The sequence below is a fragment of the Chionomys nivalis genome, chromosome 3 (assembly GCF_950005125.1).
Source record: "Chionomys nivalis chromosome 3, mChiNiv1.1, whole genome shotgun sequence".
NCBI lineage: Eukaryota > Metazoa > Chordata > Mammalia > Rodentia > Cricetidae > Chionomys > Chionomys nivalis.
The window spans coordinates 72442385-72990352 of record NC_080088.1 but is presented as its reverse complement, the minus strand read 5'-3'; the positions used below and the strand labels follow the sequence as shown (position 1 = coordinate 72990352).

Here is a 547968-nt window from a genome sequence, read left to right as displayed (position 1 = left end):
CTCCCGGGCCTAGGACTCCTGTGGTCACTGGGCACTGTTGTGGCCTTGTCAAGCCAGCTTGAGAAGCAAATTCTGTTTCCTGGCCTCCAAGCTCAGGCCCTTGGAGCTGTTCCAAGGCTTTAGCGGGTGAGAAGCGGCAAGCAAGTGAGCATGGGGCCCAGACTGGCAGGGGCTAGCCTTGGAGCTCCTCCCTGAGTCCAGCCCCTACTCCTACCCTGCACCAGGTGCCAAAAAGGCAGGGCTTCCAGCTCCCAGAAAGAAAAAAAAAAAAGAGGGGCTTGTGGTGGAGTGTGAGTGATGGAGAACCCTAGGTCAGACCTCACTGAGGAGAGCCGGCTAACAGCCACCTCCCACCGCTTGCTTTCAGCTCTCCTGTCCATTTTCTCTCCACAAAGTTGACCTGTTTTCACAGAACAAAGTAGCCTAGAAGCTTGTGACAGACATCTGCAATACTGAAGAGCTCACCTGAGCTCAATCTAAAAAGTATAATTTCCATTTTCTTTTCTTTTCCCAGAAGCTAGCTTTTCCTTGGTCCTTAAGAAGACAGTTCTTCTAATAGGTTTTGGTGGGGGTCTCGAGGCAGAATGGACAGGCCTAAACCCAGGCACTGTGTTCCGTACTTTGGGATTTCACAAAACAGAGTCCTGACCACCTCGCTGTGGGTGGCAAAGCTCGCACGGTAACACACATAGAGCTTAGAAAACAGGTAATGTAGAAGACACTGCACGAACAGCACAGTGAATGCACAGACTGCCTACGCACGCCCAAGGACAAAACAATTGCAAGGTTTGTCGCTTGAGCCAGGCAGTGGTGGCGAATGCCTTTAATCCCAGCACTCGGGAAGCAGAGGCAGGGAGATCGCCATGATTTCCTGGCAAGTCTGGTAGACCAGACTTGGTCTACAAAGTGAGTTCCTGAACAGCAAGAGCAGTTACATAGAGAAACCCTGTCTGGGACTGGAGAGATGGCTCAGGGGTTAAGAGCACTGCCTATTCTTCCAGAAATCCTGAGTTCAACACCCAGCAACTACATGGTGGCTCACAACCATCTATAATGAGATCTGATACCTTCTTCTGGCATGAAGGCATGCATGCAGATAGAACACTGTATACATAATTCATAAATAAGTCTTTTTTTTTAAAGTTACTTTAGAAACTCTGTCTGGAAAAACCAAAACCAAACTAAACAAACAAACAAAACAGAAAAAAAAAGTTTGTTGCTTGAAATACAGCCGAAAAATTTCCTTTTAAACTCCTGAGACAGCGGGGAGGGGGGCTGCAACGGCAACCATGCCTTTAACTAATCCCAGCACTTGGGGTGGGGATAGGGGGGTAGGGCAGGGGCTGAGACAGTATTTTCTTAAATTGTACAGACCGTCCTGGAACTTGTAATCTTCCTGCCTCAACCTTTGGAGTAGGCAGAATTACAGGCATGCACCACCATGCCCCGTGTCATACTAGACTTCTGTTTGTGTGTGCATACACTCACCTGTGCAGGCGTGTACGGAGGCCAGAAGTATGTCTTCTGTAGACACCTCACCTTATTTCCGGAAACAGACTCACGGCCCCTGGAGCTTGAGCTTGGGCTCGACTGGCTGGCTCTTGGGTCCTAAGATCTGCCCATCTCTGCCACCCAGCTGCAGATACAGATGCATGCTACCACATCGAGTAAAGACATGCATGCCTATGGGAACTCAGGAGCTCATGCTCCCTCAGTGGGTGCTTCGCTCATTGAACAGGTGCCCAGCCCGGAGTCCTAGACTTCTTATATATATTCATCACCACGGCAACCCCGCAAGGATGACTTTACTGTCTTATCTTACAGGTGAGGAGAGTGAGTTCAAAGCAGAAATTTTTCTGATGTCGCATGTCTGGTAAGAGTTAGAGCCTGGATTTGAACTCTTGAGATTCTGATCCTGACTAAGATGAGTGACTTAGGGAGGTGGCTCAGAAGGTCTGCGGGAGGAGGTGAGAGACAGTCTCAGCGTGGGAGGACTGGGGCACTGTTCAGTTAGACACCAGGGCTCCTCCACACGGAGATCTGTGCCAGGAGCCCCAGTGCTATGTGTGAGGGAGGAATGAAGGAGCTGAAACAATGCCAGCTGGGCCAGCCCGGCCCGGCCCCCACCTGAGAGCTCCGGAAATGACACACCTGAGCTGTGACGCAGGTTGTTGGGCCAGGCAACTCCTCCCAGGGGGAGGGGTCTGAGGATGGCTGCCTTTAGCTCCCTGGCAGGAGAGAGGCCAGACTTTCAGGCTGCTTTCTAAGCTTACCTCACAGTGCAGTGTAGTAGGTACCCAGGTCTCTGGGGTCTGGGCTCTGGTCCTACTGTGTGCTTCTAGACAACCTACTAAGGGCCTCTGGGCTTCCTCCTTGCTTATAAATGAGAAATTGTTTTCCTGCCTGTCTTCTGGATGAAAGTCTTGAGGAATGGCATCTCTCATCCCTGGGGGTTTAACACTGGGTCAGGATGAAGTCTCTGGGAAGAGGCGGGAGTGTGTACTCTGCATGGTGTGTCTGTGAGAAGTGTCAGGTAGCGTGAAACAGCACCCTGGGGGCAGTCTGTAATTTATTTTCACAAGTGTAGCTGTTCCAGAGGACAGCTTTCTCTGCACACGCATGCATCCCAAGTGCAGCCTCAGCTCCTAGGGACGGGACAGAGAAGGTGTCGAGGCAGGGCACCATGGTAGTGGATAGTGATGGGCCTCTTCTGTGGATACAGCTGTGCTGGGCTCTAGCGTCATCTGCCCCTGGTCCAGGTGGATAACTAAGGCTCCAAGGCCAGCAAAGCTCCAGCTCGGTCAGGCTCGGTAGGGAGACACAGCGATGGTAGCAGCAGGCCATAAGAGCCGTGTTTGGTGTTTGGGGCTGCCAGGGAAGAGCAGCGTAGGGCTCCAGCAAGTGTCACTCTGAAACTTGCTCTGGGTTACCCTTCTCCTACACCAGCCTTGACTTGGCAGGAAGGAGACAGGGGGAGGGGTAGGCAGAACTTTGCAGTGGGGGAGGCAGGAATTCTGTTGGAAATCATTCAAATGAGGCTATGAAACCAAAACCCTGTCTCAGAACAAATTGGCCAGATTTGGCCTGGAGCCGGGGTGCAAACGGAGTGGAGGAGGTTGTTGGGCCCCAGCTGAGGCGGGGAGGAGCTGAGCAGAAAGAAGGCCAGTGTGTGGCCCCCGGAGCTTAGGCTTTGGAAGAGATGAGTAAAAGGGACAGTTATCCCTGGTTCCCCTTCTGGCCACCTGTGAGAAGCTGCCTGTCTGGCAGAGGATGGGGAAGCCACCTATCTGGCCTTACCTGGAAGGTGGCCTGGGCTATCCCTGATGCCCTCTAAGACTGGTGTGACTCTCCACATCTCTTTCCTTGTCCCTGTTCCTGCTCTCTGCTCCCCAAAGTTCCCCACTTTACCAAGAAGTCAAGTTTTTCTGTTTGCCTTTAAGAGTAGTTGGCCAGAGACCGGGTTGGGAGAAGTCCCCATCTGATGCCTTAGAGATGCCAAGTGGGGGTAGGGGAGGTTCTCATTCTTGTGCTGCAGGGGCTTTAATGCCACTCACTGGGGCACAGTTGCCAGGACCTGGCACTCCTGAATGCCTAGAGACAGCACAGGGCAGAAATGGGGAAGGGGGTGGTCACTGGGCCAGGGCAGAGCAGGTGTGAAGGAAAACAAGACCTTTAGACACTCCTCAAAGGAACGTCTGTGTGAGGGGGTAACCTTGGAGAGATTACCCAGGTTCACGCTGCCTAGAGAGGGGTGACAGGGTGGCTAGGAACAGACTAAGAGGCCAGTGACAAGGGCCAGGACAGTAGGTCCCCATCTTCTGTCAGAGGCCTGTTCAGCTGCCACACTGTGAGTCCGAGACTCTTCTAAGGGAAGACATGGTTCTTTGCCACGCGAGCCCCAGCTCTCTTCTCCTGGATCTAGGACCAAGACACAGCCTCGGAAGCAGGCAGAGCAGGACTTGAAACCAGCCACTATGTACTGCCCTCCCAACGATCCTATCCGGGGGCCACCCTGGGGGTCTGCTGACATCCTGCTCTGCAAACACTACCTGTCACTCAGGGTTCTGCTCCCAGTCCATGGCAAGCCCTCCAGCCTTGTGTCTCAACCTATAAGGGATCGCTCTCCTTTCTGAGCCACTATCCATCAGAGAAGGGCTTCCTCCCTTTCTCCCCCACTGCAGGAGTCCACCGCCTCCACAGCCCCTTTCGCGCCAGCAGAGACTTCCAGAATCCTTTCTGCTTTTCTCTCCTTATGACCCTCAAGGGTTTCTCTGACCTTCCCCTCAGCGTGGGTCTCAGTCTTGTTCACTTCTGCGCTACCCAAGATAGTTCCCAGGATTCTCTCTGCCTTCCCAAAGTCTTCTGTGTAGTTCCCAACCAAGCTCCTAACAGGAATTTCTCAAGGAATGAGAAGGGACCCTCTTGACTCCTGATGGGTGGGACCTTACTTCTGGCCCTTCCTTTGGGATCAGGCTGGCTTTAGATCTCTCCCTCCAACCCTTGCTTTTAACTGAGGAGGGCCACAGGGGTGGCGAGAGAGTTGGAGAGGAATGGGAGGGGTAGGAGAGAGGGGGGAACCAGTTCCATGTTGTTCTTGGCTTGGAGCCCCCAGCCCCAGGGAAATCCTGACTCTGTGGAAAACTGAGCGGGCAGTCAGGCAGGGGAGGAGTTGGGGGAAGAAGAGGAGGAGGTCCAGGGCTCAGGGTGAGGTGAGGACTCCTTTCATAAATCAATCCCGCCAGCCTCAGGCCTGACAAGAACCAGAGACCCAAGATCCCTTGGGGAGTCAGGGCTGGGGGAAGGGACACAGACCCTGGATGGGCAGTAGAGGAGGGAGGGCTGAGGACAGCACCCTGCCCCCACCCCTACAACAGGTGTGTGTGATGGGGAGGGTCTCAGAAAACAACATCATGACTACCAGAGGAACTGGGGTGGCTGTGACAGATTGACAGGGGAGGGGCCCCAGGGTCTGCCACTCAAAACACTTTTATTGCCCCAATCCAGGCCTGGCTGGACGACTGAGGCCTTGACGTTAAGTTATTTCACCTTTCCAGGCTTCGGTCTCCTGAGAGGGAGAAGCTGCAGTCTGTGGAACTTGTGAGGGTGGAATGGCTGTTTCCAGAGGCTGAATCCTGCTTTCCTAGCCTGACACCCTTTGTAGCTTTCTCTATCCTGGCCAGAGAAAGGATCCTTGTCTAGAGCTAGTGGGTCAAAGATTAAGAGTCTAGACTCCACCACTTGGTAAACATGGCCTTGTGGGATGCCATAGTCCCTCAGATTCACAGTTTAGGACTGTGAGGGGGCATCAAACGCCTCTTTGGCAGAACTGTCTGGTCAATGAGATATTGTATGTGGAGCGCTGGCACTACACATGCCCAGTGTAAGATCATTGTCTTGGCCGGGCAGTGGTGGCGCACGCTTTAATTGCAGCACTCGGGAGGCAGAGGCAGGCAGGTCTCTGTGAGTTCAAGGTCAGCCTGGTCTACAACAGCTAGTTCCAGGACAGGCACCAAAACTACAGAGAAACCCTGTTTCGAAAAACCAAAAAAAAAAAAAAAAAAAGATCATTGTCTTCAGGGGCCTGTCGTTCAGATGTCTGCAGGCCTCAGCCTTCTGAAAGGGGTTTCTCTCCTTTAATACTCAATCATCCATGAGAATCCAGCAGCTACAGCTTCCAGATCAGCATTGTGGGAAACCATTGCACCCCATTCTGCAGTGTTCCCCACCACTCTTAAGTGACCCATGAGTCTCCTGTCCCCATGTGTCAGACCATAGCCCATGTCTCCACTTGGCCGCTATACCACTGGGAGAGAGCAACTCTGGATTGAGCTTTGGACATTATTACCAAGGTGTTGCAAATCAACACAATGCATGCTTGGATATGTGCTGTCCTAAGCAGCCACTGGCCTAGCCTCTCAGGCCCCTATCCTATGGAACTCACTATGTAGACCATGCTGGCCTCAAAAGCACAGAGATGAGCCTGCCTCTGCTTTCCAAGTGCTGGGATTGAAGGTGTGCAACATCACACCTGACATAAGATCCCATTCTTGCTCCCCTCACTTTGTCCCACCACAGCCCTGTGGTGATTGACAAAGTCACTCAGTACCACCTTGCAATGTCCTTGTTAGGTCCAGGTCTCACTCAGTTTCAATCATATTCTCTTTCTTTCTTTCTTCCTTCCTTCCTTCCTTCCTTCCTTCCTTCCTTCCTTCCTTCCTTCCTTCCTTCCTTCCTTCCTTCCTTCCTTCCTGTTTTTTGTTTGTTTTGTGAGACAGGATTTCTCTGTGTAACAGTCTTGGCTGTCATAGACCAGGCTGGCCTGGAACTCACTGAGATCCACCTGCCTCTGCCTCTCAAGTGCTGGGATTAAAGGTGTGTGCGACCACCGCCCAGCCAATCATACTCTTAATAAGGGTATACTGAGATAACCCATCAGAAACAGGGCCCATTTTTGAAGTATATACTGATACTGTTCCCCTGAGAGAATGTCAAAGCACAGTCATGCATTTAGTCCCTAGATAATAATGTTTTCTTATAACTATGTTATATACAATGACTTTCTAGGAAACTATGATCAGTTCATCTCCTGCCCTACGGTTCCCCTCCCTTGGCAGGCTTCCCTTCTTCTCCAGCTTCCAGGACTCTTTCCTCATGGAAAATCCTTGGTGAGGGGTGTGGGTGTGATTAGTGGGTGGGCAGACACTGGCCTTGGCTACTGTAGGTCTTTGAGTTTGAACAAACCTACTGGGTTGTGTTAGGGTTTCTGTTGCTGTGAAAAGATACCATGAACACAGCAACTCTTATAAAGGAAAACATTTAATCAGGTGTCTTACATTTTCAGAGGCTTAGTCCATTGCTATCACGGTGGGACATGGCAGTGTGCAGGCAGACACGGTGCTGGAGAAGGAGCTGAGAGTTCTATATCTTGATCCACAGGCAACAGGAAGTGAACTGAGACACTGCGAGTGGCTTGAGCATATATGAGACCTCAAAGGCCACCTCCAGAGTGGCACACTTCCTCCAATAGGCCATACCTACTCCAACAAAACCACGCCTCCTAATAGAGCTACTCCCTGTGAGCTTATGGGGTCAATACATTCAAACTACCACATGGGTCAAGCCAGTTTAGCCAGACAGAGCCAGCAGAGGCCTGATCTAACCTCTTTCAAATACTCATAAACTATTGCTAGATCCTTTTTCCGAAGACCACTGACCTTTGGGACTTTATAACCTGCTGCAGTCCCAAGGGTGCATGGGACAACAGAATCGGACCCCCCCCCCCATTGCTGGCTGACCCTCATGTAGGGCAGACTGCTGTGGTTTGAAGGCACAGGCCTCTTAGTGGTTGTGGGCATGTGAGAAGACTAGAGGAAGGGTGAACTGATGGGTGTGGAAGGAGCGCTTGCCGGAGTTTGTCTTGTCGAAGCACGGGGTAGCAGTGCCGGCCATTTGGTCCTGCTTGCTAAATCTCACATTATCTCGGGTTGCCCCAGGTCTGTGACTCCCCCGGCCACCTCAGGGCTAGAGACACCCACTCTCAAACAGCAAGGTCCTTCTGCAACCTCCACAACAGGTGTGCTTCCAGACTGGTCACCCCTGGGAATGGGCACCCATGGCCTGTCAAGGCAGCTCCCTCCAGGGTGGGCAGCTGAGATGGCTGAGAGAAGTTCAAAGTGGAGAAGAGCCAGCCAGCATTTCTTTCTGATCCCTCTGTGGCAGTGAAGAGGGGTCAGAGAGCACAGCTGTGGCTAGACATCCATGAGGGCGGGCGGTGGGCAGGGCTGCCTGCTTTGGGTGAGGCCCAGGCTTCTGGAAAAGAGGCTACAGACAGCCTAGGAGACAAAGGCCAGGGTTTGAATCACCGCCTCACGTCGCTAACTCACTGTGTGGCCTTTTGCAGGTCCTCCCTCCTCCAGCATCAGTTTCCACAGCTGTACACGCAGAAGGATAGACTTGAGGACATCTAGGGATCTTCCCCTGGTGACAGCCACTCTTCCGCATGTCTTGATATCTGGCCCTGGTCTGCAGGGGCTGGGCTGACTACATAGAATGAGCCTTGTGTGGGGCGGGACAAGATCCCCTTTCATTTCTCCAGCCTTGGCAGGAGTCACAGCGCCCCCCCTCCCACCAAGGTCAAAGGGACACTGACCTGGGGGCAGAACTGCCTTTAACAGTTGGGGTCAGGAGCTGGCATTTTGAGCTGCAGCAGTGCCATGTGCTTTGTGTCCCTCGCAGTGACTGAAAGTCTCTGTTCCTTAGCAGCAGCCTTGACAGGGCCCCACTAGCCTTGGTGTCACACAGATCTGCTAAGGAATTCAGACCTGCCACCTACAAACTAAGGGACCTTAGGCAAGTCATTGGCCCTCTTTCTCTGGTGTTTAGTGACCCTAATGTGTGCCCTGCAGGGCCACAGGGAGCAAAGGGCCTGCCTGCAGTGCATGCTCCTCTGCTGATCAATATCAGAGAGGACTTCCCAGCAGAGGTGCCAAAAGCTGGGATAAGTCTGAACCCGCCCCTGTGGTCACCGCTCTGTCTCTCTTCCTGCTTGTCTGTTGTGGCATTGGAGGCTTTTTAACTCCAAGCTCTAAAATCTGGACAATTTAACATAACCAAACTAACCCTCCGCTTGCTCTATCTGTGCCGAGAGAGGAAAATCACCTGGGTCAATGGGTTCCAGGTGTGCTCTGTGCCCTGCCTTCTGTGCCCTGTGGTGACCGTGACTATGACATTGCCCCACTGCCTGGGATGGCTCAGTGAAGCCAGACCTCCCTTCCAGCCTTTGCCAACTGTAGAGCTGGATCAGGCCATACCCGGAATGGTGGGACAGATAATAGCCATGGGCCCCGAGGGCCTGTGGTTCAAAACCAGGAGATGTCATCCTTATACACAGCAGCACACAGGGGAGGGCCCCAGACTACTCCTGCCTTGACCTCAAGAGGGGGGAGCTCTCCAGACAATTTTCACAGAGGCAGGTCCATAAAACTTACTTAGTGGGAGGCCAACTGTGTGAGTGGCCCCAGGAACCAGGTGGGAGCCCAGAGGGCACCAATGAGGTTCCTTTTATTACCATTATATATATATTAATTATTGTGTGACAGCCATTGCTTACTAAGTGGCCTGTGGGCCTTGTGTATGATCATGATGGCACCTCAGGGGTTGCCTCAGCCCCTTTTTTTTTTTTTTTTTGAAATGATTGCCATTATTAATTTTAGCCACTGCACTCTCGGTAATACAGTGTTATTGTACAACACAATACAGTGTTATTGCTATAACTTCTTAAGAGCCTACTAACTACCAGTGTTATACCAGGGTGTAATTACAAGCATATTATCTTTATATTTGGCTAAGTCTGCCTTCCTGCAGACTGTAAACTCCCAGAAGGCAGTTGACTGCATCTAGTTTCCTGCATGGAGTTGTGGGGATCCCATGCAACTTTGGTGACTGCATTTATGAATGAACAATGGAAACTCAGTCAGTAGAGAGGCACAGAGAGATGAGCAGGGACTATAGATGGTGGTTGGGAAAGGGGACAGTATGAAATGTCTTTGGAGTCTGTGTGGAGCTGAGCTGGGAGGATACATCCGGCAGTGGAGAGAGAACATCCTCTGGGAAAGCAGGGCAATTCTGGGACAGAGCAGCTGGGCAAGGGGGAGCTGCGCCACCTGCCCCAGGAAATCTGAGGGTGTCTGTGGGTCCAGGTTTATCTTGAATCCTAAGACCCTCATAACCAAGAAGGGTCACCAGCTACCTGCACACACACACACTCCAAAGGGGTATTCTGGAAAGACATTAATATTTGGGTCATTTGGGGGAAGGGGTGGGGCAAGGATCTGGTTTCTAAAGTATGGGACGCATCTTTCCTAGCTTGCATCCCCTTTGTCTCTGCACTAACTCCCAAATGCCACTCCTCGGTCCCATATTCTGGGAGTGTGGAAAGGGAAGTTTCTGGACACGGCTGGTCCTAGAACCTTGGGCCCAGTTAGCTTCTTCAAGTTAGCTCCCTTATCTATACAAAGGAGGTGATAACCCTACCTTGGGGTGTTGTTGAAGGCGACCTTAAGATCCCACCACTGTGAGCCTGGGCTCTTATTCCTGCCCTCACTCATTAGCTGTGTGGTGTGGGGGTGGGACTAACTTCCCGGGTCTGTCACACAAGAAGGGTGTTCCTATCTTCTTGAAGGCCCCATCCAGCTCCAACTTGCTTGATTCTATTCTGAGAAGACAGCCCCACCTCCGGGGAGGGGGGAACATGAACATTCTTTTAGCTGCGATTCAACTCAGGCACATGTTGCCCAGCCCCATCCTTCGTATTTAGCCCGTAACTGTTGCCACGATGGGCACGCCCTTGGCACCATGCTCTCCTCCCTGCCCCTTGAGCCCGGGCCACAGGTGGGTGGCTCTGTTCTTGTGATGCCTGGGGGGGGGGAGGGTGGAAGGAGAAAACAGGAAGATAGAAGAGAAGAGGGAAGGGCAGAGGGACTGGAGGAGTTGAAAGCAGAGGTGATGCCCTTGAGTAGATAGTTCAGCGCCGCCCAATCCAAGCGAGTGTTCTGAGACAAATGTTTTATTAACTTATTGGGACTCTGCTTCCTCTTTATAAACTAATAGTGATAAGGATTGTAAAAGCATTCGATTACTGTGAGGGTTAATTGAGAGGATACTTGTCAAGTGCCTGGCTTACGTATAGTTCTCTGGGAGACAGACACCACACCCCCTTCTTCTGTTCCGTGAAAGCCCTGTGGGGGCGCTTTGACGACTTTCGGTGACCCGTTAAAGGCAGCTGGACCAGCTCACCGGGGTGACAGTCTGAGTCCTGGGCCGGGAGCCCTAGCCTGGGAGCCCGGCGTGTCCACCGGCCCTCCCTCCTCGCTCCCAGCCGCCCTCGGCGGTGCACAAGCGCCTTTGATCTGCAGCTTCAGTGGGATTAGGAGTCCGCGAGTCGGGCTCCCCGTGTCCCCGCACCTCGCCGCCTGCTCTCAGGCCGGTGGCCTGGCTCCGCCGCCGGTGGTCCCCGCCGCGCCTCCGGGCAGGCCACTAGGATTCTCCCGCGGGGCGGGAGTGGAGGCCCCGGCGGGAAACGTCCTCCTGGACATTTTGGCCGGGGACTCTGTGTAAAGTGTTTAAAAAGAAAAACTCTCCGGAGGAGGACGTAACCTTTTCTTAACATCTGGGGCTCAATTAGCTAATGACAGCAAAGCCTTCTCCGGTGTCGCTGACCCCTGGGCAGCAGCCCGGCTCCCCCACCCCCGGTATTTATACAGCTGCGGCCTCTCGCTGGGACGGGAGGCAGGGGGCTTGGCTGGGTTATCTCGGCGGAGATCCGCCGCCCACCCCAAAAAACGAGAAAGAAAAGACTTAGCACGCCGTCCCACCGCTGGGCCCCTCAGCTCTCCTGGGCGTCGCTCCCTCTCCTTCTCGATCCTTCGCACCCCCACCCCACGCGCTCTCTCCTCAATTTTCCCCTTCCCCTTTTGCTCCCTTCTTCCTTTCTGCTGCGGCCCTCTACCCGCTTCTCTGCTCCCTCTCTTCCGGGCTCTCCCGTCTGAGTTTCGGCCTGAATTCTCCACTCCTCCACACTGTCCCCCTTGGTCCTCTCTCCTCCTTCACTGCCCTTCCCGGCAAGCCTGTGTGCTCGTCGCCTTTCTCCCTTCTTTCTGTCTCTCCTCTCTCCCCAGAGGCCTCCCCTTGCTCTCTGGCCCTCTGAATGGCTCCCTTGTTTCCCCCGCTGGGTTCCTGTCCTTCCATGTCATTTTAGTGGTTCCTCGCCACCTTTGTCTCCCTGCCGCACCTTCTGAATGCCTCTCTGTCTCTCCTGGGGAGGTGCCTCCTACCCTGGCTACCAGGCATCTACCCCAGGGCACAGTCCTAGTGCCGGGCCACTTGTGGGCCAAAGCATCCTGCCCAAGCCTGAGTCAGGCAAGCCCTATGGCTGGACACTTAGAGAGCTGATTAGGTCTTAAGAGTGGAATGTTTGGAAGAGTGACATTTGTCCCAGTTCTGGGTTTAAGGGCTGTGTTAGAGGCTCTCCTGGTTATAGCCAGAGGGGATCTGGGGGCTTATGATGACACTCATTGACTCCAGCTGCTGGAATCTCACTTTCCCTGCCTGGGCCCCCAGGCCCCTAACTCCCCCGCCACAACCTCCCTATTTTGAACCCAGGGACAGTTAAAATTTTCCGTCATTTCCTCGTTTCCTTCAGCACAGTTAAAGCAGGTTGTAGGCTTTTTTTGTTCTTTTTTTTTTTTTCATTGCCAATACCAAAAAGAAAGTGGTAAGTAGACCTCATCAAACAGCCATACCCAAAGGCAGTTCGGAGTTCGGAAGGAGAGCACAGAATTTAAAACGCAATGGGCTGGTTCTATCATTAACGCTATTGTTTCTGGAAGTCTGCAATCTTGGGGCATCACTTTAAAGGCCTCAGTTCCCTCTATAAAATGGGTCTGATCGCAATTAAGCGACAACAAACCACATTGCTTGTAAAATGGCACGCATCGGAAACCGGTCTTTTCATTGGAGTTTTGTTTCCTGGGAAAATCTTGGAGTTTGGAATTTTTTTCCCCCTCCGGAATACAGTTGTGTTTCAAAATTTTTCATCTCACTCTTTAAAGCATATTAAGTTCCCTCATCCCTCCTCTACGAAAGGGTGAGGGCTTCAAGTTCTTTTCACAGTAAAGGGCAGACACAAGCAACGTTGTTAGGCAGTGGGAACTGCTCCAGAGTTTCCGAAGCCCTTTGGATGAGGATGCGAAGGCACCGCGGTGTGCTTTGAGGGTCTAGTGGATCTTCAGGAAAACCAGCCAGGCAAACAAACAAGGCAATACTGTTGCCCAGATTCGCACGTGGAAAAACAGAAAGGCGGCGTTGTCTAAGGACCACCGACGTCTCTAAAGAAATGGCACGGTGATCTGGATCCGTTCTCGGGCCGTTTGTGCTAATGGTACGGAAGAGAGAATTTTCTTGGAAAGCTTTGGTAGCTAGTTAGATACGGGTTAGTGGAAGGCGCTGATGTCACTACCACTTGACCCTGAGTTGGTTTGGGTTGGTTCATGAAATAGGGGTCAGCTATGACATCGGCTGTTACCCCAGTGCCCTCTGGATTGGAGAGTTCAGAGATGACTTAATTCGCGGGAAGATGCTCACACTAGCTCGCTTCCAGCCGCCCCGGACGCAGCAGGGGTCGACTGGGCTCCTCCCAGGACCCCTCCCCAAGGTCCCGCCTGGACGCGCGCGCGAGAGGTGGTAGCGGAAGAAGTGGTAGCGGAAGAAACCAGAGCTCTGGCGCCGGCGCCGGGGCGGTCGAGTCGGGGTCAGGCCTCTGGGAGCTTGGCTGCCTCTTGCCAAGGTCAATCAAGCCGCCCTATACTCAGGAGCGCTGCGAGCGCCGGGCAGTCAACCCAGCCCGGGAGGGTGCCCCGCGCCCGGGCGAGCATTTCCCGCGCCTCCCGGCAGGTGCTCGAACCCTTCGCGGGCGAGGAGAGGGTGCCCAGGCTGAGGCCAAGGCCTGGCAGTAGGCGCGGGCGTGGGAGCCGCCGGGGCGGAAAGAATCCCACCTAGGGATGTTTTATGCTAATAAGCACCTGGCTGGGCTGTGAGCAGAAGGACCAAGACCAGGGGGTGGAAGAAGTTCCGGAGAGCCGGAAACTTCCGGAAGCTCCTGATGCCACGATAAAAGGCAATTCTACTGCTCGTTTGCTGGGTGGCCTTGGGGAAGTTACTTGGGGACGTCGTGAAGCTTCGGTTTCCTTCTCTAAAGAGAGAATGAATATGGGTCAGGTTTCTTAACAAGCTCAGACACTCTGCCAGCAAAAAGATGGACCTTCTGACCTTCGGCGTTCTGGAGGACAACGATGGGGTCCGGAAGTGGGAGGTGTGTGTCACAGAGCAGAGTCCTGGGGGATGCAGAGGCTCCAGTCAGGGGAGCCAGGGCCGTATTCCCAAGGGGCTTCACCATTGTGGCCAGAGTGGGGGTGGAGGGACAGACGATGAGGGAGAGGGAGGCTGAATAAAGATCTCCAGATTGATGGCCATAAGTTAGAAGGATGTGGCTTGGCGGTAAAGGCTCATGGGAAATGGTGTGGGGACAGAGTAGAGAAGTTGTGTGTGTGTGTGTTATGCTGGGACCCACCTAAACTTAGATGTTGGGGGGAATTACGGGTTCAAATACAGGAAAGGAGATAACCAATGATGTCCATCAGGTCCCGAAGAAGGACACTGGGAGCACCTGCAGGAAGGAACAGAAGAGGCCAGTTAGGGTGGTGAGGGGTGAGGGAGGAGACAAAGGTGAGAGCTGAGATGCTTCGTGACTGCCAGTGACTGCCCTCATCTCAATTCCCTGTTGCTCAGAGTGGGAAGTGGGAATGAATCTGGGAAGACACCTCCTGGGAGAGGGTAGGTGAAGGTCTACCGCAGGAATACAGGCCCAGCTGGGTTGTAGGACTTGGAACGCAAAGTGAAACTCAGACTTCTGAGGAGACGGAAAAGAGTTACATTTACCAAGATGGGCTTGTGTCTTTCTGAACACTGACAAGTCAAATTCCCAACGTGCATTATGGTTTGAGTTCTTTCTCTGTGTGTGTGAGTGTGTGCGTGTTTGTGCGAGTGTGTCATGGGTATGTGTGTGTTCAAAGGTAGATATCAAATGTCCTCATTTGCTCTCCATCCACACTGAAGCAGGGTTTCTCACTGAGAAAACTTAGAGCTCCCAGTTTTGGCTAGTCTGGCTAGCTAGCTTGCTCTGGGGTCCCTTTGTCTGTGCCTTCTGTGTGCTGGGTTACAGGAAGGCCATCATCCTCACTTGACTTTCACGTGGGTTCTGGGGATCCAGTCTGCTTACCCATCTTGTGAATTGGTTTGTCAGTTCAGACAGTGTTTCTCCACTAGACTGCTTTCAGTGTTCCCAAGTTCTCAGAATATGTTTTAAATTTGGGTTGAAATATCAACAGTATTAAATATTTTGACAGTTATAAAGACAAAACTTTCTGCAGTTAGCTATTAACTCTTCCCTCCCCACTCCACCCATCTCCAGGGTGCCCTGTAGTCCAGACTGGCCTTGAACTCCTGACCCCCTTACCTCCACCTCCCTTACAGTGGGGAATTGCAGGCATGTGCCCTTATTCCTGATTTGGTTTCACTCAAACTTTTTCTTCGACTAGAATTTCAGCCTAAGGTTGCTGCACTGTGATTCTCTTAAAGGTCTTTTATTACATGGGCTTGGGAGACATTAGGCAGAGGTAAGCTCTGTTTTTGGGGGCCTCTCCAACCCTTGGTGTCAGGATGGTCAAAGTGCCAGGAGCGTAGAGATCAGACCCCAGGTTGCTGCAAGCCTCAAGTTCTTCAGGGGTGAAATTCCCTCACTCTTCACCACTTTGGATCTTTCTTCCAGGCCTGTGCAGCTGCTGGGGTGAGTGGGGATAGCCATTAACCTATATGGGAAGTGAAGCACTAAGCAGAGTGACTTCTGGCAGAGACTTCTGAAGCAGAGGAAGTGAGGACCTCTGGGGACCTTGTGTGTCTTGGGAGCACTCTCTGGCCGTGAGCTGGGCATTTAGGGCAAGGATGCTGGTCCAACAGGCAGACTTTAAGGTGAAGCAAGAGTGAGCTTGGCAAATGAGTCAGGGTAGGAGGTCGGCTTCGATGGGTGAACCTTGTGCTGAGGCGCCTCACAAGCCTCACAGCGCGTCTTGGCCCACTCTTGAAGGACGAGGGATCCATCATGTCGCCGGTATGATTAGAGGCCTCCTGAAAAGCGTACCACCACTTGAGGCCCTGAACGCTGAGTTCCCAGCCTCAGGAATGTTTTCAGGAGTCCAGCCCAAGTAGGCCTTCCCTTCCAGCTTCCTCCCACCACACATTCTGTGTGGGCTCCCTCAGCCCACATCTCTCCAGCCTGCTGGGCTCCTAGGCATCAGGCTCCCAGCCTGGGTATCATTTTAATTCTTTCCATTTAATGAATCAGCCATATCTTTGCAGGTAGGAGAGGTCTGTAGTTCACCATTCAAGTTTCTAGTCCGTGGGCTTTGGTAACAGAAGCCGGAATGGACCCTAGGAAACAGTGTAAAAGCTAGACCTGGCAAAAGTCTGCCTCTGAGTTTAACTCGTACAGCTTCCTGGCTGGGGGCACGGCTGAGAATCAACAACCTTCAACTAATGGGCAATAGGTCCAAGTCACAGGCACCAACAGTCTGCCCTGCTTAGGTTCTGGAACCTTTTTTCCTCAGCTATGGGTGCTCTGTCTGCTCTTGGGCTTCTCAGCCTCTAACTACCTCCCTATTCTTGATGTCTATTATTCACTATGGAGCATTTTGTCATAGCAACAGAAAACAGATGAAGTCACCATGTCTAGTCTAGGTTCAGTGGCTGTTCCCACGATTGCCACAACCATCGAGTCAGATTTCCACTTCTCCTCCTCCTCTTCTTTCTTTTTCGTTTTTCGAGACAGGATTTCTCTGTGTGACTTTGGAGCCTGGACTCGCTCTATAGATCAGGCTGGCCTTGAACTCACAGAGATCCAGCTGCCTCTGCTTCCCGAGTGCTGGGATTTAAGGTGTGCACCAGCCAGATTCCCACTCCTGCACTGTCTCTGTCTTCAGCACATTGCCCCTGGCATCTCCACTCCAGGCATCTCTCTCAACTGTCTCTGCATCTTATCCTACCACAACCTCCATCTCTGTCAGCATCACCACCTTCATCGCCGGAGCCCTAGGCCTCACACCGTCACTACTGTCACTACCCAGCCACTGCCATCTCCATCTCCATCTCCCTCTTGCCTCCTTGACCCCTTAGTTGTAAAACCAGCACAGTCACCCACCCACCCTTGCCTCTGCCCGTTTCCATTCACGGACTCGCTCTTCCGAGAACGTTATCAGTTGCTTTTTGAATTGGTCCTTCAGCCTCTGTTCATTTACCCAACCTTAGAAGGGCCAACTCTAGATCCTGTTGCCCTGGTTTTTCCTCTGAGACTTCCCGTGGACGGTGAAATTAAATGCCTTGCTCTTTAAGTTAAGGAAGATTATGTGCCTCTTGCCGTTGCTGATTTACCAGGCCCATCATTCTGTCCTAGAAGGAAATTGGATTACTCTGACAGAATGTGTTCTTTGGAAGGCAGTCCTGGTTATTACCTAATGCCTTATGACCTAGTGTTTGTAGATTGATTTTTTTGACGACGTGTCCCAGTAGTTTTCTATTATAGCTGCTCAGTTGATAGGCCCAGTACTTCCCGAGGCATCTGCTTTCTCCTAGGGTTAAAGAGAGGCGGGGATGGGCTGCCTGAGCCTCTCTGTCTCCAGGCCCCTCACCAGTTCTCCATAAATCCCCCTCTGAGTGGGAGCTAGTGATTTAACTCCAAGAAGAGCCAATTCCTTAAGTACCTAAGCGTGTAAGTCATCGGGGCCTGTGGATGTGCACACACAAGTTCTTTCCATGTCCTCTTGGCGTCCTGCCCTCTCATGATTGCACGTGGTGCCTCTCAGTTTTCAGATCACAGCTGACCTCTTTAGGTGAGGGGAAAAAAACCAGAAGCCTGTTCTTTGTAGTGTCGTTGCTCATAGACTCTGTCTCTCACCTGCTCGACGTGATCCTGCCTCACCTGTCCCCTTTCTTGGCTTGTGACAGTCAGAAAATGCCTTTCATAGTCTCTCGCAGTCTGTACAGGGCCCATCTCATTCCTTTCTCTGAGGGACTCTTCTGATTCTGTCTCCGCTGCCCTTTGCTGCTCCCTGTGTGGCCCCTCCTTTGTGACCGGGCCTCCTTCCCAGCTTCTTAGGGATGTCCTTTATCATTCTATTCTCCCGGAAGCCTTCTGCGGGCTCCCTCAGTGTGTTACTCCCCTGGAGAGTTGGTCCCTTCTCCTAACTGGGTTGCCTCGTGAGGAATTGTCCTGTTCAACATGGGACTTGTACTGTGTGCTTTGTCTTGGTCCCCAGAGCCAGCTGCACAAGGCTTCTGCAAAGCCAGTGTCTGTGCCCTGGTGGCTGTTGTTCCTTCCCTGTAGGTGACAGCTTTTCCCAGTCCTCCTTCTCATTGGCCAGTGCTTTTACTATGGGTGTCCGACTTGGTCAGCACCTTCCTCCAGGTCCTGGCTCAGGAACAAAGAGGAGCATCTGCGTCTGACCTGCACAGTACAGCGTTTTCCCAGGTCCCCCACATTCCCGTGTCACCTGCTGTCATCTCAACACTTGTGTGTTCACAGAAGGCTTTCTTCATTCAGCTTGGTCAACCCGAGAAGTGGCTTGGGACCTAGACCTACCCTTTCCTCGTGGCTGTAGCAGTGAGAACTCTAGAAACCCTTCCTGGCTACCCATTTTCTCCTCTTCCCCAGGACCCCCCTACCATCTGTATTAGTTACTTTTCTTATTGCTCTGACCAAATGCCTGACGAGAACCCAGGTAAAGAGGGCTGGAGAGAGGGCTCAGGGGTTAAGAGCACTGGCTGCTTTTGCTGAGGATCCAGGTTTAGTTCTCAGCACCCACATGCAGCAAGTTCCAGAGGATCTCACAGTCTCTTTTGACTTCTGTGGGCACCAGGCACAGATGTGGTGCAAGGACAACAGGCAAGCAAAACATTCATAGACATAAAATAAAATTAAAAAATATAAAGATAAATAAAAGAAGCAATTTAGAGGCAGAAAAGTTCATCTGGACTTGCGGTTTGAGGGTCCAGCCCATCGTGGCAGGGAAAGCAGGATAGCGGGAGCGGGAGGCAGCTGGTCACAGTGTGTGTGCAATCAGGAAGTAGAGAGCAGACAGGGAGTAGGGACAGGCTACAAATCCTCAAGGCCCATTCTGGGAGCTCCACCCCCTTTATCAAGGCTCCACCTCCTTCACTGAGGCTCCACCTACTTCATTAAGGCTTCGCTTCCATTGAAGCTCCACTCCTAAAGGTTTCACACCTTACCACAACAACTTCTGTACTCTGTATTAATTCCTTTCTTCTTTTTTCTTTCTTATATACCTCTGGCTGGGGTCTAACTATGTAGCTCTGGCTGGCCAAGAACTTACTAACTTTATTATGTCTAGAACAACTAAAAACTAGAGAGCACCAAAAATGCTAAAATAAGTCAGGCATTGGTGGCACACATCTTTAATCCCAGCACTCTGGAGGTAGTGGCAGGCGGATCTCTGAGATCCTGGTCTACAAGAGTGAGTTCCAGGACAGCTGGGGCTACACAGTAAAATCCTGTCTTAAAAAAATAAAACAAATGAACAAACAAAAATTAAAATAGTTTTTAAAACCATGAATAATCCTGTTTACCTTGTTGATATTTTCATATATTTCTTCCCAGGTGTGTGTAATTCATTTTTATTTTTCATGCATGCACCTGAGGGGGGCATATGTGTTTGTGTGTCTTTGCATGTCTGTGGGCACGTGTGTGTGGCTGTGCACATAGAGACCAGAGGTTGATGGCAGGCGTCTTCCTCAAATGTCGTCCACTCTATTTATTGGAGCAGGCATGGCGTGCTGCCAATTCAGCTAGTCCAGTTGGCCAGCTTTCTCAGGGAATCACCCATTTCTGTCACTGCCACACTGAGATGACAGAATACAGATTCCCATGATCCTCAGTGTCCTGGGTAGGTGGGGCTTTGGGAATCACAGTATTCTGAGAGTCGGGACGCGTGAGTTTAAATGCAGCTTCTTTCACCCACTTTGTGGGTCTTCCATCTCTCCTCATGTCTTTCTGAGCCCTGGTCTTTTGGACGTAGTTGAAGAATTTCATACAATAGTTCACTCTTCTTGACTGTCCCCAGCCTCGATGACCACACCCTTCAGCCTGTCACCTCCACATCTGAACTTTCCTCCCTGGTCTCTGGAATGGTGCTTTTCTTCCGACCATCATTAAGAAGTTGGTTCTCCTGGGCACGCCGGCCTTGGCTCTTTCATCCCTGCCTCTTCCCACCTCACTACAATTTGCTATTCTCTTTACGAGATCCACATATTCAAAAGCCCGAAGAATGCTTCGATCAGAAACTCTGAGCTCAGTTCTCCTCTTGGGTTGCACCGACAGTAGTTGCTGCTCACTAGCCAAGGCTGAAGCCAGGGCCATCCTCTCTGTACCCCAACCATCTCCCTCGGGCTGTGTGCTCCTCTGAGGCTCTACCTGCAGCTTTTGTCATGGGTCCCCCCTTCAGAGTCTCCTCCCATCTACCCACCGTAACACTTTTTAAGGTTCAAGGTATAATTTACATCCAGTAAATGCACGTCTTCTAAGTGTACATCTTGGTGGATTTTAGTAAGTATGTTAGACCTGCAGAACCATCACTCTCAAGAAGTCTCCACATTCCTTAGAATTCCTCAGCCCCCTCCCATGGACCATCTCGACTCTTCCCCGGGTTACTCCTCTCTTCTCCAGAGATCCTCATGAAATTTGTGGAAGCATAAATTTTGGATTCTTTCTCTTATCGGGATGATCCTGAGAGTCCCGCGCCTGTCACCGTAGCCATTTAAGTCTCTAATGAAGCCATTCTCCCGTGAAAAACCTTTCACTAGCTCTTCCATTATCTGCACGATCTGGCCTCCTCGCAGAGGCTGCCCACCCGCCGGCCTTAACCTTCGTGCATACCGAACTGCTTGCTCACCTGCATGAACACACGGGCTTCTGGTGGATGGGCGCTGCTGCCAAAGGACTCTCCCATCTCTCAGGCTCTTTGCCTGGCTCACTCCTACTCACTTGACAGAGGATCTGAGAGGCGGCCAAAGCGTCAACTCATCTCCCAAGCCTATACTCACTGTTCAAGCCACCTGGCCACAGCCTTTGCTGACTGCACGCCTCAGCACGACACCTACGCATCTCGCATTATTTCTTCTTCTGCTGTCTGTCTGGCCTTCCTTAACCCTTTGGCCATGCTCAGAGGGATAGAAAGATTTATTGTATTTCCAGAAGTTCTTCTTGTGGAAGTCACTCTGGTCATCTACCCAGGGGCCATTTTCTGGAGTAATCTTTGCTAAGAGAGCCTGACCTTATTAGAGCTGGGAGTCTTTGTTGGTGTTTGTTGGGGGACATGTCAAGTTCTGGCCACAGATGTGGGGAACACATAAAGGGGGCATCTGTGATGGCTTCTTCCTGCCAAGGACTGAGCAGCAAACCCCTCTTGTGCCCAAGTATTTCCTCTAGTTTGGGGCCGCGATTGCCTGAGGGTGTGGTTTGGATTGATAGCAGTTACTTTATGACCAGGAGGCAAAGGTCAAATATGAGTAATCACCGACCCAGAACTAGTACTAATGAGAAACCTAAGCAAGTCCCTAACCTTTCAGCTTCCTCTTCAGTGAGGTAAATGGGTTCTACTGTTTGAGACACTATGACAATCTGCCTCGTTGGCTTGACTCGATTAGAATCGCCTGGGAGACCGATGGGGCGTTCCTCTAGGTGTGTGTGTGCAAGCGTTCGCAGAGTTGATTAACGGAGTGGGAACAACCCATTCTGATGACAGGCAACACCGTATAAGCATGGGGGCCCAGATACAGTGAAAGGGAGAAAGGAGAAAGCCAGTTAAGTGTCTTTTCTCTGCTTCCAGGCCCACCATGAGGTGAACTGCTCAATGCGGTGAAATCATACCCACCAGTGGCCAGCACCTTCTGAGAGGTGAGCAAGCTGGAGGACATCTGCACTGCCCTAGGCCAAAGCATTTATCTGCTCACCTTGCAGACCTGCGCCTATGTTTGGAACCAAAGGTATTTTTCACTGATAAATTTTGTGAGTCAATTTTTTTACTTCTGTTTTTAAGACGGGGTCTCGCTGTGTCAACCTCTGGAAATCACAGAGATCCGCCTGCCTCTGCCTCTGGAGTTCTGGGATGAAAGGTGTGCACAACCACACCTGTTGAGTGTAAACTTTTATTTTGAGGATGTTATAGAATCTTCATTTGTGTAGGCGGCATGTTTGTGTAGAAATAGGTGCACATCCATGTGTCTCTGTGGAGGCTAGAGATGTGACAACCTTAAGTGTTGTTTCTTAGGTGCTGTCCGCCTTGGTTTTTAGGTGGGGTCTCTCATTGGCCTAGAACACTGAGAGGGGTAGGCTGGCTGACCAATGAGCACCAGGGCCGCCCCTGCCTCCCCACCTCAGTGTATGGATTAGAAGTGTCTTCTGCTGTGTCCACCTTCCTAACTGGGTTCTGAGATTGAACTCATGTTTGTACAACAAGCACTTGACTCACTGTGCCATCTCCCCAGCCCCCTGAGCCTGTGCCTGTAATGAGACCACTGAATCTCCATGACAGTCCAGAACTCAAGCCACCATAGCACATCCCTCCTGTGTGGTCCCAGGAATCGTCTCCCTCATTGTCCCTTGGCCTTCTTGACCATCCTCTAACAACGACCACAGACACCTTCCTCTGGGCTCCCAGATATCCTGTCAGTCTGTCCACTCCTTCTGCCCCTCCATTCACCGAGACTGGAAGGAACCAGTTTCAGATCGTAAATGGAACTTTTTCAGCAACCCACAAGAAGCTATTGAAAATAAATTTTATACAGGGGACTGGAGAAAGACGCTCAGTGCTGAAGAGCTCTTGCTGCTTTTGCAGAGGACCGGGATCGGCTTCTATCACCCACATGGTGGCTCACAACCATCAGTGACGCCAGTTCCTGGGAATCTTATGCCTTCTGTTCTCTGTATGCACTGGCACACATATGGTACATATAAGCGTGCAGGCTCACAAATATACACATACATTAAAAATATTGAAAAAGAAAACCACAGAAAGTCTATAGAAAAATAAGAAGCCAGATAATCAAAATCCTTGATCAAGATTCCACAGAGCAGTTGGGATTTGGGAGGTAGAGGCAGGAGGATCAAGAACTCAGGGTCATCAGCTACATAGCAACTTCCAGGTCATTCTGAGTCACATGTTCAGACTCTGTATGGTGAAAAAGAAGGTCACCCAGAAATAAAAACTCAGCCTGGTCTTCTCAAGCTCCCCTGGCCTCTGTTAACCTTAAAGATGGCAAGAGGGAGAGTGTGGGGGCAGCCGGCTGCTCAGGTAAGCAGCTGGAAGACACCACTCTCATCTCCAACAGGCGATGGAGCCAGGTGAAACCGCTGTCACCAAGGACAGCTCTTCTCGGAGCTCTAGGACAGGACCTTTGCCAGGGCTGCAGGACTCCTCTGAGGACAGCTATGGCGCCAGGGTTTATGACTTTGGTCAAACCTTCTGGGAACAGAGCTGATTTGGAGAAGTCCAGCCTTCTCTCCTCACAGGCTGTATTTCTTCAGCTCCCTCCCCCTCCTTTCCCATTCAGTCTCTAGCAAATCTTATCCTGTCTTGGGTTCTGGCTCTTTATGGGCCCTGATCTAATGTCTTTGGCATTTATTAATCATTTGTTTGTTTGTTTGTTTAACGTGGGTTTTTAAAACAGACTCTTGCTCTTTGCCTCATGATCCTTTTGCCTCAGCTCCTGAGCACTGTAGGCGTCTGCCGTCACACTCGGCCAGTCCGTACACAGTATCAGCTCTGCGAGAGAAAAAAAGTGCTAGAGGTTGAGCCCAGGGTCTCACAGGCTAGGTAAGCATTCTGCCTCTGAATGAACTATATGTATCCGTAGTGTATGCTTGACTTACAAAACCTAAATCAATAGAAACAGCCTACAGGCTCCTCAGGAGCTATATCCGATCTCTCTTCCCAGCCAGGTCCTGCACATCTTGTCCCAGGGTCTAGCTGATTAGAGGCCATTACAGAAAAACCCCAACTGATCAAAATGCAGAAAGCAAGTGAACCTGGGGTGCCCAGCCCCAGTTGATCATCTACAACGCAACTCAGGGAACATCACTGGGAAGGGGCAGAAATGTGAGTGTGTGTGTGTGTGTGTGTGTGTATCTGTGTATACATATGGCATGAATCTGAGAGGAAGGGCAGATATATTGGAGAGTAAGTGGTTTGAATAGGTATAGCCCCCATCAGCTCATGTGTTGGAATGCTTGACCCATAGGGAGTAGCACTCTTAGGAGGTGTGACCTTGTTGGAGTAGATGTGGCCTTGTCAGAAGAAGTGTGTCACTGTGGGGTCAGTTTTGAGGTTTCACATATGCTCAAGCCATGCCCTGTGTGGCACACAGTGTCTCCTTCTGCTGCCTAAGGATCAAGATGTAGAACTCTCAGCTCCTTCTCCAGCACCATATCTGACTGCATGCTGCCTTGCTTCTTACCATGACAATAAAGGACTAAACCTCTGAAACTGTAAGCCAGCCCCAATTAAATGTTTTCCTTTATAAGAGTTGCCATAGTCATGGTGTCTCTTCACAGCAATAGAAACCTCTATCTTATAGAGGGACTGGAGGAAGGAAAGGGAAGAGAGATATGATGCAATTAAATTTTTTTTTTTTTTTTTTTTTTTTTTTTTTTGAGACAGGGTTTCTCTGTGGTTTTGGAGCCTGTCCTGGAACTAGCTCTTGTAGACCAGGCTGGTCTCGAACTCACAGAGATTCACCTGCCTCTGCCTCCCAAGTGCTGGGATTAAAGGCGTGCGCCACCACCGCCCGGCCGCAATTAAATTTTAATATCAAAAAAACAGAAACAATTAGTCTGACAGGCTGACTGTAAAGTATTGGGCACATGCTGGGTTCTTTTTCCTTTCTTCTCAGTATGGTGTAACAGTGGACATGCTGTGAGGCCATTCCTGTCCCCAGTGAGCACAGGACAGAATACCCTGTGACTAGGTCAACTTGGGTCAGTCCAGAACCTGAAAGTCAGAGGGTCAGAGGGCACACATCTCATACCAGTGTGCCCACAAATATCCATAAACAGATGCATGAAATGAGGTGATGCCAGGCCAGGATCTGGGGTAACACGTACTTCAGCTATGAAGGATGAGGGTGAGACACTATGAAGAACAGAAGCCTTAGACGATCCCAGCCCCTGAATTCACCTTCACTAGCCTCGCTCCAGCCTGGAGATAATGGCCAGCCTAGCCAAGCCAAGTCCAGTGCTGGAAGATGTAGCTCTCTGCTCGTTCTTGCTGTCCACTGTGTAGTAGTTGGGCTCACTCCTGTCCACAGTATCTCTGGAATGTAGGTGGAGTTTTCTGTCCCACCAGCCACTCCTCAAGTAACCACACTGAGACTTAAAATTAGAAATGCTCGGCTGATAGCTTAGGCTTATCTTTTGCTAGCTCTTAATAACTTGAATCAACCCACTTCTTTTTATCTCTGTGCTTCCCCAATTTCATTTACCTCATCTATGAACTTCCCATGGGGCTTCTTTTGCCTTTGACTTGCGACTCCTCCCTTCTTCCCAGTATCCTTTGAGCCTGATTTTCCTGCCAAACTTCCCCAGCTATTGGCCAGTCAGCTTCTTTATTAAACAATCAGAGCCATACATATTTATAGTGTACAAATATTGTTCCATAGCCCTGGAAGACTCCCCTTCCCTACTTCTCTTTATTCAGGTCATCTTGGTCTCTCAGGGCTGAATTCTAATCCTGCCTCTTTCAAAGTCCTCCCTGGTTTCCCAGTTCACAGAGCCCCTTCCTTCCTCTGAATTCATTTAGTGTTGCCTGGAGAGTTCTTGTTATGGCATCTGGCCTTTGTCGGTGTGTTCTAATGTGTGTTTGACCTGGTGTGACGATGTGAAGGACAATATGGGTGTCCTGAGCTGGCTACTAAGGCACCTTAGCCTTAGGCGGAGGGACAGGAGACCACTTGACAGTGGCTTTATGAAGAGGTTCCCATTGCTTCCACATAGGGAAGGAGGCTGGAACAGGCAGCAGCTTCTCAGAGTGGACTTTGAGTCCAGGCAGGTGGTTTTCCTGGTTTTGTTTTCCTCATAAAATGGAGATAAGGTGTTGTCTGGGTTTCAGTCCTCCCACCAGGTCCCATAGCCGTTTAGCCTCAAAGATATCACAAAGAGGTCTACATTAATCATAAACTGATTGGCCCATTAGCTCAGGCTTCTTATTAACTCTTATAACTTATATTAACCCATTATTCTTATTTATGTTAGCCACATGGCTCGGTACCTTTTCCAGCGGGGTATGTCACATCTTCCTTCTTCTGTGTCTGGGCAAGACTGGGGAGGAATGGGCTTCCTTCTTCCCAGAATTCTCCTGTTCTCATTGACCTGCCTCTACTTCCTGTCTGGTCGTCCTGCCTATACTTCCTGCCTGGCTACTGGCCAATCAGCGTTTATTTAAAACATAGTTGACAGAATATAGACAATTATCCTGCACCAATAAGGGACTGGGGATTTGCGTAGCTCACCTGGTAGAGTGCTTGCCTAATGCACAAGATGTTGGGTTCAGTCCCTCCATCTCACAATCTGGTCATGGTGGCACATGCCTGTGATGTCAGAACTCAGGAGGTGAAAGCAGAAGGATCAGAAAGGCGAGGCTACTGTTATGTCAAGCTGGATGCTATCCTAGGATACATGAAGCCTAGTTTCAAACAAACAACAAATTCCCCCATCCTCACCCCCTCAAAAGAATACCTGAAAGGATCCTATGGCTGAGGACACCAAGCACTGTGGTTGCAGGACATAGGAAGGTCAAGCTGGGACTGAACTGGAAGTTGCTTCCCTGATGGCAAGTTTTCAAAGCATTGGCAGGTACTACATAGGCCATTGGGGGTGGGGGGTGGGCGGCAGTCATCAATGGTCTTACCCAACCATTAATACTGAGAGCTACAGCACCAACCTGCCAAGCAAGATTTGTCTACTGGTGCAATAGTGGTTTGGCTGTTATAGGGGCCACCAACCATGTTCTGATTGGATCTGAGGCCCAACCAATCCACAGGAAATCATGTCTGGTACAGTAAATCTAGCCAAGAGTCCTCGCTTGACTGGGGAGGCCCTAGGGACAAAACTACCATTTCTGGCCTGCTAAACGAACAGGATGCCAAATGCCTTCTAATTATTCATATTTATGTTCATACATAGGTTAGTGCTGTTCTCAGTCTGAGGCAGAGCAGCTTCTCTTCGCAGTGGGTTCTGGTTAATACAGGGACACCTAACTGTGTGCTCAGCTCTAGACATAACCCCACTCCAAGGCTCAGAGAGCACAATGAAAAAGGAGGTGGAAGAGCTATGCCCGTAAACCTGACTGACCTGCACACAGGTGACCATGCTCATTTTCTCACAACGTAAAATATACATCAAATCACATGACATGCTGTAAATATAGAAAGCATTCATTGTTAATTAAATGTAGGTAAAGCTGGCCAGAAAGTAGCAAGGAAAGATAGACTTTTAAAATGAATATTGTAGAGGCAGCTGGTTATCTTTGCTGAAAAATAAGTAAATTTAGATTCCTGCTTTACTCCATCCACTGAGAATGAAATGTAAAACGTAAAACTATCAAAGCATTAAAAGAAAACATAGAAGAATTGGTTTATAAATTTTGGGTAGAAAAGGCTTTTGTTTTGTTTTTTGAGACAGGATTTCTCCGCGTAGTCCTGCCTGGCTGACCTTGAACTCACAGAGATTTGCCTGCCTCTGCCTCCTGAGTGCTGGGATTAAAGGTGTGCAGCACCACTGCCAGCAAGCCTTCTTTTTCTTCTTCTTCTCCTTCCTCCTCCCCCCCCCCTCCTCCTCTTCTTCTTCCTCTGTTCAAGGTCAGTCTGGTCTATGACATAGTGAGACCCCATCTCAAGACAAACACACACACACACACACAAAAACCAAGCAGTGAACAGCAGTTCTGCTGAGGTGAAGGAGACGTGAGACTTCAAACTGTGTTTGCACACTAGGCATGGTGTCGTGCCCTCTAATCCAGTAGGCAGGAGCCAAGCAGGAGGATCCTGAGTTCAAGGTCATCCTTGGCTAGAGGGTGAGTTCAAACCAGCCTGAGTTACAGGAGACCTGTCTCAAAAACCCCAAACCAGGCAGTGCACACTGAGTTTGCATAAATGTTGATGATGTTCCAGGAGTCTGCTGGAAAACCAGCAATCCTGAGGGAGAGGAGGGGGACTGACTGGGAATTCAGGGGTCTTTCTCTGAGCTACTCCACTGCTTTCTTCAGCGAGCATGTCTACATACATGTACCACTTGTGGGTGACACAGTCTAAACATCTGGAACAGTCTGCGCGACCCATGTCCATCGTGTGTTCCCATTCCCCAGCCCTAACACCGCTGCTATCTGTGGCTTCTGCTTGAGATCCCAGGCCCAGTTCTGATGGGTTATATCTCTGATCTCTGAACTTCCCCGTTATAAAGCTCTCAGTCTGGGTTTTGGAAACCTGCTACATATCCTGGGTCAGAAATAATCACAGCCCTGAGAGAGCACAAGGCCAAGGAAATATGAGCTTAAGAAAAGACATTTGGAGAAAGCAGGATGGGTTTCCTGGAGGAAGTGACCTTTGAACTGGGGCTTGGAAGATGGATATTTATTTATTTATTTGGGTTCTTGAGACAGGGTTTCACTGTGTAGCCTTGGCTGTCCAGAAACTCACTATTTAGACTAGGCTGGCCTCAAACTCATGGGGATCCTCCTGCTTCTGTCTCCAAGTGCTGGGATTAAAAATGTGCATCACTACACCTGGTCAGAAAGATGGATAATTTTTGTCTCAATCTTCCTCCCATCACAGAAAGTTTAAATAACACAGAAAAAGCAACTGGCCACCTGAAGCCCCCTCAGCCTCACCAACTTCTATAAAACACCTTCAGTTTTGTCCCTAGTCACGTATCTTACACCTATGCCCCAAATGCTCATTGGATTGTTGTTGTTGTTGTTTGTGTGTGTGTGATGTAGGTATGGAGGTGTGTGTGTGTGTATGTGTGATGTGGGTATGGAGATGTGTGTGTTTTTCCACGGCATGCGTGGAGTCAGAGAACGGTTCTTCAGAGTTGATTTGCCGCCTCTGCCTTAAGTTGGTTCTGGGGAGCCGGGCGGTGGTGGCGCACGCCTTTAATCCCAGCACTCGGGAGGCAGAGGCAGGCAGATCTCTGTGAGCTCGAGACCAGCCTGGTATACAAGAGCTTTGGAGCCTGTTCCAGGACAGGCTCCAAAGCCACAGAGAAACCCTGTTTTGAAAAACAAACAAACAAAAAAAAAAAGTTGGTTCTGGGGTTGTCGGGCTCATGTTCTTCAAGCAGGTCCTGCACTCAGTGCTGTGTACACTGAGCCATTCCAAAGGCTCTATTTTTTTTATATATTTATTTACTTATTATGTATACAATATTCTGTCTGCATGTATGCCTGCAGGCCAGAGGAGGGCACCAGACCTCATTGCAGATGGTTGCGAGCCATGTGGTTGCTGGGAATTGAACTCAGGACCTTTGGAAGAGCAGGCAATGCTCTTAACCTCTGAGCCATCTCTCCAGCCCCTTGTTTTTGTTTTTGACATTATGGTAATGTGAGGTGTGGGTGAGCCAGTCCAGAAGTTGTGAGCATGGGAGAGCTGTCCCTGTTACTCATCTGTCATGTGGCAGCAGGGGCCCTGGTGAGATGCTCCCCCACCCCCACCTGCCCACCAATGCCTAAGGCAGGTGGGAGAGCTAGCTATAGCCCTGAAGTCAAAAGGGGGGGGGGGGTTCCCTGCCCTTCTTCTTTCCTCCTTCTTTTTTTTTTAAAAAAACATTTAGTATACAGTGTTCTGCCTACATGTGTGCCTGCAGACCAGAAGAGGGCACTAGATCTCTTTACGAGATGGTTGTGAGCCACCATGTGGTTGCTGGGAATTGAACTCAGGACCTCTGGAAGAGCAGCCAATGCTCTTAATAGCTGAGCCATCTCTCCAGCTCCCTTCCTTCCTTCATTCCTCTTTTCTTCCTTCATTTTTGCTCAGTTTACTAGATCTTTCAAACTAGGACATTAAAGGCTTTTACATTTTTAAAGTATTATAATTATGATTGTTATCATGGGTGGGGACAGAGTACTATGGCACAAGTCTGGAGGTCAGAGGACAACTTTTGGGAGTCGGTTCTCTCCTTCTGGGGGATCGGGGAGGCACTCGCGTTGTCAGGTCTGTGTGAAGACCCATGCTTTACCAGTTGGGCAGTCTCAATGGCCCAGGAGTTGTTTTTGTTGTTTAGGGTTCCTCCATGAGGAGAAAGTATCACTTGGTATCATCTCTCTCTTCTTCCTGCCCTGAATGCAGCGCAATGCCTGGAGCTGCAGTGGTCCCATTAAGGCCGCAAACTCATACATCATGAGGACATAGCATCAGCACACAGGGCTGTCAGCAAGGAAAGAGCATCTGGACCCTTGCTAGCATCCCTTGAGCAGCTGAGTCAGCCCCACCCACTGCCTACCTCTGTTTTGCTATGTGGGAGCAATGAACCCTTATGACCTAAAACCGTGTTGGGTTTTCTGTCACTTGCCAGTCTAACGTCACATGCTTCCTCACACATTCAGGCTGCGTCTCCATGTGCTGGCTCACTCACACAAACCTGGAACTCAGATTCCTGTCCTGTTGGTTGGGAGTTTAAGGCCATCTCCTGGGACTGGTGCTTGGACTGCTGCAGCCCAGCTGTCCACTACCTGCCCACCACAGCGGGAGTCTCTTCCCGCTCACTCACAGACACCGCTTGATCTCAGGTGCACTCCAGTTCTGAGCCAGGCCGGGCCCTTGCATTCAGGAGACTCCAGTCACTGCCCATCTCGTCACAGTGCTGGGGACTGGACCAGGGCCTTGTACACTCCAGGCAAGCACCCTACCACTGAGCCGTGTGATTGACCCTTGGTAGTTTCGGGACAGGTCACACTGTATAGCCCACGCTGGGCTTCAGCTTCCTGAGTGCTGACATACTCCACTTTGAACTAAGCGAATCTTAGGCCCAAAGCTCAACTCATTTCTGGCTCTCTCCCTCACTAGTTGTCAGGCATGGTTAAATACCATCTGTCGTAGCGCAGTGTCTTCAGGATCAATCACTGTTGACCAGGGTCACCAGCAAAGCTCAGCATCATGAATCTGGTAACACATGCATGCCTGCTTAATGTCTCTGGACAGTGAACTTGTATCCAGGGTGACAGGATACAAGGAACCAGAATCCTCCATGTGGCCCACATCTCTTAAGCTTCCTTTGAGAGGTCCCACAGCCCCATGGCCACTTCTGTGGAGGCCTGAAACTGGCCACTCAGGACAGAAGTGATAGCAGAATTACCTTCAGTAGGCAGCTTGGGTTTGCCACAGCCCATAATGAAGCAAAGAGGAGGCTGGTTTCTGGCTCTGGGCTGAGGGCCTGTTGATGCTGACAGCATTGTCCCCAGGCTCTAGGGTGGAGATGAAATCCCCAGAGGCCATGGTGTGGCTAGAATGAGGTCAGCTGCTCACTGCCCTCCCAGTAAGTCTGCAGTGCAGGAGGGGCGCTGGACCAAGTCTCTCCTGCGCATCCTGGATGATATCATGAAGACCACTTACTCTGACCAAAATGAGACCATAACTCCTTTAATGCTTTTTTTCCCTTGGCAAACAAACAAACTTCTTTAAAAGTTTTTGCCAAGGAATAAGAAGAAAAATCTCTGGAGGGTTAATGAATCATCTGAATTGAAAGAACAAAAACTGGCAGGTGGTGGTGGTGGCCAGGTGGAGGTATGGGCCTTTAATCTCAGCATTCCTGAGGCAGAGGCAGGAGAATCTCTGAGTTCGAGGACAGCCTGGTCTACAGACAGAGTTCCAGGACAAGCAGGGCTACACATAGAAATCCTGTCTCAAAAAAAAAAAAAAAAAAAGAAAAAGAAAGAAAGAAAGAAAGAAAGAAAGAAAAGAAAAGAAAAAAGAAAAGGAAAGAAAAGAAAAAACAAAAATCTAAACAACAGATTGTTCTGGTCTGAGGGTTTGAAGGGAGAGAAGTTTCTTTCCATACTAATTGACCTTGCCTTTGGCCCAAGGGCAGGGGTACAGGGGAACAGAGGGAAAGGGAGCTGAGGAGTGTGTGTGGGGGGAGTTGAGGAGGACAAGTGAGGGGAGTAGCGGGGGAAGAGTCAAGTGCAGGGGAAAAAGGGAGTTGAGTGCAGGGAGGAAGAAGCTGAAGAGTGCAGGGGGGGAAGGGAGTTGAGGTAGTCCACCTGAGGAGTTACTTCCTAGGATGAATGGTCCCAAGGTGGCAGCTTTTCAGTGTGAAAGCAAGCCCAAAACACAAAGAGCAAGGCACTAGGCTGTTTACCTGCTCTAATCCCAGATCTCCCAAGGAATCACTTGTTAGGTCTCCAACCTGCCACAGGTGGCTGAGGAGCCTATTCAACATATCAAAGCGGATGCTGGCCACCAGGTTCTCCCTGCTGCCCTCAGTTTCCACCTGTTAGGGCCCTCGGGCTGGCTGCCCTGCCCCGCCCCCTATCCTAAACTTCTCCAGCCCAGGGGCTGGGCCACCCTTCCCTATATAACCAACCAGTTTGGTTACCTGGCCCTTTCCTCTCTACTCCTCAGGCTTCCTCACTGCTGCACCTTGATCCCTCTCTTACCTCCCACTTCCCCTCTCCACCTCTCCTCACAGGGCTCAGGGTCATGTCCACTCTGGACTCTCCCAGATGTCCCCATCCCTCCTCTGGCTATGCTCTTCCACACATCTATAGCAAACTTTCTCCTCCACCATGCCTAGGAGCAGTCACATCCCTTCCCTTTTAATTTCTGGTTTTCGTTCATCACCCACCTGGGGTTGTCTTCTTGTTCCGTTCAGAGATTGATCTACAATAGTCATGCTGTAGACTTCAGATGACTGAGTTCATTAAGCATGTGTCTTGCATACTTAAAAGAACCAAAGAGAGGCAGGCGGTGGTGGCACATGCCTTTAATCCCAGCACTCGGGAGGCAGGGACAGGCAGATCTCTGTGAGTTTGAGGCCAGCCTGGTCTATAAGAGCTAGTTCCAGGACAGGCTCCAAAGTTACAGAGAAACCCTGTCTCGAAAAACCAAAAAAAAGAAAAAAAGAAAGAATTGAAGAAATTGTTCAGTGGCTAAGAGCACTGGCTGCTCTTCCAGAGGACCCAGGTTCAAGTCCCAGCACCCACATGGCAGTTCATAACCATCCATGACTTTAATTCCAGGGGATCTGACTCTTTTGGTCTCCAAGAGCACCAAGCACTCATGTGATACACAGACATACACGCAGGCAAAACACCTAAACATATAAAGTTAAAAAGAATTAATAATAGAAGTTGCAGAAAAAATGGCAGAACATCAAGTCAAGCACTTGGACATCTACCAGAAATGGTGCGTGAATTGACACAACCCTGCTGGAGTTCCCAGTTACAGAGCCTGGGCAGAGAGATCTTCCCAGAGATGAAGCTGAAGCTTCAGGCTTCTCATTCCCAGCTCAGGCATTCTTTTTCTGTTTGTTTTTGTTTTTTGAGACAGGGCTTCTCTGTAGCTTTGGAGCCTGTCCTGGAACTTGCTCTATAGACCAAGCTGGCCTTGAACTCACAGAGATCCACCTGTCTCTGCCTCCCGAGTACTGGGATTAAAGGCAGGCGCCACCACTGCCAGGTCAGCTGAGGCATTTCCATGGCAGGGGTTAAACACTAACCTCTGACACAGTTCTCAAGGGTTTCAATGTCCTTGGGCTGTTCTTTATTCTTCCTTCCTGCTACAGGACCAGGAACTAGCCTGTCCAATCCAAGACAGGGAGTCTTGGAGGATTCTTGAACGCTCCTGAGTCAGAGACAAGGGCCCACCTTGGTCCCAGGTCTGTTTGCAACAACACAGACAGTACACAGCAATAGACTAACGTAATTTATATGACCCTGTGTAGGCACAGCATCCCCTTTATCTGCAGCCTACAGAGCAGGTGTGAGCGTAGGAGCCCTTCTCAGGGTAGCATAGCAAGGGGGCTCTGATGGGTCCACCATCCCAGAATAAGGCTGGAATCCTCTGTGAACCTGTTCATCCTCACCCCTGCCTCAAGGGACATGCTCCTGGTGTCACCTCATTGCCAGCCTCCATCATTCACCAGCCTTACCAGGAAAGCCCTTGTGTCCTATTTCTGACTTGGTCCTTCCTCTAGGGGAGGAGCTGCCAGAAGCAAAGACCTGTATTATGAGATCTGTATTTTGTTTATGCCATCTTAAGTTCACAAGTAAGATATTCATTCACGCCAGGCGTTGGTGGCGCATGCCTTTAATCCCAGCACTCGGGAGGCAGAGGCAGGCGGATCTCTGTGAGTTCGAGACCAGCCTGGTCTACAAGAGCTAGTTCCAGGACAGGCTCCAAAACCACAGAGAAACCCTGTCTCGAAAAACCAAAAAAAAAAAAAAAAAAAAAAAAAAAAAAAAAGATATTCATTCACCTTTGCAGGGCAAGGACCTAGGAAATTAGCCTAGTGAGACCTTGCAGGCCCCAGGCTTCAGAAGCAATTAGCATTTCCTTTGTTAGTTAACAATCACGGACCCTCAGTATTTCCTTGCTAGGGAAGTCTACAGACCTGAATTTCAGCAGACCTGACACCCTCCCCTCCCTCTTGCTATTATAACAGCTTCTGAGAATTAGTAAAGCACGGCTTGATCAGAAATCCTGTTTTGCCGTCGTTCCTCGTGTCTCTTGCCCTTCCATTCCTCTCTTGTCAGGGATCCCCGTTTATATCCCGCTGGCCGGGATAAAGAGCAGCCAGGGGAAGCTGCAAAGTGTCATCCTGTGTCTTCCTCTGTGCTCTCCACCAAGGCTGCCCATCTAGCTGGCATCCATTTCCTTCCCTTTAACACCAACCTAGTGATGGGCCTATCAAAGTTGCAATAGGTAGCATCCATGCAAGGAAGCTACCAAGAGTGGCATTAGTTTTAAAGACACAGTCCCTCTCTGAACCCAGAGCTTGCCCATTCTGCGAGGCCGGCTAGTTGGCCATCAAACCCAAGGGATCCTCCCATCTCTGCCTCCCCAGTGTTAGTTTCTGCCCTCGCAACAGTAGCCTGCTCTAAGCAAGAGCAGAAGGAAAGAGAGGGGCGTGAAAGACTTGCCTTTTAAAAGGGGATATAGCGCATGCGCATAGGGAGAGTGCTCTATTTAATGGCTGCAGCAGCTACAGTGTCGCATCTTGGCTGCTACTTGTCCTACTAGGTCTCCGAGAGCAGGCCAGTGTAAACGCCTGAACGCTAAACCCAGGCCTGGATTATAGGTGTGTTCCTGCACCCGAACCTTTAAGTGTCTCCTGTGGGATCAAACGCAGCTCCTCGTGCTGGCATAGCAGGCACTTTGCCCACTGAGCATTTCCTGAGCCCAGAAAAGGAACTCTTACTCTCACTGGCCTTCAGTAGCCCTGGGACTGACTTCTGGTGGGGCGGTTCATGCTGTTCCTTGGCAGCTGGACCAATCTCCATGGTGACTCTCCTCTACCGCAGTGCGACTCACACCCAGGAGACAGGACAGTTCTGCTTTTCTGAAGTTGCCCGCCGGACAGTGTTCACGGCCACCTCGGCCACCTCCAGAGCTGCCGTAGGTGACAGTTCCCAGCTGCCCCAGCCCCACCAGACAGTCCTGTGAGTGGGTCCTTCTCACTACTCCTTTGCCTTGCTGGCTTCCAGGGGCCGGGAGCCCAAGAATGATGCTTTCTGGCATGGACTTCGGCAATGACAGCCACGAGGCACACGTGCAGGAAAGTTCCAGTCCCTCCCTCCCCCCATTGTCTGCACTGGCTCCAGAGGCCATAGTTAGGTAGGGAGATTGGTCATCCTCAGTCTTGTCTAGCTTCTCAGCCAAGGCTGTCTCTTCCAGCCTGTTGGTTATGGGAATGAGGCGGTGCCTTAATATCTTCATTTCTCCCATTTTTAATCGGCAAAGCTGGGAGAACCAGCAGGCAAGGGCAGGGAGAGGTGAAAGGCCACGGGCCTACTGTACAAGCCACCAAGTTACCTCTTAACAAGCCATGGCGAAAACAAATTATCTTTGTTGTTCTTGGGAAATCTGCATGTCCTTACGCATGTAATTGGCATGTGTGCCTCGTGCTGGCAGTTCAGGTGAACAGGCCACAGCTACTTCGTGCCAGACCACCTATAATTAAAACCAAAACAGGATCTAGGTTGCTCTTGGGTACAGGCCACCTCCAACTCAATTTGACCCTCATACAGTGGCCTGGGGTCTCTGGGGCCCTTGGAGACAAGAGGAAGCGGGGAGAAGGCAGGCAGTCCAGCCTTCTTCACATCCTGCCCTGGCTTACTGAAGCTGACCCAGAGGCCTGCCTTTGAAACAGTTTTCTGGTAGCTGGGGCACATCAGGAGCTGGGGTCCAGGCCCTCAGACCTTCTGGGAGAAGTAGCAGTCTGTCTTCCCGCTTGGTGCAGGAGCTGGGACTATTACATTGAACTATGAGCAGAGCGTATTGCCACACTCGTGCCGTCCGTGGAACCATAACCCTCTGAAAACACACTCCAGCAGATGGGACACTCAAGCTCTGAGGTGGTTAAGGACCTTGCCCAAAGCCACATCATACTTGTCTCCAAACCCTGTTCTGGACTCATCCCTGGACTCAGGTTCCGTGTGAAGCCTCCTGTCCCCCACACTATTAAGAGATACCACCCTGACATCACACACAAGATGGAAGCTTCCTTGGTCACAGAGGACAGGAAGGACTACTGGCTTGTTCCTGCCCCGTGCAGCTGTCTGTGCCCAGCTTCCTGTGAAGATCAGGATAAAATGTGCGGTGCACAGGGGCAACACAGAAACATGCACTCTGTGCCCTAACGTCTTGAATTGCGTGGCAAGCAGATGGGATAATTGATTTGACGGAATAATCTACTCAAAGGCCTTCCTGAGGCATCAGTGATAACAGTAATTAGGTGGAATGTCTTTCCCCAAACATACATTTTCAAGGAAACTGAGGCACGCGTGCACGGCCAGCAGTCACGTGGAAGGGAGGTGACAAACCCTAGCATACACACACCTGCAGCAGCCTGGGGCGGGGGCGGGGTGGGGGTATGGACTTCCTCTGTGATCTTTAGCTTGCTCTGCACCAGGGAAGCCCGGTGACAGCAGGTGAACACCCAGAGTGACACAGCTCTTCTTAGTAGAAGAAGTAAAGACTGGGTCAAGTGTCGGCACCCTCAGCAGGCAGGCCAGAGCCAAGGCGAGGGCCGATGGAAGAGTGGCACTGGGTTTAGAAGAAGCAGCCGTCTGGACCAGTGTGCAAAATGTTGCTTCTAGCCTGAAGAGCACAGAGAGCCTGGGTTTTCATCAGTTTCTTAGTGAAAAGGAAACTGGAAATTAATATTAAAATCCCACCGAGCAGTGTCCATAGTTTCCACATGCAATCATGCTTGGCTTAGTGAGTAGTAAAATGTTTATAATTTTCTTTCCAAGGTTGGGTTTAGTCATTCTCAATGAACCATTTAGTTGGCCTCATAAAGCCCCGAATTAAAGGTCTCCTGTAGGTGATGTTGTAGATAGATGAGTACCTGGACCTTGTGGATGCTGCTGGCTGCTGATGTCAAGGCTGGGGGTGCAGATTTGGAAAATCCCAGGAGGAAAACATCCTCCCACATAGCTGTTGTGATAGGGAGAGGGTGCTGTGCTCCACTTGAGCACCCGTTGGGCAGATCAAAGTGTAGTCTGAGGGCCTCCTGTGGCATCAGCAGCAACAGTAATTAGATAGCGTGCCTTTTCCCAAATGGGCATTTTCAGGAAACTGAAGCATGGCTGCACCTCCAGCAGTCTCCTGGAGGGGAGGCGACAAACCCAGCACTTACATATGTGCAGCATGCAGCGGCATCTGGGGACATCCATTGTGGCGGTTAGCTTGGTCTGCGCTGCAGAGCATCCTGGTGGGCAGGCAGCACACGCCGTGAAGTCTAGATGCTCTGAGGCTGAAACAAGGGCTGCAGGACCAAAAGGATCCTGACTGATGTAGCCGCTCAGAGGCTGGGCGCTTTAGTCATACAGTATCAGGAAAAAAGGAGGAAAGGGAGGAGGTGGAGCTCGGTGTGGAGTCCTGGCCTGTGAGAGCTCCTGATTCAACCTAGTCCTGAAAATAAACAGACTGCTTCTTCAGACTTGGGCATGATGGCGGCACGTGGTTGCAACTCCAGGACTTGGGAGGCTGAGGCAGGAGGATTAATGCAATTTGAGTATAGACCGCATTTGACACTAACTATCAAAGACCAAAGAAACAGTTGGGCGGTGGTGGTGCGCGCCTTTAATCCTAGCACTCAGGAAGCAGAGGCAGGTGGATCTCTGTGAGTTCGAGGCCAGCCTGGTCTGCAGAGGGAATTCCAGGACAGCCAGGGCTACACAGAGAAGCCCTGTCTCAGAAAAAGAAAACAAAACAAATAAACAAAAGAAACAAATAAAAATAACAATCTGTTAGTGTTTGCTGTCTGCTGAAGCTAGAAACAAGCAAGGCTGAAGTTTGCCCTCTATCTCCTGGCACGATCTCACCCTGACCACTCACTCACACATGGCCACACATTGTCACAAAGGCACCATAGTGCACATAGTCACAGAGAAGCACATTTGTATTCCTGTCCATTTATAGACACACATTTCTTTGTGTGCGCATGCTTCCTCATATATGCACAGACAAATGCCCACACGTTCATGACTATTCAGAAGCAGGATAGTGAGATGGCTTGGCAGGTAAAGGCACTTGCTGTCAAGTCTGATGCCCTGAGTTCAATCCCATCCCTAAAAGCACGTGGAAAAGGGGAATTGACTGACCCCCCCCCCGCAACACACCACTATGGCCACACTATGGCAGGTATCTACCCACCATGCATACTAAATAAATAAATAAAATATAATAACAATAAAAGAAGTGACCACACACTGAGGCATGGTGGACATGATCACAACATAGCCCACAGCAATGAGACACATATTAGCACACACATAGACGGTACAGTCTGGTGTAAGACACACAGACACTCATCTTCAGACACATCTTCTTTCTTTGATTGTCCTTCAGATTGGGCCCTGCCCACAGCACAGCACAGCACAGCACAGCACAGCACAGGTCTTTCACCCTGCCCCTGCCCTCTTGTCCTCCCCCTCCTGCCTCTGATGCACCAAAGGCCTTTACAAGCGCACGAACTCACAATCTCCTATCACAAGAGGACCAGTCCACCTCAATCCTCCCCCAGTCACTTCTGTGCCACTTCAGCCTGCCCCCGCTTCTGCCGTCAAACCAGCTTTGGTCTTGCAGACACCCTGTATCTGTCTGTCTCCTGCATCCACCAACAACTTGAGCTATGGCAAGTGGGAGAGGGTGTGAGGCCTGATGGAAGCTGTTATTCTTAGCCTTGTCGCTGAACACTTCCCCTCCCCAACTTTGTCTCGGCCTGCCTAACATCCTCCCCAGAGCCAGAGGCCAGCTGATCCCTCCTCTGTGGAGTGGAGTTGGGGAGGAGGGATGGAGGGAGGGTGAGGGGGCGGGAGGAGGTTGCAGAGACTTCGAAGGAGCAGAAAATGGGATTTATTCCCGTCCCCCTCCTGATCTGCATCCAGTGCTCAGAGAGCAGCTGCCTGGGAACTTGGGGGAGGAAGGAATTTGCAATGGAAATGCTTGCTGGTCTGAAGCACTTGGTGCCAGTACCTATCCAGTTTTTGTGTGTCTTTCTCCCTCCCCCCCACCCATCCCTTCCTTCTTGGTAAGGTACTAGGGTCTGACCCTACGGCTCCCTGAATGGTAAGCAAGTGATCAATCACTGACCTATGCCCCCACCCCTTGTTACCTTGTGACACAGGATTCAACTGTGTTCTTTAGACTAGTCTTGAACTCGTTCTATAACCCAGGCCGGCCTTGAACTTGAGGACGTCTTTCCTCAGCCTCCCCGAAGCTGGCTTCTGAGCTTGCCCACCAGGCTCTGTCTTTCACCATTTTCTCTTATTTCTTGCTTTGGATCAGAAACCGTACATGGGAGAGACGGGCTCATTTCTGTCTCTGAAATCATTAAATCCTAGGCCTCTGGTCAAGCTGATTCTCAGGCCTCCCTCCCTACTAGGACAGGAGCGAGGAACTGCCCCAGGAAGCTGCCTGGTATTCTGGCCCAACTGCCTGGAATTTTTCTCTTCCTGCTTCAGACCACCTCCCCCACCCCATGTCTTCTCTGCCCCCACCTTCTGGCCAGTTCACCTTTCTCTGAAGATGCTCATTCAATGTGTCATCATTGTCATCGTGTGTCCATCCACGCCCCCTCCCCCCACACCTCCTCTCCCAGGGCCAGTCTGAGTCAAGACCCTCCAGGAGGTGACACGTAACACACCCTGGCTCCCCCACTGCCTCATCCAGGGCACATCTATGTCCCTAAAGGCCCTGAAAGGCCTCTCCCCTTCATCTGAGTAAGTTCAGGCCCTGTCAGGAGTCCTCCGACCCTCATGGGGACTGCTTTCAATTTCCTTCTCGTTCTTAGTACTGACACAATCTCAATCTCCCTTGACCGCTTGCCTGGTAATACCCTTAAATTAGCATGCTGGCAGTTGGTAGAGGACTTGCCTAACATTCACAAGGCCCTGGGTCCATCTCCAGCACTGCCCAAACCAGGTGTGGTGACCATGCCACCTGTGATGATATAGAGGTGGGAGAATGGGAAGCTCAAGGTCATTCATCCTAAGACCCTGCAAAAAACGCAACAAATAACGATAAAATTGTGAGCAGACATTGCTGTGTCCAGCACTTGGGTTACACTTTTAGGAAGAAAGTTAGATCATTTTAGGAAGATCTGCTTCTGTTGATATGTGTAATCATTCATGCCTGTGTGATAGTTCCTAATCTTCTCTGGTATTGTTGAATTACGTGGAGAAAGAGCTCTACATAATCACCTTGCCAGGCATGGTGGACACCTATAATCCCAGTACTCAAGAGGTAGAGGCTGGAAACTCAGAAATTCAATGTTGTTTTCAGCTATGCTACATAAGAGTTCCAGGCCAGCATGGCCTACGTGAAGCTGTCGGAGGTAGGGATGCTACCATAAAACTGGTGGGGGAGGTGCCTATATAAATAAGTATTCTTTTTAGAAAAACAAGAACTACCCCAGATGCCTCTCATGTGACTTGAGAAATCTCTGGTACGTAGGAAGATTGTTGCTTTATCAAGACAGACATGCTTCAGAATTTCAGCTTGAAATGAGTAAATTAGGCACCTGGCTTTTCCTCTCTAACAAGCTTACACGCCCCCCCCCCCCCCCCCCCGCAGGATCCAGGGTGGCCCCAACGGAAGCCAAGATTAGGCCTGGGACAGAGACCTGAAGCAGAGGAGAGCCACACAACGGGAGACCCAAGCCCTGTTTTGGAAGCCCAGTGGCTAGTGGCGGCAGAAGCGAACCCAAACAAGGAGCCTCCTCCTCTGGGAGGAGAGCCGCTTGACGGACCTGCCATCAACTAGGACAATGAATGACCCTGCATCTGGGTCCAAGTTTCAGGAAGATTCTCCAGGACCCTGCCAGTCCATCCCATTGACCTATCTCCCAACACATGACAGCCCATTGGAAGGTCTTGCAGCCTAGCTTAGATGTGTCTTACTTCATGCCTGGCTCACTCAACTCTTTGCGAGATTAAAACACATGCATGTACACACACACACACACACACACACACACTGCTGAATCTGAAATGCCACACAGCACTCAGACAAAGACCCCTTTCTGTGGAGTTCCACCCCCTCCCACACCTCTCTCCTTTCCCCAGCCCCCCTTCCTTACTGCAGGCTAAATTGGCAGTGGGAAGGGTTTTGAGTCAACAAATGGAGTAGGCTGGGGAAGGGAGCCCTGAAGGGGATTCCTGTCTGGGAAACATTTGCTGACAGCAGTTACTGTGACCAAGAGGGCCTGCACCAGCCCAGCAGACAGCCCCTGCCTGCCCCCTGCCTCTCCTAATTGCAGCTCCCCCTCGCCCCACTCCTGTTCTGTCATTTACACACTAAACAAGCTATGGACACCTGCCATGTGTCCAGCACCTGCCTGCCATTGCTCTGTTTACTCTTTCAATCCATCCTCACGAGGACCGAGTAAGTTACCATTACCGTCCCTCCTAACAAAAGAGGAAACTGAAAGCCATCGACTGAAGTGACAAAAAGCAGAGCTGGAGTCTGAGCCGTGGTGGAGGGGTGCAGTCCCAGCTACGCAGGAGGCTGGGTTCAAGCCCAGCCTAGGCCTGAGACCTTGCCTCAAAAGTTACAAAAGCCAAGCCAACCAGCTCCTTAAAAGCTCAGGTTTGTCCAGCTGTGCAGACTCTGCTGAGCATTGGGAAGCCAGGACCATGCGATGAACTTCTCAAAAGGAGAGACTTCCCTATCTTAGAAATAAAAACAAAGCATTTAAAACATGTATTTACCTTTATTTTAGGTGTGTGAGTTTCGCTCACACGTATGTCTGTACACTGCGTGCGTGTCTGGGGGCTGTGGAGGCCGAAAGAGGGCATCAGCTCTCCTGAAGCTGGAGTTACAGTTCTGAGCCACCGTGTGGAGGCCGCTACGCTGGTAAAGGCCAAGCTCTCTCCAGCCCACAAAGGAGCAGAAACTTTGAACCCAGTGCCTGTGTACAGTCAGGGCTGCCCGTACACTTGCACCGTGAGCAATTGGCCTTGGAAGGCAGGGAAAGTTTCAGAGGAGGCTTGGGGAGAGAGGGCTTCTCGGGTTGGAAGCATCTGGACCTGGATTCTGCACCCCTACTGTGTGTCTGTTGTGTGTCAGTACCTACAGTGTGTCCGTTCCATGTGAAGACCGCCGGAAACAAAGATCTCTGATTTAGTTGAGATGGAGTCACCATGTGCTTCAGATTCCACGTGGCAGAGGGTCCCCAAGTGGAAAAGCAAAACAATACGGCTTCTCTAGGACGCCAAAAGATGCCATGACCTTGGGATAGAGAAGGAGTTCTCTTGTTCTTGTTGTTTTGTTTTTCGAGGTTTTCTCTGTGTGGCCCCCGCTGTCCTGAATTTACTCTTTAGACCAGGCTGGCCTAGACCTCCAGAGATCTGCCTGCCTCTGCCTCCCAGGGCTTGGGATTAAAGGCGTGCGCCACCACCACCCTGCAGAGAAGTTCTTAAGACATAGAAGAACATACAGTAAAATTAAGAAAATTAAGTAAAATTAAGAAGAAAATGGCACCAAGAGGGTAAGAGGAAGTCACCAGGGAAAGGACTTGCTGTGCGCGCAGTCAATGAAAAGACAATCTTCAGAGCAAGCTAAGAGTCTGATGAGCACATGTGACAGAGATGGACAGTTTAATGGGTGAGGGTGGCGTGGGGGCAGCAGATGGTCTCAGAAATCCAAATGGCCGGCAGATACACCAGAAGACAGGTGAGTATGTTAGGACTCAAACTCCAGTGAGCTTCTGTGACCAGCACCCTAGGCAGATCAGCAAAAATGAAAAAAAAAAAAAAAACCGGAGAAAACCGAGTACTGGGGAAGACGTGGGAAGAACGCAAGCGCCTCTTTGCAAGCAGCTGTGGGCACTAAGGTGGTGCTGCCAGGCACACAGACCCTGGACACAGGTGCACTAAGGTGGTGCTGCCGGGCACACAGACCCTGGACACAGGTGCACTAAGGTGGTGCTGCCGGGCACACAGACCCTGGACACAGGTGCACTAAGGTGGTGCTGCCGGGCACACAGACCCTGGACACAGGTGCACTAAGGTGGTGCTGCCGGGCACACAGACCCTGGACACAGGTGCACTAAGGTGGTGCTGCCGGGCACACAGACCCTGGACACAGGTGCACTAAGGTGGTGCTGCCGGGCACACAGACCCTGGACACAGGTGCACTAAGGTGGTGCTGCCGGGCACACAGACCCTGGACACAGGTGCACTAAGGTGGTGCTGCCGGGCACACAGACCCTGGACACAGGTGCACTAAGGTGGTGCTGCCGGGCACACAGACCCTGGACACAGGTGCACTAAGATGGTGCTGCCGGGCACACAGACCCTGGACACAGGTGCACTAAAGCACAGGAATTCTCTGGACAGGCATCGTTTGTGGAGGTTACAACTGAAGCTGACAAATACCCAAGAGGCACAGATTGGGGGAACTAAAAATGTGGCACCCAAGGGAGGAGTGTGGCTTATTCTGTTAGAGGGGCTAGGATGCCTGGTGACATCTACACAGCGGAGGGGGAGGAAGGCTTATAAGGATGTCCAAGAAGCAGGCAAGGGCAGGAAGGGGTAGATAGAGGAACAGATGTTGACGATGTGGCCACATGAACCACCAAAGAACTGTCTGACTCAAGTCCCAAAGTGGCGGGTGATAGTTGGAAGAACAGGTGGACAGAGGGGTCAGGTGGACCCTCTTGCAGGAGGTAGAAAGGTCTGGAAAGGAGTATAGTGTGGGAGTATAGAGAGATGGGGCAGGCTAGAAGGACAGCTCTGACACACTGCCCACAAGATGTGACATTTGGGGATGGGAAGAGGACAGGAAGGCGACTTCCTAGCGTCTGGCTTGGGAACAAGGGAGGGGAATGTCATAGCCAAGTGTAGCAGCACAGAGAGGAGGACATAGCTAAGAGGCCTAGCTGGGACATGACGCTTTGGAGGGCCCATGGGACAGACAGGCCAGCGTGCAGGACACCAGGATGTAGCGCTTTGACTTGAACCCACACATCAGATAGACTGGAGCAAGAAGCTAAACTGTATGTGTGTGTCCAGGTGTGCTATATGGCATGGGTCTGAAATTCCAGCACTCAAGGGACTGAGGCAGCAAGATCTTGAGTGCAAGACCAACCTGGGCTATATAGCTTGTCACACACATATATATGTGTGTGTGTATAATATTTATATATTTTAACAAGGTATATATAATATATATGTATACACACACACATATAAAAGGAGCAGTAGTCCATGGGTGTCCATGGGTACATGAGAATATTTTGGAGAGGAGAGCAAAACAAAAAAAATCAAGACCCAGGCCTGGGAGCCTGACAGACTCAATGAGAAGAAACGGATGCAAGAGTGGCCTATGAAGAGAGACCTGGAGGGGCTAAGGCCCAGGCTGAGACAAGGTCTGAGGTCGGAGGGTCAGTAGCTCAGAGGAAATGAGGCTCCCAATAGGAAGGGTGGGGCTACACAGAGGGGGCAAGGGCACTTCTGGCCTCAGGTTCTCTATTTCCCTTACCAATTAGAGGTGAGATAGGGGGCCACCCGGAAGCTGAAGGGGTAGAAGGTTTAGAACAGAAGCCGACCACTGGGGCCCGGAGGCCAGGCTGAAGTCAGGGACCATAAATCTGGGGTGGTACCAGTTTGCACGGTTGGTTGATTTTCCTGTGCTTTCCAGTAGCCTGGAAATCGTGATGGGGAAAGCAGATGACTGGTCCTCCAGGGCTGGGAAAGGCAGGGCACGGGGCCGTGGGAATGGAGGTGCCAGATCACAGCACATGGCTGAAGGAGAAAGGAGAGCCAGGGAAGAAGGACATCTTGGCAGGGTCTGAAGCCGGCACTCGGTTCCGTAGCTGAATAAGAGAGAATGGGAGAGATCTGTGAATGGAGGCTGGTTCCATGAAAAGAAGGGAAGTGAGCTTTGGCCCACATGGGTGATGCTGGTATTTAAGACTGTATAGGCGTCCCGTGCGGGTGACAGCACATTCCTGTAATCCCACACTTGCAGGAGGCTGAGGCAGGAGATTAGGGAGTCTGAGCCAACCTGGGCTACACAACGAGACCCTAGCTCTAAAAAGAAAACAAAAGAAAAAGAACCCAATGTTACCCAATTAACGCAAAGATCTTTAAAAAAAAAAAAAGATTCATTTTTAGTTGTGTGAATACAAGTGCATTTGTGCACATGAATGCAGGGCCCAAGGGGGCCAGAAGAGGGTCTCAGATCCCCTAGAACTGGAGTTATAGTTGTGAGTTGCCTGATGTGGGTGCTGGGAACTGAACTCTGGTCCTCTATAGAGGTGTTACATGCTTTTAACTGCTGAGACATGCCGTCAGCCTCAGCAAACAGGTCTTATAGGAGACGCTAGGTAATCTGTGGGTGGCTGAGAGGGAGAGGAGATCTCTGGAGGTTGGAGGCACAGAAGATAGGCTTAAGGAATTAGGGATGCCCTGGGTTCGTGCAAGTTCCCAGGATGACGGTAGGAGGTGAAAGTTGGCAGGACCTGTCACCAGGTCCTCATGGCCAGGGGTTCTCCGTGGATAGTCCCTGTCACTATGGTCATGGGTGCTGTGGCTGGAGAATTGGAATCTGGAGATTTGATCTTCAGTGGTGTGGTAGAGAAGTGGAAGGAACTGAGGCAGAAGGCTGACACTACCACCTGGCTGGCTTTGGTCTCCTGCAGATGCCTCTGAGCATCTTCCTTGCCTTGCCTTGAGCCTGAGAGGCACCAGGCAAAGCATGTCCAGGACTCCCCTGGCAGGAACATGATAGCTGTGGTCTCACAGGTCCTGGGAAATGGGTTGTGGACACAGGACTATAGGACCACAAAAGAGTGGGGCCATTCTGTCCCTCCTCTGCCCTTTCCACATCTCCCTGGGGCACACAACCCTTTCTTATCCTGCAAGCTGCCTGCGGAAAGTTAGAGTAAGCCAGAGATGTTGGTGATTGTGACAGCAGGTGAGGAAGGCTGGCGGAGTCTCACTCGTCCCCAGCACACTCAGTCTGAATGCCTTCGCAGCTTTCACGGTCCAGCCAGGGACTTCACACCCCTTCCACTCCCGCTTATTTATATCAATTACTCTGATAAGACAAAGAGTTTCAGTCCTTCCATTCATTATTTTTTCCCCACCAGTCTTCAAAGATTTTTGCTCCTTCCATTCATTATTTTTCCCCCACCAGTCTTCCAAGTGGTTTCTTGGGGTCTGTAAGATTTTATCTTAGAGCAAGGACTCTGAAGAAGGTCTGGGAATAACACAAAGGATCCCACAAATGGAGTGGCTCCTACTCTGGTTAGTAAGGTCAGTGGATCCTGATGGATGCATGCATCTCTAGGTTGAGAACTTTTCAAGGGAGGACCAATGGTCTTGGGAAGGACAAGAGGGGACTGAGGGGTGTAGGGGTGCCAGAAGCTTCCAGAGAGACTTTGAAGACATTTGGCCAGTCCAGGGTTCTGACATAATGGGTGGATGGAGGTGGGCTAGGACCTTGAGAGTTTTAGAAAACTCGGGTACTTCTGTGTTGCAGATCTTCCCTGCCAGCAGCTCCCAAATAAACACACTGAGGCTTATATTAGTTTTAAATGCTTGACTAATAGCTCAGGCTCATTACTAACTAACTCTTACATTTAAGTTAACCCATATTTCTTCTCTGTGCTCTGCCACATGGCTTTTCTCACTATGGCATGTTGCTTCTCCCTGCATCTGCCAGAGACTCCTTAGCTCTGGCCTTCTTTCTCCCAACATTCTCAGTTTGGTTCTCTCGCCTAGCCTTTTCTGTTCAGCTATGGGCCAGTCAGTTTCTTTATTAAACCAATCCAAGTGACAAATCTTCAGAGTGTACAAAAGGATTGTGCCACGGCACTTCTAAGTGAGCAGGACTTTGAGGAACTTGGTAACGTGCATAGTGGGGCTAATACAGCTTGAGCACCAAGCAGTCTGCCATGTGATATGATATACCCATACTGACCACTGGGAACTTTCCAGCCAGGCCTGGCCTGCTCCTTTGCCCTAAAGTGCCTCAGCCAGGTCCTTGTGGGGCAGCTGTACCAGTCTCCTTACCTATAAAGCAGAGCTCACGTGAACAAATGGTTTAGTGGTCCCTGCTCCCTGGCTGCCATCACGCCCTCAGCATAGGTCACCAAGTGCATTTGCACACAGCTGCCGCTGGTCACACTCAGCTTCACTGCACTGGGCTTGCATTCCTGCTGGCTTGCTGAATGCCTGGCCTCAGCTAGGGGGTCTGTCACAGGGTGCTGACAGAGGTTGTGACCATGCACAGGAGGGATGGCCTGGTGGAGGCTGGGGTTCTGAGGAGTGGGGTGGCTGAGAGCACCTGTGACCATTAGGAAGGCTTTTATGAGCCTCCTGCAATAGGCAGCTTCCTCCCCCAGGTCTGCAGTACATTGGGGCTTCCTGTTTGCTCCAGAGCAGATGGAGCTGGAATCTCTCAGTACCTATTCCCATTCATAAACCACAGCCTATCCTGGGTGCTGGAGCCACCATTCTAATTAGAGTAGTGTGTGTGTGTGTGTGTGCACGCTTGTGTGTGTAAGTGTGCATGTGTGTGTATGCACATGCATGCGTGTGTGTGTATACGCACACCTGTGTGCGTGCTCAAAGTGGGAAGAAGAGCTGTGAGTGTGCAGAGAACACGTACTACTAGGAAGACAGGGAGGAGCTGAGATTGTCACTTGCCCAGTTGACTCAATACACCTGCGTGCAGGGCCCACTTGCCCTCAGGCCCTCGTTCACAGTGCCAGCCCAGAGTTCATCCCAGGGTAAAGCCTCAAACAATTCCGACCCTACTTGTGAAGGAAGGCTGGGCATGGGAGAGGGCAAGGGTACCTCCCCACCTGGGGCCCAGCGGGAAAACTGCAGCAGTCACTTAGAGAGCTCACAGAGGACACTGTGTCCCTGCCTCACGCTGTTTGCTCCCCTTCCTTTGCCAGGAAGCTCCCACCGCTACCCAGTGAGCCTTGTCTTGCCAGGGCCCTTGGGGGAGGAGGGTTGTATCTTCAAGGGCTCCTTCTCCTTTCTCTGGAGCAGAGAAAGCCAGTCCTTCATCTTCCCATGTTCCTTCACTTGCTGGAACTGCCTTCCCCTTCCAAGTTGTGGCTGAGGGTACCCATGGATGTATCTTACCATTCTTCTTCTCGGCCTTCTCTTACCGCCCCGCCCCCCCCCCCCGCCCCGGCCCCGCCCCGCCCCTGGCCCCGGCCCTAACCCCGGCCCAGGTTTCGACCCCCAGCACCTCTCCAAGAGTTCTACGCTGACCCAATAGAGTATTTTAGGAAGAGTTCCAAGCAGTCAGGAGGGTGGTCACCCTAGGCTACTGAGTTCATGGCCAGCCTGGATACAGAGAAACCCTGCCCCAAAACAACAATAATAAAAGGGTGGGGTGGGGGGCTGGGCATTTGGCTCTGGGAGACCTGAGTTTGCGGCTCACTGCGCTTCCCTGGGACTGAGATCCTGGGCTGATCTGTTATGCTGAGTCTGGAGCGAGGGACACAAGGAGAAAGCTGTCTAGGAGGGGGACTGTGCCAATGCCCGGCTATTATCACAGCGGGCTCTTCTTTTAACTAACTGGCACTATCTCCATTTGACAGATAGGGACGGAGCTCTGGAGAAACTCGACCCTTCATTGGTCTGGCGGCTTTGGCCTAGATTCCTGCCTGCCGGTACTCACTGCCCAGCCCTTCGCACTGAGGCCCCGCCTACCCCGGAGCTCCCTCCCTCCCCCACCCCACTCCACTCCCGCGTGCGCCCCGCCCGGTCTTTTATCGCCGCGGGTACTGTTTGTTTTCCTAACACCTTCACAATTACCGGAGAGTCTGCAAACAGCAGAGCGGCTGTGACGTCCTGCGGTGTGAGCCGGAGCTCCGTTCCCCGGAAGGATGCCCAAGCAGTTCTCACCTGCCTCAGAGAAGGAGCCTGGCACAGGCGCCGACTGAAGGAGCTGTGAAGGAGGCCGGGAGGGGATGCTGAAACAGGCCAGGCAGAGATGCTTCTCGTTAACATCTCTCCATAAAAGCCCCCGAGTTCCTACATCCAGCTGGTGTCTGAATGGGGCTGATTATAAAACGGGGAGGCCTGGAGGCGGAGGGTAGCTGTGTGGCCAGTGGGCTTTATAAGGAGGTTTTATGGACTCAGCTGAGAGATGTGGTGATGAGAAGCCAAACTTTAAACATCCTCCTAAAGTTCACTTTCCCTCCCCTGGGGCTTCTAGCTGAACAGGATAGAGAAGGCCTGTGGAGGAGCCAGGGGAGGGGTGGTAAGGGGGCATGAGCCACACATACCCAGAAGAAGCAGGCAGAAATCACAGCGGGAAGGCTGTAAGTTAGACAGGAGGAAGGACTTCCCTCTGGTCTGGGGCATTGGGAGCGATGATATGGGATAGGGGAAATGGACTGACTTATTCCCCTTATCATTGACCCCTAAGAGGTCATTTTCACTTTCAGCAGACTTGGCTGATGGGAGGAGCTGAGGTTAGGACCAGGAGCTGGAAGCCTGCATCAGAGATCGGCACCAGCCAGGTCCTCTCTGGACTGAGATGGGAATGTTTCCCTCCCTGGACTGTGTGGGGGAAGAGAGGACAGAGGTGGTCTGGCCCACAGGACAGAAGCAGAGAGAAGAGTAAGGACAGTAACCAAAGGCTGGGCGCCCGCATGCCTGCTCCCCATGGTAGGACCCTGTGGGCGTGCTAGCTCTCATTTCACTGCTGTGAGCTTGGCTTGGTCCCAGGAAGAGACTGTCTGGCTTAGCTGTGGCTCCCCAGCTAGATATTGGTCCCAGGATTCTGATTTGAGTCCACGACAGTCCCCAGAGAACCAGGCTGGACCCATGTGGATGAAGTCTGATAACTGAGGCTACTCTGAGCCCTGAGGTCTTGCTGCCCCAGTGAGCCTGTCCCCTGGGAGTACACTCTGGGGAACAGAGATACAGGATGAGTGGGGGTCTTTGGCGTAAGAGCTGCGAGGGTGCCCTCCCGGTGCCTTGACTCATCTGTTGAAGCCTCATTCCAGTAAGATCCAGCTGAGGATCCAGGTCCTGCTGATGGGACATCACAAGGGGAAACAACCCCAGGATGCCCTCTTTGGCTGCTCCCTGCATAGTTGAAGAGACAGGAGGGAGGAACCCGCAGAGCCCTCTACAGGGTGAGCTTGGTCCAGCCGCTTCAGAATTCACAGTAGGAAAACAAACAAGCAAACAAAACAAACAAACAAAAACAGGCAAAGGAGAAAACACCGAGTCCCTGCCACAGGCCTTGACTCTACTTCACCCTCGGAGAACTGGGCTCACTTTCCGAGGACAGGAATAAAGGTCAGATAGGAAGCAGGCCCAGAGAGTGTGTAAAGTGCCGGCAGCCACAGAGCCGGTGGGGCTAGGGAAAGAATGTAGTGATCTGCCCCTCTAACCGGAGGTTTTCTGCTATGAGGAGGCAAGCCCTGGGGGTGGGGTGGGGGATGAGAGACTTGCTTAGAGGAGTAGGGGCGCATAGAGCCTTTGCTTTCCAGAGCTGCCGGCAGGAATGGGGCAGAGGCAGGATGTATATATACTGCCAGGTGGAGGAGCTTGCGAAGCCCTAGAAAATCTGCAGGCCCAGAGATGCCTCCTACGAGAATCCTGAAGAACGGAATGGCAGAGGCGCTGATGGACCTGGCCTTCAACACGCAGCCTCCCAAGGTCCCTGGAGCTTGGGGGTCGGCACCCGGAAACTTCCGAAGGGTGTCCATTAGGGGCTACATAGACTCAAGGAGTGCGGCAGGGACCCCCAGTGCTGGAGTCCTGGCGCGTCCACCATTCACCGGTGGATGACACAGAACCCAACCCTCTCAGAAGCGACTGTTCAAGCCAGTACTCCGTACGCTGTGGGACCTGTTCCAGCCCCTTTGTCTTCTGTCATGCACACAGCCAGTGTGTAAGAGCCAGTGTAGGATCCACCAGGAGGGCATCCTCCACACACCGACACACACTTGACTGTCCTAGCTCAGCTCGGCTGCTTTTCCTTGGGGTCACCCACTAACCCAGACTCAGTGCTGTACAGGTGTGGGGAGTACGGGATGGCCCCGAGACACGAAGATCGCCGTGGGGAGGAGGCACAGGAAGTCTCCGGTGCTGGGGTGCAAGATACACATTCAGTGCCCAATAAAGGTTGCTGGATGCAGGGGACGAGTTCCACAGTGGGGCCAGTGGACACAGGGGCCACTTAGGATGGCTGGGGGAGCCCTCAGAGAGCTGAGCAGAAGCACACACTGGTCATTTGATAATGGCTTATTAGCCATTTTAATTGTTGAAAATAAAGGTATTTGGCTAAGAGTCAAACTTCTAGCAAAGGCAGAAGCTGATGGCTGGGATGGTTGTAACGGGCGCTGGAATATACTATGCCGAAGGATCTCCACCCCCATCCCTGTAGACTATTCAGAGAGCATTCGAGGCATCTAACAGATTACAGCAATGATGTGTCATGGGAAGGAAGAACTGAGCTAGCCTCTGCCCCTGTCAGTGTGCAGGAACCAACCTGCCCATGGTCGACCTGACCCCCACGCCTGGCCGAAGGCTGCCTGTGCATCTCAGCTGAGGTGTGGGTGCCAGGGCCTCAAGGGGGTATGTCTTCCTGAGCCTGAAGAGGGGGCACTGGCTGATGCTGGCCGCCAAGGGCTTGTGCAGAGAGCTGGGCAAAGGAGCAGGCTGGAGCCTGGCAGCTGAGGGGCTCTGAGGAGCCTTGTGCCCACCATGCAGCTGGGTACTGCTGCATAGCCAGCAGGTGGCCAGCACCTAGAGATGCAGCTCTAGGCCCTGGCAACTTGGGCAAGGAAAACAGGAACAGGCAATATGCAGAAGCCAAGGCCTGAGGCTGCAGGAGTGGCATACAGGCCCACCTGGCCTGTCTTCGGGAGCAGGCACGGGCAGCTCCAGCTCTGTCATTCACCTGTAATTAGGTAGAGTGCTTGCTTTAGTTTAGTTCAGCCGTAGCCGACTCTTCCTGCGATCTGGCCACTCATGAGAAATTCAAAAATGCCCTTGTTATAAGGATTCTACCGAGGACTGTCCAGTAACTGGCTCTATCAAGAAACATCCAAGTGTCTAGGCAGACCTTTCCCAGAAGGGGAAATAGTGCCTTGCTGATTGTGAACTGGCCACGATGCTGATCCCACTGTAAGGACCTGGGAGAACACTGCTTTCTTCTCTAGGGGGCAGGGAGAATGAACTTGAACATCTGTCCAGAAGCTGAGAAGCCATCTGGGCGATCCAAGGCTTCCTCAGGGAATTTGCAGAACCTGCTTTGAGTTCTTTGAAGATCCAGTGTGTCTAGGCCCTTACCCATCGGGGAATGGTAGCAACGTCAGGTAGAGGTAAGCGCCGAGGTGGATGAGGGGAGAGACGCAAGCGCATTTCCAGTTCTCTGGGCTTTCTTGGGAGGGAAAGGGCCAGAGGAGGGGTTCGTGTGCTTCTTGGTTTGAGGCAGGGCACTGTTGCGATTATGCTGGCCACACAGCATCTGAATGAAACTCGATGCAAGAAGAGTACGGGGTTCTGCCCAATGTAAAAACTATTAAGGTGGGAAGATTCCACTGACCTGGAAACCTCACGGTGCCCTGAGCTGTGCCCACAGAGCGTAAGGTCACCTCATGTCACCAGTGGCCAGCCTGTCTTGGGATGATTGTGTAGACAACGGATTCTGTCAGCAGCAGTGCCTTCTCATCCCTTCCTGGCGTGGGCCCAAATACTTTAGGTTATTATAACAGGCCAAGTCTCACGGGGAGATTTGCTTCATTCCCACCGCTTGGACAGGCAAAGCCTTCACTGTAGCCAGCGGCGGCCGGCACAGTGGCTAACTCGCTCCTATAGGCTGAAACACGCCTTGGCTTGTTCCTGTTCCGTCTCCCCTCGTACAGAGCTTTCTACAAACCTCCTGCAAACCTCTGCCCCACTATCGATTATCACATTTCATGAGGTTAGGTATCGAGGGACTCGTGGTGCTCACTTGACTTGGCACAGGTGAGGGAGGGCGTGACTCAGCCCCCCTCCCCCAATTTTTACCTCCTTCCAGTCCTGGTGGCCTCTCTCTGTCCTGACCCCTGGAAGCCACCCTTCTTCCTCCCCTTCTTCCTCCGAGGCTTACGGTATACTTCACTAACAGGCCCCTTCATTCTGGGACGAAGGGCCTTTTCCCGTCAGCCCCAGGGCGTGGCCCAGAGAAACCCGGATGTATCTTTGCCTCCCTTACGGTGGGGCCTGCAGCCCTTGTGGACCCCGAATCAAGCAGCCTGTTTATTCTTTTCGCTCTCACTCCACTAATGGTTTCTCTGAAAAGCTCCGGGCCTCCAGGCTGCGGCGTCAGCAGCTCTGGGTGGCCCAGCGCCCACTTCCTCCAGGTACACAAGAGCTGAAAATCCGGGTCCCACCCATGTACCCACATACCCTGGCCTGGTCCTCCCCTCACATCGCAGCCATTACAATCTCAACCCGCAAATTTCCATCCCATCAAAGCTGACTCTAGCTTTCTGGGATCCCCCTAGTGATGGTCTGGCGGGATCCCTGTGTTCTGTGACAAGACTTTTCCCGGGGAGATGCAGCACACACTTCTGCTCACCCCCAGAAAGAACTCGCACGGCAGACCAAAGTCCAACCATGAGTGTTCTTGGGGTTACTTACAGGAATATAGATGAGGGGTTACGTACAGAAGCAGAAACAATTCAAAGACTGCTGTGTCACCGAAGCCCACCCCAGCATGGGTGACAGCTCACAGAAACCAGGAACGTGGAGCACGCGGTGGCACAGCCTGCAGGCAGCTCAACAGGTCGGAGGCTGTCCTTTCCACGCGACTCAGTTGATCTATCTAAACGTCATCTGGCATCTTGGCTGATTTCTGCTTCTTTCAGGTCTGGTCCCAGTCTTCTTTGCAGCTCAGCGCTCTTGTGGAGGGTGGGGGGGTCGGGTGGGGGGACGGACACGGGCCGGAACAGGAGGGGGGCCCACAACACACACTGGACAATCCACTCTCAGCTTTTATGGCTCACTCTGGCAGGGAGGGGCCTAGTGAATCTGGTCAGTTTCAGAGAGTTCCTGAAGCTATTTTGAGTTATTTATCTTCCTGTTTAAAGAGCTTCCCTGAAGAATGGAATGTTTCCATCTTGGAGGAGACTGTTCCACAAAGCTGCCCTGAGAATGGTTTCCTACCTCCTGCAGAAGGAGCTCAGCTCCCCTTCCTAGCCTGTCTTACCCCTGGTGCCTGACTGCCCTCTGAGGGAACAGAAGGTCTGTCTCGGATTCATGAACTCTTTTAGCCAAGCTGACCAGTGTACCTATTTTGCCTGGGGACAAATCCTCAGCTGCCTGGTTTATAACAGGGTGAGAAAAAAGTACAGCAGTCAAAAAACGTGAGACAAAGGGTTTCATGTGTGAGAAGCAGAGGAAACCTGGACAAAAGAGAAGCCCAGGATCATCAGGACTCTGCCATGGGGCCTGTGCATATGCTGGAGACCATGTTGGGTCCCAGTGCACTGGAAAACAAAGATGGGGTTACGGATGAACCAGCTGTGCTTCCTTCCTGTGGTCCTAGAATTACCCTCACCTGGAAGGGACAAACAAACATGGAAAGATCCAGGCTCCTTTTTTTCCTAACCATGATGAGAATCAGATTCCTGAGAATTCCCTTAATTCTGAGGTTCCCTTTGGCAATAAGCCTCCTTAATTGTTCTGAAACTCACATGGCTGTTTAAGACAAAATTATAACATTGTATGTGGGTTTTATAATTTATGTAGATGTAATACATATGATATTCACAGCATGAAGGAAGGGGGCAGGGAGCAATGGACATCTGTGGTTACAAAGTTTCTACATTTTACTTGAAATAGTAACTCTAAGTGGACTGTGAAAAGTTAAGGATGCATTGTAATCCCTGAGGCAATCATTAAAGAATTAATGCAGAGAGGTATAGCTACAAACCCAATAGATAAATTTAAATGGAATTTTAAAATTCCAAAAGAAGGCAGGGAAGGAAGGATAAAGAAATAAAAAACAGAGGGGCAAAATAAAACTAAATTCAACCATATCAATAATTACATTAAATGTTAATGGACTAAACATTCCAATTAAAAGGCAGAGATTGTCAGATGAGATTTTTTTTAAAAGACTTAATTATTTGCAGTCTACAGGAGATGTAATTCAAATCTAAACACACAAGTTGAAATGACAGAGGAAAACAATCATATATATGCAACCAATAAAGCATTTCAAATGCATGCAGCAAAAATGGACAGATTTAAACAAAAAGATAGACAATTCCATAATTAGAGTTAGGGGTCGTTAGTAAGATCAGGATTCACTGTCATTTGTCCTGATTCACTGTGAGGATTAATGTGTTTAGGAACTCATTTCTGTGGACTGTGGGTTGCCGGCTGATAAGACATTTCAAGAACTGACATGGTTCCAGGTGATTTTCACCCCTCCAAATCAGGGGATTTTAAAAATTATTATCCTTATTTTCTGTGTATGTGAGAGTGCAGGCATGTGTGTGTGTGTTGGTGCCTGAGGAAGCTAAAGGAATGTGTCAGAGTCTCTGGAACTGGAGGTTACTTAATGAGCTGCCCAATATAGATGATGGGAACCGACCCAGGGTCTTCTTGAAGAGCAGCAAGTGCTCTTAACCACTGGGCCATCTCTCCAGCCCCTAGATTATTTTTTACTGTTTCTGACTAAGCCATTGAAACTGTTTCCTGTTGGGTGCTGGTAATGTTCACATGGCAATGGCCTCTTCTATCAGCTATCCCCGAACTGGAATAATCCTAAAGTACTAGCGAGCGACAACAAGGAGGCCAAAGCAGCCACGTTTGCTTCATTATTAGCCCCTCATGGCCCTTTCACAGCACACCTGAGGCGGTGGCTCTGGGGTCAAAGACCACAGCAAGAGTCAAGCTGTGCCCTCAGTTGTCACCACGGTTTATTTGGTTCACAGAAGCAAGAGGCAGCCAGTCCTTTCCAGGCTTGTCATGCATCACTGTCAGAGGAACCCTTGTTAGAGCAGACAGCTGGGCCCTGTGCCCAGCGTTTCTGACTCAGCAGCTCTGAGGTGGGATATGATGCCACCCGTCTGGGGGCGCACTGAAGAGTCCCTGAAACGAGCAGGGGGAAGGCCAAGGGAGCGCAGAGGAGGAAAGTCTTACTTGACAGTGTCAACTGTCAGCCTGGAGGGAAGGGTGAGGGGTGTGGCCGGAGAGTAGAGAAGACTGGTTGGGTTAGCTGCAACACAAATCAGGAAGAGCTTCCTCACTTAGAAGGAAGAACCCAGGCGCCACAGAAGTTCAAATCCCATATGATCTACAGTTATGTATTTTGTGTATCAAATGTGGTTGGGGGAGGGGCACGTGTTACAGTGCAGGACGGAACAGAGGGCAACGTGGGGAAAGTGGTTCTCTCCTCCCACCAGGTGTATTCTGGGAACTGAATTCAGCCGGCTTGGCTCCACGGGCCTTTTCCTGTTGAGCCATCTGGTTAACCCCAGCTGTGGCTGTGTAAAAGATTGCCTAAACACTTGGGCCTCATTTCCCCAACCTGTGAAATGGCTCTCCAGTGAGAGTGCGGGGAGCGAGCACATGCCACAGGGCATGCTCAGTGGGGGCCGCGAGCGCAGCCGGCAGAGCGCAGTGCCGAGGACCCAGGCTCCAAGTGGGCTTAGGTGGGTTAAGACAGCACGTCAAGCCGAGTTCAGGACAGCGTTTTCTGAACGTCTTTCTGAGCATATGAGAAAGTTCCACGGCCCTTCTCAAACTCTTCCCCCGCCTGAGTCAGGCTGTTCACTGGCCGGCTCCAGGCCTTCGAGCCCCCATCAAACTCAAAGCCAGGCCGCGGCTGCTGCAGCAAGCCAAGCAGCTCAGCCTTATCAGGCACCGTCCAAGAGCACAAATGGCAGCCGCTTTGAATTTTTCAAGCAAGCAAGCAAAGGGGATTTAGTTCATCTGCATTAAGGAAAGAGAATTCATCGCCATCCCACTCCACCCCCGTGTTCTGAGATAAAATGGTTCATTTCAATGAAAACTGAAACCCGGAGATGAATCCTTGCTGCAGTCTCTTGGGCTATGAGTTAGATGGTAAGTGAGGAGTGTTCAGGCCAGGGCAGCAGGCCTTTTCCTCTCGCTCTTCTGGGGCCTCTGTGTCGGCAACTCTCAGGCATATAGGTGCTGGGTGTGTGTGTCCAGAAGTTGCAGCTTCTCACTTTTAAGCAGTCTGTCTTTTTTTCTGGGCTCCCACCTCTCCCTCAATCAGATACACTCAGGTTCATATTCCCTCCTGCCTAGCCACCATTAAAGCTTTGGATTTGTATGATTGTGCCCACGGAGGCCATTAGAATAGATAAAGATGGCGTTGCAAAATAGGAGGCATTCCTAGAGTTAGAACTTCCCCTGGCAGTTCTTGACCCTGAATCTTGTCCACAGCTAGTTCAAATGCTGGCTTTCCAGTACTGTCTTGGCCAAGCGCTGCCATGCCCCCTTGCTCTTTGTGTGGTTTGATGAAAAACTAGGCAAAAGTCAGGCCTGGCCATCTTGGTGAAGCCTTGTTCGTGGTTGGAAACCATGAGTAAAGTTTGAAAACTAGCTGAAGAAAATCCTGCTTAGGGAAGCGAGTTTTCCAGCAGGGGGAATAAAGGCCAACTGGCAAGGCCCAACGAAACAATCAGACAGCCTCTGGGCTGTTCACCTCGGGGATCGCCCACCCTTCCCCAGCCCTCCTGAAGCATGGGAAACCAAGAGCTACTCACATTAAGGTGATTGTCTAAGAAGACTCAATGGAGACTTTGAAGCCAAATTCCTGTGCAGTTCCCTCTGCTATCCAGATTCCCTCACCCCGCCTCCTCCGACTCCTCCATCCAAAAGCAGTTAACATTATGTATCTGCTCCCCAAGGGTTGTTGGCCCTGGCAGATGTTTGTGGCAGAACCCTGGTACTGGTCCAAGGCTTAGACCTTCTGGGCCCTGTGTGGGGCAGAACAACTTAAAGGTGTAGGTGGATTTATCTCATCGGCCAAGTATTGCCGAGTGAGTGTCTGTGTGGAACAAAAGGACTGTGAACTCCTGCACTTAAGTCTTGTAAACCAGTCCCCCAGCTTTCCCAGCCTCCTGTGTGCGCTGGTTCTTTGCTTCCTGGAAAACTGAGGTGGCAGCTACAGATAGAAGGGGGCAGGGCCGGACCAGGTGGAACCAGGCTTCCGAAGCCTCACATCTCCCCATTCCCCAGCTGCAGCGGCAAATTGACTTCTGTCTTCTTTGACCCAAAGCTCCCCTGTTTCCCCTCTGGTCTTGGGTCTCCACAGGGCAGCCTTCTTAAAGGGCATATCCAGGCCTGCCGATGGCCTGCGGTTCACACAGGTAAACAGCCGTGGGGCTGCAGGAGCCTGAGGAGACTACAAGAGAAAGCTGTGTTTAGCCTTCCTCCTCCATCATCCCCAATCTTTTGGGGTTTTTTGGAGACAGTCTCACTGTATGGGTCTGGTTGGCCTAGAACTCACAGAGATCTGCCTTCCTCTGCCTCAGGTGCTGTATCAAAGCTGGGTGCTGTGTGGTCTCTGGAGTTTTGAGGACTGACCAGGGGGTATCCAGGAATGCAATAGGTCAAGGGGCCGGGGAGCGGGATAAGAATATATCCCACTTCCCCCAAGTTCTTTCCAACTCCTTGGGATCCCGTGTAGCCAAGCTGCCTCTGAGAGTCCACAGGCTTGGTTTTAGTTTGAGTTCCAGCTCAAAAGTCTGTTTTCTGATTTTGCATCATTTTGGCCAGGTCTTTGCAGAATGTAGGGAAAATGCTACCAGCTTTCTGTACCAGGACACTGGCCTACACACACACACACACACACACACACACACACACACACACACACAGAGAGAGAGAGAGAGAGAGAGAGAGAGAGAGAGAGAGAGAGAGAGAGAGAGAGAGGAAATAACCTGGCCTCCCAGTGCTAAGCCTGAGCCTTTGGTGATTTGGGGCAGGAAGGTGTCGACTCAACATCCTGTTTAAATTTGGCACTCGTCAAGGTTTTTAACAGGGGTTATGACCCACCCTCCTCCCTTTCCCAGGCCTTTCTTACATATCCCTCTAATCAGTTTTAGCTTTGACTCTAATTCTGTTCTTTAGCTCGGAGTTCGGGCCCTGGCCCAGCTGAGGGAGGAGCAGTGTGATTTCTCTGAGCCCGGAGACCCAGATGGCAATTGGGGATCGGAAGGTGGGAAGAAGAAAGGAGAAAAGAACAGAGGGAGAGGACAGCAAAACCGAGACAAAAATGGGACGGAGGTGTGTGTGCAGTGTTGTGCTGTAACCTTGTACGTGTGTGCTCGGGCTAGCGGTGGCACAGGAGGCTCCGAGGACGCGCAGCAGTGAAGGGGAAAGGCCTCATTACACCCGGGCTCGGCTGCCACGGATCTGAGTCCCCTGCTGGCCATCTGAGCAGAGGCTCTGCCTAGCAAGCACCCAGTCCCTGTGACTCCCGGGTGGAGAAGCCCACATTCCTGCTCAGCAAAGGCCCCTTTAATCAAGGCTCCAGACCCTTCCTGCAGCCGCCTGGGGGGGGACTGTAACGCTAAACACATTAGTGTGTGAGATTGAAAGGTAACACATTCTCATGGAAGCCCTCGGAACAATGGGCCTCAGGTCTGGGTTTCATTTGGAGGAACTGTGTGGTGGGAATTTCTCTAATCAAATAAAAGAAAATGAAAAACTCTATCGTTCGCAAACTTTAATGCTCTTAATTGCATTAATTTGAAAAACACAAAGTCTTTCTGAGTATGGTGTTGGAGTTTGATAGGAATGGAAGCTCATGGCTTGACTGGGGCAGAAGGCCGGCTCTTGCGGCAGCAGTCGGTGTGGCCAAGACTTGAAGGATACTCTGGCAGAGACTCAAATGATAGGTTAGCCTCTGTCCCCGCCACGGCCCCTCCCAGTCCTGGTATTTCCGGGACCTTATGGTGGCTGAAGAGGCCTGACAGCCCCATCAGGCCACTTGGCCTGGACCTGCTGCTGTCACTCACTCAGGAAGGGGGAGGGCGGACCCTCTGCTCTGTCAGCACCTACAGCCTGGTCCCAGCTGCTCTTCTTGAAGCATGCCCCACCCTGGATGCCTCCAGAAGCCCAGACCTCAGACTGTCCTTCATAGCCGTTTGGCCATGCTAGGCCTCCTTGACCCGGAACTCTGTCTCCACAATTGATGGAAGAAGAAGAAAAAAAGCCACAGGGCTAGTCTATCAAAGTGGAGTGGGAGCACCTGCAGCTTGAGGGGTGGGAGCACCTAGAGCTTGAGGGGTGAGAACACCTGGAGCTTGAGGGGTGGGAGCACCTGGAGCTTGAGGGTTGTGGGAGCACCTGGAGCTTGAGGGGTGGGAGCACCTGGAGCTTGAGGGTTGTGGGAGCGCCCAGCCTTCCTTATCTGAGCCCTAGGTGCCTTCATCCCATTTCTCACTCAGGGTTAAGGGGTTGTCCAGGGGCACAGAACTCACGGAGCCTGTAATGCAGTTGTGGGTTGCCTGATCTAGCTGCTAGACTGAGCAGGTTCTCTGCAAGAATGGTACAATCTCTCTCTCTCTCTCTCTCTCTCTCTCTCTCTCTCTCTCTTGGTTTTTTGAGACAGAGTTTCTCTGTAGCTTTGGAGCCTGTCCTGGAATCCATTCTGTAGACCAGGCTGGCCTCGAACTCACAGAGATCCACCTGTCACTGCTTCCTGAGTGCTAGGATTAAAGGTGTACACCACCACCGCCTGGCAGAATGGTACAAGCTCTTAACCAGGGAACTATCTCTCCAGGCCTCCACCCCCTACCCCTCACCCCCCACTCCTCAGCCCTATGTTCCTCCTTGTTCTTTAGCTTGTAGTAAATTTACCTCTTAAGTGTTTTTGAAACCCTGTGAGGTCTGACTGAGAACTGACTGCCCTGAGGCTCAGAAGCAGGATTAGTCCTATGCCCCAGACAACCAAGACCCTGAGACATTGGCTGACACACAGTAGCAGAATCAGGACTAACATGCCAGCATCTGCCATGTGTCAGGTTCTTTGCGCCTGCGGAGCGCCCACTTCCATCAATACCCAAGTTTCTTGGCCACAGGTGGAATCCTCCCCTGCAGCATACTGCCTCCCAAAGACCAGGATGGGAAGCCAGGAGCTTCCAGAGCTCTTCTCAGAGTCTTTCTCTGTGAAGAATGCTGTCAGCCGTCAGCCAACACCACTTACTCAGAGCTCTGGGCGTGGACTAATGAGGGACACAGTCCTTGCCCAGACAGAATGGAGGCTTTTCATGAGGACAGATATGCAGCCCTCGAAGGGAGTGGGGGAGGGAGGCCCAATTATATCTTGAAGGAGCCATGTGACTCCAAGTAAGTGAGACACCTTTTTCGGCCTCAGTTTCTCCCCTTGTCTGGGAGGAACTAGAGGTGCAGGGCTTGCTACTGGGATCTGTGACGTCTGAGAGTGGCACAGGGTAGCTGTGCCCGGACAGCTGCGGTCCTGGCAAAGGTGACGAGCTCACCTTATCCTCCAACGCAGCTGCCTGCTTAGAACTCAGTGTGCAAAGCGCAGGAGGGGAGCTCATGGAGGGGGGCGGCGGCCTGGGCGAAGATGATTTACAAAAGCACATTGTGTTTAGGTTTGCAGGCCTAATGGAGCACTGGGAATGGGCACATGCTCTCCCCAAGCCGGCAGATGCTGTTTTTAAGAACTTGTGTGTGTGGGGGGAATCCTGGGGGGATTTCATGACCCCATCACTGGGAGTAGAATCTCGGGGGGATCTCATGACCCCCATCACTGGGGGTAGAATGGGGGGATCTCATGACCCCATCACTGGGGGTTGAATGGGGGGGATCTCATGACCCCATCACTGGGGGTTGAATGGGGGGGGGATCTCATAACCCCGTTACTCCTGTGACCTGGTTTGATGCTCTCATCCAATCCACACAGAGAAAATATCTCCACAACTCACACACCAGCTCGTGTCTTTGTGACACTGCCCATCACACAGCAACCCAGAGCAGTGTAACTAAGGTCACGTGGTGGGAAACCAAGGAGCCCAGACTTAGTTCAGCTCAGTGGTGCTGTCCAGCCTCCCAGGCCACCCGCCTCACTTTCACTGGAGAAACACAAAAGGCGGAACTGGTGATTGAATTTCAGTACCAAGGGAACCGGGAGAGAAGGACCTCAAACAAAAAAGGTTGCAAACCCAACACCGGTGTGCCTCCGTTTAAGCAAATCCAGTATATCCAAATCTAAAAATAGCTCGTTCTTTGGAATGCTTTCCCATATGAATCCATTCCCATATGAGAAAGACTCACTGGCTCTTTTCTTCAAGAAGCCAACTCCATTAGTGCATTAAAATACGACTCAAGTTGCCAAATGTGATTTCATATGCAATCCCTCTCCCCGCCCCCAACATACTTCTCACCCTTGATCCCTAAGGAATACTCCGCCTTGAATAAAGAGAGGTTCGCCTGCAGGGGGTGGGGGGCCGCTAACCAACATGGCAAACACATGTCCTGGATTTTCTGAGACCGGCTCACTTTCTAATATTAGGTTTCCATTGTCCCAGGAGAACTCTTGGAACTCTCAGGCCTTGGGGACCGACACTCTGGACCGTACGATGGTCACCAGGAGAGGACACTGGTCTCTCAGGACCCCTTTTCCAACATGGCAGGGCTTAGGAGCGGGCCAGGCTGGAGACCCGGGTGACAGTAGAGAGGGTAGGCACTTCTATGATTGGGGAGCGGCGTGGGGTGGGAGGGATGTTGGACACAAGGTGAGTCAACTGCGAAAGGCAGTGCCCCCCGCCCCGCCACCCCCAGCCTGGGTTCCTGGGATCGATTAGAAGCAAGCCATGTGAAACAGACATGCTCCCTGCACCGGTGCTCCTCGGGGAAGGGAGTGGGCGGATCCCTGGAAGGTGGCCAGGGAAGAGCAGCTCCATGATTAAAGGGTAGGAGACCAGGACTAGTTACTTATGCATTCGTCTCTTGGTCTTACCTCTCCCCACCCCACACCCCACTACCCAGCAACTCAGACCCACAGCCCAGCCCTAGACCCCACATGGGGTCCCGGGACAGTAGAAGAAGGCTATATGTGGGACACCCGTCACCTTAGTGTGCCAGCGCGAATGTAAACACTCCGGCACCGTGGAACTTTCTAGAAGCCCCACCGGATACAGGTCACTAGCCCCGCCTTCCAGGTGGGGGACACTGAATTGCAGTTCTTTGCTTACCGGTGGCCAAGTGGATGAGAACCTCATCGCATCCCAAACAGGATGGTGGAGGAAGACTGGAGCCAGACGGTGAGGGTGGAGAGATCTGACAGAGTGCTTCCTCCGCCTGTTTCCCTGGGGCTGTTTGTGTGTGAAGTGGTAGTTCTCAGAACAGCACTAATAAAGAGGTTGGTGCTGTTTATTGAGCATTTATGGAGCAGCTGCTACACACACACACACACACCAATTACTTCCCAATCTATTGTGATCCATTTTACAGATGGGGAAACAGACTTGCCTAGGGCAAGTGTTAGGCACAACACTTAAACGAGGAGGATTTCCACCTGGCTTTACTCTGTCTTCAAAGTCCATGGCCCCAGTATTTCCTCTGCCCCATGCAATGTCACATGTGCTGGCTAGAGCCAGTCCTCTGTGGGAGGGAATTCTGGGAAGTGTCTCTAGGGTCAACCTGAAAGTGTTCTTAGAGTCTAAGAGGTGTAAGGCGCAGGCTACTGAGGGTTAGCTGTTTTCCTGTGCTGCATGATCCCCCTCCACTTTGAAGCCTATCTATCCACCTCTTCTATTAGTCTTCCCTGGTCTCACCCTAACTGAGCCTCCCTCTTCGAACTCTCTGGCTGCCCTTTGTGTAGCAGATCGGACCCAAGCATCTCCTGTTTATGTGGTTCAAATGTCTGTGGGGGAGAGACTGAGTGGTGGTGAAGGAGGGGATTGCAAGCCCTGATCTGAAACTTCGCCTGGCCTTCATTACCCTTCTGGCCAGTTCTGAGTTGTTCCTTTATGTATGGAGGTTTGCACCCTCCAGCCTTGAGCACCATAAATAATCACCTCACTGTTGGCCGCTTGTGGTCCCACTATGGTGTCATAGAAAAAAATGAGGGGTCCCTCAGGCCTATGGTTTCATGACCTCTTGGTCTGGTGGGGAGTCTGAGATCAGCTCTTCTTTTTGGACCTGGACTGGCCACTGGGTTTTCCACTGGGCTCAGGAAGGACCTTTGTCCCTAAGAAACAGGCTAGATAGAGACACAGCTGAGCAAAGAGACCACTGTCTGCTTAGGCAGTGACTGTGTGCTTGAAGGATGAACAGCATGCAAGGAGGAACCTGGGAGGAACAGAGGCTTGAGTGAAGATTGATAGAGGACAGTCTCCAAGGGAGGCAGGGAAGAGTCATGTCTGAATGAGGATGGAGAGGAAGAGAGTCAGGGACCAGGACTGTTGGAACTGTATCCCTGGTTTCTGATGATGGCATACCCTGTTACTATTTGACTTTTGGGAGAAAAAAAGAAAAGTCTGTCTTTCTTAGGAATCTCAACTCAAGAGCCATCCAAACCCTAGCAAGGATCAGCAAGAAAATAGCTGGCAAAGGGAACCAATAAGACTATGGGGGTGGGGGGGATACTCAATCACACCGGGGACCAGAAGGATCAGGATAAGATGAGCATGGTGAAGTGAGAAAGTTTTAAGAGTGAGGAGAAAAGACTGGAAAGAAATATACCAGAACGCTAACAGTGGCTGGCACTGGTGGTGCGTGCTGAGCGAGGGTCTCGGGCTTGCCCATCTTCCCGCAAGAAACATTATTTGATAATGCAGGCATACAACAGTCAGAGCTGGCTAAAACGGAAGCTGCCGGTGACCTTGCAGGAGCAGATTGAGCTAGTTGTTCTGGAAGCCAGATTGCAGGGCATTAAGAAAGTGGCAGGGGGTGCGGAGCAGAAGAGAGCGAACATTCAGAGAGGGCTGGCAGGAAATGGAAGGACAGAGATGGCACCTGGAAGGCCACAGGCTGAGCACAGATCTTTTTTTGACCAAGCATGGGAGAGACTTTGAAAGTGACGCCGTTTCTGAGCGTAGACAGCAAGCTCTTATAATGAACGTGTGTATCTTGTCTAGATTGAAGAGAGAGAAAATTTATTGGGATTTTTGGGATGTTTATATTCTTTGTGAGAACCACAAAGGCAAGAATTCTTGAAACTAGGAGGGTTCTGGGAAATCGCTTTGCAGATCCAGGGTGAGTATGTGTGTGGGTTGCTAAACCAAGGAGAAAGAGCAGGCGACGAAGAAGCTAGAAAATAGGATTGGAGCTTGATGCCGAACCTCCAGAATTCCAGTTACTCAAGAAGCTGAGGCAGGGGGATTACTTGAGCCCAGGAATTGGAGGACAACCTGTGCAACATAGCATTACTCCATTTTAAAAGAGAGAGAGAGAAAGCACCTGACTCGAGAGCTGGAAACTGGGCTTGGGTCTTCTGGAAAAGCTTTAGGTGGTCTTATTCACTAAGCCAACTCTTCAGTTGTATTTTTGCCACAATTTAAAAATAAGTAGGTGAAAATATACTCCCCACCAAGGGAAGGGGAAGAGCAAAGACTCCAGAGGGCAGGACATCACCAGGTGTTCATGGGGTTGGCTTTGGGCCAATGAGGAGGCGAGCGCTGTGGGAACAGTGGACAGAGGTGGAAGATGCTGGAAGAGAGGGGTCCTCTAGAGCACTTCCTGCTGTGGCTGGAAGAGGCTGCACTCCACTCCGCTAGTCCTTTGTTCATGGAGGGTTAATGGCACTTTGGTGCCAGTGGGGCCATCAGCACCTTTGTGTGAATTAGGGAATAAGCTTTACTTACCCATTCCTTCCTGGGCAGGTATGGACTCAGGGTTGTAAGGCTCAGATAGGCTCTCCAAAGGGGGGGAGGGGATTTCAACTCCTACCTGGCCAGTTGGTGGGGTGCCTCTACCTCCTAAGGAATTTTCTGAATGGTACTCATCACCCCTGGAGAGGCATTGTGCTTCACCTCCACCCCCAACCCATGTGCAAAGTTTCTGAGTTCTAGAATATCTATCCTCTGCCCCGAAGCAGCTGTTTCTAGAGTTGAGTGAGCAGAGGCATTTCAGTGCACAGCCTGGCCCTAAACCTTGTGTATTTTACTTCTGCCAAATTCTAAGGCCAGGGGACGCAGGGCTGAAAACATGGTAGGAATAATTGAGGTCAGGTCTTGACATTCCAGTCAAGGAGCCAAGGGCATGGTGAGGAATTACCATGTGGCTGTGGTTGGCTTGTTCTCTGGGAATGGAGGGAGCCTGGTCTGGCTAAGGAAACAGCCAGAGACCAGCAGTCTCATGTAAGGTGCTAAGGAAGCCTTCCCTGGAGTGATTGGTTGGCACCCAGGGCAGGGAAGCCTCTCTATATGCACTGGGTGTACAGAGCACTAAGATCAAGGCTGACTCTCTCTGTACTCCCCTGGGGTAAATCCTGTAAGTTTTTAAAAGCGTTTTCATTTACACAACATAACCATACGTATTTATGAGGTCCAGAGTGATATTCGAGTGCTTGTCTTCAGCCTGGGAGAGTCAGATCACTTCACATGTTGTTTGCCGTTTCTTCCCCTTGGGATCATTTAAAGCCCTGTCTACTATCTCCTCCAAAATGTACAATTATTTGTTATCAATCATGAGCTTTAAGTTTTGATCAGAGGCTGTCTGGTTTGTCACTGCTTCTGGTACATTCGGCCTGCTTGACTGTGAGCATAAGACAATGAACTTGGGGTCATCGGAGAACTTGGGTAATGGTTTGGGGGACTGAGCAGAGTTCAAAATCCAACTCTACAAATTGCAAGCTCTAGTCCCTGGATTAGTCTCAAGTCTCTTTATCTGTGAGATGAGCTCAATGACGCCATCCCCATAAGGAACAAACATGGCAATAGATGGGAAACACCGGGGAGTGTCACACAAGCGTGTTGTGGGATATGTGAACATGATGAAGGTGTATGGCCGTGACTGGTCTAGTAAAAAGCTGAGTGGCCAATAGCTGGGCAGGGAGGGTACGCCAGACTTCCGGGCAGAGGGAAATGCTGGGAGGAAGAAAGGCAAAGTCATAAGCCAAGCATGGAGGAAAAAGGATGGGCAGTATACAGAGTAAAGGTAGATGAACCACGTAAAAGAACATCGATTAAAAGATGTGGGTTAATTTAAGTTATAAGAACTAGTTAGGATAAAGCCTAAGCTAAGGCCGAGCTCTCAAAATTAATAATAAATCTCCATGTTATCTATTGTGAGCCCCAATCCATCGACAGAGGTGTCTTAGTTGTTTTATTGTTTGTGTGATAAGACATCATGCCCAAGGAACTTATAGAAGAGTTTACTTGAGGCTTACAGTTTCACAGGGTTAGAGTCCATGACCATCATGGTGGGCAGCAGGGAGACATGGCCCTGGAGCAGCAGCTGAGAACTAATATCTAGAGCCACAAACATGAGGCAGGCAGAGTGAGTTCAGTGGAGATGACGGGAGTCGTTTGAAACCTCAAAGCCGCCTCCAATGATATACTTCCTCCAAGACCACACTTTTTTATTTTTTGAGGAATTCCCACTTCTAAAGTCCCCATAGTCTTTCAGCATTTCAACATAGTTTCAAAGTCCAAAATCTTTCCTGAGACTCAAGGAAATCTCTTGATTGTAACTTCCTGTAAATTCAAAGTCAAAAAGCAAATTATGTTCTCCCAACATACAGCAGCACAGAACATACATTTCCATCCTGAACAGAAGAGAGACATAGTGAGAATAAGCATGACTGAACCTAGTATGTTAAACCCCAAGTCCTGTAGTTCTGTGTCCGATATCAGAGGGCTTGGAGGACTCCTCCCTTCCAGCTTTGCCGAACACAACACACTTCTCTCTATTGGGCTGGTTCTACTTCCTGTATTCAGTTGTCGCTGGCAGATATCCCAGGACTCCGGCATCTTCAATGACCTGGGGTCTCTAACACAACCCAGGCTCCGTTTTCACAGCTTCACTGGGCTCTCAGAGCCTGGATGCAGGGATTCTTCTGCCACAGTCCTGGCCTTGGCAGCTTTCTTTAGCTGCAGAGGAACATTGCACAATCCCTCAGTCCCACAGATGTCAAGGCTCTAAAGCTAGAACTATCCGGACAATGTTGACAAGGTTGGTTGTCCGGTTGATATGGAACTCTACCCCACCTTGAATTACATTTGCCTAAGTTTTCCTTGTAGTTGTCTTTTAGGTGCAGAAAATTCTTCAGGCATTACCTTTTCACAGGTTGGAGGTTTAGCTGGTGGGGAGTGGGTCTTGCTATGAGGGCACCCCTCCCTTTATTCCATTTCTGATCAGGCCTCTCCTTATCTCTTTTAGCCCAAGCCGTGGCTTCAACATTACGTTTCCTAGTATTCTTTTTCTCCTCAAACTGTACATTTTGTATCTCTTTCTGCCTCATTTTCTCCTTTGCATTGTAGAGCTACACAAGAGTGATTCCTAAAAACCACACAGCAGAGTCAATATTATGCTAACTTGAAATCTCCTCAGCCAAGGAAATATTTTTCAATTTGGTCTCAGGAAAATTCTCAGGACAAGAGCAGAAAGTAGCCACATATTTTGCCAAAATATCTTGAGTGGCCTCTAGCCCACTTGCTAATATTGTTCCTATCTGAAACCTCTGGGTGGCCTATACCCTGCTTAGAATGTTCAAGCTCTTTTCTAGTCCAAAGTCTCAAGGACATCTAGAAGAAGAAGGAGGAGAAGGAGGAGAAAGAAGAAGAAGAAGAAGAAGAAGAAGAAGAAGAAGAAGAGGAGGAGGAGGAGGAGGAGGAGGAGGAGGAGGAGGAGGAGGAGGAAGAAAGAAAGAAAGAAAGAAAGAAAGAAAAGAAAGAAAGAAAGAAAGAAAGAAAGAAAGAAAGAAGAAAAACAAAAACAAAAAACAAAAAATAAACTGCATAGTCAGGCCTGTCCCCACTCCTGGTACCAACTCCATCTTCCCTCTCCCAAGCTACACCATTGCCAAAGCAACTTATAGAAGAAAGAGTCTATTTGGGGCTTACAGTTTCACAGGATTAGAGTCCATGACCATCTTGGTGGGCAGCAAGGCAGACACGCCCTGGAGCAGTAGCTGAGAGCTTACGTTTTGATCCACAAGCATGAGGTAGTAGGATATTTTTGAAATGTCAGAACTGGCCTGCAGTGGTAGACCTCCTCCAACAAGGGCACACCTCCTAATCCATTCCAAGCAGTTTCACCATCAAGGGACTGAGTATTCAAACATATGAGCCTATGTGGGCCATTCTCCTTTAGATCACCATGGGAGCTGAGACACCAGTGTCAAGATGGAGTACAGTGTGTGAGGTGAGAGACTAGTGACCAAGTGGAGTACAGTGTTGGGGGAAGAGGGACTATTGGAAAGTTGGGGTACAGTGTATGGCGGTCTGGGACCATTGACAGGTACAGTGTGTGCAAGCGGGAGACGAATGACAAGGTGGAGTTCTATGAGGTGAGGTGTTCCAGGATGGCTCTCAGTGGTTCTCGTAGATTTAGACCTGACCCTGGATGTCTTCTGTACAGGTGGGACCTCCAGTGTCCCACAGTTGCCATTATGATTTCACAGAGTCGCTGGTGTTTTACTCTTTAGACGAGGCTGGAAGAGGAAGGGTGGGAATCTGGCTGCATCCACCTTTTCCAGGCATAACCTCTCACTTCCAGCCAAGGAGAGAGGCTAGCCTGGAGGGAGCGCTTCCCCTCCACATGGGGATGGGGATATGCATGGGAGGCAGGAGAGGAGCTGGGTGGGCTCTGTTGAGCTGGGTTGCGTTGGACCAGACCAGCCCTGGACGGCCCTGGAGGGACCAGCCAGTGGGCGGGAGGATGCTGTTTATTTGACTAGGATGTATATTTAAAAGTCTCAGTTACAATGGGCCCCCAGCACTGTTTTTTAACAAGCTGCAGCTGTCTAGTCCCTCATTAGCTTTCCTGACATCTCCTCCTGGCTGGTCCTGGGGGAGCTGCCCCCAAACTCCTCCATTGTGGGTCAGGGTCCTGAAAGTCTCACTTCTTGCTCTTGGCCCCTAAGCCATGATGAATGGGGCTCCTACCCCATGCTGACAAATGCTTTCCTGGAACCAGTTCTTGTTTGTTTAGGACAAACCACAAATTACTCTGAGGAAAGTTTAAGTCACCTGCCACCAAACTGTACCTCTGCTTCTGAATTCTAGGAAAGGACACATCAGGGCACCAGGCAGTTTTAGGCATTCTGGACAGAGTAGAATCTCTGGAGACCATGGGGCCTTCATGTCTTTGACAGTGGATGGAAAAGAACTAATCATCTCTGTAGGCATGGGGAACAGCTGGAATCATGGGAAAGTAGGGCTTTGACTGTGTGGCATCTGTCACTGTCGTTTCTGTGTGAGTCTCAGCTCAGGTTCTGCTGCTCCTAGCCTTGGATCTGTCCCACACAGAATACACTGGTTGTTAGCACAGCGGCTCTCAACCCTGGCTGCAGGAAATGGGCACCTGAAAAGCGCTTTTAAGAAAAACAGAGCCAGTTGAGTTCCCACACCTCCATTTTATCACTAAAGCCCTCAAGTGGTTGTAATATGTATCCAGGTCTGAGAGTCATGGATTTGGGTAGTTCCCAAAGTCTTTCTGATTCTGTGGCTCATTAATCTGCCTTCAAAATGCCTGGGTCCCTAGAAACACCTCCAGGAAGTGGCTTTGAGTCGATTTCTAGGCCCCTGACATTTCTCTACTAGGGACTCCTTCCTAAGCAGATCCACCTGAGCACAGCCGGCATAGCCTCTGGACATGGCAGGCAGAGCCTCTGGACACGGCAGGCAGAGCCTCTAGACACGGCAGGCAGAGCCTCTGGACACGGCAGGCAGAGCCCCGGGCACGGCAGGCAGAGCCCCGAGCACGACAGGCAGAGCCCCGAGCACGGCAGGCAGAGCTCCTGGGCACGGCAGGCAGAGCCCCTGGGCACGGCAGGCAGAGCCCCGAGCACGGCAGGCAGAGCTCCGGGCACGGCAGGCAGAGCCCCTGGGCACGGCAGGCAGAGCCCCTGGGCACGGCAGGCAGAGCCCCGGGCACGGCAGGCAGAGCCCCGGGCACGGCAGGCAGAGCCCCGGGCACGGCAGGCAGAGCCCCTGGGCACGGCAGGCAGAGCCCCTGGGCACGGCAGGCAGAGCCCCGGGCACGGCAGGCAGAGCCCATGGGCACGGCAGGCAGAGCCCCTGGCACACCTGGTCCAATTTGTTTGGATAGCAAAACTTGGGACTAGTACGATAAAATATCAATCAATCAATCAATCAATCATCAATTATTGAGACAGGATTTCTCTGTGTAGCCCTGGTTGTCCTGGAATTTACTCTGTACACCAGCTGGCCTCAAACTCAGAGATCCTCCTGGCTCTGCTTCCCGAGTGCTGGGATTAAAGGTGTGTGCCACCACTGCCTGGCTGAGAGTGTTCTTACTACATATGACTAGTTGAGGACTAAATAAAACAAGAGAAAAATTACAACTGCTCTCTGTTTCTCCAATTAGTTTGTGAGCCTTTTATGGGCAGAAACCAGGTCTTTTTTTTCTGATATCCTTACTGATAAATAACTGTGTGTGTACACATGGGCACGTGTGTGTGTATGTGTCTGTGTGTCTATGTGTGTGTACATGTGTGTGTCTGCTTGTGTGTGTCTGCTTGTGTGTGTATGTGTGTGTGGTGTGTATGTCTGTGTGTGTGTCTGTGTGTGTAGTATGTCTGTGTGTATGTGGTGTGTGTATGTGTGTGTGGTGTGTCTGTGTGTTTCTGTGTGTAAGTGTGTGGTGTGTGTCTGTGTGTATGTGTGTGTCTGTGTATATATCTGTGTGTATGTGTGTGTGGTGTGTATGTTTGTGTGTGGGGGTGTGTTGTGTGTGTCTGTGTGTGTATTATGTGTGTGGTGTGTGTGTGTCTGTGTGTATGTGTGTGTGGTGTATGTGTGTGTGGTGTATGTGTGTCTGTGTGTATGTGTCTGTGTGTGTGTGTGTCTGTGTATGTATATGTGTGTGCGTGCTTGGATATATAGAGGTACAGAATCCTATCCCTTGTCTTTGGTTCTAATCACTGTTTTTGGCTGTGGGTCATTTAGGCTGCCACCACTTGGTCTCCACTATGAATAGTGGAGAGCAGTGGCTGAGGGAGGCATTTGGGTAGTCAGAGAGTGTGTTAGTCTTCGGATCATGGGGAGAGCTGTTAATACTGAAAAAGCACCTGAGGCTGGGCCTGGCTACCGAGCTGTGCACAGGGCGGCCAGATCCCAAGCTCATTATATTTTACTGTGTTTCTCAGCTCTGTGGCCCATCGCACAGTGTGACTGGGGAGGCTTCATCCTCAAAAGTCTTTTGTCCAAAAAGATCATTTTTGTTAAAGGAAGAACGTGTTCCATAAGCACCAAGTGGGAGGAATGGGGAGGAATGGGGCTCGGCACTGGGTGAGGTTAGGTTGGGTATTCTGCTCCTCTAAGTCCCACCCAGCTGCCCTTCACTGCACTCTGACCCATGCAGCCCCTCCGCATGGCTGAGTGAGGCTGAGCATACAGAGGTTGGAGGCCAACTCTTTCTTCCAAGACCTCACTGGATAACACTGTTGGGAAAGGAGCCAAGGGCTCTGAGGACGCAAAGGAAAAAATGCCCAACCAGGTGAAGACAGTGGGGTGGCTCTGGAGCAGGAGTGACCAGACTTAGTGGGAGTTTCTCAGCCGGAGTTCTTAGATTATCGGAGAATCTGCCCTGCAGACAGACAGGCTTAGGACTCCGGAGTATGGCAGGTGACGTGCTCCCAGAAGGATCTGCATACCATCCGCAAGGAAAGGAGGTGACGCAAGAGCACGCGGGAAATGGCTAAGGGTCAAGTGAGCCTGGAACCCAGCTTATTTGGGGAAAGAAGAAGATGTAGCCAGATAGGAGGACGGAAGCTGAAGTGCCCTTTGTCAGAATAGTTTGAAATAATTCCCCCAGGAAGCAGTGATCTGTGTCAGCCCTTTTCCTTGGGTGCTCATTTCCCAGGTTGGAGGGAGATCTGGTGCCGATTACCACGTTTTGGGGCATTAGGCAACGCAACAATAAAATCTGGGTCACTGCAGCACAAAGTCCCCTTTATTTTGACAAGTGTAGTTTTTACTCTGAAGTGTTATCATAAATAATTAAATTAAGCCAGCAAATGGCTTGTAGTGCGCTTTGCTGCAGTAACAAAGTCGCCATAACCCCAGACACGGAACCACTCCTTTGGGGGAATTCTCTGCTTAGAAACATTTGGGGAATTTTCAGCACTGGAGACTATTTGGATTAGCCAAGGTGAGGAGGTGGGGCAGGAGCTTCATTCCGTTCAGTGTTCGCCATCCGGCTGGGTCTCACCCCGTATTTGACCTGCAACTGTTGAACTATCAAGGGGACCACTCCTCTCTGCAGGCTGCCCTGGGTGAACGAGGCTTAGGGTCTCCATCAGGCACTAGGGCATCCATAAACAGGCTCTTCTGGTCTTGGGTTTGCAGGGGCTCTCAAGACTGACAGGCAGCCCCACTCACCTGCTGCTTTCTTCCTTTTAGGGACAAGGAAACTGAGTCCCAGGAAAGTGAAGTGGTTTGTTGGCTGGTAGATGGGTAGAAGCATAGGACAGGGAGTAGAGAAGACTCTAAGATGCAAAGGGAAAACTCCCCGCCCCTCCCCTCCCTCACAGCCTGAAACAGGGTCTCACTATGAAAGTCCTGACTGTCCTGGAACTTACTATGTAGACCAGGCTAGCCTCAAGCTCACAGAGATCCACCTGTCTCTGCCTCCCAAGTGCTGGGATTAAAAGTGTGCACCTCTATGCCCAGCAGTGAGCAAATTCTTAAGAAGAGATCCAGAAGAATAGTCCTCAGAGTCCCAGCCAGACTTCTGCCATGACACCTGGGTAGTTCCTAAATGAATCAAGTGAGATTGACCACTTTCTTGTGGAAAGGAAAAAAGAAAGATGCTGTAGAGAAAATCCAGAGGCAGAATAGGCTGGTCCAAAGCAGGGGGGAGGTTCCAACCCTTGAGGTGATGGAATGACTGACTGTAGCCCATTGTCCTAATCACCCTTGCCCAGCTGAACACCTGTGTTCCTTATCTCCCCAGAGTCCTAAGACAAGGAAGAAGCTGGTGGCTCATTTTTAAGAAGCCTCTCGGGTCCAAAGGGCTTCCCTCAGGGACAATCCAACTCCTAAAGATAGTTCACCCAGTTAGAATGTCATAATCCTGGCTCCTGCAAGGGAGTCAGGATCTCTCTGAGATATCCCTTCAGGGCAGATACCCATTGGAATGAAAGTGTGACCTACGAGACCCCACTTTCAAGCGTTCCTCCCCAGCCCTCGGTTGTTTTTCCTATCACCTTTAGCGGAAAGCAAAGCATGCTTTTCTAACTTCTCCAAACTCCGGACTATATAAATGATAGAGATAGAAGCTGGAACAGAAATCACCCTCCAGGAAAATGGAGCCATATCAGAGATCTCCCAGGAGAGGCTGCCACTGCTCCAGCCCACGCATTGCTGCTCAGAGGGCTAGTGGCTCAGGTGTTTGGGAGTAAGGTGAACTTTTGCCTAAGGCTGTCAGACCTCTTGGAGAAGACCCCCCCCCCCCCGACACCCAGAGGAGAGCTCAGCCAACTCCTCAGAAACCTCCACATAGTCTGTGGGTTCCTCCCACAAATCTGTGGGGTTCTAGGCCACTTCTTTGCTCTGGGATCAAGAAAGGAATAGAGTAGAAAAAAAATTACTATCAACCACCCCAAACTACAAACTAGACTGGGCTCTCTCTGAACCCCAAACCTGCACCCTGTGGTACCTTGCCATGCTCAAACCTCATCTAAAGTCTCTCTTCTTCAGGCAGATTAGTATCCAATTTATTTCTGTGCCCAGTTCTGCACACAGTAGGTGTTCATGACGGCTTGAACAGAGCAGGGCTCCAAGACCAGGCCTGATGTCCTTGCCAGGGAGATTGCACTTGGCCTAGAGAAGGGTGAGGGTGGGGATCGGAAAGTTCAGGAGGTCAGGCGATCAGAGCTGCACAGTTTTTCCTGTGTCACAGCCGGATCTCATCTCCTACTGGCAGGTCTGTGACTATTGCATTCCCTCCCTGACGGGCACTGTGGGATGTGTGTGGCCAGGTTGGGAGGAGGGGACTTTAAACTAGCAGCCCATAGCCCCAGTCAGAGCCCAAACTCTCGTCCTTCCCTCTTTAGGCAGAGGCAGCTCGCTGGACCGTGTGACAAGGAGCCAGCCGAATTCATTTAGCAAAAGCGGATTTGGTGCTCTGCCCCGCAAGCACTCCCCGAGACGAGCAGATAGCGCCTGGGCGCCCCTCCCGTTCTCTCTCCCTCGAGGGTCTTTCACCCCCTAATCCACTGAGTGGGGAGTGGTCACGTGGGCCGCCAGCTCTCGACAGGAAGCTGTCGGCACCGCTGGCTCCCAGGGCCAGCTCCTTCACCGCCGCGAAGGCAGGCTGCCTTCCCCCAGCCCCGCTCCTTGAAACCCAACCCCTCTTTCCAGCTGCAACTCCAAAGAGCCTGGGGCCTGGCCCTCCCCGGGGACCCTGCAGCCTGCAGATCTCACGGTCAGGGAATTTTCCCTGTGCGGTGTTCCAGGCGGGCAGAGCCTTCAGAACAAAGGGCAGAGAGAGCACGCAGGCTGTCTTCCCCTTCTCCCTTCTCTTCCACCCGCCCCTCAGCGGGGGAAAGGAAAACCGGTAAAAAGCCGCCCCCCACTCCGATCTGGGGCCAATAAATGCTTGGAGGACAGAAACCAGCCTTCCTGAAGAAGCAGCACCCTGGAGGAACAGGGTCTAGATCGTTCTGGAGCAGCTTTTCTTTCTTCCAGCTCTGCTCCCTAAGAAAACTGACCTGCACTCTCCCTGGCTGCACTGTCTAACATCCTAAAGTCTACCCGTGGCTGGAGGCGGGGTCATAGTCTGGGGCTTCAGGGAGTCAGACTGAGCTGGTTTCAGTACCCAAGGGAAAGGCTATTTATAAAAGAACAATCCAATCGGGGGCTTGGTGTTGCTCCTTAAGAACTCAGCCAATCCCTTGTTGCTGGGTTAACACTATAATAAAACAACGGAGCGGAAGGGGTCTTCTGCACCAAGCATGGCCTCAAACCTTGAACCCATCATTTTCTGGCAGCCTGACTGGTACAGCTCTCGGGATGCCCTGAGCGCCTTGGCACTGACAGGGTGCCTTACAATAATCTTTCTGAGTTGTTTGTTTTTTTGTTTTTTTGTCATGCCTAACTCTATTCACTCAGCAAACACTGAACCTACTATGTGCTGGGTACTATGTACAGGCCCTTACTGGAAGCTGAGCACACTGGGACTCCCTCCAAGGGTCACATCAGCTCACGGGGGAGTCTGGAAAACAGAAATGTTTAAAGATAGGGACCAGCTGTAATGACCTCATTAACTTTCTGGGAATAGGACTGCTCCAGTGACTTTTTAAAGTCCTAGAAAACAGTGAAGGGAGCCAGCCCTTCCTCTGTGATCCTGCCTGAACTATTTATTTGCCTAGCAAACCGTTTCTTCATAGATAGTGTAAAAGGAAAGGTTTCAGACCAGCCGGAGGCAGAATTTTCCCCAAATACAGCGTGAGTGGGGTCTGAATTAATTAGGGCTTTCTGTAGCTTAATGTATAAACCTGGGCTCAGGAAATTTGGCCTTTAAAGCAGGTGCCCTTTCAAATGAGTGGGTTTCATGTAACTATTTTAACATCAGCTTCATTACCCTTTATGGGCCGAGGGAGTGGTGGGGGAGCAGAGGAAGGGGTCTGGTGTGACTGCCTCTGAGAGAGAAGCGAGAACCATAAAACAGCCTCAGGGTCCCCACAGCTCTCTTCCCACCAGAACTGGGGATGACTTGTCCACCTACCCGGTGAGGGGAACTCACACTTGCAGACCCCACTTACATGACCTCTGGTCTCAGGTGAGGCCAGGGGCCAACACTCCCAGGACCCCTCGCCCCAGCCCTGGCAGGGTTTCCTTCTTGGGTCTTCACTATTCTGGGATGTTTGGTTCTAGCTTGCAGGCAGCCTCTGAACTGCTCAGCCTGAACCACTGCAAGACATTCTCAAGAACCCGTGGTTACTCCATGCTGCCACTTGGCTAACCTGAAGCCCTTCGGTCCTTCCCAGCTCTTTTTATGGTCTGTCCAGCCATGTACCAGATCAGCTATCCTCTTGGTTCAGTATGACAGACACTAGACACTTAGAGCTATTCTCAGTTGAGATATGTTGTGTGAAATACATACCAAGGTTTGCAGATTTGGTATGAAAAAGTAATGTAAAGTAGCTGTTAATTTTTATATTGTCTGCAACGGTAGCACTTAGGGTCTAAGGCAGAAGGATCTACAGGCTAGTAAGCTCAATTCAAAAACTCAAAATGAAGTATATGTGCGTTTGTGTGTGCATCTTACATGTTAAAGTGGTAATGTTATGGATAAAATGGCCTAAATAAAATACATTGTTTATAATAAATTGCTTGTTTCTTTTCACTTTTTTTTTCTTTTAATGCAGCAGCTCTATAATGTGGTTCCCACTGGGAGCTTGCATTGTCTTTCTATTAGATGCTGTGCTTTGGACTCTGTGCAGTACAGTGAGCCTGGGCTGGGGGCTCCATGCACACAGTGAGCCTGGGCTGGGGGTTCCATGCACACAGTGAGCCTGGGCTGGGGGTTCCATGCACAGAGTGAGCCTGGGCTGGGGGCTCCATGCACACAGTGAGCCTGGGCTGGGGGTTCCATGCACACAGTGAGCCTGGGCTGGGGGTTCCATGCACAGAGTGAGCCTGGGCTGGGGGCTCCATGCACACAGTGAACCTGGGCTGGGGGCTCCATGCACACGGTGAGCCTGGGCTGAGGGCTCCCTTTCAGTAACACTCCTGTGTCACCTTGCAAACTGGAGAACCAGAAGAGCTGGGAGTTAAAGCCAGTCAACACAGGTGAGTGTCCTTCCCTTTCTCTCAAATCACATTTCAAAACATTTACTCACACAATATTTCTTGAGCCTGGGGACAGCATGTCGCCTGGGTAGGTTTAAAAATGTTCCCATGCCCAGGCTCCTTCAGGTCAGGGTAGGCCTGGGCACTAGCAAACCTTACACAGGCACAGCTGGGTGAGGAAACTCACTGCTCTCGAAGTGCTGCCCACCCTCACCGTTCAGGACTCTCAATGCGGCTTCTTTAGTCGTGCACAGTTCTTGTGCCACTTTAGAGAGAGCCTCAGTTTCTGAAAGCTGACCAAAGCATGGTGCTCAATACTTCCCTGGACTCCTCACCGCAGCTTATGAGGATGAGGAAGCTGGGCTGAGGAGAGTCAGGGAGGAGCTCACCCCAGGTCTGACTCCAGAGTGAGAGCCACTGCTCGCCACACCAGGTGGTGCTGGCTTGAAATTCTTGAGCAAATGGAATATAAACTCCTAGCAAATGGAATATAAACAAGATGGATCCCTCCTGTTTGCAGTGGTCTCCAATCCAGTCAGCAGGCTTAGTGAGTAGTGAGCAAGCCTTGGGGGACCTGGGCGTAAGATCGCTGAGCAGGGTGGTCAGCAGGACAGGCTCCCTGAGGATGGAGACTATTCAGGGATGACCAGGACAGCCTGAGTCTGCCTCCCCAGTTTTCACACAGATGCAGAATGGTTCTCTGAAGGACAGCGGGCAGATGGTAAAGTCAGCTCCGCAGCTTCTAGCCTAACATTCTCTCACAGCCAGGGTCTCCTGACAGTTTGCTGGACGAGCTCTGCTGGCTTCCCAGGCCTGCAGGACCAAGAAGGCAAGTGGATATGCTTCCGGGGCTCCTGGGTGGGTGGAACTTGCCTCAGCCCCACATTAATTGTGCTTCCCCCACTCACAGGCTTCTCTGCTGATCTACTGCAACCAAGAGTTGCCTGGATTTTCCGGACCAGCTCTGAGTCCGGGTGATTTTCTTCTTGTCAAAATAGGTGGTGTTGAATGCCTGTTATCCCACCAGTTAGGGGGCCTCTGAGATAAGGGGACCACACAGGACCCCACCTCAAAACAGAACAGAAGAGCGGTTTGTTCTAGTTTGGCAAACGAGATTCAGTGTTGCACTCGCAAAGACTTAATCAAGTGCGAATGTTCTTAATGGGGACTGTTTCTCCCCTGCCATGGTGGAGTGGCACCATCCGGATTCTAAAATGGGGAGCTGCGGGTGTAGCTCAGGTGGTGGTTGGCTTAGCACATTCAAGGTCCTGGGCTCACGCCCCAGCATCTCTGAAGTCAGAGGTGGTGGTGCACGCGTGTAAACCCGGCACTCAGGAGGTGGAGGCCAGAGGACCAGAAACTCAAAGTCATCCTAGGCTATGTAGTGAGTTTCAGACCATCGTGGGCCACAATGAGGCCCTGTCTCAAATCAATCAATCAATCAGTCAATCAAAGGAATGGGCACTCTGGACCCGCATTTCAGAAGCAGTAGAATTATTGCAGTTATTAAAACAGTTTTTAAAATAAAGAAGGAGGGGAGAGAGAAAGAAGTAGGAGACAAGGGAGGGACGTGAGAATGTTACCAGGGCGCCTTTAATCCCAGCACTTGGGAGGCAGCGGTATGTAGATCTCCATGAGTTTGAGGCCAGCCTGGTCTACAGAGTGAGTTCCAGGACAGCCAGGGCTATGCAGAGAAACCCTGTCTTGAAAAACAAAAAGAATTAATTGATTAACTAATCAAGTGTGGGAGGTGCCCTGTCACCCATGGATGACAAAGGACACTTGTGGGGTTAGGTCTCTGTCCGCCATGTGTGCCCAGAGACAGAACTCAGGTTTGGCAACTGGTCATTGTATCCTCTGATCATCTTGCCAAAATTCTTTTTCTATTTGCCCATTTTTCTATACTGACTTTTGCAATATATACATTTAAAAAAAATCCTAAGTTCCTCTGGTGTCTCTTCTAACAAAACTCACAAGGTTTGACCGTATCCCATGTTCTGAGACAGTCCGACTCTCCTTGTGCCCAGTTCTTTACTGGGAGATGACGAGAACAGAGGGGCCAGCTCCATGGATCGGCTGGCAGGTTCGCAGTGCCAGTCCTGTGGTGATGACTCAGGCTTCCCCCACAGCCAGTCTGGCACTGCCTCCTCCTTACCCCTAAGCTTTGCTCTGGGACAGACTTCTTTAAACTCAGAGACAGGCCCCTGTCGCTCTACATGCAGCAAAAGGGAGGTGGGAAGCCTCTGCTGCAGATGCCATAACCCCTGTGGGCCCCGACTCCAGAGCACACCCTTGACACGTCTTTAGGGGCCAAGACTCTGTGGTGTTCAGGACTGGCAGGTGTCCAGAACTGCAGAGCCATGGATGCCCAGAGTAAACATGCTTTTCCTTTGTGGTTCCCTCTTCTTTTGGGGGTGGTCAATGACTCCATCTCGAAGCTACCCAGTCTAATCTGCCAAGTGGGCTGGTCCCTAAATAGAGCTGACAAAATGGTAGAGTGGTTCTAAGCTTTGGACCTGGTCAGACCCTGGTTCGGGTCTTGTCCAATTTTGCTACTTAGTAAATTAGGACAGTGGAGAAAGTCACATCAGATGGTGTCCTATCCAAGAAAGAGCTTAGTAACCCGTCTCACAGGGCCGTGACAAGGCGCACACGAAAGGCAACAGTTGCGCAGAGCCTTGCACAGGCTCAACAAACAATACCTGCTCCGGGGGCTTTGGTCTCCTTGGCCCCCTGTCCAGGCTCTTGGGGCAGAGGAAAACCCTGGACTCTACTTTAAGAGCTGGCCTCTTTTGGGAGAGCCACGTGACTCAGGCCAGCTACTCAGCCATTCCTACTTTTCTAGATTTTGTGTGTCCTTGGCTCTAGGGATGTGTTACATTTTCACCATTGAGACCAAGTATCTTAGGGAAACAAGAAAGGAAGGAATTATTCAGTTTATGGTGTCAGAAGGTTTAGCCCATAGTCTCTTGTCCCCATGTGCTTGGGAAGAACTTCATGGTGAGACTATATGGCACTAGAGATCTATGCGTGTCCAACTAGGAAGCAGAAAGGACAGGAAGCAGTCCTGGATGATACGCCTCAAGAACCCACCCCCAATGACCCACTTCCTCTAGCTAAAGCTTCCACAACCTCCCAGAACGGAGGCACTACCTGAAGACCAAGGGTTCAAGACCTGCCTCTGAGGGACGTTTTCTCTTCCCTCAGGAGTGGGGGGCATCCTTCCCTGGGGAGGAGGACTCATCCTTTCCTGGGTGAGGGCTGTGATACTGTCCCATGGTGTTTCTCTGAAGTACACACTGGCAGCCAGTGTCCTGCCAGGGTAAAATGGCTATCGTTCCAGACTCAGTGGTGATCATAGGAATTGTCTGTAGCACGCCACATTTCCGAATGCACATTCTCACGCCTACGTGACAAATGAGACGGTAAATGATGCCACAATGCCAGCGGCTAACCCTTGTCCCCTAACACCGAATCCTGAAATTAAGTTCGGGGGCGCGGGAGTGTGGCTCAGTGGTGGGATGCTTGCCCAGCATGTGGGAAGTCCTCCTGGGCTCCATCTTCGCAACAAAATAAAATAAAATCACCTTAGCACAGGAAGGTAGGTGTGGTGTGGCCCAGCTGCGTGGAACCCCTGGTGCCCTCTGCACGAAGCCCCGTACACACCTCAAGGCAGTTTCTCCTGATTCTTTCAGTGGAGAAAGTGAGCGGTCGAGAAAAAGAGAAGCAGGTGGTTTTCGTGCGCACTGGTGTCAGTTGGAGAGGCCTTGGCGCCAAGGGAGTTGATTCAAGAGTGTGGAGCTTCCCTGGTTCCACACCCGCACCGTTAGGCAGCTTTCCGCAGGACACGACCCAGTGCACTCCAAAAGTCGGCCTCAACCTTTGGAACAAAAAAACAAGCCCCCACCCCCCCACCCTGCCTCATATCTCTCTTTGTAGGCCAGCCACGGAGAGAAGAGAAACCTCGGAAGGGCTTTCCAGGAAGCAAGATGCCACTCCCAGCCACTAACACTCATGGGCACACGAAGGGAACTCCCTCTTCTGCCGAGTCTGAGCCGAGGGTCCTTGTTGGCTCCCTGATGGAATGGGTGGTACAGGAGCCGGCTGACACAGGAGCAGGCTGGCTAAGGCCAGAGGTGCTGACAGCCCCTAGCACACTTCTCCACGGTCCTGCCTCTGAGGGAAGTGGCTGGAGGCTGCCTGCTCGGAAGGAGGGGTGGGAGTATGGGGACAAACCCAATGCTGAAAACTTGTTTCTAGAGCCTTTGATATTGGAATGGCAGCAGCGGGGGTGCGGTGGGGTGGGCTTACCGGCCCTTCCCTTGCCTAGAGACCAGCTGTGCAGAGGCACTACTTTCAGCACAAATACCCAGCACAGCCAGCCAACTTCCTGATGGGAAACCCTAGCCCCAGGTCCCATGGGCTCTGGGGTGCAACCAGCAGACGCTCAGACAAGGTCCTGACTGAAACCGTGCACAGCTCTCGGCCCTCTGCTTCCTATCCTGCATTACTCTAGTCACGAAATGAAACGTTCCGGGCACCTTTAATACCAGCACTCGGGAGGCAGAGACAGGCAGATCTCTGTAAGTTCGAGACCAGCCTGGTCTATAGAGTGGGCTCCAGGACAGTCCCCAAAGTTACAGAGAAACCCTGTCTTGAAAAACAATCAAAACAAACAAAAATAAATAAATAAATAAACAAAAACAAAATTAAATGTGTCTTTCCAGGGAGTAGTCGTGGACTGTCTACAGTTAGTCAGGTACTGCTCAAGGCGTCACATGGATGTTGCCTCCTTGGTTACAACAGGAGAGGTTGCTATGTAGGCAATGAGCATATCAGACTTGCCGCTGATAACAGTAGCTCCTCAAACACTGTTTTCATGGGGGGAAATGGATTTGACTTGTATGTTTTACAGGGAAACTTCCAGATGCCTCAGTCTGAGCCAGGCCTGTGGCAGCCATGTCCACAATGAAGATAACTTAAGACTGTTCATCAATAATTCACAGTGTTTTTCTGTCCCATTGCTTTTCCCACCAAGAATGCCTTCTGAAAAGCCAGGCGATGGTACAACAGACTTTTAATCCCAGCACCCGGGAGGCAGAGGCAGGCGGATCTCTGTGAGTTTGAGGCCAGCCTGGTCTACAAGAGCGAGTTCCAGGACAGCTAGGGCTGTTACACAGAGAAACCCTGTCTTGAAAAACCAAAAAAAGAATGCCTTTTTAGAGGCCTGTTACTTGGACCAGAAGGGCAGAAATTCTAGGACCAGCTATGGACTGGCTGGCCACTGGAGACCCTGGCAAGCATCCCTGCCAGCCAGGGTCTCTGGGCTGTGGGTCCCAGAAGGAGCTGCCAACAGAGTGCAGGGTTTCAGGGAGGGCCGTTGGTGCCAGTGGGGAAGCAGGAGCTGGCTGGCCAGAGGCCTTCTTCACGGCTCAGTGCCGCGCAGCTCTCGCTTTTATGAGCTCTGTGAGATTTAGATCACTCGGTATTAGCCACAGGTTTTGGGGGTCACAGCAGAGGTTAGAAAGAGTTCTTTCTCCATGAATCACACTTCCCCAAGATGTAAAACCCCTGAGAGGAGTTGGTTTGCTTTATAGAGTTGGCAACAGGGAGGGGGACAGCAAAAGCTCATGGTGAGCTCTCCTGGAGAAACTTCTGGAAGGCTGGACAAAGGAATTTGTGGGTAGGAGAGGAGCCAGAAGACAAAGATTCTCTGGGACAAGTTAGGTTGACTGGAGCTGGCAAGCGGACTGCCACGACACTTACAGATACTACTGGCCTAGAGCGCAAGGCTTGTGTGGGACGTGAACCACGGTCACATGTGGAATTCTGCCTTTCCTTGTTCCTCCCTGGATTGAGCTTGTTGTCTTGTCAATGACATCTGCAGAATTCTCTCGGTGGTCTCGGAATAGCAATGTGTTATCAATGCCCAGGTCTGTCCACTTCACAGTTACACCAGAGGAGACCCAGGTCTTCGTGGCTTTTGCTTTCCAACCGAGCACATCGTAAGTAGCCGACAAATGCTTATGGACCGAGTAAACAAAGGCTGACAGAGTTCTTTCAGTACTGCTGGAGACTGTCGCGGCCAGAACCAAGCATTACGGGCCAAGAAAAGCTTAAATTCCTTTAAAGAAAATGTGCAATAAAGACATGCCCTCCTGAAGACTTAGGTGGCCAGGTTCTACTTTAGGAAGTCACCTTGGTGGGGTTTGTTCTCACTTGCCAGCCCTTCTGTCAGCTCCAGAAGAAGTCCACAGTCCTGGCAGGGCAAGAAACGCTCCTGCTGGTCTTCAGAATGATGGTATCATGAGGGTTCGGTGCACTGGGGAGGGAGGCGCTCCCTTCACCAGAGAAGCAGGCTTCACTGAGGAGTGTCGGGACAGGGCTGAACAGGGCTGACCTGGGAATGGCCCTATGGGCAACTCCTAAATTGGGTTCTTGAACAGAGCAAGGGTAGTTGCCTACTCTGAGGTCACACAGGTAGTAATAGACCTAATAACTCCATTTCTCAGCTCTTTCTGCACTTGAGTCAAACCATTATTTATATATTTATATGTGCATTGGTGGCTTTGGTGTTTTGCCTGTATGTATCTCTGTGAAGGTGCTGTATCCCCTGGCACTGGAGTTACAGGCAGTTATGAACCGCCATATGGATTCCGAGAATTGAACCTGAGTCCTCTGGAAGAACAATGTCAGCGAGTATTTGGGTCATGGGTGAGGAGGACTCAGGTGTGACTGTTGGTTCATTCTTGGGCCACCCTCGTGGCTGGCCTGGGCCTCTCAGCCCAGCTTCTTCCCCAAGTAATTTGCATGCTCCACTGAGCTCCTGCCAGTCCCCGGACGAGGCCTGGTGTAAATTATGACCCCAAGCCTTTGCACCCCAGGCTCTTGACTGACCATTCTAGCCTCTGAGCTGTCCCAAAGCCTGAGGGCTTCAGTTCTTTCAGGGCTAGCCAACCCTCCTTCTTTGCCTGAGGATCAATAGAGTTCCCGCCACCTGCAACTATTGTCTATGTAGTCTTCTCTGCCGGGGCGTGCAGACATCACCCCTGTCCTGGGCTCCCCCACCATCATGCTGCCTATCCCTACCCGCTGGGCTAAAATGTCCATTTGATGATGTCCCGTAGCAACTCGGTTCAACTCCTCTATCTGGCCGCTCTGAGTTCCTTTAACAGCCTTCTTCTTACTTTGCTCATCTGTAGAATGGCAGCAATGTCAGGCACCTCTGGGAGGCACACCAGTGTGAGCAGACACCCCAGCCTGCGTGTGTGCCTTGGCTGTGAAGAGAAGGGGGAGTGCAAGCTACAGCTTCCCACAGCTCAGCACCATTTCTGGGAGCCCAGGAAGAGCACACCATGTCCTCTTTCCAGCCAGGAGATGGGGGGGATTGTAAAAACGGGCTGCTCAACTCTGTCCTGTGGCTGGAGAGTCGTCTGCCCTGTCTCCTCTCTGTCTCCCCAGCCCTAATCTGAGCCCCGCACCCCTGCCATCACCCAAGTGCTGGTCAACACTTGGCATCATTCTTGCTGGACCCCAACAGACCTTCAAGTGAAAAGTATGCAGAGCCCTCCAGGCAGGTTGTGCGGTGGCTGAGGCTCCAAAAGCCCTTGCTTGAACCCCACTTCCTCCCCAGCCTTCTGGGTGCTTCAGAATGCCCTGTATGGAGTCCCTGGGAAAGAGGACACTTGCCTTATGCTCAGTGCGCCCAGGCTTGTTCTTCCCACAACCCAGCCCTGGCTGGAGCAGCCCTGTGGCCAGCTGGTGGCGCCACCCAGCCCCTGCCTCAGGCTGCCAAGGTTGGCAGCCTCATGGCCACGCTGCACAACTCTGAGCCTCTCTCTCCTCCTCAGTTTATTCCTTCCAGATACACAGTTGCTGCTTTTTATTTGGCTCCCTTTTCTGTGTTATGGCATTTGGGTTGTTTTTCCATCCCTCCCAACCCCCGCGGCAGATTCCTAAGAAGAAGTTTTTGGAGCAGGGCTTTCAGCACATCTGCTCTCTGGCTGTGGCATTCCAGGAGGATCCTGTCAGGGGTCCCAGGTCTCAGGGCTTGATATGCCGGGCTGCCGAGCCTATGGGCAGGGGCCTGTACCTTTGGTTGTGAGACCTGCAGTGAGCATGCTCACCACAGCAGCCAGAGCCAGGCCTCATGGGCCTGAAGGTTGCCAGAGCCCCAGTGCGGCTGTTTGCCAAGTTCCTGGCCCTGCTGGCTGTGGCTACTGGCTCTTAGTTAATATATGTGTAAGGCAGACTCTGAGCACAGAAGACACCAAGGCCCTCCCCAAACCCTGTCTCAGTCTTCTTATTGGTGGGACATTGTGTGTGGCGGGTACTGGAGTCAGGACAGACTTGTGTCCTAGAGAGCGTGCGGAGCGTCAGGAGTTCTGAGACCTTTAGGTTCCATCCCTGACTTTGCCACCAGTCCGTCACAGGGCTATTTTCAGAGTTAGAGAAGTGAAATGTGAGAAAGTGCTTCCTGGCACACAGTAAATGCTCAATAAATGTTTAACTGCCGTGTGTAAGGAAGGTGGGGAATCTCAGCGTGGGGCGGGGCTTCTTGGACTCTGGTGTGTGGGAACTGTTGAGAGTGCTGGGTTCTGGACCTCACCACAGGCGTCATGATTCAGCATGCCTGGGGGGGCTTGGGAGTTGACATTTGAACCCGGAGTCCTTAGCGATATTGACATACTGGCCCAGAGTCTGATATGGAGACATCAGAGTTATTGTTGTTGTTGGTGGTGGTGGTGTGTGCACGCACGTGTGTGTGGTCTGAAGGAAGGCGGAAGTTGTATGAATAACTAGGACTGGGAAGGACTGAGTGGTTTCCTGGGCTCTGGCATATCCTTCAGTATGGCTGTACAAACAGACTAGAGATCTAAAGGGTAGAGTGGTATAAGGCCAAGGGGTGGGCAGGAGCTACTCCAGGCATTGCTTGGGCATGGATGACAATAAAGATTGGTTCAAACTTTTTTTTTTCTCTGAGACAGGGTTTCTCTGTAACTTTGAAGCCCATCCCGGAACTTGCTCTGTAGACCGGGCTAGCCTCACATTCACAGAGATCCACCCATCTCTGCCTCCAAAGTGCTGGTATTAAAGGTGTGCACCACCACTGCCTGGCCTTTCTTTCTTTCTTTCTTTCTTTCTTTCTTTCTTTCTTTCTTTCTTTCTTTCTTTCTTTTTTAAATAAAGGGTCTTACTATATATCTCTGGCTGTCCTGGAACACACAGTGTAGACCAAGCTGGCCTAGACCAGGTTGGCTACAAACCTGAAAAGATCCATCTGCCTCTGCCTTCTGGGTGATGGGATTAAAGGCGTGCACCACCACTACCCGGCTGATTTGTTCAGACTTTAAGAAATTGACGGGGCACAGTTCAGCCGAGTGGTCTGGGCTGAAGCAGCATGGTTTCCAAGCGGAGGACCTGATAGATGGCAAGGACAGTACACATTGGCAACTAGCTCACGGCCAGAAAGGCAGAGGTCTTTGCCCTGAGGTCAGCAGCAGAATCAGGATCTGGAAGAAACCGCGACCACTCCCAGACAGCAGCTGTGCCAGTCCCCAAAGCACCCGCTCAAAGCCTGACTTAGGCAGATTCAGGGCTTGGGAGCCGACTCTGTAAATGTAGCCAAGCAGGAGCTGGGAATCACTTGGTTTGTTTTTTTCTCTGCTTTCGCTCTCAGTAAGGATCTTTTAGAAACTTTCTTTGTTTTGACTGAGCCAAAGAAAGAAGGAAGCATGCTGTGTGAGGGTTGGGAGAAGGGCTGGTGGGCCACTCGCCTGCTTGGAAGGAAAAAAGACCACCACAGGATTAATGGCACCAGGTCACCCCCAGTGGGGACGGCTCTGAGAGTGCCTGTCAGGCAGGTTAGGTCTACAGGCGAGCACAGGCACAGTGCATGGAGTGGTCCATGGGTGCAGATAAGTGTCTCTCTGTGTGCATTCACTTAGTCCTCTTAACAAAGGGGCATTTACTGAGCGTGTACTTTATCCCGGGCCCTAGTGGCTTGGGATACACACATGAAGAAAATGAAAACCCCAGGGCCTTACAATCTGCAGAGATTTCACAACCTCGGGAGATGGACATGTGTTTGCACACATGAGTCCACTGTGCACACGTACACACCAGATCGAGAGCGTGAGCATGAATCATCTTCCAGCCAGGTGATCGTAAGCAAAGTATTTGCTGAGCTTCAGGAGTCCATAAAACAATCTCTCATTCCCACAGCACTTGCTAGGCTAAACGTGCAGACAGGCAGATGTCTCCAAGCAAAGTGCCTGGCTATGTCCACTGCCAAACGACGAGTCCTCTTCGGGTTTCCTTTACAGTTGGAGGGGACACTGCTCTGTGTTTGTGTAAGGTGCCACGTGTGTCCACGGGAAGGATATGTGTGCTGTTCTCCAGTGAGAACTTCCCCGCCTCAGGATATAGTGTGTGCAATTGTAATATCTGAGGTCTGATTAAAGGTTCCTGTCAAGCAAAGCAAAGACTAATGAAGGAAGCGAAAGGCTAGATACCTGGACTCCTTGGAGTGGACCCATGTAAGCCCTGACAGGCCTTGTAAGTCCTGGCTGCGATGAAACTCCGTGGCTTCCAGTTCTGTTTTTCATTCCCTCAGATAACCTCTGACCACCTGTCTGTTGACACCTACCTAAGACAACTCAGCCTCTCTTGCCTGGTCCCACAATGCCCTGGCCATGCTGCTTCCTTCGAGACCTTCTCCTACCCTGCCCCCCAGATTGTAGAAATAGATCTAGAAAGTGGTCCAGGACCAGCCCCCCAATAGGCAGGGAGCAGAACCCCACTGCTTGGTGAGCACCCTGGTATCCCCAAGACCCTTGCTTTCAATAGCAGCAAAGAGAATGGAACTTTCCTGTGTTCTACGCTCTCCCTACATCAGAGGCATGCATGGTTTGGGTTATGCCCCTGGTAGGATGACTGAGCATCCCCCAGTCCTTGATATCCCTCCTGTCTTTTCACTGATGTCCTACTGAGCAAGTGAGTCCATGTGCCTAAAACTCTAGCCAGCTCCTTGCGTTCAGCTAGCTTGCTCTGAGAATCGCTCTTACGGTTAATATAACTGCCACATCATTGCCATCACCCTGGCTAGAGAATACTGGGCTGGACCTCCACTCCCCGTCTCATTTCCTACAATTAACCAATTATCAAACCATTTCTAGATATTTGCCCCCAACAGCCCTTTCCCACCTCCACTTCTGCGGCCATAGTTACCTTGGTAAGGCTGTCACACCTTTCCTCTGGACCCTGACAAGATCTCCACTTGACATCCCAACCTCCAGCCCATCCAGCAGCTCCCATTTCCCTATAGCACCATCAAGTGCCCAGTGCTCTCTTCCTTCACGGCCTCCCAGTGCTCTCTCCAGTCACAGACGTGAGGCTCAATCATAAGGGGTATCCGAATTGTTTCCAGGACACTGAGCACCCCTGCGCCCTAACTTTAGTAGATGAAGTTGTTTCTCTTGCCTGGAATCCCTTTCCCTCATCCCAGGCTTTTATCTAAATTCTGTCTTTAAGCGGATATCAGCCCTGGCTGAACTGCATCCTGTGACTTCTTCTGACTTTGGCACTGAGAACCACTTAGGACGAAGAGCCGCTCAAAGTTGCTAGCCATCTTTAGAGGTACGTTGTTTTGGTAAAATCATCACAAGCCGATGACTGAATAGTCACTGTTGGCCTCAACAGATGCTAACTGCTGTGGTTTTGCAAAGCACACAGCCATGCCTGGGGAGAGGACACTGCCTTCCCTTCTCTTTCCCTTCCCCAGAATTTGAGAGCTGGGGAGGGCCGGGGCCGGAGTCTGCCTCCATGAAAATGGTGTTTTCTGCTGCAGTGAGTTGCTGTAAGGGATATCCAGCAGAGACATGTGACCTTCCTGAAGAGGTGGGAGGGACCTGTGGCATACTGTGACATGGGGAGGGGGTGTTGAGAATACTGTGTCCATCTCTGTAAAGAACCTAACATGTCTTTGAAGCCCTTGATTTGGGCGCCAAAATCCTAGAAGAGCTATGTGGTGCCAACAGGGAGTCATCAAGCATGGATGCTGGACACGCCCAAGTGGTCCCAGCAGGATCCCTTGATGGTCCTCCATGAACCCAACTCAGAACTGCAGCACAAGATGACTCTGTGGCAGTACACAAGCTGCCTCATTTGGAGGCTCAGAAAAATGAAGGAATCACAGGCATTCTATCTAGTCCCAGCCCTTGGGAGGAGAGAAGTAGATTAGGAGTTCAAGATCATCCTTAGGTATATACATGCTTGCATCTGGGCTAGGTTACATGAGATCCTGACTTAGAAACTTGTTGGGGGCTGCAGACCCCTGGCCCCTTGACTTTCTTTGCCTGCCTCAGACCCTTTGCCTGTTGGAATGAACTGAACAAAACAACTTGTTAACCTGTGCCTGCAGCTGCTCCGAACACGAGACCCTGATGGCAGGGGAGTGGGTTCTGGTGAGGCCTGCAGCTGAAAGATCCCAAGAGCTGGGTATGTCTATCAGTTAAGGATCCCTATATAAGCTTCCCTGGAGCACAATGAACTTAGCATTCTTGTATCAAGGATGACCCGTGCCCCCGTGTCTCTGTCTGTGTGCGTGTGTTTTTAGATCTCCAGGCCTGGTTCCCAGCTCGAGTACCAACCTGTAGTGGCATAGGCACTACAGGTGGAGGCCCCCAGTGTGATGGGGAACCAGGGAAGGCTGAGAGATCGCCCCCAGGAATAGTGAGAGTGGATTGAAGATGGGTATCTGTCTTTGTGTAAAAAGAGTTAATTTTTTTTGTTTGTTTGTTTTGTTTTGTTTTTGTTTTTCGAGACAGGGTTTCTCTGTGGTTTTGGAGCCTGTCCTGGAACTAGCTCTTGTAGACCAGGCTGGTCTCGAACTCACAGAGATCCACCTGCCTCTGCCTCCCAAGTGCTGGGATTAAAGGCGTGCGCCACCACTGTTAAGTTTTTAAAGAGACAGAGTACAGACGGCCCGATTAAAAGGAGAAAAGTTGGAATGTGTAGAGATGTGTGTGATTGTGTTATTGTGTTGTCTTTTGGTTTTTTGACTGGAGAAAGACATTTGATTCTGGAAACTGCTAAGAAAGATATCTTGACTTTAAAATACGGGTCTAGGGATTTGTTGCTTTGCAAAAGAGGTTCTGCTTTTGTTTCCACAGAGAATGAGAATCTGTGGATTCATTCTAGATTAATGTGGTTTGATAGACCAAGACCCCCCCAAAGTGTCACCATAAAAAAAACCCCAAAGATACTTCATCCAATAAACAGAAGGAAGTAGTGTACAGAGAAACGACGCCCAAATTCCCTAAATGATTGTTTACTGGAGGAAGTGGGGCTTGGGAGCCTGTCCGCCATTATGGGCCTGAGGAGCAGAGGGAGCTTGGGCCTCTTCTGTGATTCCTAAGCGAGAGCCCACTTCCCAGAGTCCTTGCGGGTGGAGAGGCAGTGGCTGGAGCCAAGCTTTGCAAGGGCAGCCAACTGCTGTAAGTGCTCATGGAGAGGCCCAGAAGATGATGGCGGTCTCTAGCTCGCATAGCCCAAGAGTCTGCAGCACAAGAGGCAGGCTTTCCTGCAGAACCCGAGGAGCATGCAGGGCAATTGCAGAAGGTCCCCGAGCCTGCCTGCCGCCGTGGCCTGTTGTGGTGGCGTATGCCGGAAGGATTTGCTGAAAGAGGCAGAAGCAGGAGGATCAGTTAAGGAGGCAGGAGACTATCTGGCAGTTTGTGTTTTGTTTTTGCTGAATTTCCCTTCTTTTTGTGTTAAATGTTGGCCCAGTAGTACGGTTTATGGCCAGAGCACATTATTCATTATGGTGAAGGGGACCATGATCACTTTACAAGAATCTTAGCAAGGATTCTCAGGAAGTATCATTTCCGGAATGCAGCCCAATGTGGTGTACTGTTTACCTTCACGGGATGGTATCTCAGTGGACTTCGTGCCTGCTTAAATTTTGGACCCTTGGCTGTGCAAGATTCTACCTTTTTTAATAACACAGTAAGATGGAAAACCAGAGCCAAAATAGGGCTTCTCATGCGGCTGTCTGTGGCTAATTATACCTTGAATGTTTCTGCCCTTAACTGTTCTCAAGTTTTGTGTCATTTGAACAGCTGTTGGGCTAACGAGATGACTGCCGCTGTGGCCTGGGTTTTGGGTTTGGTGCCTGTTCCAGTGAGTCTACTGGTGCTGAGCCGTCGCGGCTGAGACTTCCGGTTCCAGGCTTGGTGCCTGTTCCAGCGAGTCAACTGGTGCTGAGCCATCCTGGCAGAAGACTTCGGGATCACCCAGACAGCCGGAATTGCCACCAGTCAGACAACTGCTGTGGCTAGCACTGTCGATCCTCTAGCCAGACGGGTTGCCACTGCCTTAGAGATCCAGAATTCCCTATATAACTTTTGCCAGGGTATTTTTCGGTTTGACCTATAGACCCCCTTCTATAAGAACAGCCAGAGCATACGGTTGGCTGCTCCCTTTCCTTTCATTGTTTGTGCCACGCCCATGCCAGCCCAGCCACTCCCATACGGCCTAGGCTTACTGAACAGCTGGCCTTAGGAACTCCTGTAACTGGACCGAACCGTTATTTGCCCAAGAAAGTTGGCTTCCTCTGAGGGCAGTATGGGTTAGCAGGCTACAGAAAGACCAGTAGCCAGAGATGGGTAAGACAGGAGCCTGTCATGAGTTTCTGCAACCCAAGACAGGCCTGGTCTAATTATATAGAAAAGAGGAAGCTGTTGGGGGCTTCAGACCCCCGGCCCCTCGACTTTCTTTGCCTGCCTCAGACCCTTTGCCTGCTGGAGTGAACTGAGCAAAACAACTCTTTACCTGTGCCTACAGCTGCTCCAAGCACGAGACCCTGATGGCAGGGGAGTGGGTTCTGGTGAGGCCTACAGCTGAAAGATCCCAAGTGCTGGGGCATGGCTATCAGTTAAGGATCCCTATATAAGCTTCCCTGGAGCACGATAAACTTGTATCAAGGATGACCTGTGTCCCCAGCTCTCTGTCTGTCTATGTGTGCGTGTTTTTAAGTCTCCAGCTTAGTTCCTGGCTCGCATACCCCAAACCAAACCCCGATGATAAACCTCAAGAAATCTTGAGGGAATAAATATTCCATGACACGATGCTGTGAATTTGGAGCTCACAATTAATACAAGTCAAGGGCTAGAGAGGTGAACAGCAGTAAAGAGCATTTGTTGCTCTTGAAGGAGACCTGGGTTTGATTTCCAGTACCCACATGGCAGCTCACAATGGACTCCACAGCTCATAACCCTGACTCCAGTTCCAGGGGATCTGATGCCCTCTTCTGGCCTCTGAGGGCACTGCACACATGTGGTACACATACATGTAGGTAAAACACTCAAACACATAAAATTAAAGATAAATAAATCTAAACAAACAAACCAAAACCAAACCCCACAGGTCATTTATACTCCAGGCAAGTGAAAACAAAGTATGCTGTACATAGAAAGCCACCATATGCTGCTAACCATGGCTGCTTCCCTGTGTTATCAGTAGAGATAATCACACACACACACACACAAACACACACACTGCCACCGCTACACCCCTTTTTTGTATTTTTATTAAAAAAATTTCTTGGGCTGGAGAGATGGATCAGTGGTTAAGAGCACCGCCTGCTCTTCCAAAGGTCCTGAGTTCAATTCCCAGCAACTACATGGTGGCTCACAACCATCTGTAATGAGGTCTGTGCCCTCTTCTGGCCTGCAGGCACAGTACTGAGAATACTGTGTACATAATAAATAAATAAACCTTAAAAAAAAAATTTCTCCACCATTAAGCATCCAGACAGCCCAAGACCACAGAGAGTATTTTATCTTCCCTTCTTCTCCAGGCTCAGCAGCTGTGCCCCGCCCAAGGCAAGTCCTGCAGAAGCTCTGGGGTCCAAGGCTGGGCCTGCAATCAGTGCAGATAGACACATGTCAGCCTTGTCACTCCTTAGCTAGGAAACCTCTCCTGCTCACCCCTCCCACTGACTCTGCCTGCTGGAGTTATGTTTCCCAACACACCTGGCCTTCAGGCTTGGCATTTCCTCTACCAGCCTCCCCCCAACACACACACACACACACACACACACACACACACACACACACACCTGTAGTAAGCTTCTGGGCTCCCTGTGTCACTGTGAATCAAATGCCAGGGCTCAGTGAGGACTCCTCGGGCAGAGGTCTCGGAGACCCGCACATCTTCCAGCACTCCCCGAGTTCTTCCTGCGTCTCCCCCTACAATGAGGTCACTGTCCTGCATGCTGTGTGAGCCTGATTCTCCTCGCTCTAGCACACGAGCCCCAGGACAAGGATGTTTATCCATTTCGCCCTCTGTTGTAATCTCATCACCTGTGTGTACGCTGGCCATCGAAAAGTGGCTCAACACATATCTGTTGAGTGAGTGATACACGTCCTAACAGTATTTACCTTGTAGAAGATATGGTGGGAGGAGCTTTGGTAGCTGCCTTCTGACGTCTAGTCTTCCAGGTGTTCTCAGGCAGGTAGCACTGTCTGTGTCAAAGACATGACACCCCAAAGTGGGAGAAATTTAAAAACCCAGTTGAGGCCAACTTGTTGTCCACGAGCAAAGCGGGGTTGGGGAATGTAAATATCCAAGGGGCCAAAGGTCTGCCTTCTACTTTGGTTTCAGGTGTGGCTCAGGTAGCGGATGCTTCTCCCCCACAACACTGACACAAGGGTCTGGAGGTATCTCAGGGGCGTCAACCCTCAAAAGTGGGCTTCCCTCTCGATCAAAGTCGTCAGCCAGAGAAGCCAACTTGCTGGGTACCTCGTCACTCCACACTGCTTCAGTCCCCCAGACCAGTCCAGATGCTCAAGCTGTACCTTGCTAAGTTGCCAAGGCATTAGACTTGAGTGTTGGGAGAATGGTAGAAACAGGCTTTCCTGTGGTTTTCTTAATGGGATCTTAACGTTGACAGTGTGGAATCTGCCTCACAGGGCAGATTCTCATGTGGATCTCATGTGGATGCATGAGACCACGTGGTTCTCATTCTCAGCACCATGCCTGGCACACAGGCTTGGCGAAGGCTAGCTGCTATAGTTATTGACTGGGAGGTGGCCGACGTCTGATTTCAGGGGGTAGACTGGAGTGCGGGGTATGGATTTCACTGACCCTACTTCAATCATCCACTAAACTGTTTCCTGGATCAGCACTGAGAATGGGATTCCTTGTTCAAGGTCACATGGCCATGACTTCTAAAAGGCCTTGATCAGGAGACTTCAGGATACCCAACTTCCTTATTATGCCTGTTTCTGCCGGGAGGTAATTGTTGCCATCTTTGCCGGGCTGCACAATTTGAGGTATAATTTACATAAGTATCAATTGCCACCATGACCAAGGCATGAAAAATAATTACCTCAAGAGGAAACTGGGGTTGGGCCTATGAACTGAGGCCTGACTCGTATGAGCTACAGATGAGCTGCCACCTTTGGAGCCCTGTGTGCCTGCTTGCTGGATCTCGGGACAGCTGCAGTCAACCCGAGGCTGCTTCCAAACACCTGTGACACAAGTTCCTGTACGTCACGAATGCTGACTCTCGCGCCAAAATACCTGAAGAGCCGGGTGTTGCACCACCTCTGGAAGCCCAACGCCGAGGAAGAGTTTGAGGCAAGCAAACTCCAGGCTAGGCCGGGTCTCTGTGGGCTGGCATACTTACCTGGCATGCCGAGGGTACTGGGTTCAGTCACCAGCAACACTAAATAAATGCCTGTTAAGAGTTCTTAGGCGGGCTATCTTCCCATCGTCCAATGTGAAAGTCACTGGTTTCTGTTTCCTCCACCGGCTTTGCTTCCTGGTTGCACTTGGCAGGCCTTTCTTCCCACTCATGTGAATGACCACAAACAACGGGTTTCAGCCCTTTCTGTGACCAGGATCTGCTGCGCACATGGACCCAGGGGCCATCTCTTAGTCCTTCTGAAAAGCTGATGATGGCATCTGTGACATGGGAGGCCTTGCATCCTGAGGCAAGGGTACAAGTTCTGCCTGTTTCTACTACTATCTGGAAACAACACTGGGAACCACATTTGCTGGTCACAGACATTACTACTGACCAACGGCATGAGAGACTGATTTCGGGCTTACTAGAAATGGGAGACCAAAGACTGAGGAAACATGGCCAATGCAGGTAAAGCTAACCTGAGCAAAACTCCATATTCCATGTGTAATCAACACACTGAGAACACTGGAAGTATCCACAGCTGGGACTGAAGCTCACCAACACTACCCCAACTTCACTTTGCCTGCTTTTACCCTTGTTGTAATTACCTTAGCGACAGAGTCCTCGTCTGTATCTCCAGAAACACTGCAGTGTTTGAAGACAGACGAGTCTGGTGACAGACACCCTAAGACGAAAATGTGTATAATAATGCAAAGGGCAAAAACTCTTGACTAAGACCTCAACTCTAATCCTGTTCTGTCAGGCTACCTGTGAGGGCTTTGTGGTCTCCGCATGTGTGTGCTTGGTGAAGCGGAAGGTCCTATCTTCCCTTAAAGACGGGTACACATGTGGAAAGCAGAAAAGAGCTGGCTATGTGGGGACTTGAGTACGGGCTATTACTGCCATTGGTGCATCTGAAATGGAGATATTTAGTGATGCTTTGCAGTGCACTTGCAAAGAGCAGTGGGAAAGGCCTTTGGCCTGTAACACATCTAATGCATGGTCCTTTTCTGTTAGCCTTGTCTCTGCCATGTCTTTACACGTTTGACCTTGAGCAAAGCCATTTTGTCACCAGTAAAATTCAGGCTGCTTTTACTCTACCTCGGTCCTTTAGAGACTGAGAGGCAACTGACTGACTTGTTCTTGGAGATGTGGCAACCGAAATCACACACGGTATCCTGACGGGATATCCAGGGATGGGGACACTGGGCTAGAATAAGACACCCTGGAGTGGGCGCAAGAGACTTGGGCTCTGCCTGGGCACTTCAACCAAGTGACTGCAGGCAAAACCAAGTAATCTGACCCTTTCAGCTCATGCTTCTGACCTCTGCCTGGGAGAAAGCGTTGCTCCTGAAAGGCAAAGGCATTCTTCCCATTTTAATTAACTTAGTACCCAGCAAGGTCATCTCCACGTGAATTACAAACTACTCAGGGCCCATTTTTAATCATTAGCAAACTGCCTACTGACAAATTTTATTCTGACCTGAATTAGATTCACTGGATCCCTGAGCTTGTGTCCTAAAATGCGTGCCTTGACAACCTTAGCATACTTAATGTTATCTGAACGTAACGGGTAGCAGAAAAATTGTGATAAACAGAAAACAGCTTTTCTATTATGGTCTAAGGACACAGTTCCCTGATGCGCATCTCTAGTGGGTCCCCCTCCTTTCAGGTTCTCTGCTTGTACTTTGAAGGTAGGTGGTCCTTCCCAGAGGCCAGGGGCTAATCTTCACGGGGTCTACATGTCTCCTCTAAGTGGGAAAGAAGCGGAGAGAGCAGGGAACAAAAGCACAGGGCTGCCTGGGCTGGGGACAGATCCTGGAGGAAAGCTTCTCGGCAGGAAAAGATAACGTGTCCCCACTATCTATATAACATTTCAGGCATTATTTGGCCTCTGAAGGCTTTGGTAGAAGAGGGACCCTTCCAGAGGTTGAGTGAAGGAAGGTAGCGAGGGCCAAACTGATCACGGTCACAATCATTGTGCTCTAAACCCATTGCTCCCCTGAAGTATTGTGTCATTGAGAATGATCAGTGCTCTCATAACATTTTTTGTACCAGCGCAACTCCTCCATCTACTTCTTTCCCACCTTCCCCTTGCCTCCTCCAAAGTCTGAGGGGATTTACTAGGGGTAACCTCAGGGACGCCTCACTCAACACCTCCGCTAGATCACACGTCCCTGAATAGCCTTTCATTGTATTGTAATTTCCGGTTTATTTACTCTTCCCGCCAAACATAGGGCGCATTCTATTCCCGAATGCCTGAAACTGGGCAGCACGACACATAAGATGTTCAACAAGTTTATTCAGTGTACCAGGGTATGCTTCTCGTTTACTGCATTTTAATTTTTTTCTAGATCACTATAACAGTTAAGCAAATAGAAATACATACCAGTCCTTTTTTAAATAAAACACAAAAAAAGTATCAAATACGGTTTTTCCCCAGGTACCAGATCAACCTGCTGGGTTCCTTCAAGTCATCAAGGACCAGCATTACAGCGCTGCATAATGCATTCAGGATCACAGAATAAAATGCAATGCATTTTAAAACATTTTACAAAATGAACAAACCTCTACAATAAAATTCTATAGGAAAAAAGAATTACCTCATTTAGAAACAGCAATTTAATATCTTAAAAGTAACAAAACCTAGCAAGATACAAGATCTAAAAACTGAAGTTTCACAATTTTCTCAGAAATGACACCTATCAAGCCCTCATTGGCCTTCCTCCCGACCTCACCAGTACTAAAGGGTGGCGCTAGTACTGGCCCTAAATAGGCATGGCTCTGGCTCTGTGGACTCTACTGAAGCCCAGCCACGAACCCAGGGCTTTCATCTTGGTGATTTCCATGTTGCTGTGGGGACTCCACGAGCATTCGTATTCCGATGAATTGGTGTGAGGAACCTGTACTAAGGTACAGCTGCTGAACCAAACCTTCCATAATAGCCTTCTCGGGGAACCAAAGAGAATTCTTTGATGGAAGCACACCCCAGAACTGAGCCTCCCCGGTGCTATTATTACCTTTCATGCAGATAAGACCCATGATTATCACTAAGAGACCTAATCTGGGGCCATCTCTTCCCAGATCCTCCTACAAGCCCTCAACAGGTTTTAATCTGTACGTCAAGATGTGTGATGCTTTGCCGTGAAGCTGTTAAAGCTGGGAAGCAAAAACGTACCGCGATGTTCTGCGGCTCTTGAGGCGATCTTCCGGTGCAGAGCCTTCACATCACCGATAACATGTTTCACCGTCTGGGAAGCGTGTGATGAGTCACCAGCAGAAACTGCACCGAATAGGCGGCCGTCCGATCAGTTGGCGTTGCGAGGCGGCCGGGGCCTGGGCTCGCCGTCTTGGCCATCCTGCTCGCCCTCGGCGGGAGGAGGCAGGGCTGTCCCACTCTCAGGCTTCTGCCACAAGCCTTGGGGCAGGCGGTGCCCGGCGAGCCACCCCAGAGACTGCGCGAACAGGCCAGGGAAGTACGGCGGCGGGAGCACCCAGAGGTCACGGCGAGCTCCACGCTCGCCCACGGCCGCGCAGCCGCAGTCCGTGCTCGCCGCTTCCGGCCTCCGCGGCAAAGATGGCGTCCGGGGACCGCGCGCAGCTGTCCCGCAGGCGCAGGTGCAGGCGCCCAGGGAGAGTGTGCCTGAGCCTCGGGGTAAACGCTGTAAGCTGTCACTCAGGGTAGGGGAGCTTCTCTGTGTGAGACCTAGCACGGAGTTCGAGCACATTCTTCTCGTAAATGCTTACATCAGCTGCAGAGGCTTACGTGCGGCGTGCTTAGAGACACGTTGGGGATGGTAAATTAGAGAAGGGCCTCCGAGTGCACGCTAGGGCCATTAAAATTTATCAGGACACATGGGGAAAGACTGCAGTCTTTGTCTGCGGCCTCTGTGGCATGTGGAGAGGATGCCTATTACAGGGCGGAAGAGGATCTTGGAGGCAGTCCCGAAATACTGGCCAGCGGTTAATTGCAAGGTGAGGACAGCACACTCTGCGGTGATGAGCGATACACCGAGGAAGCACATACCACGCTGACTGGCTCGAGGAACGGAAACATTTCCCCCAATCAGAACTACTCTTATTTCTCCCCTTGGTGACCTCTCACTCTCGGCGTCTCCCACTTGATGTCCCTCTTCCTCCCCACTCTGAAAATTCCCGCTCCTACCATGTTTTCAGATCCTACCCACGGTTAGGGGCTAAGCTTCAACATCGCCTTTCCAAAGTCTTCCTTGGAGGTCATGCATAGAATTTATTTGCTGTTGCATCTGAGTCACCACAGCAATTATGTTTATTTACCATCCAGGTACTCGATATTCACTGTTATTTCTGAATCACCATAGCAATTATGTGTATTTAGTATCCATGCGCTAGGTTTTGTTGTAAAAGCATTTCCCCTATATTCGTTTGAGTCTCATTAAAGAACTGCTGCTATCACCGACATTTTACAGACGGTCGTATTTTTCCTGTGGCATTTGCTATTTGCTAACCATATAATCTTGGACAAGTTTAACTAAAACTCTTTGCTCTTCGGCTGCATTATTGATAAAAATGGGTATGGTGGCGCCTTTAATCCCAGCACTCTGGAGGCAGAGGCAGGAGGGTCTCTGTGAATTTGAGGCTAGCTTGGTCTACAAAGCCAGAGCTATTAGAGAAATACTGTCTCAACAAAACCAAACCAAAAACAAACCAAAAACAACAATAGAATTCAAATCTAGCCTGGGTTACATAGCATGACCCTGTCTCGAAACAAAACAAAAACTTTGAAAAATATATACCCATTAATATCATATGACTTATAAAAACTTAAGTGTGTGAATGAGGCAGGAAGATGTTTATTATAATCTAGCTTGGGGCCATTGCTAGTTAGCATTGTGCCAAACGTTTTATGTACAATATAATTTAGTCCTCCCAAATCCCTATTAGCAAAGTATTATTATCCTCATTTTACAAATGGGAAAACAGTCACAGAGAGGTTAAATTACCTGCCTCAAACCACTCATCTGTTATGTGCTAGACTGGAAATGCAAACCCAGATCTCAGAGCCTTTCCGTGTTCATGATCGCCAGCTGGACTGTCCTGCTGGTACCCTCCTTTTAAGAAGACAGCGCTGAAGACAGAACGATGCACCTGTTCCAGCGAGACTGGTCAAGGGGGAGTCTCTGAGGAAAGGAGTGCGCAGACAGGATGATGGGGAGCTTTGTAAGGGACAAATTAACAATAATTTAGATGGCTTTAAAAATACTAACAATACTTATTTCAAGTGAGCTATTATTTTTTATTAAAGTATCAGCTACTTTAAATCTACTTTCTTCAGAGCTTCTCAAGGTTCCCCCCATCCCATCTTCCAGGCTAATGTATAGCTTCACTGTTAGTGCTACCCTTGCCGTAGATTTTTTAAAAATTTATCCCTTGAGGATTTCACACTCATATACAATGGAATACGGTCATACCCACGTCCCATTTACTCCGTCCATCTCCTGGATCTCCTCAAAACACCACCCTTCCTGTTTAATTTCTTCCTCTTCCCCTTTCCCTCCTCTTCCTTCTAAATAACCACCAAGTTCAATTAGTACTTCCATATGTGCATGGACATGGGGTTAGCCCCTAGCACCCCAAAAGAAGAGTGATACCCCCACAGCCGCTAGCTAACAATTATCAATAGCACCTCAGGGCCTCTTGAGTACCGGCCCCCTATCCATGCTGGAATTGTGCTTGACTTGGTCCTGTGCTGGTAACCACAGGTGCTGTCAGTTCCTGAGTGAGTGTACCATTGTTGCTGAAATTCCTTACCTGCAGGGGAGACATAAAGTCCAGTCTTCCTCCTAAGATCTCAATAATGAACCAAGGTACAGTTCCACTAAAGTAAGTGCTGGAAAGCCATGGGTTTATTAGGCTCATACACAGAGCAATGGGTGGCCTTACTGTGCTGGAAGATCTGCACATGACAGCATATGGAGCGATCCTGTCTCCACACAACCAAAACCAACCGTCCAACCTCAAAAAAAAAAAAAAAAAACCACCAAAAAACAAACAAACAAAAAAACAGTTAGTTACCCCACAACAGTCATTCGACCACTGGCCACCGGTGGGCACACCTCGTCCATCAGGTTAGGATTATAGCAGGATCTGGTGCTAGGTAAAACCATTGATGTCTTTCCCCCCAACAGGCTGCATAGCACCTCCCAGCAATGGGTAAGCTGGTCAGCAAGGAGGACATTTGATATTGATTTTATGTCCTGCAGCTCAGTGTGTTGTGTCTTCAGCAATAGGATCTTACCATGTTGCTATGAAGGACAACTAAGAGCAAGGCAATAGCTTGAGGGTTTTTGTTGCTGTTGTTGTTGTTTTGTTTGTTTGATTTTGAGACCTCTAGGGCCTCCCTGACTCCTCAGAGGTGCAACTCCTAGGGAGTTATCCCATACCTCTTGCGCCATGATTTTTATTTAATAACCCATGGATTCTGGGAGCAACATTGTCCATCCATGCAGGGTACTTATATTCAAACACATTTCTAAAAATGTATTTTGAGGGGCTGGAGAGATGGCTCAGTGGTTAAGAGCACTGACTGCTTTTCCTGAGGTCCTGAGTTCAATTCCCAGCAGCCACTTGGTGGTTCACAACCTTCTGTAAAGAGATCTCTGACCTGCAGGCATACATGCAGGTCAAATACTGTATACATAATAAATAAATAAAAATTATATTAGAAAAGTATTTTGAAATCAGCTTCCTTACTAGTAGGGTCCCACAAAGGTCTTCCAATCCTTAATTGTGGTTAACTCCTCTCTTTCCACACGCAGCCCTGTCCCAGTTCAAACAGTTCAAACCTTAACCTCCAGTGTCCCCTGCCATCTTCTTTCATATCACATGTGTTCTACTGTCCCCTCCAATTATAATTCTTAGCTGGTTGTGAGACAGTAGCGTTCCACATGGCTTTTTCATACCCGTTTCCTTTGGGTTACCCCTCCCCTTTCCCTGATCCTCTCCCTGCCTAAGCCTTTCCATTCCCCAGTCTTCCACATCTCCCTCTCTCCCTTAAAGCAAATGTCCCTTTCTCGTTTCCTGGCTTCCACTTATGCTCTGAGTTAAACACACAGAACAGATGAGTTGAAGCTGGGATCAGCCTATGAGAGAGAATGCGCAGCGTCTGTCTTCCCGGGCCTTGGTGACCTCACTCAGTATAATTTTTTCCAGCTCCATCCACTTACAAGAAAATTTTATGATTTCGTTTTTCAATACTTACTTTTTGAACAAGAACAAACTGCTGACATTACATGGGTGAACCCGACAGACACTACACTAAACGAAAGATACAAAAGATACCGATGCTCGGGTTCCATGTTTTCAAGGAGATAGCTACGGTAGGATTCTGTGTATACGAGGCAGAGTAAACTAATCTATGTGGTATCATTAGGACAGTGGGGACTGGGGGTGGGTCTGACTGGAGAGGGGTGGCAGGAACTTCCTGGGTAGATTAAATGCCTCTGTAATTTCAGTATAGGAATACATTGCTTCCAAATTGCCAAACTGTATTGACTACCAGTGCATTTCACAGTTTACAGATTACACTCCAGAATCATAAAAACAAAGACTCTCATAAGTTAAATGGATAGGCCTTCAGATGTAGGAGTTGGAGGGGGCAAGATGGGGGCATAGACTTGATTTTATCCTTGCCAGTCCCTAGACACTACAATGTTGTACCGAGGGACAGAAGCAGCAAATTTTTCCCAGTTCTTAATGTATCTACTGTGTCCTGGAAACTTTTCAAACAATCCTTATCTGAGCTGTGGAAAGAGAGGAAGGGGTTTTCTCTTTGGCAGGGGGCATGGCAAAGCAAGCACTTTGGTGACTGTAGATCAGAATCTTGAGGGCCCTTCATAACCCTTGGTTCTTAGCACATGAGGAGGGGTAAGGGTTACAGTGGAAACAAAGACTTGCGGGGTTAAGGCTCCCGGAATGCCTGGCACTTTGTGGAGGTGTGGGAAAGGCGGGACAGTGTACTGACCAGGTTCTTAGCCATCATCCCGTGACCCTTGCATAGACATTGCACCCGGGACCAGTGTGTCCTCATCACTGGGCTGGGTGACTCTTGCCTTGTCCACCCCACAGGGTTATTTTGAGGTTCAAATAAGATTGTGAAGATACTTTTTTTTTTAAAGAGACGTGATAGAAAAATCCCAGTAATGAATGTGTAACTGACCTCTCATACAGACATTTCGGAATGAGTTTACACATTCCTGTTTCAAAAAAAAAAAAATGTCTGGCCAAGAAAGATTAAACAATGAAATGTCAAGTACAGACACTGCATCGGGGCCAGTGAACACTTTGGGGGTGAGCCAGGCTTTTTTTTGTTGGATGCCTCCTAAACTCGGGCACGGGAGTCCCAAGCCTTTACTTCATATGGGTGCTAAGAGATGTGCTGGCCCTGCAACTGAGTGGGCCCCGCTGCAGCGGTGCCTGTGTCTCCCCTGCTCCCCCTGATAGTCTTGACAGCCATGCAGCAGCCCCAGCTCAAATAAAGGCGAGAAAGAGCTTTGTCTGTCCCCAGAGCCCAAGGCAGAAAGAAGCCCAGTGCTGTCAGAGTGCATGGGCAAAGCATTAGTCTTCAGGCCTGGTCGCGGGGCTGGGATTGAGACAGGATGGCCAGGCGAATGATTCGATCTGACTTGGGTAATGAAAATTGTTTGTTGCTGTTTGAAGAGCAATTGTGTAAGCAACAGTACTTCTGTGTTTGGCTGCCTGTGACTCAGCGCCCGACTGTAACATAACCCCAAACTCAGAGGAGGTACAGACTGTGGGCAGTGGAGGAGGGGAGGGAAGAGCTGCAGGGGCAGAAGGCCCCTTCTCGTTCGCCCTTTTTTCCCTCCTCGCTGTCCCAGTCCCTCTCCAAACTTCTAAGGAGAGTTGGCGAGAAGGCCTTTGCCACCTGGACACAATGAGACCTAGTTCAAGGGACAGGCTAGAAACTGGCGAGGAGCCAGAGCCCCGGTTTGAATGGCTGTTGCCGAGGGGCTGCCAACAGTCCATCTCAACCCCCAAGAGGCTGACCCAGGAGGGGGTGGGGCCACCCCCCACCTCGGAGGCACAACTCACGCCATTTGTGGGCCAGGCCGTGATCAGAATGTGCAGAGCACGGTGGCTTTGAGTGCTGAGCGGGGCCTCTCCCCTCTGCTGGCTGTGGGTTCCCTTGGATTAGAGCCTGCTCCTGGAGTCCCTTTGTTGGCTGCTTGTTATTCCGCATGCACCGAGCGCCACGCATTCATCTTTATTAGTTCTAATTGCTTCCCCATTCTAATGGGATCTTGATATTCCCATACAATTGAAAGGGAATGTATTCATTAAAATAATTCTTCTAACTGCCGCTTCCAGCTGCTTCCCTAAAGTGACATTGTCTCTCCGAACAGGCTGCCCAAGCCTCTTGTTAAGACTCTAGTCAAAAGCCAACTTTGGGCAGCAAACTTTCCTCGCAGGAGTTTCCAGACACCAGAGAGAGGGTGCTTTTTAATCGGCTCACACAGAAGTTGGAGGCCAGCTGGTGTAATTGGGGGCGCTGGTCCTTGTGGATGAGAGAAGGGCTTGCCTCCAGCTCGGCCTCCTGCAACAATGACCCTTTCTGCATAACGGCTCATTTGGAGAGGGCTCCCCACCCCACACCCCCCCGCCACCCCTCCCTGCTCACATCATGTATGTGAAGCTTTTGTTTATGCCACAAGCAGTTACTAGGTGTGTTCTAAGCACAGACTAAGGAGCTGTGGGAAGTAGGGAGGCGGAGCTGCACTCTGGAGGTGTTTATGGTCTTGGTGGGTGGCTCCCAGCCAGCTTCTCCAGAGCCCCACTGTCAAAGGAAGGGCTGAGAACACTCTCAGTATTCAAAGAGAAAAGAGAGCTCAGTGGGTAAATGCGTGAATCTGAGTTCAGATCCCCAATATCCATGTAAAAACAAGGGGCAGCAGAGACTGGCAGGTCCCAGGTGACTTGTTGGCCAGCCTTTGTGGTTGAAGCCGGGAGGCAGAGGATGGTAGAGGAAGACACCTAAAGCTGACCTCGGGCCTCCACACGCACATGCAAAGGCAAGTGTACCTGCATATATGTGCACACACACGCATACATCACACACTGAACTGACCAATTCATCTTTAAAAGTTTGATTTTTGCTTTATGTATTTGTATGTTTGTGGGAGGGTGGACTTCAGTCCCCAAAAGGGAACTTCAGATCACCTGGAGCTAGAGTTACTGGCAGTGATGAGTGGCCCAAAGTGGGTGCTAGAACCTGGAAGAGCAGGAAGCACTCTGATCCAGTAGGCCATCTCTACAGCCGCCTCCCCCCCAATTAATTCATTTTTTTTTAGGGAATGAAACATTAATAAAGGATGCTATTGTTTAAGGTATATCTCAAGACCAGACATGGTGGTGCTTGCCTTTAATCTCAGCATTCAGAAGGCAAGAGGCAGGTGGGTTTCTGCGAGTTCCAGGCCAGCCTGGTTTACATAGCAAGTTCTGGGACAGTCAGAGCTACACAGTAGAAAAACTCTGTCTCAAAACAACAAACAAATAAAAAACAAAAAGTAGAGACATAAGTTTATTGCATAATATCCAAATCATGAGATTGTAGGTAAATACAATAAACTACTGAGACCTGCGGAGACACTGATCTACGGAAGGAAATTGGCAGTTACGGGAGAAGTGGCCAAGTGAACACGTGTAAAGCTTCCGTGGTGTGCAGAATGCAATAGGAGCTGGGAGAAGAGCGAAGGAGCCTGGGTTAGGCACTGAGCCACCTGAACCTTATGCCATTCCTGTAACAACCCTTCCAGGAGTTTAGAGGTACAATGGGGAAGCTAGGTAACCGTGTCTGGTGTGAAGAACCGAGTCAGGATATGAACACCAGGCTTCTGCTTCCAAAGCACAGGCATAGCGTGGAAGCTGGTCCTTTGGTCCCCCTCAAGGCCTTTGGGATAGTGGGTTGGTTGTCACCAAGTAGAAAGTGTCCCCGCAGGACTGGGAGGAAAATGGATGTCAGGAATGGCCAGTGATGAGTGATAGGAAAAACCCAGGAAGCATTGTGAGGGTCAACCCATAAAAAGCCTTGCTTGTCAGATCTTGAGTTTTGCCCCAGTTGTCTCTGTCTCCCAAGAGGATACTTTTTTTTAAAATATTTATTTATTTATTATGTATACAATATTCTGTCTGTGTGTATGCCTGCAGGCCAGAAGAGGGCACCAGACCTCATTACAGATGGTTGTGAGCCACCATGTGGTTGCTGGGAATTGAACTCAGGACCTTTGGAAGAGCAGGCAATGCTCTTAACCTCTGAGCCATCTCTCCAGCCCTCCCAAGAAGATACTTAAAGCCTCTGCACAAACACAGTTTTCCTTCAAAAGCATCAATTTTCCTTGAGGTGAATAATTAAACAACTTCATATAAAAGAAATTCAGACATGCTGTGCAACACACTGTGCATGTCTTAGAGATTCGCAGGGCTTTCTAAGAGAAAGCAGGGTTTCCGAGAGAGCAAGGGCCTGCAGGCAGGTGCGTCGGGCTGCTCAGCCCCCTGTGAGAACAGAAGACATTTCTTTCTTTCGTCCGCTGTTTGGTGGACGTCAGTGGTAGAGTTAGAGAAATACTCTGTTTTTGGACAATATGTTTTGATTCCAGGAATAAACAATTAGCTGTATTTCCAGGAGGGCGCTGGGGCTTGGAGAGTGAGCTGGACAGGGCACGGATGGAGGGCGAGAGGCCAGTTTGGAGATTGTTGCTATTAAATCCTTAGTAACAATGCAGACCCTGAGGATTGGAATGGACTTCAGGGCTCAACCTGGTCCTGGACTTTTTGCAGGGGGCCTTTCCTGGAGCTGCCTTTCCTCCATGTTTTTTATTTATTTGTGTGGAAAGGGGATTCATGAAGGGGAAATCTCATGATAGAGGCCAGAGGCCAGTTGTTCACAGTTGATTCCCTCCTTCTACCACGTGGGTCCAAGAATCAGCTCACTAGGCTAGGTGGCAGTCACCCTCCCCTCTGAGCCTTCACACTGGCTAACACCCCCGCCCACCCCCAGCTTCCCTTTAACAGGTTTGGTGTAAGAGTAGGGTGGCCAAGCAGGCTGTAGCAGAAGGTGCCAGGGGAATACCCAGGGAAGAAATGGTTTTTTTTTTGGGGGGGGGGGATTGAGGCAGGATTTCCCTGTAGCTTTGAAGCCTGTCCTGGAACTATCTCTTGTAGACTAGGTTGACCTTGAACTCACAGAGATCCACCTGCCTCTGCCTCTTGAGTGCTGGGATTAAAGGTGTGCTCCACCATGGCCCAGCAAGGAACGGGTTCTTCTAGACACCCTTTGCTGCCTTTGGTCACTCACTACCATGCTTTCCTTGAACCACTTCTTGGTCCAATGATCTGTAACCTACCTGCTGTGAGGCGAATGCTAAATGACCCATTCTTAGGAAGCTTGCCCTGACTCAGCATCAGGCTTTTCATGTACAGGTACTTGTGTTGTGTTCAGCTGGAAACAGATGCTAGCCAGTTTCCCGGCTGCCCCAACCAGAATAATCACACAGAAACTCTATTAATTACAACATTTTTTAAAAATATTTATTTATTTATTATGTATACAATATTCTGTCTGTGTGTATGCCTGCAGGTCAGAAGAGGGCACCAGACCTCATTACAGATGGTTGTGAGCCACCATGTGGTTGCTGGGAATTGAACTCAGGACCTTTGGAAGAGCAGGCAGTGCTCTTAACCTCTGAGCCATCTCTCCAGCCCCAATTACAACATTTCTTGACCTATGAGCTCAGGATTCTTTTTTTTTTTTTTTAAATATTTATTTATTATGTGTACAACATTCCTTCCATGTATGCTTGCAGGCCGGAAGAGGGCACCAGATCTCATTACAGATGGCTGTGAGCCACCATGTGGTTGCTGGGAATTGAACTCAGGACCTCAGGAAGAGCAGTCAGTGTTCTCAACCTCTGAGCCATCTCTCCAGCCCCCGAGCTCAGGATTCTTATTAATTCACTCTTACTTCTTACATTAACCCATTTCTATTAATCAGTATATCACCACGAGGCTGTGGCCTACCCATAAGATTCTGGCATCTCTCTTCTTCAGAAGCTACATGGCATCTCCCAGACTCTGCCTACTCTCTCCCTCTATCTCTGTTCAGATTTCCCACCTGGCTTTACTCTGCTAAGCCATTGGCTAAAGGAGCTTTATTCATCAACCAATAAAAGCAACACATATACAGAAGGACCTCCCACAACATTCAGCATGGCAGTTGACACCCTGGCATTCAGGGCTACTTAAGGAAACTAAAAAAAGACTAAGGATGGGCAAATGGTTTAGAATGTTTCTTGAGGGATCTGTTTAATTTTTTTTCTTTGTTTTTTCCAGACAGGGTTTCTCTGTGTAGCCTGGGATTAAAAGCATTTACCACCACTGCCCAGCTTCAAAAAAAAAAAAAATTTTAAACACCATATTGTTTATTATTGAGAACAGAGATACTTCTGTTGTAAAAGGAAGGAAGGAAGGAAGGAAGGAAGGAAGGAAGGAAGGAAGGAAGGAAGGAAAGAAGGAAGACAGATGGAGGCACATGTACAGAGAATGGATACTTGGGAGCATACGCTCTGAAATCTTCTTAGTATACACATTTATATTTTTGAAAGTAGCCATCTTCTATATGTTGCTTTGTATATGTATATCTGTATATCTTCACATGTCCTGAACCACAGTAACAAATTTTGCTTTAGAAGGTAATTGTGAAAAATAATAACCGTGAGGCTTATTTAAGGAAAGTTTTTCTTTACGCAGTAGTTACAGAAACAAATGTAGATCAGGTTGCGGTGGTGGCACACGCCTTTAATGCCAGCACGTGGGAGGCAGAGGCAGGCAGATCTCTGTGTTCAAGCCAACCTGGTCTACAGAATGAGTTCCAGGACAGCCAGCGCTACACAGAGAATCCCTGTCTTGAAAAATCAGTGCAATCATCTCAGAAAAAGTAGAAAATATAAATTAATAATTAAAATGAAGTAACTATAAATCTTACCAACTAGAGATGAGCACTATTAATATTTTCTGGTTTATCTTTCTGAAGTTTGCTATTGCTCAATAGATATGAGAACCACACAAATATGATATTTTAACTTTTTTCATGTGGAATTCACTCTGTAGACCAGGCTGGCCTCAAACTCCCAGCGATCTACCTGCCTCTGCCTCCTGAGTGCTAGAATTAAAGGCGTGTGCCTCCACCCTAGGCTGCATTTGTATCTGTGATTTAGTTGAAGGTTAGCCTTTTGTACTTTTTTGAAATATTGGTCCAGGTTTTTTTCCAGTTAGCCAAGCTCCATTTGTTTAAAAATCTGCCTTGCCTCTTAGGTTTGATATGTATGAAACAGGGGGGTCACACCTGTGTTCGGGTTCTTTGGGGCTCTCTCTTCTATGCCATTGCTCTGTCACTCTCCCCCATCGTGTTTGGTCGCTGTGTCCTGTTGAGTGATGTATCACAATTTATTTGACTAGTTAAGTCTTATTTAACATTCAACTTCCAGGTTTTCAGTATTCAAAAGAGAAAGAAAGAAAGAAAGGAGAAAAGCCCCCAGTGACTGTTTCGAGCTCGCAAACATGTAGTGCATCAAATCTGTCCATGGGACACATTTTCATATGTAGAATTACGAGATCAAAAGTGTGGGCCTTCTTGGGCTCTTCTCATAAGAGTCAAAATATCTTTCAGAAAGAATGTAGTGATTCCCCTGCCTCCACCGGTGTGAGAGAGCGCCCATTTCCCTTCCCAGCGCTCCCCCACCCGCGTGAGAGGGCGCCCATTTCCCTCCCCAGCATTATCATTCTTTTTAATCATTGCCAATCTGATCAGCAAAGCAAAAAAGAGTCCCTCATTGCTGTTTTAATTTGCCTTTCTTTGAATGCTAGTGAGGTTGAGTATTTTTTCAATTTATGCTGGTTTTTGATGTACATAAGTTTTTAATTTTTTATGTAGTCAAATCTATCAATCTTTTCCTCTATGGTTTCTACTTTTGTTGACATGTTTAGAAAGTCCTTCCCCATCCCAAGATTATAAAATATTCACTTATATTTTCCTCTAGCACCTTGATGGTTTCATTTCCGCCTTTAGCCATCTGGTATCCATTTCGATGAATGGTGTGGGCTGGGAAATAACTTGTATTATTTATTTATTTCCCAAATGGATGCCCAGTTCTTTCATCACGGTTAGAAAAGCACGTATTTGTATGTGTGTATGCTCATGTGCACGTGTGTACCGTAGCTGTTCTTAAAGCAAATATCCTGAGCAGATGGACACGGAGGATAATACAGTGCCAGGCACTAGGTCATGAAGCACGTCAGTAATTGCACACAACAGATACGGCACATTCAAACACATGTGATTGCTGAGCTAAACTAACAGGTTTTCAGGTCACATGGACCCATATTTGACATTTAAACCTCAGATTTGGGCCCTCCATGCTAAAGCAGGAGGATTAGGAGTTTGGGGCCAGTTTGGGATATACATTGAACCCCTGTTTGAAAACCACAAGTTCTGGCTTTAAAGCTTGCTGCTGGTTCAAATCTGAGAGCTCCTCCTTGAGTCTTAGTCCCTGCATCTGTAAAATGGGCTAATGTGTCTGTCAGAGGCATGTGATAAAAATCAAGTGACGTTGTCTTGGTAGCACCTGTCTACACATGCCTTACACATCACGGACAGTGTGTGCTACTCAGTTGAGACACTACAGCCCTCGCTGTCCTGACTCTCCTTGAGTGATTTCCTCCGGCCTTACTGTAATTAGGATATACGTGTGTGCGGCGGGGGGGGGGGGGGGGGGTCTGGATGCTCTGTTCACTTTTTCTGGGCTTTCTACCTTTACCTTGTAATCAGACGTGATGTGTTGTGGCCTGCTGAGTTTTGCTCATACCATCAGCAATCTCTCTCTCTCCCTCTGAATATATATATATATGCCTTCCAATCTCACAGCAACTGGAGCGCTAGAGCTCTGGATTATTCAAAGTGTGTTTAAATGAAAGGTAGCCGAGATCTGAATGCGAAGCCGAGGTCCAATCCTATTGTAATCAAGTGACCCTTGGCCCTGGCACATATCAGAATCTCCTGGGGAACTTTAAATTATACCTGTGCCCTGGCCTGGCCTAAGCCAATTACACCCAAATCCCTAGCAGTGGGACCAAGTGTGGATGTTTAAATACTTGGCAGGACTTAAAGCCACCCGTGAACACTCTGGTTTGGTGAGCTTGATTCGCTATAGAGAGATCTGCCCCTCTGGGTCTCTTCTGAAGTATGCCCCAAGTTGGCCTGTGCAGAGCAGCCGGCTGGTGGAGGTGTCAGGGAGGCCATGGCTGTTGCTGTCTTTGCTGAAAGAAGCAGCTCCATTTACCTCTGAAAGGCGCGTTCCTGTGCACATTAGGAAGCGCCGGTTCCTCTTCAAAAGCCACAATCCCAGGCACCTCCACGATGCAGTTCTTCCCGCCTCCAGGGTTTTGCCGAGACCACTTTGGTGTTGACTCCCTTGAGAATGAGCCATGATGAGAAGTGACCCAGAGAAGATGTCTTCAGGGTTCCTGCTTTGTTTCTGCACTTGCTCTTTCTCTTGGCCCCGTCCCAACCCCACAGACATGTCAAAAACCTGCTTTGTGCCCAGCCTCACCTGATACATGGTTGGAGCCACTTGCTCCCAAACACAGGCTTGCCCACATCAAATGTTGGTGAACCACCTTGTCTCTGGACAAAATGGACCTCAAATCTTCCATAAGATTGACTTTTATATTTCTGTCAAGGGGGTTCAATCCATGAGCCTCAGACTCCTTCCCCGTGTCTTTCCTGCTTCATCTAAGACTACAGCCTTCCTAGTTTGCTATCTAGGGCAAAGTCACCTACTTTTTCCTAGAGACTAAGTCTGCCTCCACCAAGCAAAGCAGAGAAAGGAGAATGGGTGCTAGAGACACGGCGGGATTTCTCGCCCCACAAAACATCCCAGCCCATCCCACAAAACACACAGCTAAGAGCCTGGTCCACTCTTTCTTTACAGCTGCTGGGGCAAACAAAAGAGCAGAAAACCGAAAGACAAATCCAGTCTTATCAGATCTCCTGAAGAAGTCAAGGGGAAGTCTCCACTTCCAGAACTGCCCTGCCAAGGTTGGGACTGCCCCTGTGTGGTCAGGACAGCGGCAGCCAGGCCTGGCAGCAGGAACTAGCACTTTGAAGTTCAGATGCACCCACTGTAGAAAGGAATCAAGTGGCAGAGGCTGGAACTCCCTGCGGTGCTGGCGTTGGAATTCATTTCCCTGTCAAGTATGTGCCCTTTTCCGGGGTGACTAGAAATGATTGCTCCTTTTGGTGGGAAATAAGATCTGAGACTGAAGGAAGATTTAGTTGATTATTGGGGTGCATACCAGCTGACCTCTCAACCCAGTGCCTTGACTGGTCCTGTCAGAGACACACTTTATTTCCACAGAAGACAATGCTTTTCTTCAGATACATTCAGAGGAGATGCCAGATATTCCACCGACGAGACATAGCTGGTGGTGGGGATTTGTTTTGTTTTGTTTTTCGAGACAGGGTTTCTCTGTAGCTTTGGAGCCTGTCCTGGAACTAGCTCTGTAGACCAAGCTGGCCTCGAACTCACAGAGATTCACCTGCCTCTGCCTCCCGAGTGCTGGGATTAAAGGCGTGGGCCACCACGGCCCGGCCGTGGTGTGGATTTATAGTTGAACCAAGGTGAACAAACGGGACGGACTTGTAAAGAGTGCTGTTGATTCTCCCGCTAAAGAGGTCAGTAACTGTCCAGGGGAGTACTAGAGGATCTGTCCGTTGCTCATGCGATGCTTTTTGTATGTATGGAGGACCGGGGTTCCATCTCAGTTTTGCAGCCAGGGAGCTCTCAGACACACTGTTTTGTTGCTAGCTTCTCCCTCCCCCTCTTCCAGACATCTCACATGAGGCTATGGCCGTTGCCTGTGGTGCCAAGCCAATAAAAATGTAGCAGGATACAACCCAGAGCCGGAACTTGGAGTGATGTGCTGATGGAGTTCCTAATGCCGACTGCGCTGTGTTCCTGAGGCTGTGTGACTCTCACCCTACCTTTCTTAGTAGCCTACCCATGGAAAACGTCCTGAGCGCTCCGCTGTGCTGATTATAGAGGAGGCAGTACTGCCCCCTAGAGGCAGTTTGGGAGCGTGCGGCATATTTATGTTTGTGGCTGGCTGAGGTGCCACTTGGAAGGAGGGAGGAGAGAGGGGACATAAACGCGGCAGTCTTGAGCTGGCTGTAGTGGCGCATACTTTTAATTCCAGCATTCTTGGGAGACAGAAGCAGGAGGCTCTCTTTGAGTTTGAGGGCAGACTGGTCTACCTCGGGAATTCTTGGCCACCCAAGGCTGCATAGTAAGACCCTGTCTCCAAAAAAACAAACGAAGTAAAAGAGCCAGTCTTGTCTTACACTTCATATGACAGCGCAGTACCACACAGTTTCAGTAAGTGGAAAGCCTCTTTCTATTGGAAGTGCCTTGAACCTAATTCTGTTTTGTATATAAACACAACATACTTTTCATAGTTTTTGAGAACATAATTTTTGTGATTGGAGCTAGGTTACAAAACTAGAGAGCACGGCATTTTGTCTTTACCAGGGGTTACTCACCACTTCAGAAAACAGTCTTTGAGTTAGCCAAACAGCACACCTCTATTCCTTCATGTGCATAGACGAGTAGTAAGTTAGCTATCTTTACAGATATACAGTGTTTATTTCATCTTGTTTCAGAACATCAAATACAAAGACTCAGACAATTGACCTTGCTTCACTTCTTCCATCCGAATATCTTGATCGTAGGAAGGAATAGCCTTCCAACCTGGTAGCACTGATGAATTTTTTGGTAGACTCGTGCTTACTCATTGACTATGGTACGTATATGTGTATTTTTCAGTCTGTTATTTTCCTTTAGTTTCCTGTCTTCCAGCTGTGATACTATATTGATTTGAAAGCATATGTTATGGTACCTATGTATTTCATTCTGAAGAGTGGAGATGCTCTCATGAACAGTTCTGTATAAAGGCTCACTGGTCTGGCATGGTTGGGGCACACTTCTCTGGGCGACCTCTTGGAGAAGATTTTGTCTCATGCATTTTTACAACTCCCTGAGCTGGCCTTATTGTTACCAGCGTTTTTTGAAGGAGAAAACAGTCTCAATGGTGTGGTCACTTGCTTGAGCTTCCACATCTAGGTAAGAGTGAAGCTGGTACTCTAGAACCTTCCTGCCACACTGTTTCCCACCTCCATATATGCCTATTGTGCTGGCTACTTTTATGCCAGCTTGACACAAACCAGAGTCATTTTGGAAGAGAAAACCTCAATTGAGAAAATGCCAAGCTGGAAAGATGACTCAGCAGTTAAGAGCACTGACTGCTCTTCCAGAGGACCCTGGTTCAATTCCCAGCACCTATATGGCAGCTCACAACTGTCTGTAATTCCAAGATCTGACACCCTCACACAGATATACATGTAGGCAAAATGCCAATGCACATAAAATAAACATAAGTAAGTTATTTGAGAGAGAGAAAATGCTTTCACTATACTGGCCTGTGGTAAACACTCTTGATTGATGAGCTGTGTAGGAGGGCCTGGCTCACTTCTGGGCTGTTAGTCCTGGGTACCATAAGAAAGCAGGCTGAGCAAGCTACGACAGCAAGCAGTGCTCCTCCATGGCCTCTGCTTCAGTTCCTGCCTCCAATTCCTGCTTGAGTTCCTACCCTAACTTCCTTCAGTGATGGACCGAGATATAGAACTGTAAGCAAAGTAAACCCTTTTCTCCCCAACTGCTTTTGATCATGGTGCTCTATCACATCAATAGAAACCTAAATAAGACACCTGTATGTCCATCTTCCAAGACCTGCCAGGTCTCTCCCCTCCTACAGGGTTCCTACAGGGTTCCTAGGGAACACAGCTTGGAAAGATGGAAATAGCCATTTTCCTTTGGAGAGAATTTCAGTAGACTATATCAGAGAGACGTTCTCCGCACAGAGCAGACCGCAGATACATTTAGCTGTGTGGCTGCAGTGCTGGCTCCTTTGGGATGGCTCCTGGGCTTTCGGTCCTTTGCTTCAACAAATGAGTGTGCTTGCTAGGAAGGAAGCTCAAGGGGAGCCCTCCCGCTGTCTCCCACTAGCTAAGGACAGTGGCCTCTTCTCTCCGGGAAGTAGAGCTCTTGAAAAAGAAACTACATGCCCCTAGATGACAGGCTTTCTCTAGGCTTGCTCTATGACCAGAGTCCCTGCTCTGGAAACACCAGTTCCTACCACAATCACAGGAGGAGGCAGCAGTGTGCCTCCTGGGTCTTCCCATGAGCAGCTAGCTACCTCTGCTTCCTTTTGGGGCACTACTGCTCCAGGCCCCAGGTCCCTTGTCCTCTCCTGGTGTTTTCTTTTGCTGCTCATCATTTCACAGGCAAATGAAGTCCAGCTGAGGATAGAGTGCAGCAAAGCCGGCAGAGCAGGGCTCCACAGGCTGCTTCAGAGAGCGGAGGGCCCATCCATCCAGGCTCCGATTTCATCTCTCGCCACTCTGAACAATCTGCTGTAGTAACAGGTTCCCTTCCTTGGATTTCTCTGCCTGTAGGTCTGCAATAATTTCATTTTGTATCACAAGGAGATGCTGAGGTAGCTCCTGCTTGTTTGAAGAAGTTGGGTAGTCATGGCAACCCACAGGGCGGAGTGGGGGCTTCTTAACATCCTATCCTCTTTGCTGTCAGATTACAGAGAAAGTGGCTTCAGAGTTTGCCTCGTTAAGATGTAGTGGGCACAGATTTTGGGGACGATTCTCAGACTGGCCACGGCACACTGCATTTCCTACATCCTCCGAGGCTTCTTGAGACTTTCGGATCTTTTCTATTAAGAGAACTGGGAGTGTGTGTGTGTGTGTGTGTGTGTGTGTGTGTGTGTGTGTGGTTCCCATGGGGGTGGGGGCTCTGCATGCCTGCCAAGGGCCAGGGCAAGCCTGTCTCTGGCTCCGATTGTGGGATTCTAGGAGCCCACACAACATCTGTCTGGGAAGATACTGGAGAAAATAAGGTGAACACATTTAACCTAGATACCCCTCAACTGAGCTGCATCCCTTGCTCGGGTGATATGGGGCTCCTGCTCTAGCAGCAGCTAACCCCCCTACCTCCCAGTTCAGCTCCTACAGAAGATACTCGGTCTTGCTAATGGTACCCACATGTCAACTCTGATCTTTCCCATATCCTGTCATTCCTTCCAATTCTCTGCAATGAATACTCGTATTAATGATAACTACCATGTGTAGGACATTTGTTGTGAGGACAAACTCCCATGTATCACCTAATAGTCACCAACAACCTTGCATGGCACACACCATTAATTTCATCTTGCAGAAGAGGGAACTAGAGACCCTAAAAGTTTTCCTGCTGGATCAGTCAGCAGAGCTGTTTCATTCCAGGACACAGTTCATTCTGGCAGCCAGAAGACTGCCTCCATTCCCCTTGCATGGCCTCTGCCTGACAGCTTCCCTGCTTCCATCCAGCCGGCACCTGGCCATGGATGATCTTCGCTCCCACAGCTCTCTCTCTTTGCTGCCCTGCTAGCCTGTATTGAAGATGCAGGGGCCGTGGCTATTGCTTCCTCATGCCCTCTACTGGGTCTCGTATAGACAGTGCATATGGCAGCTGCCCTGGCTAGTTGTATGTTGACTTGACACAAACTAAAGTCATTGGAGAGAAGGGAGACTCAATTGAGAAAAATGTCTCCCTAAGACTGGGTTGTAGGCAAACCCATAGGGCATTTTTTTTAATTACTGACTGATATGGAGGGCCCAGCCCATTGTGATATGGTGGTGCCATCCCTGGGATGGTAGTCCTGGGTCCTGTAAGAAAGCAGGCTGAGCAAGCCAGTGAGCAACCCTCTTCCATGGCCTCTGCAACAGCTCCTGCCTCCAGGTCCTTTGAGTCCCTTTCCTGACTTCCTCCAATGGTGGGCCATGATGTGGCAATGTAAACCAAATAAGCCCTTTCCTCCCCAAACTGCTGTGGTCTTGGTGGTTTTAATCACAGCAATAGTAAACCTAAGACAGACAATCACTTGTTTGCTTACTGAGCCAATGCAAGTATCTTCTCCCCTCTTCTTCCTCCCTCAGCCCTGTCTTCCCAGGCTCTCCCAGCTGGAGTCACTGCTGTCCTTCACCACCAGACCTGGCTCACCTGGCTTCTGAGTCAACACTCTGCATGCAGGAGGGGTCTGTCAGCATGCAGGGCAGCTTGTGGGGGGTTTCTGTGTACCCCTGGCTTGGCTGCTGTTACTTCTGAGAGAAAGAAATGTTTGTGTTGCTGGAGCTCTTCAATCAGGAGAGTAGGAGGTGAGCCCTGGGCTTCATTTAGTCTCGGGCTCCTCATGGTTCCACCTAGGCCATGGGTGGCATTGCCTAAGCACCCCCTGGATGGGACTCTGCGCATGTCCTCCCATTGAATTATCGCAGCCGCCCTGAAAGGCTGCTGTCAATCCCTGCGCTGGACAGGTGAGGGGACTGAGGTTTGAGGGACTCACAGATAGGCAGTGGTGGGGAAGAGTTCCAACCGGGTTTCTGTGTTGTCACAGCCTTTGCGGTTTTTGGATCAGGCTTCTTCCACGCGCTTCTGGGGATGCTTCTGAAGCCCACCCCAGGGTGAGTTAGAGTGGGTCTAGCTGTATGGGCATGCATACACCCCAGAGAGACTCACACTGTGGTTGAAGATGGGAGTCGAGCTCATCTGAGTCCGAATGCCTTCTGCCAGGGGCCTGCGTCTGGCAGCCCTCGACCCCAGTCTACTCCACCCGGATCCAGCCGCCTGCAGCCACACTCTGCCCTCCTGCCCCTGATCTGTCCTGAACCCCACTGGGTTTCTCAGATGGCCCAACAGGCTTCAGTTCCTCTGCCTGGCTTCCTGAGGCTTTGCAGAGCTGTGGCAGCAGCAAATAGAAGCCTCATCCCTACAACTGAGTCTCCCTTCCCAGCTCATCCCAATCTGGGGCAGAATCTTGCCCCATTTTGCCCCAAAGGAACTTGCTCTGTAGACCAGGCTGGCCTTGAACAAAGATCCACTTGCCTCTGCCCCCTGGCTGGGATTAAAGGCATTCCTGTGCCACCTCCACTAGGCTTGTGATTCTCTGTTTTACAGCAAACCTCCCTCCTCCCCGTCGCTTTCCAGTGTCCCTGGGCTCTTTGAAGCCTCTTGCATAGGAGGTAGAGTTTCCCAGTATACTCTTTTTAAACCATGGGTTCTGGGGCTCTGAAGTCGGGTTCTTATGTTTGTATATTAAGTCCTCTGACTGAGTTATCTCTAACCCTTCCTTATGATCTTTTTACACCATGAGGGACACACAGGGTAAAATGGGGGCGGGCTGCCAGTAGCCTAAGGAGCGAATGACATGTTTCAAGGGCTGTACTTAGATTCAGCCCATGGGATATCTGTCCTGTCAAGAACTCTTCGGTAAGCCCTGGAAATAAAGATATAGCTTTAACAGGGGGATAAAATGTGCCGGGTACCGCCGTAGGCAGGCTGCATGTCACCTCTGTTCTGCTAAAATGGCAACCACTGTCCCTGTTTTAAACTAGGGCCAAGGCTCAGAAAGGTTCAGTGTACTCAGTGCTTTGTCTGTTGGGACTTCTAACACTGTGACAGCCCAAGGGGTTCCTAGTCCAGTCCCCTGCAAGTGCAGCCTCCTGGGGAGCTGTCCCATTACACACCCTCCCTGGATGGCCTAGCCCCGCTCCACCCTCCAGCTCTTGGAAGCCTCAGTCACCTTATCCCTGCTCTTTCCCCATGGATAAACCTGAAGGGGAAAGGGTGTGAGCGGCCACCAGGGCTCTTCGCTAGGGACCTGCATTTATTCCTTGCTCTGTGCCCCCAGAACATCCTCTGCTTCGTGAACTAGGAAATCCATGTTGTCTTTTTCAAGATGATCTTATCCTTATACTGAGATCTCTCGGCACCCCAGACACCCCTGCGTCCGCTGTGTGCTGTGTGTTGTGGGGTGCTAGACTTGGCTTAGTCCAGCTCCCCATTTCTAGGCCATGACCCAAGGCCTCACCTAGAAAATGGGCAGCAGTGGGACTTGAACCCAGCTCCCTACCTCTCCCCAGTACTTGTCCCACATTGATGAGGCCCCGTCTTTTTGGTTCTGGAGAAGAGCCTGGCCGCTCCTCCCTGAGGCTCACAGGCTGTCTGAGGACTGCTCTTCTCCCCACCTTCCGGCTTCTCTGGGGGAGGGAGCGAGCTCATTGCCATCTACATATTTTCAGCGGAGTTATATTTTGCATAAAGTAAACTTAGCGAACAGAGAGAGAGCTACGCAGAGAGTATATTTGGCTTTGAAGCATCAGCCTGACAGGCGTTTCCTATTCGCTGTCTCAGAGCCGCCCAGCTCCCAGTTTTGCTTAAGTGGCATAATTCTCCTGCAGTGGCGACAGCTCATTCATTAGTCATCCCAGAAGCCAGATACAAAATCCTCTTCCCTGAGCCAACCCCACCAACCAGCTCCACAGCCAGCCTGCGGGCTGGGCAGCGAGACTGCAACTTGGTCGGCCAGGCCCAGGTCAGCGAGAGTCACCCGTCTGAGGCTCTGGGGGGAGGGGGAAGCCGGCATTACCGTCTTTCCTTCCTTCTGGTATAGGAAGTGATTGTCTCCTCCCACTAGTAGAGGCTCTCCTGGTCCACGGGGGATGGGGGGCACCTTCCCCTCCCGCCTCCCTCCTGAGTCATTACCACACAGTGTGGAGCCTCGGTAGAGACGCGGCTTTGTTTTGCTTCTGTTTTTCTAGCTGGAAGCTTAGTCGCCCCGTCTCAGAACAAACAGTGAAATGTGTTCTGGCTTGTGTCTCTCACCAATCTCGCCCCGGCCTTCATTGGCACGTGTGATCCCCTTTAACACTTGCCCAGAGAGACCTGATGTCCGCATTTTGCGGGTGAGAGTATTGCAGACAGGAGACATGATCAGTCAAACGTCCCCCCCCACCAGTTCCAGTTCAAGCCTGTCACTCCCCAAAGGCACCTCTGTCCTCTGCCAGAGAGTCCTCTTTTCTTACTTAGGCAAAAGGAAGCATGGGTCCATACCCCAGGCTCCCAGAGCAGGGACTGCAAAGCCACCAGCCACAAAGCAGGAAGGCTTGCCGCCCCGAGAGGGAGATTATTAAAGACATTCTGAGTGCCAGCTGAGGGAGCTGGTAGGCCAGGAGCTGGGTTGGCCCAGTCTCAGAGCCTAGCTCTGCCGTAGGCCAGAGTGAGAAGACTCCATGACAGCCACACAGTGAGAGGCGGGGCCAAGAGTGTGGAGAGGCCACAGTGCAGGCAGAGCTTGCCATTGGTGACCACAGCTGACAGTTAGTCAGCCTCTCTGGAAGCCTAACTTTAGCCTCAAGAGGACCAGCATATTCTCAGGAAGGGAGGGGTGGGCAATGAGGAGTGGGGGAGGAGAGATGCAAATTAGATGCAAATGATACAGTACCGAAGCTAGGCGTGTGAACCTTAGATCCCTGCTTGACTGCTGCCTTCCTTGAACTAGCGCTTGGGCTGATCTCAGCCACCCTGCAACATGATCTCCCACGGCCCCCTTCATTCTTCCGCACCATCTCAAGCTATTGGGGTTGTTCCGTTTTCAACTGTATTTTTATTAATGTGCATGTATGTGTCTGTATGTGTGCATGCGCCACATGTGTTCTGGCGCCCACAGCGTCCAGAAGAGGATGTTGGAGTCCCTGGAACTGGAGACAGAAGGTTCTGAGCCACCAACATGGGTGCTGGGAACCAAACCCCGGTCCTCTGGAAGTGTAGCAAGTATGTTTAACTGTGGGACTGACTTTCCAGACTGTCCAACTACTAATTTTTCCTGAATACACAGAGCTCTTTCTACCAACTCTTCCATGTGCATTTTCTCTGCATTTGCTTCATCTCTTTCACTTTCAGCCTTCTCTAGCAAACTCCTATTTACCCTTCAAAACCCATCTTTCTCCTTCTGTATCCCTGATCACTGGTCTATAACTCCAGCAAACCGTTGATCTAGGGTACCATCTAGGTTCCTGCCATATTCTGTCTCTGGATTCCCAGAACCTAATGAAAGTCTCAGCATAAAGCACCAGATCAAGCTAGGAGGCGGTGGTGCATGTCTTTAATCCTAGCACTCGGGATGTAGAGGCAGGTGGATCTCTATGAGTTCGAGGCCAGCATGAAAGTGAAAGCATGTGTGGAAAAGCCTGGAAGGAGAAGCCAGAGCCTCCTCTGGCTCCCCGACTTTATCAACAAACAGTTACAGACACCATTGTTATTTCTCAGTGAATCAAACAGACACAGGTACCCAGGAAGACCCTGGAGTCTGCATCACGGCCTGCACTCTGCCCTGGGGTCTCCCGCCTCCATATTTTTGCATACAGATGTGAGTTCCATTGGATGCCTCCGGGCTCCAGTTAAAAGCAAACTCAAGTCTCCTTCTCTGACAGCTGAGGGACCACAGCAGAGACCTGAGAGGAAGAGGTGTGTCTGGTCAGAACTCAGCACCGACCCTCACTTCACCCTCACCTGGATCCTCAGGGGACAGAGCTCCGGTATTGTGAACTCCCACCCTGTGGTCTGGATGCTTGCCCTGCAATCCCCTTTCCTCCCCAAGCCCTGTCCTCTGCTGTGTCTGAGGGGGCTGGAAGCTGCCGCCTGCTGCAGAGAGGATTTTAAGAGCTGAGGGGGACAGTGTAAGAACCATCCTCCCCAGCTTCTAGAGAAGGGTTCTCCTCCTGTGGGGCTTGACCCCTTCGAGGGTTGCATATCAGGTATCCTCCATATCGGACATTTCCATCCCTATTCATAACAGTAGCAAAATTACAGTTATGAAGTAGCAATGGAATAATTCTGGGGGTCACTGCAACATGAGAAACTGTATTAAAGGGTCACATTAGGAAGGCTGAGAACCACTGCCCTAGAGACTTCTCAGACCAGGAGGGCAGGGCAGGACCGGCCCTCGCATGGGATCCCCACAGAGAGGGGCCCACCAGGTCCAGGTTCTTGCTCCCTCCCTGACTCTTTGGAAGGATTTGCCATCTCCCCAGCACTGGGGTCACAGCGCCCAGTAATCTGCTCCTTCCACCTCTTGCCTGACTCAAAACTGGACACCTACTTCTACCCATTAGTGAAGCCCCCCCCTCCCCCCCGGCTGCCAGAGAGCTGGGAATAACTAGGCCTTGAAATGGAGGGATCCCGGCTGGCAGGTCCCGACAGGCCTCAGAATGCAGACAGTGAATCACCTCGTGCTGCCTGCTGGACAGAGCAGTAATGACAATAATAACAGAGCCCACTGTCATTAGCTCCCACCCTGCCTCCCAGGGCTGTATCTCTGTCCATCTCAGAGTCCTCAGGGCCGGGGAGGGGCCAGAGGCAGAGACTGAGGGAAGCTCAGTCTAGCACACTCACTGAACTCCACAGAGAGCTTGGCCTTGCCTCCTGACGCACCCAGCTGTCAAGGGAGTTGGTGGTCCTGAGCACGGTTGAGGGGGACAAAGACCCACCTTTCCTGACTTCTCAGAGCCCTCCTCCAACCCTTACTTTGCTGGTCACAGCCCCTCAAGGCAGGGGTGACTACTGTCCCTGCTTCAGAGCCAAGCAATCTGAGGTTCAGGCAATGAGGAAGCATAACCGCGGGACAGGACACCCCGGTGGTGTGACCACCTTCTCAGTGCTCGGAGGGCAGGCCTTCCGCAGTCTGGGGCCTTTGGGTAGGGCAGATGCTCTGCAGCCCAGGATCCTCAGGTCTCACTCCAGCCTAGCTCTCTGGCCTACCCATTAGGGCTCCTCCCCAGCTCCCCGAGGCCAGCTTTCGTTTTCATCCTTGAGCAGCCGTGGAAAAGTCAGGGCTCCACACTTTAATTTGGGGGTCTCGGTAATTATCTGGCATCCACCGCCCACTCAACTCAACCCACTAGTTATTATAATAACAACAATAATAATTTGGAGACATGATGGCAATGATCACGCTCTTCCCCGCCCATGGGCACGGCCTCACCCATTCTTTTTATACCCAAATCCTGTGAGACTGGGTTGGGGGAACACAGGTTTCTGGTCAGTTCTGGTAGACATGCCCCTTGTCCTCTAAGTGAGCCAGCTCCAATCCTCTATGTCCCCTTTCTCCTCTTTGCAAAATGGGCTAGACGTCCTGCAAGATGAAAAGCTGGCAGATAGGAAAAGATTAGGAGCTCGAGGCCTAAGGAGATCCTGCCTCAGATATTAAGCCTGAACCGGATGATTCTCTTTGTAACTTCAAGTCTGACTGGGGCTTTTCCTCTTGCACAGCCTGTGGTCAATGTGTCCTGTCTGACCTGTCCCTGCGCACCACGGCAGAGCCTCCCCAGCGACGGTTCTCCGAGCAAGGTGATGGCTGAACGGGATCTAGCTGGGTTCAGGGTGCAATGGGCACCCCCTTCAGCCCTTAGCGCCAGCAGCTGTTGCTGCCAAGCCCTGCAGTCAGAGAAAGTGGTTCTGCTGCCTGAGCCTAGTATAAATGCTTTTACGAGTCCTTTTACTAATTTGGGCTAATATGTGGAGAAGCCAGGACGACAGTTACAACCAAGGAGAGACACAGACCCCACGTCTCCCTGGAACAAACATAGGCTGCCCTCTTGTGCACTCGGGCTGCTCGGAGCTACAGAGGAAGGAGGGGGAGTCGGCCACCCTGACAGTGGGGAGGGTCACTCTGTGTCTGGAGCCAGCAGAGTCTGTCCCTGTGATTTCTGCAGTTCATGTTTGTTTGTTTGCTGCCTCTGGGCTCTTGACTCTACGACTAGAGCTACTGCTGCAGAGTGGGTTAAGAGCAAAGACCTTGAACCATCTGTCTTCAGCCATTATAGACGGCTATTGGATGTAACAAGCACATTTACAACATGATGTTCCCACAGTGTTCCGACTGCTTCCCAAAGGCTAATTTATTTAATCCTTGAACATGTCTATAATTATCCCGACCCTGTAGGCTAGCAAAGTGGAGACCAGAGAGGTTAAGTGACTTGTTCAAGGTCACACAGCTAACAAGCTAACAAAGCCAGGATTTGGATTCAGGCTGTTATCCCTAGGACCTGTGTCCTTTATCTGAAATTTTGTTTTATTTTTGTATGTGTCGATGTTTGAGTGCATGCACACGTGTGTGCACATGTTTATATTCAAGTGTGGGTGCCGAAGGTTGCTATCCAATGTTTTTTTAATCACTCTCCACCTTAACTTTTTGAGATAGGACCTCTCTTGGAAACCAGAACTTACTGATACAACCAGGTCGGCCGGCCCTCGAGACCCAGGGACCCACTGTCTCCCTCCCCAACTCACTATTGTGCCTAATTTCTTTTTAATTAAAAAAAATTTTATACCAGGCGATGGTGGCACATGCCTTTAATCCCTGAACTCAGGAGGCAGAGACAGGAGGATCTCTGTGAGTTCGAGGCCAGCCTGGTCTACAAGAACTAGTTCCTGGACAGGAACCAAAGCCACAGAGAAACCCTGTCTCAAAAAACAAATCAAAACAAACAAACAAAAAATTTAAACCTCCTTAGTTCTTTTATGGCCTGCACCTATCAGAATTCTAGATTCCTGCATGTTCCTGCTCCCACATTCTTGTACACAGCTGGGTCATGTGGATGCCACCATGTTAGATCCAGAAATGCTAAAAACACTGTCTGTTTCACTCCCTCCATGGGGACATCACATCACCAGCCTCACGCCCCTGTATGATTGCTGAGCATGTCACACACCTGTATACACCGAGCCTCACGCCCCCGTGATTGCTGAGTGTGTGTCACACTCCTGGCACACCGAGACTCATGCCCCTGTATTGCTGAGTGTGTGTCACACTCCTGGCAGACAGAGACTCACTCCCCCGTGGTTGCTGAGTGTGTGACACACTCCTGCACACACCGAGCCTCACTCCCCTGTGATCGCTGAGTGTGTGGTACACTCCTGCACACATTGATCTTTTCTTTTTATTTTCTTTTTTATTTTTGGTTTTTCGAGACAGGGTTTCTCTGTAGCTTTGGTGCCTTTCCCGGAACTAGTCTTGTAGACCAGGCTGGCCTCGAACTCCCAGAGATCCACCTGCTTCTGCCTCCCGAGTGCTGGGATTAAAGGCGTGTGCCACCACTACCCGGCTTCTTTTTATTTATTATTTTATTTTACACACACTGATCTTGCAGTCTCTGAGATCCATTGTCCAGACACTGAAACACCCGCTGTATTGTTAGGGTTTGAGTCCGGCAGCAGGAGTTCCTATTTGCTGGTAGTCAATCATCTTGCTAATTTCATTTCCTTGTTCCACCCTAAGGATGGTTTGAAACCTTGCTCTGTGACCCTACCTAAGGGTTTTCTACATATATTATTTATTTTTTTCGAGACAGGATTTCTCTATGTAGCCCTGGCTGTCCTAAAACTCACTCTGTAGACCAGGCTAGCCTCCCAAGTGCCGAATTAAAGGTGTGTGTCACCACCGCCCAGTTCTACAAAAAGTTTTATCGTCCAAAATCTTCATTTATTTTGCCATGCTAGGGATGGTACCAGGGGTCTCACGCCTGGAGCTACACTTCAGCCCCTAGCATGTGCCATCTGTGTGCCCTTGTAGCTTATCAGAATTTGTACAGCTAGATGGGTAAAGATAAATGGACTCCCAAGGGAACTTTCTGCTGGGACTGATAAGAGCAGGGGAGGGCTAGGCTTTCCGGGATGCAAGTGGCTGGGTAGCCAGGTGAAGACCCACACAGCGTCACCTGTGCGTCAGTACCTGCGGCCCATGACGAGGCAGGAAGGCAAATATTGATAGTGTTTGGGGTCACCAGAGTCCATTGTTTTCGGTGCCGCCCCAGTGACAATGACCCAGGAGGGAACAGAGAACCTCACGAAAAAGCAGCAGCCCCCATTGTGATGAGGTATCAGGACCCCAGGCAGGAGCACGGCCGGCTAATCACGGAGCCTGGAGCCTCCCAGAAGCAAGAAAAAGGTCCCTGGGAGCCAAGGCTGTGGGGGAGAGCCACGCCAGAGCTACTTCGAGCCGCGTGCGCGCCTGGGGACTTGAAAATGCTTTTTCTTCTGGTGCCACCTTCCCTGCTCTCAATCCTCAGAGGTCACAGGCATCTGAAAGTCAAAAGAACCAAGCAGGCTGGGGTCACTGAGCCTCACAGCTGGTGGTCTTCCTTTATCTCACAGGGCCAGTAAATCAGTTAGTTCTAGTTCGGTGTCTCAGTCACGCTGTCACCGCGGCAGCACACAGAGTGTAGTTTTATCTAAGATCGGCCCATACTCTCCTCCTTCTCTCCTTGTGCCAGCTCGCAGCCATTCTTCTCTCTGTCCCAGTACCCAGGCAACAAGTTCTGATGCCGTCTGGGGTACCCCAATCCCTGAGTGGGATTCAGCTGCAGGGACTGAGGTGATTTTGGTGCCCAGAGGGCGGGGTCATTCTTAGATTTCTAAGACAGTTGTGAACCGAGCTGAAAGCAGACACCACGTTGGGTAAAGAGGAGGGAGAGGCCCTGGGACAAAGTCGTAGCCTATGTCTGAAGCCCTGGCGCCATGGAGTCATGGGCCCTAGCTGTCAAACACCAGCTCCCTCTAGCTGTACTGGGTGGGCTCTGCCTGTGGAGATGGCCCCAGCTCTGGGACTCCCTAGCTTCACACCCTAGTCTTGAAATCCGAGCATCTCAGAGAGTACCTCATGCCGGTCACCACCAAGATCTGCCTCTTCATCTTCCAGACTGAATGTAAGACCTCTCTTCCCACAAAAGGCCTATGGCCATGATAGAGACACTGTAGCCACAAAAGGCCAGTGGTCGTGGTCAGAGACACTTGCCACAAAAAGGCCATGATGGAGACACTATTGTCACAACCATGGTCATGGTCAGAGACACTCTTGCCACCTGCTGGACTTCAGAGAGCTGGTGGGAAGACCTGCACTAATACAAACAGAATACCAACCTTAAAACACGTACCTAGACCCAGTAAGATGATGTCAGCGGGGACTGGGGAGATGGCTCAGAGGTTAAGAAGAGCATAGGTTGATCTTCCAGAGGTCCTGAGTTTGATTCCCAGCAACTACATGGTGGCTCACAACCATCTATAATGAGGTCTGGTGCTCTCTTCTGGACTGAAGGCATGCATACAAACAGAACACTGTATGCATAAAAATGTTGAAAAACAATTATGGTCAGGGGTGGTGGCGCACACCTTTAATCCCAGCACTGGGAGGCAGAGGCAGGTGGATCTCTGAGTTCAAGACCAGCCTAGTCTACAGAGCGAGTTCCAAGACAGGCTCCAAAGCCACACTGTCTCAAAAAACAAAATAAGTAAATAAAAATTAAAAATAAAAAGATGAAATCAGTAGATAAAGCTACATGCCCCACAAACATATGACTGGAGTTCCATCCTCAGAATCTACATAGACGTAAAGGAGAGAGCCTGACTCCTGAAGTTAACCTCTTACCTCCACGTGTATGCCATGACACATGCACCCACTCCCCTCCAAATAATACAATTTAAAAGCACTGTACAGATCTAACAGTCCTGCTCACTCGGTTCATTGGACCCTGTTTGACTGTCATTACAAAGACATTGTCTCAGTCACTGTTGTAGTGCTGTGGAGAGACACCATGACCAAGGCAACTCTTATAAAGGAAAACATTTAATTGAGGCTGGAAACATTTAAGGGCACTGGAGTAGCAGCCGAGGGTTACATCCTGGTCCATAGACAAAGAGAGACAGAGACAGAGAGAGAGAAAAACAGAAACACTCACTTGGGCTTTGAAACCTCAAAGCCCAGTCCCAGTGATATACTTCCCCTAATAAGGCCACACCTACTAATCCTTCTAATCCTTCCAAACTGTCCTTCCTGGTGACTAAGCATTCAAATACATGAGCCTGTGAGCAGCCATTCTCATTCAAACCACCACAGATGTGAAAGCAAGCAGACCTTCGCCTCTGAGAATTCTATTTTGTAGTTTCCATTAAGGTGGCAGAAGTCTAACCTGAGGCAGGCCTTAGCTAAATGGCAAAGGCCGTAGCTCTTATTTTAATTATTAGTTTCTATTCTGTCTGTGCATTTATTAGTTTGATACAGGGTCTCATGTAATCCAGGCTTCGACCCACTGTGTAGCTGAGAATGACCTTGAACTACTCCGGACTCCATGTCTCCACCTCCCAAGTGTGGGCTTACCAGTGTGAGTTGCTGCACCCAGCTAGTATTTCCTTTTCTTCAGCAATTTATTATTTGGCATCATCTGATCCATTCAGGCCTGGACTTATGGGCTCATGTTAACTATTTTTATTCTACCTTTTTGAGACAGAATCTTGTTTTGCTGTTCTGGTGGGCATAAACTTGCTACACAGAATGTTGCCGGGTATTTGTTTGCACTGACACTCAAAAGCTGCGCATAAAGATTACCCTGAGAGCTAGGTGGTGGTGGTACATGCCTTTAATCCCAGCACTCGGGAGGCAGAGGCAGGTGGATGGATTTCTGTGAGTTCGAGGCCAGCCTGGCCTACCAAGTGATTTCCAGGACAGACTACAAAGCTACAGAGAAACTCTGTCTCCAAAACAAAACAAAACAAAACAAAAAATAGATTACCTTGAATTAGGAGGTGGAGTTAGCAATTGGCTGGCCAGAATTGACCAGAATTAGCCATAGAGATTTTGGAGAATCCAGATTTGGGGGTGGGAGGGCACAGGAAGATATAGGGAGGAGTTTAGACAGATTCTCAGCCCTTTCAATCTGGGAAGTGTGGAGAGAAGGTCAGCTGATAGTGCCGTTGTCATTCTTTGCGTCTACCAGGGTTTTACCTCAATATCTGATGATGTGGGATTCCCCTCTGTATGCTGTGATTACCATTAATGAATAAAGAAAACTGGCTTGGCCTGATAGGGTAGAATAGAGGTAGGTGGGGAAAACTAAACTGAATGCTTGGAAGAAAAAAGGATGGAGTCAGAGAGAAGTCATGTAGCCCCCACCGGAGCCAGATGGAACTTTACCCAGTAAGCCACAGCCACGTGGCAAGACACAGATTACTAGAAATGAGTTAAATTAAAATGAAAGAGTTAGCAAAAAAGCTAGAGCTAATGGGCCAAGCAATGATTTAAATAATATCATTTCTGTGTGATTATTTCGGGGCTGAGTGGCCAGAACGACCAAGCGGCCTTATTACAACAAACATCTGACTCCTGAGTTTTTATTAATATTAGAACAATATACAAAAATGCTTCATAGGCCAAGCTGACCTCAAACTTGTGTAATCCTCCTGCCTTGGCCTCCTGCATGCTGAGATTACAGAAGGCTACCAACCACCACACCCAGTCTGCACTTTAATTTGCAGAGTTGAATTATTTATCTTATATTTTCCCTAATCCTACTAATTTTTCACAAAATCGAAGTGACTGCAAATTCTCAATTGCTGAGAAAATCCAAGGTGAGTGGGTATCTGAGATGCTGCAGGGCCTGTTTCTGTGATGAACCTCAGGTGGAAGGAGGCGCCATTGCCTTCTGTATGCTGCCTCAGGAAGCAGAGGCAGATGGGAAGAAGCCCTTGGGCCCCCAACCCTGCCAGAATCACTCAGAAGGTGTTTTGTCTTCCTGAAATGCAAGGCCCCAAAACAGAAGAGAGCTAACTCTTCAGCTGCCTTCGCTTGTGCTGGAACCTCATAACTCTCCAGAAAGCCTCTGGCCCTTTCCCGTCTTGCCTTGGCTCTGTTTCCTTCTTTGCTGAGGGTCCCATTTGTCAGAGCAGAAGGGAATTACATCAGACAGTTCTGAATCAGACAAAACAAAAATAACTGGACAACCTTCTTAGGGAAAAGCAATGTAGATTCTCTCTCTCTCTCTCTCTCTCTCTCTCTCTCTCTCTCTCTCTCTCCACTTCTGACTTATTAGGCGGAGCCCAGTAAGTCAGGAGAGGATGGCCAGGATTTCAAAATATAGAAAAGGGACTAGCACTGTGAACAGCCGTGGGAGGGGGATGGGCAGCGGAGACAGGGATGGGTGGACTGGGTGGTGCTTCCACTCCCCCTGCAGGTGGGAGAGGCGGAAGCCCAGCAGCCCCAGCCGGCTGAGTGTGCAGGGTGCGGGGAGCACAGGTGAATGCAATTGGGGAATTAGGTAAAATTGGCCATGACCAAAAAAAAAAAAAGTCAGGAAAGGTGATCGAGGCAGAGCAAGGAGAACTCCAGGACATATGAAGAATAATAACTGGGGCCAGGTAATGATAAGCACAAACAGAACGTTGACCGAGACCCTCGGGATCCAGCAGGAAGTGAAGCGCAGCCCTTGTGGTCCAGACCATAGAGTCTAGGGCAGCTGTTCTCAAAGGGTGGAGACCCCTGCAGGGGTTACATATCAGATATCCAGCACATCAGATACTTACATTGCAATTCGGAACAGTAGCAAAATTAGTTATAAAGTAGCAACGAAATAATTTTATGTGTGTGGGTGGGTCACCACAGTATGAACTATATTAAAGGGTCGAAACGTTAGGAAGGTTGAGAACCGATGGCCTAGAGTGATAACTGCCAGACAGGCGGCTTACATGACCTGTCATCAGCCTGCCCTTGTCTCTTCTACAGCCGACGAGGCTGAGGTACAAAGAAGGCGAAACAGAACAGAGTGGTTGACTCTCCCACAGGGTGTTTAAACTTAGTTCGGACTCAGGGGCCCCTACTCCTAAGGGATACAATGTAAAGTTGCCCTTGGACAGGAGCAGGACCTGGCTCAGATGTTGAGAGGGATGACTGCAGGGGAATCTGGGGCACGGCTGTGTCCCAGAACACTGTTTCTCCATCACCCTCACCGTGGACCACCCCTCCCAAAGACGAAGGGTTCTGCCCCTGCTCTTCACATTCTGTGTATATCCTCAATGATGGCGGGGGCGGGGGTAGCTGTTTCAACTGATACAGTTAGGGCTCATCCTGGTAGAATGCTTGCCTAGTATGCAGGTGCTCAAAGTTAGAGAAACCATGCGTGGCTGTGTATATATATATTCATATATATTCAATCTTAGCACTGGGAAGACAGAGGAAGGAAGACTGAAGAAAAAAAAACCCAGGGTCGACTGAAAAAAAAAAAACAACCCAGGGTCATCTTTTGCTATAAAGTGAGCTCAATGCCAGCCTGTGTTACATGAGCCCCTGTTCTGCACCACCACCCCAAAATTAAAATGTTAGGGTTGGTAAGGTAGTTGTGCCTGTAACTTCAGCCTTCAGGAAGCTAAGGCAAGACAGAGAAGGCATGCTTCTGAGGTCAGCCTGAGCTGCATAATACGACTCTGTCTTGAAAACCATTTTTTTTCTTTTAATCTGAAAGGGATTTGGGTTACTTGACCCTTGCAATTTCTTTTTGTTCTAGAATCCTGTGTCTACTGGGGAAATCTATTTTATTATGGCCCACTGTGTCTGTCTACCAAGTACGTCTTCCAGACACGAGGCATGGCAGATACCGAGTAAGGCAAACTCCTCAGCCAAGGAGTGTTCCCACAATGATGTTTGTGACTCAGATTCCCTGAACATGCTTTTGTGGTTGGTCCCTGGCTGGAGAGAGGCTTCAGGGGTCACTGGGGAGCCAGCTAGTCCAGGCGGCAGGCTTTCTACTGTAAGGTACAGGAGAGTCAGAAGTTAGTTCAATGTCATTCTCAGCGCTTACATGGTACAGTCAAGTCCATCCTGGAAGACACAGTCTCAGAATGGGGGGCAGGGAGAAGCAGCAGCAGCAGTCTGAGTGTCTGAGGACATCAGAGGTGGAGGCATTGAGTCCCACCTCCCACTGGAGCCCCAGACTCAAAGCCAGGAGGGCAGGGACAGTTCAGGGGGTGCAGGGGACTCCATGTTAGTCTGATCTGAACGAGGGAAGAGGGGTGACTGAGCAAGGCGACAGGATCCTCACTGCTCACCTGGACCTGGCTCACCTTGCCCGTGGCTCGGGGACCGGCCAGCTTTCTAATGTGACCTTTGCTGACTGGAGGGTGCAGCTTGTCTGGAGCCGGAGCAGCCTGACTGATAAGCCTTCATTAAATTACACAGGAGAAACGGAGGTGGGAACTTCATGGCACGGACCTCTCCCCTCCGCTGGGGAACCTGCCTTCCCGGGTTTCACTTTTCAAAGGCTGAAATAGATCTGGAGATTTTGTGCATAATTAAAGGAGACTGTCACTTCAAGTCTTTTCAAAACCTTTTGGTTCAGCGCTCGGCGGGGCGAGCGCAGGGCTAGGCACCACCTGGCATGAATAGAGCTAACCTGGGATCTTGGGTCATTTCTAGACATCACAGTCAGAACAAAAAGAACTAATTTCAGAGGTCCCTCAGCCGTGCCCCTCCCACCGGTAACTGAGAACCTATGTAGTGACTTCTGGGTATTAAAGAGTACAGCACACAAGGTGACCCGCCACACCGAAGACCAGGTGCCAGTGCCAGCCAGCAAGCCATGTTATCTTATCGGCCAGCTTGATAGAACTCAGGAAAGTCGGGCCATAAGGAACAGATACTTGTAAGCCTGGCACCTTTCAGGCCACAGCAGATTAAACTCGGAATGGGAGAAAGGGCAGAGGTGGGTGTAACAATCCATTGGACTCCACCCACCTCATTAAGAACTCTTGGACTCCACCCACCTCATTAAGAACTCCTGGACTCCACCCACCTCATTAAGAACTCTTGGACTCCTCCCACCTCCTTAAGAACCTGTAGCTTGGCTTGGCTGCTCAACTGTGATCCTTGCTACTCAGGAGGCTGAGGCAGGAGGATCAAAAGGGTCTTCCTGGGATACAGAGTAAGTTGAAGGCCAATCTGGGCAACTTAATGAGAGACCCTGTCTCAAAATACAAAATGGGGATATAGTTAGGTGTTAGAGCACTTACCTAGCAAGCAGGAGGGGCTCAGGTTTACACTCTAGTGTCCAAGAAAACAGAACAAAAACCAGCTGGTAGCATGCTTGCCTAATACCATTGAAACTCTGGGTTCCACCCCCAACACCGCATAAAGCCAGATTTGCTTTGGCTTGTACATATAGGAGGAGCAGAACTTCACATAATTCTCAGCTACACAGCAAGTTCAAGGCCATTCTGGGCTACATGAGACCTGGTCTCAAAACAGCAAAAGCAAAGCCCTAAGTCTCCACGTTTACATGTTGACCAGGCTAGGAGTTACTTCATATCCCTCACCTCTCAAAGCCTGTGTTTGCCTGAAGGAAAGAGCTGTTTCATTGACAGAGGGTTCAAAGAGGCGAAGTTGCTGTTCTTTTGGAGACAAGGCTACGCATGCGCAAAAAATACAGCCTCAGTGGACTACGAATCCCAGTGGTACAATGGAAAGCCACGCATGCCAGGACATTTTCTCCCAGACACACCTGAGCTCCCCTTTAAAAACGGGGGGACACCTTAACCCACCCCTTTTTTCCCCCCTCTCTCCTTTTGTCTCTTCACCCCCATCCCTTACCTGTTGTCCCCATTAAAGTTTGTCCACGTGGGACCCCGCGTGTCTCGTCTCTCCTTCCCCAACTCCGCGTGTCTCGTCTCCCCTTCCCGAACACTCCGCATAAAAAATAATAACAGAAGTGACTTTGTTTGGCTAGGAAGAGGTCCTTGGACTGAAGTCTTCAGGCTCCACTATGTGTGTGTGCTCTCCACGGGCCAGTGGCGACCAACCGTTACCAAATTTCACCAGACTCTTTGATGGAGGTGGGTCTTGTGTTCATCTGTTGCTTTCATTGGTTAATTAATAAAGAAACTGCCTAGGCCCATTTGATAGGCCAACCCTTAGGTGGGTGGAGTAAACAGAACAGAATGCTGGGAGAAAGACGTCGAGTCAGGAGTCGCCATGATTCTCCCACTCCAGACAGACGCAGGTTAAGATCTTTCCTGGTAAGCCAGCTCGTGGTACTACACAAAATATTAAAAATGGGTTAGATCAAAATGTAAGAGCTAGCCAATAAGAGGCTGGAACTAATGGGTCAGGCAGTATTTAAAAGAATACAGTTTCCGTGTAATTATTTCGGGGCATAAGCTAGCCATGTGGGCGGCTGGGTGCCGGGGACGCAGCCCCGCCGCAGATATTACTACAACTCTTCTTTCAAAATGCAGCTCTCCAGAGGTCCCCTGTTTTGATCCCATTCATCTACGCTCAAGTCCTGCCCTCTTAAAAGAGAGTGAGCCAATAAACTGGCGGCAGAATTGGATAGGGGAAAGGGGGGGGCTATGAGATAGCCCTTGCCCCCAAATACGCGCAAGGTAGGGGGCATTTTGTGTGGTTTGAAAGTCATTCCTTGGTACCCCAAGTCATTCTGCTCATTCACACTCATCCAGAGAGGTGACTAATGCCAAGAAAGTGGGACCGTCCATGGCAAAGGTCAGTTGGTGGTGGTAGCAGAGTCTGGAGGAAGCTGCCTCCTTTCCAGGGGCCTGGGGAGGGTCACTTGGGGAGGGTCACCCTAGGTTCTCTGGGGTCTCGTCTCCTGAGATGGGAAGCCCTCAAGACTACCTCTCTCGGGCTTTACGAAAAGGCAGATGCCCTGAAAACCATGTCTGCACCACTGAGGGAAGAGAGCGGCTAAGATCAGGAAGCAGCCTGTGCAGGACCTGGAGGTGAGTGGAGCCCTCAGCTCTGGGCAGTGCTGCAGGACAAGCTGGGTGGGATGAGAGGACAAGATGGGAGACTGTGGTGATCAGCAGGGACCAGATCCCAGAAAGCCCAGGGAAGCCCAGTCAAGGCTTCCTTTGGAGCCAGTAAGGTGTAAGCAAGGAGAGTACCCTGACACTGTTCCGAGAGAGCCCACCACACACACACACACACACACACACACACGCACACACACGCACACACGCACACAACGTCTTCCTCAGACCCAGGCCGACCTGGTCTGGAGAGTACTGAACTGGCAAGAGACGTCCACCTGCACTAGGTGCGCCATGGGTGCTGGCTAGCTGCGTCTCTCTTCAGAGCGCTATGAGAAAGAACTCTTTTTTGTAGGTGAGTGAACTAGTCTCAGAGAGGTGGGGTGTTTTGCTCTGGGTCACACGGCTGGCAGTAGTAGCTAGCCTAGGACCCAGGCAGAGGTGTGCCGGGATTCTAGAGTTTCTGTTTTAGCCAACCAAGGTTGCTCTGCCCCCGAGGCGGCACTCATCTCAGGGCCTGGCCCATCAGCAGCACAGTTATGCTTGTCAGCCTCCTGCCCAGAGAATGGAGCAGCCATAGCTGACTGCAGGTAAATGCATGGGGAGCACCTCTAAACAAACTATGGAAGAGTCTGGAGAGGGCGGGAGGCTGTGGCCAGGTCTCAGTTCTGGTGCTAGTGACCAGCCCCATCCTCTTCTTTTTTTTTTTTTTTTTTTTTTTTTTTTTGAGACAGGGTTTCTCTGTGGTTTTGGAGCCTGTCCTGGAACTAGCTCTTGTAGACCAGGCTGGTCTCGAACTCACAAAGATCCGCCTGCCTCTGCCTCCCAAGTGCTGGGATTAAAGGCGTGCGCCACCACCGCCCGGCTCCCCATCCTCTTCTTATGTGGAAAGCTCTTTCTGTAGTCTTGGGTCTCCCAGAGCCATTTCCCAATCCCAGGGGAGCCAAGGAGTCACAGTTTCCTAAAGTAGAGACACCCACTACCTGTATCACCCTTGCATTTTCCGGAATGCAAGGGAAGCTGGGTGAGGAAGGGCTGGAGAGCACCCCAAAGCGACTGGGGTAGAGGAGTGTTCACTGAAGGCTGGGATGAAGGTGAACAGATTGTCTTCCCAGAGATCCTTGGATGGAGCAGTGATATTCGGCCACTCCCAGGCAGCTGTGGCACCGGGAAGCAACTTTGCTGAGAACTGGGCACCCTTGGGAAGCTCCTGGTACTTCCTGCACCCCAGAGAGCTACTAGGATCCTTAACCTTTCCTAGACCAGGTCCCCAGCCTTCCCTCAGCCCATCCATCCTTGCAGGACTGCTCTGAGCCTGGCTTGGTAAGTAGGCTGCCCTTTGGGCCAACCCCAGCTTGAAACACATCTGCGTCCCGCCAGCAGCAGCAAGCTAGCACCGTGCCCGGCTCCACCCCCTCCCTGAGGGCCACTAGCTGGCGAGGTTGTTTTGTCAGTGGGAAAGTAGGGTTGGCTGACACCTGCAGCCGAGTACGCTGATTAATTTATTCTGCATCCTTTTACATTACCTGGCTCCAGGGCCTCTGGCTTGACATGCAGATTTATGTAAAAGAGACCCAACATGCAAATGAGCCAGGCCCAGCGCTTGTTTTAGTAACAGGCAGGGCTGCTTCACTGGTTCCCCTGCCTCGCTGTTCTTCCCAAGGCCCAAGGTTCTCAGCACAGCGGCCCGGCCTTGGGGATCTTTACAACCCTGTGATGTCTCCAGCTTGGGCCCAGAGCCAGGCCTATGAGTACACAGCCTGGATGGAAATGGGTTAGGCATTCTTCGTCTCTAAAGAAAGTTCCCAGTTCAGTTACTTGTGGAGGGCATGGAGACAGCCGTAAACACACCTGTGGGAGAGACTTGCAGGGCTCTCCACACAAGATCAACACACAAGCAGAACAATGTAACGGGCAAAGCGCAGAGCCAAAAAAGTGAAAAACAGAAAGAGAGAGGCCGAGATCAGAAGACCGGGGACATGGAAAGAGATGAGGACACAGGGGGGATGCTGATGGAGGGGGTGGAGACCAAGAAAGGAACAGATTTCAGAGTCGGTGCGCTGCGGAGGAAGAGTGAGGATATAGCAACAGCCTGGCTGTAGGGAGGAGTTGGTGACGATGACAGCTTGATGCTGGGGAGTTGGGAAGGAGTTACTGGAGGAAGGGACAAACCAAATCTGCTACCCACTGGGGAGGACAGTAGGGCTTGGCTGCCCGCCGGTGGCATGGCTATCCATCTCAAGCACCGTTTAGTCTCTCCGCCTACCTACATTTGTATAATCTATGGACCCCATTCATGTGTACAAACCGCACAGGACCATGCCGGGCAGAAGAAAGCATCCTAGACTCTTGGACTCGGAGAGCGGACCTCCGGATCGTCTACACCTGTGGTTCTGTCTCTGCCTCAGAGGGTCCAGAGGAGAGAGCAGCTCCACATGCTTCTCCTCAGAGCCAGGATGCTCTTCCACATCTCAATGAGTCTGGCTGTCCGTGTTCTGCCCCACAGGAGACAACCAGTTAGGCAAGCAAACCACCAATTTCAGAGACAAAGAGGGACTTTCCTGTTCCACTGCTTATTCTCTGGGAAATTGACTTTGGGGAGGAAGGAACTCACTCCAAGTTCTGGGTGGGTGGTCTTGGAAATAGCTGGGAGGGAGCTGGGGAAGCTCCCAAGATTTTGAGATGTTCACACTACACCCCCACAAAATGAGCGCCAGAGAGATGACATGAAGGGTGTTTCTTAAAACCTAAGATGCCAGCACCGAAGGACCCTCAGACCCTCTGGGGTCCTCTAGTACCAGGATGGTGATGACTGGGTTGCTAAGTTGCTCTGCTCTGCTTCCAATCGCCTCCTGGCATTGGTAATGTTCCCAGAACCCACTTGAGGTACCCATGTAGGTGCTGGGCACAAGCTCAGCCTGTTGAAAAGTGGGTCATGTTTTCACTCTGCCACCAATGAGCCATGTGTGCACTGGCCCGCTGTGCACACATCCCCAGTGCCCTGGAAGACAGGGGCTCCACTTACGTTGCCTTTGCTATCTCCTCTCTCTGGGGAATGACGTGGGTCCCAGTGCAGAGCAGATAACAGCAATAAGCACCCTGGGCCCAGGGACCTCATCATGTGACCACCAGGATGGCACATGCTTTAGGATGCCAGCTCCAAAAGCCAGGTCACCTCTTACACACAAACACAAGTGAAGGCCCGCCCCTCAGTCGTGTTATATTGCCTGAGCCTGCTTCAGCCTCCTGGTTTGGGCAGTGGCTACTCATGGCAGGCTGGCCAGTCACAAGAGGCCCCTTTAGGATCGCTTTTAGCTCAGCATCTCCACCCTCCTGGAATGTCTCTTGTGAGTGTAGAGGATGGACAGCCGCAGAGCCTCTCCCTTGCAAAAATTTTGCTTACAGTGTCGGAAAACTCGCGGACTCCCTGAATTCCTTAGTCCAAGACAGACTGAATTATCTTTCTGGAATCTTCAGGCTTTGGGAAGTCAAGGTCCATGTGTGGAGGGCCAGGGCCACACCCACTTGGGTGGGCCATTCCAGGGCACTTTCGGCGGGAGGCCCTCTTTCCCTCTTCCTGGCTCAGTGGTTTCTTTCTAGACAGCTCTTTCTTCCAGGTTGAAACTCTGTGTTAAGCTGTTATAACCTTGCTTCATAGCCAGACTCAAGTGACACCTTGCCCAAAACTCCTTTCTTCTGCTTCTTGGAAGCTGGTTCTGAGCCCTCCTCAGTGGCCTTCTCCTCAGTTCCTAAACCTGGTTCAGATTGTGCTGTTAGCTGCGCTGAACTGAGCCCCAGATCTGAGGTGACAGCAACAGATAGGTAGACACAGTAGACCCCGAGAGCAAACGGCTAGTAAATCCTAGACCCTCACGGGTTAGAGGAGCCAGTGAGTAGTCTCCTTTCTCCAAAACCTGTGAGGGCAAGAGTGAGAGGGAGGGGCAAAGAACCGGAGGACTCTGCAGAGAGCTGACCCTGTTTGCCATTTTCTGAGCTGGTGGTCCAGGAAGCTGCGGACTCCCCACCCTGGGCACAGCTGGAGGCCCTGGAGGCCTCTGTGTAGGGGCAGTGATCGAAGTTTGGACTCTGGAGAGCCAGGGCAGGGAAGAGCATGGAAAGGTCCACATGGACGGCCCAGGACTCAGGGTGGGCCAGGGCTCAGTAGAGTGAGAGCTGCACTCCTCCCCACCCCCACCCCGGGCTAGACGGGGGGTCGAGCTAGCCCTGGGGTGGCCCCGGGGTTCCAAGTGTCTTTGGATGGAAAGCTGCTTAATCTCTCCCTGGAAATCAGAAGTTGGAACCCACACAGATGATTACAGGGCCAGAGGAGGGACTTAGGGGAAAGATGAAAAGAATTAAACTCAGCGAGGCAGGGAGCAGTCGGGGGAACTACGGCAGGTGGGGGCCGCGGAGGCTCACAGGGGCTGGGGCAGGTGGGGGCCGCAGAGGCTCACAGGGGCTGGGGCAGGTGGGGGCCGTGGAGGTTCACAGGGAGCAGACAGGGGGCTGGGGCAGGTGGGGGCAGCGGAGGCTCACAGGGAACAGACAGGGGGCTGGGGCAGGTGGGGGCAGCGGAGGCTCACAGGGGGCTGGGGCAGGTGGGGGCCGTGGAGGTTCACAGGGAGCAGACGGGGCTGGGGCAGGTGGGGGCCGCGGAGGCTCACAGGGGCTGGGGCAGGTGGGGGCCGGGGAGGTTCACAGGGAGCAGACAGGGGGCCCCGGTAGTTGAGGGCCGCGGAGGCTCACAGGGGACTGGGACAGGTCGGGGCAGCAGAGGCTCACAGGGAACAGACGGGGCTGGGGCAGGTGGGGGCAGTGGAGGCTCACAGGGGGCTGGGGCAGGTGGGGGCAGCGGAGGCTCACAGGGGGCTGGGGCAGGTGGGGGCAGCGGAGGCTCACAGGGAACAGACAGGGGGCTGGGGCAGGTGGGGGCAGCAGAGGCTCACAGGGAACAGACAGGGGGCTGGGGCAGGTGGGGGCAGTGGAGGCTCACAGGGGGCTGGGGCAGGTGGGGGCAGTGGAGGGGAGGTTCTTGCTGAGGTTTGAGTCCACGGGTGAAGGTCAGTCAGGCCTCTCACTTAGGGAGCCCTTCAGGAGTCAAATGTTGAGAGATCTGTGAGGGGAACAAGAAGCTAGCCACTGAGGTTGTCCTTGAGCCTCAGGGGACAAAGACCTGGGCTGAAGGACAAAGGCAGTCCTGGGTAATGGCTTTGTCTTGCTTCAAGTCTAGACTGGAGAGCTGGGACTGGAGGACAGCTGGGACTCTGGCAGAGAGGGTGGCAATTCCTCTTCTGTGCTGGGTCTTCTGGTCACACATGTGCACGCACATGCGGGCACACACACCACTCAGCTATGTTTGCTTGCTCATGTTCGCCCCCATCACACACACACACACACACACACACATCACACACACACACACTCCCTCTCTCTCTCTTAAATAACTTGCAGACGTATATTAGCAAAAACATTCCATCTGGGCTGGGATTTCTCTCATTGCTTTGAATTCCCCTGGGTCTTAACTTGAAAAAAAATAGGAAGAGGCAAAGATTTGACTAATGCTGGGTTAAGTTTTTTTTCTTACCCCTTTCTTTTTTGGTTTCTGACTGCCAAGAATTTATGTTTGTAAAAGGAAAAGAATTAACTGTGTTGATTAAGAGGCAGGCTCCCTGGACATGTTCTCTCTTAACCCTTTGATGCCCTCTCAGTGAAAGACACTCGGACTTTCTGGCCTGGGCTTTGATGTCCCTGGGCTGGAGGTCCGGAACCTTCCAATGGGAGCTGAGGTAAACTGGGGAGCTGAGGTAAACTGGCCCCGTGACACCCTTGTGTGAGTCTCAGAGCAGATGCTGAGTGAGTGGAGTCTGTCTACGTGCGTGGTACCTTGAGCTCCAGTGGAGGAGGGTGTGTGTGTGTGCACACACGCTCACGGACCTGTCTCTCACGTGGGGTGAGCTGGGCATCTCATGACCTGCTCGTGGTGAGGGAAAGCTCCGGTAAGGCACCTTGACCAATCACCTTGACCAAATTAGTGGGAACTGATTTGGCAGAGCAGGGATCTGATCGTAGGCAAGGGTGAAGCGGCTCCGGGGAGGAAGCAGGGTTCCTGATGTTACCCAGCTGTTACTGCTAGCACAGGGCTAACCTGAGCCATGGGTCAGTATCCTGACAACATGGTGGGGGCGGGTGGGAGGCGCTGGGAGTCTCAGAGATTTCCTCTTCCGGTCCAGCCTAAGCTCTACCCGAGTTTCCCCTCTATGTCCTCCTCGTGTCTCTGTCCCTTAGGAAGTGACAGGGCTGCACAATTCTATTAAGCGAGGCCTTGTCATCACAGAGGCTGAAGGTTTGGGCAGAGGGAGACTCTGGGCCGCAACTGAGGGGTCTGACTGGGGAGTGGAGCTGGGAGGAGAAAGAGGAGAAGAATTTGTTGCAAATTCTGAGCATTTTGCCTGTGTATCAAATTGTCCAGGACTTGTAATGTCTGAGCCCATGCTTGGCCTCCCTCGCACAAACTTCACAGGCCTCACCCCGCCTTTGGTTAGCCAACATATCCTTCAAGTCCCGGTGCTGCCTCCTCTGAACAGGTCCTCCTTACCCCTCCCACTCCACTGACCCGTGATTCTGGGAACATTGTCCTCATGGCGTAACCTTTAGACCTGCGCTCTGTCTTCTGCACTGGCCTCTGCACTGCTTGAGCATAAAGGCACCATCATCCCGAATGCCCAGTGCCTACTTCAATGCTTGGGACAGGTCTTGGCTTAGCCATGGCTCACTGAGTTAAATTGACGGTTCTCAGTTGCTGAAAGCAGTGAAGTCCCCCACAGTGGCACTCATCACAGGACCCCAAGATTATCTACACATGTACTTGATCACTCAATTTTCAGCCACCCAAGGCAAGAATTCTGCCAGAGCCCTGCACAGGGCCTAGTGCAGGCTAGGACAGAGAGTAAACATCCAGCCAACCTCAAATGGATGAAAGAAGACACAACAGACGATAAATATCCGCGGACAAACCGGAAGAACACTAACTATGGCTGGTGCCGATGTTAGGTGCTGGAGCACAGAGGAAAGGAAGTGCCATTAGAACAAGGTGGAGGGAGAGGGAAGCAGCAGCCGCTGGGCGCCTATGGTACCCATCACTGCCCTGAGCAGACAGCCCCTGCTGTACTTTGGCCTGTCTTTATCCTGGCAGGGGGGGCTGTTTACCTCATTTAGCATCATTTAGGATATTAAGGGAGATGCCAGCCCAGGTCTTTCCGCCCCGGAACCTGTGCCTTGCCCACAGCCCTGTGGGTTGGAAGCACTGGGTTTTAAGCAGGGCCCAGGCGAGAGGACTGAAGGTTCCCAAGGAGGATGAAGCTGACTCTCTCATTCTAGGAGCTTCCATAAACTGTCTGGTCAGGGAGTCAGGGGAACCCCACCACAGCACAGGCTGTGTTTCTGTGCAGGGAGACAGTGGGAGCCCGGCAGCCAGGATGGCCTCTTCAGGGCAGCCCTGCAGCCCAGTCTTGAAGGAGTAGGGATCTCCAAAGTGATGGGATTTTCCCACATCGATACATTTATTTCTTCAAGGAAGCTGTGGTAGGGCACCATCGTGAACCGCAGGTACAGGTGGGGGCAGAAGCCTAGACATGTTAGATGCCCGGCGCAAGGGGACATGGGTGACTGGTAACCGACCTGGGGTTGAACCCAGAAGTCTAGCTCCTGAGTTTGTGCCAAGACACCAGGGAGGGACAGTGTGGTAATGGAAGTGCCCTGATATGCAGAGGTGGGTGGAGTCAGTCTAGCCTGGTACCAGGGAGTATGATCCGGATCTGACTGAGGATGTGAGGGGTCAATGAAAGAAAAGACTTAACCCCACCACACACATATCACACACACATACTACAGATACACACACCACACATACACCACACACACACACCACACATACACACATGTACATACCATATATATCACATACACATACTACACACACCACACATAAACTTACACCACACACATATCACAAAGATACACACATCACAATATATACACACACACATATCACACACATACTACAGATACACACACCACATATACACCACACACACACCACACATACACACAATATATACATACACCATACACATCACACACACATACCACACACACACCACACACATATCACAAAGATACACACATCACAATATATACACCACACACATATCACACACACATACTACAGATACATACACCACACATACACCACACATACACATACACACAATACATACACATACCACACACATCACACACACATATACTACACACATACTACAGATATACCACACACATGCCACACATACACATACCACACATACATTATACACACATACTATAGATACACACACCACACATACCACACACACCACACACACCACATATGCTCACACGCACCACATATACTCACACCACACATACATATACCACACACATCACACACACATACTACAGATACACCACACACACATCACACACACACTATATACACACACCACACACACATATATACCATATATACACCACACACATATACACACCATACACGCATCTTCTACACACACACACAGTATGCTGGTGACTTTGGGAATCATTTGAGGCTGGGGAACACTTGAAGTGAGGTGACGAGGACCTTGATTCCAGGGGCCTTCGGGTTTGCTACCCCGTCTACCCTGTCCCAGTGGTCCCCAAGAGTGGCTCCCAGGCTTCTGGGCAGCTCCTACCTGTTTTTCTCCCACTGTGTGTTGTGCAGGGCATACAGACCCACATTAGCCCTCAGGACCTCCCCTGGCCTGGCACTATTCCTGCTGACTGCCTGCTGCCCTGTGGTCAGGGCAGCCCCTGTTGGTGGTAGCCTCTGGTCTCCACTCTTTCTCTGTACCAGTCCCTTTGGGATGGGAGCCACTCCTTTAGCTCAGCTCTGGCGTGGCCTCTTCCCATGCACTCACTTTGGTAGTCCTGGGTGCCACTGTTGCAGCCAACCTCGGCCTCCTTCCAGAAAGTTCGGGACACTTGGGAGGAGCACAACAACCACATATTGTGCTAGTTTCCTAAATTGGTTTTTGTTTTATGGTTTGTTTGTTTTTTAATTTTTGGGGGGGGGAGGGAGGTGAGTTATATTTCTTAATGCTAAGAGATATTTCAAAGCTATTTCTCAGAAATACTTTCTGTCCTGCTTTCAGACTTCGGGGACCTGTTTCCTAGGCTCCCTTACATCTTCTTTCATGATTACAGTAGAGCATCTCCCAGCCACTACCACTCAATCCCGTGCTTGACATCATGGCAAGACAGTCAGGTCTTCAACCAATCCTGTATTGGTGCAACGCCTCCTCAGTCCACGGGGACCGGGACTGCCCCCAGCCTCAGCCCTGAATGGCAGGCAGATCTGGACTATTAGACCCATTTCTCAGGTGAACAGAATGAGAGCGGCTTGGTGCCATCCACAGTCCCGTGGCTGGTGAGTCACTTGGCTACAGCGTTAGATTTCTAGGCAGGAGGATCAGGAGGGAGGCCAGGACCGGGAGGGGGCATGCTCGGGTGGATGCAGCCCAGTATTTGGAGGATTGAAGGGATGAGTGATCACAGCTCTTCTGCACCCCGAAAGCCCCACCCCAAGTCACGTGATTGTCCCTGCCTGGCATCCTGGCACCTTCCCTGCTGAGCAGGGTTGAATCACCTCTCCAGGGCGGTCTTCGCCAGGCCCATGGCTTTTCCTAGGATTTGACGTAAGGCCCGTTTTTCAGGTAGGCAGTATCTGTGGGTCCTTCTGGAGTCTGACCCATGTCTAAACAAGAGTAGGCGTTTGAAAATTACTCAAACACAGCGAACAGTGCTTGGCCTCTCGGCAGAGAGATGCAAGTCTGCAGCAAGAGGTGGGGGGCAATAGTGATGCCCAATTACACAACAATAGCAGCAATTATGGCCGGAAGTTTTGTAGCACCCACTTCCAAAGAGCTTCAAGCACGTTCAAGTTTATTAGATTATTTGACCTCGTAAAAGTCCCACAAATGGGTGGTGATGGTTATGATTACCATTTTATAGATTTGAACATCAAGGCCTAGAAAAATGTAAGTGATTTGCTGAAGGCCCTCTAGGTCTTCGTCTGCCTTGGCTTTTGAGGTCTGTAGGTGTTTTGAACGTAGGACTCCCTCTTGGGTGTCTACATTCCTGGGAGCTAAGGCGTGGATAGAGGAGGTGTCTGTCAGTAGACTCAGAGAATGTTCAAGCACAAGGTCACTCAGAGACAGTGAGTCAGGCATCTTTATTTTGAGGTAAGTTTCCTCTTTCACTTCCCCAAACAATTGCTGGGGAGTGAGCTCACTCCTTACCGATTATAAGATCACTAGCTCAGAGTCATGCACAGCGGCAGGTTGTGGTAGGAGCCATATGCGAAAGAGGTCAGCATTCCTGCCCTGGGATTATGCCCTTCTGGTCTACCAATCCCCCAACAAGGGTGTGGTCCTTGCTAGCCTGCTGTTGGTCCGACCTCTTCCTGGTGCCCTGACCCAGTTCTTTCCCCATGGCTGGCCTCCTAGGAGGTCTTCTCTATTTCCCAGCATCCCAGCAAAATCCCAGGAGCCTCAGTTAAACACAGCGGGGGGAGAGAGGGGGCTCACCCAGCCAGGTCTTGAACGTTCTTCCTACCCCTGGTTCCGCCCCTCACCTTCTCATGAAATCTTCAGCCAGCCTGGAGGACTGGCCCAGGCATGCCTCCTGTTTTCCCAACTCCACAGCTTACTGCCCTAGCATCCCTTGACCAGAAAAGCCACTCCCACGCTCCCTACCTGCTCAGTCTCTACCCATCTTTTAAAGCTATGGCAAATGTCCCTCTTGAAGCCTCCTGGGTTCCCCTTCCTAGGAAGTACGCAGGCTTCTATACACACAGCTTTCTTGTCATGTGGCAATGGTATAATGCATCAGATCACCACGGAGCTACAAAGGTCACAAGATTCTACATTGTTTATGTGCATGCGTGCGTGCGTGCGTGCATGCGTGTGTGTGTGTGTGTGTGTGTGTGTTGGGGAGGGGGGTTGAATGCCGGCATAGCAGAAAGGAATCGGTCACTTCCTGATTTCAAGTGTGTCAATTGTTTCCTTTGAGTGATGCTTTCGTGTCATTCCTGAAAGGCAGGACTCATGGCTTCTGATTTGTAGGTGAGAATCACTGAGGACAGACTGAGAGGGAGACCTCTGGGCAGGTTACCTGGGTGTTACTCACAGAGAAACTGCTGCCAGCTAAGGGACCAGCTGTTCCCAAGGAATGCATTGAAGCTTAGGTGGCCTTTCAAAGAGATTCCCCCTTAGAGACAACGGGATTGCAGCTGTTTATCCCTGGGAAGGGTGGCTGCCTTCATCCAAGGGCAGCTTGAAAGAGGTGGCAGCCACCCACACTGTCCTGCAGGTCAGAGGGCCACCTGCCTTCCTAGCACAGCTCTGCTCCCAAATAAGCTCGTCACCTGTCTGCCTCGACTCTAAAGCCCAGGATTCTGCCAGAGGCAGTGTGGCTTTTAATACCTCTTAGAGGTGACGGTTCTCACCATGGGCCAGCAGGCATCCTTGGGTATGAATGGAAAAATCCCACTCTAGAATGTCCCTGCAAAGAACAGTCTTCCCTTGTTCTGGAAGCTTCCAGACAGATCCAGCTGAGAGTGAGAGCACCGAGAAGCTGGGTCTAGAGCCTTTGGTACTGATGTGTCTGCTGCTGTCTGGTTCCTGTTACACTTTAAAAACTTTGGTGGAGGCTTGAAGGGTGACATGGAAAATACTGAAAACAAACGGACGAACAGGTGAGCATCAACGGTCCCAAAGGAGCCGCCCCAGCTGAGGAGCAGCCTGGAGACATGGCTAAAGTTCGCCTCTGGCTGTCAAGTGCTGAGAAAGCACCCTAGTCAGGGCTTTTCCTCGGGAAACAGAGCTGAGAGAGCCAGGTCTCCTGAACACAAGATGGAGGAAGGGGAGCGACAGTGAAGCCAGTCTTAGCCAGCTCTGTAATCACCCACAGCTAGTCAGTCACACGGGCAATGTGGAATCGGCGACTGTGAGTAAGGACCAACCACCTGCTCTGTGTCTTCACGTCCAAGATCTCCAGCCTTGGCTTCTCCTGGAAACAGAAGGATCTGGTCAGGCTGGGTCTCGTGGCCCCATCGCTGCCGCAGCTAAGAGTGAATCCCCTCATATTCGCTTAAGCCACCATGGGTTTCACTTAGACATAGTATTTCTGAGCCAAAAAAAAATGAAGCTCAAGAAACATGGGGGCTACATTTAAATATCTGGGGCTGGAGAGATGGCCCAGAGGTTAAGAGCATTGACTGCTCTTCCAGAGGTCCTGAGTTCAATTCCCAGCAATCACATGGCGGATCACAACCATCTATAATGAGATCCGGTAACATTGTATATATAATAAATAAATCTTTTTTTAAAAAAAGTATCTGAGTTTCCTCACACAGCTCCGGGATGCATGAGTAGACAGAGGTGAATGGAGAGGAGGTGTGTAATAAACGGTCTGTACACCTAACTAACACAGGTCAGTTCCTGGTCACACCTGTGTGTGCAACAGATGGCCAGCTGCCTCGGGTCCTTTGGAAACTTCCACAGGGCTGGATCAGAGGCGGCCCCAAAGTCCTGGCAATCACAGGATCTCTACCTCTGCCACTGACTAGCCTCCTCCCTTCAGGCGCCTCAGTACCACCGGATCTGAGCTGGGAAGTCACCGGCGGTGAGTTTCAGTGCACTTGTTTCTTTGGACTCTCCCAACATGATTCAGCTGAAAGATACTGGCAATAGTAGCGCGAGTCACCGGCAGCCTGGGTATTCTCGGTGTGTCCCTGGGTGTGGTCCAGGGTCTATCCTATATTGGTCCCTCTCTCTCACCCACATCTCCTTGTCTTCTACCCCTTCCTCTTCCACATCTATGGCAGAAAGACTCACAAGAATTGCCCGGGGAGGCTGAAACATTACAGATGCCCAAAGATCTTGATGCTTTGGTTTGAGATGTGACTCAGGGAAACTAGTGATTCTGTCAGGTAGCCAAGATTGAGAAGTGCCAGGATGAGGGTGTAGAGGAGGGAGCCTGCTGTGAGCCTCAGCCATCTGACAACTGGGAATCAGATATAGCAGCTGGATTTGGAGAAGTGCGGACCACACACGCCTTTTAGGAGTGGAGGAGGAAACGGGGGGGGGGGACTTTAAGAGTCAAAGAGGCCAGTCCTGTTGGGCATCCGGGTGACAATAGGGCTGGAAAGACACACTAGGTCATATTGAGGCTCCTGGACTGTTCCAGAGCACCACCTGTGGCTGTCAGGGAGACTCCACGGGGACAGACCAGCGTTGGGACCTGCTCTAGAGTGGATGTGGGCAGCTTGGCATCCAAGAACGGGATGGGGTGGGGAGCGCATGGTAAGCCATAATACCTCCTCTCAATGATGGCTGTTCATTAGAATGTGTGGGGGTCCCCAGGGAACCTCCCAGTCACACAGATCAACACAAGCTGTAATCATGGAATTGGTGGTGGGAACGGCAGCGCAGTAAGGTCTTCTCTGAAGTTGGCTCCCGGTTGGCATGGCACTCCGGAACAGCTGCCTTCTGCACATTCTCCACTCACTCTGTCTCCGCACGGTGCCACTGGTGGCTTCTCCACTCACGCGGTCTCCTCACGGTGCCATTGGCGCTGGCTTTCCTTCCTATGTGACCCCCACACTCTTCTTTTTAAATCATGTTGTTTTCGAAATTAGCAAACTTTAATTGTTAGCAAGAGCTGGGGTCTGCTCCTCGCATGGACAATATCATTAGATGTCGGAAAATAAACAAACTGGAAAAGTTTTAAGACATTTCCAAACCCTTTGTATCCCAGAGGGCGTCTGGAGCCTGGGGCAGGACAGGGTTCTACCGGCCTGGGTTTATACTGTGTTGATAACTTAACCCCTGCAGCTGCAAGGGGCCAAACTTTGACAGCAGGGCTGTTTTCACTAAACTTCCCAGGATCGCAAACTTGATTTGGGAGGCATTTGCGCTGATTTGCGCTAGGGTCTCCAGTGACTTCAGCAAGCTTCCTCTTCAGGCCGAGAGCATGCTGGGAAGGGGCCAGTGGCTCTGGAAGCCACAGCTGCTGTAAACCATGGCTGTCCTCCAGAGGGAGGGGCAGGGACGGCCAGTGGGTGCTGTGTGGGAACATTTCTTCCCATCTCTCTGAAATGTGACTCTAATGGGGTGATAATGAGGCTGTGGCCTTTAAGCTCCATTGAGGGTCTTTGCACGTTGTGATTTCACCTAGAGTGGGGCTCATTTTTGAAATGATTAAAAGTATTGATCCATAGGTCTGTGTGGCTCGAATCAGAATCCATTAGGCGCCTAGAGGTGAGGAATACACATTTCTCTCTGGTTCCGCAACAGATCCAGTCTTGCAGCTGGCTCTGGCCTGGTCTGGCCCCTCTGACCACATTGACTGTGGCACCCATAGGACCCACTTGCTGGGGGCTTCTCCCTCATGTTGGAGGAGGGAGGTTCTCTCTGATTTGTCTTGGGTCTACTTCTGTGTAGCTGGAGTGAGCACAGGGACTTCTCCACACAGAAACTGAAAATCTCTTTCTTTTTCTTTTCTTTTTTTTTTTTTAAATGATCATTGCTGTTGTGCCTGCATGTATGTCTGTGTGAGGGTGTCAGATCCCAGGAACTGGGGTTACAGGCAGCTGTGAGCTGCCATGTGGATGCTGGGAATTGAACCCAGGTCCTCCAGAAGGACGATCAGTGCTCTTAACAGCTGAGCCATCTTACCAGCCCCAGGAGGGGCCTACTGGTCAGTCTCCCTCTCCTGAGCTCTCCTCTCACAAGGCTAAGAGCTCCCATCCTAGCGGCTCACTGAGGCCTTCTGCCGACCTCCAGCTACAGCCGAGGGGTGTTCTATATCCCCAGTAGACGGAGAGCAGTGGACAAGGCTCAAGGAGGCTGGTGGGATGCTAATGTCACATGGAATGAAGCAGCCTGATCAGAGTCCCCTCCCTGTATCCTCATCCTGGGCAGCCACAGTCATGACACAGATACATCAGAGTAACTTCACTCAGATCAGAGTATCGAAGTCCATTATCGGGGTCACACGCACCGTCTCAGAGCTGCACAGGGGAATGTGGATTACCTCCAGTTTTTCCGCTTATCCTTTATAAGGCTGAGACCCTCTCCCATCACCTATACCAAGAGAATGGGCGTAAGGTCTCTCGAGCACAAGCACAGTTGGTATTCTGGGGTTCCCATGTGTACACTGCGTTATCATTCTAGGCTTCTCTGGGGGCCCTCAATAGTTTGTGAGATTTTCGAAGGCAAGGTTTTAATTCTACACTTTTTTTTTTTTTTTTTTTTTTTTTTTTTGCATTCTCGTCACCTAGCACAGGGCCTGTCTCATCAGGTGAAGGAAAAACGGTTCAAGGGGGCTGTCATTTGATTCCCAGAACAACTGCATAAGTCAACAGCACAGGAATATGAGCTCCGACTTCCTGAAAAGAAAGAAAGGAAGAAAGAAAGAAATGGCTCTTCCAGGGGGTAGGGGGAGAGCCTCGCTTTGAGGTCACCTAGCCTCTGGAGCTGGCGCCAGGGCCGTGGTGCAGTCTAGAGGCTCGGGAAGTCTCCAAAGTCATGGCTCCCTTTGCAGCTGCCTGGGGTACCTCCTACACAGGTGCTTCCAAGCAGTTCATACCAAGGTCCCTTTCATCCCTCCGGTGCCCTAGCCCAACGCCCAGGCTTTGAAGGAGTTGGCCTAGCAAATGAACTACAATTACGTAGTAATAATGATGCAATTTTCTCATTTTTTATTAATAAAAGACATATGGGACCTGCCACTCAGAGCTTTCCGTTGAGAGAGAGAGAATGCATTTCTCCCTCCAGGTTAACAGAATTCCACCCAGAGATGGATTCTTAAGGAACCGCCTTCCCAGACGGGGGGCTATCGCCTCAGCTCTGCTCCCCACTGCCCTTTCTACAGCCTCCACTGAGTGTGGCCTCCTTCCCTTAGCCTCTGAAATCAGAGTAATCCAGGTCATTTGCTGTCTGTCCCCGCGGGACTCGGCCGCCCCTGACTCTGGGGAAAGCATGGCTGAAGTGTGTCAGTTTCTCAGAGATGCGAGGGTGATGTATTCCAAGACCTGTCAGGAGGATGCTTAAACCTTCCCATAGGTCCTCCCTCTCTCCGGGTCCTTCCTTCCACTCCTGTCCCCACTCCTCTGTGCACATGCCTCGGGGCTTGTATGTGAGGGTCCCAGGGGATGCACGGGGCTACCCTCAGGACAAGCGCCATGACTGAAAGCAGGAAGCCTCGCAGCTCAGACCCAGACACATGCGGCCTTTCTGCCCACTGCTGGGCCTTGGCAGAGACCCGGGGCACTTTCTCTAGGGGCCTGCCTTCCGGTTCTACGGCAGCAAGGCCTTCCCCACAGGCCTTGAAGGAGGAGGGAAATGGAGCCTGTCTGCTTTCTCTCTCCCTGCACGAGAGCCCTCTGTGTGCCGGGCACTGTGTCCCTCTGTCCTCTGGGTACCTCCCTTGCTTTGCCCTTACTGTCCTCCAGAAGGTAACTGTCAAATGGGCAGAGGAAAGAGATGGGGGAGTAAGAACTAGGGAATGGAGGCAGGGATGGCCATGAAATAGAAAAACAGACTCGGAATGGTCGGGGAGCCCAAATGACACTTCTTCCCTTCTGCTAAGAACAGAACCGAACCAGCCTCTCCTCCCCTCTCTAGGCCCTTTGGCAGTCTGCTGCTTTTTGTCTCTGAGAGCCATCTCCCAACATGCAGCTCCTTAGCCACCCCAGGGTTGCTGCCCAAGTCAAGGTTCTTCAGTCCACAGAAGAAATCATCGTCCTGAGATGCCAGGCCAAGAGTCTGGAATGGGTAGGGCCTCCGGAGAGTGCAACCCCAGAGGCCCCTGGCCAAGTGCATCCCTGGCCTGCAGGCTGGCAGTTCTTCCCACGGAGAAAGGCAGGCCCTTCTTCTCCTGCATCCTCAGCATCTGCCGTTGAGCCCACTACACAGCATGCATTCAGTAACCAGAAGAGGACATGCCGTTTCTTGCCATGTTCTTACCCAAGATGGCCTTTGACTCCCCAGGAATGTGGGATTGAGAAGCAACTCCTGTCTGCTGAAGGCTTGTGACGGGCTCTGTCCTGGCAGACCCAGCCAGATCTCTTCAGCGGCAGCTGCACGGCCTGGGCTTGCAGGCTAGGCCTTCGTCCTAGCTGCACTTGTTCTGATTTCCCATTAACTTTCTTCTCCCATCCTGCTGGTCGGGGCTTGGGTGGTCTCCCGATTAAGCTTCAGAAGGACACATTCTGGGCCTTACTAGTGCCATTACTGACCTTCTGGAGTGTTCCTTTTCCGGCGTCTCCCATCAGCGTTAATGCTGTCTCTCTCCTCCCTATATTTTTCTGACCTTGCTCATCTGACTGTTCATGACCCCCCTCCTCTTTTGTTCCTTCAAGGGGACCCTCACTCCCTGCAATATGGCTTTCAGCCCTCCATGTTTTTCTTCAGATAAACTTGACTTTCTCTACATGTCTCAGCCAAACTTCACCCCCAGTATCCGGCTCTCTGTCCGGCTATCTTCATCTTGAGGTTCCGGATGCAGCTCATCCTTGGCCAGGCCCAGCCCTTCCACAGGCTGGTTAATTATCGTCTCTGGTTTTCTTCTCTTCTAGAAGACCACGGACAGTCTGAGGCCAGCGCTGATGACTTTGGCCTTAGTGCTGTGTCTCCGGCCCCCACATCGGCCCCTGTTATACCGTGGCCACTCAGGAGTATTTGCTGCAAAGCGACCGGCCTCGCTGACCGGCAGCACCTTCTGCGAGGGAGGGCCGGTTCCCTGTCTCCTCCCTGAAATCGTTCTCGACCAGAGCTGCACCAGCATTTCAGGTGTGGTGGACTCCACGGGGAGCTGGTGAGAGTTCTTTACCCACAGGGAAACCCTTGGACCAGATTGGGGGAAGGGGAAGAGGCCTTTGTATCCTAAATCTTCACGCACCGGCCTGGATTTGCATATGTTAATATGGAGAACTAGCTACAAAATGAGGAGCAGTGGGCCATGTGGGTGAGTGGAATTCCTCAGAGTATTTTTTTCAGATGTCTTAATTTACTCTCTTTGTTGTATTTCGACAAATCCAGGTGTTTGGACAGAGCTGGTCTTGGCCCCCACTCTTGTCTCCCCAAATCTCTGAAACCATAGCTCTCCCCAGACTGAGCTGTGTCCAGGAGGTGACCACGTCACCTTCTGCCATCACATGCCTGTCTGAAACACCACCAGTAAGATGGCATGGGGGAGGTTACCACAGACCAGAAAGCTCAGAGGTTGGGAGGGGATGTGCCTGAGGGGGTGGGGAGGAGAGGGCAAAATTCCAGAGACAAGAATCCTCTGTGGAGACAGCCCGCTGGGCTTTTAGCCCTCCATCTGGGTTCCACTAAAAACACATTTTGCGTGTTTCTGTTGTTCTTAAGTCTGGGTTTATTTCAAGGGGGGAAATTATAAAGAAACATTTCTCTCCTCATTTCTACAGCAGCCTGTGCTCGGTGGGTTGTCATCTGGCCTGCCCCTCCTGGAGGTGAAAAGAAGGGGTTGGCGTGAGTCCCAAGAGGCCCTAGGAACCAGAGGTTCCGCCTCGGCTTGCTGACAGGGATCCCAGACCCGCAGGTCTGACCCAGGCCCTTTCCCTACCTGCTGAGGCAACATCCAAGGCCAGAAGGGATCCTTGGTGGTTTGAGAGCAGGGGGGAAGGGCCTGGAAAACTGAGGTCAAGGAAAGCCACATGGAGCAGTTCCACCTGGTTCAGATCCACGTAGGAGCTGAGGGACAGCCTCCCCAGAGCCCTGAGAGCCTTCACGGCGCCATTTGTCAGTGTCCAGCCGAGGGAGGCTGGGCTTCGTCAGGTGAAAAGCCAGGGCTAACAGAGAGCCCCTTGTGAGGATTCAAGTTCCAATCCAGGCCGAGGAGCCACATCACCTGGAGGCCTCAGGCCTGAATTAGTTTGGACCTCGGAGACAAGAAGAGGTCACAGGAGCCTGGTGAAGAGGTCAGTAGTGCGTTAGTATGCAAAAAGACAATTACAAAACAGGTTGATTAGTGTTGCTGCAGAGGTCAGCTTAGGATAAAACGGATGTTGAGAAGAAAAGGAAGGGGGGGGCGACACTGTAGCTCCCGGGTAAGGAATCTAAAAAGAATTCCTTGCCTTTGACTTGGTGGTATATGCTTTGACATTAACAGAGTACCAGCATCAGAACCTGAAAGGCCATGTGCCATCTAGCCCAAAGTCCACATCATCCCCCAACTCCTCCGTTTCAATTTTATGAGCATGGGTGTGTGAGTGTTTTGCCTGCATGAATTATTTGTGCACCACATACATACATGCAGTTCCTGTGAGGGCCAGAAGAGGGCAATGGATTCATGGGAACTAGCATTCTAGATGGCTCTGAGTCACTATGTGGGCGCTAGGAATCAAACTCATGTTCTCTGGAAGAGCAGTCAACTCTCTTAACCACTGAGCCATCCCTTGGCCCCTCAAAGCCCTCAAGGAGTAAGTGAGGAAACTCAGGCTCAGAGAATGGAAGCTACTTGTCCTGGCCGCAGAGCAAGTCAGTGGATGGACTAGTCCTGTATCAGACATCCGTTTGTTCGGGTCTGGCCCACTTTGTGAAAGTGTGGGAATGGCCGGATCTGCATGAAGGGGTCTGAGAATCCCGGTAGACATGCCACTCACAGGCTCATATGTATGCGCTATGTGTACACTAGTCCCTGGATCCTGCCAGCAGAGACCATCAGTTCTCCCCACTAGCAGCAACCAGGCTTACTCCTCCTCACTGTTGGGCATGCAGACTTCAGGCCGAAAGCAGACTCAGGATGTAATGGTAGATGGGCCTGTCTTTGTACGGAGTTCGTGCCAGACACAAAGAGAGAACTCAGGCCCTAGATTCTGGCCTTTATTAGCTAGGGTAATTTTTGCAGAGTCCTCTCTGCCTCTGAGAAGGGACTCTGCAATGACTCAAGTGATCTTGCTTAGAAGAACGCGACTGCCCCCTGGTGGCCATGTCTGACATCGCCAACATCAGCTCCACCCCCTCCACTCAGTGCCTGGTCCAGCCATTCTATCAAAGATGTATTGAGGTTCCCTGCTGTGTATTGGGAAAACTGGGGAGTAGAGATTCCCTCTTGTTAAGTGGATGAACATTCTATAGTCAAGAATAGGTAAACAGCGGACTGTAAAATAGTGATATATAAAGCAAAACCAGGTTGATAAGTGCTATGGCCGAGGTTAGCCCAGGGTACAATAGACACTGAGAGAGAAAAAAAAAGGGTGAGGTTGCATTCCAGCTCCCAGATAAGGTATCTAAAAGGAATTCCTTGAATTGGCATAATGGAGTAGACCTTACAGTCCCAGCTATCCAGGAGGGTGAGGTAGGAGGAATCAACCAACCTGGACAATATAATAAGGCCTCATTAAAAAAAAAAAATCTAACACACCTTCAATTCCAGCACTTGAAAGACAGAAACAGGTGAGCCTCTGTGAGTTCAAGGCCAGCCTGGTCTACAAAGTAAGTTCCAGGACAGCGAGGGCTGCTACACAGAGAAACCCTGACTCAAAACACCTAGAAGAAAAAGGTCTCTAAGAGGTATGGGTTGATGTGTTTCAGGCACACCAGCCGACAATGAATAACGCAGTCCTTGTCTAAGGTCTGTGCTCACCAGAACATTGCATTTACACCTCATTGCTGGCCTCGCTCGAGGTGTCTGTAATTGTCCTCGCCTTAGACTTGAGCAGACAGAGGTTCTGAGAACCCAAACAACTTGCTCCAAGCTGCAATTTGGTAACAGGCTTCCCTTCAGTGACTGCAGATCCCCGCTGGGCCAGGCGGCCTTCTGGGAGGCAGACACACGAGGCTAGGATTCAGGTGGGAGTCGACCACTTCTGCCACAGACAGTTGGGGGCGTGGAGGACTGGCCAATAACGTGGCTCTCTCCCGTCCTCTAGGAAACAGAGCTCTCTTCTGAAGTTATAGAGCAGTGCCTGGTGAGCCCGACACGGCAGATACAAGCTAAGGACCCTTGGCTTGGTAGCTGTGACAGTCTCATCACAGCCTGGAGGGATGGGCATAGAGGACCAAGTTTCTTCCTGGCCACCGTCAGGAACACGGGTAGACCAGAGGTTGGAGCTCAGGGAAAACACTGAAAAACCCGAGCAGAGGTGAAGAGCTTTGGGGTTTGGGAGGCACTGGGCCCATCCTCCATCTCATCCGCACTGTCAAGTACAAGTCAGAGGTCCCCCTCTTAAAGAGGAATGAAAAATCTGGTGTAGCCAGGTGGCGATGGCACGCACCTTAGTCCCAGTTCTAGGGAGACAGTAGCAAGCTGATCTCCGGGTTCAAGACCAGCTGGTCTACAGAGTACATCCCATATGGCCAAGGCTACACAGAGAGACCCTGCTTTTTGCAGGGCAGGGAGAGAAAAATCTAGCGCAGTTATTTAGAAACAGGCAAGCATGAAGGACCCATGGCAGGATCCACAGCAGAGTATAAGTCCGGAAAATCACCCGCCACTGCCAGCCTCACAGATACGCAGGACCAAAGAGGAATGGGGGACCGTTTAGATGTCTTCTTCTTCTATCCCAGAGTCGGTTCCAATGAAACCCTGCAAATTCTTCCCCCAGATTCCCACAAGGACCCTGCTGTTCTGTGCTCAGGAATCCAGCTGTTTCCGGACTCTTCTTTCTCTTCTTCACATCCTCCCGTGGCATGGTGACCTCAGCATACTGGCCGCTCCCCCTCCCAGTGCTTCACTGTCACTAGGGGTCTCTTTGGGGAGGCTGGACTCCACGGACATCTTTGTGGGTGGGACTAGAGTGGTAACGGTGGCTGTGTACAGTATCTTGGTGGAAGAACAGTCAGGTGAGAGGGGGTGCTGATGTTTGCCTTTTACCTCTTCTGGGGTTTTAGGACTAAGTATTCTTTAGTAAAGTCACACTAGAAATCCCGGGCAGGGCTGTGTTCAAGGACAGAACTTCATGCAGGAAGTCCCTTAGACCAAGGCATGGCAAGAGGCAGGGCAGGCAGATCCACTGAGCTTTCATTTCCAGCCTGCACAGCCCAGCTCAGCGCTGATGGCCACTTGTCAGACTCCATCTTTCTCCTCTTCACTGCGTAACCCTCAGTGAGGTTGCGAAAGGGCCCAAGGTCACCAAGCCAGGAAGCAATAGCACCCACAAAAGGGCCTCCTGATGCTAGCATGCTTTCTTGCAAGGGCGTCTTTTGACTGTACTGACTCTGGATATGATGTGGAGACTGCCGTGAAAGAGATAAATGTTTAGGAAGCCAAAATCCAAAGCAGAGAAAGCAGGCATTTTGATGTATGCAGATTATGGCCTCTGTGGGGCCTTGTTTCTGGCTACTTCTGCCCATCCCGGGACACACTCCCTACCTCACATTCAGCTCTGCCCATGGTCTCTGAAACTGGGTTTCAAGGACCCTATCACTCCCCAGTATGCCAATGGCCCTCTTTCATTTTTCCCATTAAGCAGATTCAAAGAACCAACCAAGAATCTTGGCCACCATTAATTTCACAGCTTCCGTTATTGTGAACCCCCCCCTTTTTTTCTTTGCTTGAGCCATCTTAAAAAGCCCTTATGATTCCTTTAATCCCCGTTGGTAAAGCAATTTCATTCTTCTCTCTTTTAACCTCCTCTCTCCTGAATCCCCCCTCCTCCGGTAAGCTTTAAATAATGCAGCAAATTCTTGTTTCATTCCCGTTCTGTTTCCAGATGGATTTTCCTCCCCGGAACATCCCTGGGAATTATTTCTGTCAGACACTTCCCTGGGTGCCCCTTGGTCTTCACATCGACCTTCCAACCTCCCCACCCCCCCAGGACTGCAATCTGCTATTTTAATTACTGCTTCTCTCGTCACTCGTGAGGGTTCTCCTTTGTCACTCTTCCGCCTCACTTAGATGCCAGTCCTCTCTTCCAGTGCTGAGAATTCATTAAGACACCCAGATTCCTGCACATCTGTCCCTCCGTGCTGAATCATCTTAGTCTGTGAAGGATGCTGGTTTAGATGCCGGCTGGAGCAGAGGACCAGGGCTGTCCCTGTGCAGGCAGAGGCACTGCTGTAAGTAAGGGTCCCTGGGTCCACCTGACCGACTCCTGCAGCCCTGCGGCAGAGCCTTTCTGACACTGGACTGCACCCCCGGGGGCAGTCGGCCACCTGACTGCCTCCCTGGTCAGCTGACGGGGTCCCTGGGACCATCCGGGTCACCTGCAGGTGTTGCCCAGCTGTCTGCTGGACCTGTGGGCCGAGTCTGCTGCACGGAGGCTAAGGGGGAGTTAACTAGGAAGTCAATGAGGAACAGCTCGATGATGTACTCCTGCCAGAAGGCTGAGCTACTCAGTCCATAGAGGAATGACTTGAAAATTGTTACCCGTCCTGTTTGGGCTAACAAACCTGTCCCTCCTTTGTCCTTCGGATGGGTATGTAGGTCAGTAGGAGGCAAGGTCATTTGCTGTGAGAAGCTTAATCAGAAACACAGGATTCTTGAAATTCTTTAAGAACGAGTGCCCCACTTACAGCTGGCTGCCTCACCCAAGCAGGTCACATCATCCTTCTGATATGGGCTGTCACAGGACAATGTGCACAAAGGCCTGTGGGGACAATTCTGGTAGTATCACACAGATAAGAGACAGAGGCAAGGGGGAGGAGGGAGAGATAAATCATTTGGTTGTTCATTCATTTCCTGCCTCATTCTAAAAGAGATTTAAGGCAAGAGACAGAGCTGGAAAATGGACAAAAGGAAAAAGTATTCTGAGATTCTACAGTAAAAGATAAGGCAAGGGAAGGTCTCAAGCGGGAGAACAGACAGGAGGGCAGTTTGGAAAGCAAGGAGACCCGTCCCTGAGGAGGAAGAGGCAGAAGACACCTTCCAGGATGGAGATGAGGGCATCTGGAGAAGGGAGGGGCAGCTAGGGCTGCCCGTTTCTCACAGCGTTGCCGTCCAGCCTCAGGGGCTGCTGCCCAGGCATGATGTGATATTCTAAGAAGCCTGGGCTACCAGCTAGGATGGCAGGATACGAAGCCCAGAAATGATCCCCAAAATGTGGGTTCATTGAGCTCTGCGAGTAATTCCGACCCCTTGTTGCTGTCACTTTCATAGACAAAGGACTCGTTTCAGCGTCTTCTGCACCTCCTTTAATAGTATGAGGACAAGCCGGGCGGTGGTGGTGCACGCCTTTAATCCCAGCACTCGGGAGGCAGAGGCAGGCGGATCTCTGTGAGTTCGAGACCAGCCTGGTCTACAGAGTGAGTTCCAGGAAAGGCTCCAAAACCACAGAGAAACCCTGTCTCGAAAAACCAAAAAAAAAAAAAAAAAAAAAAAAAATAGTATGAGGGCAACAGCAATGCAAAGGAGCAGCTCGGGAAAGTCCACCTCCTCATCATAAACCTCCTCCCGAAAGACCAGGTTAAAAACCATGCTTTTGCCATGGGCAATCAATGCCTTCTTAACCGTATGGAAAATGTGAGCGCATGCCTGTAAGAAGAGCTTGCTCTTTCCTTTTTATTGCTCTCTAAAGGAGCAGTTAAGTTCCCATCACAGTTTGGGGGTGTCTCCAAGGCCCTCCTTCCAATGAGTTTACTGTGCCCATGTCTCGGCCGGACAGACGTCCCAGTGTGGCCGCTCCAGGAGAACTCTGCTGCTGGCGATAGCTCTGCGCAGTCACAAGCCTGCGAAGTGACAGGAATCTTAGCTGGAGTGGGTACCGGGAAGGCAGGAAGAAATTCCTCGGGAGAGGAGGGCAGAGATTAAAGTGGAGAGGGAGGTGGGGGAGCTTGGCTGTGGGGGATCTGGACTGTGTGGAAGGAGATGTGTGGGAGGAAGCAGAAAGGTGAGGGTGGAGGTGGAGAGGAGACTTTGGTGTCTAGAGGAAGAAGGGCGTGTGTTTCTGCACCAAGGAAGACTGGCGAGAAGTCAGAGTTCAGGGGTCGGGTAAGGGCTCTGGCCCAGCGTGAGAAGCAAGAGCTTGGACAATGCGTCTGGCTTAGAATGAAAGAGATAAATAAGAGAAACGGGAAGGACTTGGCGGTAGGAGCATGCCAGCCCCAGCCACGAAGGTTTGAAGGTTACATGGGGGGAAATGCGCCATACATAGCAAGACTGGCGGTCACTCTGTGTTCCTTGTGGACTCCTGGAAAGGGATCAGTGGCTTAGGCTAGTTACTACTGTCTAGCACAAGGGCAGTAGAGAGGTTTTCCAGGATAATCCCCCAGCCCCAGGAAATGGTAGACTGAGGCAGGGAGGGGTTAATGTGTTCTGAAATAAACTGGAGATTAATCCTCCCAGCTCTTAAGGCAGGGTGAAATGAGATAAATTATTCACATCAGTCAATGTAATAAGCAGGCTGCTGTGCAGCACCGGGCCTCTTCAGCTGCGTTTCACAAGTGGGGCCTCCTCGTAGTCCTCTTGTCTGACTGTTCTCGGAACATATGACTTAAAGTGGTATTTCAGGTCTCGATTTTATCTTCTGCAGAAATAAATTTGATCATACATTCGTTTCATGACATTCTGACATTTCCCATGTTCTTGCCTTCACGCAAACATGATTAGAAAGAAAAGGGGCTGGGAAATCAGGCGCAGCAGGAAGGTGAGCCGTTTTCCCAGGCTCACTCCTTCCAGTCTTCAGGGAAGAAGATTGGCTCTGCATACAGGCTACAGGAAGTCTGTCTGTTTGTGAGACACTCGTGATTAGCGGTGACCTGAGGGAATCAGATCCACCATTTAGAACTGGCCAGGGCTTCTCTCTTCCATGGACCAGGATGTCTGTGCAGAGGTGCCCACAGCCCTCCGGGGTGTCTGCAAAATGGATTACAATGAATGGGGCTTTTGTAGCCAAGAGCCTCCCACTCTTGGGCAGCCTTTCAATGGCCCCAGTCCATGGCAGTTAGCTCCCCCAGAACAATAGCTGCATTTCCGCTCTTCTTTACCAGGCGCTGACCCCCAGAAGGGTATGGATCTCCGACAGCAGGTTCCCGAGGAGGGTCTGCGGGCTCTGACTAACCGGTAGTGGAAATGTTCAGAAACTCAGACAAAAGAGGAGTAAACCAAGGCAGGACCGAGGGATGAGGGGGAGAAGCAGAAGGAAGGGATGGAGATTAGCCGGGAGATGGTGCATAAAAGAATGAAGCCAGAGGGAAGGCGGGGTCCCTGGAGAAAGGCGCTGAGGAGGAAGATGAGTGGAGCAGGTGACAGCTGGTAGGGAAAAAGGCTCTTTGAGAGAGAGAGGGTCGGGCCTCTCAGAAAGTGAAAGGAGACAGAAACACAGGACTAGGTAGAAAAGAAGGAAAACCAGGAAGAGTGTGGGAGGCAGAGCCCGTGCCCAGCGATGAGCTAAGCCAAGTGGAGGCTGTTGTCTTACACACACACACACACACACACACATCACTCCCATACCACTCACACACACACACACATCACTCCCATACCACTCACACAGCTCTACACATGGACATGCACACACACACATGCACGTGCGCGCACACACTCACACACACAGGCTTCTTACTACATTACTGTTTGTGAGACTTGGGGAACCCAAACTGCTTCCTTCTCTCCCCACCGGGGTTATTATTCTAGGTGTCCCCTGCCCTCCACTTCAGTTCTTGGGCTTAATTAAAAATATGAGTCAGATGGGGATTCTCAGGGTCTGCAAAAATGCTAACAAAGTGGTGGGCTCCTTGTGCTTCACAATAGGGTTTCAGTCCTCAGGGCAGCACATTCAGCATGCCCACTGAGGTCTGACGGTGGCTGGCCAGACATCACTCCTGTGGTTTGAGGCTGGCATAGAGGCACAGTCAGGCACAACAGGGGACTCGTTTTTAAAAACAGATTGGCAGGAAATTTACCCTGCGAGAACTTGGTTAGATGCAAGTTTCTTGGGGAGATTCAACAACGACCTTGGGGATTTCATATTTTTAAAAGAGGGGGCCATGGTTCGTCTATACATGTCATATAAGTGGGGGGGCTCTCTCTCTCTCATTTCTTGGTGGCTGGGAAAACAAGCAGACGGATTTTCCCCATCGACGTGTAAGTGTCGACGTCATGGCAGTACGGACTAATCGCTGCGCACGATGGAGGTAGAAACCCAGTCTGTTTCCAGAGGCTAGCCGGCGGACAGAGCTGTGGAGCCTCACACTCCAGGCCAAGCCGAAACTGCTGAGAGCTCAAGACGGCTTCTGTCTGCCCTGCCGCACGTGGACCCGCACGTGGACCCCCGCAGTCCCGCTCCTGGCTTCTTGAGCGATTTCATCAGCGGTTCCTTCTCAGACCTACTTAGCAGTAGATGATGAGCCTGGGTGTCAGCACAGGCCCTGGAATGCTGCCTGTCCACCACCACCAGTACGGAAGGCAGGCCCCCTGCCTGGACAATCCTTGGCAAAGCAGTCCTCCACAGTCCTGGTAGTCTGGAGGCGTGAAACCATCTCAGCCATGGGGGTGGAGCAACTTCTAGGCCACCGTGAAACAATGGCGCCGGAGCCACTGTTGAAAGCTTTTAAGAACGTACGTTTAATTACTTCTGTGTGTGGCTGCTATTGCTCCACGGTGCACGGGTGAAGGTCAGAGGACAATTTGTGGGAGCCAGTTCTCTCCTCTCACGGAGTAGGGAGGGCAGGCAGGTTGTTGGGCTTGACCGCCTGTGCCTTGACCCACTTAGCCAGCTCGACAGTCTGAACGCCTTACTCAGCCGTAGTGTCTGTTTAACTGGAATCAGTGTTTACCGACTGACATTTAAAGGCTGGCCCTCAGGTCCAGTTATCCAGTGTGTGACACTGACCAAGGACACCCACCATCTCGTTTTAAGTGCAGCCACAGGTGTCTGAGCCTGTGGGAGGGGCTCAAAGAGGGACGAGGCCCTGAGTGAGGGGACTTGGGTGGTACCAGCGGAGCAGCAGCGTGCACTCAGGACACCACTGAGTGTTCACTTGGCTGCAGGACCAGAACTTTCCACCACTACTCCCCTGCTAGAAACACCTTAGGAGGTAGGTTTGTCAGTGTTTGGGGGTACAGGTAAAGGCACACTACCCACTGTCCCCCCCCAGCAGCCTGAGAAGCGCCCCACTATTCTGACCAACCCAGGATGCGTGGCTGCAAAGAAGTTTGGGCGCAGCCGGTTTATGAGGCAGAACAGATTTTACTAAAGACGCTTTAATACTGGTTTAAGCACAAGTACTGGAAGAAAGAGAGGCGCTTAGAAATAAGTTACACCCAGCGTGGCCACGGACTCCTCCGGAGGGGCACAGTACGCGTTTTTATGTCACATGGAGGATTTTGGTGGTGTTTGAACTGACTATCCTATCATGAGGTACTTTCTGAGGGGCATCTCACAGGACCACAATCAATAAGGTAAAATCTAGCTCACGGGGTATAGGGTGAGAAGGTGGAATATCTTTAAGTAGTTTTGTCTGGGTAATTGGATTGATGCTTACAAAAGACCATAGACACCCATAGGTTTTAAGCCTGGGGCATTACTATTTTGATATAGTGTGTGTGTGTGTGTGTGTGTGTGTGTGTGTGTGTGTGTGTGTGAGAGAGAGAGAGAGAGAGAGAGAGAGCACGCGTGTACGTGTGAAAGGAATACTATGTGAATGTTGCCAACTGCGCAGGAGTTCTTCCTTCTCAGCTCGAGACACGGAGATGCTGGGCTCTTCTCCTTCCTCTCAGCCTCATGAAATCACTTCTGTCTTTTTGTCTGGCCTCGGGTTCTGTTATTCCCATGGCAAAGGATAAAGGACTGTCCCCTGGCCGGGCGGTGGTGGTGCACACCTTTAATTCCAGCACTTGGGAGGCAGAGGCAGGCGGATCTCTATGAGTTCGAGGCCAGCCTGGTTTACAAGAGCTAGTTCCAGGGCAGGCTCCAAAGCTACAGAGAAACCCTGTCTCGAAAAAACAAAACAACAAAAAAAAGGACTGTCCCCTGGGAGGATGAGGTGGGGGAGAAGAGCACAGAGTATGAGCCCCACAGCAGGCTTGGGAACATCCACACCTCAGTTTCTCTGGGGGCAGAATGACAGTCAGACAGCATGGAGGCTGAGCTTGGAGAAGCAGGCAGGAGGTCCCAGACCCCACGGATCCCAGAACTTCACGCTCTCAACATGGACCACGCAAAGATTTTAATAGTCTCAGATTCATTTTGTTTGCTTGGTCTTTTTGAGACAGTGTTTCTGTATAGTCCTGGCTGTCCTGGAACTCTCTCTGGAGACCAGGCTGGCCTGAAACTCGCAGAGATCCACCTGCCTTTGCTTCCTCAGTGCTGGGACTAAAGGGGTGAGCTACTGCCTGCCACCTGGTTCCATGCACTTTTAAGGTTTCACTGGCCACAGGAGTGATGGGGTCAGAGGGTAAAAGAGCGGTTAGAGGCTGCCCTGTAGAGAGCGTTCGGGCACCCAACACTGACCTGGGCAGTAAAGGGCCAGGGCAAGGCCTTGGTGATTAAAATATGGAGATGAGGGAGGGGGTGTCGAAGATGGGTCCTCAGAGCCTGCTGAGAGCTGCAGTGGGCAGAAAGGATAAGTTTGTTCCGGGTTAAGGTGAAGAACCTGGAAGCACATTTTTGGACATACAGCCTCAGGGATACCTGAGAGGCTCCTGCTCCACAGAGAGCAGCAGGCAACTGGATGTGCAGATCCAGACAGGCTGTTGGCCACAGGTCCATCTCCTCTACCCTGCCCCGCAGACAGGCCGTCACTGGGAGCACAATGGCAGGAAACATTAGCTGGTGGAACTGGAGTTGGCAAGGCGGAGGGTGATTAATGCAGAAGACATGAAGTCAGTATCGGATGGCAGTAACCCCAGACGCTGTTAGGCTCGGCAGAAAGCGATCAGAAGAGATGGCACGAAGGTGGTAATGGATGTTTAGCGTCTCCACTCCACCAGGAGGTGGGAAGCCTGAAGTCTGAGGAGATGAAAACTCAATAAAGGCATAGCTAATTTTTATTTTCAGTGCCAACCTTCAACTCGAGACAACGAGTTTTCAAGCTGTTACTTTATTCTCTGGTTTGTTGAGCACATACTGTGTGCTTAGAGCCTTTGTGTGGTCAGAGGATACAGTGATGACCAAAAAGTGTTCCTGTCCTTGAGGCCCTGATGAAAAACCAAAAATGTTTTAAGCAAACAAAAGAAAGAAAACACCCGCTCTCCAGGCATTTGTCAGTTTATGTAACATCCCCATGCGAGTCATAGAGGGAACCTCTGAGGGTTGAGGCACCATTTGTCCAGTGTACGGTTTTGCAAGTAGACTTGCCTACCCTTGCTCAGTCAAGCATCCCTCCTTCGAAGCTTTCGTGGTGGCCCTTTGCCGAACTGAGACAAGATGAGGGGGACAGGTGACAAGATGCAATTAGGAACAGGGTGGCCAGAGAAGTCCTGGGTTCAAATGACATTTGAATAAAGACTCAGAAGGGCTGAGTAAGCAAGCTGTATGGCAACCCGGGGCCAGATTTCCAGGCACGCTGCAGCCAGTGCCAACGGTTAAGACAAAAGTATGCCCATTGCATTTGAGGGACAGCAAGGAGGTCAGAGTGGCTGGCACAGGGAAGGACAGCTGCTGGGCCCAAGATACTGCCTAAGGACCATCACAAAGACAGACTTACACTCTGAATGAGACAAGAGGCCTTTGAAGGATTTTGATCGGAGGAGTGGCATGATTATACTTCATTTTCCATGAACACCTACTGGATTAAAAATGCAGTCTGGGAGGCCAGAGTGTAGCAGAGGAAGAAATGATCACACAAACACAACAGCAGCTCAGATGAGGGAGGTGGCGGTAGAGGCGAGCCATGGCCAGATTTGAGAGACCACACTCAAGGTCGACAGGAGTGGTGCACGGGTCACAAGTGTATGACAAAGGAAAGGGTGACTCTGGGGTTTCGGACCTGAGTCATAGAAGAATGGAGGTGCCATTCATCCGGAAACGGAAGACATAGAAAACCAAGGCGGTATGTCAGGTCCCCAGTTTTGATTTCAGCAATGACTTTTGGAGGTGTTGCTGGCCCTGGAACAGACCCAGAACACCGTGTCAACCTCAAGTTACAGAAGTCAGAATGGGAACTGAACAACGTCCTCACATCTTTCAGCGATCTGACTCCAGCGCTCACAATCTCCACCCTTCATTGCGTTCTCTCAGGAGATTCCTCCTTCACCAAGGAACTGAATGGAAACTAAATCACAATAGCCCGTGTCCTCAGTGCTGGAGACCAGCTCGTACAGGACCTGAAGGCGGGCCAACTGGTTCCAGGAGAGGAGCGAAGGAGAGGGCCATCCCCACTTGCACTCACGTCTTTCTCTCAAGTTCATGGCCAGATAAATCACCCGCTTCTCATAGAGACAGACAGACAAACACACATGCACACTTAAAACTGACTCATGAAAAACTCTAGACTTTCAACTTTTTTAGAAGATAATCCTAAGTCGAGGACGGTAGCCTACGTGGTCAGCTTTGCTGGACACATGCTGGCTGTGACTGTTCCCATCACTCACTGGCACCTGCCTGCAGCACTCTTTTTTTTTTTTTTTTAAGCTATCAGGCTCTTCCAGGTCTTGGGGTTTGCAACTCAGTTTCAGAGGGCCAAGTGTGCACACTGACAACTTTAATTCTTTCCCTGAAGGAGTCCAAGGCCCTTTGATGGATGTTAAACACCATAGGGTGGGCGAGAGCAAAAGGTAGGCTGGGCAAACACGGGAAAGCAATGGTTAGGCCACTGAGTCATGAGCAATTCCTCAAGAGTGGAACCGGAGGCTGCTCTTGCATTTCCCAGCTGCCCAGACCCGAATAATCACACAGAAACTATATTAATTACAACACTGTTTGGCCAATGGCTTAGCCATATTCTTAACTAGTTCTTACATATTAAATTAACCCATCTCTATTAATCTGAGTATCACCATGAGGCTGTGGCCTACCAGTAAGGTTCCTGCAGTGCCTTTCTCCTTCAGCAGCTACATGGTTTCTCTCTGATGCCATCTGCTTTCTCTGTATCTCTGTTTGGATTTCCTGCCTGGCTTTATTTTGCGCTGCCATAGGCTGAAGCTGTTTCTTTATTAACCAGTGGTAATAAAATATATCTACAGCATACAGAGGGGAATCCCACATCACTAGAGGGAGGCACTGGGTTGTACTTAATGGGTTTGAATTGAAAGAGAAGATTTACGTCTTCCAGTATGTTCTATCTGGTCTGCTGGTAAAGAAGAAGAAAACACACAAACACGAATCTAAGTCGCAGCTTCGTCTTTTGTCCCCTGTGTATCTCTGGCCATTGGCTTTGAGCCTCGTATTTCCCAGCTATAGAACAGGAGGGAGGAAAAGTGTCTCTGCACGTTTATCAGGGGAGGGCCTTTGGAGAGGAGAGAATTATTGGCACTAGTAGTCTAGGAAACACCCCCATGAGGAGCTGGGTTCCAAGAGCATCAGGCAGTAGAGGCATCACAAACTTCAAGGCAGCTGTGGCACCTCCTATCCTGGAACTTTTACCAGTGACACAAAACATATCAAGCTGCATATGGACTTAGCTTGCCTGCTTTTCCAGTGCAACCTTCAAAGAGAGGAGGGAGGAGGAGGGAGGGGGGAGGGGGAGGATGGGAGGAACAGAGAGAAAGAGGAGAAAGTGGGTGCTGGTAGTGGTGGTGGTGGTGAGACCCCTGAGTCAGATGCATTAGGGCAGTGGCCCAGCATGGGGTCCGACTGATGGCTTCTGGGTTTAGGTTGGGACACAGGGAACACAATCCCTTCTTCCTGCACACAGCACCACACTGACCTAGAATGGAGGCCTCACAGGCCTGGTTTCAGCCTCCCCCTCCCTTGTCTGCCCCCTGCTCCCTCCTGTCCCCTCCCCTGGCTGTTCCCAGCCTGCAATTCATCACAGCTCTGTGTTCATGCCCTTTGTGACCACATCTTTCTCCGGCAATACCTTTGCATTTTGAAGTTAAAACAATATTTTGCCCACTACATGGCAGCACTTGGAGCCTTTGCAGGGGCCGTTTACGTCTGCTGTTTTATTTGATCCTAACCAGGTTGCTGTCGCGTAGGCCGAGAAGGTATTATTAGCAGGAGTGATAGTCAAAATATTGAACAGCCCCTGTATTGCAAGTTCAACCAACTGGAATAGATACAGACCCTAGAGAGGCCCCAGAAGCCTCCTCCCTCCATTACTGCAGGAAGGTCGGGTGGGGGCAGGGCTGTTGGGAGGCGGACAGGGCTGTTGGGGGGCAGGGCTGTTGGGGGGCAGGGCTGTTGGGGAGGGGTCAGGGACAGTAGGACAGCTGAAGACGGGCTGGCTATTTACCGAGTGGTCTGGACGCATTTCTGCTTCTGAAGCATTAACTGTACCAAGCTCGCAGCAGACTGATAATCAGTTCAGTTGTGCCGATGTGGGGACTTAGGTCAGGACAGATTAGAAACCTGTCCAGAATGAGGAATGAGAAGAGAACCGGACGTCAAGGTCTGGACTCCTTGAGCAAGGCAAGGGCTGTGCCTATAGCTCTGCTCTCTCCACAGAACTGGAAACACTGACCGCACGTCTTTTTCACACTTCTGTCTCTGGCTCTCTTATCTGCTCGGTATCTCCTGTCTCACTTCCCAAATGTGTCCAGATCCTGTCTCTAAGTCCTCCGCTTTGACTTTTTCATCCATGTCCTCCCTGCTAGGATTCCCACACTGTCTCCTGTTCCCCAACTGGGAATGGCTTCCAGCCGCTCTTGAGGCCTTTGACTTTCTCCAGATGTCTGGCCTTCTGCCTCTCTGTGCTGTGCCCCAAAGCAATCTCACCTCCTCCCAAAGCTGCTCCTTCATGGCCTTAGTAGAGAGCTACCATTCCCAAGTTCCTAGATGGACGACTGCCTGCTGCAGAGCCCAGGACTGGGAGTCAGGTCTGTCCTTCAGACATGTGGGTCCCGGGGCTGAACTCAGGTTCTCAGGCATGAAGGCAAGCACCTTGACCTGCTGAGCCATCTCAGGGGCTAACATACATCATACGTGTATATTTTGTGTGTTATATAAAACATGTATATATCTGTCTTTATCTGTCTGTCTGTCCACCCGTCCATCCATCCATCCCTCTCTCTCTCTTCAGGTATTGACCCCATGACTGCATTGTTAGATTGTCATGTTACAGACACGGCCCATGTCTTCTCAGGATGATTCTGTTTATTTTATGTTTCACCTGAGGTCTTCAGACATTTCATGCAGCGTTAGTCCTCACTTCCAATGGCCAAGTTTGGGCTTTGGGGTTCTGTCTTCTTACACGGGTGGGGAGATAGACGAGGACCCGAAAGCTGATGTCATCTCATACCCTGCACTCTCAGGAGTTGGCCCACAAACATCTCACCCCTGAGATGTGTGCTTTGTCCCTCCTCTCATGGCTGCCCCCAACGATGTGATGTAGGTGCTTCAGTCACCTACCATTCCTTCCCTCCAATGCTTTCTCAGTTTTCGAAGTGTTCCCTGCACTTCCAGGGTAAATTATGGAACAGATCCTTGTCTTAGGGTCTGCTCCTGGGAAGACTAAGTTTTACAAACACACTTTCATATAACACCACATTCTCTCCACATCACAGGAGTATGCTTTTAGCTGAATCAATACTCAGAATTTGCATGATTACAACTTTGTTAATATTACTCTTAAACAACATAATAAAGTTGTTAAATTTCTACTTTATTTATTTTCAAGAGAGGGTGTTGCTCTCTTGTCCAGGTTGGTCTCAAACTCCTGGACTCAACTGTTCCTCCTGCCTCTCCAAGTAGATGGGTTATAAGCATGCATTACCATAAGTACCTACATTTCTTTATAAAAAGCATTTCCCCCCTGGAGATGATAGTATTGCAAAGTGAGTCATGTTGTCTACACTGTCTCTATTTCCTTAGAAACAGCACTGAAGTCTGAGGTCTTCCTTCTCCAGCAGGACCGGCTGCTTTCCTGGTTTATCACCGCAGCTGCTAGGCTGAGGCCCCCTCATTCGGAAACTTCGTTGGTCTCTGGCCTGTATTGTTTTTCTTTTTCCTAGGTCTCATGTCTTCATTTTGCTTATTTCTTCATATCGTTATAAGCACGGATATATCAGACAAAGTTTTTGAAATCTGGCATATCTGAAAACATTGTTCTTGTTTTATGGGTGGTGTAGAGACTCTGATCACTAGAGAATCCCAGATACAAAATAATATCTTTCAGAATTTAGAAGAAAATGCTATGCTATCTCTTAGCATTCCTTTTCACATTTATTTCACGTGTGTTTGCCTGTGAGCGTGTGTGTGTGTGTGTGTGTGTGTGTGTAGAAGTCAGAGGAACTGTAAGAGTTGGCAAGCTTCTCCTACCAGGTGAGTCCTAACATCAAACTCAGGTTGCCCAGCTTGTCAGCAAGCACCTTTACCTACTGAACCATTCCACCAGAACCAGAATTTCTTCTGTTTTGGTTTACTTTTGGGAGGGGTGCTTTTTGAGGCAGGGTTTCTCTGTGTACCTGGGCTGTCCTGGAACTGTGACCTCAAACTCACAGTCTGACCTTGAACTTGTCACTCACCTGCCTCAGCCTCCTCCTACAAACCCTACGGTGGGTTTGCTCCACGACAACTAGCTTGCTTTACTTTATAGTGTAATTTATTTTAATGATGTTTACTATTTTTACATGTATTGTTTTACTATTTTAAACATGAAAATATAAATTCCATATTTAAAATTTTTATGTATTTATGTCCCAAGATTTTTATTTTATGAATTCTGTACTTTACAATGTTACTGAAGTATATACTTGGATTTCTATAATTCACTAGTTTCAATTAATGATTTTTACTAAATTTACCATGTTATCCAATAATCACCACAAACCAGTTTTTAGAACATTTTCACCACCCAGTTAGATCCCATATGCCCATTCCAACATTTTTCCAATGTATTCTGAACCCTAATTCTTCGTAGGTGACCCAGCTTTTCTCCCTAAAAGGTCTGAGTATATGCTCTTTTTGTCTGATTCTGAAATATTACAATAATGTACGTTAATGTGATATGTTTTTCTTTTATTGTCCTAGAAAAAAGTTAAATTCTGTCTCTGCAAGAATTCCTCCAACACCCCACCTCTTGCTTCTGGAATCCTGTTTTGATGACCTTAATTAACTCTCTGGAATAATAGCCAAACATTCTTTTTCTCCTCAAACAAGGTCTTTGCATGCATGATTTTGATGGTTTTACTTTGTCTTCATTTACCTTCTAAACATAAACATATTCACATTTTAGCGATCCTGAGAGCCTTTCTTATTCTCTGACTTTTTTTTGCCTCCCTCATCTTGGTTCATGGGTACAACGGCTCCCTAGCTTTCTAGGGTATTAATTATGCTGTTCAGTATTTGGATTTTTCTGAATTGTTTCTACTTCCTTGCTTTCTCTCTCCCTCCCTCCCTCCCTCCATCCCACTTTCTCTCTCCTCCTGGGTCTTTGTGTTCTAGACTTTCCTCCTTTTCTCACTATTCATTTCAGATAATTCTTTAGTGAGACCTAAGGTGCTCAATGAAAGTATTCTCTTTCTGTGTATATCTGTGGGAGGGTGTGTGTGTGTAGATGTGTGAGGGGTGTGTGTATGGTGTGTGCAGAGATATGTGAGTGGTGTGTGTAGATCTGTATGAGTGGTGTGTGCGCATGTTTGTGTGGTGTGTGTAGATCTGTGTGAGTGGTGTGTGTGTAGATTTGTGTGAGTGGTGTGTATTCATGTGTGTTTGTGTGTGTGTGTAGATCTGTGTGAGTGATGTGTTTGCATGTGTGTGTGTATGCGCGTGCATGCGTGAGGAGCTGTCTGAGTGGTAGGCCACCGCTCAGGGCTATCACGTGGGAAGCCAGTGTTTTACTAGGGACTTCTCACCTATGGTGGTACCAATAGGTCTTTTTTTTTTTTTAGGCCAATGATACAGCAAGACTTTCCCTGGCCCTTTCCCCTTAGGAAGGATGGGTATCTACCTGCTCTCAGTAGGATACCTCAATCCGTCTGCTGTCCTCAGAGTCTTTCTCAAGTGCACAGCAGCTCACTTTCAGTCTCTCTAGTCCCTTGTGTTTATTTTGCGGAGAGAAATGGAGAAAGCCACCCAAATATTAGCCTGGGCTCAGGAGTGCAGGGCAGACTTTCATTTCATCTTTGTGTTCTCAGACCAACCCCATCCCATTAGCAACAGAGGCGTCAGTATGTCCATTTCTCAATTTCGTGGTTATTATTATTTTGGCTTTGCTTTTCATAACAAATCAACTCCTGTCTGAAAGCCTCTTTGAACCCCACCTGCCTGGCAGGTAGCTCTTTCTTCTCTTCAAGATCAGTTAATATTCATCCAGCTACTATCCTTTTTCCCAAAATTGTTTGACTTTTCCATTAGTCGCCATCTCTTCTCGTGTTTACAGTCCTTGTGGATTTGTGTTTTACTACCTTATCATTTTAGGGGCACAGCCAAGTGCATGTGTAACCTGTTGAGCTCAGTCCACAATTCATCTTTTCCTCTTTTTTTTGCATTTTTTAAAAGATTTATTTGTTTATTATGTATACAGTGTTTCTCCTGCATGTATGCCTGCAGGTCAGAAGAGGGCACCAGATCTCACTATAAATGGTTGTGAGCCACCATGGGGTTGCTGGGAATTCAGTCAGTGCTCTTAACTTCTGAGCCACCTCACCAGCCCCCTTGCCTCTGCCTGAGTGCTGGGATTAAAGGAGTGCCCACCATGCCCACCATGCCCACCGTGCCCACCGTGCCCGGCTTACAATTCACTTCTTGCCTCCACACCCTCAGACCTACTAAACATTGCCAAACTGGACTGCTTGTTATTCTCCAAATGAACCCCTCCCTTTCTGGTCCCCTTGCCTTTGATAATTTCTGGAATGTTCTCCTGAATGGATTCTTATCTATCCTTCAAGCCTAATTTTAAACTATTGTATCTACCTGTTTTGCCATTTTGTACCAACAGGAAAACTTCTGCCTTCTAATGAGTACCATAGACTCTGTCTCTCCTGTCACACGTTAAACGTCCATGCACCCATCACCTGCTGTGTAAGTGTCTTGAAGGAAAGCACACTAGCGTGATGTCTTTGAATCCCAATCCCTTTCCACCAATGGTTGATCAGTTTCTGTCCATAATGAGCTTTGAATACTTTGGTGAGTCCCTGGCGGCCACCGTAGTCTGTGTGTTTGCCAGTTTGCACATAGATGAAAGGGCAGTTTCTCTGGCTATAGCTCCACTGAGAAGCAATATATTCTGTATGTGGATTTGTAGAATAATAGAAACAGTAAAAATTACGCTTCTGCCCCTTGGTGCAAAGGCCTTTTAATCACATTGGTCTACAGCCCGCACAGTAACTCTGCAAGGCAGATGACTGGCTTCCACTTTCAGAGGAGGAACACAATACTCCACGGTGTTAAACAAACTTGCCAACGCCCCGGAGCCAGCAAGCCGCAGCTATGAACTCAAGCATTGGTCTCTGGTCCGAAAGTCTGTCTGCATGTGGTTTTGCTGCAGCTGCTTTCTGTGTTCATCCTAGTTCACCTGAGTGCTTAGCGTTTTCCTTCGCGTGCGTTCCTCTCACTGCTGTGGAAAAGGAGGGTCGTGGGGCTCACTTTCTCATTCCACAGCCTGTCCCAAAAGCTGAGGTCCCCAACTTGCTCTCTGGACCCGTATCTGTCCCTTATTGGGCATTTCTGCTTAGCTGAGAGCATGGTTATGCTTTAAAGACACCAGTTCTGAAGACAGTTCAAATCCTGCCTCTTTCACTTACAAGTGGGGTAAGTTAGCATCTCTGTATGTCTGTTCCTTCCTCTGCAGAACGGACTTAACAATAACAACAGATACATACGAGGTGGTGAGAGAATTAAGTACATGTCTGTACTTACTGCTCAGGTGTGTGGAGTACTTTGTAAGTGCTTTTGATTAGTTATCACATAACTAGTCCCATTTAATCTCTACCAATCCTGTGAGGCAACTTCTTATGCCAACTTTGCAGCCTATATTACAGGTAGAAATGGAGGTCTTCCTTGACTCTAAAGCCATGCCTTTATTCTATTCAGCCTGACAGATGCTATTTGTGGGCATTTCTCAGGCTTTTAAAATAGGGTAACGCTATGAAGAAGACAGTAGACTCTGTTGGGCTCCAGTATAAATTTAGAGAGAATGTGAGAGTGTCCTTACAGTGTATGGGTAGGAGCCGCTAGCCTGGGCTTCAGGGAGTCAAGGCACAGCCAGCACTGCTGCGTGGACTCCTACCCCCCACAATCCGTATCATTCCTCTCTTTTGTGGGTTGAGGTTTGGCTACCTTCAATTACCTTCCCAGGGCTCCTTGAACAGTCTCCAAGAGCCGGGTGCCATCTACTGAATGCCAGCACCATCTGGTGGCCATGGGCCATAACCCAAGCCTGTTGCTCCCCACTGCCACCCGGTGGCCATTAATGCCACAAAGTTTGCCTACATATTAAAAAAAAAATATCCTTGCCGGGCGATGGTGGCGTACGCCTTTAATCCCAGCACTTGGGAGGCAGAGGCAGGTGGATCTCTGTGAGTTCGAGACCAGCCTGGTCTACAGAACTAGTTCCAGGACAGGCTCCAAAGCCACAGAGAAACCCTGTCTCGAAAAACCAAAAAAAAAAAAAAAAAAAAAAAATCCTTGAAATTTTCACATACGCCATCCTTTTAGCAACCTAACGAGATGAGCAGAGCAAGCGAACAGGAAGTCGGTTTTCAGAGAGGTTAGGAGAATGGCATGGAGGGACACACTGTCATAGTCTGGTGTCACAGTCTTGCCGGAGTGTGTGTGTGTGTGTGTGGTGTGCATGTATGTGTCTGTGCACGCATGTGGGTTTCTCCTACCTGGCCATTTCAGTTAGTTTAGGCCTGAAGATCCCCCGACTCTGTCTCCTGAGGGATTTTACCAACACCCAGTTTGTACGTGGGCGACAGAGATCCAAACTCAGGCAAGTGTCTTATCCACTGAGCAATCTCTCCAGGCCCTTGACAGCCATTTCTCCAGGTGAGGCCCTACTGCGTTCAAGATGTATCACAGAGGTATGTCTACCTTATTATTTTTTTTAATATTTATTTATTTATTTATTATGTATACAATATTCTGTCTGTGTGCATGTCTGCAGGCCAGAAGAGGGCACCAGACCTCCTTACAGATGGTTGTAAGCCACCATGTGGTTGCCGGGAATTGAACTGCAGGACCTTTGGAAGAGCAGGCAATGCTCTTAACCACTGAGCCATCTCTCCAGCCCTGTCTACCTTATTTTTGAGGCAGGCTCTCTCACTAGCCTTGAACTCACCAAGCAGGACAGGCTGGCTGGCCAGAGAGCCTCAAACTGGAATTGTAGGCACATATCACCACGGGTGCAGCTTTTAAAAAATTGGGTTTTGGGACTGAATTCAAGCCCACATGCTTGAAAGACAGGTACTTTTCTGCCGGAGCCATCTTCGTGACTCAAGCCTTCAATTTTAGATGGGCCCACTGACCATCAGAATACTCCATTTCCCAGCCTATCTTGAAGCTAAATGTGGGCCAATAGCAAGCCAGCAGGCTTGGCGTGTAAAATTTTAGGAAGAGTCTTAGAAAGGAGCAGGCAGACCTTCCGCTGCTAACAGCTTCTGGAATGGTTTCTCGGGGGGGCTGGTAAGATGGATGGCTCAGGGGGTAGAGGTGTTTATGTGTGCAGACTGGCAGCCTGTACCCAAGAGATGGCAGAAGACCAACTCCCCGACAGCCACAACATCTGGGCACCTGCATTCACATAGGCTTTCACAAACACATACCAAATAAATAAACAAACCCAAATAAGACTGCAGAGACTCTGCTTTCTGGACAGCAGTCCTGTGTAATTGCCCTTTGAGTGTGGGCCGAGCTAGTGTTTTGGATGAACAGATGTAGCAGGAACAATGGGGGGAGTCACTTCCGAGACCAGCTTTCACGAGGCTCTGCCTTGTCTCACTCACGGTCTTGCTGGTTCTTTCTGCTTGCTAGGATGAAGCTGCCATGTAATGAATTGGTTTATGAAGACACCTGTGCCGTAAGGATCAGAGTGCACCTCTGTCCACCAGCTTGCAGCAAGCAGGGTGTCGCTAGAAACTGGGCGTCCTGGGAACAGAGGCTTACCACCTTGAGCAGCTGGGCTGACACCTCGGTTGCTGGCTTGTGAGAAAGCCTGAGTCAGAGGGCCCAGTCATGCCGCGGCGCTGCAGGGCAATGCCAGACTCTAGGTTTGACCTGCCACACGAGAACTGGCAATACACTTTGCTCTTGTCAACTAGAAAATAAATGTTTGGAATAGACTTCTTGAGCTACGGAATTGATTTCACAAAGGCCCTACACGAAAGGAGAGTGAACTTGAGGAGTTTGGGCCCAACCCGAGGGAACATTGCTATCATTTTGGACGTTTTCTTAGCTGACTGTAAGTTTTCATGTTTTTGTGTTAAAGAGGTAATGTGGTTTTTATGCAAATGAAGCCATCTCCAAGCAGAGTGGTGAGCCTGGTCAGGTTTACCTTTCGTGTCCATATTATGGTCCACCTTTACCTTGGCATTTTCCTTGTCTAACTCCCAATCCTCTACCACCCCTGCCTTTGAGCTTCAATGGCCCAGAGCTCCCTATTCCTGCCTCTTTCTGTCACCGAGTTCTGGCAGAGTTCAAAGGAGTAGGGGAGTATGGGTGGGGTGGGGGGAAAACCAGCAGATTTTTGAAATTTATTAGAAGGGAAAATTCTTGAAATACTCGAGCAACCTTAGTTTCGGGTAAGAGTCGAGGGCTGCAGCCTACTCTGTGCTGAGTGGAAGGGGAGTGAGGGATGTCCTAGAATCAATGGGAGAACGAGAAACACGAAGGCAGCTTGATACTGGGATCTAGACCCCCTTCCAGGGCAGCAGGAAGCCCTTCCTAACCAAAGCGCCTTATGCTTGTTATGCCAACAGTGTTCAGATATAAAATCTCATTCTTACTAAAACGCAGGAGGATTTGGCCTTTGGCGCTCCCATAGCTTATTTCTATTATGGGTCTGGTAAATATTGCATATTTTAGGGTTGTATTCCTGATTAGGTATCAGGAATTCTCATTCCTATGTGTTCTTGTCATCAAGCACGGTGTCTAGTACATCATAAGCATTCAATACACTGTTGAGTATGTTGTCAGGAAGAATTTTTATTATCTTAATCCTACTTCAGGAAGTCATACTCCCCCCCCCCCCCCACGAATACAGACCGCTACTGCAGAATTTGTTAATTGGCTTCATAAACATTCCTGGAATTCCAGCCGGGCGGTGGTGGCGCATGCCTTTAATCCCTGTATTTAGGAGGCAGAGGCAGCAGGATCTCTGTGAGTTCAAGGCCAGCCTGGTCTACAGAGCCAGTTCCAGGACAGCCAGAGGTGTACAGAGAAATTCTGTCTTCAAAAACAAAACAAAAATAGAGAGAGAGTGAGAGAGAGAGAGAGAGAGAGAGAGAGAGAGAGAGAGAGAGAGAGAGAGAAAGAGAGAGAGAGAAAGAGAGAGAGAGGGGGCATCAGATCCAATGGAACTGGAGTAGCAGGCAGTTGTGAGGTGCCATATGAGTGCTCGAAATCAAACCCAGGTCCTCTGCAAGAGCAGTAACTACTATTAACTGTTTAACTGTTTGGGTGGAAGCGTCATCCCAGCCCCTGGCATCCGTAGATACAAAGAGTCTGGAATGTTTGGGTGGAAGTTCCATCCCAAGTCTCTTCCCCTGGGAGTTGCCTTGTCCAGATTCTGCCCCCTAGAAAGCTGCCAAATGATGACCCATCCCCAGAGATACCACTCCCACAGGGTATTTAAACTGCCTTCCTGAGAACAAATGCCTGGTTTTCTGGTCTTTCCCATCTCCTCTCTGAGGGGCTGGAAAGCCATTTGGCATTGGTCTCCATTAAACCTGGACTTTTTCTAATTCGGTTTGTTCAGTCTAACTCGGATTATTACACCGGTTGGAGAGGCTTACCCAGTGCAGAAGCATCATCACTCCAGCCCTGACTCATTTATGCTGGACAGCGGTGGTGCTCATGTTTAATCCCAGCACTCGGGAGGCAGAAAGCAGGCAGACGGACCTCTGTGAGTTCAAGGACAACCTAGTCTATAGTTTGAATTCCAAGACTAGCTCCGTAGCTACTAAGAAACCTTGCCTCGAAAAACAAATAAACAAACAAAAAAACCAAACAACCACTCCTGGAATTCCTGTCCCATACTGGGTGGTTCTCGCTGCTGGCAGTGCCACAGTAAGTCAAGTCTCCGCTCCATTCCTCTATTGTGTTCCATGTTCCCTGGCTTCCTCTGCAGTAGGGCCAGGTGGCTGGTGTTAGCCCATAGGCTAAGCAGAATGAATACATCCCTCTTATAGTCCAAAGCAATTCACAGCTAGTGTGGGCTTTCTTCTTTTCTTCCTCTGTGGAGAACTCTGAGGCCCTGTGTTCTGAGACTGCCACCTGGTGGAATGGTCTGAGTCCCAGAGACCTGGATGGAGGAGGATGACTGTTCCCATCTTTTTTGTATTGACTGCTTAGACAGTCTCAAAGACACCTGAACAAAGCCCTGAGCAGGAGAGGAAGCGAGCCATATGGTTACTTTGGAGAATGTCCCAGGCAGAGAGAACACTCCAATGTTGTGTGTACTGGCTTGGCTACTTTATCAACAGTTTCACTTGTCGGGCCCACTTGGATGCTTGAATCAACTAAGAACCTGTGTACTTGGCTTTATTTATTCTTTTTATTTCAATAGAATTTCTTTTTTCTTTTTTTGACACAGGGTTTCTTTGTGTAGCCCTGGAACTTGTTCTGTAGACCAGGCTGGCCTCAAAAGAGATCCATCTGCCTCTGCCTCCAATTGACGGGATTAAAGGTGTCCGCTGTCACTGCCTGGCTTTTAAAGAGAAGTTCTTAAAAAGCAGTTTTAGGTTCACAGTGAGATTGCGAGGGTTCATAGACAGGCCGTGTACTTCCTGCCTGTGTCCCGTATATCCAGCCTCCCCCTTTCAAGAGCAGCACACTTGTTAGGACAGCACATCAGTATCACAAGTTTATAGCTTACAAAGGGCTCACTCTTGCTGTCTGCAATACGCCCTATACATATTACAAGTGTGTACTGGCATCTCGCTGCCATCTTAGCGTGAGTGATGTCACGCCCTCTGTGCTCCAGCCAGGACTGGACGTGCAGGACTCCTGATTTGCAGGCATCCTCTGCTTTCAGAGGCCAGGCAGTTTGCTGGAGATAGCTAACAGCGTACCAGTATCAAGGTCTCCATCCTTCCTGACTGCTGGGTGTCAAGGTGGTCAGCTCTTGCTGGTTTCCACAGCTCATGCACGGCTTTGCTCAGCCCTTCACACAATGTCTACTCAGTGACTATCTACTTACACCCTGTGTCCTGAAGGGTCAAGCTGGATAAATGCAGACTTTTTTCTATATCTCACCAACCCATAGGAGGCTGACTTTGACAAATAGTGTGTTCTAACTCAAAACATTCTCTGAATTCTAAAGAGAGTATAGTTCTTTCTGCTATAGTTTCCATAGGCTAGAAAATCATAATAATATAATATGTAGAAAACTTTAATACTTAAGTGGACATTACACTCCCCTTTCTTTTAAACCCTTGATGCCTATGTTTAGAGAACCATAAAAGAGACAAGCTTCCTATAACAATGTTTTTCAAACTGAATGTTGCTTGAATCTCTCATAAAGAGCACTCTCACAAGTTCTTCGAGTTGGCTTAAGATATCCTTCACAAAACTGTACACAACACATGCATGGATATACAAACACAAAACTAAGGAATGGACTCAGATTTATAGATTATGCATCTGTGAAAGCTAAAACGAATTTGTTAATTAAATACAAATAAAATGAAGAGAAATTCAAATCTGTCACACTGATTTAACAGCAGGAATGACACACTGCTGAAACCAAGAAGTCACCCTCCAAACCTCAGCACTGTCGAAGGCAACAGCATGGTCCACTCAGTGACCTGCTAGGTGATGGCTCAGTTCTCCCCCAGTCTCTGTCTGACCATGCTGGCTAGGTGTTGGGGGGGGCGGGTAATGCCTTTAATCCCAGCACTAGAGAGGCAGAGGCGGGAGGATCTCTGTGAGTTCAAGGACAGCCAGAGCTACACAAAGAAACTCACAAAACAAAACAAACAAACAAAAAACAATTTGACAATCTCTTGGTGTGACCACACCCTTTATTGTTAAGTGGTTCTGCTGTTCATCTGTCCTCAAGCCTCCCTGCTCTTTGCCCACCACACAGCCAAACATAGGCAGTGGAAGAACTACAAAGGGTTCAGACGTTTGGAAAGATTTCCTACCTCACGATCAATCCAACGCAAATTAAAATGAGATTGCATTTCATCTGTCAAATTGGCAAAGATTTTAAAGAAAGGTAAACGCTGGTGGGCTGGTGGGCACTCTTGAACACATACTGCGGGAACAAAATCTTTCTGACCTTTCGTGGGAAGCAATCTGGTGGACTTAGAGATTTTAAAACCTTTGAAGCAGTATAGTTTTCTATCCTAGGGAAATAATTTTAAGCTACTAGCAAAAGATTTCTGTATGAAGATATTTATGGAAATATGAAAGCAGTGAAAAATAGAAGCCCCCAAATGTCTAAGTAGTGGACTAAAGGAACTAAAGTACAGGCGTACTTTGGAGATACTGTGTTCTGGTTCCAGACTGCAGCTAAGCAAACATTGCAATAGTGAGCCACACCAACTTTCTGGTTTCTCAGTGGGTGTAAAAGTTACATTTACACTGCTCTGTAGTATAGTCAGTATTCGATCACATTATAAAAAGACAACATACACAGCCTCAATTAGGAATGCTTTATTGCTAAGAAATGCTAGCAATAAGGGTAACTGTAGTGGTCTGTCCTGTCCCTTCACGAGACAAGCCCCACCCACTCCCTCCCTGTCCACTGAGGCAAGCAGGTCTTCCTTGCACTTCCAGCCTGAGTTCCTTCCTTTCCGTGTCTCTCTCCCAAAGAGGCAGCTTCTGCCTCTCTCCCTTCTCCACACTCTTATCCTTCCCCCCTCTGTCTCTCTGTTTCTCTTTCTCTCTCACTCTGCCTCTCTCTCTGCTCTTCTCTCTTCTCTTTCTCTTCCATAACCCACTAAATGAATACCCAGGACAGCTAGGCCCATTACACAGTCATTATCAAACAAACAAACAAAAATGTATGGCCTTGTTTTTCAGTGTTGGGGATCAAACTGCAAATTAGGCAAACACCATGCAACACCCTCAACTCCACATAATATATTTCTTACTATTTATACAGGTTTTTAAAGTTACATTTACTATTTGTGTATATGTGATGCATATGTGCAAGATGCCACACTGCAGTGCACATGTGGAAGTTTGAGGACAATTCTTTCTACTGTGTGGGTCCCAGGGAACAAGCTCAGGTTGCCAGGTTTGGTGGCAAGAGATTTTACCCATTGAGCAATCTTCCAAATTCAATATTTCTTAAATGTTAAGACTTTCCTGGCATAGGGGATTAACAGCTAATCCCAGTAGTTGGGAGGTAGGTCAGGAGGACTACTGTGAGCTCAAGGCTAGCCTGAGTTAGAGTGAGACCCTGTCTCAAAACAAAAAAAACCTTGGGCTGGAGGGATGTGGCATCTGTGGTTAAGAGCACATGTTGCTCTTGCAGAGGGCCCAGGTTCTGTACCCAGCATCTACATGGTGGTTCACATCCATCTGCGTGGCCTCCAAAGGCATCTGACATGCACATGGTGCACACACATACACACAGGCAAACATTCGTATGCATAAAATAAAAATTAAAAAAGTCTTTAAGAATTCATGAGTCTGGGAAAGGGACTGGTGGGGAGGTTGGCTGGGAACAGTTAGAATGTATTCTACATATGCCAAAGAACAAATAAATAAAAGTGAAAAATAAAAATTTTACTGCTAATTCTCCTCCAAACCAAAATAAAATGATTAAAAAGTAATTATCCAAAGACAAAGACTTAATAAAAGTAGGCCCCAAAGAGAAATATGGGTAGTTTTTATTTTTAAACATTTCCTGGATTTTCCAAGCTTTCTATAACAAGCATCCACTATTTTTATTTTTCGCTAGGCAGCACTGGACAGGCAAGCACGTGACACTGTTCCTACTGGTCCACACTGCGAGCAAGGGCACAGGAAAGGTGGTTACACTGCAGGGGTTTCAGGGTAGATCCACCCAAAGTCGTAGCTTGCTTTCTGGAGTTACCCAGAACAGGTGCATTACTGTCATGATGAACTTTTTAAAATGGTAAACTAGGGGGCTGGAGAGATGGCTCAGAGGTTAAGAGAACTAACTTCTCTTCCAAAGGTCCTAGGTTCAATTCCCAGCACCCATACGACAGATCACAGCTGTCTGTAACTTGGAAATGTAAGGGCATAACTGCCACAGAGATATTTTGAAAAGGCTCACTAACAACCTTCCCAATTTTCATCTCTCATAACCCCACGCTCACTCGGGGCTCTGGTGTCACTAATCTCTCTACCCTGCTTTAGACAGGCTCCTGTCACAGTGCACATGCTTAGTCACGGCTGAAATGTGTTTCTGTGGGTGGCAATGTAAGATGTTTGAGAGTCACTGTGGGTACCCTGACGACATCAGGCCAGCACTGGTCCCTAAACTCACCCCGGGTTGTAACTAGTCCCACTTCCCCTCAGGCAGTCTCTTGGGCTCCTGTCTACATTAGTCCCATTTTCTAGCTAAGGTGTTGATTCTTTTCCTCCATCACGATCCTAGACACCCCTATAATTTCTTCATATCACTGTCATCAGCCTGCCAAATCCTCAGCCCCAAAGTACCGACAGGACAGTCCTTTTCTTTCCCACTTCTGGATCTGATCCAGGTGTCGAACCCAGGTGTAGGAGTGTAGTGAGCCTGTTTGATACTCAACTGATGTCAGCCATCCTGGGCGTTTTCTGTAACTCCTCCCAAGGCATCTTCCTCCACTCTCCCTCCTAATTTCTGGACCACAGACAGGTCCATCAAGCACACTGCCTGCCTGCTGGGGTTAATGACACAGGGTACCTGTAAAACACCAAGCTGTCCTGAAAGTTTTCATCTTTTTCCAGTAGCGAATTAGTAAAACCATGAAGATGCCTCTGTTTGATAATGTGACCCACCCTGTATTTTTGATGTTAAGATGAACTTTTTAAAATGGTAAACGAGGAGGCTGGAGAGATGGCTTGGTGGTTAAGAGAATTGACTGCTCTAAGAGTCTGGACGTGGGTTCAGTTCCCAGCACCCACATGGCAGATCACAGCTGTCTGTAACTCTAGGATCCAACACTATCACACAGACATACATACAGGCAAAACACTGATTAAAAAAAGATAAATTGAAAAAGAACAGTTTTTAGTATCCATGCTTATTTGCAAAAACAATGCTTCCTCTTTCCCCAATAACTATCCACTAAAACTGACAATTCTGGGTTCTGAGTTTGCCTTTTAATTAATTAATTAATTAAGAAAACTAATTAACAGATACTACCAAATCCAGTGAAATTAATTCCAACTCTATTCCCAACTCCCCATGCACCATCCATCCGTCCATCCGTCCGTCCATCCGGCAGTCCATAGAATCTGAGACAGGCCTCACTTTGTATCCTAGGTTAGCCTGAACTCACGGTGATCCTTCTGCCTCAAGCTCCTGCGTGCGAGAACCGCAGGCATAAGCCACGGTACCCGGTTTTGGGGTCAGTTTCTGGGAGGTCAGGTGAACTCACTGATCAGGGTTGAAAGGGACTTTCCTCTCCCCTCTGAGGACCTCTATTGACTAGTCTGTGTTCCTGCTCGGAGGCCCCAGCGGCGCCGGTGACAATCCTAAGCGACAGGCGGAGTCTCCCTTTAAGGAAGGCGTGGCGCACAGGCTCGCACCGCCCAGCGCCTGGCCTCGGTCGCAGAGAGAGCGGAAGCGCGCCGGCGAGCTGCAGAGACTGCGCGTGCGTGGGCTGCCCTCGCGGGGTCACGTGGGCCGGGGTCCCGACGAGGCGGATGCAGGTTCAGGTAACGCGTGTCCCCGAGCGGGGAGGGGCGGGGCGGCGCAACAGGAGTGCGCAGACCGGTCCTGCGCCTTGGTGGCTCCCGGAGACCCTGCGGTCACCGGGGGCTGGCCTGGGACTGGGTTTGCGAGGCTGCGGGACTGGCGCGCCCACCCGGCACCGCGGCTGGGAGGTGGATGCCGTCCCTCCCACGCCGCTCGGGATGGAGGCGCTCACCCCGTAGTACTGATGTGCTGCCTGTGGGGCCGGTTCCTCCTCGCCTCCTGCCAGTGTGCCCCAGCCCGAGGGCCGCAGGGTGGAAGTTGGGGGCACCCTTGTACCTTGGCTAGCTGTCCAGATGTGGCACTCGGGCACAGAAAGACGCAGCAATCCAGAGTTTGGGTGCACTAAGTGGGCGTGTTTCAAAGAAAGTAGGATTGTGCTGGTTTATCCAGAGTGGATACCGAGCCTTCTCTAAGTAGGCGGGGCTGTGTTGCCCGGATTGCTAGTGACTGAACTGCCCACTCTACTGCACCCCTCACCCCCAACCCAGCCCCCCAAAGCGCCAAGTAATGTAAGCACAGATGTTGCCTTGCGCTGCTAACTCTATTCCAGGTGTCTCTGTTTGGGAGAAAATTACACGTCGTGGTGTGTGGGTTTGTGTTACACTTCTGTGTTTGAAGTGCTTCCAATATAGACGAGGATGGGGGACCCATATGTGTTTAAGTCATGGGTTTGCTCATGTTGACATTTAAGCAGGAAAGTATGGAATCATCTGGCAATAGCTGACCCGGTTTGTAGAATACACAATAAAGATAAATGGAGTTTTGTTTGAACTGTTGGGCTTTGTATGGTTGAAGTGAGTGAGTTATGTGAGAAAATTCTTTACAGACCTCGAACAGAATGAGATGCTGATTATTTTCTTTAGAGGTTTCCTTTGTAATTGGACTGTTGGCAGCCGGTGAGTGCTTTCAGTCCCGCAGCATTTGGAGGACTGTTGGTGACTCTTAGCTTTACCCCACTATTCCGTCGACATTTTAGCCATGTGATGGAAGAAGTAAGGCCTTTGTGTGTGTGTGTGTGCACGGTGTGCACTCTCATGCCTGACTTTTTGTGACTGTGTGAGTGTTCATGTGTGTGTACGTGCATGTAGAAGCCAGAGGTTGACGTTGGAGCCTGGAACAGGTTTCCACCACCCTGGAGCTGAAATTACAAGCTGTTGTGAGCCACCTGGTTGGCCCGGGGATCACCTCTTACTGTGAGACCAGTATACTTTCGGAGCCATCTCTGGCTAGCTTTCGTCCAAATCGCGCAGCCATCTCTCTCATGCCCAGTGCATAGCTTGCTGATTCAGTTAGAAGTGCGAGCTAGTCAGCCTCAGGGATCCTCGTGTCTCCATCTCTCCAGCGCTGGCATTGCAGGCTCCTGCCACCATGTGCAGCTTTTAAATATAGGTCTTGGGGTATCAAACTCAGGCCCCCATATCTGTGCATCATATTACTGAGCCATTTTCCCAGACTTATCTTTTTTGTTTTTTGATAAAAGTTTAAATTTAGTTCTTTTTTTAAAAACTATTCATTTATTTATTATGTATACAATATTCTGTCTACATGACAGGAAAGGGCACCAGATCTCATTACAGATGGTTGTGAGCCACCAGATGGTTGCTGGGAATTGAACTCAGGACCTTTGGAAGAGCAGGCAATGCTCTTAATCGCTGAGCCATCTCTCCAGCCCTAAATTTAGTTCTTATTTTGTGTGTGCATGTGTGTCTTCCAAGGCATACATGTGGGAATCAGAGCATAACTTTGTGGGATTCTCTCCTCCCACCTTAATGTGGGAATCAGATTTAGGCTACTGGGCTTGCACAGGAGTGCTTTGCCCACTGAGGCATCTTGACGGCCTTCCACCCTGCTTTTGAGACCCCAGCCTGCTGTGTAGGCTGGGTTGACAGGTCACTTGGCCCCAGGGATCTGCCTATTACACCGCCCCAGTGCTGGGATTGCAGATGTGGGCCACAGTTGGCATGGCTTTTTCCTGTGAGTCTTGGGGACTTAATGACAGATGTCATCAAATCACCAAACTCAGGTCGTCACGCTTGCGTGGCAGACATTGTACTGACTGAACTATTCTCCCAATTCAGTGTGAACTACCTTTAACTTTTGATTTGTTTACTAGATTTCAAAGACCTTAGATGACATCTTTTCTTGACCCACAGTTCCCAGTCACCCTTGTGTATACTTATGAGGCCCGTCTGCTTCCCTTTAGATGGGACTGAGTTATCGTTTGGGCTGCTTCACTGCGTCTGGCATCGTAAGCACATTGTGGGTTTGAGTCAGCAGCTGTAGCCTATTCTGGACTCCTCACTGTTAATGACTTCTTAGGCTTACGTTGGTAACAATTATATTTTTCAAAGTTATGCTTCTTTCTATATCAGAAAATCAATTCAAATGCACTTAGACCAAAAGAGATTTATTAGTTTATGAACCTGGGACACAGTAGGGTGTCATTACACCACTGAATGAATGTACCTCTACCCCTTCACAAAGAACCTCCAAGGTCTCGGTCCTGAACTCATTCTGTTCTGTGAAAAACAGGCTCCTGGGGGCTGGAGAGATGGCTCAGTGGTTAAGAGCATTGCCTGCTCTTTCAAAGGTCCTGAGTTCAATTCCCAGCAACCACATGGTGGCTCACAACCATCTGTAAAGAGGTCTGGCGCCCTCTTCTGGCCTTCAGTCATACAGACAGAATATTGTATACATAATAAATAAATAAATATTAACAAAAAAAAAAAAAGAAAAACAGGCTCCTGAAAGCCCCTCTAAGCTGGTGTACCCCGGAGTTGAGAGAAAACTCTTGCCTACAGTATTTACATGTTCCTGGAAGGACCTTGATTCAGGCCAGATTGGAGACAGATGTCCTGTGCACACTTTTTTGGCTAGGTTCATGGGCACATGATTGATGGCACCACTAAAGTCACATGATTGGAGTGGCTTCCCGAACTGAGTACCTTTGAGGCATCCCAGGAAGACTAGCATGTGCTCTTAAGAACCACAGGACAGTGGTGGTGCAAGCCTTTAATTCCACTTCTCCAGAGGCAGAGGCAGGCGGATCTCTGTGAGTTCGAGGCCAGCCTGGTCTATAAGAGCAAGTGCCAGGGCAGGCTCCAAAGCTACAGAGAAACCCTGTCTCGAAAAAAAAAAAAAAAAGCAAGAATCGCAGTGCAGCTGGCTTTTGCTCCACGTTGGAGCAGAGTGCTGTTGATTCCTGTTGGCACAGATGAAGTCAGTTGCTGTCACATGGGCATGCATGAGCTGAGAGTGATCAAAGGGACAGCAGGTATCCATTTCCCAGTCCGCACTCCTGTGAAACCTAGTTGGATGGAGTACTCTGGCTGTGTGAATCATACCTTTTCTTATTTCTCTTTTCTGCAGTTAATGGTTGGGTTCCTTTAAATGAAAGAGGCACATTATACATTTCTTTATTTTCATGAATCAACCGAATAAATGAGGAAAAAAATCATAAAATCTCCGAGATCATAGAAGAGTTTGTGTCAAAATCTGAAAGGTCATTAAAAATCATTTTTAGATGAACAAAGCTTTCCTAGATGCAGGTGGGATGGTATGCCTTTGGAAACAGAATAGTATTGTAGTAACTTTCTGCTGCTGTGATGAACACCATGCCCAAAAGCAATTTGGGGATGGTAGGGTTTATTTGGGTTTACGTTTCCAGAGGGATTAAGAGTCCATCACCATTGTGGCATGGAAGTGTGGATTCATGGCTGCAGGAACAGCTGAGCTCACATCTTGACCTGTGAACAGGAAGTTGAGAGTAGAGAACCAGAATTGTTCAAGGATCCGAACCTTAGAAGCAGAACTCAGGGAACCTCAAATTGTAGCAGGAGTTGGAGGAGTCGGGCTGTGCCCATGGGAGTAGAGCCAGATGTAATTTGTCCTACTGTGGTGCAGATCTCTGTATACTCAGAGTCAAACGCTGTCCTTGAGACTTAACAGTCACAAGTTCAACACTGGTAACGTTGTTTGATGTTTTACTCCTTTACTCTTTTTGAGGGACCCACCACCCAGTTCCCAAATAAATACACGAAGACTTATTTTTAATTATAAATGCCTGGCCTTGGCTTGCTGCTAGCTGGCTTTTCTTAGTCATCCCCAACTACCTTTTGCCTCTGGATTTTTTCCTTTTCCTCTGTATCTTACTTTCACTCTTACTCCATGGCTGGCTCCTAGCACCCTCCTCTCCTTCTTCTCCCATTGCTCCTCTTTTGCCTTGATTCTCCTTCTGTTTATACTCTGCCTGCTAACCCTGACTATCCTTGCTCCTGCCTCGCTATTGGCCATTCTGCTCTTTATTAGACCACCAGATGTTTAAGAATCAGAGCTTCACAGAGTTAAACAAATGCAGCATAAACAAAAGTCACACACCTTAAAATAATATTCCCCAACACTGATACGTTCAATTTACAGAGCACATGTTATTCCTATCTTCCAATTCTTGTGTTAACCAGCAGATATTTATTAAATATCTATGTAAAATACAGGTTATTAAACCCAGAGATTTAGAAGAATGGCTTTATTTTTCTTGCGTAGTTGGAGAGAAAAGGTGTAGTCATATGGTAAGTTGACTGGTGAATCAGAAGAAGGAAGGTACTAAGACAGTGCTAAGGAAAACATGCCTTAAATAGGGTGTCACTGAGCATGCCTATAATCCTAGCACTTGAGATGCTAGCACTTGAGAGTGTAGCCTTACAGGAGCATGAGTTCAAGGCCGTCCTGGGCTCCTAATGAATTTGAAGTCAGTCTGGGCTTTATAGTAGAGAAGAGAGTGGAGCAAGGAAGAAAGTTCAAGAGAACAAACATACAAGAGCACAAAAGGGCAAGAGAGCAAGAGTGTGTGTGTGAGAGAGAGAGAGAGAGAGAGAGACAGAGAACGAGAAAGAACGAACAGCCTACAAGATTTAGAAGATGATTCAGGAAGAAAGGTAATGCCCAATGAATGAAAATGGACAAAGTAAAGAAACCAAAATAGCCGCTCCATGAGTGGGAAGAGAAAAAGTTTATTCTACTGTCAAGGCTGTCTCCCTGGAAACCATGAAGTGACAGGGGAATGATCTTTAGGGTTCAATGGGACTAGGAGAAAGGGGGCTTTTGAGCAGGGGATGGAGGGAGTCCACAGGCTATCATTGACCTTGACAAATAAATGGGTACCACAGGTGTATATTGAGGGAAGGGCCACAAGTTCCTCTTGCCAGAGATAGGAGAAAGACTCCCTTTGTAGCAAGCAGGAACTTCCTTCAAGCTCCTGGCGGATGGGGCTTTTGTCTAAATGTCTGACCTTGGGAAAAGGACTTTCTTGGAGGACAGGATGTTCTAATCTTTTGTTGATGATAAATAAAGGGGTGATGTCTCTTCTGTAACTACTCCTGCTGAACTGGGGTGGAGTTGTTAGGGCCCAGGAAGGCTAGAATGTTGGTCAAGAGGCTACCTGGACAATCACCCTAGGTTCTTCCTTGGCAATCTTGGTTTCGGTTCCTTTGTGGGCTGAGGTCCCAGGGCAGCATCAGTCTTTGGCTTCCAGGCCCAGAAGATCCAACAGACTTTCCTGTGGAGGAGTAAGCTGGGGGGGACCCATCTACCTTGTCTAGGGGAAGCTGGGTAATCAACTCTCCAGTGTCTTGCTTGTCCACAGTTTGGACAGGGACCCTGCTGTGGCTGACTTTGCCACATTTGAAGCAAGTTCAGGTGGATTTCATGTGTGCCCCATCATCTTCTTTGGGGAACATCTTAGGGCAGCACTTCTCTCTGTCTCAGGAAGCTTTCTCCATCTCTACCTGTTCTTCACTTCCCTTAACTCCTTAAATGCCATATTCAGCAGATCTGTGGGGAGTTTGAGGGCCCACAGCCAGTCAGGGAGAGAGGAAGTGAGAGTTGAGGACAGGCATGCCCTCTTGAGAATTTGGGTCTTGCTTTGTGTACTGGAGGAGGGCCTCAAGGAACTCTGCAGAATTTTCCCCTGGGTGACCTCTCTCAATTTATCAAAATTAATTACCTTATGAGAGGCCTTTTGGAAGCTAGCCAGGAGGCCAGTAACTATTTTGTCTCTGGCTACCCTGCTTGGGGACTGATCCTCAGCATTAACCTGGTAGTTCTGGTGGGGTTCTGGCTGGGAAACTGTCTGCCCTACTGGACAGGACTTGTCTGTGTGGCAGACCTCATCTGCGTGGACTTGAGCAACCTAGCAGACCCTCTTCCTCAGGGGCGAGGGCAGAGGGAGAATGGCATCGCGGACATGCCTGGGGAGGCTATAGGTTTGAGTAAGGCACCTGAGCTCTTTGGTGACCTTAGAAGAGTCAACAGAGAAAGAACCAAGGCACCCTTCTGTCTGAGAGAGGTCAGCCATAGAAAAAGGGACATGTATGTGGAGGGGGCCATTAGGACCCGGCACTTCCCAGAGCGGGCTGGGTAAAGGCCCTCAGTGCGGCACGCGGGTGATGAGGAGAGTATAGTTGGGGTCCAGTTAGGGTTGGCGGGGGAGTTGGCTGAGGGTACCAGAGAATTAGGTTGAAGAAGAGGGTTAGGCTGAGGACGCATCTGGGATGGGACCGAATCCTTTATATCTAAGTCAGAAAGAGTGGTTACAGAGAGATCTGGGTCCTGGTCAGCTTCGGGAGGGGATTTGGCTTTTGTCAGGAGAACCCAGTGAGCATGGCATGAGTTACAGAGGGAGGGATGTGAACGGAGAGTGAAGAAAGCCCACACGTGGTCTGTTTGCCCATGCACTGGCAGTGTTTGTCAGGATCAGTGAGGATTTGGTTGTCACATATGCCGTTGAAACTGTGTAGTTTGTATTGTGGCCAGGCTGTGCTGCAATAAAAAATGATGACATCATCAAGACTGAGGTGTGTTGAAACTTGAGTAGACAGAAAGTGGAGTTGAGGGGGTAGGTCTTGAGTGGGAAGAGCCCATGGTCAAAGAGTGACAGAGGTAGAAGGGGGGACTCCTTAGTTCTCTCCACAAAGGGAGCTGAGGTGACTGAGTGCAATGACAGGAGTTTCTATCTGGGGTGTCCCCACGCAGATTAGAGGGAAATGTCCCAAATCACAGAGGAGAGGCATCCTTCTCCACATGAAAGAGGTCCAGTAGGGTGAGAGGACGCTTCCTAGCACACCGGTGTGGCCTTCATAGTACAAGTAGACAAGCAGGAGCTCTGTAGCGCACCAGCCAGTAGAAGGGGACAGACAAGTGGTCAGAGCAGGCAGAGGAGAAAACAGCTAGAGAGGCGCACTGGGAGAGGCTTTGGAAAAGGGGGGAGTCCAGTAGAGAGAGAGGAGCATGTGTCTTAGTAGGGAGAATTGCCCATATGGTGTGGCCCCAAAAGGCATAGAAGGGAGATGCCCATGTGGTAGGCTCCCCAAAAAGGCCTAGAAAGGAGAGAGGACACTTACCAAGTAGGTGAGGAGAGACCAAGATGTGTAGAGCAGGAGGAGCAACTGGACTCCAGCATCTGGAACCAAATTGTTGGGGGGCAGAAGCCAGCACGGGCAAGTGATCCCCACCCAGGAGGGCAAAATTGGCATGTGGTTCAGCTAGGAGAGGCCCAGCCCCTTGGAAGGGGAGCTCACTTATGCCCCTCGCAGGTTTCGGGCTCTGGATGAAAGAAAATGGGTGCAGTAAAGTAACCAAAATAGCCACTCTCGGTGAAAAGAGAAAAGTTAATTCAAACTGTCAAGTCTGTCTGCCAGGAAAGCAAGGAGAAGCAGTGACAGGAGAGAGATTTCCAGGGTTAAAGGGGACCGAAAGAAAGGGAACTCCTGAGCTAGAGTGGGACCTGTGAGCAGGGGTGGAGGGAGCCCACTGGCTAGCACTGACCTTGAGAAGTTAATAGGCACCTAGGTTCCTCCAGCCTGAGAGAAGGAAAAGGACTGTCTTTGCAGCGAGCAGGAACTTTCTTCTAGCCCTGGAGGGAAGGGGGCTTTTGTCTAAATGTCTGACCTTGGGAAAAGGACTTTCTTGGGAGGGGGGGGGGAGGAGGTGGAACCAGATACCCAGGTCACATTGGGACAGCACACACAAGGAAGGAACTTTAGTATAGAAGAAAACAATGGGAAGAGGAGGGAGAGTGGAAGACATTTTGCCTCTGCAGCTTGGGATTGCAGGCCTGTATTTCTAGAACTCCTGGTGGTGTGGAGAAAGTCGGGAGTACCTGTGTACAGGCTCAGAATCTGGAGTTTTATCCTGTGGCCATTGGCAGGCTGCTAAAAGTGAGATGTTTCACTAGAGGAAGTTAGTAGAACATTAATATAAATTAACTCACAAGACAACAAAGCAAAGAAGGGAAAACACTAGGTTAAGAGGAGCAGAAGCAAGGCTGGCTAACATTGTTTCCTTACCAGGATTGCATGGTATTTGCTACAATATGTTAATGTTTACTATGGTACATTAACTAGTGAATCCAAAGAATGGAAGTTCCAAGGTAGTATTTAGGAAAACATTCCTTAAGCAAGGTGTCCCCGAGCATCTTATGAGGACTCTCAGAAGGGAAGAAAATTGGTGTGATCCAGGCTCCTGGGACTTAGAGGATGGTGTGAATGTTAACTACAGTCAGAACCTAGTCCAGTGCTGGCCACACTAGTTCTCAACCTGTGAGTCACAACCCCTTTGAGTTTGAATGACTCAGTCACAGGGATTGATAAGTATTGGATACCTGGCTACTGGGTTCCTCCACCAAGATAATAAGCCAAATCAAACTGAATTAATAAATCCAGATTTAATAAACGACAAAGCATAGCCCTGGGGGTGGGGGTGGGAGTGGGCTCTCAGGAAGCCAGGAGAGAGAACAGAGCACACGTGGCAAATCTATGGGCCAGGTCGTAAATAACCTGTAGGCAGTCTTGAGCGGTCCCAGGAGAGGAGCTGCCCATGGTGAGCTTTCTTGGGGCAGGGCTGGAATGGGAGGAGTGGGACTGGGTGGGGCTTCCCAACAGGTATCACCTAAGACCATTGGAAAACACAAATATTTACATCACAGTTCATAACAGTAGCAAAATTACAGTTATAACAACTAAAGTAGCATGAGGAAGACTGAGAACCATCGCCTCAGCTTTTAGTTGACTACAGTTATAATGGTACCTTTCTGTTTATATGGTATGTTTTGCCCTCTCTCTCTTTTAATTTATTAATTTTTATTTTGTGTACCCTGTTATTTTAGCTGCATGTCTGTGTAAGTGTTTAGGGTCCCCTGGAGCTGGAGTTGCAGACAGTTGTGAGCTGCCCTATAGATGCTGGGAATTGAACCTGGATCCTCTGGAAGAGCAGTCAGTATTCTTAACTGCTGAGCTATTTCTCCAGTCTCGACCCCCTCTTTTAAAAATGGTCCCTGGCTGTTAATTTTTGGGAATAACTTTAAAAGGAAATAACCTTGAGAATTACCAAGATGTTGGTCTTTCTTTTTGGTTTTTCAAGACAGGGTAGACAGGGTTTCTCTGTGTGACAGTCCTGGCTGTCCTGGAACTCGCTCTGTAGAACAGGGTGGTCACTCACTGAGTTTGCTATTTCAGAACCTTGAGGTGTGGCCAGAAGCAAACTAATTGAAGTTTGCTAACCATATTTACTTTGTATTGTTGCCGTACAAACCATGGCACATTGAGTGACTTAAAACAGTTCGCTTGTGATTTTAGTTCTGTAGTTCAAAGTCATAACATGTCTTACTAAGATCAGGATGTCAGGAGAGGCCTTTGGCTCTAGAACAATAGTTCTCAGCCTTCCTACCACTGAGACCCTTTAATACAGTTCTTCATGTTGTGCTGACCCCAACCATAAGATTATTTTTGTTGCTACTTCATAATTGTAATTTTGCTACTGTTATGAATTGTAATGTAAAGATCTGTGTTTTCCAATGGTCATTTGGCCATCAAAGGGGCCGTGACCCGTGGTTGAGAACCACTGCCCTAGGGTCTGTAGGAGAGGACCTGTTATGCTTGGGGCAGTCTGCGTTCTCTGACTCCTAACACCTTTGCTTCGTCCTCCGCGTCCGGAGTCATCCTGGCCTCTTCCTGACCCTGTTTCTGTTGTATAGTGCTTCCTTTGACTGTGACAGTTTTCCACCTCTAATCTTCTACTATTAAAGATCCATGATTATATTGGGGGGTACTCGGATAACCCAGAATAAGGTCTGCATCTCAAGGTCCTTTTTCTTTTTGGTTTTCGAGACAGGGTTTCTCTGTGCAACAACCCTGGCTATTCTGGAACTTGCTTTTTGTAGACCAGGCTGGCCTTGGACTCAACAGAGTTCACTACCTTAATTTTGAGACAAGGTCTCTCCCTGAACCCGGAGCATGCCAGTTCAGCTAGACCAGCTGTTCAGCAAGCCTAGGGATCCTGCTGCCCCCTTTTCCCAAGTCCCACAGGGTGGGCTCACAGGCATGTGTCAATGTACTCAGCTTTTCATGTGGGTGCTAGGGATCAAACTCGGGTCCTCATATTTTCAAAGCAAGCACTCTGCTGACTGAGCCGTCACCCCAGCCTCTTAATCCATCTCCGAATGGAGACAAGAGTAACGGGAGTAACTCTACACTAGTCACTCTAGTGACCTTTAAAAGATCAGCATGGTAACTTTTAAATCAGCCATATCTGCTCTAGTGAGAGTATTTGCTAACACAGAGAAAGAAAAGATGTAGCAAGTGTAAGTGACAAAGTGGTGAAGATGAGGGGATGTGACTTCATCAGTGAAATAGACAGTAGTGCTAAGTGGAATATGGGGCCAAGCAGGATGGGCTAGTGAAAGAGAATCTTCAGCAATAATTCAAGGTCTTGAGGGGTCTGATGACTTCCTGTTAGTCTCACACAGCTATTGACATTCACCACGTGACCAGACTGCTGCCAGAAGATATGTGTGATGTTTACAAAACTACTAAGCTCAATTTAGAGTCTTTAACTTTGAAGGTTTTGGAAATCTTGAGGAACTTGTAAATGATAACATATATTATTTCTTGAAAATGACTGTATCTAGGCATCACTCAGTGCCTCGTAATCAGTGTATCCTTTATTGCCATGGTGTCCCCGGAAGAGAGGAGCTGCATTCTTCTGTCAGGACTCCTAAGAGTCCCAGGAGGGGAGGGATGGAGGAAGTGGGGAAGAGAGAGGTAGGGTAGGTGTGGAGGAGGAGTATGTTGGCCTGCGTAGCCAAACTGCCCAAAGCTCTGGGCAGAGCTGATTGGAAAACTAGAACCGGAATCCCCCCCCATCTATACTTTTTGAAAGACTGATTTAATTCCCCTGGGGAGTGTGGGCCTGGAGTAAAGTCCTGCCGATAGGGGCAGGTTCCAAACCTGTATCTGGCCTTTCTGTTGTTTAACTCCCTCCGTGTAACAGAGGGTTACTCAGGCCTCTTCTCCTCAGTCCCCTTGATGTTTGGCGGCCTCCACAGAGAGCACCACTGGAGAACTCCTTCCAGAACAAGAGGTGCTGTTCTGGCAAAGCAATACAAACAACGCAGATGTTCACACGGTTCCACTTACAGATGTAGAAATAAAAGGGGTTCAGAGCGACCAGATTGCCCAACGTCACAGATAGGAACTGGTAAAGTCCAGATTGAAACCTGATGTGTGTGCACATGTGTGCATGGGCATGCAGAGGCCAGAGAACAGCTTAGCTCGTCCTCCTCAGCTCGTCCTCCTCAGGGTCTTTGTTTTTTAAAAAGTATTTCTCTATTTATTTTGTGTGGAGAAAGAGGGAGAGGGAGGAGGGAAGGGAGGGAGGGAGACGGGGAGAGAGGAGAGGGAGTGAGAACGATCAGTTCCCTGATGGAAGTGAGCACACCTTTGAGGAGTTGGCCTTCTTGTCTCTCCTGCCAAGTTCTCCCGGGCTAGGTGATTCTGTCCCTTCTCATCTCACTGTATCAGTTTGGAGGTTACACATGTGTGCCACCATATCTGGTTTTATAATTTAAGTATCATTTATTTATTGTTGGGGGCATGCATGCTCACATGTGTGGGGATCAGAGGACAGCCTGTGGGCGTCTGCTCTTTCGTTCTGTTCTGCTGTTGTTCTGGAAAGTGAACTCAGGTCATCAGGCTTATGTGGCAAGTGCATTTGCAGGCTGAAATGGTTCTGACATCTAGCTGCCCACTGTCTGTCTCTCTGTCTCCATCTGCCTTCTTTCTGTTTTCTCCTTCCATGTGGTTCTTCCCACTGTTTAAGAGGCTGCAGAAGTACCCAGCTCCAATTGGTGCATCTGTAACACAACTTCCTAAGATTCAGGGAACATTACAGAAGAGGCATAAGGATGGTAAGAACCAGGGGCTGGAGATGGCTCCTTGGTTAAAAGTACTTGCTGTTTTCGAGACCAGCCTGGTCTACAGAGCTAGTTCCAGGACAGGCTCCAAAGCCACAGAGAAACCCTGTCTCGAAAAACCAAAACCAAAACTAAAAAAAAGTACTTGCTGCTCTTAGAGAAAACCTGAGCTGTGTTCCTAGCATCCATATGGTGGCTCACAATCCGCTGCACCTCCAGTTCCAGGAGTTTAAATGCCCTCTTCTGGCCTGCGAGGGAACTGCATGTGCATGGTGTACAGATAAACATGTAGGCAAAATATACACATAAAATACAAATACATACATCTTAAAAAAACACACATAAGATACAAATATACATCTTAAAAATATACACATAAAATACAAATACATACATCTTAAAAAAACACACATAAGATACAAATATACATCTTAAAAATATACACATAAAATACAAATACATACATCTTTAAAAAAAGGTTTGTAAGTTCTAGAGGACCAGGATGCCTGTTGCGAGATTGTACCTTATAATATGGTAGGCATGCTAACTCTTGAAATAGTAACAGTGTGGTTGTCTGAACAAGACCCAAATACTGACCACAGCAGTGGACATGCCAATGGGGATAGGGGAAAGTCCACAAGGCTCCACCCACCCTAGATAAAGGACTATAGGCAGTCAGTTTTCTCCAGGCACGAGCCCTGGATACTTTGTGTCCTAAACACATGTACATATAAGTAACATTAAATGACTTAGTGGTGCGTGTGTGTGTGTGTGTGTGTGTGTGTGTACCCGAGGTCACAGATCCCAGAGTGGGTGCACAGGATGATGGGAGGAGATTATAAAGAAGTAACTTGTCCAGAGTTTTTGAAGGCAGGTTCGTGAGCATCACTGTTGCTGCTGCCTGTGTTGATAAGGAGTGGTGCATTAAGTACTGGATGTGATGTGTTCAGATGTGGCCAGGGAGAATGCCCTCAGCTATGTTCCTAGGAATGTTTTCATAGCATGTGTCTTGAAGAAAAAAACATTAGAGTTTGTTTCAAAGAAATTAGTCTGTGTTTGGAAATATTCCAGATGGGTTAGAAGAGTCAATTTCAGTTGTAAAAAGTCAGTTTTCATAAGTCCATATGTCTTACATGTACTAGCTATTCATTTCATTTCAATACCCTAATCATAGGTGCTAAAAATTGTCAGTGAGTTTGGGCATGTTGCTCTAAGATAAGTAAGCTTACTTGTGTTGTATTTTATTACTGTGTGTGTGTGTGTGTGTGTGTATGCATGCGCACTAGAAATAGAAGAAAAGATCTTGGACACACTAGATAAATTATCTTTACCACTGGCAGATGGTATTCTGAATCCATTTAAGTTAATTTTAAAAAGCTGAGTTTTCTAAGGGCTGGAGAGATGTTAGGAGTTAGGGGTGTAGTTAGGAGTGTTTCCTGTGCAATCGTGAAGAAGGGAGTTCAGCTCTCGGCACCCACATAACCACCAGGCGTATGGCACATGTTGTAACATAACAGTTATGTTTCCTTTCAGGGGAGTGGAGACAGGAGCCTCATGGGGTTTGCTGGTTTCCAGCCTATCTGGGAAAACTCAGACCCTGCCTCAAAGGAATAGATGGAGAGTCAGTCATCGAGGAGGACACCTGATGTGTCTTCAGGCCTCTGCTCACTCACACACACACACAGTGCATCTGTATGCATTTCTAGATTCTTCAGTATTTATTCTTCTCTAAAACAGCCATGTTTTCTGTGACTGGCTCTGTGTAATTATTTTATCCTACAGTCGTTGTTGCCGCCCCCTTTCAGTCGGCTCTTAGGTTTGAGAGTGTGGTATTCAATTACTGTCCTGGGTAGGTATGCTCAGCTGGCCCGGAGTTGATGACAGCCAAGCCAGCGTGTGTGCTATTGCCAGGGAAGCTGGAGAGCTATCCTGAGGTCCCAGAATAGAAGGGCATGATTATTTAGAAGCTTTTGATACCAGTTTTCCCTCTGGCTGTAGCTATATAAATCCGCTTTGATACTGTCTAGGACCTGCCACGTTTCATGCCACTGTTATTTGTCTCACGACTTGAGTGGGTGGAGGCTCCAGTCCTATACTCTCCAAGTCAGAGCTAAGTTTACCCCCTTTGTATTCTCATAGGAACCCTCCACCCGCGTGCTCCCCTGCGATCTATAGATGGCCACGTGGAGCCCAAGCAGGGATTTCTCTGAAATGTCGAGCTCTTGAGAGGAGGGTATCTAGACAACACCTACCTTCCCACCGAAGAGATCACCGCTGGATCACTGTAATCCAAGGCCAGAAGCAAGAAACATAATCGCTTGGATTGGTTGAGTACAGTTACTGGGCGCAAATATGGAAAATGAACCAGACCAGGAGAATTTGGAACAGAACCTGTGTGCCAGGACTACCGAGGAAGAGTTGAACAAGTCTTTCAGTCTCGAAGCTTCTCTTTCAAAATTCTCTTGCATAGATCTGGATAAGGAGCTGGAGTTCAAAAATGATCTGGTAAAAAAAAATCTGTCAAGTGATGGCTTTGAACAAAACTTGTGTTAGTGTGCTGTGTGACACAAATGCTCTGAACCTACTGTATTCGCAGCCTAGTGAGCAGGAGTCTGTTCTGGGTACGGGGTTCTGTCACTCTTCTTTGTGTAGTCAGTCCATTACCGTGTGTGGAGCGCTCTGGTGTTGTCCTGTGAGCTTCACACTGGTAATCCACGTCACAGATGGACACAGCGTGCAGCTGGGTTGAATGCCTTCTCAGGGTCACAGAGCTGATGTGGGTATTAGAACTCTACCTGGCACTTTATCTGCTTTCCTTCTTGACTGAGTAGTAATGTTTCTGTGACTCTGAGAGTGTTAATAACAACTTTTAGAAAAGCTAGTGGTCCCTCACCATGAGAGAAACAAGAAATTCTGCCATGCTTTGTTGTAATATGAGCTGCGGGGCTGCGTCCCCAGCACCTGGCTGCCCACATGGCTTTACCCAAAAATAATTACACGGAAACTGTATTCTTTTAATCACTCCCTGGCCTCTTATTGGCTAGCTCTTACATATTGATCTAACCCATTTCTAATATTCTGTGTAGTACCACGAGCTGGCTTACCAGGAAAGATCTTAACCTGCATCTGTCTGGAGTGGGAGAATCATGGCGACTCACTGACTTGGCTTCTTTCTCCCAGCATTCTGTTCTGTCTACTCCGCCCACCTAAGGGTTGGTCTATCAAATGGGCCTAGGCAGTTTCTTTATTAATTAACCAATGAAAGCAACAGATTAATACAAGACCCACCTCCATCAATGCTTTAGCATGTCATTTCAATCTCAAGTCTGAACTCAGCAAGGGGGAGGGCCTGGCATGAGACGTGGTTTTGTTATCCTAAGAAAGGAGGTACAAACGTCTTTCAACTTTCCAGAAAGGTCTAGGGCCGTCAGAGCAGCACAGGCAGGGTGTTCTTGGTCTTGAGAGTCGCTGGATGTGTGGATGGGAATTGCTGAGTTGAGAGATGATCTAGTAAGCTTGTCCTTTAACAGTGGTCCCGGTTATTAAAATATCGGACAGTTATAAGAGGAAAAGCCTTGTGAACCTTGATTTCTTCATTTAGATTGACGACAAGGAGTTTGATATTCCTCAAGTGGACACCCCTCCCACTCTGGAGAGCATACTTAACGAGGTAGGTAAATAGTGTTTGTCACTATCACTTTGTGGCATTGATTTTCGATACTTTTTGCGTTAGTTACACTGTATGTATTTGGATGTATATTGTTCAGTATGGTGGCCCCTAGTTACATGTGTCAACTTAAAATTTATGTTAATTACAAAATACTTGAGGTATTGTGCAAGGCCCTTTTCAGGAGCTCAGTAGCTGTGTGTGACTAGTGGCTACCACAGTGGCCAGCATAGACACAGTAGAAAACTGTTGGTCAGCGTTGGTCTAGATTTTGAACTTCTCAAGGGTAGAAACTACATCTTGCTCATCTTTTGTCTTTGTGCCCAGCTGATTTGCCATCGCTCTGGGGGCCTCTGAACAATTGTAATTCACATGAGATAAGGTACCAGTGATAGGCCAAGGAAGATGTTCTACACAAGTCTACCCTGGTGAGCCAGTGACTTTATTTGGCCTAATTTAAGAGAACACATGGCTCAAAAATAGTTATATCACTGAAAATTCCCATCTCAGCATCCCTCATGAAAGCTGTATTTCAGGAGTCCTAACTTTAGTTGGTCTATTAGTCAGGGGTCTCAAGTGATTAATAGAACTTATAGAATGAAATATGCACACACACACACCACACGCACACACACACATACCACACGCACACACACACATACCACACGCACACACACACGATTTATTAGAATGGCTGTGTCCAACTAGTCCAACAATGGCTATCTACCAATGGAAGGTAGTTGTTCTGTCAATTGTTGTTCAAGAATCCAATAGTTATTCTGTCCACAAGGCTTAACGTTTCAGCTGATCTTCAGTATATGCCAGAATCTTTAAGAAGTAGGCTCTAATGCCAGTGAAGGAATGGACATGTCATGGAGAGCAAGAACAAGCTTCCTTTGTCCATGTGCTTTATATAGGCTGCCACCAGAGGGTGTGGCTCAGATCTTCCCCATTTCAAAAGATCTGGATTAAATATGGGTCTTCTAATTTCAAATGATTCAATTAAGAAAAAAAATCCCTCACAGGTATACCCAGCCACTTGGGTTTTAATTAGTTTCAGATACAGTCAAGTTGGTAACTGAGAACAGCCGTCACAGTTGACTTTCTACTAACTATGTACAACTGTGAGGCAGGCTGACAGTGTATGTGGAGTCCAGCTACAGTGGTTTGAATGAAAGTAGCCCCGTAGGCTCCTGTATTTGAGTGCTTGGTCCTCAGTTGATGGAGCTGTTTGGGAAGGACTAGGAGGCGTGGCCTTGTTGGAGTCGGGGCATCACCGGGAGTTTGAAGCTTCAAAAGCTGCTGTCTGTCCTGGCGTCAGGGTCACAGACTCTGAGCCTCTGAAAATGTAAGCCCCCCCCCCCCCCCGATAAACTCCACGCAGTCGGCTTGACCGCAGTGTCTTAGCACAATAGAAAAGTCACTGAGATACTGGGACCTGGTGCAGTCCCTCGCTTCCCGCCCTAGAACTAGAGTCAGGGTTATCTCTGCTGTGATGGCAACGCCATGGCCATGTTACCCCCAGAGAAAGAGCTGTACTGCAGCGCTCCACTCCTGTCCTGTGGCTCGTACATGCTTTCTTCCCTCTCTTTTTTCTAAAATTTGATTTTATTGACCTATATATTTTTTGTCTGCTCCCCTCCCTGCCTCTCCCCTTCCCTTCTACCCTCTCCCATGGTCCCCATGCTCCCAATTTACTCAGGAGATCTTGTCTTTTTCTACTTCCCATGTAAGTTAGATCTGTGTATGTCTCTCTTAGGGTCCTCATTGTTGTCTAGGTTCTCTGGGATTGTGAATTGTGGGCTGGTTTTTCTTTGCTTTATGTTTAAAAGCCACTTATGAGTGAGTACATGTGATATTTGTCTTTCTGGGTCACCTCACTCAATATGATGTTTTCTAGATCTATCCATTTGCCCGCAAATTTCAAGATGTCATTATTTTTTTTCTTCTGTGTAGTACTCCATTGTGTAAATGTACCACATTTTCCTTATCCATTCTTCAGTTGAGGAGCATTTAGGTTGTTTCCAGGTTCTGACTATGACAAACAATATTGCTATGATCATAGTTGAGCACATGTCCTTGTGGCACGATTGAGCATCCTTTGAATATATACCCAAAAGTGGTATTACTGGGTCTTGGGGAAGGTTGTTTCCTAATTTTCTGAGAAATCGCCACACTGACATCCAAAGGGGCTGTACCAGCTTGCATTCCCTTTTCCCCACAACCTCTCCAGCATAAATTCTCATCAGTGTTTTTGATCTTGGCCATTCTTACAGGTGTAAGATGGAATCTCAAAGTTGTTTTGATTTGCATTTCTCTGATGACTAAGGATGTTGGGCATTTCCTTAAGTGTCTTTCAGCCACTTTAGATTTTCCTGTTGAGAGTGCTCTGTTTATGTCTGTACCCCATTTTTCAGTGGCTTTCTTCCCTCTCTTGCTCTGTTATCTGAGCTTTGGAAGGGTGACATGCATAAGTCTGTATTGATAACTGTACCGCTGCGCCACAACAGGCGCTGAATTTCATCTGTTTGGTTATTAGGAGTCTGTGGGTAACCATCTCCCATAGCAAACAAGCCTTCCTCTATAACCAAGGCTATGTATAGCAGAAGTTAGGCACAGTTGTTTAGAAGGCTGTCGACAGGCTTATTATACCCATTTAACAAAGTAATAGCAGTAGCCTGCCCCCAGCCTATGTGCTTTTCTCTGGTACAGGGTTTTTCCCACCTTGGCTTACAGTACAGAATGCGATTTTCCCTCTGGAGTGGCCTTTAAACTCATTCCCAAACCGCCTGGTTGTATCCATAGCAGCCATACCATTAATGTACCAGTGGACGGTTCTTTCAAATACTGTTGATAATGTAGCACACAGGATTAATAGCTAGCAGGACTGTCAGTGACAAGTGTTCCTCAGTGACCTGGATAGCAGCTTCTGGCACTACAAAAGCCAGACAGTGAGGGAGAGTCCCCGCCCAGGCCCTGCTCACTCTCCATGTACTAACAGAGCATGAGTATTTCCAGAAGTGGTCTTCCCTCTAGGGTGCTCCCCAAAGCTTTTGCTTCTATGGCTTGGGACAGTCTCAAGAATTTCTTTGACCAATAATTTGTAGGGAGGTAATCCATCCATGGCATGTCTGTTCCCACCCACACAGGATGCCTTTTCCCAACTGTCTTGTACAGTTCTAGGTACTGACCTAGCTGCAGCGATGGTGAATACAGAAACAAGACACACAAACAGAAAAGCCAGGATTAGGTGCGCTGCATGTGTCCTGATGGAGATGCAAAAGCAACAGCTGGGAAACTCAGCATGTTTATTTTTTTGCCTCTGAATTGAAGGGGCAGGTATACTGTAATCATCTGAACCAGGAGGAAGGCCTAGCTAATCTCAGGAGGGCTCTCTGCAGAAGTAGTCTCAGGCAATAAATATCCAAGAGGAAAAAGCTATGGGAGACATTTTCAGCATACACTGTCAGTATCCACAATAACCTGGAGAAGACTTTGTCATTTCCATGGGTTTGGGGCATTGGGATCCTTGACATGGCCATGCTCATGTGAACAATACTCATCCACTCAGGAATCTGTCCTCTCCTCACACATCCACTCAGGACCCCATCCTCTGCTCACACATCCACTCAGGACCCCATCCTCTTCTCATCCACTCAGGATCCCATCCTCTGCTCATCCACTCAGGACCCCATCCTCTGCTCATCCACTCAGGACCCCATCCTCTCCTCATCCACTCAGGACCCCATCCTCTGCTCATCCACTCAGGACCCCATCCTCTCCTCACAACTTTTTTTAAACTATTTTTTGAGCCACTGTTTTAGATCTGTAAGACAGTCGTTAGCATCATCCATTCATGTAATAAACTTTTTAATACATTTTTTAATTGATATTTATTGAGCTCTACATTTTTCTCTGCTCCCCTCCCTGCCTCTCCCGCCCCCCCACCCCCTTCAATCCTCCACCAAGGTCCCCACGCTCCCAATTTACTCAGGAGATCTTGTCTTTTTCTACTTTCTACTTCCCATGTAGATTAGATCTATGTAAGTCTCTCTTAGTGTCTACATTGTTGTCTAAATTCTCTAGGTTTGTGGTTTGTAGGCTGGCTTTCTTTGCTTTATGTTTAAAAACCACCTATGAGTGAGTACATGTGACAATTGCCTTTCTGTGTCTGGGTTACCTCACTCAATATGATGTTTTCTAGCTCCATCCATTTGCCTGCAAAATTCAAGCTGTTGTTACTTTTTTCTGCTGTGTAGTACTCCATTGTGTAAATGTACCACATTATTCCTATCCATTCTTCGAACGAGGGCCATTTAGATTGTTTCCAGGTTCTGGCTATGACAAACAAAGCTGCTATGAACATAGTTGAGCACATGTCCTTGTGGTATGATTGAGCATCCTTTGAGTATATGCCCAAAAGTTACGGTATCACTGGGTCTTAAGGAAGATTGTTTCCTTATTTTCTGAGAAATTGCCACACTGACATCCAAAGGGTTGTACCAGCTTGCATTCCCACCAGCGATGCAGGAGTGTTCCCTTTTCCACACAACCTCTCCAGCATAAGTTATCATCAGTGTTTTTGATCTTGGCCATTCTTACAGGTGTAAGATGGAATCTCAGAGTTGTTTTGATTTGCATTTCTCTGATGACTAAGGATGTTGAGCATTTCCTTAAGTGTCTTTCAGCTATTTTAGATTCCTCTGTTGAGAGTTCTTGTTTGGGTCTGTACTCCATTTTATTTTTATTAGATTATGTGATCTTTTGGTGTCCAATTTCTTGAGTTCTTTGTGTATTTTGGAGATCAGACCTCTGTCTGATGTGGGGTTGGTGAAGATCTTCTCCCATTCTGTAGGCTGTCGTTTTGTCTTGTTGACTGTGTCCTTTGCTTCTCAGTTTCAGGAGGTCCCATGTATTAATTGTTTCTCTCAGTGTCTGTGCTACTGGGGTTCTATTTAGGAAGTGGTCTCCTGTGCCAATGCGTTCAAGTGTACTTCCCACTTTCTCTTCTATAAGGTTCAGTGTGGCTGGCTTTGGTTGAGATCTTTGATCCATTTGGACTTGAGTCTTGTGCATGGTGATAGATAAGGGTCTATTTTCATTCTTCTACATGTTGATATCCAGTTATGCCAGCACCATTTGTTAAATATGCTTTCTTTTTTCCATTTGATATTTTTTTGCTTCTTTGTCAAAGATCAGGTGTTGGAAGATGTGTGGATTGATATCCGGGTCTTCTATTCGGTTCTATTGGTCCTCCTGTCTGTTCTTACGCCAATAAATAAAACTTCTTTTAGAGGTGAGGTCTCTCTCCAGTGGCTCGCTAGTTTTTCTTCTGAGCAAGAGTCAGTTGGTTTTGGGATTCTGGTTGTTAAGTAGATACTAAATAAAAAGTAAAAAATTAGCAAGGTCTGGTTCAGCATATAAAGATGTAGTTGCTTGCATAAAAAGAGAAATGTTGGCTGTGATGGCGCGTTGTGGGTATTGTCTTATCTAACTCTCTGTAGTCCAGAAGCATTTTGCATGCATCATTTCACCCCCTTACCCTGGGCACTGCTCTGGGGTCACAGTGCACCTTCCTACCTTCTAGTGAGCTCCCAGTGAAGATGGTTTCTGCTGCTCCACCCAGCCTGGGGACCAAGGCGGGGTGTCCTAGTTATCTTTCTATTGCTTTAATAAACACCGAAAGGAACACTATCGCCTCACGACCTCAGGACCAAGTTCTCAGCACAAAAGAGATTTATTTCCCCAGATGAACAGAGGATGGGGAGTAAGAGACAAAGACAGGAGGATGAGGGAGAGGGGCAGGGGTATTTGTCCCAGAGGGAGGACAAAGGACTGAATGTCTCTGGATAGAGAGGAGACAGACATGGCCCATAGGAAAATGGGGTTTATAAAAGGGAAAGGGAAACCCCATGTTAGGATGAGGTGCTTAGTTTTAATTGCGCATGCCAGTTAGGTGAACCAAAGGGGCTTTTGATTGCTGGACTTTAATACTTTGGTAGCTGGACCTTGGTCATCAGTCTCAGGGAGTAATAGACCTTGGGGGCTGGCTTTGGGAGTGTAATGTAATGGTTTTAGCAAGGCAGAGGGAATTCGGGGGAGAAGAACAAAGCCTGCCAGAGCCACATGTTTCAGACACTATGATGAAAGCCACTTGGGAGGAAGGGGTTATTTCAGCTTATGTGTTGTAGTCTGTCACTGAGGGAAGCCTGGGCAGTAACCCAGGGCAGGACCTGAAAACAGGAACTGGAGCAGAGACCACAGAGAATGCTGCTTACTGAGTTGCTCTTCAGGTTCATGGTCAGCTGCCTTTCTTCTACCTCCCAGTACAGCCTCTCTGAATTACAGGTTTGTTTATTTTCCTCTCTCTCTCCCTGCCTCTGTCTCTGCCTCTCTCCCTCCCTCTCTCTCCCTCTTTTCCCTTTTATTTTCTCCCCTCCTGTCTCTCCTTTTCTTCCCTTCCTCCGAGGGCCCACTGCATGCTGCATTCTCAGTCCTTTAACGTTTTGGAGACAGGAGGCTAGAGAGATGCCTCTTGATGCCTCTTAGCTCTGAGGGTCGCGCCTCTATCTGCATCATTTATACTTTTAGGGTTGTAGACAGCACCGCATGGTTTACCAGCTACTTTCTCTGTGAACACTATTGCTCTATTGATTGGCTTGAATTTCTAGTTTATGGTTTTCAGTGTCTTAGGGTCTTGTGCATTCTGGGCAAACACCCTACCTCTGAGCTATCTCCTTGACCTCTGTGTTTTTTTAAAATCAGTATGATGGTATAGTTACTTTGACTGTATTTAACTTTAAAAGTGTTTTGTAAGATCTGTGTTAAGACAAAACATTTTTAGATTTTACGTTGGTAGCATTGTACTCTGAAAGAATCTCTTGCAGTGAAATTTTTATTTATTAATTTGTTAATAAATATTTCTAACAGAGAATCTTTTCTTTAGAGGTAAGGAAAATAAGTTTAGCTGGTCTGGTTAGCATAGCTTAATTACATTGTCATTGAGCTGTCTTACTGAGTATGAAATAAAGCTACCTTAGTGGGTTCTGTACACAGCCTTACTTGCACATCTTTAAACACTGGCAACAAAAATAATGCTCCTGTGGGGCTGGAGAGATGTCTCAGCAGTCAGGAGCACTTGCTGCTCTGCAGAGGACCCAGGTTCAATTCCCAGCAGCCGTGCTGCTTCACAGCCACTCTTAACTGCGGTTCCAAGGAGTCCGATGCCCTCTTTGGACCTCCTTGGGCACCAGGCACCCAGATGGTGTGCATACATGTACGAGGGCAGAACACTCATACACATAAAATAAAAATAAATCGAGAACGATAATAAATTAAAAAAAAAATGTTCCCATGAAAGAGACTGTCATTCATCGTGAAAGCAGACATGGCACATTGTTCTTGTCCCCGAGGAACATGTGTGCTCACCAAGAAGGTAATACTGTTACCACCATGGGTATAATTTGGTGCCCACTGTGTTAGCGCTCTGTGGTCGATGATGGGATCAAATAGTGCCATATGGCAGCCTCTGTTCTTGAGAGAGAAATGAATGGAATTTGAAATTGGGCAGGTGTAGGGAACTCATTGTGAAGGCTTACCACAGGTTATTAAAGGAAATGATTAAAAAACCAAAAGGCAGCATAAACCCTTCCTCTAGAATATTTGTATGTGTATATTCTTTAATGTTCAGTTATAGCAACCTGAAGGGAGGTTGGGAGAAAAATGGACCTTGGCTGCTTTTAAAATGGAAAGATAAAATCTTCTGAGATGTCATGAACCCAAGACTTAGGACATGAAATAGCATTCCAGGCCTGACTGCCTTGGAGGTTCTAAATTGGAAATTCTTTAACCCAAACCTTTCTCTTCTGGTCACTTTCCTTCACTAAATTTGTTCTTTGACCTCATCATGACCTTGACTCTTGACCTTTCATAGTTTCCCAGTCTCAGAGTAATGTTGGGTTCACTTCAGTTCTGCTATGGGGAAGCCAGGAATATCGTGTGAACTTTTTGCAATGTGTGCACAGAAATGTGAACAAATCCTAAGTGTGCAGCAGGAGGCCCCTTCCCGACTGAACAGCCTGCAGAACAGGATGCAGAGGCAGACGTGCAGCCTGTCCCCGAAACTCCTCTTGGGCTTCAGTGCCCTGTCCTCAAGTAACTGTGATTCCAACTTTACTAGCGTCGCCTGCTGTGAACCTTGCATGCACAGGGAGTGTATGCACACACGCACGGCATACATACTTGTGTCTGACTTGTCTCCTCCAGCGCGCTGTTCCGAGGTTCTGTCACATTGTGTTCATCACTGCTACCCTGCATTTCTTTGAATGTCTCATCTCCACATCTGGGTGGTGACAGCTGAGGATGCGTTCATCCTGTCTCACATTTTTCTTGTGTGTGTCTCCTAGAATTGTGACGTGAGCGTGCACAGCTCAGCTTTGTGAACACTGCCGTGGGCTATCAGTGGTTGTTTTGTAAAGAGTCTTTCTCTGTCCCACCAGCCAGATCCCAAATAATGACACAGAGACTTAATATTAATTATGAGAGCGTGACCTTAGCTTAGGCTTCTCCCACTAGCTCTTATAACTTAAATTAACCCATTTATTTTAGTCTGCATTCTGTTGTGTGGCTCGTTCCATATGGTTCCTGCTGCTTCCTCCGAGTCTGGCTGGGGACTCCACCTTCTTCTTCCCAGAGTTCTTTCTCTCTCTGACCAGAAGTCCCACCTACACCCTCTGCCTAGCTGCTGACCATTCAGCTTTTTTTTTTTTTTTTTTTTTTTTTGGTTTTTCGAGACAGGGTTTCTCTGTGGTTTTGGAGCCTGTCCCAGAACTAGCTCTTGTAGACCAGGCTGACCATTCAGCTTTTTACTACAGCAATATATTTTCATACGGTGTACAAATATCCCACAACGTTGTTTTAATATATTCTTTAGAAGACATGTCTGAGACGTCAGGGTGTGAAATGTCTGGTTGTGTATACACCTGTTAACTGTTGGGTTTTTCTGTGTCCTTCTTTGGCCTTTTACACTTATTGAAAAGTAAATAGTGGTTTTTAATTTGAATTTCCCTGAATATCGATGGCCTTGGATGCCTCCAAGTAGATTTTGACCATTTGGATATCTCCTGTGAAAAGCCCCCCCCCCTTTTTTTAAAGATTTATTTATTTATGTATATTAGTGCTGTAACATCTGCATGCCAGAAGAGGGCATCAGATCCTGTAATAGATGATTGTGAGCCACCGTGTGGTTGCTGGGAGTTGAACTCAAGACTCCGGAAGAGCAGCCAGTGCTTTTAACTGCTGAGCCATCTCTTCAGCCCAGGAGTTCTTTATATATGCCATGCAACCTGCACCCCATCTGAGATATATTTATTAAAATCTCTTCTTTCATTCTGTGTCTCTTCACAGCACGGATGGCTTCATTTGATGCCCCGAGGTTATTAACATAGCTCAGCTCTTAGACTTTCCCATTGTGATTAGTTATTTTGTGTTTCCTCTGAGTAAGAAAATGTTACCAGTTCTGAGGCCAGGATCTTATTATCCTGTTTATTCCAAAATCTTTATTGTTTTTCCTTTCATATTTGAATCTGTAATTCGTCTATAATTTTTTGTTTGTATTAATATGAGGATCTGATATCATTTATCTACATTCAGTGGATTGAGACTTTAGATCTTAAGTCTGGGAATGTAGCTCAGTGGTAGAATACATGCCTAGCATGTTAGACCCTGGGTTTCATTACAGTAATGCATACACAGGCACACACACACACAGATGCACACACACAGAAAGCAAGGAGGGAAGGAGGAGAGAAGATGAGGGGAGAGGGAAGGAGAGGACCTGGGAAGCTGAAACAGAGGAGCAGCCGTCGGGAGTTCAGAGTCCTTCTCAGCGCATAGGGAGCTCAAGGCTAGCCTAGGCTGCCTGAGACCCTGCCTCAGAGTAAATATGGGGCTGGAGAGTTAGCTCAGTGGTTATGGACACTTGCTGTACTTGCAGAGGACCCAGGTTCGATTGCCAGCACCCACATGGTGGCTCAAAACCATCTGAATCTCCAGTTCCCGGGGATCTGATGCTGCCTTCTTGTCTGCAGAGAACGCACGCACAGGTTGCACAGACGTGCAGACAAAACACTCACACAGACGGACACACACAAGTCAGAAAACAAAACAAACGTAGGCCTTGACACCCAGTGCTGGAGGTGTCCCGGCTATGCTGTCATTGCTGAGACTGATGTCTCAGTTTTGGGTTTTCACATGCAGGGTTCAGGGGCACACACAAGTCTGCTAAACTTGATAAGAGTGTGGATTTTTCACAGTTGGGGGAAGCTGATAGCTTCACTGTGTAGAGGAGTTTAAATTCCTCCTGACTTCCTCCGCTCCCTTATTTCCTTCTTTTTCTTTCAGTTGTCCCGCAAGCCTGGCTTTTCTCAGGTGCTCTGTTAGATTTAATTATGTGTCCAGGCTCCTTAAGAAAATCAAATAAGGCTTTGATTGACTCTCTTGCTGTGACCTTTGCCCTGCAATTCTTCTTTCCCAATTATTTCCTTTTCCTGCAGCAGTTGCTGCAGTCCTTCACAGCTCTCGAGTAACTGTCTCCGTGCCAAGTACAAGCTCATTCTCAGCAGACTCATGTGTGGTGGAGAATTCTGGAATGTGGTGAAATTATAGACTAATGTTGATGTTGAAGACAGATTTCAGAGCCATTACCACATGGCACTTAAAGCTGTGGTCATGAAAAAGCTTCCTCAAATAGGGAGTGTCTGAGGAGCAGAAGAGAGCTCCAGATATTCCTGAGGTGGGCTGAGGAGAGGCTAGGAAGTGGCACTTGTGTTGGGAACCAAGGAGAGAGAGTGTTTGTCCGCAGGGAAGGCGAGGCACGGAGGACGAGGACGCACTAACTGCAGGAGGCAGTGGCTGGTACCTTCAGCAGCACTGGAGGCTCCGAGTGAGAGGAGAAGGCGGAGGCCATGAGCATAGGGCGTACCCTGGAGTAGGGATTGGGAGTGAGAGATGAGAGCTGCCAGGGAAGCGTTGTTTTTGGTTCAGAGGCAGCTGTACAAGCCAGCTCCTCACCTCTTTCCTCTGCCGTTTGTGGCTGAAGGGCAGGAGCCTACCAAGTCCCTCAAGGGTTGTCAAGATGGACACCTCAGAATCTTCTTTGACATTTCTTTTACCTTTCCACCTTTATTTATTTATTTATCTGTTATTATTATTAATTATTTTTCATTTTTTGAGACAGGGTTTCTCTGTAAATTTGAGCCTGTCCTGGAACCAGCTTTTGTAGACCTCGAACTCACAGAGATTCACTTGCCCCTGCCTCCTGAGTGCTGGGATTAAAGACATGCATTACCACTGCCTGGCTTCCTTTAAAGGATAACCAGGGACTGAATTTTAATTCAGTAATGCCTCCTTCCTCATGGCCTCCCTTGGCCTCTGTGGTCCTCAGCTGAACTCTGTTTTCCTTCCTTGGTAGACAGCCCTCTAACTGGTCCTTAACCTTCCTCTGCCACAGCCTCTTCCTACCCGCTTATTTCAGCCTGTGTCCCCATTTATCTTCCTAAAACACTGTTCCCATCTTGTCTCTGCTATTTAGAGGTCCCGATACCTTCCCTCCTGCCTGCTGGAGATAGTGTTCTAGTTATTAGTGAGTGCTGTTATGTACTAAGTCTTGTACCATGTACTCTAGGTACAGTGGCAGACAAGGCTGATGTAGGCTCTGCTGCTACCAAACAGTGCTTTTACAGATTGGACTCTTGCTCATCTTCCAGCCCAGCTTCAGTTTCTATCCATACACTCCTGCTATATTGCAGCTTCCTTTACCCAGTCCAGTCCATGTTACGAAGTCAAGGTTTCTGCACGTTTTCCACCTAGAATGACTTTCTTCTGTATACCTGTCATATTTTCATGGCAGCATTTGTTTTCTGCTAATTAGCCATTGCTCATCAGCTCACCAGTGAAGCATCTATACAGCCTTGGGTTTTCAAAATACCCTGCAGCCAGCGATGACCTGCATAACGGTTCCTGCTTCTTCCTGCTGTTTGAGAGGGCTTGACGGGAACTCTTTAGAGAGTGGTCTCTTTGTGGAGTCCTGCACCACGTGTCTCTGGGGACTGAGAATGCGTGGAAGAGAAGGACAAGCAGAAGCAGGCGCTGGGTGCTGTGATGCCAGCAGTGCCCGGCTCACCCGACTTGACCTTATGACTGTATCTTCTTTCACCTAGACCGATGATGAAGATGAGTCCTTTGTTCTCGAGGACCCTACCTTGCTAAACATCGACACCATTGATTCTCACTCTTATGACACCTCTTCTGTGGCGAGCTCAGACAGCGGCGACAGGGCCAACTTAAAGAGGTAAATATTCTCGTGTATCATACTTGTATATGGCCAAAATAGATGATTATTTAAAGTCTTTCTCTTTATGGCACAGTATAATTTGATTATTGAAAACCAGTGTCTTCATGCATGGTACAGTCTAGCTTGATGATTTAAAGTCACTGTCTTCATGGTATGGAGTGGCATTTCATTTGCATTTTAATAAAGAAAGCTTGCCTGAGGATCAGAAAAGTAAAACAGCCACACTGGTCAGCCTTACAGACCAGGCAGCAATGACACACACCTTTAATCCCAGCAGCCACACTTGCTTGCCATAGAAACCGGCAGTAGTGGTGCACACCCTTAATCTCAGAACTAGAGAGGATTATAAAACCAGTGGAGACAGCCCTCAGTCTCAGTCTCATTTTGAAATTCCTGGAGGCAGGATCACCACTTCGGACTGAGGTAGCGGTAAGAGCCAGTGGCTGGCTGTTTTGCTTTTCTGACCTTCAGGTTAAACCCCAATATCTGTCTTTGAGTTTTTATTAATCCTACTTCATTGGTATAGTCTAGTTTGGTTCTTTAAAGTCAGTGTCTTCATGGTGCAGTGTAATTAGCTGTAGGAGGGGGTATAGCTCAGCGGGGACACACTGTGGGGCTTGGCCCTCCTGGCCACCTGTGTTCCCTGCGCTCCCTCACACCTACTCTGCAAGGTCAGCTCCAGAACTCTTCATTTCCTTGGCGCAGGCTTAGAGGAGAGCATCGGGGATGGGGACAGGACAGTTCGAACCGTCAATAACCCCAGGCTCAGCTGCCTTTCACCTTCCACACTCTTGGGGAGAACATGGAAAGGAGAGGCGTGGAGAAAGGGTGCTGTAAATGCTTTACTGAGTCTTCGTGTGACCTGAATGCGGGCCAGGGAACCAGCGCTCTTCCGCTTAGGTCTTCCTCAGATTGCTGTCTTGGGACAGGGGTTCCCTGAAGGTGTGTTCAGCTCCTCATCACAGTGTCTTCCAAACAGACGCATAGTTTTGATGACCTGCATCCCCTGTTTACAAGTGAGGGTGTGCGCTTGTTGCCTATCAGGTGTGTCCAAGCTTTTGATAACTCTCACAGGTTCACATTTGAGAACCTGTAATTTAGTTAAAAGGAAAAAAATCACACACACACACACACACACACACGCGCGCGCGCGCGCGCGCGCGCGTCTTGCTTAACAAGTTCCTGATTTTGTGCTGAACTGTGTTCATAGTTCCCCTGGGCTGCCTGAGGCTCACCAGGCAGGAGTTGGATGGGACTGGTACGTGATAGTCAGAAGTCTTTGGTGTGCTCTCAGGCTGGGCACTGCCTGCCCGTTTGAGCCTCTCTCTGAACACTTTGACCCAGCCCACCCAGTCTATGCCCATTTGTCCTGGCTCTTCTCCACAGTGTGCCGAGGCAGATTAGACATCTCTTTTCTGGTAGCTGCGCCTCATCTCCCCCAGTAAACAGGGTCCGTTCTTCTCCATTTGCACATTTGTTGTAAGGAGGCCGCTTGTTCGTTTCCTGGCCGCCCAGACACAGAAACTGTATCAATTAAATCACTGCTTGGCTTATTAGCTCTAGCTTCTTATTGGCTAACTCTTACATATTAATTTAACCCATCTCCACTAATCTGTGCATCACCATAAGGTTGTGGCCTACCAGCAAAGTTTCAGCATGTTTATCTCCAGAGGCTCCATGGCTTCTCTCTGACTCCACCTTCTTCCTCCCAGCATTCAGTTTAGTTTTCCCTGCCTAGCTCTAATCTACCCTATCATAGGCCTAAGACAGTTTCTTTATTAACCAGTGGTATTCACAGCATACAGAGGGGAAACCCACATAAGACATTCCTATTTCTGGTCTGTGCTTTCGTATTTAGAAGCTAGGCTGTGGGATCCTCGTAGTAGGACCTGTGACTTCCTCATTTTGGGATCAGCAGAGCACATTTTTATTCAGAACGGGCATACCCTGATTAATGTTTGATAAATGTTTAAGGTGTCCTCGTTGACTGGTGCTGGAGAGTGTAAGTAGGAGCAGCAGAGTGAGTGACGAATGACGACAGACTGGGGAAGGGAGGGGGCAGAGGTCGTCAGGCAAGTGGGGTGGTGCAGATGCAGGGGCAGGAGTGGTGGTGGCAGGAGCCGTGGTCTACACAGATGTCCATCGGGAGAGCAGGAGGAGCCAATCCTGTGTCAGGTGGACAGGGAACATTTGGAGCAATGGAAGAAGAATGTTAGCTTATTTTCTTGCTTGAGACTCTCTGAGCCTCAAGTTAGAGCACATCTGAAGGTTGGTCTTTTAATAACAATTAATAGTTATATAATTACTGATAATAACAGCAGTGTTAGTTTCTACTTTTAACATGTATATTCTTCTCTCAGAGCTGTGGGGTCCTACCTTTCCATCCTTCTGCTAAGTATTTCCTCCTCCTCCTCCTCTCTCTCAGGAAGAAGAAGTTGCCTGATGCCTTCTCACTGCATGGGTCGGTTATGCGACATTCACTCCTGAAGGGAATATCTGCGCAGATCGTGTCTGCCGCTGTGAGTGTCTGTCCTTCCACAGCCGATGACCTCTAGTGGTTTGGTGAAGCAGGAGTGAGCACCAGCAAAGCCTGGCTCTCCTTATAGTTTTTCCCATTATTTTTGACTTGCGAGGCATGGCTGCACATCTTGACATAGGAGTCCTTGCGGCCGTGAGAGTAAAGGTCTGTGAGCATTGCGGTATGCGGAATGAAGTGTGGCAGCCAGCAAAGAGAAGCGCTGTCTGCCGTCTCCTTGCGTTCCTTTCCAGGGTAGTTGCCATCTTGTGAGTTTGGCTGAGGTGCATTGCTTGTTTTTAGCCACTTTATATAGATAGATGGTTGGTCAGGATTGTGACCAATTGATTTAAAATAATGGGCAAGTCTTTTTCATGTGCCCTTGTGAAAGAAGGTAAAGCCATGCCCTGACTTGGTGACCCAAAGGAAGCTGAGAGAGGGGAGAGGCGCCACTGTGAAGGGAGGCAGGCCTGATGAATAGGGCCGCTATGCATACAGTGGCTGCAATGGAATTTGTGACCTTTTTTTTAAACTGTCTTAGAACACTGGGTTAGGTGAAAAAGTAATATTTGGTAGTATTGAAGACCGTGGTCTCTCAGATACTCTCCCTTTGACCCCACAGCCCGTACCCGTTTAGTCTGTCGAGTCTTTTCTGTAGATGACAGGGATGACAATATACTGATGATGGCAGCAGGACCTCAGTATTGCTTTATGTTCTTTCCATGACGTTTAACATTTTACATATTTAATTTGAAAGTTATTTTTCAAGAGAACGAGGGGGTAAGACAGTAGGAGTCGTGACATCCAGTGTGTTAGAGAAAGCTCTTTTGCAGCCAGGAGGTGATGTGCATCCCGGGCAGCTGGCATGTCCTGACGCAGCTGATGCACACATCAGACAGGATGTTAGCTGCAGAGGTGGCCACGCAATGGAGCGTGGGCAGTGCCCTTCTGGCTTTCGGCAGAGAGAAACTCACATTTGCCAGAATGGAAACCACCTGTTGAGGATCACGTTTCCATGACATTTTTTGAATCTAATCCTTATGTAGGTGATGAAATTCATTCCTTTCGAAATCACGACGGACCAGAGCAGTCATTTGACCCACCTGTGCAGTTTAAAAAATATTTTGGATAATGGAGACTGAGCTAGCGCTCAGACACTGAGCACTGATTAGATAAACCTGCTCCTTAAAGGGGCTTCCTCCCTCTTGAGGATGAGGGGGCAACTCTAATGCATCCCAGAGTGTGTGCACTCTGCTCTCTCCGCATTCTTCCGGCTGAGTTGCTTTGGCATGTTCAGATAACGCTGCTCTTCCTGCACCAGGCATGATGCGGTGCTTTCCTAACCCTGGATCACCAGCTCGATTTAAGTTGCATGCTTTCCCCTGACGGTTGGTGTGTTAACATGTAAAGCTGGTTCTGTTTGGGGTATTATTCCTGAACAGCTGCTCACATGTGCCTTCAGCCTTGTGGACAGGGATGTTATCAGACCTGCTTGGACCTTGATCATCCTGACTTTGGAGTCCATGCATGAAAAACACTTAGGAAACATGAAACTTTTGAGTCTTATTGCTTAATTTTGGGATCCTTCTCAAAGTAATGTGACATATGACTAAATTTAAAATTAATTCAAATTAGGTTTTTAAAGGAATTTATCATCTTAAGGATGAACTTTAAGATATTATAGATGCCTCAGCACATGTTTTATTATTGTTTAAAAATATGTCCCCTGTGCTGGACTCTCTTGGGGGCTCACCCACACCTCATCCGAGTCATTAGTGGAGCAGCATAGGGATCTGTGTTCTATTAGCATCCCAGGGACGGTCACAGAGTGGCTCTCAAGAGCTGCGGCATCACCAGTTCCATAACTTCCTTAGTTACCTTTCCCTCCCTCCTCCTTTCCTCCATGTTTCTCTCCCTCCCTCCCTCCCTCCACCTTCCCTCCCTCCCTCCTCCTTCCCTCCATGGTTTCTCTCCCTCCTTCCCTCCTCCTTCCCTCCCTCCCTCCACCTTCCCTCCCTCCCTCCTCCTTCCCTCCATCATTTCTCTCCCTCCCTCCTCCCCCCTCCATGTTTCTCTCCCTCACCCCCCTGGCTTTGCTTTAGCTCCTTGCTCAGCTGTGCCACTTTTCTTCTCCTTGTGTGCTTCCCATTCATCTCCACTTCAAGAGTGCTTTCGCTTTTTAATTTGCATCCCAAATCGCAGGCTTCCTTATGGCATTTTCATGATACTTGCTTTCGGTTGACCCATCCCCTACAATCTTCTCCCTCATTTCCCTGCTCCACCACCAGGAAAATTCCAGTTTCGACGCTACAGTGTTTCTTTCCCCCATCTGTCATTTATACCTTTTGAAGTCAGATTGCTTCTACACTCATTTGAATGTAGTTTATGGTTTTCATCTGTGCCCTCATCCCTGCTTTCTTTGTGCAGAACAGAACACAAGTTGTACATCAAATATTTATATCAGGCCCTGTGTTCCTCTGCTTCCCCTTGACAGACAGGACGCAGGATGAAGATGATGTCCCAGCACTGCATTCCCACAAGCTGTTATAATTAAAGCTTAAACAGCCTAGAGAGACACCTTATACCATTCTTTGAATTAATTCTGTCTGCAGGACAGTGTGTTAGGATAAATAGAGCAGTACTTGCTGTTTTTCTGAACACGTAGAGATCATTGTCAGAACAGTTAGGTGACTTAATGTGTCACAGTTACTGGCAAGGAGCTGAACTGTACTTGGTGTCTGGCTTGTTTGAGACCGGACTCTTCCCTGACCAGCTTCCTTTAGTCACTGGAGTTAGTCCACTGGAGAGGGGCGTCCTACCAGAGGCGCAGTGCCTGCAGCGAGTTCCCTTGCCTTGAATCTTCCATTCTACCATTTTGATCCTGTGGGACTTCTAGTCTGTTTACACTATGAGAAACAAACTCCTTTCCTTCTTTAAATTTCCATTTCGAATCCGCACAGAAGTGTCTGTTCCCATTAGTAAAATAAAGCAGTCTTCTCTCAGGCTAATCTGCTTTGAGGGCTGTGGGTTTGTCATTCTTACTGAGGGGGAGGCGAAGGGTGCCCGCCCTTCCTCCTCAGCTGTTCAGGCCCAAGTGCACATAAAAAGAGGCTGCACGCTTACCTTCAATACCAGTATCTTTTCCAATTCTTCCCTTTTAAAATCTCTTTTAGGACAAAGTAGATGCTGGCTTACCCACAGCAATTGTAAGTATACCTTTAATCCCTCAAGGTAAGGTTTTTAATTTCACTGAGTTCTCAGGTTTACTATTAAAATATTGAGTGCTAGTATGATAAATTCTCAAGTCATTTTCCTTTTAGTAATCAAGTTTAAAACTTGCTCTTGCTGGATTTTGATTTTTCTGCTTTATTGTCTAGCTCCCTGGCTCTTGCTCGAGAGCAGGGAGTGGAGAAACAGACCTTTCCAGCATTTCCCTGTGAGCTGTGTCCCCTAGTCTATCCGGACTGGAGCAGTAGTGAGTGAGCTCACTCTGGTAATACACATTCCACAGCTACGGACCGCAGGGCCAAGCCCGTGGATAGTGTCTGGAGCGGCTGTGGCAAGCTAGAGAGGCTGGAAAGTGCATTAAGGACCTACCTTCTGGTTTTCCTCAGCCGCTCTGTGGCTGTCTCACTAGTCACTGGTGAGGAAGTGTGCTCAAGTGGCCCATTCTGGTTGCTCTTGCCTGCTGGTAATAAACTGGAGAAAAGTATTCTCATCCCTCCACATTGCTAGAAGGCCCTGCGTGAGCCATATAAGTACAGCTTCAGCTGGCCAGAGAGCGGGTTGGTGTTTAATTTTAAGTTGCTTTAAGTCAGTGGTTCTCAATCTTCCTAATACTGCAGCCCTCTAATGCAGTTCTTCATGTTGTGGTGACCCCAACCATAAAGTAATTTTCGTTGCTAATTCATAATTGTAATTTTGGTACTGTTATGGATTGTAATATAAATAGTCTTAGAGATAGAAGTTTGTCAAAGCAGTTGCGACCCAAGAACCACGGCTTTAAAGGAAGTGAAATGATATAGTTCATATATTGTACCAAATGTGTGATATTTTGATAACATTTCTCTTTAAATTTAGAGGAATTCTTAGACATAAAGACATCCTGGGCTTGCTTTCTGGATGAAATTCCTCATTTCGGTGGTCAACGTGCCTTCGGGTGCCGAGAGGAAGGCGGGGCAGCAAACCCACACTGATCGTCTTCCCTTTTGTTTCCAGGCGGTGTCCAGTCTCATAGCAGTGGGTACATCTCATGGATTGGCTTTAATATTTGGTAATCTTCTAAGAATTTTTTTCTTTTAAATATCGAGATTCCTTTTAGGTTTTATAATGCCCTTTAGTTATGTTTTATATGATAGACTTGATCTTTCAAGGACATAGCAAGGAAGCCATGAAGAAGTGGCAGTGGGTGTCGTGAAGTTGAAAGTGATGAACTCACGGCTGCACTTCCTACTCTCTGCACGTTTCCTTCCTTCCGTCTGCATGGGGAAGGTGTAGCTGCTGCACATCTGCTGTGCCGCACACCCGGGCGGGAGAACCTGCTTGTCAGCGTGTCTCCCTCTGGTTGGTGGTGGGGACAGGTATTCAGAAAGGGTTTCTGAGTCATCTCCATTATAAATCTTTCTAAACTGAAAATAAGTTAGCCTGTAATTACCTTGTTTTCTGAGTTAAGAGAGCATGAATAGTTTGATTATATGGTAGAAATTAGTTGCATTTTTTCATTTTTTTTCTCTGAGACTAATCAGTTTCATTAGTCTTTTGCTTTTGAATTCAGCATCAAGCAGACTGTTTTGATCTTTTTAAAAACGTGAAGCCCGTCAGGTAGTATTCTCAGCTCTTTGTGTGTGCGGGTGCTCGCTCTGGGGCTCAGAGCCTGCATATCTTAGATGGGAACTAGCAAGGGCTGCCCGGTAAGGGTTACTTGAGGGCGTTTTATTAGCAGAACCATAGTTTGATTTCTGTGAGTCTTATAGTTTTTACCATCCATGCAAATAACTAGTTCTTTCCCATTGTTACTGAACAATTTGACTTTCCATTTATAAATTTTCCATTATTCCAAAAGCTTTATTTGACATATAATTATATTACCTGGTCTTTTCAGAAGTGGTTGATTTAAATAATAGTTTTATTTCTTGAAGAAATAAACAAAAGTGTCGTTTCCCTAAGAGAACTTTAGAATTGAATCTTAAAATAGTATCTTTTTTTCCTGTATAATTGATATGTATCCATAGTAGGAAATGTACAAAACATAGATTGTGCAATGTGGAGAACATAAAATAACAAATTATAATATCTAGGACTAATCTTCATCATTTCTGTGTAGCCATCCATCCCTTTCCCCACATATGTGTATAGCTGTATGCATATTCCTAAGGAGGAACGTGATAATTCAGAGCCGCTTTTCATTCTTGTGGGCCCCTCCCCATGCATTTCTGTGTTCCTTTGAGATGTCTCACTGTGTAGTGTAGGCTTGCGCAGAACTTGCTCATAATATGGCCTGGATTGGCCACAGACTCGTGGCAGTCATCTTGCCCCAGCCTCCCAATGTTGAGAGTACAGGCATGGAGCATCATTTTAGCGGACATGCAATGTTCTTTCAAATGGATCCATGAAAATTTAATTAGCCTTTTGCTCAAGGAAGCCGCTTCAGCTGTTTCTAAACAGTAGTCATATGCAGCTTTATTTCTGTATTTTTTTGCATATGATCATTTTTAGAACAAATTCCTACATGTGGAATTGTCTGGGCTGGGACATGAACATAGCAGGTGGGGAGGGCCTTGTTTTCCTTTGAGGGGATAATTGCTATTAGATGATTAGATTTGGGGGAAGGGTCTCAGAGTCTTGTGTCCCACTGCTCTAGTTTTAAGTGTCTGAAGTGATTGACACGCACGGTCAGGTTCAGAATTAAACAGTGCTGGCTCCTAGATGTCTCCTGTTTTAAGCAGTTCTTTTCCCTGAGTGAAAATGAGGCAGAACAGCGAGAAGCAAAGGCGAGAAGAGGAGTAAAGGCGACTTAAGACAATCACGTTTGTCTGCCAGGAGAGTGTGTCAGTTTTTCCTTCCTGTGTAGCAGCGTCTGTTTCTTCAGCTCTGTGCAAACTCTCTCTGTTCCTCACCAAGAGGTTGGAAGAGTGCAAGAGTGTTTATAGCTGTGCAGAAAGTGTTGGCTACAGACTAGTGTGTTAACACGGCGGAGTGCGTTCACTCTTGGTGCTGTCTCCTTCCTTTCCTTGGACCTGCCTGCCGGTTTTCCAAAGCCCCCAGCAGTTTTCCTGTACAAGTGATGGAACAGTGATCTTTTCTAACAGCTCCATGGGAAAGAAAGTGTGGCAGAGTGGACGTTCTGAGGGAGAACCATAGTGTCTGACTTTGCATTGAGTTTTAATAGTACAGCTAAATTTTACTTGCTTATAGGCGACGGATGTTTGGACAGTGCTTTTGAACAAATACATTAAAATTTGTTAAAAAGCCTAGAAACAAATGGCAGACCCCGTGAAGTGTCTAGACTAGCTGTCTGGGTTAGATCTGGTCTTTAAAAAATATATTTGTTTATCCCAGAAACCTAGCAGGAAGGCTGACTTTGTTTGAGCTCTGATATGTTCTCTGGGAATCAGGTCTGAGTCATTAAAACACAAACCCCGCACTTCTGGAAGACTTGTGCAGTTCCAGAGTGCAACACCGAGCGTGTCTGGGTTCTCACCTCACACAGGGTCTCAATACAGGTGTCTCTCTCCCTTACACCTCCATTTCCCTTTGCCCTCAGTGTGTTCTGGTGATGTGTCTCTTTGAAATGGTTTTACTTCTGTTTAACTGAACATGGATTTTCTGCCTGTGCTATAATTTGAATGTTCTATGTTTTCGCTTTTCCCAGAACCAACACTTACGTGATTGTAACCACAAATGCTAGGACATCACTTACCACTTCAGCATCTGTCACTCCCGTAGATAGACGAAGCTCATCATTTATACCCTTCAGAGTTGGCCTACATTTCTCTCTGAACTTTTGAACTGATTTCTTTTTTTCTCCCTCTCTTTTGATCTTTTCTCCATGGATTCAAAAGGAAAAGGTATAGTAAATTTGGTATGCATAAATTGTTCTTTTTCTTTTGAGCTTTTTAACATTTAAAGAGAGTATTGTCAATTACACTTAATGTCATCATACAAAAGAAAAGTAAATAGCTACCTAAAAATTGGTTAAAACAGGCACTGTGGAAAATTAAAAATATATGCATGGTTTCAATGCTTAATTTTAGCTGAAAAAAAATGGAATTCTTTTAGGCAGTTTTCAGTACGTTCTGTTTCCTCCAGTCTTTTAATACAGCTCTGCGCTTTGTCTTTAAGTCTGGGTCTGCTAGTGGAGGTGACATTTTGTGTCATAAACTTTATCAATGATGAGTCACATAGAATTTCAGCACCTATAAGCTAACCATGAGTTCAGAATTCCAGATTCTAAGGAGACATTGTTTCAGTGTTTTGTTGTAATGTTACCTTGTTGATTCCCAGTTTCTGGATACTTTTGTAGACTAACTCCCCTTCTCAGGCTTTTCTGAAACCTCTGCCTTGTGCTCACAGCTACCACAGCTCTGTGCTCTGGACGTCAGTTCAAGCACACTAACATCACAGTGGCATGGGTGTCTGGGCATGCACACTGGCTCTTCCCGTAGTAGCAGTGTTCTAGAAGGTGGCCAGTCAGCGCGGGATTCAGGGTGCCCTGGTTAGGAAGCATCGTAGAAGGAGGAAGGTTTGGCTGTATGAGCCGCTCAGGTAAAAGCACACCACTATTTTGTATCAAACCTGACAAATGCTTTACAATGAGGTCTCCTTTTTAACTTTCCCTTGGCCCTAGAGCTTGTTACAGTGCGAGTAAAAACAGGGTGAGAAAGTAGCCTGGCATGCCGGCAGCTGGATCTGGGAGTTCTAGGATAGCCCGGGCTACACAGAGACACCAAGAGAAAATATAGCGATTGAGAGTGGTGACTGCTGAGAGGCAAGGTCAGACTCGTCTGCCCACAAGTCGGTCTGATTCCTTGTGGGTTCTGAAATGTGTTCAGCTTTAGGTTTTAAGCTGTGATCTGTGACTTTTCGTTGCTGCTTTCACATTGCTGTCCAGCCCAGCATGAGCTCCGCCCGAAGCAAAGGGTTGAGCCTTCCTTATCCAAATGCTTGGTGTCTGGAGTACTTCAGATTTGGAGTCTTTGCGATTTGGAATATCTGCATAGACTTTGCAGGTTGAACATCTCTGATCTGAAAATCTAAAATTTAAAATGTTTCAAAAACCTGAAGTGTTGCAATGTCAGTTTGATCAAGCTCAGGAAGGACTGGATTTACAATACTTTTGATTTAGTTTGGATTGGGAATGCTTACCCAGTACTAATAAAAATTAAGTGTAATTCACTGCAATGGCAGATAGCCTTTTTTTTTTTTTTGCTAAGACTAAGTATCATTTTGTATTTTTGGTTGCCCTGCGACTCACTCGAGTAGACCGAATTTGTCTTGAATTTGTGACAACTGCCTGTGCTTCCGGTGCTGGGTGTCGAGATTATTGGTCCCCTCGCCCAGGTTCTGTTCGTGATTCTGGACCTAGAGTCCTCTTAATTAACATCTAAACTATATTGCTGCTGCCGACACTAATTTCTTACATTCGTGTCACTTGATAATGCTCAGATTGTTCATAGACATTTTGTTGTTCAAATTTTAAACTCTGTGAAGCGTGCAGGAAAAGTGATGGTCTCATTTTATATTTCTTGACTGGTCACCTCCTTTATGACATCAACACTTTTAAAATATTAAGTCAACAGTGGTAGCCAGACATAATTTATGCTGCTTTGTATTTGAAAGTAGATGAATTTACTATGAATCTGATACTTTTTTTTTTCACTGCTAGACAGTGGAGGCTCCAGGATGCAGGGGAGCTAGCTTTCTTTTAAAGTTAACAGCTCAACAGGAGCCCGGGCAGAGTTCTCACCCTTGCTTGTCTTTCTGCTGTGTGCGTGCTTTTCCCTGTCCCTGTAACTACAAACTCAGTATTTAGAAGACGTTGTGCTATTTGATCCCAGCACTCTCCAGCTGTGCAGTTCCATACAGACTACAGGATGGTTAGCTCCGGTGGCACGTGGTTAGCTCCGGTGGCACGTGGTTAGCTCCGGTGGCACGTGGTTAGCTCCGGTGGCACGTGGTTAGCTCCATTGGCTCATGGTTAGCTCCATTGGCTCATGGTTAGCTCCAGTGGCACGTGGTTAGTTCCAGTGGCACGTGGTTAGTTCCAGTGGCACAGCAAGCCACTCTTCTTCCCATGGCGTAGCTGCCTCTGCTGCCTCTAGACAGGCTGCCCACAGCAGGCTTGGCATGCCATAACAGTGGGGTGTATAAACGCAGAGTAAAAGCTGAAGGCTAACTTCGTGGAGTCAGAGTAGATTATGTTTTGTATGTAGTCCGTCTGCTGCCACCATCTTTGCTACTTGAAAAATGCTGTGTATAAATATAACCGTAAGTTAGTTTTCAGTGGAGACCTGGTCATAGTCTAGGGACACTGAATTTGTCCTTTGTATATATCATTTTACTTTAGTAATCTATCCTCTCATTGAAGCAGTGAGGCGATGGGCTGTTCTCCACATTGCATAGATGAAGATGGGGGGGGGGTTAAGTGAAAGAAGGAAACAGCCCTAAAGTTGCCTCTGTGTATAGTTGCGGTGCCTGTAACTCTTTAGTAGAGGGGAAATTGAAAGCAAGACTTGACGGGCATGATACCTTATCGCGGACGCTATAAAAACAAGATAAAAACATGGGAAAAACCAAGGGAACAATTGAGAATCTTTTCACTGACATGAACTGTACAATATAAAGTTAGCATATATTGCAGGAGTGACCAAGGTTAGTAATTGAGTTTCTTTCTTCTCTTGGCTAGTTTTTATTATGTGGGAACTGTAGGCAGGGAGGCTTAGGCATTTCTGGCTTTTCTTTGGACAGGGCCTCATATAACCCAGATTGGCCCTGTACTTGTTATATAGCTGAGGACGGTCTGAACTCCTGATCCTCTTCCCTCTGCTTCCAAGTATTGGGGTCATAGGCAGGCACCATTACACCTGGGTGTGCATAGGTTTTTATGTTGCGGGAGCTCCTTCCGCTCCTTCAGCCAATAGCCGCTGAAATACCAGCCCACTGGTATTTCACACCTTTAATATGAGCACTTGGGAGGCAGAGGCAGGTGAATCTCTGTGAGTTCGTGCGAGTGGCCGCTTTTTTAAAGGGAGAGAGACCACGCCCCAGTAGGCTGGTATCTCAGTGGCTATTGGCTGAAGGAGTGGAAGGAGCTCCTGCAACATTTTTAGATAGATCTTTCCCTTGTCTTAAGTCATGTACTATCTATTTGATCAGATTTCCCTGTTTTCCTGCTTTCTCTGCCACATAAGAGTACTTAAACCAGGCAGTGGTGACTCATTCCTTTAATCTCAGCACTTGAGATAGGTGGATCTCTAAGTTCTAGGCCAGCCTGGTCTTTAGAGTGAATTCCAGGACAGCCAGGGCTTCATAGAGAAACCCTGTCTCAAAAAACCAAAAGCCAAAACAACTCAAAACTTAAATTGGGGTTTGTGTGTGCAAAGCAATTGCAAGTGTATTAGAGCATCAGGACCTGTAAAACATGGATCCCAAAACAAGCTTGCAGAAAGTCTCAGTGCCATTGGCCACCACTCTGTGCCTGAAAGGAGGAAGTCTGGACTTGGGGACTTGAGAGTTAGGTGAAATTTCATTATCAGTTCTTTGCTCTCTATGTGACTTAGATCGGTAGTACACACAGAATACCATTGCCCAGTTGTGGTCGGTTTGCTATCCAAGGTGTGGATAGTCCTCTAACTGTATGAGGTAGATCACGGAAAACCCAGCTGAGGGGAGTTTCAGAAGACAAAAGAAGCATAATATCCTAATTAGATGCAAGAAATTCTAGAATAAAAGGTTTTATTAATAAGGGTTAAATTAAAGTTAAAAACTGGGGGAGGCTAGCTTGAATATGTGTGTGAAAATTGTAATTATATGATTCTGGATGTGAGATAAAGGTAGGACTTTTAAAACATATGAGACCTTGTATATTTATGGGCTTATTTTCAAATATTTACCTTGGGAGTTTGAAATCTGCAAAAACTTTTAAGCCGTTGAGTATTTTCTGTGTGCCCGATGCAGTGCAGCCGCTGCAGTTAGTTTATGAACCCAGAGTTCTTCCTACGGGGTTCATATTAGATGGGAATGATACTTACCCAGCACTGCAGCTGTGCCTGAGAGCATCCTCCAGGCTCTTTGGTGACAGGCAGCTCTTACAGTAGTTAGGGCTATACTAGTGAGAGCCACGGGGATGACCATCGGGTGTTCCCAAGTGCTAAGTCACTCAGTCTTGGCCCTCAGAGAGCCGTGCCCGACAGAGGAGGAAAGCACGCATGGACTTCCCAGGAGTGATGGAAGCCCAGCAGGGCAGGGGCAGCTCCGGGCTCTGCACTTTGTTTGCTTTTGGTTCCTTGAAGCAGTTGACTTTTCTAGGCGTACTTTCTTATATTTAAAGATTATTAAGGGTCTATTTATGGTCTGAGTCTGCATGCAGTGCCTGTAGAGGCTGGAAGAGGGCAGCAGACCCCTGGGACTGGACAGCCACCCTGTGGGTGCTGTGAACCAAACCTGGTTCCTTTACAAGAGCAGCAAGTGCTCTTAGCCACTGAGCCATCCCCCCCGGCCCTCATTACATTTTTTTTTTCTATCTTCTTGTTTTCATGTAGGGATAATCACAAACTCTCTACAAAATGAGCTTTGTCTAGGAGAGGACCTAGGATAATTGTATTTAATTGTTAGGTAATAACATTTAATGAATACTTCCTACAAAAACTTAAAAAACAATTTTTAAGGTAATTTAAATATCTACTCCAAAATTTTGCTTTCACTATTCAGTTCATTCACTTGGTTAACCTTTTCTACATGGATAGCATAAATGTAAATTTAAACAAATTCTTTTTTTTTAAGTCTTTTTTTTTTTTAATTGGTTTTTCGAGGCACGGTTTCTCTGTGTAACAACCCCCTGCCTGTCCTGGAACTAGCTCTATAGACCAGGCTGGGCTCAAACTCACAAAGATCTGCCTGCCTCTGCCTCCTGAGTGCTGGGATTAAAGGCGTGCACCGCCACCGCCCGGCCCTTTAAGTCTATTTTTAATAACAAAACATGTTATTTTCTGCATATGGGTGTTTGTGCACTACATGTGTGCGGTGCTTGAGATCAGAAGGGGTAAGATCCCCGGGACTGGAGTTACAGACTCTCATGAGCTGCCATGTGGGTGCTGGGAACTGAACCTGGGCCCTGTGGAAGAGCAACTTGTGCCCTTAACCACCGAGCCAATTTTAAATTAGTACATTTTGAATTTTGAAGTTTAATCACTGCAGGAGATCAAGGGTGTAAGTGATTTGCATAGTGGGGTTTTATTTCCCTTGCTTCTAGAATTAGCTCTTCCTTTATTAGTCAGCACTGATCATGGCTTTGTCCTCAAGTAGCAGTTCTCAACGCTTTTGGGACTGAACTACCTTTTCACAGGGGTCTCCTAAGACCATCGGAAAGCATAGAAATTTACTTTATGATTCATAACAATAGCAAAATTATAGATACGAAGTAGCAGCAAAAATAGTTTTATGGTTGGGGGTCACCAGTGCCCTCCGTGGGGCTGGGAATGGCTCAGTGGGTCAGAGCACACCCACTGTGTGAGTAAGTGGGTGTGAGCTCAAGTCCCTAGCACCCATGTAGAAGCTGTGTGGCCAAGCCTGCCTCTAACTCAGGGTTGGAAGGTGGGGACAGGCGGATCGCAGGAACTTTGTGGACAATCAGCGTAGCTGAACAGTAACTTCAGGTTCAGTGAGAGCCCCGTCTCAAAATAAGGGGGAGAACGGTATTGAAGATGCTTAACATCCTCCCGTGGCATATGAATGTACGGGCATCTGTGGTCACAGACAGACACACACACATACACAAACAGACACACACTACAGACCCCACACACGCACACAGACACACCACAGGCCCTCTCCCCCACTGCACACAAAGAAGGTGGCATTCCCTCTATCCTAACATCTTAGAAATAGAAAAAAGGTTAATTGTAGGATGAGGCAGCTTCGAGATTGTTGGTCTGTTTAAGAAAATGTATTTTCTTAGGGGTTCCTGTTGTGTCACCTTCGGGTTTGGATCGTGTCTTCTTGTGGGCAGTAGTGTTTTATCTCAGGGTCCAATGCGCTTGCCTCTAGATCAGAATCAAGCCCTGCGCCTCTGTCTGGGCAGCACCAGTGTCGGAGGGCAGTATGGAGCCATCTCTGCCCTCAGCATCAACAACGACTGCTCGAGACTTCTCTGTGGCTTTGCTAAAGGACAGGTAAGGTGATGACTTCATTGACCCTCAAGGTGACGTTAAAGTGGAATCTAAATAGTTTTTAGGTAAATATCTTGAAGAACAAAATTCATGTTATGTGTTATGAAGTGATGTATCTAGAGGCAACATGCCTGTTAGTGCCAGCCTGGGCTCTGTTAGTCTGACCTTTGGCTTATTTAGATTTTTAAAATAATTGTTACAGACTGAACTAGACTTTGTAGCTTTCGTATTCTAATAGTGCTTATCTTGGTAGATGGCTTTTATAAAATATATCCTCTTACAGTAGTAGTACGTAATTGTGGTTGCTTTTATTTGTTTTTTGATGAGAGAGAGAGAGAGAGAGAGAGAGAGAGAGAGAGAGAGAGAGAGAGAGAGAGAGAACATCCGTGGTGTATGCACATGTGTAAAGTTCAGTCATCCTTAGTTATACTGGACTAGTGAGCCCCAGGATCTTCTTGTCTCCATCCCCAGAGCTGGAATCGCACAACACCTAGCTCCTCTTTTCTTTTCTTTCTTCTTTTTTGGGTTATTTAAGACAGGGTTTCTCTGTTGCTTTGGAGCCTGTCCTGGAAATAGCTCTTATAGACTAGAATGAACTCAAAGTTCACAGAGCTCTCCTGCCTCTGCCTTCTGAGTACTGGCATTAAAGGCATGCACCACCACTGCCTGGCTGCTTCGTTTTTCTTTAAGATTTATTTTTATCTGTCTGTCTGTCCATCTACCTTTTGTTTTCTTTTTCAAGACAGAGTTTCTCTGTATAGCCTTAGTTGTCCTGGAACTTGCTCTGTGGACCAGGCTAGCCTTGAACATACAGAGATCCACTTGCCTCTGCCTCCTGAGTGCTGGGATAAAAGGTGTGTGCCACCAACACGGAGTGTTCTATTTTATTTTAAACTGTGTGTGTGTTTTTCTGTGTGGGTATGTGAACACAAGCATAGGTGCCCACTGAGATTGGGGGCGTTGCCTCTCCTTGAGCCGTCGTGAGCTTTCTTTGTGGGTGCCAGGAAATGGACTCAGATCCTCTGCAAGAGAAGCAGTGATCTTTATGGCCGAGCCTGCTCTCTTGCTCCCTCCAGCCCTTGGGTTTTTATAGTTCTAGGAATTGAACTCGGGATCTTATGCTTACAAAGCAAGAATTTTGCCAACTGGCCATCTCCTCACCTCTTGTGGCTACTTTTAAAACCACTCTTCCCATCCCTGTGCTCTTGGGCAGTAGTTCTGACAGGCCCTTCTTTGTGGTGACAAGTCATGGTTTTTCTCCTTCCCTGATCTCTGCATCACAGCTGGCTTGCTATGACACCGTTTGTATGAGTGTTTAGTCAGTGCTCAACAGATTGACTTACCAGAAATGGCAAAATCGAAGTGTTAAATGGACCAGTCAGAGGGAGGCCGGTGAAGCTGACATAAAGGCCCAGGGCTCTAATGGAGTCTCAGCTAGTAGCTGTGTTTGAACTTGATGGCTTTTCCCTGCAATGTTTATAGACAAGGAATAGGTCATTTCAGCCAAAAGGCAGGATATGTAAGAGCAGAAAAGCAATCCATTTGTTTTTAAAGCCCTTGCCTGTCTTACAGATCACCATGTGGGATTTGGCCAGCGGGAAACTTCTCAGGTCAATATCAGATGCTCACCCTCCAGGGACAGCCATCTTGCACATCAAGGTGACAACGGCTTCTCCTCCTTGTGCTAACCATCTTTGTTACCACGCCTCTGTAGCCACATCGAACTTTTTGATAACCAGACATCCCTAAATTTATTTAACACGAAGCTGAATATGATTTGATGAATCCAATGATACTTTCTCAAGTTCAAAGCCAGAGATGGACTAGAGTGAAGATAATGGCTTTAGGTTGCACTGAAGTCTAGCAGCAAAAGGACCAACTTAATCTGATCCCATAGTAGGTGTTTGGCAGCCGAGAACCATGACACCCTTCTAAAAACTCATATGGAGATTTTAGACACTCTCTGTTCAGTTGGCCAAGATTTTATTGCTGAGGGGTGTATGGCTGCCCATTGTTGGGAAGTGCCTGAGACTCCAGGCACCAACTGTGGAAGAGCCAGGGTTTGGATTATATTTAGAAGTGAATCGTTTGGTTTATTTTCTTTCAAGTCTCTAAAGGAAAAGCATTAAGGTCGCTGTGGTGTTTTTTTTTTTTTTTTTGACTCTCAGGCTTGAAAAGCATAAAACTGACTTAGGTAACAGGCTTCATTTATAGTTCATGTGAAGCCTGCCTTTTCATGCTGGCAAGCCCACGTTCAGAAGCATAAAAGGTAAAGGACTATAGCAAGGGGATTCTAAACTCGGCTCTTCTAGATTTAATCATGTGCATACTTGGTTGCTTAGCTCTGCGACTCTCCCATCCACACACATGCTTTTTAAAGCCCGTAGCATCTGGAGTTTATATATCTGCATCTAGGTTAGTTACGGAAAGCCTTCTGTGACAGAACGGCATTGAAGCATTGAGGGACGATGAAAACAGCCAAGATGAGTTAGTCCTTCCTCTCTCAGAGCACAAAGCTGATTTATCTCGATCTCTTTTTCTAGAGCATGTGCCAACTGCTAATGTTACTGTTGTCTGTGCATGTTTTATTTCTCTTAATAGATTAAGATCTTTGAAAGCAGAATCTATCTGTCATTTATTTTTGTGTTCTGCCCATAGTAACTGCTCAGTAAATGTTTGCTTGAAGTAGTAATAGTCTGTTTGTAGCGGGGAAAAAGAAGAAGTTATTGGGTGAGATAATAAGAAACAGAGGAATTAAAGGCAGAGGAAAGAGAAGAACACAGCTGAGATTAAGACACAGTTCCAGGAGCTGTGTTGTTTGGGGATGATTTTGGGTTTGCAGTCACGGGCATGAGAGAAAGGAGGTGCAAGCTTCAGTGTTACTGGGGTCATGGACTAACATCTATTCATCTTTGAGTAATTAACTCATCGACCTCTGATGTCCTCAGCAGCGGTCCAGGCTCGAATCCTGTGTACTAGTGCATGCATATAATTCTCCAAACATTCTGGACCAGTTTTAAAAAGTCCATACACAAAAAGGAACGATGAAACAGAAACATGAGTGCTCTTCTCCTGTGTGGGAATGGACGTCTCATATTCTCCCCCATGGCAGCTGCTCACCTAGGCTTGGAGAGAAAGGGTGGGGACTTCTGTTGTGAGGGAGGTTCGAGGGAGTATTGTACAGTAATCGCCTCTTGTAGTGCAGCTATCTCTCAACAAGAGCGGCTCTTGCAGAATGATTCACTAACCGTCAGGCTTTGTGAGGCAAGTCCCTGGAAATGTTATAAATGCCACCATTCCCTTTGCACCCAGTAGCATTTACCATAACACACCGGAACTCAGGACTGCATCACTGTGAAAGCCATTGCTCTGAGTCTGCCAAGGTAGTTTGTAATGACTCTACTATGCCTTTCAAAATGGTTGGGGAGTGTAAGGCAGTGGTAGTGCATGCCTTTAATCCCATCCTGTCTCAAACAGCAACAACAACAACAACAAATCAGGAAGAGTCTCTTACTCAAACAAGTGTATTTCCCAATGATCCCAAGGATCTTACTGTGTATGTCCTTATAAAAAGCCTTCAACTTTACTGTATCTGCATGGTCCTGCTTACTTAATAACAAGTTATAAAACCTCAGTGTAATCACCAAGCCAGGAAATCAGGTTTTTATCGACTGAAGTTAGTTTTTTTTTCTTTTTTAAAAACATTATTTATTGTGTGTGTTTGTTGTGGGAGGGGCATATGGGATTCTGAGCGTGTGGAACTCGGAGGATGTCTTGTGGGAGTCAGGTCTCTGCTGTGAGTTCCAGGGATAGAATACATGAGAGGTCAGACTTGGTGACAGATGCCTTTGCCCTCTGAGACACTCAGCAACCTGCTTTGCTTTTTGAAAGATTCAGTTGTCTTAAAGGTACTGAGCTATTGTTATTATTGGAAATAAGAACAAATTTTGTACTTTTAAAGAGATGAACCAAGCCGGGGTTATTTCATATACTAAGTATGTATTTTGTTTTAAAAATTTTGTCCCCATGATCTTCTTAACACTTGTCTGGTTCTTTACAAGAAAATAAACTCAAATAAACTCCTTCTCTGATTAGTTTACAGATGACCCAACTCTTGCGATCTGCAACGACAGCGGAGGCTCTGTTTTTGAGCTAACATTTAAGTAAGAGACTAATGGACGCTTGTTGGGAAATGGAAAGATTAGCTGTTTAGTGGTTTAAGAATGAACATGGAGAGGCCTGGAAAGTCCAGGTGTTTGCAGAAAGGTTCTGGCTGTGCTATAGTTATCTGGGGCCCTTACAAGACACGTGGGAGGCTAGGCCTGGTCTCCGTGATTCTATCTCAGGTCTGAATTGGGATTCTAGACTCAGACTCCCCGGGAGACTTCACCATGCTCCCAGGTTAGAAACTATTTTGCGTAGTTCACTAATTTTAGTTTGGGCTCCAAGCCCATTGGGTTATTTATACCTGTAGTAGCCAGGTACAAAAGGGCTTTCTTGCCTTAGAATTGTCCTGTTTTACTTGTTAAATAGGAGTAAAAATTGTCTATCTATCTGGAAGAATACTTGTGAGGCTGGGGTTTAAGAAGTGCTGAGTACAACATATCATGTATATTTTGTTTCCATAAATTCTCAAGGTTGATGTCTGTTTGTTTCTTAGGTTTTTCATAGCATCTTAGATACTAGGCACAAAGTAATTGCTGAAACAGTATGAGTCATTTGTTCAGCTAGTGTTTATTGAGCATCTCCTGTATGCAGACATTCGTCTAGACACCAGAGTTAGTTCAGAACCAGTCAGAATCCCGACTCTTTACAGAATAGTTGGTGAGCATGGGGAGACAGGTACAGTTGAAAAATAAATGCCCTAACTTGGGTAGATTTGAATGGTGTGAAGAGATAGACCATTGCGCTGGCTTGCACCTGCTGTCACTCAGGGAGTCTTGGGTAGAAGGTGGCATGTGATAAGAAAGAGCTGAGTGATCAGAGTCAGCAAATGAAAATCAGTGGAAGTGGACAGACCTCCAAGCACAAGGCACGTATGGGGGTGCAGAGGGGCCAGCGTGGCTGGAGTATGGCTGCCAGGGATGACATAGCAGGAGAGGAATGGAGGCAAGAGCCAGCTCTGAGAGGGTTGAGACGTGGGGAGAGAGAGGTCAGCCAGTGGAGTGTCACTGCTAGAGGAGTGGCAGATGTGACCTGTGCAGTGAGGAGATGCTGCTGTGGGGGACGGGGGCTAGGAGTGGCTGCTGGTCAGGCTGGAGGTTCTCACTCCATTGATTGTGAAATCTTAACATTTTCAGGAGAGTGATGGGAGTGAGGACGTGTGAATCAAGGTGTCTGTTCAGCGGCTCCAAGGGTGAAGTTTGCTGCATTGAGCCCCTGCATTCTAAGCCCGAGTTGAAGGATCACCCCATCACACAGTTTTCACTATTGGCCATGGCATCTTTAACAAAGGTAGGTGCAGTTAGAAGACAGAACTTTTGGAGACGTTGAGCACAGTTTGAGAATTGCAAGGTAAACACTGAAAATAACATATATATTTTCTCCTGTAGATATTGGTCATTGGGTTGAAACCATCCCTGAAAGTGTGGATGACTTTTCCGTATGGACGGGTGAGCACGGCTCTGTTCTGTTGGCAAAAGGAAGGGCGAGTCAGGAGGATGGAGGGAGTGATGTACAGGGGGAATTCTGTGCAGTTGTCCAAAAATCCAGCTATAGAAGGGGAGTGAGCTCCCAAGGGCATCGGCTTAAGAAAACCGAGCAAGGTAAGGTGGCATTTAGGAGTCGTGCTAGGTTGTACTTTGTGTCTTTAATTTTTAAGCTTTTCTTTCATGAACAACATATCAGCTTGTTTCTAACCTTGTCCAACAGTCTCTGTATATTGCTGTCCTCATTCTTTGTAGCTATGCCTGCTCTCATGCATGATTTTCTTCGTTTCATTCACTGCGCTTTTGAGTCAGTAAGATGGGCACTGGATGTGACACTGATGGGCAAGGTGGTATATTGAATGCCTTGCCTCAGTGTCCAAGAACACTGTGTGACAGCTGTGCCGAGTGACAGCCGTGCTGTGTGATGGCCATGCTGAGTGACAGCTGTGCTGAGTGACTGCTGTGCCGAGTGACAGCTGTGCCGAGTGACAGCTGTGCTGAGTGACTGCTGTGCTGAGTGACAGCCGTGCCGGGTGACAGCTGTGCCGAGTGACAGCCGTGCTGTGTGATGGCCATGCTGAGTGACAGCTGTGCTGAGTGACTGCTGTGCTGAGTGACAGCTGTGCCGAGTGACTGCTGTGCTGAGTGACAGCTGTGCTGAGTGACTGCTGTGCTGTGTGACAGCCATGCCGGGTGACAGCTGTGCTGAGTGACTGCTGTGCTGAGTGACAGCTGTGTCGAGTGACAGCTGTGCTGAGTGACAGCTGTGCCGAGTGACAGCTGTGCTGAGTGACAGCTGTGCTGAGTGACAGCCGTGCCGGGTGACAGCTGTGCTGAGTGACTGTGCCAGGTAACAGCCATGCTGAGGCAGGGTTATGTTCCCTGTCTGCGTCTCTGACACGGCGAGTGAGTGTACCCCCTGTAAAGCCAGTATGAATTAGCAGGACGCATGCTTTCCATGGATTCTGTCTCTGATATGTGTTACTTTAGAAGTTGTTATTTTTCAGGAAGTACAGATGATTTTATGGGTTTTGCATCTGTGGATTTAAGCAGCCACACGTCATTATCAGAAAAGTTCAGGTCCATACTGAGCACAGACAAACATGCTTCCTTGTCATTATTTTCTAAATGATGCAGTGTAGCCCCTGTTCACATAGCATTTGTGTTGACTTGTAAAGTGTTCTGTAGAGGAGAGAATGTTCATAGGTTATATGTAAACATGGGGTAAACCTGGAGTAAATAAATTCCCTGCAGATATCCCTTTTCCCTTTCCTTTTGTTTTTGCTATTGTTTGTAAGAGAGTTGGGGTCTTCTTCAGAAGGACATTGATGAGATGCTGTTGTATTAGTCACTGTTATATTGCTGTGAAGAGACACCAATATCAAGGCAACTTATAAAAGAAAGCATTTAGGGCTGGAGAGATGGCTCAGAGGTTAAGAGCACTGGCTGCTCTTCCAAAGATCCTGAGTTCAATTCCCAGCAACCACATGGTGGCTCATAGCCATCTGTAATGAGATGTGGTGCCCTCTTCTGGCCTGCAAGTATACATGCAAGCAGAACACTGTATATGTAATAAATAATATATATATATATGTATATGTATATATGTATGTATGTATTTAAAGAAAGCATTTAATTAGGGCCTTGCTTACAGTTTTAGAGAGTGAGTGCCTGACTGTCATGGGGGAGTGTGGCCAAAGATAGGCAGGCATAGTGCTGAAGCTATAGCTGAGAGCTTTGCATCTGATCCCCAAGATAGAAGCAGTGGAAGATGGAGGGAAGGAGGGAGGGAGAGGGGAGAGAGAGACATGGGGTCTGGTGTGGGCTTTTGAAACCTCTAAACCCTCTTCCAGAGGAACACCTCCTCCAACAAGGCCACACCTCCCGATCCTTCCCAAACAGTTCCACCAAGTAGAGTCCAAGCATTCGAGTATGTGAGCCTGGGTGGGGGTGCAGTTCTCATCTAAACACCACAACCACGGAGAGCGAGGATGCAGAGCATGGCTAGACAGCAGCAGTGCAGACATGGTGGGAGATGGCGTCCTGTTGTCCTTCCAGATGGCAAGCTGGGAGAGAACATCACTAACATTTCTTAGGTTAGCTTTATTGACTCGCGGAGGTTTTTATCACGATGTTTACATCTTTTTGAATGTTTTATTGATGTTTTCATTTATGAACATTTTTAAAAAGATGTTTAAGGAGTTTTAATGAAATATCAGTTCTCTTCTCATCTAAATTCTACTTTTACCGTCTTACTGTATGGTTGTATTATATATCTGTGCATCTATCCATCTTTCTACCCACCAAGATATTTTAGTTTTTTTTTTTTTTATGGGTTTTGTAGTAAAATACGGAAACCAATACTTTCTGCTTCAGGCATTCATCATGTATATAATTAGCTGCATTTCGTATTTGTTTAGGTTTTGCTAGTGTGAATTCATATCCAATAAATATACAAATCTCGAGTGTACATTTGTTGAAGTTTCCTGATGAAGGCAACAAATGTGACTACCAACCAGGCACTTCCTGTGACACTTCCCACCCAGCCCCTGCCCGCTGGAAGCCTTGCGGGAAACTGGGGAGGGCTTTAGCAAAGCAATTATTCAGATGCTGCTTCTCAAACAGATTTTTTACTTTGTCCACTGTGATGAATATTTCCTGTCTCTCTTTTGACTTAGATGGATCCGTCCAGTGTTCCGCTGCTGGCCTGGCACTTTGTGGCCGTGAATAACTGTGTGAACCCCATGCTTGCCTTCTGCAGAGGAGATGTGGTTCATTTTCTCTTGGTAAGCTGCAGTGTGATGGTGTCTGCTGTCCCCAGATTTGCTGGCAATTTAAAGTTGTGTCAAAAAAAAAAAAAAAAACCTATGCCACTGTCATAAGTCTTTGGAGAGAGAGTATGTGAAGCCTGTTTGGTTTGTATATAAGGCTTTCATGTTAAAAATGGAAAAAACTCTCTTGGTTCCTTAATCGTTATGGTTTATTCCTTGATTCCTTCTCTTTCAGCTAACAAGTAATAAATGGTCTGTCCATATGTGTGAATTGCACATGTATGACTGCGAGCATGTCTGTAGAAATGCAGTCTGTGTGTTTATTTGTTAGAGAGCAAGTGCCGTTTGCACAGGAAGCTGAAGGAGGCATAGAACACTCTTTCCCACAGCTTATTGACTGTTTGAGTTACTGCTGGAGAGCATAGGTGAAGTGCTGAGCTGTTTGATGAGAGTTCAAGTTGTTGATCAGAGCACATAGGATGCCTATAGCGGCCTGTGAGTGTGGACTTCAGTCCCAGAGCTAAGCATGTGTCTGCAGTCAGACACTGGTCGTCTTCCTCAGTGAGGCAGGTACACCACTGTGCACCTCATTTCTCGGGCCAGAAACCTTTCAGGTCACTGCTCCCTTCAGTGTGCTCTGTCACAGTGTCTTGTTGACTCTCTCTCTATTGTCTTGATTTTTCTTCCTTTTGACCCCGTCATGGCTGATCACTTTCCCAGTGTAAACCACGTGCATGTTTGTCCTAGACTCTGCAGGGCGGGACTTCCCAGCTGGTCTCTTCACTCATGCCGACACCTCTGTCAGTAAAGCTCTGCTATCTGCCGCTTGCCCCAGTTCACAATCTGCCTTCTCTGCCTCCCTGACCCCGCTCTGCACTCCAGACTTTCCCTGTCACAATAATGAGCACACGCAAACTCTTGCCTAACTTTCTCCCCCACTAAGCTGACAACCGAGTCGAGAAGCTGGCTCTCCTGTTCAGCTGGCACTGGGATGGCACCTGTGTGTGAAGGATGGCTGGTAAATGCTTGTAGAACCAACGTGAGGGCAGGCGTGAAATTCAATATATGGGGTGGGTTTAGATCAGAGTAGGGAAAGCTTATGTACCAATAGGACTAGTTACCTATTTGGGTAAGTAAACTTTTAGTGGAACATAGTCATATTCATTCTTATTTGTTTATTTGTTTATTTATTTATTCATTTCTTTCTTTGTTTATTTGAGACAAACTCTCATGTAGCCCAAGACTGTCTCAAACTCATGCTGTAGCTAAGGTTGACCTCAGACTCCTGATTCTCTTGCCTTCTCAAGTGCCAGGATTATGGCCATGCACCACCATACCCAGCTCACATGTTGCCTCTTGCTGCTTTCTCACTGCAGTGGTAGAGTTAAGTAGGTCTCACAGACTATCCAGTCTACAGGTGTTAAAGTATATACCGTCCACCCCTTCACAGAAAAGTTTGACAGTTCTTGATGGGGCACCCCTGATCTAGTAGGATTGGCTTGGGTTGGTAATGGGGAGCTGTTAGAGATTCTGAGTCAATAAGATGGTAAAGATGTAGTTGAAATGCAGCTTTAGGATCAGTGTGGAAGTAGCACAAATAATAGATTCTCAAAGGTATGTGGTAGAGCCAGGGAATAGTCAGGAAAACTCTGTGTGACTTCACATCTCAGCATGCTGAGTTGGGAGTGACAGGGACCCGGGTGCTATACCGGGTGCCCAGTGAGCAGACAGCGGGGTGAGGAGCAGATGAGCATTTCAGGACAGAGAAGGCAGAGGATGAAAACCAAAGGGGCGCTTGTGTGTCTGCTGCCGTGCGTGTGCAGCCCAATACCTATGACTCCCAGTGCAAGGGGACGGATTTGTCTGGGCTCACATTCCAGAGGCTTTCGTCCTTGGGTCCGTTGACCAAGCAGATGCCGTAAGCCTGCTCTATCTCTCAGAGATCAGGCCTCAATCTCAGCTCCCTGAGACTAAACAAGCTGTTTCTGGGGAAGAGCCACGAACAAAGGACAGTCAATCTCCAATCCCCCACCAGCAAGAATGAGGTCTGGGGGCCTAAGCCATAAACAGCTCAAGATGATAACACAATAAGGACAAAGCCTGGGACCTGTCCAGGCTTGCCCCAAAATGGAAAACTGTAACTCTGATCAGCCTCTGACTAGTTCCAACCAATTAAAACGTACTAATATGATTGCCACTTGCTTAAGCCAGTTTAGGTAAGATGAGCTAACTGCCCTAGGAACGGCCATTCTGAGGAGTCTTCAGTCCACACGTCCCTCTCAGGGTCTTCTACATCTTACCTTTTTGTGCAGTGGTCGACCCCAGCATGCTGGAATAATAAACGCTCTTACTGATTGTATGTGTGGATGGTGGTGTGGGACTCCTCCAGGACCCTAACATGGGGAAGGTGCTGTGTTACAGTGGTGCACATAGTAGGGCAAAGGTGCCCAGTTCATGGTGTGGGGGGGAAGGGTACAGCTATAGCTACCTGACTTCCATCCAGGAAGCACTGTATCTTGAAGAAGCTACCCCCCCCCCCCCCCAGTGGTATCACAGGCCAGTAACCAAGTCCTTAGCACAGGGACTGTTGGTGGAGAAGTAGCTAAACCACAGCGTGTGATTTTGCTGGATGCTCACGAAAGGAAAAGGAGAAAGGAAAGGCAACAGGAAAGGTGTTTCTTGTAAAGACATGTAGAAGGGGAACAGAGCCCAGGGACATCAGACAGGAGGGACAAAGCCTCTGCGGCAGTGTCAGTTCTGAGGTAAGACAGTGCTAAGAATGACCAAGGAAGGCAGGCTGGAGAGATGAGCTCAGGACACAGTGGTTTGCTGGGTCCTTGTTAGACGTCTGATTGGTAGTGGGACGGGGTGGGACCTCCATGGCAGAATTTGGTGAAGTAGTGAGTTTCTAGGAGAGCAAAGTCACGCCACAACAGTGCTCGGCCATGCGGGGAAGAGTGTGGTAAATACTGTTTGTGAGAAGTAAGTCGGGGGAGATATGAGCGCAAAAGGAGGAAGCAGATCTGTAAGAAGAGCAACTGAGTCTGCTAGAAAGGGAGGAAGGCGCTGAGCAGGTAGGGTGGGGGCGGGACAGAGTTCTGTGGGGAGGGCTGGAGAGAGCCCTCGGGACTAAGCGGTGCAGGGCGGATCTTCCCAGTTCTGGACACTTGGTACCTGTGGCACATAGCTGTGTGGTGCTGCAGGTGTGAAATAGGAGTGAGTGACATGTGGGCAGAGCTCATGCTCTCACGGGCGGGTGACACGGTGAAGCTGACACACTTGAGGTCAGCATGCCAAGAGGTGGAACTGGAGAGAAGGAAGGAAGACTGGAAGAAAGACGTCTGTCTCACTACCATGGGTGCACAGGAAACTGTGGGGGAAGTGTAGCTAGTACCTCAGGTGCCAGGCGGGCCTGGGTGCCAACATTCTCTTCAGGTGGAGACCATGCAGCGACTGAGGTATCTTCATTTCTATAAAAATTTCTCAGTATTTTTGGAATCTCTGTACTGAATGGAAATCATACTCTAGGTGGAGTATAAATTTAAAGAAAATTCTTTCACGTAATGCTTGACATCTAGGCTCTCTTCGCTCTCCTTAGGTTAAGAGAGACGAGTCAGGCGCAATCCACGTCACCAAGCAGAAGCACCTTCACCTGTACTACGATCTGATCAACTTTACCGTGAGTATTATCTAAACCACGTGCTGTTGTTCCATCCCAGGAGTAGTAAAGCTTGCAGGGTTTCTGCCATTCGCCAGGCCCAGCAGGCACATGCTAACACACACCCAGTATGAAGTGCTGTGGTGTGCACGAAGTCTACTTTGGTGTGATGCCAGGTCCTTGTTGCCTTTTGTTCAAAGTCCTGCTGAGCATTGGCAGGGGAAGGTAGCGTTTTCTTGAGTGCTTTAATACCTAGAGGGGAGTCTGGGTTCAGAAGAGCCCAGGTCTCTGCAGAGTCGTGGTTACAATGCTTTGTGTGTGGATACATTTGCACCTGTGAGCTTCTCTTAAAGGATTTCGCTTGTGTTACCTGTTCTTTTCCTGTGCCTTAAAACTTTGCCAAATTTTAACCTTACTTCTCAGTCATCAGGGTGCCTTGGTTTAAAAAATGAGACTTTTTTCTGTGTCAGATTTTATGTTTTCTTTTTCAGTAGTGGGTTAATTTTGAAAATAGTGTGTTTTTTGTTTCAGCATTTACCGTTACTCGTTTTAGCATCTGATAGCTGATGTCTGGTGAAACATGGTATTTTATCATGAGTATAGCTGGCTTTAATTATAATGCAATGGCTCATTTATCCAGTAAAAAAGACTGAGGAAATTTTCCTTTTGATTCATTAACCTATACTTTTTTAAGAATATAGTTAGAAAGTCAGATCTTAAGATTGATGCACAAACTCAGTTGCATTTTCAGCCAAGTCTTCCTACGTTGCTTCATTTGGCCTCTAACTTTTGGGCTGAAATATCCGTCCTGCTTCAACTTCACACAGGCCAGGGCTTTAAGAGTGTCCTGCCATGCCTGGCCACACTGCTCCTGTAAGCTCACTCATCCTCTGTTAATCTAGAAATACAGGTTGAACATCCTGCTGTAGTTATCTTCCTACCGCTGTGACAAAGCCCCAGTTTCAGGGCGACTTCCAGAAGAAAGCTTCCAGTTTCAGAGTCCTGGTCATCATGGGGGGAGCAGCAGGCAGGCAGGAAGGGTGCTGGTGCAGTTGCTGCGGACTTACATCTGATCTATAATCGAGGCAGAGAGAGCTAACTGGGAATGGTGTGGAATTTTGAAACCTCAAAGCCCACCCCCAGTGACACACCTCCTAATCTTTCCCAAGAGTCCCACCAATTGGGGACCAAGCATTCAAACCTATGGACCCATGGGACCATTCTCTTTCCCACCGCCACACATCCCTAACCCGGAGATACAAAAGCCTAAGCTCTCCAGATCTAAAGCTCTGAGGATCAACATGGGAACTCCACACTTGGCATCATGGGGTTGTAATTGAAATACAGTCATGCCACGTGAGTAAGTCAGGGCTCCCTAGAGCCGTGAGTCTCAACTCGATGTTCACGACTCCTTTGGGGGTTGCTTATCAGATATTCTTTATAGTAGATATTTACATTATGATTCCTAACAGTAGCAAAATCACAGCTATGAAGCAACAATGAAATAATTTTATAGTTGGGGTCACCACATCATGAAGAACTGGATTAAGGGGTCACAGCAACAGGAAGGTTGAGAGCCACTGCTCTTGAGGAACAGAACTGATAGAATGAATATGAGAGAGTAATAAAGGGGATTTATTAGAACAGCTTACAGGCCATGGTCCAGCTAGTCCAATAATGGTGTCTACCAGCAGAGAGCCCAAGAGTCCAGGACCTGTTTAGTCCATGATACTGATGTCTTAGCTGCTCCTTTTTAAAAAAATGTGCATTATTTCTGTGCCAAGAATTGTCCTCTGATCATCTAGGTTTGTGAGATTTAAGTTGCTGTTTTGCTTCACTAATAAGAAAATTTGAAATAAAATTGTTATTGTACTAAGGTCATTTGTGCCAATATGCCTTTCAAAAAAAATACAACATTCTGCAATACATTTCCTAGTCAACCCTCCCTGTACCAGCAGAGCGTCATCTGACACGGTGACCTAGTACTGTTCTCTATGGGCCACCAGAGCTGCTCCTGCGTTAACTCCGTTGCTGTTTAAGTTACATGCACAAGGTCCTTAATGTCATGTTCTGAGTGGCCCAGCTCCCTTTTTTGCCATGAAAGGTCTGGCCTGGTCCTTACTTTTGCTTTGTTATGTGCTTGAATTGCAGTGGATAAACTCACGCACAGTTGTGCTTTTAGACAGCGTGGAGAAGTTGCACGTGATTGATCGGCAGACACAGGAGGAACTGGAGACAATGGAGATCTCAGAAGTCCAGCTGGTCTATAACAGCAGCCACTTCAAGTCCCTGGCCACTGGAGGAAATGTTAGCCAGGCTCTGGTGAGTGCCGCTCTTACCCAGCATCGCTCTGCTCACTGTGGTGGCTCTGTTGTTGTTTTAAACTACTATTTTGTTTGAAAAATAGGAGTACTAAGGTTTTTCTGCCTTGGTATGTTGAAGTGGGTATGGATGTGTTTGTAAGGGTTCAGAATTATGACCCCAAACAGTAATTCCTTACTTAATATCAAGGGTTAGGCTGGAGAGATAGACCAGGGATTAAGAGCACTTTCAGGGGACCTGGGTTCAATTCCCAACTCCCATTTGTCAGCCAACAGCATGCCTGTAACTCCAGTTCCAAAGGGATCTGACGCCCTCTTCTGACCACCACAGGTACTGCATGCACATGGCTGAACACCCATGACACATAAGATAAAAATAAATCTGAAAAAAGAAACCCAAAACAAACACAGGAGTTTTAGCTTTTATACTTCAGGGAAAAAAATTGAAACAATTTTTGTGAGACAGAATTTGTAAAGTCAAAGTGTTCAGGAATTGAGCTGGTAACAATAAGTCTAGGAGATTGAAGGGGAAAATAATTGGAGACAGGTAGCCTGTAGGGCTTTGGTAGCTGTCTCAGGGTTTCTGTTGCTGTGAAGAGACTCCATGACCATGGCAATAAATTTTTATAAAAGAAAACTTTTCATTAGGGCTGGCTTATAGTTTCAGAGGTTTAATCCAGTATTGTTGTGGCAGGAAGTGTCACAGTGTGTAGGCAGCCATGGTGCTGGAGAAGGAACTGAGAGTTCTATATCTTGACCCAGAGGCAGCAGAAGGAGACTGTGTGCTGGGTATAACGTGGGCATATAAGATCTCAAAGCCCTCTTCCACAGTGACACACTTCCTCCTACAAGGCCACGCCTCCTAATAGTGCCACTCTCTTTGGGCCAAGTGTAGGAGGAAGGCCTGCTTGTTTGTCCTGCTGCCCAGTTCCCAGCCACCCTGCTAGCTTAGCCCCAAAATAACCACACAGAAACTGTATTCATTAAATCACTGATTGGCCCATTAGCTCTAGCATCTTATTGGCTAACTCTTACATTAATTTAACCCATTTCTAGTAATCTGTGTATCACCATGTGGCAGTGGCTTACCGGCCATGTGGCAAAGATTCAACATGTCTGACTCTGGCAGCTCCATGGTATCTCTCTCTGCCTCTTCCTCTCAGCATTCTGTTTAGTTTTCCCTGCCTAGCTCTTTTCCCCCATAGCTCTGCTATAGGCCCAAAGCAGTTCCTTTATTAACCAATGAAAGCAACGCATAGACAGAAGGACCTCCTACTCCAGCCAAGCATTCAAACACATGAGTCACTGGGGGTCATTCCTAGTCAAATATTGCAGAAATATTTGGAAGATATGCCATCAGGTTGTCAAGGTGTGGTAGCTTGGGACATTAGGAGACAGAGATGGCTTGGAGAGGAAGGAAGAAGACACTTTAGGAGTCGAGCAGGAGCATAGAGGAGGAGGACCTGGCTCATATTGGTATTAGCGTTACTGTAGGAAGGCAGCTGCAGTAATGCCTTAAGCTATTCATATTGGCAGTGTGTAGTTAAGCATTGTGAACTGTGATCACGTGATTTCCTAAGCCATTTATCTTTAAGCCGGGAACAAGGACTGCTGTGAGCCATCTATGGGAAACGTCTTATACGAAGGGTAGTAGTGGTCATCTTCAGTGGTGTTGGCAGACAGTCTGTAGGTTTGCTTCAGTCTTTCTCCTGCCTTGTGACTTCAGAGCATGCACTATACGTGAAGGGTGTTCCAGCCACACAACACACAAAACAGGTCATGCAGCGAGCGCACTAAGGCAGCAGCAACCAGTGTCTCAAACATAGGCATTGCTTGGGGTAGGGTGGCAGTTAGGGGCTGGAGAGATGGCTCTGTGGCTAAGAGCACTGGCTGATCTTATAGGGCATCTGTGGTTTGAGTCACAGGACCCACATAGTGGCCCCCAAACACAACACAACTCCAGTTCCAGAGGATCCAGTGTGCTCTTCTGACCTCCTTGGGCAATAGGCATGCACAACAGTGCACTTTCGTTCATGCAGGCAGGATGTTCGCACACACAAAAATAAATGGATCTTAAAAAGGATACTATTAGATTTTAAACTTGCGCTGTTAGCCAGGATAGAGAATGGGGAATTAGATTTACTTTCCAACTTAAAATACCCCAAGCAAACAAACCCCAACAAAATCTGCTACTACTACTAATTAGGAATAAAGCAGACAGTTCTCTGGACACTGGGCAGCAGTAATGACGGATGGCAAATCCTAGACCTAGCAGGAAACAAATGACATGAACTTGTTAGTCCTCTGACTTTCTTGTGGCTTATGGGAGAGGAACACAGTAGACTTGGTGGACACTCACTGAGGAAACAGAGCTGAGGGTACAGGAAAAACAAGGTGGTTCGTGTCTGTGGACAGTGCTGGGACTCGCCTGGAGTGCTCCGCCTGGAGTGCTCCACCTGGAGTGCTCCGATGGACAGCTGTTCAGCATGTGTAAGGAAACTGCCAGAGGACAGGGAGGAGCCCTAGAGAGGCTGAGAGGGAATTATATGCAGGGCACCCACAGATTGTACTTCTGCTGATTTAGACCAGCTGGAATGGGCACTGGCCAGGGTCCTCAGGGCCATTGCACCTCAGTAGTTGCCCTCAAAGCAGAGAACCTGCTAGACTGGTAAACACTAACAAATGTTAAAAGCCCATGAGGCGGGATCAGACGGGGCGGGAGCAACAACTCAGTGGCAGGGCATTTCCCCAGCACCTCTGAGGCCCTGGGCCCAGTACTCAGAGGCCAGGGAGCAGAACAAACAAAACACAAGAATATCAATATGGAAATTCCTGAGCACCAAAATAAAGCTCACAGTGTTTGTGCCTTGAATAGAGATTACTCTGTATCCAAAGAGGGAAAAACAAGCACAGACTGGAAAGGGGGAACCAGTCAAGACCGCTCAGCTCTGACCCAGCTGAGGGTGAGCATACAAGGGTGCAACCATTTTTGTCCTTTTCTTTTGTATTAATTTTTAAAGTTAACATGACAATAATGGTTTCATCATGGTGTCCCGTACATAGATGCCGTTACGCTCTGTCCTCATTCCTCTCAGTTTCCACCCCTCCCCCGTCTCCAGCTGTTTTCCTTGCTTTCATGTTACATGTTGTCCTTCCCTCTGTTCTCCACCTGTCCTCTCAGAATCTCCTTTTTAGTTTCGTGACTTAGGAGCACGCACGCGCGCACACGAACACACACACACACATTTAAATTTAGGTTCTGCATATGAGAGAAACCACGCAGTTCTGATCCCATTGAGTCTGGCTTAGCTGACTTTGCACCCATTTTCCTGCAGATGCCATGGCTTCATTTTCCTTTATCACAACATAAAATCTCCTTGTGTCTGAACCGTGCTTTCCCCACCCGCCTGTTGGAGGACACCTAGGCGGGTTGTGTTCCTGCCTCTTTTCAGTACTGTGACAGCAAGCATGGACGTGCAGGTCTCAGTGTTGTGTATGTATTAGAATAGTCATAATCCATGTCTTCATAAAGTTGAGTGAAGACAAGACACTTTAAAAAGTGCGAATCAGATTCCCAGTGGTGAGCACTCGAGTGCTGGAGATGAAGGTGGAGCTGCTGGAGGAGATTGATGACAGGGTCGGGACTGCAGAGTGAAAAACGATGACCCTGATGTGGTGAGAGAAACCAAGACGAAAGCTGGAGAAACCCGAGGCCAGGACTAGGGCACGCAGAACAGTGAGGACACGGTGCTGGCTTCGGCCAGAGCAGGCCAGTCATGCAGATCACCAGACATCAACGGCATGAGCAGCTGCCCTGCTGTTCCCCAGGGAACACAGTATGCATGAGGGAGCTAGGAACTGTCCCCGTTTCAGAAGCCTGCTGTCCGTCACGCTCCCCGAGGACTGGCTTCCATAGTACCGGAAGGGGCCATCCAAACTGCTAAAGGAGGAAAGTGACCCTCCCCGCTGTGACCCCTGAATACAACAGTGGCCAGCAGGACAAGATACCCCTAAGAATACAGCTGTGGCCCTCATCTTGGTGACAACCAGCAGCTGTCTGATCCAAGACCCACTCAGTGAAAGGGAATCATTCCTGGTACTGAAAACCTAGTCAGCCGCCTGTGGCTCATGAAGCACACATCGCAGAGGAGAGCCTGCCACTGCCACCTCCTACACCACGTTCCACCTGTCATGATGCCCATAGAGGTGTAGCTGTCACCGGGAAGTAGCAGGTCACGATAGTTTGCGGTGCATTTACAAGTTAGCTTATTTCCTTCCTTTTGCACATCTTCTGAGAAAGGAAAGGCTCTTTACAGATGTGGGGAATGACTTCTCGAACTCAGTCTCTTCAGTCACTTCCACTCGCAATCAAGCAGCAGTTTTTTTTCTTATTTATAGGTTAAAACTGTATTGACCTAAAGTGTCTCTGCATTCAGCATGGTTGAACATTTTTTAAAATTTATTATGTGTGTGTATGCACCACAGTGTGTGTGGAGATCGGAGGGCAGCTCTGTGGAGTCAGGCTGCATCTTCCTCCCCTTCATGGGTGCTGGGGCTGGAACCCATGCCATTAGTCAGACCTGTGTGGGAGTGTTACTCTGCTGAGCCTCTCACAGGCCTTGTGAGTGACATTCTCAGTGAAATTTCCGGTATGTGTAATTTGACCTTGTTTGTGTGTTTGACAGGCTTTGGTTGGAGAGAAGGCTTGCTATCAATCCATCAGCAGCTATGGTGGTCAGATCTTCTATCTGGGGACAAAGGTAAGATCTTGTCATGCTGCTTTGTGTGTCATCTGTATAGCTGATGAAGGAGGTGGCTCGGAAGGACAGTGCATTGCAAAGTGAATTCTGACCAGCGTCAGTCCAAATCCTACAGTAGTTATATCGCCAAAGACTTAGTTATTAAACTTTTCCTTTTGATTTTAGATCTAGTTGTACTTTTGTGTAGGTGCTAAGAGGACACTTATTTTCTTGCTCTGGGGATGTGCTTTTATAGACTTCCTCAACATCTGTTTTAGTGTCCATATCTAGTTTCTTTTTTTTAAATAGAATTTTTATGTCTTGCATTGATCAACATATGCATTGCAAAGTGATTATCATAATAAGTGAATTCATATCCATCACCTTGTTTAGTTATCTTTGTGTGGGGGATGGGGACGCTTAAGTTCAGCTTCCTTAGTAAACTTAAGGTAGTGGTATCCAGTTCTTTTCCTGTTGCTGTGAGGACAAAAGCAGTGTAAGGGAGAAAGGGCTGATTTGGCTCACAGTTCATGGTATGTATCATGGCGTGGGGTCAGGGCAGCTGGAGCTTGCAGCAACTGGCCATGCTTTGTTCACAATCAGAGGGAGTGGGCAGTGGCTGCACACTGTGACTCGGTTCCTTTTCTCTTTTATACAGTCCAGGATCCCACGTGCAGTTAGGATGGGCCTTCCCACATCAGTTAATGTAATCAAGAGAGTCTCCTATCGGCCTGTTCAGAGGCCCATCTCTCATGACAGATACCACGGGCAGGCGGGACCTAATTATGTTCTTTGTTGATAATTAAAATGCTCCTTAACGTATATCAACTTAAGATACATTGAAGTGCATTGAGGTGTTTGACTTAGAATAATTGATGTTAGGGCAGTTTATTTTTCTTTCTTTTTTTTTTTTTAAATATTTATTTATTATGTATACAATATTCGGTCTGTGTGTATGCCTGAAGGCCAGAAGAGGGCACCAGACCTCATTACAGATGGTTGTGAGCCACCATGTGGTTGCTGGGAATTGAACTCAGGACCTTTGGAAGAACAGGCAATGCTCTTAACCTCTGAGCCATCTCTCCAGCCCCAGGCAGTTTATTTTTCAACATAAAATGGACAGTTTTCTTCATTGTTAAAATTCAAGCAGAATATCGCCAAGTTGGTGCAAGAAGTAAGCCTAGATGGTTTGTGTTTCCCTCGAGTGTTTGTTTTTTAACTCTGCAGTGCGGGTACTTGAGGACCCGCTAGTAAATTCCAGGGTGTATTTCCATCTGAGATGGGAAATGAGATGTGCGACTGCACCAGATGTGTCCGCGAGCGAATCTGCTAATGGTTGTCTTCATTTCCTGTTTCTAGTCTGTGTACGTGATGATGCTGAGGAGCTGGAGGGAGGTGAGTTCACAGGGGTCTCTGTGCGGCAGCTTCATGTTCCTGTTGGCTCTGTAGATGATAATTTGGACTTTTTTAATATCAGAAGAACATAGGAACCGTTTTTACTTTTAGGCGTTGATATGCTAAAACTGATGCTGTCAGAATTGGGTTCTTCACAGCTGTGACTGCTCTGCGGTCAGAACCCAGCACGAGGAAGAATGCTTTGTTCACTGCTGAGAGCTAGATGGGCATAGCTCTGTCTGTGTAGTGAGTCCTCATTTACAAGCGATAATCTGTTGTCTTAAGTTGTTAAAACGAAGAAGTGTAAAAAAATAATTGAGTTTGAGTTTATCCAAGATAACAGTGGCTTCATCAAGAGTTTACTCCCGGCCGGGTGGTGGTGGCGCACGCCTTTAATCCCAGTACTCGGGAGGCAGAGGCAGGCAGATCTCTGTGAGTTCGAGGCCAGCCTGGTCTACAAGAGCTAGTTCCAGGACAGGCACCAAAGCTACAGAGAAACCCTGTCTTGAAAAACCAAAAAAAAAAAAAAAAAAAAGAGTTTACTCCCATTTGAAATAGTCTAGAGACAGGCAGGCTGTAGCTAGAATGGGAGCTCCTTTGTCAGAAAATGCTGTCCCATGAAACTATCCTTGCGTTGGAACTCTGGTCTCAAGATCACCTTATCATCCACAGTAGTCACTAGAGGCTCCAACTATTATGTCTAAGGTCCCTGAAGGAGGACAGAGAAAATAAAGGCCAGCTGCACCTTTTAAAGATAATATCCATTTAGAAACACCAGACAACACTTCCACTTGTTGACCAAAGTTTAGTTGCATTGCCCCCAAAATATACAAGGGAATCTTAGAAATTATATTCAGGTGTATTGCTGTCTCTAGTGAACTCAGAGCTTGTTATTAAGTAGGGGGCAGGTGCCTACTGTGCTAAGCAACCAGCCGACTCTCCGGGGTAGTCTCGTTGTTCCATTTCTGTGTGGCTCTCCTGTCATCCGTCATACAAGCCCGCACAGTGCCCAGTGCTTTGCGTCGCCAGAGTCTTTTGCCGACTTGTGTAATGCTATGCTGAAGCACTGCTCATTCTCAAGCAGCCATTCTGTTAGGGTAGAACTGGAATTTCAATGGGCCGTCGGTCCACTGAAAGGGTCCGGCATGTCTCCTTTACTCATTTTAGAGAATGGATCATCTCCTGAAGCAGGATTGTCTTACAGAAGCCTTGGCTCTTGCGTGGTCTTTTCATGAAGGAAAGGCAAAAGCAGTCGTGGGTAAGTAAGTAAATGATGTGGGCTTGGAAGTGTCATTGTAAAGAGTCTTACTGTGAGACAAACGGGGAGCCCACTGATCGGTATTAGTCTAGTGGATCTCAGATAGTTCCATTATCCAGGACTTTGATATTAGGGCTGTTGTACTTGAATGTGTTGTTAGTGTGGTTTGTGGAGGGAAAACCAGAACCCAGGTTCCCTTCTGGAGCTGAGCTCTAATTTTTGTTTCCTGTTGGACTTTGTTTCTCTGAAGGACTCTCGGGGGATGTCAGTAAGAGGAAGGCTGTCGTCGCAGATCGGGTAAGCATCTCAGTGCTGTCTTCAACAGGGTGCAGTGCAGATTTGTTTTTCATATTTGCATATATCTTTGGGGATGATCAAGCAAATGGCTGTACTCGAGGAGAGAAGTGGGCCAGGCTCTAAGTCCCACGTGTGATCTGCAGTGCTGTGTCAGGTCTTACCACTGCCCTCCCCAAGCTGGTAAATCAGCACAACAGTTGGGAGAGCACCAAGGAGAAGGCACCCTGGAGGATCCAGACTCACGAATGGTCCGTTCTCTGCAGGGAGGATTACTGAGGCGCTCAACTCCAGGTTTTCATTTCCTGAGCAATATAATACCACTGAGGTCTGGAACATACATTTCTTAGGAAAGATTAGCAAATTAATGCTAGCCCTTCATCTGAGAGCATTAGGGAATATAGCCACTGAAATCCCAACTGTGTTTCTAATACAATGATAAAGCATAATTCAGTCTTAACCATGCATGTTAAATGTTGAACAAATGTAGCCGTACCCTTTGATTCTGACACAAAGCTATTTTTCCTACAGATGGTAGAGATCCTGTTCCATTATGCAGATCGGGCTCTGAAAAAGTGCCCAGACCAGGGGAAAATCCAGGTGATGGAGCAGCACTTTCAGGTATACGCGCCGGCCAGATGCAGCTTCTCTCACGCATCCCCTCGGCCTAGCAGACCTGGCTTCTAGGTTTGGCCCTTAAGCATACTTTAGAGTTGAGAGCCTAGTTTCAGCGTTTGCAGGGAAATCGTACAAGACTAAATTTTGAAGAAGTGTCTGGTAGATGGGAAGAGACAAGTGAACTGCTGCTCGCTGCTGTGTGAAGGGACACACCTGTGACTTGACACCTTACTGTGGCTGCCATTGCTGACGGCTCATATTTATATCAACTAGGGTTGTTACAGAGGGAGTGGGCTGCTAAGGTTTAAATTTAGTTCCCAAACACCTGTGACTCAAGATATACATACAAAGTAAAAATATCCATGTATATTCTAGCCTATAAAATATGCTAATGAAAGATGTTTAGATTATTTTAGAACTTAATGAAAATGCAAGCCGAGTAACAGCTTAAAGATTTGCATATGCATTATGTTGCTTTTCCTATTTCCAGTGATCTCCAGTTATATTTGTTCTAAGTCTGTTTACAACAAACCCCTATAGTGGCAGCTCTCTGTATTTTGTGGTGTGTGTGTGTGTGTGTGTGTGTCAAATCTAGGGCCTTTCACCTATGGGCAAATATTTCGTTATTTTTTAAAGATTTATTTATTTTATGAGTATGAATGTTTTGCCTGCATGTATGTATGTGTACAATGAGCCCATGGAAGTCAGAAGAAGGTGTTGACTCAAGAGGGAACCAGAGTTACAAGCGGTTGCCAGCCGCCATGTGTGTTCAGGGAATTGAACTCAGGTCCTCTGCGAGAACAACCAGTGGTCTTAATCACTGAGCCATAGGGCAAATCCTTTAGCACTGAATCACATTCCCTATCCAATCTCAAGTCTTCTTTAGGTAAATATTTGAGTATCAGGAATAGCAGACTTTCCTAAAAAGAGCTACGTGGTAAATTTTTGGCATTTTAAGTCACAAATGATTTCTGTCAGTTGTCTTATTGCTGTAAATCAAACTGAGAGCCTGGCACACACTCAGTACACACTGTACCCCTGAACTGCATGCGAATTCTCCACCTCTTTTGTATGTGCCATGGTGCATGTGTAGACTGCAGAAGACAGCGCCTAGTTCTCTCCACATGCTCGTCCATGGGTCGGCGCACCTCATTAGGCTTGGTGGCAGGTGCCTTTACCTGCTGACTCTTCTTCTTGGTCCCCATCGATTTTGTTTGTATGTTTGTTTGTTTTGATTCAGGGTTTCACAGTGTAGACCTGGCTAGGCTGGAACCTGCTGTATAGATCAGACTGGCATCAAAGAGGAGTGTTTGGTTTCCCAAACTGCGCTGTTGAGTGCAGATTCCATCGTTGCTTGGCTGGGGTCTTATTAAATTTGTCAATGGAGAAGGAGAAATGAGTTCAGATAGTTATGAAATAAGTAGCCTGAGGAGGAAACCACATAGCAAAAAAAAAAAAAAAAAAAAAAAAAAAAAAGAGAGAGAGAGAGAGAGAATGGCTTAGGAAGAATAGCTTGTATGCACTGGTGTTTTATGGGCAGTTGAGATGGCTCAGTGAGTACAAGCACTTGCAGTGGAAGCCTGACAACCTGAGTTTGGTTCCTAGATCCCATGGGTTCTGACTCCAAAAAGTTCTCATCTGACATCCACTTGTAAGCCATGGCACATGCTGTGCCCCCTATATTTTGTATACATATGTACACATACAATAATAAAAATATGCCATGGGGTGTAGATTGAAAAGACAGTTTTAATGTTTTTGTAAGAGCATATGTCACCGAGAGGTAGTGAGATGATATTCACTGAAAGTGTGTTTTGTTAAAAAGAATCATCCATTAGAGAAATATGGAAGAGAAGTGGGCAGAGACAGACGTATGTATTCACACATAACACAGTTCTGGGGACCAAGTGTTCAACACATGAACCAGTGGGTGACATTTTGTATTCAAACTATAACAGTTTGCAAATGACAGCATCTACAGACATGGAGAGAGGTATTTACCCAAAGTTAGATGCTAGAAGACTGCCAAGACTTCAGAGGAGAACAATACAGTTCAGATTTTGCCTTCTGAAAGTACTAAAGAGTTTAACCAGCCAGCCATCCAAGCAAACAAAACAACGATCATTGACAAAGATCCACTGAGCAAATACTGCATGAGCCAGACAGCTTGCAAAGTGTATGCCTTTGATTTCATTGAGATCTCACAGTTCCATGAAGTATAGGTATCATTTTTGTCCTCTTTTTATCCAAGGAAGCTTAGAGGTTAAGTTACTTCCTGACATAGTACTGCCACTGAGGTAGAGCCTGAACTCAGGTCTGAATCAGTCCCTGACTTCAGAGCCTGGTGCTTAGCAACCATTGTAGTGCTGTGTTCAGAGGAGCAGGAATGAATTAAGTATGGCTGGCTTTATACCCAGTAGAGCGCTGGTCTAGCAGGTACCAAGTCCTGGGTTTGAGCCATAGTGTTACATAAACTGGGTGAGGTAGCCCACACCTATAAACACAGCACACAGGAGGGGAGGCAATGATGAACCAGAAATTCAAGATAATCTTTGGCTGTGTAGCAAGTTCAGTGCAACAGGCTCCATGGGGCCATCTCAAAATTTAAAATAAAAATATAACTTAGTTTGGGTTTTTATTGCTGTGGAAAGAGACAATGACCACAGCAACTCTTACAAGGAAAACATTTAATTGAGGGGCTTGCTTACAGTTTCAGAGGTTCAGTCCATTGTCATCATGACGGAACATGGCAGCGTGTAGGCAGATGTGGTGTTGGAGCTGTGAGTGCTACATCTTGCAGGTAGCAGGAAGGTGACTGAAAGTCACACCGGGGAAGCTTGAGCAAGGGAAACCTCAGAGCCCGCCCCCACGGCAACAAGACCATGCCTTCTAATAGTGTCACTTCCTTTGGGGGCCATTTTCTTTCAGACCAGCACAAAATAATTCTAGTAGACATCTTCTGGTTTTTAAACAGCTAATGGACATCGTATGACAGACTCTATCACATCACAAAGCCTTTGTCTTAATCTATTTAGTGTTATGAAAAAAATCTAAAGCTAGTTACTTTATAAAGGCAAATAGATTCATTCAACTTACCTTTTTTCTTTATTCTTTTGCAGTTTGAGCGCATAGCACTGGTATCTGATTGACTTCAGGGAGGGCTTTGTAGTAAATGGCATTGTAAGCAGTAGGGTGTGTGTGATTGATTGTTGAGTTGTGCTCTTAGAACAGTGCTCCAAAGATTCTGGACTCATTTAAGCAATTTGCTCTCATGGGCTCCTGTGAGGAAAAAAATTATTTCTCTTAGAGACCTAATTAAGCTCGCACCAGACTGTATCTCCTAACGGCTCGACCATCGTTCCGCAGGCCTCCACCAGGGTCCAGGCTTGAGCAAGCACTTTGCAGACCGCATTAAAGCAGTGCATCGTCAATGCACATGAGCCATGAGATTCTGGGCAGAACTCTCCAGGGCAGGTGCGGTTGCTGCTCACCCTTGTAGCTGACATTGGGGCACAGAGAGGCAAGGTGAGCCATTCAGATCCCAGAGCTAGGAAACAGTGAAGTCAGCACTTGAATGTAAACATTTGGACTTCGGGATTTACATCTGGAGTGCTTCATTGCACAGTTGAACAAGACAGTTCTCACGAGCACAGAACATAGTTGGAAAAGTTCAGATGTCATGTGTTAGAGAAGTTAGATCTGGAGCCCAGTGCTTGTGACAGGTTTACCATCGGGAGCCCAGCATGTGTGACATGCACAGCTACAATGTAATTGCTTACATCTTAAGACCCAGTATTAGGACCCCAGGTATTCTAACTCTCAGGAACACTCTGGAGTCACGATTAATAATCTGTGAAGAGCTTTGGATCAGTGTGGATGCTTAAACACCCGTATACAAAGGAGATAGTTTGACCTGCTATTAAGTCTCTCTTAATGTTCTTTTGTAAATAATTTTTTTTTTCTGTACCGGCATTTTATTGCCCGGGTGAAACTGGGAGTTTTCAGTGAATATTTGACCACAGCACTTGATATCCAGCATCTGATCTCCTCGTTTCCTCTGAAAGAGCATTGATCCTCAGTTGCCCAGCTGCAGACTTCAGAATCCAAAACCAGACACCAAACTGCAGCTTTGTGTAGGTCCTATGCTCCTTTTCTACCAGTTTGTTGTCACTCCCGTAAATAATCTCCACATGTATGTATAGGTGTATGTAGTGTACATGTGTGTGCATACTTCATACCCCGTGTTTATTAGTAGTATAGATAAAGATTTAGTGATGAGTCTGTCAGAGATGGCACCAAGAGTCTATATTGAAAATGACCTAGATTCCGAAGCTCTAGCTAGATGGGCATTTAAAACTATTTTTTAAACTTAATATATATTCACCCCAGTACCCTCCTAACCGGTTACCCTACCTCTCCTATTGAGTTTCTTCTTCTAACAGTTCTCTGTTTTCATCTGCATAGGTGGGGGGTCAGTTACTGGAGAGAGTGCCTCCCCCTCCCTTAGCAACATTAACAGCTGATAGCCCTCCCTCAGCAATGTGTGTGTCCTCGTCTGTGAAGAAGTTTGGAAGGGTTCAGTCTGTTCAGTCCCCGGTAGGGCCCATGACCTCCTGAGCCGTGGGCTCCTGACCAGGTTTACAGCATTGGAAGTGACTTTCCTCCTCCGAGCAAGCCTGGCATCTAACGAGAAAGCAACTGGGTAATTCCTTCCAGCCACAGCACACAGGGTCCACACCGAGTTAAGACCAAAACACTCTTTTCTGTCTTCTGGCTCCCAAGTTCTTCCTGTCTCTTCATGGTGCCCACTGAACCTTGAAGGTGATGATGGAGATGCCTCACCTCGGGTTGGGCAGTCACTTGCTCTCAGCACTCGTCAGTTAGGAGTCTCTGTGTTAACTATGGTCCGCTGCATGGACAAGCTTCTCTGCCACGGCTGAGGTGAGAGAAGCACGTGTAAGAGGACCGCTGCGCATGTATGGATGACCTTTGGACTTGTCTGCAGCACACAGCATCCTCCTAGAGGGCTGTCTCATGTAGCCTTGTGGACTTGTCTGTATACACAGCGTCCTCCTAGAGGGCTGTCTCATGGCCTTGTGGACTTGTCTGTATACACAGCGTCCTATAGGGCTGTCTCATGTGGCCTTGTGGACTTGTCTGTATACACAGCGTCCTATAGGGCTGTCTCATGTGGCCTTGTGGACTTGTCTGCAGCACACAGCGTCCTAGAGGACTGAGTGGGGCGAGATCAGGGGAAGGTGCGGAATGTGGTGAAAGATTTCATGTAACTGAGTTGCAAGAGCCTGACTGAGCCCCGAGGATATTCAGTTCAAGGCTGTCCCTTTTGCTTCATGATTTTTGAGGCTAGTCTGGTGTCTAGAAGATGAGGGGGAGAAGTAGGAGCTTGCACATTTTAGTGTGAGATGAAGCCCTGCTGATGAAATAGCTCTTGGATGAATGCCTTTCTATTGTTAGATGTATTCAAATAAAGGGAGGATGACTTCTGACTAGGAGGGACATTGTCTTTTTAATTTTTATTTCATATTATGACATTTTCATACTAGGACCTGTATATATTAGTTTTGATTCTGTTCACCCTACTGCCATATCTCGTCTCCTTTTTCTTCTGCTCATCCCTTCTTTCTCCCCATCCCCGTCTACTTGCATGTCTTGTCTCTTGTCTTTTCTTTCTTTAACTTTGGATCTTCGACGAGTAGAGCCTGTAAACCCCTCCCCGCACCAGAGAGTAAACTGCCCATAAACCCGCAGGAAGAGGAAGACCCTCTCCTATGCTAGGACAGAATGTCGACGGGCCGGTCTTGTGCAGGTCTTGTGTAGGTAGTAGTAGCCGTGGAGAGCTCACAAGAGCAGTGGCCATGCCATGCTTAGAAGACAATGGCCCATGACACCCCCGCTTTCCTCTGGCCCTCACGTTCTTCCTGAGTCTCTTCTGTGATGTGCTTGGGAGCAGGTCGTGTAGATTCCCCGTTCAGGACTGACTGTTTGACATCACTTAGGTAAACTAAGAGTGTCTGCAGTAACCACCACTTATCTCTTACCAGGCCCAAGAGCAGCAGGAGCTTTGGCATCAGCGTGACTATGTAGAAGGAAGTTGATAAGCAGGTACGCCATGGTTAGTTAGCCGAACAGCAGAAGTGACTTCCTCACTGTACCAGATGTGAATTCCCTCTTGTAGAGCAGACCTCAACTCCACTAGAAAACAGCTGCTTTTCCCCGTAATCGCACCAGTGGGCACACCGTGACTGGCTGGCCCTAGTGTAACTGACCAGCTGAGTGAGACCATTGATGACAGTCCTCCCCCAGCAGCCTGCGTAGCACGTTCTAGCGCTATGAAATGCCGACAGGGAGGGAGCTTCCAGCTCAGTTTCAGCTTTGTTTCTTCATGTCCTGGACCAAAGCCCCTGGGAGTCTTGCACAGTAAGGTCTTCCTTCTAGTTCCCAAGGGCAATCGACAGCAGTAGCCATAGTCTCTGTTGTTTTGGGGACCCATGGGGCTTTTCTGGCCAACGACCCATAAGAGGAAGCTTGCCTCTAGCACTGAGATTCTTCCTTCCTTCCTTGCTTCCTGTCTGTGACTGTGTCGTCTATGTCTGTCTGCTTCTGCTTTGTCTTCTGTGTGTACACATGTGTGAGTGTGTGCTTGTGGAAGCTAGAGACGGATACTGGGGGTCCTCCTCAATTGTTCTCCACCTTAGTGGAGAGGAGACAGGGCCTCTCGCTGAGCCTGGAGGAGACCAACTGGGTAGCAGTCCCCGAGGTTTCACCTGTCATTTCTCCGGTGTGCTGGGTTACATATATGTTGCCATGCCCAGCTTTTACGTGGGTGCTGGGCATTAGACTCAGTTCTCTAGCTTGCACGGCAAACATTTTGCCAGTTTAGCTATCTCCCCAAACCCCTGGGATTTTCATATGATAGCTTTATGTTCTGAGACTGGCTTTCTCCCTCTATACATGGGACTTAGGAATAGTAGTTTTAAAAAGACTTCCTTTGCTGGGTGATCATTTGAGTTAGTGTCTAGTCTAGGTTTGCTGTACTTTAATCTTTAATCCTACTGCTTAGCAATATGAGGCAGAAAAGTCATAGGTGCAAGGCCAGCCTGCATTACTGAGTGAGACCTTGCCTCAAGAAAAACAAATTTTAAAAATAAAGCTATTATTGAAAACAGAAAAACTAGCCCAACTAGTTAAAATGTCAGTAGTGCTAATTGTGTTCTGCCAGCAGGTGGCGCCTCATGCCTGCTGCCAGCAACCTCACTTTTCTTTCAGAGTCAGTATGCAATGTTCAGGTTTCTACCTTCTTCTACCTGCCATTGGAATTTTGAAGGGGTTCTATTGAACCTGCAGAACACTTTTAGTATTGTAATATAGCCATCTCCATAATATTAATCCTGCCTACTCTGGAGCATGGCTGACTTCTTCAGTGCCTGGTGTCTCGTTCAGTTACATTGTGCAGGCGCTTACCTCTGTGACTGTGTTTCTTCCTCTCTTCTTCAATGGTGTATGAAGCAATTTTATTTTTTTTTTATTATTTTATTATCTTTCTCAGCAAATTTTTTATTGGTATGTGTAAAAACTGGTCTTGTGCTTTGATTTTGTCTCCTGCAACTTTATTGAAAGTATCATCCGATCTAGCAGTTTTCTGGTGGAGTTCATGAGATCCTTCAGGTACATCCAAACAGGGACAGTCTGACGTTTTTCCTTTCACATGTGTGTTCATCAGGGAAATTCTTTTGTGTTTTGTTGTGTTTGTGTGTATGACATGTATGTTCTTGTCTTGTTTTGCTGTCGGAAATACCTGCTTCTCAGGATGACGTTTTTCTTAGAATACCATTGGTTAATAAAGAAGCTACTTTGGGCCTATTGCAGCGCAGAATGGGGCAAGGTGGGAATTACAAGCAGATAGAGGAGGAGAGAGTAGGCAGAGTCAGGGAGATCCCATATAGCTGCCTGAGGAGAAAGACACTTGTGCTTGTGAGCCATTACTGGTAAACCATGAGCCTTGTAATAAAATATAAAATAATAGAATTGGATTAACTTAAGATGTAAGAGCTAGCTAGAAATATGCTTAAGCTATTGACCAAACAGTATTGCAATTAATATAGTTTCTGTGTGATTATTTGGGTCTGGGCAGCCAGGAAATGAATGAGCAGTCTCCGCCTACAATTGTTGAGGTAGGTTTTGCTATGTCTTAAGGTTTTGTTGGTGGTTCTGTTTGGGTGAATCAATGGCAGTTTTTTTTTTTCCTTCTCATTGGTTTGCTGGTTAATTGATTCCAGCCTTGTCATGTTCCATTATCTGTTTTCTTGTGAAATACATTCTCTCCTGAGTCCTTGTGGGCAGAATAATCTTCTTCTGCATAGAGCATCCCTTAAGAATTTTCTACAGTGTTGGCTCTGTTATCACGAACTGCCTCAGTTTGTTCTGGAAACACTCATTTCTCCGTCAGTTTTAAGAGAGAGCTTGGCTTCATGGAATGAACTCGGTTGGCAGTACTTTTCAGTACTTAGAATCGACAGGAGCCATGTTTTCCTGGCTTTCGGTGTCGGTGACAGATCTGATAGTGTTGCTGCCTTTGTGTGTGGTTGGAAGTTTTTCATTTATAGCTTTTAGTATTATTTCTCAGCTTTGCATTTTTGACATGCCGTGACTAGGTTCTTCTGTGGTCACATCTAAATGTCTTTGGGTTTGGATGTTTTTCCCTATCTCTGGGAAGTCTTTACTACTTTTTCACGTTGTGTTTGTATATGCTGTAAGACTTCATCTCATCGCCTTCTGCCTCATGGCTTTGTAGGTTGGGTCTTGGAAGCCTGGGTTGTGATTATTAATTGTGATTATTAATTGCCTTTTCTTTTTATACATCTCTATGTGCTGTTGTCTTGACATTGTCCCCATACCTGGAATTCATTTTGGGCTTGATCATGTCTCTGGTGATATTTTTTGCTGTTTAGTTCAGTTTGGTTTTGTTGGTTTTGAGACATGATCTCACTATGTAGTTCTGGCTGTCCTCAAACTTGCTCTATGAACCAGGATGGCTTGAATTCATAGAGTTCCATCTGCCTCTGCCTCTTGAGTGCTAGGGTTAAAGGTGTGTACCACCACCTTGAGTTTTTTAACAGTAACTTTTAATTTTTTATTGTTTATACATATAATTTATTTTGATGATACTTACCCCACCTCTCTCTCCTGTCTCCTTCTGCAACCCTGTTTCTTCCTAGTATACCCTTGCTTGTTTGATTTTGACTAGCCCACTGAGTTTAATCAGGGCTGTTTACACAGGCCTGGGTGTAGGGCATTTACTGGATTGTGGGGATGTACTACAGCCCACAGCCATAAGCTGCCAACAGGGCCTGAGATGGGGGTGGGACCTAATAGTCCTCCCCATCCACGCAGAAATGTTCTAATCTGTATCTAAAGTTTTTATGCAGATTCTTCTGTGTGGTTTATTCTTTGATTCCCCAAATTTCTGTTTGGTTCTTTTTAAGCATCTCAGTTTTCCTGATGAATTTTTCTTTGTTTCAAATTTTATCTTCAAAGTTTCTGCCTTGTTTTTTTTTTTTTTTTAAATATTTTATGTGCATGGGTGTTTTGCCTGCATGGATGTCTGTGTACCATGTGCATGAAGGTACCCAAAGAAGCCGAAAGAGGGTGTCAGATCCCTTGGAGCTGGGGTTACAGATGATTGTGAGCCACCATGTGGGTGCTTAGAATTGGACCCAGGACCAGGACCTCTGCAAGAGCAGCCAGTGCTCTCAGCTGCAAAGCCATCTCTCCAGTCTCGTTACTCATGCTTTTATTTATGTTGGTATCATTCTTGTCTTGATTCCAAATTAATTTTATAACTTACTTTCTTAGTATGAATTGATACTATTTTATTCATCTGCTTAGTAGCCCCCTATTTTTAGCTTTTCAGTCATCTCATTATCTTTTAGTACTGCGAAGTTGTCAGCCTATGGATGTGCCCCGTTTATTTGTTTGTTTGTCTATTTATTTATTTGTGTGTGTGTTCTTTTTTGAATATCTGTTGGATGTATGTATATTCTAATTTATAGTTTCTCTCTTTTCCTACTGTCTCTCTCTTTTTTTTTTTTTTAACATAGGTCATCCTGGCGAATTGTCCTCTTGGGTTTATGTTCGGGGAAAATCCAAGTGCAATAGCACATGCACTGGCTCGGTTGCAGTGTTATCGCAGGAGGACACACTTGTCACTTGTGTACCCTATGAAGTTCAAGACAGCAGCATTAGGATACTGGTTGGGGATTGCAGCCTGTAGTTCCTTTAGGACGAAGGTACCAGTATTCATGTAATAGTGTAAGGAAGGAATGAGAACGTGTAATGAGAAGGACATTAGAGAACACTGTACTCCCTTAGGAGCATTTTCGAGAAGGTCTGTGAGATCAGCATTCTAGAGCTATGTCTTCAAATTGCTGATCTCTGGGTTTTATATTGAGAGGTCATTTCATTAAGGATGGTAGCAAACATTGTTACCTCTGGCATTGGCTGTCACTGGGTAAATTAGGGTTAGCCTGAGGAGTTTGTGCTCTCCCAGATGGCAGGTTTACTTCCTGGCCTTTTATTTTTAGAACCACTGCATCTCCAAGTGTCATTTCGGGCCATTTTCCTCTTGTGTGTGGTGTGCTCTTTCAGGATGGAGATGCAAGTGTTTTTATTTCAGGAAACGTTATTGAATTCCCTGTTGAGCTACTGGCTGCGTCCCAGCGCTTTCGCTTTCTTTCTTGTTTGGGATTCCGGTCACGCACACACTGGTACTCCTTCTTTCTACTTTCTGCTTCCTCTTGTTCTCTTCCCCCTCTTCCTGCCTCTTCTATGTCCTCTATCCTAAACAGTGCAGCTGGCTCTCTCTGACACTAGGAAGACAAAGTCCTCAGTAGACACACCAGCGACTTCCCAGCCGTGGAATCATGCATGGGATGTCTTATTAATTCCCAGTGCTGTTAAACAGAAGTGTGTGCCCCCCCTTTTGTTTTAAAATCTGTATTGGTGGAGTAGAACTGATGAGGGATGGAAAATGCATCAATGTTACTTTCTAAGAACACTTTAAATGGAGTTCTCCTTTTCTTCTTTGCCTCTAATAGTTTTTAAAATAGATTCCAGAAACTGGTAAGCTTTAGGGTTTTACTATAGGCATTGGCAACCCCCAGTGGCACTCATTCTTGGCACGTTATCTCATGAGATGTTCAGATGTTTTATTTTCAGTACATCTTTAGGGGGGCTTTATGGGCAATGCTTACTCTTTCTTGGGGGAGCTTGGGAACCCGGTTCTTTCATGTGGCCTACACGCACCTTTTCCCAAAACCACTATGCTAATTTCTCGGCCTGGGCATTCCCATTCTAAGGAGGTAGTGACAGTCTGTTACCAGGGTCTTAGTGACAGTCTCAGAGTACAGTTTATCCCACCTGGCAATAACTCAGTAAAGAGTGCTGCCTGCTCTTCCAAAGATCCTGAGTTCAATTCCCAGCAGCCACATGGAGGCTCACAACCATCTGTGATGAGATCTGGTGCTCTCTTGAGGAAGAGACCTGGTCAGTCGTCCTCATCAACTTAGACCGTGAAACCCAACTGGACAAGTTCAACAGAACCGCCATACATGGGCTGCCCATGCCTGCTGCAGCATTGCCAGGGCATAGATTTCATTCATTTCAACCTTGAGGCACAGCCTCCCTGCTCATCTCCCTGGGCCAGGAGCTAGGTTTTCACCTTCAAATTTCCTTCTATTGAGGATGCAGGGTAGTTAAGAATCCCAGTTTTAGGTGTTTCCTCTGCTCACTGTAAGCTTCTTCATGGCATTGAAACACAGGCTCCTCTGTGACCAACAGACCAACAGCGCCACCTGGTTGACTTCTGGTGCCTCGCTTTGCTTCTCAGTCCTCTGCCGAAAGCTACTGAGTGCCAGTCTCAGCACTCCCTCAGGGTTCAGAGCAGGACTTCTACCACCAGCGAAGACTGGCTTGGGAACGGGATCTGAGGGGTAGAACTAGCTGACGACTCAGGCATGTTTACCTGCATGCTTCTGTGTTCCTTGGGGGAAGATGAGCATAAGGGCATAGGGCACAAGGGCATAGGGCACAAGGGCATAGGGCATAAGGGCATAAGGCCTTAGACATAAGGGCAGAGCGAGCATAAGGGTAAAGGCTTCAGGCATAGGGCATCAGGGTAAAAAAGGGATTAGGGAAAAGCATGAAGCACAAGGGTAAAAAGAAGGAGGATCTATCTCCACAAAGCTTTCAGTTTACGTGGGCACACAGACAAGCTAACAATCCCATAGGCGGCAACAGTAGTATCAAGTGTGCATTTTCACAGACCTGGCAAGGAGGTGCTTTACAGTTCAGAGCGGGCGTGGGTGTGAAGTTCCCCTGAGACTGGGAACACAGCCACAGTGGTAGCTACACTGACCTGTGGGCTTGACTTGCGTTAGCATCTAGCTGGTTGAGTTAAAAGGAATCTCTTCTGGGGACCTTGCTCCAGCAGGGTGCCCAGGTGAGAATTTTTCTCTGTGAAGCTAGTTTTAGCCTTTTCCTGTATAAACAGTTAATTTCCTGGGTTATGATCCTACGTTAGTTAAAACCAAGGTAAAGAAAGGGTAAAGACAGAATATTAGTAGCCTGTTAGGTCAGAGCAGAAGACAGTAGATCACACCTTATTACCTCTGTACGAGGCTCCTTTCTTATCAGTGACTGCTGTCAGTAAAGAAGGTGTGTGGGGGACCACTTCTGTGTAGATTTTGGCTACGAGAGCAAGGTCTTGTCTGAATCCTTTTCACACCATGGCTTCATGGTGTGCGGGAGATATCCAGTTGTATCCAGTTGCCCTACAGGAAAAGTCAGGTTGGTTCACTATAGAAGGGAGAAATGCCATGATTTCACATAATTTCTACAGAATGGACAGTGACCTATCCAAAGGACAGGTGCGTCCGCAGCTCTGCACAAAAGCGTTCTCCAGGTGGAGTGTGCGTCTACCCTGCGGATTAGTCCAGTAGATCTGCCAGCTGCACATTGACTGTATAGCCCTTGTGGGCTCCCATGTCCGTTCACTTCAGACCCATTTGTCTTTTCTTTTATGAAAGCCCGACTGTGTATTTTACTTATTTATGTAATTTTAAAAGATGTATTATGACTTAATTATATATTACACACACCCAGACACAAATACATGGACGTGGATGTGTCTGTGTCTGTGTGTGTCTGTGTCTGTGTCTGTGAGTGAGTGTAGATGCACATGGAGGTGGAAGGGTTGGATCCTTTGGAACTATTACCGGAAGTTTTCAGGCCAGCTAATATGGGTACTAGGGGCCCAACTTGGGTCCTTAACTGCTGAGGACCCTTATCAGTGTATTTTAAACGGTATCTTCAGATCTCTCCCCACCCCCAGCATTCCTAAGTAGTCCCACCCAGTTGTCTAGCCTGCAGTATTCTCTTCCAGAACATTGAGATCCTATGTAGCTCTAATGCTTAGTGACTCTGGGAGTTTAATTCCTGGTTTTAAACCTCACATGAGTGTATGTGTGAGCATTTAGGTACTGTGGCACGAGTCTGGACATCAGACGACAACCTGAAGGAGTCAGGCCCCTCATTCCACCATGTGGGTTTGATCCAGGACGTTAGGCCAGGTGACTGACAAGTGCTTTTACTGACGAGCCATCTGACCAGCCCACAGGTCCAATTTGCGAAGAGTCTAAATAAAGTTATAAATCTGGTCCTGAGGGATATTGACAAGGAAGGGGGACAGGCCAAGGACAGCCCCGTGATCACGTCAGGATTGCAGGCTCTTTTCAAATCTTCCCTCTGGCAAGAAGGCTTTCCCGCTGTGACCTGTGTCCAGTGTGGACTGTGTTCTGTGCGGTCCGCTAGCTCTGATGGGACTGCTTTTCTGCCTGGTTCTAGGTCTCTTGGATGTAGGTGTCCTGTACTGAGGATGAGAGTCGACAGCAAGCCCAGACTGTTAGTTTCCAGCTGTAATGAGCTGTTATTTGAAAAAGGCCACAATTATGAGTCGCCACCCACTTGATATGAGATTATACATGATGAATTCTGAAATATAAAACTGAGAAGTTAAGTCAACTATAAAGTTAGTTTAGAATGTAAGCAAAATCATAGGTAAATTTAAGTCACTTGAAGCACCATCAACACTAAATATATTTTCAATTTGATGTCTGTTATTTATTTTAATGTCATTGTAAACTCTATAAGCTTGTACTTAATAATGCTATAAATAGAAAATTTTACTATTTTCTCATGTTTATATTGAATTTAATTCACCCTCATCTTGCTTTACCCTCTTGCCCACTGCTGCCCTCTCCTTCTGTTACATAACTACAGTAAATACCCCAAAATGGATTTAAACATTTTTTGGCCAGGGGGCTGGAGATGACTCAGTAGTTAAGGGCACTGGCTGTTCTTCCAGAGGACCTGGGTTTGATTCCTCTAACTCACATGGCAGTTTACACGTGTCTGTAACTTCAGTGGATCCGATGCTTTCTTCTGGCATCTGTGGGCTGCATGCCTGTTGTGAACAGATACGCACACAGGCAAAACATCCATGAGTATAAAACAAAAATAAAGTCTTAAAAAAAAAATCCTCCTACCCTTGAATTGTGGGTGCAGGTTTGCTTGTGGATAGCCGGTCCAAAGTTGTATCATCCTAGGAGTCTCCCAGCGCCTAACGCCAACCTTTGCTTCCCCAGTGGCTGTGGGTCAGGGAGCTGATGCTCTCTCTTGTTATGTTTCAGGATACAGTGCCCGTCATTGTGGACTACTGTCTTCTGCTTCAACGAAAGTGAGTACCCATTGCCCGTCAGCATGAGTCTTTCCCGACCCAGGTAGTGTCTTGCATAGGAATTCTATAGATTTAGCTAGAATTTTTCTTAATTTGCACAACTTCATTCTCTCATTTTCAGACCCTTCATCCGATGAACTTTTCCCAAACAGAAGCTTGTGGTTTATCATCTGTGCTTGTGTGCTGCCGAAACAGAGGGGAAGGCATCACATAGGGTGATGCAACTCTTTTTTATTTTTTTAAAAACAATCTTTTTCTCATTTTACATAGCTAACCCGGTTCCCATTCCCACTCTGCTCCCCCCACTTTGCCCCCACTCCAGCCTCCCATCCACTTTTCATAGAGGGTAAGGCTTCCCAAGGGGAGTCAACAAAGTCTGACACATCACTTTGAGGCAGAATCGAGGCCCTCCCCCCTTATCTAGGCTGAGCAAGGGATCCCTCCAAAGTGGATGGGCTCCTAGTTGCCAGTTCAAACTCTAGGGATAAATCCTGGCCCCACTGCCAGTGGCCCCATAGACTGCCCAAGCCTCCAACTGTTGCCCACGTCCTGTGGGCCTAGTTTGGTCCTATGCAGGTTCCCCTGGTATCTGTCCAGGGTCAGTGAGCTCCCACAGGTCAGCTGTTTCGTTGGGTATCACCACCATGGTCTTGGCCCCTTTGCTCCTCCCTCTCTTGGACTGGAAGCTCGGCCCAGCGCTTAGCTGTGGATCTCTGCAGGGCCATACAACTCTTACGGCTGTTACTCACCGTAGTATTTCATGTCTTTCAAAAGAGGCTAGGTTCATTTTGCTAATTTACTTTTTTTTTCAGAGCCTTTTTATTTAACAACAAAGTCAGTGTAAAACTCTAGATTAGATTTTTTTTTTTTAGGTTTAAGAATTAACTTTATTAATTTCCAGCATGAGCCAGTTCATAGTCTTCGACACTCAACGCTCCTGGGTCCTTCGCATCAGTGTCTCTAACTGTAGCACCTTGTGAATGTGTAGGGCAATGGGCTGAGCATTGCTGTTCTGTTTTATAGACAATGCTCCATGGTAGCAAGTGACTAAGAGACTTGTCCGCTTCACACAGGCACTGTTGGGGCAAGGTGGGGTTCTCAGCGCAGGAGTCTAGCTCCTGTGCTCTTTGTCTTAGCCGGTAGCTAAGACCACTTGCTAAGGCTAAAGGTCTTGTGTGAGGATATAATTCATGCACAGCTATAACCCTACCAGCATTCATGTGACTTATGAATATACACGTCTGTTGGGAACCAGATTCCTGTGGAAGTGGAAGTGAAGGCTATTTAGGGACAGTCGTTTTCTATGTCTGACTTTGATTGAGTTGTAGAGAACCCTAGCTTCTGTGCCCTCATGGCTTAAATTGACCCCAGTGTTTTAGCTGTTGTCTGTGACATGTGCCCACAGCAGAGATATTGTTGACAGTGTTGTTTTGTACATTTTCCTCCTTATAAGTCAGTGCTGAGTGAGAAGTTTCTTCAGGTGTGAAGACCTGAGGAGTCTCGGCGCCATGACACTCTTTGGGCCCTCTACGTCCTCCTTTCCCGATCTAGTGTTATTTTACCCCATTTTCACACTCAGTTTCTTGCTAGTTATGTTTTTAATTTTTAAAATAACCTTAGTAGTTTTAGGTTTATATATTTTGTTTTGTTTAACTCTCATACTTAAGAGAGGCAATGCTAGCCTCATTTCCGGAGCAGGAAGCGTAGGTAAAGAGGCTTCCTAATGATGTTAGATACTGCGGTCAGCTTGACTCTTCACATTGAGAGAGTTCTGATCATAGAAGGACATGCATCTCATATAAATAAGTGTGGCCTGGTGCAGAGTGGCTCTTTAATACTTGACGATTGAATGACAGAGGTCACTTGTGCTCACTGTCTGGAATTCTGAGTGCTCTCATAGTGACACAAAGTTAAAATGACCCCAACAGTTGTAAATGAAGGACAAGATGGGGTAAAAAGTTTGCCAGAAACATTTCATGTTATTCCTAAAAATGTTTTGTAGATAAACATTTCTTATATGTATGCTTTGAAAAGAAAATATTCTCCGATCTGTCAGCTAGCGTGAGATCAGGGATTTCCCATTAAACCAGACCACATTAAGAGAAGCCGGAACTCTTCCCGTTCTCACGTTAGAATCCCATTATTACCCCTGGTTCCCACCAACCTCTCTCCAGCAGCCTTCTTTCTGATACCTCAGCGTGTTTTCTTCTGGGCTGTGCCAGGGTAAACAGTGTTTGTCACTGAGAGTCTCACGGAGGAATACCTGAGTCATGGTGTAATCTGGTACACAGAGGAATATCTGGTCCTTTCGCAGCCCTCCCTCTGTCCTCCTTGGCTCACGTGCAGAGATCCTCGTTGTCTGGTCTGATAGAAATGCTACAGTTTCCCGAGTCTCAAAAATAGACTCTCCGTCTAGCTTTTGCTGGGTGAGGGTCCCACGTGCCTTTGTTTTCTTTCGCTCCTGGTCTGGTCCTGGCCTGCTTTTTAAGGTCCAGCAACTGCAGGAGGGCCAGGGCAGCATCACCACCATGGCTCAAAGGCCTGAGGCTGAGCTGTTCTAGATTTAGCTTCTTCCCATCTGGCTTTCTTTTCAGTTGGACTACGATCCTGTCTAGTCCCGGGCTTAGGGGAAGGATAGAATAAGCTGTTTGATCAGCATTGATTCATTATTCCTAAGCCATCTATCTGGTAGGTTATTTCCATTTCAAACATGGTAATTAAAGTATTAGAGGTGAATATGTAGTGTTAAATCAGTACTAAATGCTAGAGGTTTTGTAACATTTTAGAGATGCCACAGATAATCAAGTCACCGTGGTAGTAGTTTAGGCTTGCTAGAGCAGAGGGAGGATGTGTCACTTTCCATCTCTGTAAACTGGTATTCTCTGAGAAGGACTCATGCCATTGAGATTCCCCCTAGGAGCAAATTGTGTACAGTGCAAATATCATTTTATTAGACTTAATGTCAGTTTTATCGCCCATGTGAAGTAATCATAATTGTAAAAATCGTGTAAAGATGGGTGCAGTATTGGATTATATTTCAGTAAAATGTAATGAAGCTGGCCACATTAGGCTTTTCATCACTGTGGATAGTATCCAAAGGGATTAAGCTCAATGACTTGATTGTATGGGAGCTGAGCCGGCAGTACTTCAGAAAGCCCAGTAGACACACAGTAGCCCTTGGATATCGGCTCTGGCTCGGTGTACTTAGTGTAGATAACCGGCAAGTCTGTTTCTTTGACGATGCCCACTTCTCTTTCCTCTCAGAATTTGCAGGTAATATCAAATAAGTTCTTCACGTTAAAAAAAAAAGTTATAAAACTGGTAATGTAAGATGAGTTTAACTTTTTTTTTTCATTTGCAGCAAAAAAAAAAAAAAGCTCTCTAAAGCATATCCGTTAATGTGAGTGTTAGTAAAAGTGACGCCACTAGAACCTTATCTGTTATTCATAATGGACTCTGTTATAGGAGGCGAAGCTGAAAATAGCACACAGCAGGCTGACGTTAGCCCTGCAGGAAATACGTCAGCACCCCAGAGAATAAAGACTGTGTGTGCCTTCCTCTCATCTCCTTCCTGATGAGAAACTGTGTGTGCCTTCCTCTCATTTCCCTGATGAGAAACTGTGTGTGCCTTCCTCTCATCTCCCTGATGAGAAACTGTGTATACCTTCCTCTCATCTCCTTCCTGATGAGAAACTGTGTGTGCCTTCCTCTCATCTCCTTCCTGATGAGAAACTGTATGTACCTTCCTCTCATCTCCTTCCTGATGAGAAACTGTGTGTACCTTCCTCTCATCTCCTTCCTGATGAGAAACTGTGTGTACCTTCCTCTCATCTCCTTCCTGATGAGAAACTGTGTGTACCTTCCTCTCATCTCCTTCCTGATGAGAAACTGTGTATACCTTCCTCTCATCTCCTTCCTGATGAGAAACTGTGTGTGCCTTCCTCTCATCTCCTTCCTGATGAGAAACTGTATGTACCTTCCTCTCATCTCCTTCCTGATGAGAAACTGTGTGTGCCTTCCTCTCATCTCCCTGATGAGAAACTGTGTGTGCCTTCTTCTCATCTCCTCCCTGATGAGAAACTGTGTACCTTTCATCTCCCTGATGAGAAACTGTGTGTGCCTTCCTCTCATCTCCTCCCTGATGAGAAACTGTGTACCTTTCATCTCTTTCCTGATGCTGAATAGATTTTCATGTTGTAGAATTCTGTTTCCTTTTTATTTGAGGTAGTGATATGGATATGTGTTCCTGAGCCTGGTTTTTCTTGTCCTTTGGTCCTAGCCCAAGTGGTCTAGCCTTAGTCTTGTCAACATTGTCCCTGCCCTTCACACAGAAGTGTCTCTGCTGTTTGCTGAACTTGTGGTTTTCCTGGGGAAGTGAAGGATCAGAAACGGAGATGAAGCTCATCTGTACCTCACTGGGAATGTTGAGGTGCCAGAAACGGGAGCAGGGTACATGGTCCTTTGACACTTTTCCTCCTCCATCGAGTCTTCCTGCTTAACCGCCCACTATCAGTGTTACTGCTCTCTGAAGCAGTTGGCCCACCATTGAACACAGGCCGTAGGCCAGAGAGCTGGGCTCGGATCCTCACTGGTATCTCCAGCGTGTTCTTCAGCAGGCAGCTGAACTTGGTCAGCTTCATTTGTTTTATACTTATTTATGTATTTATTTTAGTGGGGAGAACATGCTGCAGCCTGAGTGTGTAGGTAAGAGGAAAACTTGCAGAATTATTTCTCTCCTTCAACCCCGTGGGGCCTGAGATCAGATTGTCAGTCTTGGTGGCAAGCCCCTTACTCACTAACTCATCTTGCTGTCCCTGTTTGAGGCAGTTTTGTGTTTAGTCGAAGATGGCCTTGAACTGATAATCACCCGGCCTCAGCTCTCTGGGTGTTAGGATTACTGGAATGTATCACTGTGTTTGGCAACATTTTTTTCTAAAAGAATTGTTGGGAAGGGTTGCTTTGTGCAGTATTGCAATGTAAAGTTCGATGCAAACATTGTTAATGTTTCTATTAAACTGATGTAAATTGAAGTTTGGAAAAGATGTGACATACTTAGACTAAATTTAATAAATAAATTTGGAATAAATAGATAAATAAAATTTGGAATGTTCCTAAAACTACTATTTTTTTCTTTCTGTTATAGGGATCTTTTATTTAGCCAAATGTACGACAAATTAAGTGAAAACTCAGTGGCAAAAGGAGTGTTTTTGGAGTGCCTTGAGCCATATATTTTAAGTGATAAATTGGTGGGAATTACACCTCAGGTCATGAAAGACTTGATTGTTCATTTCCAAGACAAAAAACTAATGGATAGTGTGGAAGCCCTCATTGTACACATGGACATCACCAGCCTAGACATTCAGCAGGTGAGTTGACAGTCTGCCCACTTGAGTAAGCACTGTTCCTTCATTGATCATGTTTACCTGACCAGTAGGCCTCGATCTGCCTTCCACAGACCCCAGTTATGTGGGGTTCAGGCAGCTATGGCTGAGGGTGTATGTGGGGTTCAGGCAGCTGTGGCTGAGGGTGTATGTGGGGTTCAGGCAGCTGTGGCTGAGGGTGTATGTGGGGTTCAGGCAGCTGTGGCTGAGGATGTATGTGGGGTGCAGGCTGCTGTGGCTGAGGATGTATGTGGGGTTCAGGCAGCTGTGGCTGAGGGTGTATGTGGGGTTCAGGCAGCTGTGGCTGAGGGTGTTATCTAGAGTTCAGGCAGCTGTGGCTGAGGATGTATGTGGGGTTCAGGCTGCTGTGGCTGAGGGTGTATGTGGGGTTCAGGTAGCTGTGGCTGAGGGTGTATGTGGGGTTCAGGCTGTTGTGGCTGAGGATGTATGTGGGGTTCAGGCTGATGTGGCTGAGGATGTATGTGGGGTTCAGGCAGCTGTGGCTGAGGGTATATGTGGGGTTCAGGCAGCTGTGGCTGAGGATGTATGTGGGGTTCAGGCTGCTGTGGCTGAGGGTGTTATCTAGAGTTCAGGCAGCTGTGGCTGAGGGTGTATGTGGGGTTCAGGCTGCTGTGGCTGAGGGTGTTATCTAGAGTTCAGGCATCCTGGTTGTCAAGTGTCTCTTCATAAAGCATAAATTTAAGGAGAGAAGTTTGGCAATGAGCAGAAAGATAAGTAAACAAACCAGAGATTATTTGAAAATAAATGTTACATTACAGATCAAACAGGACAGTATAGTAGAGATAGGCTGCCTGAGGTTGGCTAACTATAGAAAATCTTTCTGACTGATGGAAGGTATTGGAAAACTAAGATGGTGGTGCATGTCTGTTATCCCAGGATTTGTGGTTGTGGAGGCAAAGCCAGGAGGATATAGGTTCATGTGGGCTACAGAGTAAGACCACAGCCAGTCTGGGATATGTAAGACTCTCTTTCAAAGAGAGAGAGAGAGAGAAGGCATTCAGACAGAGACAGAAGAAATCAATAACACATGCATTTTGGACAAGAAGATCGTTTTAGGTAAAAACCACTGTAAAGGGAGAAGAGGTTCTGCCTTGAGTGTTAAAATGAGAGGGGAAGAGGCAAGCAGGCCTGGAGCCTGGTGAAAAGAAGCAGAGCTCGCAGCACAAGGGAAAGTTGCCCATTGTGTTCTGAGTGCTGTACAGAAGTCATGAGGCTGTTTCAGCAGAACCACTGTGCTCCCAGGGAGACAGTGTGCTGGAGGACGTCAGCTTGCTCTGGTGTTTGCGAGACCATAAGTTGGCGTGAGGATGTGTGACTGAGGGAATGGGAGTCTGTGAAGATGTTGCGTTACGGACAGGGTGAGCAGTGGTCGCCTGGAGGTGGCTGGAGGGCAAACGGTCCGAGTCTGAGAGGCAGGGTTAGGAGTCTCGTTTGCCGTTTGTCTTGCGATAGCTGCTAGACATCTTGTGAAGATACTAGGCAGCTGGGTGGGCCAGAGGGAGGCTAGGGTAGAAGACGTGTCATTTACGGCAAGGAGACTGTAACTCAGGAGACAGGGCGGAAATCCTAGCAATACCTCTTGTTTTTCTTCTTATTCCTCTGCCAAGCTGTTCTCCTCCAGTCCTTTGGTCAGTGGTACGACACAGCCCTCAAGCGAAGAGAAGACAAGGACCTCATTCTGCTAGCCACCTGCCCTTTTCTAAACGTTCCCTCTCCTCTCTGTTCATCCACACCACATCCTTTTCCATGTAGTTTCCCATCCTCACTGTCTAATGCCCATGCAACCCGTCCTGTTCATTTTGTTTTATGGCTCACGTGCCAGGTGTCCTTGAGGTCCTAGCTTGTATGCTGTTCCAAATGACTTTGAATGCTGAAGACTGAGCCAAGTTCCTTTAGAATGTTTATTGTAATTGTAAACAATGGTGTGTGTTTGTGTGCCTTTAGCTGAATATCTTCCACAAGTCTTTTTATTATTTGTTTAATTTTTGAGATTATATCATTTTCCCCTTCCCTTTCCTTCCTCCAAACCCTCTCATATATCCCTCTTCATGAGTCTTAATCACACCATTTCATTGTCTTCTTTGATGTGTGTCCAAGCTGAGTGTATGTTCTAGGAAGGTAGAGCTCCAGGCTGGAATTTGTCTGTCACTTTATTCTAGTGCTGAAGAGATGGTTTGTAAATTTTTGAAGATCTGTTTTAGTTATTAAAAGTAAATTGAATGTTTAAAAGGGAAGGCTACAAAGAAACAAAGTTAGAGGTGAGTGCTATTAAAGTAGCTGTTATGCTTTTTGAACCACTATTGAACTTGCAGTAACATCCTTCCATTGGGTTTGAGGGTCTAAATTCCATTTTCCACCAGAGAAGAAGGAATAAGAAAGCTTAGGGAAGAGAAAGATCTTCAATCTCAGAGTCTGAAGGAAAATGGTTGGTGTGGTGGTGTCACATGGCTCAGGGGCCTCTTCTTTTATAGGTGGTTCTCATGTGTTGGGAAAATCGTCTGTATGACGCCATGATCTATGTCTACAACAGAGGCATGAACGAGTTCATTAGCCCGATGGAGGTAAGGTGCTTTCTAACGCAACGCATTTGACCTTATCTGGTGCCCCTCTGCTTTCCGTAAACTTGGAATAGTTATTTCATCTTTTCATTTTACAATTTTATACTGAATTCATTACTTTAAAAAATTAATTTTTTTGTTTTGTTTTCCAAGACAAGGTTTCTCTGTATAATAGCCCTAGCTATTCTGGAACTTGCTTTGTAGGTCAGGTTGATCTCAGCTCACTGAAATCCTCCTGCCTCTGCCTCCCAAGTGCCAGGATTAAAGGCATGTGCCTCCATGCCCTACTCTGAAGAATTAATTTTTTAAAATTACATTTATTTATTTTTTTGTGCACATGCACGCCTGTGTGTTTATGTGTGGTGTGGTTAGGCATGCGTGTGTGTCGGGGACGGTTGATTCTCATTCTTCTGCCACATGGGTCCTAGGGATTAAACTCGGGTTGCCAGGGCTCCTTCTGCACTGAGCCATCTCACTCACTGGCCCTCAGCTTGGGACTTTTAGGTGGTATTTGCTTTTTTAATTTCTTGTTGCTGATGGTTGAACTCAGGACCTCTGTGTGCTGTGTATTCTCTACCACAGAGCTACACCTTTAGCCTCAGGAGTCTTTAGTTGCATATGTGAATATTTAAATATCAGGGAACAGTAGACAGAAACAATGCCTACTGTTAACTTTAAGTTCTGTTCTGTTTTATGTAACTTTTCCAAAAGGTCTAAGAAATTCATATAATTGTGGTAAGGAATGAAGTGCTGGTGGGCACTGCTGTTTGAGTACCATTCTGTGAGGTCCTGAGAGTCATCAAGAGTCTGTGAGCTGCTATCTCTGATTTTGTGATTACAGAATGCCGAGCGAGGCTTTCCTGGTGCTGCTGTTGTCTCCCAGGACACCTTCCTGGGAGAATCTAGGAGCACAGAGGCTTTTGTCTCTGGATGGTGTAACCACAGATACATGTGGCTTTCTCAGTCCCTGCTTATTGCCGTAGTGGCAAAGGTACCCCGGGAGCCAGACGCTCACTTTAGTATTGTCTGGCCAGCAGTTGTTCAGGTGCTATTTGTCTGAGCACACCACCTTCGGTTTTGGTCACACCGTTTTCCCATGGTCAGTTTCTAACCCCGACTGTCGGTGATAATGAGACTCTGATCTTTGCTTTAATCGTGTCAACTGTCCCCTCAGTAAGGTTCATCCTTCCTTACATCAGAATGTTCTCACGTCATTTCAGGACCACCATTAGGAAGAATTAATGTGGTGTCCAGTTTTTCTCAGAATAATTCCTTAAAGCAAGTTCTAATTTGAGTCATTCATTCCACTTTGATAAAAAATGGTTGTTGAGGTAGGGATGGTAAGATGGCTCAGTGGGTAAAGGCTCTTGGCAACCTGACCTTGATCCCTGGAACCTACATGGTAGAAGGAGAGATCCAGTTTTCCCAGGTTCTCTTTTGACATGCCATGCTGCCATTCACCCCCACCCCCACCCCCACCCCCACACACACTTAGAAAATACGTTAATTAAAAAAATTGAACTGGCTGCTGGATTTTTATGTTGCTTTTGACAGTTTCATTTTATCTGCTTTTGTTCGTTTCCAGTCTGGTTTATGGTTCTAGCTTGCCGTGTCAGGTGGAACACGGCTTTGAGCTTGCCTCTCTTGTTCAGAGTAGTTTCTGCCTTGAATGGGTCTCGGCGGGGCAGCCTGGTATTTGCTACTGAGCGGTTTGGAGACGTGGGCAGTAGGCAGTGGGTTCATGGCGTGGTTCCCTTTTTCAGTGTGTAAGGCTTAGCTGTCTTAGTTCGGACGAGGTCTACATTAAAAGACAGTTTGTTTCTTTTGAAAATTGCTAGGTTTTCCAGGATGAAAGACTGAAATCTCCTCAGTGCTTCGTGTGGGCAGGAAAGTCCTCTCCTCTGCTAATTTAAGACCGAATGTGGAGGGGAGTGAAGGGGCCGTGGGGAAGGGACTGCAGTGCGCAGAGCGGAAAAGCATGACCATCCAGTGTGTGTCAGCATCAGCTAGCGGTTCATTCTTAGAGCTGACTGCTCACTAATGGTTAGTTCTATGAGTAGGCAGAGGTAAAGGCTGGCACACCCAAGGCCTTAACTGGAAGGGAAAGGGGCAGAGTTAGGGCTTCCAGAGGAGAGCTTTTTGCTTTGTTTCCCTTTAAATCATGTGAGTCTCTCTACATTGGCTAGCCTCTCATCCTGGGATTCTCCTGTCTCTACCACCTGAGTAGCTGGGATTAGCTGGAACTGTAGGTGTCTGCTCCAGTTTTTTGTGCTTCTTGATGCTAATGGACAGGTGAATGTGTCCTTCTTGGTGCTAACAATCAGTACAGTGGAGTCTCACTGGGTACACAAACCCTATGCCCATCAGTGGATGGCCAACACTAAACAAACTCAGTGGCAGCTTTTGAGATTTATTGTTTCATATGGCTTTGTTTGGGCATTTTTTTAACCTTACTGGTAATTTACTTGTATATTATGGTTTCTCATTTTGTATTCTTATGGCTGTGTGTGTGGGGGGGGGGGGGGAAATATGCTTTTTCTTCTACTTTTTAAAAAATCTGATTTGTTTTTATTTTCCTTTTTGTTTCTGCTTTGTTTGTTTGTTTTTGAGACAGGGTTTCTATGTATCTTTGAAGCCTGCCTTGGAACTAGCTCTTATAGACCAGGCTGACCTCAAACTCACAGAGATCCCCCTGCCTCTGCCTCCTGAGTGCTGGGATTAAAGGCGTGCGCCACCACCCGGCCTTTTCTCTTTGTTTCTAAAGAGAGAGAAAGAAGGTATGGAGTGGGAAGGCTCTCAGAGGAGTTTGGGGAAGGGAAATTGTGATCAGAATATATTGTATTAAAAGTTTCTATTTTCAATTAAAAAACAAAGTAAGGTGAATGAAAATAAGTTGTGTACAAAGCTTGTGAACCTGCCTTAATCGTGGCAAGCAGTTCTTGTGTTTGGTTACAATGACAAGTGCAGCAAGGGGCTTGAAGCAGTTGAATGTCCAGAGCCACCAGGGTGATTCTGTAGTCATTAGTCATTACCCTAGTGTGACGAAGGGAGCAAGAGAAACCACTTCGAGGGGCTGACTCTGTGTATCTCAGATAATAAATATTCATAAATGTCTTTGTTAAGAAGGTAGTTTCTCTCTAGTCAGGAATGTTGGGCATGGTGACTTATGCCTAGAATCCCTGTACTTAAAGCTGAGGCAGGAGGATTGCTATGAATTATAGGCCGTCCTGAGCTGCAGAGTAAGACTTTATCTCCAAAACCAGACAAGAATTCCTCTGGAAGACCCTGGCCATGATCTCTTTGGGTCTGTGGGTTGAGGTTGCATAGGTAATGTTGGGCTGCAGCTGTTGAGATGTCCCCCGTGGGCAGTGTCTTTACCACTCACTGGGACGGTGTCCTTCATCTGATTACTATTCTTTTGAATACTAAAGCTCTTTCTGAACTGGAGATGCTTTTTATATCAAAAACCACAACCTCGACAAAGACCTTCATGTAGCTGGGGTTTATTAAATTAGGGTGTGGCTTCAGCATTTCCCTGATGATTCTTTTGAATAGCTCTGTTCATAGCAAGTTTTGTATTAAGCACAACAGCAAATAACTCTATCAAAGAAAGGATTGATAACTTTAATGTTATTGATTATTTTCTAAAATATTGTGCTTTAAAATGATGATGATTTTTCTGTTTGAATTTAGAAACTGTTCAAAGTCATTGCCCCTCCTCTGAATGCAGGAAAAACTCTTACAGGTATGACTCTTTGTTACGTTGTGACTGACATATTTGATGGGGGCACATATGCTCCACAGTGCACATGTGGAGGTCAGCGGGCAGCTCTGCAGAGTCCTCTGCTTCTCCCCTTCCACCTTCACTTGGGTTTTCAGGTCAGACTCAGGCCACCAGGCTCAGACAACACGCGTTTTCACCCCACACCCAGCTGTCTTGCTGGCCCTCCCCCACCTTTCTTCTAGAGACAGGGTTTCTGTCTGAACCCGGAGTTGTCGGACTGGGTAGTGCTGGCAAGCCAGTTCTGGGGTGTGCGTGGCAGTGCTGAAGCTACAGTGTGCTTTTCTATGGTTGCTGGGGATCCAAGCTTAGGCTCTCATGCTTGCACAGCGAGCGCTTCACCACTGAACCATGCTGCCAGCCCCTCCTACATTTTATTCTGATATGGATTTCCTATTTCATTAGAAAAAGCGCATCATTATGTGTCTGCCTTTTGAACTGTAGTGAGATTTATTTTATGGCTGAGTGTCTGGTCTGTTTTAGAGGTGTTTCAAATACACCTGGGAACGTGTTGAAAGTATTCTGTTTGGTGGGATTTTCTGGTATTGGATTATGGTTTTGTGCAAGTCTTCCAGGTCCTGCCTGTCTTCTGTAATTGCTTTATTGAAAACTGGTACAGAGATCTTTACTGTTGTTTCATTGCTCTGTTTCATGCCTTAGTTCTTCCAGTTTTTATAGCTAACATTCAGAAAATGTTTATCATTTGTATGAATGACAGTTTCATGGGACATCTTCAAATTGCTTATATCTGTGATGATATTTAATGTTTCAAATTTAATGTAGCCTAACTCCTTTTGTGAAGTAATTCCTAAAGACTTGGTAACTGTTATCAGAATGCCTTTTGTTCATGGTAAATAACCTGGTAGCATTTTATATCAAAATTACTTTAGTTCAAATGGGAAAGTAGATTCCCGCCAGACTCTCCTAATTGCCATTTAGCTGAACTGAAGCAACAGTATAATTAATTTTTTATTGCTTTTCAAAAGTTTGTGAGCTGCATTGAAGGTTTTGACTCCATGTGGAAGTTGCTGTTTATGAAAATTGCTAAGTCACACAGTGCAAGCATTAGGAAGAAGCATTTGTACTTGGGAAACTCAGAAGACAAACCCGAGAAGGACTTTGCTTACTCAGAGGCCACCTACTCCACCAGGGGCAGGCACACCAGCTTCTGCTCAGGCCACCCAGAGATAAGCTACGGCCACCAAACTGTGCACAAAAAACCCATTCTCCACAGTTTAAAAACTGTGGTCTTCGTGCAATCAGAGAGAAATGTCAGTGCATCTCCCGCTAGGGCTCCTTTGCTGTTCTGTGGGTCTTTTCTGTCTCTCGCCAACAGTAACTGCACAGATTAGTGCTTCCCCTTTCACTCCTACCCACCCTTTCAGCCCTCTGGTGGCTGCTTTCATTAAGTCTGTGCAGGATCTACACTCTGTAGCCAGTGGTACAGTTCCAGGGGTTGACAGTGTCAGTGTGGTGATTTGAAAGAGCATGGCCCCCAAAGGGAGTGGCACTATTAGGAGGTGTGGCTTTGGCAGAGTAGGGGTGGTCTTTTTGGAGGAAGTGTGTCACTGTGGAGGCGGGCTTTGTAGTCTCATATGCTCAAGCCATGCCCAGTGGCTTAGACCACTTCCTGTTGCCTGTGGAAGATGTAGAGCTCTCAGCTCCCTCTCCAGCGCCATGTCTGCCTGCACACCACCATGTCCCACCATGTTAATAAGAGACTAAACCTCTGAACTGTAAGCTGCCACCTCATTGAAATGCTTTCCTTTCTAAGAGTTGCTGTGGTCATGGTGTCTCCTCACAGCGATAGAAGTCCTACCTAAGACCATCAGAACCTGTTGATCTTTATCTGGGTCCTTGTCCCCCTAGCGTCTTTGACCAGGAATCTCACGTGACATTTGTCCGTCTGTTGTTTTTTTTCTAGTTAACAAACTGGTAGATAGTAGGTGACAAGATCAGATATGGATTTCACACCTCTGATAAAGTGCTCATCATAGCCTAGGCACTAACGTGGTCCTGTGGTGCATGCCCTCTTCTGAGTTCATCTGAGGCAGCCCCGGACTAGGATGATGGTGTTCTCAGCCACCGTCAGCTCCTCACCACATTGTCCCCATCACCTTTCCTTCTGAAAATGCCACCCACAATCCTGTTGCCACTTTCTCATCAGGGACACAGAGTCTCGACCCAGTCATGGCAGACGGTGCATTTTAAGGTGATTGTTTTCTGCCTTCCTGCATTGTTTCAGTAGTTGTCTTGGTTCTTCCTGAGTCTTCAGATCTGGACGTCCAATAGTGTGGAGCTGACTCTGCTGGGACTTGTGAGGACCTCACTTCACGGTAACTGTCTACAATGGCAGAAGGTCATGGCCCTGAGACTGACTGCACCCAAGAATATCAGACCATGCCCCTCCCCTAATAGTGGTCAGGGAGACCTACTTGATTCTTTTGTTTAGGAGTTTTCAGTTTCCTGACAGGTTAGAGTTTTCCTTTGGCCTTCATGGGCAGAGCTTCAGCGTCGGCCTCTGGTCTTCCCTGGGTGTGTGCAGCTCTCAAGTGTGCTGTGCTGCTGGGATCCCAGGAGTACATTGGGTTTTTAAACCCTTGCAGATTCATCCTTCTTAGTCCTCAGTGATAGCAGTGCCTCAGGCAGCTGCGGCGGTTCTTCTCACAGTGCCCCAGGAGCAGTGCTCTCCTCTCGGAAGGGTGCTGGGTCTGGGTAAGAACGGTCGTGTGGAGGCTCTGGATTCTGCTGTTTCCCCCTGAGTAGTTCCTCGTTCGTTTTGTCGGGCAGCAGTAGTAAGAATGGCTCCTAAGGGAGCTGCCAGGTTGGTAGTGTGCTTGACCCTAGAGCCTAAGGGAGCTGCCAGGTTGGTAGTGTGCTTGGCCCTAGAGCCTAAGGGAGCTGCCAGGTTGGTAGTGTGCTTGGCCCCAGAGCCTCATGCAGACTAGGCCCGCATTCTTGGGGTTTCTGTCGGTCACTTAAGCTGGAGAAACTAGAAGTCTTCCTGAGTGTTTGTTGTCTCAGGTGTCACAGTGTACTTAATCCTAAGGGAAAGGCCTCAGGAGAAGAGAACGCTGAGTGTCCTCAGGTTGCTAGCATCTTCTTGCTCTCTGTAAATCCACATATTTGTGTATTAAGTGCCAGCTTGCAGGGATTTTTGTTTGTTTACAATGAAGGGGGCAGGAGTAATTTTGTTCAGTCTTAATCTGTTGTATTTAATTATAGCCCAAATCTTATATTATTGAAACAGGCTTGAAAGTTGACTTTTACACACGAATCTACCATAAATGGATGTGGAATATAGCACTGAAGAATCTAGATGGAGTTGTTGAGTTTTTATGACAAAACTCTAGAACACACTGGGAAGCCTTGAGTAGTGGAGAGTGAATTAGATTTTGTTTGCTTTCTCTGCACATCCACTGACCACCTGCTTGTGTGTCAGACCCTATGCTGGCTGCTTAGAGGCCAGATCACAGACTTCCCACTCCAGAGGAACTCCTGGGAAGGTATGGCAGAGAGGGGCATGCTAATTCATAGATTCAGCTCGCTAGGAATATACTACAGGTATACTCTTCCTGAGATTTCTAACAACAATTAAAGTATTTACAAAATCTTGTGCCAGCAAGATGATTCAGTGAGTAAAGGCTCTTGCTGCCAAGGCTGAATTCAAACCCCAGGCCCACACAGTGGAAGGAGAAAACTGACTCCAGCTCCCAGAGTTCTCTTCAAACCTACTGGCATGCACTTATGCATGCACACATGCGCTGAATCAGTCAATGAAGCTGAACTTGGTGCATCATGAGGTGATTGCTGTCATACGAGTTGGGGTTGATCAAATAACACCTTTAATTAAAGCAAAACATAACTATTCATCTGGTTTTGAGAAGTTCAGTTTTATTTGTAGGAACATCACGGAGTTTTCGTATTTTTGAAGATACTGATAAAGAGATTTTCTTCCTTGAATTATATCTAGGATTCGTGTTACAGAACCAGAAGTCCCAGCTCTTCATTAGCATTAACAGCTCCCTACACCCTTCCCTCTATAGTGTTCCAGGCACCTCACCTTATTGATGGTGGTCCATCGCGTGCATCCTTTACCCCTTAGGCTAAAAACTCATGGAGTTATCTTTTTTGTGTTCTAAAAGTCTCACCAAATCACAGAATCTCTTAAACATAGTTTAGAATAGGCTCTTTAGTCAAGGCTTGTTCTCTAAGCATTTGGAAACATGGCCTCCTGCACCCTGTGCAGTGTGGGTGGTAGGTATTCGTGTGACCAATGAGAACACACCATAACTGCATCTCAGTGGTAACTGGCCATGGTCTACATGTCGCCAGCTTTTCTCCTCTTCCCTGTCCCCAGGCTGTCAACAGCAATACGTAAGCGTCTACTTAACTCTGCACGTGTCTGCAGATACAATCTAATGGAATATTTAATACGTGGTGGTAATCGTCATCTCACGTTTATGTTATTTGGAAACATATTTACTTCCTGTTAAGGCCAACTTTAAGAGTTTTGCCCCACATAGATGTTACAGCTCTGAAAAGGTCGGAGAGAGACGTGCTCAGTGCTTTTCTTTCTGTTTCAGATGAGCAAGTTGTTATGGGCAACAAGCTCCTGGTGTACATCAGGTGAGAGTTCTGATGTGTCCGACTGTACCCCGACTCCCCGTGTCTGAGGTGGTATGACAATATCCTGTCTGTCTAGTGCTTTCCAATCTTTCAAAGCTATTTTACATAGAGCAGGTTCCATGTGTGGCAGTATCCGAAGCTTTTTGTGTTATTCCTGATAGATACTAACTCCCGACAGTGCCCGGCTAGTCCCCAGGAGGAATTCTCTGTTGGTGGCCAAGAGACCTCGCGTGTAGTGTATTCTGCTTTTTCCTCCAGAAGGTTTGGGTGATGTTACCCTGTTTTACAAATAAGGACAAGAGGTTTGCTTCAGTCACAGAGACATTAGTGACAGAGGTGAAACTGTACTGTTTATGTCCCTACTGTAGAGGAGGGTTCATCCAGCAGAGTATAAAGGCTCGGTCCTGGAGGAACTGGCCATGTGGCTGCTTGGCAGGAAGGCGGGGAGGCGGCCGATCCTCTCGGCATCATTTTAGCTCCTGTGGCATTGGAGGAGATGTTGGCCAGTTTCACACCTCTTAGATTGGTTCACTAGTAAGGACACAGCAACAGTTACCCGGCACTTTATTATCATATTCTAAACTCTAGAATATATGGTACCAAGTTGTTTCTGTTATTAAAAATCGATGACGGATTCTTAGAGGTGTAAAGTTTGTTCCTACCCCTCCCCCAAAAAGTTAATTAAGAGACATATGCAGATCTCCATAAATAATTAAGATCATAAATTTTTTTTTTTTTTAAAGAAATTCTGATTCAGAGGTGAAGCTCCAGGGCAAGTTCTTTCTCAGATGCAAACGCCACCAAAAAGGCAGTGGTTACCCGAGCTCATTCCCACAGCTCATTCCGGGTTTCACCCACTACCGTGAAAGCTCTAGTCTTAAAGTCTTGGAGGCTATCAGACCTCTAACAGGCAAGCTGTAGTTGAATGGTACCATTAGGTTCTTTCTCCATGTCAAGTCTGAGGTGTTTGATGGAGGGTTCCTATTGCTACTGCCCTTGAGCGCGGTACAGGAATGGAGGCCTCTGCTCAGGCACGGGATACAAGGTGCTGCTCCCCCATCACCCATGTTTTCTGACCTGTCATCTTTATATTTTTCCTTGAACTAGCACTTGAAAACATAAAAATTACGCATATTTATGGGTCACCATGTGGTGTTTAAGTGTTAGTACGGTTCTCTCTGGAAGCTTTCTGGTGAAACAGTTCAGAAGCCTTTGTAGAACATGGGCCTGCACCTTCAGACCTGACTCCTCAGTCTGAGTCAAGCCAGACTCCCTGCATCGCTCCCTGGAATGGAGAGTTAGGAGGCTGCACTGTGATTGACAGCTCTCAGGTTATGGCACCTGGCTCCACCGTGCTCCCTGCCAGGTCCCCCATGCGGTGCTGACTCAAGTGACAAGCTTCTCCCACTCTAAAAGACAAGTCCGACGTTGCTGTTGTTTGGGGGATTGGTCCAAAGTCCTCGGGGACCAGAGATGAAGACAGCCAGAGATGAAGCTGGCTGGCTGTAGCGGCTCCTCTGGCCTCCCCTCCTCATCCTGCTCATGGTAGCTCTTTCATTTTTATTCTCTCTCTCCCCTCTCTTCCATCCCCCTCTTCCCTCTCCCTCTTCCTCCCCCCCCTCCCTTTTCCTCCTCTCCTTCTCCCCCATCTCTCATTCTCTTAATGCAAGGCATCTCCAGAATTTAAAGGGAAGTCTCTCCTTCCCTTTAAGACCCCATCATGTTCAGATTTCCATATTTTATTGTTTCTGTCTAATGTTTTCTTCCCACCTTGAGGCCCCATCATGGCCTTGAGGAATTTTAATTACAATAAACCTGACTTGTGAGGGCAGTTTATGTGTCAGCTTCCTTTCTGAACCAATCACTGCAGCCTTCTTCTCTTTTGACCCTTTCTTCTGGCCTCTGGAAGTACACGTTGCCCTTATCTGGACTCAGCTCTGCAGAGCAGCAATGACCTGACTGTGACCCTGACCTGACCTGAGTCTGCGTCATGATGGAATTAGCGTCTCAGGGTTGAAGCTGTTACTTATGTGAAGTTATCCCCTTATGGGCCATCAGACCTCTTCTTCTTGTTTTCCAGCTGTTGCCTGGCAGGTCGTGCCTACCCCCTCGGTGACATCCCTGAAGATCTTGTTCCCTTGGTTAAAAACCAGGTGAGTATTATTATACAGTGTTTTTACTGTCTGGACCTCTTAAGATGACTGTCTCAGTTAGGGCTTTTCTTGTGGTAAACACCATCAATAAAACCAACTTGGAGAGGAAAGGGTTTGTTTCAGCTTATACAACACACTCCCTCTCTGAGGGAAGTCGAGACAGGAACTCAAACAGCAGGGACCTGGAGGCAGGAGCTGAAGCAGAGGCCATGGAGGGATGTTGCTTACTGGTTTGCTCAGCCTGCTTTCTCTTAGAACCCAGAACCACCAGCCCAGGGGGACTACAATGAACTGAACCTGCTATTTCAATCAGTAATTAAGAAAACGTCCTGTAGGCTTACCGACAGCCTGATCTTACAGAGGCATTTTTCTCAATTGGCTCTAGCTTGTGTCAAGTTGACATAAAGCTAGCCAGTGTAATGGCTGCAGACACACTGCAGTTAGACATTAAACATAACTCAGGAATTCCACTGTAAGGACAAGATTCTGCAGTGGTTAAGAGAAGATTTAAAAGAAACACTGTGGGACGCGGTGGCAGTTTCAAGTGACGCTCAGCCCACCTGTGTTCCCTCCACATGGATCCTTGCTCCGGTAAGATGGCAGCTGCCTGGAGATAATCGACAGTTGCTTCCAACCCGCAGGTGTTTGAGTTTCTGATTCGGCTGCACTCTGTAGAAGCGTCCTCTGAGGAAGAAGTCTATCCGTATGTTCGGACTTTACTACACTTTGACACAAGAGAGTTTCTGAACGTGTTGGCACTGGTAAGGGATACTGTGATTCTTAAAGTATTTCCAAATGATCAAAAATGCGTGTGTGTGTGTGTGTGTGTGTGTGTGTGAATGCATGTGTGAATTAGGAGAAGACCCCACCTAGTAGTAATGTTCCAGCAGGTGAGTAAGGAGTTGAAATGCAGCTCTTTCCTTCCTTGCATTTTTGTTGGGTTTCTTTGTATTTATAAAATGCTATAAAAATCAGGGTACTGTTTCCTATAATTATTTACTTTTATTTTATGTGCATTGGTGTTTTGCCTGCTTGCATGTCTGTGTGAGGGTGTCAGATCCTGGAGTCACAGACAGTTGTGTGCTACTATGTGGGTACTGGGAATTGAACCTGGGTCCTGTGGAAGAGCAGTCAGTGCTCTTAACTGCTGAGCCATCTCTCCAGCGCAACGTTTTTGTTTTTTAAAAAGCTTTTGGCTAGGTGGTACGACCTCTGATTCCATACGTTATGTCACTGGTGTTCACAGTACGGATGAGCTCTGAGGGAGACGTAATGAGTATGGCAGAGTTAACTGCAGTTGAGTGGACTGTGGAGTCCTGGCTGAAGGAGCCTTCATTTAGTTAGGGTAGTGGCTGGAGACGGCCAGGAGGAACGTGCTGTGGAGGTTCAACACCTGCTAAATCTCCATGCCTTTGATTAGCAGTTGAATAATACTTCATAGCAAATGGGACTCTCTGCATCTTGAGTGACATCTTGCTGTAGCAGCCTGGGATGAGCGAGGAAGGGGGAGGAAGAGAGAGAATATGTTCGTGTGTGTGTGTGTTTGTTTGTGTGTGTGCTTCATGTTCTAATGTCAGAAGATGGAACTGAGATATTTTCTCACCCATCCTCTTGTCCTCAGACAGGGCCATATTTAAGACATACTTCACATATTTAAGTATAGAAATATCTCTGGTTGAACTTTCCAGATTAATAAATGTTCCTGTGACCTCATATTTTATTTTTCTGTGTGAATAATTAACTCGATACTTCAGTGGCTGTCCTCCCTCCCTCCCTCCCTCCCTCCCTCCCTCCCTCCCTCCCTCCCTCCCTCCTTCCTTCCTTCCTTCCTTTGTAGTGGAGGAGAAAATTTATTATTGATGAGAAGGAGATGTAGTCAGAGGCAGGGACATCTGAGAGAGTCCAGAGTGGACTCTCCTCTGAGGGGAAGGGGACCAGGTGCAGCAGCCAGGAGGCCCAAAGGAGAGTAGATGAAAAGCTATTTTGTTCTCAGTAGTTGTTTTTAAAGCCTGCCATGTGCCAGGCAGAAATAGAAAGGGAAGGCATGCCAATCCGAGGAAAGAGAAGTTAGAGAAAATCTGTGGTCCATTTAAAGGCTAGCAGGTTCTTGAAAGAACTGATAGTCTTGAAAGCCCATGGCTGTGCAGATCCTTTTAAACTGTCCACGAGGACAACATGCAGTCTGTTTCCTTCATCAGAAACATAGCAACCATCATTTCTATGTTATTTAGCATTCCTCAGAACCAGGACTGCTAAGTGCAAACCAGCAGAAGATGCTCTGGGGTCTTTTCTCCTCCTGCTCAGTGTGCCCCATGTGACTCAGTTCCATTTCTTTGTGTGTAGTCCTGTGTGGACTTAGTGCTTTTGTAACATACTCCTTTCTTGTTGCCACCCAGAATCCGGTGTTTTTAAGTGCTGTGCTTGGCACTGTTTGGAGGATATGGTAACTCATTCTGGTAATTAGACTTAAAAATGTTGACCTTTCAGAAGCTGTGCCATAATTATTTTTCTTTATATTTTACATTTCTTATTATTAAAATACATTAAAAATTTTTTAAGTTATCATATTAAGTCTTTGGTTTCCTCATGGCATCTTCATACATACATTCACTATACTTTGTTTTCGTCCGCTCCTCTCCCCGTGATCCTCCTCCCAGCCAGTTCTTTCCCTTTCTCCAGTAAGTCCCCTCACATGTATCCTGTCACCTTCCTTGGTGGCCTCTTCCTCCTCCCATGACCCTCTTTCTAGATCATGTCCCACAGCATGGATTTGTAAATTCACACACACGCGCGCGCAGATCCACAGACACTGTAAACTAGGTTCTGCATGTGAAGAAAGCATGTAATGTTTATCTTTGTGAGTCTGGCTTATTTCCTTCACATAATGATTTCCAATTACATTCATTTTCCTTCAGATTTCCTAATTTCATTTTTCTTTATGGCTGTATAAAATTATGTTGTGTGTATGGTCCACATTTTCTCTATCCATTCATCTGTTGATGGGCACCAAAGCTGGCTCCATTTCCTGGCTATTGTGAATTGCACAGATGTAAACCATGATTATTTTAAAGTGCCTATCCCTGAAAACCCTTTTTCTTAATTGTAGAAATCATGAAAATAATTTTTCATGGCAGTAAATGGGCATTTCAGTTATTTCCAAGTACTAATCTGAGTAGTGACTAAGCCTGCGGCTTTGCACCCTTCTGTCCTAAGGACTTGGTTCCAGGTTGCCCAGTTCTGCAGGGGTTTCTGTGACCTCCACAGGCCTGCAGAGTGATGGTCAAAGGGAGGCAAGAAGGTTCAGTTCTGCACAGTTCAGTAGCTGGTGTTGGTTCAGACTTTAAAAATCTGAACCCAAGTGGTTTATCATAGGCATATTTAAGTGCAGAACAACTCGGTGAAAAATTTCCTGGTGATAATTAACTCAGTCTCATGTGTACAACAAATCAGACGTAAATCTCCTTGAGGAGCAAAGTAAGTTAAATAAAGATCGGACATGACTGCATTGAGATTCCATGAGTTGCCTTCTGTAACGAAAGGTTCTGTACAGAGATGAGGGAGAATTTAGTAATTTGTTTCCTTCTGAAAGTAGCAAATAACAATTACTTAACATTTTTCCATAAAGACATGTTGTATAGATTGAGAAAAACAGGTCTATGATAATGGTCTGGGGGAGGATCTGGTGTCTGGTGTGGTCTCCAGCCACAGACACAGAGCACGTCACCAGGCTAGAAAGCATGTCTGCCGCCAGCTTCCTTCCCTTAACGGACAACTCTGCGTGTTTAGCATCCCAGGTGCCCCTGGTGTTTATCTGTGACCGCTCTTCTGTAGCACTGCCTTGCTTCCTCAATCACTTCGGTTGTATAAGAACACTGTATATATCATATTCATTTTAAGGCCTAGAATGGCACGACATGTTAAATGCTGCAGTTTTCTGCTTAATTTCATAGAAATACGTTATCATAAATATAAGACATAACTGGGACTGGAGTGGGCCCAGTGGGTAAGAGCATGTATTGCTGTTCTAGAGGACCTGAGTTCAATTCCCAGCACCGTTGTCAGTGGCTCACAGCCACTTGTAGCTCCAGGGGCATCTAGCACCTCTGGCCTCTGTAGGCACCTGTACTTTTGTAGAGAACTCCCACTATCCCCGCCCCCCGTGTGTGTACTTATGTGTGTATATATAATTACATATAATTTAATTAATTATACAAGTTATATAATCATGCAATTAAAAATAGTAAAAGCAAATATTTAAAAATAAATCTGTTTTTTCTTTCAAGACAAGGTTTCTCTGTGTAGCCCTGGTTATCCTGGACCAGGCTAGCCTTGAACTCAGAAACTCACCTGTCTCTGCCTCATCAATGCTGGGATTAAAGACATGTGCCACTACCACGCAACAAAAACAAACCGTATTTGTGAATTTGCGTGGGCTTTACACTGCCATTTCTGTGGAAGGACAGCTGCTCTGCCCATGTTCCTGGACAGCTTGGCTGCTGTAATATAAGAAGCATCACCGATGAGTGGCCATTCTTTGTATTTGAAATATTTGGACTCACCATACGAGACTCCAGTTACTTTTGACCATGCTGGGGTGGATAACATTCTGAATGCGTATTTTCTCCACAAAATGTTTCTGAATTAAGGGAATTACTGGATATTACTGGATAGTATTCCTTAAAAATTAGAATACAAAGATTATCCTCATGTCTCAAATGCTTTAATAATCATTGAGGCATTTTATAAAAGAAAATAAATTCTATTGTTTCTTGCTAAAGGGGGGATTTAACAATTTGTTTCCTTCCAAAATTAGCAAAAAGCACTTATTTTCAATTTTGTCTTTCTCTCTTTTAGACCTTTGAAGATTTTAAAAATGACAAACAAGCTGTGGAATACCAGCAGCGCATTGTGGATATTTTACTGAAGGCAAGTATTCAAAGATTGCATGTCTTTCTATTGATTGATTCTGTATTAAGCGAATTGAACTTTTTATAGCAAGATTCGGAACAGTTTGTTCAGTGGAGTCATTTGTTGCAGTGCTAGCATTAGATTATGGTGTTTAGTCTTCAAGACGTGAATGAAATACTAGTGATTAATTGAAAAAGCTTACTGTGTCACACGGTTAGACTGAATGCTGGGGTACAGTGTATGAGCCTCTAGAAATGCTTATTGTGGTAATCACTTTATTAGTATGATTGTATGTAATAATAGAGACAGCTTTAAGAATTAATTAATGCCAAGAATCTCTGTCTCTTTCCAGCCTGCGTTGGTTACTATGGTGTTACCATGTTCTGCTGTGGCATTAAGATGATGGGTGACACTTAAAAATGATTTGAGGATTATCTCAATCCAGCTTCAGAGTCGGCAAAGACCTATTTTAGGCTCCGTGCTGTTGCTATGCGTGCGTGCAGAGACAGACGGGTTCTTGTCCTGTGTTGGCTCAGCTCTTCAGAAAGTTTCCATTAAAAGCTTAGCATTATCACTCTTCATCTGCCCATAAAATAGAGGTTTATTCCTTTTAGATTACTTTGGTTGAGAGGCCATAATTAAAATGTCCTCTAGTTATATGTAGCATAAACACTCTGCAGCTGTGATATTCTTGGTGATATACAGAGCACACACACAGTGTACACATCAGCTCAGTTCAGCTGTCTATTAGCCTTGTAAGACAGCAGTGGTGACCGTGAGAACAGAGTTTTTGAATTCTCAAAGCCAGTGAAATCCAGGTGGTTAGTATAAAGAATTTTCGTCTACATTCCCAGATAGTCTACCTATTTGTAGACCTGCCTTTCGTCTATCTGGTATTTTTCTGTGGCTCTCTGTTAGATCACTTGCAGTTAAATTGTACCTGAGAGATAACTCAAAGTGACATTAGTCTATTACCGAGATGTATTATTTTTTAAGCTGGAGATAGGCAATCTGATCCAATAGAGTGGCTTCAGAATCCCCAGGGATTGAGCTTGCTTTGTTTCTATTACACTTAGCACATGGGTTCTGTCTGGTTCAGTGTAGCTGTTCAGGGCCAGCTGTTCCCTGCAGCTAACAAGTCCGTGTCATCAAGACCCAGAAGAAACTGTGTCCTTAAGGAAGTGCCCTCGAAGTTGCGTACTATAAATCTGCTTATAGCACGTTATCCAGATCTTTGAGAGCTACTGAGAGAGACCAAAGCATTCTGGGTTACCATATGCTTAGCTAAAAATGAGAACTTGTGTTTATCGGTTAGGAGGGAAGAACAGATACTAGAGAATGTGTTAGTGCACTTTTACCATCAGACAGACCCGAGATTTTAATGAGAAAAGGGTTTATTTAGCTCACAGTGTTGGAAGTTGAAAGCATAAAATTGGGTAGCCTTGCCTGTCCAGCTTCTAGTAAAGGTCTCCTCGACTTTGTTACAACATGGCGAATGGCATCAAGTACCAGGGAATGTGAAGGAAGTCAAGCAGTCAGAGAGAGATTGTAGGGGTCAGGCGAGCTCCTTTTGTGACAGCTCAGCATTAATCTTGTCCCAGAGCAATGTCTGCCATGACCTAGGTTCTGCCTACTAGGCCCTGCCTATCAAAGATTTCACGTTTTTACAAGTGAGACCAAGCTTCCAGCTCGTATACCTTGGGGAACAAACTGTATCTAAACTATTGCCTAGTATATAGCAATTTTTGCTGTATCCATCCAAGTGGTTTACTATGACACCCAAGATCCTCTATATTTTATAGTCCCTGACTACTCTCTAGCTGGTTCCTTTCCTTCTCTGTCCCCCACCTCCACACACACGCTGTTCTACATGCTCCTCACCCATGCTGACTTACCGGAAGCCGCCAAGCTTCCGTGTTGGCATCACGGCTTATGTTCTTTCAGCGACTCCACGCCGCTTTCCGCCCTTTCTCTGTTAGACCCTGGACTGCCTTCTGTGTCATTTCACACCCTTCTCCGCAGGTTAGGGCACTTCAATATTCTCAAGAGATTTTGTGCTGCACTTGCATACTGCATTGGAATTGTTTACAAATTTTCCTGTCTCGACTTGAGCTTCCTGAAGATAGGCACTGAGGATTATTAGTAGTGGCACTTGCATATTAATTGCATTATTATGTTGTGCTGTATTTACTATATTCACCAAAGCCCGTTGTTGTAGGATGCCCAGAGCATGTGCTCTCCAGTGCCTGAAATCTAGTACCTATCTAGGAAACATTTATACATCGGTCAAGTTGGAATTTGAATTTGAAGTTACAGTAGTCTGGAAGTATGTTCCTGGTGCAGAGACTGGGGCTCCGAAACTCCCCGTGACGGCCAGCAAGCGGCTGTGCTTCCATGCTGTCCTCATACAGTTCACCTCGAATCAATAAGGCGTGAACATAGAGGCCACTGGTTTCTGGTGACAGTGTTGTACGTGTGCTGAAGTGTGCTTTGAGGGAGGTTTCGAGAGGACACGAACAAATGAATGGCAGGCTTCAGGTAGCTGAGGTTTTGGGCTGTGTGGTTGCAGAGAGGGAAACAACTCAGGAGACCAAGGGATGCCTAGGAAGGTTTTTAACGCCTTTGAAGTATTTTGGAGGAAAAATGAAATTATAAAATAGAATCAGACACTTGCTGAGTTGGCAAAGGAATCTGTTATGAGTTTGAACTGCTTTCTTAAAATGTTTGTGTAAAGTCAGGCAGTTGGGGCCTTACAGAGCAGAAGAAGGGCTGACTACAGAGAGGAGCACTAGTTGGGCCCTGAGATTGGAGTCCTAGACAAGGGCCCTTGGACACCAAGCAGGGTGATGACTGAGCCTGGGAACGTTCTCTGAAGATCGTGGCCTGGAACATGTGTTACATAGCTGACTGGCAACATCGATGTATTGGGAGTGTATGACTGGAGGTGTAGCTCAGGGCTGTGGTCTTGGTACTGTTACTTGGAGATGATAGTATACTTGAACAAGTGCCGACTGCCATCTTAAAGCAGGAGGGCAAAGGAAGGGGCGTGTTGGCCACCAAGTAAGAAGCTAAGTCAGACCTAGGCCCTGGGGGAGCATTTCATAGCAGCAAGATCTCACGTCTCTTTGTCTGAGTGGAGGGTAGCAGAAGGAACTTGGAAGTCTTACAATGAATATGCTGGGTTCTACACCTTCACTTGTGGTAAATTTACCCCAGTTAATCCAACTTGACAGCCCTCAACATCCAAGATCTTCAGTGACAAATGTCTGCATTCTTTCTTTGCTAATGGCAGGGTTATCTGCCCACTGATCATGCTCAAAGTGTGTCGCTCTGCGTTTTCCATACGCAGGAACACTTGTCCTGGCTGCTCTCTGCACTGAGCATGTGTTCCATCACTGCTGCTGCAGTGTGGGACCTTCCTCCCATGGGCCCGTGCAGCCCTCACACACTGGCCTCCTGACACTGTGTCCCCTTCTGTACACAGGATCAGTTCCCAGCACAGCCCTGATCGCAGCCCACCCCTTCCTTCCACCGTTTGTGTCCTATCTTCCAGATTAGCGAGGCTGTCATCTGATTTCTCCTCTCTCTGCTTCTGCGTCCCAGAAGAACGTGGGGTTTTTCCTGGCAGACAGCTGCTCCCAGTACCCACACCATTGTTCTCGCCTCTCTCCGTTGTTATTTCCAAAGGTTCTACTTAAAACTTCAGAGTTTTGCTTAGGAGCTGTTTCTCTCTCATTTTCTTGGAGATTCCTTCTGTAACCGTGAATCTAATGTACTGTTGTGTTGTGGGTCTTTTTTTTGTTTGTTTGTTTTTTAAAAAAAAAACATTAGGCTTCCACATTTTTTTGCGTTTACAATGATGTAATCTAACTATATGTTTATAATGATGCAATCTGACTATACGTTTATAGTGATGTAATCTGACTATACATTTATAATGATGTAATCTGACTATACATTTTAGGATGTTTATCTGACTCATCTTTCTTCTTAGTTCATAACTGCAAATGCTGCTTCTCAGTCCCCTTCTCCATTTAAGATAAGATCCCAGCCAGGGAGTGGTGGTGCCCATGGTGGGCAGGTCCCCCACTTCACTTAACACAATCAAGATAACCCTCATACACATACACACACAGGATGCCCGGAGGTCTGTGGCCTAGGTGATTCCAGATTCTGTCAAGTTGGCAATCTGTGCTTCCTATCACCCTGTCAAAGGACGCTGTCATAGCACCATGTGTACTGGGGAACATAGGACACGAGAGCAAAGTTAAACCAGAGGAATGACTGATTGGTAACACAAGCGGCCACCTCCAGGGCTGTCTGCAGACACGGCAGACAGCAGTTACCCCACAAAGGCAGCAGTAACTGCCTTCCTTCTGGGGTTCCATAGTGGCAGATAATCTTACTTTTAACCCCCAAAGCAGCATTCTTCTTTCCTTGTTGATAGGCAGATTTATAGTAAGGTTAGCAAAATGAAATGAAAATTATTTTAGTAGGCATCGCCAAGGATCCCAGAGAGAAGCGATCATTGTTTCTTTAAATTCTTCAGGAATGCAGTTCTCATTCGCTAGAAACATGACAAGGCCACCCTGGTGTTCCCTTGAGAATGTGCACGGAGCTGTGTTCCTTCTCAAGACGGTACTGAGCCCGGCTCCTGTACCACTCATAAAAGAATATTCTTAGCCGGCGGTGGTGGCTCACACCTTTAATCCCAGTACTTGGAAGGCAGAGGCAGGTGGATCTCTGTGAATTTGAGGCCAGCCTGGTCTACAAGAGCTAGTTCCAGGACAGGCTCCAAAGCTACAGAGAAACCCTGTCTCAAAAAACAAAAACCAAAACAAAACAAAAAAGAATATTCTTGTGAGTCTTCACTCATGAGGCTCCTGTGTGTGTGCGTGCGCTTGTGTGCATGCATGTGTGCCTGTGTGTGTACCAGTATGTGTGTGCGCCTGTGTGTTTTGATTCAAACTAGATGGAGTATTGCCTAAGTGATTCGTTTTGCTCACCAGGTTATGGTGGAGAATTCAGACTTTACTCCATCACAAGTGGGGTGTCTCTTCACGTTCCTTGCTCGGCAGCTTGCAAAGCCCGACAATACCTTGTTTGTGAACAGAACTCTCTTTGACCAAGTAAGTATCTACAGTGAGACCTGGGGCTGGTTTCTTCTGTTCTCAGGACTGTGTTTTAAGTTCAGGGTCTGAATTTGGGATGTGTGTTTTAATGATGTGTTCTGGGCAATATGATTCTGCCAGATGCCTAGTATTATGGAAGCATGGCTTATCAGTATTCTATTTGTTTACTCTAAGTTGCCTAGAATTTCTTGTTCTGAATTTGCTAACTTTGACTGATGGTAAGACCATATTGATGGTTTGGAGAAGAGATTACTTTGGAAAATCCTAGTCTCTTTATACGTGACTTTCCTCAGTCACAGTGTGAAAATCCCTCCCCTGCATGTCCACAGGGAGCACAAAGACTACCGTTGTCTGCAGAAGTCGGTGATAACTGTGCTGTGGGGAGCACTTCTCAGAGCCAGGAGAGCGCTGTATGTGTTACCAAGTCTGCCAGATGGTCTAAAATCAGTCTAAAAATCCTCATTTTTCAGAGAAATCTCAGAAAGGTTAAACAACTCGTCTAAAGCCAGACTCAGATTATTATTTTTTTCCAGCAGAAATCTTATTATATATGTTAGGATAGGATTCAGAGTCAAGCACCCCGACTAAAGTCTGTGCTTCCTCAAAGTGCAGTGCTTCCAATTATACTTCTCAACAGTAACGGAATGTGTGTACGCAGCCAGGCGGTGGTGGCACACACCTTTAATCCCAGCATGGGGAGGCAAAGGCAGTTTTTATTTCTTGAGTTTGAGGCCAGCCTGGTCTACAAAGTTAGTTCCAGGACAGCCAGGGTTACACAGAGAAACCCTGTCTTGAAAAACAAATTAATTAATAAAAAACAAAAATGCATATGGTACACACGCTAAATTGTAGGCCTCCTTGAAGCCTGTGCTGCACACAATTGCCATCAGCTGGGACAGCACTGCACAGGGCGGTGCTTGTCCCAGCTGAGCGAGAATTGCCGATACGGAAGGATAATTTTTACTGTTACCTTTGGCCAGGTCCTCGAGTTCCTCTGCAGCCCTGATGATGACTCCCGCCACTCTGAAAGGCAGCAGGTATGAGCGCAAGTACCCTTTGCTAGAGACTGGGAGGAAAAGTGTGTTTTAGTTACCTTTGCTCTTGCTTGATAAAATGCTCTAACCAAAGCCCTTGAGGGAGACAGAATTTCTTTTAGTTCATCGTGGCTGAGCAGTTTTCTCTGTAGGGGCTCGAGGCAGCTGACTACGTTAACGCACACTCCGGAAGCAGAGATGGACAAAAGCTCGCACTGAGCCAGCGCTTCCCTTTTCCTGCAGTCCAGGACCCAAGCACAGAAAATGGTGCTGCCCCCTGTAGGCTGACTCTTTCCTCTTTCCACTCCACAAACATCATCAATACAATCCCTCACAGTGTGGCCAGGGCTAACCTAGTCAAGATACACACCCCCAGGTGCACCTGGAGCCTTCCTGAATGGTCTCAGCTCCCGTCAGTCAGCACTCTCTCAGAGAGCCAGAAAGAGTTCTGCTGTAGTAGCTTCACTACACAACAGGGAGATGATTTGGACAGACTCGAGCTCACAGGCGGTGGCAGTCAATGTGGATAGGAAGACATGTGCAGAGCTTGGCCAGACAGCTCCAGCCCGACAGAGCGTCCTGCACCCAGCGTGTCCGCATTATGTAGTGCAGTCAGTGTTTGTTCTATCACTCTTCCTAAGGTTCTGTTCCGAACCACAAACTACAGGACTCTGAGTGTTGGCGCATTCAGTTCTGGGGGTACACTAAGGTGCTGCCGCACAGAGTGCTCCATCTGGGGACTAGAATCCACCTCCCCGCTCCCACACACCCCAGTTAATCACTGGGACAGGACTGGCTACCATTTCTTCTCACGCCACTTTCGCGAGAGGTCCTTCATAGCCTGTGCACTGAAACGGTGGGTACTAAGCCAGCCCACTTGAAATGGTAAGTATAAGTCACAGGGATTTAGAGTCATGGCTGTTGAGTGGCTTTCCTGAGTGTGGTGCACGGCCCGGACACGGGGACTCCGCGAAGAGTAGGCTGGCAACCACAAACTAACTGCTCTGCCGTCTCTCAGCCACCCGTGCAGACTGCCCGAGAACAAGGCCAGCGTTTGATTTCCTGTTAACTACACTGAGTACAAATAGCAGCGAGGGAACTTTTATTTTGTATATACCCGATGTCTACACCGTGAGGGCGGATCGCGGTGTGCTTGGTGTGAGCATATAACTGCCGAGAATAAAAGGCCTCGTTGACAGAAGGTGAATGAATGCGGTGTGTTTCCTTCTCAGCTTTGCTGTTAATGCTTATGCGGTCAAGTCTGAACATTAAAGCCAAACCTTGAAAAACAGCCACAGCACCTTAGCCACACTAATTACAGAGGTGCCCCATTCACATGGCTCTCCCTCCTCAGTCTCTGAAATACTGAAAATTGATAAAAAGTTGTTCAAGGTCAAATTCAGATTAGGACATGGCGACTTCCTTCCCTGCTAACCCAGGACCCCTTCCACCGTTGTCATGTATCAGATTTGGTCCATGCAGTGCGTCTCAGTGCTTTCCAGTGCTGTGCTCATAGTCGATAATTAGCTCCCCAAGTAGTTCTGATATGATGTTGCCATTTATGTAAATTTATGTAAATGAATAAGGTGAGAGCAAAACATGACTGCTCTGCCCAATCAGCATTTGTTGTTAAAATCATTTTCGTTTGGTTAGCAGACAAGATGAGGGTTTCCCCTGGACATGTCCTCTTTCTCTGTGCAGTCCTGTGCACTCATACCGGCACCTGTACACACCCTACCCATTACTCTCTTGTTACTCCTCACAGGGAACAGTTTTGAATAAAAAGTAGATAATGCCTTTTCCCCCTTTACAATGTAATGCCTACAGACAGACATACTTCAAAAAATTACATTTATTTACTTTGAGTGTGCGAGCATGAGCCGCAGTGTATATGTCCAAGGCAGCTTTGAGGATGAGGTCTCTCCTTCTACTGTGGAGGCCTGGGGTTGAGTGATCAAGTTGTCAGGCCAGGGGCAAGCCCCTTCACCTACTGCCAGCCAGCCAGTCACACTTTTTAGCTTAACTGCTTAACTAATATTTTTTCCACGTTCTTTACCAGGGACTAACAAACTATCTATGTCAAGGAACCAATGAATAAATATTTTAGCTTGTGTTGACCACAATGGGTCTGCCTTCTTTTGTTTGCTTGCTTGTTTTCACAACCCTTCAAAAGTAAGATTTTTTTAAACAACATTTTGATGATTTATAAGCATGTCACTATGGCTTATATAGTCTTCCAGTGTGTTGTTACAGTTACGGAACCGGAAGATGCCTAACTGCACACCTGTGTGCTACCACTCCCATTCATGCACACCTGTGTGTCAGTACCCCCTTTCATGCACACCTGTGTGTCAGTACCCCCTTTCATACACACCTGTGTATCAGTACCCCCATTCATGCACGCCTGTGCGTCAGTACCCCTTTCATGAACACCTGTGTGTCAGTGCCCCCTTTCATGCACGCCTATGTGTCAGTACCCCCTTTCATGCACGCCTGTGTGTCAGTACCCCCTTTCACGCACACCTGTGTGTCAGTACCCCCATTCATGCACGCCTGTGTGTCAGTACCCCCATTCATGCACGCCTGTGTGTCAGTACCCCCTTTCATGCACGCCTGTGTGTCAGTACCCCCTTTCATGCACACCTGTGTGCCGCTGCCCCATTCAGATGCAGCTGCATGGGAATAAACAGCCTCAAGAGCAGATAGAGAAGCAAAATTTGATGAAATAATGGGAAACGATGAGTTTTGAGTTTCATTACCTTTGTTTTTAACATACATAGTTATAAATTAGTTTAATTTAATTTTTAATAATACTGAATAACTTGCTCACAAAAATCTGTGATGATACTCTAATGAGTTGGTGAGATTGTCTTCAACTCATTGCATTATTTTATTCCAAACTGACACAGTGAATAGGTTTCTTTCCTTTTTTATTGCATATGACATTACATTCCAGTGCTCCAAACAGATTAAATTTGGGTCTTGAATATAAAATTCAGATCAGTTTTGTTTAACATCAAAATAATAAAAAGTTCTTGGTGAAGATTTCCTGGCACCCTGGCAAGGATCATGTTCGTCTGCATCCTGAGCTGGCATGCAGACCTAAAATCCTAACCGTACCCACCCTGGCAAGGGTCATGTTCGTCTGCATCCTGAGCTGGCGTACAGGCCTAAAATCCTAACCGTACCATTGTTCTGCTCATGCTCTGTCTCCGGCTACTATGGTAAAGTGATGTGAGCGCCAGTATTCTGGCTTTTATTGTTTTTGTTTTTTGTCTTTGTTTTCGAAATGAGGTCTTGTTGTAAAGCCCAGGCTGGTCTAGAATTTATGATCCTCCTGTCTCAGCATTCTGAGTGTTGGGATTATATGTGTGTGTTCTGACACTTGGATTAAAATGTCCCCCCCTTTTTTGAGGCGACTCTCATGTGGCCCAGGCTGGCCTTGAATTCACTATGTGGCTGAGCTGACCTTGAATTCCTGATCTTTTTGTGTGTGAGGATTGTGGGCTATAAAACTGCTTCAGAAAAACAACTCTGTAAATCACAGAAGACAGTCACTGCTTTCCGAAGAGTTCTTCAAGGTCAGAGTACTTCTAGAAAACAAATACTGTGTTTTAATGTTTACCCTAGAGTGATCTTCTAGATCCCCAGTAAAGGAACTGTGTTTGATTCCCAGCATCCGTGGGGATGCAGCACCCTCTTCTGGTATCCACAGGTTCCAAGCATACATACATGGTTCACATACATGCAGCAAAACACTCATACATATAAGTACAAACAAATAAAAACCAAACTTCTTAGAATGGTATATACAGGTTTTTAGAGGTTAGTGTGAGTGTGCAGGCTGTACCTGAAGAAGCTGTGGTATTCCTTCCATGTTTGAAAAGGAGAATCAGCACATGGTAGTGAACAAGGAAGACGGTCATGGGCTTGCATGGGTGAATGGACTCTCAGAGAGCAGTAAACCTCAGTGTTTCCTCGTTTGTTTCAAATCTTCAGGTCCTTTTAGAATTGCTGCAGGCTGGAGGCATAGTTCAATTTGAAGAGAGCCGGCTCATCCGCATGGCAGAAAAGGCTGAATTGTGAGCTATTTTGAACTTGTATATTAATTTTCCATAGTACCGTTAATTCTCTAACTTGAAACCTAGTTTATTTTACATTTCTGATATTTTAATTAAGAAAGGGCATAGGAATAACAGCCTCAGTAACAAAAACATAATCATGAGGTTTTTTGTTTGTTTTTATTTTTTGCCTTTCACATGAATTCTAAAAGTTAGCAAAATTTGAGAAATGTATAGCCTGAATTAGAAATGTGTATTTTATTTAATATGAAGGTGAACAAGCAGTCTTCTGGTATTTATTTATGTCTGGTGTTTTGAGGAAGGTTCTCACTGTGCAGCTCCAGGCTGTCCTGGAATGTGCACCGTATGACGTGTGTTTCTGTTGTTGCTGTCTCTGCCTCCCAAATGCTGGCACCATACACATGCCCAGCTTTAGATTTTTTAAAGTAATATACCTGTGGTATTTGTTGGATTATGACAGTTATATGCAATAGAAATGACATACAGTTTAGCATAATAAACAAGATGCAGTGTGTTAACACTCACCTAGTTTATTGTATTTAGTTTTGAACAAAGAAACAATATTGCAAATTATTGATACCTAGCACCAGCTATTTCTTTAGAAAATAGATAGCACACTGTCTCTTTAAGGCCTTTGTAAACAGCATTCAGCAGCATCTTCAGTCAGGAGGCAGGAGAGAGGCAAGCACTCCTCTTTCTTAGATACCTGATACCCATCACGTACCTTTGTCTGAAATACTTGGGACCAGATTCCAGAGGTTTTCAGCGTTCACGTGTTCATGTGATTTATTGTGTCCCTGATGTGAATTTCAAGTCTGAGACACCTTTGTATTTAACATTCTTAGACCTTTATTTGGCACTAAAAATGACATCATTCCCTTTTACACACGCTTGAGTAAAGTTCTGAATGTCAGAGGCACATCGCCACCTGCCTGTTTGGCAACTGAAGTTTGTCCTTTCTCCTTCCAGCTATCAAATCTGTGAATTCATGTATGAGCGAGCACACCAGTATGACAAAATCATTGACTGCTACCTGCATGACCCGTTGAGGGAGGTGAGTGTAAGGACGGCTGAGCCTGTATCTTAGCCTCCCCCACATTCTCGTTCCTCTAGCCACAGTCACTTGGTTTTTGTTGAGTTTCTGCTATAATTAAAACATGCAGTGTCTGAAGTTTGAGTATATAACTCTGTAATGGTGGTGAGCAATTGTAGAATTAAATATTGTGCTAGGGAATTGGGTGGTGTGTGCTTCTGGAGGGTAACAGGGGACTGTCTTACACCTAGCATGCAGAGAAGTCTTAGAAAAGTAGCGTGTAAACTGGCTTTTAGCATTACAGAAGCCACTCAAAGACGAGCTCTGAGATAGGGAGGAATGTACAGGGGAGTGCTCAGGGAGGAGTGCTTGGGGAGGAGTGCACGGGCAGGAGTGCAAGGGGAGGAGTGCATGGGGAGTAGTGTTCAAGGATGAGTGCTGGGGGGAGGAATGTTCAAGGAGGAGTCCTCAGGGAGGAATGCTCAGGGAGGCATGCATGGGGAGGAGTGTTCAAGGATGAGTGCTTGGGGAGGAGTGTTCAAGGATGAGTGCTCAGGGAGGAGTATTCAAGGATGAGTGCTCGGGGAGGAGTATTCAAGGAGTCCTCAGGGAGGAGTGTTCAAGGAGGAGTGCATGGGGAGGAGTACAAGGGGAGGAGTGGACATGAAGGTTCCAAAGCAGGGTGAAAAGGATATCTTCAGAGACTGGAGATCAGTGGGTGAAATGGGAATCAGTACAGATAGAGCATAGTTGACAAGGGCATTACCAAAAGCAAAAGTGTACTGTTCAGTTTGTCAGTGAGGTTAGCAAATTGAGACCTGATGTAGGTGGAATAGACTTAGAACTTCAGAGAGGCTACCCTATGGCTTTTGCGCTCATCCTTCCTCTTTAATGCCAGTTTCTATAAACTATCTCCACACCCAAATGGTTTTTCATCTAATAATAGATGTTTGTGGAGGCTGCTGTCGATAGCAACAGTCTTTGAGTTCTGCTTGAGTGAAGGGCTGAATGCATTGTTTTGTGCTCACAGGAAGACGTCTTCAATTATATCCACAACATCTTGTCTATTCCTGGCCACAGTGCTGAGGAGAAGCAGTCTGTGTGGCAGAAAGCAATGGATCACATGGAGGTACCCACTCCAAATCCTTAAGGACTGTTTTTGAGTTTCATGTTTATATAATGAATTTTAGCATTTTCATGCCTCTTTCTCCTCATTCCCCTCCTTCTGTCACTAGAACCCTTCTTCTCAAGTCCGCTTCATACTTTTAGTTAGGGTTTCTGTTGTTGTGAAGAGACAACAGGCTGCTTGTTGGTTCCCAGCCACTTAGCCTCGAAATAATCACACAGAAACTATATTAATTAAATCACTGTTTGGCCCATTAGCTCTAGCTTCTTATTGGCTAACTCTTACATATTAATTTAACCCATTTCTATTAATCTATGTATTGCCACGTGGCTGTGGCTTACCAACTAAAGTTCCAGTGTCTGTCTCCAGCATAGCTACATGGCTTCTCTCTGACACCACCCTTCTTTCCCCCAGCATTCAGTTTAGTTTTCCCTGCCTAGCTAAGTTCTGCCCTGCTATAGGTCCAAAGCAGTTTCTTTATTCATCAATGGTAATCACAGCACACAGAGGGAAATCCCACATCGAGCTTGAGCGTATGTGAGACCTCAAAGCCCAACTCCACAGTGACACCAACACAGGCACACCTACTCCAATAAAGCCACACCTCCTAATAGTGCATTCCCTTTGGGGGCCTTTTTCTTTCAAACCACCACAATTTTCACATCTTTTTGTGAGCGACCCACTGAGTGCCCAGGTGTGGGTGAGAGGTTATTTGCTGGAGCAATGGTTATGCCACTGAAGAAAACAACACCCATCTCCCCCAACTACCACTAACTGCCCATATTCTCTAAGGGTGGGATGGGTCCTCATGGGCCCTCCTCCAGGATGAAATGGTGATGGGCTCTGTTGTACAGATGACCACAGCTGCAGGAAGTTCATGAGTGCGTCGGTTGTGTCATGTCCAAAAGATGTCTTTTTACTGTGTATCTCCCCTTCCTCCGGCTCTTAATTCTTCCCACTCCTGCTTCTTAGATATTCCCTGAGCCGTGGAGGGGCGATGTAGCCATCCCGTGCAGGCCTGAGCACGCAGGCCCGAGCAGGCCTCCACCACGTGTTCTCGGCACTGTAGCCAGCTTTGGGTTTCTGCATTAACCTCCGCCTGCTACTGAAAGATTTACTAATTAGGGCTGGGCACAACACTAACCTCCACTGACTAGATGGAGCTGGGGCTGAAGTATGGGCACATTCCTTACCTCAAATGGTGACCAGAGCTGGGGCTACCAAACCTACTAAATTGTACCCTTTGAATGGGTGCTTTTCAAGTTAACTTTTGCTAGCTAAGTAGTGGCAGGTACTACAGGGGTTTTCCTCAGTAACTGTCACTGTTTTTCTTTTTTACATAATTCTTTATTGATTCTTTGGGAATTTCATATCATGCACCTCAATCCCTCTCACCTTCCAGTCCCTCCATATCTGCCCCCACCCTTGCAGCATGTGTCCTCTCAGCATTAATTTAAAAACAAAACAAACGACCTCACTCCTCCTCCATCTTTCTGACTCCTCTTCATTCTAGTGGCATGGGGAGCTGTGGTGTGTCATGTAGTATGCATACCCTTTTTGTCCAATCAGCCCCACCCAAAAAATGTTCATTGCCAAGGTCTGGCTCAAGGCCTCTCGCACACCGTCATCACTGGACTCTCACTGAAATTCCTCTCGGATATCCTGTGGTTACCATTCTGCAGGACCAATCCTTTCATGCACTCCAGCAGGTCATAGATGAAGTAAATCCTAGGGGAGGCAGACCCAAGGCCCAGGATGTGGGTCTAGGTGGTAGCCGAGCTGGTTGGTCTGGACCACTATGACCGCCCCCTTCCCACTCTCAGGAGAGTGGCAGAGCCCATTCTCTAAGGGCTTATGCCATCAGGGCCAGCTCTCCCATACCTGTGGTGAGTGGTGGGACCATCTCTCCCAAGTGCAGGAGTGGGGGCAGCTCTCCTGCAGTGTCTAGTGAGGGGCAGGGACAGCTCAGCATGACCCTTGTATTTTACACATAGGATTCCTGTTATTCCCTATGGTAACACAGGCCATGGACACCATCACAGATGCCACCTGAAGCAGGAACATGGATCCTGTACCATCACCTGTACCAGTAGGCATCCCACAGAGAAAACAGAAAGGGAAAACTAGCAGGAGGGACTCAAAGTCATGCTTTCCCAATCAGCAGTCAGTTATGCTGGACCGAGTGGTCCAGACTGATCCTGGAGCAGATATATGGCTCCAACTTGGCAGCAACTCGGGCCCTGATGTCACCATGGCCCCAGTGGCAGCACAAGTCACCAAGATCAATGTAGTACGAATTCTAGTTGGTCTTAATAATAAAAACTCAGAGTCAGATATTAGGTGGTGAAAACTGAGAGATCAGAGAAGCAGAGCAGTCAACCACTGGAGAGTTCTCTCCTCTACCAGTGCTCAGACCAAAAGGGCGATCCTGTCCTCAGACTGCACTGCTCCTCAGACTGCACTGAGCTCCTATCTCCTCCCGCCTTACATTCCTCTCTCTGCCCAGCCATATCACTCCTGTCTTCACCTCCCTAGTACTGGGATTAAAGGCGAGCGATCACAAGTGCTGGGATCACCTTTGTGTGAGCTCTGTTTCTCTTTGCGACAGATTCAGTCTCCTGTAGCCCAGGGTGGTCTTGAACTAACAGATCCCTCTGCCTCCCGTCTCCCGAGTCCTGGGATTAAAGGTGTGTGCCACCACTCCCTGGTCTTTAGTGGCTTAACTCTGCACTCTGATCTTCAGGCAAGTTTTAATTTTTAAAACACAAACAAAATAGCACTATAGATCAATATGGCCCTGGTGGCAGCAAGGCCCTTGAACACCAGCATGGTCTCAGGTGGCTGTCCAGATCCAGGGCATCTTCTCACTCCCCAGTGGAGTCACAGACATAATCCAGACCCTGGCTGTTCCTGGACCACAGACCCAGACAAGTCCCACCATAGCAGTCTGGGCCTGGCCGACCCCTTGGCCCTGTATGGCAGTGCATGCCACCCAGATTGTCATGGCCATGGTGGTAGCAAAGCCCTCAGACACCAGTATGGCACAGGTCACACCACCAGACCCTGGACCCTGTGTATGGCCTTTGATAGTATATGGGCCATGGACGTCAACACAGAACCCAGCTGTGGTAGGACCATGGATCCAGACATGGTTCTCAGTAGCAGTCTGCGCTCGGATGTCACCATGGCCCCAGGTGGCAGTGCAGGCCATCAGATTGGCTTGATGCCCATGGCAGCATGGCCCTCAGACACCAACATGGCAGGGTGCAGGACTTGCTCTGCTATGTTGTGCAACTGGGCTCAGCCTTCTTTCTTAGAACACCCTAGACCATCTGGCAGGGGTGGCACCACACACAGTGAGCTGTCAATCAAGAGAATGTCCCACAGAACTGTCTACTGGCCAGTCTGATGGAGGCATTTTCTCAAGTAAGGTTCTTTCTTCCCAGATGACTCTAGCTTGTGTTGAGTTGACATAAAACTAGCCAGGACAATAATATTTGGTAACATAAACTTTTTCATGTTTATATCCATAATAGTCATCTGAAGATGGAAAGTCTGTCCCTCTCCCAGCGTCCTTTTCAATTTCTTCAGTGCTCTAAATCTTTCTCTTCCTTGGATTTATTTCAAGAGTTTTCATGTTTGTTTTGTTTTGTTTTTAGCTATAGTGATTAGGATTGCATTCCTGATTTCTCTCAGCCTGTTCATTGCTGGTATATAGGGACAGCTACTGATTTTTTCTCACGTTGATTTTACATTCTGATAGTTTATGGAAAATATCAGTTCTAAGAATTTTCTGGCAGAGTCTTACAGTCTTTTACATATGAGGTTATAGTGTCCACAAATAGGAGTGAGTCGACTTTGGTGTCATTCCGTGTTTTAATGAAAATGGCTTCCAGTTTTTCTCGTGTTTAGTATAATGTGGCTGCAGCAAGCCTTTATTATGCTGAGGTATGTGTTCCTACTATTCTTTCTTGCCCCAAGGTTTTTATCATGAAGGGAAGGGATGCTGTTGCATTTTGGTAGAGCCTTTCTGCATGTATCCACATGATCTATGTTTTCTCTCCTTGAGTCGACTCATGCCGTGTATTGCATTCATGGATTTGCACATTGGGAACCATCCTAGCACCTCAGATCAAGTTGACAGGTGTTGAAATTAATTTCCCACTATTTGAGAAATTTTGCATTCATGTTCATCTGGATTATTGATGACAGTACTAGTTTGTATTGTGTCTTTATCTGGTTCTAATATTGAGGTGTATTGACTTTCACTACACTTGTAACAGTGTCCTTCTGTAGTGAAGAGGCCAGCAGGCCTGCTTTTCATTCCTTCCCGGCTCCCGCATGGTTAGCTTTACACCCAAAATAACAACACACAAATTGTATTCATTTAAACATTGCCTGGGCCATTAGTTTCAGCCTCTTATTGGCTAATTCTCACATCTTGCTTTAACCCATATTTAGTAATCTGTATAGCACCATGAGGTGGTGGCTTACCGGGAAAGATCTTAACCTGCGTCCATCTCAGAGAGGGGAGCTATGGTGTCTGTCTCACTTCCCTTCTTCCCAGCATTCTGTTCTGTCTACTCCGCCTACCTAATTTTCTGTCCTATCAAAGGGCCAAGGCAGTTTCTTTATTAACCAATGAAAGTAACACATAGACAGATGACCCTCCTACATCAGTCCTTCCTTCTCCTATTTTGTGGGGTAATTTGAGAGCATTGGTGGTAGTCCTTGAAGGAATTGCAGAACCTCCCAGCCACCCCTTCCGGGCCTATACTTTTTCAGTTGGAAGACTTATTTTTGCTTCAATTGCATGTTGGTTATAGATTTATTTTACTTGTTTCTGTCTTCGTGGTTTAATTTGATAGGTTAGATGTATAGACATCTATCTATTTCTTCTAGCGTCCCAATTTATTGAAATATGTTTTCAGAACATGCCCTTACAATCTTCCACATTTTATTGATGTGTTGTAATCCCTCAATTTTCATCTTTAATTTTATTAATCTGAGTCTTTTCCTTTCAGTTAGTTTTAACTCTGGGTTTGCTAATCTTGTAAAGAAGCAACATTGTGTTTCATTGATTCTTTATCTGTTCTCCTTGTTTCCATTCCATTGACTTCCACCCTATTGTTTTAAATAATATTTTATTTTGTTTTATTAATGCACATATGTGATAATATGTTCACATGTGTGTACAGAGGCCCAAAGAGGGCATCAGATCCCTTGGAGCTGGAGTATAGACATTTGTGAACTGCCCCATTTGCATCCGAACTTTGGTCCTCATGATTGAGAAGTAAGTGGAGAAGAACCAGGGTACAAACACAATCAGAGCAAAGCAAAACTCAGATCCAACGATGTAAAATGCTTCATGTCTGATACCTCTGAGAGAGATTCACATGAGGTCTTCTGAACTCCGATGGGCTTGGGTAGCCCTACTTCTCCAATTCTGCCATCCACAATACACACAGCTTGTCTCCTTGACTCAGGCCAGCTCCACTCCACAACTACCACTGCTCTTGATGGTCATCCCATTGTCCAGGCATCTCCAGTCCGTGGGAGTCTCCACTGCAGCTGAAGCTGCACCTTCAGCAATGGCCTACTGGCCTCCCCTTCAGGAACCTACCTTGCCACATGGCACCAAACCTCCGTTGCTCTCCATGACCCCTTCAGTCCTGGACCATTCTGCAACTGAGACTGCCCCTTTACCCCCGCCTCTCATAGTGCCACACCTCAGCTGCTCTCCATGACCCCTTCATGCCTTCAAAACTAGCACCACATGAAGGATTCTTTGACGTTGCTGAGTTGGACTTCCAGCTTGAGATGCAGACTGTACCAGAGGCGGAGCTAGAATTTTAGCTAAAGAAAATGTGAGACTCTGCAGGGAGCTTGGGGATCTTTCTCTCTTCTGTCTACCCATAGCTCCCATGGCCAGAATCCAGAATTTCATAAAGCAGTCACTCTCCAGAAATCCTATATGGGATTTTCTAACTTTGCTAACTGGTAATGTGACTTCTAAATTAAGGTCATAGCAGGTCGTCTTAAAGGACACTACAGAAGCTCATGACAATACCGACCCTCCTGTCTATGTGTAGTCCATTAAAAAAAAAAAAAAAACCCTTGTCTTTTCTGTCGTCTGCAGGAACTTGTGTCCCTGAAGCCCTGTAAAGCTGCAGAGCTGGTTGCTACTCACTTTTCCGGACAGATTGAAGTGGTCATTGGACAGCTACAGGTAGGGACTGTGAGCATATGATAAAAGGGGGCTTCTTTGTCTGAGGGTGCTTGATGGTACTTATTGCCTAAATTCGTAGTTGCCAGATAATAGTAGGTTTATGGAGGTGATGGTGGTGTGTGCACGCGCCCTATGTATGTGGTGTCTGTACTGTGTGTGGTATGTGTAGTATGTCGTGTGTGTTCTGTGTATGTGTTGTGGGGGTGGGAGCAGCTGTGTATTAATCTCTGAGTTCATTTTGGATATCACATGCTGATATTAAAGAAGTATCTTTGAAGCTCTAACCTACACTAGTCTGGAAATCTTAGCCCATAGAAGATGCTCCCATTTTCTCTGGCTATAAGACACACAATCCTATTCTGTTGGTGGTTCATGTGGCTTATGCACTTTGCCGCCCCCAGCTTGAACCAGTGGTAAAGTTTAGAGTTTTTTCAAGGGACAGGTTCTCTAGATGTGGCTGCATGCATGGTGAGCACTGAGGAGCTTGCGAGATGTACTGTGTGTGCCTGCTGTTGCTCAGTGTTTACCACGACAGCACCAGTATGGATGGAGCTGGCTTCTGAGGATCAGAAGAGAGAGCTAGGTAATAAGACAGCAGGAGAGACTTGAAATACAATCCACAGCCCTCCGATGCAGCAGCAGTGGTCGGGAATGATGGCAAAATGAAAAGTTGAGTAAGTAGGGAGTAATGGGAGACAAAAGTGGGACTCATTCACTTAAACCTGTGTGGCCACATTGTACCATGGGACTCAGTGCTAGGCTCCGAGGAGCACGGAAACACTGATGTCACTGTAGCATGATGCTGTCGAGCTGTGCTACAAATGCACTAATGGGGCCATGGGAACGAGGCAAAGGAGAGTGATGGGTGGGCAAGGGCTGAGAAAACAGCCCCAGAGTTGCCAGGACTAGGACAGGTGTCTGATACGCAAACAGAGTTGGGAAAGGCTTTCTTGGGTAGTAGGGCTCTGGTATGGAAGGAAGTAAAGGTGCAGCTCTTGTGTTCAGAGGCTGGGCAAGTCTGTAGGAAACACGAGGTGTGCTGGGGGAAACAGCTTCAGTGCATTGAGAAGCAGTGTTTTAGAAGGGTGAGTTATGATGATAGAGCCCAGAAAGTATGGATGCGGCTTGAGCCTATTGTAATATTAAGAAACTTATATTTCTGTGTTGGAGAATGACCAGTGGTTTAAGCAAAGGATGATCTCAGTATACCTTCTTTGCAGAAAATTAACTTTGGAAAAGAGCCCAAATGGAGCAGTAAGGTCTTGAAAAGCAAAAGGGCCAGGCAAAGCGGTGGTGACCAGAACAAAGTCAGTGGCAGTGGAGGAAATGGGTTCCAGATGAATTTGTCCTCTTAGAAAGTAGCTCAAGGGCTGGAGAGATGGCTCAGAGGTTAAAAGCCCTGGCTGCTCTTCCAGAGGTCCTGAGTTCAATTCCCAGCAACCATATGGTAGTTCACAACCATTTGTAATGAGATCTGGTGCTCTCTTTTGGCATGTGGGCATACATGCAGACAGAACACTGTATATATAATAAATAAATGTGAATATCATTTGTCAGTCAAGTAGGTAAAAGCTGGGTGTAAGAAAAAGGCAACTGTCTGATTGTGGTTTGTTTGTTGACTCCTACACTGTTCTTTTAAAGAAATTGTATTTTACTGCCAAGTTTTAGTGATCATATAAACCGCATACAGATTTTAGGTAGTTCCTTTACTTTTAGTGCAATTTGCTTCTGAAGAATAGTTCCCAGAATGCTTGGAATGAAAAAATAGCCAGAATATTAAGTTATAACCCAAAGGAAGTAATGTAAAATAGAATAAACCAACACAGAGAAGACAGGGTATGAAGAGTGATGACTATATCTGAGTCTTTTTTAAAAACGAGTGTGTATCCCTATACTTGTATATACACATGAATAAATGTGTGGGTGTGTACACTCACGTGAACATGTACCCGTGCCCTTTTCCAGTATGAGATTAAGCCTTAGGTTTTGTGCATGCTAGGCACAGGTTCTATCTCTGAGCTACACCCCTAACTGTAAATATATTTAAAAATCATATTTAAAATAATACTATTATTTTTACTTTTTATTATCATTTTTACTTTGGATGTTCCCTGTTTGTTACAGAAGAAATTTGAATATACAGAAAAAAAAACCCCTCCTTTTTGCTTAGGCTTCTTCTTTTTTTTTTTTTAAAGATTTATTTATTTATTATGTATACAACATTCTGCCTCCATGTATACCCACACGCGAGAGGAGGGCGCCAGATCTTATTACAGATGGTTGTGAGCCACCATGTGGTTGCTGGGAATTGAACTCAGGACCTTTAGAAGAGCAGCCAGTGCTCTTAACTACTGAGCCATCCGATGTTAACCTCGCTTAGGCTTCTTAAGAACTTGGCAACTATATATGTGGTATAAGAGTTTTACCTCATTTAACTGTGGCTACTCTGTGACAAAGGCAGGAAAATAAGCTGCGGTTTGGAGGTGATGGTAGCCATGGAGCGGTTTGGTTTTGTTTTCATGTAAAGAAACCGAACACTGAGTCCCTAGCAACTGAAGTCATGTTGCTAGTGAATTCTGGAACTAGGACCCAGATTTTATGGTGTACTGATAGCTCACTTCACAGTTGAGTTGATTCTGTTGCAGAGATGAAGAGTGGGACTTGGAGGTCATTGTTAATTTGGACCTTAAATTTCCCCCAAGCGTCACTCCCCACTGCTGTCTCACAGCAGCCCCCGTGAGAGGCAGAGGACAGGTGAGCCAGGCTGAGGCTGTCTCTACAGCCCAGGTCCACTGTCAGCAGCAAGGCCCGAGCACTGGTCGCTGGAGCCCCTGTGCTGGGGAAGCTCTGTGTGTCCTCCCACATGCTAGTGGCAGTCACTGGAGCCACTGAGAGTCTGCAGCACCATGCTAGGAGCAGGCTCCATGGCGCAGCCTCTGCACTTTGAAGCGGCTGTCTAGAGTGCTTTAGCATCGCACGATTTTGGAACTTCTGTATTTAATTGTACTTTTTATTTTGTTCTGTTCAGAACCAGGTCTTGCTTTTCAAGTTTTTGAGGAGTCTTCTTGACCCAAGGTATGTCAATAAACTTCGGCTTTCCTAATACACACGTGAAAGGATGGGAAGAAAGAAGTGGAGTTAAGATACTAGCTCTTGGCATTCAAACAGTAAATTAGCTCTTTATTTTTAATATAACAAGGAGTGATTATACACAGATAAATCGTCTACGCTCTGAAAGAAGATGTGAAGTCATACTTCAAACATTCACGATGAGTTCCCACTGTCGTGAATTAATAGCGAAGCTCTACACGCAAACGACCCTTTCCACCCTCGGTCCCCCCGGCCTAGGCCTTACTCTGCAGTGTGGATGGGGTGAACAGCTAGTTCCCAGCCCATTTGTCAATTTAATCACCCTCACCCAGTCAGTTTCGCTTGTATAACTTCCTGGTAATGTAGGAAGGGCAGTTCACATGTAATTTTTACTTGCTCTAAAAATAACCAAATCTCAGTGAAGCAAACCCCAGGAGATGATGGAATTAGTAATGGATATGTGAGCAAATCAGGTCCACATGTGAGACCCTGAAGTTCGATTGTGATCGGGTGGAATGCTAACGTTAGGAACTGAGCGTAGTGATGGGTAACATCCCCTAAACAGCTGTCTTGAGTTGTGTGCCGGATTACATCAAACATTTACAAGTACATAAAGTACCGTGAGCATGCCCCCGTGCCTCGCTTCCTCCCCTTCTCATGAGCTCCTCTGGCCCCAGGACAGTTCTGCTTCTACTCTCTTTTCATCTGTACGCACATGGTCTTATGCAGTTGTCTTGGTCTAGCACCCAGGCAAAGAGGAAAACATGCAATGCTTTTCTTTGAGACTTAATTTGCTTAATATGATGCTCTCCGGTTGCATCCATTTTCCTGCAAATGACGTGACCTGTTCTTTGTGCTGAAAATGCTCTCTTGTCCATTCTTCTGTTGATTGACACCTGGATTGGTTCATCACATAGCGGTTGTGAATACCTACAGTAAACATTGGTGTGAAATGTCTCTGTGATGTGTTGACTTCCAGTGTTTTTCATAAACACCCAGCAGGGTCACATGGTGTCTTAGTTAGGGTTCTACTGGTATGACGAAACACTTTGACCAAAAAGCAAGTCGGAGAGAAAGGGGTCTGTTTGACTGAACACTTCATCTCACTGTTTATCATTGAAGGAAGTCAGGATTGGAACTCAAGCAGGGCAGGAGCCTGGAGGCAGAAGTTGATGGCCACAGAGGGGTGCTGTTTATTGGTTTGCTCCTCTTGGCTTGCTGAGCCTGCCTTTTTCTTTTCTTTTCCTTAAATTTTACTTTGAGCTTGCTTTCTTATGGGACCCAGGACCACCTGCCCAGGGATGGTACTGCTCACAATGAGCTGGGCTCTTCCCCATCAATGCTAATTAGGAAAATGCCCCCCAGGCTTGTCTACAGCCTGATCTTATGGAGGCATTTTTTTAATTGAGGTTCCCTCCTCTCAGATGACTTTAGCTTGTGTCAGGTTGACATAAAGCTATCCAGCACCCAGGGTATTTTTAGTGCTGATTGTTAAGGAACGCCCACAGTGGCAGGACTAATTTATACTTCCCCAGCAGTATATGAGGCTTCTCCTGGATCCTCATCCCTAACAGCATTTGCTGTTTCTTGTTGTCCCGACGATTGCCCTTCTAACCAGGACAAGGCAGAATCTCAATTTAATTTTTATTTGCATTTCTCTGTTTCCATCTACTTTTGGTCATTTATTCTTCATCTTGAGTTCTTTGCATAGTCTCCATATGACCCATCTGTTCGATGTATAGCTAGCGGAGATCTCCCTTCCTGGAGGCTGTGTGTCTGTTGTTGGTGCTGTCTCCAGGTGACTGGAGTCCTATTTAGAAAGCCCTGACTTACCCTGACATCATAGGTGTTTTTCTTATTTCTTCCACTGCCAGGCTTAGAGTCAGGTTTGACATGAAGGTCGTCTGAGTTGATTTTTACGCAGGGTGACTGAGAGGGATCTCGTGTCCTCCTTCTGCATCCAGCTTTCCAGCATCATTTGTTTTTTTTTTTTTGTTTGTTTGTTTTTTTTTGTTTGTTTTTTTTTTTGTTTTTCGAGACAGGGTTTCTCTGTGGTTTTGGAGCCTGTCCTGGAACTAGCTCTTGTAGACCAGGCTGGTCTCGAACTCACAGAGATCCGCCTGCCTCTGCCTCCCGAGTGCTGGGATTAAAGGCGTGCGCCACCACCGCCCGGCTTCCAGCATCATTTGTTGACAATGTGTCTTTTCTTCAATGTGTATTCTTTATGTTTTTGTCAAAAATTGGGGGCTGTGGCTGTGTGGGTTTCTATGTAGCACCCCCCATTCTGTGCCTTCTTTGCCTGTTACAGCAGCACCATGCTGCTTTGCTGCAGTGGTAATTTCAGCCTGATCCTGGACATGGGAGAGCGCCACCATAGTTGCTTTTCCTGCAGAGTCTGTCTTCTTGACTGCAGCTTTCTGACTTGTGTGGAGCGGGTCTCAAAGTGGTGCTAGTCTGCCTTTCCCCGGTGGCTAAGAGTGCTGAGCACTCCTTAGAATATTTGTTACCCATGCATTGTTCTTTGAGAACTATCTAGTTCATTGGTGCATTTATGGATTGGCAGGTTTTTTGGCATTTTTTTTTTTTTTGCAGTTTTAAAAGAATGCATTCCAAGTATGACCCCTGTCTAATGTGTAGCTGGGAAAGGTTTTTGCCCATCTGCAGGCTGTTTTCACTCCCCTTTTGATTTCATGTAAAAAATTCTTGGCTATGCTATGTATCAAGATGCTTTCACTGTATTCTCCTCTTGCAATGTTGTTGTTTTGTTTTGTTTTTTTTTTTTTTTTTCCTGGTTTTTCGAGACAGGGTTTCTCTGTGGTTTTGGAGCCTGTCCTGGAACTAGCTCTTGTAGACCAGGCTGGTCTCGAACTCACAGAGATCCGCCTGCCTCTGCCTCCCGAGTGCTGGGATTAAAGGCGTGCGCCACCACCGCCCGGCTGTTGTTTTGGTTTTTAAATGAAGTTCTTTGATCTACTCTGAATTGATTTTTTTCAGGGTGAGAGATATGGATCCCATTTTATTTTTCTGCAGGTGGAAATCCATTTTTGCTAGCACCATTTGTTAAATAGGAAGGCTTTTTTTCCAAGTATATGATTTTTGACACCTTTGTCAAAAATGAAGTGGGCATACCTGTGCAGGTTTGTTTCTGGGTCCTTTAATATGTTCTGTTGGTCTGTTTGTCTGTTTGGTGCCAGTACCATGCTATGCGTGTCACTATAGCTCTGCAACACAGTTCAAGGTCCAGTATTGTGGTATCTTGGCAGTCAGTACTCTTTTTGCTTAAGATTGCTTTGGGTATTATTAGTCTTTTGTGCTTCCATATGAATTTTAGGATTTCCTCTAGTTCTGGAAGAGGTCAGTGAAGTTTTGATGGAATTACAACAAATCTGCAGTCCTTTTGACAATATAGCCATTTTTATAACATTAGTCCTACCAGTTCAGGAAGATAGAAGGTATATTAGTAATCTTCTCTTCTTTGGTTAGCTTGATTAACAGTTTGCTGATTTTTGTCTGTCTTAAAAAAACAACAACCAACTCTTTGTTTCATTGATTCTTTGTATTTCCCCCAACTTACAATACATAAGGCTTTAAGGAACATCATTAAGTTATATGAGGTCTCTCTTGTTATGAACTTCCTTAGAACTAATACATTCTTTTTAAAATGTGTCTTTGTCATATTTATCCCCCTTCACATCCTCCCAGACATTCTCCACCCCTTCCTGCCTCATGCTCCTTCCTCTGTTTTTCTTTTTAATTTTTCTTTTGTAAATACTGAGTCCCATTTAATACTGCCTCTACACACATGAGTGCCGGGCCAGCCATCCACTGGAGCATGGGCAACACCCCAGGGTCCACATAGTTGGCAAGAACTGATTCTCCTTCTGCCATCAACCACCAACTACCAATAGCTCCTTGCTAGGGGTGGGGCCTCAAAAGCCCTTCTCCATCCATGCTGACATGTGGGTTGGCTTGATCTTGTGTAGATCTTGCTCAGACAATCAGAGCTGCTCTGGTTTTCTGTCATGTCCAGAATACATTGTCTTGCAACAGTCCCCCAAGACCCCTGGCTTTGCAATCTTCCTGCTGCTCTTCTGTGAGTTTCCCTGAGCCTTTGGGTGTGGTGTAGATGTTTATGGCTATGCGCTCAATAGCCATTCATTTTCTACTCTTTGATCAGCTGTGAGTCTCTATTAACCACCATCCAAACAGAGATGCTTCTCTGCTGAGGGCCAAGAGCTGCACTAATCTGTGGGCATAAGCTTAAGTATTTAGAGGGCAGTAGTTTCTCCAGGAGGATCTGTGACCTCAGCTACAGGCATTTGGCCAGGCATGAGTTCCCTTCTGTGCAGTAGGCCTTAAATCCACTGTAAAAAGCAGATGGTCCCCCTGTAACCACTATTGCACCAAGAGGCACTATCTTACCATGATGGCCATTATTATAGCTCGAAGAACTCACTTCTGTGTAAGACCACTGATGCCTTCTCTTCCCAGTGGTCTGCATAGCATCTTCTGTACTTGGAAAACTAGCCAGCAGGGAAGCTTCCAGATCAGTACCAGCTTGATTTCTCGTTGTAACCAATGTGTGTGGTAGCAGTAGTCAGCAGACCAATAGGGTTTCCAGATATTTCTCCAAGTGCCTCTTGACCTCAAAGTGAGAAGTCAACAGTTTGGATGGTTTCATTCATCTCCAGTGACAAGTCTACAACTGTATGTTATTCTTTTCAGATGCCTTGTATTGGTTTGGAGGCAGTTTACCCTCTGCTGTCTGAAGGGTCCCTGGGATAATCTGGCAGCATTAATGAAAGAAAAGAGAGGGACTCCCAGCGTGGAAGGCAGTCCTAGTAGTTCAATTACTCAAATACTCAACACGATGTAGAAACACACACTATTCTAAGTAAGGAGGAGAGAGTGAGAAAAGCAGGCAGTTTTAGGGGATACTAACTTACTGGGGGGCTTCAGTGAGGTTCGAGAATGTATAATGATCTCAGACAAATTCTGATCTTTAGAGTGGACAGTGATTTCTTATAGAGCCAATGGGACAGCAGTGTGTGTTGACAGACTTTACTCTCTTCCTGTGATGAGTTCAGCTAATGAGGGCTCAGGATGGGCCCAAAGGGATTGTTTCCTTCTTAGTGGACCTGGACTCGCTGCTGAGGGAAGGTGCAGTAGCCAAGGCGGGTATCAGCACTGCAGAGCACTGTCTTGAAGAGTGTTCTCGGAGGCCCCCACAGTGCCTGTCCACTAGCCCACAGATTGACTAGAATCGGGTCAGGCTCTAGGAAAGCTGAAGTTTTGACGAGGGAAATATGGAAATGCCAGGAACAAAAGCACTTCACAGAGAGGCAGATGAGACCATCCCTGCAGCTCTCTGGAAGCCGAGTCTAGAATGGTTTCGCCTTTATTTCTTCTTTCTCTGTTCTTAAGAAAACCATTTTAAAACTTCCAACTTTATTCTTCTGTGAAAGCACCTATCTGTAAAAACAGGGAAAGTAAGACATTTTGAGAGATGAGGGTGGTTTGTTTGTTTGTATCAAAGTAGAATGAATGGCCTTTGGTTCAAATTAATTGGATTCATATATATATATATATATATATACACACACACACACACACACATACACACACACACACATATAACTTATGCATATCTGACCACTACCTTGAGCTGTTTTAATTGGCACAGTCTGTAAACAGCTGCTTGTTTTTGAGGGGGCAAGTTTCTCCGTGCAGCCCTGGCTGTCCTGGAACTAGCTCTTGTAGACCAGGCTGGCCTTGAACTCGCAGAGATCCGCCTGCCTCTGCCTCCTGAGTGCTGGGATTAAAGGTGTGCGCCTCCACCACCCAGCCGTCAACAGCATTTTTTAAAGGAACACCTTATCTAGCTGAATTTTTAGGTCTTTTTTTCTTTACCCAAATCCTTTAAGTTTTCTTTATTATATAATAATTTTGTCTAGACTTAAATGACCTACAAAGATCATAGAGTCACATGGTGTCTGTACTTGGAAGAAAGATTCGATAGTTGGAAGAGGTTAATCCTCCAGAAACATGGTAGATCCACTTGGGAAAGAAGGGATCCTCCATCCTCTTCCATTTCTCTCCCCTGGCAGCTGCTACCCACCTCCTGTTCCTGACTCCTGCTGACCACCAGTCCATGCAGGACTCCTGACAGACTGGCATCTGTGTAGAGGGCATGCTTGGTGGTCACCACAAAGGACACTGGTGGCCTTTGTTAGGATATGAACTGTGTAGACTCTAGAGAATGTGTAAGTGAATTTATACTCAAAGCTCTTCCCCAGTGTGGGGGCTTTTGTTAACAATATCTTGGAGGGCTCTGAAGTATATAATAGGGCTTTTCTAAAACTCTCACTCAAATGGCGTGTTGTATTTTAAGTCTTCAATCAAGATAAAGTAAAAACTGAACATGAGTAACTTTGCCAAGAAGCAAAATACAGATTATGGAAATGGTTCTGGGTTGTCTCTGGATTTGTCAGTATTTCTGTGGGTATCTTTGAAAGGACATCTTAAGATACCCAATCTCAATGTTGAAATGGGGCACCTCAAAATTAAAAATTAGAACATAATAGATGCTCTTGAACTTTTTCGTACAGAAATACAGCCCTCTTCAGTGAGTTGCCAGTGGGAAATACGTTTGTCAGCATGGTCAACCTTGTCTCCCTTGACTAGTACATTACCAGAAGCCCAGATTGAATATTTTCAATTGTAGTACCACCTCCTTGCCTCTTTCTCCACGTTCTCCCTGCACCATGTGTGCAGCCTATACACATTTATTTCTTTATTCAGCCCTTACAGGGAGGTTTCTACAGTTGCTCTTTTTCTAACTCAAACCTCTCCCTTCACTTTATTTCTTAGCAAATGGCTTTATCGACTTAGTTAAATCATTGAATAGTTTCAGCTGAAGCCTGCTGAGCATGGTGACTGGCATGGGAGACCAAATGGAGATGACAGCAGCGTCTGCCATCAAAGAACTCACTTTCTTCCGACAGAAGGCGCAGGCTGATGTGGGGCAGTTCTCATGTCCTCTGATAGAATCCTCAAAGATGATGTGGTTTCACTTTCTGACCCACTGCCGTTCCATCTTCTTAGGTATAGCACACAGTCAGATAGCTCTTAGGATCTACAAACCAGCCGCGATGGTACCTATGTGTAGTGTGGGCTACTCTGGGGGCCGGGGCAGGAGGCTCACTTGAGACCAGCCTGGGAAACCTGGTAAGAGACCATATCAAAACAAGCAGTTGAGACCTACAAACTCCGGTCTCCCATGTCTCTCGAGTATTAGACTCCCTGATGTCCACACCCTCATCTCTCCCACCCAGCTGTCTCTACCCTCAGTGAGCAAAGTGTGCAGTTGTCACCCTCCTGTCTTTAAACTTCTTTCTGCTCCTGTCACCCACAGCAAAAACCCCAGCTTTTCTTGACCTGACTTGGCCCATCTGCCTAGCTTCATGGGCTTCTTTCCTCTTTTTCCTCCTGTCTCTTCACCCCTTAGCAGTACTGGGTGTAGTTGGACTTTTCATTGGGACCATTGGATCCCCAATAATGACACAGAGACTTGTCATTAATTATGAAAGCTCGGCTGATAGCTTAGGCTTCTTTCTAACTAACTCTTGATAGCTTAGGCTTCTTTCTAACTAGCTCTTATAACTTAAGTTAATCTATGTTCTTTTATGTGATTTGGTTACTTTTGCTTTGTATTGCCCATGCTGCTTTCTCTGCATCTTCTGGCATCTCTGCCCTCCTTCTTCCCAGCATCCTCTGGCAGTCCTGCCTAGCTACTGGCCATTTAGCTTTTTATTAAACCAATCAGAGTGATACATCTTCACAGCCTACAAAAGAATTACTCCACAACAGCTGGGCAGCTTGGAGGGTGCATTGCCATCTCTATCCCTCCCTTTGTGTGTCTGTGTCCTCATTCTTCCACACTGCTTTCTTGAATACAGGTCACTGCATGTAGGTCATGGCAATAAAGCCGTACATGTGCTTTGATTTGATTCTCTTTTAGAGAATACTTAAAGAACGATTAATAGAAAAGTTACCATTTAGCATTCATAATAGAAAAGGCTATTCTAAGAAGGAAATAGGGAAGTTGGCCAATTAAACACTTGGTAATCTAACTGGATCTAAATCAGCAAGCACAACAACATGAATGAGGAACACCAGAGACTCGAGAAGGGTGGGTATTAGCAGTGCACACTGGTCAGAGGAGAGTGTGGGCGTGGCTAGCCACCTGCTGTCTGCCCTGGCCAATTAAGTTAAAAGCAGACGCTTGCTCGGTATCCTTGGAGGTTTCGCCCTTTGCAGTGCACACCTTTGACACAATGACAGCTGGCATGTTAGTGCCACAACAGAAGTTCCATAAATTTTGCTATTTTTAACCCTCTTTGCAAAAATACTCACATTTCTCCACTTTGCAATCAAAAAGGGTTATTAAAATTCTACTCTTCTGTGAGTAGATTGCTCTTCTTCACCCGTTCCTCTTCTGCCTGTCTATCACTTATTTTCCACCTTCCCTGATTGTAATTGGACAGTTTATGTGCATCCATTAAAAACAAACAAAAACAAACAAACAAAAAACTAGGGGTATGTGATGGTTTCATAAGGCACTTGCACCCAAGACTGACAACCGAAGTTCAGTCTCTAGAAATCACATGGTAGAAGAAGCAATTCCCACAGGTTGTTCTCTGGCCACCATATGTGCACCTTATCCCCAGATACACGCGTGCGTGCACACACACACACACGAAAACCAGAGGAATAAGTAAATAAATATTAAAAAAATATTTGAAAAAGAAAAACCCTTCCTTTCCAGCAGCTTCCCTGTATTTGTCCAGATCTATTGACAGTAATGGAGTCTGAGAGCTGTGGGCATCAGCAGTCCACTGCTCCTTTCAGGCTGTGCTGTGCTCAGTGAACTGTGCTGCCTGTGCCGTAGCTCTGCTGAGCCGGGTGTTATCTGATGGCGTGTGTCTCCCATGCTCTTCCCACTTCCCGAAGAGCTACTTTCAGCATTCCTTGTAGAGCAGATGTGCTGCAACATAGTCTCTCAATTTTTCTTTGTCTGAGAAAATATTTCCCTTTCAGCTTTTAAGAGCTGATTTTGCTGAATTACAGAATTTTCAGTTGTTTTGCTTTCCCCTTCAGCACCTAAGCACGGTTCCTGCTCTGCTTGCATGGCGTTTGAGGTCTATTGAACCCCCCGTCTGTTCTCTCCGCCTGCGTCTGTAAGGTCTTCCCTCTGGCTCCCCTCCACTCGTCGAAGTCCGATGCTCCTCTGTGTGGGGTGCTTTGTTTTGTTTGTTTTTCTGTTTTGTTTTTTAAGCATTTGGTTTTTGACATTCTTTACTCTTCTCAGACCTAGGGTTTAAATTTGGCCACTGTTTATTTCTTTCCCCACTTTCTTTCTCTCTCTCACAGTTCCACCGTGTATTTATTTTTTCGGGTCTTAGTGTAGCTCTTGGATATTCTGTTCTGCGTTTCTTTGTTGCTTTCCAGTTTTGGACATGTCTGTGGACACCAAGAGAAGCTCCCAGACTCTGCCTTCAGCTGTCTCAGTCGCTGGCTGCTTTTCCCTTCGGCACTTTAAATGCTGTTCCTGCAATACTGCAAATATGCCAGAGGTGCTCTTTACTTCTGTATCATTTTTTCTTCTAGGTTTTCATCCATTCTTCGAGTCTGTGTGTGTCTGTGTGCTTATGGTATTCTCTTCTTGCTTGCCTGCTTTTCCTCTCAAAACTCTTAGGGCGTTATTTCACATCCCAGCACTGCCCCCAGTCTGCTTCTGTTGCTTGCTGCATCTTTTCAAACCACATTGTTTTGTCTCCCATATGTCTTGTAATTTGGGGATGAAAGTTAGACATCTCTATGTAAAAGAAACCGGAGTAAATGGACCCTCAGATTTGGAGTTCTAATGTTTGTCTGCCTAAGAGTCTGTATTTATTGCTTGCTGTAGCTGTAATATCTCAGGCTGGAATTGCCCCCCCCCCTTCTTCTTTCTTCCCTTGGGTTCCCATAGAAGTTGCTTCTTGAGGAAAGTCTGGAACACTGGTTTCCACCAGTGTTCTTTGAAGCCCTGTCCCCTGTGTTCACAGAGTGTCACCTTTTCTCTTGCAGCCCCATATCTGAGGCAGAAAGGCTGGAGTTGGGTCTTTGTCTTCTCCAGGTCAGTTAAGCGCTGTGAACCCCAGTTTGTGGGCTCCTCAGAAGCAGATGTGCTCATCTCCCAGCTGTGTTAGCCAACCAAGAACCCCAGCTGCAGAAGCTCGCTGCCTCACAGCTCTGGAGGCTGGACTGGCAGGGTTGCTCCCTCCAAAGGCCACAAGGGAGAGCCCTTCTCCCCTCCACCATCTCTGGTGGATCATGGCAGTCTGGTTTTCCTAGGCTTAGGAACTCCATTTTCACCCAGTATTCTCCCTGTGCATGTCTCTGCCATGGGAAATTTGTCCAATCAGAGGTGCACTGACCTCCCCTGTGACCTTATTCAACTTACTGTGTCTGCAAAGATTGTGTTTTCAAATGCCACAGCTAAGGTATTCGAACTCACAGGTCATCAATCAATTGAGCGTGATGTAGTCCTGTCCATCATGGCGGGCCTGTTGAGAAGAATGAACTGCTCTGTGTATTTTGAGGTGTCTGTTTCTCTCTTCCTCCTGGTGGACACGAGGGGAGTTTTCAGTGTCCTTCACAGTTGGACCAATGGGTCTCCTGAGGAACCCAGAAGCCTAGTGTCTGCTCTGCTTCTGCTCTAGTGATTGTTCCCACCTGTCTCTGCAGCTGGCATTGCCCTAAGTCTTTGATGAAATGAATGATTGTTCGCCTTTGAGTTTTCATTGTTTTCATGTGGGGACATAGGTGGTTGTCAGTCTTCTTACAGAGCAGGTCAGCAGGTGTTTGCTTGTGCTGGTTCATGTGCTCACGGTGACTGCCTAGGAGCTGCCCCAGCATCCGTTCCCGAACCTTTGCCGGGAGATGTTTAAAGAGTGTCTGTGCGGTGGTGTCACAGAACTGCCTCTGGTCTGCCTCACCTGAACCTGGAAGTGTGCCTGTGAAGACTGCTGAGATGCCTCTTCCCAGACTTCAGACTGGGTCAGACAGCCCTTGCTAGGGACAGCTTACCGATTCTAGTGATGGGCATAAGGACGATTGCATACGTGATGAGGATGGTTGCAGAGCTTGTATCATAATTAATGGTACTTTGGAATAGTTTTAGTTACCTGTGGGTATTTTGTGTATTTGGCCCTGCCTTTCCCATGAGTTTTTATTTAGTCTGTACAGCATTGGGCTGGCCTGATTCTTTCTGATCCTTTCTGTCTTTCCTGGTGACTTCTAAAGGCTGTCTTTCTGTCCATGTGGGAGAGCAAGAGGAATGAAACATTATTTTTCATGACTATCATAGCAGTATCCAAATTTTTAATAAGACGTGGAGGGTTGGCAAGATGGCACAGGGAATAGGGCACTTGTCACAGAAGTGTAAGGACCACAGTTTGAATCTTAGGATCTTATAAAAGCTGGGCAGGCATTAAGGCCACCTGTGACCCCAGCACTCAGGCGGCAGAAGCGGGGCAATCCCTAGGGCAAGTTGGCTAACAAGAGTAGTTGGTATTGTTGAGTTCAAGATTCACTGAGAGACCTTGCCTCAATACACAGAGTGGAGTGAAATTGTGGAAGACATCTGATGTCAACTTCAGACCTCTGTGCACATGCACACGCGCACACATGGTCACACGCAAGCATGCATGCACACATGCAACACATAACACAAGCAGAAGAAATTAGAAAATCTGACACTTATTAGTCAAACTAAGGAAGCAGAAAGTGACCAAATTCCAGGTCCACGGCACCATCAGTATGATGTAGCAGAGGGTGGGCTGTCACACAGAATGATATGCCTGTTTTCTTTGGCCTCTGCCACATACAAATAAACAAACAAACAAAACTCATGGCATTGCAGCTGTTCCTATCTGAGGGACTCCAGACAGCTAGTCACAAGATGAAGAGTCATTACGGACAGCAGGGGAGGAATCAATGCCACTGATTCCTCCTTGCCAGGGAACAGGGCTCCATCTGTATCAGTTCCTCTTCCAGTTGCTGTTAAAAAGCAACCTAAAGCAGGTAGGGCTTATCTGCCTCATAGTTGGACTGTGAGCCCTGGCAGGGAAGGTGGGGCGCGAGGTATCCCATGGGATCACAGTGCACCTTCAGTCTGGAAGCGTGGACAGATAGATGCTGTGTCCCAGCTGTTTTCTTCTTTCTGCTCAGTTTAGGATCTGAGCCCACAGAATGGTGCACCCACAATCTGGATGAGTCTTCACACCACAGCTCCTTACCGAGACCTCCACACGGGTTCCCAGCGACTTGTCTCCCAGGTGGCTCTTGATCTTGTCAAGCCGACAGTGTTGACTATCACACTACCTAGGCCAGTTGCTTGTGGAGTTTCATGCAGTGTAGTCTTTATTATTTCACAGTTCCACACCGATTTTATAGGTCTTTGCTACCGATACTGTCTGGGGGCGAGGCCTTTGTTCAGGCAGTCTGACAAAGTTGCGTGTTTTGATGGCCCAGGACTGTGGCCTTTCTAACATGTAATGTTTGTGAAAAGCTGAAACTTAAGCCTTTAGGTCTTATGAAGCAAGTTGACCCGAGTGAAAGCAATGGAGAAAACAAGTTAACGGTTGCGCGTCAAAGTCTGCATTGGGGTGTATAGTTGAGTCTAAGCATCAAAAGTACTCGGTGGTTTACTACCACATCTAAGGACAAAGAGTTTTCAAGCAGACAGACTTAGCCTAGTGACTCCAGTTTGTTAAAGTACTGAGGGGGGTTGTGAAACCTTGCCCCAAAGCCTTCATTCGCAGGGAAGAGATGCTTCTTTGGTGGGGGGGGGGGGGAAGCCGCACTTCCTTTTCCGAAGGATGAGATGTAGAACGTGGTAGGCGCCGGTCTGTTGGAGCGAAGTGTCAGCTTGCTTTCTTATAATGACCCAGGACCGCCAGGGTGACACTGCCCCCGTGGGATGGGCTCAGTCTGGTGGGGGCGTTTTCTCAGTGGACTTCCCAAAGGACTGTAGTCTGTGTCAAGTTGGAAGAACTAGCCAGCACAGTGCTGTCATTGCGGCTGGGAGGGGACCTACAGTGGGAACAGCAGCTCAGACTGGGGTTATTTGGTAAGTACAGCAACTCATAGTTCTCATTGTTTAAGCTGAATTGGATCTTATTTCTTTTAGGACAAAGTATGACTTTTGTCAGTTGTTCCACGTGAGCTAAGACCACGCCTCTACTGTTATGTGTGGTAGAGTGCAGCAGAGTAGCCCAGCACAATAGGCAGGTTGAGTTCATAGTTTTAGCTCATAGACGGTGGCCTTGCTTTAATGAGGTAAGCTGTTCCTTTTGATTATAGAGGTGCCCTCTTGCCTTCTGCTTTCAGGGAGGGCGTTCACGTCAATCAGGAGTTGCTGCAGATACCGCCTTCTGTTACAGAGCAGTTCATCGAGCTGCTATGTCAGTTCAGTCCAGACCAAGTCATAGAGACACTGCAAGTCCTCGAGTGCTACCGCCTGGAGGAAACCATTCAGGTAAGGCCTGCCACGTGCGTGCACAAGACAAGTGCGAGGTTCCTTGCAGGGTCTCCCCTTCCCAGGCGGGCACAGAGACCCAGGTGTGCGGTTCTTGCAGAAGCTGGAAAGTATTAAGTGCTGGCACCCAAGGTGGCATCGTCACTGCAATAGTCAGCTGCTTTGAGACAACACTCAGCCGTCCCTGCAATGAGTCAGGTTTTATTTAAATTCTAACTAGCAAAGTAAGCCTGGAAAAGGGACCTCGGCAAGTTCCTGTCTGCAGACCGTGAAGGTTAAACAGTCCTGGCGAGCGAGGAAGCGCAGCAGGCCAAACAGCCCAGCAGCTTCAGCACTCTCCTTCCTTGCCTCGATTTCCTTCCTTTTTGAGACCAGGTTTCTCTGTGTAGCCCTGGTTGTCCTGGAACTCACTCTGTAGACCAGGCTGGTCTCAAACTCATAGAAATCTGCCTACTTCTGACTCCTGAGTGCTGGAATTAAAGGCATGCACCTTGAATTTTCTTAGTTACTTTCTTCTGCTTCTCAGTGAGTGAGAGACAAGAGGCAGACAGACAGAGACCGTGTGTGTGTGTGTGTGTGTGTGTGTGTGTGTAGGTGTGCATTATGAGACTAGTATGTTCTCCATTTAACATTTAGATAGAACATTGTCTTCTTTCCTTTTTTTCCTAACCAATAGCGACTTGTATTTTCTGCATCCACTTCCTGCTGTCTTCGTACTTTAAAAATATTGAGTTATGAAATATCTCAGGTATTGCGGAATGTGCACAGTATCAACTTCATATGGACCAACTAAGTAAATTTCAGTTCCAACCTTGCCTTACTTATTTTACAGATAAAACACTTTTTTGTCTGTCTTTCTCCCATCCCTTTTCCTCTGAGGTTACCATCAACCAAACGTGGTAGGCATTCACGTCGGTTCCATTTTCCTGCTAGGTGTTTGCCCTTCTCATTCACTTGTAGAAGCTGGTCTGATTTCTGCATCCCTTGTTCTCCTCCAGCTGTGGGTTAGAAGTGCATCTTCATCCTGTCTGGCGCATCGTTAGCATGGCTTCTACTTCTGCTTCAGCACTCGTGACACAAAAGGTTTCCCTTCTGATTTCTGTAATTTAACATCTTAGGTTTTAGACTTTAATCCTTCTGTAGGCTGATCAAGAGAAAGGGTTATATCTTCTTCCTTACATGATGCTAAATGACCTTACTTATGATATTTTATGAGATTTCCTCTCTGATTTTTTTAAAAAAATTATTTATTATCATTGTATGTGTGTGTTGTATGCATATATATGCACATACAGTGATAATATACACACATATACATATATATGGAGATACACACACACAGACATGTGCATGTGCAGACAACTTTCAAGAGTCCTTCCCCCATGGCATCTGGGGACTGAACTGAGGCCATCAGTTTTCAGGCAGCCCCTTTCCCCACTGAACCATTTTGCTAGCCCTCTGTCTGAGTCAGGGTTACTATTGCCGTGTTGGGACACTATGACCAAAGAAACTTGGGGAGATAAGAGTTGATTTGGCTTATCCTTCCTCATCACTGAAGGAAGTCAGGACAGGAACGCAAACAGGGCAAGAACATGGAAGCAGGAGCTAATGCAGAGGCCATGGATGGGAGCTGTTTATTGGCTTGCTCCTCATGGCTCGCTCAGCCTGCTTTCTTACAGAACCCAGGACCACCTGCCCAGGAATGGTACCACCCACAAAGGGCTGGGCCCTCCCAAATCAATCACTAAGAAAATGCCCCACAGGCTTGCCTATAACCCAGTCTTCAGTGGAGGCTCCTTCCTCTCAGATGACTCCGGCTTGTGTCAAGCTGACATAAAACTACTCAACACACCCTCCTTACTGATTTATTTATTTATTTAAAAAACCTATCTTTTTTACATTCCAGTCCCAATTCCCACTTCTTCCCCTCCTCCTGCTCCTTACACCTCCCCCCCACCCCAGCCCCATCCATTCCTCAGAGAGGGTAAGGTTTCCCATGGAAAGTCACCAAAGTCTAGCATGTTGCTTTGAGGCAGGACCAAGGCCCTCCCCACTATATCTAGGCTGAGCAAGGTATTCTCCAAAGAGAATGAGTTCCAGAAAGTCAGTACAAGCAGTAGGGATAATCCTGGTCCCGACAGTGGCCCCAAAGCCTGCCTTAGCCATACAACTGTCACCCACATTTAGAGGGCCTAGTTTGGCCCTATGCTGGTATCCCTGCTGTCAGGCCGAAGTCAGTGGGCTCCCATTAGCTTAGGTAAGCTGTTTAAGTGGGTATCCTCATCATGGTCTTGAACCCTTTGCTTGTTTGTATTCTCGCTCCTTCCTCTCTTCAACTTTGGGAGCTCAGCCCAGTGCTCCTCTGTAGATATCTGCTTCCATCAGATGCTGGATGAAGGTTCTATGATGTCATTTAAGACAGTCATCAATCTGACTACCGGGCAACCTCCTTACTGATTTCTAACAGCATACTGTGTTAAACTCTACACATGCACGGAGCTCTGTGTGGTTCTCCTCTGTCCCTTGGATGTCTTTCCCTACATGCACATCACATGTTAGTCACTGCAGCTTTACAGGAAGGCTTATTGTCCAGGGACAGCCATGCTCCCTCCCTTCTTGACAGTACTCCAGCAGTTCCCTGCCTCTTCCCAGCCTGCATCACTCAGGAACCACAAAACCAGATTTCTTTAGAGACCTGGAGCTTCGACTGTGAAGTGCAAATTGCACCGGTGCAGAAGGCATTGTCAGCTCTGTGGTCCTGGTGCTTCACATTCAGAAATATTTGCCTTTCTAAAATGCCTCTGTGTCTTTGGTAAGGTTTTATGACCTTTTTTTATTTTTTAGGACAGAGTCTTACTGTGTATTCCTGGCTAACCTAGAACTCAGTATGTAGAGCAGGCTGGCCTTGGACTCAGATCCTGCCTCTGCCTCCGGAGTGCTGTCATTATAAAGGTGTGCACCACTCTGCCCTGTCTCTCAAGGGCATTTTCACTGTTTGCTGCGGTGGCATTTAAATGCAGGGGATTATTTGCGCTGGTTTGCACTTAGCAACCAGCTAAATTCTTTTTCAATACAAGTTGTTTGTATGTATTTTATGACAATGACACTTTCCAAGAGTAGTAATAGTTTGGGGGTTCTACAGCCCAGCCTTGTTCTCACATGTCTATGTACCCTAGGACATGACTGAATAGAAGCAGTGTGCCTTCCATCCTGTTTCTGTTTTAAAGGGAACCTGGCAGATACTTTGCGGTGATTATGGTGTTTATTAGAGGATAATCAGAGATAACATCTCTTAAATTTCTGTTCAGGTTGGTTGTGTGGCTGTGAAAGCGTGTTGTTTTAGAAAAATGATTTTTGTACATTTCTTGAGATGTTTCTCCTCTGATCTGTGTGATAGTGCAAAAATGTTAATTGTCAGCTTGATCAGTTATCGAGTCACCTGAGAAAGAGGCCACTAGGTGCGCCACAGCGGTGCTCCAGCCTCTGGGCACCTGTGAGGGGTTCACCACAGGGGTGCTCCAGCCTCTGGGCACCTGTGAGGGGTTGACCACAGGGGTGCTCCAGCCTCTGGGCACCTGTGAGGGGTTGACCACAGGGGTGCTCTAGCCTCTGGGCACCTGTGAGGGGTTGACCACAGGGGTGCTCCAGCCTCTGGGCACCTAGGAGGGGTTGACCACAGGGGTGCTCCAGCCTCTGGGCACCTAGGAGGGGTTGACCACAGGGGTGCTCTAGCCTCTGGGCACCTAGGAGGGGTTGACACCACAGGGGTGCTCTAGCCTCTGGGCACCAATGAGGGGCCATCTTGAGTAGGCTGGTTGGCACGGAGAGAACTCTCTGAAGTAGAAGGTGAGCCGCGCTCCAGCAGCCGTTCCTCACACTGCTCTGCCCCCTGATGTGAACAAGGTCCGAGCAGCCACTACCAACCTGCTGCTGTTTTAACTCCTTCGTCATGGGGGATGGCGGCTTTGAACTGTGAGCTAGAGTGACCCTTCTCCCTTAAGTCGTCCGCTGGGTATATCCTCACAGCAGTGGAGAAGCTGAGACGATCTGGGCGCCTGCCCTTCCCTGTGCCACCTTAGCCTTCTCTAGTACTCGCTTGCTTTCATTTTCTGTGCTTTCCCCTTTTGTCCCTCAACACACTTAGTCTTCTTTCACTGATTTAGATATTCCTAGTTTATTCACTTTTACTAAACCCCATAAGTCCGCCAGTATCTACCCCTTTTCAGTCATTTTGTTCTGAATGCTTATGTAGAGTTACAACTGACACTGTCTCCTTTATGGCATATTGTTTGTTTATGTGTGTTGGCTTTTCTTCAAGGAATGTACCTCATTCAGATGTGTGACAAATTTGGAAAATAGACAAAGGAATGAGTTTGCTCAAAGTAGAGCTGCCAGATGGTTCACTATAGGACAGGCTCCACATTCTGTACTGTGCAGTAGCGTACTACGAAGGCACGGGTTCGTTAATGACTGTCACGTGTGTTTTGTGTGCTGTACTCTTTGTACTCTGTAAACAAGATTTACAGAAGTGCTTTCTTTCTTTCCTAGATTACACAGAAGTATCAGCTCCACGAAGTCACTGCGTATCTGTTGGAGAAGAAAGGGGATGTTCACGGCGCCTTCCTCCTGCTGCTGGAGGTAGCGTATGACTGTGTTCATTGTCACACTCTGTCTCTCTGAAATGCCTCAGTCTGTCCTTGTTTCTTGTGTTTCGAGGTAAGCTATAGACAGAAATATGTTTTATCTTGGGGTTCATTGAGAACAGCCACATATTTATGTATGGCACCATTTTAAAGTAATAATTTATATTCATGAAAAGTATCCACAGTGTAATATGGTATAGCCAACCTGCCTACAAATTACCAGAGCAAGAGTGATAAAACAATCTCATTCCTGAAGATCCCAAATCTAGAAGTATGCCAGGTGTCAAGAGACTGGGGGGAGACGCAATGACAGTTTGCTCATAACTAAGGATTACACAGCACAACATCACTGATAAATGTAATAGGAGAGAAATCTCAAAAGCATCATGGTGACATGAAAGAATTACACAAAAGAAAACATTGGACATTGAGAAAGTGCATGAGTGGTTTTCTCTTAGTGTAACGCAAAGGTAGCGATGATCACTATTTTCTTTGCAGACCGTGCACAAATATGTACATTTGTCAAAATAAACTTTATCAAATGTTATATGTACAACTGTGGATATTAGGGAAAGTCAGACACAGGACTGGGACGTGTGCTATGAGCATAGGTTTGTCATGTCCTTTTGTTAATATCTGTGCAACTCACCCATGTGTTTCATGACCTGATAAGAATTTCACACCCGAATCCAAAACATGATAAGCTGCCACCTTCAGTGCTGCTCTGAGGGTCACCAGTGTGACTGCTCAGTGGTACAGAAGGCACTCATGGGCAGACTGGTGACACTTGATCTTTTGCGGCCATTCCTACGCTGCAAGCTATATAGATAAGTAGTCAGTGCTGAATGACAGCAGAAGAACATTGTGTCTGTTTATTTATTTACTTACACCTGTATCTCTGTGGACACATGCAAGCCACAGTGTTCATGTGGAGGTCATTTCTCGCCTTCTAATATGTGGGTCCCCGGGATGGAACTCAGGTCTTCAAGGCTAGGTGGCAGATACTGAGCCATCTCATCACCTGTTTCTTTGGGTTCAACTCTAAAATTTGTTCTGCAATTGTGTAGAGGTAGAAATATGAACTGTTTGGTCACCTCTGTGTTTACCTTCTAGAGACTGCAGAGCAGACTGCAAGAGATAACTCGGCAGGGCGGAAGTAAGTTCTTGGATGTAAATGCTTTTCCTCCACTAACCATATGTTGTAAAAATTTTTATATAATATACTGCCTTAATTTAGTAATAACTACACATGGCCATTTTCATAGATACCCTTTATTTTCATAGTAGATGGAAGTTTTAGTGGTTTTCAAGCATTTCAAGGATGCTTGACAGACAGTCATGCACTGCTGTGGCGTGATGAGGTTTGCTCTGCAGGGACTGTGGCCTCTCACTGTACACATATGACTTGGCTGTGTGTAGGTGTTGGGAGAGGCTGCTCGTTCATTCCCCACTGCCAAGACTCGAAATAACCACACAGAAACTGTATTAATTAAATCGCTGCTTGTCCTATTAGCTCTAGCTTCTTATTGACTAACTCTTACATCTTAATTTAACCCATTTCTATTAATCTGTGTATCACCATGTGGCTGTGGCTTACCAGCAAAATTCTGGCTCATCTGTCCCCAGTGGAGGCTACATGGCATCTTGCCACTGTTCCCCAAGGTGCTCACTGTAGTATCCGACTTCATGTAGGTCCATGACTAACAGGCTTAAACTTGGTGTCTGTGCCAAACAGCAGCAGACCAGAGCTTCTTGTCGACTGTACCTCCAAGCAGTAAATCTGGAGTGACTGACACAGATATATAAACTTTGTTGTGTCCATTGACATTTCTTTTAATTTTTAAAAATTATCATAAAACAAGAAAAAAACTACCAAAAGACTTAGCAACAATAAATATTATCATACTGCAGTACATACATCCCCACTATCTGGCTGAATGTTTTCTATCACCCCAGCAGAGCCTCTGTTCCCATGGGCAGCAGTTCCCCCAACACCACTCTGTCTTCTGTTCTGCTCTCCTGTTCCAACATTCACTTTCTGAATTTGCCTGACTCATGAGAGTGGAATCCTAGTGCATTTGAGTTTATGATTGGCTTGTTTCCTTTGGTGTAATGTCTTTAAGGTTCACAGATGTTGGAAAACATGTCAGAATGGTCCTCTAAAGCTGCACAGTGTCCCGCTGTGTGGGTGTCTACCATGTGCATTTACCCATTAGCAGACACTTGGGCTGGCCCACCTTTGGTCTGCTAGATAGTTGCTATGAACATCCTTGGTATGCAGGTATTTTTGGGTTCTCACTTTCATTTCTTTTGGGTATAAAGCCAAAGTGGGATCACTGGATAAAGCAGTAACTTTAAAAGTTCCTTTGTGCTGGGAGTTGGATCCACAGCATCATTCATGCCTGCCATACGGGTGCTTTAACTCTGTTTTTAGGGTTCTTCATAGCCAGGCCATGGTTCACATCCTCTGCAGTGCATGACATCAGTCGCACCGCATTCTCACTGACGCCTTCATCCTTACCCCTTCTCTCTCCTTTCTCTCTCCTCAGTCATGATGGGTGTCGGGAGGCTGCCTTCCACTCCACTCCTCTCTCCCTTCATCCCTTATTTCCATCTGTGGCATCAGATGTTTTGATTGGCCGAGCATCTTCTCATGTACTTGTTTTGACCACTCACATTTTTTTTTCCTGGAAAAATATCTGTTCTGCTCTTCCATCCATTTTTAGTCAGCTGTTTGCTGACAGTCTAACTTCTCTTGCAGAAGGTGAGGGAATCCTTCATGGGTGAGTTGTAGGTTATCCCACCTCTTCTTGAACCCTTCTTCCATACATTCTTCTAGTTCTCTTTCATCCAGCAACTCTGTAGATAATTCGCCCATACTTTTTGATGCTGAGGTCCTAGGTAACAGAGTTTGTGTTGAATCCTGGCCATCTTGTATTACACTATGGCTTTTTGGAACCTATGAAAATACTTGATTTACTTTTCATATTGGTAATCAAACTAGAATCTAGTTATTACTTTTGAACTGTCAGTACATGCTCAATCAATTTGATTATGTTATATTTGGTGCATTTTGTGATATTTTTCTTAAATCTAGCGTTGAAAGACTAATTTTACAGATATATGAATAGGCAAGGGAAACTAGAAAGGGCATTTCCTGATTGCTCTGGTAATTTGTGGGCAGCTTGTCTGGAAGCCAGTTTTCCAAAGTTCATGGTCTCATAACCCATTTAGTAACAGCCTTCTGCCTTCAGGTCTGCTGTTGACAATGTGCTAAGAGATCCAGCTATCTACTGAGTGCATGGCCTTGTGTTTAGTTCCCATAGGTAGCCCACCCTCCTTTGTGAAGGAGACACGGGGAGATAAAGCTTGTAATATAAGTGGAACAGAGTGTGCCAGAGATGCCGTGGGAATGGCAAACGAGTTGAGAGAGTTCAGGGACTAGTTGTGACTCAGTCTGTGTTGTGGAAAGACGTACTGCACAGAGCATGGAAGGGGGCTTCGAGGCTTGGGTCAGGAGTGCGTGGATGTGGCTAGCCAGTAGCCTCAGGCAGAGTCTGCTTTTAAGGACTGGGGATCTTTGGTGGCTTCTGTACAGAGAGGTGATCTGATTGGTCTTGTATGAAAGAGAACAGACAGGAAGGCTTAGGTCAGAAATGCAATGAAGAGGGCACAGGGAGGGCACAGCAGGCTTACAGGTAGAGCAAGGGGTTCAGAGAAGGAAGCCTCAAAGATGAGAACGACTCAGATCAGGGAACTTGGAGATGATGGCTCTAACTGCTCTATGAATGACGGGGAGAAGCAGATCTGAGGTGAGTAAGGTAGGTTGGGCTTGGCTCCTGTATTAGTTACCTTTCTCAGCGCTGGGACAGGGTCCTTGAACAGAGTGACTGAGGAAGGAGGTGAGGGTACAGTCCTTCACAGCAGGGAGAGTGTGAGGCAAGAGCAGCTCTGGCTCTGGCAGCAGGATCCTGAGGCAGCTAGTCATGTGACTTTGGGTCAGGAAGAGAGAAGCACAGGCATTCTGCTTGTTTTGCTTTATTGAGTCTGGACTCTAGTCCTCGGGACAGTGACACCCATGTTCAGGGGGCTCCCAGGACTCTAGCCCTCGGGACAGTGACACTTATGTGGCTCCCCAGCTCATCAGTTAAAACTTGTTGGATCCTCCCACACACACAGCACACATAGGGGTATGTTTTCATGGTGATTCTGAATTCAGTTGAGTTGACAATAAAGATTAACCAACTAAAGCTACACACAGAGAGGGGGAAAAAGTGCATGATTCACAGAAACTCTGAAGTCATAGTAGGATATCTTTTAAGTGACATTAATCCTATTTCCAAATCTAGATACAACAGAGGCTTTTCCACTGAAGGCTGTTGAAGATACCATGGTAGAGACAATTGCTCTCTGCCAGAGAAATTCACAGAATTTGAACCAGCAGCAACGAGAGGTAGGCTGATACCTGCTTAGGCATTTAAAAAAACGTGTTCTGTGTGGAAACTCGCAGTTAATTCTATTTCTGCTGCCCTCTTGGCAACCTGAATTTAATTTGTTTGGGCTTTAATCACTTCTTAGTGTTCCCAGGAGCATAAGGCTCTTGACGTTATCATCGGGAGGATCTGAGGATCCGGCTCCTCTCGTGCGCAAAGGCCTCACGCCCGTGGATTCTGCTGCAAAGTGCTGGCGTGGGAATGCTGGGTCCCTGCGGGGCCTGTGGAGTGGAATTAATGTCTGTGCCAGGTGGTGGGACTTGTAGTCGGTTGTCATCCCATCTGCTCACAGTGGGTGCGAGTGAGCAGGGAGAGGGCAGAGCCCTCAAGGGGATCTAAAGTGCAGCAGAGGGGAAAGGGAGGCTATAACACGGTGATTCTCAGCCTTGGCCACACAGGGGGGTGGCCCGGGGGCTTTGAACTTTTTCATCAGTTGTGCTGTACCCCGTGTAATTAACTGATGTTCTCCGCAGCTAAGACCCAGTCGTCAGTGCATCCTAATGCTGTGTACATGTGAGCAGCCAAGCTTAGGAAGGAAAACCCAGGGGGTGTGGACGGGCATCTGGTGCAGTGAAATAGATACTGCAGGCAGCGTGGGGTGGAGAGCCGAGTCCTCTGGTGCTTTTAGAAGTAAAGTGGTTTTGCTTTTGGGGTGCTAATTCAGTGGCAGACACTGGCCTAGCCTGTGTGAGGCCTGGGCTCCGTCCCCAGGGACAGCTGATAGTGTCAGCTGCAGCACAGCACACAGCCGCACTTTCTGTGCTTGCTGCTCAGTGCTCCTGATCTGGCATTGTACCGGGTTTCTGAAATGGGGAGCTAAGCTTAATTTTTCATATGTATGTACTATATTAATTAAAGTAAAAAGAATATGTCTTGGCATGTTTTCTGTCTTCATAATTTTATAATTTCTCTTAGGTTTTGTCAGAGATTGTAAGAAGTATGCATATGAAGCATATTCATATATAGATGTTATCTTTTCCTTATTAAAAAAACCTTTTTGGTGAAATAGTACAGATACCTTAAAGAAATCATGCAGTGGTGGGAACTGGGGCATGTCACAGCAGTTAAAGTACTTGACATGGGCAATGGCTGTTCAGACTTCAAAGTCCACATAAATTCCAGGTGGATGTGGTGTCTGGAGGACTAGCCTTCTACATGCTTCAGGTTTGACTGAAGGTCTCCATGTGCACACACATACATGAAAACAAGAAAAAGTCATACACTATAGAAAGTGCACAGAAGGATTTTAAACTCTTGCAGTCGAGTCACATGGTAACTCAGAAATAGCCATTATTACCATTTGGGGAATACCCCTGTGTGGTTTTTGTCTGCCAAGGCTGATACGCTTTTGGGAAAACATTAACCAGAGGATACTTTCTCTAAAAAATACTGTGTTTGATCTCCTCTAGGAGCCATGGACTCTCTAAACTGCATATAAATGTTTCTTTGACTTACTAGCTCTTAATAAACCTTCAACAACATAAAGTCTGAGTAGCTGCAATAAGTTAGGATTTTATGCTTATTCTTGACGTTCAGTGTTATTATACCATGATGGCGTGCCATTGCAGAATCCACAGAAATGCATGCCAGAATTTTTCTATTCCTGAGTCTGTTTTTTTTTCTTCATCCTTTGGTTGGTTGGTTGTTTTGAGGCACGGTTTTGAACTCAAAGCAATTTTCATTTTGAACCTGAAGGTCGGGCTCCAGCCAAGGCAGAAGGTGAACCTGACACTGAGCTCAGAGTGGCCACTCTTGTAGTCCTGGTGCTCAAGCGTCCTCTTTTCCTCTGGCTTAGCACTCAAGGTGGTCGAACCTCCTGGCCCACCCAGTACCACTCCCGTTACTTAGATTTTCCCCATCTTGTTTGTTCATATTTTAGTTTTGCAATTTTAAGACCGCAGAGTTCTGCAGCCCCACGCTCCATTATTCTGTTTGTATTGTCTCCTTCATGTGTTGTTTTTAAAGCAAGTGGAGGTTACAAAAAGAGCTTCTGGCCCTTATACCAATTGAAAATGAACCATCGGATTTTACTTCTTACATGAAGGTCCTTTTCTTTTATCTGGGCATACTTGAATTTTCCTCTCTGTCATTGATTTGTTGTGAATCCATCCTGTGTCTTACAGTTCCTAAAATTAGTTCTTTGAGAGTTCATGGCATGCATGCTGGTCATACTCACCCTCACTCTTGCCATGTCTAACTCTTTCTTCCACACAACTTGGTGTCTCATTTTTTTTCAATCCCTCAAGACCAGTTTTGCTGCCTAAATATCCTTGATGTGTGGTTTTCACTGGACAGTGGTTAGGTTACTAGTGACTACGTCCTTAGAGAAAAGTGCTTCTCCCTCTGCCTTAGTTGGTGATGTGAGGAGAAGCCATGACCACAGTTACTCTTATAAAGCAAAGCTTTTAATTTGGGGACAGCTTAGTCCATTATCATCATGGCAGGGAGCCTGGTGGCACACAGGCAGGGATTGTGCTGGAGAGGTAGGTGAGAGCGACTTTCTGACCCAGGGCAGCAGGTAGGGTGAGGAGGGAGGGAGGGACACTGAGAAAATTGAGATAATGGTCAAGTCCTGCGAGAGCTATCTTATTATTTTTGTTTACTTCTGTGTAATGGGAAAGTGCAGGCTTATCCAAAGTCCTGGGAGTAGTCATTGAGGCTGAACCATCTCAGCTAGCAGCTTTGAAGTTGTTTTGGATATAGAATTTTGAGGATATTGTAACAGATATTCTGAGAAGCTGGGTCACCTGGGCTACTTGTCTTCTTTGGTGTCTGGTTCTTTCTTTCCTGAAAACATACAAACTTTTAAAGGTAACATACATATCTGTCTGGAATATGCAACATGCACAAATCAGCTAAAGATGATTTTGTTTTCTCTTTGAAAATGTACAAGGCATCTGTTAACTTTAAATCCGTTTATACCATATAATGAAACCTTTATCCGTGACATGAAAGGATGGCATGTAATAATAAGTCACGAGGACTCTGCAGCCAACAAGATTTATCATGTCTCATCCAGTCTTCAGGGCTGTTCCAGTGACGAGGGATCAGAATATACATCAACTGTCTTGTGGGTTTTTTGTTTTTCTTTATGTCTACTGCCAAAATTTTCAGGAGGTTTCCCCCAGTCAAATCTGAGATTTATTAATTTTTGAAGAAATTCATAGATTTAGTCCTGTGGGAGAAAAGGAATAGCCTTTCCCCCAATAACATATTTTCTGACTTCCATTCTGAAGTTAAGACATTTTAAACATATATAGGTTATTTTAATTTAGTAGTTTCCATTATCCAATGTCTCTCAGCAGCAATTGTTTTTTGTTCATTAACATTTAAAAAACTCAAAGTCAGCAAAGTACCACCATACAGGATCCAGACATCTTGTATATTTTCCTTCTTTGTGTGGATTATTCTTTTTTATATTACTTTACTCTCTCTTAAAGACTTTTCTTTTATTTTTAACTTTTTTTTATGACTATCTGTACCTATTTTTTTTCTTTCTTAAGCACCTAAACACCTTATTAAGTATATTATATCTGTTCAGAGGTTTTCTTAGTCTGGACCTGACTTTTTGCATTGCCTGCAACTACACACTTGCAGTGTTCTCTGACCATGGGAGACATATCTTAAACTGCTAAGCTACTGCTGCAGAGTGGCCCTGGTGGCTGGCTCTGTTCCCACCCCCCATTCTCTGAGAGCCTAGCCTCGTGCCAGTGGGCACCTACCAGTGTGAGCAGTGTTTACCTCCCCAGCTCTGGGAAGTTGCTGAGCCCAGTTTTGGAGTCCTGTATGCAGCAGTCAGCTAACTGCCTTGAGTGTTCATAGAGAGACCCAGGTGGCAACTTCTCTGTCCCTATAGTTGTGCCCCATGTTGGGTGCTAAATGTAGCAAACTTTCTTTTGGGCCACCAACATACTTCTTACTAATTATGCAAGCTTGGCCTTTAGTTTAGTCTTGTCCCCAGCTGGCTCTTATAACTTAAATCAACCTGCTTCTATTAATCTGTGTTTTGCCCTGTAGCTCAGTTACTTCTCCTCTGTACCATATGTTCAACTTGTTCCATGTCTTGTTGACGTCTCTCTGCCTCCCTTCTTCCCAGAGTTCTCTCTCTCCCAGAAAATCCCACCTATACCTTCTACCTAGCTGTTGGCCATTCAGCTCTTTATTAAGCAAATCATAGTAACACTTTCTTACACAGTGTAAACAAATATTCTGCAACAGTCCCCACTTCTGCATATCTGCTCCTATGTGTGAACACCCCCACCTCTGAATATCTGTTCAGTATGCTGTTGTCCCATGCCCTGTGATTGCTCTTCACAAGGATGATGGAATCATGCATGTCCCTAAAAACCTAGCTGTTTTCCTGTGTATCTCAAGGCAGCAATTCAAGTTGTATCTTCTCAGGTGATGGGATTATCACACTGTGGGTCGTTATTTTAACGTGGGTTCTTAGACTAAAAATTTTAGAGATCAGTGTCATAGAATAAGAGATAAAGTAAAGGTTGAAAGGACTGGTTTGGACCCCAAACACTCAGAGTTCTCAAAATGAAGGAGATTTATTTGCCCCAGGGGGACAAAGAGCAGGGAAGAAGAGACAAAGACAGGAAATAAAGGGCAAATGAGAAGGAAAAACGAACAAAGGAGGGGGGCATTTGCCCCAGAGGGACGAAGGACCGCCTCTGGACAGAGAAGGGACAGGTGTGGCCCATAGGCAAATGGCAGTTTAGAAAGGTAAAAGGGGAAGCCCTGTGTTAGGATGAGGTGTTTAATTTTGATTGAGCATGTTAATTAGGGTGGCCAAAAGGGGACTTTTGATTGCTGTACTTTAATTCTTAGATCGCTGGACCTTGGTAGTCAACCTCAGAAGAAGGAAGTGACCTTGGTGACTAGCTTTAGGAATGTAATCTAACGATTATCAGCAAGGAAAAATCCTATCCCAGGGGTTGGACAAGGCCTGCCAGAGTTCTTTCAAAGCGTGTTTACCATGTTTAAGGTTGATGTAGAAATTTAGTAGAATAATTCTTCTATTTAAGATATGAATAGATCCCATGGCTTTTGTCTCTTCACTCATATCATCTACCATTTGGAAAGCAAGAATAAAACTTTTTAAGATAAGTTTTTAAAAACCATCTTGATTAAATAATTTTATAAATAAAATTTCTAAGCATAATAAATAGATAAACTAAAAGTAAAAGTTAGGTATAGCATGTAAAATAAGACTTCCCTAAAATAAACAAAGACATGCTGTGGCCGGGAAAGCGAGCTGGGGAACTGCAGGCGAGTGCCTGAGAGACAGTAAAGCGCTAAGACCGAATCCGACGCAGAGAACCGCAGCGCCGGAAGAGGAGGGGGTCTAGGATCGCAGGAGAAACCAGGAGACAGGGAGAGGAAACAGGAGGTACAAGATGGAAGAGAGGTAACACCACGTGATAGAACATAGATTAATATAAATAGTTTAAGTTATGAGAGCTGACTGGGGACATGCCTAAGCTAAAGGCCAAACTTCCATAATGAATAAGTGTTGTTATTTGTGGGCTAGCGGTCCCGAAAGCCCATTACACCTGTTGGTGTGTGTTCATTGGCAGTAGACACTGGTGTCCTGTGAGACATCACACTCCTGCTCTGTTCCACTGACCCTTCCTCGGGGCTTCCTGTCAAGGTACTGTAAGGCGTTTATAAACGATTGCCTAACTGAATTGTTGAAATGGATTGGCTTGTTTTTTGTGGTGAAGATTGGAAGAACTCAACTTGGAGTCAGTGTTATTATTGTGTTACCTTCAGCAAATTACTTAATTTCTTTAAAGCAAGTGAAGATACCTGTGGCATAAGGTTTATGAGAGCAAACAAATATGTGTAAGGTCTTAAATGGAGTCCTTAGTAGAAGTAAATAAGTGACTGGTAAATCTGATTATCTCTTGGCGAGACCGGCAGTGTTAATGAGTTCATCTTAAGCTCCACTCCAGATGTGTGTGTTTAGGAAAGAGCCTAAGGCTTGATATAGGAAAGTCTTTCACTAACCGAAGAACCGGAGTGGAGGCGAGGAGCCGCAGGGCGGGGCGGTGATCCCTTTTTGGTGGCTAGTTAGAGCCTAGAAGGATGTGCCCATGGCTGGTTTGCATACAAACTCTCCAGATAGAAACAGAATTATAATCCCGCATCCCCCCTGTGCTTCCCACAGCAGATGAAGGTGCCCTCTTCTGTCTGAGATCTCTGCTTTTTACTGTCTTTCCCCAATCACATTCAAATTCCCTCTTTGTCTGGTTTTTGCCAGTACACATACATTTCAGCTGCCAACACTATGCTAATGGTTTGGTTTCCTCTGATGCCACAGGCGCTATGGTTTCCATTGTTGGAGGCAATGATGGCGCCACAGAAGCTGTCCAGCTCAGCTGCTCCTCATCGGCACTGCGAAGGTAAACCCATCAGAATCAACCTGACGGGCCACTCTCCAGCCCACTTTCTGTCTGCAAAGCCTGCTGTGGCGGTCTCCTTCCCCAGTAGCTTTCTGCTGTTGAGTTCCCAGTGAAGCCATTGCTGTAGTCTCCGTTCCACCTTGTGCATTTCTTCTGGGGGACCCCCGTATAATTTATCCAGAAAATGTATAGTTTGCAGCTGACCAACAGTCAATTTTAAGTTACCAAACTGGCCCAGGTTAACGTAAGTTTCTAGGTAAGGTGACTACTTTCCCCTAAATAAAAAGAAAAGCAAAACTAATCTTAATATTTTGTTTCAACAGCGCTGAAATCTTTGACTATGCAAGTTCTAAACAGTATGGCAACATTCATTGCCCTCCCATCAATCTTACAAAGAATCTTGCAGGTGAGCTCAAAGGGGCGGGGGAAGGCTGAATATTGATGCATTCCTGTTATTTTACTGTAAATGAGGCTGAGGTTTATATCACCTATGTTTGGGCATTACCTAAATTGCTAACTAACCTTGAGTCAGTCTTACATGGTGTCACCCTGGGTATATAGGCCTTGCTTGCTTCTTTGGGGCTCGCATACACATTTCCTATTGTTTATAGCCCCTGGGAGACAATGGACACTTATTTCTAGCTTATCATACTTTAAGAATTTAAAAAAGGAAAGTTCTCTAAAAATGAAGTGAATGTAGGCATTCTAAGTAATGGTGGTTATTTCAGTTTTCTAGCTCATTCTAAAAATACTTCGAAGTTGAAAACTCAGCCCAGCTGTAAATTCTAGCTAGCCTTTTGTCCAGAGTTATTGTAAGAAACATTTTCTCCTGTTTTCTTTGGCAATAAGACTTGAAACTTCTCAGCTTCATAAGAAAGAGAACACTAAAAATACCCTAAGCTGTATTTTCAGAAAAACCTGTGAACATGCTTGGGGAGACAGCAGGAATTAGACCGATCAGTCTTTCTTCTCTCACTTTATGTGTGGTAGTGACACATGCGCACTGAGCCCAGATACACACGCTCACGTGTGCACGCGTATGCCAGTACACACACACATACACACACACACACACACTTGCACATGCACGCACGCACACACACGTATACACTTGCACATGTGCACACACACACACTTGCACATGCATGCACGCACACACACGTATACACTTGCACATGTGCACACACACACACACAGAGTCAAATAGGGATAGGACTCCACTGGTCTCGACTTTTATCCTTTGGGATGTCTCCACAGCTCCTTCTAAGATTCATCAAGCGCTCCTTCCTTCCCGTGAGCTCTGAGGCCTCTGGGCAAGCGATCTGATTCAGAGTGCTGCCCCAGGTAGTCTCCCTCACCACAGAGTGCTTTGTCCTCAGGAATTTAGGACTCAGGGTGTTGCTCAGTGTTGGAGCCCTTGCTTTGTCTAGTGTGAGGTCCTGGTTCATCCCCAGTACTGAAGGAAAATAAACCATGAGTATTGTATATGGGATTTGTAGGTCTAGCTGAGTAGCCCAGGCTGGCCTTGAACTCACAGATCTCTTCCTCCCTCTGCCTCCCAGTCCTGGGGTTAAAGGTGTGCACCAACCCAGCCCTCAGGTGTGTATTTCCACATTCAGTCCTTGGCAACTATCAGAGACTGAGAAATTCAAGGTAGACTATTTCCATGTGTTGTAAATATATTAATCCCAAAGTTTGAAAACATGTAGAAGCACCTCTTATAAGACTAGAAGAAATGATCCCAAAGTGGGTTCTGTCCTGTATGCACATTGTGCTTTATGGTGAGCTTTAGCCATATAAATTATAACAAAAGTCTGCCTTTCCTTTTGCAAAGCATTGTATAACTTAGAAACGTTTCATATTTCAAAACTGACCTCTTTGAAACCTTTAATATTTGAAAATCTTGGCTTTGACTTACACTGGGATTCTTTTTTTTTTATTTACTTATTATGTATACAACATCTTTTTGCGTGTATGCCTGCAGGCCAGAAGAGGGCACCAGACCTCATTACAGATGGTTGTGAGCCACCATGTGGTTGCTGGGAATTGAACTCAGGACCTTTGGAAGAGCAGGCAATGCTCTTAACCTCTGAGCCATCTCTCCAGCCCTACACTGGGATTCTTATAATTGTGTTGCTTTTAGCATTAAGTAACTTCTCACTAATCAGGAGGGTTTTCTGTTCTTAAATTTACTTCTTTATTTTTTTTTCTACTATAACTTTGCCCCTATATATGAACAAGAATTTTTTAAAGTACTTTTATTCATAACAGTCTTTTGGTGTGGGGAAGGCAGTTATATAGATTGTGACTAACAGGTGTGTAGCTCAGTTGATAGCATGTTTGCCTTGCATGCAGGAAACCCTAGTTCCAATACCTAGCACCACATCAGAACCCTGTATGCAGAGTCATCACCCTGGGTGCATGTGCATGCATGCAGAGCTGTTACCCTGGGCACAGTTGCATTTATGCAGAGCCGTCACCCTGGATACAGGTGCATGCCTGCAGAGCTGTCACCCTGGATACAGGTGCATGCATGCAGAGCCATCACCCTGGGTGCATGTGCATGCATGCAGAGCTGTTACCCTGGGCACAGTTGCATTTATGCAGAGCCGTCACCCTGGATACAGGTGCATGCTTGCAGAGCTGTCACCCTGGATACAGGTGCATGCATGCAGAGCCATCACCCTGGGTGCATGTGCATGCCTGCAGAGCTGTTACCCTGGGTACAGTTGCATTTATGCAGAGCCGCCACCCTGGATACAGGTGCATGCCTGCAGAGCTGTCACCCTGGATATAGGTGCATGCATGCAGAGCCATCCCCATGGGTACAGGTACATGCATGTACAGCCATCCCCCTGGGTGCAGATATGTGCATGCAGAGCTGTCACCCTGGGTGCAGGTGCATGCATGCAGAGCCATCACCCTGGATACAGGTGCATGCATGCAGGGTCGTCACCCTGGGTGCAGGTGTGTATGCAGAGCCGTCACCCTGGGTGCAGGTGTGTGTGCAGAACTGTCACCCTGGGTGCAGGTGTATGCATGCAGAGCTGTCACCCTGAAGGTGGGGAAGAGGATTAGAAGAAGTTCTAATTAATCCTTAGCTACATAGCAAGTTCAAGACCAACCTGGGTTACTTCAGACCCTGTCTCAAAAAAGTAAAAGTACTAAGTCTGCCGACAAAGGAGTAAAACTAAAAGATAGAGAAGTTAAATGCGCACCCCATCCTGGGTGACAAACGTGAACTATTTTTTGTTTCCTGATGCACTTTTTCGATTACGTCATTTAAATTTTCCTCTGTTTAAGTTTGTGTTTTTGAGGAACTAATCAGCTATTGTGTATTAGTTCTGTTTTACCCTGTTCAACTGATTGCTTGTGTAAATGACATGAGAGTGTGCCCCACAAGAGCTTTCGTGAGAGACAGACTTTGAACTCCTCTCTTCATGGTGTTTCATGCAGGAAACACCATCCATTTTAAGGGCTGTCTGCTGGCCGCTGTCCTGAGCGACTAGCGCATCTCCATTGCTTAGCGTCAGTCCTCACAGAAGAGCAGGAGAGCGGCAGCACCGGTGTAGGGCAGGATGGATCTGGAGGCGGGATGGGGTCAGGTGGTCACAGGGAGGCTGAACTGGCAACAAAAAGTGTGTCCTGATCCAAGCCCAGAGGTTGTGGTGACACAGGCAAGGCTCACCAGATTAGGCCGAGCACTGATTGTGAGACCTGGTAGATCTGAGGGTTGGGCCAGGTGAGACTCAACAGGCTGGGCCCCATTTTAAGATGTGCAGGCTGGCCTGGACCTGGAACAGGTCTCCGTTTTAAATTAGCAGTTTCCCATAACATACTAAGTATATTCCTTAGGCTGTTTGTCTTTATTAATGAGATGTCTGTTCCAGAACTTTTGCCCACTTTTTGAGGTATCTGCCCTCTTGTCTGTGGGTTTGAAGTGTTTTTCTATATTTAGTCCCTGATAGAGTCCTTGATCAGGTGTGTGCCCTGGGGCTATTTTCTCATAGCCACCATATATGTATGGATGGATGGTATGTAGCTAGACAGTTCTCTTTTAGGTGCCGCTGTGAACTGTGTGCTGTTGGCATATTAGAAAGAAGCTGAGTTCCGTATGATCACATCGGATCTTGGCTTTGCTTTTGTGTAGTCCCTCATCGGTTCCAGTGATTTTTCTTTGTTGACCTCTTAGACACCTTTATAAAAGAATGCTGTTATGTAGCTCCCAGGTCTAGATACCAAGGCTAAGGCCTTGTGTCAGGTCCACTCTGGTGAAGACCTCATGGTGTACGTAATCATATGGCAAGGGCTTGTGCAAGAGGCAGTGTTACACCCCCAGAACACCCCCATCTCCTAGCATTGCCACACTGAGGACTTAACTGAGTGTCCAGCACATGGACCTGTGATGATAAACGACACCCACTGCCTACAGCCTGTCTTGTCTTCTCCATCCTTGAACAGCAGAAATCCACAGCCTCAGTGTCTGAGAGGAAGGTCCCATTCTGAGCTTGCCCCAGTTACTGCTCCTGCGTCTCCTAGCTTCACATCTCCGGCTTCCTACTCCATCTGGCATAAGTTGATGCATTTTTCATGTTCATATTAATCTAGCAACCCACAGGGAGAAAGTCGGGAGGGACAGTTATTTAGGCACGTAATTGCCCACATATAACTGAACTAAGTTACTTTTTTCAGAAGAGATGCTCATATGCTGAGAAATCTCAGATTGTCTTGACTGGTGCATATTTATTTATTCAAAGTGATACTCGGGGCCTGAATTATATAGCATGTCTAGGAGTCTAATGGTTGATAAGTAAGGAAGCTTTTAAGGAACCCTTATTCAAACTCTTAAGTTAGAGACATCCTGGGTGGGGCAAGGGGAAAGAAGCTTAACAAGCTTGACAATTCTAGAACCTGTATAAATGTACAGGGATTAAAGTCAGCTCCATAAAGTTGTCCCTGGCCTCTGCACTTGTGCCTCTCTCTCTCTCTCTCTCTCTCTCTCTCTCTCTCTCTCTCTCTCTCTCTCTCACACACATACACACACACATACACACACGACACACTAAATTGTATGTGGCACCAGGTTTGTCTTCCTGCACAGTTAATGGCAGCTTACAGAGAACCATCAGGAGCTATCTTATGAGAACTGGCTGGATGTTACAGAATAATTATGCGATCTGGTGGCTGCTGTGCACTGTCCTTGAAGCCTGTGCTCACCTCAAATTCTATAATTCATGTGCTGCCCCAGCATGGATAGTTTCCTGGCTTCCCTTTAAATTATGTATGTTGAAGTAAATATAGAAATGACCTATAAAGATGTCTCCTTTTTCTATGAACTTAACCTTTTAAGACATTTTTATCTGCTGGGCGATGGTGGCACACGCCTTTCATCCCAGCACTTGGGAGGCAGAGGTAGGTGGATCTCTGTGGGTTCAAGGCAGCCTGGTCTACAGAGTGAATTCCAGGACTGCCAGAGCTACACAGAGAAACCCTGTCTTGAAGAAGAAGAAGAAGAAGAGGAGGAGGAGAAGGAGGAGAAGGAGGAGGAGGAGGAGGAGGAGGAGGAGGAGGAGGAGGAGGAGGAGGAGGAGGAGAAAAGACCCTCTTTATCCTTCAGTCTCTCTTCAAACTCCAGAACTATTAATACCTTAGCATGTTGATGGGCAGATTAGAACAGAAATCAGATGTTGATAGTTTGGTGCTATTGATAGACACTGTGGCTAAGAAATTAGTGTATCTAGTTGGAACTTTACTAGAGCATAATTAATGAGGACAAAAAGTTAAATAATTAATATATAATTAAATATAAATATAATAAAATATAATTAATAAGGGCAAAATAATTAAATAAGGACAAAAGACATTAAATAGATCAAGTTTTAAGGAAGGAAAATGAAAAGATGAAGTTGTCTGGTGGATGTGTGCTATAAGTTGTCTTTCCAGAGCACAAGTCTGAGATAGAAGTGGACTTGTTAGTGACCGCGACCGTTACAGGGATCTTTAGCTCAGTGATGGGCCCTTCAGTGGAGACCGAGACTCTTGAGCTGATAGGGCCTGCTCAAGCCCTAATGTATTGTAATTAGTACAGAAATACAGAGCTGTTTTGTCGTTTCCATGGCCTCACCACAGTCTCACAGCTGGAAGCTCTAGAAAAGCCCAAGCTTGCTGCTCATCTCTGCTGAAGCGGGGCTCGCTGCTGGGCCCTGCAGAGCCAGCATCGGAAGCTGTGGCTGAAAACGGGAGTCCAGTTCTCCAAGTTCTCTCAGATCTTCACCACGTCTTACAGACTTGCCACAAAGTTGCCAGAGACATTGCTGACTGTTGCTAGATTATCTGTTTAGTTACCTTTATTTTCCAGCAAAATTTATGTGTTTATGTGTCTGTACTTGGGAGAGCAGCACAAATATGGAAGGCCATAAAAACTTGCTCTCTGAAGTTTCTAGATGCAAATTGCTATCTTTTGGCCTAACAGCTTTTAGCAGAGTTTGCTCTCCCAGCCTTGCAGCTTTCTTCACTGAAGGTGTTGAAGGTTGCCAGTGACGTGTATTCAGTGACACCGGGGCACCTGTCAGGTTCTGAGAACTTCTCCCAAAGATCCAGACGTCTCATGGTCGCACCCTATATGAAAGATCCAGATATCTCATGGCCACACCTCTATATAAAAGATCCAGACGTCTCATGGTCACACCCTATATGAAAGATCCAGATGTCTCATGGTCACACCCTATATGAAAGATCCAGACGTCTTATGGTCACTCCCTATATAAAAGATCCAGACATCTCATGGTCACACCCTATATAAAAGATCCAGATATCTCATGGCCACACCCCTATATAAAAGATCCAGACGTCTTATGGTCACACCCTGTATGAAGATCCAGACATCTTGTGGTCACACCCTATATAAAGATCCAGACGTCTCGTGGCCACACCCTATATAAAATATATAGATGTCTCGTGGTCGTACCACTATATAAAGATCCAGACGTCTCATGGTCGTACCCTATATAAGAATGAGTTTGTGTGAAGCCTGGCCACTCCTCACATGTTTGATTTTTGTGGCTCTGTAGCCCTAACTGGCCTCAAACTCATGTCTTCTTGCCTCTGCCTCCCCAGAACTAGGATCACACATGCATCACCATGCCTGGCTCTCCCTTACCATACCCAGTGCAGTGCATATGATACGTAGATAGTTGTGGTAAAACCATGTTGTCTAGGAAACAATTACAATGCAGAAGGTCTGGACATACACAGACACAATCTGTGTACACTGTCAAATCACATGCAAGCGCCTGGTCATGGGAGTGGGGCAGACAGTCTAAAGGGTTTTCAGCCTGCCTTTATCATATTCTACCCATTTGACAAGTACTGTCTACTTGGATCATGGTTGTGTGCCCGGATTTCTCTACTTGACAAAAGTCATTTGTGTTGCACATATTGGTCATATTAGGAGAAAGTGATAGGCTCGACACACCTCGTTTGTGAGCAATTCCTAAAATTGTAATTATCAATCTAGACAAAGATTAAGGGGGCATAGAATATGCTGAAGATGAAAATCATGTGATATGTTTTAGATAGAGCAATTTGTCAACATAGTCTATACCTGCAGCCATAACACTGTCCTGTAGTCTGTAATTCCCTTTCCGGAGATGTTCTCCTAAGAAGGAATCGAAGATTGAGACCAAGATTGGAGTCATCAACCGTGGTACTAGTTAATGGGGCTGGGGAAGAGGAGACCCTGGACGTAATGGCTTAGAATGATTAGGTAAACAATGGTATTTTAACACGATTCCTGTTCTGTAGTCTCCAGAAATATTTGATAATGTCAGAGCGCATTCACAGTATGACATTAAGTAAAAAGTAGATGTGAAGTGACTAATTGTATATGCCGAGAAATACGTCCTCTTTCATCCTCTCCAGACGCAAGGCTGGAGGAGTGGCTGCCAGAGTCAGCAGTCTCAGGACAGGAGGATTGCATTTGGAGGGTTGAAGCGGTTTTGGTCCACCTACACTGAGTGGCTTGGCATACCTACTATGAAAATAGAGAGAACATGGGTTTCTAAGTAGTTGTGATTTATCATAAATGGCTTTATTATGAAAAAATGCTGAAAGCTGTCTGTCTCTAAAACTGGGAGAATTTAGCTAGTTTTTATGAAGAGGCAGCAGTTGTGAACACCGAGAAATCGTTGTACCCATTCTGGTGTTCTCAGATAACACTGATTTTCATGCAGTGGATACATAAGAACTCAGAGAGGGAGCATTGGTGTTTGATACCCAGAAGCTTCTGAGAGAAGTAGTGATAAAATGTTTGGACTTGCAAAAAGTTGTTTATGGAAGGGACTTGGGTCACCTCCATTTTATTTTCCAAAATATTTGAGAGAACCAAAGAGAAACACATGAAGCACCTTCTGGGGAGGGTTCCTGGAAGACCGAGTAGGTCATGACTGCTAGTGCCTAGGCTGGCCATGGCAGCTCATTCTGTAAGTCTGGCACTTGGGAGGCTTGCGAGTGTGGAGCCAGCCTGGGCTTCCTCCAAGCCTGAGCTACAGAGTAAGATGCTTTTGCAGGGATGACAACAACCAGCCACAACGAGCCCTTAATGTGATGTTGAAGTCCCAAGAATTATAACAATTACAGTTTTTTTTTTTCGATTAGGACCCAATTTATGGAAAAGGAAAACTTGGAGAAATCCAGGGCCTTATTCTGGGGATGTTGGACACCTTTAACTATGAGCAAGTGAGTGAACTGCTTGTGTCCGTCTGTCTAAAGATAGGAAAAACTTATGCTTTTTTTTTCTATTCTTTTCTTTCCTTCTGCTCGAATATTTTTGTCTTTGAAAATTGCAACTTAGTAGAAATAACGTAGATTGAGATACATATGTTCCTTTCCCTACTTTTAAGCTCCCTGTAAACTAATTTATACACTTGTGTGTGTGCCCCTGTACACAAAGAATATTGAAATGCATCTTATTTTATGATTCATTGGCAATCAGACCGGTATTTTATTATATGATAAACTCTCTGGGAAAATGATTAATTAAAAAAATCTTTAGTTCATAAAAGGAGTCAGAAATATAAAAAATAGCAAAGTAAAACTAAATGAATGTTCATTTAAGCATTCTGAAACATTGCTGCTGCTAACTAGAAATCGTCATTCTTCTCTTACGTCAAGATTGCTTATATCTGTTAAGTCGCAGAACTGGCCTGGTGCTGCGCTCCTCTTAGCAACAATATGAAGCGCCAGCTAGTGTGTTAGCCGCACACACGTCTCTCCTTAGCAACAATATGAAGCGCCAGCTAGTGTGTTAGCCACTGCACGCATCTCCTTAGGAACAGTGTGAAGTGCTAGCTAGTGTGTTAAATACACTATCTGCTTTTTGTTCAGAGTTTAGGAGAAGCAAAGAAGAACTGAAGGCAGAGTTCTTCTGAAATGTTGGCCACAGATGTATGGAGAGGCTCATTGCCCCCCCCCCCCCCAGGCTGGGCCCTGAGAAGTGGGAGGAAAGCTGAGCACAGCGGGGGGGGGGGGTGGGTCACAGGTCACAGAGGAGGAGAGGAGGCTGAGACTGATTAGCATGTCTCCAGGACAGAGAAGCACAAGGTGGGCACTAACAGGTGAAGTTGAAGAGCCGAACTGGATAGCACAGAGGTGGGCTGCCCCCAGGTCTGTCTGTCTTTCCCTTTGGCCTGACGGAAGAACCTGGCTACGTGTCTCGTGACCTGTGTGAGGGCTGAGGATTAATATGGTTAGAGCACTTCACAAGCATAGGCAACCTGAAAGTGACCTGACGTGTTAGCTGTGAAAATGTCTTAATGACAGATGGCAGGAACTTGAGCAGCTTCAAGTGACTTTTAAGTGCCGATCAGAAAATGAGATCTCTGCCCAGGGGAAATGAGCACTGAATAATGGCCATTAGCTTCCCAGTGAACTGTTACTCGAAACACTGCTGTGCAGCAGTTTCCTGCAGAGGCCAGGGATCAGGGCTGTTCTTATCGCCACTGTCCGGTCGTCCAGAGAGAAATTGTAAATGCACAAAATAGATTTGGGCGTATCGAATCATCTGGAAGCCATCAGGGCTGAACTGAGCCACACAAGGGCAGAGCACACATTTCTTAGGAGCTAGTGACAGATTTGAGCATTTTAATGTGTACATTTATCGTCACCGTGCATGAGTGATTCCCACTTGAGATGTTGGGTCATCTCATCTTTTCTATAGAGTGCTCCAGCTTCCACTGTGCTGTTCATTAATCCCTGCTCTTCGTTTTAACCTTTTCTGTGGTTTGACCTTCTGTAGACCTTGCTGGAAACAACGACCAGCCTTCTGAACCAAGACCTCCACTGGTCACTGTGTAACCTGAGAGCTTCGGTCTCCAGAGGACTCAATCCCAAACAGGACTACTGTTCTATATGTTTACAGCAGTACAAAAGACGCCAAGAAATGGCCGATGACATCATCGTCTTTAGGTAAGAGGTGGGGATATTAACAGCCTAGACCTGTGTACGTGTGTGGTAGAAGCAGTACATGTGACCACACAGTCAGCCATTCAAGCAGCAGGGAAAATAGGTAAGAGTTCCTGCCCCCTGGACCTTACAGTCTGTATAGGAGTGTGGGGGATTAAGGGTTCCAGACATTATATACATCCTATATAATCAGAGTTAAGATGGAAAATAACCACAAGGCAGTAGAATAGGAGGATGAAGTGTGTACCAGAGAACAGTGCTACGTCAAGAAAGCAGGATAAGGGACTGTAGCTCTCAGGGATGACCTTGAGCAGAATGAGAGACAAGCGGATATGTGGAAAGGAAAGCCTTAGGATTCCGAGTGGGCTCTGCAAGGCGTGGCCAGCTTGCTGGTGCATTAGATGTGGAAGTGGAAACTAGATGAGCTGGATGAGCATGTGCTCTTGTTGAAGAGAATCTGGGAAAGCAATAACATTGTCTGCTGATCTTAGGCTTGAGGTAGCTTCAGGATTCTGGGTAGGGTTATCTAATAGTCATACTTCCATCAGAAATCTAGAGCCACATTGACTGTGGAAATAGATGCTTAGGGGTCAGCAACACAGCAATACCAGGAGAGGAGATACTCATACACAAGTGATACATGGCAAGGTTAGTCTCAGGACCAAAGAGAGTTTGTCCAAATACTCGCGGAGACTCCAGTCAAGCATGCTGATTTCAAATCTTGGCCCTGCCATGTGCTAGCTCAGACTTTGGACAAGTTGATTTTATCTTAGCTTCCTTATTTGAGGATTGAGATAGTAGCAGTAACTACATCTTGAGGTTTTGTAATCAGTCACCGAGTGCCTGGCATGAGTGTTTTTGTCAGTGCCGGCTGTGCAGGAAAGCTGGCAGGTCTGAGATGAGAGAAGACAGTGTTCTCAGAGACCAAGAACCCAGTCCTTCAAAAGTCAGTTATCGCCAGGCGGTGGTGGCACACGCCTTTAATCCCAGCACTCGGGAGGCAGAGGCAGGCGGATCTCTGTGAGTTCGAGGCCAGCCTGGTCTACAAGAGCTAGTTCCGGGACAGGCTCCAAAGCTACAGAGAAACCCTGTCTCGAAAAACCGAAAAAAAAAAAAAAAGTCAGTTATCCTGATTGGTTCATTAGTTCTGTCTTGTCAGTTTAACACAAACTAATTAAAGTAACCCAATCGAGAAAATGCCTCCATAAGGCTGACCTCTAGGCTTAATTGATGATTGTCGCTGTGAGGGCCCGGACTGGTGTAGTTGGTGCCACCCTTGAGCAGGTGAACTGAGTTCTGTAAGGAAACAGGCTTGGGGCTGGAGAGACGGCTCAGTGGTTCAGTTCTCTGTGCCACATGGCAGCTCACAACCATCAGTAACTCCAATTCTGGGGGATCTGATATCCTCTTCTGGCCTCCATGGGTACCAGGCATCCAGTCAGAATACCCATACACATAAAAAAAATGAGCAAGCCTTGAGAAGCAAGCCAGTCAGTAGCATTTTTCCATGGCTTCTGCGTCAGTTCTTGCCTTTGGGTTCCTGCCTTTTCTCACCTGAGTGACGGGTGTGACCTGAGAGTTGTGAGCTGAAATAAACTCTTCTTCCCCAGCTGCTTTTGGTCATTGTCTAGTTATTTTTTTATTGCTATGGTAGGACACTACAACCAAGGCACCTTATAGAAGGAAGAATTTATTGGGGGCTTACAGTTCCAGAGGGTGACTCCTGGGTGAGCAGGGCAGGAGCAGGAAGGCAGGCCTGGTTCTGGAGCAGTAGCCGAAGGCCCACATCTTCATCCACAATCACAAGGCAGAGAGCGCTAACTGGGGATGGTATGAGCTTTTGAAACCTCAAAACCCACTCCCAGTGGCAGGCCTCCTTCAAGGCCACACCTCCTAATCCTTCCCAAATAGTTCTACCACCTGGGGACCAAGCATCCATATATATGAGCCTGTGAGGGCCATTTCCATTCAGACCATCGCAGTCATGGTGTTTTATCACAGCAGCGGAAACCCTACAAAGACAGTGCTGTGTGCCGGGTCTATTCATCAGGATGAGGGACAGCATGAGCACGAGTGGAATATGAAGCGGTGGTAACTATGAAATACAAGAATGAAACATGCAGAGGGGTTTGCAGAGGTTTGGGGGACTGGGTGTTTTGTGTAGCATGGTTAGAAACACCTCACTGTCGAAATGACTTGTTAACAGACAGCTTTGAAACCTAATTAAAATGTAGCTGCTTATTACATTAATAAAGTAAAACAGTATAGCGGAAAAAGGATGTTGGTAGCTACTAAATTTATAAAGAGCAGAAGGGGAATGCCCCCCTGTTTATGTTTAAGTGATTTTAAAACATAAGGAAGTGGCTATCTAGTTTGTGGGGCGTGTGTTCAGCCAGGGGTTAGGGATGGGGAGGCCGTCAGGCAGCACCCTTCCTGTCAGGCCTCAGGGGCAGTGAGTGAGTGGCACAGGAGGTCTGGACAGAGTGAAGAGGAAATTGACAAGAGAGAATGCCCGAGGGACAACAGAGACCAACTGGACAGGAACTGGGTTCTTGTACAAGCTGGACATTTTTCTGAGAAGGCACCGGGTAGTTTTGAGGATGGAGTGATATGTCAGGTGTCAGTGGTTGCTGTTCTGAGAATGGACTCTGAAGAACAGAAAATGACCAGTAAGGCTACTTCAGTAGCATGCTTGAGAGATGGCCCAGTGCAGTCGGTAGCAAAGAACTAAGAAGTGAAAACTCGGGGTGTCACGTGCAGCAGAACCAACAGGATTTACTGATAGATGCACTCATATGTGCAAGGCAAAAACAGTAAGGACTCCAGAGTTCCGCCTGAGAAGCTGGGAGAGTGCAGTCGCTGTTACTGAGAGATGGAAGGGTAGAGGAAGATGTGCATGGAGTGGAGCTGATGGAAGTTAGGGGCTTAAAACCCCTCTCAGACACCCAGGGTAGAGTCCCAAGGAGACAGGAGCATAGGGCTAAGGGAGCTGTCTGGCGGCATACACCTGGGAGTCGTGAGCCCATGGTGTTTCAAGGTTTGGGACCAGAGATGATAACTAAAGGAGCAGGGCTAGGTGAGGAAAGGCAAGTGTATGAGAAACAGGTTCTATAGAGAAAGAAACAGCATCAAGAAGAAAAAGTAGACGATCCACACTCAGCCTGTGTTTCCGGTTAGAAAAAGGGATCCAGGAATGATCAGAGAGAGGCATCGTCAGCTGCCAGCCTCGGGTGCCTTCTTAGGAGCAGTGTTAAAGCTTCAGAGTGTGGCATTTATGTCATTGTTACAAATCTGCCTTGAATATGATGAGGGCACTTGTGTTTTTACCAAGCCACTCAAGTAATTGTGATGTTTTTCCCCAATTACTTTTTTTAAAAGCTACCTGGAAACAATTATTAGGAAGCTACGGTTTGGGACTGAGCATCTACTGAGCTCAGCTTCTGCAGGCAGAGAACTGTGGAGGCTTGTCTACTCACAGCTTAAGAATTCACATCCTGATTCTCGTCCCTGTGCAGCCAGCCACTAGCTCATTTGGGATTTTTCTTTACCATATACAAGTGCACCACCAACCCTGTCATTGTTCGTGTTTATGGGTTTTATGCTAAGGAAAAGAACAAATTGTCTTTATTTTGTAGCTGCGGCCATTTGTATCATTCGTTCTGTCTACAAAGCAAGGAATGCACCCTGGAAATTGAGGGTCAGCCGAGATGGATCTGTTACAAATGCAGCTCGAGCAGTAAAGCGGGCAAGCTCAGTGAAAACTCTTCAGAAGACAAGAAAGGCCGGGTAACCTCACAGGTAGGACTGGTTCACTGCTCACGTGACCTTTGCTTTTCTTGTCAGTCTGCTAGGCCTGGCCTACATTTTCAGGTCCTGTATGTCTCCAGTTTACCTGATAGAAATGGAATGCGTGACATCTCCTGTTGAGTCGTGTTGAGTGAAGAGCCTGTCTGCTCCGCCCGGACAAGCTGCTGAAATGTCTTCTGCCCTGTCAGGGACCCTTGACAGAGTAGAAGTCAGCGAGGTCAGGCGAGCATATGCCAGTACTGATGAGCGCGTGCTGGCAGGAGTGTGGCATCACTACTCTCTCAGAGCTGGTGATGGACAAGGTGCTGCTTGTGTGCTCTGTGCATGTTTCTTTCCTTAAAGAACTTGGTGCATCATGTTCATTTCAGAAACTTCTCGCTGCCCCTGGAGGTGGAGGGAGAGCTGAAAGTTTGAAACCTCGACCTGTAACTTAATCTTCCTGACCACAGCCCTCATCCCCAGACTATACCGGGGTCCCCAGCTCCAGTCATCTCATTGGCATACAAAAAGTGATCTTCTTGGCTGGGTGGTGGTAGCACACCCCTTTATCCTAGCACTTGGGAGGCAGAGACAGGCAGATCTCTATGAGTTCCAGGCCAGCCTGATTTACAAAGTGAGTTCCAGGACAACCAAGAGCCAGGACTGTTACACAGAGAAACCCTGCCTCGAAAAACCAAAAAGAAAAGAGAAGAAGACAAAAAAATGCTCTTCTTACAGAGAAGATTCAAAAGTAGGATTGGTTTTTTTGTTTGTTGTTTGGATTTATTTATTTTTATTTTGTGTATTTGCGTATTTTGCCTATCTGTATGTCTGTGTACCACATACATGCAGAGTCCAAGGGGGCCAGAAAGAAGGCATTCGACTTCTTGCAAATGGAATTACAGAAGGTTATGAGCCATCCTGTAGGTGCTGGGAATTGAACCTGGGTCCTATGGAAGAGCAGCAGTTAGTGTTCTTAACTGCGGAGCCCCAGTTCCAGATTTTAAAGAGCTCTTTGCCAGGATCCAGGGACAAAGGCCAATTGTTTGTATTCTTACTGCGTGACAGACACTTACAGATGAACCATGCTGGAAGAACAGAAAATAAGTGTACCTGAATCAGATGTAAAGATCATGGGAGATGATGTTAGCTGCCCCTGCAAGGGGAAATAGGGAGGGGAATAAGATAGGCAAGTTTGGATGCAAAGGTAGATAAGAGGAAGAATGGGGCAGACGTGGTGGAGAACAAACCTTTGCTCTCAACAGAAGAGGACGTGCATTGGACATGAGCATGGCTGTATCTAGAGGTGAAGAGCTCCCTCATGAGTGCCCCCTCCCTCATGAGTGCCCCCTCCCTCACATGTCACCATCTCTCCTGGAACCCAGCCTCTCCTCACCACCTCCAGAAGCCCCTGATGCATTTTTGACTGACTTTGCATACAGGCCGTGAACCAGGAGTGGGACTTACTCTTTTGCATGTTCCTAGTCATTGAATGGTCTTTGTACCTTAGTAAAAAGTTGATTAGCTCACACTCTAAACAGTTTCCTAGCCGGGCGGTGGTGGCGCACGCCTTTAATCCCAGCACTTGGGAGGCAGAGGCAGGCGGATCTCTGGGAGTTCGAGGCCAGCCTGGTCTACAGGAGCTAGTTCCAGGACAGGCACCAAAGCTACAGAGAAACCCTGTCTCGAAAAACCAAAAAAAAAAAAAAAAACAGTTTCCTAGTTCTGTCATTTTGTAGGAAATTTGACTGCAAAGTTATGTGAGTCCTTCAGATTTGCTTTTATTTCTAACGTTTGACTGTTGCCTTTCAGTGTGTGTGTGTGTGTGTGTGTGTGTACATGTGCTGGTTTTAGTTTGGTTTTTCAAGACAGGATTTCTCTATGTAGCCCTGGATGTCTGGAACTCTCTCTGTAGATCAGGCTGGCCACAAGCTCACAGAGATCCACCTGCCTCTGCCTCTATCTCCCAAGGGCTGGGATTAAAGGTGTGCACCACCACCGCCTGGCTCACTGCAATTTTTTGAAGCTGGTAATGTTGTGGGAGCTACGGGCTGCATTCCTGCCACCCAGCTCCCGGCCGCCTGGCTAGCTTATGCCCCGAAATAACAACACACAAACTGTATTCTTTTAAACACTGCCTGGCCCATTATATCTATCCTCTTCTAGACTAATTCTCACGTATTAATTTAGCCCATTTCTAATAATCTGCATAGCACCACTAGGTGCGCTTACCGGGAAAGATTCAGCATGTCTGACCTGGCAGCTGGCTGCATCGCGTCTGGCTTTGAGAGGAGCTGCCCTGCATCTGAGCTCACTTCCTCTTCCTCCCAGCATTCTGTTCTGTTTACTCCACCCACCTATGTTCTAACCTATGAGGCCAAGCAGTTTTTTTATTAATTAACCAATGACCTTCCTCCATCACGGTAATAAATTTACTGGTTGTCTATGAGTAGAAAAATACATCTGTCAGGAAAAGAGACCCTGTATGTAAATACAGTATGTAAATACAGTAATATGTATGTAAATACAGTAATGTGTATGTAAATACAGTAATAGCTAGTGACAGTTTGAGCAAAAAGATTCCACTGAAAAGAACAGTAAAAGCCCTTGTTACCGCTGGTCCATCTGGTATAAGTTCAGTTTCTCAGCACTCTTTGCAAAGAGCTGCCGAGGCAGATGTAGCTCTTGAGCTTAGGATGGAGAGTGTGCCGGGTTTTGCTGCTTGAATGGGAAACAGGCGTTCCAGGGCATCACATGGTGTGTACTGTGAAAACAGCTACTCTGTCTACATCAGCATCCCAGTTTTAAATCTTACAGAACAAAAGGAGCAAAACAAGCATCTTAAAATACTGCTTACAATTGGGGGAGCCCTGCTTATTATGATCTCTCAGTTAACTGCTTACAATTGGGGGACCCTGCTTATGTTCTCTTAGTTACCTGCAACAAGTGTCCTGGAGGTTGTGGTGGGCTTGTCCTGTAATTGTCTTGGCCTGGGTTGGCTCATGATTCCTAGACTTAAAGTCACAATGGAAACACGTTCTGTAGTTTAATAGTAAAAAGATGAAACTCTTCCTGTTCCCCTCTTTTTCATTGAAAGCCTCATTATAAATTTTAAAGTCAGCTTACTGCTTTCTATAAGAAAAAAATCTAAGTGCATGGTAAGTTCTGAAACCATTTGCAATACATTCATTACCCACGTCTACATCTCCATGCCTCAGACATTGGGAGAGAAAACACTCGGTTTGCCTGCCTTTCCCTTTACCTCCTCAGTGCATGTCAGAGAGGTGACTACTTTCAAATCTAGATATCCATGTCGGCAGCATTTCTCCCTGTGGCTGTTCTGTTCTGTTCTGTGTGGCAGAGAGGGCCTTTCTACATAATAATTGGTGGTCCACACGGAAAAGGGTTGATATGCATTCTATCAGATACTTGTATTGTTTAGCTTCACATCAGCTGTATGAGGTAAGGTAGCCCTAATTTTACAACTGAAGGAACTAGATGCAACTCAGACGGGAGAGCTAGTGTTTGAACTCGTGTTTTTAGGAACATCCACCTCCCTCCATCCTGCCAGGAAACTGCCTGGTAATTTTGACGATAAAACAGATGCACACACATTGTTAGGCCCGCTTGCTAGACCTCCACATTGTATGAATCTTTCACATTTGTAATCATAAGAGTCTGTAAGTAATAACTATCAATCCCATAGTGTGGTGGTTTTCATTAAAGTTCACTCTCTGAGAGTTTTACTTTGATGCTTTGGTTTCCTCTGAAGGTCTGTCTATCCTGCTTAAGTCTGTCTAGAGAGCATGCTGGGGCCACTTGGCTTTCACCGGCTTCTCTCTGTGCACTGTTTGGAATATCCCATTGCCCTTGGAACACCATCCTGTCAAATAGCTTTTTGTTTTATCATTTTAGGAAACATGATAATTGATATTTAACTCTTCAGCTTCTGACTCCAGCTCAGCTTCATGCAACGCTTACCCCCCACACCTGTGGTCCTAAGCTGGTCAAGTGTTGTTTCCTGCCAATCTTACCTAACTTCACATCAGCCAACATATACAGCCAATCCAGTTTACATACTACATGACCATGGCAGGAGTTATTTCCCCGGAATGCCTGCTTTCTCCTGGAATAAGGATTTGATCCTGTATAACCAAGAGAAGTATCCAAATGAGTTTCTTCCCTTAGTCTCAGGGATGTGTGGGCACTCAGGAGACCTCAGGGCCCAGGTCGTCCTGGCTGGCCTGTCTCACTCCGATTCTCTCCATGCACAAATAGAATGCACAAGAGAAGCATTTCAGTTGAAAAACTCAGCATCTCATTATGCTTATTCATCTATATTAATATCAAATAATTTTAGTATCATCTTAATTTATTCATTTATTAAAGTCAAAGTAACAAATAATACCTCCATTGGCATGGTTTAGCATTCGATGAGGTGAACTCACTCTTAAATTTTAAAAAAATGACTCTTGAATTTATCTTCATTTTTAAGTATAAGTTCAAAGAAAAAAGATTTGCTAGCTCTCAAACATTATTAATGAAGTTCAGAGTCCTGTTTATCTTTTGTCTCTTTGTAATTTTTATTTCTGTTCTGCTTTTCTCTCTCCCGCCCCAAAAATAATATTTTTATTGATTCTTTAGGGATTTCACATCACACCCCTGTCACATTCCTGTCCATCCCCTGTCCATTCCTCCCACCCCGCCCTTGTGACTGACCTCCTAGCAAAAAGAAAAAGTCCAATTCATGTTATCTATATACTCTGAGTGGCCTGCCCCTTAAAATAGAACCGCGTGCTTCCCCTCCCCCACCCCTGCTGGAAGCATCTTTGGTGGAGAATGACACTTGAGCATCCTGTCACCATTTTTTAAGAGTTCTCTTCGATGGCTTCTTGTTTAGGCTGTTACTGTTTGGGGGAGGGGCTGGAGTGGAGGTGGGGTTGTCACAGAAGTCTTCCGTGTTCCTCTTTATCAGCTGCGCATCTGCAGTCACCAGTATCACTGCCAAGTAGCTTCTTTGCTCTTTACTATCTGAGGGGGCATGGTTTCTGGCATGAGCACAGATCACAAACAGTGCTCCCAGTTACAGTAGAGCCATGGACCCAGACCAGACCCTCTGATGTAGCAGGAACCGTAGAGATCTGCATGGATTCAGGCCACAGTAAGACCACCGACCTAGACATGGCCCTCTGTAGCAGCACGGACCTGACATCACCTTGGCAGCTCAGGCCACACTTACATCAGTATGGCCTCCTGTGACAGCATGGCCCACCAGCATCAACATGACTTCAGGCAGCAGCACAGGCCAGAAACCTCTGCTCGACTTTCGGTGGGCCATGGACATCAACTCAGAACCTGGTTGTGGCAGGACCTCGGACCCAGACATGGCCCCTTGGTGGCAGCCCAGACCTAGACACCACCAAGGGACAGGCCGTGAACATCTGCATGTCATTAGGTAATAACACGGTCCTTAGACATCAATCCAAACCTAACCACATCAGAGCCGTTGACCCACATATGGCCCTCAGCAGCATTGCAGAACATGGTGGTCCTTCAAGGAGGTCCAGCTTAAAAAGTAGACCATGCTTCATCTCAGGCTCCATTGTTTCCCTGAACTCGAGTGATCCTGTGGCTTGGCAGCTTGTTTGGTGTCTGAATCTGCAGGTGCTTAAGCTCCCGGATGCTCCACTGACTTTGCTGGGCATCAGTTGGTGCACAGTCTACCTCTCATGCCCATCACTGCTGTCACGTCTCCAGCTCCACCTCTTTCCACAGCGCACGCACCCCTCAGCTCCTCCATTACTCACATCTCTTCATCGCCTGTTCCCTCCTCCCATTGGGCCCACCAGGGCCCACGGTGTTTGTCTGTTTTTCTTAACATATTTGTGGCGTGTGTGTTCCACTTGTCTATGTCAGTATGGTGCACACAGGAAGCAGAGAACAACCCGGGCATTGACTCACACCTTTTCCTCTGGGGCGCTGGCTCCTGTGCTTTATTCCCTGTGTACACAGGCCAGCTGGCTGCTGAACTCGCAGGGATCCACCTGTCTCTGCCGTCCGCCTCATCATAGGGTTGCCAGGATTACAGATTCACGCTTCGTGTCTAGGTTTTATGTGGGTTCAGGGGATTCAGACTCAGGTTCTTGTGCGGCATACTCTTTTTATACCACAGAACTGTCTCCACGGCCCAGGTCTGATGCTCTCCAGAGCAGGTAATAAACTAGCAGCAGGCTGTCACATATCAGACACATTCAAGTTGTTTATTCTTTTAAAATTTCAAAAAATTAGATATTCTTTAAGAGTTTTAGAATATGTTGTTCAAAATCAGCCTCCTCTGTAGAGACAGCAGGCATCTAAATAAAAGTTTCCCATTTACTGATAGGAAGATGACTGTGTACATCACAGGGGAGAACACACGAGCTTCCCCTTGGAATTGAGTGTGGCCTCAGTTCCTCAGCACTGCACACATCTGAGAACACATCTTATCTTGGAGAATGAATTCACAAGCAGTGTTAGTGGGCAGAATTTGTTACCTCCAAATAATTATTCAGTAAATGATATTTGTGTTCTCTGTACTTTGCACATTGCTATGTATTTTGAATTCCCACAATACTGTGGAACTATAAATCACCTTGCTGTTTAATAAAATCAGAAGCTCATTTTTTAAAGCCAGAAGTCCATTTTTAAAGAGTATTAACTCTGCTATAAAAAAAATGAAATTGAAGGTATGTATACTAAAAATGAGATCTCAGTGTTTAGTAATAATGGCATTTCTCAAGAATGTCTTCTAAATGAAATTTATAAATCAAATGAGAATTTATATGACTTGGAAAACATAGAGATGATCAGTGATTCTAACATAAATGCAACTTTGTTAACAGAGTTGTCCGTTTTCCAATGATCGCATGTGTGTGTGTGTTTGTGTGTGCATGCGTGGATGGATGGATGGATAGTACTAAGTAACCACTACTCCAGCCAATATTTAACATACACCTACCTTGGGCCATTTGTCTTTCTTGGTACTATAACTGGCTTAGTTAAGGTTTTCTATTGCTGTGAAAAGACACCATGACCTCGGCAGCTCTTATAAAGAAAGCATTTAATTGGGGTGGCTTGCTTACCGTTTCAAAGATTCCAGTCCATTATCATGATGAGGAGCATGGCAGCAGGCAGGCAGATGTGGTGCTGGAGTTGAGAGTGCTACATCTTGCAGGTAACAGGAAGGTGACTGACAGTTACACTGAGGGAAACTTGAGCAAAAGAGACCTCAAAGCCCACCCCCACAGTGACTTTCTTCCTCCAAGGCCATACCTCCTAATAGTGCTGCTTCTTTTGGGGGCCTTTTTCTTCTAAACCAGCACAATAGCATACATTGGTTTATAGCTTTGTTTCATTTTTTTTTTTTTTTTTTTATTGCTTGTGACAAAGTCTCATCTGGCCCAGATTGACCTGAACCTTCTTCCCACCCCTACCTTCTAAGTGCCGGGATTACAGGCGCGTGTCACTGCGACGGGTTTTATATGATGCTGGGGAACAAACCCAAAGCTTCATGCGTGTTTGGTGAGCAGCCGAACTCACCTGTAACTCATACTGGCAAACAACAAGACCATAGTTGTCACTAGCAGTTTAGCTTAGCCAGCAGGAGAGCTGGAAGACACTTCCGTGAAGTGTATAGCAGACACTGTGTTTTGAATTGTCTTCAGCACCGGGTTGGTGTGAGAGGCGAGTAGAATGTTAGAAGGTGAGAAACTCAGTGTGAGCAGCAGGGAATATACATATCTACACGTAGAGCCCTTAAGTTCATCTCGGAAGGCTCCAAAGATAGCAGCCATGTTGGCAAAACATTTGAAGCAACAGAAGAGCCTGCAGAAAGGGTCTGAGGAGGGGAGTGGGGAACCAGGTACAGTGCCAGCCACATGCTTGTAGGCCCAGCTACTGGGAAAGCTGAGACCAACCTGAGCAACACAATGAGATGGTGGGATGGTGTAAATGTGGAAACTGGTAAGGAAGGAGCAGTGACAACATGTTTGCTGATAGGAGACACTGGTGGTTTTAAAGCAAAGTGGGTAATAATGACCCGGGGCCTGGGCTGTGTGTAGATGGCCATAGCTGTCATTTGCCAGGGGCTGGGCTGTGTGTAGACAGCCATATCTGTCACTGGCCAGGGGCTGGGTTGTGCATTGACAGCCATAGCTGTCACTTGCCAGGGACTGGGCTGTGTGTAGACGGCCATAGGTATCACTTGCTGGGGTCTGAGCTGTGCGTAGACGACCATAGTTATCACTTGCCAGGGACTGGGCTATGTAGACAGCCATAGCTGTCACTGCTGGGGCCTGGACTGTGTGTAGACAACCAAAGCTGTCACTGGTCAGGGGCTGGGCTGTGTGTAGACGGCCATATCTGTCACTTGCTGGGCACTGGGCTGTGTGTAGATGATCATAACTGTCACTTGCTGGGGACTGGGCTGTGTGTAGACAGCCATAGATCTGTCACTGGCCTGGTCTTCACCTCTTTTCCAGATCTGTTGTAATGAATGGCCTAACATTCCTACCAATCAGCAAAGGCTTGTGTCCAAGATGCCTAAGAATAACAATGCAAGAATTTTCAGCCATTGTACATAACTAAATTAAAAATTTTATTCCCCAACAATGTGGAAATACTCACATCATCTTACCAATGCTCATTGAAGTAGTAGTATACCAGTGCTTTAACGTACTAAACAGCAGGCTATTAGAAAGACTTATTAAACTGGCACACATTTAAAAATACCCTTTTTTGTTCATATGTGTGTGTATCTCTATTTGCATGAATGTATGTATGTTTGCATGTGTGTATGTGTGTTTGCATATATGTATAAATGTTTATATATGTATATCTGTGTTTGTATGTGTGTATGTGTGTTTTCATGTGTGTGGGCTGAGTTTGTAGGGTGTGAGTGGTGCATCTGTGTGTGGAGGTCAGAGGTTGGTGTCCTGTCTCTCGTCTGCTGTTTTTCAGTGAGGCAGCATCATGTCCTGAGCTGGAGCTCAGAGTTTAGCTGTTCTAGCTAGCCAGCCCTGGGACCCCATCTCTGCCACCTGACTGCTGAGATTACAGGCAAGCCTCCATGCCTGCCCAGCTGGGGATCTGAACTCCCATCCTCACGCTTGCATGGCAAGTGCTTTTCCTGTTGAGGCATCTTCCCAGACCGTGTATGTATTCATAATTGTAAGTGGTAGGATTTGATCGTCTTTCAAAGGTTGTGTATCGGAAGCTTGACCAGGTTCATATGCTGGGGTTAGAGTTATATAAGGTCACGAGATCAGGGTCTCACAGTTGCCATTAAGAAGACTTGCCAAGAAAAGGAAGGGTCCCAAGCTGGCAAGTTTTCACTTCGGACAGGTTTGGTGTAGCAGGAAGGCTCTCATCAATGCATCTCTCACTCTTACTTTTCCTAACCTCCAGAAACATAATCCAAACAAACTTCTATTGCTTATAGTCTACACAGCCTGTACAAGCTTGTCATAGCAGCCAAAGGTGGATTGGACAATAGGATGTGAGGCAGTGGACACTGTAATGCCTTGTTAATGTGCACATGTGTGTGTGTAGTTCAGAATCCTTGACGGAAATTCTTTTAGCCAAATGTGTTTCAATTTTTTTTTTATATTTTCCCTAGGTAAATCAGAGATTTCCACTTATGTATAAAATATCTTTGGGGTTTCTTGTGGGGAGGTAATAAGTAAAATATATTAAATAATCATTCAGAGGACGTTGGATATCAGACAGTTGAATACAATGATCCCTAAAAAAATAACTTAGGATTTCTATTGCTGGGAAAGACAGCATGACCACTGCAGCTCGCACAGACATTTAAGGTGTGGCTTGCTCACAGTTTCAGAGGTTCGTTCCATTACCATCCATCATGGTGGGGAGCATGGCTGCATGGAGAGCGATGTGTGCTGGGGTGGTGCTGGAGGAGCAGCTCAGTGTCCTCCGTCCTGCAGGCAACAAGAAGTCTACTGAGACTCTAGGCGGTACCCTGGCTATAGGAAACCCTAAAGCCCACCCCCACAGAGATGCACTTCCTCTAACAAGGCCATGCCCACTCCAACAAAGCCACACCTCCTAATAGTGCCACTCCCTATGAGCTTATGGAAGCCAATTACATTCAAACTAGCACTGTGACAAAGGACATAAAAGATAGGACTGTCCATAAACTACCTGACGAAACTTGCTAAGTCATCAATTAGAGAAGAGGAACTGAGACAGAAGCCCAGTCTCAATGAAGAAGCAAGCCCTGGAACCCAGAGGTAGCAAGGGTTTGCAGGAATCAGGACAGGCGCAGCTCCAAGAGAGGTAAGAAAGCGACTTGAAGTTTAAGGGGAAAACCAAACATCAAGAGAACTAGGCGGATGTAGAGCTGGTCTGTTCCCCAGCGCGTCCGACGCAGAGCTTTACCCCCGACAGTGCATTTAGACGACCAAAGACAGTCTCACTGTGATGGGAGATGAGAGGGTTAGGGCGCAGGGCCGTTTTGATCCCACCAACAGAGCTTACAAGGAAGCCCTAAAAAGATGGCACTACCGACAGCTATTTAGAACAAAGCTCAAGAGTCTACTAAGAATTTAGAACATAAATAACAGCTAACAAGGTAGAATTCCCACTCCCTGGTGAGCAAATAGGCAGGAAAATATGTCAAAATTTGCAGTTTTTGACCCAGAAATGGTACAGGTGATAGGGCATTGTTTATTCCATATGCTCGAGAAACCACAGGGAAGATTGACTATATTGACGAGAGCTAGGAAAGAAAATGTCAGAGCATCTGGAGATGAGAATGGCAGTGTCTAGACTGAAGATGAGGTTCTGGCTGAGTAGACATTTGCAGAGAGATGGTTCGTGACCAGCATTGCATAGCAACAGGGAGGAGAGAGGCTGGCATGCTATTGATAGTATGAGGACGTTAACCCATGGATTGTGTGCTGCACAGTCGTCCCAGGTGAACTCAGCAGCCTCCCCTAACCAAATGCCACGTGCAGGTTAATAAAAACTATTTAAAGCTTGCTGTGGCTCAGGTCGAATTTTGCTCTCAGTTGAGGTTTGATACCAAACCTTGATATTTTCTTCTGCACCATATTATTTGGGTAGCAATCCTTTTGGTGTCAGAGCCTTGTGGGTTTTAGAGAAAAGGCTTACGGGCCCATCTTGGAGACAATCTGGCAATGATTTTTGCTAAGTGCACTCTTGAGGCGTGGCATTGCAGAACTCCAACAGGTAGGTAGTCAAACCTGAGTGCCAAGTGTTACAGATTTGGATGTTCATGGCAATGTTTTTAATACTTCAAAAACTGAAAGGAACCAGAATGGCCCTATACTCACAGTTGGTTAATTTATAGTACTTCTATACCGTGAATGAGCTTTGTAGCCATGACAGATACCACCACACTGTAGGGAAGTGTTAATGCAGTGAACTACTGTTTAATGTCCAGTATGGAGACATTGCAGGAGTGTGGCTGCCGGTGCTCACAGTGTCCTGCTGTGGGACCTGACTCTGCCTTCTGTTTGCAGTGTCTGCCGTGGGCTCTAGATTTCCGTCAGTGTGTATATAGTCCTTCTAATAAGGTCAGAAAAATAAGACTTTCAGGAGAAAATAATGGTGATATTACTCTTTCACTTAAACTTTCCTGAGTCAGGAATCATTTTATGTTAGCAAAGCTCACAAAGGCTTGACTGCATCACAGTTGAGGCCGTCACTCAGCGCGTCACCCATGATCCCAGATCTGCTATCTACACACCTGGATTTATAACCAAGTTGCCTGAGGCATTTCCAGAGGAATCTTTTTAAACAAAAGATTAGGGGGCTGCTGAACCTCTGTTGCTGCACACCAGAGGCCCCCAGACTTAACCTCAAGAGAACAGTCTTCTCTAGTGAGTCACCACACCATGTCCAGTTCCAGACTTAACCTCAAGAGAACAGTCTTCTCTGGTGAGTCACCACCACCATGTCCAGTTCCAGGCCTGCTTTAAAATGTTTGCAGAGTCTTTCATGAGGTCATTTTTTAAGCTTAAATATCTACTTTTCTTTGAAATTCCCTTTCTCCCTTTTCAAAAAGATCATAGCAGAAGTTAAAAACGGATCGCTTTTTGCAAGCGATCTGCTGTGACTTCCACAGGATTGATGTCGGGCTATGTCACACCAAGGTCTGCCAAGTCCTGCTCTTGCAGACTTTGGAAGGGGCGGTCTGGACAGCCCCCAGGTTTTACCCTTAATCTGAGTTACGCTTTCTGAAGTTTCTGGAAGTCCCACGGTGTCACTGCTCTAGAGGTAGGTGGTGGGACCTGGGAGGATGGAGTTGATCAATAAAGGAGACTAAAGTCTTCTGCAATAACCAACTTTACCCAGAGCCTCAGACAGTTTATACCCTGAGGGTTAAGAGAGGTCACATGAGTAAAGTTCTCATGATTTCAAGCTGTGTACAGTCACAGGGACAAGCTGCACATGACAAAACCATGTTTTTCCACAGAGGCATATAAGGCATAATTTAAGCATTTAATTGAATAGCAATAGTAAGCAATAATCAATAATCTGAAGTAAACTCACTCCTATCTGATACACCCGGGAGGAGCACAAAGCAAATTCCAAGAACAATTCCACATTTTAAAGAAACTGAGGTCTCTAGACTCTTTCTTTGAGTGTCCTCACAAGCACGCAGTATTCTCCTCGCACAGTCACTGTGCTAGAGTGTGCTGCGGGCTCCTCTGCTGAGACAGGAGGAACTGCACTGGGCCTGGGAGCTCGGTGCACTGGTTTCGACCTCTTCTGCATCATTTGGATGCAGAGCCTGGGACCAACCAGCCACCCTACAGTAATGGTTATGTTTTATTTATAATCGGTAAATATATGTTTGACTTCACAAGTGGGATACTAATATGTGCTGGTATTCACTACTAGATTTAGAATTTTGTTCTATAAGAAATTGAGTTTCTTGGTACTGGAGAGATGGCTCAGAGGTTAAGAGCACTGCCTGCTCTTCCAAAGGTCATGAGTTCAATTCCCAGCAACCACATGGTGGCTCACAACCATCTGTAATGGGATATGGCGCCCTCTTCTGGTGTGCACAGACACACATACAGACAGAATAAAATATTTTTAAAAAAATATTAAGAGAAATTGAATTTCTTTAATAGCTACAACTGTTCATATTTTCTGTTTCATTGTGCTTGGATCTATACTTGTAAGTTCTGTATTTAAAGAACTATGCCCTTTAGGTTTACTTTATTATCAGTTTTTTTGATGTTTCCTTTTTGGAATATTTATCAGTTTTGTTGATGTTGTTTTTTGGAGTTTTTCAAAGTTCATCACAAAAGTCTATAAATAATTGTTGGCAAACTTCTAGGATATAAAGTCAATATTATTAAAAATAACTATTTCTATATAGCAGCAAAGACCAACTATACTTTGAATATTTTAACAGTCCAGACCTAAAGAATATTTTATCTTTTAAGGGTTTGAAGTGATTTTGTGTATGTCAGATCTATAAGGGGAAAAATGTATTATCAAAATACATTAAATACATGTATGAAATTGTCAGGGAAAACAAGAACGGTAGAAAAAAAACAAAACACAAAACAAATCCAGCAAAGGCAGTATGCGTTGTTTGATTGTCTTTTTCCAGTTTTCCTTGTTGAATTATAAAGAAACCCCAGAAATCTGCAGAGGGAGAGCTTTCCATGAAAATCGTGAAGAAACTGACAGAACTGTTTCATTTTGTGCTTTTGTCTGGCATAAGATGCTCCACTGTGACCCTTTTGGTATCAGCAAATGCGGTAGACTGCTGCGTCTCTTAGTCGTCGCTCAGACACAGCTGGGAAGTGATTGTGAGCATCAGTCAGCATTACAACGTGAATAAAACCAGCAGAGCTGTGATTGCTAAGCAGCTAACAGTACTAGAAATTAGTAGTGTCTCCATAACTCTTAGTAGGCATGAGCCTGTGTTCACAGCTTTGGCCGCACAAAAGCTAGAGGAAGAAAACTCGTCTCCATCTGATTCAGACAGTCTCAGGGCAGATGTCGTAGGTGTCAGCAAAGCAGACAGAAGGGGCTCTTTTGTGCCGTTTACTGACTTTTTCCCGTTCCTTCCTAGAAACTTAACAACATGCTTTAAGAGGTTCATTTTTGTGGGAACCTTCCTGCTTTTCTGTCTGCCAAGACGTTAGATAATGTAGCAGTTAGAAGCCTAAATCCTAGAAACAGGCAACTTGAATTTTCTTAGACAACACTTCAGAGCACATGGTCTTCTTCCAACACTATACTTAGTTTTCTTATCCCCAAAATGTGTAGCAGACACCACATTAGAAGAGGTAGTGCAGATTAAATAAAATTGTGCCCACAATGAGCCTCCTGTGGTACTGAGCACATAAAATCTGTTTGCTGTGGCAAACACCATGACCAAAAGCAGCTTAGGGAGCTTAGGGAGGACAGGGTTCATCGCCCTTCACAGCTCTGAGGTCACAGTCCATCCTGGAGGGAAGTCGGGAGTCAGGGCAGGAACTCAGGCAGGCAGGAACCCAGCAGTGAAGGAGTACTGCTGCTTACTGGTTTTCTCCTCTCGCCCTTTCTTATACAACCTAGGATCACCTGATAAGGGGGACACCACCCACCATGATCTGGGCCTTCCCACATCTACCATTGATTGAGGAAATGCCTGACAGACTTGCCTACGGGCCAGTCTTAAGAGGCATTTTCTTGATTGAGATTCCCAGATATGTCTCAGTTTGTGTTTGACCAAAAAAACAAAACAAAAAAAAACCAACCAAACAAACAACCAGCATGAATATGTAAGTATTAAGACATAATTGTAGATACATTTCCACATGTCTAGTAAAGCTTACATTTCTTTAAAGTTTCTTTAAAGATAGAGAACCCATCTTCCTTACAGATACTTGCTGAATATTCAGTGCTGTAACTGTTCTTAATACAGGCTCTGAAACTAGTGTTCAGCTTCTAGAATCCGTAAGGATGCTGTGGTGGTTGGAAGGGAAATGACCCCCAAAGGGAATGGCACTATCAGGAGCTGAGGCCTTGTTGGGGTAAGTGTGGCCTTGTTGGAGGAAATGTGTCATTGAGGAAATGAGACTTTGAGGTCTCACATATGCTCAACCCACACCCAGTGTCTCAGTTCATTTCCTGTTGCCTTTGGATAAAGATGTAAGGACTCCCTGCTGCAGCACCATGTCTGCCTGCATGATGCCTTGCTTTCCACCATGATGGTAAAGGACTAAACCTCTGAACTGTAAGCAAGCCATCATAATTAAATGTTTTCCTTTATAAGTTGCCATGATCATGGTATGTCTTCACAGCATTAGAAACCCTAAGGCAGAAGTTGGTACTAGGGACTGGATGTCTTTGAGTTTTTATTACTGTGAAGAGATACCATGACCATGGCAATTCTTATAAAGGAAAACATTGAGCTTGCTTATAGCTCAAAGGTTTAGTCCATTATTATCATAGTGGGACATAGCGGTGTGCAGGCAGATATGGTGCTGGAGCTGAAAGCACTCCGTTCTAATAGGCAAGCAACAGGAAGTGATCTGCCTCACTTGGCATGGCTTTAGCATATATGAGACCCCAAAGCCCACCTCCACAGTGACACACTTCTTCCAACAAAACCACACCTACTCCAACAAGGCCATACATCCTAAAAGTGCCACTCCCTTTGGAGGCCATTTTTTTTTTTCAAATCACCACACTGGGGTATTGGTGTGAAAGGCCCAACTATGCTTTTATTTAAAGGAATTTGGACTTTGGGAGTTTGCATTAGGAAAGCAGTGGAATGTTTTCAGTGCTGCTCTTAATGGGCCATACCAGTAGGAGCATGGAAGACAGTGCCGCTAAGAGGGATTTGAACTGTGGGGGGATAGCTTAAGAGGCTTCAGAGGAGAAGCATTTTAGTATGTTGCCTAGAAATCATTCTTGTGATATTTTGGTGAAGATTGTGGCTGCTTTTTGCCCTTGCTCTAAAAGTTTTCTGAGGCTAAAGTAAAGAGTTTTGGATTAATTCCCTTAGCAGAGGAAATCACTAAACATCCTAGTATAGACTCCGTAGTGTGGTCATTAGTGGTAGCTCTAATGAAGATGCATAATGAAAAGGAGCAGGCTGAACAAGGAAAAATACTTGAGGAGAAAAGCAGACGTGGAGTGGAGCTAAGTCTAGTAGGCAAGGGGAGAAACAGATTAGAAAAGGGAATAAAGGGAGTGGTGACCTCAGGGCAAGATCCCAACCCAGTAAATTTCTAAGGAGTGAAAAGGAATTAAAGGAAAGCTTAGAGCCAGGTATGGTGGTGCACACCTTTAACCCAGTGCTGGGAAGGCAGAGGCTAGTGGATCTTTGAGTTCAAGGCCAGCCTGGTCTATAGATCCTGGTTTCAGGACACTCAAGCTTAGGCAGTGAAGGAAACCACTGAAAACAGAAAGTTGGTGAAGATGTAATTGAATGAAGGGGCCATGTTCCAGCCCTGGTAAGCATCAGAACTTGGCAACTTTGGTCATGTGTTCCTAGAGTTGAGGATAGAAAAAGGGGGCTATGGAACTTGCTTTCATGACTAAGAAAAGCCACTGAGGCCAGGCATGTGTCAGGGGTGTCCCTGAATGGAAGCCTAGAGAGGCCATTATGTAAAGCTGGGAAGGTTAGGCTTGGATTACCTAGGAGACCCCAAGATGTTTAAGATGTCAGAGCCATGGGATACCTACTGAGGAAAGCTGCTGACAGGGAATATAACCAGCCCAAAAGATGTTGCAGTCAACGGAGCTGAAAGGATTTGGAGCTCTGAAGAACATTTTGACATCAGAAATAGAGATGCAGAGTTTGAAGTTTGCTCAACTGATTTTTAGTCTTGCTTTGGTTCAGTATTTCCTCACTATGCTTTCTTTCCCTATATTTTGGAATGGTAATGCATATCATGTGCCATTATATGTTGGAAGTGTGTGATCTGCTTTTTTATTTTAATTTTATAGGGGATTACAGTTAAGAGATTGCATGAATCTCAGAAGATACTTTGAACTTTAAACTTTTAAACTTTTAAGGTATATACTATGGGGACTTTTGAAATTGGACTGAATGCATTTTTGCATTATGATGGGCTACAAGGCTTTGGGGCCAGGGTGGTTTGAAAGAAAATGACCGCAAAAGTAGTGGTGTTGGCCTTGTTGGAGGAAGTGTGTCACTGGGGGTGGGCTTTGAGGTCTCATATATGTTGAAGCCACAGCCAGTGTCTCAGACTACTTTCTGTTGCCTTTGGATCAACATGTAAGGACTCAGCTCCTACACCATGTCTGCCTGCATGCTGCCTTGTTTCCCACCATGATACTAATGGACTAAACCTCTGAACTGTAAGCCACCCCCTTGAATGTTTTCCTTTATAAGAGTTGCTGTGGTAATGGTGACTCTTCACAGCAATAGAACGCTAAGACAGGTGCTTATGCTCACTGGGAAACTAAGTTGCTTAGATACGGCCACCTCATTCTGTATTTTGTGGAAAATGAGGTTATGCTTGCACATCTTAAACATGAGATTCTGAATCATGGTTTCACTCCTCCACATCTCAGAAGTTATAATGTAAAACTTGTGTGTGCTAGCGTTTCATTGCTTTAGGAGCCTAACTTCAAATATTAAATTGCAGTGCAAGCTGGTAGTCACAGTCCCGTGGGAGACATTGTAGTCACACACTTCCAACAACTTACGCACTTCATCTGGTTCTTTATCGTGTCTTATTTCATATTTATGATTTGTATCTTATTTCTTTATGTTATTTGACCATTTCTAGCTCATTTTGGATAAAATTTGAATCCGTTTCCTCATTCAACCTAACTTAGCTCACTAACGGCAGCCGTTGTTTACCTGCTGCCGGCTGTGTTCAGACTGATGCTGTTCATGTGTGCTTATGCTGGCCATGGCTCTGCTGGTTCTTGAACATATTTAATATTTTTATTCTCTTGAGAAATTCATATATGCATTGATGTATTTTGATCATATTCATCCCTCACCCCTAATTCTTACCACTCCCTCCTCCTCTCCCTCCCACCTTTATCTCCTCTTTTAAATAAGCCACCAGGTCCAGTTTGTGCTACCCTATACCCCTGGTTATGGGGCCACCCACTGGAATGTAGTCTCCCTACCAGAGGCCACATCCTTAAAGAAAACTGACTCTTCCTCGTCTTGAAGCTGCCACCTGTTGGTGGCATCTCAGTTAGGGGCTGGGCTCATGAGTCTCTCCCAGTCCATGTTGGAATGTCTGCTGGGTTGACCTTATGCAGGCAACCACAACTGCTCTGAGCTCATGCAATGGTCCTGTTGTGTCCAGAAGACGCTGTTTTGCTCTGGTTCTCTGTCTCCTCTTCTGTCATGGCCCCCGAGCCTTGGGTGGGTGGTGATGTAACTGTCTCATTAGCTGTGGTGAGTTCCTGTGCTAACTGCCATCTACTGCACATGGAGACTTCTGTGATGAAGCCTGAGAGCCGCACTAATGTGTGGGTATGGAGATGGGAATTTCAAGGGCAGTTTGCTTCTGTGTCCACCTAGAAACATAATCATAGCAGATTCTCCCCTAGGATCTGTGAGCTCCCAGGCCACAAGTTCTTAGAGTATAGTATCAAACACGTGTTTCCTCCTGTAGAGCAAGCCTTAAATCCAATCACAAAGCAGTTGGTTACCCCTTAGCACTCATGCACCCCTGTGACAGGTCTTGCCATTCCTGTCATTATTATAGCTCACAAGGCTCCCAACTGGAAAGACGGCTGATGACTCTCCCCAATGCCAGTGGTCTACAGAGCATGGCGTGGTACCGTGAAAGTAGGCTAGCAGGAGTAGCTTCTTGGTCAGGACCAACTTCATCTCTCCTGTGACCAGTATACGTGGTGTTCAAGAGGATGCTCTTGCCAGTAGGTTCTAGTGGGGATCAGAGCGGCAGTGGCCTGGATTGTCTTGGTGTCTCTGCTTTTCTTTCTTCTGCATAGTTTGATTTTATTTTAATCCTCTTTTAGTTTCTCGAATTTGAAATGCAGATTCTTGCTCTTAAGCCTCTCTTATTTTCTAACACAGCACATAAAGCTGTAAGTTTCTAAGACAATGATGTAGCTGTAGTCTATAAATTACCTAAATGTTTTTAATGTGCTCATTGATATAAACTCCAGATAATGTGCATGAATTTGAGATATGTACAAATGAAGTGACTATCACCGCACTCACGATCATGCTCTGCCTCCATCCAGTGCCACCAGGAACTTATTCCCGTCACTGGCAGCCGCACACTAGTTCTTTGACACACCAAGTTCGTTTGCATTATCTTGAATTTCAGATAAACAGAACTGTACGCTCTATGTGCTTTTTCTCTGACTTCTGTGCAGCACAGATTGCAATTCACTTGCATTGTAGCAGGAGTAGCAAGAATTCTTTCTCTCCTGGCCTCTGTGCTCCACTGACCAACATTACCGGGGAGGCTCCACGGCAGCTTAGTTTCTCACCATTTGATCAATCTGAAGGTAAAGGTGCCATATGACTCACTTGGTGAAGTGCTTGACGTAAGCATAGGGCCCTCTTCAGATTCCCAACAGTCACATAGCAAGCCAGGTGCCTGGTCACCACCTGTAACCCAGCTCTGGGGAGGCAAGAACAAGCTCTGGGGAGGCGTGGAATTCACTGGCCAGCCAGTCTAGCCAGTTCAGATGCAGCAAGAGACCCTGTCTCCTAAAATGGGGTAGAGGTGTGGCTGAGGACACGTGATGCCCTTTGGCCTACATAACGTCTACATACATCTAATCATATGAACACACACCATCATTCAGTTGTGGTACCCTTTTCATACTTCTGTATTGCCTGGTTATTGACTTTGTGATTTCCAGAAATTTTTTCCCATGAACTTCAATTCATTGTTCCTCTGAAAATAGCTTGAGTTTCAGGTTCTGTTTTGTTGCTTTAAGTTTGCCTACACCCATTTTAGTTGAATTTTTGGCAGTGTGGGTCAAATAAAGTCTAATCAGATCCAAAAAGGTACTGAAATGTTTCCCTCTTTTCCAGGCAAAAGCGCCGCCATCGTATCATCAGACCAAAGGGGACCCTTCTGTCAGAAAGGTGAGTCTCAGAAGCAAGCTGCCCAGAGAACTGCCTCCCCCACCCCTGCACCTTCTGCTCTGTGGTCAGTCCTCTGTAAGGAGCAATGCCCTTTACTCACCTTAGTGTTCTCAGGCTGTTTCTGATTGGGTGCTTCCGTATGTTGCTAGGATTCCCTGCTTCTTCTAGACCAGCCCTGTGGGATTTCGGGCCCAGCAATCAGTCTCCTGGCAACTAAGAACTGATGCATCATGGGGTTAGCACCCACAGCCTGCCAGGGCTGGCATGCTCATGTCCAAGGCAGTGGCAGATGAAGAATATTCTGAGGGGAAAGCCGTCTAGCTTTCTCAGTGACACGTTTTCCTTCCAGAGAGCTGTGCCCCAAATAAACTGTCTAGAGAAACTGCTTTTCAGCACACGCCGCACAAAGGGTCATCAGTAGATGCTAGACTAAGCATCTTCTGCCATTGTTCCTGCCGAGAAACTCTGAGGCCCTGATGGGCTGTGAGTCTCTGACCTGGGCAGTGCTCAGACGGCATTAAGAGAACCACTGCAGCCTTTTCCTATATCCTGCTCTTCTCTACCCGTGGTCACAGCCCTTTCACAGAGGTCACACATCAAATATCCTTAATAGCAGATGTTTACATTACAATTCATAACAATGGCAAAATTACAGTTATGAAGTAACAGCAAAATAATTTTATGGTTGGGGTATTAAAGTGCTACAGCGTTAGGAAGGTTGAGAGCCATTGGCACTGAAGGATATAAGTAGTCAGGCTGTCTGCCTCCTTTGTCTATCATTTTTTCTGATAGTTGAAGTGCTGGTTTTTGGTGTTTTATTTTGATTTTGTACCCTTCCCAGCCTTTTTAAAAAAATTTAGCTAGCAGTGATGTCAGCAAAGTATTTGTGGAGCAAAAATGACAACTTGTGGCTCTGTTTACTAACAGCTGGTTTTAGCTTCAAAGCAGTGTGACACACACCCGTCCCTTTTCTCTGTCTGTAAGCCCTGACGTTTTCAAACAGAAAAGTATAAAAGCTAGACACAACGTCTGCAAAGTCCTGAAACGTGTTTTACAGGAATATCTCTGCTCTTTCAAGGCATCACAGGCAGGCAAGAATGAGGGGGAGAGTGTGACTTCTCAGAGCCACCTCGTTGTCACTTGAGCAGCCAGGCAGTTTTCTGTCACTCCTGTGAAATGCAGTTAACAGAAGAGGAGATCGTTTCCTGTGTGGGTTTGGATTCATGTCCTGGCAGCCTTGTGGGTGTGGGCTTTAAGAGCCAGTAATACATTGTGGAAGGAGCACATTTGAAACAGGTGCTCATATTATGAGCCAGACAGCAGAAAGAGGATGAAGCCAGCATCCCACAGTCCCCAAAGACTCAAGGTCTCCTATTAGGCCCCTTCCCAAATGTCCATAGCAACTGCTGTGAAGACCTTCATGAACCTCTGGGTACAGTCAGCAGCCAGTCACAGTAGAGCCTCGTTAGTCTCACTCAGTAAACAGGAATGAATTAGAAGACAGGGAAGTTGGTTTGTAGAAGCTCTTGAACACCATCCATGTAGAATACTTCCAACACGATAATTTAAAGCATAGGCTTCACCTAAACTCAAAGGTTCTGGAAAGGTGGCTCCTATTTTCTGTAGCTGGAGGCTTTTCTGCATCCTGCCCAGTCCCACAGCTGCTTATAAAAAATAATTATTCAGAGAGTTAGTATTAACCATAGTTTTTTGACCAATGGCTCAGACTTATTATTAGCCAGCTCTTATTTTTAATTAACCCATTTCTATTAATCTGCATATGACCATATGGCCTATGGCTTACCAGTGATGCTCTGACATATTTCTCCTCTGACAGCTGCTAGTGCTTCTCTTGACCCTGCCTTCTTCCTGTATCTCTGCTTGGATTGCCTGCCTAGCTACATTCTGCCCTTCCATAGGCCAAAGCAGCTTTATTCATCAACCAATATTAATAGCATATGCAAGGACATCTCATATCAATTTTCTTCCTGGGTAAGATAGTGATGATCTTAGAATTGTGCTAAGAACTAAATGAAACACTTATGTTTGATGCATAGCAAATACCATGGTGAACACTGCTGTTTAACATGGGCCTTCTGACTCCTGTGTGCCTTTTCAGTTAATCATGTCACTTACATATTATCATCCAATCATCAAGTATTTTTTAATGCTAGACACAAAACTAAGCATTGGACTAGAGGTAAAAGTGCTGTTTCTGGTCTCATGAATCTCAGCATTAGACAGGTGATCTCACAGATGCCATGCCAACGTGACAATGCCAAGTAAAGAGCACAGAATGCTGTGCCAGCACCAAGATGGGGCTTTGTTTTCGAGTGGCTGAGCAGTCCGGTGTAACCTCACGTTCTTTGTAAACAAACACTTATAAACAATCATTTAGGGAATTTGGGTGTAGTTCTCTCCAAACTGCTTCCTGCTTTTTGTTGGGCACAGTAATTTTGGGGGTGTTCACAGCGACCTTTTGGGGGGTTCTTTGTCCATCAAACCACATTAGTCTGGAAGGATTCCACAGGTTCTCATCCTCTGTGAAAACAAAAGAAAACCCTCTTTTCCAAAATGATATATCCTTAGACTCAAATTTTGAAGTCAAAACACCTTTAAAATAAATATGTTGGTTTAGCTTAGTAGCCCATACAATGAAATATCTTTCTGTACTTAGCCCCTTCACAGTCAAACTTTTCAAAGAAAACAAAATAATATACATAATCCAGCCCGTGTATATTCCATCTTTTCATGTCTTATTTTTCTTACTCTATTATTTTTTCTACAAGTTTAATATTTATTTTATTATCTTTACTCCTTTAATCTATATAATTCTTTTATATTACATTTGCTGTCTCTTTACTCTCTTTCTTCTCTCTCCCTACATACATTTTTAAACACACTGTGTCTCGTTTAGAGGTCTTTTATGTCTGAATCTGTCCTATTGTGTATCTCGAATCCTTTTCTGTCCAGAAGTGCTTCTTAAAATGCAAAGCAGCTTGGCTAGGTTAAGGCTGCTTTGCCTTTTGGCCCCACCCAGTCCAACATGGTGGAGGTTTGTTCATTGCCTCTGAGACTGCCGGGTGGGAGCCTGGCTCACCACCTCAACTCTGGTAACCAGTTGGCCCATGCTGCCATCAAGTAACTTGCAGCATGCTACCTACAAACCCCATTCAAGTGCTCGGCCTCCTGAAAGAGACAGTTCATGCTGGCAGCATGGTCCAGGAAGCTGCATTTCGAAACCATGCATTTGTTTGTTTGTTTTGGGGGGTTGCTACTGCTGAATCAGGAAGACCTCTCTTAAAGGAATCACACCGCTGCTCCCTTCTGTCAAACAGAGCCCACCCAAGAAAATGCTGCTACCAAAAAGCTGCCTAAACTCTGTTTTTTTGTTTTTTTGTTTTGTTTTGTTTTTTTTTTTTTTTTTTTTTGGTGTCTAGAATTTCTTTTTGAGATCTCTCGGGCTTTTTTATGTAGATGTAGTCAACCACATTGGCAAGTCATTCTGTGGTGGAGGCATGTTCTCTGCCTCTGAGAGCCATGTACATTGCCTCATTTTTAGGCACATAGCCGGTCTATGTTGCCATGAAGCAAGCTGTAGCACTCTGCTCGCAGACCCTATTTAAATGCTCCACAGCCAGACCTCCCAAAAGAATCAAAGCTGTTTGTCCTGGCGAACTAGGAAGCCTTCTTAGAGGAGCCGCACAGTTTTACTTTGTGGTTCTGTTTCTGTTTTAAACCAATTCCAATTGTATAGGTCTGATTTGTTACAGGCTCTGTTTCCATTGCATGCATATTATACAATTTTAAAAATCAGTTGTGAGAAACTGTGAAAACGGGAGTTTATATAGTGTTTTACGATTACACAGTTACATTTTCTGGTTCTCCTTATTTATCCATGTGCATTTGAAATAGCTGGAATCATTTTCATTCTGAAGAACCCTCATAGTGGCTCCTGTCAGAGAGAGGTAGACATGGATGTGAATGCCTCAGTACCATGTGGAGGTCAGAGGACAACTTGCAGGAATCACTTCTCTCCTTCCATCCTGGGTTCCAGGGATCAAACCAGGTGGTCAGGCTCGCAGAGCAAGCACTTTCGCCCGTGACCCATCTCTGCAGTTCTCCCAAGCTGTGGTGATTTGAGTGTGATTGTCCCCATAATGTCATAGGGGTGGCACTATTATTAGGTGTGACCTTGTTGGAGGAAGTGTGTCACTGGAGGTGGGGCTTTGAGGTTTCAGAAGCTTAAGCCGATCCTAGTACCTTACTGTTTCTTCCTGGTGCCTGGGGATCAAGATGTAGAACTCCCAGCTCCTCCACCAGTACCATGACACACTGCCATGATGATACTGGACTAAACCTCTGAAACCGTAAACCAACCCAAATTAAATGTTTTCCTTTATAACAGTTGCCTTGGTCATGGTGTCTCTCCACAGCAATAGAAATTCTAACTAAGACAGCTAGCAATACTGTTTACCTGGTCAAGTGTTCAGCCTGAACTGAGCCCATGCTGTCATTTAGGATAGGAGCACTGCCATTTAGAGGGGCTGCTTTGGACCTATTGGGTGCAGGTGAAGATGCTGTGCCCTTTGTTAGCCTGGTGTGTTCGGTACATTATTGGGCCTGGCTTTTTGATATGTTCTTCGTATGCCTATATCCCAGATATCCCTGCATACTTGGGTAAGCTTATAGGTAGTGCTTTTTTACTTTAGGAATAAGCTCTTATCAGGCCATACCACCTGGACTGTGTTGGAGAGTTGGTACTGTAAGGGCAGAAGGAGGAGATTAAATCACCTGCCTCTGTGGAGCTAAATGCTTCTTTATAAAATGGAGTTCCTTAAAGCCAGCCACAGCTGAGCACACTGTTGACACCCTGTGGAGTTCCCCAAAGTCAGGCACAGCCGAGCACACTGTTGTACACCCTGTGGAGTTCCCCAAAGTCAGGCACAGCCGAGCACACTGTTGTACCCCTTGGAGTTCCCCAAAGTCAGGCACAGCCGAGCACACTGTTGTACACCCTTGGAGTTCCCCAAAGTCAGGCACAGCCGAGCACACTGTTGTACACCCTTGGAGTTCCCCAAAGTCAGGCACAGTTAAGCTTCCGATACTGCTCCCTAGGGATGAATGCTGCCGCCCCCCTGGGATAGCCCTGGGTTGTGGTGTTGGCAGACTCTAGCTTTACTCTTTGGACACACCCAGCTGTTTTGTTTTCAACAGTGAACTAGGACAGAAATAGTTGTACAAGCCCAGGGTGTCAACTCCGATTCTTTCTAAGTCGTCATTCCAGGTCTTTGTCTTCCTGCTGCCCACGGCTCCTCCCAGTTGTTTTCCTCGGTTCTCCTGTAGAGTCGCCCTGTAGTCCAGGCCATAACTGCTTCACATCTGAAAGTCTCTGCTCCGTTACCTTTCAAAACTCCCGTGTCCTTAAGAACTGGGTTTAAACATCTCTGAGCCTGATTTTGATGAAGTCAGTTCTTTTTAGAAGAGAGCAGGCAGGAGCTGTCAGTGTATGAGCCTGTGGGGAGAATCTTCCCTTCTGCATCTAGGGCTCTGGACAGGGACAGTGGAAATGTTCTGTATCGCCCCATTAGAATGGTGCCGGCTGTGGTCCAGCAGTTAGAAGTAAGCTGAGGGTCACAAATAAGAGCCCGTCACCCCAATTAAAGTGTCTCCATGAGGCAGGTTACCATGTTCACAGAGACAGAAGGACATGCTCAACCAGACAGGTTTTCATTCTAAGACAGGTGGTGACTGTGCCCTTTCCCCATTGGCTGGGGTCCAACTGCACAGCCTTTAACAGACGGCTAGTTTCAGAGAGGCAGAGATATTTGTGTGTACGGGTGTTTTGTCTGCGTGTATGTCTGTGTATCACATGCACGCCTCTGGCCTCAGAGGATAAAGGAGGGCATTGAGTCCTCTGGAACTGGAGTTGGACAATTGTGAGCCACCATGTGGTGACTGGAAACTAGACGCAGGTCCCCTGCATAAGTTCATTGGGTTACTTTAAAATCTATAAAATCTGTAACAAAATTTGACTTTAAACATCTAACAAAAGGTTTACAATTAAAAATGTATACATGGCCGGGCAGTGGTGGCACACGCCTTTAATCCCAGCACTTGGGAGGCAGAGGCAAGCGGATCTCTGTGAGTTCGAGACCAGCCTGGTCTACAAGAGCTAGTTCCAGGACAGGCTCCAAAACCACAGAGAAACCCTGTCTCGAAAAAAAAAAAACATGGGTATATATGTGATTCCTCTCTTGTCTAGAATGTACTGTATACATGACTTAGATTTGATTCTTGTTTAGAATAGATGTTTTTAAACAGCAACCCTATGGCTGTCATCTTGACTGATGACCTCATCAAAATGGATGATGTCACATGGCTGGCAGCCATATATACTAAGGTTAAAGGGTACATGTCATATGATGTCACCATGTTAATACAACCACGTGGCATAAAGCAGCAATTATAAAACTATCCTAATGCCCTACAAGAATGGTCATGCTCCTTACTGCTGAGTCATTGCTGCAGCCCTGCAATTGACCCAAAAGAAAAGAAATTGGGGAAGGGGTTGGTCACTCATGTCACTGAAGTTCCAAGAATGCCGCAGGGCCTTTTTGTACACGATAGTTACATATGGGAGATTAAGACATTTGCCTAAAGGTTTTACAGGGTAGGAGAAAATGAAAAGATTTGGATTCCTTGTCATAAATGAAAACTTGAGAGGGTCTGACCGGAAGGATCATCTTTTGAGTTCTTTTGCTTTTGGCTTGTGAAGCGACCTCACAATCCGGGGAAGGGTGGGAGCCTCCCAGAGAGAACCCCACCAACAGGGGCATCCATCGAGGACTTAGCCCAGACTCACATCATGGAAGGCAGGCCGGGAGTACTGATGCCTCCTCCCAGAGTACCCGTGCTCGTGGGTGCAGTGTCTACTTGGAGACCCCCTGGCTGAGCTGGATGCTGGGGGAAGAGGCTTTGTTCAGACACAGACACTATTCTCACTGAGGTCATAGACTTACTTTTTTCTTCAGATTTTCTTCAGTTTTTCATTTGCCGTTTTTCGCCAGGACTACTTCTAGAATCTTCACATGGTTTTTTGGTTTGGTTTTAGTGTTTTTCACCAGTCACAGTTAGGGTCAGAATGTGTGGAGCCCCTTGGGCTGCCATGCCGGGAGTGAGCTTCTTGCCTCTCCTGTTCCACCTTGGGAAGCCCTGACTAAGAGCTGTCTTCCCAATAGTGGGCATTTCCTGAACAAGCCATACAAGAAACATGCAAATACGCCATGTCTTTCCTCAGTGTCAGAACTTATTGAGTACAGTCAAATTCACAAGGTTTTATGGTTCAATGACTGCTTTTGTCATTAAATCCATCCACCTTGGTAGCCTGGCTAAATAAAAAAAACGATGTAGAAGGAGCTGTGGGCTGTGTTCCTGCCACCCCAGCTCCTGGTTGCCTGGCTAGCTTATGCCCCGAAATAACAACACACAAACTGTATTCTTTTAAACACTGCTTGGCCCATTAGCTCTAGCCCTTACTGGCTAATTCTCATATCCCGATCAACCCATCTCTAATAATCTGTGTAGCATCAGTCTTACCGGGAAAGATTCAGCATGTCTGACCTGGCAGCTTGATTCATTGCGTCTGCCTCTGAGAGGAGCTGCCCTGCATCTGAGCTCACTTCCTCTTCCTCCCAGCATTCTGTTCTGTTTACTCCGCCTATCTAAATTCTGCCCTATCAGATGGGCCAAGGCAGTTTCTTTATTAGCCAATGACCTTCCTCCATCAAAAAGAAAAGGGAGAAGAAAGGCCATGATTGCTCCTAGGTTGGTGGTGAAGGTTTATTGCAGATACGTAGGAGAGCATAGCCAGACGCAGGAACATCCGGGAGAGTCCAGAGGGGGCATGACCAGGCTGAGCTGGGCCATGTGGGAGAAGGGGGGGTGAGGGTAGTCGGAGCAGCAGCCAGGAGATAAAAGATCCAGAAAAGAGTGGGTAACCAAAATGTCGGATTATAAAGGAAGGGCAGCTGGGGGAAAGGCAGCCCAACCACCAGGCTGGAGAGTTCAAGGTAGGAGGAAGGGTTTGTGAGCCATACTCTGTAACAGGTAGGGACTGAGGGATGCTGGGAGAACCTGGAGGCCAGGTCCAACTTTGATATAAATAGACACCTCAGCCTTTTGTCCCAGGTTTGGGGTTTGAAACTTAACAGTGGTCAGTCTTAATTACTAATAATTACTAATATTAATTCTCAAATCACATAGCACACATACTGTATGTATGAATTATGTGTGTGTGTGTGTGCATGTGCGTGTATTACAGATTAGATGCCGTGCATTGACAGCAGTGTTGTTGAGCATCTGAATTTTCCTGTCTTTTAGTGGCATGCGAGTTTGGCTGTCAGTTGCTGATAAATTTTTCAGAGAATTCGTTCTTGGCTATTTTAGGAATAGGTTTGAAGTATCCCAGATCCTATGCCTGGCTTGGGGCTGGGTTTCTCTGACACCTCAATCTTTAGCCACACTCTTTTCAGTCTGGATCATTAGTATTCTCTTGTCTTCTGCTATTTTGCAAAGCCTGGGATTTCCATGTGCCTTTCAGAGTTCCAAACAGCATTTTCCACCAGGCCTCTGGAGTTGAACCTGCACAAGTGAGTAATGTATTAAGCCCTATATGGACTTCTGGAGCTCAGCTCAGCTCCTCCTCTTCAAATTCTACCCACTGCTGGTGTGAAACTCCTGATTCCTTTTTAAATTTTTTTTTAATTTTACTTCTCTGCAAGAGTTCAGACATGTTTGTCTCTTTCAGGCAGCAAATTCCTGTTGAGAGTAACAGCCTTATGGATTGTTAACTTGGTTTTGCTGATCATCTTAGTCACTGTTCTATTGCTGTGTAGAGACACCATGACCTCAGCAACTCTTATGAGAGAAACATCTAATTGGAGACTGGTTTACAGTTTCAGAGGCTTAGTCCATGAACATCAAGGCAGGAGGCATGGTGGCAGGCTTGGTCCTAGAGATCTTCAGGCAGAGAGAGTACCAGGACGTATCATGGGCTTTTGAAACCTTAAAGCCCACCCCAGTGACACTAATCTTTTCAGATAGTGCCACTCCTTCATGACTAAGTATTCAAACTTATTCATTCAATGAATGACCTATTTAAACCACCACATTTCACTTCCTGGCCTCCATAGGTTTGAAGCTATATCTAATGCAAAAATGCATTCAGTCTAACTTCAAAAGTCCCCATAGTCTTTCACAACCTCAAGATTGCTTAAAAGTTTAAAGTCTCTTCTGACACTGTAGAAGGAGCTGTGGGCAGGTCTGTTTTTTGTCCTGCCCGGCTCCCACATGGCTAGCTTAGCCCTGGAAATAATAACACGGAAACTGTATTCTTTTAAACACTGTCTGGCCCATTATTTCTAGCCTCTTCTTGGCTAACTCCCATATCTTGCTTAACCCATATTTAGTAATCTGTATAACACCACAAGGCTTACCGGGAAGATTCTAGTGTATGTCCATCTTGGGTTGGAGCTTCATCATGTCTGCTTCAGAGAGGAGAGGCATGGCAACTGCCTCACTTCCTCCCAGCATTCTGTTCTGTTTACTCTGCCTACCTAATCTTCTGTCCTATCAAGGGTCAAGGCAGTTTCTTTATTAACCAATAAAATCAACTCAAAACAGAAGACTCCCACATCATGACACTCTAGGCAATCTCTTAACCTGAAACCCCCTTGTGAAATCAAAATAAAAATCAGATCACATACTTCTAACATGTAATAGCACAGAATATGCATTATAGTTCTAAAAGGGAGGGAGGGGAACATAGTGAGGAAATATTGAACAAACAAACAAAACAAAACAAAAGACCAAAACCCAAATGGCAAACTCCAAACTTAGTATCTCCATGTCAGATGTCAAGGTGCTCTTCAGGATCCAACTCCTTTCAGCTTTGTTGCCTGCAATACACTTGTCTCTCTCTTGGGCTACTTCCACCCCTGTTAGCAGCTTTCCTTGGTATGTGTCCCATAACTTTGGCATCTTCAAAATCTTGGGGTCTCCAACACAATCCAGGCTTCACCCTCACAGCTACATACAGTGGCCCCTCTGGGGCTCCATGCAGGGACATCCCTGACTATGCCTGGCCTTGGAAGTGTTCCTTAACCACAGAGGGAGATTCCATAACCCCCTTATATCCTTGACTGCAAAGCTAGAACTATATGGCCAATGCTGCCAACTTCTGCTGCTTTCTGTTGCTGGAACTTGGCCTCATCTTCAGTAACATTTGTATTAGTTTTTGTTTTCTGTGGTTTCCTTTACTGGTTAATCATTTCTTTAATTCCTTTACACAAGTTGGAATCTTAGAAGGGTGGGATCCTGCCCTGAGGTCACCATTCCCTTTATTCCATTCAGCATCAGGCTTTTCTTTAAACTTTTTATCCCCATTACACTTCCTGGTGCTCCTTTTCTCCTCAAAGTAAACACTTTGTATTTCTCTTTGTCCAGCATCCTCCTCATTATAGATCTGCTTAAGAGTTGTCACTAATAACCACACGACAGAGTCAATGCTGGGCTGTCTTGAAATCTCCTCTGCCAAGGCCATTGATTCAAAAGTCTTCAATTTAGCCTCAGGCAGATTTTTAAGACAAGGGTAAAAAGCAGCCATATTCTTTGCCAAAATATCACAAGGATGGTCTCTACACTACTTACTAATGTTCCTCCTCTCTGGAACTTCTTGAGCTGAACCCCCGCTGTTCATCTTGCCTTCACACTGTCTTCCATGCTTCTGCTAGGATGGCCCCTTGACCACCACCCACCCCAAAGCATCCAACCACTTTTCTCAAAGTCCCAAAGTCTTCTAAATTCTTCCAGCAAGCAACATGGTCAGGCTTGTCACAGCCTTGCACCATTCACTGGTACCAACTTCTGTCTTAGTCACTGTTCTGCGTGAAGAGACACCATGACCACAGCAACTCTTATAAGAGAAAACAATGAATTGGGAGCTTGCTTATAGTTTCATCACGGCAGGAACCATGGTAGCCGACATGGTAGGCATGATTCTGGAGAAGTAGTTGAGAGTTACAACCTAATCCATAGGCAAAGTCCATGGAGGGCTGGGCATGACAAGGCCTTTTGAAACCTCAAAGCCCCATACTTCCTCCAACAAGACCACACCTCCTAATCCTTCTCAAGTAATGCCCACTCCCTGATGGCTAAACATTCAAATATATGCGCCTAGTGGGGCCATACTTAGACAAACAAGCACACTAATTTTAGAGGTAAACCCATGATTCTGGTTTCTTCTCTGTACCTCTTGTTATCTGGCCATCATTTCCAGGCGTATTTGGTTCTGATGGGCAGGAATGTTTGAGCAAATGCAATCCAGAACCCAGGACTCTGATAGAACAATCATGATGGCATCAGTCCCTCAGAGGAGGCCTGTGAGAATTACTGCTCTGAGCAGCCCACGAAGATAATTGTTGACTTTTTCCTAAGTAGAAACAATCAGTGGGGGGACCAGAGGATAGCAGACCTTGATTTTATTTATATGAAAACGAAATCGTTCCCTGTTTTCAGCCATTTTTTAAAGTAAGACCAAACATTGCCAGTGATGAAAAGAGAAGGGTTCTTTACTAGAGGAACGAGGCCACCATCTAGGATGCCTTCTTTGAAACTCTGCTTCCATAAGACATCTTAATAGGCTTTTAAAACGTTCCCTTTCTGAACAGAACAGAAAACAGTGATGGGAAGGTCATATTATACCTTGTGGTAAAGCTTCTAGTCTGCGTAGGAGCATGCACTGGGGGCCCCAACCTCACCAAGTTTTGTTACAGTGGATCCAGCCCGAGCCCTCTGGGTAATGGTGACTGAGTACTGCCTGCATTACGGTGAGGTGACAGCCCCACCTAGGAGGCAGTTGTGACCAGCCCTCTCTGATGTCAGGATGGCAGGCAGACAGGCTTTGATGAATTTGGCCAAAACATTACATTACATGTCTAAAGCTTCCAAGTACATTCTGAGGTTGTCAAACCAGCTCTCAAAATCCGCTCTGGTGTGACAGGATCATCAGCGTCTGTTCCCCAGGTGTTGTCTCTCACAGCGGGCTAGGCAGCGGGTAGCCAAGCGTGTACAGGGGTAGCATATGTCTTTCAGAAACATCCTACAATTCAGGGACATTCTGTGGTGAAAGAGAGAGCTCAGAATGGGTAGATCAAAGCACACAAAACCCACTTGGTTTGAGAAGCAGAGCAGGTCTGTGGGCCCTGGTCTGGGGAGGCAGAGGCAGCTGGATCCCCGAAGCTGGCTGTGTAGCCAGTTGATGAGCTCCAGGTATAGTAAGAGGCTCCATATCCAAGGGGAAGGAAAAAGAGAGACGAGACTGACAGACGACCCCACATGATCATCAGGCCGTCACACACCACTTCACACAGAAACACTTGTGCTTCTTTGGGTAATGAAACAACATTTAGTGATACTTACCTCTTGGGTGACCTGGAAGACACTTGGCAGGTGCAGACTCAGCACCCTAGCAAATTAAGCAGCTGAATCTGCCGTGGGAAACCCATAATGCCTTGTAACTTCTTGTCACCTTCTGTCTGCCGCAGATGTGATTTGATGGCTCACCTTGTCATGTACAAACAGTACATTAGCACATTAGAACCTCAGTGTCCTGCTGGGTACAGACAGTAAATCCGTCCTCCTTGGGTTACTGCTGTGTGCTGCAACACAGGCATCCGACAGGAGACCAAGAGCCCTCCAGGCAGCAGGAAGCCTGCGTCTCCCGCTTGCCCTCCTCCTCCTGCTTCACAGATGAGGTGGTGACTATCAAGGGCAGCAGCACAACTGATTCGTGTTGTTAATGTGCAGCCTCAGAGTCAGGTTCCGAGTCCGCACTGGGGCTGCACAAGGCATGGTTAGCGCCAGGACGGCACAGCTGGTTTATGTGAGGCTTGAGGCTCCTCCCTGCAGCAGGCTTGGTTCTTCACATGGCCCGCTTACTGCCCAGCTAGCTTTCCCTCTCATTGTCTCATCTCGTGAAGGCCTGACGGGATGAACTTTGTCTTCACAGAGCAGAATCACAGACTCCCTAGAAGGCCAGAGGCCACTGTGTGACCAGGCAGACCCGTTTCCATGACTGTTTTTGTTAGACTAACACTGAGACCATGACAGGTAAAGAAGTCCCTGGAACTGGATTGCCTCCATTCATATCCGTGCTCCTCACGTGTGACCTTTGGCACATCACTAAGTGACAGCAACAGAAGTCCCTTGTAGGGTGCAGTGGGGCCTGAAGAGACAGTCATAGAGCGCTGCAGAGATGGCCGGCGCCCGGCAGCCACACTGGGCTGCAGCAGTCCTGCTGGCTGCTCCTTGCCTATCACAGAAGCTTCAGCCAGCACTGCCAGCATTTGCGTCTCCGTCCCTAGAGCCCTGACTGCCTCTTCAACCTTCCCGCCCGGTTCATCACTTTCTTGGGCAGCTTAATAGCCCGATTGTTATCTCATTATCTAACTCATTATTAGCTGTGGCCTGTGGAGTGTTGAGTCACTGGGACATAGGAGGGCCTGGAGGATCGGGTACTCGGTGTGAGAGCGTACAGTGTTGGACCTCCAGAAAGGGCGCTTTCGGTTTGCAGAGCAGGAGCTGCCGTTTGCTCTTACCTTTGAGGCCAGGTTTCATTTTAACAGAGAGCTTTAAATGGTTAGGGCTCTCCGTTGGAACAGCTCAGACAGTAGCAAAAGTCTGGCTGAAGGCTGCAGCCGATTATGATGATAACAGGTTTCAAAGTGAAGTTGAGGACAGGTAAGAGAACAGCAGAAATGCAGTTTTTGTTGCACTCGTACCCCAACAGATTATGGTTCTGCCCATGGAAGACACAGGCTGTGTTGGCTCAGTACACCAAGTGCCCAAGGCTCTCCGAAGCATGTTAGGTGGGAAGACGATTAGGAAATGAAATCTTCGCATGTGGATTAAGAGCAAGAAATGAACAAGCAGAGTGCAGCTTTCTGTGCCCATTCGTGCTCTTGTGTGTGCTTGGAAGGCTCATGTGCAGGCTCCCTAGCCTCACATCTCTCCTGGGAGCACAGCCTTCAGGGTGGAGCTGGCTCAGATGCTTCTGCAGTGAAGCTGGTTCTGTGTCTCAGAGGGCTATGGGTCTGGAATGCCCTGGCTGGTTTTCTCTGGCGGATGTAATTACAGCTCACTCACAGCACCTCTGTGAGTCACCCGCTTTGCAGCCTGCCCGTCGGCATGCTGTGCTCACCTCACTTGCCTCTCCCCAGGGCTCTTGCAGATCACCAAGACCTCATTTCCCAGGGGATTTACTTTAATGCTGAGCACTGCAGGTCATTTCCAGGGCGGCACTGTTTCTTCCCCTAAAATGTTCAGCTCCAATTTAACTTCTAGCCCTCAGCAGTGGACTTCATCACCTGGAAAGAAACTTGCTGTGAGTGAGTCGCTTCTCCTCTTGTGACTGGGGGAATCAGTCCTCCCTAGTTCCATGCTGGGATGGTTTGGGACATGGGGAAGGGCTCTGTGCTGTGGCTTGCCACACTGCTCAGGGTTTTATTTTTCCTCCCATTTTTTTTTTAAATCTAAATTGTAATTTTTTAGAGTTTTTTTTTTTTTACAAATATGTGGTGGCTATTTCCATTTCTTCCATCTCTTTTTCTCTCCTCTCTAACTCCTCCTGTGCCCCTAATCCCTCTCAAATCCATGACCTTCTTTAATTATTATTGTTACATATACACCTACATGCATATATACACACACATGCATGCATACATGCATACAACCTATTGAATCCATTTAGTGTCATTTGTATGCATATGTGTTTGGGGTTGATTGCTAGGGTTGGAAAGCCCATCGAGGGACTTGTCCCTGGAGAAAGCTGATTCTTCCTTCCTCAGCGGCCATTGATTGCCTGTAGCTCTTCATCTTGGGGTGGAGCCTTTTAGAACTCCCTGTCCACATTGTCACGTCAGCTGATATTGTCCTCATGCAGGTCTTGTTTAGGTGACCGCACTGTTGTGATTTCATGGGGACAGCATCCCTGAAATGTCTAGAAGATACTATCTTGATATGTCTACAAGACATTATCATGATTCTTCGGCTCTTACAGTGTCTCCACCCCCTTCTCTGTAATTTCCCCAAAAGCTTTAGTTGTTTAGGTAGCATTGTAGATGTCCAACTAGGTGCTATTGCAGAAAAAATACAGTTAGAAGTTATACTGGTTTAGGAAATGGCAATAGGAGGGTCTGCTCTAGGCCTAGGACCTCTCCAGCTGTTGTAGCTGGCTAGGCTTATGGTACCAGGTGTGAACTCCCTCTTTAAGTAGGCCTTAAGTTCAGGTGGACAGTTGTTGATAACACAGTCAGAATGGTCAGTCAGTGAACAACAGATAGCAAATGTTGGTGAGAATGTAGGGGAAAGACAGCCTTTCTTCAGGACTGATGCTGTCACAGACTGCTGGAGCCACTGAGGAAGTCAGTGCGGCGAACTCTTTAAATAAATAAATAAATAAATAAATAAATAAATAAATAAATAAATAAATAAATAAATAAATAAATAAGCAAGCTAAAAGTAGGTTTGACCCAGCATGCAAAGGACTCAACATCCTGCTCCACAAGTGCTTGCTCAGCCATGTTCATCTCCACTCTGTTCACAAGAGCTAGGAGATGGTCCCTTCTACTGAGATGATGGAAGTGTGAGACACACACACACTATGGAAGACTATTGGCTATCAAGAAAAATGAAACTTTGCAGGTAAATCTATAGAACTGGAAAATATTGTGCTGAGTGAATACGAATGCCATATAGTCTCTGTTACACATGGATCCTAGCCCTGAATTTTTAGAACTGAGTATATATCATAAAGTAACCACAAAAGCCAGCAGGGTAGAAAGGAATCATGCAGATGGAGCTCTAGGGAGGGGTGAGAGGGTACACTGACTCTAATTTGTATTTGCTTGATTGCTGAGGATGTTAAGCATTTTGGCGGGGTGGGAACAGTGTCTACAGGGTTTCACTATGTAGCCCTAACTGCTCTAACTCACAGACATCCACCTGCCTCTGCCTTCTGAGATTAAAGGCATATGCCACCATGCCTTGAGCTGAACACTTTTGAATTTCTTAACCAGTTTTATTCCATCTTTTGAGACCTCTTTGTTCAGATCTATAGCCTGGTTGGTTTGTTTGTTTTACTGTTTTTTTGAGTTCTTTGTAGTCTAGACATTAATCCTCTATCTCAGTGTAGATGACAAAGGTTCCTCCTACTCTGCGGATACCCTCTTCACTTGGTTGTTTCCTTGGCTGTGCGGAAGCATTTTAGTTTCATGGAGTCGCATTTGTCAGCTCTTGGCCTCCATTCCTCAGCAAATGGAGTCCTGTTTAGAAAGACTTTTCCCACACCTTTGTGTTGTACAGAATTTTAGAATGTCTTTTTATTGTTTTTCTGTAGGGATTTTAGTTGGGGTTGCCTTGACTTTGGTAGGAAGGTCATTTTCACAGTATTAATGCTGCTAATCCATACGCATAGGAGGACTCTCCATCCTCTAGTGTTTCCAGACTCTTTCACCAGAATTTTTAAGTTTTCAAAAGCTGTCAAGGTTTTTACCTACTTGGTTATGCTCATTCCTAGATATTTTAATTTTTGAGGCTATTGTGAATGGAAGCGCGCCCAACATCTCTTCCTTAGATTGCTTGTCATTGGCATGTAGGAAGGCTGTCGTCTAATTTGGCTTTATATCCTGCCTCTGCTGAAAGTGTTGCTCATTTCCAGAAGCTTTGGGTGGAATGCTTGTTGCTCCCACTTTCCCTTGTGCATGACACTGACTTGGCAGACCAGTTTCCCTGAACAGCATCTTTTCACTGAATCTCATTTCCCTTCAGGGCTGTTCTGTGGCAGTGCCTCTAGTTGGCTGCCCTAGTTTGCTTTGGATTCGCACTATAAACCGTGATTGGCTTCAGTAAATACCTGTGTGTGCCTTGAAGCTCCCCTGACCTAAATACACATCCCCTGGATGGTAGACTTTGATGCATAGTAGCAGTGCTCTGAATTACACTGAGCCTGGGCCCAATGGTGCTCACGGGAAACTGGTGAGCAGGTGAGAGCTCAGGTGCCCACCCCTAGCCTACTGTGCTTTCTCCCAGGCACTTCCAACCCAAGACACTCATTCACAGTTATGGCTCCCATCATTAAACATCAAATGGGCACCAGGTCCATACAATCTGTAAGTCTCGTGATAGCTTTGCAAAGCAGAGCTTCGTAGACAACAAAACAGACTAGAGACACTAAGTATCTCCAGAGCCACTCAGCTAGAATCCAGGAGGAGGCAGTTCTGTTGAGTAAAGAAGAAGCGAGAATGCTGTCTCTGGCCATCTGATGGGCAGATCTTCATTCCAGAGCTGCTTCAGCCTGAGCTTGGTACTAGCGACCAGGCTGCCGTGTGTGGTCCTGCTCTCAGATAGCTTCCGTTTCCAGGATGCCATTCTCTTTTGCCCCATACTCTCTCCTGCAGCACGCCCCTTCTTGTCCCCTGGCCCCATCACTGTGGCTTCTGCACTGTGCTTCAGTGCTCTGTTTCTGGGTCTCTGGTCTCATTAGGATGATGTCCCACATGGGCACATGATAGAGACTGGCTGTGTATGCAGGGCCTGCAGGTTATTCTGTGTCTTGTGAGTGCCACCCCTGAGAGAGCTCTTGGAGTCCCAGGCATGGCTTTCTCTCCAGCTGCTTAGCCATTTCATATCTGAAGCGCTGATCAGTATCCCTGGGTTACCAAAAGTCAACAACAGCACCCTGCTCAGAGAGAACAGGGGCCTCACCTAAGATTGCGCGGTAGGGATTGTTGAAGGGAGCATCAGCTCTGGCACAGGGGCACAGCGCAGACCTCCAGCCCCAGTATCTGCGGTGGCACAGGCCTTGTTTGTTCATTTTCTCCTGACATTTAAAAATACCTTTCCCAAACCGGATTAAATAAGATGAAATTAATGGTTTGGCTGACAAGTAGGACAAACATACCCGAGATCACAGGAACCTTTACAAAGTCCAGCTGTAGAATTGATGGCTCTCAGTGAGGCGTGATGTGGATTTTAGCAAATATTTGCTGAAAAGGTTTTGGGGTACAGAATGCTGAGGATAGAACAAATAAGATCTAGTGCTGACCCTGCCAGGACCTCCCTCTCACTGCTGAGCTGTGTGTTACTGATAGTTCAGGGGAGAGGAAATCATTGCCTTCAGGCGTGGACCCATCAATGACCCATCCAGGCTCCACCTTAATCCAGTGGGTACACAGATGGTCCTGGCTAAACCCAACCAAAGTAAAAGTCATTAAAGAACTGTTAACAATGGGAAGAGTGTGGTAGGGATGGGAGGGAGACAAGAGGGGGTGACTGGAAGAGAATGATCTGAATTGTTTAAGAATGAAAACTCATGCCCAGGGAGCTATTGACAGATGTCTTAGTTACTGTTCTGTTGCTGTGAAGATATTCCGTGACCAAGGCAACTTGCAGAAGAAGGCACTGTCCATCCTTGTACTCAGAGACTGACACTAGCATCACCAGTTGAGCCACAAAACTGAATCCCAGTTCGTGAACCTGGAGGGAGTGGTTAGGAGCCAGTCAGCACCTCGGAAGACTCATGGCCACAGCCAAATGCCCAGCCTTCTGGGCACATCTGTTTGCAGAGTTCTGTCCACCCCCACTGTGGCATGGGGTTTGGGTCGTCACCTCAACTGTTGTGTGCACTACCTATTGCTACCGCCTAAAACTCCTGGCTCTCAGCTCAGAAAGGGCTCAATGGCAGCGAGCACCTATGAGGTCCTAAGCGCTTCAACAGACAGCTGTTTCATTGCCCGTTGAGTCACTTGTCTGCAGACACTTACTGTGTGCGGCTCTGGCCGCTCATGGGTTAGCAGTCACGCTCTGCTTCTTGGATGGTCTCAGGGCTCCCGTAATAACTCCTAGAAGGCAATTTCTTGGTGCTTAGGGTGACAGGTTCATGTCAGACCAGCCTGGTCTACAGAGCTAGTTCCAGGACGGGCTCCAAAGCCACAGAGAAACCCTGTCTCGAAAAACCAAAAAAAGAAATATCCTGTCACTTTCAGTGAAACGTTCTTCACTATTCTAGGATGTTATCTTAGTCACTCTTCGAATGCTGTGAGAAGGCACCATGACCAAGGCAACTTATAGATAAAGCATTTAGTTGGGAGGTTGCTTGTAGTTGCAGAGGGTTGGTCCATGGCAGACGCATGGTGGTGGCAGGTACGCATGGTGCTGGAGCATAGTCGAGAGCTCACATCTGATCCGAAAGATGTAGGCAAAGAAAGGGAGAGGGGGATGGACTTGGTATGAGCTTCTGAAACCTCAAAGCCCACCCCAGTGGCACACCTTCTCCAATAAGGCCACACCTCCTAATCCTTCCCAAACAGCTCCACTAATTGGGGTCCAAGCATTCAAATACATGAGCCTTTGGGGGCCATTCTCAGTCAGATCACCACAGATACATTATTAAAACCCCCTACACCTGGCAGCTCCAAGAAATGTAAAAGCCTAATAGAGAAAGGGCACCTTGGCAAGACCAGAGCTCACCCAGGTATGCTATGTCACTTGAAAAATATCTCCCATGGGCATGTGTATTTTACATGTTTTATTGGGCAAACCTCCCAGCTGTCTTCAGTTTGCATAACCCTGCATACATGATAAAAATGTAAAGTGTTCAATCCAGTAAGATTTGAACAAACGGTTTAGCAAGGACACTATGGTCTAATTAAACAGTCTTAGAAGGATTGCCAGGGTGCATGTAAATCTAACAAATGTTGAAAGCAACATACATAATTGAGTCACCTTGGTGCAGGGGGGAAGGTGCTAATTAATTGGCTGGATACAGTTGAACTAGGAGCTAAAACACCTATAACCTAAACATAGCCTGTCACCGTCAGGACACTGTAAGGAACAATGCAGATACCAACCCCTTTAACGTGCATATCTTCAGACCCCACCCCATACCTGCTAGCCCAAATCTTTTATTACAAAAACATTTAAGAGAATCTCACCGTGTCCCCCAGGCTGGTTTAGAACAAACTATCCTGCCTCAGCCTCCCACATTGTAGGGTCTTCACTGGACACTGCCGTCCAGAGCCGGCATTTAACAACACCTCTGAGCAGCTCTCCTGCCTCAGCCTTTACATTGCAAGGTCTTCACTGGACACTGCCATCCAGAGCCGGCATTTAACAACACACTGAGCACTTCTCCACACTGAAGTCTGAGACACACTGGGTCAGACACTGCAGAGTGAACCCTTCCTGAGCGTCTGCACTTCCCACTCAACCAGCAAACTTCCAAGGGTAGGCACAGTGTATCCCGTGCCCAGAATAGACCCACAGCTATCCATTATTTCCCAGGGGCTTGATGGCATGGCTCTGTTTTTAGTGTCACACTCTGCTACCCTGTGACATGACCTTCACTGTCCTAAAAAGATTGTAACTGCGTCCAAAGTATATCTGCTGGAATAAAGTGAGTAGGAACAGTCTAGATGTTGTAGAACTGCATGTCTGTGAGAGATAATATAAAACCAGTGTTTATCCCAGTCCCCAGAAATAGTTTCCACTAAGCTCTCGTCAGTCGCTGTTTCTCCGGCAGCAGACCATTTGATCTAAACAAGGTGGCATGTACTGGGCCGAGCCGCTCAGGAGGCAGAGAGGGGCCTAATATGTGTTTGAGGCACAGGGAGACCTGGTTGAGGTGAGGGAGGGAGGGAAGAGGAAGGAAGGGAGAGAGGAAGGAAGAAAACAAACACAATAACAAAAGCTTAAGAGATCAGTGTCCAGCACAAGTTTTCTTTTACAGGGTCTGAGGGAACTTTCTGTAGCTCTTCAGAAGTGGCAGGGCCTCTGCATTCTCCATCATGATATGATTCTATGTGAAGTGTAGTTTAATGACATTTGATACATGATCCAGTATTTCTTCAGGCCAAAGACAGTATCTCCATAAGGCGGCTGTTTTCCTTGTTGCTGCTCTGCCATGTGGTCACTTGGCTTTTGCAGCATCTTGTTCAAATGGCCTGCCTTCCCTAGTGTTTTCCTGATGTTGTTTTTGCTGTTTGACCCTTTTGGGGGCCTGCCACCCAGCTCCCAAATAAATCACACACAGAGGCTTATTATTACTTATAAATGCCTGGCTTTAGTTGGCTTATTTATAACCAGCGTTCCTTAAATTATCCACTACCTTTTGCCTCTGGGCTTTTTCCTTTTCTTCTGTGTGTCTTACTCTGACTTGTACTCTGTAACTAGCTGTGTGGCCGGGTAGGTGGCCCCTAGTATCCTCCCCTTCTTGTTCTCTTGCTTCTTTTTTGTCTATTCTCTGTTTGCCAACCCAGCCTACCCCTCTCCTGCCTTGCTATTGGTCATTCAGCGCCTTACTAGACCAATCAGGTGTTTTAGACAGGCGAAGTAGCACAGCGTCACAGAGTTAAACACGACATAAAAGAGTGCAACACATCTTAAGCTAATATTCCACAAGCCCCTGCTCTGTTTGCTTCTTGCTGGACCCTTTTATTAAACCCTCCTGTGCCAGTTGGTTTCAACTTTCAGCTTGGTAACCTTGAGTGTAAATGAATTAATCTCAATCCAGGTTAGCCTGTGGGGGACTGTCTTGATTGTTACTTGATGTAGAAGGGCTCAGCCCACTGTGGACCACACCACTCCCCCACACCCATCACCCACACCCACCTGTGGGGTCCCCCTTTTTTCTAGCAGTTTATTGGCCACCAGTCACAAGGACAAAGGGGCAGAAGCGGCAACAGAAGCTTTGCACCCAGCCTGTGGACATGGTGGAGCTAGCCTCTGGGACACGACTTGAGTGAGGCAGTTCTGCTTTATTCCAGAGTAAAGGGAGTATAGGATTGGAGTGGTAGCTGAGGCAAACCCTGGTTTGCTTTAGGTGGTGCTCCTATCATAGCTGGGTTATTGGCAACATGGCCCTATGGAAATAGCTAGAACATGCTACTAAATCACTATGTGGGCAGCAGGGGAAGAACATTTGCAGGGAACTGTGTCAGGGGTCATCCTTGAGATAAGTCAGGCATCCATGCCTAGAGACATCCTCCAGATAAGGTTAGGAAGAGAGCAGGAAGCCCTTGCTGAGACAGGAGTCCTCCATATTGTGCCGAGCTCTGGGAGAGCTGCTGAATTATGGTAGACTGCAGATCTGACCAGCAGGGCCTCCCAGCACACCCCATACCACTCCCGCCCCTCACTCATACCCACCCCACCCATTCGCCCACTCCCAAAGGGGCTCCTGAGCAATGGAGAGGAGAAAGCTGCTAAGAGGCAAGGACGATGCTTGTGCCGTCTGCCCCAACTGTGGACGCAAGGCTCCAGTTCCCTGCCTTGACGTCACTGAAATAATGAACAGAAACTTGGACTGGAAACCTAATAACGCCCCTTCCCAAAGCTGCTCTTTGTCAGGGTGTTTGCCACAATAAAGAAAGAAAGCTAGAGCACCAGGCCGCACGATAACCAGGGAGGGCCCCTTATATGGGACGAGGCAGTGGTGTAGAGCAGCCAGTACAGAGCATGTGCCCTGCCCCAGCCTGGGCACCGCTGCTAAGGGGTCTGAAAGAGGTGCTGGGCCGTGCTCACCAGTGGTTGTGCCTTAGCAGTGGTGGCATTCCCTCCTGGGCTTCAGTTTGAGCCACGCTTGAGCCTGCAGGTCTTAGGACCTCCTTGGACATCTTATAAATCTGTCGGTCGTGTGATACGTACTCTCTCCAGTATAATTTTTCGTACCAAATAGTACTGAGGCCAACTGGCTCCTAACAAGTGCCAAGGCAGCTCCAGCGCTCTCAGGTTTGTCGGGGCTCCTTCGTCTGTCTGTGCGATCCACCGGAATGAGTGTGGCCAAATGAGCAAGCCCCACTTCTCATCTGCTCGACATCTCCTCAGCCGGCCATATTATCACATGCATCAGGAAGGAGGCAGCCACGCGCTAGACCAGCTGTGACATTATGTTTGGGTAGATGTGAGCGCTGTTCTCTTCAGCTGCTTTCTGGAGCTTCTGATTTCCTTTCCTCCTGTGGGAAGACAGCTGTGGTACCTGCAGGCCAGGCCAGCAAGGCGGGAAGCTGCAGCGCTGTTTCCATTCCCGTCCTTAGGCAGCTGTCTCTGGGGGAGTGGTGCAAATGTTAAAGGAATAAAGAAAACTTAAATATGCCTTAAAGTTCCCAGATCTCATACTATCTTAAGTTCACATCTGGCTCAGCAAGACACCTCAGTGTAAAGGCTGCTGCCACCAAACCTGACAAAGCTGGGTCCATCCCTAGGACTCACATAGTAGCAGGACAAGGCTGATTCTGTAAGTTGTTCTGTGGCCTCCACTCAGGAACCATGGCATGCACACATGCCCTAGATTACTAAATTAATTAATTAAAGTGAATACCCTCCCTGCTGGGAAAACGATCTGCCAGGACCTTTCTCAGAGCGCTTTTGAGACCCTGGTGGGATGGCCCCTGGTGGCACACAGCAGCCAGGGCTCCACGTGCACTCAGCGATATTCCTTGTGACTGTGTCTGCACCAGGCCTCAGTCAACATGCTTCATCTCTGAAGCCCCACCCATGGGGGGGGTCTGGGAAACCCTTTTCCTTTCTGCCTGAGAGGTTCATAGTGTAAGGGAACAACAGACGGTTTTCACTAGCCCAATACAAAACACTTCAGAGATGAACCTCTAACCAAGGGTGCCTCTGAGGTACAGTTACAACAGCTAGCACTACTGAGCCCTTGCCTGGTGGGAGGCAGGCTGTCATCTAGCTCCCAAGGGTCACCTCCAGGGTCAGAGGATTGAAATGACTCTCCGAGGTCATGTGGGATGAGCACTAGGGTTCAGATATGCTGCCGACCTCCAGGGCTCCTTCCCGGGAATACCTCTCCCCTCCCCAGGTAGGAGTCAGACAAAGTCTGCTGCAGCACTGGCAGGCTCCTGGGGGCAGGGGACAACAGACAGACAGATGACAGAGGTGCTCCAGCATCCCTTCTTCAAGCTGCAGTAGACTGGTCTTGCAGCCGAAGTTACAATGAATAAGGAAATGGCAAAAAAAGACTGTCTGGGGGAGCCACCTTAGGTGATGGCTATGGGTGCACCAGAGTGGATGGACCAAAGGCACCTGCTCAGAAGCCCTCAAGGAGGCCACAAGTGGGGCGAGTTCAAAGGTCTTGTTGGGGAAAGGGTCCACAGATAAAGGATGCAGCTGGAGAGCATCAGAGTGACCTTAAGAAGGATGCTAAGTTCACAGATAGAGGATGTGGCTGAGAGGAGCATCAGAGCGGGGCCCTCAGAAGGATGCTAGGTTCACAGATAGAGGATGTGGCTGGGAGGAGCATCAGAGCAGACTTCAGAAGGATGCTAGGTTCACAGATAGAGGATGCAGCTGGAGAGCATCAGAGTGGCCTTCAGAAGGATACTCAAACAAATCTCCCAGTTGCCAGGACTAATTCTCTTCAGACACATGAGGGAACTACTGTGTCATGCTTTGTCCATGTGAGGAAGGCCAGAGGCTACCCAGGGATAGGCATGTCACGACTGAACTGACTGTTCTTTATTCCCTAGGCAAACTCAGAGCCTGCTCTGGATCCACAGCAAATCCAAGCCTTCGAGCAGCTCTGCCGGCTCTACCGAGGAAGTTCTCGGGTAATGGTTTATGGTTGATGTCTCTGTTTCTGATTTGTAACTTACTGTTCCGAGTCCTATTTCCAGCTCTGGCTTGGAAGGTGTCCCGTTATACCTGTTCTGATCACAGGCCCACCAGTCCTGGCCCCCAGGGCACTCAGAATTTGCCGCAAAAGCAAAGGCAACAGATAGGTATCTGTTACTTACCTTGCGGGGGCCGTGAGGACACAGGCGGGCTGTGCATGGCCTGTCTCCATAGAGAGCAAGCTAGAAGCCTGTGTCCTCCTTCAGGAAGTTCATATCTGAGACTGCCAAACCTGCCCTACTGCCAGGCCCTCCTCAACATCTGCTTTAGTTGTATCCGGGCCACGGAAGACCAATACTAAGCAACAGTGGCTTGCACGAGGTGGAAGCATAAATGCGGGAAGCCAGGACACCATCCCTGAGCCTCCAGGTCCCCAGCTTGAGGCTTCTGCTCACTTAGTTCAGCGTGGTCAGTCCAGCTCTGCCCACTGCTTCTGCGTGCCAGCTAGCAAGCAGAGTAAAAGGAAGATGAGGCTAGCCCTCTCTTCGGGAACAGTAGCTAGAAGTTGTACATACTTGTCTACAAGGTAGGTTTGTGACCACCTCGCTAGCTGCGGTGAAGACTGGGGAACTGGACATGGCTGAACCCTTGGTCTCTTACAACTGTGGGAGGAGAATAGTCAGTCCTGCACAGGCATCCATGGCAGGCGGAAGTGTGTCCCTGGGCTCTCAGCCTGCCTTCCTTCAGGATGGCCCGTGTCCCATCCAGGCTTCGAGAGCACAGGCCTGGCAGCACCCTGGGCTCAGCCTTCCCCAGGAAACCGGAACCATCTTTTCTGCACTCTTAGACATTTTCCCCCAGACTGCCTGTGCTCTGGGTAAGGTTCCGTGTTAGCTCCGGGGCCATGCAAATCCAACTGGTGAGAACCTTCTTTTCCCTTCCCGTCTGCACAGCCCAGGCTGGCTCCCAGCCACTGGAAGGAGGGAAGACTACCAGGTCAACTCCTCCACTCCAGGTCACACCACATCCCACCCAGTCCGGGGGTTTTCTGAGCTTGTCTCGTCCCGGCTGCCTCTGGGCATGTAGCCCTGCCCTCACACCATTCTCGAGCAGAGACTGGGGATAAAGTGGCATTCCCTCTTGAGTTGTTGGTCTGGACAGAGGTTCGTGTTTCTGGAAACCTCCAGGCTCTCCTGAATGAGACCCTGCAGTTTGTCTGAGCTGGCTGGTGTCAGTCCGGCCCTTCCTGCCTACCGCTGAGCTCTGACCACTCTGCTCCACGTGCTGTGCTTTCCTAGGGGCCAGTGAGGTCCTAGTGGCTGAGACGGGAGAAGCTAGAGTGAGACTCTTAATAGGAGCCTGTTCCGTGGTTGGTCTCTGTTATGGTGTCAGAATGCAGACGCCCCTTGAGGATGGTGTCCATCAGCTGTTCTTTTGGAAACATGTTCTTTTGGGGCATAATCTCCTCACAGACCCTTCACAAGCTGAGTGGGTTACAGAGTTGGAAGTGCCATGAGATGTACAGAACAGCCGGAAGTCAGGGTGGGCAAGCAGGGCACACGTGATGGGAATGTAACCTCCAGAGGCAAGACCACAGGCAGCTTGGCTGAGCAGAAATGGCCACATGCATCTGAGTTTGAATCCTACCCTGTCACTCACAGCTGGGTAGCCCAGAGTGAGTCCCTCCTCGGGGTTTTGTGGAGGACTAGAAATGTCACCCATGAAAAGCATCCAGCCTGTCTGGCCCTGTGGCTTGCAGAGATGCCAGAGAACTGATGCCAGGAGACAGATGGCGCCGGGGCATTTGAAGGCTCACTTGCTACTTGCTCCCCTGGGGGCGGTCCCTACAGAAAGGCATTCATCGCCCTCCAGTGAAGCCTCAGCAGTGCTCCTGAGAGCAGCCTTGGGGCACCGTGCTCCATCTCCAGGCCCCAACCACAGTTCTGGGCTTAAGTCCTGACCTTGAGTGAGTCTTCAGGTTAGCTCTGTGGGAGAGCCAGGTGCTGATGCTTAGCAGGCAGGAGTCCCAGCTCCTGATTACTGACTCATTTCCTCTGACCGGCAAGGGCATCTGAGCACCAGGCTGCCTGACTCTCACTTGCAGAAAGCCAGCTAGGTGAGAGGAGGCAGCCAGGTGTACAGCCTGGCTTTCCAGGGGGCTGGCAGGAAGGGTTTCTCCTGGTAGGTGTTCCAGAACTGAACCACTTGCAGACGAGGGGCAGTGCCAAGGCCATTGGTGACTACAAAAAGCTGCAAGTAGGGAGGGTGTGTTGGTGGAGAGGTGGGATCCACGAGTGTCACTTGGTGGCCAAACCAAATAGGTTACCATAGAGGCGAAAGCCAGTGATCATAATTCTGGACCACAAGAAGCCTATGGGAGAGATGTGGAGGAGAGACTCTAAGGGAGGCTGTGCACAGGAAGCCTATGGGAGAGATGCGGAGGAGAGACTCTAAGGGAGGCTGTGCACAGGAAGCCTATGGGAGAGATGCGGAGGAGAGACTCTAAGGGAGGCTGTGCACAGGAAGCCTATGGGAGAGATGCGGAGGAGAGACTCTAAGGGAGACTGTGCACAGAAGCCTATGGGAGAGATGCGGAGGAGAGACTCTAAGGGAGGCTGTGCACAGGAAGGCAACTGAGTCTGGAGCACTCCCACCCAAGCAGCATCTTCTTGTGCCCATGGGGGGACGTCCCTTGCAGGAGACACCACCTTGCGATCCAAACAGAGTGTTTTTCACTCCTTGTAGGCAGAGAGCAGGACCCTCTCTTCCTCTGCCCCCCACAGGCTGTGCCCTCCCACACCTCACGTGTGCCTTCTTCCTCGCAGCTGGCTCTCCTTATGGAACTCTCCCAGAACCGCAGTGGTGACAGCTGTAGGCCATTCGCAGGCTCCCAGAGTGGCCCTGCTTTCAGCAGCGTCTTCCAGAATGAGAACTTCCAGCTGCAGCTCGCGCCTCCCCCTGTGGCTGAAGACTGAGGCCTCCCTGGAAGACCCCAGCACTGCAGGAGGCAGGAGGGGCCTCCTGGACCAGCTCAGCCTCTGCCTTCCAAACTCCTGCACAGAGGCCCCGAGGAGGCCCTTGTGCCCGCCCTGCCACCCTCCCATCTCAATGCAGTCTCCATGTTGTAGCGTCAGTCCAGCAGACAGGCCCGTTCCATTTTGCTCGGAGTGCTGCCCAGCGCTTTGGACAGTAACCTTTACCCAGTGGCATCCGTATGAATCACATGGGGGCTGGGGAGGGAGGGGCACATCACTGTGGAAAGCAAAGCTCGGCCTGGAAAGAGCAGCGGTCGGGAACCAGCCGTGCCTGTTGGTGTTTGTATGAAACCCATGTGAGCAGGAGACATATGCTTCAAAACAATAAATGTCTCAGTGTTTGAGTCCTGGTCCTGCATGCCTGCCGGTCCCCAGATGTCAGTCTGTCCAGTCAGGGACCCTAACACTGTTCAGACAAGCAGTTCTGTCAGAGGCTCCACTTGGGCCTCAACACCCAGGTGCCCCTGTGGTCAGATCAGGGTGATCAAGGAGAGAAGAGCCCGGACATGCTCACTGACCAGAGAGCTCTCAGAATGACCTGTCTCTGCCCCTCTATGGTGGGGTTCCAGGCACATGCATCCCTGCCTAGCTTTTATGTAGGTTCTGGGGATTGACTAGCAAGCGGTATTACCACAGAACCACCTCCCTATCCCCTCCCAACCGCACATCCAGGTCCCATTGCTGTCCTTTAGCCATGAAACCCTTAAGCCAACACTTCAGGCGGGCAGGCCCTGGTCTGTACTTCAGCCACACTGGTACCTGGGGTGGCAAGGGCATGAAGCACCAGTGTTGGTCACGGCTTTCGTTGGGTCGGGTGAGCCCCCTCTACAGAATTTTCTGACAACTGTGAGGCTCCAGCCTTGAGGGCAGAGAACCAGAGGAAGTGCTGCTGCTAATGTCCCCATTAGGGACAGTGCTGGGCTGCCAGCCAGGAGCTGGGCTCCAGGCTCAGCCCCATGCTGCCCCCCTGAAGACACCCAGAGCTAAGGAAGGCAGTTGGCACCTCTGGAAAACTCCAGCCATAGAAAGCTCTCGGGAATGTATGAGAAAATGTTTTATAAAGGCGTGACCCAGTATGGCTGCCGGAAGGGGAGGGAGCGCTGCAGGAGGAAAGCCAGCTCATCCGTGATGAATGCTTTAGCGGATAAATAATTCAGAGCGATGGGGATCCTTTTAGAGCCGTGTTTCCACTCAGCACTGTCTGCAGGAAAATGGTTCCCAAAGCTGCAGCTGTGCCCAGAGTACAAGCAAGACCTCCTGCAGTGTGGCCTTCTGGGTAGGTCAGTGCCACTCCAGGGAACGCCAGAGCACAGATGAGCTCCCGGGACTGCCCCAGCATGGAAGTGCATGTCCCCTCCTCCCCAGGGCACCCAGCTCCCTCTTTTGGATCCAGGCTTCTCTGCACATACTTTTTGAAGCCCTTCTCAGACACACACACACCAGCAGCAGCAGCATTTGGCTCTCACCTTGTCTGTGCTCCAGGGAGCACTCCCCATAATACTGCTCATGAGCCGTTAATCTTTCCTGCCTCTACCTCTGCTCAGAGTGTCAGGAGGGTATGTGCTCTTCGTTCTGTTTGCACAGTCAGATTCTGAGTGTCCAGCATGTGCCATGTTTGGCTTCAAACAAGTGTCACTACTGTCTCCTAAAGTTCCCTTCTTTCCCAGGCATGGACAGAAACGTTCACAAACGCCGTGTATAATGTGAATGTATCAGGTCAACCACATAGAGATGACCTCCACAGCAGATTGTCCGCCCCCAGGCCAATCAATATCCTGATTCCTAAGAACGTGTTCAGTGCTATTACACACATGTTCTCGTGTGCGTGTGCATGTGTGTATGTGTGTGTGCATGTTCTCATGTGTGCGTGTGTGTGTGTGTGTGTGTTCATGCGTCAAACACTGACTCCTGAACAACATTCCATCGTGACTAAACGGACTCATTCCATTGCAAGGCGGCCTCTGTGGCAATAGGCGCTAGCCTCTTACCATCCTTGCACCTGACTTTTGTGAACATAACGTGCATTTATTCTTATTGGTTATGACCTTGGGGATGATTTCACAATGCCAAGGGGTAGGCTAGGGATGCTTAGTGACTTTCTGAATGTCCACATGAAGTTACAGCTTCAGAAGCATGGACTGATGGAAATAGTTCACACACCATCTACTCCAAACTTCTTTCCTGAGTTCACCTCTAAGAGCAAGGCTCTGTCAGTCTCCTGTCCCCCATCACAGCCAGGGAGTAGCTGACCCTGGCAGGGCCCACTGTAAAGCTGCTGGTTAGGGCTGAGCACAGCTGGGACTGGAGGGGTGAGGTTAGGCTGAGCATGGTCCCTCAATACCCCACATGCTGATTTCTTGGGCAGCCCAGGTGTGTGGCCACAGCAGTCACGGGCTGGGCTTGGGCGAAGAATAGGAAGCTGTATGGTTGGTGTTTGCTGGCAGGAGAGCAGTAGGGGCTGCCTCTAGTATTTCCCTGCAGTGTGAACTCCACATCTGACTTAAGTCTTGACTGCTTCAGCCAACACACGGGCACACACACATGCACATACACAGTTGTCAGGGACAGTGAAGAAGCTGCTGTGGTGTGGGGGGGGGGGATGCTTGTGAGCCTCATGTGCCTACAACCTGCAGTGCTCCACGAGTCTACAATGCTAGCCTTTGTTGTCATCTTGCAGAGAACCAGATCTCTGCGCTGAGAGAGATCGTCTGGAGATTTACACCAGGTGACAGGCTAGATGCCACCAGACTCAGACATTCTCCAAGGCCCAAGCTTTCTAATCTCTCATCTCCAGATTTCACAGGCAGTCTCCAACCGGGAACACAGGAAAACACCCCCGTGCCCACAAGCACCAGCCATGTTTGGAGCACTTATGATGTGCTCATTCAGCGGACTCCAGCTAGCTCCAGGCTCCCAGCAAATTCCCTGGTCTCTCAACAGACACACAGTAATGTGGCCACTGCCTGGACACCCCACTTTCACCACTGATCCCAGGAAATGAGGACGCTTTGCTCAAGAGGACTTCCGTTCTCAGCCATGGAAATACAGGTTCATTTTAGAAAACTCCAAAAGTAACAAAAACAGCCTGAGTATCTCAGCATCTTTACCTGTTCCTTTATATATCTATATATTTATTTTTATTTCATGGGCATTCATGTTTTGTGTGCATGTATGTCTGTGTGAAGGTGTTGAATCTCCTGAGACTGGAGTTACAGGCAGTTAGAAGCTGCCGTATGGGCACTGGGAATTGAACCTGGGTCCTCTGGAAGAGCAGCCAGTGCTCTTGACCGCTGAGCCATCTCACCCGCCCACCTGTTCATGCACTTCCATCACATCTCCCTGGCTCAAAGAATCTCTCCACCTGACCCTCTCTCCTCACACCCAAGTGCCAAGAGATAGGCCACGTATTACCCTCTTCATTCAGCCCTGAGCTGGACACGGAGAGCTAAAAGCATGGTCAGTTCCCAGGTTGTACTTAGGACAAGAGGCTAGCTTGGTGTACTGCAGAAGTGTGGGCAGTCAGCACTTGTAAGACTACAAACAAGATGCCTTCCAGAATGTTACAGCACAGTTATGCGGAGTTAAATCAGTGAACCACACATGCAGATGAGACTCACTGTCAGCAGGAATCCCCTAAGAAGACAAGCTGGCGCGTTCGGAAGCAAAGCCAGCCTGGCGTGCAGGCCAGGACGTGACTGAAACGGCAGACATGATGGACCAGTCTGAATGCTGAGCTTGTAGGCGACAGGGCACGTGTACACACGTGTACTAGCTGGCAGTCAGCACACAGAAAGGGGAGGCTGGACCACAGCCTTGCTCCAGTGCTGTCCATGTCACTGGGTGGTGAGCCACTCAGGCAGCACTCACTGCATTACAGACAGCAATGGAATAACGCAGACAAAAGGCCGTGAGAGTGGACTCCTGGGCCAGGGTTCTGGATTCAGGTCCCAGCCTGACTAATGAATGGTGCCGCTGTAACACTTTCTGAGCTGCCCTCATTTGTGACACGGGATGCCATGAAGACCACAGAGGAAGTGAGGCGGCACCAGGAACTCGGTGAATGCACTACTGATGGCATGTTTAACGCTGTCATTGGGGAGGCTGGCCCACGGAGTAAATCCAGAAGCTGGCAGGCAAAATCAAATGGAGTCCCTGGGCTTGCCATACTGAACCTTGACCTGGGCCTTAGTGATGGAGTCAGCCTGAGGTCTCACAGGGTAGCAGCCTCCCTCATCCTCCCTCATCCTCCCTCATCCTCCCTCATCCTCCCTCGTCCTCCCCCTGTCTTATATAGCTGTCTTATACAGCACTCATGAACTGGAGAAAGGGCCTAACTTGGTGTGAAATAAATGTTATTTCTGGGGTGATACATTTGATGGAGTCCATTTTCCCAGAGTTCTGGGAACGAACATACGTGGCAAGCAGGGACATGTGAATATTTAGCTGTGTCTCATCCAAGTTTTGTAGAGTGTAAATGGGCAAAGGGTACAGACTGCTTCTCTCCTAGCACACAGTAAACACTCAATACAAAAACTCAACAGCAGTTTGTTCTAGTACAAAAGAAAACCACATTTATTGTACAGTGGTGTTTCTCTAAAGTTGAGCTGTCTTAGGAAAACAGAATCTAATTTTAGGAAATTACAGAAGGGTCAACATTGTGCTTAAACTTTAAAACAGGTTCCAAAGAACCCGGCACACCATGTGACTACTGCAAGGCATGGACAGCCTCCATGCGCGTGCGCACACAGGGACCTGGGAGCGCCATCACAGAGTCCGGACAGGCTTCCGGCTGCTTCACCTTCGGTCACCAACAGCTCCTCCATGGGCTGCACCAGCCCTTTGGGCACACTGTGCTCAGGCACCATAGTCACAACAAGGTGAGGTTTGGAAATGAACTCATTTTGAGACATGCCCTTGTGTTTACACTGAGGTTTAATATGTCATTCAGGGTGGTGTGGTACAGAAGAGGTGAGTGGTGCCCCCCTCACCTCCCACCCGCCCCTCCATGGGGAGCACAGTACACCCTCCCCACCAAGCCCCACAGTCCTCTGTCTGGGTTCGCAGCACCGCTGGACAAAGGGGGAAGGAAAGAGAACTGTTCCAATATTTCCCTCAAGTAAAAAGTCAAAATATGACAATAACATTTTGAAAATAGGATTTGGGGACAATCAAGAGCAATGACATAAATAGTATTTTACTTAAAAGTGTCTTTTTGCCTACACGGCAGTATCTACACTACCATGCTCATTGGATATTCTGACTGTCTAAAGTGTCTGGTTGCAATCAAATTTGCATAAGAAGAATTTGTTCTGATCAACCCCAGAGGAGCGTGGTATCTCAAATAGACAAGCAGGCGAGGTTAGGAAGTCAAAGCATATTCCCAAGACGATCAGATCCCAAAGACTTGTGAGAAAACATCCATGGCTCAGGTTTTACATCATGTTGTATTGCGTTGTGTTAGATTGTGTTGTTGTGTTGCATTCTATTGTATTACGGCCTGTTGGGACACTGGCTTTGCAGTTTTTTACACTGTGTTCTGCTGTGTTGAGTGTGGACACTGTGGCTCTGGTTTTAGTCTATTCTGTATAGTGTGCTGTGTTGTGGTGTGTTGTTGTGCTGTGTTGTCTTGTGTTGGGATGCTGTAGCTCTGGTTTTAGACTATTCTGTATTGTATTTCATTGTGTTCTGCTGAGACAGGCTCGGGTTTACTCTGTTCTGTACTGTATCGCCTTGAGGTGTACGTCTTCCAGAAAAGCAACTGCTTCTCTTCAGGGTTGTCCTCAAATTCTCATTTTATACCTTAAATGTTACAAGGCAAAAAGAAAAAAACCTCAGATTTTAAAGTAAAGCCTTATATTTTCTTTAAGATATCAAATAGTTATCCCAAAAAGGACTTTAATTGCTTTGTCATTTCTCAGAAAAGTTATGGACACACTTGAAAGTTAAAATCTTGGTTAGGTAAGAAAACTATATTCTGCATTTAGTAGGGTCACGCTGGTACCTAACAAGCTTTCAAAAAAATGGCAACAGTGCCAGTTTCTCAGAGAAGCCCATCCATGTGGTCCAAGTCTTGCTCCAGGCCAGCACTCTGTAAGGTCCAGATTGCAAGCTTCCATCTCTCACTGTACAAGGGCTAGTCAAAGCCTATTTAACACAACTGTGCTTACCGTCTATAGTGCATGTTGCATCTAAGTATTTCTAAAGTGCCTATGAATACAGGTATACAAATCAGCACTATAATATCAGGATTACAGAGAAATTCTCTCATAGGACATAGAACAGAATAGGCCTAGAATTGAAGTTAAGCTATACATTTTTTTTATATTCTTTTCAGCTGATTTCAGAACGCAAGCATAGAGAAGTAATTCTGGCTTAATCATATTTTAGACAGTTACTGGTATGAACAGTGTTAGGAGACTAAAACCGAAAAACGCTTGGTTGTGCTTCTTCAGAAAGGGCTGTTTTGAGATCCTGGAATGCAAGGGAACCTGTCCAATTTTATAAAACTGGCAAGTGAAGCTTAGTGAATTTAATTACAAAGATATTGTGCAAATATTTAATGGGATCGTCAATTGTTATTAAATGCAAAAATTACATCACATTTGTGGCAAGTCTGAATGGCAGTCGGGGTTTAGAAAATAGGACCCTGGACAGAAGTCACAGATGTTATAGATAAAGGGCATAAGCCCAACACTCAGCCAAGCTCCAGAACCATGGCTCTGACCCCATGTTTTCTTGGAGCCCAAGTTGTAGACTCCAGCTAATTTAGTACTTGTGGTTGTGGGCCCACAGCAGAGAGGTGTGGGGAAGCTCTGCGTGCCTGCCTCTCCACCTGGGGATCTGAGGAGATCGTTCACCGCACATTTGAAGATGGCCCCGGTGCTATCTCCACAGCCCTGAGTGCCAGGTGATGGATACGTGCCTCATGGTATTTGGGCCAGTGAGGCACCACAAACCTCAGGCAGGGCTCACCAGATGTCCCCAGGCCATCCCAGGCCAGCAGCATGACCCTCCAACTGAGTTGTGGCTGCTCCCACCTGCCCTCCCCTGTGCCTGCTGGTCCTTCTTAGCTTGAGCCTTCGCATTTCAGTAAGTGGGGATTTTAGCACAGAAGGCTGTAATGACTGCCTTCAAAGGAAGCCACATATTCTGCCTTCTGAACACTGAATGTTCTGGGCTTGTCAGCCTAAAGAAGGGGCTAGTGGTGAATCACTGCGACTCCATATCCAGTTGGGAAAGCAGATTCTTCCTGAGTACACAGTGAAAAACCCCAAATGCAGGAGGCCCCGAGAGCACGGCGAGCCTCTCCTTCCCTCAAGGACACACGAACAGAGAGGGATGTGTGAGATTCTGACAGCACAAAGAGGCCATGCGCCTGCTCAGACCAACAGGATCTGAGACACCCGCCCCCTGCAGCTGTGTGGGTCTCCTCACAGATGTTAAAGCTCCCAGATTTGTGCTGTGCCTCACCCATAGATTTAGGAGAACGGCAGATAGTAAGATCACATGAGAATGTCCACTATATAGCAAATCAGGGGCAGAGTTTTGAAGAAAGCTATGAAAGAAAGAATTACCCACTATTTCGTGTGTGTGAAAGAGCACACACGTGTGTGCATTCCGGCGTAGTAAAGTGAAGAAGTGTTACATAAAACATCTTCCTGACTCAGCAGTGAGCTATTTCAACTGTCTTTGCATTTGCATAAAACCCATGCATCATACAAAATTCTAGTCCATTTCTCATCTAAGCCATTCTAATGCTTCATACAACCAAACGAAGCAGAATTAATCAAACCTATTAGATTCATTCCTAATCCCTAAAGGACTTGTATTTTAGCATTTCCATGCTAACTAAAACTAGTGTGGTTTTTTTTTTCTTAAGATGTCAGATGTGCTGCCTCCTAAATATAATACCTATAAAACTTAAATGCTTCTCCCTGATCTGAAAAACAATCACGAAGGGCAGTGGATGCTGTGGAACCCACCCGGGGCCAGCTCAGTCACTGTAGCAACTTCCTCAGCTGGCCTAGGCCACGTCCATTTCTCCTACCCCGGTTCCAAGAGCCTCCTGGGTGCCGTGAGCTGCATGATTTGTGTCCTGTAGTGTGTCCCCTCCATGGTGAGAACCAGGTCTGAGCTCTCCTGAATCCCCACTACCCTACTGTATGTATGTACGTACACACACATCACACCGCACAAGCTGGTGTATGGACATACACACACATCACACTAGCTGGACTAGACACAAACTGGAGAGGCCCGTCTCTCCTCACAGTCACAGAAGCTGTGACATGAGGGGACCTCCAAGAACCTCCGGGAAGTAACTCCTGAGGCTACTCTTGTCCTGAGCCCCTACAGCTAGCAGGAAGGAGGAAGGGAAAGACAATTGCCAGCAACACTGTATCCTGAAGTGAGCTGCTCCCCATACCGAAACCAAGAGAACAGAGGTGTCACATGACATGCCAAAGGGAAGCTGAACAAGAGCCCTCACCACAAAGGATGGGCTACTGGTAAAATATGGTCACCTCCACTCTGGGAAGCTCCTCCACGTGACCGACCAACCCGTGATACTCTGTGGTCACCACCACTCTCAAAGTTCTAAGTGAAATTAAGGCTGGGTCACAACTCATGACACCAGAGGCTACATAGAAAAGCAAGATACAAAAGAAAACAATGTCATAGTTACAAGATAACTTTAAGGGTAACACTAGTTAGCAGACCCCTGGGCTGCTATGGGTGGTAACAGGGCTGTGAAAACGCCAAGAGTATTGGAAAAGGACACATCAAATTAAAGTACAGAAGCTCAGGGTGGATCCTGGCCGCAGGTCCCAGCAGACTACACAGTGGTTTCCATGGTTTCGATCACTTCCAGATCAGACTGCGACGGGGAAAGAAGGGTGCACTCGTCGGGTTCCCAGCTGCTCTCGGGGCTGTAATCTTCCTCAGAACTCAGTTCTGCCCCTTCTTCTGTGTCCTCATCACAGGATTCCACATAGTGTGCCCCAATGGCATTGATCCCCGAGTCCTCGGAACTGGAAGGGGAGGAGCAGTGGCCCAGTTTCGGAGTGTCGCTCTCTTTAGAAATTAAGGCATCGTGTGCAGAGACCTCTTCGGGGCTCATCTTCTGGGAATGGGGCGCCTGCTGCTTCTGCACATAGCACATCTTCCCGTTGATACATTTAACCTGATAGTTGTCAATGAAGAGATCGGAAATCATACAGTACCTTGGCGACTCGGGGGGAAGCGGAGGCTGGAAGACAGATGCAAACTTCAAAAAGTGTTCAGTGAGCGAGACGGAGATCTGAATGGTGTTGGTTGGTTCTCGCGGCCTCGCTGGGATCTCTGTGCTTGGGAGCTGCTCCACGGGGGTCATAGGCTGATAAACATATTTGCCTGCGGGACACACAAGACACAGCTGAAGTCTAAGACAAGACCACTGCACAGACTGTCCTAGCATTGCTGCAGCATCTAGATTGAAACAGTTCGTGATACCAGCACCTGGCACTGTCAAATCCACTTCAGATCCAGTGTATCAGAGTACTCCCCGTCCAGGAAACCCGAAATACGTCCTAAAATTTAACGTAGGAGAGACTCATGGAATGCCTCCCCAGCATTACACATGGCCTTGGGTTCAACCACTACTCCATGGGTCTTGAGTAGGCAGACAATCCTGTAGCCCTCACCTTAAACAATTCACCCATCAACACTGGATGCAGTGCGCAGAGACAGCATGATAAACCTAGCTGAAAATAAACCTAGAGTACAGAACTGTGGCTTAATGTTTATCTCTGACAATAGGTTAATACATGTTTATATGTTTAAAAACTAGAGGTACTTCAGTGTGCCACCAAAACTATGAGGGCCCTTCCCTTCCTAGGTGTCTGTTTAACTTTGCTACCAGGGATGGGATCTGGAGGCAAGCACGTGTGCTGCCACTGAGCTAACCCGAGGCCCTTGGTGATGTGTTTTGGTCGGTACACACACATTTATTGGGCAGGTAGGAGCTTACCGGGCTGTGCTGGCCACCCTGCACAGCTGGCTAAGGGCGACTCTGTCTAAAGATAGCCACAGCAGCTCAGGGGGGAGGTGCCTCCCAGACACCAATGCCACGGCCACTTCATGACCCAAACCAGGTGGATGCGCCCACAGACAGCCCAGGGGCTCTCTTTAACTCATTCCCTATGCCCTCGCCCTCAGCGGCTGCTCAGAGTGAAGCCTTGTACGAAGGAGGCTTAACATGTCCTTTCCACAGACTCTTCTTTCATGTATTTAGGAAGTCTTTCAAGAGCCAAATGCTAAGGAAATGGCTTAAAACTATGCAGTTTGTAAGTCCATAATAATTACAATGATTATACTGTTATTATTAGAGACAGGTTTCACTGTGTAGTCCTGACTGGCCTAGAACTCACTCACTCTGCAGACCAGAGTGCAGACCACTCTTGAGACTCACAGAGTCACCCACCTCTACCTCCTAAGTGCTGGGATTAAAGGGAATCGCACCATATCCAGCTTGTAGATCTAAAATTATTTCAAAATATAAAAACAAAAGGGGTCCAGGAAGGTGTCTCATGATAAAAGCAATAGGAATGCAACCCTGATGGCCTGAGTCTGGATTCCTAGAACCCATGGAAAAGCCAGGGGCATGGCATGTGTGGCCCCGACAGTGAGAAGGGACACAGAGAGAGGAGACATCCCAGGAGCTGAAGGCCAGCTAGCCTGGAGTACGCAGAAAAACATCAAACAAGGAAGACCCTCTCTCAAACAGCCGATGATGGACACCCGAGGTTGTCCTCTGACCTCCACATGTGAGTGGGTATTGGTACACACACACACACACACACACACCCTATTTACTATCTATCTATCTATCTATCTATCTATCTATCTATCTATCTATCTATCTATCTATCATCTATCTATCATCTATCTATCTATCTATCTATCATCTATCTATCTATCTATCTATCATCTATCTATCTATCTATCATCTATCTATCTATCTATCTATCATCTATCTATCTATCTATCATCTATCTATCATCTATCTATCTATCTATCTATCTATCTATCTATCTATCATCTATCTATCTATCTATCATCTATCTATCATCTATCTATCTATCTATCATCTATCTATCTATCTATCATCTATCTATCTATCTATCTATCTATCTATCTATCTATCTATCTAACTATCTGTCATATCTATTTTAAATGCTAAAAGGGGGAAGCCCTGAAAACTCTAGTCAGAGGCCCTGCTCTGCCATCCCTGTGTTCATCTATTTTAGTCAGGCTGGGTTTCATCCTTTGCACACATTATGGCAGCTTTTAAGCCTTAGTGCCACTGGGATTTTGGACCAGATCATCCTTTTCTGGAGCTGTCCTGGGCACCACAGGAGAGCTAGCCTGACCTCTACCACCCATTCATTCATTCAATGTCAGAGCAGCTCCTAGTCAATAAAAATAATCCAGATAGTGTCCAGTATCCCAAGGGGCAACTCTCCTGAGAGGATCAAGGACGTATGCTATCACCCTCATAAGCATCTTGGCGCAGGGAAGTCACTCGCGTTTTATGTCTTGGTCAGACTGGAAATCCTCAGATGGAATTCTCTCCACAAGGAAGACTATAGTTAGGTTTCATAATGTGGAGACGTGGAAGAAGAACAACTATGTGCAGGACCGTGTGCCGTGTGCTGTGCCATGGACCACACCGCTGGCCAGCCATCAGACCCAAGCCAGCTTGCAGTTAAAGTGGCACTCAGTATCTTCAGCTTTACCCTGGAGTACCATATAGAAAAAGCATGTTCAGACAGTCTGCACGAATACAAATTATGTGGACCCCACAGGCAGACGAAAATTCAACTAGTTTGACAGGGAAAAAGAACTTGGTTACACCTGCCTGAGGAACTCTGTCTAAAACAGACCAGGTACCTGCACCTTCTCTGTCATCTGCAAAAGATGCTAAGCAAGAGCTGGACATGGCGGTCCACACCTTTAATCCCAGCACTTGGGAAGGCAGGAGCAGGGGCATCTCTGTGAGTGTGAAGTCAGCTGGATGAGTTCCAGGTCACCAAAGCTACAAGTTAAGACCCTGTCTCAAGAAAGATAGAGACAGAGACACACACAGAGAGAAATCATACAAAGGAGAATGCGGAGCAGGTCAGACCTACCAACTAGCCTAGCAGCACCCTAGCAGGACCCTAGCACCCTAGTCAGGACCCCAGCCTCCAAGTATTGGGGATATAGAGGAAGCTGGAGTTGAAGCTTCTTTCTTGAAGGTCTCCAGCCTTGGGATTTGAGGAGAGATGTCTGGGACCAGGATGGTCTCCTGTTCAGAGGGAAGGAAATGGGGGAGTGAGGGTCCAGTCGTCTCTTTCTGCCCAGGTTATGGAGCTTGCAGGGTGCTGGTTGAGTTTGAATTCACCCACTCCAAGTGACCCTTGGCTTGGTTACCACCTGACACAGGAAGACCCTGGCAGCTGATTCCTATATTCCAGAATCATCCTCAGCCCCGGAGAGAACAGCTGTTTAATTCACAGATGAAGGAAGAGGTGAAACCAAGCTTCAGGACTTTGATTTCCCTTCCCACATCTCATTGTCCCTTTGTCCCACTTGGTCCCCTTTCCCTCCTTGGTGATCTTTATTATTTTTTGGTTTCTCTCCTCTTGGTTGGTCTACCTTTCTTCCTCTGGGCTCCTCTTCTCCACAGTTCTGCCTTCCCTTCTTGAAGTATGGCACTCGGTATGAATGCTGGACCCCCCGCATTCATGTATTAAAGTTCCGATTACCAATGTGATCTTTATGAGAAATTAATAGATCTACGTGAGATGGTTAAGAGTGGAACCCCCAGTGGGCTTCATGTCCTTAAAGATGAGGATGAGCCCAGAGCCTATTCTCTCTTAGCTTCTGTAGCCAGGATGAGTGTCCCCAACAGACACTGCATCTACTAAACCTTCAGTGGACTTCCCAGCCAGGCTGAAGAAGTAGATGCTATTGCCATCAGTTTACAGCAAGTGTGTGTTTGGGGGGTTGGTAGTATGTGTGTGGTATGCGATGTATGTGGGGGTGTTTGTGTGGTATGTGTATGTGGTGTGTGATGTGTGTGGGAATGTTTGTGTGATATGTGTGTATGGCATGTGATGTGTGTGTTGTGTGTGATATGTGTGTTATCTGTGTGGTGTGTGATGTGTGTGATATATGTATATGATATGTGTGTGATATATGATGTGTGTTAGCTGTGTGTGGAATGTGATGTATGTGTGTGGTGTGTGTGTGGTATGTGGGGGGTGTGGTATGTGGAAGGGTGTACATGCACATGAGTGGGCAGGTATATGCATGCAAAGGCAGAGCAGTCTGTTGAGTGCTTTCAACTGTCCCTGGAAAGACAAACACACACATGCACGTGCTCACACACACACACACACACACACACACACTCCATAGGATTTACTGCTCTATCGCTCTGCCATATTGCTTTGAGACAGGGTCTCTCTCTGAAGTGGCAGCTCAATGTTTCAGTTAGGCTAGCTGGCTGGCAAATAAGGTTTTCTGTCTGTCCTCACCACCCCCCCAGTGTCTATCTGTCCCCACCCCCCACCCCCCAGAGTCTGCCTGTCCTCACCCCCACCCCCAGAGTCTGTCCTCACCCCCACCCCCCGGAGTCTGTCTGTCCTCACCCCCCACCCCCCAGTGCTGGGATGGCAGGCACATCCAGCCATGCCCAGCTTTCTCCCACGGGGCCTGGAGAGTCTAACTCAGGCGCTCATCTTGCATAGCAAGTGCTCAGTCTGCGGCATTGCGCTCCTGGAGTCTGAACTGACCTAACTGTGCAGTAGAGGAAGAGAGACCAGCTGGGAGACGCACTGTGCTTCATTTCACAGCCCTGCCTCACTCGGAACTAGGCAAAGCCTGTGATCTGGGGATACAGATGGCAAAGACAAAGGATGGTTAAAGAGGCTGCAGCTCTAAGACAAATTATCACAGGACACTGCATTGTTCGATTTCTTTACAGTGGGATTATGGTGGGAGGCACAGCACAGTGGTAGGTCTCCATCTCCAGCACCACAATAAATACATAAAAAAATGAAATCGCTCATAGGAAAGTTCTGACTTGGAGAGAAAGAGGGTTGAGCATCGAGAAATTTCCCCTCAGGACACACACACAAAGTACTAGAGGCAGCGACTCAGGGAGCAGGATCCACACACCTCAGTGTTATTCGGGCTATATACAATAGCCCTGAGAGAAAAAACAGAGAAGTGTTCACCAACAGACAGCACTCAGAAGCAGAAATGTCCACGTGTAATGGAGCATTCAGCATGCCACACCAACATGGGACCCTGTGCCAGGGGAAATAAGCCAGTCCCAGCAAGATGAATATGCAATTATTCCACACGTGAGGTGCCCAGAGCAGTCAAATTCTTATGGGTGGAAAGCAGAACATGTTTTCTGGGGATAGGGCATGAGAAGGCTCTATGGCAAGTCACCTCAGCTTACAGGACACAGAGTGGTGTGAGGATGGGTGCTGGTGGCAGCTGCCCAATGTGAGTGTCACTCAGCGTGCGTATAAAAAGGTACCCGATGGCATCTGTCACCGGGGACACACAAAACAGCAATGAGAATCAAAAAGGCTGTCATCAAAGGAGAAAACCACTGGTGAGGACACCCCTCTCCTGAGAGGAATAGGAAGGAAACCATCACCAGGAAGCCTGCAGGGAGGTTACTCAAACCACTGAAATGAGAGGTGGTCTTTCCTTTACAACACGTGTGAAATGCACATGTCTGTGGAAGAAAGCATGCCCAGCCTGTGTGAGAGCCTGGGTTCAAACTGCAGCGAGCAACGACAAAATCCGACTAGAAATGAACTTCTTGTGTGTTACTGTTGTTTGGTTTTTGTTTTTTGGAGAAAGAGTCAAATTGTACAGCCCTGTCTGGCCTGGGATACATAGACCAGGCTGGCCTCAATCTCACAGAGATGCCTGTGCCTGCCCCTGCCTCCCACACGCTGGCATTAAAGGTGTGTGCCACCATCCCGGCAGGAATGAACTCGTATATGATCTAGCGATGCCACTGCTGGCTGCACCCATCCAACGGGCTGCAAATCAGTAAGGAGGAGAGATGGCTGCACCTACATGTTTACTGCAGCAAATTCACAACAGCCAAGACATGGTACCCGGGCACCCAGCGGTAGGCAGGTGAAGGAAGAGTGGCAGGTTCCCAGTGGCGGATTACTCATGGCGGAGCGCAATGGATGCCGTAACGTTGAGGAAAATGAGAAAGACACAGAAGATGATATGGCAGTCTCTTCTATGTACAAGATGAAACAGTTGGTTTCACGGAAGCAGAGACGATCACCAGTGGGAGCAGGAAGCTGGAAAGTACGTGATGGTAGGCGCTAGAGGGTCGCTAACGAGTGCTATGGGATACAGCAGTTTCTGATGAGCAAGGTACAGGAACTATGGCTGACAATAATTGACTATTTCAAAACAGCTAATGGAATTCTCGGGCAAAAAACATGTCTGAGGTGACAGCCATATCAGTCACTCTAATCCGATTAACACACTGGGCTGTCACACTGCACTGCATACATTTAGACCAGATTTTAAAAACAGAAAACAAAAGGTAATTTTTAAAAGAAAAACTAACTGATATCCCTATAAAATAATGAAACTATTTCAAACATGGGACATGACTAAACATACAAAAAAAAAAAAAAGTAACCGTGACAAAGAGGTGAAAATGTATCTCAGACACCTTATTTCTTTGGGAGAAATTTTCAGCCACTTCTCAAAGATCAATCAAAACCACTAACTCCCATGAATCTTTGGAAGTCTCTATGGATAGCATTTCTGACTTGGGCCAGAACACTGTGGACACTTACAACACCTCAACGAGACACTCAGATGTGCACAGAGAGACTCATGTTATCTTGCATAAAGGGAAGCCAGAGAGCGTCACACTGTCAGGCTCGCCCATGCATAAGCTAGGTCATCGTGTAGAGCAAGGCGACAGCCCACTTCCTTCTCAGGCCCACGGGGAGCTACTCCAGGCTGGCAGTGGGCCACCCTCTCCATCTAAGACACCGTGGGCAGCGCCGTGTGATTACACAGCAGAAATGGTTTCTTGAAGCTGTGTCTTTTGTACAAAGGGAAGGGAAAACACAACCAAACTAAAACAGCAAAATCAATCCAGACGGGAGGCCATGTGTGTTTCCACACCCCATTAGCGTGCTGTAGGCTCCTAATTACATGTTTTGTTTGTTTGATAGCCATACATTTGATAAATTGAAAAGAATCCTCTGGGGGCGGGGGTTGCCCTTAACATGTGAAACACACCGCTTCAGGAATGCAGAGCAATTTTAAAAGCAGCCCAAGTGAAATAAATAGAGTTAGGAAGGTAAATCTGCGCCGGAAAGGGGGTGGCCTGAGGTGACCTGCGCACCCAGCACAGGTCCCTGCTGCTCATCAAATCACACCTGTTTGTGTTAGGCCGGGGGAGGTCAGCACTCTGAAAGAAATGCTATCTAGATTTTTACAGTGTGCACCAGTCATTGGGTTGGGAAGTGACTCACACAGGAAAAGTGAATGGCAACAGTGTTAACGGAGTCCCGCTCTCCACGTCCCCCACTGTGGTCCTCTGTATCCTAGCCTTTTTGTCCTCTGCCCTAGGGGCAGGCTAAAGTTCACAGACTGTCGCAGCCCTAATCAGAAATGTAAGCAAGATTCTAGTCTCTTCATTTACTGCCCAGGCCATCTTTAGTGGATCCTAAAGCAAATCCCCAGTTTGACAGCCCAGCAGGAGCGCGGCATAGCCACTCACGGAACAAGTACTAAGTCATGTGCCACAGGAGGAAGAAAGTGCAGTACAACAGGCAGCGGTGTTTCCGGGAGCATCTGGATTGAGACCGGATGTAAAAAAGTAAAAGCAAAGCACAGGAACATGGGGCGGAGCCGCAAAGGCCAAGGAGCACGCGTGAGGCTCCTGCGGAGCCCTGTCAAGGCTCGGGAGACTGCGGCTGCTCCACACTGGCTTTGGAACCAGGGTGAGGTAGTTAGTTCAGTGTGGGGTTCAGACGGCAGGACTGTGGCTGGGTGGGTCCTGGAAAGCAACACCAGGGCACCCAGTGTGGCTACCACCGTGAACCGTGACGATCTCAGAGAGGAAGGGCACGGAGATAACCAAATGTGCTGATGAGCCAGGAGGAACTGAGAGGGAAGAAGAGGCTGCAAGAGATGTTGGACGGTGATGCTCGCATCTAAGCAGAGGAGAGAAAGGAAACAGGAGGAGAGACCCACAGGAAGGCAGCCACCTGCAGGGGTGATGAAAAGACCAGGCCGGAAGATGTCCCATGAGACCCAACACATGCTTCGGCTGCTCAATTCGGTTTTCCCCAGTGTGCAAGTGGTTACGACATTCACCTCAGACAGGGCTGAGGGACTAACATGAAAATATCTCCAAGTTTCAGCTTAGCGCCCAGGGCACTGTACATCCACTGTTCTTGTTTATAGAAGGTGGTGGCGGTGTCCACCTTGCCAGGCCACCATTTGGCCAGCCTCAGTCCTCTGAGACTCTACTATGCCCTATATGCAGAGTTCTCTAGTCGACTATCTGACTCACTGTGACACCCCACTTTCTTCATGTGTGCCCCTCACCTACTTCCATACTAATAAAGTGAAATTTAATTGTGTGCCAGGCACTGAGGACGTGGGGCTAAAGGACAAGGCCATGATCGGCCCCTGAGTCACTGTGCATTCAACTTAGGAAGGATCCCATTCAGCAAGTCATCACAGGAAAAGACACACAACTACCAACTACTAAGAGTGGTGAGCACAGAATGATGCGAAGGCCCAGCAAAATCAGCCACACCAAGTCACTCTTATGAAGCTGACTGGCCTGTGCCGCCAGGGACAGCATCAGGGAGGCAGAATTCAGTGCACATCATTTCATGATCCAATTTCTATCTGTCTTTCTGTTGAATAGGCACAAGATGAATGGGGGAAGGGGAAGCAAGCACCCAAAGCAACCCACATAGGGTACCCCTTTAACAATGGACTTCTGTCATCGCCTGGGTCATATTTCAGCCCCTCTCAAGTAGAGCAACCAGCGAAGCCTGCCTAAGCCAAGCAGGGAGGAGCTGCCCAGCCCTCATAAGAAATCCCCGCAGCCAAGTGACAGGGATGGGGGAGTGCTAGACTAACTCTTCGGACTCTGCTGGGGCTTTCATGAAGCCTATGGGATTTAAGGGCTATATATGCCGAAAACTCGTGTGCTGGGCTCAGGGGGAGCCAAAATATACAGTGCATCCCACTCACAAACACAAACACCCACACCACTGCAGCAGAGGGAAGCGACCAGCTGTGGCTACAAACTCTGCACAGGGTCCAGAAAAAAGCGCAGCGCTAAAGAGGGCGCCACAGAAAACACAGGCTGCAAACTGCAGGAGCTGGGGCTGAGGACAGGAAGAAGTGTCATGCCTTCTGCGGAGGCCCCACGTGTGAAGGGCAGCCTGGCTGGAGCAGTGGACTCTCCTGTGACCAAGACCAGCAAAGCTCAGGAAAGGCAGGGTGCCAAAACCACTCTGCTGGGAAAAAACGGCACAATCGAACCCTTTGACTATACAGCTGCGGGCAATTCCAGCTAGAGGAGACCCCATTCAGGGTGCGAGTTCAGAATCATCGTGCTGTGTAAGTTTAGCTAAAACAGGCCAAATATGGGTGGTGCCAAGAGAGAACACTTCAGTTTCTAGTTCCTTCTAGGTAGCTATGCAGGGAAGGTTTAATTGTCAACTTGACACAACCTAGAATCTCTTAGAAAGAATTTCCTTTTATTTTTTCATTTTTGGGGTTTTTTCAAAACAGGGTTTTCCTGTGTAGCCCTGGCTGTCCTGGAACTCATGCTGTAGAGTTTGAGGCCGGCCTCAAACTCACTGAGATCCACCTGCCTCTGCTTCCTGAATGCTGGGGCTAAAGGGGTGCGCCATTATCGCTGAGTGGGAATAAAAAGAAATTATCTAGGTCAAGTTGGCCTGTACAGCATTGTATCTTGATAACTGACCCCACCCACTGTGGGTGACACCATTCCCTAGGCTGAGCAATGAACTGTATATGAGTGAAGAAAGCTAGCTTGTAGTGATGTCTCATTTGTGTTTTAGTAAATAAAGTTTGTCTGAAGATCAAAGAGTAAAACAGCCCCACTGGTCAGCCCTATAGACCAGGCAGTGACACACACCTTCAATCCCAGCAGCCACACTAGTTTGCTACAGACACCAGGCAATAGTGATACGTGCCTTTAATCCCAGCCCCAGAGAGGAGTATATGGGAGGAGACAGCGCTCACACACAGTCTCATTGTGAGATTCCCGGAGGCAGGATCGCCATTTCGGACTGAGGCAGAGATAAGAGCCAGTGGCTGGCTGGCTGTTTTGCTTTTCTGACCCTCCGGTTGGACCCCAAAATCTGACTCTGGGTTTTTATTATTTGTGTCCACTAGCTGAGTGAGCAAGCAGGCACCATAGGCACGTGAGTTTTTCTCTGCTCTTTCTGTGGATGTGACATGACTAGCTCCTTGAGATCCTTCTTCCCTTGGGTGATTGACTGGAACCTGAAATTACAAGCCAGGTAACTATTTCCCTTCCCTGAGTTGCTCTTGGCTAGGCTATTTTATCACGGCAAAGGAAATGAAGCCACAGCTGCAGGCAAATAGTGATTTTATATAGGGACCATGTCTCCCCTTTCCATTTACTCTGGCAAGTCCTGCTTACCTTCAGAACTGGTGGGATCGAGTAGGAGCCAGAAAACAGAGGGAGCCCTTCTGCAGGATGGGCCACTGGGGTGGGCAGTATGTTCAGAGAAAGGCCAGCTGTTAGGGCAGTTTGCCACGTAGGAGGACACACTCAGAAATGCGGTGGAAGGGAAGGGTAAGAAACAGGGTGAGGAAAGCTGTGTGTGCGTGTACGTGTGCATGTGTGTGTGTGCACATGTGCACCTGTGTGCATGCGTGTGTAATGTCAGGGATACTAAAACTGGAAGGCACTGTTGCCTATCTTCTAAAATACTATGCCTCAATCTTACAAACATTTTCTAAGATCATTACTGCCTCCTTCCTTTCATTCCAAACCTCTCCGCACAGCCTGAGTGGATTTCTACTGGACAGTGGATTTCTAAAACTGCAGTTTGAAAAACCCATTTAGAAACAACAACAACAAAATGCCTGTAGTGGGGAGCAGAGCCAAAACGGAGCCTGGCGATCCGGAGTGGCTCTCTGCCACGCCACCAGCACAAGGCTGTAGACCTCCACAGAGCTCCAGCCACATTTCCCAAAGCCATTCATTCAGTGGACAGATACCAGTGACAAGCTGAAGCAAGGGAAACGGGAACAAGACATCTGCCAGGCTTCCTTATTGATCTGGGGATGAAAAGTGTAGAGATTCCCAAGAAAAGACACTAACTAGACACTAACTAACTAACGGTGAAAGCCGAAGTGTCTGTACTTCATGCAGCTCAGCGGGGGCTCAGGAAATGTGTACTGCATCTTAAATCTAACTCTGCAAAGGGCTACTTCTGTCTGTAGACACCACGTCTGTTCATCTTAAATCTAACTCTGCAAAGGGCTACTTCTGTCTGTAGACACGTCTGTTCATCTTAAATCTAACTCTGCAAAGGGCTACTTCTGTCTGTAGACACCACGTCTGTTCATTATTCATGGACCTCCTTTTCAAAACTATACGAGGTAATAAGGTATCCTGGAACTTTCTATTATAAAAGTCAGGGGCTGGAGAGCTGACTCAGCAGCTAAGAGTACTTGTTACTCTTGCAGAGGACGGGGGTTCTATTCCCAGTTCCCACAGGATAGTTCACATCCACCTGCAGTTCCTGTTCCATGGGATCCATGCCTCTTCTGACCTCCTTGGGCACAAAGCATGCTTGTGGAACACACATCATGCCCTCTCCTAACTGCCTCAGGCACGGAGTTTACATGTGGTACACACACATACATACATGCAGGCAAAATACTCATACACATAAAATAAAATTTAATTAAAATTTTTAAATATTAAATATTTTAAAATTAAAGTTACAGAATCTTAGTACACACTCTATCAATGACATATAGTTTAAAACCAAACTATTACCATTTATGTGCATAAATTATATAGTCTTTAATTAAAGAAAGCATGTATCATGTTGTTGTGTTTTGTTTTCATCAGATGTAGTAATTACCTGTATTTTCTCTTACAACCTGTAGTTAGGTTAGCCAATTTAAAAAAAAAATGGTGCCAATGGAGACATCCCAGAAGTTAGGGGCAAGATGTAACAAATAGTGTCTACCTTACTTTCCATACAACCACTACTTCATGAGGACAAAGAAGCCCAGACAGAGGCACCAAAAGCCAGCGTGACTGGACCTATGTCTAAGGACGTGTTCCTCATGCAGCTATGTGGAGTCACTCTGCTCTTGACTGTGGACGTGACATGACTCGCTCCTTGAGGTCCTTCCTTGACTTCCTCGGGTGATTGACTGGAACCTGGACTTACAAGCCGACGTCAAACAAGAAAGAACGGGCTCAGACTACAGGGAGACTACAGCTGCATGAGCTGTCGATGTGTGGCCTCTCAAACACATGGACAGAATTCTCTGACGCGTTTGTCCTTTCCCACGGTGTGCCAGATGGTGACGGCAGGCCAAGACACTCTCCTGATGATGTCATACCGCAGCCATGTTCCCAGGACGACCCAACAGCTAACCCTCCCAAGGCCCTCTCCCAGTGGAAACCAGTATGCCCAAGGCCTGCTGTCCATACCAACCCTCTGCTGCCCCTGTCCAGTCAACCCCGCCTGCACGAGCTGTGCCCCTGCACAAGCTGTGTCCCCAGAATGAGCTACGGACCTGCAGCTATGCCCGTGTTAAATTGAACTGTCTCAAAACCTGACCCCAGCCTCAGGAAGGGAACCTCCTTCTGAGTTTGTCCTTCCTGTGACATTATCCTAGTGTTCCTGGGAACCAGGGATGACTTCCTCATATTGTAGTCACTTCTTGGGATACTGAATAACCCCTTTGTTTTATGAGATGCCCTCCTCATATCTCTGTCCCTTGATTGGACATGAACTGGTTCAGTGACATGAAAGGGTAGGTTTCTAGCAGGTCGTCATTTTCCGACTGTCTACCGAGAAACACAACAGTTTAGGCTAGAAATGTAACTTGGTGATTGGCCTGGCATTGTGTAAAGCCCTGGACTCGAACCCCAGCATTTTAAAACCAAGGCAACAGAAAGAAACCTGCTAGTTAATATATTTGGAACCTATACTAATGATGGATGAGTGTAATGTAGTAAGTATTAACAGTATTTTAAAATTGGACAAGGTGATGGTAATAGTTTTAATAACTAAGTGGAGTAATAATGGTGCAAGAATTTAAGAGAATGCATTCTAAAATCTACTTCTTTTAACATGGGCTCTGCTTCTTGCAACTTCTTTATCAACAATTGATGACAAAAAAAAGTTAAGAAAACCAAAGAAATCTTTTATTGAAGATACTTGACTATTCTGTCCCAAAACAATGTCACATGAAATTACAAATGCTTCCTGAACAAGCAAGATTCTAGATGCATCCTTCATACTTGGTGAGTATATGCTTCTCGTTATCCAGAATGAAAAGCGTCATCAGGAGGCCTGAGGAATGTTCTATGGCTTCCTGACTGGCAGCAGAGCACCGTGGCTGGGCCAGGGCTGCCAAAGCTCTTCTCCCCAGAGTCTGGAACAGACCCCAAGGAGGACAGGAAGACGCTGCCTGCTTTCCCAGCAGGGCCCACACAAAAGTGCACCCGGACTTATATGGAGTCTCGACAAAGGCAGAGGGAACAGCACTGAGCAAAACCTAAGGAGGAAGCTGACTCGGGATGGGCTTGTGAACCCCGTCCACACTGGGCCTGTGAAAATGCGTGATTATGGCAGGACGTGGGGAGTTTTAGTCTGTAGGCACCAGATGTGTGGGAAATGGTCAAACAAATTTTCAAAGCCAAGTAAAATGCTTTTTACGTGTCCAAACTGTCACTTGAAAACATAAGGGAAGTGACATTGGCGGAAGGAATACGACAGTGGCAGAGAGGACAAAGCTTGCCACCAGCGCATTTGCTCAGGACGCACCCCACCCGGTTAATCCAGGCCAATCACCCCATCCCAGGAGCAGGCTGACTGCAAATGAGGCCCTAAGAGCAGTCCTGCTGCTTCTGAAAGCAGCAGCAACTGAGGATTAAGAAGCAAGGTGCTAATGAAGTACAGCATAGGACTCTGGCTTCCTGCAGCCTTGATTCTGGTGGCAGGGGACTGAGGCTTTTGTTGTCTTGTCGGGTAAAGTGGATCTCGTTCCGTTCAAAACCATTATCTTGTAGAGTTCGGTGAGAAGGCTAATAACTCAGGAAAACCACAGCATTCTCATGAAACCGTAGAAGCCTACAAAATGGGGTGGAGGCAGAAAGAACTTTCCCTCAAGGAAAATGTTTGGGGAAACCCAACTAACTAGTCATTTTGATGCTTGCTAGGTAATGATGGTTCATTTTATGTAAACTTGGAAAATGATTTTTGGACATGATTAATACACAAGCCACTGTGAACTTGGGTAAGTAGCTGGCCTTCCACGTGAACAAGCGCATCTAATCTGCTTGAGTACAGACAGAAGGGAAGCGCTCACTGGCTGCCAATGCAGGCTCTCCAGCAGCCCCTAGGCTTCCCAGGCAGGCTCTCCTGGGCTCCCCTGCTGCCCACGCTTGTCAGTCTGCAGAATGCTATGAACCAATCCCTTCTTTTCTCCTTCTTCCTCTTGTTTCTCTGGAATATAGACTTTCTTAGTTTCTGTTGCTGGGCTAAAACACCATGACCAAAAGCATTTCCGCCTGCAACTCTTAAGTCACACCCAGGAACACAAGGCAGGCACGTACCGTAGCAGAGGCCACGGAGCAGTGCAGCTTTTCTTCATGGCTTGCTCAGGTAGCTTTCTGATACTATCACTATCCCAGGGTTGGCACCACCCTCAGTGGGCTGGGTCCTTACCTATAAATCATCAATCAAGAAAATGCCCAGAGCTTACTTGTAGGCCAACCTTAGGGCAGCATTCTCTCAACTGAGTTTCTTTTCTCTCGGTTGACTCTAGCTTGTGCAAGTTGACAAAAGGACTTCCCAGCATACGGACCAATACCATGGGGCTGCAATGACCAGCGAAGATAATGAAAACAGAACCAAATACGAACTTTTAACTTCACTTATGGCAAAACCTGTGGCCAATTCTACTCTACTTTGAGACAGGCAAAAGGGAACTGGCCCCGTAAGCAGCTGGAAGGGCAGCACTAAGAACCTCACTCGTCTTTCCCTTAAGGACAAATGTGTATTATATGTTCCAATTGACTGATTAAGTTAAACAGCTAACCTTAGTCCAGGCCCTCTGTGTACAGAGGTGAATCTCTCCGAGCACTCCTATAGGACTTCCCTCCTTCCTTTATTCCCTTTTTGGACTAGGGACTGAGCCTAGGGCCGTATGCTTCCTACACCCATGTTCTATCGCTATGCTACACTCCTGGATCATTGTGCTACAGTCTTTTCCCTTTTGCTTGATGGTACTGAATTGTGAGCTAGGGTCTAAATTACACAGGCTCCATTAAAACATGTGATTGCCCTGCTTCAGCTTCCAGAGCTATTTTGTGCCCAAATAATTCGAGATCAGGTATTGTCCTAAGCCCAGCATTGCTTTCTCTGCATAGGACTTTTGTGGCTATTCTGACATTTGTTTTGTTTCCATGCAAATTTTAGGATTTCACTGTTGCTCTTTGAAGAATGCCATTGGAAATCTGATGGGGCTTACACTGAATCTGTAGGCTGATTTTAGTAATATGGCCAATATAAAAATATTAACCCTGCCAGTCCATTGACCATGGGGAGTCTTATCATCATCTAGAGCAGTGGTCCTCAACCTTCCTAACGCTGCAACCCTTTAATGCATTTCCTCATGCTGTGGTGACCCTCAACCATAAAATAATTTTCATTGCTACTTCATAACTGTAATTTTGCTGCTTTATGAATTGTAATATAAATTTCTGATATACTCATAAAATTATTTTCATTGCTACTTCATAACTGTAATTTTGCTGCTTTATGAATTGTAATATAAATTTCTGATATACAGGAAACCTGATATGCAACCCCAAAAGAGTCACAACCCACGGGTTGAGAACCACTGAACTAACATTTTTTTCAGTTTCTTTTCAGGGTCCCAACATTTTCACTGTAGAGAGCTTTCACCTCAATGCTTAGGTTTATTCCTAGTTTTTCATAATCAAAAGAATGCTTTCCCAGATTTCTTCCTTGGCAAGATTATTAGTGATACATCCAGAAGTTACTGATTTTTGCATCCTGATTGTGTATTCTGTTACTTTGCTGGAAACGCTTATCATGTCTCTGAGTTTTCTGGTGAGGCTATAGAGGATCATATAATTTCTTCCTTTCCTATTGGTATCCCTGTTGTTTCTGTTGAGGCTATAGGATCTTTTGTGCAGAGGATCACATCGTCTCTTCCTTTTCTATTGGTATCCCTGTTGTTTCTGTTGAGGCTATAGGATCTTTTGTGTCAGGTCTCTGAGTTTTCTGGTGAGGCTACAGGGTCTTTTGTGCAGAGGATCACATCATCTCTTCCTTTCCTATTGGTATCCCTGTTGTTTCTCGTGGGGCTACAGGGTCTTTTGTGCAGAGGATCACATCGTCTCTTCCTTTCCTATTGGTATCCCTGCTGTTTCTTAATCTTGTCTTATTGCTCAAGCTAAGTCTTCCGTCACTACACTGACAACAGCAGAGAGTTCCAGAGTTCAGAGGAAATGCCCCAGTCTCTCTCTCTCTCTCTCTCTCTCTCTCTCTCTCTCTCTCTCTCTCTCTCACACACACACACACACACAGTATGCTGCCTGTAGCACTGCCATACACAGCTTATTGTGTTGAGACGTTTTCCTTCTATCCCCATTTCCTTTTATTATGAAGGCATGTTGAACTTTGTCAACTGTCTTTTGTGTTTTGAGAAGATCATGTGATTTCTGTCCTCATATTTGTTTATATGACATATTACACTTATCAATCTATGTATGCTGACCTGCATTACTGGGATGAAATCAATTGGGCCACGACATTTGTATCTCTTAATGTGTTCTTGAATTTGGTTTGTATTTTTCTGAGAATTTTTGCATCTGTGTTCACCAGGGAAGTTAGAACACACACACATCCATAACAAGGCTGTTATCAAGTCAATACTGGCTTCTCAGAATGAGCTTGGTAGTGCCCCCTCCTTGTCTGAATTGTTTGAAAAAGCATTGATATTAACTTTTCCTTAAAAGTTTGATAGCATTCAGCAGCAAATCTTCCTGATTCTGGGATTATCTTTGTTTGGGAGAATTTTTTTACTTAATTAAATTTATTCATTTATTTCATATCACATCCTCACCACAGTTTCCCCTTCCTCCTCTCCTCTGATGCCCCTCCCGTCTCCCCTCTGTTTCCCATGGGTGTCAACAAAGCATGGTGTACCAAGTTGAAGTAGGACCACGCTCCTCCCTTTGTATTAAGACTTGGTCAGGCAACCCAGTATAAAGAGGTTCCCAAAAGCCAGCCAAAGTGTCAGAGACAGACCCTGCTTTGGGAGATTTTTTTTTTAAACACTGCTTCAACCTCATTGTTAGTAATGGGTATATTTACATTGTTTATAACCTCAATTTAATTTTAGAAGGTTACACGTTTAGTAATTTATTCATTCTTGTTTTCTAGCTTTTTAAAATTAGGTTTCCAAGTATTCCCTAGTATTTCCCAGGACTTCACTGCAGTCTGTCATAACAGCTCCCTTGATCATCTCTAATAGTCTTACTTAGGTCCTTTGCTTGCTTGCTTGAACAAAAATGGCCTCTATAGATTCATATGTCTGACTATTCGGTCCTCAGTGGAACTGTTTGGGAAGGATTAGGAGGTGTGGCCTTGTTGGAAGTGTGTCACTGCAGGAGGGCTCTGAGGTTTCAAAAGCTCACATCATTCCCAGTGAGCTCTCTGCCCTGAGTGAGCTCTCAGCTACTGCTCCAATACCATGCCTGCTTGCCTGCTGACATGCTCCTCTCCACAGTCATCATAGACTCTAACCCCCCAAACTATGAGCCCTAATAAATATGTTCTTTTTAAGTTGCCTTGTCATGGTGTCTTTTCTTAGCAATAGGAAAGTGGCTAAGATGGTCCCCTCTTCCTTTTAGGTAGTTTGAATAGGGATCTGTAACTTTATTTTTTAAAAAACCAATCATTTAGATAAATAATTGTATTGTTCTTTTAGTCTCTATTTCCCTCATTTCTATTGGTCCTTCTGACTTCTTCCCTCCTGCTGCATTTGGCTTGGCTTCTTGTTTTTCTAAGACCTTGAGGTGCATCCTGAGGTTACTTCCTGTGATGTTTAATGCACAGAGTTAGAGCTATTACCCTCTCTGAGAACAGCTTAGCTTTAGCCCAGAGGCTCTGTGCATTGTTCATTCAAGGGTAGATTGTTCAGTATCCAAGTATCCGTGTCATTTCTGTGGTTTCTCTTGCTGTTGGTTACTAGTTTTATTCCACTATAATTTGATGATACAAGGAATTATTTCAGTTACTTTGTATCTATTAAGGCTTACACTGTGGCCTCTAATGTGATCAATCTTAGAGGACAGTCTGGGGGTCACTGAAAAGCCGTGTATTCCATACCTTTTAGATGGAATATTTTGTAGGTATCTGTTAAAACCAATCGATCTATGTGATGGTTTAGCTCTGAGTTTTATTTTGAAATACCCATCTAAAGAGGAGAGTAGAGTACTGAAATCTCCCACCTATATTATCAGGACCTGTCTGACACATTTCATGCCTTGAGTGTTTATCTTATAAAGTTTAGCAGCCTCAGCATTCAGTGCACACATAATCTACAAATTTCTTCTTCTTCCTCCTCCTCCTCCTCTTCCTCCCTTCTTTTCTGAGAAAAGGTCTCTCCATTTTGAACCTCTGGTTGTCCTGAAATCTGCTATGTAGACCAGGCTGGTCTTGAACTCACAGAAACCCACTCGCCTGGGATTTAAAAACGCACCACCACACCCAGCTGTACAAGAGTCACATCCTCTCCATTAGTGGTTCCTCTTCTTCCCTTACTCTTTTTATGAGGTCAGCGCCAGGAGATGATGAGCATGTTACTGAGCTATTAACAGTCATGCCCCTTGAGTATAGGACGTTTCTGAATTATAAAATCAAGAGACTGCCCTCTTTCTACTGTATAACTTTATTTTAAATGGAATAAAATGAAAACTGAATAGAAAAGAGGAATGGCAGGTGTAGGAGCCAACAGGGACTTCATTTCATTTTTCTTAACAATAAAAAGTATGTTATACTTACAGTGAAATTTTTTGCAGCTTTTTTATATATCTGTTCTGATGGCTAGGATAAACTACCCCAATATCAGTCATCTCATGGCTTAAGCATGCAGTAATGTCCTCTGGATGTCCTACATGCCCAGCCTTCCCTCCTGTAACTCCACAAGTCTCACTACATTCTCCCTCATCCACCCTGCTCGCCCATCAGATTAGCCTTAATTCGGCTTGTAGAACACATGGGATCCTGTCTTTCAGGGGCCACTGTTGTTGCTGGGGTTTCTGCCTTAGCAGTCTCTGAACCCTGGTGGCAGCCGCACTCTCCCCTAGCCTCCCGTATGGCACACTTCGAACTTCTCTTCTGCAGGCCCCTTCTCAATGTCAGCACCTTGCCTGGCCATCCGATCCAGAACAGGCCTTCCTTATTCAGAGTAGAATCATGCTTATTTTCTTAGTTATAATCACAAACTTTAGTTGTGACAAGACCCAACAGTATACTCTCTCCGAGAAGCCCACCTTAAACATACAGACACCAACTGCTGAGAAGTAAAGTTATAAAGAAAATGTACCACACAGACATTATCCAAAAGGACAGAGTTGCCGAATTAGTGTAAAACTAGTTTTAGAGCAAAGAATATTACCCGAGACTTAAAAAAAAATGCAGTTATGAAGCTCAAATGACCACGATGACCTCTCTGCACATGGAAACCTAACAACAGAGCTTCAAGAATCTTAAATGAAAGTTGGATCTCCCCAAAATGACCTACAAGCTCAACACAAACAGAAATCCAATCCCAGACCCAGAATATGGTTCTAACACGCACACAGAAGGCAGCAGAACTTCAGTTAACACAACTCTGAAAGGAACAAAGACAGCCACGTGTTCCTGGCCAGATGTACAGTAACAAGAATTTGTTTCTTCCTATGGCCTGGATCCTAACACCAATCATAGAGGGGTTGGTTACTCCATAACTTTCATGACACTACTTTGCCCATGGGCATACCTGGCCATACCAGTCATCACAGTAGCTCACTGGCTCACAGTTGTGTGGGAGACTGTCATTTACTTCTCTGAAGTAAATTTACTGTCATTTACAGCACCTTCTGACACCATGCAAGCCAGCCAGTGCCATCTGGCTTTCCCCACATCCTATGACCACAGTGTGTGGTGTCTTGGCAACCAAGACCAGCTCCACTTTATGCTCTAACCATAAGCGCTGGATGAGAGCAGTAAGCAGTAACCATGACAACCAGAAATGCTATCCTGGCTTGAAAATTCCTCCACCAAGTACACTGGCATACCTTTAAATTTAACCTCACTGAGATTCTCTGGATCCAGATTCTTCGCCAGGATATAAGAGGAATGACCCTAGTCCAATTCCTACAGGAGTCCATGTTCTCCTCTGAAACGTGTCAATCTTGGCCTCCACTGTCTGCATTTCTCTTGGTGTTCTGGTCTTCCAAACTCCCATCCCAATGGCCCATTAAGCTCTGCTTAGAGCACTCGGGGACTTTTCCTGCCCAAAGCTCCAAACTCAACTACATGCTTCATGCAACCCAGTTCTGAAGTCCTCCAAGCCACACGGTCAAGTTTTCGCTAGCAAATGGCCCGGCTTCTCAGTAGCAGTTTCTCTGTGTTAATTACCTTCTCGTGGCTGCAGTAAGATACCTGACCTTAGGCCGCGTAAAGGTACTACATTTAGAATGCATCTTCCCACCTCAAGTAAAGCAATTGAGATGATTGCTCGCAGACATGCCTAGAGATTGTTGCCATAGTGATTCCAAATCCCATCAAGAGAATCAAGATTAGCCATCATGGGACTCATAATAACCTCCCAGGCACACTTGCAATGACTCAAAGACTTCTTCCTAGAGCATCCTTGTTAAAGGTCACACCACCGCCCAGTCACACACTAAGACTTTAACCTACGAGCCTTTGACAGACACTTAAGATCCAAACAACAGCCAAAATTTGTGAAGAGATTCTAAGTGGTGACAGCGATGTTACACCTCTCTGTCTGTAAGCTATAGGTAAGAATATGTAATTGATGAGCTGGGGACATGGCACAGTCAGTAAATCTATGGCTACGCAAGCATGGTGAGTTCAGTTTCTACAACCCATGTTTTTTGTTTTCTTTTTTTAAGCAGGGTGCTCCATCACATGCCTGTATTCTTCAGGCTGGGCAGGCAGAGACAGTAGGATCCCTGGAGCTTCCCTAATGGCAAAGCTAGACAAACTGGTGAGCTCTAGGTCATCTTAGAGACCCTGTCTCAAAAAATAAGATAGAGCAGGCTGGCAAGATAGTTCAGTGGGTAAAGGGCACCTGCTGGTAAGCCTGGTGCCTTGAGATGAAGTCACAGAATCTAGGCACCAGTGGAAGAAGAGACCAAGCTTCACAAAGCTGTCCTCCAGCCTCCATATGCACGTCACAGCACAAGCACCCACAAACACCTGCGTGTGTGAGAACAAATGCACACACACACACACACACAATAATAAGCGAAGCTTTAATTAAAAATAAAATAAGGTAAAGAGCACCTGAGGGGGGCTTTCCACATTAACCTAGCCTCCACATGCACCCACATACGCAGAATATAAAACTGTTTCTAGAACCTAACTAGAGACACAATTTCAATTTCATTCTGTTGTAAATAAATTATAATATTTTAACGTGTGTATCTGTTCTGCCTAACTTTATGTCAAAAACCAAGAAAGTTCATGAAGAAATTACATCAATTTACAAGAAGGGTTGTTAAGTGATGGTGGGAGGTCCTTCTGTCTATGTGTTGCTTTTATTGGTTAATGAATAAAGAACTGGCTTGGCCTATAGCATGGGAGGAGGAAGGCGGAGTCAGAGAGATGCCATGGAGACACCAGAGACAGATGTGCTAAAACTTTGCTGGTAGGCCACAGCCTCGTGGTGATGCACAGATTAATGGATATGGGTTAAATTAAGATGTAAGAGTTAGCCAATAAGAAGCTAGAGCTAATGGGCCAAGCAGTGATTTAATTAACACAGTTTCTGTGTGATTATTTCAGGTCTAAACTAGTCAGGTGGCCAGGAACCAACAAGCAGGCCCCTCCTGCAATAGTTAAGCCCACAAATGATCTGATAATTTATCTATTCCTACTCTAAGAATTCCCTAAATAAGCAAAAAAATATTGTCAATAAGATTTTATGTTCAGTAACTTTCTTCTTTGAGGCAGAGTCTATGGAGCCCAGGCTGCCTAGAACTCACAACATAGCCAAGGATGACCTTGAATTCCTGAACCCCTCCCTGCACTTCCCATATGCTGGGATTATAGATGTGCATTTGATTTGAACTGTCGCATGCCACGCAAGTATTCTAGCAGGGGAGCCGTACCATCATCTTTTCAGCATCTTACAAACAAGCAGAAATCAGGAACATATAATCTGCTACATGCTGGGGAATAGGAGTGAATGAGTGAGCTCACACTAAATGACACCCTAACATCAGCCATGGCTTAGAACACAGCATCTGGGAAACGGAAGTCAAGCCTGTAATGGAGACTACAGTTGCTGTCTCACTCTCCCTCGATCCTTTCACACGCGCAGGGGGACAAACACCATAATCTCAGAAGCACACGCAAAGCACCGACCAGAGAAGCACCTCCCCTCCCAGACCTGCTGCCTCGGTTCCTCTGTGAGCAGAGGGGTGAACAGCACTTAGATTTATATGATTACAGTGGTTTCGCTCACATAGCCTTCTCTTTACACTTCTGCCGTATCTCATGGGTAAAGCGATGCCTAATGCCAGAAGCTGAGCTCACAGGCTGCAACCCAAAACTTCACATACTAACAGGACAGAACAGCCAGCAGTATGGCTGGCTGATTAGGCATGGTGGTGCACACCTGTGACCCCAACAGGTAGGAGGCTGAAGCAGGAGGACTGCCACAAGTTTGAGACTAGCCTAGAGTACACAGGAGTTTAAGGTTTGAGGCCAGCCTGGGCTATACGTCAAGGCCCTGTGGCCTTGCCACACCAACACTGCACTGTGGGAGGCTGGGTGCTGCTCTAGAGAGCAGCCGGGTTGCTATGACTGCTTTACATTCACAGGTCTAACAAGCTTCCCAGAAGTCCTTTATTCTTAGCATCTAGTCCTCTCCTGGCAAATGGAGTAATTCAGTCTCATGTTCCAGAACCCTCCAACCACAAGCTCTGGACACTGTGTTCCTATTAAGTCTTTAATCGCTAGGCGCTGGCTTATCAAGACTATAAAGACAACTATGATCAAGGGAGCTGCCAATGCTACAAGGTATTACATTATCTCTAATTCTCAAAATTGCACCACAGATCACTACCAGGGTGTCAAATTAATAAACTACAAGGCCGAAAGATTAACACGGTGGTAGTGTGTGGGCCTAGCAAACATGAGACCCTGAATTTGACCCTCAGTGTCACCAGCTGGATGAAGGTCCTTTACTGGCTCTGGATAGAAATCATGAAGATGCAAGGGGCAGCTCCTTCAGTGCTGGCAGCTCCGTGCACGGAACAGCAATGGCCTTCAGTTCTCAGCAGTTATTGCTCCAAACGTGTGAGTGCCAACAGCCCTCAGCATCTAGTGTTATCATACAAGCGGAGAGCCAGCAGCTCAGCTCTAGCCATTCCTACAGGTCCTTCAGCAGCTGGAGCTGGGGACTCTCAGCAGCTCTTTGGATGGAACTCTTCCAGCAGCTGGAGCCCGAGGCTCTTCCAGAATCCTTGCTGTCCTCAGCCTCGGGTCTCTGCAGCTTTCCTCCCTCCCTTCCCCTTTCAACAGTCTCTGCCCCAAGCCTTCAAACTCCCTCACCGCTAACTGTGCTGGGAGCTAACAGCCTGTGTTTTCTGCTCTGGTGTCTATCCCGGTCCACTCGACCTAGGAGCCCACAGGTAAGCATCTCGTGTTGTCTGACACCATCTCGGTCCACTCTCCCTGAAAAACCACAGGTCCACAACATCCACCTGCAGTAGGCTTTACTGAAGCTGTGCTGCAGCATGGGGGGCAGTGCACAGGTCTCCTGAATTTCTGAGAATTAGAAGACGGCTGCTTAGCCAGGCACGCACGTGACCAGCTTCCTATCTGCTATTCACATTCTGCTTAGTCACCACACTCTGAAAGGTGCACTGGGCCTGGCTGTCCTGGGGGTCATGGGTGGGGAGGTGCACCGAGTCTAGCTGTCCTGGGGTCATGGATGAGGAGGTACCCTGAGCCTGGCTGTCCTGGGGTCATGGGTGAGGAGGTACCCTGAGCCTGGCTGTCCTGGGGTCATGGGTGAGGAGGTACCCTGAGCCTGGCTGTCCTGGGGTCATGGGTGAGGAGGTACCCTGAGCCTGGCTGTCCTGGGGTCATGGGTGAGGAGGTGCACCTAGTCTGGCTGTCCTGCAGGTCACGGGTGGGGAGTTGCTCTTTCTGGGCTGTAGTGGGACTTCTGCAATACATGGAGACATATGGAAAGGCTGTGGGGTAGGAGCATCAACACTTACCGAGGCCACGTGCATTTTCCAGAGCCATAGCACGGTATCTACAGTGATAATGACTGAAACAAAAGCTTTAAGGTAGTTGTTAATATGGTGGCCTCTGGGACAGAGGCAGCAGCCATGGCAGCTGAAGAGGTCTCTGTGGCTTCAGTCAAGTCTCCTTGGGGCTCCCACAACTAAAGTCTCATCATGATGTTTCCATGTGAAACCCAGTTTCACTGTGCACTTGCTGAGTATTTAAAGCAAGCAACTCACCAGATCACAAAAACAGGGGCTCTTGATTGACAGTTCCTACTCCTTCCGCAAAAACACTTGCTACTGACTCTGGTAGTGTGGTGTCTGAAAGAAAATGGCCTCCAAAGGGAGCGGGACTATTACAGGTTGTGGCCTTGTGGAGGAGGTGTGGTCTTGGAGGAAGTGTGTCACTGTGTAGGTGGGCTTTGAGGTCTCATATATGCTCAAGATACAACACAGTATCTCAGACCACTTCCTGTTGCCTGTAAGATGTAGGGCTCTCAGCTACCTCTCCAGCACGTTGTCGGCCTGCACACCACCATGTCCTGTCATGATGACAAGGGACTGAACCTCTGAACCACTCCAATTAAATGTTTTCCTTTATAAAAGTTGCTGTGGTCATGGTTTCTCTCCACAGCAATAGAATCCCTAACTAAGACAGATGGGGCCTCAGGTAGAAATGTACTCACAGAGTAGCCAGACTCAGGAACTGAAAATGACAGTAACACTGCAGTACAGCCTTGATCCCTGCCCATCCTGGGGCAGATGCCTCTTCAGCTGTGCCTGGGCTACATCTGACAGCTATCAGTCTAGTAGCTGAGCTGGTCACTTTGACCAACCTTGACAGCTTCTGTCACTTCAAGAGAGATAGAAAACCACCAAAAAGGCGCTTGAAATGAATGTTAGCATAAATTAGCATATCCTGAGGTAAGTTCTGTCCAGCACTGGAATGGAAAAAGGAAGTGTCCTTGGGTGTGCTGACTGAAGCGCTAGGTGGGTCTGGGTCCTCATCGCATGAATTCAAAAGATGAAAGGCGAGTTTCCGAGTTTTATTCTTACAGAAAGAAGAAAGATGAAAGATTTACAGCAGAAAGCAGAGCTCCGGAGAGTTAAGCAGAGCTCCGGAGGGGACTCCGAGAAAGCGGGGAGAATGTGTTAGTCTGGCTGTGTAGGATTTCAAACAGCATTTAAGGAAGGAACTGGACAATGCCTGAGGCCATTTCTAATGAGACTGGTTAATTCTCTGCGCACTGCACAAGTTAAGCCATTGAAGGACCTACAAGCTCTCTGCACATCAGCCTAACAACAGGGGATGATGTCTTCTGTCCATCTAATTAGGGGAGTTGACATGCTCTGAACCTGTAGGGTGGAGGGATCTCTGAGTGAGTGAGGTCCTGAGAGGACATGTGTTTTGATCCGGGCATGGCCACGCTGTGAACCAACTGACCCACGGAACAATTTGACAATGCTGGTACCCATAGGGACCAGGCTCAAGAGGAATGGCAAAGTTGTCCCTAGGAGGGCAAGTATGAATATTTATGAATGACTGATTAGCGTGCACAAAGACTGGCCACGTGCTTCCTCCGCCCACGCTGTTGTCCTAGAGAGATCTCCTACTCAGAGCAGTCTCTCCCCGTATGCTGTACACAATAAACACTCGGAAGTTCCAAATTCTGGCAGCAGTCATAGGGGTAGTGGGACCCTATCCAATCCCAACTTCACTGTTCTGTGTCTGTGTGTCTGTCCTTTCATCATTCCCTGACTGGCCCTAGCCAGGATTCTAGGAAACTCTCTTCTGTCCTCCCCTGACATTTCTTACAGTACAGCTTCTAGTTGTACTGACCTCGCTAGTGTCTCTCTGGTCCTAGCCCTTGGCAGGGTGTGCTCCCAGTTAATAGAAATATGCTCTCTTTGTTTTCATGTTTGCATGACCAGATTGTAGCTTACCTCAGCAGAGCCAACTCTATCTCAGCTACCAAGAGGCAACTACAGTCCTCCTTGGTTACCTCAGACTTGGTTCCTGTGTATGGGATGATCTGGATGGTTTCCTTTCTAGAATAGTTGTGGATGCTTCTGGTTAGAAAGTGCTATTATTTGCAATTGAGTCTGTTACTATGGTGGTTTGAAAGAAAATGGACCCCAAAAGGAGTGGCACTATTAGGAGGTGTGGCCTTGTTGAAGTAGGTGTGGTCTTATTGGGAAAAGTGTGTGGGCTTTGAGGTCTTTTTCTCAAGCTTCCCTCAGTGTGACAGTCAGTTGACTTCCTGTTGCCTGCATGGTGGAGGACTCTCTGCCCCAGCATCACATCTGCCTGCAAGCCACCATGCTCCCATCATGATGATAATGGACTGCACCTCTGAAATCGTAAATGAGCCACCCCAATTAAATGTTTTCTTTATAAGAATTGCTGTGGTCATGGTGTCTTGCTTCACAGCAATAGAAACCCTAAGGCAGTTACTATTAACTACATCAGATGCAAAACTTTGCTAAAAGGTGATGGTGTCTTGCACATTATTTTCCCAGAGCCCTATCTTTCTCATCTGGTTACCCACCTCCGCCTAGTTAGTGTATACCCAGCTGGACCTGGTTAGCTCATGCCCAGCTGCACCTGGTTAGCTCATACACCTACACTTGGTTAGCTCATATTTAACTATACCTGGTTAGCTCATACCTAACTGTACCTGGTTAACTCATACCTAACTGCACCTGGTTAGCTCATACCCAACTGCATCTGGTTAGCTATCAACCTGCAACCTCTTTAAGTTTTTATCTCTAGTGTCCCGCCCCTATGATGAATTCACATTGCATTAGTGCTTGGCCCCCTGGCCGAATGCCTTTCAGGAAAGTCAAGTCTCTCTTAATCTGTCTCACTGACAACCCACGTGTGCACACAAACTCACACGCATATGCACAAGTGTATGCATGTACACGCACACACACACACTCAGGTTCCAGGGAGATTTTTTTGCTCATTTTATTTATCAAACACTATAATCAGCAAGTGTGAGGTCTCCATCTTCTTTTCTGAAAAAGAAAGAATGTGATTTCCCCTTGAGGACACTGAGTCATCACAAACAGTAATGTTTATGATTCTCCTAACTCTCCTCTTTATGTAAAGCAGATAGGAAGATCCTCACCAAAGTAGTGAGGGAGTCCAGAGCACGCCACACTGACTGTTGAATCTTGCCATGTAGCCTGGCGGTACAAACTCTTTTCCAGGATCCAGAGACACTAGTGGGTATATTTCTATCACATGTGATTTATGAAGTTATAAAAGACATTATCGGTGCAACTGTACCCAACATATGGCAAAGCTACAAAACAAACCTATTTTATGACCGTCCTTAATATGGTTGATTTTGCTGAAAACCAGGACACAAATGCTGGGTCAGATCTGAATGTGCACTATTTGATCAAGTACTTACAGACAATACTGCCTGAGGTCGATTACTTGACACATACCCACTGTGTGTCTAGCATGGATCACAACTTCTGAATTCGTGTCTCCACCTGTCATTAGCTAAAAGGTTTTGAGTATATAATTGGATCCTTAGATAACATGTTGAGGGCAATGCAATATTAAATGACAATAGCAAGCAGAGATCACTTTTACACGTATCCAGGCAAAACTACAAACAGAGACCCTCTTGTGGAGGCTCATATATGAATCTGTTAAGATGAACCCGAAGTTAATGCAGAAAGTAACTCTACCAACCACAGCTTTAAAAAATATGAGGATAAGCATTATAGGTATAGCTATAATTTTACAAAGTCAGTATGAAAAACACATTAATTCTAAAACACAGCTTCACGCTGTGCTAAGAAATGACACCAATGATTCTCTGTGGATCAAATGATATTTCTGTATTACTAAGTGAAGTTTGTAACAAAAGCACTTCACAAGGGCATGATGAGATGTAATGGTCTTTGCTTTGACATCGATGTCTGTTCGTGGCAATTGAACGTAAGGCCTCTCCCATGTGAAACTGCCACCAAATAAAAACTAAAAGGCAAGCTGGAAAGAAGGTTCAGCGGTTCAGAACACTGGCTGCTCTTCCAGAGCTCCTGAGTTTAATTCCCAGCAACCACATGGTTTTTATTGTCAATAAAAGGGGGGAAAAGTTCCAGTGATGTTATTCACAAATAGAAAAAAAATCTTAAAATTCATAAGGAGGCAACAAAAGATCCTGGGTAGCCAATGGCATCATGAACAAAACATACTCAATTTGAGATTATACCACAGAGCCCTAACAATGAAGATACGGAGCTGGCACAAAACAGAGACATAAATCAATAGAACAAACTAAGAACTCACATATAAGTCCATTTTATTTTGACAAAGACAGCAAAAATATACACCCAAGCTTCAATAAGTGACGCTGGGGAAACTATGTATCTACATAGAGAAAAATAACACTAGACTGCCCACAAAAACATCAACTCGAAACAGATCAAAGATTTTAACGTAAAACCTGAACCCCTTGGATGGCTGGAAGGTCTCATGCTTCTCCCTGCTACCCCTCCTATGAGGGAAGATCAGTCATCACCAAGGCTAGCTGTGATGCTCTTCTGCACATGGGCACAGGTGAACTCATGAAGATGTGGAACTCTGGCTTGGAGAATAGTCTGGTACAACCACCACCCTCTCTAAAAGCTCAGGAACCTTGTAGAAGAGGAGGCAGAAAGACTGTAAGTCAAGATGGGGGAAGGGATGTCAAGAGCCATTCTCTAGGCATGGCACAGCCATAGCAATCACAAACTCACAGCAAGCTACAGTCACCTGCATGAAGCCTGTACAAGACTGGCCCTGTCAACAGTCACTTGAGTATGGGAAAATGGCTCATGAGGTCCTACCCTTACTTCTCAACTGCTAGCTACTGATATCTTGTGAAGAGAGGAACCATTGTCTTCAGCTGTGCGCCCAATGTTCCAGCTCACCAGTCTACAATGGTGGGCTCCAAACTCATACAGACGGCCCTACCTTAAAAAGCCTTCCGTATCATTAGCAATTAGAGAACTGGAAATGAAAACTATCTGAGAGCCCATCTTACCCTAGTCAGATGGCTAAGATCAAGAAAACAACAACAAATACTGACAGGAATGAGGGGAAGAGGGAGCCCTCATTCACTGCTGGTAAGATTGAAAACTGGTTCGACCACTACGGATGTCAACCTGCAGAGTCTTCAAAAGCTCAAAGCAGACAGACCATATGAGCCAGCTATAGCACTCCTTGGCACACACCCAAAGACTTGGTATCCTACTGTACAGACACTGGTTAGCCAAGTTCACTAGGTGCTCCGTTCACAACAGCTAGGAAATGGAAACAGCTTAGATGTCTATAATTGATGAGTGGCTAATAAAAATGTGGTGTGTGTGTGTATAATGAAATTTTATTCAGTTGCCAAGAAAAGTGAAATTATAAGATTTACAGGTGGATGAATGAAACCAGACGTGACTCACGGCTGACTAGCTGGACTTGAGGCCTGCTCAACAGCAGGTAATTCATGCCTAGGATTAAACCCACCCAACTAGCCGCTACTGTAGACACTAAAGACCCTAGAGCAGACACCACTACTGCCATTTTCATAAACCAATATGGTGTATAACTTTATTATAAGTACTTATCCTTATACCTACAGATAACTATAGCTCTCACCCCCTCAACAAAGAAGCTTGTTTTTGCAGTGGACAGAGATCAGGACAGAAATACACTACTGGTCAATGTAGAGAAGAGGTGACAATAGGGTGTCCTGTGGAACATCTACAGTGCAATGCTTACCCCTAGGCTCAGGGAACATCACAGAAGGGGGGCAGAGAGGTTATTAGGAGCCAGAGGACCAGATGCTTGAGGCTATGTAGTGTCATGCAGACATGGTAAGGATTCTGCACCCATGAAATCTCAACGATACAGTTTGCTAAACAAGACCTGCACAGTAACAAACAAGTCAGCATGCCAACGCAGGCAGGGGAAATTTCATACGGCCTCACCCCTAGATGAGGAGCTACAGGCAATGGTTTCTGAGAGAGGAAGAATCAATCTTCTTCAGGTACAAATCACCTAAAAGTTTTCCAATCCCAACCAGTTGTCGCATGAGAACAACACCAGCTGGACTCAGCAGATTTGGGGTGCTGTTTTGGGATGCTGTTTTGTTTGCTTGGTGTGGTTGTGTAATTATAAAAGAAGTCATTAATTTGAGATGGAGTAGGCGACATGATAGGAGTTGGAGTTGAGAGAGGAAGAGATGAAAATTATGTAAATACAGCATTCACGTAGTCTCCAAAAATCCTTTAAATTGAGAAATGAAATGAAATGGTAACAAATGCTGGAAGGATGTGGAGAAGGGGAATCCTTATTCACTGTTGGCAGGAATGTAAACTTGTGTAGCCGCTATGGAAATCAGGGTGGAAGTTTCTCAAAAGCTAAAAACAGAGCTACCATATGACTCAGCCACACCACTCCTGAGGATGCGCCCGAAGGATTCCACTTCCTACTACAGACACTTTCACATCCATGTTCACTGCTGCTCTGCTCAAAATAGATGTGAGACGGAATCCAACTGCATGTCACCAACTGATGAGAGGACAATGGATAAGTGCACGTAAAACCAAATTAGGAAATCTGCAGGAGCAATATTATACTGAGTGAGGTAACCCAGCTCAGAAAGACAAACTCCATGTTTTCACTCAGAAGCAGATCCTAGCTTTCAAATTTTAGATGTGTATGTTTACGTTGGAGTGACTTCAGAGGCCAGGGAGTTAGAAAGGGACGACTGTTGGGGATTGGCGGGAGGGGACAGTAGATCACACGTGACAGGCACGCACAGGGGAGGAGCAGTGACACAGGAAATGGCGCAGTGGTACAGGCACGGGAGCAGCGGAAGAAGAGAGGTTAGAGAGTTAGTCAAAACTAAGGATGTGTGGAAAACTCACATAGAAACCTATTTCGTGAACTAACTTAAAAACACAGTTTAAAGCCAATTGTGGTGAGTTTGAAGCCAGCTTGTTCTACACAGTAAGTTCCAGGACAGCCACAGCTATATAGTGAGATCCTGTCTAAAATGCAAACAAAAAAATTACAACTTACAAAGTTTGAATGGAGATATCCAGCATGTGTAGATAGTGCCTCTCCCAAAGCAATGTGTACCAGTGCCTGGTATAAGATACTTCCCTATAGAGTATTGGTCGTGCAGTGTGTGCCAGTGCCTGGTATAAGATACTTCCCTATAGAGTATTGGTCGTGCAGTGTGTGCCAGTGCCTGGTATAAGATACTTCCCTATAGAGTATTGGTCGTGGATGCCCAAGAGGTCCCCCAAACAATCCAGGTTACTGCCAGTGCTCTTGGTTGCCCTAGAACCTGATGGTGAAGCCGTATTGCTAAAGACACTATACATCTTGGTTACAGGACATATAAAAATCACACTGGAAATATTATGGAGGCTTCATCCATGCTAGATAGCCCTCATCATGCCATAAGGCTCCACGTAGGCTGCTGGCAGAGAAAAGCCATCAATGGTCTTACCCAGCAGTAAAACCTGTGTATTAAAATACTGGCCTGCCAGGCAAGATGTGCCCACTTATACGATAATGGCATGACCATTATGGTGTAACCAACCACGTGTGACTGAATTAGAGACCTTGGGAGAGAATGCATATCTGGTACTGTGTGATGGTTCCTTTTCAGCTTGGTAGAATATAGCATCATCTGGGAGATGGGCCTCTGGACATGCCCACTGGAGATTATTTTAATTACATTAACTGATGTAGAAAGACCCATCATAACTGTGAGTGGGGTCATTGTTAGGATAGCAGATTCTGGCCTATATAAAATTGAGAAAGAGAGATGAATACAACGTGTAATTTAAACAGCAGTTTCCACTCCCAGTTCCTTTGACTTCCTGCCATGATGTACCACGCCTTAAACTATGAGATGAAATAAATTCTTCCTGTCTCCAGGTACTTTTTGTATTAGTTACTTTTCTGTTGCTGTGAGAAAGCCCCATGACCAAGGCAACTCATAATAGAAAGCATTTAATCGGGCATATGGTCCCAGCGGGTTCCAGTCTCCGATAATTGAACAGAAGCATGGTGGCAGGAAGAGATCAGAGACCACACCTCAAACCACAAACAGAAAGTAAGGAGAGCTAACTCAAAGCCCAGTGACATACTTCCTCCGGCAAGGCCACACCCAATCCTCCCAGACAGTCACCAAACTGGGGACAAAGTATTCATATACCTATGACTTATGGGTGACATCTCATTCAAACCACCATGCTCTGTCAAGGGTATTTTACCACATCATTATATTACAAACCTGGTCAGAGGTACTGAGGTCACAGGCCCTGACTTCTGTTGTTTCACTAAACAGACACACTATCAAACCACCTGCAAAGTATTTATGTTTACGCCACTGTTCTCAGCACTGCTAGGTTTGCACTGTTCGCAGTGGGAGAGTTAACACAGACTCGCACAGCAAGACTTCAGCAAGTGTAGATAAGCATTCTGTTTTATGCTGTTGGTGGGGTGGACACACCAGGCTGATGTAAGGACACCTACCAGCTTTTCCACGCTCCAACAACCCTAAAGAGACTCACCCAGAATATCAGTCCACATCTCTCACTGGAGACCTGATCTCTCTTTCTTCTTCAACCACCAGACAAGGTCCAGCAGGACCTTCAGTCTGCAGAAGGTGACTGTTCTACCTAACTGCCCTCTTCTCCTCTGGCCTACGTTTCACTATCACCCCCTTGAATATATTCCCTGGAGCTACGGTTATGGCTATGATAGAGCTATCCTTTAGAAGAAGCAACCAGGCATTGCCAGGGGAGATGAGAAAACATGAGATTCCCTAGAGTTAGTGGTGTGGATGTGGGAAAGGAGAACTAGAATAACATAAAATCTACAATGCTAACCGGCTAACAAAGAACATTTGCGCTAAAGGTTAACAGCAAAATACTCTAACCACTCTTTCTCTCTGTATAGGACATTGATAACTAGAGATTCAATTACATCTAAATTTTGCAAATTGCGATGCCTGAAGACCAGGCCTCCACCCTTTAGGTAGCATACAGTCTCCCCGAGACCATCCCAAAAATTACACCCAACCCTACCTACGTCTCCATTTTCCACCTTCTGTGGAGCCAGTCTTTCTTTAGATATGCTAATATCATCTTAGGTGACATTGAGTCCCACTCTGATGCTTTCAACCTCAAAGAAACAGACATTTTCTGAGCTGTATTCTGCAGGAAACCGAGCTCATCTCTTATGTGACTTTAGGAAGCCAACTCTGAGCTCTGCTAGTGGCACCTACATCATATCACGTACACCCACTCAGCCCCTCCTGTCACCATCTCGTCACTTTCTCTTTCATAACCCTTCACTTGAATTTTATTCTCCGAATCCAGTGGCCTGTGCAGCTCTCGATCTTCTGGAGTTCATTACTGTAATTGGCTCTTGCCCATTTCTCAAACACCCTCTCGATGGCTGCCTCTAATGCGCCTGAGCTATTGGTTCTGCTCATTAACTCGAAATTTCTCTGTTTCGGCTCTGGGTCAAGATTCCAGCATCAGGCATACCTGAATCCATGTACGGGCACCAGTCGTGACTGGCAATATGCCCGTGGGGAAGCTACTGGACTTCAACAGGCCTTCTTTATCAACTTTAAAATGAACATAATGGCATTGATTGTCGAGAATATCCTCCGCACAGTTGGTTTAGTCTGTCACAAAATAATCAGCGAGCAAACCCAAACAATCACCTCGGTGTCCTAACAGCTGCTGGGACTCCTGCTGTCTTTTTGCCTTGAAAAATTCATCTCAAATTCCTTTGAGTAATACGTCAATATTTCCTGAAGTAATGAATCCAAGGCTAAATCTTTCTCTGGCAAAAGGAAAAAAAAAAAAAAGAAGAGGAGGAGGAGGAGGAGGAGGAGGAGGAGGAGGAGGAGGAGGAGGAGGAGGAAAAATCAAAGTGTAATCAGCAATATCTGAGGAACAACCTGATGAATACCGGTTTCATTTCAGTGTTCCTTCTTCCAGAACTCACTGCCCTTCAGCCCCTTCACCTCTACTTTGAAGATTTTTCTTCTCTAGATTCTCTGACAGTTTATCCTCGTGCATTGACTCTCAACAATGGTCTAAAGAGAAAGCCTAAGGGTTATTTTTATTCTTTGTGCTGTCTTCTTGTTCTTGGAGATAGCACACTTCACCACGGCTCCAACTGTAAACAAAAAACATCCAAACAATCTCTAGCCCAAAGCTCTCCTCTGAGTTCTCGGGCCCTGTATGCAACTGCTTACTGATGCTACCATGAGAGGACTAGGACCACATAAACTCCAATGAACCCGAACTGACTCTGTGGCCACCCTCCCCATCTCACTGGCTCTCCATCTATCCCAGCTGGAAAGGCCGGAAACCTGGAAGTTGTTCCTAACAAACACCCCGTTCCTTCCCCACACCAAGTCTACTCACACCCGTGAACTTCTCCTCAAACATCTCTCAAATTCACCCACCAACATCCATCTTTAATTTCCTCTTCCTTCTAAACGAATGTCACTCAAGGACAAAAGTCTACTTTCGAGAACCTTCATATGGTTTACTCTCTCCCACTTCTCTTCTGTGGCCAAGCCATGTCTTCTTCTTTTATTTTTTCCCTGAAAACCCTTCTTAGACACTTTCATCTGTTCATTTATTTAACTGAAAATCGTTCTTACTGGGAAAGGGTTAAGTAACACAGTAAGAGTCCTAGATTATATAACTAGTCATCCTCCAAACACAGTAATCACACAAGAATGCACCTATGAGTATATATTTACATGTCTTCTGTAAACACTACATATTTTCAGCCTTTCCTATTTTACACGGTTATGAACTTTACAGTTTTAACATCCATCATAAATACTGAACTTGCTTAATTGTTCTGATTCTCTTTCCCAAGTATGATGGGATATCTCTCATTTTTGCATTCTTAGCTTCAATGAACAAGCCAATGGTGTCCTCATCTATGCCATGTTTGACTTTAAAGGAATTATAAAAATCCATGGATCACACACCCTTAGACTCTGTTTAAAGGGTGGGATGAAGCAGTACTCATGTCTGCATTTCGTCTCTATGACATCTCATGAAGAGAAAATAAGTAACATAAATACACAGATTACAAGAATCATGCCAGAAAACAGGATTCTCAAATACGTTAACTGTCTCTACTCGAGAATAATTTTATTTTGGTTTTAAAAAAAGTACTAAGAGTTGATACCCAACCAAGTGAGGGGACAGACACGGAGCACCTGGCACTGTGAGTGCCACAGCTGCTCATGAATGCGACTCCTGAATCTCTGCCAGTGCAGGAAGCACAGAACAGGAGCGGGAGCCTGGCAGAGACTAGAAAGAAGAGATGAAGGTCTGGGGAGGTGGCAAAGTTCTTGCCGTGCAAGTGAGAAAACCCAAGTTCAAATCTGCAGACCCCACACAGAAGCCAAGCATGGAAGCCAGTGTCAGCAACCCCAGCGCTCCTACCCTGAGAGGAGGTGGACATAGAAGTGTCCCCAGAAGCCCACAGACCAGCCAGTGTGCAGACAGCAAAGGAACTTGTTCCCAGAAGCCCACAGACCAGCCAGTGTGCAGACAGCAAAGGGACTCTGACCCAAACAAGGTGAAAGGTGGACAGACCCTGGGAGACTCTCACACACACAAACACACAAGTGTATACAGACATAATATCACACACACACATACTTATACACACAGAGACACAACATACCCTCACTCACACACATATACACACAAACACTAAACACACCCTCACTCACACACAAACGCACATAGATGTACAAAGATATTACACACATGTATGTACACACAGCCACCAAACACACACATACCCTCACACACATATGTGTACAGACACAGACATCACACACACATTATACACTAACACCACACACACACACATACACACAGACACAGACACACACGGGATAAAAAGAAATCATAAAGAACTGCCAACATCGGTATACCTGATGGAAATACTTTCTTAAATTTGGATTATTTAAAATCGATCCCTGACCTCTTAAAAGAAAGCAGGAAGCATTTTGGAAACAATCTGAGTTGTCTGAGCCGAAACAGAGAAATTTCGAGTTAATGAGCAGAACCAATAGCTCAGGCGCATTAGAGGCAGCCATCGAGAAGGTGTTTGAGAAATGGGCAAGTGCCATTTACAGTAATGAACTCCAGAAGATCGAGAGCTGCACAGGCCACTGGATTCGGAGAATAAAATTCAAGTGAAGGGTTATGAAAGAGAAAGTGACGAGGATTGCGCATAGCTGGAGCACAGATCAAGAGGCGGCAGAAAAATCCCTGTGTTGGTGGACGGCAGCAATTTCATTGACCGAGTTCCCACTGACCCAGACAGACATTAACGACACAAGATGGATAACAGAGCATGAGGCAACTAGGTGACTACGGAGCAGCCTCGACGAGGGCTCCTTCCGAACTGCCATCAGCAGCTCCATCAGCAGGCTTCAGGACTCTGTGGCCTTCCCTCTGAAACTACATTATCGATAACTAGAGTGCAGATACAGGTGTTTACTACAGGCACAATGATAGGAACACAGGAGGAATGAGATACAGGCGTAAATACACAAAAACCATGCAATCCAATAATAGAGCCAAAACTAAAATCACAGTAGCCTAGAAAAATGGGCTAATCCCTAAGGTATCATCAGCACTTGTTTCCAAAGCCATGCATCCAGCTTTGAGAGGGACAATCTGGGGATTAATTACCACCAGTTTTAAAGCTTACTTGATGGCGTCAGCAGACAACAAGCTTAATCTGAGGGGGACAGCAGCAAGCCTGGTGTGATGGGGTCTGAGAAGGGCCAACAGGGTGCAGCTATGCAAAGGCAGAGCGGCACTCAAAGGTGAAAGGCGGCATTCTTGGTCCACACTGGCCAGAGCAGAACTCGGGTACTTCTCACCTAACATGAGCACACGTGTTCAGAACAAACAACCAGGATGGGTAGGTACGTGAGAACTATTCTAAAGAGGAAGGATGGACAGAATGGCGGTTCAGAAACAGCATAAAACAACAGCCTCAGTGGGAAACGGTGGCTGTCTCCACTAAGCCACTCAGTGAACATGAAGCTCAAAGCTGCTTCGGAAAAACCTACTTCCCTCGAGAATAGCCGGGAGGCAGAGGAAGAATGGCTTACGTGTGCAAGAAACTCTTAGTCTGCTCAAATGTGCATATCTGGAGTGCAGATCACGATGGTTTGAGAAGAATGAGACTGCTCTATAGGATTTAGGAAGAAGGGAGATAGCAAGAGGGTTCAGGGAGTTGAGGCATTTGCTTCAGGATTCCCCCAAATCCACAAAGTTGTCCTCAGACCTCCACACGTGCATCATGGCTCATATGCACTTGCGCACGCACACGATTTCATAAGGTACATGCAGGAACAGAGAAAAGGCTATGTAAGGAAGACTGTCGAGAACAAGTCTCAATAATGAGGAAAAATCGGTTTGACTAGACGTACACTTCCCAGGAGTCAACTCTACCTGGGAGGAATAGTGCTGAGGTAAGAAAGGCAAAGGCTGGGGCCATCTTAACTTCTTCCCATTCCGCAGTATGAACGGGATGCTCGTAGGAGGTGCTCCCCCCCCCCAATCGAATTCATCCATTTGTGTACTTTAGCACCCACATTTCCTATTCTGAAGCCACACTTGTGATAAAAAGCAGGAACTTTCTGTTTGGCCCCTTAGCAGAGGGAACAACAGCAAAACAAATGTTTGTTCTCTGTCCATGGACCTTGAATCTATAAGGGAAAAGAGCAAAGATTTTCTATCCTTTAATTCATAACTCAACTAAGATATTCAAATATTCTCAATGTAAATAAAGGTTTGTTGCATATTGCATCTCTTCTCGTGAGCCATTTGCTTCTGAATAACAGGAAAAATAAGTTTGATTGAAGATCACTTGGAAAATGTATCTTAAACACTTTAAAGCCCTCTAATCTAAGATTATGTGGAAACAGACTTCAGAAATGTTTCTAAAAAGAAATGATTCATCAGTGAGATTAAGCTAAATGCCGAAGTAATCAAATTGTGGAATTCTGATTAAATGGATACTCAAGTTTAATCTACTTAAAACTCGCAGGATAAACAGAAAGGGCCTGGTCTAGACTAGTTCTGGCTTGGCTCAAATACTGTAACTGGCTGTCTAAGGAGTTTGCTCTTCAAACTGTTCCTTTTAACTTCTTAGAAACCATTCTTCATACTTCGTCCTCAATCTAAATACAATAAATAAGATCACTTGGACTTCTATGGGCTCTTTCTGCTAAATAGCAGTCAGAAAGAAAAGGCAAGAAAGTGAAAGGGGCATGTCCGTGCCTACTCAAACCCCTGAAAAGGTTCCCTTGTCGATGGCAGTCGCTCTGGTGGCTTTACCACTTCTAAGCAAGTATGTAAAAGAAAAAGCAAAGAAAACCAAACCCAGGCTTCTCTGGGCCAGAGAGGTCCCCTTTTGTGACTACAGCTAGGCTCCCCCGGGATTTCCTCCCGTCGTCCCGGCACCGCCGGGCCGCAGGCGGGCGACCGCAGGCCGACGCGGTTCCACTTACAGTGACACCATCCCAGGTGACAGCACCAGTGCAGCTTGAAGCACTTGCCGTGGCTGTGCGTGGCACAGATGGACAGCCCGTCGCACGGCTGGAAGTCGGGTCGGCGGGCGGCGCAGCTCCGCGCCAGGGCCTGAGCCTCGTCCACTTTCTCGCTCTTCCAGCCGCGCTCGGGCGCCGCGGCTGCACTCATGTCTCCCGGAGCACCGGAGCCCGGGAGCGGAGCGGAGGCGCGGGGCAGGCAGGACGCGGGCGGGCTGCGGGCTGCAGGCGCGGCGGGCACCGGCTGGCGGAGAAGCCACCCCGGGAGGGCGCAGCGACTGGGCCCGGCCTGCCACCTCCCCGTGCCCAGGGTCCCTTCTCCTGAGCCCTCCTCCTAGCTCCCTCCTCCCTTCTTTCTCCTCTCCACCCTCCCTTCTCTCTCTTTCGTCCTCCCCGCTGCTCCCTCCTCTCTGCTCCCCCACCCCCTCGGGCCGCCACGCCTGCACGCGCACGCGCACTCTTAGGCTGCCGCGCCCCTCTGCGAGCCTAGCCCCCGCGAGTTGGTCTCACACGCCTCTTGAAGCGGAGGGAGGGCCGCGAGGACGGTCAACCGGGTCCCTACACACACACGCACACACACACACACACACACACACACACACGTCCCGCACGCGCCCACCCTCTCGTGGAGCGGGGGGGGGGGCGCTCTGGCTACAGCTGGCTTCTCCCGCAGCCTTTTGGCACAGAGTCCAGCCTGGTCCCGACACTCCCTCCCCGGCGTGCCACGGCGTCCTGCGGGGTCCGGGAGCCGCGGGGCAGCAGCGGGCGGTGACCCAAGACCCGAAACCTAGCGGGTTCTTCCCGGCGCCAGCCGCTCGGAACTAGTACTGGGCTAGGGGCGTCGGGCGACTGGGGTGGGAGGATGTGTTAGGTTTGTGTCCTGATATATATGGGATTGGGGCGGGGGTGTTCACTGAGTGGCTTGCAATGGCTATGTGTGGCCAGTGCGTACAGTCGAGTGGTGCGGAGAGGCACGGGGGAGGGGGAGTTAAGTGTGGACGCCACAATGTGTGAGCGCGATTAATTGCATGGGTTGAACATGGGTGTGTGTGTGGCGGTGTGGTGGGCTGGAATGGCGTAAAAAGCTTATGCATGGAGTGTATGTGTGGCGTTAACACGGACGTGGGCACACAAATGGGACTGCCCGGGGGCCCAGCCTGGTCAGTGGGTGTGGCTGCTCAGGCTGCAGCTTCCTCTTCCACCGTCCCAAATCCGCTTGTTTGTCTTCCCTCCTGAGCACAACTTGTATCAAATACGTTTTCCATGCTGGGGAGCAGCGCTGGGAATTGGCTCCCCCTTCAACCGGGGCCAGGATCCAGCCTGAAACACGGAAAGCAGGGAACGCCCTCCTTCTCAGCTTCCTTGCCAAATAATTCTCAGGTCCAGGAATTACCAAAGGTAATTGCCGAAGGTCGGGAACAGAACCTCTCGGCACAGATGCTGGACTGGGACGTGCTTATGTCCGTATCTCCTTTTCACTTTATTCTCTTCTGCTTAGCAATATCTAGGCTGGCTTTAAAGGAGATTCATCCTAAAGCCCTCAAAAATCTTTGCTGCCGTAAGCAACCTTTCATAATTTTTCCTTTTATTTAACCTTGGCTTAGGACGGGAAATCTAATTTGCATATGTCTGACTGCAGTGAAATCTTCACGTGTTGGGGATTGAGGGGGATCCAGATGGCAAAGGCTTTCTTCTAAGTCACAAACTCTGACTTCCCATTACCCTTACACTGAAACAGCATTAAACATAAGGTGTCATCGCATCACCTACTTCCCAGGTGTCCACCCCTTCAGTCCCAAAGCAGCTCCCCGCTGACTCATAGTATCCATGCATCCCTGCTGTTAATATAGCCGTCTCAGAATAACTTCAGCAAGTGAGGAAAAGCCAAAGGAACCCACCCCACATTATTGCTATATTATCTAATCATTTTTTTCTAAATTTTACGTATTGTGTGTGTGACTGTTTTGCCTACATGCATGTTTGTACACCAGCTGCACACCGTGCCCTCCAGGGCAGAAGAGTACACCAGATTCCCTGGGACTGAAGTTACAGGGGTTCGTTAGCTGCCATACCAATGCTGGGGACTGAACCCAGGTCCCCTGGAAGAGCAGCCAGTGCCCTTAACCTCTGAGCTTTGCTCTAAACACATAAAGCAGTTTTTTAAACAATGGGTATATTCATCTGTTTTAATCTATTTTTCTCTCCCAACATATAAACTTCCTCTAATACCAGGCATATCATACAAGGCCAAATAACAGGACCTTCCAGGAGGGCGTAGACAGCCTTTATTACAGACTGAAACACGAGATTCCATTCATTAGGAAGCATGCTGACACAATTTTTTTTAGCGCAATGGGACTATTCCTAGCCAAGCCGAGCATGCCCCAAAGACCTAAGATGTCAGACACCCATAGCCATCAAAGGTCAGTCTTGACAAGGCCTATGACTTCACTACTTGGCTGTCATACAACAGTTTGAATCTTCAGGTTCGAATGTGACAAGCTGAATGATTTGTTCTTGTCATGGTGTGCCTCTCTGTTTACTGTTAATGTAAGCCGTCTTTGGACACCAATCCTCTGAACACTTACAATCTGAATCTTTGCGAACAGGTTTTGGTTACCTAACCAAGCAACCAAGTATCGTGGTTATAAATAAGCTACCAGCGATCTGCTAGTCATATTAAACCAATCACAGGGCTGCCAGGGATTGGGGAGAGCAGCAGCTTCCAACACAGTGCAGCTAAACTGGGAACCGCCTGTCAGGAAGGAAAAAGTCTGTTCAGCACGGCCATTAGCACAGCTTGGACTCAGCATTTACTCCAGGGTCAAGGTAAGAGCAGCATCTTTAGACTCAGACGCAGTCACGCTTTCCTGAACCACTGCAGGTGCTCCCTAGAAGTCCCTCTCCCGAATTGTTTTCTATCTCTAGTAAAACGCTGACCAGAAGCAACTTGGGGCAAAAAGGGTTTACTTTATCTTAAACTTCCCTGTTACAGACTGCCGCTGAAGGAAGTCCTGAGTGGAACTGAAACAGAACCGTGGAGGGACAGTGCTCACTGGTTTGCGTCTCCACGCCTTGCCCAGCTTGCCTTCTTATACCACCAAAGACCATCTGCCCAGAGCAGAACTGCCCACATCGTTCATTAATCAAAAAAAAAAAAAAAATGCTCCCACAGACTTGCCTACCAGCCAATGTGACGGAGGCGTTTTCTCCATTGAGGGTCCCTCTCCTAATGACCTGAGCTTGTGTCAAGTTGACAAAAACCGACCAGCACAGTTCCTTTCTCATAGTACCTCAAACATTCACAACCAGAGACTAAATTCCTCCGGCCCCTCCCTCTAGGGTGCTGAAGAGAGACTGTCCTATAACAACTGTCCTTAGTTAGTTTCTGTTGCTGTGAAGAGACACCATGACCGCAGCAACTCTTCTAAGGAAAACTTTTAATCGGGGTGAATTACAGTTCAGAGGTTCAGTCCATTATCATCATGCTGGGGCATGTGGCGTGTAGTCAAACATGGTGCTGGAGAGTAGCTGAGGAAGTGCTCTGAGACACTGGGCATGACTTGAGCGTGTATGAGACCTCAAAGCCCGCCTCCAGAGTGACACACTTCCTCCCACAAGGCCACACCTACTCCAGCAACGCTACATACTCCAGTAGTGCCACTTCCTTTGGGGGCCATTTTCTTTCAAACCACCACAACAGCTGTTCACAAAGACCCTCTAAAGCAGTCTAGCAGGTACTGTTAATTCCCAGTGCCTGGATGGATGTGTCAGAGGCATAGGACAAATAGTGTTAAATGGACACATCCAAATGCTCACAGCTGTGCTGGAGATGTATTTCAGTGGTAGATGTGAAGAGAACTGAATTGGAACCCCAACACACAGGAGGGTGGGGTGGGGTGACGGATTTTCTAAAGTGTTTAGTAAGATAAAAGACCTGACTTTTAAATCCAGAATCCCCAGCATGAGCAGGTTGTTTTGAAGCCTGTAGAGATCAGGTAGGTACCTTGTCCTAAGTGACTCCATATCGTATAAAACAGTGGTTTTTCTCCAGGTCCTTTGAGCCAAGAGGCTCCATTGTACAAGCCACTTATGACCCCGTTTTGAGGAAGGAGGTGACTCCGCAGCTGGGCAGCCCAGTGTCTTTACCAGGGTGACCTGGGGCTGGGAGAGCATATGGACTGTGGTGGCTTGAATAAGAAGGGCCCCTCAGCCCCCAGATTTGAATGTTCAGTTTTCCATGGGTGGACTATTTAGGAAGGATGAGGAGGTGTGGCCTCGCTGGAGTGATGTTGGAGAAGCACATGTGTGTACTCCCTGCACAGACACATACATAAAAGTAAGAGGGACTTTAAAACAGAAATGAAACCAGCCTTAACCAGCCCATTTCTGGAAGCACTGGGAGGTTATGTCGCTAAAGAACACTCTAGAATACAATGACTCAGATTATAAATGAGGCAGCTGGTGAGGTCAACAGCCCACAGTCAGCACCTTACGGACACCCAGCGTCCCAAACCCTCAGATACAATTCAGTGCCTACAGAGTGCGGCCTAGCTGCCATGGTCTCGTTGGTCTAGCTTCCTCCTCTGGGGAGAAGGGAGTTCCCAAAGTTACATGACTCACAAGGTCTCACAACTGCAGTGAAGGGGAGACTCTCTGATCAACTCAGCTGACTGCAAGGTCTTCAGGGAGCTCCAGGGATGCAGCTTTTGTGACTCCTCACTTATACTGGGCTGGGCTTTTCGGTGACGCAGCTGCCTGTGAGGCACCCATACTCCAGCAAGGATGCCCCAGGAAACTCACTGGCTTGCTAAGCGACTTCTGCAGAATCCTTTCTCTAGTTAGTCCCGGGTGCTCTATCACCCCATCCCTGGGTGAGGAGATGCTATTCCCTGTATCCCCAGGGAAAGTGACACAGCACCCTAAGTTTGCTAGAGACAGTTTGAAGGGGCTACCTAAAGCAAGTCTAGGATTATAAAAGGTAATTGCTTATTGTAAGACCCAACCATGGTAAGTTTAATACGAAGTTCTTAACTTCCAATCATTATCACGTACCAGTGTAGGACCCAGCCAGGATAAGCTTAATGGAGGCCTGAGTCTCAGTAGTTCACCCTGAGACAATACCTGGAAGCAGGAAGGACCACAAACTGAGATTACCCAGGCACCACCCAAGAACAGACCATCCAAAGGAAATTCCTAATGTTCCAACCATTGTAGACAGGATCACCTGACAGCACACACTCACCAGGGCACCCCTAGACAAATGTCAGCCAATCAGGGGTCCTGAACCTTAGAAATCCCTAACCCCCACCTTTACTACTATAAAAACCCAACTCTAACTGAGCTCAGGGCTCTCCGATTATTCCAATACGTTGGACACATGGAGAGACTGAGTTTGCAAACTTGTCTAAAATAAAGGCTCTTTGCTTTTACATACGGGACTCGGTTTCCTTGTTGGTTCTTGGGTGACTTTGCAGATCTGGGCATAACACTTATAAGGGTTCAAATAAAGCATAAAGGACAGGGCAGAAGGCCGGGTCTGTCCTGAGCCATCAAAACACATTTCCCAAGAATGCACTGGTTGTACAAAGGCCAGGGAGAGGGCAGCACACACTGGGCAGCCAGCAAGGCCTGGGCCAGCTCTGCCATCTTCTTGAAAGAAATATGGGTCGGATGGAGCAACTGCAACTTCAAAAATAGAGGTGGGAACATTTCCAAGATGAGCCTGCGAAGAATGTGATTTGTGTTGGCCTCTTGTCAGGTGCCCTCTTGGAACCAGCCAGATGGAAACTAAATATTCTAAAGGCATCTGTGCCCTTCCTTTTGGCCAAAACAAGGGTTCCCTCAAGAAATAGGATTCCCCAGGAATCTCACACTAAGAGAAAGAAAATGTTGAAGCCTGGGGCCAGCAGAGGAGGAATTTATCTCCAGTTCCACAGTTGTGGCAACTTTGCAGGAGGGCCTGGAGCTGAAGGCACTGATGGGGGATAATGGGAGCAGGGGACGCTATGACTAAGACTGCTTAGTTATGCACACCTCCAGATGCCTACTTAAACCTAAGCCTCATGCCAGGACCTCGGTGGACTTAGAGTCACTGGACTTCCTATATGTTCCCAACATTGCATAAGAGTCCTTTCCTCTGCAACCCATTGCAAGCTCTCAGGTTAGTTGGCTTATTTAAGACGAATGGCCAAGCCTAACTTGTCAGAGATACCAGGATCCAGGCCCTGACCCTGTTGACTCTGGGGAAATTATGTGTGTCCCTATGGCAAGTGCTCTCCAGCCCATGGCTGGCAAGAACCCGAGCCTGACAATAGTTGCTGAAGCTTGGCAGAAAGTGTGCCCACCTGGATCCTCAGATCAAAACACAGTCCTGGTCGCCTTAGAGAGACCTCTCACCAACGAGCCTGCCCCTAGATTCCTGCCCTACAGAACCTCGGGAGGTAATATGTTTATGTTACGTTAGCTAACTAAGTTGTGAAGAAGTTTGTTGTGTCTCAGTTGAAAGACCCCGGTAGGGACCTTCCCTCAGGTGGAGATCCCCGGACCCAGAGACCAGGCCGAGACCACGGGTTGGATTCAAACTGGAAGAGGTTTATTAGGTAGACACAGGTACCTGCAGGCGGCAAAGTCTTTCGGAGGACTTGCGCACCTGCAGACTGGGAGGAGGACTTTTTATAGGAAAGAGGGCAGCAAAAAGCAATTTGCAGAAGCGTGGTTATCGGAATGAGGCGGGGGGCATGAATGGTTTTCCTCTCCCAGCATGGATGTCTGGCAGCAGACATCCTGCTCTTATCTTATAGATATCCTGTTTTCCTCTCATGAGAGCAGGCTAGCTGCTGATCCTGAGAATCTTTCAAGCAAACAGGACGTTTTCCCGGGGAGCCTGCTAGCTGCGGGTTCCGAGGAGGGGGTCTGTAGGGTCTTTCACAGTAAGTGACAGGACAGAGTGTCAGGGTCAAATGTGCACTTTATATACTAACATTGGAAAGCCCCAAGATCCTCTAAATGGGACAAAGGCAGAATGAGGTCATTGCTAGTCAGGGAGCCTGAACACAAGGGAAAGTGGTAACCCCGAGGAGATGAAAACAGAAAGACTTGAGGTGATTTGGCTCTAGGGAGCAGAAGTGTTAGAAGGACAATGGCAATCATTAGTCGGGAGACAAAGGAGCATCAGGCCTGAGCAGGACTCTGTAAGCGCCCTCCGAGGCCCAGGCACCATCATGGAGGGAGCAGAAATAACATAAAAGCCAAGACAGGAAGGACTACGACAGAACACTGGCTTCTGGACCAGAAGTGGCTTTTGCAGCATGATGGAGGAAGGTCATTGGTTAAATAATAAAGAAACTGCTTGGCTCTCATAGGTTAGAACATAGGTGGGTGGAGTAAACAGAACAGGATGCTGGGAGGAAAGGGAAGTGAGCTTAGATGCAGGGCAGCTCCTCTCAGAGCCAGAAGCGATGCCGCTCTTCTCCAGGGCAGATGCGATGAAGCTCCGACCCAGGATGGACATAGGCTAGCGCACCTTGGGTGCTACACACCTTATTAGAAATGGGCTAGTCCAGGTGCGAGAGTTAGCCGAGAAGAGGCTAGATATAATGGGCCAAGCAGTGTTTAAAAGAATACAGTTTGTGTGTTGTTATTTCGGGGCATAAGCTAGCCAGGCGACCAGGAGCTGGGGCGGCAGGAACGCAGCCCGCAGCTCCCACTACAGCAGCAGGAATCCATAACAGCTGCACCAGACCTGCTCAAGACTGAGCCTGTCATCATTCCATCTGAAGGGAAAAAAGAAATTGGAGAGCCCAGGAATATGAAAAATTATATAGTCTATACACATATTCTAGGAGAATTGGACCTGGCCGCTTCTGTGGACAAAGGTTAACCTTTAACCGCTGCTTCTATGTGACCCCCTACCCTATGTTCCTTTAACCTTTAACACTCACCTCTAGGTGTCCCTCTGTCCTACTGGGGAAGGGAGCTGTTTCGAGATGGTAGCCTCAGGCTCTCCCAAACATCTTGAACTGACACACTGTAATCAAACATTGTAAGTCGTGGAATGTGAGGTGACCCAAGGCCTAACCTCAAGATTGCAGAACCCCTTTGCCGAACCATCCGGGGCTTAGTTTTCACTATAAGAAGAGACTTAGACCGGGCGGTGGTGGCACACGCCTTTAATCCCAGCACTTGGGAGGCAGAGGCAGGCGGATCTCTGTGAGTTCGAGACCAGCCTGGTCTACAAGAGCTAGTTCCAGAACAGGCTCCAAAAACCACAGAGAAACCCTGTCTCGAAAAACAAAACAAAACAACAATAACAAAAAAAAAAAAAAAAAAAAAAAGAGGCTTAAAACCTCTCATTGTCAGAGTCAGAAGCCCAGATGCTGGCTGTGGCCCTGGCTAGCTAGAAGTTTCCTACTCCAGGTGTTCAGAATAAAGTTTGCTTCTGGTTAGTAGGGTTTAGTGGCCTGTTCCCCATTATTGTGCATCCCCAGAACTCAACAAAATAAATAGGACATGGCTGCTCCTAAGGGGTTCAGGTTTTTACAAGAGATATAAGGGTAAAAACAGGTAAAGGCAGAGATGTCTGGGAGAGTCCAGAGTGGACACAATCAGCAAAAAGAGCCTGGCCATGTGGGGGAGGTGGGGAGAGCCAGAAGACCACGTGACCAAAGGGGCCAAACAGGGCTTTAGTAGCCCAAATGGCTGGACTATATAGGGAAGATCATCTGAGGGATGGGCACCCCAGTCGTTGAAGGGTTGAAGTGTTCAGGGTAGAGACCAGGGTACAGCAACCAGGAGGACCCTGTAACAGGTAGAGACTGAGGGATGCTGGAAGAACCTGGTGGTCAGAGTCAGCTTTGATATGTTAATGGACACCTCAGCCTTCTGTTTGGGGGAGAGGGGTTGCACCTAACACTATCCAGTCTTTCCAAGGCTGGAGAGGGGATTGTGAAGCCCCACCACTCCCTGAGGAGCTAGGGCCATTCATGCTTCTGGGAGAGGGGGACTCATTTTCTTTTGTGGAAAGGCTAACGGTAAGTTGCCCACACCCCAATAACACCCCAACACAATCCATGCTTATGCAAACAACTCAAATTCAACCCAGTGGATTATAAAGATATGAAAGTAGATAGTGGACTTGAGAAGATGAGGGTATCAGAAACCCAGGACAAATGGCTAACTCAAATGTCTATTAATATATCAAAGAGGATACAGGCCAGCACTTCCAGCATCACTCAGCAACCGTGGTTCCTCCCAGTTCTCCCAGCATCACTCAGCACCCATGGCTCCTCCCAGCTCTCCCAGCATCACTCAGTACCCGTGGCTCCTCCCAGCTCTCCCAGCATCACTCAGTACCCGTGGCTCCTCCCAGCTCTCCCAGCATCACTCAGTACCCGTGGCTCCTCCCAGCTCTCCCAGCATCACTCAGTACTTGTAACTCCTCCCAGCTCTCCCAGCATCACTCAGTATCCATGGTCCTCCCAGCTCTCCCAGCATCACTCAGTACTTGTAACTCCTCCCAGCTCTCCCAGCATCACTCAGTACCCGTGGCTCCTCCCAGCTCTCTCAGCATCACTCAGTACCAGTGGCTCCTCCCAGCACTTTTCAACCACCCGCTACCCTAAATCTCTTCTTCCCAGAGCTGGGTTTTGTTTTCCTTCACCAAGACCCATCCCTATGTAACTCAGCCATTCTGGCTACCTTGGTCCTTTGGCAAGGGCTGCCTCTCTTAGTTGGTGGCTCCTCTCTTGCTCTCCCCCCCCCTTTCATGTTCAGCTGGACTCTCCCTTCTGCCAGCTTTCTCCTTTACATTCACTATTAAAAAATCTTCTCCATGCTTTAAGATTAGTCATGTCCTCCTCCTTTTATTTCATTTCCCATTCAGTTTAGAGGGAGTGGGAAGAAAATAAGAGAGGATAATGCAGGTAAAAATGATCATGGTATGTTGTGTACATGTATGAAATGGTCAATAAATACATTTAAGTTTTTAATTGGCATAATCGAATTAGTTGGTTAAGATATATCTTACGTTTGAAGTGTGATTGAGTCTGAGATCTCAGGTAAAGCTGGTGATGACCGAAGGTGAGGGGGCACATCAAGAGAATGAAGATGAAACAAAGGGGTGACCAGTGTGGTGGAGACCGAGTCGATTCTCACTGGTATCAAAGTCAAGTGTATAGAATGTCCTACTCTCTGCAAGGCTAACCCTTGCTTCAGAGGAAGCTAAGGCACTCCTAAGCAAGTTGTCCCAAGAAGACTAAAATAGCAGACACTTGGAAGCCAATCAACACTGAGTTCAAATCTCATATCTGTCGATTGCCAAATGGTGTCCCTGACCACGTTCATTATTCTCTCTCAAGCAGCATTTCCTTAGCTATAAGGTTTTGAAAGTACCACTTCTGTGAGATTGCTGTAATAGAACGCAGAAATAGTTGTGAAATGCCAAGTGTTCCTGGCACAAGACAGGTGTTGGAAAGTGGCAGCCAATGTCACAGCAGTGAAATGGCTGTGATGGTCACTCATGGAAGGCCACTTTGGCACAGAAAATATCATGGCCAGTCTGTCCAGGGAGCCACCTAAGCCTCTCTGACTGCTGAGTGAGCCTCATGCCTTCTGTACCTGCCCCACCCCCTGAAAATGCAGGCCAAAATAAAATATAATTTTTCCTTGAAGAGGAGGAGGAGGAGGTACCTTGGAACATTCCTGCTAGGACTCTCAGTGCTTGGTGTCAGGTCCAAAGAAATTCCAGTCTCCTAAACTCCCAAAGGCAGTCCAAATACTGAGCGCAAGCCGGGCTACAGGAGGACTTCTGGTGCTTAGTTCGAAGTTAGCATTCTTCAGGACCTTGTGAAATTAGTTCCCTAATGGCTACCAAAAGGAGTCCCTTCCCTTCCCTCTGGCAGAAGGGACCTTTGGTGCCTACCAAAGTTCAAGCTGACTTCCAGAGTCCCTCAGTATCACGAGTACCTGTTGCACACTTCAAAGTCCTAGCATCCTAGCATCCTGGCCCTTCTCACTTCCTCCCCTACCGGAAGCTCCCTCGAGCTCATGGCTTCCCTCGCATCAGCTACCCAGTCTCCTGATAGCCCTGCTGCTCTCACTGTGCTCACTCGAGGCTCTGCCCCTGCTTCTCTCGCTATGTGTTCCCTGTTCTCTATCCCCTGCTCTTCTCTCCTCTCTTGCAGATAGCCCTGGCCATGTCCAGTCTGCTGGCCATATGCAATCTACTTCTTTTTCTCTCTGCTCAAGAGCCTTCCAGATGTCTCTGGCTGCTCTCTCACATCCGCAATTAAAACCTTCCCCTTAACTATATCAGAGCATGGTAGTGTCATCAGCTCAATTCTTGCTGTCAGGAGGGCTGTGTATGTATCTGCCTTTCAGTCAGGAATACTTCAAGTGCCGAGACCATCAAGAGGCAATAGAAGAGACTCAGAAGAGAAGTCCTAGAGCCCCCACGGCCGTCAGGAGGTGGAGAGGTGGCAAGGGTGCTTGGGGAGTGACCGCAGCAGAAGTTAGTAGAACATTACTGATGTGCAGACCTGTGATGTCATCCCGGCCCATGCCACACACTGCTGGTGCATTTATGCTTCCTGTCATGTCTTCTCTCTGTCATTGCATTTCTTCCTTCTACTTTGACTCTTAAAATCCTAACACTACTTTCTAATGCAGCTTGCAATATGAACAACCATTTCCTCTGCCCTCAAAGATAAAATTCTTAGCAGCAAGGATTTGTTTCATATACCACATCAGCAACAGCATGGAAGAAAACTTTGCCATATTAGTTATCACACGAAAGCATCAAAGCTGGGAACACTGGCTTCTGCTTGTAAGCCCAGAACTTGGAAAGCTGAGGTAGGAGAATTACCACAAATTCAAGGTGAGCCTGGGCTGCATAATGAGTTTGAGCAGAGACTGGACTACAAAGTGAGACTCTGCCACAAAACCAAACAAAAACCAAAAACAATGAAATGAAATAAAATAAGTTGTGTGATAGTTTGATTGCTTTCTGACAATAAAGTTTGCTTTAAGTCAAAGGCAAAGCTAGCCATCTGCTGACCAAAATTAACTGGACATTTCTTGTCACCAAATAAAGCTTTCAGTACCAGAACTGGGTTTCATCTAATTGAGTTGTTGACCAGCATGGTCCCATGGTCAACAACTCCCAAACAACTGTTGCCAAGACTATAGGTTGCTCTCCATTAGATGACAGTAAGCCCCACTGCTGAAGACAACTCCTTCACAACTCACTGAACATGGAGAAGTCGAGCTGGTCCTGCACAGACCTTCATCCCTACTGGCTAGTGTTCTTGGTACCAGAAGGTACCCTGGATGCTACCAAATGGGAAGGCAAAACACCAACACAGCTCCAAACCCTTCAGTCCACAATGGTGTCCTATCTGCTAGGAGATGCTAGAACAATGGCGGCACAAATCTTGTGAAGATAACCAACCAGTACCTGATTGGACTCAAGGCCCACGCCATGGCTGGAACCCATACCCAGCACTGCATGGGTAATCAAGAAGTTAGGACTAGATAGCCCAGAGACCGAGGGGAAAACCAAATACTACATTATACTAAAGGAGCATAGCAACAAAATGACTTCTAATGACATTTTGCAATACTCATAGATCACTGTGCTGCTCAGCTGTTTTTGTGTGTTTGTTTCTCAAGACAGGGTTTCTCTGTAGCTTTGAAGCTTGTCCTAGAACTCCCTCTATAGACCAGGCTGGCCTCGAACTCACAGAGATTTGCCTGCCTCTGCCTCCTGAGTGATGGGATTAAAGGTATGCGCCATCACTGCCCAGCTTGCTCAGCCATTATCAGAGAAGTTTCTTCCTACAGCAGATGGGAACAAACATAGAGACCTACTCCAGATATTGTGCAGAGAGTGAGAGGCCCTAGAACACTCAGCTGTAAATGGTATGCCTGCATTAAATCCCTCCCTTCGGGGATCAGGGAACCCTGTGGAAGATGAGACTGAATGAATGTAAGAGCCAGAGAAGATGGAGGACACCAAGGAAAACAGACCTTCTAAACACACCAGGTTATACACACATGAACTCACAGAGACCAAGGCACCACGCACAGTGCCTGCACGAATCTGCACCAGATGGGGTCCTAGACCTGAAACAAGTGGACGTATGCCCCCATCCCTAATCCAACAAAACCCATCTCCAATTGATAACAACTTGCAAATGAAACATTAGTTTTCTCCAAGGGAGTCTCACTGGGGAAACAAATCTACTCTTAAGTGTAGGCCTCATGCCCAGCAGTAGATGGGCAACAGAAAACAAACCCAATGGCACCTTTGGAGGTTCATTATTTTATGATGTCAGAGCTCCTCCCACCCCACCATACACACATACACACACACACACACACACTTATCTTATTATTATTTTTATCCTACAGGGCCTTTGTGTGTGTATTATGGCTTCCGATTTTGTATTTTTATGGGATTTCTAAGTGTTCAAATAAACGTGTCTCTGAATCTATATGCGTTTCTTGTGCCTTTTCTTGGGCTCTTTTCCTTCTGTTTGTTTATTTTGTCCTATTCCAATGTGTTTGTTTTTTAATAATATTATGTTATATTATATTACGTTACTAATACTGTATTGCATTATTATTCCTTAGATGCCTGTTTGTTTTCTCAGGGAGATAGAAGAAGGATGGATCCAAATGGGAGGGTGTATGAAGTAATGAGGAGAGGAGGTAGGATAAACCATAATCAGAGTATGTTGTGTGGGGAAAAAAATCTATTTTCAATTAAAAAAAACCCTTGGAGCTATGTTGGAGATCAAATATATAAACGATACATGTTATGATAAGCTGTCAGATCCATTTTATGTTTTCCTCTGTTTAACAGATTGGCCTCATATTTTATTAGCATGAATATCAACCTGATTAGCACAGAGGAGATCTTAGTGTGATCTAGAAACCTGTTTAAAGACCAATATTTTTAGAAAAACACAAGATAGTGATAAATAAAATATGTGCATGAAAACACTAAAATATGACACAAAGTTATATTGTTATTAAATGTTCAATATGGTAAATTATTGGAAATGTAGTGAAATGAATTGTGCATATCAGTTGACAGAGGTTTCTGTCCTGCCCAGTTCCGCAGCCATTTAGCCTCAAAGAAACACACAAAGGGCTATATTAATTATAAACTGATTGGCCTAGTAACTCAGGCTTCTTATTAATTCTTATAACTTATATTAGCCCATAATACTTCTCTGTGTTAGCCATGTGGCTTGCTATCTTTTTCTGCAAGGCAGTCACATCTTGTTTGCTCTGTGTCTGGGGATGACTTCAGACTGAATCTTTCCTCTTCCCAGAATTCTCCTGTTCTTATTGTCCCACCTCTACTTCCTGCCTGGCTACTGGCCAATCAACATTTTATTAAACAAGTACAAGAAACAAATATTTACAGAGTAAAACCATTGTACCACAGCACATATCAACAGGTTCCAAAGGAAAATAAAAATTTTAATTCTCTAAGAAAGAAAGGAAGGAAGGAAGGAAGGAAGGAAGGAAGGAAGGAAGGAAGGAAGAAAGGAAGGAAGGAAGAAAGAAAGATAGCACTACATGTGACCTGGGAACGAGCCAGTCAACAGCATTCCCCCTGCCCCGGTTTCTGCTTCAAGCTTCTGCCTTGAGTGTTTATTGCAGCAACAGAAAAAGTTAAAACAACCTCCTGGCCTCCATGGCACTCACATGCACATGCACACACATTGAATAAAATAAATATTTCTTAAAAGAGAGGATATTGCCACTTCAAAACAAGTAAAAGATGAATTACAGCCATGCCAAGCCAGAGCTTCTCCCGGGCCCTCTCTTCTTCCCTTCCCAAAGCATCAGGTGAGAGGACTCAAGAGTGAGGTTAGCTCCATATGTCATGTCTGTGATGCAGCATTCAGCTTTTCGTGGGACTTTCTGGAAAACGAACCTGGTCCAGCCTAGCAGCAAAGGGGCAAGAATCATGCTTGATGTCTTGCTTTGCTTCCTCATCACCTATTTTTCCCTGTGTGTGATCAGTGGCATCTTGTCCAGAGCTGGGCTACTTCCCCTGGGTGAAATCAGAGCTGGGTCAAGGCCCATTGTCCCTCACTGCTTCTCCCTGAAAATGACTGCCGTGCCCACTTCCTTGTGGGAGCTCAGGCTCAGGACCAGCTGTTGGGATATTCGGGACAGACAAGCTGCTGCTCCCTGCCCTCCCCCACCTCCCATAGGCATCAAAATGGGTGTGCTCCTGTCTGGAAGCTCCAAGTGTGAATTAGAAGGAGTGCTGTGTGGATGGAGAACACCACTTAAGTGATGGCCTTCATAACCCTGAGGAAAACAGGGATGCAGAAAGCTGATGGGGTTTGTAGCAGAAGTTTCTGTCCTGCCAGTGGCTTGGAAATAAACCCTGAAGCTTATGTTAATTACAAATTCTTGACCAAGAGCTCAGGCTTATTACTAACTAGCGCTTACAACTTAAATTAACCTATTTCTAGTAATCTATGTAAGCCACATGGCTCCTAGATTTCCCTGTCCTCAGCATGTCTTGTTCCGCGTGTCTCCTGGTGACTCCCTGACTCTGCCCTTCTTGCTCTCAGCATTCTCAGTTTGGCTATACTTCTGCCTGGCCAGTCAGTTCTTTTTAACCAATGAGAGTAATATATATTTCTGCAGCAGGGGTTGCTTGCCCAAGGTCATAAATGTTCATTCCATGATCCTACTCCTGGTGGAGAAGGAAGCAGAATCTGCTTTTAGATTCTAAGACCACTGTTCTAGCCTAGAGGTGTAAACAGGGTCAAGCTTATGCCCACCCATATTTCACACCCCTGTTGGTCCTCACCTTCTATCCACAGTTGCTTCGTAGGGTATGCTCTCCTTTTCTTCTTTTTATGTGTGTTTGTTCTGATAGAACTGTGAGGCCCAGAACAGCTTCTTGCCTAAACCCCAGGAGTACTGGAATTATTGTTATGTGTCACCGTGCCCAGGTGTAGCAGAAAAGGACCCAGCCATGCCTCCACCTCAGCTTCCATCTCCTGCCCACAAGGCTGCAGCAAGGGCAAACACAGTAAATAACGAAGGGTTATGGAGTACCTTGACTTTCTATGATGATGCTCCGGGCTTCCAGACCCAAAGTAGAATCCTTTGGTAGGAAAGCAAATGGAAGCTCTTGTGACTTCCCATTCCCTGATCAAATGTCAAGAAAAGGAAGTCGAGGAATAAGAGATTTGCCCTGTCAGAATGGCAGTGGACTTGGCTCATTTGCCACTAAACACACGCTCTGGGGATGTCTAAGTTCACTTTGCATTGCTGGGATAAAACACCATGACCAAGAGCAACTGGGAAAGGAAATGGGTTCTTGCAGCTTACAGCTTATAGTCCATGAGGAAGGAACCCAAGGCAGGAACCCGGAGACCCGACCTGAAGCAGAGGTCATGGAGGATTATTTCTTACAGGTTTACTGCCCTCCTGGCTTTCTCAGCCTGATTTCTTAGACAGCCCAGAACCGTGTGCCCAGGACGGCGCCACTCACGGCACTCAGCACTTCTGTACTTATCATTAATCAAGAAATTGACGCCACAAAAGTGTCTTCCAGATGGGACAGGCCTGGTACACGGGGACTGTGGCAGCACACGGAGGTTCAAGGCAGACGGCACTAAGGGAGACCTGGACACGGGACCCCTAGCCAAGCAGCTACCTGCAATTGACAGCCACATGCAAAAGAAAAAATAGTTGTCTTCAGTGGAGTTTCACTGGGTGAGCTAACTGCACACTAGCGGAGATCTGTGCCCAGTAGTAGACGACCAACACTAAACCAACTCAAAGTTAATTTTTGTAGACTTTTGTTTTGTATTATCTTGTTTGGGCCGATTTTGTCTTACTGATCATTTGCCTGTATATTATTGTTTCCAATTTTATGTTTTTATAGGTTTTACTTTTTTATGTATGTGCGTTTCTTTTTTTATTGTTCTGGTTTGTTTGTTTTGTTTGTTTTCTAAGGAAAGAGGGAAAGAAGGGTATGGATTGGATAGGTGGGGAGGTAGGCAGGATCTGGGAGGAGTTGGGGAGAGGAAACCATGAACAGAATATATTGCGTGAAAATTATTTTTTCAGTGGAAAAATAAAAGTAGCAAGAATACAAAAAAAAGGCCCTACAGAAGTGCCTACAGTCTGATCTGATGGCTATATTTTCTCCATTAAGGTTTCCTTTTCCTAGATTGTGACCCAAGTTGTCAAAACACCAACCAGCACACTGGAAGAGAGAAGAGACAGGCTGCATCTGATATACTGAGAATGGGTGGGGGGGGGCATTCAGAAGAAAAGGGCACAGATCCACAGCCCAAGGAAACACAGTCTGTGCTACACAGCTACTGCTAGCAAATCCCTCCCAAGCTTAACGGCCAACACCTAGAATCTGCTGTTAGGTTCTGAATTAGGAATTCAGGCCATAGATGAGCTGGCCTTGCTCTGGTCAGCACTACCTGCAGTGTTAGCAGGAAGGCTGACCTGGATCTGTGGGAAGGAGCTCGTGTCCAGGTACTGCTGCTGTCCAGCGATCACTGATGACCTCCCCGCATGGTCCACATGCGACATCTGTCCTGTGAGACAGAAGTCATATTAACACTGATGACTAGCCTCAAAGGTCACGTCTCATTAGTGAGCAGTTAAGTGTATATATTTTTTAAAAATCATGTCACATGTTCATCTCAAATAAAATCAAAGTCATTTTATTAGCTACAGCTTAACGGAAACGTACTTGGGATTTAACAGGGATGGGGGATGAGAGGTAGGGTTGAAAGGCTGACGAGAAGGTAGCGATGGCAGGATGGCAGAGTGGAAGTGGTTATTACCCGGAACTTCGCTTGTGTCCTGACTGACTGGCCAAGGTCATTCTTAGAAGCAGAGTCCATGGTCTTCCAGCTGTCAAACTACAAAACAATAACCTGGGAGTCAGTGAGCCTTCCCACCTCTGCTCCCAGACCACCCTCTGCCAAAGTTTCTTCCCATGCTCCTCGCCAGAATTGCCTCCTTCCTCTGAGCGCTCCTTGGAAGGGGCTAGGAGTGCAAACACATAGCATGTGTTCTCTCATCTGCTCGCTCCTCACTCCGTGCCAAGTACAATGGTAAACGTTCACACTGCCTCACAGTTGTGACAAACGCCATCTATGGCAATCTCCCCGCTTCACATGTGATGAAGCTGCGGTATGGAAATACAGGAACTTGGTCACACGGTGCTATACAACTGGCCTGAAGCTCAACCTTGAACCCAAGCAGCCTGTCTTGGGCATTTTCTGACCTGAACCCTAAAGAGTAAACTTTTTTTTTTAAATTTGGTTCACAGATTCAGTTCAATCACTTTGTGCTTTGGGTCATGACAGCACAGACCATCATGACGGGAGCAATGACCCAGAAGGCCTGCTTACTGTCTGACAGTCAGAAAGCAAAAGACATAGAAGAGGCCAGGTTTCCAATAAGCCTTCAAGGCCACACCCGTAATGGCTTTCCATCAACCCCCCCCCCCCAAATGTCCACTTCCCAGTAGTGCCACAGGCCGAGGACCAAGCCTTTAACTCTAATGGGCCTTTAAGGGTCATTCAAGATTCACTCTGTCCCACTCACTGTGCGGCCCATGCTATCCAGCCCCCGATCCTTAGATGGGGAAACAGTTACAACCCAGAGAGAACAAAGATCATTCAGGATGCTCATTAACTACAAATAATAAATACCCACAAGGAACTAAAGCCAACCATAATGCTTAATGTGGGTTTCAAGTGAAAAACAGACCAAAGAAAGAGAAGTCAGGGTATATACATAAATTGGAAAAGAAGCAAGTTAATTTTTCAAAGTAAGACTATTACTGCAATCAAAGCAAGAAGACATATAAATTAATAAGGTTGTGTATAAAAACAGAACGCAGTTAGATTTGACATTGGAGAGACTGCAGATCTGCTGTGGTAAATAAGTGCTGATTGTCAGACGGGTGTTTGCTTATGAAAGAAGAACTACTATGACAGGTCAAGGAACTGGGAAGGACCACAAGAAGCCCCGTATCGTCCCCCGCAAAACACTCTGCTTTTCTATGAGTTTGAATTTTTTTTCAAAGTTCATACAAATTTCTGTTAGGTGAGTCTGGTACATTCTATGAAGACAAAGCATTCAAACTTTGCCAAGTTACACGGGTTCCCTAAATCCTCCTTTTGATTTGATCTGCCTTCAAGCCACTTTGTCTTCTGTTGTGGAATAATCCTCTTACACACTGTAAAGATTTGTCACTCAAATTGGCTTAATAAAACACTGATTGATCCGTAGCCAGACAGGAAGTCTAAGCCGAGTAACCATGGGAAAGAGAAGAGTAGTATCAGGAGTCGCCATGCTAATAAAGGTAACACCACGTGACAGAATATAAATAAGGAATATGGGTTAATTTAAAATGTAAGAGCTAGTTAGTAATAAGCTTGAGCTATTGGCCAAGAATTTATAATTAATATAAGTCTCCATGTGGTAATTTGAGAAGCAGCTGTTGGGTATTTGGGAACAGGAGTTGGGGCAAGAAACTTATTTACACTCTTCAGTGTCTCAAAGAGGAAGCTATTACTGGATCCTCAGGCTCAGTGTCATAGAGTGTACCTTGAAAGTAGTTCATATTATTTTTAATGAAACACACACTGATTTTTTTTTAATTTAGTGCCTATTGTTCTCAAACTTATGGCAATTGTTTAAAATAAAAAATATTAAACTTAAGTATTAGAAATAAAGAAATCAAAGTATTTCTTTTGCAGAAGACTTGATTGCAGACCTGAACATCCATGGAATAAACTAAAAAAAAAAAACAAAAACAAAAAACAAACAAACAAAAAAAAAACTCTAGTAGTGAGTTCAAATACAAACTTGGGGCTTGGGTGTAGCTCAATGATAGAGGACTGCCTAGAATGTAGAAGACTGGGTCTCATCTCCTAAAACTGGAAAAGCATAAGAAAGACATTTTAACCTCCTAGAAATTGTGTGTGTGTGCTGTAATTCATGTTTGTATTAACTGTATGTACATATATCACTTTGTGTAGATCTATATCATGTCATATGCCATAAAAATGGATTTTAATGTTATGTTCCAACAAAAACAGATTAAACAGAGAGGGAATTAGATAATGTCTGATGAACACCATCCTGAGAAGTTCCAGAGAGTGTGGCTGAGTGGTGTATCCAATTAGAAAAATACAAATCATCACACTACAGGTTAAACCGACAAAGTCAATTTCAAATTATTAGTAAGTTAATTTCTTATTTGTATCTTTACAGCTACAACTCATCTGATATAATAACAAAGAGAATGCCAAGGGTTGTTCACTTTAAAAGACACTATAATTACTGGCTTCATGTAAGCTCCTCCTAGGGAGACAGAATACATGGCTATCCACCCTAGAGAGCACACCGCCAATGGACACAAGTCCCAACTTGGAAACTAGATTATTGGGCTTATTTATGGAGCATGAGTAAGGGGCGGGGCTACACCCAGAAGCACAGGTGTTCCAGTGTGTTTTCTATCGCTGTCATAAAAACACCATGACCAAAAGCAACTTGCAGAGGAAAGGGATTATTTGGCTTCCCTGTCCTAATTACAGTCGGTCATTGGGAGACGTCAGGGCAGGAGCAGAGGCAGGAATTGGGGATGACAGCTGCTTCCTGGCTTGCTTCTCCCAAGAGTTGAGTCCGGACTATCAGATGCATTTATCTTTTTTAAGTTCTATAAATACAGCCAGGTGGTGGTGGCGCACGCCTTTAATTCCAGCACTCAGGAGGCAGAGGCTGGTGGATATCTGTGAGTTTGAGGCCAGCCTGGACTACAAAGCGATTTCCAGGACAGCCAGGACTACACAGAGAAACCCTGTCTCAAAAAACAAGCAAACAAACAAGCTATTTAAATACTTTACACCATGGACTTTCAGTGCTCTACCTGCTACTGGAGTAGTCTTTAATAAATGTAGATTTCATGGAGTTGGAGATAGCACCAAACCCCTGTGATGAGTGACTGCCCCCCCCCATAGCTGCAGCCCTGCAAAGTCCCACCCCAACATGGATGAAGTTTCACTGTGGAACTCTCCTTTCATTTACCTCCCCCGCATCTCATTAAGGTTCAGGGAATTGAACCCCGGGCCTCGCACATGCTAAGCTCCTCTCCCACATCTCTTTATGGTACTGGGGATTGAACCCTGGGCCTTAAAGCACTAAGCTACAATCCCAGTTCTTAGTCCTCCACTTTCTATAGGCTCCAGCATTTCCCAAGATTCCCTGTGTCCAGGAGAGGGCAGGAAGGGTTGAAGGTTGGACTCCCAGCTGAGGATCCTGACACTTCTACTAGGGTCTTCAGTTCTTCCGTGACCAGCACCACAGATCTGGCCAACACCGTGACCCGTTGTCAGCTAATGTGCTGAGGTCGTCTCTACTCCCAGATGGCCACAGGGTGAGCACGTTACGTCTAGAGAGTAAAAGGCCAGAGTACAAGACTGGCTTGCATTTTTAAATGTTTTTTTTTGCTACTGCATTTTGAAATATATTAACTTCAACACATCAGTTATGAATCAGTGGAGCATTGCTATAAACAGAACAAAGTTGCTGAGTTAGGACCAAATAGAATTTGAACAGATTACATACAGTATAAGAGATCATAAGTAGCAGGCATGAGGACCTGAGTCCACACAAATGTTACTGAGACAATTAGATGTGGTCATGAAGAAATAGACACATCTAACACATCTACGGTAGCTACACATGTTAACTCGGACTGCCTTGGGCAAGTCTCTTAAGGGCCTTAAGTCTACCTGGTAGAGTGGGACTCAACGCCCGTCTTGAGCATAGCTGGAGGAAAAGCACACATGGTGTATGTGCAACGCGTAGCACAACACCGGAAACACAAGAAACAGTTACTGTTACGAGTCAGGGTGTTAAATAAAAACTAGAAAAAACACACTGGCTAAATGATCCAGAAACAAGACAGGAAAACATTTCTGTCCAAGGGGGAGAGAGGAAGCAAGTTTCTGAGCGTAGAAGCTTGAAGGGCGTTGTCCCACGTGCTGCGAGCACATTGTGTCCCGCTCTAAGACACTCTGTAAAACAGTGGCGATGGTCTCCACCAACCTGTCATCTGACTTCAAGTGTGCCTGTCAAGAACTGGCAGGCAAAGAAATCACAGCCGTCTGGGGCTTCAGCTCGGTTTGGTCCCCCCCCCCCCCCGTTGGCTCTGTCCACTCAACTATACCCGCCCTCTTGTTCACTCATCTGGATCTGCCATCCATCCATCCACACATCTCTCTCCTGGAACCGGGTCCTGCCCTTTCATGTCTTTGTTTGGGTTCCACCTACAGCTTCACCCGCAAACCTGTGACCCAAAGTGTCTCTGAAGTTCAAAGTAGAAGAAATATAACTTCCATGGACAGGATGGGGGTGCAGACATGGAGAGAGGGAGGATGGAGACAGGGCTGGGAGGCCCAGAGAACAGGCTTCAGAGAAATCCCCAAAACAAAGGAAAATATCTGACTTGGATATCCTCTTAGGGGCTGGTGGAAAATTCCACAGAATTTAGTCTAGGATACATGATGAACCAGGTACTGGACTGAATTAGGGGTTAAAAACCACAGCACAGTGTGGCTTCTTAACTCTATCAGGGGAGAGTGGGGGGGGCGCTGTGGGGGAATAAGGCCTGACTTTTACAGGCTGTGAGATCTGGTCAGCTTGGAGTGACCAGATTTTAAGGTGACAAAGTGATGATCTAACAGAATGTTCAAGAACTTTAAAAACAGCAAAACAATTGTAAAGCAAAATGTCATATACAGGGTCAACTTCTGTCATCAAGCTCCTAAAATGGGTAGCTTTGGGTTGACTAGGGCTAGACCAGTGAGGTGACTAAGGGGATTTCAGGATAGCCTGGAATCTTGCTCTCCATTTCCAAAAATCCTTCCTGGGGTATTCTGGGAAAAGAAGATTATGGGCCTTCTGTATAAGCCGGAGTACAGGGAAATGGAGCGAAGGTGTCCCTGTATCCACTGGGTAGATTTGTCAGAGCCGCGTGGTCTCCTCCCTCAGGCAGGGTTCCAAGGAAGCTTCCTGTGGGCCTGATGGATGTGTGCCTCTCCCTGGCTGCTCACCAGCTGAGCCGTCTCCCTTTGCTCACAGTGGGATGCAGTCTGCTTAGTCCCAAGCCATCCATCAGCCCCTGCAGCTACCTTCGGCCACCCGGAGCTCTCTAGATCGCTCTGCCTCTGATTCATCTAGATGCTTCCTTCATTTTCTCTTCTCTTTTCTTCACTCATGCCCCACTCCAGCAGCATGTTTTATTCCTCTCTCCCAGTCTTCACACGCAGCTGTATCCAAAGTCAAACATATCACGAAAACTCCGGAGGTGAACCCAAATACCAATATTTTTCAAAACGCTCCAGGTTGACTTTCTTGTGTAGCCAGAGTTTATAGCTACCTACTTAGAATAGAGCTCGGAGCCTAGCTAAGAGCCTCTTTCAACTCTAAGTCATGGAGCAGATGAGGAAGTATTGCCTTGGCCTCATCCAGAGCCACGGTGTCGGCAGGCACCATGGCTTCAACTCCTCACAGCTACCACAGCCCAGGAACCCAACATACAGCCTTCTCATGTGACCTTTTCTGGGGAGCACAGATCTTAGAACTTGCCCCCCCCACACACACACACACAAAGGCTACCTCAGCAGGGACTCAGGCACTAGACCCTGGACTTGTATTGACCCTTTATTCTACTTCAGCTGTCATTGAAGCTCTCTCCCCTCTGGTCAGTTCTCTCCTTAAAGGCAAAAGCGGAGACAAGAGTCACTTAGAAACTATATTGATTTTGTTTTGTTTTGTTTTGTTTTTGGATTTTTCGAGACAGGGTTTCTCCGTAGCTTTTGGTTCCTGTCCTGGATCCTGGAACTGCTCTTGTAGACCAGGCTGGCCTCAAACTCACAGAGATCCACCTGCCTCTGCCTCCAAGCTTAAAGGCGTGCGCCACCACCGCCCGGCTTAGAAACTATATTGAGTGAAAAGGAAAGGACAGAAGAAAGAACACGTTGATCTCTCCAGGGCCCGCAGGATGACTAAGAGTAGGATAAGAACCTGGCCTCTGCTCATGTTTTTCTCTCTCTATTCCTTTGGGTCACATCCTGATTCACTCTGCAAGCAAATCAAACATTCAAGGAATGACTGTATAAAAGCCGGCAGTGCCTAACCCATCACACTCTCCTTTAAGGCTGAAGTCATGAAGATGGGCCACTGTCCTAAACATGCCTCAGTCTTGAAAGCCAGATGTAGACTAGCCTCGTAGGGCAGACCACTCTCTAACATGGTGGTGAGGGGCCATCAACCTCTGGGTCTCTATTGCTCCCATCGATCAACAAGGACTTCATGGAACGACCCCAAAGAACCAGAGTTGAGACAGTGGTCAAGAAGACCAAACTTTGCCCAGAAACTTGCTGAGTTATATATAATTCTTGTCCCTCCCACAGTTTTTCTTCTATTTAAAACCAAACTTCAGCTTCTGAGGCAAGATGCTGGGACTCAGCCAACTCTGGACTCCCACTGCCCATGACATCACATTGCGTGGAAAACCTGCTTGCCTCCAAGATGAAGAGCCGGCACACTAGCTGACACCAGCACCCCACCCCCCTCTTGATAGTGGAACAGCACACACATGCTTGTGAGTCTGATGGAGATACATCTGATAAGCTGGTGTCACCAACTTATCAGATACTATGTGCCCCCTAAATGAAACAAAACTATCTCAACTATCCTACAGCCACCTTCCCAAATCCCTAGGTATCACCAGTACAATCTAAAACCAGGTAAGACAGATTACAAGCAAATATAGACCCAAGCATCTACTCAAAACAAGTGGGACAGTGTTGTAGGAGCTGTGGGCTGCATTCCTGCTGCCCAGCTCCCAGCTGCCTGGCTAGCTTATGCCCCAAAATAACAACACACAAATTGTATTCATATAAACATTGCTTGGGCCATTTCTATTAATGTATGTAGCACCACGAGGTGCGCTTACCAGGAAGATTCTAGCCTACGTTCATCCTGGGTCGGAGCTTCATCACGTCTGCCCTGGAGAGCAGCAGCCTGGCATCTGAGCTCACTTCTTCTTCCTCCCAGAATTCTGTTTTGTTTACTCTGCCTATCTAAATTCTGCCCTATCAGATGAGCCAAGGCAGTTTCTTTATTGACCAATGAAATCCCACATCAGGACAGAAACTTATACCAAAAGAAACCCATGAACTAGTTCCAGGTGGGTAGGTCCTGTTCTGGAAACAAAAACAATGGCTGTGCTCTTAAAATCACTAGTCCTGGGAATGGAGACTAGGTGGTTAGAGCACTTGCTGCTCTCCCAGAGGATCTGGTACCCACACAGCAGCTCACAAACCCCTGTAACTCCAGTTCCAGAGGATTTGATGCCCTCTTTTGTCTTCCACAGGTACCACACATATATATTGTAAATGTGCATGCATTCTAGCACTCACACCTAACATAAAACAAACAAATAAATCTTTCAGAAAAAAATTATCAGTCTCTTAGCCATTATGTATTAATCAAGGAACAGAACAGATAGGAGGACTCTGTACATATTGAAAGGGGGATTATTAGAGTGGTTCATTGGCTGTGGTGTGGCTAATCCAACAATGGTTATCTCATGATGGGAAGGCCAAGAATCTGGTAATTGTTCACTCCACCATTCTCGATGCCCCAGCTGGTCTTCAGTTTATAGTGGAATCCTGAAGAAGTAGGTTTTAATACCAATGAAGGAATGCCCCAGCAGCAGGGCAGATGGACGTGTCAGCAAGAGTAAGGGCAAGCAGGCAAACAGAAAAGGCTTCCTTCTTCCACGTCCTTTTATATCAGCTACCACTAGAAGATGTGGTCTACATCTAGGGTGGGTCTTCTAACTTTAAATAATTCAACCAAGAAAAGTCCCTCATGAGCATGCTCAGATACTTGTGGGTTTTCAGTTGATTCCAGGTGTGGTCAAATTAACAACAAGGACTAGCCATAACAACTTACATGACACTCCAGAGAAGTTATCCAAAAGAGTAACTATAGATTTGTTCAAAGAGTTCACAAAACTCACAGGGATTCACCTGCCTCTGCCTCCCAAGTGCTGGGATTAAAGGTCTGCAACAACATCACCAGGCCAAAAGTGTGCAAATTTTCAAGTTTGGCAGTTACTTACTTTGGTAATTATTCCTCTAGTTCACCAATACTGTCCTTCCAAGATGCTTCTCAATCTACCTCTTTGCCCAAGCCAACGCCAGTCTTGGAACAGAGCAGACATAGCCAGGTGGTGTCACTTCAAAGGACACGAAAGGCACACTAACATTTGAGGCTATTGTTCTTTGTGCAGTTCTCTGTTCTCACTGGTGTGCTACACAGAGGTTCCACACAACTGGGCTATGACAGGCAAAACAAGGCTCCACTCATAGCAACAGCCTGCTCCCTCCATGGATAAAGAAAGGCTTTTCTGTGCTATGGCAACCTTGCCTGCCAGCTGCTCAGCAAACAGCTGTTAATGTCTGCTCAGAGTTCTGGCTACCCCATGTCCAGGCAAGGCACCGAGTCATGGGAACATTAGCTGCAGATGAAGGGAGAAGGGTGGGATTCACATGCTGCCAACTATTCTCCCTCTGATGCTCATCTCATGGCCTCCCAGCAGTATCTCTGATGCTGTTCATCTCACGGCCTTCCAGCAGCTCCTCTGCAGTCAAGCTCAGGTGTCGGTTCCTCCACTCCTGTATCACTTACCATCCTTCTCCTTCAGGGACCTTTGGGAAGCCCCGATCACCACCCCAGTTCTGCTCTCTCGTCTTTTTGGGGTGCCTCCCCATTCTCTCAGATGCTTTCTGACACGGGCAAATAGATGCAGGCAATAAGGAGGATAGTTGTAGAAATGATGCCTCCCCTATTTTCTCATCCCAACTTGGAGAAAGCAGCCATGATTAAATGATGGAATGAAAATCAGCTTGTGGGGCTGGAGAGCTGGCTCAGCGGTTAAGAGCATTGCCTGCTCTTCCAAAGGTCCTGAGTTCAATTCCCAGCAACCACATGGCGACTCACAACCATCTGTAATGAGGTCTGGTGCCCTCTTCTGGCCTGCAGGCATACACAAAGACAGAACATTGTATACATAATAAATAAATAAATATTTAAAAAAGAATCCGCTTGCACTGGGTGGAAGAGATCACTGAGTGGTGGCGGCTGCTGATTGTGTTCCAAGGGTCAGAGCGGGGTTTGTTCTACCGGAACAGCTTAGCTCACTCCTTCCCTTCCATAACCCGTGGCGCGGAGAGTCGGAGCGGCGGCTGTCAGCAAGGGCGGTGGTGGCGGCGGCGGCAGCTGCAGTGACATGTCCAGCATGAATCCCGAATATGATTATTTATTCAAGTTACTTCTGATTGGCGATTCTGGAGTTGGAAAATCTTGCCTCCTCCTTAGGTTTGCAGATGATACATACACGGAAAGCTATATCAGCACAATTGGTGTGGATTTCAAGATACGAACTATAGAGTTAGACGGGAAAACAATCAAACTTCAGATATGGGACACAGCAGGCCAGGAACGATTTCGAACAATCACCTCCAGTTACTACAGAGGAGCCCACGGCATCATAGTTGTGTATGATGTGACAGATCAGGAGTCCTTCAATAATGTTAAACAGTGGCTGCAGGAGATAGATCGCTATGCCAGTGAAAATGTCAACAAGTTGTTGGTAGGGAACAAATGTGACCTGACCACAAAGAAAGTAGGAGACTACACAACAGCAAAGGAATTTCCCGACGAATGTAGAACAGTCTTTCATGACGATGGCAGCTGAGATTAAAAAGCGAATGGGTCCTGGAGCAACAGCTGGTGGTGCAGAGAAGTCCAATGTTAAAATCCAGAGCACTCCAGTCAAGCAGCCAGGTGGAGGTTGCTGCTAAAATTTGCCTCCGTCCTTTTCTCACAGCAATGAATTCGCAATCTGAACCCAAGTGAAAAACAAAATTGCCTGAATTTTACTGTATGTAGCGGCACTACAACAGATTCTTACCGTCTCCACAAGGTCAGAGATTGTTAATGGTCAATACTGACTTTTTTTTTTATTCCCTTGACTCAAGACAGCTAACTTCATTTTCAGAACTGTTTTAAACCTTTGTGTGCTGGTTCATAAAATAATGTGTGTAATCCTTGTTGCTTTCCTGATACCAGATTGCTTCCCGTGGTTGGTTAGAATTTATTTTGTTTTGATGTTTATATTGGCATGCTTTAGATGTTGGGTTTAGTCTTCTGAAGATGAAGTTCAGCCATTTTGTATCAAACAGCACAACCAGTGTCTGTCAATTTCCATGCATAAAGTTTAGTGAGATGTTCTATGTAAGATCTGATTTGCTAGTTCTTCCTTGTGGAGTTATAAATGGAAAGATTACACTATCTGATCAATAGTTTCTTCATACTCTGCATATAATTTGTGGCTGCCGAATATTGTAATTTGTTGCACACTATGTAACAAAACTGAAGATATGTTTAATAAATATTGTACTTATTGGAAGTAAAAAAAAAAAGAAAATCAGCTTGCAAAAGGGAAGGAAACAGGAGCTTAATCTAGAAAAGAAAAGGCAGAGGCCGTTTCTCAGCAGGCTCTCACTAGTACCCCCAATAAGGCAGGAACTCGCTGAACCCTCAAATTTCAGTGAAAGTTTCAATTGTGCGGCAAGCTACCAAATCCAATCACCTATACCTACCACATTTCCCTTTGAAAGTCGTGCCTCTTAAGATTAAGTGAACTAGCCGGGCGGTGGTGCACGCCTTTAATCCCAGCACTTGGGAGGCAGAGGCAGGCGGATCTCTGTGAGTTCGAGACCAGCCTGGTCTACAAGAGCTAGTTCCAGGACAGGCTCCAAAACCACAGAGAAACCCTGTCTCGAAAAAAGCAAAAAAAAAAAAAAAAAAAAAAAAAAGATTAAGTGAACTAGTTGCCGTATTTTATCAAGGCTGAAATTGCTACATTGCTCTAACATGGGTATTGTACACTGAAAACAATCCTGAGTTGATTGCCTAATAGAAAGAACCAGAAATGCCACTGTTAATTAATTGTAAATTCTCAACCAGATTTTAAAATCATCTTTTCACGGCACACATGAGAATAATTAATGGAGCTTTACATACCGAAATGGTATTATTATGCTCTCTTGTTCACTCGCTCACTCTCTTTCCAGCACGTGTGTGTGCATATGTATGTGCACGTGTGTTTGTGTGTTTGTGTGTGCGCTCATTGGAATCAAATCAAGGGCCTGGCAGATGCTAAGCACATGTCTGGGCTATAATCCTAGCCCTGCTGTGCTCGCTCTTAGGGTTGAACGAGAGCCACAAGAAGATTACAGAAATTTTATATATTTCCCCCGCGTTTGAATATCCTTTTTTGGTTTTTTTCATGTTTCTATTATTGGTTTTATTAGATTTTGCGGGAATTTCATAAGTAAGTACTATATTTACATTGTGTCTACCCTATGTATTGTATTGAATATTCTTTGTATGCTTTATGTTAGATTCCTAACATTTTAAAATATAATTGCTCCCTCCCCCTTCCATATCCTTTCTCCAACCCTCCGTTCCATCCTCTCCCCTTCAAATTTATGGCCTCCGTGATGGTGAACATTGTGCTTAGGGGATAAATTTACTGTGCTATGCTTGCAAAAAAATTTCTTTTCCGCTTAAATAGGCTATGGGGAAGTTGTCCCTCCCCTGAATGTACCCTGTCGGTTGACCCGAGATGGGTCACTTTGTGGTGCAAGTGGACTATTCTTAAAAAGAAAACTGTTGATTGTTGCAAAAATATTTCACTGCCTCAGCTATTCCTACAAGGTAATGGGTCACAAGATTAAACAGACTGACTGGTAAATCCTACTTTTGTATGAAACGCTTGCTTGCTTGAGTACCTGAGGTACCTGCTGTATGTCTGTTACAAAGTCAAGACTTGCCTGCACCTAGACAGGATATGAGCTAATGCGACTCCCCCAAACTATAACTTTATGCTTTTTTACTCCTTTATTATCCTTTGGCGAACAATAGCCGAGGCCTTGCCTAGAGAACTCTTTCTGACTTGGTCTTGGATAGTCTCTTTGTAATAAGAAGCCTCTGATTTACTGAAACCAAGACTGGAGTCAGATGGGTGACTCTCTGAATGACCTCAGCCCAAACACCCTCTTATTCTTATTTTATTATTATTACAAGTATTTCTGTGAATAAATATGCAGCTCAAACCTGCTGAGTCCATTTAGTGTTGCTTGTATGTTGAGGGATATTTACACTCTGTGAGGATATATTACTGTGATTGGTTTAATAAAGAACTGAACAGCCAAGAGCTAGGCAGGAGGTGTAGGTGGGATTTCTGGGGTTTCTGGGAGAAGAAGGAAAAGAAAGAGGAACTGAGAGGCAGAAGCCAGGAAACACGGAAAGGAAACAGGAGGTGGCAAGATGGAAGAGAGGTAATGCCACGTGATAGAATGTAGATTAATATAAATGGGTTAATTTAAGTTATAAGAGCTGGTTAGGAACAAACCTAAGCTATACACCAAGCTCTCATAATTGATAATATGCCTGACTGATGGACAGAGAAAGACTTGCTACACACACACAAACACACATTTTAGAACTGACCACTTGGGATTGAATAACAACTTAGGGTGCTCACGCCTGGGGAAGTCTAATCACCCCTTTCTTGGTAGTCTATAGCTCTTCCCTGAGGGGTGGGGCCCTACGGTAGGGCCCCATCCACCCTCGCATGTCAGTTGGTGCTCTCATTGTTCAGGTCTTGTTGAAGCAGCCATATGGCTTAGATTTCACAGGTAGAGATTCCCTGTCATAGTTAGCAAACTCAGCCTTGCAGCAGACTCCTTGGTCTTCCTGACCCTCTTCCACATGTCCCCAGGCCTTAGGTGCTGCTCCTCACAGCAGGTTGTTTCTGCATTCTGACTAGTTGAGGCATTCTGTAGTGCCTTCTCTCCCTTCCTAATGTGCGACCCTTTAATACAGTTCCTCATGTAGTGGTGATTCCCAACCATAAAGTTATTTTCATTTCTACTTTGTAACGGTAATTTTGGTACTGTTACTAATCATAAATGTGAATATATGTGTTTTCTGATGGTCTCAGGTGACCCTTGTGGAAAGGTGGTTTGACCCCAAGGGGGTCATGACCCACAGGTTGAGAACCACTGCAGTAGTTTTGTTTTCCTTCTGCTACACAAAGAAGCTTTTTAAATTAAGGATGACGTCTACACTTCCCCGCCACACAGATCATTTTCAGTCTGAGAAAGGGTGCCAGAAGCCAGCTGGGTATATCCCTATGATCTCAGCATTTGGGAGGGTGATCATGAATTTAGTCTTGTCTGTGGGCTGGAAAGATGGCTCAGAGGTTAAGAGCACTGCCTGCTCTTCCAAAGGTCCTGAGTTCAATTCCCAGCAACCACATGGTGGCTCACAACCATCTGTAATGAGATCTGGTGCCCTCTTGAGGAAGAGACCTGGCCAGCCATCCTCAGCATTAGACATCATATGGACAAGTTCAAAAGAACCACCATATATGGGCTTCCCATGCATGCCTCAGCATTCCCGGGGCATAAATTTCGAATTTCATTCTGTGCTACATAAGAAGACCACATCTCAGAGCTGGAGAGATGGTTTGGTAGTTAAGAGGACCCCTGACTGCTCTTCTAGAGAACCTGGGTTCAATTCCCAGCACTGCCTGGCAGCTCACAACTGTCTGTCTGTAACTCCAGTTCCAGGGGACCCGACACCCATGGCGAAACACCAATGGACATAAATAAATAAATAAATAAATGAATGAATGAATAAATAAATAAATAAATAAATAAACCCTGCAATAAAAAAAGAAAAGAAGCCCACATCTCAATTTTTGAAATCCTTACAGAGAACAAGAAACTGGGAGGTGGCTCTGTCAGTAAAATGGATGCCCTGTACGCACGAGGACTTGAGTCTGATCCCCAGTACCCACTTAAAGCTGGGCATTGTGATGCATACATTGTGATGCGGAGGACAGGGTCCCCCTGGGAGGCAGAGAACAGGGTCCCCCAGACTCACTGGCCAGTTAGCCTTGCTGAATTGGTGAGTTCCAGTTTCAGGGAGAAATACTGTCTCAAAAAAAAGATATGGAGTGGTAAAGGCAGATATCTGGCACACAAACACAGACACACATGCATATAAACACACATGCACGCACACAGTTTACGAGGTGTCAGATGCATAATGATTGTTGAAATTCTATTACTAATATCCGCCTATTCATTCTGCCTATTACTAAAGAAAGTAACCCAAATTTTGTCACCCACAAGTCTCAAGAGCCCCATAAAAGTCTGCCTAAATTTATAAATCGTGTTAGTTTAGGAAAACACTACTGATCACGTGAATTATTCTCTGTTGAGTAAAAGTGAAACCTCAACTTGCAATGCTTACGGGGACTGCTCAACAGCACCATCTAGTGGAAAGCAAAGCCCTCTCTCTCAGGAAGCGGTTTCCATGGGGCTGTTTCATTTTCCAGCCATTCATCCTGAGACGCTGCAGATGCCGCCCCTGTGAACCAGAACTCCTGAAAAGAAGCTGTGTCTTGCTGTGAACAAAATCTCCTGGAAGGAGTTTCTGTGTCTGCAGAGACTGATGGACTTGTTGGAATCTCAGTTCGGTGGAGAGATTGGCATTTTGTAGGTTCAGAGGCTAATTACTTTATCTTGGGCTGGTTTTAGCTTTGGGAACAGGCATGCCTTGCCCCACTCTATCTGAACTAATACTTTGTGATAACAAAAAGAAGGCTCTTCGGAGTTATTAACTGAGCAGAACACTAGTTTCTGCCACTCCCGGAGCTAAGAATGCCATCAGATAGCATCTTGGGCCTAAGAATAACTCCTGCATCTCGCTGCACCCACCTCTTACATACACACCAATGTATTTTAAAGTTGCCTTGGTGCTGGGCGGTGGTGGCGCACGCCTTTAATCCCAGCACTTGGGAGTCAGAGGCAGGCGGATCTCTGTGAGTTCGAGACCAGCCTGGTCTACAAGAGCTAGTTCCAGGACAGGCTCCAAAACCACAGAGAAACCTTGTCTCGAAAAACCAAAAATAAATAAATAAATAAATAAATAAATAAATAAATAATAAAGTTGCCTTGGTGTGTGACTTTCTTTGTTCTAGAAACAGTGAAACAGTTTCCACATTGGAATATGGAATTTGGGTGACATAACTCTGTGTTCCTGGTCCAATGGTCACTCATGATGGCTGCAGAATAAACTATCTCTTATCCCCTTTAAAATGAGGCCTGTGGTTTTATGTAGACACTGGGCAGTTGTTTTTTTTTTTTTTTTTTTTTTTTTTTTTTTTTTTTTTTTTTTTACTTTTTGCTCTTTGGGGGCCCGCCACCCAGCTCCCAAATAAATACGTGGAGACTTACTTATAAATCCTTGGCCTTAGCTTGGCTTATTTCTAGCCAGCTTTTCTTAACTTATCCTGTCTACCTTTTGCCTCTGGGCTTTTACCTTTCTGTATTCTATACTCCTTTCTTTACTTCTTACTCTGTGTTGGTTGTGTAGCTGTGTGTCTGGTTGTGTAGCTGTGTGTCTGGTTGTGTAACTGTGTCTGGTTGTGTAGCTGTGTGTCTGGTTGTGTAACTGTGTGTCTGGTTGTGTAGCTGTGTCTGGTTGTGTAGCTGTGTGGCTGGTTGTGTAGCTGTGTGGCTGGCCCCTGATGTCCTCTCTCCTCCTTTATTTGCTCCTCAATATTCTCTTCCCAGATTTCTCCTCCTGTTTATTCTCCTTGCCTGCCAGCCCTGCCTATTCTTTATTTCTCCTGCCGTTCGGCTCTTTATTAGACCATCGGGTGTTTTAGGCAGGCAAAGTAACACAACTTCATAGAGTTAAACAAATGCAACATAAAAGAATGTAACTCATCTTTGCAACATTTAGCAACTGTTTGACACCACAAACAAATGTAACACATCTTCAACTGCTATTCCACAACAACACTAGAAGTTTCCTAAAGACCTCGACTGTCTCCATACACGAGGTGTTTGGAATAGTGTGTCTAAAATGAGACATTAAACTCGAATTCTCATTTCCTCACAATATATTGAACATCCCCTGTATTCAGAAATTGCTCTGTGTTTTACAGACCCACGTGCCTACTTTCAAAAAGCTTGGGGCTGGGGAGATGGCATTGGCTGCTCTTGCAGAGTACCAGGGTTCAATTCTCACACTCACAGCGTGGCCCACAACTCTCTACAACTCCAGTCCCTGGGCATCCCACACCCTTTTCTGGCCTCCAGAAGTTTGCACAGATGCTCATTGCAAGCCAAACACCCATATACATTAAAAAAGATAATAAAAGATAAAAAATCTTAATTTATATTCTGAGAGAAGACAACAAACGTGTATCCAGAATCAGATGGCAACTGTGCTGTAAAAAATGCAGTTAGGGCGGGAAGGGGATGTAGGGAAGGCGATTACTGATGTTACCTGCCTGTGAGTTAGAGAAGGCTCTTTCAACAAGGAGGTATTGAAGTAGGCAGAACAAGAGGGAGGGAGGGGATTGTGCGGTAGCTGAGGGAAATGAGTACACAGAACAGGACATGCAAAGGCCCCAAGGTAAAAGCTTCTCTGGCATGAAGAGAGAACATCAAGAAAGTCAATTTGCTGTGGCAGAATGAGCCAGGCAGAGAAACTCCAGATGAGGTCAGGGGTTCTGAATCACGCGGGGTCTCTCGGCATGCTAAAAACACTATTGCGCTGCTGTTGTTGTCTGCTTTGGTCTTATTTTACTCTAGAAATAAGATGGGGGACTGGGTTTTGAATAGGAGCCCTCTGGCCTCTGTGCTACAGAGCTATTGCATTGTGTTGCTGTTCATTTCTGATTCAGTTAATTTGGTTTCTCTCTTGCTTGCTATTGGGTATTGGTTTGAGAGTGTCAATCTTCTTTATCTTGCCAAAAACCCAGCTCTTAGATTCCTCCAGTATTTGTTTTTTTTTTAATTTCCATTTCATTTGCTTTGATTTTTTTTTATTATTTTTTGCCATTAACTCATTTTTCCAAGTTTTTGAGTTGCATCTTCAAGCCATTTATATACTTTCTTTCTGATTTTTTTAAGTGTAGGCACTTAAAACTATAAATTTCCCTCATCGAACTGCTTTCAGTATGTCCCAGAGGTTTTGTTGTATTATATTTACATTTTCATGTAGTTCCAGGAAATTTTTTATTTCTCTCTTGATGTCTTCTTTGAACTATTCATCATTGACTAACGAGTTGTCTAATCTCCATGGGTTTAGGTATTTACTAGAGATTGCTTTACTGTCAATGCTAAGTTTTATTACATTGTGCTCAGATAGGAGATAGAGTTATTTCAATATTTTTAAAATAGTAAAGATTTCTTTTGTGTCCTGGGATGTGGTCTTCCAGGAACTGCTGAGTAATTAAAGTTCATTTATTGATGCTTGGTTAGACCATTCTGTAGATATCTGTTAAATTCATTTAATGTATGTTGTGATTTAATCTTGATGTTTTTCCATTTATTTTTTTTTGTTCCCATCATCTATCTGTTGGATAAATGGATTATTGAAAACACCTACTACTAATGGATTGATATTAATCTGTGTCATTAAACAAAAAGTAGTATTGTTTAATGAAATTAGATGCCCCAGAGTTTGGGGAGTATGATTTGGGAAGCAAGCAATGCCTTCCTGGTTAATTGTTTCCTTGATTAGAATGAAGTGTCTCGCCGGGCGATGGTGGCGCACGCCTTTAATCCCAGCACTTGGGAGGCGGAGGCAGGCGGATCTCTGCGAGTTCGAGGCCAGCCTGGTCTACAAGAGCTAGTTCCAGGACAGGCTCCAAAGCTACAGAGAAACCCTGTCTTGAAAAACCAAAAAAAAAAAAAAAAGAACAAAGTGTCTCTCTTGATTTCTTTTGATCAGTTTTAGTTTGAAGTCTATTTTGTCGGATGCTAGGACAGTGATGCCTTCTTGCTTCCTGGTGCCATTAGATTAGAATCCTTTTGTCCATCCTTTTACTTTAAGGTGGTGCCATTTTTAAGGCTGAGATGTGGTTCATGTAGACAAGAGATTGATGGATTTTATTTATTTATCTATTTAGTCAGATTGTGTCATTGCCTGAAGAACTGAGACTGTGAATATTAAAATTTGTTATTAAAATATGTGTGTAAATTTTGGTCACAGTGTTGTTGATCTTTGGTGGTGGTGTTTTTGTTCTCAGTGGTACCTTGTGTTTTAGTGATTATGCCTTTGTATTTCTCTCCACAATCAAATGACTATGCAAATTCCAAAATATTGCTTTCTGTGTTTTCTTTAGGTTTGATTTGTTGAATATAAAATTTTAAAGGCTATTTATATCATAAAATTTTCTTCTTTCTCCTTCAACTGTGGTAGATAGTTTTGCAGGGTATATTAGTCTAGGTTGGTCCCCGTGGTCTTTAAGGACTTGGAATGTGTTATTTCAGGCTCCTGTGGCTTTCAAAGTTTCCATTGAGAAATCAGTTGCTACTCTGATGGGTTTTTCTCTTGAGGCTTTCTTTGTCCTGTATACTTAGTGTTTTAGCTGTGCCGTGGTTATTTTCTTTTCTGGTCTTGTCTATTTGGTGTTCTGTGTGTTTCTTGTATCTGTATGGGTGTGTCTTTCTTTAGTTTGTGAAAATTTTCTTCTATGTTATTGTTAAAGATCTGCTCTATGCCATTGACTTGGGATTCTTCTCCCTCATCTATGCCTGCAATCCAAAGGTTTGGCCTTTTCCTGGAGTCCCACATTTCCTGTGTGCTATTAAATTTTTCATATTTCTAATTTTTTTTCTGTATCCTCTACTTTACTTTTGAGTCCTGATAGTTTATCTTTTGTTTATTTCATTCTACTTCTAAGACTTTCCTTCAAGTTTTTTAGTTGGGCTGTTGGACTTTTCAATTCCGTCTTCACTCCAGCCCCAGTCTTCTTCATCATTTCTATATCCTTGCTGAACTCTGTTTCCAGTTCTGGCTTATCCTTGTCATTCCCATCAGCCTAATGTTGTGTGTTCTTGGACACCTCTCAGGCCTTTATTTCCTTTGAGTTCTTTTTAAGTTCATTAATCAGTTTTACTGTGCCATATTTAATCTTCTTGAGTCCTTTGATGAACTCCATGACTGTTCTTTTGTGTAATTCATTTACGTAATCTTCACTGACAACCATTTCTACAGGATTGGGGTGTTGACTGTCTGATCATTCATGATGTTTGTACTTTTTAAAATAAGTTCCGGGCATGAGGACTACTTTTGTTCATCTGAAATGGACAGAAAAGGTTGGGGAAGAAGAGAGGATGTGTGGGCAGGTTGGGTCTAAAGGTTAACAGTGGCTTGGGTGAGATAAAGTCAGAGGGGACTACCCTGGTGTGCAGCACATGAGTTCTAGTCCAAGCCTGGAGTGTGGGGGTAGCTGGAGATGTTGGATTTGGTGTGGGAGGGGTCTGTGTGTCAAGGGTGGGTCCTAGTGGAAGACTAGAGGCTGATTGTGTTTTGAAGGCAGGGGTGTGGACAAAGCTGGGGCACTGTATGTGGGACCTGGGCTGGATCTGGGAGCTTCAGAGGCATGGTGTGGAGGGTCAGGCAGACTTACTGGGCTAGACCCTGGAGAACAAGGTGCAGGGTCTGGTTGAGTGGAGAGGTTCTTAGATGGCTATTTGAAACCAGATGACTCACTGCAGAAGTATTCTTAGCCCCTGGAGTGCTGAAGCTGCAAATGCTGAAACTTTTGCCAGTGGAGGAGTTAGGATAAGATTCAGTTAGAAAATAATGAGGCATTTGAGGTCAGAGAAAGCCGTAGTTAAATGGAGATGGCTGGCTATTGCTGGGGGCAACTACTGTACTAGAGCGATATAGGAAAAGGCGTGCGGTGATTAATTACTAAGACATGTTGTGAATACCAGGGGATTTACCTAGCGTTATGTAAAGAGCCTCCTGTAGTCACATGGCAGAAAAAGCGGAGGAATCGAATCTAGGATTTAATTTTAAGAATCATGAAGTTCTGTAAAATATGAATTCTCATGACAAATCCATTATATAAAAGATGGGGCTCTGACTGGGAAGACTGAGGATGGGGAAGTACAATTCTGATTTTGGGTGTTGATTTGATTACTTCTGGAATAAGCTAAAACAAAAGGTCAGGGCACATTCATGAGTGATTTTCTTAATTAAATTATTTGACATGGGATGACCCACCCTAAATCTGGGCCACACCTTCTGGATCATGCAAAAGCACATAGAAGAAGGAAGCTTTTGCCGGGCGGTGGTGGCGCACGCCTTTAATCCCAGCACTCGGGAGGCAGAGGCAGGCGGATCTCTGGGAGTTCGAGGCCAGCCTGGTCTACAAGAGCTAGTTCCGGGACAGGCACCAAAGCTACAGAGAAACCCTGTCTCGAAAAACCAAAAAAAAAAAAAAAAAAAAAAAAAAAAAAAAAAAAGAAGGAAGCTTTTGCCTGCTTGCTCTTAATCTTGCTGGCAAGTTCATCTGTGCTACTGCTGAGGTGTTCTTTCACTAATATTAGAACATGCTTCTTCAGGATTCCAACATAGACTGAATATGAGCAGCTCTAGGACTTCCCTGGGACCACAGTACAGACTGGAACTGCTGAGACGCTCAGTCTCATCGATGCTTGGTCTTGCTATCAGGAGACAGGCATTGTTGGACTACCCAGACCACAGCCAGTAATGCACTTTCATTAATAAAGCCTCATGTAACTATATACATATATTCAGTCTATCTGTTCTGTTCCTCTAGAGCAGTGGTTCTCAACCTTCCTAATACTTTGACCCTTTAAAGCAGTTCCTCATGTTGTGACAAACCCAAACCATAAGTTATTTTGTTGCTACTTCTTTTTTTTTTTAAAAAAAAATATTTATTTATTTATTATATATACAATATTCTGTCTGTGTGTCTGCCTGCAGGCCAGAAGAGGGCACCAGACCCCATTACAGATGGTTGTGAGCCACCATGTGGTTGCTGGGAATTGAACTCAGGACCTTTGGAAGAGCAGACAATGCTCTTAACCTCTGAGCCATCTCTCCAGCCCCTTGTTGCTACTTCTTAACTGTAATTTTGCTACTGCTATGAATGTAATGTATGTAATGTAAATATCTGATAGGCAGGATATCTGATATTCAATCCCCAAAGGGTTGTGACCCATGGCTTGAGAACCACTGCTCCAGGGATCCCTGACTAATACAGCTAGGCCACTGTGTTTCTGCAGTCAGATAGTGAGGTGAAGAGGCCCCTGAGCCCTACGTGTAGCCCCTGATCTTCGGGTTTCTGAGACACACCTGATAAGGCTGCCTGTGTCTACTGACTCCCAGAATGTTAGGATTATCTTCTTAGCTTGAGATGAAAACTAGAGGTAACGGTGTTATAGACTGTTTCTTTAACTAGGCAAAGATGTGTTATATTTGTTTATACTGCATTTGTTTAATGATGTAAAAATGTGTTGCTTTGCCTGCCTAAAGCACCTGATTGGACTAATAAAACTAAATGGCCAATATCTAGCCAGTACAAGGATAGGAGGGGCTGGTGGGCAGAGAGAATACGTAGGAGGAGAAATCTAGGCTCAAGAAGAGCGGGAGAGAAGAAGGAGAGAACAAAGGACAAAGAGAAGATGCTCAATGCCAGCCAGTCAGGCAACTGCCATACAGACAGACACAGAGCAGGACATACAGAAAGGAAAAAAGACCTGAGACAAACATAGATGAAGGGAAACTGGTTAAATTAAATTATAAGAGCATAATTAATGGGACAAGCATAAACTAAGGCTGAACATTCATAACTAATATTAAGTCTCCGTGTCATGATTTGGGAGCTGCTAGCCAGCAGTAGTTCTAATAGATATCGCCTGAACTGCTGAGGGTCCTTACTCAGATTCTTCTGCATTGGACACCGTTTCACAGATCTCTAGTCTAGAAAGAAGGTTTGTGAACCCCATTTTTGGCCCTTTAGTGTGTCATGAGAGATGCTGCTTTTCAAGCTATTCCTCTTCCTCATGCTGGCCACCTCCCTGGTGGTGTGCCCTTAATGTGCTTTTATCTTTATGACAGAGCAGGAAACTTGAGGTTCAAGCCAGCTTTTGAGAAGACATTTTGCTTAGTACTGACATCAAGGCTTGCTTTGGTGTTCACAATGGGTCTCTCTGTCGCCTTCTGACAGCAGTTATATGTACAGTGTTGTTGCAGGGGGCTGCTTGTTGGTTCCTGGCCATTAGCCCCGAAGTAACCACACAGAAACTATATGAGTTAAAACACTGGTTGGCCCATTAGCTCTAACTTTTTATTGGCTAACTCTTACATCTTAATTTAACCCTTTCTACTGATCTGTGTATCACCACATGGCAGTGGCTTACTGGCAAAGTTTGACATGTCTGACTTTGGTGGCTCCATTGCTTCTCTCTTAACCCACCTTCCTTCTCCCAGATTCAGTTCCATTTTCCCTGCCTACCTAAGTTTTGCCCTGCTATAGGCTCAAAGCAGTTCTTTATTCATTAACCAATAAAAGCAACACATAGACAAAAAGACCTCCCACACCATAGTGTGGCATAAATATTTCTGAGCAATTCAATATTAAGTTGAAAAGCACACCAGATTGGGCAAAGAAAAAATTGAAAGCAATATATATATAATATATATGCAATATACATATATGTATATATGTATATGTTATACACACACACACTTGACGCTCCCTGTACACCAAAAATAGAATGAATGACCCTCCCCCAATTCCTGGAGCCTACATGTATTTGTCTAAATCCAGGTCAGCTGTGACTGAAGACCAGCAACCATACTATCTTGCCGGTGGCATCTCACACATGAATGACTGTAGGAAGGTCATTTGAAGTGACAACCATGCTCTTCGCAATCCTCAGGGACCCAGGCTTTTTGCTAGGCTTCCTTTTTAGATGATGTCCCTATATTTCCAGTTCAGTGGGTAGAACTCTAGCCATTACATCTGTGTCCACTGCAGCAAGATGAAGGAAGGAGGAAAAGAAACGGGCAAAGGATGCATACGTGTGGACTGAGAAGGTAGTTTCCTGGGGCCACCCCCAGGTACCCTCATTGACAGCCCACTGCTTAGAATGTCAGTATGCCCGCAGTACACTATACTGGAAACTAACCAAGATTTTTATATTATGGCAGCTGCGTACACAACTAAAAATGGAGTCAATTACTGTCAGAAATTCCAGCTAACAGCCAACAATCTCTTGCAAATTCTAAAAGCAACCCCAAGACCTCTGCATGCTCCGAAATCCAAGTGTGATTGTAATTTGGAAGCAGTTTTGCCCTAACCTCACCCTAAGGACATCACATTCTGCCCAGAAATAGCAACGGTTTCTGTGTCCTTTGGGAGAGGGTAGAATAGCTGTAGGTACAACGAAAAGGTGCACATGGCACAGCTCATTAGCTGTCTCCTAGAGGAGAATTCGGGTCCTCCTAGAAGAGGCTCTCTCCAGGCACTCGGCCTGCCATGCTCCTCTAAGTCGGGTAAAGGAGAACAAAAGAGCCCCACAGTTGAAATGCCTGAAATTCACAGGATAAGGATACAGAGTCCTGTTCAACACTCTACCCAATTTCCTCTCTCTTAGTCTCCACAGACAAATTCTAAATAAAACAAACAAAATATAATCCTTTCCTTCCTAAATATTTGACTCCATTGAAGAACCAATCAAGGGGGACATTGTCCCAACAACAGAAGAAAGAATTTAGGGCATGAACCTGCCAAAGATCCTGGGTGGGAAATGCACTCCTTAGTGTCATAGCTGTCTGTTTGACAACCCTTTGGGGTACAGCATGACATCACCAGGAATGAGGCAATGCTATTGTTCTGCCCAGAAGTGACATAACATGACTGTTAAACTCAAAAATCAGCAAAGGCTATCAAGATAAGCAGGTAAGTGATATAGAAAGTCCTCTATATGTGTTGTTCCTATTTGGTTAATGAATGAAGCTGCTTTGGCCTATGGCAGGGCAGAATTTAGCCAGACTAGAAGTGATGTGGAGAGAGAAGACAGAGTCACGGAGATGCCATGTAGCTACCAAGGAGAGGACACTGGAACCTTACCGCTAGGCCACACTCTTGTGGTGAGACACAGATTAATAGAAATGGGTTAGTTTAAGATGTAAGAGCTAGCTAGGAATATGCCTAAGCTATTGGCCAAACAGTGTTGGAATTAATATAGTTTCTATGTGATTATTCGGGTCTGGGCGGCCAGGAAACAAATGAGCTGTCTCCGTTTACAGGTGAGGTTGAGCCGACCAAACAGATGACATAATAGGCTGTTCAATCTTCTCTGAGAAATCAGGCCTCAATTTCAGTTTCCTGAGACAGACCAAGCAATTTCTGAAAGAGCCACAAACAAAGGGCCATTAATCACTGGTGCCTCTGGCAACAGGGACAAGGGAGATAGATTGCACCAAGCCCGGCCCTCTGAGTTAACCCCCACAGTCAGCACATATGAGGCCAGCCAGCCTTCCACATCGGCTCAGGGACAGGGCCTGGGACTTGTCCAGTTCTGCCCCAAAATGGAAAACTGTAGCCCTAACCAATGCCTCACTAACTCTGGCCAATCAGAATGCAATAATATGATTGCCACTTGCTTAAGCCAATCATATCTAAGATGACCTAACTGCCCTAGGAGCTCCCTTCTGCTGGGGAGCCCACACATCCCTCTCGGGGCTGTTGCCATCTTGCCTTTGTGTAGGATGGTCGGCCCCAGCAAGCTGGAATAATAAATGTTCTTGTTGATTGTATACATGGATGGTGGTCTTTTGTACAACTTCTCCAGGACCCTAACAGAGGGCAGTACCAAGGATGCTTGGAAGCCATTCTGGTTTTGCAGGAAAGTGTTTCTAAACGTAGTCTAGAATGCTTGACTTGGATTAGTTGCACCAATAGCTACCAAAAGGCTCAGGTCATTCAGAGAGTACACACCATTCTGGTAGGTTTTAAAATTGGGTCTTCTTTCTTTCTTTCTTTCTTTCTTTCTTTCTTTCTTTCTTTCTTTCTTTCTTTCTTTTTTTTTGAAACAGGATTTCCTCCTCCTCCTCCTCTTCTCCTCCTCTTCCCTCTTCCTGTTCCTCCTCCTCCTCTTCCTCCTCCTCCTTGATTTTTAAAGTGATGGTAATAGTGCCCCTTTTTTCTTTAATCTTTACACTTTCTAAAAAAATTTATTGAACTATACATTTTTCTCTGCTCCCCTCCCTTCCTCTCCTCCTCCCATGGTCCTCATGCTCCCAATTTACTCAGGAGATCTTGTCTTTTGCTGCTTCCCAAGTAGATTAGATCCATGAATGTCTCTCTTAGGGTCCTCAGTGTTGTCTAGGTTCTCTGGGATTGTGATTTGTAGTCTATTTTTTCTTTGCTTTATGTTTAAAAAACACTTCAGAGTGAGTACATATAATAATTGTCTTTCTGGGTCTGTGTTTCTTCACTCAGTATGATGTTTTCAAGATCCATCCATTTGCCTGCAAATTTCAAGATGCCATTATTTTTTATTCTGCTGTGTAATACTCCATTGTGTAAATGTACCGCATTTTTCTTATCCATTCTCCAGTCAAGGGGCATTAAGGTTGTTTCCAGGTTCTGGTTATGACAAACAATGCTACTATGATCATAGTTGAGCATATGTCCTTGTGGCACGATTGAGCATCCTTTGGATATATGTCCAAAAGTGGTATTTCTGGGTCTTGAGGAAGGTTGTCGAAACAGGATTTCTTTGTGTAGCTCTGACTGTCTAGGGTCTCACTCTCTAGACCAGGCTGGCCTCCAACTCAGAGATCAGAGATCTTCCTGCCTCTGCCTCCAAGTGCTGGGATTAAAGGTGCGTGCCACCACCATCTGGCTTAAAGTTGGGTCTGTTTCCTAGAAATTTTAGTGATGACTAGAAATCAGAGATGGCAGCAGAGGTGCTCCTCCCAGCCCTGTGATGCTAGCAGACAGGAGGTGCTGAGGGTGTGGACGTACTGTGGCTTTGCTGCTAGGGTGGCTTCATCTTCAAAGTTGCAGTCGCAGGATAAGCTTCACAGTTCTTGTCAGTGTGAATGACCATTTCTTTAAAATTCCATTCAAAATTTTTCTCTTTACACAAGAACAGTTTAAAACTTAGCAACAAAATCCACCCCGTAAGAATGTGATGTTTTCCAGACACTGGAGGCACACACCTTTAAACCCAGCACTCAGGAGGCAGAGGTGGGCAGATCTCTGAGTGTGAGGCCAACCAGGGCTACACAGAGAAACCTTGTCTCAAAAAAAAGTATTTTTTTCAAAGACAGGATAGGATAACCTAAAGCACTTTATATTGCATTCAGTCATCAACAGACCACAGAAATGATGATTATTTCCATTTCCCTTGATGAAAAATAAGTAATGTGGGATTCCCCTCTGTGTGCTATGAATATGTTTTATTACCATTGGTTAACAAAGAAGCTGCTTTGGCCTATGGCAGGCAGAATAGAACTAGGAGGGGAAAACTAAACTACATGCAAGGAAAAAGAAGGCAGAGTCAGGCAGACGCCATGTAGCTGCCAAAGGAGAAGGATGCCATAAACTCACTGGTACGCCACAGCCTCGTAGTGATACACAGAAGACTAAAAATGGGTAAATTTAAGATGTAAGGACTAGCTAGGAATACCCCTAAGCTATTGACCAAACAGTATTGTAATTAATATAGTTTCTGTGTGATTATTTGGGTCCTGGTGGCTGGAAAATGAATAGGCAGTTGCCCTTTACAAATAAGAATACCCAGTCTCCTGTCTCTATTTTACATATACATTAATGGTGCTTTATCCTTAGTGGGTCATAGACACTTGTGGGAATATGGTATCAAATATGGTACCTCTTAAACCGGGCGGTGGTGGCACACCCCTTTAATCCCAGCACTCAGGAGGCAGAGGCAGGCGGATCTCTGGGAGTTTGAGGCCAGCCTGGTATACAAGAGCTAGTTCCAGGGGAGATCTGATCTCGGCACCAGGAGAGACAGCAGTGCGCTTGCATCCAGAACCCTTCTTCCTTCTGTCCCCTTTCCTCTTTGGGCACATAACACCATCCAGCTCAGTCTGTCTGGCGCTGGGGGCAAATCATCAGGGCAAGCAGGCAGGCGAGACCTCCTTTGCTTCACTGGCCCGCCTGCACCAACCAAGGTAGGCGCTTTGTTTACGAACTACCCAACCTGCAAGGAGATCTGATCTCGGCACCAGGAGAGAAAGCAGTGCCGTGAGTTTGTGACCAGCGGCGGCCGAAGCAGCCCTGGACAGGGAACTCTGAAGTTCCTCATCCCCCTCCCTATACTCCCCGGGCTCCCTGCAGGGGCTCTACCCCCCCATACTGCCTCTCTCTTCTTGTCCCACCCAGCTTGCATCCAGAACCCTTCTTCCTTCTGTCCCCTTTCCTCTTTGGGCACATAACACCATCCAGCTCAGTCTGTCTGGCGCTGGGGGCAAATCCTCAGGGCAAATAGGCAGGCGAGACCTCCTTTGTCTCACTGGCCCGCCTGCACCAACCAAGGTAGGCGCTTTGTTTACGAACTACCCAACCTGCATGGAGATCTGATCTCGGCACCAGGAGAGACAGCAGTGCGGTGAGTTTGTGACCAGCGGCAGCGGAAGCAGCCCTGGAAAGGGAACTCTGAAGTTCCTCATCCCCCTCCCTATACTCCCTGGGCTCCCTGCAGGGGCTCTATACCCCGCATACTGCCTCTCTCTTCTTGTCCCACCCAGCTTGCATCCAGAACCCTTCTTCCTTCTGCCCCCTTTCCTCTTTGGGCACATAACACCATCCAGCTCAGTCTGTCTGGCGCTGGGGGCAAATCCTCAGGGCAAGTAGGCAGGCGAGACTTCCTTTGTTTCACTGGCCTGCCTGCAACAAGCAAGGAGAGACATCACTAGAACACCAGGAGAGCTAGCACTGCAGAGAGCCATCACTGGGAAGGTACATCAGTAGGCAAGGAGACCTGATCCGGTAAAAGAACATCCAGAGGGGAGCATTCGGAGAAAGAGATGGGCAGGCGCCAATGCAAGAATTCACCTAACAATCTGAAAAACTATATGAAACCACCAGAACCCAGCGACCTCCCAACAGGTGGACATGAACACCTTAATCATGAAGAGGTAGATAAAATTGACTTTATGAAAGTGATTGACGCCCTTAAACAACATGTAAAAAATGCCCTCATAGAAATGGATGAGAAGTATAACAGAAAGTTTGAAGAATTGAGTAAATCAGTGAATGATACCCTAGGAAACCAAGGAAAAACAATCAAACAGATAATGGAAACAGTTCAAGACTTAAAAACTGAAATGGAGGCAAAGAAGAAAACACAAACAGAAGGCCAGCTGGACAGGGAAAATCTAGGTAAACGAATAGAGACTACAGAAGCAAGCATAACCAACAGAATACAAGAGATAGAAGAAAGAATCTCAGATTCTGAAGATACCATAGAGAAAATAAACACGCTGATCAAAGAAAACAGCAAGGCCAACAAATTCTCATCACAAAACATTCAGGAAATATGGGACACAATAAAAAGACCAAACCTAAGAATAATAGGAATAGAAGAAGGAGCAGAAGCACAGCTCAACGGTCCAGAAAATATATTTAATAAAATTATAGAAGAAAACTTTCCCAACCTAAAGAAAGATATACCTATGAAGGTTCAAGAAGCATACAGAACACTGAATAGGCTGGATCAAAAAAAAACATCCTCTCGCCATATAATAATCAAAACACAAAGCATACAGAATAAAGAAAGAATACTAAGAGCAGCAAAGGAAAAAGGCCAAGTTACTTATAAAGGTAAACCTATCAGACTTACACCTGACTTCTCTATGGAAACCATGAAAGCCAGAAGGTCCTGGATAGATGTACTGCAGAAACTAAGAGACCATGGATGCAAGCCCAGACTACTATACCCAGCCAAGCTTTCGTTCACTATAAATGGAGAAAACAAAATTTTCCAGGATAAAAACAAATTTAAACAATACGTAGCCACAAATCCAGCCTTACAGAAAGTAATAGAAGGAAAATCACTAACCAAGGAGTCCAACAATGACCACAATATCTCAGACAACTAGAGACCCTTCACCAGCGCAACACAAAGAAGGGGAACACACAAAATTTACAACTTAAAAAATGACCGGAGTTAACAACCACTGGTCATTAATATCACTTAATGTCAATGGACTCAACTCTCCTATAAAAAGGCACAGACTAAGAGATTGGATATGAAAACAGGATCCAACATTCTGCTGTTTACAAGAAACACACCTCAACCACAAAGACAGGCACTTACTCAGAGTAAAGGGTTGGGATACGGCTTATCAAGTAAATGGACCTAAGAAACAAGCAGGGGTGGCCATACTAATTTCTAACAAAGTTGACTTCAAACTTAAATCAATCAGGAGAGATGGAGAGGGACATTTTCTACTCATAACAGGAACAATTCATCAGGATGAAGTCTCAATCCTGAATATCTATGCCCCTAATATAAAAGCACCCACATACGTAAAAGAAACATTGTTAAAACTCAAGGCAGCCATCAAACCGCACACATTAATAGTAGGAGACTTTAATACTCCTCTCTCACCAATGGACAGGTCAAGTAGACAGAAACCTAACAGAGAAATAAGAGAATTAATGGAGGTAATGAATCAAATGGACTTAACAGACATCTATAGAATATTCCACCCAAATAGGAAAGAATATACCTTCTTCTCTGCAGCTCATGGAACCTTCTCAAAAATAGACCACATACTCGGTAACAAAGCAAACATCCACAGTTACAAAAAAATATTAATAACCACCTGTATCTTATCAGATCACCATGGATTAAAGCTAGAATTCAGCAACAATGCTACCCCCAGAAAGCCTACAAACTCATGGAAACTGAATAGTCAACTACTGAACCATACCTGGATTAAGGAAGAAATAAAGAAAGAAATTAAACTCTTCCTTGAAGACAATGAAAATAAAGAAACAACATACTCAAACCTATGGGACACTATGAAAGCAGTTCTGAGAGGAAAGTCCATAGCACTAACTGCCCACTTAAAGAAAACAGAGAAAGCACACATTGGAGACTTAACAGCCCACCTGAAAGCTCTAGAAAAAAAAGAAGCAGACTCACCTAGAAGGGGTAGAAGACTGGAAATAATCAAACTGAGGGCTGAAATCAACAAAATAGAAACACAGAAAACAATTGAAAGAATCAATGAATCAAAAAGCTGGTTCCTGGAGAAAATCAACAAGATTGATAAACCCCTATCCAAACTAATCAAACGGCAGAGAGAATTTGCAAATTAATAAGATCAGAAATGAAAAAGGAGACATAACCACAGACACAGAGGAAATTCAGACAATCATTAGATCTTACTACAAAAGCCTGTATGCCACAAAACTGGAAAATGTAAAAGAAATGGACGCTTTTTTAGATAAATACCATTTACCAAAGTTAAACCAGGACCAGGTGAACAACCTAAATAGACCTGTTAGTCGTGAAGAATTAGAAGCTGTTATCAAAAACCTCCCTTCCAAAAAAAGTCCAGGACCAGATGGTTTCAATGCGGAATTCTACCAGAACTTCCAAGAAGACCTAATACCTATTCTCCTTAATGTATTTCACAATATAGAAACAGAAGAGTCATTGCCAAATTCCTTTTATGAAGCTACAGTAACTCTGATACCAAAACCACACAAAGACCCAACCAAGAAAGAGAATTACAGGCCAATCTCACTCATGAACATCGACGCAAAAATCCTCAACAAAATTCTGGCAAACCGAATCCAAGAACACATTAGAAAAATTATCCATTATGATCAAGTAGGCTTCATACCAGAGATGCAGGGCTGGTTTAACATATGCAAATCTATCAATGTAATCCATCATATAAATAAACTGAAAGAAAAAAACCATATGATCGTTTCATTAGATGCTGAAAAAGCATTTGACAAAATTCAACATCCCTTTATGATAAAAGTCTTAGAGAGATTAGGGATACAAGGGTCATACCTAAATATAATTAAAGCTATATACAGCAAGCCGACAGCTAATATCAAACTAAATGGAGAGAAACTTAAAGCCATTCCACTAAAATCAGGAACACGCCAAGGCTGTCCACTCTCTCCATACCTCTTCAATATAGTTCTCGAAGTTTTAGCAATAGCAATAAGACAACATAAGGGGATAAAGGGGATTCAAATTGGAAAGGAAGAAGTTAAACTTGCATTATTTGCAGATGATATGATAGTGTACATGAGCGACCCCAAAAACTCATCCAAAGAACTCCTACAGCTGATAAATGCCTTTAGTAATGTGGCAGGATACAAGATCAACTCCAAAAAATCAGTTGCCCTCTTATACACAAAGGATCTGGAAGCAGAGAGAGAAATAAGAGAATCATCACCTTTCACGATAGCCACAAACAGCATAAAATATCTTGGGGTAACTCTAACCAAGGAAGTGAAAGATCTATTTGACAAAAACTTTAAGGCATTGAAGAAAGAAATTGAAGAGGATACCAGAAAATGGAAGGATCTCCCTTGCTCTTGGATTGGGAGAATCAACATAGTAAAAATGGCAATTCTACCAAGGGCAATTTATAGATTCAATGCAATCCCCATTAAAATCCCATCAAAATTCTTCACAGATCTTGAAAGGACAATAATCAACTTTATATGGAGAAACAAAAAACCCAGGATAGCCAAAACAATCTTATACAATAAAGGAACTTCTGGAGGCATTACCATCCCTGACTTCAAACTCTATTACAGAGCTACAGTAATGAAAACAGCGTGGTACTGGCATAAAAACAGAGAAGTTGACCAATGGAATAGTATAGAAGACCCGGAGTTTAACCCACAAACCTATGAACAACTGATTTTTGATAAAGGAGCTAAAAGTATACAATGGAAGAAAGAAAGCATCTTCAACAAATGGTGCTGGCACAATTGGATGTCAACCTGTAGAAGAATGAAAATAGACCCATATCTATCACCATGCACAAAACTCAAGTCCAAATGGATCAAAGACCTCAATATCAATCTGAACACACTGAACCTGATAGAAGAGAAAATGGGAAGTACCCTACAACATATGGGCACTGGAGATCGCTTCCTATGTATAACCCCAGCAGCACAGACATTAAGGGCAACATTGAATAAATGGGACCTCCTGAAACTGAGAAGCTTCTGTAAAGCAAAGGACACTGTCATTAAGACAAAATGGCAGCCTACTGACTGGGAGAAGATCTTCACCAACCCCGCAACAGACAAAGGTCTGATCTCAAAAATATATAAAGAACTCAAGAAACTAGACTTTAAAAGGATAATTAACCCAATTAAAAAATGGGGCACTGAACTGAACAGAGAATTCTCAACAGAAGAAGTTAAAATGGCCAAAAGATACTTAAGGTCATGCTCAACCTCCTTAGCAATCAGAGAAATGCAAATCAAAACAACTTTGAGATACCATCTTACACCTGTCAGAATGGCTAAAATCAAAAACACCAAGGATAGCCTTTGCTGGAGAGGTTGTGGAGAAAGGGGTACCCTCATCCATTGCTGGTGGGACTGCAAACTTGTGCAACCACTTTGGAAATCAGTGTGGCGGTTTCTCAGAAAAATTGGGATCAACCTACCCCTGGACCCAGCAATACCACTCTTGGGAATATACCCAAGAGATGCCCTATCATATGACAAAAGCATTTGTCCAACTATGTTCATAGCAGCATTATTTGTAATAGCCAGAACCTGGAAGCAACCTAGATGCCCTTCAATGGAAGAATGGATGAAGAAATTGTGGAATATATACACATTAGAGTACTACTCTGCGGTAAAAAACAATGACTTCTCGAATTTTGCATGCAAATGGATGGAAATAGAAAATACGATCCTTAGTGAGGTAACCCAGACCCAAAAAGAAGAACATGGGATGTACTCACTCATAATTGGTTTCTAGCCATGGATAGGGGCCACTGAGTCTATAATTTGTGATCCTAAAGAAGCTAAACAAGAGGGTAAACCCAAGGAAAAACATATAGATATCCTCCCAGCTATGGGAAATAGACATGACTGATGGGCAAAAAATTGGAATCTTGGGGGTGGGGTGGGATGGGGATGAGGGGTGATGGGGAGAGAAAAGTGTGAAGGAGAGGATGAGGGGAACTGGGGGAATCGGGGTGATTGGGGATAAAGGAAGGTTGTATAGGGGAGCAGGGAAACTCATACCTTAGGTAAGGGAGCCACCTAAGGGGTGGCAAGAGACTTGAACTTGGAATGGCTACCAGATGCCCAGGGCAATGTCCCCAGTTAGTTCATTGGGGCACCTGAGGATGGGGAACCTGAAATGAACCTATCCTATAATCATACTGATGAATATCTTGCATATTGCCATAGAACCTTCATCTAGCGATGGATGGAGATAGAGCCAGAGACCCACACTGGAGCGCCGGACTGAGCTCCCAAGGTTATAATGAGGAGCAGAAGGAGAGAGAACATGAACAAGGAAGTCAGGACCATGAGGGGTGCACCCAACCACTGAGACAGTGGGGCCGATCTATTGGGAGCTCACCAAGGTCAGCTGGACTGCTACTGAAAAAACATGGGATAAAACCGGACTCTCGGAATGTGGCAGACAATGAGAGCTGACGAGAGGCCAAGGAGAATGGCACAGGAACTTTCAACTGGCGATAGATCGAGAGAGAGACAGAGACCCAAATTGGAGCAATGGTCTGAGCTCTTAAGGTCCAAATGAGGAGCAGAAGGAGGGAGAACATGACCAAGGAAATCAGGACCACGAGGCGTGCACCCACCCACTGTGACAGTGGAACTGATCTATTGGGAGCTCTTCAAGGCCAGCTGGACTGGGACTGAATAAGCATGGGTTGAAACTGGACTCTCTGAACATGGTGGACAATGAAGGCTGATGAGAAGCCAAGGACAATGGCACTAGGTTTCGATCCTAATACATGAACTGGCTTTGTGGGAGCTTAGCCTGTTTTGATGCTCACCTTCCTGGGCCTGGATGGAAGTGGGAGGACCTTGGTCTTCCTGTAGGGCAGGGAATTTGGACTGTTCTTCAGTATTGAGAGGGAGGGGGAATGGACTGGGGGGAGGAGAAGAGGAGTGGGGATGGGGGAGGGGAGTGGGGGGAGGGGGCAATGTGTGGGAGGAGGGGAGGGAAATGGGAAACGGGGAGCAGTTGGAAATTTTAATTAAAAAAGAATAATAAAAAAAAAAAAAAAAAACAAGAGCTAGTTCCAGGACCGGAACCAAAAAAGCTACTGAGAAACCCTGTCTCGAAAAATTAAAAAAAAAAAATATATGGTACTTCTTCCAAGAAATACACCCAAATGTTTATGTATATAATTGAAGCTGCAAAAAAATATAAGGCATTTTAATTTTTCTTTATTTTTTAGAATTGCATTTATGTGTAAATGAAATATGACTATATCTACCTCTTATTTCCCCACCTCTATTCCCCCATTACCCCCAGTATAGGCCTTCTCAACTTTCTCTCCCAACTCTTTGCTAACCCACTAAATTCAGGTTCCAAGGGAAACTGACTACACCGCGAAGTAGAATAATTCTCCCTCTCCAAAAACTATGAGCTGCCAACAGCTCCTTAAGAAGGGGTGGGGCCTGCAGCTCATCTAAGCTTAGATTTTTGCTGACTTGTTGTGTAGGCAACCACAGCTTCTATGAGTCCATGATTGCAGTAGCCATGTCATGACCAGAAGACAACACGCTCTAACATGTCTCCCCATCCTCCGTCTCTTATACCCTCCCTGTCTTCTCTTCTGCTCTGCTTCCTGAGACTTGGTGGTAGTGGGGTTAATATAGACGTCCTATTAGCACTCAAGTCTTTCATTCTCAGCACTTTGACCACTTATTTCATTGGCTGCTACCCACTTTAAATAGGAGCCTCTCTGATTAAAGCTAAGATTGCAAGGCCACTTAGCAAAATAACAAAAGTAGATTCTAGGGTCTATGACATCCCCATTCATGGGCTATTGACCAGGATTATGGTTTGAGCATGAGATTCCTTTCTGTAAAGAAGGCCTCAAATCTGTTAGAAATTAGAAATCTGTTTCCCTCATAATAGTCTTGCCACTATAGCGCCAGTAGGTACATCTTACCTGGCAGCTGGCATTTCAGCATGTAGAGTGCAGTACTAGGTAAGACCATTGGTGTCTTTTCTCCCTTAGCAGCCTAGAGAGCACCTTCCAGAATTACGAAAGCTGACCACTCAGGAGGAAGTTTTCTAGTTAGTTTGAGATGATTTTTCCGTGTCTTACAGGTAAGGCATGTAAAAGACAATGCTTTTTCTGCTGCCCAAAAGCATTTGCCCTAAAGGAGACATACCATAAAGTCAATGCTAAAGAAGAAAGAGTCCGATGTTCTAATATCGAGGTGATGTTATGCTTGTGTATTTCCAGAAAATTAATGAAGCCCCAGATGGCTCCTGATCTGCTGCATCCACCCAGGACATCCAGAGACCACCAGATGCATGAAACATGTAAAGGCAGACCACAAGTCAACCTATCAAGAGGAGATACCCCGAGAGGAAGAGTAAGCTGGTAACTTGGGGAGACATCGGGACTTTAACTCGACAATCTGAGACTGGGGAAACAACAAAGATATTATTATATGACTGACTGCCCAAATGATGACGTTGTGTTTAATGACTATATTGCATGTTTATGCAGAATCCAAATACTTTTTGTCAGGGCAGGTGGATAAAAATCACACCTGTAATAGGAGACAGTAATATTGTTTTGCCATGCTAAGGTTTTTTTTTTAATAGAAGTTTATGCAGAAGAGACTGTATTATTACACCCATTTCTCAGTAAATCTTTGTAACCAATCAATAGAATTAAGGGAGCTCTCTCCAAAATTTGTAATGATTAGTAAAAACTACAATCACTACAGCAAACGTATTAGCAGAAATTAATCTAGAGATGAGTGAATTGAGAATCAGGGTTTTAGACTAGTCATGGAGGCAATGCATTCTGCCACAGCCTCTATTACGGCCACTATTTTTTATTTTAGAAACTAGAAGGGGCTGGGCGGTGGTGGCGCACGCCTTTAATCCCAGCACTTGGGAGGCAGAGGCAGGAGGATCTCTGTGAGTTCGAGACCAGCCTGGTCTACAAGAGCTAGTTCCAGGACAGGCTCCAAAGAGAGAGAAACCCTGTCTCGAAAAACCAAAAAAAAAGAAAAAAAAAAGAAAGAAAGAAAGAAAAAAAAAGAAAAAGAAACTAGTTTTGTTTTGTTTTGTTTTTTTGTCCAAAGATTACTAGGGAAATGAAGAATGTTAAACATGCAGGGCCTCTTCTCAATGGAGGAGATAAAATACTTGTTTTCCTGCTCAGAAAACATAGGATATTGTTAATGACCTAGTGACCATTTGCTATTTGTAGATGCTGACCTCACTCACCTTGTGCTATAAAGGCAGACTTCACCCTGTTTATCCCAGACTCTTCCCTCCCTAGACCTTTATCCTTAGCTCCCAGTTAATAGAACCCATCTGTGGTGATTTGAATAGGAATGGCCCCGTAGACTGACCTATAGGGAGTGGAGGTGTGGACACAGCAGGGTGTAGCCCTATTGGAGGAAGTTTGTCACTGTGAGGTTGGTCTTAAATACTCAAGCCACACCCAGTGTAGCTCACAGTCTCCTTGGATCAAACTGTAGAACTCTCTGCTCCTTCTCCAACACCCTTTCTGCTGACATACTGCCATGTTTCCCACCATTGATAATGGACTAAACCTCTGAACTGTAAGACAACCCCAGTTAAATGGTTTCCTTCATAAGAGTTACCCTGGCCATGGTGTCTCTTCACAGCAATAAGACCCTGACCAGCACACCATCCTTAGGGGAAGTGTCACATATGTTCTATAGCCTGCTTACCTCTATGCTATCTTGGTTAGAGACCGCATTGGATTCTAGGTCTTATAGATACTTTCTTCATGGTCACATGTACTTTGAAAAGGAGTTTCTATATAGTCACATCGTAAACTTTATTGGACACCTGAACTTGGAATGACTGTTGCCTAGAAACCTTTTCCCAAATTGTACTGTGTTTAAATGTTCTGGCAATGAATCACTTGGCATCGGACTCCCTGAGGTTTTATCCAGGTTTATAAAGTCAATCTGAGCTGAGTTTTCATTCTCATCTGTAAGGTTCATTTTCCTGCCTGACACCTGCAGGGTCCCCACAGTTAGTATTCCCTTTTCTTCTTCTGTGTTAGCTGTGTTCTACTATCCCTCTGCTTATTGCTTGATGGCCTGAGACAAGGTCTCTCTATATAGACCAGTCTGGCCTTGAATTTACAGAGATCTGTCTGTCTTTGACTCTTGCGTGCTTGGATTAAAGGTGCTCACCACTGTACCTGGCTCTTCTTAGTGTTTTTAAGTTGGGTTGTGAGACAGGAGGTCCACGTGACTTGTCATACCCCTTTCCTTCATACTAGTTCTTCTCTTCCTCCTCTAGTTTCCTTTATTCCCATGGTCTTCCCTGCTGAAGTCTGTCTGTCCCTAGTAATCTACCTGGGGACTTTCATTTCACCTATAATTGCCTATCACCCTCCTTTATGTACCCCAGGCTCCTTTTGAAGTGCCTAGCTTATATTTATGCTCCAAGTTAAGCACACAAAACAAAAGATTTGAAGCTGGGACCTGCATATTAGAGAAACATGGTGTTTATATTTTAGTGAGGGACTTCATTCTGTAATTTTTTTATTCCATCCATTTACCTGAAATTTTCCTTTTTTTTTATAGCTGAGCAATATTCCATTGTGTACATATAACATGTTTTTCTTATATAACCATTTATTGATGGACATCCAGGTTTATTCCACTTCATAGGAATGAACAAAGCAGCAAGTATTGTTTGAAGTCAGATATGGTGATTTTGCACCTCACATTTTGTTTGTTCAGATTGTTTTTGGCTAGTCTTGTCTTTTTGTGCTGCTACATAAATTGTGAGATTGTTTTCTCCTATGTCTATAAAGGACGGTTAGTGTAGGATGAAAATAATGTTTATTTATTTTTTATTTTTATGGGGGGGGCATATCCACAGCATTATACATGTGCCAAGGTCAGAGGACAACTTTGTAGGGTTGGTTCTCTCCTTCCACCTTTACGTGGGTTCCAGAAATTGAACTCATGCTGTCAGACTCCTGTGTCTGCTGAGATATCCACTGAGCTATCTCACAGGTTCCTTCAGTGGTGTACTAATTTGAAAATGTTTTTAGAACTCAACAAAAAATTCACCCATGTGATATGGGATTCCCCTCTGTATGTTGTTAAAATGTTTTATTACTATTCGTTAATAAAAGAAACTGCTTCAGCCTATAGCAGGGCAGAATATAGTCAGGCTGGAAGAGATATATAGAGAGAGTAGACAGAGTCAGGAAGATGCCATGTAGCTGCTGCAGGAGACAGATGCCAGGCAGAACCTTACCGGTAGGCAACAACCGCGTGGCAATACACAGATTAATAGAAATGGGTTAATTTAAGATATAAGAGTTAGCTAGAAATACATCTAAGCTAATGGCCAAGCAGTGTTGCAATTAATATAGTTTCTGTGTCATTGTTTTGGGTCTGGGAAGCTGGGAAATGAACAAGTAGCCTCCGACTACACCCATGGCTTGAAGAAAAGCTGATGTGATTCTCTTAAAAAGTTGTTCAAAGTTACAACTCCAAGAAATATTTTAGAATGTCCTGAATTCAAATAAAATTACCCACATGCTAATAATCTATATTAAAAATCCCAAACTGAATTACAGCGCAAGGTCCACTCTTGGTTTCTTGCTTGTGTGAACTATTCTTTTTTGAAAGGGGGTTCCATGCTGCCCCTTCCAGCCTGTGAACTCTGACCTCTGGCAGCACCAGGCCTTACCATGCAGCTTTACAACAAAAAACTCAGACTTTGTCCACTTGAGATCTCGCCACCAGAAATTGCAATGACTTTGCTTACATTAATAGGTGAAAATATTGTGGAAAACATTTTTACACAATGAAAAGCTTTATTCCCATTAATTTTATTAACTTCATTGAGATATAGAATATATGTACAGCATAGTTCATTTGAACCGTTCAACTCTGTGCTTTGATATATTTGTGGCACTACAGATCCACCACTAGAGCAATGTAGAAAAATCGATCATCTCCCAAAGAGATTCTATATCCATCAGCATTGATTTCCACTTCTGACAAGTACAGTCTTGGGCCACTCATCTACTGTCTGTCCACAGGTCTGTACATTCTGGAATTTCATATCCATATCCAATGACGTGTGACCTTTTCTACCTGGCTCCTCTCGCAAGTGCCCTAACTCGGCATCACGCTATAACATACATCTGTTACTTCACATGCCTGAAAATTGTCAGCTGTGTGTATATGCCACTTTTGTTGATTTGTTAAGGCACATCTGGGCTGTCAATTGGGGGTTATGTTGAATAATTCTACTGTCAACATTTTGTACAAGTTTTTGTTATACAAGACAACAAGTCAAAAGAGAAGCACTCTTTTAATAGTAAGTACCTAGTCAATGGATTTTTCTGATAGAAGGCAATTAGAGGTATAGAAAACATTCCTAAAATCTGACCAATAGAATCATGAGGTAGAAAGCCATAGAAAGGAACTTTTGCTGGGCCGTTATCATTATTATTATCATCATTTGTACCTCGGAGTAATCCTTTTGGATTTTAGAAGCAAATCACACCGAAATTAGATGCCAACATAGGTGGCAAAAATGCAGAAGGGTACATCACAGTTTACTGACGGGGGGTCCTGCCAAGCTTTGCCATTCTTTCAGAGGAGGGTTTCCCTGGGCAGCCAGCTTCCGCAGGTAGTCGCTGGGCTCCAGCTGGGGGATATCGGGGTTCTGTTTGTAATATTTCTGCAATCTCTCTAGAACTGTGGGCAACCCAACCGAGGCAGCATAGAACATGGGCCCACCCAAGTGCCTTGGCCACCCATACCCATGAAGGTAGATGACATCGATGTGCTCCGGGCTAGCAGCCATCCCCTCCCCCAAGATGCGGAATCCCTCGTTGATAAGGGCGTACACGCAACGCTCCAGGATCTCCTCCTTGCCAATGGAGCGCTGCTCAATATGATGGGTGGCTCTGTACTGTGACAGGAGCTTGGAAAGCCAGGGATCGGGTTTGTGAATTCGACCCATTGGCTTGTCATACTGATACCAACCCTTCCCCGTCTTCTGACCAAATCGCCCAGCTTCGCAGAGCATATCAGAAAGCGGGGAGTATCTGTTACTGCCCCGCTTCCGGGCAGGAGTTCCTGGTGGCAATGAAGGTCCAGTTAGGCCTTGCCCCTTGCGAATTTTCCAGCCCACATCTAGCCCTGCCAGGTCCGAAACTCTAAAGGGTCCCATTTTCAAACCAAACTCTTCCAAGACCCCATCTACATCCTCTGGTTTGCTGCCTTCCTCTAACAGGAAGTATGACTGGTTGTAATAGGGAAGCAGCATTCGATTCCCAACAAATCCATGGCAGTTGCCTACAACGACTCCGATCTTTCCGATCTTTTTTGATAAGTTCATAACAGTGGCGATGGTATTAGGGGAAGAGTATCGGCCCGGAATAACCTCTAACAACTTCATGATATGAGCTGGTGAGAAGAAGTGGGTGCCGATCACCAGCTGAGGGCGGTCCGTGGCAGACGCGATCTCATCCACATCCAGGGCTGAAGTATTGGTGCACAGAAAGGCCCCCGGCTTGCACAGGGCCGACAGTTCCGCAAACACCTGCTTCTTCAGGCTCATATCTTCAAACACGGCTTCAACCACTAAATCCACCCCTGAAAGCTCCTTCGTGGCTGAGGAGAACCGGAGTTTGGGTTCTGCTGAAGCTTGGCCGCTCTGCCGCATTTTGGATGCTTCCTTTTCCAAGATGGCCGTTATCATCTTCTTTGCAACATCTAGCTGCTTCGGGTCCGACTCTACAGCAACCACAGGGATCCCAGCCCTTAAGAAAGAAATGGCAATGCCTCGGCCCATTGTTCCCAAGCCTGTGGATTAAGAGCAAAGGAAAGAAAACATAGTTGGTTGAGCAGGTGGACACTGGTAGGAGACATCTGTGGCAAAGGGGCATTTTAGAAGATCGACCCGGGTATAGTGCTGCTGCTCACTGGCACCCCACGCTGATCATGCATGAGGCCCTGGCTTCTGTCCCTAGCACCAGAGATGACTAAGAACATTAGGATTGATCAGCGAACAAATGTATTGAGCAGTAGTTCATGTACTGCTAAGTGCTCCAGAGGAAATAAAAATCAGTAGGGGGGTCATATTCTTAAATACACAGAAGCTATTAAAACTAACGAACCAGCCAGTAAAGCTCCAGGATATATAAATCTGTACATAAAAGCCACCGTGTTCTCTTTAATACTTACTTCTCTGTGTGTAAATGTCACAAATGTCAGAAGAAGGAAACGGGTGCCCCCTTCTGCCACCATCTGCCTATTCCTTTTAAAACAGGGTCCTCTGTCTTAAGAGAGTGGGGACTTGTGTCTCTTCAGCTAGTCTAGAAGCCAGCAAGACCCAGTGACCCTCCTGTCTTTGTCCCCCTTGAAGCAGAAGTTACACAGATGCTGGGATCTGTGTAATTCTGATGTTCACAATTTCCAAGCAGGTACTCTTAACTGCTGAGTCATCTCTCCAGCCCCGAATATATTCCCACATATTAGCAATAAGCAATCTGTATGAAAATAAGAAAATAATTCTACCTACAATAACATCAAAAAGGGTAATACTCTTAAAAGAAGATATTTAACAAAGGAGGACATCTGCACTAAAATTAATGAAATACTATTGAAAAAAAATTAAAGAACAGCTAGAGTATTTAGTGGTCAGTGTTAAAGGGCTTGCCTAGCATGCACAAGAACCTGAGTTTATACCTAGCATTGAAAACAAGAAAAGAAAAAAAATAAAGGAAGAAAAAGGGGAGAGAGAATGAAAGGGGAAAAAAAGAGTCAAAGAAGACCTAAATAAATCAAAAAGAATTCTGTTGTTCACAGACCAGGAAAAATTTAATATTGTTAAGATAAAATAGCAAATTGATCTGTAGAACCAACCCAAGCTCTCTGCCATCCCATAAATTAACAGTGGATTCTAAAATTCATACAGAAATGCAAGATGCCTAGAAGAGTCAAACCAGTACTTAAAAAAAAAAACTGGAGAAGTCACTCTTCCCAATTTTAATAATTATGACAAAACTGCAGTATTCTAGGCAGATGGAGCAGACCGGGAGTCAGAAATAAGCTCCACTCTGGCCTGTGTGTGGACAGGACTGGCGTTGTTGAACGGTTCCCAGGGCTGACCAGCAGGATGGAGAGAGTTCATGTACTCCGGTGAGAATTAACAAGAGCTAAAATAAGCACTGAGTTCAAGGATGAATTTAGCATCCAATAACCCCAAGCGAGTGGCATCTGGAATGGGCTGTGCTTTTTGCGCACCGCCGTGCAGCTGCACCCAGGAAGTGACAACAGCTGAGAGCACACGCGGGACCTGCACAAAATCAAGCAGACAGAAACCCCAGCATCAAAGCGGAGGGGAGCAGGAAGTCCAAACCCCAGCTGAGGGGCCACAGGCCATTGGTGGCAGAGGGAGAGTCAGTTCTCTTTAAGGACGAGCCCACCCTCCCAAGAAACTACGCATGCGCCATGAGAGCCCCCCCACACACACACACACTCATGCGTGTATTAGCAGCACTGAGAAGCCTCTGCGGTTTTAAACGAGAAACATGAGACTGGGAGAAAATAGTGGGGGAGGAGGCTAAGGGAGGAATTAAAAGAAGGGATGGGGGAGGGGACTCGAGCTAAACACAGTTTACACATGTATGAAATTCCCAGTTGATTAAAAGAAATGCGTGGAGAACGTACTTACCAAGAACACCAACTGAGGAGACTGGCTGAGCGGACGCTGTTTTCCAAGATGCTCCCGAGGGAGTTGACCACTTATTTGTAGACTTTTCAGCAAAAAAGGCATACTGCAGAGCTTGCGCCTGTCCTGATGCCCGCAGGTACATAAACAGCTTTTCTTCTTCCTTAATGCCTACTTCATAGGGGTGCTTCACGGAGGCCTGGACTGAACGGACACAGGTCTCTGGAGCCAGGCGGCCAGGGAACTGCTTTCGTACCTTGGCGATGGCGTCGGCGAAAATGCCGTCCATATTGGGCAAGCTTGGAACTGGCTTGTTCAAGATTCTGCGAGGTTCTATAGGTTTATCTGAAAGGAATTGCATAAGTTCAGAGCACTACAAAGGGAACAGGACCCTACACCAGCTGAACAAAAGTGCACGGTCCCAATGACCCAACTAGACACTATGCATTATTATTTAATAAAGTACTAATTCCCAAATCTGCTATCTTAGAAACTTCAGACCATAAAGTAAAATTTAGAAGATCTAAAGTATTAAGGTACTAATTCAGGCCAAAATGTGCATTCTCTTTTTATTTCAAGGTCAAAACAACTTTATAATAGATTAAATATTAATCCGTCAGTGAGTCCAAATAGGTCAGTTCTTAGTTAATGTCATATAATCAAAAATTATTCACATTCCTTTCCAAATAATGGCAAAGCCTTTAAAATAACATAACAGACAGAAATGTAATATGATGCACTGATTAGCAGTGGAAGAGAATTGAAAGATCATTGATTAGTTCTTCCAATACAGTGAAATGGTTTTCAATACAAGAGGGAAGATAATCTGAAAGAGGGGAAGAAAGGGTTTTTCCTCCAAAATGGAGATGGGATAACTGGGCACACAGGTGGGATAACTAGACACACAGGTGGGATAACTGAATACGCAGGTGGGATAACTGAACACACAGGTGGAATAACTGGATACGCAGGTGGGATAACTAGCCACACAGGTGGGATTACTGGATACACAGGTGGGATAACTGGACACAGGTGGGATAACTGGACACACAGGTGGGATAACTTGATACACAGGTGGGATAACTGGACATACAGGTCGGATAACTGGACATACAGGTCGGATAACTGGATACACAGGTGGGATAACTAAATACACAGGTGGGATAACTGGATACGCAGGTGGGATAACTGGATACACAGGTGGGATAACTGGACACACAGGTGGGATAACTGGATACACAGGTGGGATAACTGGATACACAGGTGGGATAACTGGACACACAGGTGGGATAACTGGACACACAGGTGGGATAACTGGACACACAGGTGGGATAACTGGACACACAGGTGGGATAACTGGATACACAGGTGGGATAACTGGACACACAGGTGGGATAACTGGATACACAGGTGGGATAACTGGATACACAGGTGGGATAACTGAATACACAGGTGGGATAACTGAATACACAGGTGGGATAACTGGATACACAGGTGGGATAACTGGACACACAGGTGGGATAACTGGATACACAGGTGGGATAACTGGATATGCAGGTGGGATTAATGGCCTGGATAGCATCATGTGTACTTAGATTTCTGCAATCTCATCCTGGTTTTAAGTTAAATGCTAGACATGACTCAAATATGCAAATATTAATTACTCATAGCGGTGAGAAGGGTTTTAAGTGACATCCTATAGGCTGTCGGGAGCATTTTCAGCATAGGAGTGCAGACAGGGGCTAGCAGTGCGATTCCCCCTCACCCTGCTCCTTTGAAGAGCCAGGAGCTATAGCCACCACTTAGCTATTCAATACTTTGACCCTCTGTGCAGCGGAGGCTGAGGAAGACGATGAGACCTGCGCAGTCTATAACTGGTGTTATTCGTGGATGGCCAGTGAAGATAGTGTGGATAGAAGACAGGACGGGAAGAGATCACGTGGAGGGGAGGGAGGCAAGTGGAAGAGAAAGGAAGATGGATGTCAGGGCTGTGGCCTCACCCACACAGGACACTGCAGACCTGGAGTGCTATCCTTGGGGTTGCTATCGCTCCCTGCATGACTAGAACTGCCTCCCAACAGCACAGCACACCGATGTCTTTGAAAAGTTCAAGCCGTTCAAATCGCTGTTCCCTATCACAAAGGCAGTTAAACTGGTTTTCAGACAGAGACTGAATGTGACAATCTGAAAAATAATAGCGTTTGACTTTGATATGCAGTCTGGTCCAGGAGCGGATCTTAACCCTAGGAGTTACTTTCTGGAGGACAACTGTAGTTTCTGGAAAGTCCATCCAGACACAAGGAGAAAACAGCACCTACACAGTGAGCAGGCAGGGCTGGGCATCACTTGCTCCAAAATACTGACTACAGTGTGAAGGGCTCCCCTCACTCGTGGGGGAGGGGGAATGAAACCTTTACATGGTTTCATTCTGACTTTTCAAGTCAACATTTGAGGAGTGGCTGTGGCAATAGGCCGCAGGCTATGTGACAGAAAATCCCGACGTAGTAAAGCTGGAGAACTGTCCCTGTGCACCAAAACTGGCTTCATAGAAGTAAATTCCCACACATGTACAAACACACATGTAATGATGTGTCGGTGGTTTATGAATCTGACCATCAAGGCAATCCACCCGTCTTATTTGTCAAATGATTACATATTAATAGCTACATTTAAACAAATGAGAGAGGAAGCAGGGAAGCATAAAAAGAAGTGTAAGACCTCAAATAAAATGAAAATCAGGCATCACTAACTGATGAGTTTAGTGAGATAGTAAGTCACAAGTAGCAAGATGCTCTCAGTCAGGCCTGTGCTGCGCCCAGCTGCTGCACTGTTTCCTATGACATCTGTCTCCAACAAGAGGAGACTAGGTCTCATGTAGCCAAGAACAGCTATCCTCCTGCCTCTACCCCAGAGAGCTGGGATGACAGGAGTGTCCTAACAGCCACAGTTTATGACAGCTGAGATTGGACCCAGGGACCCCTACTATCACCCCCAACTTGAAATAGTAAGATTTCAATAGGTGTGTGCAGGTAAAACAAACAGAAATCCAACAGCAATTTAAAAGTTCTAGCATTTCCCATGGGATCCTATTTGTCGAAGCCCAAAACAGACACAGTGGATGTACTTGGTTGTAGGAAGGACCAAACCCGGAGGTCCCAGCCTGCGTGGCCTTTGCCTTCTCAGAATATGGCCAAAAGTCAGCTAACGTTGTGGAGCCCTTTCTTGCTAAGACAAGAAAATCAAAAGAAGAGCAGCTATTGTGGTCTACGTGGCTGAGTGGAGAATAAAACCCATGTCCCCTGTTGTCCTGCCAGAGGCCATTTCTGTATCAGACTGCACCCACCAACACACTGGGCAGGCCTCTCTTTTTCCTCTGGGTAAATTCAATGTCTTGGATGGTAGAAAAAGAACAATTTTTAAATTATTTTAGTATTATTGTGTGTGCACATATGGACATGTGTGCCCGTGTGTGTGTGCGTGTGTGTGTGTGAATGTGGGGGAATGTGTGTTCTTGAAGATCAGTGAAGATCCAGAGTGGTAACAACTGAATTGTCCATCAGCTGCTAAAGAAATTATGGTTCAGTCATACTGTGGAACACATTTCAGTAATGGTAAATAGTCAATTATTAATACATCGGACAAGACAGAAGACTCAAAAACACACTAAGTGAAAGAAACCATTCAGAGTCCACGCTACAGCGATTTGAAAGTCTAAAACTAGAAAACTACAGTGTCTTGCGGTTGGTAAGTATCTACTGAACGGCCGAACAGAATGGAAGGCATCTGCCAGGAGGAGCCGATACTTTCTGAGGAGAAAAGTGTATTTGCCACTACACCGCGGAGGTAATCACACAACTCTTACCTACACTCACCAAACTATGCTTAAATGAGTGAGTTTCACTGTGCAAAACGAACATCAGGGAAGCTCAGGGGATGTCCTAACTGTTCTTCAACTGGATTACTATTTAAATGGAGAATTGTAAAAAAAAAAAAAAAAGGTCAATTATAATCTATACAATGAAGAAATACATAAAGTTGAACAAAAAGCAAACACAGCCCAAAAATTAGAAATAACTGGGAAAACTAGCATACCCCAAGCTAGAAAAACATAAACAAAATGAGGACTGGTGACATCTCTTTGTCACACGCATGCAAAGCCCAAAGTCCAGTTCCCAATGATCACAAAACAACACACACACAAACAAGCAGACAAACAGAAAACCACGCCACAATAAAAACAAAACCCGGACAGTAACTTTTGTGGAAAGTTCTTTTCCATCTGTCATCATCTCCTTATAAGTTTTGTAACTCATAGAATTCATATGAATTCTAACTGGCTAGAAGTACAAAATATATGTAAATTTTTATGGATTTTTTTTTCTTGGAATTGGAATCAAACCCATGGTTTCACTATGCAGCACGGTTTCACTGTGCTAGCGCTGACCCACAGGCAGAGCCTCACCGCTAAAACATTTGTACATCAAAGGCACAGTTTGTCATTTCCACCCTCTCTTCACGATGAAAACGTGAAACAGTCACGTGTAACCGCCTGAAGCCAGAACTATAGGTGACTTAAGTTTTAAAGCAGACAATGCTTCAACGCTGGGATGCCACCAAGTGGACAAACTCCATAATGTTGCTCAGACTGGCCATAATTTTGCTTTACAAACTTTCTAGTTTAATGTGTAGAATTAACTTTAAATGCCAAAGGGAATAAACACCCCCAGACCATAGTGTAAGTGCAATAGACCTTGGCCCTTATCCTCAGCTCGAAGTAACTCAACTCTTCAAATGGAATCCAGGGAGACCAGGTAAGGACAGACTTCTCACAGAAACCAAGGCCAGTACAAACTGAAATCAATAGTACAAATTTGATTCCAAGAACGGTCTAGGAGGCACTCTGAAAGCTGATTGTGTGCGTGAGTGCTCACAAGCCAAGCAGTCCTCCCTGGAGCAGAGGGATCCAGAGCTGTGATGGCAGCCCGGGAGGCAGAGCACAGCAGGGAAGTGCTCCCACTTGGACAGGACTTGCTGAGGCCCATTAGGAGTCAGAAATATTTCCCCATAGCACCTCACTTTTGCAGCAGGAGTGCTCCCTCCATACTGAAATCCCAACTAGCTGGACCGTAGAAAAGATTTCAGGGCGGCGGGGATGTCGCGACCAGGGGCGGCTAATGAACTTTCACAGTGATGTCTTGGAACCCCGAGCTTTCTCTGTTACCAAGCAGAGACTAGCACACACTCCATTCTGCCTGGAGTCCAGCAATCCATTTTCTTAAGCAATGTTTAGCTTCTCCCTGCTTGTTAGAGCATGCAGCCTCCCTAAACTTTCCACAGAAGGTATTAAATGGTTTTTGCTTCTGTTGTGACTTCTTGCAGGAAGGCTACTGAGAACTGAACTCTGACTTTGCATTTGTCTCCCAGGGTTACGTCACCAATCCCACTGTTATTGTTTCCTAGCTTAAAGGCACAGTTTTAAGTCAAAAAACCAAACCAAAACAAATAAATAAAAATAATTTAAAAAGCCAAAACAATGCTATAGGCAAGCGCTAAAGGGACAAAATGAACACCTCTAGTCTGCAATCCCAGCAGGGACAGAACTCACTTGTCCGAGACAGAAACTCCAGCAGCCATGACCTCTCTGAATGCCTTGCAGGTCCTGTCCTCTATGGGGCCAGCTACATGTTTGTTCTCCTGTTTCTACTTAATTCTATTTTTCACCAAGAAAAACACTCAGGGTATGACATCCCCAAGGTAAAGTAGATCAAACTGTAAAACCATCTCCTTAAACTTCAGCAGATGTCGGGTTCTGATCTCAGAGGCAATCACTTCAGTCCTGCGGACGCTTCCGGAAGAGCCCAAGCATAGCTCCGCTCTGTCTAGCAGTTACGCCTGCCCTCTCTCTGTGTGTCTACCCTCTCTCCACCACACCCTCTTTTTTGTTACACTGTTATCAGAACACCACTAAAAAGTATGCTCTTTTCATTACCTAGTTCAACATACTATGGAGTTTATGCCAGATCAATACAACACTTAAAGCTTGGCTACATTCTACCACATGGATGCCCGTTAGATATTTAGCGAGTTCCTCATTAGAAAGCACATTTAGCTTATTCCCAATCTTGTGCTTTTTTTTTTTTTTTTGATAATTCTTTACCCATAATCTTCTGAGCAAACTTGACGGCTTCTTCAACTGGGTCTGACTTCACAACTGCATCCAGAATGCCGAGCTTGAGTGCTTCGCCTGCTAAAACATGTCTTCCTGAAACCAAAATAAATAAATAAATAAACATATAAATAAATAAATAAACCAATGATCGATGTGAGGATGTCCCAGGGCATGGCTCTCTCCAGTGGGGAAGGTGGCCATTCCTGGATACAGCAGTTAGTAAGTAAAAATGCCTAAGGCCATCCTGACTGCTATAGCTGATGTTTTGATGTTGGAGACAGGGTCTCACCTATGTAGCTTGGGCTGGCCAGGAATTCGACACATAGACCAGGCTGGTCTCAAACTCAGAGATCCACCCACCTCTGCCTCCCGGGTGCTCCGACATGCCCGGGACTGGCCTGTTGTGGTTCAACATCACTGCCGCTGCAGACAGAAAACTTGAATTCAAACTGTAGCTCTAATTCTTACTACTTGGGGAACCAAAGGGACCTAGAGTAGGACTCAGATGCCACCCCTTGTAAATGGAGGTAATTATGTTTACCATAGTAGTTCTGTATTGGGTACAAGAAAAGTGGTCTCTTTAGATTCTTGCGGGGGTATAGAACCCTGCCAATCTCTATAGAGGTGTGCGAACTGATTGAGGTTTAGATTCTGATAGAAGTGGTAGCAACAGACAGACAGGGCTCTCGACCTTGTACCTGCCACTTACCAGGAACTAACTGTATTGATCAAGAGACGGTCCCCCAATACAGAACTAGCCGGCCGAACAGAGAAATGTGTTCACTAAGTTGGCACGCCACAAAGTACGGTGAAAGTTACACAGGAGAAATTGGGCAGAGCTTTGTCTCTTTTTGGCTATCTAGCACCTTGACCCTGCCTTATATTGTGGACTCTCTACTGTGCAAGCTTTGCAGCCCTGCTTCCTATGGAGGCTGAGAAGCAAGCAGACACCATCGGACAACTGCTATGCCCTGGCAGGGAAGTGGGACCCCAGCCTCAAGCTTGAGGAATCCATGCTCCGTTGAGCACTCCGCAACCGCTTCATCAACAGCCTTCCAGACTCCTCATCCTGTGAGGAGTAGGGGGCAGGTGAACGGTGGCCAGTGTTCTCTGTACCAAGGACACTTGGGTGAGTGTAAGTGATCCTGCTTTGGCAGGGCAAAGAGATCAAGGCACAGAAAATGAAATCTGGGAACTGCTGAGATCTCTGGGGCAACATGATAGAGGAGTGTGAGCTGCCTAAGGGAGGCACTGGCTGTCACCAAGTTCTTGAGTCTCAGAAAGAGTACCAAGGCTGCCTAGTAGGCTGTAACCACAAAGCATGGAAGATGGACTCCAAGGAGACCCCAAAGTGACTGGAGCGGAGAGCGCCTCTCACACGTTCAGCGCTGGCATGTGTCTTTCCAAATTTCTCCCAGAACTTTTCTCTAACCTAACATTTCAATGTCTTCATGGAACCTTTCTGAGATGTCATTTGAAAGCCAACCCGGGCCACAAAATCCCACTATCCACTCAAGAAGACAGGTGTGTGATTCCCGGGCCAGCTTGCCTGCTGACTCAAAGGGGCCTTTGCTATGCAAATCAAAACTTGTCAGCCCCAGAGTTTCTGCTTCTTTCTCCTGAAGCTAGAACAGCAGCATCAGTTCTGAGGGCAAAAACCCAACCGAGCTCCCTTTGCTTCTCTTTCTTCAAGGAGTCAGGTTTTTAATTCCTGCTTTTATTCAAGGTACTCTTGTCTTCCTGACGAATTTCTTCAATTTCCTTACAGGCTTAATCCTGCAAACCCTACGGCTTGCAGACTCAGCCCCCACCATGGCTATGCCCTCATGTATTTTGTGCTTCTGCTTCTGTTTTGTCTTTTGCTGGATGCCCTGTGCTTTGCATTTCTGCAGAGTGCTGGGTTACAGGCATTCTCTGAGGAAACTGAAATCGCTTCAAATACTTCACAGTCTTTAAAATATACCAATCAGGAAGCAATGTGTAACTTGATTATTTGAGTGGATTTCAATCCAATACATTTAGTTTTTCTAATTTTCCTTTCACACCTCATTTAGAAGAGCAAAGTTATCTAATTCATATAGACTTGGTTTCATGTCAATTTTTTAAAAATAAGAGCATATAGATCTCCATTATTTATTCTAAAATATCTTTATTTCTTTACATTCTTAGAAATTATGAAGGACTACACAAAGCTATGGACCTAAACGCCACATCGTCCTGCCTCGGTCTCCTGAGTGCTAGGATTATTGTCACCAATCACCACACCTGGTTTTACACAGTGCCAAGGAACTAACTCAGGTTCACACGTGCGCGACAAACATTTTACCCACTGAGCTACACCCACTGCCCAGACATTCAACCTTCTACACCAGCTCTGACTGTTATGGTTCCTATATGAATATGTAGTCTACAAATAACACAGACTACAATATGACCCCCAAACAGAGGGGTCCTTTGTGTGCACTTTTCCTTTAGAAGGCTCTCACGTGGGTTCTTCATGGAAACATTTGGGAGGTACTAAGGCAAATTATTGTTTCTACTTACAGATGACAAAACTTGGAGTCAAAGAAATTAAACTAGCCTCATTGGAATATGTGTGGGTAGTCAGTGGCCAAGATCAGTCTTTCTAGATGCTGGCCTCATTCTATAAACCATAGCCGAGATTTCCACTGACCTGAGGTAATCAAGTCGAGAGCAACAGGAACTCCGACGAGTCTGGGGAAGAGCTGGGTTCCTCTGGCACCAGGAAGAATTCCCAGTGTGACTTCTGGAAAGCCAACATGAGCCTACAAGACAGTAAGGGCAGAAAGGCCATCGTCATGAGAGTGCAATAAGATCTTAGTCTGCCCACGACTTCCCACACCATAAGACATAGCTTCACCCAAGTCAGCAACAGTCTCTAGAGGGCACACAGCGTCTGTTGTCTCCTTGCGTCACATTCTGAGCAGAGCTGAGTTATTTTCACACATCCTTGCTTGGGCACATTTCCTTCTTTGAATCTATAAGGACCCCTCTCAGATAACGAAATAGGCTTTGTGGTTTTCAGGGTCCCTGCAAGCAGCAGATTGTGGACCAAACCCTGAGGATGGAAGGGAACAATACAGAACTTCCTGTATCTCCACTCTACAAAGAACGTCCACAACTTAACAATAAAAGGGCAACCAACTAATAATGGACTGATTATCTGGATAAACAATGCTGCAGAGAAAGGATCCAAGTGGTACATGGTGCTCAGTGTCATTAGCCATGGGCAATGTAAATGTAAACCCAAACGAAACGCGTGTGATGCCTGCCCGAGCGAATACAATAAAGAAGGCAGGTGCTCATTTTGGCAGCACAGACACTCAAACTGGAACAATGCAGAGATGATTGGCATGGGAGCTGCCAAGGGTGGCACACATGTCTGTGAAGCGCTCCATAGTTTTCAATACAGAGGGGAACATTAGGGTACAAGTGATTTGAAGGGGGAGATAGGGAAAACGGGGAGTTTTACTCAGGAATGGGGAAGAACACAACAATCAGAATAAAGGAGGATAAATGAACAGCCAGATGTCTGACTGCTCTTCCAAAGGACCTGAGCTCAATTCCCAGCACCCACATGGCAGCTCAGAACTGTCTGTAACTCCAGTTCCTGTGGATCTGACTCCTTCACATAGTCAGACAAGCAGGCCAAATGCCAACACACACGCGCACATGCACACACATGCACACGTGCGCATGCACACACACACAATGTCTGAAAAATCATAATATATCATTCTATTATCTCTCTACCAAAAATTACACATAACACATATGAATCTGTATCTATGTGTAAATAAATATAGTTTAAATTGTATTTCCCCATCTGGTCTGACAACACCACCAAAAAGGGTCATAGACAATTTAACAGAAACCCCAACACCAAACATGAGGAGTCCCTTTTCGAGTGGGTCAGGATTGTCTAATAGACTCCCAAAACACTACAGGATATTGTTATTACCTTTGGTGGCCTCCCAGAGGTGGAAGGTAAGTCCCTATTACTGAAGACACCATGCACTTCAGAAACAAGACCCAGAGGCTGTGGAGCTGGAACTGACTCCAAACCCTCCTCCCTGAGGCCCAGCTTTCATGGTCCCACAAGCTTCCAAGGGAGGGAAGCAACCAACAATCCAGCTATGATGCCCACGAACCATAGCAAACATCATGGGTGCAATGGTGACACCTACATCTTCATATAAACCCACAGCTCTCTGGGTGCAGCAGTGGCACCCACATCTTCATGTTAACCCACAGCTCTCTGGGTGCAATGGTGACACCTATGTCTTCATGTTAACCAATGACTCTCTGGGTGCAATGGTGACACCCACATCTTTATGTAAACCAACAGCTCTTGAGTTTGACTTAAGACCTGCTCAACAAAAGGGAATCCATCCCTGGTACTGGAAACCTAGTCAACTACCCAGGGCTAGTGAAGTCACAAACCTTGGAGGTGAACCTACAGCCACCACTTAACTAAAGAGCACAATCCCTAACTACACTGTAAATATTTGTCCTTGTAACCACAGAAGTGTAGTACTCACCCCTCATGACAAAAACTTCTCTCTGTAATAGATGAAGACCATTACAGAGACTCACAACCAATCAAAATGCAGAGCTGGGGAGCCCACTCCCAATGGGACGTCTACAGAAGAATGCTGGAGCCTAAAGTAATGATCTGTCCTGTCCCTTTAAGAGACAAGCCCCTCCCTGGTGTGGTAGGTTCTTCTGTCTATGTGTTGCTTCTATTATTATTCTAATGAATAAAGAACTGCTTTAAGCCTATGGCAGGGAAGAACAGAACTAGGCAGGGAAAGCTACGCTGTATGCTGGGAGGAAGAAGGATGGAGTCAGGGAGATGCTATGGAGCCTCTGCCAGAGTCAGACGTGCTGGAACTTTGTTGGTAAGCCACGACCTCGTGGTGATACACAGATTAATAGAAATGGGTTAAATTAAGATGTAAGAATTAGCCAATAAGAAGCTAGAGCTAATGGGCCAAGCAGTGATTTAATTAATACAGTTTCTGTGTGATTATTTCAGGTGTAAGATAGCCAGGTGGCCAGGAAGAACAAGCAGCTCACCCTCCTTCCTACACCTTCCCCCATCCACTGAGGCAGGCAGATCTTCCTTCCTGCTTGCAGCCTAAGTCTCTTCCTTTTCTGTCTCTCCCCCAAAGAGGCAGCTTCTGCTTCGCTCCATTCTTCCCACTTCTCCCCTTCCCCGTCTCTCTGCCTCTCTGCTCTTCTCCATTCTCCCCTTTTCCTTCCATAACCTACTAAATAAATATCCAACCTCACTCTGCATGGCCTGCCTATCCCTGTCTCTGTCTCTTGCCTGCGTCATGGCTTGCTGCCAGGGACCAGCCGCCTTTGGAGACCTGGGGCATGGACTTGTGGTGCACCCATCTGTCTGTCTCTCCTCATGGCCTGCTGCAGCCACTCGGGGGAACTGCTTCATTCCTGCCTAGGACTGGCTGCTCTCAGACCTGCTGCCCACTGCCACCACTTGGGGATGTGCAGCGTCTCTGCCACTGCGGATCCTGCAGCATTTTATTCAATCCATTACACCTAAGGCTCAGGCAACTGTGGAAGAGGAGGGCAGGAGTCAAACAGCTGAGCACTGGGCACTCAGGATGCACAGGAAAGCCAGCAGCTCAGCCCAGGTCCACCTGGAGAGTCTGCAATGAAGCCCCACCCTAATGCCACCTCTGGGAGCCTCTTACCCGAGCATTGGCGACCCGATAGTGACAGCCCAAGGCCAGCTCTAGTCCTCCTCCAAGAGCCACACCTTCTATAGCAGCCACCACCGGCTTCGTGTATCTCTGTATTTCGTCCACCACATCTCCCAGTCTGAGGCTAGAGGAGGCTCCAGGGGGATTGCTGAAGCTGTGGATGTCGGCACCTAAAGACACATGGACAAAGGGAGGTGGTTCAGAGGGACTGGGCCTTTGTCACTAACACCAGGACTGCAGCCCGTCTTAGAAGGCCCAGATGCCTTGGGGCTGAGAGGCACTTTATCTTCAGACTGTAGATACAAGGAAAAGAGAGAAATCAAATCTTTATCAGGAGCCATATAATCTCCTAAATTCTGTGTTTCCATTTGGTAGCGAGCAGTTCCAACATTGGGGAAATTTAAGAGCTTAGAAAAAGAACTAGATCCTTTACTGAGTCTATCATTTTGACAGTCAGGGCTTCTCGCTGCTCACCAACCTAGTTTTCTTCACTAAGAACAAAAACCTTGCAGTGTAAAACACCGTAGCTAAATGCAGACTTCTTACAAGTTACATCAGTAACCAACTTAGTGTGTATACATTTCCTGAAAGCATTTTTAAATGACTTGTTTATTTTTCTTTTATGGGTATGGGGATTTTGCCTGAGTGTTGATGGAGGAGTTACTTTCATTTAATAAAGAAACTGCCTTGGCCCATTTATAGGCCAGCCCTTAGGTGGGTGGAGTAAACAGAGAGAATGCTGGGAGAAAGAAGCCGAGTCGGGAGTCGCCATGATTCTCCCACTCTAGACAGACGCAGGTTAAGATCTTTCCTGGTAAGCCAGCTCGTGGTACTACACAGAATATTAGAAATGGGTTAGATCAATATGTAAGAGCTAGCCAATAAGAGGCTGGAACTAATGGGCCAGGCAGTGATCAAAAGAATACAGTTTCCATGTAATTATTTCGGGGCATAAGCTAGCCATGTGGGCGGCTGGGTGCCGGGGACGCAGCCCTGCAGCTCATATTACAACAGTGTTATGTCCGCAGTGCCTGTGGAGGCCAGAAGAGGGCGTTCGATTCACAGGAACTGGAGTTACACAGTGCTGTGAGTGGCCATCCCATGCCAACGTGAGCAGGAATCAAACCCAGGTCCTTTGGAAGAGCAGTCAGTGTTCTTAGTCACTGAGCCAGCTCTCCAGCCCCTGATAGATTTCTTATAAGTAATAAAATTAACATAGCTTGTCTTTCTGGATTATAAAAATGAGACAAGAATTATGAAAATTTAAAACCTGTACAAAAACAAAGCAATGAAGGACCGCCTAAATATCATCTCCCAGAGATAGGGCTTGAGGCTGCTGAATTCTTCATCCTCCCACGTGTATGCAAAAGGTTTATGGCCTCACTATGACATTTGTCCTTTCCGTCTCAGTGGCTATCTTAAGTGACTTGAAAGTCTTAAGAGATCTCAGTATGTCTTTCTAACATGGAGAGTGCACTGTAAAACCTTATTTTTTGTCTTCACTTGACAGTGCAGGCAATTCCTAGTGTTCCCACAGGGCATCCTCTATTCTTTGACATGGGTAGGCTTGGTATAAACTTCACAAGCAATCGTTTCAGGGCTGAGGGTACAGCTCAGTTGTAGAGGACCAGCAGGGCATGCAAAAGCCCTGTGTTTAGTCCACAGGACTGCAAAACATTTTAAATTGAAAATAATAATTTGGGGTAAACTGTATTACCTACTTCTTCCTTTTGTTAAGCTGGGAGTTGTATTGGTCTGGACTCCAAATCCCAGCATGCCAGGTCCTGACTCCTCCCGGGGATGGGCAGGACCAGTCCCACAGGGTACTTAAGTGAGCTCCCAAAGGCGAAACACGTGGTGTCGTGTTCCCCACACACCCCATCGCATTCGCAACCTCACCTCCTGGTTCCCCCTTGGGCCACCTGTTAGGAAAAATTCCTAACACCTTTCCCCTCTTTTCTACCTCCTCCTTATCCACACCGCGTGAAGACGCTGGGCCTGAGGCGCATGGCCAACATGCCATCTTCTGTAAGTTTCCTACCAGCTCACCTGCACAGTATAACCTCTGCATCACCAGTGAGAAATCTACAGTTTCGAGATATTAACTGATTGTGCAAGACTCAACAATTAAACTAAATTAAGTTACTCATGAAAGAGAGATCCCACCCCAGGCAGGCAGGCTACAAAGCCTGCGCCTCCCTGAAGTCTTTTAATCACACAGCGCCGTCATAGAATGTCACAGAGACCAAAAGTGATTTCACTTCTTGGAGAAAAAAATTAAATTTTGGATACTGGTTTAATGTCTAGAAGTTTTATTAGATTCCTTTTTTAATTCCAATGAATTTCTGATGAATAAATTTGCTATTCCTGCAAACATTACTGTACCTTTGGGTAATTTGTTTTTTTGTTTTGTTACCTTACACCATGGGTTTATTTTTCTAGTTTTGTAGGCTGGCAAGGGTCTCAGTCTAAATGGGTGGGGCTCAGCCTTCCCTTTCTCCCAAAGGAAAGCTTCCTACTCAGCACCTACCTGTTGGCTGTAGGCCTTGTAAACATGGCTATCTTCTAGCTCACTAAGGGAGAGGAGTGGGGGGAGGGGGAGAGCAGTGGGAGGAGGGGTAGGGAAATGGGAGGCTGGGAGGAGGCGGAAATTTTTTTTTCTCAATAAAAAAAAATTTTAAAAAGGAAAAAAATAGTTTCTTGGGGATAGAAAATTTAAAAAAAAATTATCTTTAGTTAATTGCTATTGAATATAAATTTTCCCTGCATCTCTTGAAATAATCATATCATTATCCTTTTTAATTTTCTGCTGGAATAAGTAACACTGAGAGAGTCCCAGCATTCATACTTCTAAGACAAGAGTGGTTGTTACACCTTTTATATAACAGGAGGTCCTGTTTAGAAAAATCAAGTCTAGGGTTGGTCTATCCTTTTGATTGTTCACAGTGCCCTGGTCGGGTACTGGCTCACACTGCCTGGTCGGGTACTGGTTTAAGCGCAGGCTAGCATCAACACAAACTGAGACAGCTACTTTGCGGCCACACCCACAAAGTACCTGTGACTCTCATCTGACTTAGAAGCAGAGCTTCTACAGTTCCGTTCAAGTTCAGAGGAGGTGGTACGGGGGCTGGGGAGATGACTCAGCAGTCAAGGGCACCACCTACTCTTCAAGAGGACCCTGGTTCAGTTCTAGTTCTAGAGGATCTGATGCCCTCCTCTGGCCTCTGCTGGTATTGCATGTACATGGCACAGACAAACATGCTGGCAAAACACTCATACACATAAAATGAAAATAATGAATCTTTTTTAAAAAGGAAAATAAATCATACTAGACAAAGAGGAGCTGCCTATGACCAGGGGACTTCGTCGTGGACCTGCTGGGGAGGACTCCTGTGGCGACAGAGAGAGAGTAGGGAAGCCACAGGAAGCCAGAAGGGACAGGGACAGGGAGCTTCTCCCTAGACCCCGGAGTGGGAGGGGCTTCTGATGTCACATCATGAGCTTCCAGCCTCCAGAACCGAGGAACAGGATACTTCTAGTTTTCTAAAATAGATTATGGACACTCAGGAGGCAGAGACAGGCAGATCTCTGGGTTTGAAGCCAGCCTGGTCTATAGAGTGAGTCCCAGGTGAGCCAGAGTTATGTGGGGAAACCCTATCTCAAAAAACTGTTTATGGAGGATTTTTGCCAGCCAGGGTCATGCTGGGGGAACCCACAGAGACAGCTGACCTGAGCTTGCAGGAGCTCATGGACGCTGGGCCAACAGTCAGCCCGATTGGGACTGACCTACGTCCTCTGCAAGTGTGTGATGATCGTGTAGCTTGGTCTCTTAGTAAGGCTTCCAACAATGAGAACAGGATCTCTCTCTGGTGCTTAGCCGGCTTTTGATAACCTATTCCCCATGCTGGATTATCTGACCCCACATCGAGACGTAAGGGGAGGAACTCGGTCCTGCCTCAACTTGATGCGCCATGCTTTGTGCAAGTTCACGGGATGTCTGGTCCCTTTCTGAATGGAGATGAACCAGGAGTGGATAGGGAGGGGGTGGAGAGGAAAGGGGATGGGATGGGAGGAGAGGAGGGATGGGAAACTGGGTGGTATATGAAATAAATGAAAAAAATGTTATTTAGATTAAAAAAAATTGCTTAATGAAATTGGTTTAGCAGCCTCGGGAGACTCATCCAAAGGAAGTTCCAAACCCCTTCTCTCTCCTTCCTCAATTGTTTGCAGGAAGTTGGAGCAGCATTGCTTTTGAATTTGTAGGAGAGTTTGCCAAGGATGCTACCTGGGCCTAGAATTTACTTTGTGAGCCTTCTGATTTTTGATGCAGGGCATCGCTAATGTAGCTCAGGCTGTGGGAAACTCACTGTATAGTTCGGGGGTCCTCAGCCCCGTACCACCCCATGGCTCTGATCTTTCTTCTGTAGTGGTCACACGCTGTTTGGGCCTTGCTTCTCCTGAAGTCACTTTTAGTAGATGTATATTTTCCTAATTCATATTTCTAATATCTTCAATGATACCTGCTTTATTTTTAAGCTATCTTTTAATTAGTTAAATGTGTTGTTTGACAATCTCACACAAGTATAAAACACATTGTGATAACACTCACCCTCACCCTCTCTCGTGTCCCCCCGACCGACCCTACCAACTTCTATTCTCTACGGAATCCCATTCCCACGTTCGTGTCTTTGTGTTTTGTTGAATGATCCACCGAGTTTAGGCAGCGCAGTCTGTGTGAGGCTGGTGGTTAGCAGCAAGTAGGCAACCAAACACAAGGACTCCTCCCTCTCCCAGCACCTCCTGGAGGTCAACAGTTCATTGAGGAGTGGCAGGGGCCCAAGTGCCCCTCCCCAGTCCATAACTAAAAATAGGACCTGTCTTGTGCAGGTCCAGTACAGGTGACTGCAGTCACCGAGAGTTGTGACCACAGTGATGGAGTCATGCCGGATGCTATTGTGTGGCCTGTCTCACCTTCCAGCTCTTTTCTTTTGAGACTGCCTGTCTGTGTAACTGGCCAGAAGCACATTCTGTAGCTCAGGCTGCCCCCCCCCGCCCCCCCCCACCGCCCCGAGTGCTGAGGCTGGAGGAGCGTAGCAGGGCACTCACGTTCAGAGCTCTCAAAGGCACTGGTTTGCTTTCTCCCTCTTCTCTGATTTTCGTCGTATTTATGTCTAGGAGCATCTTATCTGCACGCCCGTCTGTGCTCCAGAAGAGGGCGCTGGATGCTGAGAATCAAATAGGTCCTATGGAAGAGCAGCCAGTGCTCTTAACTGTTGAGCATCTCTCTCTAGCTCCTCTCTCTCTCTCTCTCTCTCTCTCTCTCTCTCTCTCTCTCTCTCTCTCTCTCTCTCTCTCTCATCAATCTCTTCATAGGTTCCTCAAGCTTTTATTAACTTGTACCAAAAAAAAAAAACAACAACAACAACAACAACATTACGTTGTTGCTCCTTTCTTTCATCCCCTTCTTCATTTGGTCACGTGCTACTGTTCAGTTTGTCAGTTACAGTGTTCGGCGCTTAGCTTATTAGGTTTAAGGTGTTTTCTTCCCTAAAACAACCTTACAGCTGCAAACTACTGGCTAACTTTTATTCGTGTGCCATCCTACCCCCACACCAGATGTTTCATTGTCATTTAGGCCACAGTATTTGCTAAACTTCCCGATAATTTATGCTGACTCAAGGATTAAAAAGGAATTCAATTTCCAGACAGATGAGAAGTTCTGCTTGTGTTTTTGCTATTGATTTGGAGCCTGGCTTGAAGAATTCCAAAAGAAGTTTACCAAGACAAGCTCTGTTACACTGGGAGTGTACCCAGGGCCTTGAAACCACAGAGCACCCCACCACTGAGCTACACCCCCAAATTTCATGCTCCAGTTCCAACCTAGTTTTGCGAATATTGCCAATGTGTTTAAGAGGGTACCTCTTGCCGGGCGGTGGTGGCGCACGCCTTTAATCCCAGCACTCGGGAGGCAGAGGCAGGCGGATCTCTGTGAGTTCGAGACAAGCCTGGTCTACAAGAGCTAGTTCCAGGACAGGCTCCAAAACCACAGAGAAACCCTGTCTCAAAAAACCAAAAAAAAAAAAAAAAAAAAAAAAGAGGGTACCTCTTTCCCAGTTTAGAGATTCACTGTCCTGTATACGTCTGCTGATCAAACTGGGTCCTTTCTGATACTTTGCTAAAAGCAAAATATTTCAGCCAAGGCACGGGCATCACAGGCCAGTTTCTACCTCATCATCACACAGCAAATCGAGTTCTCGATGATCCTGCCCCTCTTCCAGGCCTCACATCATCCAAACCATGACGGTGGGTGTTCAAGCTTTGGAGTCTAGCGAGAAAGCCATTTCATAGCTGGTGTAAAATCGGTGTATTATTTTGATCTCTCTCTTCTCGACCTTCTTCACCAGGATTTGCCGGGCATTATGATATGTATGGGATCATCACCACTCTGTCTTGATTAGTAAATCATCTCTATAGCGTTAGTCAGGTAAAGCAAGCAGTGATTACTATGGTCAGGACTTTCCCATTGTTTCTTCTCCTGACTGAGCACCGGTATAATTTCACTGAAATATACAAATATTACAAACACTGAATACCTGTGGTCTGGGTGAATTCCCATGGCCCTCATTTCCACGTGACTTCCATCAAAGGGTTCAATATATTAATTTTCGGGGCAGGGAAAGAAAGAGGTACCACAGACTATACTGAATGATTCAACACTTCAGATACTTTGGCCACGCTGTGCCTTGTCATGCAGTGACCTGGGAGAGCAGTGTCCCGGTCCCTGGAGGGCGAGGGTGTCCAATGGAACATGACCATCACTTCAGGACGCAGCGTGAATAAAATGATAAGGCATCCTGAGCTTGTTCTGGGCACAGACTGACAAGAATGCTCAGCTGAGACATCTCACTTAATCCCACACAACCTCCTTCAGCTACAAATTCTGGTCCCTATGCTACAGGCTGAGAAAATGAGGTAAGGTTATCAAAGAGACAGGCTCAAGCTCAGGCAGGGTAGAAGGGACAGACTGCGTAGAGCAGACACCCAGCAAGTTTACGGCAGTGCTGAGTGAGATGTTCCGCGGAGGCGCGGTCCTGTCCAGGTCGCTCTTGGGAGTCATGTGTCCCTTCTCACTCCCACTCTGGTGCCCCCTTTCCTTACCCTCACTGATTTCTGACCCATGGGGGCAGCCGATGCACTGTTGTGTGTGGACTGGGCAGAGGTCTAGCTAGGGGTAATGGGAGAGATGTAGACAGTAGTTACCTGCACAGAAGTTTCCGTTTGCTCCACAGATCACGACGGCTTTAATCGTGTAGTCTGACCCGGCTTTCTGGAGTCCATCTCTTATCCCCCTGAGGACTGCTGGGCTAAAAGAAAAAAGGTCCACGAAGCAGATTAGTCAAAGTCAAACGTCTACGATCTTCGAGATTTTCCTTGACTAATGGTGGATACAGAATGCAGAATCCTGCCACAGAACTTTCACTATTTGTTCAACAGATGAAGTGTCCACTGTCAATTAAGTGCTGAGCCGATACAATAAATCCACTTTAAAAGCAATTATCGCTTTGCTTCACTGCGCTCCAACTTTGATCATGAAAAATCGTTAGTAACCAGTTTTAAAAACATTATCCAGGCTACCACAGCTGTATCCTGGGCACCACTGTGAGAGAAGTTACTCGTCCTGGTTTAATTCATGGTCAGTGAGACTTTTCCGTCTGTGACAGCATTCAGTTCTAATAAATGTAGGAGGAAAAGACAAGGGCAAAGAAATGTCGGGCAAGGACCACAGTAGCTGCTTTGCCCAGGTTCAGTACGAGGGAGGCATCCACAGAAAGTACAGCTAAACCCACTATCCCAGAGGGATGGGACTGCGAACCAAGGGTGCATCCTTCGGATGGATCTCTCTCCACTCAAGAAGTAGGGAAGGCACAGTGATTCCACTCAAGAGACCTCTGTAATCTCAATGGAAGGGAGAATTTGCCAAGGGGATTAGGGTGGAAAGTTGGGGAACCTAGGAAAATCCTAGAGTGACAGCTGCAAGGAAACACGAGCCACTTTGACTTGGAATGCTGTGTGTTCTGCGTAGAATTCTTATGTACACCACGTGAAGGAGGAAACACGAGCAACTTTGACTTGGAATGCTGTGTGTTCTGCGTAGAATTCTTATGTACACCACGTGAAGGAGGAAACACGAGCCACTTTGACTTGGAATGCTGTGTGTTCTGCGTAGAATTCTTATGTACACCACGTGAAGGAGGAAACACGAGCCACTTTGACTTGGAATGCTGTATGTTCTGCGTAGAATTCTTATGTACACCACGTGAAGGAGGAAACACGAGCCACTTTGACTTGGAATGCTGTGTGTTCTGCGTAGAATTCTTATGTACACCACGTGAAGGAGGAAACACGAGCCACTTTGACTTGGAATGCTGTGTGTTCTGGGTAGAATTCTTATGTACACCACGTGAAGGAGGAAACACGAGCCACTTTGACTTGGAATGCTGTGTGTTCTGCGTAGAATTCTTATGTACACCACGTGAAGGAGGAAACACGAGCCACTTTGACTTGGAATGCTGTGTGTTCTGGGTAGAATTCTTATGTACACCACGTGAAGGAGGAAACACGAGCCACTTTGACTTGGAATGCTATGTGTTCTGGGTAGAATTCTTATGTACACCACGTGAAGGTTTCAAACCAAACTGTGGCAAAAGATGTGCTGAGACCAACAAGACAAAAATTCTCGGAACACACGAGACACCTGCCATTGCTACGTGAGGGATAATTACCTTTCACCCAGTTCCCTTTCACCTAGACACAATTAAACAAAACCTCCTGCTCCTGACTTATTAATAAGAAATCAAATAAACAGAATCCGAGCCATTACAGAGCACGGAGAAGTCCAAAAGGAGCGAGCAGGTGTCCTTTAGTATCTGGGCAGAACTGCTTTGGGATGCACCACCCCCAGCCTGACAAAACCCTTCCATGGTCAAGTCTGGCAGATAAAACTCTGCGGGACTCCCACAAACTCCTGGCGAGCCATCTTTTCCAAACTTACAACAAGCCATACAACATACACACTGCCTAGCTCACAGCACACTGTTTATGGAATAATGACAAGATTTTAAAAAAGGTGACGTCCTCACTGAGGACTCAACTGTTGTAGATAAAACACCATTTTCTACCCATGGGTAAGCAGCAGGTATGGAACCCACGGCCAAACTGCTTCCTTCTGGACTTCCCTCGCCTGGGAGCCACTGAAGTGAGGGCTGGGGCTCACATTACAATCACACTCTCATCTTTTATTCACTTTCCTATTGTAATGATCTGTCCTGTCCCTTTAAGAGACAAGCCCCGCCCATTCCCTCCCCTGTCCATTGAGGCAAGCAGATCTTCCTTCTGCTTCCAGCCTGAGTTACTTCTTTTCCATCTCTCTGGAAGATGCACCTTCTGCCTCTCTCCTTTCTTCCTACTTCTCCCCTCAACCTCCCCTTTGCTGCTCTCTCTGCTCTTCTCCCTTCTCCCCTTCCCTCCTTTCCCTTCCCCTCCATAACCCAGTATATAAATACCCACTTTCTCTGCATGGTGTACCTGATAGGTCTCTATCTCTCACCTGCCGCATGGCTCCCTGCCTGGGACCAGCTGCCTTTATGGCCCCGTCATGCTCTTGTGCCTGCTGCCTGCTGCACCCACTCGGGGAATGGCACCATTTTATTTTTACCATAACACTTGTTCATTTTGAAAACTCATAAACAAGGAAAGGAAGAAAGGAAGAAAGGAAGAAAGGAAGAAAGGAAGAAAGGAAGAAAGGAAGAAAGGAAGAAAGAAAGAAAGAAAGAAAGAAAGAAAGAAAGAAAGAAAGGAAGAAAGAAAGGTTACTACAAATAAAAGAACTTGACTGACCAGCTGAGGGATATCATGGCCTGTCTCCCAGTGGGGACAGTGGAATCTGAGAAGACACGTGAGCCACGGTCTGCTTCATGACAACAAGCCCTTCCCTTCTTTGGAACTATTACAACAATGACAGCATCCAAAACCCAAACAGAAAGTTTATTAAGTCAAATGTGTCCAAATTTCAGAAAGGAAGGAAGGAAGGAAGGAAGGAAGGAAGGAAGGAAGGAAGGAAGGAAGGAAGGAAGGAAGGAAGGAAGGATGAATGAGAAACATGCCAAACATGTGGGGTTAGGTTTTAATTTCAAAAAACGTTATTTTCAGCTATGCATCTGTGTACACGTGTTTGCAGTTGCTAGGTAAAATGTGGGGTCTTCTCTTATGAGGGTGGTAGTTTTAGAGATGTGAACACTTGCATTCTGGGGGAAGATGCAGGAATACCTTCTCCAGAGACCTTAGACTTTGACTGGAATAGAAAGAAATTTGGTTAGGCTGCAATTAAGGATTTATAATATTCCAGACAATGTTACTTTCCAGTGTAACTGTAGGCCTGCTTAGTTTGGGGTAAGACTTGGTAGAAAATGGTGCTTCAGTAAACCGCTTACAGTCCAATCACAATCGCCATGTTGCTGTGGGACCCAAACCCCTGCACAGCCAGCTGCCCTCATTCCCACTTAAAATCAAAGCAGCTGGTTCATCTTCCTTATTCTCTCTCCTCCCTCCCCAAATTCTGTTTTCATGTAAAAGACAAATAAAGGACTCAGTTCTCCCCCCCCAAAAAAAATTGGGGAGGGGATGAAGAGAAAGAATTATTCAAATAATAGCTCAGTAGGCAATCATGGTGGCTCTCATCTTTAATTTCAGAACTTGGGAGGCAGAAGTTAGCAGATCTCTGTGGACTTGGGACTAGCCAAGGCTACATATTGAGACATTTAAAAAGAAAAAAAAAAAAAAAAAAAAGCTGAGTGTGGGAGACTTGGTAAGCTAGAAAGTTAATTACCTACAAAAACTAAGAACAAGAAAGAACAAAAGTATAAAACAAGGAGAAACAAGGAATTCACTTGGTGAACAAGCTAAAATATGGTAAATCATGTTCCTTAATATAAACAGTAAGAAAACACCTTAAAACAGAATAACAAAGTCCTTAGGGAATAAAGGGAGGCTTTTGCCTTTGTGGGGCAATTATTTTTTACCTACTTAATTTCTACCCTTTAACCTTTTGCCTTTGACTGGTTAATTAGAAACGAAATCTGACCACGAAAACAGATCCTGAGCGGTCACAAGGCACATGCAGCCGGTGTGGGCACCCTTCTAGACTGGCTCTGGATTATGAAAATCCCCACATATGGAGGTCTATTATACAAAGAGGTAGGTCAATTATATAAAAAGGGAGGTCTATTATACAAAAAGAGCAGATCAGCTGCAAGAAGCCTATGGCCACTGCCATCTCTAGACCCCTCAGAACTGGAGCTATCCTGGGAGTGGTGCCCATGCATAAATGAGGGGAAAACCCTATGTTTTTCAGGGCCTCAGGCACGCTGGGTATAGTTAGTTTTTAAATCCATGTTGGCCGACTGGCAGATGGGAGAAGCCAGGGATACAAAAGGCCACCACCATATTTTCCTTCTGGGTAAACAATGGCAGCCAGTGGTGGCTCACATCTGTAATCTCAGCTCTTGGATGCTTGGGGCAGGAGAATTGTCTCAAGTTCAAGGCTAGCCTGCATTATAGAGTGAAATCTTGTTTCAAAAATCCACAACAAAAACATCAACAACCCCTCAGACAACATGAATGATTGGCCTCCACCAAACCGCCTCAGCTGGTGCCACAAAAAGAGACTGGCGTTTCCTGTTCCAACCACACCTCTCTTTTTATGTATGTTTTGGGTAACACTGAACACCTCCTTCCAAAAAACAACAACAACAACAAAAACAAAGTACAGAAATAAAGAGAAAAGGTAAGCTGCTATAGGGAAAATTAGATATAGGATCTGGGGCTCCCACAGCCTGAAGGGAATGGCCATGGAGTAGGGGTCGGGGGTAGAGGGGCGGAGGGGGTTTAAGGGGAAGATGAAGGGTCTGCGGAAAAGCCAGCTTTTCCTAAGTGCAGAGCAAATGCTGAAGCTTTGGTCATATCAAGTGTTTCCCTATGGACAGCATTTTTTAAAAATTGAAATCGAAGTTCGGAATCAAATCAAGTTTGAGGCTTCTGAACCAGTCATTTTTCCCCAAATGGATAAGAAAATCAGACAGTCCAAACTACCTCTAAAGACGGCTTTGTTACACAAAACTGGTTTCAGTAGTGCATTGGTACGAGTGTCTTCAGTTCTAAAGAAAAACATTCTAGTTTTAACTCTCTGGGTTACAGGGCAGAGCGGGCGGGAGTTGGCTGGGGTACTGAAAGCCTCCTTTCCCAGGGCCAGGCCTGGTAAGCAACTAGGTGCTAAGTCTACACATGCCAACACCCATCTGAACTCAAGCAAAACGAGTCTGGCTAGATTCAATGTTAAACTGTTTCTCTGGGTAAATCCCAAAGTTAGTCCAGTAAGCATGTTTACGAGTTACCTTTCCCCCATTACTTTTAACCCTTGAACCTGGAGGAAATAAAAGAGCCTCCCCGCCTAATTCTAATTAATTAGTGATCAGACCATGACACAACTTGAGAACTGTTACATAATATCCACAAGTCCACAAACCATAGGCATTTCCCTCTGCATCTGTGGGAACCAGGCTCACGGTGACCCTCTCTCTACGGGACCTAAACCTTCATATAGTGAAGTCCCTCATGGAAAATGAGATAGTATTCATATATACATACATCATCTCTAGACTACTTACAGTAGCCCATAACTTGGAAACTCTATGTAAACATTTCTTAAAATGCATTACTCAAAGAATAATAACAAGGCCAGGTGGTGGTGGTGGCGAAGGCCTTTAATCCCAGCACTCTGGAGGCAGAGGCGGGCGGATCTCTGTGAGATCGAGGCCGGCCTGGTCTACAAGAGTTAGTTTCAGGACAGGCTCCAAGGCAACACAGAGAAACCTTGTCTTGAAAAAAAAAACTAAACAAATAACAACAACAAAATAACAAAGGGAAAAGAATCTATGTGTTCACTAGGGAGACTTCCGTGATGGATGAGACACGCTTCCCACCCAGGGTTGACTGAATGGCAGATGTGGAACAGAGGGCTGGGTTGTTTTTTTTTTGTTTTGTTTTGTTTTGTTTTTTTACCCCTTCTGGGTAAAATGTGAGGCCCCAACTGAGCCAAAACAACTTCGGTGGGTTCCACGCTAGAATGAGGCGCTGGGTCTTCCCCCTTCACCTTGCCTCTCTACTTTTATTTATGATCTTGGTAATTTGAGGGAAAGTTCATAAATAAGAAAAACTGGAGAAGGAACGTGGCTTTGTTTGGTTTTCCCTAAGTTAAGGGGAGAAAAACGACTAGGGAAATTATTAGACATAGAGTCAAGCCTCCCCTGTATTCTCTGAGGAATTCTCCAACTTTAAAGATTCAGGGGCTCAGGAGGGACCACACCACATTGTCAGGAGGAGAGGACAGGGTGTGGGGACATTGCCTGAGTGCCCACTGTATTTCTTTGACTACAGCAGGCTTTGCATTTTCAACAGTTAAAAAAAAATACAGTAAGGCATGGTGGTGCTCCCCTTTAATCCCAGTGCTCGGGAGGTAGAATCAGGTGGATCTCTGTGAGTTCAAGGTCAGCCTGTTCTACAAAGCGAGTTTCAGGACAGCCAGGGCTGTTACTCAGAAAAACCCTGTCTCGAAAACCCGAAACATTAGATATAAAAAATGCAGTAGCTTATCAACACAGTAATAAAACATGCCAAAGTAACTTCTAGGGGTAAGTTTGGCTTCAAAAAACTAAGTTTTCTGTTATGAATGTATGTCTTCAGTTCCAATGTAAAACATGAAGTTTCTTACTATGTGAATTAGAGAAAGAAGAAAAGAAGCCAAAACTGTTTCAGAGACTGGGCTAGAAATCCTCTCTACTGTGCACTTAGAAACAGAGCTGACATTCATATGAAGAGAAGAAATATGAATGACTAATCTAGCAACGAAGGAGTTAAACTTCTTTTGAAAAATCGAAGTTGCTCCAATGAGCATACCTCACTTAACTGGAAAGAGGTAACCTCGTACAAAACAAACAAATACCCAAAACAACAAAACAAATAGAAAGGATTGAGGAGGGAGGGAGGAAGGAAAGAAAGAAATTTTGTTTCTGTTTTATTTTGTTTTAAGTGATGTATCAGTACACTGTGAATTAGATACCAAGGGGAAGGTCCTCAATAGCCAACTTCTAGAAAGGACATTTGACCTCAGGGAATACAGGGGATGCTTGCACACGTGTCTATGTACTGTAGTTACCTTTCCCCTAGTGACTTTTCACCCTTTAACCTAGAGAAATCAAACAGACTTTCGACTGGCTAATTGGAAATTCAATCGAATAATGAAATTGATTTAAAAGCCTGACATAATATTTACAAGTCCAAAAATTCCATGTAATCAATCCTTGGTATGTGTGGGAAATTAGTTCTAAGACTTTCCATCCTTCCCAGAATCCTAAACCTCAAATGTTCAAGTTCCTAATGCAAAGTCTTGTTCTGCATATAAATTATAATTCTAGACTATTTGTAATCCCCACAACATGGAAATGCTCGTTAATAGCTTTTATACAAGGGAAAAAGTGTGTGTGTGCAACAGAGACCTAAGCATCCTGGATAAAATGACACTTTCTAGCCACGGTTAGCTGATGCAAACCCCAGGATGCAAAGAGCTGGCTGCTTTTTAAGAGACTCTCAAATCGAGCCAGCATCACCTCAACCAGTGCTGGGAGAAGACAGGGAATTCCCCAATTCCAACCCAACCTTCCTCTTTTATCTGTGTTCTTGTAGACTCTTGAACAAGACTCAGAAATGGGGAAAGGGAAATGGTTGTAACTGGTACAGTTCTATTAAACTCAACTGAGAGGTCCCAGCAAGGGAAGGTCCATTGGAGCTGAGAAAGCACTTCCCCTGCTTACAACACCGGAAGTGTGTGTGGAGTCGAGATGACGATAACATTCACTGACTGAGAAAATAGCTCAGTAGTTAAAGTACTTGCCACAAGAGCAACACTCATGATTCTGGAGACCAGAACCTATGGAAATGCTGGGTGGGTATGGTGGCCAGGAGACAGGATCCTTGGCCTAAGCTAGCTAACTAGACTAGCCCTGTTGATGAGCTCTGATGAGGTGGGGAGCCATCAAGGAAGACTTGGTGTCAACCATCGGCTTCCATACTCATATAGGATCGTATAGGTATAAGGATGCCGTCACACACACACACGCACACACACACACACACACGTACATTTGAACATGTATGCATGGACACCACACCTATCTACTAGAAAAATAGAAAAAATAAGCAAGATAACATTTTGATATCAGCTTCTTTGACCATAGCACGATTTTCCTACCAGAATTTTTTTGCTGTTGCTACTTAATCCAAAGTTTATCAAATCAAATTTGTGATCTACAACCAGCTTTTTTCCCAAATAAAGAAACAAGTAAAACTAGAATGTTCCAAAATCTATAACATGTGAGGATAGGCTAGATCTACATTCTGCATGCATGTATGCATCTTCAAATTTTATGCGCTTAATTTAAATTTAAGTTTTTTTTTAACTAGATATATATGTTAAAAGATATCATGCGGCCGGGCGGTGGTGGCGCACGCCTTTAATCCCAGCACTTGGGAGGCAGAGGCAGGCAAATCTCTGTGAGTTCGAGGCCAGCCTGGTCTACAAGAGCTAGTTTCAGGACAGGCTCCAAAGCTACAGAGCTCTCAAAAAACAAAACAAAAAAAAAAGCAAATGTTGAAAACCATTGCTCTGGAAGATAGGTTAAGTCATCAGCCATGTTCTCCACTTAGGAAGAAACTGTAACTGCCAAGAACGGAGGGAGACATGGCTGCCTACTCCAGCAACAAAGGATTTTATTTGGTTGGGGAAAAAACAAAGTATTAGACAAATTACCATGCCTCATTCATGTAAAAAGATATAGCTTCCCACATAAAATCAGAAAGAAGGAAGACCAAAAAAAGTTAAGGTAAAAAAACAAGGAAGCTGTTGGTGAACAATCACGAGGCTGGAGCAGAGGCTGAGAAAGAGGGCTTCTGTAGGGACTGGCCACAGGCTGCTCAGAGGTACACAGAGGACCGCAATGCGGAGCCGTTTACAATCTCTGTTTCTATTAACCCATACAGTTAGACACTTAACATTTCTCCGGACTGGGGAGGGACTGGGCAGGTTAAACACATCACGTAAGTACCAGGACTGTGGGTGTGAAACTGGGGCATTCCGCCCTCACCTCTTGATGGACATAGTGCCTTATTGTGAACAGAAAGTTCAGCAGAAGCCATCTCTCTAGTAATCCTGTCGGTATACAAACATCCCAACTGGATAAGGGATCATATTGCTTATGCTTTCTTTGTGAAAACATGCGGTGCCCGCTTCCTGACTGAGATCAAGAGTAAAACTGACATGATCAGTGTTTTCTTTCATCCCCCAAATGGCCAGTAATTGAATCTATTTGTGTATGGCTTTATTTCTGCATACTGTATTGTACTACTGTATCAATATATCCTGCATATGTATTAGTGAATGCTATCCTTCACATTAAAAGAAGTACGGCAATATATTAAGCCAGGTATGGTAGCTCACACCTTTAGTCCCAATATTTGGTAAGCAGAGTCAGGTGGATGTCTGTGAGTTTGAAACCAGTCTAGTCCACATAGTTAGTTCCAGTTCAGCCAGGAGTACACAGTAAGACCCTGCTTCAAAAATTGTAATATTAGTAATAAGGATAAAAGTTTGACCTCTGTGGGCACCAGGCGTGCATGTGGTGCACAAACATACATGCAGGTAAAACACTCATACACATAAAATAAAATAAAAATAGTTCAAAATGTTTAAAATAAAATCTAATGGCAGTGTGGTTTAAAATCTCTTTTAAGATCAACATGTCTCCTCTTTTCTGTTTTTTTATGATTTATTTTTTTAGACAGGGTCTGAATAAATCAAGGCTTCCTCCTGCCTCAGTCTCCTGAATGCTGGGATTCCAGGGGTGCACCAACCTGACTTCTGTTTGTTTTGCTCCAGCAGCTTCTGCTGGGAATGTCCACCAAATGGTCTGCTTTTACTGTACTCATTCTGCTGTTACACAACTGTTTCCTTGAGATTGAAGCACTCCTTCCTGAAGGAGGAGAAAGCTTAAGATTCAGGAAACTGAATCAGGACACTGACAGGGTGCTGGAAGCTAACCGCTTTCCTGATGTTTAAGATGCTCAGGAAGCGCAGAGACCTGAAGATTCACAATCTCCACCTCATCCCACCCCGCTGGGGGGGAGGGGGCTGTGCAGTGGAGCTCCCGACGTGGGATGCAGTTTTCACGAGCTGCCATGTGGGTGGGCTTTCCAGTGGCTCCGTTGCCTTGGAAGCGCCTATGTTCTTGTAAGTAACCTCAGCAAACTCACTAATCTACAAAGCTAACTTGGGTGGAATAATTTATTTGGTCTGGCCGGTCCGTGGTGGCGCATGCCTTTAATCCCAGCACTTGGGAGGCAGAGGCAGGCGGATCTCTGTGAGTTAGAGTCCAGCCTGGTCTACAAGACCTAGTTCCAGGACAGGCTCCAAAACCACAGAGAAACCCTGTCTCGAAAAACCAAAAAAAAAAAAAAAAAAAAAAAAAAAATTTATTTGGTCTGCCGCAGGCGCCCTCTACTGGGATGAACAGATAGTCGCTTGCTGCTGTATATGAGTATTCTGTATTCTCAGTTTGTCTGGGCCTGCCACCAAAGATCATCAAAGCAGGGCTTGTGGATGGAAGAAGGGGACCAAAAGGTCACCCGAATATCCAGGCCACCCCTCTCTGCCCTAATTACACCCTCATATAAGTAGGGAAGGATTATGGGAGAAAGATTCCGACATAGCCAAGCAGGACTCATGATCTTTGCTGGGGAGGGTTGCTTTCAGTGTGGCTTGCTCTAAACTTGCCCATGCTTCTGCTCCCAGCGCCCTCACCCACTGTTCTGAAAGTTAGCCTAACAAACCCACGGGTGCCTCCCCCGCCCTCGCCGAGTGAATTTGGCTGGAACTGCACCTAGGGTTGTCCTTTGGACTGAAGGAGGTCTCTCTTAGGGAAGGGATTTTAGCAACATCTCAGTGAAATGTTATACCGTATCTGTCACGATCGGGTCCACCACTTCGGCAGTCTGCGCACGAGTGACTCCTCCTGAGGCTAATAGAGAATTATATTCTATTCGCCAGTGATATGGAATGAACAAAGTAAATGAACTTGATCATTTTCCAAAAGAACAACAGATCTCACTTTTAAAAGTAATGTGCGTTGCATTGCACAGGAGAGCATCGCGGGTGAAGAAAACAAAACTCCAGCTTTTCAGAAAATGCTACTCAGTAGGCCTCTTCCGACGGAGCGTTGACAGGCTTGGGGACCAAACTCAGTGCTTTACTATAGCTTTGGGGGTTGCAAGCGGGCAGGAGGGTTGCAGGAAGCCACGCCTCTGTAGGTTCCAGACCCGCCAGCCCGAACCAGCCCAGAGCGCGCTGTGAGCTTAACAACGAAAAGAAGGGAAGGCCCGAGTCAGCAGCTCATTGGCCGACCTTTCTAAGGGAGGCGAGCCCCCACTCAGATCCGCCACACCCCCTGATCCGGAGCTGTTACCTGACAGCGTTGACCGGTGGGTTGCAGAGACGGATCAGCGCCAGGGAGTTAGGCAGCCTCAGGAACTCAGCCATTTTCTCAAGGTATCCTGCACCTCTGATGTCTTGGGCAATCTGGGTCTCCTTTTCTGGGCCGCCCGGAGAGGAGGAGCACGAACTGGGCCAATGGGAGCAGCCGCCGCCACCGCCTCCTGCCCCTTGCACCAAGTCCCAGCAAGTCTGGCTGCGCTCCAGAGGGAATGACCAAAGGCAAGCCTAGCTGCTGGGTCGGTCTCCCCACTGAAGTCAACCACGTGTTCTCAAAACAATCAGTCACCTGTCCTAGCAGGAAGCCCCTAGTGCCCCCCCGTCTACTCATCCCTCTCTGGTTCTGCCCCTTCTGAGGGCTGAAATTTCTTCTCATAGTTCACCCTCGAGCTACGCACCTGTTATAGGATGGATGTAGGCTGGATACTGACAATAAACCGTGCCTTATCTCTTCCCTCTCAAAGGTCAGCCTGAGCAAGGTCCTTCCAAATGCGCATGCTTCTCGTGGTTGCCAAAGCCCACCAAGTGGCCGGAAGACATTGTGCAGATCGACAGGAAACACACATATGCACACAGACGCACGCGTTTAAATCTTCACTGATGTCGCCCAAGTTTTAATAATGTCTAAAGATTATTTTCACACATGTTCTTTACTTCCTGAAATTAAGAAAAGGTCTAGCTAGTAGAAAAATGCTGACTGCCCTGGAAGTCCCGGGTACAAGTAGCGGTCAGAGTCATCTGAATCCACATGTCAAGGACAGCCCAGCATGCTCTCAGGTGCCAATGATGACTAGAGCCTCATGGGAGCAAGTGGCTACTGACAAGCGACATAGATATATGCCCCTAAAACAGTGCCTATTCTGCAGACTCTAACCTGTCCCAAAAATCCCATAGTGTGTTCTGTTGGCGGAAGTCTGCATGGTCAGCCCAGGTCTCCCCTATAAGGAGCAGTAACTTCAGCTTTGCCTCCCTCCAGATACTGGTATCCAGGATAAAACGCCACACTATCCTAGGAACTCAAACAGCTGGAGGTCAAGGTTTAATAGCACTGAGTGGCCTTAGCACACCTCACCCCATGGGGCATGGGGAGATAGCAAGCACACTTTGGAGCCAGCTTGAGACTCTGTCCTCTCTATCTTGCAGGAGTCAGTCAGTGGCCACCGTGTCTCTGCATTTTAATTTTAGTTGAGCACAGAACTTTCTGCTGTGTCCCCTATCGTGGGGTCGTGGTGCAAGCTTCTGTGTAAATCTAAAACTCTGCCTGGCTGTTTGGGGTTGGCTCCTCATCAGGGACATGACCTGCATGAGGTAAGTGAGGCATTTAGGGGACAAAGTTCAAAGGGCAGTTAATATCAGGATCATTCAGTGCTGACCCTGCTGGCTCCTCAACAAAAACAGGCTCACCCACAGTCCTCTCGATTAGTCCCTCTGGAAATGGTACACATTGTGAGACTACCGGATACAGCTAGGTGGTAGCATTCTGATTTCGCTTTTCCTGGTGGTACAACGTTGTCCTTATGCACAGGTTCCATATGTGTTGAGTCCATGGATGTGAAATTTGTCAATTAGGTGGTTTCTCTTACGTTGCCATCTGTAGAATGCTTAACTATTCGAGAGTCTTTTGATCGTTGGTGTGAACTACCATATCCTTCTGTTATTTTACTTCTGAAGCGCTCAGCTACTTCATAGGATGTCATTCCCCAAGGGTAAACGCTGCGCACCTTCTGCATGTCACTCCTTTGCTCAAGTCCATTGCTTTCACTGTAGTAACTGCGTTGCTTGGTCCCCAGTTCACGAAGGTATCTCAGGTTTGTTAATGCTTCAAAGGAATCATTGTAAGCACTAGAACTCCTATGGTGCCCAGGAAGTCAATGGTGAACCCTATCGAAAATACTGCTGGTCAGTGCAGGTCTGCATCTATGGGAAGAACAGGGGTGGGTCTTTCTCCCCATCTCGAGATCTCTGTCTACTAGAAAGCTCAATCTGTCAGGCAAAGACTCCAATTCAGTCTCATTGAAAGGAAGGAAAATACCCATGGGTCTAACGATCCTTCTCCTTTTAACTTTGCATTACGTAAGTCTTCAAGTGTGCACCAAAAGTGAGAGCACAGTAAAGCAACTCTATCAGTCTGTGGCCGCTGATCGCTGTTGCCCTCCCGTGTTGTATAGTAATGTCACTCCCAGAACTATGGTGTTTCGGCATTGACTCTGCCCAATGCAGTATGATGGTGCTTGGCATGGTGGTGCAAGCCTGTAATCCCAGTCAGCACTCAGGAGGCTGAGGCAGGAGGATCACCATGAGTTTGAGGCCACCCTGGGCTATATAGAGGTCTCAAAACAAGCAAATGAAGGTGATGTAGTGGCCTTTTCTCCATTCTCCCCCTAACTTCTCTCTATTGTGTCACATTTCCATCCCATACCTGCCACCATGACTTTTCAAAAAAAAAAACAAAAAAAAAAAAACAAAAACCAGGTATTTTAACAGGTAAAAGGGCAAGGGCACTAGAGGTGGCTTGGGAAGCTCAGAACTACCTCTGCGATTTATTTACTTTTGTTCTCAGTCGGCAAATGTTTATGACCTATCAGCTCCCAAAGTCTCAGGGCATTCAAGTGTCATCATTGTAGGTGATAGTTCAGTAGGTCAAAGGAGAGATGGCTGTGGAGGAGGGGCCAGAGAGAACAAAGACTGACTTTACCTCCGGGCATCTAGTCCTCAACCTGGTAAGCTTTACTTATTTCTCCCATGTCGTAGAGCATCACAGTGTTTGTTCAGGGAAGACTTTTTACAAAGAACTGGGGGCCTAGAGAGCTGACAGGATTATTTAAGGCCATATGGCTGTTAACAGAGATTCCTTCTGAGGAAATGGATCACACACACCTGTGTGGTCCAACAGTCCTGAGATTTCCAGGGCAGACCAGCAGCTTGGAGTCCCATGAGAGCTGGTGATAGCTCAGGTCCAAAGGTGGAAGGATATATGGAGGCAGAATTCCCACTTCCTTAGGACGCCTTCCTCAACTCTTTTCCTCTAAACACCTCCAGTCACTTGGACAAGGCCCACCCATGTTATGGAATGTTATGTACTTTATTTAAAGCCAGCTAACTGGGGCTAGAGAGATGGCTCATCAGTCAAGAGCGCTAGGTGCTCCTTCACAGGACTAGAGTGTGATTCCCAGCACCTACAGGGTAGCGCTCAATTGTCTGTAACTCTAATAGCAAGGAATCCGAAGCCTTCTTCTGGCCTCTGTAGGCATCAGGCTTGCACGTGGTTCGTAGATATACTTGCAGGCCAAAACTCTCACACACATAAAAATAAACTAAAAAACTAAAAAAGAAAATCAGCTGATGGAAATGTTATTTCTATCTAAAGAATTATTTTACAGAAACATCTAAAATAATGGTTCATCAAAAAACTGGCTTTTGTGGCCTAATCAAGTTGACATAGAAGATCAGCTCTCACAGAAGACAGAGAACAAGATTTGGCTCTGTGCATATGAAAAGAGAATAATTTGAGTTTATTTTAAATTTTTATTCTAAAAAATAAAATAGGTTATTGTGGGAACTGCAGCCCCAAGTTGATATCCATGCCCCCATTTGAGGTGCTTATCTGCAAGGAAAACATAATAAATTCCCTCTGCTCCTGGAGCAGGGAAGGAAGGAATTTTGAGTGCATGGTGACCGTTCCTTGATCCCTGCCAGGGTCAGGTTACAGTCCCTTCGCAGCCCCTCCTCATTTGGTGCCATGGTATAAAAGCCAGCCTCAACTGGACAATAAAAGAAGCTGTTCCACCTCAATCTCGTGCTCTGTGTACTCATTCAGCCTGGACACCCTCCTCCGAGACTCTTGGTTCCAGCCTGCGCTGGCTGCAGGTTATTGTTTTTCCTTCCTCAAGTGTGACAATCACGCAGGAATGGACGTTAGGAGCCATAACATCTTCAAGACCAAATGTCTTTATTAAAATGAACAATGATGAGAAGCACTCTTCCCAGAGTTTTGGCCAAAAGGCTTGGCTCAGACTCCCCAACATTAGAACTGACCACCTATTCCAATAAGCCAAGCAAAGCAATGAATAGCATGGAAGGTCAGAAAAGGGAGAGTCATCAGTGTGAGTACTGGGAAGAATAGATAAATTGGTTCTGTGAGCACAAGTTCACCTTCAAGGGGCTAACAGGACCTTTGTACAAAAGAGAAATGAAGGAAGAAATTGGATTATGATCTATGATGTGGGATATCCTTCTGTATATGTGTTGTTTTTATTGGCTAATGAATAAAGCTGTTTTGGCCAATTACTTAGCAGAGTAAAGCCAGGCAAGAAATCTGAACAGAAATATAGGGAGAAAGAAGGGAAAATCATAGAGATGCCATGTAGCTGCTGAAGGAGAAGGATGCCCAGAACCTTGCCAGGAAGACAAAGCCTCATGGCGATATACAGATGAATAGAAATGGGTTAATATAAGATGTAAGAGCTATCAAGGGATATACTTAAGCTATTGGCCAAACTGTGTTGTAATTAATATAGTTTCTGTGTGATTATTTGGGTTTGGAAGGCCAGAAATGAGCGAGCAGTCTCTATATACAAATGTCACCAATGTAGGCCAACTACATCTACATAAAATCTGAGAGAGCTTGGGAAGAAATTTTAGACATAAAAGAACAGAGTTAAGCATGGCTTCTTAGTGGCAGCATTTTCTTTGGTGGGCTCTGTTTGCTAGAAGCAAGCAGAGGCATGATTCCTTTAAACCTCTTGCCGTTGCAGCCAGTGGTCTCGGACTGTTCTTTGGGTTCAGGGGTCTCCTCCTGAGGGAAGGTCCTCCCCGAGGGTCTTTCACTTATAGTCAAGCGTGTATTACAAATGTCCTTTGGTCTAAACTGTGCATGGCTGCATATGCCTGTAAGCCAAAGCTAGGGAGGGAGGTTCAGGTGGGAGGTCAGTCTGAGTTAAAGAGGGAGATTTTATCTCAGAAAACAAAAGTCGTTGTTCTAACACCGGGAACACTTTGTATTATTCTGCAGGTCTGTGGGGGTTCTTAGCTGTCTAACCCATCACCCACATTTCAACACTACTAGTCGTGTTGTGAAAGATGACTAGCTTTGTAGTCTTTCTAAA

At 47.0% G+C, this 547968-nt stretch overlaps 3 protein-coding genes, 1 non-coding gene and 1 pseudogene across 4 annotated transcripts; 3 read left to right on the top strand and 2 right to left on the bottom strand.

The window, feature by feature from the left end:
- Nucleotides 1–184605: 184605 nt before the first annotated feature.
- Vps8 (VPS8 subunit of CORVET complex) lies at nucleotides 184606–403111 on the top strand. Its single transcript, XM_057764343.1, has 47 exons — nucleotides 184606–184703; nucleotides 199127–199492; nucleotides 200589–200657; nucleotides 212873–213003; nucleotides 215432–215525; nucleotides 218695–218727; nucleotides 219740–219794; nucleotides 228785–228909; nucleotides 230479–230565; nucleotides 233002–233069; nucleotides 234207–234360; nucleotides 234459–234518; nucleotides 237233–237340; nucleotides 240924–241004; nucleotides 243135–243305; nucleotides 247990–248064; nucleotides 249403–249438; nucleotides 250606–250696; nucleotides 250947–250993; nucleotides 251522–251611; nucleotides 266374–266420; nucleotides 271564–271786; nucleotides 274294–274383; nucleotides 278074–278125; nucleotides 282748–282790; nucleotides 284871–284943; nucleotides 285585–285704; nucleotides 289798–289869; nucleotides 294861–294980; nucleotides 295964–296020; nucleotides 300017–300099; nucleotides 301069–301153; nucleotides 302163–302261; nucleotides 308398–308487; nucleotides 311516–311562; nucleotides 325012–325159; nucleotides 329708–329797; nucleotides 330916–330958; nucleotides 334152–334255; nucleotides 340624–340705; nucleotides 341029–341111; nucleotides 349361–349441; nucleotides 351000–351169; nucleotides 354802–354964; nucleotides 375000–375053; nucleotides 399653–399733; nucleotides 402563–403111. The coding sequence occupies exons 2-47, from the start codon at nucleotides 199340–199342 to the stop codon at nucleotides 402710–402712; spliced, it is 4278 nt and encodes a 1425-aa protein (XP_057620326.1). The 5' UTR covers nucleotides 184606–184703; nucleotides 199127–199339; the 3' UTR covers nucleotides 402713–403111.
- A 4211-nt stretch (nucleotides 403112–407322) lies between these two features.
- C3H3orf70 (chromosome 3 C3orf70 homolog) lies at nucleotides 407323–451666 on the bottom strand. Its single transcript, XM_057765588.1, has 2 exons — nucleotides 451262–451666; nucleotides 407323–412162 (listed from the first exon to the last, which is right to left on the bottom strand). The coding sequence occupies exons 1-2, from the start codon at nucleotides 451449–451451 to the stop codon at nucleotides 411606–411608; spliced, it is 747 nt and encodes a 248-aa protein (XP_057621571.1). The 5' UTR covers nucleotides 451452–451666; the 3' UTR covers nucleotides 407323–411605.
- Nucleotides 451667–478675: 27009 nt separating this feature from the next.
- On the top strand, nucleotides 478676–479875 carry LOC130871672 (ras-related protein Rab-1A-like; annotated as a pseudogene).
- A 28560-nt stretch (nucleotides 479876–508435) lies between these two features.
- On the bottom strand, nucleotides 508436–542939 carry Ehhadh (enoyl-CoA hydratase and 3-hydroxyacyl CoA dehydrogenase). The gene is made up of 7 exons (XM_057764626.1): nucleotides 542838–542939; nucleotides 531472–531575; nucleotides 524203–524381; nucleotides 521136–521247; nucleotides 518450–518554; nucleotides 512296–512637; nucleotides 508436–510422 (listed from the first exon to the last, which is right to left on the bottom strand). Exons 1-7 carry the CDS (start codon nucleotides 542909–542911, stop codon nucleotides 509161–509163), a joined length of 2178 nt encoding a protein of 725 aa, XP_057620609.1. The 5' UTR covers nucleotides 542912–542939; the 3' UTR covers nucleotides 508436–509160.
- On the top strand, nucleotides 521781–521886 carry LOC130872358 (U6 spliceosomal RNA). Its single transcript, XR_009056956.1, has one exon. It is a non-coding gene; the product is annotated as a U6 spliceosomal RNA (small nuclear RNA).
- Nucleotides 542940–547968: the final 5029 nt, after the last annotated feature.

Bases quoted from the DNA above. Each gene is read 5' to 3' on its own strand.
- Vps8 (XM_057764343.1), top strand. From the start codon at position 199,340: ATGGAAAATGAACCAGACCAGGAGAATTTGGAACAGAACCTGTGTGCC. The intron at 301,154-302,162 runs GTGAGTGTAAGG...TTGTGCTCACAG, and splicing joins TGCATGACCCGTTGAGGGAG to GAAGACGTCTTCAATTATAT. The intron at 341,112-349,360 runs GTGAGCTCAAAG...TTTTTCGATTAG, and splicing joins TCTTACAAAGAATCTTGCAG to GACCCAATTTATGGAAAAGG.
- C3H3orf70 (XM_057765588.1), bottom strand. From the start codon at position 451,451: ATGAGTGCAGCCGCGGCGCCCGAGCGCGGCTGGAAGAGCGAGAAAGTG. The intron at 412,163-451,261 runs GTAAGTGGAACC...TGTGTCCCGCAG, and splicing joins TCACCTGGGATGGTGTCACT to GCAAATATGTTTATCAGCCT.
- Ehhadh (XM_057764626.1), bottom strand. From the start codon at position 542,911: ATGGCTGAGTTCCTGAGGCTGCCTAACTCCCTGGCGCTGATCCGTCTC. The intron at 521,248-524,202 runs GTAAGAGGCTCC...ACTGTCTTGTAG, and splicing joins ATCGGGTCGCCAATGCTCGG to GCTCATGTTGGCTTTCCAGA. The intron at 512,638-518,449 runs GTAAAGAATTAT...AATTCCTTTCAG, and splicing joins GTTTGCTCAGAAGATTATGG to ATAAACCTATAGAACCTCGC.